The sequence below is a fragment of the Callionymus lyra genome, chromosome 10, assembly GCF_982586985.1.
Source record: "Callionymus lyra chromosome 10, fCalLyr1.hap1.1, whole genome shotgun sequence".
In the NCBI taxonomy this organism is placed as follows: domain Eukaryota; kingdom Metazoa; phylum Chordata; class Actinopteri; order Syngnathiformes; family Callionymidae; genus Callionymus; species Callionymus lyra.
Window position 1 is genome coordinate 19,136,060 of NC_141827.1, and position 487,587 is coordinate 19,623,646.

General features: G+C 39.0%; 12 protein-coding genes and 5 non-coding genes across 39 annotated transcripts; 11 read left to right on the forward strand and 6 right to left on the reverse strand.

Moving 5' to 3' along the window:
- Window positions 1-233,795: 233,795 nt before the first annotated feature.
- Window positions 233,796-343,497, forward strand: celf4 (CUGBP, Elav-like family member 4). Of its 6 annotated transcripts, none has more exons than XM_087801373.1 (14): window positions 233,796-234,497; window positions 264,679-264,761; window positions 321,202-321,250; window positions 327,017-327,145; window positions 327,953-328,032; window positions 329,347-329,487; window positions 330,350-330,488; window positions 332,541-332,693; window positions 332,946-333,056; window positions 334,435-334,497; window positions 334,964-335,044; window positions 335,914-336,057; window positions 336,797-336,986; window positions 339,791-343,497. In XM_087801373.1, exons 1-13 carry the CDS (start codon window positions 234,233-234,235, stop codon window positions 336,922-336,924), a joined length of 1,566 nt encoding a protein of 521 aa, XP_087657499.1. In that variant the 5' UTR covers window positions 233,796-234,232; the 3' UTR covers window positions 336,925-336,986; window positions 339,791-343,497. The 6 variants fall into 6 exon arrangements, with proteins under 6 accessions (XP_087657499.1, XP_087657502.1, XP_087657500.1 ...); XM_087801376.1 differs by having other exon boundaries at window positions 335,914-335,997; XM_087801374.1 differs by having other exon boundaries at window positions 334,967-335,044.
- Window positions 343,498-344,483: 986 nt separating this feature from the next.
- Window positions 344,484-363,216, reverse strand: kiaa1328 (KIAA1328 ortholog). Its single transcript, XM_087801379.1, has 11 exons — window positions 363,150-363,216; window positions 362,394-362,440; window positions 362,226-362,326; window positions 361,408-361,523; window positions 352,256-352,380; window positions 351,325-351,668; window positions 351,018-351,236; window positions 350,886-350,951; window positions 350,754-350,812; window positions 350,574-350,667; window positions 344,484-344,852 (listed from the first exon to the last, which is right to left on the reverse strand). Exons 1-11 carry the CDS (start codon window positions 363,214-363,216, stop codon window positions 344,624-344,626), a joined length of 1,467 nt encoding a protein of 488 aa, XP_087657505.1. The 3' UTR covers window positions 344,484-344,623.
- A 113-nt stretch (window positions 363,217-363,329) lies between these two features.
- Window positions 363,330-368,315, forward strand: tpgs2 (tubulin polyglutamylase complex subunit 2). Of its 2 annotated transcripts, none has more exons than XM_087800383.1 (7): window positions 363,330-363,476; window positions 363,542-363,621; window positions 363,693-363,780; window positions 363,847-363,987; window positions 364,076-364,183; window positions 364,261-364,424; window positions 368,095-368,315. In XM_087800383.1, the coding sequence occupies exons 1-7, from the start codon at window positions 363,401-363,403 to the stop codon at window positions 368,311-368,313; spliced, it is 876 nt and encodes a 291-aa protein (XP_087656509.1). In that variant the 5' UTR covers window positions 363,330-363,400; the 3' UTR covers window positions 368,314-368,315. The 2 variants fall into 2 exon arrangements, with proteins under 2 accessions (XP_087656509.1, XP_087656510.1); XM_087800384.1 differs by having other exon boundaries at window positions 368,098-368,315.
- Window positions 368,316-368,349: 34 nt separating this feature from the next.
- On the reverse strand, window positions 368,350-371,757 carry aqp7 (aquaporin 7). The gene is made up of 6 exons (XM_087800382.1): window positions 371,496-371,757; window positions 370,155-370,281; window positions 369,773-369,910; window positions 369,457-369,575; window positions 369,176-369,393; window positions 368,350-369,004 (listed from the first exon to the last, which is right to left on the reverse strand). Exons 1-6 carry the CDS (start codon window positions 371,661-371,663, stop codon window positions 368,818-368,820), a joined length of 957 nt encoding a protein of 318 aa, XP_087656508.1. The 5' UTR covers window positions 371,664-371,757; the 3' UTR covers window positions 368,350-368,817.
- Window positions 371,758-382,777: 11,020 nt separating this feature from the next.
- Window positions 382,778-401,757, forward strand: LOC148070860 (retinol dehydrogenase 12). Its single transcript, XM_087801045.1, has 6 exons — window positions 382,778-382,956; window positions 394,964-395,203; window positions 395,292-395,381; window positions 400,558-400,746; window positions 400,857-400,966; window positions 401,395-401,757. The coding sequence occupies exons 1-6, from the start codon at window positions 382,800-382,802 to the stop codon at window positions 401,572-401,574; spliced, it is 966 nt and encodes a 321-aa protein (XP_087657171.1). The 5' UTR covers window positions 382,778-382,799; the 3' UTR covers window positions 401,575-401,757.
- Window positions 401,758-402,835: 1,078 nt separating this feature from the next.
- Window positions 402,836-404,849, reverse strand: LOC148070861 (uncharacterized). The gene is made up of 5 exons (XM_087801118.1): window positions 404,694-404,849; window positions 404,229-404,359; window positions 403,381-403,461; window positions 403,212-403,324; window positions 402,836-402,902 (listed from the first exon to the last, which is right to left on the reverse strand). Exons 2-5 carry the CDS (start codon window positions 404,346-404,348, stop codon window positions 402,836-402,838), a joined length of 381 nt encoding a protein of 126 aa, XP_087657244.1. The 5' UTR covers window positions 404,349-404,359; window positions 404,694-404,849.
- A 6,878-nt stretch (window positions 404,850-411,727) lies between these two features.
- On the reverse strand, window positions 411,728-414,517 carry LOC148070862 (uncharacterized). Of its 2 annotated transcripts, none has more exons than XM_087801250.1 (5): window positions 414,320-414,517; window positions 413,840-413,976; window positions 412,023-412,100; window positions 411,861-411,966; window positions 411,728-411,775 (listed from the first exon to the last, which is right to left on the reverse strand). In XM_087801250.1, exons 2-5 carry the CDS (start codon window positions 413,963-413,965, stop codon window positions 411,771-411,773), a joined length of 315 nt encoding a protein of 104 aa, XP_087657376.1. In that variant the 5' UTR covers window positions 413,966-413,976; window positions 414,320-414,517; the 3' UTR covers window positions 411,728-411,770. The 2 variants fall into 2 exon arrangements, with proteins under 2 accessions (XP_087657376.1, XP_087657375.1); XM_087801249.1 differs by having other exon boundaries at window positions 412,023-412,103.
- Window positions 414,518-418,013: 3,496 nt separating this feature from the next.
- LOC148070863 (nucleolar protein 56-like) lies at window positions 418,014-423,102 on the forward strand. 3 transcript variants are annotated; one of them, XR_015712918.1, is made up of 15 exons: window positions 418,014-418,112; window positions 418,406-418,495; window positions 418,565-418,679; window positions 419,302-419,463; window positions 419,669-419,867; window positions 419,950-420,137; window positions 420,376-420,527; window positions 420,708-420,808; window positions 421,052-421,200; window positions 421,362-421,483; window positions 421,663-421,746; window positions 421,961-422,026; window positions 422,137-422,225; window positions 422,369-422,737; window positions 422,966-423,102. XR_015712918.1 is itself a non-coding variant. In XM_087801044.1 (13 exons), exons 1-12 carry the CDS (start codon window positions 418,110-418,112, stop codon window positions 422,024-422,026), a joined length of 1,431 nt encoding a protein of 476 aa, XP_087657170.1. In that variant the 5' UTR covers window positions 418,017-418,109; the 3' UTR covers window positions 422,137-422,337. The 3 variants fall into 3 exon arrangements, 1 of the variants encoding a protein (XP_087657170.1); XR_015712917.1 differs by having other exon boundaries at window positions 422,369-423,098; XM_087801044.1 differs by lacking the exons at window positions 422,369-422,737; window positions 422,966-423,102 and having other exon boundaries at window positions 418,017-418,112; window positions 422,137-422,337.
- On the forward strand, window positions 420,189-420,308 carry LOC148070864 (small nucleolar RNA SNORA26). The gene has a single exon (XR_015712953.1). It is a non-coding gene; the product is annotated as a small nucleolar RNA SNORA26 (small nucleolar RNA).
- Window positions 421,529-421,593, forward strand: LOC148070865 (small nucleolar RNA SNORD57). Its single transcript, XR_015712961.1, has one exon. It is a non-coding gene; the product is annotated as a small nucleolar RNA SNORD57 (small nucleolar RNA).
- Window positions 423,103-423,730: 628 nt separating the features above from the next.
- Window positions 423,731-425,571, reverse strand: LOC148070866 (uncharacterized). Its single transcript, XM_087801245.1, has 5 exons — window positions 425,443-425,571; window positions 424,969-425,099; window positions 424,016-424,096; window positions 423,854-423,959; window positions 423,731-423,774 (listed from the first exon to the last, which is right to left on the reverse strand). The coding sequence occupies exons 2-5, from the start codon at window positions 425,086-425,088 to the stop codon at window positions 423,770-423,772; spliced, it is 312 nt and encodes a 103-aa protein (XP_087657371.1). The 5' UTR covers window positions 425,089-425,099; window positions 425,443-425,571; the 3' UTR covers window positions 423,731-423,769.
- A 1,065-nt stretch (window positions 425,572-426,636) lies between these two features.
- Window positions 426,637-431,073, forward strand: LOC148070867 (nucleolar protein 56-like). The gene is made up of 12 exons (XM_087801047.1): window positions 426,637-426,748; window positions 427,431-427,520; window positions 427,588-427,702; window positions 427,930-428,091; window positions 428,280-428,478; window positions 428,561-428,748; window positions 428,987-429,138; window positions 429,319-429,419; window positions 429,669-429,817; window positions 429,999-430,120; window positions 430,297-430,398; window positions 430,612-431,073. The coding sequence occupies exons 1-12, from the start codon at window positions 426,746-426,748 to the stop codon at window positions 430,894-430,896; spliced, it is 1,668 nt and encodes a 555-aa protein (XP_087657173.1). The 5' UTR covers window positions 426,637-426,745; the 3' UTR covers window positions 430,897-431,073.
- On the forward strand, window positions 426,896-427,014 carry LOC148070868 (small nucleolar RNA SNORA26). The gene has a single exon (XR_015712954.1). It is a non-coding gene; the product is annotated as a small nucleolar RNA SNORA26 (small nucleolar RNA).
- Window positions 428,800-428,919, forward strand: LOC148070869 (small nucleolar RNA SNORA26). Its single transcript, XR_015712955.1, has one exon. It is a non-coding gene; the product is annotated as a small nucleolar RNA SNORA26 (small nucleolar RNA).
- Window positions 430,162-430,227, forward strand: LOC148070870 (small nucleolar RNA SNORD57). Its single transcript, XR_015712960.1, has one exon. It is a non-coding gene; the product is annotated as a small nucleolar RNA SNORD57 (small nucleolar RNA).
- Window positions 431,074-436,733: 5,660 nt separating the features above from the next.
- Window positions 436,734-469,534, reverse strand: cast (calpastatin). 14 transcript variants are annotated; one of them, XM_087801050.1, is made up of 37 exons: window positions 469,451-469,534; window positions 469,135-469,267; window positions 451,134-451,202; window positions 448,246-448,362; window positions 447,799-447,882; window positions 446,490-446,534; window positions 446,324-446,422; window positions 446,165-446,245; window positions 446,008-446,046; window positions 444,852-444,935; window positions 444,543-444,602; window positions 444,377-444,469; window positions 444,243-444,311; window positions 444,048-444,146; window positions 443,865-443,981; window positions 443,736-443,798; window positions 443,207-443,287; window positions 442,953-443,012; window positions 442,808-442,873; window positions 442,563-442,616; window positions 441,843-441,875; window positions 441,615-441,674; window positions 441,470-441,535; window positions 440,794-440,895; window positions 440,639-440,701; window positions 440,462-440,569; window positions 440,268-440,384; window positions 439,703-439,816; window positions 439,527-439,634; window positions 439,328-439,441; window positions 438,635-438,727; window positions 438,532-438,570; window positions 438,333-438,461; window positions 438,172-438,258; window positions 437,743-437,772; window positions 437,481-437,583; window positions 436,734-437,417 (listed from the first exon to the last, which is right to left on the reverse strand). In XM_087801050.1, exons 2-36 carry the CDS (start codon window positions 469,189-469,191, stop codon window positions 437,494-437,496), a joined length of 2,790 nt encoding a protein of 929 aa, XP_087657176.1. In that variant the 5' UTR covers window positions 469,192-469,267; window positions 469,451-469,534; the 3' UTR covers window positions 436,734-437,417; window positions 437,481-437,493. The 14 variants fall into 14 exon arrangements, with proteins under 14 accessions (XP_087657176.1, XP_087657177.1, XP_087657180.1 ...); XM_087801051.1 differs by having other exon boundaries at window positions 469,135-469,212; window positions 469,451-469,530; XM_087801054.1 differs by lacking the exons at window positions 469,135-469,267; window positions 469,451-469,534 and adding an exon at window positions 468,708-468,865.
- A 4,551-nt stretch (window positions 469,535-474,085) lies between these two features.
- pcsk1 (proprotein convertase subtilisin/kexin type 1) lies at window positions 474,086-487,099 on the forward strand. Its single transcript, XM_087800910.1, has 14 exons — window positions 474,086-474,451; window positions 476,231-476,335; window positions 476,412-476,534; window positions 479,624-479,770; window positions 480,345-480,421; window positions 481,034-481,122; window positions 481,717-481,889; window positions 481,986-482,198; window positions 482,264-482,364; window positions 482,436-482,669; window positions 484,022-484,179; window positions 484,246-484,379; window positions 484,445-484,603; window positions 485,634-487,099. The coding sequence occupies exons 1-14, from the start codon at window positions 474,263-474,265 to the stop codon at window positions 486,027-486,029; spliced, it is 2,298 nt and encodes a 765-aa protein (XP_087657036.1). The 5' UTR covers window positions 474,086-474,262; the 3' UTR covers window positions 486,030-487,099.
- Window positions 487,100-487,587: the final 488 nt, after the last annotated feature.

Sequence of the window (487,587 nt, forward strand, 5' to 3'; positions counted from 1 at the left end):
ACACAGGCAACATCATAAAGTCGCCATTAGAATGCTGTATTTATAACACTGGGTTAGCCCGGGGCTGTAGCTGTGACACCACACACACACAGTGACATATGCACACGTTGTCCATATCCGCATGGTAATGTCATTTCCACAGCAGTGGTGGAGGCTCCACATAAAACACACACTGTGCCTTTCTGTTGGCTGCGCTGTCCCTATATGGTGTTCAGCAGGACACCGGCATCACAGAATATCAATGGCTTAATGAGGCGAGGGCTCTTTCTGATGTGCCGCAACATTGATTCTTTGGAGGGAACATGGAGAGTGAAACGGCTCTGCAAAGAGATAACAACGCCCCCCAACGGACCGCCGGCCGGAGCCAGAGCATGCTCAGTAGTGCCTGACATAATGGCTGCCCGTAATGATACAAAGATCTCACTCCGTAAGGCTCTCCTTCCACTTCCCTCCAACAGTCTCTCTCTTTATCAAGCTTATTTTCTAATACCACATTAATTCCCAGTCTTTTAATGGCACCAGCTATACGTTTGTTCTTCGTGGACCATTTAACGCAAAAATGTTCCCATTATTCTTGTCCTATTTGCTGTTTTCTCGCGAATGTGCGCCACTAGGATGGATCTTCATGTGAAGGTCCACGTCCATTCATAGGACGTCACTGTCTTGGAGGGTTATATAAGTCATAGTTTAATTTAAGGAGCAAATATTTGCGTCATTCTGTACAAATTCTGATTAAAAGTCAACCAGAAACCTCATTAGTTTCTTTTATATATCATATTTAACATTCCTAGTCCAAAACTGTTTTGTCTACACATGTCCAAACTGTCTTTTCTCTAATGTTGTCTCCAAACTTCTCCACATGAGTTCACTCTATTCAATTCTGACATTTCTAACCTTACTTAATTTCGGACCTTACAGTAATTTTTTCTTCTACCTTGTTACAAAATATGAAAATGGTTCATTTTATTTACGGGTAGAACCACAGACCAAAGACAAAGAAGAAGAAGAAACACCTACCAAGGCAAAGATAAACCTAGTGCAGAATACCAAATCAACGACTAGGTCCTGATAGTGTATAACAAAACTTTTGGCATTTCTTGGCGGCAGTAAAAAGGATCTGTTGAATCTTGTATTGTAGAAGAAGATTTACTTATTTTTTTTATATTTTGTAATTGAAGAAAATCTGACATCAAGTAAATCAACTTGTTAGCATGGAATGACATTCCATTACAAAAGTATTAAATGCAACTATATTTAATAATTCTGGTTTGAGGTAAACTGTACATAAATCTTTTTATCCCTTGTGTTATCTCGGGGTCAAGATGCCCCGAAAGGGACTTACACAAATGTGTTTATAGTATCCCTTGTGTTGTCTCTGGTCAAGATAAACGACTTTCCTGGCTCCCAGAAATACATGTGCAGTGGTGGAGGTCGTTCAACTTGACCCAGAGACCACACAAGGGATATACACGATTATAGAATTAGAGTTCCAGTAGAACAAATTGTTATTTTTCAATGACTGAATAGATGATGATAATTTATTCACTCTGCTAAAACCAAGAAAACCAACCACAACAACAAACACACATAGGAAATAAAATAAAGGACGTTTTTGGTGAAACACATCTGTCAGTGACCTCGGTGAATCCACTTCCCCCTTCTATTAGCCTCTGAGCTGCAGTTTTCTTTAGGAGGCTCTGCTTTTCAGATCCTTAAACTATCACATTATTTTGAAATCACAGCAGTGACGAATTGCTTTTCTGCACATTTTACAGGAAGCAGTTCATTTGAAAGTGAGCAGATGTTAATCATATCTGTGAAATGCATCTAAATAAGATAATCTGAGCTCTGATATAACCACAGCTCCTGCGTTTGTCCAAAGAGACAAGATTGATCTTTATAAGCATCAGTTACACAATCTCTGGGATTTTACAATTCATTTATTAAATTAGGCTAGTTGGTCTGTTGTTACACATCCATAAATCACAAACAAAAGAGAGCAAGTAGTTTCAGTTTTAGTCCAGGTTCAGGTCATTTAACAGCATTTAAAAATATCTGGACATTGACTTGTAAACTGGCATAAAAGCTGAAAAGGGAAAGTCCAGAATTGAGAAATTGTTTCAGTAAATATGCAAAAACAATACTTATTTACCTGTTTACTCAATCAAAAAGTGATGTTAAATTCCAACTAGATACAGTAATTTTTCAACGAATGAGGGACAAAGAACTTAACAAATAATAAATAACTAATTAAAAAAAACACCCAGAACATTTGCATCCTGTGTTCGGAAAGCAGCAAAATTAAAAACTGACTAAACTGGAAGACATTTCCAATAGGGCCACAACTACATATAACCTTCAAAACTCATGGGTGACGTCACAAACACTACGTCCAAATTGTACATAGTCTATGATGGTATTGGTATTGATATTGGCTATTTTCATTTTTACAACTACTGGTATTGTGTTCATGATGTCCATTGTTTTTAGCAATCAAATTTGTCTTCATTCTCTACATCGCTGATCTGTACTAGGGCTGTGTATGGCAGGAATCTGGCGATACGATACGTGTCACGATACATGTGTGATGATCTGATATATTGCTATAGATTGCGATACTGTAGTAGCAACAATATATTTTTCTTTTTTATGGCTTTTACAGAAAATAAATGAGCAAATACTTTCTCTAATCAAATGTGAAAGTGCGTGTAGGAAAGTGCTTCTAACAATATTACCAAAAATGTAAACTTATATTAACAACGTACAATGAAGTGCATTAACATCTCAAACAACTTGGAGCAACATGTAATATCCAGTATCTGTCAGTGTTTTATTGTTTAACATCAGCTTTAAAAGATTCTGTTAAATATATTGAAATAACATTTTACTTCAATTCAAAGTTTATTAATTTATTCCTTTTTTGTAAACATTTTTCAAATGTAATAAAGTTATTTTTCAACTGTAATCTGACCATTTTTAGTTAGTTCAAACATTTTTTAACTCAAATTTTCATCGGTAATCAAATAAATTCAACAGTAATTTTTCATTTTCCACCTGTTACAACTTTAACGATAGTCAAACAATTTTCAACTATTCCAAAAATGTCAACAGTTTTTGAATTAAAAAGAAGCAAAGAGAAAAGATGTATGATTTTTATTAAATTGTTGGCTTCAAAATATGCCAATTCAAGCATGTTGGTGCACAGTTAAAGTTTGCAGCATTAAACTGTTAAGTAAATATAATTTAAGCCTTTAAAAAAATTTGATAGTTGCTTAGATCAGTTGGGAAAAATCACTGTATATATTGTATGTAGTTCATTTTTGTTTTATCATGTCAATGGAGAACAAAGTAAAACTAAGAAATAAGAAAAAAACTGCTATTCTCTTGTCTTTCTCTCCAGACTCATCCCAATGGAGTGCTGCTGCAAAAGCACTCAAACAGCACTTCTGCAAAATGAACTTGGCTTAATGTCCATTATTTCTTCGCTATGATTACGGGAAAGAACTCTAACATGCCAGCAAATATGTGTTTAGTGAATTATTTATTGTAAAAATACCAAAAGGTGAGCAAGAATTGGCGACATTGCGAACGCTCTCCAGAGCCTCTTCCCAGACTATATGAGCTGGTCCAGAACCGCTGCTTTTCTGTACTGCACATAGGTTTATTGTCAAATCTTGTTTAGGAATATGATTCTCCTTTAACCGGCCCTTTTGCTTTCCTAGCACCGGAGGCGTTTTCATGTCAGCGGCGCCTGTGCCTCAGAATAAACTCTTTTTATTTAAAGCTGGCCAGAGGGGTCAGAGAGCCTGATCCCTCTCTGGCAGTGTAATAAACACAGCGAGAGTCTCACATAAACACCCCGACCAATATGAACAGGAAATGAAAATGTTTCCAGGGGAAGTTAACCCCTTGCACAACAGGAAGCTTGTTGAGCTGAGAACGTCTTTTGTCCCGGCGGTTGTAAGGCGGAGGGGGGGGTAGGTCTCGGACGTGTCGGTACATGCATTAATTGGTTGTCATGGAGAGATACGGCTAAATACAAATAAGGGGGCGACGTCGAATCCCATTTAATGAGAGAATAAAACAGTCAGCGTTTGACGGCAGATAGGGTGAATAATATTGACCTGTGCTGGTGCTCGTGAATAACCAGTTGTCTCCCTCGATCGATCACCGCACAATGAGATACAAGAAGAGAGGAAGAGAGTCGTGATTTGTGAATGACACCGAAGGTTAAAACATTGCAGCCGTTTCCCCTTCGCCATATATCTCCGTCTTTTGATCACGTAGGCGCCGTCTTGACGAACTTTGGCGCCTCTCCGTGACAGTGCCCTCTCACTCCGGCTTCACCTCCATCCATGCATGGTCATTAAGCTTAACACTCGGTGATTCCCAATGAGGCAGCGCCAGCCACCGGGTTCACCCCTTCAAGGGCACCACTCTGACTTGTTCCTCTTCCTCCTTCATCTTCTGTACTCGCTCGTCTTATTCCCCACAGTATCCCTGTCAAAGGGCCAAAGCCTCGGCTGCTTGTTGCGCATGCTAACATCCGAAAGTGTGAAAGATGGGACCGAAAGAGATAGACAGGAGGTGGAAAGACAGGCAGGGACCGACGCTGTTCCGGCAGAGGTCTCCGACCACACTTTTTGAGCAGAGTGAATAAATGCCCTGTCTGCATGGGACAGGGTGCACTCACTCTCACAACCCGGCACGCATGCATAAAGCTCCAGAGGTTGGGGGGGCTGAAGAGATTCTCTGCAGAGAGATTGATAACGCCCCCCCCCCCTGTTTCAAACTGTGGACAATCCGAGCAAGCCCAATGTGACTTTTAAAAAACCCAGATGAATAGTGCATGGAGACGGGTCAAGGGCAAGAGGGGTGGAGGGAGAGCTAAGGAGGTTTTCTTATCAATCAGGGAGTCATGGGGCGGAATGTGAGAAGACAAGCCGGGCTCGTTGAGGGGGGTCAAGATAAAGCCCCGTTGATGGCTGTGAAATGGGGAAAGAAATGCAGAGAGGTGGAGAGAGCACTGTGATGGAGGGTACTCTGGGGGGCTCTCCAGGTGTATGTCACCGCAACGGTGGAGATTACACTTTGGTCTTCAGAGGTGATGAATCGGCAGCTGTGTTTTAGTCGTTGTTAGAATAAATTAGATTAAAGATATTAAAACAGGTGATTGGGGAAAAAGGTTATGGGTTCGAGCTCAGTTTGAGTCAACTATTCTATCCAAGTAAGGTTTTCCTTGTGCTTGCTTCCTGTAGACGTACGAAGGTCGGTGACTCTGAATTTGTCATTTTTTATTGCAATTAATGTCTCTGTGACAGGAACCCTTTATTTATTTTCCATTCATTTTCATTCTATGTATATATTTTTCACACATTTTAAGTAAGTTGAGGTTTTTATCATAATTCTAATACGTTTTTTTTGTGGTGAACTTGTCCTTTTCTTTTCCTAAAGTAAAAAATAACAATTACAGTTAGGAAGTAACCAAGATGCGTGCATATTGATAATAATGATAATCATATAAAAATAAATATTACAAGAGCTCCTACAGTGTCTACTATCTACACTGAAGACTCTTGATATATTTACCTGGAGTGTTTCCTGTCTGTGTAGTATGTTAGCCTTTTAGTTTGTGCTACAAACAAGCTTAAAATATTTACTTGATACATTTCTTTCCAAACAATTCCTCTCCAGTCGCTTCACCAAAATCAACATACATTTTTGTCTATAACTCTAAAAAGACACAGATTCCTCTGAAAATAATCACAACCCTTAGTTACATGGTTAACTATCACTTTAGGTCCTTTTTTTACATTTAGTTGAAGCTGTATTTTTGTGATACACTTTTTGGTAAAGTTGACAGAAGGAATTATTTTCTACTCACCCTCAAGTCGAGTAATGGTTGGGATTATTTTCAGAGTAATCTGTTTCTTTTTAGAGGTATAGGCAAAAAAGAAATGTTAATTTTTAATGTAGTGAATGAACAGCCCTCTGGTGCTGGTTTGTAAAGTCCATCTTGTAATGAAGCCTCGACAAGAGGATTTGGTCAGAAAAAACGTAAAGAAATATTTTAAGTTTGTTTGTAGCAGAAGCTAAATGGCTGACATGCTACACCCACCGGAAACAAGCAGTTCCAGTGTCTACTGTCTACTCCTGGAGCTCTTGTGATATTCAGGAGGGATATTAAAGAGCACCATGAAGCTATTTGGATGTTTTTAAGTGGTTTTTTTTGGACGAAAATGACAATTGAGTGCCAGACGCTATTAAATTGGACGAACATTTTTGCCTATAAATCTAAAAAGGAACAAGACACTTAGTGTGAGTAGAAAATGAATGCAATGTTTATTTTGGGTGAGCTATCCCATAAAGACCGATGACCTGATTTAAAAAAAAAATCTATTCCTGACAAGTTGGAATCAGACGGTGATAGCGGAACAAGCACTTTCAAACAAAAGTGATTTACAACTACATTTTGAAAGGAACACTGCACAATTTAAAAAAAAAAGGTAGGATCCCATAATGGGAAATCAATGGGGGAAAATCTACAGCACAGTTTGGCTTAAATGCCACCTCGCCCTTTGGCCTCTTATCAACATCCAATCACTGGCAATCAAGGTCTTTTAAAGGCTGATTTAACCCTGATGAGCCGAGAGGTGAATGAGCTTCACACGGTCATCGAAGCTACTGTGGCCCATGAAGACACACACACACACACACACACACACACACACACACACACACACACACACACACACACACACACACACACACACACACACACACACACACACACACACACACACACACACACACACACACACACACACACACACACACACACACACACACACACACACACACCTTTGCAATATTGCCGGACAGATTAAAGCCACATGAAAGGTGTAGAGACAAAGGTGACGTCTACGCTTTCAAATGGCAAGAGCGCGGTTTGACATGAAGTGAGTGGGTGAGTGGCTGGGTGAACAAAAGGATGGCTCTTTGCGAGGGAAAGGGCAGAGGCGGGAGGCGGGGAGGCGGCGGGGATGGTGGTGGACGGGGGGGGGGGGGCAGGCCTTTAATTAAAAGGATTATATTGAGGTGCACTGTGCTGCACAGGAGCTGTCCACTGGGCTCAGATTGACTACCGTAATGAAACCTATCCTTGTTGAAGGAGAGAGAGAGAGAGAGAGATGAGTTTGCAATGGACTGCTACAATAATGTGGGTTAAAAAGAGGTAACCAACAAAACGTGCGTAATGAGGGGATCATCAGACACACGGGTGCGCGGGTTTCTTAAAGTAACGCACATCTAAGAGGTCGTAAAGAATAAAAACAATGGATGAACCGTGGCCTTAAATTAGAAGTCCTCGTAGATTAAAAGTCATTACAGACTCGCTTCCGGCCAAGAGAGAGTTTCCCCTCTTTAATGTAAATGAATGCCACGTTTGGCATATTCACCCGGCGCCTCGGCTGCTCATTAATTCTTATCTCTCTACGGATTTAATGAAGTCATAATAGCGGGGAGTCTGATGTGTTGTCAATTAGAAACTTGAATGATCTCTGTCCTGGAGTAAAAAACGTCCCCCAGAGAAGGTGATTGAATCTGTACTTCTCGTCAATTAATCAATCAAACCGTTAACACAAGTTTCCCCCAATCGTTTGAATCGTACACACAGGACTGGCTCTAGATATCCGTGACCCCTGAACTCCGACCTTTGAGGCTCTTGGTTGGTAGAGGTGAAGACAACAAATACATTTTAGTGTAGTTCTGATTTAATTCTAGTCTTGGTTTTATAAGGAAACCGTGAAAAGATATATTGAGTAACACATTATCGCACAAGGAATGACTACATGACCTTGAATGACCTTGATTCGCCCACCTGTATTTCAGTCGGAGTAGTAAAGATGGACCTCCCTGATAAGTGGATCATTAAAGAAACACAGCTCTGTGAAACATAGATACTCCTTCATGAAGCTATATCAACCCATCGCTGTTTATTTGTTCACAGGATTGGAGAAATGTATTCTTGACGAAGATATCAAGTCAAGATCACCGTCAACAGAAGAACCAAGGATGGTTACTGTGGCCTCCTAGTTATGATTAAAACAATCAACATTGATACGGTTATTGGAAAAATATACAATTTTGACTAGAGACCCAAAAATGAGCAGAACCTTTATACACCTGCATAGACAAAATAGCAAGCAAACTCGTGGGTTAAAATGTGTCATGTATGTCACCGTTTTTTGTCAATGCTAATTATTCTCAAATGTCCCCAATGTGGGGATAATAATGGTTTATCATTATCATCAATCAGTCAATCATTCAAACTATTTTAAGACCGCCATTTCTATCTCTTACTTGCCAAAGCATTATTAGCTGAAAATATGTCACATGGAAACAGATGTCTAACGAGTGCACACACAAAAACTCCAGCAGGGAAATGATTTTAAATAAACCATAGAAACAACCACTGCAGAAAATACAAAACTGCAGACAATCCAGAAAAATAAATCACATTTCCTGTAACTAAGGTTTAAAAAATGCTTTGGTTAATTCCTTTGATAAGTAGATATGTAAAGACTTAAAAATGCTCTAGAGCTCAAGTCACTAATGGTGCAGTGGTTTAGAACCAATGTCTTCGACCCTTGAGATGTGAGTTTGGGCTCTAATGCCAAATTTCTGTAAGTACATTTCTTGAGTCATAGAAGTTATTTTATTGACTCTATAAAAGCTTCTGAAACAAGCTCCTCAGTGCTTTTTTTGGTATTAAAAATGACTGTCAGACTGAAATCAAGAACATATACTAATTTCCGATGTGGGTGTCGGGGATGATAGTGAACGTGATGGGGGTGCAGATCCACATGCCAATCAATCACCCCAACCATCAACCGAAGCAACACAAATCAAATTTATCATCATTGATGTCCGTCCTCTGCTGACGGTTCTGAATAATGTCTGTTGTATGTTTTGTCCTCTACATCACATTCATTGTTCGTAACAAATAATGGTTTATTGCTCGTAATCTGGCATATCGAGCTCTGATTGAAGACTTTATAGCAAACCCATGCTAATGCTAACTGTCAACGTGCAGTACTTTTGTCGGTTAAAGCATAATGTGTCTGAACCTAAAGACACACGTGTTACATGAGACACAGTTTTATTTAGTGCCACCGCCTGGCCAGTCTTACTCAACAATGATTGTGTTGTTCCATTGATATCTCGAGTCATATCGATACTATTGATTTCAGTGTGATTTGACCAGTTGAGTAGTTGGATTATCTAGCAGGACTTAATGATGCAACCTCTGTTTGGGAAATGACCACAAAAGAACAATGTCAATCTTGTTTTCAAGATGTAACGATGATGTTTGGTACAAAACAATGCAGTTAACCAACCGAAAACCCAATGTCACACATGCCTACTTTGCAAACAGCATTCAGATAATCCACTGAGTCCACCTTCAACTGTATTCCAGCTATCATTCAATCTGTTTGTGCTGTGTGGAGCTGCATGGTTTCCCTCCACTGCGGACAAAGATAAACATTATCTCTGACCGCCCTGCTGGAAAACTAGACTCCACAATACCTGAATCAAATGGAGGTACAAGTTGTAACTGTTCAAATCCACAATTTACTATTTTTAATGAAGTTGTATTCAAAGTAAAATAGTGTAAATAACCTAGGTGGTAACTGATGCTGAATGTACTGTTAGAGTTATGAAGTGGGCTGAGAGTCATTGGCTTGTCCGGCAACAAATAAGGATGGATCACTCACTTCAGAATCAGAGCTTGAGACGGAGTACTGAGCATTAAGGAGAGAACCTCACAAGATATCAGACACTCGTCTATCTTCAGCCCACCTTACTTCAGTGAGAAAAGCAGTTGTTCTTAGTATAGAACCTTGTGGAACCCCACTTAAAAGAAAAAAACCTTGTTTATTTATTCCACAAGTTTCTCTATAAATGTATTTTGCTTTATAAAAGTTGAGCCAATGACACCACAGATAATGGAGGGTTCTAATAAGGGTCTGGTGGTCCGATGCAATGAAAGCAGATTGGTTACTTTATCCGTCCAAACCTTCAGTACTTGTAAGAAGGGCTTTTTAAAGTAATGTTTATTTAATTGAAAAACACTCATTAATGTTGCATTGATCTTAAATCATGACCAGGACTAACATTTTGAATGAAGTTTAAACTTGAAAACTGGAGTAAAGAGCCTAAAAAGTTGCTTATGTGTTGGTCAAGTGTTGTATAAACGCATTTCAAGTGAGTGTGCCTGAAGTGGTATGAAATTCATTTCATACCTTCTTTCCCTCCCTCATTTGCCCATTTTTAAGCCAGCCTCTACTGCAGAAGCTATGTGTCTCACTATTACAGAGCTAATCCATCCATGACAATGTTCAATTTCCTCAGGGGGATATGGAGTGCACTGGAAAGAATTTGCAAATTCTCTGGTCCATCTTAGGAGCATTAACTGCAGGGCACACACAGAAACCTGAAAATGATGTTTGGAGATCTAAAGTTTAATTGGACCCTGAACTATATACTTTAGTAGAGTACTGTGTTACAAAAGTAGATTCTCTTCTCAAGGTTTCGTTTTGAATTAAGGTACAGAACACAAACCAAAAAGAGAACAAGTTATTAGTTTTAAAAATGTTTTACATCTGAAAGAATGAATGACAGACGGTCGCTTTTAACCCTAGTTTTATCTCAGGGTCAAGGTGACCCGAAGGCCCAAACAACCTCCGCCACTGCATTTGTATTTCTGAAAGCCAGGGAGGTTGTTCACCTTGACCCAGAGACAACACAAGGGATACTATAAACACATTCTTTTTCTAGGGTTAAATCCTTGATATCCACTTGAGTACATGTACCTGTGGTGTTACAGAAAGATTAAATCCTATATTATTTTCTATCAAAAGTAAAATTATTCACAATGCATCTTACCTCTGTTATGCTGATGAAGAATACATTTACTTTGCACATAGGGATTCTCTGTCATGATCTTACCATTTTCATGATCCAATCATCATGGAATAAAGGATTGAATTGCAATATATAATCTTGTTTTTGATTTGCCTCATGTGATATGTTGCTGTGGAAAATGAAGTTATGTGTGAGGAAACACACATAATAAAACAAATATGTGTGCATTGACCAGTCTTCTTAACAGACTGAGCCCTTCGCTCTTCAAAAGCTTGAAATCATGGTGAATCGGAATGCATGCTGCGTTGCAAAAAGCCTTACAAACTCTGCATTAACCCCTCATTACAGCGCTGATCAATACTCAAATAACTTGTGTGAAATGTCTTTTTGCAAATTTTGTCAATGCTGAATTGATTTGACAGAAAAACAAAATGAAATACTATCTACTAACCGAGTGAAAAAACAGAAATGCCACATTTTTTTTCGTGTTGAGCTACTGTTTATGGGAGTAGAAAATAGAAATCGGAATTTGGTCAAATATAAGAAGGATCTGACGAATAAATCAAGCTTTATTCAAGTCACAAAACACGGTGATAAACTAATAACAGCATCAATAATCTAAATTGAAATCTAAAATCCAACCAGTTCACTCGCGAAGACGTTAACCTGTGGCTTCTCAAACTCGTCAAAAAAAAATAAATCTATTTGCTTTACACTATTATTGTCCACACAGTGGCCGTTTTTCAAATAGTCTTCTGCTTCACTTCCAAAATGTGCATCGGTTCGACCTACAATGCGTCTGCTCAATAGCATATCGACAGAGCGATCATTCCGCAATCATGCTCAGCATAGCATCTTTATTACTGATTATTGAGCAGGTCATCGCTGCCTCTCCTGCACCTCGCTCTGACATCAGGTGCTGAGAGAGAGAGAGAAGTGCTGGAGTCTGTCACAGCTCTGATGAGCCGGTCCACCGCTGAGTTTCAGATTGCTAAGCCGCTGACCTACAGGTGGCAATTAAATGTCAAGGCATTTGGATTCCAGCTCTGGGCTGTCGCTCAGTCGCATAAGTCACGCGGTAAATTCTGAAGTGTCAAAAGATCGAAGCGGTTTCTTTTCTGCTGTGAGTTGTGATCCATATGCAGGACCTGGCGTCGCGCACATCGACTGGAGGGAGCGCGGGAGGTCAAGCTAGATACCCGTTGTAATCAAACACCTTGTTTGGAGTCCAAACATTTTTAGGTCTGAAAAGACCAGCCCTGAACCAGAGTTACCTTCTTTTAATCTCCATCAGCAAAGATACACAATCTCTTCACTGTTTCTTTACATATTTACAAGATTTTTGCATCAATTGTGGAAAAAAAATCAAATCAAAATAGAATATTTTAATAAAATTAATTAATTAATGACCATGATATAATACACTCCACGGTCCATTATGACGAGTGAATCCGCGTTAATTTCTACACCATCCATTAGACACACACCAGCACACATTGAACCTCCCACCCTACCCCCCCGCCATATTTGTGTTATTGATATTTTGTATTTCTCCAATCTCATCATATATGTGCGGCGGTGTTGCCTGTTGAATGTCAATGAGTCCCACCGACAGCTCCGGCATCTCCAAGGTCAGCATTTAAATCAGCATCACCATTTAGTCGAGATTCTTTCGAGGGCGGTTTAAGTTGGTCGGCTTGAATGAGTCACAGATGAATCCATCAACTCCTGCTCATTCATTCGTACAGTAAATTGTAATTTTCAATGAATGCCACACACCTTACGGAGTAAACCGAATCTAGTTGCTGAAGTATTTGATGTTCTATTTGAAACTGAGTTATTCCGTTGACCACTCCAATGATATAAAGGTAATCTGGGTTTATTTTGTTCTGATGACTGTGGATTTGTTAACGCTCTTAACCTGTGCTAGGATAAGTGAGTTACATTTTCTATTAGTGGCAGTTATTATTCATAACTGTGATTTTCTGTATGTTTGTTGACAATTTACATTAAAAAAAGATACACAAACATTTTAATGACACTTTAAAATGTAGTAAACTAAGATGAGGAATTCAAACTTTTTGACATATTTACAAACTATCACTGTATGAAGCAGTTTTTTAACTATTACTCACACTAATATTGATTTAAGTTTTATGTATTTTGGGTGAGAGAGAAGAAAATAAAAGTCCAGCTCGATCTTTGAACTAAAATAAAATCCCTTTCTCACTCATTTTCCAACTTCTTTGGGTAAAGGTGTTTGTGGTATCCCTTGTCTTGTCTCTGGATCAAGGTAAAGAACCTCTACCACCGCATATGTATGCCTGAAAGCCTCAAGCCACTTTTGTTTTCGAGCCACCGGGTCACCTTGACCCAGAGATAACATAAGGGATACTTCAAACACCGACATTGCTTTGTATTCATCTCCCTCCCTCTCAGTGAACTCAACATTCCAACCATGTGCCTTGTAACTGATTTATTTTAGCTGTGATCTCTCAGGATTTTACTGAGAAGCCAAAGCAACACTTAAATCTTGGTTTGGTCGGTCATACTACAGAGGTGTAGATCATGAAGGAAGTTATATCAGTGCAACATCCTGGGATTCTGCGACCAGGTTGTATTTTCTAGAATGTTCCAGACAGAATAATAACATAATCCCAAGAAGGAACAATAATTACAAAAGCTATATTATAACAGTCATGGTCCTCAACGTGGCAAAACAGTCCTTTCTGAGTATAAAATAATAAAACCTCTAGGAACGAAAAAATCAAGAAACCAGTCGGGGTTGGAAAAGTTCATCTGAATTGCTCATCTCTGACTGTTTCCAGAGGAGCTTCTATCTCATCGTCAGTGTCACTCAGCTGCTTCTCCCAGCGAGACTTTCTCCTGCGGCGCTGCGCAATATAATAAAAATAATATAGTGTACAGATATGATGCACGCCCTCCCGTTTAATTGCTTCCACCGCGGGCCATTTGTACGAGGCGGCGTTGCGCTCTTCAACACGTTGCATTCATCAGTTTGATTCTCTCATTGTTCAGCGCGGCAGTTAAACATCCTCAGTGCGTCTTGCAAACGGTCGCATCCAGCAGTTTTATGGGACCTGAGATGTGAAGTTTCAAAAAAAGAATATCAAAACAGGCGACGCGTTGTTCCCGCCGACGGAGATTTGTTAGATTTATACGGACAAACTTCAACGCTAAAGTCATCTGTAAACACTCACGGCTTATGCGCAGTTTAGAAAGACCACCGTACTTACCTGGACCTTTTAGCCAACAGAGTACTTCACAGGTAGTTCATGCAGAGTAAGCATTTAATGCATATTATGATTTAATATCGAAATCAGGAAAATTCTTACTAGTTAGAAATTCACTAGCTACTTATTCACAAATGTATTAACAGCAAATTAGCCTCTTTCTAACCATTGTAAAGCACTAACTCACACCTTGTTCATTGTGACTATATTTTATCCTTAATAGTGCATGATATCAAAGTGTTCACACTGACATTAATTAGTAATTATTAACAGGTCATTAAAAATTAAAATTTGTGAAAAACCAACTTCTCTCTATTAAGCCCTTATTACGTGAAAGTATCATTTGGTAAGTAAGTAAGTAAGTAATTTTTATTTGTATAGCGCTTTTCCAGACCAGGGTCACAAAGCGCTTAAACAATCAAAACAATATGGTAAGTAACTCCCTTTGTAATTCACGTTAGCAACTTTTATTACTCAAAGATAAGTATTTGAATATATACAGTAATTCCGATGCTAATAATAATAATAATATATAATATATAATAATAATAATATGTTTAGATATGTAAGCGTTTTTCCCTCAGTAGAACAAGACTGTTTAGTGTAAAACATTTTTGATCTTATAACTGTCAAATACTTAAGTATAACTATGCTGCCGCTTTAGAATCAAAAACATATTCACAATTACTAATACTTGTTCTAGAGTATTCAGGGTGTTATTTATACTAGTATATTTTTCCTTTTTTTACTTGAAAACATACAGTGTTTTTAATAGTTCATTCTTTCTCTCATGAAACTTACACCTATTAAGGAGGGAAGTTCGTTTTTGCGTAAGTATTTAACACTAGAAGTCCCAGCATTTTGCTATTCTACCTATAATTCAAGAGCCAATTGGCTAAAAAACAAACCTGTAGACATTCACTTTGTTATGTAAATGAATCAGTCATTATCTCACCACAGGAGGGAACATGTGAGAGAGAGTGGGGAGGTTAATACACATAAATAATTATCAATATTGAAAAAAGGCTTAGACTAGTTAAATAGTCAGTGTGTTGGCTTTCAACAAAGTAACTAGTTGACATGTTTGTTGTGATGGGCAGATGAAGCTTCATGAAACAGTGTCATGTTGTAGAGAGGTCAGTAGGTGGCGCCATCACTTTAAAAACGTGATGATGATTTCATTAGAACAGTTGTTCAAAACAAAGGAAAATAGTGCAGAGACCACCATCTAGTGGACTCTGAAAATAATGACACCGCTTCATGAAGCTTCATCAGACCATCACTACTAATTTGTGCTTTTGTGATGTGATATTAAGGATAAAAAGTAATAAAAAAAATCAGTTATCTTTCATTTATCCACCGAGTATTAAACGTTTTTCATCTTTAAACGTCTTTTGAGAAACTCTTTGGTGAGATAAAAATTGCTTCAACGGGGCTTTGATCAAATATTTAACTACCTGTTCAAGAGAAGTTGTTTACTGGAAGAATATTCCACCCAAGAGTGCTGAAAATTGGAGGAAAAAAGAGTTTGATGCGACAGAATAATGGGGAGGAATATGCACGCTGGCAACTCCCGCTAATTAGGAAGGAACACCCGGATTATGAGTGATATAAAATGCATTAAGCTCCGGCAGAGTCGCCTGTGATGTAAGACAGTTTGCAACTTTAAGGCCTGTCTTTTGGGACTCTGAGGGAAAATGAATGGAATTTTTAGTTTCTATACACTATTGTTGTACAGTTTGGAGAGGAGAGGGTCAGGCTTATTACACGCTGGCTGCTACCGTTGGACATTAGCGATGTGACCGTCAGGAACTCGACGGCCGACGCGGCGGGTCCTCGGAGGGGCGGTCGTCCAACAGCATTACCCGCCCGAACGTCTCAGGCGGCTTTTAGTTCTTGGCCCTGAAAGACGGTTGTGATCAATACGCTGTCACCTGATCATTTAGTGTGGGAGGGAAGGGGGGGAGGGTGGCGGTGGTGGTGGTGAAGCTTCTATCAGCGGAATCCTTTTTTTCCCTCAGCTGTTGGTCGCTGTTTGCATTAAGTCGCCGGAACATTCGATGACAAATGGATTCTCAATCCGTGTTATTTTGTATAAAGCTGCAGATGAACTCCACAATAGCGGCCGACCTTGTGCAACACCCTCGCCCGCCTCACCCAGACACATTTCTCTGCTTTTTTTGTTTACAATGCGCAGACCGAGGCTGAGATTTACTGCCGGGGCAAAGATTAATTGTGCGTGTAACGTCAAGGACTGTCGTCAGTGTCCATACATCATAAGCACATATGCTATAGATATTTTAAATATACATGCACGGGCATGAAATAAACATGGCCTGAATATCCGGGGCTGTCGCGGAGCCCGTGACCTGCAGACCGTTTATCTTTCGCTGAACCTGGATCTTTGTCAACGTCACCTCAAAAAACAACACAACAACATCATGCTTTAAACATGAGCCATTTATTTTCAAAGGAAATGTTTTTCACAAAATGTAGATTGAGTACGTTTGTTGTATTTAATAATATATAGTTTACGGTGATCCCTACATGTTTACAGGGTTGAGGTACCAACCATAACATCAGAAATATGTATTTAATACAAGTTCTGTTATATATCTTACAATAATAAAAGGGAAACCACAAACACGTTGACCCATAGGTGTTGGAAAATGAGTTAGAAAGAGATTTTATCTCAGTAATAACTTAAAAAAAATCATACCCCACTTACATATATATGCATTTATTTATTGAGTCTATTTTTTCTTTTCCATACACGAAACCAATAATAATTAATAAAGATAAAAGGTAACTTACATGTTGTAGGATGAAACTTACTTTGATAAAAAAACACCCAAAAGCAATTAAAATAATATGTCAGCTAGAATCTAGTATATAGAATCTAGTATGTAGTTTTATCTTATCTCATTTTCCTCACAAATTTCCATGTCTCTTTTAAACAGTTCATCTCTCCCTACAAGTACATTAAAATAATAAATTAAGATATTAATGACATCCTTCATATTCTTATAACAATAAACACTGGCAAACAGACAAAATACGAATGTCAACAATACCACTGATAATTATCATTATAATCATGTTGTAGACTTTCGTAAGTCTCATTTATACTCTAAATTGTATATAGTAAGTAGGTCAAATGATGCCATTGTATTTTGAGCCACTGATCTCTTAGGAAAAACCAAAAGCCTGAATGACTATTGAGCTTTTAATGGTAAAAAGCACAGAAATTATTCCCATCATTTTCTTCTCGTTTTAAGCTCATAGCTACACCCTGAATTGTTTCATCTATCCGGTGTGTACACACACCTCCATCACACCACAAAACAAAAGGACACTGTTTGATTTGTGTGGAGCCGTTCCGGGCCGTAGACTGATGACAGAGGGATGAATGGACGTGTCACCTCTCGGGCTTAAGTGATGCCTTCAGGGCTCAACTCCCTAAAGAGCGCAACAGTGGAAACGACACGATGAAACTACACACTCGCAAAAAAGCACAACTCTCCCGTAAGTTTTGTTTTTGTCCAAGTTGTGTAGCTTTTTATTTATTTTTCAGTAGGTGGCGCCATCGGTTTAAACACAATTGGAACAGTTGTCCAAAACAAAGGGAAATAGTGCAGAGACCGCCATCTAGTGGACTCTGAAAATAATGACACTGCTTCATGAAGCTTCATCACTACTGTAATCATCTTTAACAATCACAGTATTCTTAGCTCAAGATGATATAAAAATAGATACTGAAAAAAGATTTACAGTATTTACTTTGTGCCTTTGTGCAAGACTTTCCAGTGCAACATGTTTAATTTTGTTTTGTAAAGACTGAATGACTGCTAACCACATCAACAATCGCCGCTCATCCTCGAAGGGCTTATGTGTTAAGGAGGAGACAATGTGTGAGCGTTTGCAGGGAACCAGTTTCCTATTATCAAGGGATGAGAGTGCTAATAAAACACAGAGCTACTCGGGTCCAGAGGTCAGATTCACATGTAATGAATGGAGAAATTTAACTCATCCAATTATAGGGAGGCAAGCTGAAAATCCATACTGTTACTCTGGGCACTGAGCCCAAATGCAAAACTAATAATGTCAAACGCAGCCCGAGCTCTGTGTAATGTGTGTTTGAAGCTGATGCAGGTATAGCTGTGTGTGTGTGTGTGTGTGTGTGTGTGTGTGTGTGTGTAGAGCACAGAAGACATGAAGGGGGTTGTGCAGAGAATAATTAAACTGTTCAAGCACAAGGCGACTAAGAATGACAACAAATTGCACGTACTGAAGAATGAAATGTTATTTTGTATTATTTCTATCATTGATTTATTAATAATTTCCGTCTGTTTTGTTGTTGTTTGCAGTTATAAAGAAAACCTTTGGTTATGAAATGGCAATTAATTATCCTTGAATACTTGAATACATAACATTTGAAAAGCATTATAAAACAATAATAACTAAAATGTCCATATTTTCCGATATGTCCCTCTCTTTGTCTGTTTTTTTTTTTTTTTTTCTATAAGTGTATCCTTGAAATGCTGCAATATGAAATGCTCTTGGAGTGGTTGTGTAGCTGCAAATGTACTCACCCTAAGGGTTTGTGACATGAAAAGAATGACTTCATTTTCCACTAATTGGATTAAACAACATGCACTTGTACTATCATGATTTTTTTTTCCCCGTTCACTTGTTGATTATGTGAAGCGAAGGGTGTGTGTGTATCTTGTGTACGTTTGTGTGTTTCTCATTTATTAAACCCAAATTGATTTGATTGAAGTAACAACATACAGAAATGTGTTTCTAAAAAATCAGCCATTAGTCCGACTATACTACTCGCTATTGGATATGTTGGGTTTAATTTAGTTACTGTAAATGAATTCCTTGAGGGTGCTCCCTCTCTGGAAGTCGTCGGACAAGATGCTTGAGCAATCTTTGAGAAGCATGAAGCTTCATAAAGGATCAGTTGAACAATTGGTTTTATTTGTATTATTCAGAGACTGCTTCATGAAGCTTCATCAACCCATCACAACTGGTCAGATTACACAATATCTGCTTTCCAGCAAATACCAGATTTCTTGTAGGAACCAATCTACTAGTGATGGCCACTAGATGGCGGTCTCTGCATTATTTTCATTTGTTTTAAACAACTGTTCTAATGAAACATCACATCAACTGATGGCGCCACCTACTGACCTCTAAACAACATGACACTGCTTCATGAAGCTTCATCAGACCACCACTAAGATGTAGACGTCAATAAAAATACGAAAGGAGTACGTAGAAGTAAAACTTATACACCTTTTTACTTATCCATTAATAATTATATAATTAATATGATATCATAAATAATTGGTTATAATTGTATAATTATTAGTTGTACAATATGGATTATTATAATCCACTTCTCCTCTATCGTATGACTCCCCAAGATTTAATTTTATGTTGTTGCTTTTTTTTTATTGTTGTACAGTTATATTAGTTCATTTATTTAACCCTTGGCCCTGCCCATTCCATAGATAACACACATACTTTTTGGACAAACAGAAAATCGAATTTTCCTTTCTGTAATAAAAGATTTTTAGTGTTGAAAATGACAACAATTTCTCACGAGCTGCAGTTAGGACAAGACTATGACCAAGAGAAGAAGTCGAGTGATTCCAGAGTTTTGTGGAGATGTGGCAACAATTTTCCAGTTTGATTTAAACAAACTAAAAGCTTTGTCTTTTGGCTCAGCTTCTTTTTTTTAATTCAAATTATAATAAGTGGAGGTTGTTAATTTACAGGGTTTGATCGCTGTTTACACGGGTTGCGCTTCATTTAGAATGCAGCCTACATGAAAATGTAGGCTCTGTTGTCCTCAATAATGTTAGCGTCGTAATCTCGACTTTGTTTGATGTGAGCATTGTGGCGTTGGAACACGAAGACCTTGGAACTAATGAGTGGCCATTTGAACAAAAGCTTCTGAAAGGGCAGGCTTGTTAATGAGCAGACGCTTTAATTAAACCAATGTCGCTGATTAAATGATTAAATCGAGTTGTTTAAAATCTTGAGAGGACGAAATATAAAATCCTTATCTGAGCCCTGGTTTTGGGTCATTTTTATTTGTTCTTAGATTAGGATCGGCTCCCGCTCAGCCAAAAGTGATTAGACCTTATACATCGCCGTTGTTGCCACATTAAAATCACATTACACAACACTGATAATCATTGCATTCAATTATGCGCTGTAATAAATACCCAACGCCATCTCCAGTAAATCCATTAGGCTGGAAGGAACACAACGCACGCACACACAAACATGCACACACACAGAATAACAGAAGATCAATGATTATTTCAACACACAATTATAGATAAGACACATTTTAAAAAAGTTATTCACACAAAATTTGTTATCCTAATCAAAATCACAACAAGCATGATAAGGATATAAAGAGATAAAATGATCCACGTTTAAAAAAGTGGGACGATTGGCAAAATAATTAATGAACAAATAGTATTTGTCCATACATATTAAATACCGAAAATACTAGTAATGTACTATCAAGTTATTCAGATCAGTAACCTGGTCTGGTGATCCTTTCAGTTTATCAATTTTCCCAGCATTATGTCTTCAGCCAAAACTTGTGCTATAATTAACCAGATCCACTATACACTATGACCACTAGGTGTCACATGACCTCCACAACCTAAGTAAGTAAGTAATTAATTAAGTAATTTACATTTGTAGAGCGCTTTTCCAGACCAGGGTCTCAAAGCAAACAATACTCAATTAAAAATAAAAACGTCCAGTGTAGAGGTACTTGGTGTGAAGACTGGACGTGGTTCAAGTTCATTGGGAATCTATGATCATCTTTACTGACCTTTATATTTCTGGTCTTTAATTTTTCACTTAGGACCTATCTCTATGAATAAACAACAGTGTTGGGGAGCGCTAGTCCTGTTTCCGTCTTTGAGTGCTACTCCGTATCTGACTAAAAGTCTTTGGTCCAACTGCATCTGCAGAATCCTGACATAGTACTAGGTTGTCTTCAGCTGTAATGGGATTTAAGCAGCCACGTGTTTAAATCATGGCAGTGATAGAGTGTTAGTTAACTCTACCGCCTCACAACAAGAAGGTTTCGGTGTCCTACTTTAAGCAAACTGATCGTGTGGAGTTTGTATGTTCTCTAGGTTCTTCTTTGGACTTCACTCTGGACACTGTGGTTCCACTGTGTGTATGTGAATACTTGTACTGAAGTACACTCGGTGGGTTAAGTCCTCCACATCCATCTATCTATGACCCTGGTTTTTGAGTGGAATACGACAAACCAAACGTTCTATTCTGTACCTGAACCAGACTCTCCTACAGTTGTTCCATTTTGTCTCAACCACGGACGCTACTTCCGTCATGCATCCTCGTGTGAAACTTCATCTAATGATTACATTCAAATAAGAGAGTCTACTTTCCATTTTCGTCGCTCAATACTCCCAACACTCAACGTCTCCCTCGATTCCCATTCAGTCCTCTCTCGTCTTCTCTTCGCTTGATGGCAGCCTCACTTGTAATTAACTGTTATGTGGGGGATTGATTGCGGACAGCTTAGCATTGACCAGCTTCATTATGGAGTCCCTTCAAAGTAGGATTCGGCTCCTGCCAATACTCCAGAGTTTATTCCAGTTAAGGGATCAATTGCTGGCGCATTAAAAGCTTTATTTTGGCTTTGTCCGCCCCTCGAGTACCTTTGCCCCAGTTGCTCTGTGGGTATTTCTAGTACCACCTCAATGGCTTCACTGACCTTTCAGGGTCAGCGTTATCGACGGCTAACGCTGCATTTTGTAGCCAGATGTGGACTCTGTGTGGGTGTAAACAAGAAGAATCCATCTTGGCTCGCTGGGCTTCAGGTCAAACGTGTTGCAGAGGACAATGTTTGGATTAGGGATTTTAGTTTGACTTATTTACCTTCACCTGGAGTTGGATATTAACAGGTGACCTCACTCAAATGTACTGTAACAAAAGTACATGTACTTCGTCACACAGCATTTGAGAAATCTATGTTTCCGGCTACTTGAGCTACTTACCAGGCACCTCAGAAGTCGGAACTCAGGGATGGCGTTATAGTCCAGTTGGTACCATTCCAACTAGGATGGACACGTCCATAGGCCATTGCTGGACTTAAAAAGTAATTTATGAATTTGCTTATAAATATAATTTGGTGGGAATAAAAAGCGCAACCAAGGTTTTTGTTTTTTTCGATGAATTTCAATTGTATGGAAAGATAGCTTGATACATTTACTTTCTTAGTCCCAAGAAATATGCAATTCCTGAATTTGATGTCGGTGTTAAACCATTTGTGTCGACATATTGCAAGCGGTTGTGCGACAAACGCGGTGAGTATAAAAAGATATCTTTGATTGTGAGGTCACCGGTTTTAAGGGTTCCAAACTTGGAATTTCAAGTTTAAGGTGTAGACTTTGTGGCTAATCACAAAATTTACAAGGGAACCTTCTGCTGGAGACTTTGGTTCTGTGAAGATGAGGATTGTAACATTATTACACCTAGTCTCACTTCATAATCACCAGAGAGTTCTGTCTCCATTCAAACACAAGCTTATCCCAATACAACAAAGCCCTTCCAGTAGTCACAAAAAGTACTACATAGCACCACACAAATGCAGTATATAAATATATTTAGGTTTGTATTATCTGTCAAGACGTGACAGTCAATGTCAACAAAAGCAGCTTCAAGCTCTACAAACATGCTGCACTGTTTCTCCATACCAAAACACAAGTGAGCACAGGGACGCCGTGAGACCTCCCCTCTGAGACGCACAAACACACACACACACACACACATGCAAGCACACACCCAGAAGCCCCTCTGATGAGATATCATTTTGTCATTTAGCACGCTGCGTTACAAGATGCATCTCCTCGGCTGGAGCATCGGCGGCAGCCACAGCTCTGTCCTTGTCTGGTGTTTCCCCTGAAGGCAACACACACACATGCAGCAGATACACACCCTGGGAGATGGAACGAGTATGGCTGCCACATTATAAATGACTTCACACCTCCTCCCCCCTTCCTTCCTTCCTTTCTTTCTCTCTCGCTGCTTCACTTTGTGTCTCTGTCCATCACGAGAACGCGGAGACACAATAGTTGCCAACTGAGACTTACATTAAACCCTGTGTGGAGAAATGATGACCCGGCCTTTAAGTTTGTAGTTTGAAACCGACGCGGAGAAGTAAGATAATGGATAATAATTTGCAAGCAGCAGTGTGGCTTCTTCCTCTGTGACCGCTCGCTCTCTAATTATGAGCAGATCTTTCACCGTTTTTTAAAGTCATATTCGGGAGAAAGTGTGCCGCCTCAGTCCTGCTGTAGCTAAATCTCTCCACAGTTGGTCCCCATGTGCTTCCACAGAACTAATGGCCTGCAGACTCAGCACTGAGGCAAAAGAAAGATGAATAAAATACTCACAAACGTACCTCGGCGATACCCTGGACAGTGGCAGTGACACTTAAATAATAAGCAGTGGTTAGCACTTTATAGATATTTTCTCCTCGCTGTGTGTGGCTGAGGTCAACTCATTAGTGCTGCAGCAGATCCTGAGCGAAGATCCACAGAGGTTCCTGAGGAATTGTTGAGTTATCTTCCGCCGGTGTGATGCAGTGTCGCAGGTAATCTAATCAAGCCACATAATAAAAACCTGATATCGTCTAATAACTCAGCATTCATCGCTTTTCAGGCACCTCAAATAAAAACTCAACCACTTTACTGTGCTTTTGACGTATGAATGTTGTCATCCGAGTATTATAAATATGCTATTTAAATTCCAAAGTGGAGATTTCTTTTCTTCTAGATGCCATACCTGGTAAAATTTTGATTAAAATCCATTTATTTGTGCATGTGTGCCTTTTAAAAAATGGTAAGAGAACTAAAATATTACACTCTTGTTAAAAAAAAGAGCTAATATGCTGATGGTATTTTCAGACAAAGAGTAGATTAAAAATAAAAAACTTACTTTATTTTTAATTAAAATTACTTCAGTTTTTCCACATGAGGTTTTCGGTAAAACAAATGAAATGCTTGAATTAAATAAAACCTATACACACATGATGTTAAGCAGGTATAATGCATCTCCTCTCTGTTCTAATTAAACATCACATCATTTTCTAAACTAATGGCGCCACCTACTGACCTCTAAACTACATGACGCTTCTTTATGAAGCTTCATCAGATCATCACTAATGGTAAAGCCTCCCAATCAACAAAGTGTGTAGGGTTTTTTCTTCGATAAATGATCACGCTTTTTATCTAAAATAAATCGAAATTGAAAAGAATATTCCTGCAACAAAATAAACAAGACAGAACTTTAATCTGTGGCAAAAACAAGCAAACATTTTCCGTCACACTGCAAAAACACCAGATACAAACACAATGTAAGGACTGCTGGAATTTAACAAAACCATTTAAAACATTTGAAATAAGGCTTGGTTTCTCTTTTGCTATCATTTCAACTATGCTCTTACTACGTAGCTTTCTCTGGAAGACCTGCCTGTCATGTGACCTGTGAGTGTTATTTGACCACCAAACTGCTTTTGAACAGAGAAAGTCAGAGACTGTGTTTTCATATGTACTTTCTGTAGTTACTATGAAAATACAATGAGAAACTGAAACTCTTGTGATGTAAGCAAATACACACGTGGTATTTGGCACAACAGAGATTGTATGACATTGAAGTTACTGCTGTCACTAGGTGTGGCCAGAAACCATCTTTTCAAATTTTGGGTACCTTAAGACACCCTAATTTATACAGTATACTATGTGTTTCAAAATATCCTCAGTAAATATATGATTTGTATTGATGTTATCTTGTCCACCGTGATTCCTGTTCTTTCATCTTCTCGTGTATGTAGATGTCGAGACATTAAACCCGTCGTTTCTTCCCTACAATAGCTGTTCTTATCTTTACATGCTCATCTTTAAGAATCTTCCATCAGAGGACAAGAGATGAGGATCTGAATGATGCGCCTCGGGCCGATTCTGAAGGCTCCTTCATGCTTGTCACATTTAAAAAAACAACTCATGTACGGCAGATCAGGCCAGCAGGACGACGCCAGTGTGGAGAGATCTAAGAGATAAGAGATTAATTACAATATGCCCAAATCATGTAGCGTGGTGGAAGGAAATGTTTGTGGATGCAGACGCGCATTGCTAGTTCCCAATACCACAGAGGAGCTCAGAAGCCAAAGCTTTAATAAAAGAAGACTTATGAAAATAATCCCACAATGGATTTCAATTTAGAGCTGCATAAGCGGGTAAAAAAAAATGGAATTAGAGGATGTGAACCATCTGTCTTCAGATAATCAGCAGGCCTTTACGCCACAGTTCACCGACGCCGAAATAGAATATAAGAAAAAAAAACAAAAACAAAATACGGATGGATAAGCAGAAGGATGTTTGCCAAAAGGATCTGCACTTGGAAGGAGATAAATCTGCCAAGTTTGTTTCATCAATTCACCACTATACAAACAGGATATGCTGAAATAATTCAACACAAATTGCCCGTTTTTGGCGACTTGAGAAATGTCAATATTCATAAGCAGTCTGTTCTCGCCGCTTTAAGATCCCCGGATGGGATGAGGCTGTCACAACACGCGCGTCAAGATGAAACGGAGAAAAGATATCTATTCAATTCTGACGTTTCATTAATGAATAATTTTCCCTCTGCATAAATATTAATAGATAAAATAAATTAGTAAATGCATCCAAGTGGAGAAAAATCAACAGGGAAGGCTGACGACTCAGATCAGCCTCCTGATCCTCTTTCATTCCCTCCCTGCTAATTAATTACAAAATATCAAACCTCCTGTTACATGTTGATGTTCCCCATTTCAAACTGTTGGCTCTTGTAGAAGGTCACAGGTTCAAATCCAGCAGGAGCAAACTATGTTTATGAATTTAACCTGCGTCCCGTTTGTATCAGGAACACTCTGGTTTCCTCCCACAGTCAGCAAACTGCATGTGTTTCAACATTAGAATCAGAAACTTTTAATGCCAGTGTTGCACACAAAACATAGAATTAAGTTGTGGTGGAAATACAGAATCTGACGTGTCCTGAATAACCAGCGAGCTGCCAAGAGCAAAGCATAATGTTATAGGATGTACACCAGGAGATGTAAGTATAGGTAATAAGCTTCACAAACCTTGTGTTTTTTCTCACAGTTACTTATAAATGCAAGTAATGAAGTAAGTAAATCATTTATATTTATAGAGTGCTTTTTTCAGACCAGGGTCACTAAGCGCTTAAACAATCAAAACAATACTCAATAAAATATATACTTAAAAGGTCAAGATAACACAGAGAACACAACAGGAGTTCCAGAAAATCGAGGAAATGCCTGAACAAATTAAAATGTCTTAAGATGTTTCTTGAAGGAGTCAGTAGATCAAGTCCATCAAGCGCAAAGAGAGAGGAATATCGTTCCAAAGCTTAGAAGCAATAAATAAAACGATTATTTGTGTCTTGCAGTGGATGCAAATTTTTTTTATTCATGTCCTCAATATTTATGTTTACAGAGCAACAAAAGAAAAACCACGCACCTCAAAGATTGACGGACAATCGGACACACTTAAAGACACTTAAATCAACACACAGCTCTTAGACTAAGCATATTTACACACAATAAGGAGCAGAGATAGGAAACTCTCCAAAACAAAAGAACACAAATTACAGGACATGAGAGGAGGGAGTCATTTTATTATCCCTAGAGAAATACTAACATCTAATGGAGCTTCTAAGATAAGATGCTGTAGAAATATGGAATAAATAAATAACTAAAGCAAGGGCAGGTTTTTGGTTTAAAAAAAAAAAAAACACTTTGACGCGATGGTCCTGTCTTGTTCTCCCCTCCACTCCCTCCCATACAATATCATACTGGAAACTCTTGGAAAGTCTTGCTGTCATAGATAAGCACTGATGTGCACCAAATTAAGCCGCCCACAAAATTTCTAATAGGGGAATCATTACAGACTACTCTGTTGACCTTTTAAGACGCTGGCTTCTGATGCTTCGCTCTAAATCCTGTGCTTATTGACTTGGCAACTTCAATGGCTACGACGCTTAAAGGAGCAATGCATTGATGACGTTCTTGTGCTGTCAATGGCTGATGTTCACCTCTGACCCCTTCAAGAGAAAGGACTGGACTGTTAATAACATACACTTACGCCGACCATCAGATGGTAGTAGAACTAAGTTGATTGTCATACTGTAAATAAACAGTATTAATTTAAATTATTTCAGCATCTAGTTTATTCTAGATTGAAGTTGAAATTCTGCAAACACAATAAAATAAACTAGTATTCTATATGCACATGCTTAGTGACCATTAAAAAAAGACTTTACAAAATAATTGACCACCATTATCTTTGGACTATAAAGTGCAACTTAATATGAGCTCCAGTACTTTGGAAAACATAGTGGAGTACGTATGTTTTCCCTGTGCTTGCGTGGGTTTACTCCGGGCACTCTAGTTTTCTCCTACAGCTCAAAAAACATACAGAAGATGATTGAGAACTCTAAATTGTCAATGTTTGAATGGTTGTGTGTCATGACTAATTGAATAGTATGTTTCAAAAATGTTATTAAAAAACACTGGACTATAGTGGAGAAAGGAAAAACATATCCCAGCAACTAAATAATGAGTAAAGCTAAGTGTGGCATTGGCGAGGAAAAACTTCCGCTTAGAAGGCAGAAACCTCGAGCAGAACCAGACTTATTGTTGACGTCCTGCTGCTGTGACCGACTGGGAGGAAGGATGAGGGGAAGTAGGCAGGGGGGTAGAAAGATGGTGAAGGAGGATACAGTGAGAGGAGATTATAGAAGAGTCCATATAGGTGCTGGAGAGAACTCTGGATCCGATGACACGTGGAGATCCTGGATCAGCAGCAGCTCTGGAGGTGGAGCCCTGGGGCTCTGGGAGAGAAATAAAAGGTGTGGGTTTAAACTGCACTGGTGATGAATGTAATGCAGAAAATGAAGGATATACAGAGCTCGGTGTCCAAAACAGCAGCTTAAGAAAAGCAAAAAGGGCTGATTCAGGCAGAGCCTGAGTGTGTCAGTGGGTGTCTGCCCTCTGGACTGAAGCCGGTAGTTGGTTCCACAGCAGAGGTTCTTGAAAAATGAAGGCCCCGGCTCCAAATCTACATTTAGAGATTTGTGGTATAACTAATAGATCAGAGTTTAGGGGTCTATGTCCTAGAGGGTTAATAAATTTGGATTAGATCTTAAAACCATCAAATTAAGTAATAACCAGCCTCCAGTACAGTCAATGGCCGGGTTCCCCAAATTCTATCATTCTTAAGGAAGTAAGTAGGCGTTCTTTAGAAAGGTTTGGCTAAGAAGAAGTGTTTCCCAAACACATTCTTAGTTTACTTCTTAAGAGAGCCTTACGATCACGCGGTTCAAGGTTAGTTTTTTTCATTCCATTGTCCTTTACGGTTAAAATAGAATCCATGCCCATATATCACCTTTCAGGTTGTGTTTAATGATCGCATGAACATGGTAAAAACATGAATAACCCTCAGAGTTAGGTTCTCCAGATTCTTACTTCAGTTCTCAAATTTTTACTTGCTAGTTCTGGATGCAAATACTAGTTTGCTTGGTTGAGCTCTCTTTGTTTTTAAGAATGATGGTCCCTCCAGGTAAATATGTATGTAAATAGAACCAACTTGCATATTTCAGGTCGTTGATTTATTAATCCCAGATTGAGACATTTCTATTTTACTTTCCTTTGGAGCGACTCAAGAAGAGTCTTAAATTAAACAAGGGGTACAGAGAATACCTTTTCAAAGCTTTGGTCATCACGGGCAGCAAGACAAGTCATTTCAACTTTTTATTTTAATAACATGAAGACATTTTCAACAGCAACCAAGTGGCCCATGTAACAATATGATCTCATCATCTTACTAATCAGTTAGATAAGAAGTGTCTTGAAAGTCCCAAAACAAACCCATTCATCCTGTCCTGTTGCACCAATTACAAACTGTTTCGCTGACGAAGCCAATTACAGGGAAATATCAGAAAGCCGATGCTCCTTCGTGTACGTAAAGGTGCATTAAAGGTGCGTTGTTTCAAAGCGGGGGCTTGTGTGGAGTTCATGGATATCAAAGCGTAAACAAAAACCCAGAGACACACAGCATGGTGCTCTGTGATTAAGAGGGAAACACAGGTTAACCAGAAAAGAGTAGTGAAATTCCTCATGATGTGATCAAAGGCATCAGATTTCTCGGAGCGGAATGCGGATCTGCCGCTGTGAGGATGAAAACAGAAACTCACTGCCGAAGTTTCAAAGTAACTCATGCAGCCATTAGATATGTTCACATATTGTTTTAAATGATTGAGAATACCAGAGGAAAATGATGCCAGTGAGGTCTGACAGTCTTGTCATGTATCTTGAAAATGCACTTTACAGACAACAACAGCTAGTTTGTGATGGAAAAATACTGAGCTGAGTGTCTTGACCACTAGAATGTTAATCATTGCTTGTGTTCTAAAACAATGCTTGGTCTGGGATCTGAATGTGAGAGAATATTTTAAAAGGACACTGACCTTCTTTAAGCCATTAGGAGAAAACACTACCTTTTATGCTTCATTTTAGACCAGCCTTCAACCCATTCCAGTCTGTGTTTCTTCAATTTTAACTGTGTTCTCTTCTCTCGGATAATCATTAACTTAAGCTCGACTATACATTTCTGAGCAAAACAGTTCTTATTACAGAGTGAAAATTGGACATTTGATTAGAATGTTCTGTATTAAACTCTCCTTGCAAGTAAAATGATTGCGACTTTGAACCAATCCTGATCTTTGATTTCTATTCTTTAATTCAGTTTTATAAAATACAATGTTTACAGAAACATTTAGGAACCTTGTAACTATGGTTAACAACTACATCAATGTCGTTAATTTGTCACAATTCTTTACAGTTGGTAAATTAGCCCTGATGCCTCTTTGTTTTTTGGTCTGGATAGTGCCCTCCAAGTGGCACAAGTTTGATTTCTGATTAGACTATTTAATGAAAAAGTCTAGCTTTCTAACTACTTCAGTTTCACAAGAAACGCTTATTTTTGGTTGATTTGTGTATATTGTGATTTTAATGTGACCAGCAAAATGACGCTTCCAATATAAGCAAGAGACCTAAACACTGGCTACCCCTTATAGTACAAAAATATTTTTTTATTTACAAAGATCACATTTGAAATTTTAGATTTAAATAAAATCATAACTATTGGGGGAAAAATATTTAAAAGAAGAAAAAACTAAACAATGGAGAAATCTATTATTTTTAATTATTTTTTAATCCATCCATCCATCCCTCCCTCCCTCCCTCCCTCCCTCCCTCCCTCCCTCCCTCCCTCCCTCCCTCCATCCATCTATTTAGTGAAATGGTACGGAGATCCTGTTTTTCTCAGCATAAGCTAGACAAAGGGCTTCAGTCACAGTGTTGCAATATGAGCTGCGTGGAAGAAGCTGCTGATTCTGGGTTTGCATGAAGGAAAAACACAGATATAATAATGTTTTTGGCGTCTTATTTACAAGAAGAAACCTGGAATATTACAGTTTTTTTCTAAATAATGCCCTGTTGAACTCTGAATCTCTGAGGAAATAGCTGAATCATGTTTTTGTGTTAAGTGTATCGTAATACGTTTCTTAGGTTATCAAGTCAAAACAAAGAAAAAGCATTTTAATTTTGATGCTTTATGTTTACAATAAAAGTTCACTGATAAAACATATTAAGATGTTTGGCCTGTTTGAATTAGAAACTGCTCCGATATTTCTAGCATTTCTACAGAAGCGTACCTCTTCAACATACGAGGACATTTTAACATAGATGTTTACGAAACACAGTCTGGAGGGGAACTTGTTAAGAGTCGATGTATAGTACGGCTTTTTGAACACAATGTTGTGTAATTATCGTTTTTAACGATACACGGCTATGTGCTAATGTTGCATGCGCCCATGTGTGTGGTTATTGTTGTGGCAATGAGAGGCGGTGGTCTTTTGTACCCTGAATGGTGAGCGAGAGAATTCTTAAATCAGCAACAATGGAGCAATCAGCTTCATTTGAATACAAGTAGATTGAAGTGTTTTGATACTTGATCACATATTCAGTTTCAAACACAAAGAAAAACAAAGGATGTTTTTTATTTCAATTGTCGATACGAGGGCCGTTATGGCACTTTGTTTAACATATGGAAAAATGAAATCACCATCAGTCATAATCATCGGTATCTTTAGTTTGGTATGTTTCTTGCTAATTTATGGCTATGATTGTTTCAGCACCTTATACGTAACCACATATATAACCATTAGTATGTAGTAAAGGTGAGGCGCTCGGTCATTAGAGAGACTTAAAGTAGAACCATTGCTCTTCTTCATTGGGAAAATACCAGTTGCAGTGGCTCAGGCAGCTTTTCTGGATGCTTCCTGGACATGTATCCCACTGGGAAGAGACTCTGAGGCGGACCCAGGACACGTTGGTAAGACCTATTCTCCAAATTGGCCCAGGAATCCCTCAGTATTCTCCCATGAGGGTTGGAATAGGTTTTCAGGGAGACGAAAGTCCTTCCTTAGATAAGTGCTTGGAGATGGATGGAGTCATATTACCAAATACTGATTCTCTGTCTTCATCATCTCTGTTTATTTACAGCTGTCTGATTTACATCCATGGCGGACAGTGTTTCCCTTTTCAACTAGTTCTGCTATAGTAAAGCATGTATTTTAGATCATCCAGTTCCCTGTCCATCATTCACTCCATGGTTGCTAAGTTTTTTTGTGTGGCACTCAAATAATGTTAAAGATGCTTTTACGTTGTCTTTTTCTTTCTGGTCTATGCTTTCCTGATCCCCACTGGTTGCGGCTCTGAAAGAAGAAGCTAGAAAGCAAAGAAAATGAATTTTTATTTTAGTGATGATGTTAGATATCTGCTGCCTCAAAAGGACAAGACTTTAAGTAACCCCCTGGAAGAATCACTTGTGAACAGAAATAAGTAGGTGTAAAAAGTTGCATTAGTTGAAGTAATTGGAAATGTAATTTCTTATTAATCGTGTATTGGACGAATGTTTGGTTAAGCTTTAAAGGAAAACTTTAATATCTAAGAAAAGTTGGGTTGATAACAACAGCTTCAATCCTTACAAACTGAATTACAACCAGAATCTACTCTTCAATAATGACAATGGGCTTATTATAAGTGTATTTTATTTTTCTTAAGCCTTAAACAACCGCTCTCCTTTATACGTACACTGCCCCTTACAGGCTCTTGCTTACCCATGGGGACAGCCTCTAGAGGGCGTAACCTTCAATCATAGAACCACGGTTACTACTGTAACCTCTTACAAAGTGTACTTGAAATACAACAACAAGTGACTCTTACTCTATATATAGTCGTGTTTCCCACTTTCATCCGACCTGAGACTAACTGTGTCAGATGTTTAAGTTGTTTAAGCAATTTTTTTTTGGTTGTCGCAGGTAGCTTGTTGTCTGGTGTTAACGTTAGTGTGATACCTTAAGTGGTTCTAAGGTTAGAACTATTTCTACAATCATTAAGCTGCTGGTCTTGGGTTGTTTAAGATCCAAAATGGTTTCAGACATCAGACCAGGATTGTGAAAGCCTGCTCACCAGAGTATGATTTCTCGGCCATGAGGGTTGTATGTTATGCACGGTTTTAAACTTTAACATGACGTAAATGTGCCGCTGCATGACTACTTGCAATCAGATCTCATGCTCTATTGTTTTGTAAAACTATTGTAAAAATAAATACTAAATACAAACCGAACAGACAGAAGCACTTTTCTAATACTCATTTACCTACAATTCTACCACTCTGTCTTCATCATCCCTGTTTATTTACAGATGTCTGTTTTACATCCACGGCGGACAGTGTTTCCCTTTTCAACTAGTTCTTCTATAGTAAAGCATGTATTTAAGAAAACCTGTTCAGGTTCATCCAGTTCCCTGTCCATTATTCACTCCATGGTTGCTAAGTTCTTTGTGTGGCACTTGTGCGGCTTGTGCGGCACTCAATAATGTTACAAACTAAGACAATGGTTGAGTAAAACTTTGATAAATTACTGATGGAATTCTTTTTCAAATGTGTGTATTTTCCCTGCAGGTTCTTTACAATACTGCCCAAGTTGTCTCCCAGCTTCATCCAGCTCCCCCAGTACTGTGAAAACTTAGCCTTGCCATCCCCAGAGGTCTGCACTGCCTCCTGCATCAGTCCGAGGCTTCTCTCAGTTCTCCACCAAAGTAATTTACACCTCCTACTCTAGCCCAGCTTAGGTTGCTTTCCCACTGCTTGTTAATGCAAGCTACAGCCCCCCCGCTGTCCAGGAGCCCAACACACAAGCTCAACCTGTTTCTTGGAAAATGGAGCCGGCGAATGTGACGCAGCAAGACATCTCATTACGGCAGCAGAAGTTTGCTGCTGGTGTTTGCCCAGGCTCAGATCATCAGACAAGCAGAGCATTTGCTTCGGCTCGGCTCCATCTTCTTTTGCAGAGCAGGAGAATGGAAGCATGGAGGGGGTGGTGAGTAAGAATGGAAGTAGGGATGAGTGAATGCAGGCGTTGGAACCTAGACAGATCTGCAGCAGAGGCACTGCGGTGATTCGCGGCAGGAAATGAAGTTGCACCTGAGCAAAGAGAGGAAGAAGGAATGTGAAGATGGGCCAGGTGTGTGTGTGTGTGTGTGTGTGTGTGTGTGTGTGTGTGAGAGGAGTGGGTTGGGAATGGGGGTGACGGAGCTACTGAAGCTGAGCAGAGGTTGAGTGGGGTTGAAGCCACATTGTAAGCCCCTCTTTCCCCTGAGAGAGGAAGACTTAGAGGGCTGGGAAGGGACTAGGTTACAAGGAAGGACCCGGGGCCATTTCATTACAGAAAGTGTCTGTCCTGAAGATGGGAAAAGGATTATCCCCCAAACAGGATTTATTGGAGAGGATAATTCATCGGCTGAACCCGCGCTGGAGAAGTGCCATATAGGTGGAGGTTACAATATCGCTTCATTCACAGCTTCCAACTGCTTGCTGTTTAGCTCTAAGTCTGTGTTTAGGGGTTTGCGGGGAGACAAGCCACTGAATTTGCAAACAACTGCAAATAAAAGTCACTTTTAGAATTTCTGCTTGGACATTAAGTCACTCAAGCTCTCATTCGTTTCTCACACATCTGAGAATTTCAGAGGTTGTTTATTGTCACCCATATGTCAAACACGCTCAATAATTATATTTTGTTTTATTGATCAAAGGCCATATCAATAACGATCATGTTTTCATAAACATTTTTACAGAATAATCCTGGTAAATCAGAAGAATTTCACCTCATTAATAGTTTATTGTATTAGAATGAATGAAACCATGGAACTGGATCTATGAATTTATTTATGTCACTACCAGATGTGCTTATACAGCAATATTCAGTAGTGATTGGCTGATAAAACTTCATCAGTTTAAAGATGAAGTTACGTTTTATAAGAAATGAGTATTGAGCAGAGAGTGACTACTACTGTACATGTTGATATTGCCTCATGAAGTGACTCTAGCAATAAACTTGAGGGAAAATGAGTGAAATTTTAATTTCCCCTTTAAATTAAATACAAAACTTATTTGAACTGAGTCCTTGTTAAGATCTGTCAGTATTTATTTGGGGCAAATGTTGCTCATTGAAATTGAGTTTATGTTCTCTCGTTATTATTTTGTAGATAAAGTGTATGCAAGTGATACGGCATGCGAGAGAAAACCTTCATATTTCTTTCCGTGATGGAAGAAAAATCCCTCCAACTTTGGTACCAACTCTGTTTAACCTGGCGTCTCCTCTGCATCGTCTTTGTTACAGTGACAGTATTTCTACAAACTTTTACAAACCTTTACACATTGAAAAGAAAATCGAAAAATGGCAGGATCATGCATTTAGGATCCAGACTGCACCTTGGGCAAACTTGGGGATGAGTTCAGAAGGTTTTTTCTACTGAATAATCAGAAAATGTTCGTCTGTTTGTTGAGCTCATTGTTTATAGGTCAACTTATGTGAAAACCCAACTCTCCTGACTTACTCACATGTTTCAAATGTTAAATGTTATGACGTAATGATTGCTTCACTCCTCCTCCAGCCAGTTGTAATCACGCCCCGCTTTGTTTATACAACGAGTTCCTTGGAGGTGGAGACTTCCGGGATTGATGACATGCGGTGACAAACCTTGATGCTTGACCAATCCCAAGAGTGGGTGTGGTACTGATAAACAAGATTGGATCTCCATGGTTTCAGTGGGCGGGGCTTAAGTACATTTTCTAATGTAAATATTTCAATGAAAAGAGAGTTTTGTCCAAACAGACGCATACTGATGAGTACAATAGAGATCCAAGATCTATTCAACATACACGTTTAAACTGTTGTTTAAAAGTAAAAAAATATCTTATCACATAAGAATCCATTCTGGTTACATGTATGTTCAGTTAACCAGTTCTCTGAACCAATTGAGTTGTAAAAAGAACTTTGATAGACATTTGGCTGATGTCAAAGATACTGCGACCCGTCAAAGTTGCTTTCGTGACAAACGCAAAGTGACAAACGTATTTTTTCGACAAATGTAAATGTTGAGTTCTTTCATTTCCTGTCGCTCTGAAAACAGCTGAGATGATAAAAGTCTGGGAACAAAAAAACCCATACAAACAAACGCTCATTTGCGGTCTGCAGGCCTGCAGGGCACCTGACAAAACAATGATGGAGACATGAAGGAACACCGTGGAGATTTGCATTTTACAAACCGACGTCTTCTGGCCTGTCATGTTACATTAATACTGACGGGAGATCGCTGCTTCTCCTCCATCCCAATCTGGTAATAAAGCGACTGCCTCCACACAGCCGTCGTTTCATTCTTTCCAAACAGCAGGGAGAAAAAAAAATCCTGTGAACCCGAAAATAAACTTTTACATCTTACTTTCTATTTTTTAATCACTTTGTCCACCAGCAAACCGAATTGACCGACCAGACCTCGGCAGAAGATTCGATTCCTTTCACGCTGATTTGTGCATCTCCGATCCAGACATTTGCATCTGCCCTCGCAAATTTTCATTGCATTGCAAAAATGAGTCTAAAATCATCCCCTTAAAAGGCCGTTGATTGGGGTGCCGAGGTCTGTAATTTGCAATTAACGGACGGGCTTTTGGAATTTGATTTGGGTCAAGGTCTTCATTTGCATACTCCTTCCTGACTAGCAGAGGGACTCCAGGGGCGCTCTGCCTTGATGACGGTGCCTTGTGTCTGATTCATGTTCAGCGGTCACGGTGGGGAGAGGGAAGAAGCGACACCGACTCGCTCTGCCTGGATGTGCTTCCTGTGACTCGTCACGCTTTCGCAGTTAATGAATTCCGAGCGCGAGCCGTGATTTCTATTGGTTCATCTCAATTGCTTGCTAATGGCAAGGTCGTTAGGCCAGGGAAATTGCTAAGTCCACATCCAGTCTCCCGGGGTGGTTTCGCAGGTAGATGGTGCCGTGAGCTGTGACCTGCTGTGAGGGGGAGAACCGGCGTTTCACCAGTGCTGATTTGTGTTTAACCACACGTTAGACATTGTCAAGCAGCGCAGGGTGTTCTATTGTTCTGTCTTATTAACTGTTAGCATTGCATAGACTTTTTGCATGATGGTTGAGAGAAAATTGATTTCGAAATGATCTTTTTTTTTTTAAATCTTTAAATGTATTCAGACTTCTAAAACATTGTGACTCTAAAAGTGTCTTTTGTAAGTAAGTAAGTAAGTAATATTTATTTATAGAGCGCTTTTCCAGACCAGGGTCACAAAGCGCTTAAACAAACAAAACAATACTCAAAAAGTTATATACACTTTAAAGATCAAGATAATACTGAGAACAACACAGGAGTTCCAGAAAATCAAGGAAAAGCCTGAACAAATAGAAATGTCTTAAGATGTTTCTTAAAGGAGTCAGTAGACTCCATCAAGCGCAAAGAGAGAGGAAGATGATCCATCTTGTGGACTGATCCATCACAGTGATGTTATTTGTGCACCTTAACATTCGACTCCAGCTCTTTGGACTGGACTATAGTGCAGATCTGATGAAGAGTCATGAACCAGTGTCATTATTTTTATAGCCCACTAGATGGCAGTGTCAGCACTATTTTCCTTTGTATTGAAAAAATGTTTTTCAAAACAGTGCCAATATGGTACCACGTGTCATGGTATCAGTACCCATCATTAAAGTCAAGTATTGATGGTCTGATGAAGCTTCATGAAACGGTGTCATGATTAAAATTGATGTGATTTTTCTCTGGAACAGTTGTTCAAAACAAAGGAAAATATTGCAGAGACCACCATCTAGGTTAGGTTAGGTTACGTAGAACTTTATTGATTTGAAAAATTGTTTGCCACAGCAGATACAGCAATTTTTCATAAAAATAAATCAAAATAAAATAAGAACCAGAACAAAGAGAAAGAACAAGATGATACAATCTAAGTCTAAAGATAAAGATAAAGAACATAGATCAAAGAAAAATAACAAAGACAGAGGATACAAAGACTAACATAGAACAGAACATCATGATACTTTTACTCCACTCCTGCCTACTGATCTAGTGAACTCTGAAAATAATGATACCGCTTCATTAAGCATCATCAGACCATCACTTCTATTTACAGACCTGTTACTACATCATCTTTAATGGTTTCAAATATTTGGTTCCAGGTTTTGGTTTATGGAGAACCTTTTAAAGTTGGGGGGAAAAAATGAGTTTTCTTGTTGACAAGCTTTGAACATTATTTTTTTTTTTAGAATCCCTTATTAGTCCCGCGAGGGGAAATTCAACCATTCACACATACTGATGGGAGTAGGCTGCACACTTGCGCCAAGTTCACCATCAGGAGCAATCAGGGTGAAGTGTCTTGCTCAGGGACACAACGACACAAGCTTGTCTGGAGCTGGGATTGAACCTGCAACCTTTTGGACTGCAGTTTACCCGGCTGAAGCTGAACGTCGTGACGACGCAAAACCGGTTATGCCTAAAATGTATTTGTATCCTATGCACTTTATTGCGACTGTACTCGATTCACTGGATTTGCAATATTAATAAACAACAATATTTGTTAGGTTTAACTGCACTACTTGTCACACACCAATGATGCATTCAATAGCATTGGCATGCAAAACAAGAATTCAATACGAGGAACAAACACACGCCTATGATGATATTATTGTTCTGCAATTGCCTAGTTTATGTGTCAATTGGTTTCAAATATGAATTATTACTATTTTAGGTTTTGACAAAGGTTTTATTTATGCACTGAACGCTTTCAAATAAAACTTTTTTGCATATTTCATTCAAAAGACGAGCGTAACTTGTTAATAATAAATAGTTCTTGATGCACTTTGTTGTTGTAATTCTACACATAAATGTTAAAAAACACTTGACATAAATTATCTATATTTTAACGGGAGAATATTTACTGTTAATTAAATAAACCTTTCATCAGACCAATCCAACAACAAAAGATTTATGAAGTAACTGCATTGCCTTCGAGTGATGTAAGTACACAGTCATTACCATAAAGGAAATGTTCCCAATATATATATATATGTTTTGCTCTCGGTTTTCAGCCTTGTCTTTTTGGTTTTGTCCAAATTATTTATTTTCAGTGCCTCCCTAACTATAAAACTTTGCTTGACCTGCAGGAAAATGAACAATATATTATATTAACCATATATTATAATATACCTAGATACCACAGTAACTTCTTTCTCACTGATAATGACTCGTTCAGAGCTCGAGTTGTAAAAAATAGTTTGGGAGCCATCGCTTCTCAGCATGATCTTCTTCTCAGTTTACTACCGGGTTAGTTCAACATGCATGTTTAACAACATAACGTCAAAATGCATTCTGAATTCACTCTCTCTGATAGTCAAGCATGATGGGAAATATACTTTATTATGGTCACGATGTGGGAAAGTTTCTAACCAAGCTTGGATTAATTTGAGGTTTTCTCTGTGGTGCTTAAAGCTCCAACACCTCCCAGAGTTCATTACTGTTCACTGTATCTGCAGTGTGTTTTATTTGGGGCGCCCACCAGTCCCTGGGGTGGAGTGTGTTTGTTTAGGGCCAATGCTCTGCACGGACAGCGAGATGCAGATGGTGCTGGGAGCTGGCCCTGGAGTGCCTTTGGACACGCTCTAGCAGAGTGCAGGGTCATGTTCTTTCACCGACTACGAGACAGGAAATCCATTTAATTACCTGTGAAGCAGAAGAGGGGGCCTGACAGAGAAGGGCTGTGTTCCCTGAGCACTTTACTAGAGAGTGGAAGAGCGGGTGGGAGTCATGATGCAAAGAAGGGCAAGAATTGGAGAAAACAGAAAAATTGAATTGGCAGTTAAACATTCATATTGGTCGTTTTTTAAAAATAACCCTTTCAGGTTTCTCGTTCTCCTTCTTCTTGCCTTAGTTTTATAAGTGCATCCAAATTGTCTGTGGGTCGTAAAGATATCTGTATTTGCATCCTTAGACATGCATGTCCCACGTTAACCTCATCAGCACAAGAAAATGAAGAAGGTTGCAGATTGAATTTTCACATCTGATCAGCTCCTCTAAACAGCTTGAAGTCTGGCTATATAAACAAATCCTCGATGATATTTATTGAACACTTTTAAAGGTGGGATTAAGAAAATATACAGATTTGAAACATGGGGTTAAATTTCTATTACATTACAATTTAAATGTTGTAAAATGATTATGTTATCTAAATACAATTTACAGTTCAAATAAGACTATATATTAGAAGCGAAAAACAGGTCTTAGTAAATCAAAATTATTGAGAGTGGTGAGGAAAAATTTTCCAAGAAGAAACCTAAGCATAACCAGACTCATCGCGTGGCACCCACTGCTGTGACGGGCTGGGAGGGAGAAGGGAGACGGGGGAAGGAGAGAGGAAGAGACAGGAAGATTAGATAGAACAGTGCAGGGCAGCGGCAGCAGGGTACCTAAAGGAGACATGGAGAGAGAACTGGATTGTTGAGACAGGTGATACAGGATCCTGCTCGGGATGTACTGTGAAAGAAGGCAGAGCACTGGGTCTGTGGGGGAGATAGAGAGGAAGAGGGATGGTCAGAACTGCACAGGTGTTGACACCTGATGCAGGAAAGAAAGACAGATAGAGAGAGAGAGAGAGAGAGAGAGATCGGCGTATAATGAAAAACTCCTCCTCCAGCAGTTTGAACCAATAGCAGCATGACTGAGTCCATGCAGATCCCACATTTGCCTTCATTATGAGCTTTATCAAAAATAAGAGTTGAAAGACTACTGTTGCAAAGAAAGGGAGGAAGGCTTTAGAAGTTCGTTGCTCATTTTGTTTTCCAGCAGCAATAATCAAGCTCAATTTAATTATACAAGTAGTCACTTTATATAAAATGGAAAAAGTAAAAAAAAATGTAAATGTTAAATATATATTTGAATATTTTCAACAAAAGATTCTTAAAGTAAACCATTAATCAATGATGTTTATTTGTATTATATTGGTGATAATCTTGGTAAAAGATCTGTGAACAAAATATACATATTATATTCATTTTATATTTACATTATTTCTCTTCAATTTATTTTTTTTGCATGACCGAATTGAGTCTTAAAACAAATCTGAATGGTAAATAATACACATTGAAAGTTAGAATAGGTACAGAATTGTTGAAAAAAAGCATTAAAACTTAACAATATAGACTATGCTTTTGGATCAAGGCTTCAATACATGATGAACACAAGATAAGTGTGTCTTTTTTATTGGTCTTTTAAGACAAAGATGAAGATGAAAGCAACTGAGCAACATTTGATTCATTTAAATGAACATACATTTTTGCCCATAACTAAAACGGAACAGAATTCCTTGAAATAATCCCAAGCCTTTATTGACATGAGTAGAAAATGAATAAAGTTTGAATGTTGGGTGAACTATCACTTTAAGTGTGTTCTTTCATTACTACACTGAAGTGATACTTGAAGCTGTCATAAACTATTCTATATGATCAGTTTTATGTTTCCATCACGCCCTCACAATGGCCACATAAATACAGTCAAAGGGCAGCATGTGCTTTTTTTCCCTAGTGCAGAACTCTTTATGTCACGGAGAAGACGTACAGTAGTTTGATGTTGAGTGTCTTCTGGATGACTAAGCTTTTATCGGTAGAAGAGCCAGGACACCCTTCGAAAAAATGTATTTATTATCAACCATCTGACATTGTAAGTAAGTAAGTAAGGATCATGGAGTCTCTTTCTAAGGGTTTTACAATGGATTTTGTTTCCGAATTCCCCTTGAGATGTAACTGAGTCATGATTGTAGATTCTGTGTGTTATGGGGTGGTAATCTAAGGACGGACTTAAGGGACCCCATGTACCAAAAACAAGAAAATAAAAAAAAAGTAACTGTTTTGGTTTTAGTGATGTCATCTTCTGTCCGAGACTTTTCCCATCTATCATTCCCAAACTAGGGTAGAAGCAACAAGGTATCAGGTAACCTGGTTCATAATCTTCCCGGGATGGTTTTGTATAACAAAAAGATCGTTGAATTAGAGTTTCCCCCTCAAGAAAGTGATGAATCGTGTCTTGTAAAAGTCAATATCAGTGAAGCTAATGCTTCTGAACGGGGTAAGAAGGCCACTGGTTAATACGGTTTGGACATCTGGATGAAAACAGCAGGATTTAAAGGCAACATGAAAGGTTGAGAATTGACAAGCTTGTAATACATCTGTGGACATGGAGACAAATATAACTATTGATTGATGTCTATTCCAGAATCTTTCCACTTATCTGCGGAATATGAATTGGGTCTTTAATGGAGCAGGTGGTTTTGTTATGGTAGATTATGTATGTATCAGTTTAATCAATCAAAGCAAAAGCAGTTGCTGTTTGAGCTGTAGCGAGGAAACCCATTCATCTCCATCGCTCTGCGTTTCACAGCTTCATCGTGTGAAGCCATTGTAAATGTCCAGGTAATTTGTCGAGAATGGCAACAGCAGGCTTTTTCCAGACTGAGGCCCCGGAACTGTCACATCTGAGGACTCGCCTGGCCCCGAGCCTAGTTCTTGAAAATCCACCATGACACCCTCTTGGCCGGTTCTTTCCCCTGACGTGTCCATTCCAATGGCAGGAGAGAGGAAATAGAGCTCTGGGAAACTTGAAAATGAACCCAGTTAAATCGTTCTTTTTATGGTGAATATTGGAGAATTTAGACAAGAAATCGAAACTTTAAAACACAGAGAAAACACTTGGAATTCTCTCTATTGCTTTCTTTGTGAAAACTAATAATTCTTCATTACACCTTTGTCACTTTGAATAATGCTCTTATGCATTGTTTTGGCATCTTGAGATTAGCCACACAAAAATAAATGTTATACCAGACAAGCCCTGAGACGACTTTACTTGACTTTGAAAACTACCGCATATAATCAATCTAAACACAGAAATTGTGTTGGTATGCTCACAACAAACCAACTATAAAACATGGGGTTGAAAGGAATGTAGTCGCAAGAAAGTGGATTTAGTACGATGAACCAATGATAGGGGAGTTTGTATGTGATGCCAAATACTTTTTTTGTGGTGAGCAGCAGCTAAATAAGTGAATCATCAAACACTTTCTAGCCAATCCATGCACATCTTCTTCAGTGATGCTGTCTACGAAACCGACAGATGTAAGGACAGTGTAACTGCAACGTCATAAATTCTTCTTTTCACCGTCGCTATTTCACTGGATGTTTTACTGTTCTGTCAATAGACTGATAGCCAGTCCATTTCAGTGCACTTAAAGGCAACTTTGTAACATCAATATACTGCATCGTTTTCGGACTGTGGGAGGAAAACCACAGTAATCACGCAGTTGGCACTTTCTTGACTCAAACTGAAGAATTCACCTCGACTTTCGACATGCTTTTTAACGAACTGAAATAACTGTCTTTGCAAGGGTTAACCTTCCCCCGCCCCCCAAAATCTTTGTATTTCTCACTGTGTTGTGTGGGCTTTCCTTGGGAACTCTGGTTTCCTCCCACAGTCCAATAACAGAAAGAGGTTAATTGGGAAATTGGGGAAATTGTCTGTAGGTATACGTTTGTGAATGGTTCTCTTTGTGTGCCCTGTGACAGACTGGCTTCCTGTCCAGGGTGTCCCCTGCTCCTCCCACGAAGAAGCTGAGATAGGCTGCAACCCGCCAAAAGGCGATTTTCAAGGGGGAAATTCTCACTCCTTTTCCATCCCTTTACAATTAAAAAAAGGAGATCAAATTCTCTTAACATTTATTTTGCATGTATGTCATATTTATTTTGAATTTTCATGGGGCATCTACTTATTTTAATCTAATCGATATCCACTACCTAATCTTTTTTTTAAGACATTTTACCGTGATCAAAGTTCATGTGGGTCCACCCCCCGCCTATAATTAACAAAAATAAGCTTTTAATTCTGTAATAACCCTTAGTATGTAAATATGAGGTTATATATAAGTTTCACATGTTATTATTCCACTTCAGTATCGAGACGGTTCAGACGTGGCCCTTAACTTTGTCCTCCTCTCCACAAGTTTTCAGGCTATCTGAGGTTACCGGAGTCTGTTCTCGTCAGGTGTGGGTGTCATCCGTGGAAAAGCTGCTCTTACTACCCGAGTCACATATTGATTCATTGGCGTTTTGAAAAGTTTAATAAAATACGACACTACAAAGAAAAGGTTTGCATCTTGGCATCATATAACCCTGTTGATTTAATGCATCTCTGTCTCTGGCCTCGCCCGTCCACCTTCACCCTTCCCTCCCTCGACCCTTCATTCCTTTTCTTTGCAGCGGCGGGTCGGCCAGTTAACGATCTGGCCGGCGATGAATCCCCGGAGACTCAGTTCAACTGCAGTTCAGGCCGTGACTGGGTGAGAGTCTGAGCCGGAGGAAGAGCAGGTACATATAGTTTTCATGACCCCCCTGATTCACATGTAGCAGCCGTTACTGAAGTTGTGTGACCCCAAACACCTACATATTTTAGAAGAAAGTCTTCTTCTATTTTCTTATTTCTCAACCTTAGCCTGTGACTTCCTGACTTTATTTTTTTAGAAGAAACTTAATAAAATATCACACAAAAAGCGGGGGTGAGATCCATCATCGATTCCAGATTTAAATAGTAATAATTCTTGATCGGAGCGCTTACACGCAGAAAAAGCAACATTTCTTCGTGACATTCAAAATGTATCGACAAGAAAAGTTCATTTTAGACTTCTGGGGGAAGCAACATACTCTGAATGAGAACTGTGTGTTCTATAAATCACCTCCAGATACGGCGAGCAAGGTGTTTGCAGATGATAGGTGGCTCAGGGCGGCAGCAGAGCGTGAACTTTGGAAGCTCTGATACTCTTCTCAGGGGAGGATTGTTGCATGTGTATGAATGTGCATGTAGACAGTATAAACAGTCTTTTTATTGTCCTTCTATCTCGCTCTATTAGGTGCAATGACAATGTTTATAATGTGATGTATACGTCAATCTTGGGTCATTTTATTTATTATTGACTTAACCTTGGATGATTGTCATGGACAATGATGACAGATGTGATGTTACGTTTAAATTCATCATATTTATTTTTATATAATCTGATTTTATTTCATTGATCATTGAATTTTTATTTTTCAATATATTTATTCTGTAATCTCACCACATAAAACACACAATACAAGTGATAGTTTTATTCTGATTCTGAAGATCTTAAATTAGTCTGAGACAGAGGTTTGTTGACTAAAAGAGGAGACAGTGTTGGACCAAGAATGTTGGAGGGGACAGCTGTGACTAGAGGATGATCAAGAGTACAAAAGTTGTTGAATATTTCCTTTAGTAGTAAAGCATAGGCTCTGATCTGAATCTCAGATGCCTTAGCTCCTTGAGAAAGTAAAAGCAATACAAATAGCTGCCACTTGAACTAAAGCAGTATCTTAACACGAGAAAAAAAAGAATTATTTATAATTAAAAATCACAAAAAGTCACCAACATAATTTTATTTTCAAATGTGATTTTCGTACATCGCCAAAATATGAAAAAAACAAGCTAATGCATGATACCTAATGAACATTTAAAAAAAAAGAAAAAAAAAAAAAGTTCAGGTCCACAGGAACACAAAGAATAGAGTGGATACGTGTTCTTTCGGGAGAAAAAAAAACATTGCTGTCATCTGAAAATATTTTAAAATGCTCAACTTAAAAAAATAGTAATCAATAAAAAAAAACTTGAAGCCATGAATAAAGATCATAATAAAAGAAAACTCAACAATATCAATAATTATGAAAAAGGAAATCAAAAATAGAGGTAATCACAAAAAATTGTAGCTTTTGAAAATGTCAGAATCTTATCAATTGATTAGTTAGCTGAAAAAAAGCACCAAAAAAAAGCACAAAAAATTGTAGCTTTTGAAAATGTCAGAATCTTATAAATTGATTAGTTAGCTGAAATATAGTGAACACTTAAACCAAGTCTTACTTTAAATAGTGAATTGCTTAGTCAGCACATACAAGCTAAGCTTACGCCGACTCTGAACTTCTAAGATCATCTGTGAAGACTTGAGATGTCATTCAAAGTCAAAACTGTATGACCTGAAAGTGTTTTTTTGTGCTGCATCCATAACTTCACGCTGATACTTTGTATTCAAACTTCTCTTCGACTTCATCACCATGTTCAAAATAATTAATAATGCATTTAATAAATGGCTCCGGAGCGTGCGACGTGCCCTCACCATCTGCTGCTCTATAATTCCCTCCCTTTATGCCAGATAGCCATTAGATGACTTTGGAGAACACATATGAAACTCGAACGCAATTCATCTCCTGAAATTTCTGCTTTTTTTTTTTTTTTTTTTCCTCTTTCTGCATCAAGTGAGCGATTTGGCACAATTAGTGGGCTTCAGTCAGACTTCAATTATGAGGTGATTTTAATTGAGGTCTTGTAATGAGCTGTAAAAAGGACACCTGCGGAGCGAGCTAGCTTGTCTTCGGAGTGTATTAATCAGATTTATAGGAGTTTAGGTGGAAAGTGAAGCCGAGTGTGTTATATTAACGAGGCTGTCGGGGGGAGAGAAAGAAACGTTTTCTTCTGGTTCACTTTCAGGCATTTTAACCTGGACCCACTTCTGGAGGTCTCCGATAAAAATCCATCACGGTCCAGGTAGCTAACTCGCTTTGATTTAAAGGTTTTCCTCTGATTCCGCTGGAGCGAAAGGACATTTTGGTTGACCACGTCTTCTGGATCTGGATGCTGAGGGGAGTCGGAAACACACACTGTTCATGTTCCCGTGGAAATGTTGAATGCCATCTCAGTGCACCTGCTGTCAGAACATATTCTGCCTGTTAGTGTTCCTGGTCACTTATGCCCTTTAAGACTACAACGTTTGTGGCATTCAAAAGAAAATCTCTGAACGAGTTCACCTACAAGGGAATGACATCAGAGCAGGGCAGATTCAAAACGTTGGTGTTTTTTTTTTTCGAAGCAGAGACTAACTCACGGTGACATATAGCTTTACACATAGCTTTGTTTAAAGGGATAGTTCACCAAAAATTCTCATTTCATTTAGTTTCTACTCACCCTCCTGTTGACTAAGGGTTGGAATTATTGTATATCAATATTTTTAAATTTAGATTGAAGGAAATTTAAATCTTTCCTGACTTTCATTGTTAAAGGGAAACTAATGTGTAGATTTAAGTGTGTCTTAAATAGATGTTGGACTCTATTGTATCATCAGTTTGTGTCTGTTTGTACAAAACTCTCTTTTCATTTAAATATTTACATTAGAAAATTTACTTAAGCCCAGTCCACTGAAAACACTTTTTTTCTGGAGATTAAATCTTGTTTACCTTAACCGTAATCGTAATCGTAATGAACTTCACTTACGTTACCTCTCGTTCACCGAGATTTCCGACGGGGGAGAACTTTATAAAGTAATAAGTTCAAAACATGGTCATCATGATGAAGGACTTACTGCATCTTGGAGACAACATTGGAAACACGTGAGTGAATCAAGACAGTTGTAAATTCACATAAATTTAGACCAGAAATTCCATCTCACCCAAGAATCCCAGGCGTTGAATTAATCCGTAGGTGTGGAGCTGTGTCGGCTCGGCTCGGCGAGCAGAACTTTACTTTCTCCCCCCTCTCTTCCTCTTGAAAAGTCGCAGATGCAGTTTTGACTCCCGTATCACAGGCGATGTCAATCAGCTCATCAGTGGGTTGTGTTTTCTCCCCGGGAGCCTTTTGTTTCTCCCTCCCGTGTTCACAGTAAAAGCAGGAATTTGAAAGGTGCATCAGGGAGCAGTCAGTCACTTTAGATTAGACTATGGATGGCAGGTCAAGAAGAACAAAAACTGTCGGCGGAGAAGTAACGCTGCAACACTTTCCTGACTCATCTCTGAGCCATGATAGAATGAGGGGAGAACAAAGAGCCGAGCTGTCCACACACACTTTGTCAAAACCTTTTTTCCCCAAAAATATTCAGAGAACTTTTCTAGACGTGGGAGCAAAGACTCAAATGGATATTAAGTGGAGCCGATAATGATCGGATGAACTCACCAAAACTGTCAAACTGAGAACAAATATATCGGCTAAGCAGGAAAATTCTCTTCAAGTGCGGTTGGAATGAGAGAAAGTGTTTAATATTACCTCAGTTCAGCATTGCTTGCTCGATGGTCATTAAAGACAGGGTGCATGATTTTGGAAAAACAAGCCGATATGTTGCATTTTTAATTTGAAAGCACCACCTCCTGAGTTCCGACTGCATCCATGCCTGCAGAGTCCCTGGGCGTGCGTCATTGAATTCATGTTCATTACGGCTGGAAGAAGAGACTGTTGATGTTGTTTGCATCACTGGCGTCGTCTCCAAAATCAATGGAAAGTCAAAGCACCTGATGCAGAAGAGTTGATACTTGCAGGGTTTCTTGAAACTGTGTTTTGTTGATTCATAACTAGGTTTACATTTGTAACGAACAAAATAAATGGATAAATAATATTTAAATAATTTTTTGGTCAGTTTTATTTCTCAATTTCACTTATGATCATGTAAAATTCTTTGATAGGTGTTCATTTTACCTTGTACAACCTTTGTCACACTCAAATATTATCAACATACTTTTCTGATTTAATTTAAATGACAAATATCATTGTTTTGTCTATTATTTAGGACACATTTTTAGAAGAAGAAGGTGAGTCAAATACTACACATTTATTACACAGAATTTATATACATTGTTATTATGAAGTTTTTCCCTGAAAATATTTTTTAACATAATACATTGAGAACCTGGATGTCATCTCTGACTTATCGTTGATGTTTTAAAGGACGTTTTGAGTGAGAATGAGCAACAAAGCTAAAATACCAGATAGAGAGAAAGTGATTTCTCAAACTTTAGTCTTTTAAAATACATTAATTGTTGCTCCAAACATGTTTTCCTTTGCTCACATATTTGAGAAGCAAATAATTCCACCCATGAATAGTTATGTCTGCATCGTCTGCTGTGACACTCTTGTCTTCGTTTGATAATCACACATTCTGATGCGAGTCATGGACATCATTTGGAACATACTCGGATAACCTTGTTGACTCTGGTCTCTGAAGTGAAGACTGGCAGTTGATCAACAATTATTATTGACCTGCTGCGATTATTATCCCGACCGTGCAGATGGCAGCTCCATCGACGTGAATCCTAATGACTCTTTCTTCTCTGCTGTGTTACACTCTGTTACTAAGCACTATCGGCAAGATCAATAATTGTATACGTAATGTATGTTAACTCATCCAATCAGAGGTGGAGAGTAAAAAAGTACAAATACTTTGTTACTTTTTTGTTTTATTTAAAGTTTATCGTTGCTTATGCTTTGCTTATGCTTTGCTTATGCGTGGCAAAAAGTCTGATAGTCAGACAGATGGATAGATGGATAGTACAAAGATTGATCGATACATTCATACATATATTGATAGGGACATATACACGTTAATACATGGATTGATCGATACACAGAAACCTAGATAGATGCAGTACATAGAATGATAGATTAATTTCAATACATTACACAGAATTAGGATTGATAGATAATTAGATTGATAGATACATACATACATAGGTCGATATATACATACAGAGATTAAAAGATTGATATAAACATAATATAAAGATAGATACAAAGATTGATAGAAATATAGATTGCTATATACAAATATACAAAGATTGATAGATATATAGACATACAGGTATATAGATACAACGATACACTGATATATAGATTGATAGATACTTAGATATATAGATTGATAGATACAAAGATTGATAGATATATAGGCATACAGATATATAGATACAACGATACACTGATATATAGATTGATAGATACAAAGATTGATAGATATATAGACATACAGATATATAGATACAACGATACACTTATATATAGATTGATAGATACTTAGATATATAGATTGATAGATACAAAGATTGATAGATATATAGACATACAGATATATAGATACAACGATACACTGATATATAGATTGATAGATACTTAGATATATAGATTGATAGATACAAAGATTGATAGATATATAGACATACAGATATATAGATACAACGATACACTGATATATATAATGATAAATACACTGATATATAGATTGATAGATACTTAGATATATAGATTGATAGATACAAAGATTGATAGATATATAGACATACATATATATAGATACAACGATACACTGATATATAGATTGATAGATACTTAGATATATAGATTGATAGATACAAAGATTGATAGATATATAGACATACAGATATATAGATACAACGATACACTAATATATAGATTGATAGATACAAAGATTGATAGATATATAGACATACAGATATATAGATACAACGATACACTGATATATAGATTGATAGATACTTAGATATATAGATTGATAGATACAAAGATTGATAGATATATAGACATACAGATATATAGATACAACGATACACTGATATATATAATGAAAAATACACTGATATATAGATTGATAGATACTTAGATATATAGATTGATAGATACAAAGATTGATAGATATATAGACATACATATATATAGATACAACGATACACTGATATATAGATTGTTAGATACTTAGATATATAGATTGATAGATACAAAGATTGATAGATACTTAGATATATAGATTGATGGATACAAAGATTGATAGATATATAGACATACAGATATATAGATACAACGATACACTGATATATGGATTGATAGATACTTAGATATATAGATTGATAGATACAAAGATTGATAGATATATAGACATATAGATATATAGATACAACGATACACTGATATATATAATGATAAATACACTGATATATAGATTGATAGATACTTAGATATATAGATTGATAGATACAAAGATTGATAGATATATAGACATACATATATAAAGATACAACGATACACTGATATATAGATTGTCAGATACTTAGATATATAGATTGATAGATACAAAGATTGATAGATACTTAGATATATAGATTGATAGATACAAAGATTGATAGATATATAGACATACAGATATATAGATACAACGATACACTGATATATAGATTTATAGATACTTAGATATATAGATTGATAGATACAAAGATTGATAGATATATAGACATACAGATATATAGATACAACGATACACTGATATATATAATGATAAATACACTGATATATAGATTGATAGATACTTAGATATATAGATTGATAGATACAAAGATTGATAGATATATAGACATACATATATATAGATACAACGATACACTGTTATATAGATTTATAGATACTTAGATATATAGATTGATAGATACAAAGATTGATAGATACTTAGATATATAGATTGATAGATACAAAGATTGATAGATATATAGACATACAGATATATAGATACAACGATACACTGATATATGGATTGATAGATACTTAGATATATAGATTGATGGATACAAAGATTGATAGATATATAGACATACAGATATATAGATACAACGATACACTGATATATATAATGATAAATACACTGATATATAGATTGATAGATACTTAGATATATAGATTGATAGATACAAAGATTGATAGATATATAGACATACATATATAAAGATACAACGATACACTGATATATAGATTGTTAGATACTTAGATATATAGATTGATAGATACAAAGATTGATAGATACTTAGATATATAGATTGATAGATACAAAGATTGATAGATATATAGACATACAGATATATAGATACAACGATACACTGATATATAGATTTATAGATACTTAGATATATAGATTGATAGATACAAAGATTGATAGATATATAGACATACAGATATATAGATACAACGATACACTGATATATATAATGATAAATACACTGATATATAGATTGATAGATACTTAGATATATAGATTGATAGATACAAAGATTGATAGATATATAGACATACAGATATATAGATACAACGATACACTGATATATAGATTTATAGATACTTAGATATATGGAATGATAGATACAAAGATTGATAGATATATAGACATACAGATATATAGATACAACGATACACTGATATATAGATTTATAGATACTTAGATATATGGAATGATAGATACAAAGGTTGATAGATATATAGACATACATATATATAGATACAACGATACACTGTTATATAGATTTATAGATACTTATATATATAGATTGATAGATACAAAGATTGATAGATACTTAGATATATAGATTGATAGATACAAAGATTGATAGATATATAGACACATAGATATATAGATACAACGATACACTGATATATAGATTGATAGATACTTAGATATATAGATTGATAAATACAAAGATTGATAGATATATAGACATACAGATATATAGGTACAACGATACACTGATATATAGATTGATAGATACTTAGATATATAGATTGATAGATACAAAGATTGATAGATACTTAGATATATAGATTGATAGATACAAAGATTGATAGATATAGAGACATACAGATGTATAGATACAACGATACACTGATATATATAATGATAAATACACTGATATATAGATTGATAGATACTTAGATATATAGATTGATAGATACAAAGATTGATAGATACTTAGATATATAGATTGATAGATACAAAGATTGATAGATATATAGACATACAGATATATAGATACAACGATACACTGATATATAGATTTATAGATACTTAGATATATAGAATGATAGATAGAAAGATTGATAGATATATAGACATACAGATATATAGATACAACGATACACTGATATATAGATTTATAGATACTTGGATATATGGAATGATAGATACAAAGGTTGATAGATATATAGACATACAGATATATAGATACAACCAGGGACGTGAGTCAGGGGAGGCAGGTGAGGCAGTCAATGGGCATGGCCTCAATGCGCAATCCATCACAAACTGCGTTGCTACATGAAATTAAAGCGCGCCGTTGGCGTATCACTGAATGTCATTAATAAAATACTCATAGATACGTTTATTTGCCTTGTTATTCCACAGTCTGATTGATTTCTTGAATCATTAAAGTTTAATGTTTGTAAGGGTTTATTTAGTTCGGAGGCATACACCACTGAGCCTCCACAAACTATGTCACATCTCCATTGAAGCGAGGAGACTTTGAAAACTAAAGGAAATAAGGAGGTAACAAAGGTTTTTGTGGCAAAGGACAGGCGCATGGACTTTATTTAAAGATAAAAAATAAGTCCAGAAAGGTTCTAATTACAATCATATAAAAAAGAGACAAAGAAAAATACAATAGAATATTTAAAAACTACAGTTTGGCCTTAAATATAAAAAATGTTCTCACACTTATATTGATCCATTTAATACTTAATATTTATCTTTTCACCATAATAAACATTGTTGTTCTAAATCTAGCCAATCACAGAAGGCCTGACGCAATGTTAATCAGAAGTAACAAAAGGCGGGTCTATCTGTCATTACAGCACCACTTGCATAACGCCATCACTCTAGATTCTTCACTCTTGAGCCAAACTTAAATCTGGAGAGTTCTCGCTAAACTTTAACCATTTAGTAGGAGGAAATAAACACTGGGCTTTCAAACTAAGAGCATTGAATTAGTTGCGTCTTCCTTGTAATCCTTTACTATCACAGTCATACTCTATACTGTTTATATCCATGTTTGCTAATCCTTTTTACTTATTACTGACTTTAATTATTTATTAGTTCATTCATTCGAAAGGTCTCAGATCATTAGATATGGCAGGTTAAAGATTTTAAATACATCCATACATACAACTTTAAATAAATGGATAATAAGAAAATAATATTTCAGCAATGACTCTTTTGTCAACGTCAAAGATGACAGGTTTATGAAGCTATAAATCAATATTTATCCACAATCGATGACTGCCATAGATCTAGAGGATGTAGACTAATATCCCACAACATATCACAACAATTCAATATAGACTTGTTGAGAAATGATTATTTAAATCATATATTTTTACTTCATAATTGTGTGTATAATGCTGATGAGATATGTAATATCTAATATGTAATATATATAACCAGTAGTCAATTGAATAAGTTTCCCTTTTGGGTTTATACACTTGTAAATCCGACACTAAAGGAATCAGTGCCTCACCAATCATGGACCTCACAGAACTAAACTGGATACAACAATACATAGATAAACTGATACGTAGATTGACAGATACAAGATATATAGATTGATAAACACATATTAAGATTAATGGATAAATAGATACAACGATTGATAGATAAATAGATACATAGATTGATGCTTATATTGACAGAAAGATAATTCAATGAAAGCGTTTCTTTTTCTTCTTCTTCTTCTTCTGAAGGCTGACTAATGCACCCTCAGGTCAGTCTGAAAGCACTTCTTTTGAGTCGAAGGTGAAGCTATACACAGTGTTGATTCCAGATTCATCGCTGACACCCGCCTCCTCCGAGAAGTGGAGAAGAATCGACGTGGACTTGTGAAAGTCGTGTTCTGGTGAATGATTTATACAACTCTGGAACAATGAAAGTGCCAGAAAACCTCTTGCCAGCTCTGCCTCTCAGCCTTTGCAGCCCTCGCAACAATACGTGCGTCCAGAATACGTGTGCCATAAATTAAGGTTGACTGGACAAAGCTGGGATTCTGCCCTCATCCTACAAAAGCACATTATTGTGCGGCAGAGAGGCGGAGAAAAGGCAAAGTCATCTGCATCTGGACTGAGGAAGAGAAGCTTCAGTCTGAGCTCCTCTGTGGCCACCGAGGCCGGGCCTGCTGCTGCAGATAGACTTGTTCCAGCTCGCAGCCCTCCCTGGCTCCTCACCCTTCCCGGGAACAGATGGAGAGAGTGAGGGAGGAGAGAGGAGGGAGGGGGGGAGAGGCTCCCGGAGCAGAGCTGGCATCGGTGTCAGGTGTTTACTGTTAGTTTACTGTAATCTCCAGTACTCAGTCTTCTTAAAGCGGCTCCTTAATATTCTTGTACGAAAATAACTTGTGATGACACATCAACTTAAAACCAGTTGAATGACTCATATACCGTGACTTCGGGTGTTTTTTGTGATTTTTATTTATTTTTTGGCTGTAAAAGATCTTGGGGGTGGTGTGAACATGCTACATATCGCGTTGGTTGTGGTGGGGGTGTAAAGTTATGTTATTTACAAAGCCGTCATAACACATCATATTATATTATCCACAATCTGATTGATTAACTCATCGGTATCCATCCTTCATTCAGACAATGGAAGTCTGGAAAAGTTTAGCGAGTGCTCATGGGAAATGTGGTCTCCCACTCGGGCTAAACATTACCATTTTAGTCCACTGGCGTCGCTCGACTTAAAATCGCATAGAGCTGCTTTAAGATCAGTAGATTGATTTAAGAGAAGTCCCAAAATATACTTTAAATTTAACTTAAGTCTTAACTGCTCATAGCCATGGAGTAGTGACCTGTAACTTGACTTAAACTCAACACAGTATGTAATCTTAAAACAAACAGTACTTAACAGATAACTTATTTGTTGTTCTATTTCATGAGGCTATTAATAATGAATTGTATTGCTAAAAAAATAAGAATTGTATTCACAAATTACACACCCTTTAATCTTTATATTGAGGTCACAAGTCTGAAAATACAAAATAACATATCTACGTTTTGAATTAACTAGTAAGTAGATATCTGGAGCATTTTTTTAGACTATCATAAAACAAATTAAGTCGCTTGTGCTGACCATCAGTGGACAGAAATAAAATTATATAAAAATCTATGATGAATAGAACCTAAGATGGACATAAAATAACGTAGATTATAATGCAGTAAGGAAATATTTTTATTTCTTTTTTTCTTTTTTTTCGTATACCAAACAATTTTCCGTTATACAACCTTTTTCACACTCAAATATTAATTATTATTTAATAGTGTTTTTTGTTTTTATGTACATATGAAAGTGACACATCTTCACATTTGCAGTTTACTTATGTCACATTTCTCATGAAGATAAGTAACAAATATTAATAGACACAGTTATAAATAAGACTTGATATACATTAACTATCATCAACTATTAGCAGCTGTTGACAATGTGCTCCTAAGATGATAAAACTAAATGTTTTTGGACTCTGGGAACAAGCAAATAAATATTTTTTTTAACCAAAGTTGTATGAAATAAATTAATAGTTAAATATAATCTCGGGATAGTTTTTAAAAATTCATCAAAATAAAGTAAGACATTTAATTTAAAAAGATTGAAAGGTAAATATTTAAATGTGAAGTTTTCTGATATTAAACCTTGTGTTATCACTGGGTCAAGGTGACCCAAAGAATTCAAACACATTTGAATGTGTCTCCTTGACCCAGAGATGACACTTAACAAAATAATTTGGATAAATATCATACAAATACTTAAGAGTTAATTATTGTGGATGTTAGAAGTAAAAATAACTAGTTTAAAACAATAATTGCAACCACTTAAAAACACTAACGCGTTAAGACATGTCTTCAGTCTTAGTTAAGGAATGTCACTTCTAGTCATGATAGTGGTTTAGCACCCCACACATTGAGGAGTCCAGCAGCTTACCATACATAAGACCCACCTCACCAGTGAGACCCACCCACACATTAACTCTGCGGTCGTGCGAAGGGCAGATGCTACCGAGGGTAAGATAATTGGCGGTGAGCTGTCTGAAACGTATAATTAGACAGGACAAGTCCGTCCCCCCCGCACTCTCCTCGCTAGCTCCCTCGGATCTGAGCACCTCACAGGGAGCTTTGATCTGGGTTAAGGTTTTTCGGAAGGCCTTTCTAGATCGGATCAATCCGCCTCGACGTGCGTCGCTCGCCTGCTTCCGTGACGCAACCGCGGCAGGGGGTTGTTGCTCCTCCGACTTGTTGCCGCCGCTAAACGACAGCATGAATGATAATCTCTTGACATTATTATCATCCCTGAGCTCTCCGTGGCACGCCTGGACTCCTCAGCTGTGCAATATGGCTTCATTATACCCACGGTTGCGTGCCGTGGAACGTGCCACACGGAACTTCATCCATTACGGCCCGGGAAAAGTGTGATGTTCAACAGTTCATTTACTGAAGGTTTTATTGGCGGCTGAAAAATGGCGCCCGTTGGTGATTGCTTCTGCGTTTGAAATATGTAAATGTGTTTCAAATATGCAAATGGTTTCCAGTTTATGATTCCGGGGCTGGAAGAGGCTCGCAGGGGTTTTGATCCGAGAGTTTAATGTCATCAGTCGTGGCCCTCGTAGCATGGCACGCTGCCATCCCGGCCTCTCACAGTCCAGTGACCAGCAGCTTGAGTCTAATGAAGGAGATTTAGGAGAACTAGAGGTCATTTGGCCCGTAAAAGATAGACTCAATAAAATAAATGGTATTAGTGTAACAGTGATATGTAGGGAAGGAGAGTCGAGGTTGTGAGCAATGTCGAACACACAAATGATTTCCGCTCTTTCGGTTGTTCTTGAAACTCGAGAGACGAGTGTTGCATCACAAGGTTTAAAATATCCCGTTCGACTAAAGGTCTGAGTGAATCGGTTTTTCTCCTTGGTTGCCGACGAACCATCGTACTGATGATCTAATATGCAGTCAAGAGCACGTCGGCCACTACAAAGACCAGGCGACGAGACCACACCAACACATTCCAAGTCCAGATCAAAACTTTCCGAGTAAGAGACCAAAACAATTAAATGAAAACGAAAAAATATGTTTTAAAACTGCACTCAGTCGGACCTTATCTTGCATGGTTTTGCTGTTTGTTTGTTTTTTTTATCACGAAAACCAATGTCGATGTGTCACTTAGAGAATATGATGGATGGATCAATGTTTCCATTATGCATCAAGGTAATTGCCTTGTTAATTAATACATCAAGCCGGCAGCACGCATGGATGCTGCTTTCTCCGGGGACACCTTGTCAACCCAACGCCAGGCAAGACCAACAGAACCTGAGACCAACTACTTCAAGCACTGAGACCGAGATCAACAATCCATATTACCATTATCTTGAGATCCAGTGCTGGCTTGAGAACTACACCTTTACCATCAGAGATACATAATATGTAAAAAGAAAAGCTCATTGTTTCTGTCTTTTGTGAAGCTTTTCATTCATGGTACCACATGGAAACAGCTTGATCTATTGAGAGGGTCTTTTATTATATTTTCCTATCTGAAGATATACTGCCCAGTCGTTTTTTGAATAAATAGCTTACAGCAAAGGCCATTTAATTTAGTTTTAAATTTGCTTTCAAGTACTTAAAATGGTGCTATTTTAAGGGCTATATAAGGGGTGCTAAAAATCGTGTACGTATTCCAAAAAATGAAGCTGAAGGTGTTAAGGGCGAGAAGAAGACCGTTAACAGTGGAGGACTTGAAAATTCTGAAAGGCTGTAACTAGCTTAATATATGAGCTCCAAAATCGTCCTTGGATTGAGCCGAAGAAAGTTGACCTATTCACCTATTGTAGCTATAACAGCAACAAATAATAAGGGAGAAGTTAGTGCACAACTGTTTACTGCATATTTAGCCTTTGCAGGCAAAATAGGCCAAAAATCTGGTTTAGTCCAGATACAGAGAAGTTCATGGAGGCCATTGTGAGCCCAATAAGATCTCTGAAGGAACCCTGTAGCACCCGTCAGAGACTTGTGGTTTGATCTACAATACTGTTAATATATTTGAATCGCTGCCACTATCGGTATCAGTATTGCTGTTTAATGATTGCTGTGCTTCTGAACAGCCAAGATTGTTGTAGATGGATGGGCCACAAAAGATGAGAGGACCACAGGATTAGCAAGATGATAGCTCTATATTGATGAAATCACAGTTTTTAAATTCACAAAACCCATTTCTTTATTGACCAACGCCTGTGCATCATCAGTTAATGTCACACAATAAGACTCTTGCTATGGACGTGTGTTAGGTATAATGCTTTGTTGGCCACGACCAAATCATTGCAAAATCAGGCAATTATTGTGAAAAATAGAGAACTTTCTCTCTTGCTCTTTCTCTTCTTCCTCCTACGTCTTCTAACATAGAGCATAATAAAGAAGTTTAGTTGAGATCAGGAAAAAGTAGAAGACTTAATCAATTAATTTGTAAAAATGTGTTTGCCCCAACCAAAGTGTGACGATAAAACTTGTGATGGGCTGATGAAGCTTCGTGAAACATTGTCACGTTGTTTAAAGGTCAGTAGGTGGAGCCATCAGTTGAAAAATGATGTGATTTTTCATTAGAACAGAAAATGGTGCAAAGACCGCCATCTAGTGGGCAAATAATGACTCTGCTTCATGAAGCTTCATCAGACCATCACTAGATAAAACTCGCCTGGAAAAAGGTCAAACTATAGCTCGTAAAATGTACAAAATACATACAAGAAAGGTACGAGTACAACGACATCGTTAGGAAAATGTGGGGGTCAACAGAGAATGAGGGTTTATACTGCAGGGAAGTCACGGGTCTGAGTATATCAAATAGTTTTCAAGTCTTAGTTTGAGCATTCCATTCTACACCAGTATCTCTAATTCAAGTGTGAAAGAGGGTTAGGATGCAGGAAATAGGCTCTATAAGCAACAAACTGAAATTGATTAAGTTGTTAATGTTGCTTTTGAACCATCGATCTGGATCTCTTATCCTGAGTAGTGGACAGTAGGGATGGTCTGATGCAGCTTCATGAAGCAGTGTAATTATTGTCAGTATCCACTAGATGGCGGTCTCTGTTCTAATGAAACATCACATCATTTTTAAACTGACGTCACCACCTACTGACTTTTAAACAACATGACACTGTTTCATGAAGTTTCATCAGCACATCACTACTGGCTTCATTTGTACAGGACAGTAGGTGGCGCCCTCAGTTTTAAACAAATGTGAGGTGTTATTGTAAACCTGTTTAATGCCATAAGGCAAAGCGAAGACTGCTCTAAAAAATAAGGACACTGCTTCATGAAGCTTCAACAACCCTTCTCTGATCTAGCATGACAGTTTCTTCTCGGACGTATTAGACTCGTGTGGAAGAGAGAAGTGTAAACGCATGACTCACAGGAAGAGTAGTAAACACTGAGGAGGAACAGGAACAAAAAGTGCATGAATCATACAGAAAGGTCAATAATTCTGTCAGAAACTGTAACTAAGAGTCCACTACCTGTGCCAACGCCGCTGCTTTTGTTAAAATACGAGTGTAAAACCTTTAAAAAAAAAAAAAAGAAAGTCTAATGTCTTCGCTCCGAGAGCAAACTATTATGAAGTGCCGAAGTAGCTGGAGTGAGTTTGTGAACGGTGCGACTCGCTGGCTTAGATAAATCATGCAGTTGGGGGTCTGCGGGCTTCAGCAAAGTGAATCAGCCAGATGCAAACGCGAGTGTGTATAAGCGTGTGTGTATGTGTGTGTCCATGAAAGAGAAGACCTTTCCCCACACCGTAATAGGCTTCACTGGAGCAGACAATTGCAATGTAGCCATGTGAGAACAGGGCAAGATGGAGTCACTTTTGCTGACGGCTCATGGAAAAGCCAACAGTTTTGATGTGGGAAGACACGAGGCCGGAGGCTGAGCGGACGCCAACAAAGTGTCAGCAAATAAAAATGGTGTTTTTTTTTTACGAGGAAAATGTAGAACATTTCAGATTTTTTTTAAGTATGGTTGTGTGAGAATATTCATTTAAGTGGAATTTTTTTTTTTTTTTTGCATTATTTTTTTCTTTTTCTACATAACTTTTAATTAATTAAATTAACAATTAATTCTTCACGTTTACCTTTTACTCTGTATTCATTTCATTTTTGCTCTATTCTTTATTATCCCCACCCCCACCCCACCAACCCCCATTGATTTTTAAATGTTCTTTCACGTACATAGAAGACATTTTACTTTTTATGATTCTTATTTTTTTCTGCATATCCCGTTTTTGCAATAATTATTTTCCTTTCTGCTTTTTTATATCTATGTCTGGCTTGTAAGCTTTTGTGATTATTATTGTTTTTTAATCAAGTGGACTAATAATTATTTGAATTTCCAGTTCTAAGTTTAAGTGTTTTTTTTTCTATTCATGCAATTTCTTTTAAGAAATTTGTTGATATATGTTATTTGAGTTCAGATTCGACCTCATCTTTTATTGGTAGAATTTGTCACAATTAATTTTTTTTTTGTTACATGATTGAAGTTAAAGAAAAAATAATCTACTCTCAATATTATTAATTGGTATTATTACATCTGAAGTTGTTGAAAAAAATATGCTGTCATTTTTAAAATCATTATATGTTTTTATTTGACGTATAAAAAGTGCTACTATCAATTAAAAAAAAACAAAAAACATTACTTCTGAAGTTAAATTTTTTTCCCCTTCAATTGTGATCTGTACATAAGTAATACGATTTGAAGTATTTCTAGTAGATGTCGATCAGTTGAAGGGGTCAATAACAGCCTCTCTGAAAATCAATGACAAAATACACAATCGCACACAAAAACGCATGCATGCACGCACATGCACTCACATGCATGCACGCACACACCTCTTATCTCAGAAAGCCAATTTTCTGCAGACTTCTGCCACAAAACGTTCTATAATAGTCTAATTGTGGCTAATGGTTTGTGCAGCTAATTAAAGTGTACGAATTACGATAATCAGTCAGGCGCATGGAGGCCCAGGCACTTCATGCTGCTTCCTCAAGTGTGGAGGGCCAAAATCTGAGAGGTTTTGGGGGAAGGAGGGAAAAGGTGAGATGAAAAGCTACTCTTAAAGCCGAATCAATAATCAAGTTGTTTGGTGGAACCTGAGCTAAATACAGTTGCCAACAACACGTTTGTTTTGTGTTGATGTTTTTCTGGCTTGACTGAATAATGCTGTCAGATTTTGACATTTATTGGTATCGGATGATAAACACTTGTGTTTTTGAAATTTGGGATTTTACCACAGATGTTTATTCTTCCCTGGAGATGAATTCTAACAACTCTGATTGTTGTCAAACTCCCTAAAACAGCCTAAAGTCAAAGTATTGTCTCATATTTGGGTTTATTGCCAAATAATAACAAAGCCAACACCCTTCCCGGTTTCAAAAGTTAATAACCAGATGGTGGTTTGCTAACACACGCAGACGCTGGTAAACAAGAGTAAAAAAAGGTTTTTCTCTGTACTGAGGAATTATTCATTGTCACACACGCTTGTGGCTTTGAGGGGGGCTTAAGGCAAAGTTAACTTGAGATGGGAAGAATTCACTTAACAGCTACGCAGAGGCGTTCAGATTGTACTGCACAATCATTTTTCTTCATTATCAGGTCAATACCATTGATGGACGATTCATTTATTATAAATCAGTTTAACATGTATCACAAAAACAGTGTCAGTAAGAGATTCCTTGAAATTTGACAGATTGTTTAGGAGTTATTGTGCTGAGAAGCCTGTAGAAACTATTGCTGAGGACGAGAGGATACATTGACTCCAGCAGCTTTTAAAGCTGATGTTTGGACATATTTTGTGTTCAAAACAAATGAAAGCAGTTATGACTTAGTCAAGAGTCATCTGGTCTGTAAATTCTGCAACACCAGAGTCAAGTACTTAACAATACTATACATATATCCTTGTGTACTACAGTATCACGATATATTGTATCGCGTTAAGGATGGTTTGAAAAATAAAAAAATATGTTGTTGATCTGCCACATTTTCAGTCAGTGTCCAGTTCCCTGCTGTCTTTCTCATGCTAATGACGCTTCATGAAACAGTGTAATATTCTGAAGAGCTCACTAGGTGGTGCCCTGTGTTTAATACTAATGAGATGTTTCTTAAGAATAAATCTAGTGGACTCTATAAATAGTAGTTGTACTGGAGAAGTTTGAAAAAAAAGAGTTTACATAAAATATACATTCAATTGAACATGTTTTTGCATTTGTAACTCAGCAACACCTCCAGAAACTTCAGACTTGACATCGTACGCTATTGGAACATCTCATCATTATTTAACCCTAGTGTGATCTCAGGGTCAAGGTGACCCGAAGGCTTGAAAACAATTTTTTTTGGATGAATCTTGTGTTGTCTCTGGGTCTTGATGAACGTCCTCCCTGGCTTCCATAAATACATATGCTCTTGGTGGAGGTTGTTCATCTTGACCAAGAGACAACACAAGGGATACCACACACACATTTGTTTTCGGGCCACCGAGTCACCTTGACCCAGAAGTCACAAAAGGGTTAACAGAAATACACTGTTTTAGAACCATTGTGAGGTAATTCATTACAATAAATTGGTTAAAAACAGCACCAAATTACAGTGTTTTTATTCTTTCCCTGGATGTCTGGATGTATAAGGTCAACACTCTTTATCTCATATAACACACCCGAAACTAAGAAAATGTTTCTCCAGGGAAAAAAAAAAAAAAAGGAAAAGTCTCCGTCTGACTCCCTCGGGAGCCGACATCTGTAGAACACTCTGAATTTAAAAAGTGTGGACAGCACATAAATAAACCCACGTATTATCGTCCTGACAGTTACTGGCAGCGACGGACGACGGAGGAAGTGGGAAACAAAAGAGGGGTGTTTAACTTTGTTTCAAAAGAGTTAGCGGAGCACCGCTCTTGTCAAATCAAATGGACATTTCAGCAACAGTGACTGCGGGAAGTGCAAAGAGATCTATTATTAATGAAGCCACTTATTACGAAACAGTGGAACACAAACGAGATCCGCACACATTTTCTAGATGGCGAAATGACTTGAGCGATTTATGCCGTTTTAATGGGGTCTCCATCGTGGCAGACAAACGAGCAAACAAGTCAGAGAGTGACAGTGATATCCATTATGTGTTTAATTATCTCCAAAGTTCCAGCGAAGGACATTTCTTTTTGCTAATGGGAAGACGAGTGCCACGGCAAAGTGCTCCTCAGTGTTCCAACAAAAACCAGCTCCACTTTAGAGCCTCTTATCTGGGTTTTGACAGGCGTCATTTGATTTGGAGGGAAACTGGCACCATCAGCGTCCTTGTCAATTATCTCCAACATTTGTTGCTGTTTGTTTCTTCCCCTCTTCCATGTCCAAGTCAAATTCCTCTGGGCAACAATATGACTGATTTGTATGAGCTGGCACGGAAAAAACTCTGCAGATTGGTGTATAAGTGCTCAATGAGATTTGGAGACTGATGTATCATCTGTGTTGATCACATGGCGTTGTTTGCTGTAGCTCATGTTCTTCGCGGTGTTCTTTTAACACATTATGAGCGAAAATAATGCATTTGAATTCAAATGGGATTTTTTTGTTTTCATTCCTCTCGATGCAGTGGCTGTCTTACACTGAATCACTCCCAGGCATCCACACCTAATGCCCCCTGATGCTTATAGATAATGCAGAATTATAAATAATTCCTGAACAAAAAGAAAAAATATATATTAAAAAATGATGTACAACAAAAGTTCCGAACCAGTGTAGACTTAAACTGGCTACCACTACATTACAAGAGCCATGCTCTGTCCATCTGTCATCTGCACATAAAACAAAAATACAATGGTCTATGATTAAGTACAAGCTACACAAGCCCCTGAAATTTGAAGGACTTTATAAATTTCCTTCTGTATTTATAACAATGTTAATCAGTTATTTAAATGAAAATTCATTATGATGCCTGATCATTCAGCTGAAACTGAAATTTCTCCAGTTTATCTTCCAGTTATTGTGAGTAAAACTGAAAATATAAATGCAGAAAATATAAATAATGCCTGAGTGTTGTTTATTGCAGCTGCAAAACAAAAACCTATATTATAATAACCTTGACAAATGAATGCTTACCACGGGGATGGAACCTGCAGTATTGTGATTAAAAGTGCTCCACCGGTAGACCGATGACTTGTCCTCGTGAAGGAAAATATAAACATGGATAAATGAGTTTACCGTAACTACAATGGTCTGTAATGTTCTGTGCTCTAGAAATTGTGTGTTTCTTATTTTTATACACGCCCAAAAATATGCTGCCGTGGACCACTGCCTACAACCACCAAGATCTGGATAAAATTTCTTTGCTTTTAGAGATGATTTTTCTAATACTTAATTGATCTTTTAGATAGCTTTCTGCGAGTCACATCCTGTGCTCTGTCAACACTGAACCACAAAGTAATAAGGGTCGGAGCATTCGTAGGTAACTAGAGTTTTAATCGTCATTAAAATTCCCTAGAATGGAAATTAGTTTCTGAGGCCCAGTAATGAAAGCAATACAACAGCACATCATACAATAGAAAATTAGAAAAATCGTGAAGTAAGATATAAAGTAGTCCTGAAAGTAGTGTCTAGCAATTTTTTTGTTTGTTAAGAGACGTTTGCTAAAGAGAGTGTTGGAATTGGTGACCTTCTGGCATTTAGCTTGCGTCTCTTTTGTCTCTGTGAACATTGCTTCCTTTTGCCTTCATAGTCTTTAATATAATTTCTGCACTATCCACCGCCAAGGTCACCAGGAGATTCGGCTCAGTTAAAATCCTATCATCAATCGAACAAATAAGTTTTCACTACAAGGACTTTAAACACTGGATTTTCCTCAGAATGTGTACAGTGCCGACAAGATATTCTTACAATTGTCGTAACTATTAGAATATATATATGGATGTCTGAGGAGCAGACTTTATTTTTACAGGGTTTTCAATCAAACACTTACGCCTAAACTCCCAAAATAAGGGAAAGACAACACCTGATGAGATGCTATCATTCATTAGCTGAACAGAGTGATGAACGACACCTATTCCCCGCCCCCACATTCCATCCTTCAACTCTACGGCTCCATAGCCCATCTGGGGCTCAGCAATAAGTTACTTTGAAGGCCCGGAGTGACTGAGACGTGGCTAAATGTTCTTATTTATTTGCACTCAGACATTAAGCTGAAAGTTAAAAAAAAAAGTGAATGGGAGCATCTGGTTCCACAGTAGCGACCAGCCCACAGACCCTGAAGCCCACTGACTCACTATGGTTACGCACGTTTTCAAAGATGCAGGACCAGATTTTATAAATACACTTTTAAATCTTCCACTTCTATATTAATACATACGAGTGGTCTGGGTTTATTTTGATTTGATTGCTGCAGAATTACTGAAATAATGGATATGAATTAGTTCTTTTAATTCCTTCCCCATGATCTAAGCAATATGGTAGGAACCCTACGATGAAATGTAAAATAATAATGAGATATTTACTGCTTTACATATTTCAACTTTTATTTCACAACTTTATTATAAAGGTTCTCTGCAAAAGGACAGGTCAATGTTTAGGAAGCTGAAACCTAGATATGTCTTTATCATGGTTATGAGTGATAAAAACCTCAACTAGCGTACTAGCTTCAATAAATGTACTCTCTCACTCAACCAATTTACTCAAAATATTTTTTTTTCCTTTTCCTCCTGAACTTCCACTCCACCTTAACCCCCCTCAGTGAACTCATCCCTGCATGCCATACATGAACACACGTTACATTTATTAAGTCCAATGATCAGCTTGTGAGATTAAGTTTGCCATTTTGGAAGTCACTGCTAAACCTAACATTAATAAAACTCATTGCAACAAAAAACTTACTCAAAATTAAAAATTAGAAGTATATCTTTAATATACTTGAAGTTGAATAAACATAAAGCCAAAATAATAATAATAATAATGATAAAAAAGTATATCTGGTGGTGATTTCTGTTTTTTTTTATTATTATTTGTACTTCCTACCCCCACAAGCCCCCTTTGAGCAAAACAATGAGGCTGTTGGCTCGGTTTTTTTCCCCCACATTCCTACTTTAATCAAAACTCTGAATGATCCATTTGACAAATAGCTCAGTTTTGACTTTACCACAGATTTATGAAGTCCTAACGGGTCTTACTAGACACAGATGATTCTGATGTTATCCAATAAGAATAAACTCTCAGGATAAACAGTACGATGATTAATTATAAGTGCTATATTAAATCAAAAGAGGTGGTTTAAAAAACATTTTCAGGAAGGTTTAGAACTCCCTGCTGGTTCCTGATGCTAGTGTACAACCTACAATGAATATTCATCTGCTCTCCACTGACTTCATCAGCCTTGTGAATAAGGAAACATGGATCTTTGCTTCAATTAAAATACTTTTTATTGCACTTTTTGCCAACAATTCTAGCAAACAATAGACTCATGCAAAATCCATTTAAAGATGTCCTTCTCAATAATGGAAGACTTATCGCCAGTAAACTGTTAGTTTCACATCCACTGTAATGAAGTTGAAGCAACAATCTTTCTTGTGCTTAGAGGCAAACTCAAATCAATTTCATCCCGGCTGCTTCCCGGCTAATCAGGTGGCAGAGGGCAGGCGACGTGCCAAGCCTGTCTGGCAACAGGAAGGCAGACAGATGGACTGAAAGACACCCAGGTAAACCCAGACACTTAGACAGATAAGCAGATAGTTTGACAAACATCCCAAAACCGCCACCAGGGCAGATATGGAGGCTGCTGATCTGAAACGACAGGCAGTGAACCATTCGTGCCTCATCGGAAAATTTGCACTCTATTTCGGTTTACAAATGTATTCAACTGTATAATAGTGCATTATGAATTCTGGAACAGAGGTGTCCCAGGGCACCGGAGGAAGCTGTTATAAACATATTAGATGTTTTGTTTTTTTTCCAATGTGCAGCCATTAAAAAACAAACAGAATTTACTTTGTGAAAATAGTTTTGAATCTTGTTATGAATGCAAATAATTTACACACACACTGGTGGATTGGATCGTTACGTGCCGTCCCAATAGTTCTAAGCAGACAAAGGCAAACGCAGGCGTGAGTCACAAGGCTGTGGAACCTGCCATGATTTGACACTTGGCATGCTGTGCTGTTGAATAAGTGGTGCTTATGTACACAGAACATGCTGGCTTTGTTTATTCTATTGACTTATTTGTTCTGTCCATCGACTGCGTTGCCTGTAGCCAATGCTTGCTTTTCTCCTTTTAAATCACCGCCTCCTAATTATCTGTCACATTTCCTGCTATCCCATGCCAGGGATGCACAATGGCAGATAATGACCCCGTGGACAGCATCTATCAGGCACCGGCATTGATTTCTCCCTCTTTCATTTTCCAACCATTCCCCGGCCTCGTGGCTCGCTCCCCTTCATTCCGCGCTGCATCATTCCTTGGCGCGAAAAAACCTTGTCAACATCATGGGTTCATAATGAAATCAATCAGCATGAGGTGGTTCTTTTAAATATATCTTTGAAATTATAGAGGAATAATACTCATACTCTCAGGTATATCAAGATTGGAGATTGCAAATTGATTTACTATCTAAACAAATTAAGATAAGGCAGATGGAATTAGGATTGAAAGGCAAGTATTGGGTATTGACCCAAAGACCAATTTCGTTAGATACGAGGAACAAAATCGATGTTGATCATATTATGGGTGTTAGTTAGAAAACGTTGGCATGTTTTAAACAGAGTGATGAGGATGAGATTTAATAGCAGCTAATGTGATATTACTTAATAAAGTTATCCCCCATCTAAAATCTCGGCGAACAAGAGGTTACAAGTGCAGAGTTCATTATGACGTCATAATGGGCTTCAGCCAGCTGTACTCACGCCCCACTTTGTTTGGATTGTGTGTTTGTGGATTAATGACACACAGGGACAAACCTTGATGTTCAAAATCACAAGATTTTATCTTCAAATAAATTTGTTTTCAGTGGGAGGGGCTTAATCAAATTTTCTAATGTAAATATTTCAACGAAAATAGATATTTGCACAGACACACCGATGACTACACTAGAGATGAGAGGTCAATTTTAGAGACAGCTTGCCCTCTAAGTATCTTTGAGCTTTGTTTACGAGTAAAGGACAGATGGGGAAGTGTCGGTCAGTCATGGTTACAAAAGAGAAGCCACAAAAGAAAATGTTCAGTGGAATTCCACTCTAACAGAAATGACATTGTGGGTCAGATGTGGCCCAGAGGCGTTTTTACTTTTTTATAGCAACCAAGTGGTGAAGGTGAAACTTGTGTTTGAAGATCATACTCTCCCTGTTTGCTTTGGGCACTCTGGTTTCCTCCCACAGGAAAAAATAGGGATGGTTCCAATACTATGTACTGTACTGTTATTTGTAGTAGACGGAAAAGCAAACACATTGTTTTTGGATCCAAAATATTAAGAATCATAAGAATTAGAAAACATGTAGTTCCAGTTTCGTAATCACCACAAAGGATGGTAATGACAGTATAAAGTTAAAATAATCAAATACAAATGAATAAAATAAGATTAATTAAATACTTTAAAATAATCTAAATTGCATTGAAGCTGAAAATCTAGAAAATACAATAACAAAAATGTATTTAAATATAATTCAATCAAATACTATTAATTCAACATTTATTTTAAAATATATTTATGACAGTCATTCACAACACTCTCAGAGAGGATCAGAACTTGCCTGACAAAGCCCATCTTGCACGCCAACAGACACCCCCAGACACCCCCAAAATATTGGATCAGAAAAATCAAATCAGACAAAACTAAGCCCCCAAATCATAATGACAGAAGATGACACAGACATTATTAAAATGGGAACAAATGTATCTCAAGTATAACAAAGTCTAAACAAAAAATCACTTTATTTTCATTTTTGGGACATATTTATTTTTTAAACAGAATTTCAAACACTGTTCAAGCTTCATAAGTGTTTTATATCGACTCCCTTAACAAATCTAGATGCTCAGATCTGATCTCTATATCTACATATGTATTTAATGTGAATGAGTTATTTGTGATGTTGCTTCACGTGCAGAGAGTGTTCCTTCTTATTCAACTGGCATTTTTCTGCAGACTGGGATCCCAAGACAACAATCCACATGGTCTTGAACAAGCTGCAGGCTAAACTCCCAGTTCTTCAGGGAACAGCAATCATCAGTAATATTCATCTTTACTTTGGGGATCATTTCAAATTCTCTCGCACACACCTGCAGATGAAATACATGATATAATCCCAAAACTATTGATACCATAGATGGTAGCAACCAGTGACTTCAGTGATGAGATGTTATGAAGGTGTGAAAACCAGGAACACATTTTCATTTGACACTTTTGCCTCTGGAGTACATTATGAAATGTTACGGACAAGTCTCCCACACTTTCATCACAGTTAATTTAAGTTGTGTTTGCTTGCTATTCTGAATGAAAGTGTTACAATTCATAAAAGTAAAATGAATCTGAATAGAACTCAATAACACTAACACAATTCAATCAGTGATGAAACTGTTGGTTTTATTTGGGCAGAAAAGCTCAGACAGTGAAGTGGCTGAGACTCAGAGTTTGCTGGTTCAATTCCACCTCCAGACGTGTTAAGTGCTAGTATCGTTGGCGGTACTCAAGGACATAATAAGGCTCTTAAGAAGGGTTCGGCTAAGAAGAAGCAAGGGTGTTCTTAAAGGGATAGTTACACTAAAGTTCTACTCACCATTATGTTGACAAAGGGTTGTGATTATAATAAGATTTGAGTTATAGACAAAAATGTTGTTCATGCTAATGTAGTGGCTTCAGCTCAGTTGTCTTTGTCTTTATCTTCGTCCAAAACGAGACACTGAAATACACCCAAATAAATCCGTAATGCTTGTCTGTAACCTCCATCTTGTATTTAAGTATTGACATTAGAAATTGTTTCGGAAAAAAAAAAACATCTGTATTTCAAGGTTGTTTGTAGTAGACGCTGCTAGGCCTAAATCTTGCACATGTACACTGACACTGGCAATAGTTTCAATTAGGAAAGAAAAAAGGGAGGAACAAAAAGACTGATAACGTCGACTACAAAACAAACTTAAAATATATACTTGTTTAGTATTTTTTGGTTGAACTCTCTCTTTAAATAAATAAAATAAATCTTAGGAGAACATTAAGATCAAGCCAAAGAACCTTTAAAATAATCTCTTAGTGGGTTTGGACAACATCTTTGTGAGGTAGAGCACCTCTGAGTTCAATTACATTTAACGTGTACTTTAGAAAGCTTATTCTTTTTATATGTGTTCCGTGGTTTATTGAAGTGGATGACATGGCTCTCCAAATCATCACTGACTGTGGAAACTTCACACTGGACTTCAAGGAACACTGATCTGAGCCCCATAGAGAATCTGTTCCGTATTGTCAGGAGGAAGATGAAAGACCAGACCCAACAATGCAAATGACCTGAAGGCTTCCATCAAAGCAACCTGGGCTTCCATTACCCTGATCGCTTCCATGCCACGCCGCACTGTTGCAGTAATTCATGCACAAGGAGGCCCAACCAAGTATTGACAGCATGGAAATGAACATACTTTTCAGAAGATTGACATCTCTTTAAAATATGAGACACTGGATTTTGGGTTTTCATTTAAAAGGCCACAATCATCAACATTTCAAGAAATACATGTTTGAAATGTTTCACTCTTTGTGTAATGAATCTATATAATATTAGGTTTCACATTCTGAAATGAGAGACAAAAAATATTGAACTTTTTTCATGATATTCTAATTCTTTGAGATGTACCTGTTTATATCAATGTTAGTTGAATGTCTCACATGCATTTATGTTGATTTATATCTAAGAATAAATGCAAAAGGATGAGTTTAATGTTGTTTTACGTATTTATAAGACTCATAAAGATTATTTAAAGTCTAACCGTTCAGTCAAAGTAGTACTATAAACTCATATATGCAGATGTGTGTGGAACACTCTAATGTGTAATTCAATAAAAACCATTTTAATGGAACATTGTTTTATTATTTAACACACTAAAGCTAATTCGGAAGAGGTCTAGCAACAAGAGTCTCAAAACAAAATATCGTAATTCTGCAAATTATTAGATGAGTAATTTTTGCCAAGAGACAAATCAAGACTGTAGCAGGTGAACAAGTAGCATTCTACTAAAAGTGGCTTTGATTTGAATGAGCGGTAACATGGATACATTTTGCATATAGAAAGTAGGACGCAGAAGTTTGAGACACAAGTTCCAACAGTGGAGTTTGTGAAAGTGCCTCAAGTAGAGACTGTTTAACTTCTTGCACTGGCTGATTGCACAGACAGCAGGGAGTCGGCTCGGGTGACGGGCCGGTGTTTGGCCAGAATGGACTCCTATATGACAATAATGTAGTTGGAGTGCGAGCTGCCTGAGGGCAGGAGAAAATATCGTTCCCCTCCCACAGCTTCAGCTGGCATCTGTCCCTGTTGCATGGATCACTCACCACCGCCGCCACCATCCCCACCCTTCACCTCCCACTCGCTCTCTCCCGCCCTCCGAGCTTCGCACTGCAGGGGACGCCGGGGCTCGGGTCATTACAGCAAGCTGTCACAGCTAACTGTCACACAATCTAGGATGCAAGCATCACTGTCCTCGTGTACCGACGAGCCCGGCTTGTTGCAGGTCCAAACATAGCATCTTTCTTCCTTCCTTCCCGCTCCCTCCCTCGCTCCGGTGTCAGACACCCATTTCCAGAACCAATAAAACAACGAACCTGACGTGAAGGAAATGCTTTAAATATACAAATAAATGAAGATGTTAGTACTGAAATATGACGGCAAATTAAAATGGGTATAAAATAGGGGATATTTGTTTCCCTTTTCTAGACAAGACTATGCAGTAGATATTTTTACAAAGCCCCTTCCTTAGAATATTAAAAAAAATTAAGCGTTTATGAGCAAGAAAGTGAGTTTATTCTAGGAAGATGGCTATTTAGCCTGAGTTTTATTCTACATTACTAGCATTAGTTTATAAAACAGCAACAACATTTGTTTCAGTGTAAGTTCAGGATAGTAACACTTAAGAATGGGGACCAAATATTAACTATTAATAAGTTACTTATTTATATGTGTATTAACACAAACAATCTGTCACTTATTCACTATTATAAAGTACTAACTCGACCCTTGTTCATTTGACTAAATTCAACCCAATAGCATAATATTAAGGAGTTGATAAGGGGTTATTAACAGGAAATAAGCAAATAATTAAAGATTAACTTTCGTGAAAACTAACCTCTATCTATTTAAGCCTTATTATGTGTAAGTACCACGGGAGAAGAAATTCACCATTAATATTCCTTTTCCTTTAATAAAAATAATAAAAAAAATAATTCAATTTATTTACAAGGCGGCTTTCAGGACACACAAGGACACCAGACAACAGTAAAACAGAAGATTTAAAGATAAGAAGGATATTAAAGTAACATTTTATTAAAGGGAACTACAAGTAAATTATAAGAAAAAGTGTTCAAGTGAATAAGCCACAGACAATGTGAATTGGCTGATCCCGGGGTGGCCATACGGGCAAAGAAAAAAAAGAAAAAAGTATATATATGTATAGTAATTACGATGATGTTTGTACTTGTAGATTATTTTTTTTTACCCCAGATATATGTGTGGAATATTGACTTGTTGATTTTATAACTGCCAAATACTTGTTGATTGAAACTTACAACTAATATACATATTGAGAATTTTTCACCAAAGATAATCTCCAATTACTTCTCTATTTCCTGTTAATAATCACAAATTAAGCTATTTAGGGTAATATATAGCAACAATGAACAAGGTGTGAGTTTTTTCTTTATAATGACTTATTTCCTGTTAATACATAATAAGTAGCTGATTAATAATTATACATTTTTCACATTCTAAAGTGTTATGATGTGTGCTACAGTGATGTGTGCTACAATGATGTAACAATGACCCATTTTCTCTGTTAAAAATGTTAAAAAATTATAGAAACACAACATGAATGTGGAATAAAGATATTGATCATGTCATATTTCTCTGAAAAAATCACTCCAATGTCATCGTTGAACATTTCCCCAGCCATGAAGTTATTAATAAAGATGAAGATACGTCAAGAAAGTTAATTTCCTAAGTGATTGCGTGGATCTCAACACGTATGAGTGGACTAAAAATGAAGCCATTTATGTAAGTGGTCCCCGTTTTGATAAAGTCTAAACCAATTTAGAGGTAATATAATGAGATTTTACTGGATTCTTCGGGAAAGATCCATGTAAAACACTTTGTCATCTACAAATGGCTTTTTTTTATCATCCTCTTTTCTGTGTGAAATAGCTGATAGCAGTTTGTTTTAAAGGATTTAAATCATCCTCTGCTCTCCTTTCAAGTTTGACTTCTGTCTTGTCAGCACATGTCCCACACGCCTACAGATGCCAATGGCAAATAAACAGGATTGCATTAAGAGAAAATGATTTGTTGAGGGATTTTTTTCTTGTCTTTTATGTCCCTCTCCTGGCAATCAAATCTTCCCACGACGTGTGCATTTGAAACGTTGCCACGGCGTGACGACAAAATGGAGGGAAGCATGTGATGCATGACAGCCCTAGAAGAGGAAAGAAAAGGGGACGTGTTGTTTTATAACTGGAGGGGTGACACCGGCACAGATCAGCGGGGTGCCGAGCAGGAGTCGCAGATAAACAGAGGAACACCTGAGCACAGATGACGCTTGACACATCACAGGGTGAGAAGGAAACGACCGCTGACAGAGCCTGTGACGTTGACGCCCCCCCATTACATCAAAAACACTGGATAGCGACGCTTTATTTTGTTTGTACGATTACACGTGATGCCGGTTCACTTCCAAACAGTGCCTGTGTGCCCACCCAGTCAGATCCCCGGGGTGGTCTTTCTGTGTAAGTTCATCTAGTTGCTGTAATCACTCTGCTCTCTACCCTCCTCTCCAAACCTAATTTCACCAGATTGTTTCGTTTTTTTTTTCCCAGCTGCTACCCTCAACCCTCCCTGAAGTACCAATGCCTCTCCCTCCCACCCCCACCTTCTTTCCTCTTTCAACACCTCTCACTCTTGTCTCCACCGCTTTCTTCCTCGCTGCCTCTCTTAATCTCTCCCTTCCCTCGCCTCGTCCGGCTCCTTCTCTCCGGTAATGGCAGCTGATTGATGGAGTTTGTTTGGCTTTAATTATACTGCAGGTGAGCAGCCAGGTCGGCTCGTGCTAGTGAAGCAGAAACACAACTTGGTTAGCTTGGAGATTGGATTCCTCAAAGTAAAAGCGCTGGAGAAAAGAGTTTGTTTCCAGTGGTGTTGTTCTCCCTGTTTAACTACAGTAGTTGTGTAGCTTGTGTGATAAACAGAGGTGGTTACAAACACTTTAAAGAGACGTTTACTTCTACTTTTTTCTCAAAGTATATTTTTCTTTTTTAACGTTTACAAGGGACGACTGGGTAATTCTTTGCTAAGATAGATACCTTTGTTGCAGCCCATAATATTGTCCGATAGCAACCGTCTCCTTTTTACATTATTAGATGTATTATTATTTTTATAACAACTGTTATGGTTGGTTTCACTACATAACTTTACCTGATTACGCTTAGATTTTTTTTTCCATATGACAAACTCAGAATTATTATTATTTTTTAAGTTAAAGATCGAGATATAAAAATAATATCTGACAAGTTCCGTTGCCTCGTTTTGGAAACAAATGTACACGCAGAAAATTTCAATAAAGACACAAATAACGACAAAAAAAAAGAAATACAGAACCGACTCCCAGGGAAGCCAGAAACACAATTTCTTACAACGGCGCTTGTTTTTAAAATGCTTTCTCCTGACTCCCCCTTTTGTTTTAAATGTTGAAGTCTTCCTTTCCAAGAAGCAGTCCCTTCATCATGACCATGTTTTGAAGTTATAAAGTTCTCCCCCGTCTGAAATCTCAGCGAACGAGAGGTTACGAGAGCCAAGTCCATTATGACATAAAAATGGGGTTCACTGTCGGAAATCTATTGGAGGTGGATACTTCCTGGATTGATGACACGCGATGACAAACCTTGATGCTTGACCATTCACAGGAGAGTTTGTGTGGTTATTGTAAACACGATTTAATCTTCAGAATAAAAAATGTATACATCAGTGGGCGGGGCTTAAGCACATTTTTTAATGTAAATATTTCAATAAAAAGAGAGTTTTGTACAAACAGACACGTACTTATGAGTACAATAGAGTCCAACATCTATTTTATACACACTTAAACACACACATTGGTTGCCCTGTTAGAATAATGCAGCAACAGAAGGATCATGTTGTAAAGTTAATGAGGCATCTTGAGTGTTCCTTTCTGATTTCAGACACGGTTGTTGAGTCACACTTCACTACAATGGTTCACTATGGTTTCATCCGTAGTCACCTTTGATCAAAGCAATTTCATTTGATGGTATTACTCACTGACACTTCAGAAGGAGGTCCTGAATCAACGATGTGATGATGTCATCAACATCATTGGAACGGTTGCTTCATATTCCACTGAGTCTATTGTTTCCCAGTCTAAAATGAAAGGTAAAAGTTTTAAAATGCTCTACAGACTCTTTCATTCCAAATTGTTGAAAGTGTTATTGTTACTGCAAGATGTTTAACGAACTTACGAGAAGAAAATGCCATTAAACCACACGATAAATCTATGTGCTAGAGTAGCAAATTATTTTAAATAACTTTTATTGTCGATGGTATTTACTGTGCCCTTTAAATCAGATGTGTATGTTACGTTTTACCTGAATTAAATACACAAGATGAATTTTAATTTATTTTTGCAGATAGACCGACAACTCATGAATTCAGCTCAGCGCAGTGCATGCAGGGGGCAAGAAGTGTACAACAAAAAATGAATCAATTTCCTTTAAAAACTTTAAGATAAACAGAGTTGTCTGGTGTTTTCCTATGATCAGATGAAAACTAGACCCACACTGATTTATAAGACATGTTCTGCTGACCGGAGTGCAACACAATCCTGACACAGACAGACAGAAACGTAACATATGATGGTCCAACACAATACCACACAAATTTGACAAAAACATATCTTCCGAAAAAGCAATTCTCAGGGATTTAATTTCTACATCGAGGCTCTAAAATGTGATCTTGTGAAAAATGGGTCTAATTTCAGTTAAGTTTTCAGGAAGTTCACACCAGGAGTCCTCAACCTCTTTTGCACGGCAGACAGATTTAGTGTCCACATTATATTCACCGACCAACCTTAGGATAAAAACGGCAAAAAATCAAATGAATTTCACCACAATTCTTAAACAGTAAGAGATCACATATAGAGATTGTGTTTTACTCATTTTCATCTGGCTGCGTCAAAGCTTATCTGTTCTTTCTTAAAAAAAAAACCCACCTGAAACTGAAACAATACATGAAAAAAAATATCTTGAGGAATGGTTCCAAAGTTTGGTACTACTGCTCTAGGGTAAACATTATATAGAGTACTGTGAGTTACCAGCAACCATTGAGAATCGATAATACTGGTGAATTGATTGAGATAATGGCTTATTTTTGAGTGAAGGTTCAAAAGAGATTTACTATAGTATTAATAAGACATCTTTCTTCTGTGAGGATGAAGAGAAACTGGGACATGCATTAGTCATCTGCTCAACAGAGTGAAAGCTTCAACACTCTTTTTCATCACTCGAATCTCCTATAATACACTTTGAAAGGTGTGAAAAATAACAGTGGCTGAAAGCGTATAGTTTGTCCAAACATGTCTGCAATCAGCGAATCTGCCACAGCAATAATACATGCGGGGAAAAAGGTGGCTGGAAATACCAGGGACACAGCAAAGTCAGCAATCACCAAACTTAATAGAAAGTTGTGAATGTATCAGGAAATAAAACCGGCTGGTGCTCCAGACCAACAGGGAGAAGCCGGCGATGATTCACTGCTGATGACGGCAATCAGACTGTAAGCTCTCCCTGGTGGCCGTGAGATTTGGGTAATGGTGGTGGAATATGTAACCAGAGACTGGAGGGAAATGTTTCCACTTTCTTTATTTAAATACACTGGAAAATAAGCAGCACAGAGACTTGCGGCCAAAAGTATGCGTGGTTTGGTTCGAAATGTAAAAGTATAATGAACAGTATTGTATTTCTTTATGTTATATCTGGTGATAAAATGACTTATTCATTGTGAACTCATATTTATTCATAAGATCTACTTAAGCAGGTGGTTAGCTCACTGGGTAGCAGCAATGACGACACATTAAGAAATGATGGGTTCTCACGATCCCCATGACGTAACCAGTGCGGGCCCTGAGGCAACATCCTTGGTGATACATGCTCAGATAAAACATCAGACAACATGATTGATAATCATTAGGTTGGTGTCACATCATTTTTATTATTCAAAAGATATTAAATCTCCAGATAGCTCTGGTACCAACTGTTTGTTTCAACCAGAAAATGCCAAATAAACTGTTACGTTTTCAACTGTGGAAATAAAAAAACAAAGTGAAGCTGCTAAGTGTTGATGCTAATTCATACACTGAAAACCTTCCCCCTCACTGTCTATCAGGAAGTTCTCGATTTTTTTGTTGCACTGGTAAAGGTTTTAATAAGAGAACTCTTGGTGTAACGTTACTGTTCACATTTTTTCACTCCTCCAAATGTGCCTGTGGTTGAATGTTTGCTATAATACACGTTTTTGTTTCCAGTGGTGTTGTTCTCTCTGTTTAACTACAGTAGTTGTGTAGCTTGTGTGATAAACAGAGGTGGTTACGAACATGTTTGTTTTTGTATCATAACCTTTTCTCAGCGCTTGACAAATAAAAAAAACTGTACACAAACAAAAACTCCACGACTGAACTCTAACTGAATTTTGGTCTAATGAACAAATAAAATATACAATCTTGTAAGAGTGAATGATAAATTCTAAACACAAATTAGGGCACTCGGAATATAACACCAGTAACAAGGATGTTTCTTTAAGAACTGGCAGAAGACTCGTCAGGTTGTTCAGATCACAGTTATGAGTCCTGGCATCACAGAGAACCGTCTCTAAGCATGTCTTGTCAACGTGAATCTGCTTATAAACAAGTATAGTTTTGTACGATTTGGCCTTCCATACTTACACAAATAATGGATTATTTAAAACTGATGCTTAAAGAAAACTTATTGGGTTTGAGTCCGAACATAGATAATCCATGTTTTCGACTCACAAATGTCATTGTTGGGGTGACAAGACTGGATGAATGTCATAAACTAGGAGCTCTTTATCATGTAGGCAATTGATTCTTGGAGAATTCTGGTGCTTCTTACATTTGCACAAGCACTTATTTCGCTTCTACTACTGCTATATTTTCAATTTACACATACAAACCACAAGGCGACATGTTTAACATGAGGGGAAGTGAATTAGAACTAAGATGTGTGTTTGTGCCTCGTTTTTTAATTAACAAACGGTGTTGGATATTTATTTTTTTAGAATACATCCAAACTTGATGTTCATCAGAAGTACATACTTCTATGTTCATCAGATACAAATCAAGTGGTTGGGCTTCATGGACTATTATCAAAGTATTATGTTCAAGGTGTAAGAATTTCTGATGGCAAATGACTGAAGATCACACCTCGAGTGAACAGATTCACCTCAGGGGTTTGATCAAATGAGGAAATTTCAAACAAAGATTTTAAATCACCTTAATAAGGTCTGGCTGTGAGTTTCTTTCACAGACTATTTGCACTTTGAGTGTTGTGGCTGCTGTCCGTGGTGCTGAACCTGCAGCCCTTGAAACACGAATGAAAGGAGGCTATTTTGAAGTTCACGCCAAAGTGAGATCATATCAAATTTTCCCTGGAACCACCAGAGGAATAGTCCAGGTGAGACTGTCGGTACAAATGGCTTTTTCAGTTTAACACTTGCCAATAATCAGGTTCCCTTCTTGAAAGTCGACTTATTGATGCCTTGAAATAATCAGAAAATGGTCCATTTTCAGGATAAGACAAAAGAATATAATCATGAAGAGAATACATTTACATGGCAATAAGACCTTTTTTCAGTGACGACCTTAAGTATTTAACACTTTAAAAGTGATGTTTACCCATTTCACATTTCTGGGATCCGTTCCAACATGAAGAACAAAACTTGTTTTGGTCCACGCGTCTCGCTTTTGTATTCTGCTTTCACCCTCGGCAAAAACTACATTCAAGTTAAATGTCAACTCTAATTTGGTTCTTAAGGTTCGAGTTCAAGTGGTTGTTTGTCTCAGCTGAACTGTTTGGAATGTAATTACAGAGTGACAAAACCACACATCCTTGCTTAGAAAGTATCCCAAGAATATTTCTTGATGCACACTTAAAAACACATTGGTAAATACAATAAGGATCTTTTTGATTGAACCGCTTTTGGTTGTTAACTTGGCTTCCAATAAATAGCTGTAAAGACCATTTGAAATATAACTGAACAGTGTACCGTCTTGTTAAAACTGGCCTTATATTGGGTTACAGATTTGGCTTGTATTAACCACAGCCATTGATCGCAGTACAGTGCTGTACTTTGGTTCCAGAGTCTATCAAATTACTGAGGCACACATATTATCCCTGCTGCTACATGATGAATATCAGTCTTTAATTAACTGAAAGAAAAAGCCGGCACATACTTGATAAGCGTTCTGTTGTTATCACATATTAGCACAGAGGGAGCAGGATTCTGTCCCCAGCTCTAAATCCCTGCAGGTCCGATGTAAATGTACCAGTCTTGCGTTTGTAAATGTGATTAGCATTCTTAAAGGAGGAGGCGGGGAGGGCTAGCAATGTTTCACATCATTAATCCTTTGTTTTGCATCCAGTAATATGAGCGTTGCCTGGACATACCATGTCCAAAATATGTTATACTATACTAGAAAATCTGGGATAAATTACTTTTTTTTAAGAGGTTAAAATTGCTTGGTCATCAAGACTTCTAATGAAAGTAGGCTTTCGCCACATTCACCAATTATAAGACCACGATTAATGGAGAGCTTTATCTTGTAGCTCAGCTCTTTTTGCACCACGACAGAATAATACATCATAATAAAGGCTCTGCAATGATCTCAATCTTTCCCCAATATCCTAACATAATTGAACTCCTCCCTTCGATCCAATTGCTCACTCAGAACTTCCATCTTTTTAAACAGATTCCTTTCTATTTACCTGCATTTTAGTCCCATACATGATATGGAAAAAATAATTTGTCGCCACCAATTAATAAGTCGTGGCCACATTATAATAATAAATATTCAGATAAAAGACAATGCAATATCTCTCAAAATTGTAGAAATATTAAGGTAGTACATTCTTCAGAATAACCTGGTGTCAATTATGTGAGAATATAAATACTGTCTTTAAAATGAAAAAGAAAATGAGAGTCAGCCTATTCTTCAAGGTTTAGTTTAGCCCCAGATAATGTCTCATATTGTGGCTATTATCAAAATATACAAATAGCTACATCATAATAATATTTTTAAAATAATCACGTAAAAATGTCAATAACTAGTGGGGGATTGGACCCGGGATTTTGAGTCAGATTTCATCATAAATTAATTTAGTTTTTACCCTGTCATGTCTTGAGCTCCACATATTGGGTACATTTACGACATAGAAGGAGAAATAAAGATGATTCAATGATTCAATGATATGCTGCATTATCCTTCAGTAGTTGCCGGAGAAAGTCACTCTACTCCGGAATAACCCAATAAAATTACACAATTCGGATGAAGTCAGAATCAAAGAAAAATTTCTAAAAAAGGTTGACGAGTATAAATGCCTAACAAGGTTTCCAATGAAGATGACCTCTGCAGGTCATAGGTAATCAAGATAAAAAGCTTTAGAGAGCAAAAGACAAGAGAACAAACACTGGTAAATGTAATAATAATGATTAAAGCGGACAAAATCATTCATGGTGGTAAGGGCAGACGAAGTTACAAGGAAAAACAGAAACTGCGAAGAGTCAAGCCATTCTTCTGTCAATGAAGATTTAACTTTCAACCGTCCGTTTGCCACCGAGGACAAGAAGGTTTGCAATCAAGGGGCTTGTTCGCGTCTTCTTTTTCCTCTGATTGCTCTAACATGTACTCCGTCTCATCAAAAGTGGTAAATGCTACCTGGACCTGACTTTGAAAAGTCTTACTCATCCATAATGATACTTGAATTGTATCTGTATGATGTTGCTCATTAACAGCTGATGTAGCTTTAAAATCAAGTTTGAAAACCTTAAATCAACTCATCACAACTTATTTTTATTTAAAGTGTACTGTTTTCTAGGTCAGGTTTTAATAGCATAAGGAGAGACTGGAGGTGATAATAAAGAGGAGCAGAGATATTTGTATGGACAAATGAACTGCGGGGTCTCAGCAGGAAGCAACAAACTCAGAAGGTCTCCTCAACTACCAAGGAGACTCGAAAATACACACAAACAAATACCTTTTGATCTTCACAGAAGCCAAAAATATTGATTTGGCTTCATGTTGTCAGTGCGGTTGTGCATACCAAAATTAAGTGCAGAGCGGCGGGCCAGGGATGAATCCTAAGAAAAGAACCTCAGGCTACTTTGTCGAAGGCATCACAGGCTGGAGAACCGACAGGGTGCCGCCATGCTTAAGGGTACAGACTCACCTGGTGGGTGCCGTCTGCACACACACACACACACACACGTGAACACACACACCCCACCAAAAAGCAACACGATCAGAATTCACAGGAAGAACTCCAGTTCAATCCTCAGAGTGATAAAAATTCAAGTCTGCTCACTGATTTAATGATGTTTGCAGCAGGTAAGAAACCGAAGAAAACGCTGACAATATTTCAATATTCTTACTTCAATGAAGGTGATCTTCAGGAATTTCAACTGAAAGATACATTTCAGCCATTCATGGTAAAACATTAGTTTATTTTCTTTACCACTTATCCCTTAAGGCGGTCACTGGGGCGTTGGAGCCTACACCAGTTTCTTCAGGCATGAGGCGGGGGACACCCTGGACAGGACACATCACACACTCAAACCTCAATTTTCCAAACTTCCCAGTCAACCTCTGTATGTTTTTGGACTGTGGGAGGAAACTGGAGTTCCCAGAGCGAACGAGAAGGACATACACACTTGGCTCCCTCCCGACCTGGAAGCAAACCGGCAACCCTCTTGTTGTGATGAAACTGTCTAACCACTTGTTTCTATTTATCTGTATAATGCGGAAATATAAATCACGCACTGGCTAAGGACACAATTTGGGCCCCGTCATTTTTCACTTAATCAACTTTGGCAAGAGTTGAAAAAAACGTTTGGACTCCCCTGCTACAATTCATGTATTAGTTCTATGGTAGGTTTTGTCATTCACATGAAACAAAGAAAATATCATCAAAATATCAAAACAATTCCAGGATTAGTTAAACCAATGCAAGAATAGTGAGAAAAAAATCTAGAACGTCCCTCGATAGTGCAGGGACTGCTGTAATAGCCGATACCAGAGTCTCTACAGTGAGTCAAAATTGCAACCAGGAAATGGTTACACTGACCGTGTAAATAATCGTGCAGTTGAAGTCACATGTATGCATGTTCACATGTTGTATGTTGTAAGAGTAGAGGAACATCAACTGGGATCTGTTTTCTTCCCTTGAACATTTCTAATGTATCTGAACACATTATTATTTGCGTCACTAGTGATGGTCTGAGGAAGCTTCATAAAGCAGTGTCATTATTTTTAGAGTCCACTAGATGGCGGTCTCTGTTCTAATGAAATATCACATCATTTTTTAACTGATGCCGCCACCTACTGACCTCTAAACAACATGACACTGCTTCATGAAGCTTCATCAGCTCCATCACTAGATGTCACTCTTTGTGAGAAGACGTGTCTCAAACATCTGCCACATGACATAATACATTGAAAATTAAACACATTAAAAAACAGTAAACTAAACCAACTTGACTACTTTACTGCGAACAATTATTATCACCTAATTCAATTCAATAAATTATTTTTTGATAAATTACTCTTTCACCATGTTTATCGCTCAACGTTGGCGTCGTTTGAGTTGTTATTATTACTCGCTGAAGCTTGATTCCTATTGTGGTAAGTAATTTTCATTAAATGTCAATTGCTTATTAATTCCGAGCAATGCGGAAATCAAATAGTGTCCATTAATCACCGCGTCGTCCGGCGGCTGCTAATTAAAATGTTGAGGGCGAGCTCGTTATTCACCGGCAGACCTGATTGTTAATGTCGACTCGTTGTCCTCCTCGAACATGCAATCATTTATTTCCTTTAGTTTTTCTGTAAACTCCTGTTAATAATTTAATTGCTTTCTCAGACCTACGGTGACCCCGTGAGTCCACCTACTGCCACGCGGAGGAAGCTGCGACGACGGAAGCTTAATGTGCCGATCTGAAGATACCGTGAGAATGATGGAGGAATTTAACCCTCAGATTAGTCCTCAGACATGTACAGAAATAACCAATAATTATTCTCTGTATAAGAAGTGCCTCATTTAGTAAACAAAGGTAAATGCAGAAAATTGCAACGAAAAAACATTTTATTATTTATTGCATATGGACAGAAGGACAGAAGGATAGACAGATGGATGGATGGATGGATGATGGATGGATGGATGGATGGATGGATGGATGGATGGATGGATGGATGGATGGATGGATGGATGGATGGATGGATGGATGGTTAGATTAGATTAGGATAGATAGATGTATAGATAGATGTATAGATAGATGTATAGATAGATGTATAGATAGATGTATAGATAGATGTATAGATAGATGTATAGATAGATGTATAGATAGATGTATAGATAGATGTATAGATAGATAGATGGATGTATAGATAGATAGATGGAAAGGATACAAGGTTAACATCATACTTTCACTCCACTTCTGCCCCCAAATTCAGAGTTATAAAGTCTAATAGCACGCAATAAATAAGTCCCTGAGTCTATTAGTGTTGCATCTGGGGAGGAGCATTCCTGCACTAATGTCAGGACCCCAAATCTTCTGACTTTTCTGATGGGGTGGTGAAGCTTCATGAAACAGTGTCATGTTGTTAAGAGGTCAGTAGTTGTTCAAAGCAATATATTGTAAAGAAAATGTTGCCATCTAGTGGCCTCTTGATACAACTATACTGCTTCATTAAGCTTTATATGCCAATCACTACTCAAAATAAAAATAATTTTCTCCTAAGGTCAGCGCTATAATGGGAGGAGCTAAATAGTTAGGATTCATCCCTTCCTCCTCTCTTCTAAATAATACTAATATCAAGACATTCCCACAGGGTCCTACGTCTGCCCTTAGTCTCCCCCTAGTTGGATATCTTTGAGACGCCCCTTTTAAGACTGCAGGTGTGAATATACCTCTTGGCTCAGCTCTTTCTTCTCTAGACTTTCCACTTATCAGATCGGATTTATTATTAATATCTGATTTAAAAACCATCCCATTATAAAAAAGCCTCTTTTCCATTAACTCAACACATTTTCACGACTGGTTTGCTGAGTTAAATCATCGCAAAAATCATCTCACCGCTCGTCCTCTTGGGCCTGATTTGTAAATCCACGCCTGAACTTCCTTTTCAAAGATCCGACACAGTAAACACGCTCTAGTAACTGTTTAAAGTTTCTCTTTCTCTCCGTTTCATGTCTCTACATGATTTAATAATTAGCTGTAGTTGTTCTGCCCCGAGTTCTATAACGTATCACTAGCTCAAGGTCGGTGCCTGGACTCGCCGGCGTCCCAGCTGGGGATAGAAGCAGTTTCCTTAGCCCTCAATTATGCATGTTATCCACCAGCAGCCATATGTCTCTGTCAATACCTTTTTCCTCACGTTTTTTGACGGTCTGTGTGGAATTTGTGTGTGTTAAATAATGCAGCGCTGAAAGGTCAGCAGGCAGATGAGGGGTAGGGTCATTGCTTGGGCGAGTTGACCATGGGCGTGGTGGGGGGGGGGGGTGGGAACGGTATAAGCAGCCCAAGCTATGGGAAGCTACCGTTAATTTCCAGGTCGTCTCCGATAATGAAATGCATGCGGTAAATGTCAAACGGCAGCATCGATGAGTAATCTACCTCAGCTGGGAAATAATGAAAGGATTTCGGTAAGATCACGATAAGCGCCGATGTACAGACATATTGGTGAACACATCGTTATTTTCAGCAGCTGCTTCTCAAGGTTTTTTTGCATAAATAACCTCTTTGTCAAGAGTATGTTAAAGAAAAATCATACACCACGACCTAAAAAAAAGCTTCTCTCACCCCTATAAGCAAAACCAACTATGCACGGTGAACCACTTTTGGTGTGAGTCCAGGCTTCGTTTCTTTAACCTGTTCTCGTTTTTTTAAGCTTTGTCAGCAAATCCATATGATTTAAAAATAGAAAATGTAAGGTTCGTTGGGCCCACCGGCGTATGCCAGATGGTCAGTTTAGTTGTGTGCGATAGTTACATGGGAAGTGCGAGGGAGTTGTACAACATAGAAAAATACTTTGATAATTAAGAGTTTGAATCCAATGAATTAGGATTTTTTTTTCAAGTAGAATATTTGTATAACAAATACAATAAAATACAGACTTATTTTGCCTTCTTTTGAAAAAAATATAATTGGAGTACCAGTTAGACTTTTAAAATGATTTATTCAGCCAAAATACTCTATACTATATATATACTATATATCAATGTATTTTAGTTTCTTCCTGTAGATGTTTTATTATTCAAAATAAAACTTACAATATATCTTATGTATAATAAAAAAGGTAATCATAGTTGCTTTATGGTTTATATTTCAATAAATTGTGTAAATATTGGAAAACATGTTTTTTCACAATTAACATGCACATTTTAATAGTTTGTTCACTTTAATGTTGCAATTAAACTTTCAGACACTAGAGGGCAGCTTTCCTCTGCATCTAAAGGAATAAAGAAAACCTGTATATCTATATCTATATCTATATATAGATATAGATATCTATATCTATATCTATATCTATATAGATATAGATATATATATATATTTAGTATGAAACCTATAGTCAGATTAGCGTATGTCTTCTTTTCTTATTTGTATGTGTTAGATAGCTATAAAGTGCAACGTCATTTAATTAAGAATCTCCTTGCATTTTTAGACATGTTTCTATAAACTTTAGCCTAATGTTCCATCGGAAAGCCAGTATTTTCCCGAGACCTCTAAAAATAAAAAGACTATTTCAGCTTAAACAACTTTAAAGATGAGCCCTGTTTTGATAAATTCTAGCAAAAAAATCTTTTCTAGACATTATATATGGGTCCCATAAGGATTTATTGGCAACCAGCACAGACGTGCTCCAGCAAGAGTTTTTGCTGTTTGCTCCACAGTTGCAACAAGGAAGCCAAACGCTTTAAACTTTTATGTCACATCGCAGCTGCCAGAGCCGCCTGCCTTCTGGCTCCACATCACGCTCAGCGCTCAGGCTTCAGAGTGGCGTTCATCTTCTGAACTTTCATCAAGAAAGCTCCGGAACTGTAAATGCAGTTTGTTGTTTCCACTGCACATTTACATTGGTTTATATTTTAAGGTAATCAGAGTGTGCCAGAGTGAGTTTGTGTATGTCTTGTTGTGTCAGCTGTTTCTAAGCCTAACATCAAACACCTTCTAGATCCTTTAAACTAAGGATGGATTAGGAGTGGCTTCTCTGTGACACAGTTTGAAACTTTATAGTAATGCATCGCTCGCTATGTTATGCATGGGAATCCAAAATGTCTCAACAGAGGATTTTAAGTAGGGGCCCACAAGAGACAACGAACCTTTGTCTACATCGACGCCCAAACTCAGAAGGAACAGAACCCCACCAAGCATCTCATTGAAGTCCAAGTCATATGGTTAGAGTTTCTTCTTCTTTTGGCAAAAAAAAGAAAGGTAACCTATGTAGCAACCAAAATACAAAAAATAAATATAGCTATTCCTTCAAAGTTGTAATCTGGTCCCTTGTTTATTATATGGGTTCTGAAAATCTCTCGTAAAATATTTTACATGTCCTCTGATCATGCCGCGCAACATTATTATGCCTACTTTAGTATTTACTGAACCAAAGATCATCTTCAGGATTGTCCAGAAGTTCAACTTTTTGAGCTACAGTTCCGAAGGTGCAGCAGCAGGTGCCGAAGGCGCTGGATGTTCAGAGGACTTTAAAAACGAAAATAAAAATGGCACAGCGCTTCTCAGTGAATCAGCAGTACCTAGCAATAAGAAAAGAGATAAAAGATATTAGTCAATCCAAAATACCTGACTCACACATTATCTAAGGGTCTGCTGATGATGATGCCTGCGATCTGACTGGTGGACATGGTTAAGTGAGCTGATGAGGTTTCACAAAATAACTGATGAGTTTTCACGAAACTGCTGATATAAATTCTTGAAGCATTATCATTAACATCCGTTATTTTGAAGCTTGCCAGATGAAATGAATGTAAGGGTTAAATTGTGATTCTGAGACAAACATCCAGGTCATCTTGAAAAACTTGTTGTATTGAACGTCATCAACTAGGCTGTGGATGAAAGACTATGAAGAAGAAAAAACTGAGGCAAGAATAAAAGGTTTATTAAATGTTTCATGTCGCAAAAACTTTCAGAGCAGATCTTCCACGACACAACACCATTAGAATGTACCTCCTATGTGACTTCCAAATATATCTTCTCAAACATCTCTCTTTCTTCTCATCTCTCTGATCACAGTTGTCAGCGACAACTCATCTCAACCAGAAGCATCTACGCAGCTCTTACTTTCATCGCCATAAATTATTGAGGAGATTCTTGGGAAGATAACAACAACAGCGAAACACTGTAATGAAAAGGGGAGAGAACTCAAGGTGAGCGTGACTCACTGACTACATTATCTTTTGGTTGCTCTTCCAATGTCAGGAGGAGAGGCTGGTCTTTCATCTCTGCCCTTGTTGTGTTTTCCTTGCGCGTAAACGACGGGATAAAGCATTCCGTCTGCACGCTTCACGTGTACGCCATCGTGTGTAAAGGGATGTGCGGGTGGAGGAAGTGTGGAAATGACTAACGGCCTTTTGTGTAATTAATGAGGACGGCGTTGATTTCCGCTGATTATTTAGCATGGTTGCCAGCGCTTGACTTTTGATCCCCATTTACCCCAGCTCTGTCTCGGTTTGGATCAGCCAGAGTGTGGGAGGAGTGCGTTAACCTTGGAGAATTCACACACATCACAGAAAAAATGCACAGGAAACACACAAAGATTATCCACTAGCACACGGAGGACCCCCGTGAAGCCGCCCACACGCAAACATTTATACCCCGTCCTCTGTTTTCACACTCTTTCATATAGCCACACACACATGCAAACAAGAAAAAAAAGCCATCTCAAAGCACACACACACACACAGACACACAAATACCCACAAGCACCTGAGGCTACAGAATAAATGCATCTTTAATGATAGCAGATAAGGACTTCCAACCAGGCCTGTAGTCATAGCTCAGTGATTTGGCTTGCAGGGAAAGGGGATTGTGGGAATGAAAAACAAGCCTGTGGAAACTTCTGGGCCTCCAGGAGTCGGCAACCAAAAACACACACTCAGTCAGTCAGTCGGACAGAAAGCAAAAGCTCGGAGCAAACTTTCCAATATGCCGTCAAACAGAAAGTCTATTAAAACTACACACCCGGAGTATGACTGAATGATATTCCGATGACTTTTTCTTTTTTTTTTTTCGAGCGTGCCTTCGTTCGCTTTATTGCTCCTGTTAATGAAATTGCTAATCACTCTCTGCGGTGACACATTAGCAGATGTGCTAATCTGCAGGTGAGCGCGACTGATGAGAAATACTTTATTGTTATTTGGGCCGATCGTGTGTTGCACCATATGTTGGCTTAGTGCTCGGCGTGTTTCGGGGTCCTGTAAAACCCCTGATTGACATGCAGGCGTCGGGATTCTTTATTCATTCACTTCTATCCAAACATCAATAGCACTGAGCTGTATCACAAGCCAGAGCTTAAACAAATGGCACGGCTCTCCCTCAGGCATCACAGCTGACATTTCCTGGATTTATTATGCATGTGGATGCGCTGCCGGGAATTCAGGTGCCACTGGATAATGCTTGTGTTATAATAGTGGGTTCGTACGTCTTCCTACAACACAAGTGCCCATATGGCGAGGGGAGACTTGGACGCTGTTGTTGTTCAATATTCAGGTGTTGACGCGAGGAGGCTTTTTGGCTTCTTCATTTCGCTGCTTTTGCTTTTCTGGCTTGCATTGTTGTTTGAAGACAAAACGTGATTGTATTAAGAGCTGCTACAACAAAACACATGACTTGATGAGAGGATGTTTTGGGACTAGATATAGTCATAGTTACAAGTCATTTTTGAGAGCACACAAAAGTTCAAAAGGTTTCACGGATGGTTTACTTAAAATCAAGGTCACTATCGCCAAACTTTCAAGTATGAGTCTGATTGTTATATTATTTTAATTTAAACTCACACAATGTTATGAGTGGAACACATTTAATCACTTGGTTAAACAGATCCAAGGCACATATAACTTGATTCGTCCACTTCTTATTATCTGTTGAGAAAACATTTTCATTGTGGCACATGTGTCACTTTTAAGTAAAAATTTACTTAAGCAATTTACCGAAATGATACATTGTTTTGTTTGCAAAACATTCCATTTCTTCCTGCCGTAAACATGTCCTCAATTTGATGGTAGAAATTGAAGGTTAAACTTCATTTCACAGGTTTACAGAATTTGAATTCCCTAGATTATAGTGTCTTTAGGTTAGTGGACCAAGACTCACTACCAAAATATACAAATAAATTGAACCAAATTGTGCAAAAATAAAAGTGTTTGCCGTCTGAATCTGACAGATGTTTCTGTAACTGACCATGTTATTGTATACGTTCAAAATCATTAATTCTATTGAATACATTTAGTATTTCGGAAGAAAATAGAATAATAATTGAAACATTTTTATCGTGTTCGGTTTTGTTTGGCTATTATTTAATTTTCAATACAACTACACAGGCTTTCTTGTTCCAGTCCGTTGTGTCAGAGTTTCCAAACTGCTATACTGGTGAAAATGGCCATTCTTTCTTGTTTTTCCTGATTCATTGAACTTTGCTATATTCCACTAGTGCTTTCTTTTTCTTTTTCCGAGGATTTTTCACAAGTTTTGACAACTATGTGAGTTTTTGCATGTCTTATTATATATTATTCCATCGTATTTGTGTCATTATGCATATTTACATTTTACATTACGAGAGCTCAATAAATGGACCGGAAACAAAGGGCACGGGTTTGGAAGAATGACCCACTAAATCACCGTCAAGCTAACGGAAACCAATTAACATTATTTAAACAAACATGTTCAACGCTGATTTAAATGTATATTTTAGATGTATAAAATGTATTAAAGCATGTATGTATTAAATAAAGTGCACATTTTCAGTCATTGACAAAAAGGATCATTTAATATTTTAGTCCCACTCATCTGTAGACCCGCTGGGTATCTTCATCCAGCTATCTTTTTTTGATCTCAACTACTTCATAAAAGTCCAAAAGATTGTTTTAAAATGAGCATAACAGTCATTTAACACCCATCTGGTGGTCTATAATGCCTTGCTTCAGTGTCATCGCCTGATGGTAAAGCTTCTGTAGGAAGCTAATTAGAAGCAAATGCATGTATGGGAGCAGGCGTGTCTATTGTTTTAGCCCGAGTCGCTAAGCCCACCTGTCAGAGCATTCATCACGCCACCTGACAAGTTGTGTTTAATTATACCTTACGTGTGAGCCACGTTGTGTTGTGCCATACATTATTCATGTTGTGGTTTTGTTTCGGGGGCTTTTTCATAATTGGCTGAAAGTTTGCTACAAAGAGGCCGCCAGTGTTCATCGGAGGGCAAGCTTGGCATTAATGTGCGATGGTGTTGCGTTTAAAGGGCAGCGACTCGTCGTCCCCGCCAGTCGGCTGCAGACAGTGATAGGCTTTCGGATTCATACGTAAAACAGGAGCGAGGGGTCAACGCGATGATGCCGGTGGTGGATTACTGACAAGCAGCTTAAAATGTCAAATGAAGCTCATTAATCAAAAGTACGAAAGTGGCTCGTAGATTCATAAACCTCAGAGCCACAGATTCCAACACGGAAATTGATTATGTTTTTGATGTTTTCATTTAATCTACAGCAGACCAGGGCGGCCCGGGGCCACATGCGGCCCGTTGACCGTATTTATGTGGCCCGTATAAAGTAAAAAAAACTAAAACTAACATTTTGATTCATATTTGTTTGTATTATCAAACACTAGTTCAACTCTTATGGCTCTAGGGTTTTTGTTTTAAAATTTGTGTTCTCCGCTTTTGTATTTAATGCCCCTGCACAATATACACAACCAAACATATTGGTTTCATATCATAATCTTATTTTTATATATAAAATAATGACTGCATATTTATCCTGATTTTATTACATTTATTTTTGTAACTTGAGTTACTTGAATTGAGCACACTGTACACAACACTGCTCTACATTATATGACAGTAAAGAAAAATGACTGCCCTAAACATATTTTGTATAGAATAAAATATACTCTTTTGTTGTTGAAGTGTCTTGTGACCCTGGTCTATGAAAGGAGATTTACAGATAAAAATGACTTACTCACTAATAATATTTCCTTATTCCTAACAGTATTTCTCTCCAAGATTGCCTGTGAAGATTATATTGTTCTCCCATTTGTGTAATGCCCAGTTGAAACTCAAATTAAATATGTTGGATGGATCGGGGAGAGCACTTTTACTTTGACTGAGTCACATAATTCAACTCAGATTACGTTCTTAGAGATTTCAAGTTGAATCTTTTCAGAAGAATAATGTAAGATATTAGATGTGATTCAAAACTCATTATCATTCATCCCTCTGCATATATTGTTAGTCATGCTTTAATAGTAAAAAAAACTTTAACCTCACCATCTTGGAACTTGAGGTTCTTTTGTTTACTGGGAACGAATCTGTGCAGGTTTTTAACCTGTATTTAATTTGTCAATTTGTCAAATGCATATCTCATATTGTATATTATTTAAAGAGACACTAGCCTGCTGATTTATTCATATATATATATATATATATATATATATATATATATATATATATATATATATATATATATATATAAATATTGGACAGTACAGTATGTTTCTTTTTTAGCAAAACTGTACATAAAGTGTAAAGACCCAATCCATCTAAAATGCTTAGTCAGCATCAATATAGTTTTATCCCACAACAACTGATTGAGTAGAATCATGGATTATCCAGCTAAAATGTGCAACAAAAGTTGCTTCATTGGTTATTATTTTAAGTGGCAGAGGATTGTTCCAAACAAAGCTTGACATCCCTGCATTTCTGTTCTGATGGTGAGATTGTGAAGTGTCTAGGAAGTTGTAAATACACTCATATTAACTGAGTAAAATGATGATCTTAAAGTGTTACCAGGGAGATGAAAAATGGCCTCTAAGCAGATCAAATCATGTTGGGCAGAAACAGCAATAAATAATTCAGTGTCTCATTTATACTTTTGCTGCAGATTAGATGAACCAAGTGACTGCGTCAAAGTGTGCTACAAAGTTTGCGGCAGCAGTTTCGTCGCGTAAAGAGCCTCACCTTTTGTCATCCTACATCTGCGGACAATGATTTGTTAAATTGACTTACATAATTAATGTTTGAACCAGAACCAGTTAACTTTAAAGAGCTACTGACTGATCGTTTCTCACTCTTTCCTCCATCCATCTGTCTACCCCTCCATCCTAGCTGGTCGCAGCAGGAAGCAGTTAACACCGAGTCTGGTTCTGCTCAAGGATTCTGCCTTCTAAAAGGAAGTTTTTCCTTACTACTAACTACTGTGTTTTACTTATCATTATTTTGATGAGCCTGTTTTTATTTTCTCCAATACAGTCTTACTTAAACCGTATAGTTTCTTGAGCTAACTTGTTATGATTTCACACTTCAAGTAAAATTGTATTGAATTAAAAGGGCCAAATACAAAGTATGAGCTGAAGTACATGGTGTTAGCTGGGTAATTTGATAAAACGCAAATAATGTTTTAAACATTTTCTTTTCTTTCATCATGCATATACTGTATACAAGCATCATTTTCTGGCCAATCGCAAAAGATTCCAAAAAGATGATGCAGAAGCTGTAGAAGTACTAAAAGGATGGACTTTTAAAAGGCTGTAACTTGCTTAATATTTGAGCTCTAATTTAGTTTAAAACCTTCACATAGACATAATACAATAGTATAATAATAATGAAGTACTTAGTGCAAATCTTTTTCATCTTTTTTGGCGTTTGCGGACCGATAAGGCCCAAAAAATAATCTTGGTCCAGACACAGATCAGTTCATTGCTGTAATTTTGAGCCAAAGAGTTGTGTTGGATGCATGAAGCACCTGTGAGAGAACCAAGCTGAGTGTCAACTGATTCAATATATATATATATATATATATATATATATATATATATACTAGTGATGTTCTGAAGCTTTGTGAAGCAGTGTCATTATTTTTAGAGCCTACTATATGGCGGTCTCTGCACTATTTTCCTACTGTTCTAATGAAAGATCCCGTCATTTTAAAACTGATGGCGCCACCTACTGACCTCTCAAAAACATGACACTACTTCATGAAGCTTCATCAGACCATCACTAATATATACACGAGAAACTTTGCAAATCTATTTTTTACTGAAGAGGATTGAAGAGGAGATCGAATGACCATAGTGCTTTCTAGTCATAAATAAAATGTACTTGATGATACAGTTCTAATACCCTGAAAACATAATTCTAACTGATATTTGAATATTAGCTCAATGAAATTTTTACTTGGATTGATTAAATAGAATTGTTTTGTGTATCATTCTCCGGTTGTGATACAGATCTGAGGATCGGTTGTTGGAACATTTTGATTCACGGCGCACCTCCTACCATCACTCTCTCGACCCCTGGCAGATATAAAAGCATTCATCTGAAGTTTGGTTTAAATTTATTGTCTCGCACATGTGACCTACATTTATGGAACAGCCATACCTGCCACCTTCTGGATCGGATACACATGGATCAATCTCACAAATGAACGACACTTAAAGGCAAACAGGTGGCAAAGAAAGAGATGAATCGTCACCAAAAAAAAAAAAAAAAGGACAAAAGAGAAATCCTGTCAAGGGTATTACAGAAGTGTTGCTGAAGGAAGGCCATACATCAAAGTGTGGGACGACCATTTGTTCCCCGGGAATAATAGCTGGGATGTGCGTCGGACCTGCTGACCCACTGAAACAATAAAGCCCAGACGTGGCTGCATAAGAGCGATGACCTTGCGCGGCTCAAACCGCCAAAATGAAGCGACAAAAAAAAGAGAGATGGATGAGAGGAAGGGGCGCTTGAATGGGGAGAAACAATTACAATCTATATAAAGGCTGTTGTCCGCCACTCACGCTCATGCGATGCTGTCACTGGAGATGAAGGTGCCTCTTCATCGGCCAACACCAAACACAAGCGACATTTATTAAAATCTAACTTAACTTTAAGCAGTGAATATTGTCCTGCTGGTTATTTCAGGAGGCTGTGTTCAAGGTTGTGGTTAACAGCAGACGTCTGAGCTGCAAAAGAAGAAGCCAAATGTGAACATATTTGGATACGCCGCCTTCTCCTTCTTCAAGGTTAACTTTAAAAACTGATCCATGTTGAGATAAGTATCTTCATGTTGACTGCGGGGGTGTTAAACTCAGAAAGAAGAGGGGCCGAAATGTCAAAGTTGTGGGCAGTAAAATGTCTTATTTATCGCACACTTTCATTCCTCTAAGAGGGAATAAGAACTCACCAGAATATGATAACTTTAGCTGTAAAGAGGCAGTTTGATTGATGGAAGTGGTCTAGTTTTTAGCACCAGTTTAAGTTTTAAACATGTGGTATAGAGGTCATCAGTAGTGTACTGAGCCCCAGACATGACATGGTACAAAAGAATCGCACAAATGCATTTAACGTTTAACTTTTTTTTCAATTTGTAAATTGCAATTTATAAAATAAAGAATTTAAATTAGTCAATTTGTCCGAAGTCCTGCCTACCTAAAATAAATTTTCTTCAAAGAACAACGTTTCTTTTTTTAAGAGGTTGAAGCTCACGGAAATGCCGCCCATTTTACATCTAACTCAATGGAATAAAGTGCTTGTGGGATTATTGTATCGAAAAGGATGATATTCCACAAGAAAATAAACTTAATAAAAAACAATATAAAATACAATAAATTCAAAACAACCTCAACACACTTTTTTACATTGTAAATATTTTCTCAATATGTCATTTAAATATTTTAAGAAATCACTGTGACTGTAACAAAAAACACTGAAATTATCTTGAATATATAAGTAAAAAGTTGACCTCGGAATAAAATAGGCAATAATGAAAAGTAAAAGAATGAAAAAGAAAAAAAATATATACAGTGGGTACGGAAAGTAATCAGACCCCTTTAAATTTTTCACTCTTTCAGCCATTCGCTAACATAATTTAAGTCCATTTTTCCCTCATTAATGTACATCAGCACCACATCTTGACAGAAAGATTTGCAAATATATTAAAAATGTAGAACTGAAATATCACATAAGAATTGAGACCCTCTGCTGTGAATCTCATATTTAACTCAAGTGTTTCTTCTGATCCTCCTTGAGATGTTTCTACGCCTTCATTGGAGTCCAGTCGTGTTTAATAAACTGACTTGATTAGGAAACACAACTGTCTATATCAGACCTTACAGCTCACAATGCATGTCAGAGCAAATAAGAATCATGAGGTCAAAGGAACTGCCCGAAGGCTCCGAGACAGAATTGTGGCACAGATCTGGAGATGCAGAGATGCAGAGGGAGAAAAGTTCCCAAAAGTCAACCATCACTGCAGCCTCCAACACTCGGGGCTTCATGGCAGAGTGGCCCGACGGAAGCCTCTCCTCATTGGAAGACATATGAAAGCCTGCATAGAGTTTGCCAAAGAACATGTGAAGGACTCCCACCCAAAATGATCTGGTCTGATGAGACCAAGATTGAACTCTTTGGCCTCAATTCTAAGAGGTTTGTTTGGAGAAAACCAGACACGTCTCATCACCTGCTCAATAATATCCCAACAGTGAACATGGTGGAGGCAGCATCATGCTATGGTGGAGGCAGCATCACGCTATGGTGGAGGCAGCATCATGCTATGGTGGAGGCAGCATCATGCTATGGTGGAGGCAGCATCATGCTATGGTGGAGGCGGCATCATGCTATGGTGGAGGCAGCATCATGCTATGGTGGAGGCAGCATCATGCTATGGTGGAGGCAGCATCATGCTATGGTGGAGGCAGCATCATGCTATGGTGGAGGCGGCATCATGCTATGGTGGAGGCAGCATCATGCTATGGTGGAGGCAGCATCATGCTATGGTGGAGGCGGCATCATGCTATGGTGGAGGCAGCATCATGCTATGGTGGAGGCAGCATCATGCTATGGTGGAGGCGGCATCATGCTATGGTGGAGGCAGCATCATGCTATGGTGGAGGCGGCATCATGCTATGGTGGAGGCGGCATCATGCTATGGTGGAGGCAGCATCATGCTATGGTGGAGGCAGCATCATGCTATGGTGGAGGCCGCATCATGCTATGGTGGAGGCAGCATCATGCTATGGTGGAGGCAGCATCATGCTATGGTGGAGGCAGCATCATGCTATGGTGGAGGCAGCATCATGCTATGGTGGAGGCAGCATCATGCTATGGTGGAGGCAGCATCATGCTATGGTGGAGGCAGCATCATGCTATGGTGGAGGCAGCATCATGCTATGGTGGAGGCAGCATCATGCTATGGTGGAGGCGGCATCATGCTATGGTGGAGGCAGCATCACGCTATGGTGGAGGCAGCATCATGCTATGGTGGAGGCAGCATCATGCTATGGTGGAGGCAGCATCATGCTTTGGTGGAGGCAGCATCACGCTATGGTGGAGGCAGCATCACGCTATGGTGGAGGCAGCATCACGCTATGGTGGAGGCAGCATCATGCTATGGTGGTGGCAGCATCATGCTATGGTGGAGGCAGCATCATGCTATGGTGGAGGCAGCATCACGCTATGGTGGAGGCAGCATCACGCTATGGTGGAGGCAGCATCATGCTATGGTGGAGGCAGCATCACGCTATGGTGGAGGCAGCATCCTGCTATTGTGGAGGCAGCATCATGCTATGGTGGAGGCAGCATCATGCTATGGTGGAGGCAGCATCATGCTATGGTGGAGGCAGCATCCTGCTATTGTGGAGGCAGCATCATGCTATGGTGGAGGCAGCATCACGCTATGGTGGAGGCAGCATCCTGCTATGGTGGAGGCAGCATCATGCTATGGTGGAGGCAGCATCATGCTATGGTGGAGGCAGCATCACGCTATGGTGGAGGCAGCATCACGCTATGGTGGAGGCAGCATCATGCTATGGTGGAGGCAGCATCATGCTATGGTGGAGGCAGCATCATGCTATGGTGGAGGCAGCATCATGCTATGGTGGAGGCAGCATCATGCTATGGTGGAGGCAGCATCACGCTATTAGGGTTTTCTTCAGCTGCAGGGACAGGACAACTGGCTGCAAATGAAGGAAAGATGAATGCAGCCAAGTACAGATATATCCTGGAAGAAAACCTTTTCCGGAGTGCTCAGGACCTCAGACTGGGCCGACAAGACAATGACCCTACGCACACTGAGCTGAAATAACAATCAATGTCTTCGGTACAACGCTGTGACCATTCTTGAATAACCCAGCCAGAGCCCTGACCTGAACCCAATCCAGCATAACTGGAGAGAACTGAAAATGGCTGTTCATCAACGTTCACCATCCATTCAGGATCCCGAAATACATCTGTGAAAAACTTGTTGCATCATTTCCAAGAACACTCGTGGCTGTACTAGCTCGAAAATATGCTTCTACTCAATACTGAGCAAAGGGATCTGAAAACTTGACCATTTGATATTTCACTCTTCCTTTTTTAATAAATAAGCAAACATTTCTAGATTTCTGTTTTTTTTCTGTCAAGATGTGGTGATGATTTATATTAATAAGGAAAAAAATGAACTTAAATGATTTTAGCGAATGGCTGCAATGAAACAAAGAATGAAAAATCGAAAGGGGTTTGATTACTTTCTGTACCGACTGTGAATGAGAATTTCTTTTATGGTAGAAAATGTGCAGCTAAATCAACATAATGATTGAAAATACGAAAGAAATAGATGATAGAAACATTCAAACCACAGAAAGGAGGATTAAAAAGTGTCATTGCAGTGTTTTCAGAGTGAGAAGTGATTTCTGTGAGATGTTTTTGTTTGTGGAATTCTGCTCCGTGTTGCAAGAAAAGCCGTAGAAGGTCATCAGTTAAAACGGGTACAAATGCTGCTTGATGAAAAGGCTCCTGCTGAACACCTGCGCAGTTCTTTTGGCTGTTTTGATCACTCGCTGCGACAGCTGATGGAAATTGTTCCGCCTGTAGCAGAGTGAAGTGACCGTTCTCTGCAGTAATTACACTTGATGTTTCTCTCAGTTTTTTTTTTTTATGCTGAACTCTGGCACAGTAACTTTTGTGGAAGTTTCACTAGCTCCGACTACGTCTAAAGGCGAACGTCAGAAATCTGACAGCCCAGACAGAGGATTACTTTTGTCACGTCTGAAGTGGGAAAGAGAAATATCTGGTGTGAAGGGGAAATGGCAAGGTACAAATCAAAGGCTGGAAGTCATTCAGCCACCTTGGAGATAGGTAACAAAAGGCTCTCCATGAGCTGTGGGCTTCTCACCAGATAAAAGTCTGTCTCGGAGACAGGGCGGCAGACTGGTGTTCATTGTGCTGCCAGGGGAGGGTGCAGACAGCGGCGTGAAAGGAGCCATCAAGGTTGAATGGGTGAGAAAAGGAAATCTGTAGGAGCAAATGAAAGGGGTTCGGATCAAGCACGCCGTCGGTCTCAATAGGCTGAAATGACAGCAAAGTCTGTGGAGGAAGTCTCAACATGTGGCCGCCGACAACAAGTCGGGAGGAGTCGATGCGACTGATGAGAGTATACACTGGCGAGGGTCATTCAGGGAGACAAGCAACACTTCCTCTTTGCGTTTCAAGGAATTAACTTTGGTAGAAATGCACTTTATTAAGACAAAAAAAAAAACGTTGGGCCTGAAAACTATTAACATGATCATTTTTATTGTGACCCTAGTGTCACTTTTCATAGAGCAGATAAATTCACCTTCAACAAACAGACAAGACGCTCTCTATTTAATAGTGATTTTATTTTTATTTTCAATTTTTTTTCTGGGCATTAAAATGTCCTTGATAAAATAAAATGATTGAAACAATTGAAACATCATTATGTGATTCAAAATTCTTGAATTGACAGTTAATTTTTACAAATTGAAAGTGACCAAAAATAAATATTTACAAATAGGTCATTTAACCTCTTTTTTTTCATTTTCTACCGCTTTATCCCTTATGGGGGTCGCAGGGAGACTGGAGCCTATCCCAGTGTCATTGAGTGAGAGGCAGGGGACACACTGGACAGGAGGCCAGTCTGTCGCAGGACACACAAAGTCAGACAACCATTAACACACACACACACACACACACACACACACACACATACAATTTCCCCTCAATCAACCTCTGTATGTTTTTGGACTGTGGGAGGAAACCGGAGTGCCCGGAGTAAACCCACGCAACACGGGGCGAACATACAAACTCCACACAGAAAGGTCACCAGTTGGCTCGGCCTGGAAGTGAACCAACAACCTTCTTGCTATGAGGCGACCGCGCTAAATACTGCGCCACCATGCGCCCCTAACCTCTTTTTTCATTTTCTTTAACTGCTTGATTATCTTTAAACCAGAGAAACGAATAATTCTTGCAACATTCCGAGTTTAATTTCTTGCCTTTAGATTCTGATTGGAGTCAGAAACGCTGAGAATCAATGCTGAGGCTTGAGGGAGGAAATAAGATATTGTTATTTATGATTCAGAACCAGAAGATTTGATTTTGACCCCCAATATACAACTTTTGTAGCATATCGCTGATAACTTCGAGATCGATACACTTCAGAGCCGGGGGAGATGGAGGCGGGACATCTGCGGAGGAATAAATCAATCTCTGGCTGAGAACAGAATTTCAAATTTACTTGCGGACGGAATAATCATTACTGCATGTCAAGTTAGTTATGGTACTTCACTCTCATATTGGGCCAAATATATACATGCATCACAATTAATTTTCTTGTTTTTTGTTTTAGTGTTTGACCTGAAAATGTCCCTGAACCACTATTTTATAACCAATGTTTGTCTAATAAAATGTAATTTCAATTTGTTCCAATCATAATTATAATGCCATTTTAGTTTGGCTAAAAATGTTATAATAAACCTATTTTTCTCATGCATTTTACATCATGAGTTGCCATCATTATGTCTTCATTAATCCTGGATGTAATTGGTCGTCTTCTTCTTCTTCATCTCCAATATTCTTATTCAAAACCTTTGTTTGAAAAAAAGGAGCTGTCTCGTCTGCAGTTAATATAAAACTCTCCAGCATGAATTCTGACCCGCTCTAGTAGAAGAACTCACATTTCCCCGATCCTTAAATATCTGCATTAGCTGTCAGTTTCTTGAGGATCAATCTAAAACCAGCAAAGCTTTTTTTTTTTTTTAATGTAATGTTTGGATCATTTAAAAATTATTTAAAGATCCAAATTGAAATCATTGCTGAAGCAAGCACGTGAGTTTAAAATGGGTGCTGCAAGAAATAATTGAAAATTCTACTTGCTACCCTGAAAAGAGCATAGTTAGGCATAAAGGAGTTTAAGGGCCAAACAAACAATTGCATGTTCATAATTTATGGGCTTTAGTTGTTGTAGCTTTGATGAACCTGCTAGTCACACAAGCATATACATTTGCAACATTTGTAAAAACAAAACACCATCATATCTTTTGTTCTCAAAACAAATACAGAAAAGGAATTGGTATGAACCTCCAGGTTTGTGACATGATAGGTGACGCGGGCTAGGGTGGATGTATTATTCAACAATGCCCTTATAAGGTTGTCGCAGGTAAGGATCCTGTCAAGGAACCATCAGACTTTAACACTCGTAATATGGGTGATAAAAACAACAAAATGGTGGAGTCAATTCCACAATGATTGCTGAAAGTTAACACAGAAAGTTTTAATTTAATTGCAGTTGTGTTGATTAGAATAAATAGAAAAAGTGTTTCATTTTAGAGAAACCACACAGGATTTTTTACCTGAAGTAATATAACCCAGTGACTCTTTATACAACTCTAGTTTCAGTCAGAGGAAATCACAAACTTTATAAAGAAACACCTTAATGCAGAGAAACCAGCCCTGGTCTCCATGATTCAAGTTCTTCTTTTTTTTTGATAGTGCTATTTTGATTAAGTCTGGCACACCGCGAAGGCTGAACACTTTTTTAAAACTTCCATGATCCTAAAAACTTCAGTAAACCCTGGTGTAAATAACGACTGGAGTGAACTATTTCCACATAAAAATTGGAATATGGTTGAGGTAACAGGGGAGAACATCACAGGAGTTTGAAAATGTCAGTCCAAATACGAGCAAAACTCCTCATTAGGGCTGTAGAGATATGCTAATGTAATATGATACTAGCTACATTCAGCTCACGATACGATTCAATACGATATATATTTCAATACAATTGCATAATTTTCATGACGACTTTATGGGACACTGAATTTTAGTGATTTGTCTTGTGAATGTTTCATTCTCTTTTGGTTGAATTATAAGACAAAATATGTCCAAACATCAGCTTTAAAAGCTGATAAAGGTTGCTGTATCCTCTCGTCCTCAGTCATTGCCGAGATCTCTTTGGGTTTCATTGTTTCTTTAGCTTCGAAGGACGTAACAACTGTCTCCATCAAGTGGCAGCAACACAATAATGAACAAACAGCGTGAATATTTGCATGTTCATTCTAAAAAAAAGGTTGGTTAAAGATGGTTGGAGTTATGTTGAATAATTATTTAGTATGGTGAAGAAAATATGTATATCCAGGCCAAAAGTTTAGACACATTCTCCTTCAATGTGTTTTCTTTATTTCCATAACTATTTAGATAGTAGATTATCACTGAAGGCATCAAAACTATGAATGACATGTGGAAGTATGTACAATTATGTAGGTGTGTCTTGTCTGGGCTACTTAGTGGAATTTCTTGACTTTTTATTGCCGTCAGTTGTGTTGAGCAGAAGTCAGGTTTAAACACAGCCTTATTAAACAACTCTTTCATATTCATATTATGACAAGAACCATTCAGCCAAATTAAGGAGAGACTATTACTACAGTAACACATTTTCTTCTCACACCCCTACTGCTCATAAGAGCATAACAAATATGGGATATCTTTCCAAACTCATTTATCTTAATAATTACAATGCAATTAATATTTTGAGGATTACGAAGGTCAATGGCAACTCAGCTCAAGATGGTGCACGATGATTCACACTCCAGAGGACCCGCTCTTCACGCGTCTCCAGGCACCAGGTGGTGTCACGGCAGTCTGCTGGCATGCATGTCCCCAACAACGCTTCAACTGTTCTGATTCCCCCATTTGTCACACGATATGTTCATTACCCACAGCTCTGGGCCCAAAATTAGTGTCAGAACAAGACATCCTGGCTGCGTGATGGATCCACCTGCAGTCCGCCGTGTCACCGCTACTTTCCCGATCGAGGACCAGCTTCCTCCCTCTCCGCTCGTCCTTCACATCTCTGTTCCCCGGATTCTTTTATTTTTCTACCAAAAAATATTAGTCAACAAGCCGGCACGCAGCGAGGGCCCCGACCGCGACTCCAGAGGACGTCGCATTACCCTTCCAGATGGTTCGCTAATGTTGCCGTGGATATCAAGGTGTTCCAACTCATCATAATAAGAGCGATCCGTTGGCGTCAACTGTCATTGAGTTATAACCTTGCAACAATACAAGGCGTCTTAAAGGAAAAGTGGGCGACGTGATGCTTTGGTAACCTTGTCGTGAGGACAACAAATGGAGACGCGTTTGATAGATAGGCACGCGACAAAATCGTTTCATGCATGTTGAGTTGGTCGGTAACGGCTCCGAGAGGTCACGCACAGTAATTACATGCCACCTCATCTGACGGGCAGTTATTATTCTCATGCTAGAGTTATTTGCATGACGGGATTGAGGTCAACTCACAGCATAAATGAGGTGAGAAATTAAATGCAAATAAAGAACTTTATTTAAGCAGACCTTCATCATCTCAGGGGAAAAGATCACATTGTGTTTGTTCGCATGTGGATGTTTTATTTGATAATGGAATAAAAACGAGGGGGAAAAAAAAGGAAACTTTTGTGAGGTACAGCAAAAGAACAGGTAGAATAATGGTTTCAAACTCAGGCATGCAATGAAAGTTAGCCTTAATCCGCACATTTATTGAAGAGTCCATAATTTGACAACACAACATTTTATAATAATAATGATTTGATTTTGGTGCATCAGCAAAAGGGTTTTCTTTATTGACATTGAAAATGCTAAACATTATTTCAACACTAAATCCTATAGTCTTTCTTGATCAATACACTTATGCTTATCCCCAAGAGAGACCGGAGCTGATCCCAGCTACTAAGGGCGAGAGGCAAAAGGACATCTTGAACTGGTCGCTGGGCTCACAGAGACAAACAACCACTTGTACACATGCTCATACTGACGGTTATCTTTGAGTAGTTTATATATCTCTGTTAGCAATGTGTAAGGAAACAGGAGTAAATAGGGAGAAAACCGACTTCACATAGAGAGGACACAGGATGCCTTGAATTGAGCAAAACATTTTTTCATTTTATTTATAATTTAAGAGGCTGTTTTACTTACCTTTGGAAAATGTATCTAATGGGAACGTTCTTTGCAAATATTAAATAACATTTTGTTATATCATATATAAATGTATGACTGGTGGAATTTTTATCAGTGCTTCCTTGTTTAAATAAAATGGGGTAGGGATGAATTTGTAGCAGCTTTAGAGCTCTGAGGAAGCTAACGCTAACCTTGGCCTGAGCGTTAAATTCCTTTTCAAGTTTGTTTTTGATCCTGCTTTCGTAACTGTGATGAAGCATAAATCGGGGACATAGAGAGAAATCGGACAGACTAGAAAGTATGTTCTGTGTTGATCCCTCCTTAATGTGAGGTTAAGACTAGAGCCGGACCCAAGTGCAGATGCAAACAACCAAACAACAGACAAAAAGGAATGAATCAATGTTTAATCTTAATAGTGAAAAAAAAAAAAAGTTCAAGTGTCCTTATCACAGTCCAAAGGAAACTCAAAGCCTCAACTCGGGCAGAGAACAACAACTCAACTCGACTGAAAAAACAAAGAAAGCTGTGATAAGAAAAAAAAACATGCTGGATAAAACGACAAAAGGTAGGCTTAGGCTTAAGGAGGAAAAAAAACGCTAACGAAAAAAATGTAATCCAGTGAGAGAGAATAGAGAACGTACATACCAGGGAGTGACGATTATAATGTCGCCTGTTCCTGCAGGAGAGGTAAGACAGAAAATTATCAATTACATTCCACGGTAATAACAAAAAAAAACACTCGCAGACTTTCCATCATGACAAGAGAAACATGAGTCACGCCTACCCGTTGCTAAAAGACAACACCTCACTTCCTACTTTAATTTCCTCCGTCCTCCTCTCCCATCGTGGTAATGGGTTCTCTGACCTCTGTCTCCACATTACTGTATGCTTCACCCAACATCAGCCGTCAGACTGCATCATTCACCCGCACACGTCAGACCCGGTGATGGCAGCGGTGACGCCTCCATCGCTCGGTGCCAGCCACGTCCGCAGGTGACAGCCAGTGTTTCGACAGATGATATAGATGGACACGAGTGTGTAGGGGACGGCAATAATGACCGTCCTGATGTCCTGACAGTGGACTCTTGCCAAAACTCGGTGAGAAAAAAAGTGACAGCGGAGTGGAGAAATGCTAATGTTGAACAAGGGATTTTACTCATCGGAAATATCTCGTGGTGTGAAGTATTGACTTTCATACATATTTAATATGGGAGGAATGACACCGGAGATGATGGGATGTGTTTGAGTATGCTCTACTTACAGAGGAGCAGGGAAACCCTGCTATGGCCTTAACATTATGATGAAAACTCTGGTGTGAGAACACTCGGCGTACGAACAGAGAACAGTCCGACCACACAACGTAGAGTACCGTTCTGTCCTGAGGATGATTTCATGAATTATCAGGAAGGAATAAGACACAACACGCCAGGGTTTGACCCACGACAGACCATCATAAAATGCTTGAAATCTGAACCCTGGTATTATCTAAAGGTAAAGGTGACCCAGAAATCAGAAAAAAAAGTATCACTTGTTATTGTGTTTTCACTGGGTTTTTTTTTTTGTTCGTCAGAAATCCAGGTTACCTAAAACCAGAGCTACCACAAGGGTTAAAGGTATATTAATGTGTAGCTGGATGTCATACTGTTCTCAGATTTAGTCTTAAATCCGAAAAAATCCACCAGTTCACTGATGTTTCCTTTATAAATCTTTGACACATTTTGTCAGACTATCATAATTGGCGCCCAACGTGAGGCCCCAATTATATTGAAAAATGGTGTGTTTAGTACAAAGTCTGAGCACAGTCAGATATCCAGCAGCACATCACCGATGACTCTCTGGCATTACAATGTTCTTTGGTCGGCCGCATTCTTCACAAATGATTCCCTGAAAGCCATCTCAGGACTCTGCCTTTTATGTTGAACCATTCTCTTTCTGAGTAATAGGGAGGGGAGAAACATGTTCATGGAACTTAAATTCAAACTAAATCAGTACCATTACGCCGCAAAATCTTTGTTTCTCTGCGGATACAGTCGGGATCAGGAGTTTCTTTTGATGATAGGACTACCTGCAGTTTGGAAGTTTCACAGCTTCTTGATCATTTTCACGCAAAGTTGTCGTACTCTCCCTGTACTTGTAAGTTCCAGTCTAAATACGGTAAATGAATGATTCCAAACGATGTAAATGGTCTCTTTGTCTCTTTCTCACCCTCATGTTTAAAAAGAATAATCAACAACATAAATTAAAATGACTCAATGTTTAAATCCTGGTTACTGTTTCTTGTCAGACAACCTAGCATTAGTACTTGTCCTGAGTGATATTCCGATTGATGCTTGGTGTGGAGCTATCATCACTTAGGTGGCACTTTTATTTTGGTTGCCTACAGTATTTTTCTTCCTACTGCTGCCAACATAAATAGGTTATTCTGCCTCATATATTCCATATGAGCCTTTTTCAAATACAGCATTTGTAAATTAATATTATTAAAATATTTCTGGTAAAAAAGCTATTATCGAGACAACCTATTCACACAGTTGAACACCACAGTATACCTTAAGCAAACATATATAAAGTATATATGTCTGCAGTGAAGTATTGGTATGTAATAGCAAGGTTAAGCATTGACCATAGAGAATAGAATTTGTCTTACACAGAGCCTGTGGAGTATATTTCTTTTGATATAAAGCGTCACTCTAAAATGTAGGTTTATAAAAAATAAATGAAATCCTCATAGTAATCCCTAAAAATACTGAATTATAACGTATTACATCATCTTCTCTGAGTCTTTTTCTCTGTGTAGCACGTTTGATTATGTCATTGAGCCTCTAACAAAAGCTTGTGTGATTGCTTTATTTTGACTTCAAACTCAGTCAGTTCATTGGGGATTCATGTGGAAAACTGGTGCATCGTTTAGCAGGTCAAACCTTGTGGTTCTCCTCACAATGGCGTTTTTAAGGGTTGTCTGTAACGGCGCCAGCTCGACAGCACATGTTTACACCACGGGATATTTGATTCGTCGCCCAGCAGATTTTCACACTGTGTCTATAAAGAATGTTTACACTTGACAAAGCTTCGCCAGACGAGTACACACACTCGCGGTCCCAGCGAGCGAAATAAAGAAGGTGACTGGGAACGTTGGAACAAAATAGTCGATCCGGTGCCAATTTTAAGATTTCCTCTGCGGCTGTCAAACTCATTTCCTGTTTTGATCTCGGCCTCGTCTTTTGTTTGTTTCTGCTGTAATTATTTATCACATCAACAATCTGAGCTCAACCATTATTTTTCCCAGTGGATCTGCTAAATGGGTTTCATGTCTACGCCCGATGAATTTTAATATTCTTTATTAAATAGATGCAGATCTAAAAAAGGAAATCTTAATTCACGATATGTAGGCTAATTTGAAGTCCTTTACACCAGGGCCCCTAATTTTCTTTGCACCACCGACCGGTTAAATGACTCCATTATAGAAATAGCCAAAAATAGAATGAAATAAAATAAAATAAATCACACCAATACTTTGAATCAGAGGATTTTTTTAAACTTCTTAATTATTTTTGTTATTTGACGGAAATAACATCTTGACGTGTCAAGAGACACTTTCTTATATGAGAACTTCTGGTCTTTTTACATAGATATTACATACATTTATTTAAAGAAACTTTCTGAAAAAAGAGCTATTTTAAGGGAGAAAATTGCAGACCCAGATTCGGGTACATCACCAGAAGGGAAACCAGAGGTTCACCAAGTAGCTTTTATAACGGTCCGTTTCCCAGAAGACAGAAGGACAGCTGAGCTACCAAGGAAACAGGGAGAATAGAAGTCGTGGATCAACAGAGGGCTAGAGACCAAAAGGCAAGAAGCAGCAGCTGAGGTACAAGAGCTCCAGGCCAGAACAGCCAGGTTAAGGACAGGAGAAGAATCAGAGTCCGGGTTAGATGCAGGTCAAAGAAGAATACTGCTGGATGGTTTCTAACAATCTGGTAGTGAGAAGATGTGATAGAAGACAGGAGCTTCATAATCATCCTCCACTAAATTTGGGTAACAGTTCCACTGGCAATAAATGTCCCCGAAACAGTCAACACATCCATATTATATTGAAAAAAGCAACAATAAAGGGACAGAATGCTTGCCTTCCAAACAAATTATGAACAGAACAGTAGATAAATACATTTTTGTTTTTAAATGGTTTTTGGTCCTTGTAGAGTCCCTCCTGCAGGATCATGCTAATAACATGGTTAATAATAATAGTTGAAAGTGTGGTTTGAAGACCTTCATTCTTACTCCACAGCAACAACAACTAATATCGCTGCGCTAAATCATTTCTGATGTTTCAGTTTTAGTTTCAGTTTGTTTAAAAGGACAATGTGAAGTTACATTAAAAAGATGGCTGCACCAGATTTAGCACAATTCTGATTTCCATCTGTAGTCCTCAACAAAGACGCAGACAGTTGACATAATACATCAACTTACAAATAACGCAAAAACACAATAATATACAAAAACATGTAAGAGGATTTGTATTTGAATAGGGTTGGTTGATGTGACTCTGGCCTGTAGCTTGTGTTCAACACATTTAAGGTATGCAGAGACTTTTTCTACAAGCACTTTCTCGTTTAGAATCCCGAGTTTATCTCTCCGGTAAATGTGTGAGGCTGTTCAAATCCGTGCTGAAGCATCAATGGAGCCGAAGACAAGAAGAGGCTCCCTCTTTTAATCAATATTACTTTCCTCTGGGTGAGGATTAAGCTAAAGGTTTTTTGGGTGTTAGTGGTAGAAATTCAATTTAAAATGGAATTGTTCTTCTCTCGGCAGGTGCATTGGTCACATGTTTAGGTTTTATCACTCATGCCATTTTGAGAGTTTCCTGTGGCCATTCTCAGACGGCAGGTTATTAACACACGCGCTGGAGAAAAGAAAAAATCCATACACAACACGACTTGTCGTTTGTCAATTCTGACAATCCGCACTCGCAGCACAGTCAGCCAGGGTTCAGTTTCCTGATGGTAACTTTAATATCAGGCAGTGATAATACTACTAGTAGTCGGACTAAGTCGGAGTAAACAGCAACTATTGTAATGAAAAAAGTGTTTTTAGTGGGCGGGGCTTAAACACATTTTAGAATGTAATTATTTCAATTAAAGCAGCTCTATGCGATTTAGAGTCGAGCGAAGCCAGTGGACTAAAGTGGTAGTGTTTAGCCCGACGGGAGACCACATTTCCCATGAGCACTTGCTAAACGCCGCAGAAGTCCCGGTTTGCAGCAGTTTAACTCAGATTTTCTGTTTCCAGCCTTCCATTGTCTGAATGAAGGATGGATACCGATGAGGTAATGAATCAGATTGTGGATAATGAAATATGATATGCGTTACATAAATAACATAACTTTAACTTTGTTTTTGTACCGTAATTCGCCCCTCCCCCCACCACAACTAGCATAGCATGAAGCATGTTCACACCATCCCCCAAGAACTTTTACATCGAAAATAAAAATGACACAAAACACTTCAACTCACGGTATATGAGTCATTCAACTAGTTTTAAGTTGAAGTTTTATGAAAATATTTTAGTACAAAAATATTAAGGTACCAAAAGAATCCAGAGCTGCATTAAAAGAACGTTTGGTACAAACAGACACAATATAATGAGGGTTATTTTAATGAAGCCATTAGTGCAACAATTGTACCTGCTGCTGGTTTGGAAATACAAAACAAATTTACAAAACTCTTGAGACAAAAACATTTTCTTTGCAAAAAAATCACACACACATTGATTTTACAAATTGATGCTGGTAATCGTCGTTTTCTTTCTTTTCATTCGTTTTTTATAGTTGGATGCATTTTCTTAAATCACATTTTTGTAGAAAGAAATGTCCTATTGTTTGTGCCATTGATTTTTGTTTGCTAAATGTCTCCACAGCGAGCATTAATTGAACACTTAAACTTTGCGCATGCTATTTTCGTCCTTGACAATATAGTTTTTGCATAGAGTGAAGGAATGATCTAAACCTAATATAGAATTGTTCATCCCTCTCCTTTTCCCTATAAAGGTCGTCATATTTGGCCGACTGTTTACTTCACGACACAATAGATTGGTTGACAAATGATTGATGCAACTCACAAGAAAAAACAACCCCAATGTTCTTTATCTTTGTAACAAATGTCCGAGGTGGGAGGCCATTGTAGTCCTGTAAAGTTTTCACTAATAAGCTCAAGCTGTGACTCGGCCCATGACAGGTTCCAGGGCTCCCACGACGCCAGTTGTACTCTGACTTCCTCACATCTGTTGCCTGAAATTAGAATCTCGCATTCATGCGTCTTGAGCCAGCAGTGTCAATTTCAGCATCAGAGGGACCCTCGCCCTCCTCCTCCGCTCTGTGGAACACGCTCCAGATGGAAATGCTGGAAGTCTGTGAAAGAATCGTGTTGACAGAATTCAGGACCCAGTTAAAAGGTCTCACTTTGACAAGATGAATCCTCGCCTCAGGCTTCCTGCTGCCTCTATATCCAATTCTCCCTCTGTTCTCCTCAACCTTTCCCTTCCTGTCTCTTGCATTGTCTCTCTGTACAGATTTTTACCCAACATATGTGGGCCAAATTTCAAAGCCACTCACTTTTTATTAGCCTTCCAGTTGCTGGAGGTTTATGAGAAAAGCAGTGCTAAAGCGCTATCTGCTGAACTGGTGTCAACTCTGCTGATATTCACACTCGAAGATGAGAGTATTTCCTGCCTTATAAAACGTGTGCTGCATCCTTTAGAGGTGAGAGGGAGGATAAGTAATCTATCAAATAATCTAATAAACTGTCATTAATTATTTACATTTATAGTCAGCCCTATTTTCCATTGCATTAATCACATTTTAATCTCTACCTTTATTGTTTCTGTTTGCGATTTAACTTTTTGTAAAACTTTTTTTTCTTGGTCTGTGATTGTGTTTTTTTTGTAGTTCAGTTGTTCGGGTGAAAACACACTCTGAAATGGACATTGGTCTGGTGAATTGTATACTTGTTTTTGGTTCTTTTAAATTACAGTACGTAATATAAAGCTGATATTTTGTTGCCCCTGCAAGTAATTTAGGTTGCGGGGACACAAACACAGCAGTATGAAAGCAAATAGAACTGCATCTGTTCAAGTCACTCGCTGTTCTTATTTATCAATATTTGATTAATTCATAATAAAATAACAAACATAATCAAGAACTTTTTGTCACGAACAGACAGACTGAAGTTTATGTAGTGATTGGAGGCAAAGAGTCACAAAAGGAAAGTATGTCTTAACAATTTACACACTTGAAAATGGTCCTAACAAACGCACAATAAAAATGCAGGAAGAAACAGTCAAAAGAAGGTAGATAATCTTTGAGTAAACTCTGAGAAAAATATCCATAACTAAAGCTACTGTCAACATAAGCAACAAAAAGAAGAAGTACGTAGGAAGCTTACAGAGGATTGGAAAAAAAACACTGTACCAGCATAGTGTAAATGACGTTCTGACACCACGGACTGGAACCATGAAGCTCATGTAACAGCTGCAGTTACAGTGGTTGTAGATTGTTTCCTGCCAGTGATAGCTCACCCGATATTTAAATTTCACAAATTTTATACCAACCTTCTTGTCAACTAAAGGTCGACAAATTATGTTTTCTCCCTTTTGTATTGAAGAATAAACATGACAAATGTTGTCTAAATGTGCATCTTGTTTGTAGCAGACACCACGAGGGAGACATGTTACAAAGACAGAGAAAGTTACGAACAGATTTACCTCGCCTTCTTGGACTAAGAGGACGAAGAAAAGGTTTGCGACCGTCATATTGACATACATTTCTGCTTTTAACTGCAAATAAACATGCATTACTCTAAAATTATACTAACCCGTAGTCGACATGAGGGTCTGTACAAAATTTGTGAAATTAGAATTTTGGGTATAACCATCCCTCTAAGAAACATCTTAAGACGTTTTTATTTGTTCAGGCTTTTCCTTGATTTTCTGGAACTCCTGTTGTGTTATCAGTTTAACTTTCCCTTTAAAGTATATGCTTTATTGAATATTGTTTTGATTGTTTAAGCGCTTTGTGACCCTGGTCTGGAATAGCGCTATATAAATAAAAATGACTTACTTACTTTAACCTGTCTACGGAAAAACAGACAGAGGAACCCAGAGTGAAAACGGACAAAATAAAAGCAAATACAAACAAATCAAAATAATCTTCTCTGAAGTAGGGTACTAAAATAGAGGTCAATTAGATGATTTCAGATGATCTCACAACATCTCTATCATCATCAGTACCTTGGATATTCAAGCTCCTGTCAGTCTGCAAATGAACACTTTCACTCTATAAGATCATTATCAGATGGTTGTCCTGTTCCCTAAAAGACACTTTTGGAGGACTGTGGGTGGAAACCAGAGCGCTCCACAAGGTCACTCGAAACAAAGCTGGAGTCCAACCTCGCTGCAGCACTAATGTTGAGCAATGACATTTCTCCGCTGAATTGAAATAATGTTGCGTCTGGTTTGATTTCAGCAGTGAAGGTCGCAGACTCGTGGCGTCCATGTGCAGCATTGTTGGACCGTGTTTGACTATGAAAGGGACCTGTAAGTCTCAGTGCTCCATCCCCTCACTCTGTTGTCTTCACTTTGACTCTTCTGACCTTCCTTGAATATCACAGTCAATTATATCCCGTCACACCTTCCACGACTGTTTTCATCTCCGTGCCGCGCCGCTGATGGCTTCATGCATTCTTTTGGCTTTTCATTTGAGCCAGCCGCCTGGCAAGGTGAATTTCCCCCAGGCTTTAATGGGCTGCTCAAGTCAATCCGACCACAGACTGACAGATAAATCACACGTATAGAAGAGCGGCGGATACAGCATGAGGGATGAATGTGCAGCATCTGACTGTGGGCTGAAGGCAGCAAATGTTCTCTAATATAGACCATACTTGATGCATCTCTGATGATGTGACACTGCTCAAGATCTTTCGAAAATCATCTGACATTGACTCCTTATATGCAAAACAGCATCTCCGTTGTCACAATTGAAAGGCAGTAACCCAGACATTTGCATGAAGAATACAAAAGTGCGTTTAATCTTCACCACAGTGCTGATATCATTGTTGTAATTATTTTTCATATTGCTTTATAACCGCTGGGGAAAGCGGTGGCAGAAATGGTATTGGCATTTATCCTCCCAGTAGGTATTTCGGTAATTAACTCGAACAGTTTGCAATACTGAGTATAAAACTGACTCTTGTTTATTCACAGGATTGGGATGAAATAAAATGGATTATCAAAGGATTGTCAGAAATGACCTGCCTGCTGTTCCAACATAAATACACAAGTCATCTTGCTGTATTATTATTTTAAAATCTACGAATTGCGTCGACAATGGACACTTTAATTTCAGCTCTCCCGAGCTAACTGATTAAGTGATCTGTATTTTATCTAAAACTGTATCAAAGATGCAAAAAAAAAAGATTTTACACTGACAAATGACAATCCTAGCAAATTCTATTAGCTACTGTGACTAGCATGAGCATGAAGGAGCCTAACTAGGTGCAATCCTATAATCATGGTTATAGTGAGATTACCTTCCATTACGAGATATCAAAGCATCACCAGTAAACAAGGCGTGATATTAATTAAATCTATCACAAGATCCAGATGGAATCAGTACATTTCTCGGCAACAACATGATCATGCAGGTCAGTTCTGAACAACAACATTACAATAGCCAGACTTTCAGAATCTAACACTACTGGGTTAATTTAAGTGTGTCTTAAATAGATTTTGTACTCCTCAGTATGTCTCTGTTTGTACAAAACTCTCTTTTTAATTAAATATTTACATTAGAAAATGTGCTTAAGCCCCGCCCACTGAAAACACTTTTTTTTTCTAAAGATTAAATCTTGTTTACCATAATCAAGGTCTCACCGTATGTCATCAATCCCGGTAACTTCCACCTCCAAGGAACTTGTTGCATAAAGGAGGGAAGCCTATTATTACATCATAATGGACTCCGCTCTCGTAACCTCTTGTCTGCCAATATTTCGGACGGAGGAGAACTTTATGAAATAATGTCTTTAAATCATCCTAATGAGGAGGAATTTACCGCATCTTGGAGAGGAAGACGTCAACATTTGAAACATTTGAGTAATTCAGTAAACTTGAACCCTTTAAATAGCCCCTCTTACGGCTCCAGGTCATCAAGACTTGAAGTTGACCTTCCCAAGCTCACTTTACTAGTTGTGTCTCTATCAAGAGGCAGGTTTAACACAAACGAAAGTGTGGGTCAGCCCACTCGGTTTCATAATTGTACAGATAGTTCAATCAACCCTGAGTTAAAGTTACACCTCAGGAGAGACTATATAAAGCCCTCATCAATTAAACGAAAAAGATTAAAAATGACAAAAAATCGCTCCGTCTACCTATCCCTAGAACAGATGGAAACATTTACGACCACACACTAGTGATGGGCCGGGGAAGACTCATGAATTAGTGCCATATATTCTGGAGCTCAGTAGGGGTCGCCATCACGGATATTTTCCTAGAATAGCTGTTCAAAGCAGTAAATAATAGAGCAGAGAGTGACATCTAGTGGGTTCTGAAAATATTGCTCTGCTTCATGAACCTCCATCATCTCTTCACTACCACATATTGATTTAGGTTCAACAATAAACATGCTTTGTGAAGCTTGAATGGCTGCTCAAATCTGGAAATGCTTGCTCAGGAATTTTCCCCAAACCTCATAAAGGTTTCATAGTTACTAATGTATCCGACCCGGTTTATCATTTAGAATTTCTTGAAATGATTTGCCAGTCCATCAATTGGGCCCACAAGAGGGTAGCAATGTGTTTCCACATCTGCAATGTCTTTCGACAAGGAGTTAAATAGTTGAAACAGTCAATTCCCCAGAATCCTAATGGATCTATTCTTTGAAAAGGTTAATACTTTCCCGCAGATAAAAGTCGTCGGAAATAATTGAAACATCAGTCATCCATCTCAATGTGCTCCTTAAGACGTCCTCCTTGTCAATCATTTCCTGTCGCTACTTATCCTTGAGCCAAACGAAGAACGTTGGACTTGATAGTTTTCATCCTTAGAAAAATGTACCCCTCCGATTCCATTGACTCTCCTTGATGGCGACACTCTGCTGTGTCTCATCAGATTAATTGAGTGTCTGATGGATCATAAATCAGGCGACACGTTAATGGGGATTCCGGTTTTATGCCGATTCAGACCTTTTGACTCTACATGGTCGAAAGTACGAGGTACAAACCTTCATGTAATCCGAACAACCCTGGATGATAAATCTTTGTTAGACCTTGCATGTCCTGGGAGATATAATAACACAGGCGAAATAAAGTTGTAGTTTTTTCGAAAAAGGAATTCTCGCTGATACACATTTCACAAACTTTTCCTTCAGCAGACGACTGTCTGTCCCTGCGGGCCCCGAGTTTTCTACATGATATGGCGGAGACACTGACCTTGTGACCTCGCATCAATGCACATGGCATCGACTGGAATGCTTCATTGGTATTTTAAAATGTTTTCAGAGACTGATCCTTGAGATTTACTCATTTCAATAGAGCTTTGAATTGAAAGTAGAAAATGTGTTTTATTTTTTTTCAGACACGCTCGGTCGAAGATAGTCGCCCTTCTTTGAATTTAGAAGCTTGAAATATGATTTCAATAGTAAAGCTGATGAAGAGAGAAAATGTTTCGGTTCGACAAAATCACCTTCTAACTTCACTCAAAATTATATAACCCTTCGTACTTAAACTGTTGCAATGTCATTGATTCTTTTTAAGTGTTTGAGATGTTAATGACGCTCAAAACTTTAGAGCAGGATTTATAGGAAACTGTTTTACATTTTTAACGTTTTTCTAAGGTTACCAATCATAACCCACCCCGACCAGAGTGTGATGCAAACATCAGTTCACTCACCTTCTTCTTTTCAAATCTGAACTTGGTATATCTTTCGGTGAATATAGCTTCATTGAAACTACAAATTCACAGAAGCGATGTTTCTCTGCCTTGTTGGCGTTTTCAAAATCACTGGATTCAATGAATTACAATGAATTTTGTAGCTCTGCGAAGACTGTTATACTTTCTTAATTCACCAGCTCACTTTACTTTTATAACTTATCTCCTGCCTGACAAACTCCATAGACAATTGTGGTGCTTAGACAAATTGTATGAACTTGGGTTCCGTAAGTGCGAGTGAGTGTCTCAAGCGGAACACAAGAGTTGTACAAACATACAATTTAATCAAACAAAGTCGATATCATTTATAACATGACTATAGTCCAACATCTCTCACTGTCCAAAAACAGAAGAGGTCCATCAACTCTGGTAATAAATAGAAAAGAGAAAACCAAATCGATTAATCTGAAAACAGAGAAGAAAATGTGCCCGATGAAAACACTTTCTTTTTCTGGAGATTAAATCTTGTTTACAATAACGCTGCCCACTTTGCTATTAATCATCTGCAGGAATTTGCACCACCTTCACCCAGACAAGTGTGCCGGATCATAAAAAAAAAGACTTCCAGGATTGATGACGCATGGTGACAAACATCAATGGTTGACCAATCATGGCAAAGTTAGTGGGGTTAATATAAACAAGATTTCATCTCCAGAAAAAGAAAAGCGTTTCAGTGGGCTGTAGCTGACATGCTATTATAACATATTTCAATGATCAAGCCTCAGTTGAAAGAGAGGGAAAAAAACAGGAAGTGGCCAACTAAAATAAAACCAAAATAAAACATAAATAAAACCAAAATAAAACAAGAATAAAACCACGATAAAACAAAAACATAACAGACAAGTCGGAGAAAAACAAAAGTAGTCAATTAAAAAAAAAATATATATATATATATATATATATTAGTGTTTTAAGGATGAGATATACAAACATTCTAAAGAATAAACTGTTGCTATTTTTTTTAACTATTCCAAAATAATTTGAAAAAGTTATTATGATGTTTCTATGTCTACATAATCCATTTTAGCTTCACTCTGACCCCTTGAGGGCAATTTAAATACAGTCACAGTGCCACTTGAGGCACCCTTGCCCCACTTTTCCCAGGTCCGTTCTACACGATCCATGAGAGTGAAGTGGAGAATCATGTGGAAAACTCCTCCTCCACCGGGATGCTTCCCTAATCCTGGAGTGTTCTTAAAGTCGGGGTGTCAGCTCACGGATGATTCCGTCAGGTCAGATCTCATCAACTTCCCACTGAAGGGCCTCCGTCCAATGTTCTCCCCCCATTGTTGCGCCTTGACTTGTGTCATCTTCCAATTTATCACGCTGTGTGAGGACATTTTTTTATCGTCAAAAGCTTTTTCCTCCACCTTTTTTTTCTCCACGCTCTGCCTCTCTCTCTCTCTCTCCTGTGTTTCACAGCAGAAGAGAGTGTTCAACAATCACTCCACTGCCTCGACGTCGTCACAATTCACAAAGCTGATTAGCCTCCTCAAATTTTAATGTACTGAAACCTCTTTCTGTCAACACTCTGAATCAACTTTGAGCCTGGGAGATTTATTCCGGCCCGTTGGGTAAACAGATGGAGGATTGTGGGAAGTTCTACTGTAAGTTTGTCACTTACGCTTGAGAAACTTTGCCTGTTGTTTGGAAACAGGAGACACTTTTAAGGCTGAGTGATAATTATTGTGCGATGGCGTTGCTTGGCTGCCAAATGAGACGAGGTTGATGGTTGAGAAGCTCATTCCGTCCATCGTTTGATGGACAACAGGAGGATGAAAAGGAGGAATGGAACGGTATGAATGGAAGCCTCAAGAACAGAGGGGCATTCAGTCGACCAGATTTGTTTTTTGAGATGAAAACCACAATATCATTTGCATAAAGATTAATAAGTCAAAACATGTTGTTCAAGAAACATCATCATCATAATGGAAACATTTGCAGCAAAACTCTTACTGTACTTTTCATTTCAGAACTGAGCCCAGACAAACCAAATATATATATTTGTGCAACATGTAGAAAAGCCAAGAATTGCTAAACTACGCCGCGTTAATTACACAGTAACATGGCTTGTGGGCCAATGAGTAGCAGAGCCAACACAAACAAGGACTGACTGAAAAACAAGAATTAAAATATACATGTTTTAATTTATGATTCAAGTATGTTTTCATCTGTAATCTCATGAAATTGACATACACACACTAAAAACTCATGGATGGCTGCCGGGTGGGTCACAACATGAGTAAAAAAATCTTAAAATGTAATTGACGATAACAAAATGTATTTTGAATCCCTGTGTTATGTCAAAGACCTAAAAACAAATGTGCTTGTAATATCCCTTGTATTGTCTACAGGTCAAGGTAAACGACCTCCCTGGCTTCCATAAAGAAATATGCAGTGGTGATGGTCATTCATCACCAAAAAGCAACACAAGGAATAAAACAATCACATTCGTTTTCGAGGCCTTTGGGTCACCTTGACCCTGACATAACACAAGGGATATATCTCAATAATATCCATATCCACGTAAACATGATTATGAGAGGAATGAAAGGACTATAAAACCATAACAGTTATTGTTAAGGTAAGGTAAGGTAAGGTAGAACTTTTTAGAACAAAGACAAATAAAGAGAAAGAACAAGATGATACAATCTAAGTCTAAAGATAAAGATAAAGAACATAGATCAAAGAAAAATAAAAAAGGATTCAAAGACTAACATAGAATAGAACATTCAGATACTTTTACTCCACTCCTGCCTCCGAACTCAGAATTGTACAATTTAATAGCCCAAGGAATTAGTTAATTAATAACCGAGGGTTATTAATACTATTAAACAAGTCATATTTGAGATTAAACTATTATTAGTTTAGCTTTTTATGGACAATTCCAGCTACAGTACAGCAAAGTGAATAAAAAAAGGTAATTAAAAACAAACGAAAAAACAAAACACAGTTGACTAATTTAATAAAATGCATTTATTCTAATCAATTTTGCTGTATTTACATGTAATGTTCTTCATCTTAGAGCAAAAGTATGAAACACTTTATATTATTATTTTACATTTCTGTAAATGTCAGAACTCAGGGCAGGGAACCAGAATGAATGATAAACAAACTACTACTACTACTACTACTACTACTACTACTTAAAAATAATAGGCACAAAACATTGGCCAACTGAACTGAACATATACCTGAGCAAAACACGTACCGTACAAGTTTGATGTCACGACAGAGACTGACAGACAAAGGAGGGTTTTCATCTCACAACAATCAGGTGAGACCAGCACACATGGGACAAGATTCAAGGCAATCAGAGCAGAAGCAAAAGAGGAAGTTAAGAATCAGGAATTGAGACGATAGATAAGTCATATGTCATACATAAATGACAGGACTGGTTTAAATATGAAGAATCATGTTAATTATACACTCATGTCGTAGAGTCTAGGAGTGTCATGTGACCACTAGTAAGGGTCTGATGAAGCTTCCTGAAGCAGTGTCATTATTTTCAGAGTCCACTAGATGGCGGTCTCTGCACTATTTTCCTTTGTTTTGAACAACTGTTCTAATGAAACATCACATCATTTTTAAACTGATGGCGCCACCTACTGACCTCTAAACAACATAACACTGTTTCATGAAGCTTCATCAGCTCATAGCTAGTGACCACTACCTTTCTTTACGTACAGAGAGAAACTTTACCTCCACAAACTGTAGAATTACCAAGAAAAACATGGTGTTTTCAGTTTAAACCGCAGGAACGACATGTTCTTCTTGCCCGCAGTCTTTATCTACAAGCTGAAAGTAACAGCAAAAATAAATTTCCGAGTGTCTTACTCTCTGATAAAACTGGCTACACTGCAGCTCTCGTTCTCTCTCCGGAGTGTCTCATCCAACAACACTGTCGGCCACTGATGACAGAAATGTCAGGCCGTGATAAATAGGAGCATTTTACCGGGATGAGGAGAGGTATAAGCTCCTTCAAACAGGGATCAGGTGGTGAAGAGGATAAGGAGTGGCGAGGTTGAGGAAAAGTACAGCGATCCACGGAATTCTCCAGACGCTCACATTTGCGAGAAGGCTGGTGTTTCCTTGTCTTTCTCCACAGATTTGCTGGCTCTTCCTCGCGGGACATCAATCACTGATCCCCTCGTCGCCAAAAACCATTCATGTAGCCAGCCCCCTGCCCCCCCCCCCCTTCCAAAAAAAAAAAAAAAAAAAAAGAATGGCCTGTCATTTCTATGGTTAAATTCAATCCCATCCACTTGAACATGCATCGACAGAGACCCGACGGGACGGGAGCGTCATTCATCACGCCTCAGCTGCTGTTGTTGCCTTGCGTAGCGGCTTGCGTGTCAGTGCATGGCGGCAGCCTAGATTTGTCTTGGAGACATCAGGGAAAGATGATGGGAGTGCAACGTGATCGGCAAAGCAATAGAGCATTTAAGCTTGCATCAGACAGCGTGAGATTATGATTTTTTCCCCCCTCTTCAGCTGTCTCTCCGAGAGGCCGGAGCCGAGCGCAGCTGTAGCCCTCCTTGTCTTCGCTCGCCTCCCCCACCCCGGCTCCCCGTGTTACTTACTCACCCCACTGCTCTGCAATATTGCCAATCTTCAGGTCACAATGGGGCCCAGTGGTCAGTAAAATGGATGATGGGTCACATTGTGTGTCTGTCAATCTCGGCGCGTATTCTCCTGGCTGACACGCGGCTTCAATTAGAAGGAGAAAACAAGTGTGTGACATGATGGCTTCACCGCTGATGTTGAAGGCGTCTGTTTTTAAAGTGTCGTTCCTGCATTTTGATTGTACAATAAAAAAACAAAATTTTAACTCTAATAATTTTCTACTCACACTCATGGCGACTAAGGGTTGTGATTATTTTCAGAGTAATCCATTCCTTTTTTGAAGTTACAGGCAAAAATGTTTATTTTGAATGCAAACTGTGACGACTAATACTCAGTTTTCTTCGTCTTCATCTTCCTCCAAAAAGACACTTAAAAACCTCCAAATACCTCCGTGGTGCTCGTCTGTAACGTCCATCTTGTATTAAAGCCTTGACAAGAGGAATTGTTTAGAAAGAAAATGAAATAAGTTTATACTTTAATTTAGGAAGCTAGCCTAAAATTGTCCGCTAAAACAAGCTAAAATAAAGACTTTTTATTATTTAATTTTTTAGAAAAATTAAAAGAAGAATTTCATGTATTTTTGGACGAAGATAACTGAGCATCAGTCACTAAATTAAAATGAACAAACATTTTTGCCTATAACTCTAAAAAGGGACAGATTGCTTTGAAAATAATACTAACCCTCAGTGGACGTGAGGGTGAGTAGAAAATGAGTGAAGTTTGACTTTAAGATTTGTGTCTACAGGAAGTCAGGCTTGTTTGTGCAAAAACACCTGCAAAGCATCATAGGATTGATGACGTGTCACTGTGGATAAACAACTGCAACACTGTGTGGATCCACTACCTTGAAAATCTTTGACAAAACTCAAACACTGCTATTGTGTTTTTCTTGAAATATGAGGATATGTTTTTATTTATTTTTTTTACTGTGAGGGAGAGTGACACGTTTTTGTCTTTTGTCAACACCGCTGAGAATGCTCAGTGGACTGTTTCCAAAACAGGGAGAAACTGGGAAGAGTTCTACCAAACTCTTTCTATGCTGCAACATTTCACAGCTGACAGTTTCAAGGACGGCAGAAAAGAAACTCAGTCATTGAAGGAGGCGTCAGTCTGTATCCTCCTCTGCTGGAGCACGAGCATCCCTGGTGTTGCTGCAGTGCATGTTTGTCCCACATAGAAAAAAACCCAGGTATATAAGGATAATTGCATTATCTTTGTAAGGATTCTTACACTCAAAACCATTTGGGTTTAACAAGCCTCTTTGATAAATGCCTTTTAAATAAAACAGCAACATTTAATTCAAGATGATAGAATTGTAATGATGATAAAAATGAAACATCACCATTCATTCATGAAAACAAAAATTCAATTAACAAAACATACAAAAGGAAAATACATTCAAAGTTTTTAAACATAATTTCAGTGAAATACGCAGAATTGCACAATACACAATATTTTTACTACGCTAATTATATTTTAAATCCCACCAAAAGACCACATTAAATACATGATTTTTTTTGGTTGTTGTTGTCACCAACTAAGCGATCAGAACCAAATGCTTCACTGTCTCCTTTAATCTCTCTCTTTAATTTAGTTGAATAAATCTGAAGTACTTGAATTTTCGCATAATATCAAAGATAAAACTGACCAAAATAAGTGAAATATATTCAAATATAATGAAATAATGAAATACATTTATATAATAGCATGAGATTCAAATATAATAACATTGGATCCAACATATTTTGTAGAAATGTCTTTACTATTTTAAAGTGAATACAAATACATAGAGATCTAAATTGACAACAATATTTAATACGTGCAGCTTGATAGCTATTTTCAAGATACTGAAATTCAGAAACTAACCATCTGATGCATTTTTATTTGAAGAACACCATAATGCCATTAAATAAAACTATTAAGTGAATAACATTAAAATGAAGTTGATCAAGTATTTTTCAAAACTTTTTATTCCACTAATTTTTTCTTGTTTTTCCAGTAAAATGCTTTTATCTTGCCACAAAACTATTATTTTTCACACAAATTTTGGACAAAAGAAAAAAAAATTGTGAATAAAGCTTATCCCAAAGTCATGAGAAAATGTGGACAGGAGTTTTAATAAAAATATTATTGGTTTTAGGATGATTTTTTTTTTGAACACAGCCTTTAATAACTCAACGATACATTATCTGAGCAACATGACAGAAAGCATATCGAGCCAATTACATGTTTAAAAAAAAATATCAGAAAGCTAATTTGGCATCATTTTCTCCTGCCATTCAACTCTCTGATTTATGCCGTTGCTAATGGCCGTCAAAGAAACAGCTCGGAAAAATTCATAATGCATCGTCGGTGTCAATTTTTAAAAACAAAACAAAGTGAATGACAGTGATGATTATGCTAATCGACCCCCTCAATTTAGGTCCGTTGTTTTGTCTGCTGTTGTTTTTCCACGAGTCCGTCCGAATACTCTCCATCATCATCGTCCTAATGAGTATCTCCACGGCGACTGGCATTTAAAACAACGTTGGGAGATGGCATCTCCTTTGATTGCTGCTATTTGTTTTGAGATTTTTTTTTTTTTCTGTCGTGAGTGATTGAGCTGTTACTCCGTAGGTAATAATATCCACCAAGCCTTCTCTGATAACGTCAATAAACTAATATTCTAACCTTTTTAATTGCAAGTCTGAGCCAGTCACTTACAACACTGAACCCGACGCCCTGCATCTGAAACAAGAAATGTATGTTTATATATTGATATACAAGTATTTAGTGTTTATTGCGAACATAAAAGCCATATTATTGAACAAATGGAAGCTGTAGAAAGAATACGCCACGACTGGCAAAGTCAAGATAACGTAGAAGCCACCATTAGAGATGGATTAGAGATTTCCTGTATGTTTTACTTACGTCGAATCAGTTTACACAACCAATCCCAAAGAGAGGTGGAGGGGCTTTTGGGTGAATCTGAAGAAAGGGGGTTGGACTATTGAATTCCTCACACTATTCCAGATTGCCCACCTAAACTCTAGGGCCATATTTACAAATGCATTGGACATTACATAGTTCACTGGCTAAGTAATGGTGTCAAACCCATTGACCTGTTCGAAGACTTTCATCTTCAACGATTAAGTGGAACATTTGACACACAGTACAGGCCAAATGTCTAGACTCACCTTATCAATGCTTTTACTTTGTTTTCATGGTTATTTACATCATAGTTTCTCACTGAAGGCAAAACAACTATGAATGAACACATATGGGATAATGTACTCAAAAATAAACTTTATTTTTATTCTTTAAATAGCCCCTTTTTTTTCTGATTACTGCTTGAAATTCTTTATATGACCTTCATAATGTAGTGTAATGTAACCTCATATTATTTATTAAGTGTGACTTTTCATTGTTAACTTGGTGGAATAGTTTGGAGAGGGGTTGGGAACATTGGTTGTGTTTGTGCAGAAATCAGGTTGCTACAGCCCTATTGGACAACCTTAAAATTAATTTTATGGAAAGAACCAATCACCTCAGTGGACAGAAATGTGTGGCCATCGTTACTTTAAGAAAGTAAGATCAGTTAGTCTGAAAAAATGTTAAAAACTTTGAATGAATGTGTGTCCAAACTTTGGGCCTGTACTGTAGATAAAAAGTTAGATGGAGTATGAAAGCAGAAAGCTGAGCCAATAACGTGTGAACCCAATGAATTGATGGGATGTGATGTGATGTTGAATCAGAAGGTCTTACATTTGTTGTTCTTGGGGTGTAGATTTTGGGGGTTCAAATGTGACATTGACCGTGTGAAGCATTTAGTACCTCAAAGAGCAAATTCTAAATACCTGGACTGAGAAAGCTATGCTATAATAGTGGTCATCTACTGGAGAGACGCTTGAAAAGTTAGTAATTTACAAACGAGACAACAACATTTAGAACTGTGACAAACATTGTCTACTGACTGAACAAAGACAGACTATGCATCCATCCATACCTCCTGCTGGTGTTTTAGTTTTCTTTGCTGAAAAATGTTGTACTTCACCTTCATTTTAGATTACTTGGGAAAAAGTGAGAAGACATTTACTAAAAATAAAATAGAAAAAGGTCTAGTTTCTAATTTTCTTTTTTTAAACAACCTTCATGAGGACAGAGTGGAGGGCAGTATCTGATATGGAATATTCAACCAACAACCCAAACTCTTTAATATATGACTTGCGACTAGTGATGTGTAGCAATGGTCTGATCAAGCTTCATGAAGCAGTGTCATTATTTTAAGCGACCACTAGATGGCGGTCTCTGCACTAGTTTCCTTTGTTTTGAGCAATTTTTCTAATGAATAGATGGATCTTTTTTAAACTGATGGCGCCACCTACTGACCTCTTAACAACATGACACTGTTTCATGAAGCTTCATCAGACCAATACTACTTGCGATTTCAACAAGATGTATTTGCTTCTCTTTATATGTTGAGCTATACGAACCTCTGGGGCGGGGCTTGTTCCTGCTGCTAATTAAGATACTCAATAAAGATAACCTTTTAATACACAAATTATTGAAATAAGTTATTTAATTTAAAAGATCAATATGAAATTAATTCAATAAATCAATAAAAAAAAATTGACCTTTTAATTGGAAATATTTAATTATTGAATATTAAAAAAAAATGATCAAACAAAATTTAAAGATTCAACATTTGTAGTGTTAAATTCTACCATTGATCTGATGATCAAAAAACCCCTTTTTCACGAACTTGGGCTCACTTTGGAACACATTAAAACCAGCCTTAAACATATCCGCCACTCATCTATTCGCAAAAGGGAACCATCTGCTCCCTTCTCCTAGCTTTTGAAAATGCATACAAAAGGCCCAGCTCTTTAATCTATTCCTCTTATATTCTGTTACTTTTCATAAACATGGCCGAACCTCTCGCAGCTCTGTGGGTCCCAGTAGGTCGGCACCATTCATCAGGGAAGTGGCGGTGTCCCTCCTGTCAGCTGCATGGGGAATATTGCTCTCTGCTAAAGTGTTTTGCCCCACAGGGGAAACCTGGCACAAACACTTATGCGGCTTTATTGGACTTATATATCTGTTTTATGTATTAGCGGGCACACGGCTGTGAAATATTTACATTATTCCAGACACAGGCGAGGAGAGTTTGCAAAGTGCCCGCAATCTAAAAACAATAAAGAGCGGTCTATCCCTTTATCGCTGCCATTTTATGAGATGACTTGAGGCAAGAGATGATTTTATTGCCGAGGAGTGGAACGTCCGGAGATTTGGAGGTCTTCTTTGAGTCCAGGGTATTTTCTTTATGAAGTGCATTTTAATATGACGCCGGCCTAAAGAGCCACAAATCGCCGGGATGATACATACCGTCGCACACATTGTGTGTGACTTCCTCGGGTTTCGCTTCCCTATGAAGGTCACTGAAAGGATGAAGTTTCGACAACACAATTTCTTTCATTCTAACTTTTGGTGTTGGAAAGATACGAATTCTGTGAGAGTCTCTTTTAATAAGACAGCACACACAGTCACACACAGACACACACACACACATAACAAACAATAGAAAAGAAGATGTAGTTATGAGAGAACCGCATAACAACGCACAACAATATTAGTCATGAAACCACTAATGGAAAATAAAGTGGAGCAATAAATAAAAAGAAAGCGAGAAATAATTCACCATAATGTGTTTTCCTTTATAGATAATAGATATTTGACTTCTCCTCCAACTATTTATTTCTTCTAAATCCCTCTTCGTCTTGTTTAGAGAATTGTACTTAAACTGATGCCAGTATTTATCTTTTGGTTTTAATTTGAAGTGGCTAGAATACAGACGACTTCAATCATCTATATATCGACTCTTCATATAAGAGGTCAGGTTGAATCCGTAGCAGCCTCGTATTGCCTCTGCCAAGGAGGTTATGCTGTTTTCTTTGTACAATTTTTACGTTTACCAAGTCACTTTAAAAGGAAAGAAAGGATTCCTGTGAAAATGTACCTCATGTCAGTGATGTTGTCTTTGTTGTCCAGGAGATATTTGATGTATAATATAATGATTTATTATTATTATATATTATTATATTAGGACATATAAAAGTAATGGAAAAAAATAATTGTATTCAATATACATATACTGCATATTTACAACAAAGAAAAAATGAATCTTGCGAGCAACAGAAAGTAGCCTAAACAGGAAGCTGTAATTGTCTCTATTTCACATTTATTTTTTTGTTTTCATCTCAACTCAACTTTATTGACAGAGTTGACAGCAGTTGACACAAACAGGTGAAAACACTACGATAATAAAATAAAGCAATCAAAACAAATAAAACATGTTGAAGGCACAAGTAGCTTGAGTGTCTCATATTGTGTTAAAAGCAAAGGGATACAATTGGGTTTTAACACGAGTTTCAAATAATGTCATTAAAGCCACAGCATGTACTTTTTTAAATGTCATACCTCCTGTCTTCACATGCATAATAACTGTCTGGTCGACCCGTCCAGAGAGATTGTGAGTGTCATGTGACCAATAACTGTTGGACAACATCAACAATCTTTTGACACTTGAAACTGACAATTATCAATCATTTTTTTAACTCGTGTTTATCAAATGCAAATCTGACTTCTCTTTACTCTTACTTCAGAAGCTGGAGCCACATTAAAAAAGGTTCATCATTTTGTTTACATAAAAACCCTTTAAAACATTAACTTCAAATTGTATTTAAACATAAATCTGGGAAGATTCTGTACCTACATGGTTAAAGACGCGCTCAAGGGCAGGAACCAGGGATAAAGGCCATAATTAGGATTAAAAATGGGTATATACGTTAGTATAGTTAGAACTAGAGATCTTCAAAGATGGGATATCTTGACCTTCTGGAAGCTAAGCTTGTGTGTGACCTCTAAGCAGCTGGGTCAGTCGCAGCACATCTGTCTTCGGTAGAAGGCGACCAGACCTCCTCGCAGCTGCTCCTGCGCCGTCAGGAACCAGGCTGCAGGCGACTGGACGGACGGAGGTCACTCCTCCCTCTCGCGAACACGTGTACGGCGCACGCCGAGAGCACAACGAACGGCGACGCAGACGGGACAAATAGATGAATAAATGTGTGGAGATGAAATCATAAAGAGTCACAGCGTAGACAAGACAAACCATTTACGGTGTTCACATTTTTCTTTTCGTTCGGGCGCAATCATGCCAGCTGAACCATGAGGGAACAGTTCAGTGTGTGAGCAAATCAAGAATCAATGTAATGATATGGCCCATTAAGTTATGAAATAAGGTTCTCCACAAATTGTTTTGCCTCGAGTGGATTTCTGCAAACAGGTTTCTCCGTAATGGGCTAAAAGACAAACACCTCTATCAGCAAAGTCAACTCGGAGCCGCTCTGCGCGCGCCTGCCGCAAGAGTAAACCATCTCGCACAATCTAATATGTAGATTTATAATCCAATACAACACCCGGTTTAATGTTGCACAGCAATTTCATCAGTTTGTAATTTTAGATGCGTAACATTGACTGTGAGCTCAAGTACTCATCGCGGTTGATGGAAGGATCTCAGTCATCGTTACACACAGTCGTGTTTGACGTGTGAACTCATACAAATAAAATGTATTTTTAAAAGGGATTAATCCTCTGCACGGTTTGAAATGCAGCAGCAGACATACACTGGAGTTACAGTTCAAAATAAAAGCCTTGCGAAAACCTTACCGGCAACATGGCTTTTAATTTATATCGTTTATCTCAGACAAGCCAAAGATTAAGAAAAAAAACGAGAGACTGATCCTTGAGGAGGAAGTCGGAGAATAGGACTCTTCTCAGAAAAGTCCTGTCGTATCAATGATGTTATGAACAAAAGTGTGTTGGGTAAGTTATTTTATTAAGTATAGTTTTCTTCGCATCACTTTTAAAGTAACTAGTTACTAGGGAAAGTAAGTTTTTTGTGAAATGGCACATTTTTGAATTGGTTACTATAAGTTTGGATGCTGTGTTTAATCTATTCAGACAAAAGATAAGTAAAATAAATCGAAAGCCAAAACAACAAATAAAAATAAATAAATTAAGGATGCACTGTTCATCATTTCTGAGGCAAATTTTTGAGAGTTTTATGAAAATAACTAAACATAAATGAAATAACTTCATAGTGCAGACAAGAGTGAACTAATCAACCAAAGTAAGATATAAAAATCATCATCTCTGTCTTATCGGCGCACAGACAGAAACTGTGTCTTCTGTGTGTTCATTTTTTCATTGAAGTGATACAATGTTTAGTTATAGTGTTTTACCATTTAGTTTTACAATATCATACGTACATATATACATATCATAAAACGTACCATAGCAATCCCATTGTCGTTAAATGCATCGTTAGTGTGTGTGAAAGAGGAGTGTATTTTTTTTTTTTATTCCTCTCCGCAGAGTCAGCAAAAAGGTGGTGTGTATGCGGCCCGACAACATCACCCAACAAACCTTCCTTTGCAAATACTCATTTTGTGATATTAATTTTATCAGCACTGACTAAGTTAATGTGCCGTGACGCTTCTAATTATAAACATAATATGGAATGCAAGCAGCCAATTATGATCGGGGACACTCGGGAATCAGTAAGCAATCATGTAAACTGTTTGCTATTTTCAACCTTGTTTGGATCGTCCGTTTCAGCGAAGCGGTTGGACCTTGTCTCCGCTCATCAAATTAAAATTTTGAACCTGGATAACATGAAGAATGCTGCGGAATAACAAATAAGAGTGGCCTGCCGCTGCGTTCCAGTCAACGTAAGAGTGGCATTAACAGGGCTTCTTATTTAAGTGCAATATCTGCTTCATAGTACTTTAAACACCATATCTATCCAGGAAATTTAGTCGAGTTAATTGATGACTGAATCAATACAAGCCTGTCATTCAAACCCAATATATACTTTCTATCTACTTCAACAAAAGTAGGTGTAGAAAATAGAATATGTAAAGGAAATTATCATGGATTTTCTTAATTAAAATTTGGGGCAAAAGGTGAGAGGGATCGCCAGTTCACTAACTTCAATGAACTATACATACTTGAAGTGATAGTTCACCCAAAATTCTAATTTCACTAATTTTCTATTCTCCCTCATGTTGACTAAGAGTTGAGATTGTTTTTAATCTGTTCCTTTTTAGATTTATAGACAAAAATGTATGTCTATTTTAATATAGCGTCTACTGTAATGCTCAGTTGTTGCTGCTATATTGTATATATACAGTGTACCGACATTAATTTTATGTTTCAGTGAATATGAAGTTGGATTTAACTCCTATGTTTCTTGCGACTTCTCTGATGGACGTGCATTTGGTGTAAGTATTTTAGGGGCAAACATAACAGTTAATCTCTACACTAGTGGTTAATGTTGTTGTTTCCTATGTCATACAAATTTATTCAAAGATATGTTATTATATATGGGTGTTTTTTTTTTAACAGGGGTTTTAACTGTGCTATTTCAAAATTGTGATGGAATCCCACCTAGACAAATAACAACATAGACAAGTGATTTTTCTTAATACTATCTTAAAGTGATAGTTCCTCCAAAATTCAATTTTCCAATCACTTTCTACTCACCCTCATGTGGACTAAGGGTTGGGATTATTTTCAGAGAAATCTGTCCTTTTTTTAGAGTTATAGACAAATACGTAAATCCATTTTAACGTAGCGACGTATGCTCAGTTGTCCAATAATCCACACTAAAAAACATCCAAATACATCCATGGTGCTCATCTGTCAAAAATTAAAATATACTTTTTACTGTGAATTATTTGTTGCCTCTGAAGGGTTGAACAGTCGAACTAAACGGCTCTTCTAGCCTGCACTGAAAGAGTATCAGTTAAACCTCTATCCGTCTTTACAAATTAAGTATGGATTATTTTTCACAAGCCTGCCTAGTTCATGACCATAAAAAACATCCATGTCCATTAGGAGTCCACTTTTAAGTCCCCCCTCCACTTCCAGTGCAAAACCGGGGTCTTAATAATAAAGTTAGCGGCTGTCATAATGTCGGCCCTCTGGATCGCAGTTCATTAACGGCGGCGTTGTGCGGGCGAGGAGGTGACACCGGTATCGATTACATGCCGACCGCCTCATGTGCACTTATGGACGCGCTCGCACGTGCATCTGCATGCATGAACACACACACTGTACCGTGTTAGCCTTGTACTCACCGAAGGCCACTCGGTGATGACTCGGCACTTTTACTGCAGCGGCGGAGTTAAGTCAAACGCAGGACAGGAGGACGAAGCCGATGAAGAGGAGGAGGAGGAGGAGGAGGAGGAGGAGGTGGAGGAGGAAGGTGCGCTGGCACGCCGCCAAACCATCAGAAAGACGAGAGCGAGGTGGGTGAAAGGGTAAAAGTTGTGGGATGGGGGTCTCGGTGATGTCATCTTCTGCTTTGAGTGATAAATAACCTTACGGAGAGAAGAGTGACACACAAATACACACTCAGGGATGCACACCTACACGGCTCTTCACTTTCAATGGCAGTGAGAAAAACCTTTGAGTAAGTTTAATAAAAGCAAACTTTATGCGAGGTTAACCTAGTGCAGGAAATAATTCTACAACTGAAGTGAAAAATCAACCGTCCTGACTTACTTATGTTATTCAAATGTCTTCCTCTCCAAGATGCACTAAGTTCCTCATCATGACCATGTTTTCAAGTTATTTCATTATAAAGTTCTCCCATGTCTAAAATCTCAGCGAATGAGAGGTTAAGAGAGTATCTCAAGGCAGCTGTAATCACCTACCGCTTTGTTTATACAACAAATCCCTTGGAGGTGGAGACTTCTGGGATTGACGACATGCAGTGACTAACCCTGATGATTTCCCAATACCGCATACTCCAGTTTTTTGGGCCGATAGGCGGGGGACATACTGTATATGCAGTAGCAGCTAATGAAATCAAAAACATAAAAAAGACAAGAGATCACATTCAAATAGTCGTCATGTTCCAACAGCTATAGAAACAATCATTTCAGTCTATTGTTGCTTTTTTTGTGTATCATTTGTACCTCATATGTGTGCTTAAGTTTAGTGTAGGTGTTTTCAAGCTTAATAAAAACAGGTTCGGGAGTTGTCTAAAAGACATATAGAATGGATATTTAAGGTACTTATTATCGACAAAAAGTGCTTGCATAAATTATTCTAGGTCAGCACAAAAAAATTGTCAAGTCACGTTAGGGGATCTGTAGATGTTGAATTAAAATATTGTGTATGAACAATGTTGGCCCTGAAGGTCAAACAACAATGGAACAAATAAAAGCATCATCATTAAAAAAAAAAATCACCTTTACAAAACAGAAGCGATGAATTCAAGGATGAAAGATGAACTGAAAACACTGATCCACATTGAATCTGTCGTGTCAGCAACGAGCCTTGTCACGGAACGAACCTTACAGCGTTATAAAGTCTGTGCATAAAACACTTCCTGGTCTGCCGTTCCGCTCTCTCTCTTGAGTTTAAGTTAATGTTGTTGACCTTCTGTAGCACCTGCTGGATAAGAGATTATCCAAATATTATATAGTCACGTTGTTGTTGTATTTTACACAATAATATCTCGAACATTTGATACGATTGTACTTGAAACACCAGATGACAGACGGTGTAAAAGAAAATGCTATTTATGTAATAATTAAGTGATAAGTCAAGTCGATAATTATTACTAAAAAAGGATTGTGAATAGAAAGAGTTTGGTAAGGTTTGAGGGACACATTTGGAACAAAAGGTAAGGTAAGGTAAGGTAAGTAAGTAAGTAAGTAATTTTTATTTGTATAGCGCTTTTCCAGACCAGGGTCACAAAGCGCTTAAACAATCAAAACAATATTCAATAAAGTATATATTTTAAACATAGTATGATTGTATCATCTTCTCTTTATTTCTCTTTGTTCTTGTTCTTATTTTATTTTGATTTAGTTTTTATGAAAAATTGCTGTATTTTCTGTGGCTATTGGAAAAAACAACTATTTCCCGAAGGAGACCTCCTAAGGGATCAATAAAGTTTTCCTTGATTTTCTGGAACTCCTGTTATGTTATCAGTTTTATCTTGATAGATAAAATACTAAAGATAAAGATAAAGAACATAGATCAAAAAAAAATAACAAAGACAAAGGATACAAAGACTAACATAGAACAGAACACCATGATACTTTTACTCCACTCCTGCCCCTGAACTCAGAATTGTACAATTGAATAGCCCGAGGAATGAATGAGTCCTTGAGTCTATTTGTTTTGCACGTGGGAGGATGACAGTGTTGAGAGGATGACTGTCATCAAAAAGGAAGCCAAAAAGAGAGGGATGACAGAGAACAGGAGAATAAATGATAAAAAATAAAGAAAAATGACATCAGGGTAACAATGTACAAATGATTCCTAGTCAGAACTAATAAATAAATACCAAGACATTTTTAAAGCTGCCTCAGAAGGTCATTAGAGGCTATTCCGGTGTTGAAATGAAATAAAAAAAAGTTCCAACCATCCTCTTTATCTAACATACATTGCCTCAAAAATAGAAGGAGCAGTTATTAACATGGCTTGGCGTGAGCAAGTCATGCAAGATGACATACTCATCACAGCAGGAGAACACGTGCGCACACAGAAACGCAGGCATCCGCCCACGCTCAGTTCTCCCCTGGCATTAAAGAAGTTTCTTTGGCTCTGATGTCTTGTCGCTTATCTTAAAGGAGGAAGATGTGGGCCGCCGGGGAGGGGACGGGGCAATGGGGGGAGGTGGGGGAGGTTGTGTGCCATGAGAGTTGACGCACCATTGTGCTGACTGTTCATCTTCAAGCGAGCCAAGAACAACATCCATCCAAAGTGAAGTGTGATTCATTCTCGCTCTTTAATCCCCCACAGAAACATGCATGGCTTTCATACGCACAAGAAAAATATAAGCTGAACAACTGTAATATTACATGTAATAACTGTGAGGAATATTCCCAAGGGATCAATGAAGTGATATCTGGTAATACTTTAGGACATAATAGTAAGGAGTTTATTCTGATCAAAACCTTAACTACTGATTATTAACAGGAAATAAAAAAATTATTTAAGATTTATTTAGGTGAAATCTAGCTTCTCTCTACTTATAACGTATTAGTTGTCAGTGCCATGAGAGATGTAATAATACTTTCTCTTTTAAAGTACAACGATAAAAATTATACTACTATTAATAGAATACCTATTCAATTAATGCTTCCACTTTAGATAGGAACATATTCAAAAGCACAAATACATATTTTTGAGTAATTAGTAAGTCAGTAAGTAAGTCATTTTATTATTATTAGTATTTTTGAGTTATTACGATGCTATTAATACTATAGTTGTTTTACTTTAAACAGTCATTTTCATCATGGTAATTACACCTTATAACAGGTAAATAAAGAGATTGCTTAATCTTTAATAACACATTTATTTTCTGATAATAATCCATTGTTAAGATGTTGTTCACCTTAAAATCCTTATTGTCATGCTATTAGGGGAAGAATATTGTCACAATGAAAAAGGTGTGAGTTAGAACTTTACAATGGTTAGTAAATACAATAATAAGTATCTTATTAATAGTTAACGTGTGCTCCCGTTCTTAAGTGTAAACATATTTATATCTATAATAATAAAAACTACTGTTAAATACTAGGAAGTGCACTTTTCGTTTGATAAGCTAACATTGTTACAGTAAAAGTTTTGCGTTTGATATTGTTCAAGACACTCCAGGAATCATGTTTAACCTAGACCATTAATTCCTGCGAATGTATCTGGTTCTTACCGGGATTTACTTCGGTGGAGTTCAATCCATACCTTTCTCTTCCCAATTTGTCTTTCCTACCGTTCAACTTCTCTTTTCCCTCTCACTCATTTTTGAGAGCTATACCAAGTCACATCCATCCCACACATGACTAAAATCTTGACCAAATCGTACACTAGAAAATTTAACCTACTGAGTTAATATACTATCAAAATAACTGTTCTGTTTTCATCCACTTCATCATTCAATCAAAACTAAGGAATTTAGATTCTAATTTGGCACTTTTCTGTGCATTATTAGTCCACTTACAAAATTGTAAGGAAATGACAACTTTACTGTAATCCATCATCTAGATTTAACACACATTTCAAATAATCGCTTGATTAACTGATAATCTTTCATATTTAATTCATATTAAATAATCATTGCCTTGCATTGCATCCATTCACTGCAACAACTATAGCCTTTCACACAGTGAGAAAGATTAAACAATCCCAGATTCCGAGCAAGTCTGTGAGAACCTGTTTGAGAACTCACACTGAAAGACACAACAGGGCAGCAAGTCACTGGGAACCGATTCTCCGTAGAAGACAACAACCTTTGGTGAATTTCCACGACGACCACGTGCGGCGACCATCTTAGAAGACAAGTGTTAACAGTTACTGACCAATCTTACATGCACAATTGACTGGAGGTGTTAACCTGAATATTCATACTATAAAAGATCCACCACAACAAAGTAGTGATGGAGAGATGAAGCTCCGTGAAGCTTCAAATCTCTTCATGCTATTGGGTTATAATGAGTCGACACTTTGCGGAGTGGTTGATTTGCTCTCTATTGCCATCAAGTGGACATTTAACACAGAAATAAAATTATAATTACTAGAGAGAACAAGGTTGTGATTAGGATTTAAATTGTATTTGTATAAATACAGGGGGGGGGAGTACTGTTGAAGAGACAGTAAACAGGGCTTAAGCAAATGTATTGAAATAATAAACATTTCAATGAAAATAGGATTTTGTACAAACAGACACATACTGATGAGTATAATAGAGTTCCAACATCTATTTAAGACACACTTAAATCAACACGTTAGTTCTTCTTCTTTGAACAACCTTTACAACATCGTAAACAATAGAGATATACGATGACTTTAAACAGATTAGTATTAATTGGCTCCAAAACACATCAATCCTTGGAAACTCCAATGCATTTAGTTATGGCTTGAATTAAGAATTTGTAGTGATGGTCTGATGAAGCTTCATGAAGCAGTGTCATTATTTTCAGAGTCCACTAGATGGCCGTCTCTACACTGTTGTCCTTTGTTTTAAACAATTGTTCTAATGAAATATCACATCATTTTTTAACTGATGGCGCCACCTACTGACCTCTAAACAACATGACACTGTTTCATGAAGCTTCATCAAACCATCACTTACCATTTGTATTGATCTCATGGTACAACTGCTTGGAGCCTTCAGACATTGGTACCTACACCATTGGGCTCTGCAATAAAGGAAACTGCCTCATTATGAAATTACGATTTTAGCTCTTTATTTTCAGTGTTTGAAGTAGAATATAGGGATGGAATTTGCGAATGTTTCCCATTTTCTTGTTCAACCTGGAAGTTACAGTATAGAAACAAAAACTGGTGCTTAAATTTGCCTTTTTATCCAGTGGGTTCTCATTTTGAGTCTCTAAACTGCTTGATAAGCTTCTTTTTTTTTCTCGGGTCCTGTTCCTGCCAAATGTTAATTAAACAATCTGGAACATTCATCACCAGTCCCCCAAAATAATACAGCGCAATTCATCACATGTCAAATGCACCAGAGATATTGATTAGCCATTAAAATAATCCTAATGGCAAACGCATCGATGTCCAGTTAAACATGTCCGTGAGTGAGCAGGTAATTATTCTGAGCTCCTGTCTGTATTTAACAGGTGAGGAGCAGACTTTATACATCTCCTTGTGCGAGGCAGAATGTAAAGTAGCCGAGGACAGTCCATCTCCCATAGTAATTTAAATGTGTGAACATCTCGCTTTATATATTTCTAGTTTGTACAAATGTGTGCTTTCAGCCTTTCTGTCCCTCATCTCTCAAACGCCTCGACTCATCCCGCTCTTGTTCTCCATCCCTCGCTCTCTCCTTCTTTTTTGATAGCTAAGTGTGAGATGACTCGTGGGACGAGGCAAAGTGCCGGGCACATGCGGCTCTCAGGTAATGAGAAATGATGTTAGTGTCAACGGTGGAATCGTCCAAATCATCCCGGAGCCGGGTTACATAATTCAAATATCATTCTTTTTACTCCCCTCCTCCTCTTTTATCGCTACCACGTCCTCTGGCACTCTGTCGCTCGCACAGGTCTGGCTTCAAACAGATCTGGTTTCTTTTCCACCACATTCGGGTGACATCTGTGCACCTGAGACAGGTGCGCGCTCGGATTAGAGCCGCGAGGCCGCGAGGAATATCGGCCGAAAGGAAGTATGGGTGGATTTTTTTAATCGCCTCGTTCTTCTGTCGATGACAAGACACGGACAGGATTTGAAAGTCAATAACATTTTCTTAGCAGTTGCAGTTGTTCAGGAACTTCTAACAAGCAGTCGATCTCTAGTGTCAAACCAATATTGTCGACACTTCACCAAAATGAAGCTCCCTTTATCCTTGGTGTTGAGTTACTGAAGCAAGACTTTCTTTATGGAAGGATGTGTTGGTAATGCCGCATCATTTATGAATCATTGACAGGACACGATCTGCAGAAATCTGCGCGACCCGTGAACGTAAGCGCAACGGAATATTTCCATCCTGTTTTCGAATCGTAGCGTAGAACACAATCTGGAAAATCAGCGATTCATTTGTGTTGGATTCAAAATACACAATTTGATTTATATAGGCGATAACATAGCGTGTCATCTAGTCTCAAAGCAGCAATAATTTGAAAGATGAAGACGAAAGCGATTTATTCTGTTTAAATCAGGTGGTTACAACCAAGATAACTAGCCTCCAGTTTTTAAAGGTCAAATAATCGGGTTATGTTTCAACTAATTTTACATCGTAGAAGACAAAACGTCCTGATGTGTTGAGTGAAGGTACAAAGACTTCATTAGTCAACGTCCTCTTCATCTTTCATAACATCGTTGCTTTTATACTGAAAGAGACAATTCATTCTCGGCTGTATGAATAACATTACGTTTTTGAATGAACAAATGCATACAAATGAATCGCTGATGATTTCCCAGATAACACCATTATATAATACTTGTTTTGTCCGAATCTGTTTGCCATAAAACGTGGCTAATTGAAACAGACCATCGCTAACATGTTCCCGGATCGCGCAGTTTTTAAAAACTCTAAATAGATAGATAAACTTTATTAATCCCTCTGGAGATCTCTTTTGGGAAATTATTAAAAGGCCAAGACAACATTAAAAAAAAACATGAGTCCCAGAAAATTAGAAAACAAAACCTACACAAATAAAAAGGTCTTAAGATGTTTCATGAAAGAGGCAGTAGTCTCCATCAAACACAGAGACAAAGGAAGATCGTTCCTAAGCTTAGGAGCAACAACCTGGAAGGATTTCTCTCCTCTGGTCCGGAAGCGTGTTCAGGAACCATTAGTAGATTCTGATCAACATACCTAAGAGCCCGAGCTGGGGTGTAAGGCTGGATCAGATCACTGATGTAAGGAGGAGCTTGACTATGAATAGCTCTGAAAGTAATAACACAATTTTTTAAATGGATCCTAAAAGAAACTGGCAGCCAGTGAAGAGTTTTAAGGATCGGAGAAATGTTAGTTCTTCTACTAGAGCGGGTCAGAATTCTCGCTGCAGAGTTTTGTATCAACTGCAGGCGAGACAACTCCTTCTTGTCTAGACACAAAAATAAAAGCAGCTAAGTTGTATTAAATAAGCAGTACAGCTGGGTGTCATCAGCAAATATGTGGTAAGAAACATCAGGAAATCTCTGAAAGATTTTACCCAGGGGAATCAAGTTATAAAAGCAAAAATAATAAAGGACCCAAAACAGAACCTTGAGGGACTCCACACAACAGATCTTATTTGATTTGCAGATACACTAAAACTGCGCCGAGGGTTGGGATTCTTTTCAGAGTAATCTGTTCCTTTTTAAAGTTACAAGCAGAAATGTATCTTCATGCTAATTGGGCAAATAATGCTCGGTTTTCCTCGTCTTCATCTTCGTCCAAAAACACTTAAAAACATCCAAATAACTCAGTGCTCCTCTTTTGTATGGTCCATCTTGTATTGAACTCTGTGCAAATATTTGGGAGCGCTTCGGGTGTTAACACGAAGCACATAGCAAAATCGTTTTGGCTATTTTGACTATTTTATAAAAAGTGTGCTTGCTCTGTCATTAAAGCTTGCACCAATAAGGGGATCAGTAATGTTTGGTTCCCCCTCACTATGTGCCTAAGCAGATCATTAGTTCATCCTGTGGCTTATATAGACAGACTTGGAACTAATTTATAGCTGCAGATTTGTTCTTTCATTATTGTGATTTATAGTGATTCAATATTCATCTGATAAGTCCAGAGCTTCTGTTTCGTCCGACAGCAGATCGTTTGAGTCGTAAACAAGCGCCTTTTTAAAAGCTTCTGAAAACCCCCACCAAAGGTTTATACACAAAATATTGATGCAACATTTTGAACCCAACTGCCCGTGACCACTATTTGTGGTCAGCAATGGAGAACGAAATGGAGTTCACCAGATTGCTTTTTTTGAAATCTGAATGGAAAAACGTTCTGAGAGTTCTGTCTGTGTTGGTCAGATTGAGGTGAGATAGAGCCGAGAATATGAGCGCAGAGATGAAGTTGACCCGAACCTTTTCATTTCAGGCACTCTGCTCCCTGCTCTCCTCGCCGTGCTCAGCCTTGCAGGCACTTCTTTGGCGATTGGAAGAAAATACAATATTAGCGGGAGACATGGAGTCTCTTCAGCTTCCATCTCTAGTCCATTTTCACCTCTTCTTGTGATTCATTGTTCGCTTGCACTCGGTAGCACCGAGTGCAGTGTTTGCACTTCCTGTCCCCGGCGTGCGTCCGCCGCACACACGGGGTTCTTGGACTTTCATTTTCTCAGGCCTCCTCTCTAACTGTTCCTTTACCTCTTTGTTTCTGCTGCAGTGGTTCAACCCTCGAATGTATTGGCACGTCTCCTTTCATCAGACGATTGCGAGGAGGATGGAGGAGAGAATGCACAGACCTGGGTGAGTGTGTTTTCAGGCGTAAAGGACCCTCTCAGCCCTAAGCCGCGCGCTGTCCATCCAGCAGAGAGCCCAGACGGTGTGATTCACCCACTTGAAGCCGGGCCAAGTCTTCCTCACACCCGCACACACTCGACGGAACCTCTCAAAGTCGCAGACACACTCGCTCTTCAGGCAGGCCACGGGAAAAAGAGGTGCAGCTTCAGAGGGAGGTTACCGTCCCCTGGCACGGAACATCAGAGGAGATATGAGGACTGTGGAGAAAACATGCGAAGTTTTGACTCCCAACAAACTTCCCTCAAAACAGATTCAAATCCCTCGAGGGCAAAACACATAAATTGTAGCGCGTGAGGCAGCTGGAATGTTTTCTACCCCGGCATGCATGATTTAATGAGAGCAGACCCTGAGATGATGGGAGTGGCGAACCGACGTCAAGAATGCTCGTTAAAAATGACTTTTATTTTTATGAAATAAATAAATAAAAACTTGTGAGCAGAATACGAGTCAATATCACAATTTAGTCGTGAAGGTTAAACGAATTACAACTCCAACGTGTTCAATGGGTTCTGAAAGAAAAAAAAAATTTGATTTAATAAATGATTTACCCCAGGACTGTGATGAATGTGTGTCACGGAGACGCAACAAGAAACATTTGTTTACTGTTGTTTAGAACCTTCTTTTCAAAGTAAAGGTGTTTTGGCAGGTGAGAAAGATAAAGCTGCATGATACATTATGTATCTGAGATATCCGATCGGAGGAGGAAAGATGAGGAGAAGTAACATGGATTTAATATTGCACACAGATACTGGAGCGCACAGAAGGACTTCCAACATTATTTTGTTTATGGTTCAAATATACTTGTAAAAATCCATATCTATCCAGATATAACCCATTTTCTTATGAGCCAACACTTTCATAAAACTGGCTATTTTACACTGTAACCACTAGATGGTGATGGCGAGCACCATAATAATCAATGATGGTCTGCTGAAGCTTCATGAAACAGTGTCATGTTGTTAAGAGGTCAGTAGGTGGCGCCATCAGTTTAAAAATGATGTGATGTTTCATTAGAACAGTTGTTAAAAACAAAGAAAAAATAGTGCAAAGACCGCCATCTAGTGGACTTTGAAAATAATGACACTGCATGAAGCTCCATCAGACCATCAATAATAATAATATTTGCATATGTGGATGATGAACAACAACAGCATGTTAAGGGAATTATAACCACTTCTACTCTAGCCTCATGCACAAGGTAGGGGGATAAGAAAAATATCCTTAATTCTTATTTAAATAGGGAGTTCACCCAATATTCAAATGTCACTCATTTTCTCACTTTTCTTAGTCTTCATCTTCGTCCAAAAAGACACTCAAAAACATACAAATACCATACAATAATACAATAATGTCCATCTTGTATTAAATCCGCGACCTGAGGAATTGTTACAGAAAAACCTAATCAAGTCTTATTGTTAAACCTGCTTGGTCAAAAATACTACAGTGACAGGAAGTACTCCTGGTGAATATCCTAAGTGCTTGACTGTCTTGAGTGAATTTTGGGCGAACTATCACTAAATAAAAGCTGAAATTCATGAAAAGTACTCCGATAGTTCAACAATATCAGAGATGTTAAGTAGTGATGGTTTAATGAAGCTTCATTAATGCGTGTCCTTATTTTCAGAGTCCACTAGCTGGCGGTCTCTGCTCTGTAATCTAACCGTTCATTTCTGTTAAAACCTTAGTTTTTTGTTCAACCAAGGACGTAATTTAGTAAGCTTAAGAAAATAGCACTTTACAACAGGCTTTTTGTTTCCTCAAACTCAAAGTCTTTTAATGTCCATAGTCATCCAGGGTCCCCTTTAATTGGGATAGATTTCTAGTTATTTCCAACTATATTAAATGAACAGATCATCATCATTCATAAGATCACGAATGAAAGAATGTACATTTGAAACCAGTATTCTGTTGATTGTAAATAGTAGTAGAGTTGACAGTTTTCTCAAGATTACCCTTCTTGAGTGCAAGAAAATTCTCAATAAGTCGTTTTTTCCGACCACATTAAATTAATAGATGTGAGATATTGTGTGAAAGAATGAACGTTTGAAAGAGGATATTCGTTTATACGCGTGTAGCAGGAGAGTTGACAGTTTTCTGAGGCTCGTTTGGACAACACAGTCAATATTACTGTACTTGAGTGCAAGAAAATGCTCAATTTGAAGCCATGCATGCATCAGAGAAGACAAGGTAGTGGCGGCAGAGTGAAGAACAGAAGGGAGGAAGTAGAGTAAAAAGAGGGAGGGGGAGTGTGACAAGTGCCATAACGTCCTCTGAGATGCATTTGGACAGAGTGAGCATCTGTCAAAACAAGGCAGCCTCAATGGCCGCCTCACTAATGGCTGTGGACGTGAGCGGCGGAGGGGGAGAAAGGATGGGGTGGTGGCACTCGCACATTCAAAGAGATTGCCGCTCCGTGCGCACAAACACAACAGCTGTAAAGCTCACAGCACACACCACCAATCATTTGCGAGCAAATTTCCACAAAGCCACATTGTAATGGAGGCTGAATGACTTTCTGTGTGACTAAAGTGTGTCGCTTTTAACCATGTTTTTTTTTTACTTGTCAGGAGCCTCACACCATCTCTCTTTGTGATGAATTGTACGGTCTGTCAATCTTTCATCTGAATTGTTTTTTGCTGTAGCTTTTTCAAGGCAACCTCCAACCTCCCCTCCCCCCCAGCCACCCTTACAGCGTGCCGTCTTGGTTTTGTTAATAAAAGTGAGTAATTACGGTAGTAATCATTACAAAGTGGCTGTAAAGGGTATCAAAGACACATTACTTTAATAATAGACACAATAACATATGACCTCTTTTTCTTCTTTCTCTGAAATCCTTGATAGTATTTGTGCATTGCATTAAATAAAGGTACTCCATACTAAAATTATGGCTTGAAAAAGATCAAGAATTCCCGAAATGGATCAAGGTTCAAGGTTCACAGTTTTTTATTTGCCATTTGTGCATATACATAGACAATCCAAGGACATTGGAAATCTATTTGCATTCTCGAGTCAGTTCTAGGAAGAAAAAAAAACACAAACTTAAGTATAAATATAAATATAGGGCTCAATCAATACAGAATATAAATATTTTAATTGTGAACATTTTAAAATATATAGATACAAATATACAGCATATACAGTATATATATAAGAGAGAGAGAGAGAGAGAGAGAGAGAGAGAGAGTATAGGAATAATGCACTGGGGTGGTTAAAGTGAGGTGCTGTCTGGATTATTTATCAGAGTTCAATAGTTTTGGTTTGCCATCATTCTTACTGTGGCCGGGAAAAAAAGCTGTTAAAAAAGCGAGTTCTGTTTGTTATAATGCTGTCCGCTCTGCTGTGCCTCAGGTTGTACTTGCAGCGTTTGTGTTTGAGCAGAGAATGAGCAGGATGGAGTGAGTCTCTGATGATTCCCTTTGCTCTTTTCTTACAGCGCTGCGTATACATAGAGTCCATGGTAGTAAGTTTGGTCCCAATAATCCTCTTTATGACTCTCTACAGTGATGCCTGTGGTGAGGATGCTCTTTATCAGTGCTATATAGGCCAGGGTGAGAGGGCAGTGGTTCAGTCCAGGGCTTTCTTCACTGTTGCTGTGTTGTTACGAGCCCATCTCAGGTCAGATGTGACCTGCAAACCCTGGAAGCTGTCTGTCCTCTCCACTTCAGCCCCCCTGGTGAAGTTCTTTGGTCTTGTCTGTGTTGAGGAGGAGGTTGTTCTCCTCTCCATAGGCAACAATGTTGTTGAACAGGGCCCTGTATCCTATGGGGCTGTCATCAGCGTATTTAATGATGATGAAGCTGTCTAGGGTGGATGGGGCTTGGGCAGCAGTCCTATGATGGTCCGGTGCTGACTCTGATCTTAGCAAACACTCGTCCTCCCATCTTCACCGCCTGTGGCCTTTTGGTCAGGAAGTCCAAGATCCAGTTGCAGGTGGTAGTAGGTACTCCAAGTTCTGCCAACTTCATCATCAGTCTGCCCGGACGGATAGTGTTAAATGCAGAGCTGGAGTCCAGGAAAAGTCTCCTAGAATACGCTCTGCTGCTCTCCAGATCTTGCAGAGTGTGGTGAAGAGCTAGTGCTACCGCATCGTCCACTGATCGGTTGGGGGCTGTAGGCGAACTGGAGGGGGTCGACAGTGTCTGGAACCATGTTGTTGATGTGGGTGAGGACTAGTTTTTACAGGCACTTCATGGTGACAGGGGTGTGTGCCCTTGGTCTAAAGTCATTTAGGGACTGGTATGATGGTCGAGGTTTTGAAGATACGGGGGAGTACAGCTTGAGGTAGTGATGTGTTGAAGATGTCTGTATACACACTGGCCAGTTGTTCTCCACAGGCCTTCAATACTCTGGGAGCACTCCGTTGCGTTCTACCACTTTGTGGGGGTTCACCTTCTTCAGAACCTTCAGGACCTAGAATGCAGTGTCAGTGGGGTTGCACGTGAAGGTCTGCCTGTCGAACCTTGCGTAGAAATTCTTCCGGCTGTCTGGGAGCGTGAGAGTCCCGGGGGTCTATGGTTGTTGTGGTCCTCCTGTAGTTTGTGACGGACTGAATTTCCTGCCACATGCTGCGTGTGTTGTTGTTTAGGTAGTAGCCTTGCTGCTCTGATGAACTTATGCAGCTCGTACCGGGCTATCTTGTACTCCCCATGGTCTCCTGACTTGAAGGCCTCCCGCCTCTTCCTTCTTTTCTGCTTTATGTCCCCATTGAACCAGGGTGTTGGTTGGGGAACATACGCACAGTCTTGGGGGGTGCACAGATGGTCGTGCGCCAGCTGATGTAGTCACTAACAGTCACTGTGTATTTGTCGATGTCGTAAGTGGCCTTTTTGAAAAGTGCTCCAGTCTGTAGCCTCTAAGCAGCCCTGTAGGCTCGCTTGTGCACTATTATTTTAGGTGTTAATGGTTCTGACTGTGACTAGTCTTGAGCCTTTTGTCATGAACCGATTTGAGTCGGATCGCCAGGTGATCAGACTTTCCAAAGTGGGGTTGTGGTTCAGCTAAAAAGACATTTTTGCTGTAGCAGTGATCCAGTATTTTGTTTTCAAAGTGAGATATTCCACATTTTCAGACAGGATCTCAAGATGATCTTACTGTCAGTACACCAGGATTGTACGCCGTACCTCCTCCGTGAGTTTTGCCACGCCTCCGCTTCGGTCTGTTGTTCTGAGAGCTCACTGTTGGTGGCAGGCTTAGTGTGGGGTCCACGTAGCATGTTAGCTCCGGATAAGACTCCAGCACTTTCTGGTCGTGTATTATATATTTTCAGTTGAGTCACTGAGATAATACACCTTCAATGGGACTGTGTGACTAAACGATGACAACAAGGGAATGTGTTTGGTCCAACACAATAAGCTCTTTCACTGCCGAAGCCCACGTTTCATTACCGGTTTGGCATTTTCCATCTTGAGCTTAATGACTATAATGGAATGCGAAATGAGCTCCTTGGCTGAGGTATGGACTCTCTCCCCCTATTTATTATTTCATTTTAAATTTCTATTATTATTTCATTACCTAAGTGAATCCTGTTCCGAGATATATAAAACACCACTTCTTAAAGGTGTGTTGTATCTTCAGTTATATATCCATTATCTACCTCTCATTTGCTTATAAGGGTTGTCCCAGCTGCTTAGGGTGAGAGGCATGAGACACAACAACATCTTGAACCTCCCGCCCTCGACGCCTTTAACTAAAACTATGAAAACCTATAAAAATAAGGGATCTTGTAACAGAGACATGGCACGTATCTTCACCTAAAATCAAACATTGGTATTTCATTTTTTAACTGTATTGTCTTTTTTTCCTAACCCTTGTCTGCGAAAGTCGTTTTACAAATAAAAATGACTTACTTATTGACTTATTTACCATGAGCTGCTTGGCGGAGGTATGTTCTCTTGGAGTGCTTGGATCTATTTTCTCAGTTTTGTTCTATAGAAAGTGCTTTTTTAGCTGACTAATGCATCTTTCCAGGATTTCTTCTGGACACCTGCTCAACTAGGAGGTAACCTCAGGGCAGACCCAGGACACTTTGAAAATATGTTTCACAGTTGACCTTTAAACACCTTGGTATTTTTTCAGAAGAGCTGGAGGAGGCGTCAGACGAGTGAGGATCACTTTGGCTGATGCCCCAAAGACGTTACCTGAGTTAAGCACATATTAATAAGCATTCACACCAAGTAAAAGTACACATTTTTTTTTTGAATAAAGTAAAAAAGTCTAGATTAATACGAGTCTACCACCTTAAGGCTTAACCAGCGTTTCTCTCTGTCGTTCTGGTTTTTACGTATTTGACACATTTCCTTACACACACACGTGCACACACGGCGTAGCGTGGTGTGTTTTTGTTGGGATTTTGACAAACAACAACTGTGACCTTTAAGAGAGACGAGGCAGCGCGGCTGTGATCACAGGGAATGGAAACGGAGCCAGAGTGAAATGTCAACCGTCCCTGTGGTCTTAGTACTGACGTAAAACTGCCAGATAGGTGTGTGTGTGTGTAAGTCCGCCTGTGTGTGAGACTTTGTGGCGTGTGTCTTTTTTTGGAGGGGGTCTTATTAACTTGTATTTTAGTCTCGGAATCTATTTGTAGAAAAGTCACTAGAAAGCTGATGCATTGTCCAGAGATGGAATCTTAAACCACTGTCACAGCTCTTTGTCTTTTTTTTTTAAACCAGGTTCTTCTTTTAACCTGTGGACTTTTTTATTTACGTATAAATTCATAAAGAAAGGTTTGTTCCGGTCAACTCTCGCATGGCACTTGACATGAAACATCTGCGTTCTAGAGAAAAATGATCAATCCAAACAGCCCTGGAGGCGGGTTAATGATTATTCAATCAGGGCGATGACTTGGACTAATGTTGTCAAGCTGTGCTGTCTGTAGCTGGCTCGGAAGGTTTTACAATTTCCATATTCAACAATAAATGGTCTTATTCTCACTCCAAGAATATCTTTTAAAGCATCCCATGGAACTTTATTTGTTTTATTAGGAAGAACGCCTGCTCCTTATTTGATTCATTGGGTTGTTGTGTGACTTGACCTGAGGGCGGGCCTTATAGGAAAATGTTGGATCTAATTCATAGAAAGAACAAACAAAGGTTAATGTGTTTGAACCAACAAAAAAAACATTATTGTTTTTTTGGGGATAACCAAAAATGCTGTGCCTCTGTAACATGGTTAAATCCCTTTACCGGGCTAAATTGACATTTAAACCATGACATGTAACTTTAATATAAAATCCATAATAACACTTTGCAGATCTCAGATCAAAAATTCAAAACAATTCGGAATGAAGTTGATCGACAGTTTAAAAAGAAATGGGAATAAAAGTCTAAATAAGACGTTTGATTGGTGATCAAATGGGCCGAAACTTAAGCACTAGCGTTTGACAACAAACACAACCCAGGGGAGAAATCAACACAAAATAAAAGGCTCCATTATCCAGCCAAAAATTAGATCTTTAGAATAATCCCCAAAAAATTAATAAGGGTTGTCTCTTCGGAGATAGTTCGAAAGATCAGCCGCTGTGACTTGAAAAAAAACTGCTTGTGCTCTCAAAAGTGCGACGTCTCTGCAAAGATGCTTCCCCGGCGGAGAAGTCGGCGCGAGGTCTCCTCACTCTTTTTGTTCTCAAGAAGGTTCTGGACGCCGCAACTGAATTGAAATGTCCCTGGGACTTGATAGAGACTTGAAAACATCTCTAACTACTCTTCGTAAAAATCGAACTTGATTGAAATCCCTGCAACTCCCTGGCTAACCACCTTGTGTTCTGGAAAAGTCGCAGCGACGTCGGTGAGACAGGCTGTTAAAACAGAGCTGTACCGGTAACTTGGAGGATCCACTTACTGGCGATTTTAATCAAAATAAAGGTAAAAACAGAAATAACACAAACAGGTATTAACTCAAAATCAATCCACTCATCCATCCGTCCGTCTATCCGTCCGTCAGTCGGTGAAATCATCATATATATATTTGAAAAACGAAACCTACCTATTCTATTCTATTCTGCCTTATTCTATAATTGAGTATATTGTTTTATATTGTTATTGTTATATATTTTGAGTGACAAAAACAGATATTAGATAAGATGTCTTTGTCGATACGTCAAAACGACTCACATTCCATGGAAGTCTTTGTAAATAAATGTATAAATGTACCAGCAGGTTTGTTCCAGCTGATAAATTGTTTCCTCGATTGTAAGTCTCATCCGGGCCTTTGTTTAGAATCGTAAACTGAGGCAGTTTCCCTTTGAAAAATCATTCCAAAAGGCAGAATGATGTATTTTCCTCTCCTCTGTTCAAGCTCCACTGACTGCACACAAAAAAGAAAAACTACAATCAATATGATGGACTGTGGAGTTTTGCAAAAAAAGGGGGCGAGGGTGGAAGAAAAAATTATTTCAGAGACCGACAGAATCTTGGAATAATTCAGAGGCCAGTCTTTCAATCACACTTTAAAATGTAGCAATCACATTAATGATAAATGATGTACATTTTGGGATCATCATTTATACGACGGATGCAAAACAAGCCGTTTGAGTGAATGATTAGATCCAGCTTCATTATAAGAACTTCAAACTACTATTACAAGAACTACAGGGGGAGCTCCATCATATGTGGACAATTTTAAACCAGGGTTTACAGATTTCTAACACAGCATTAGATAAAAACTGTAAAGGCTTGTATAAGTGGTGAATCATATTCTATCCTAAAGAAACTTCTGACGTTTAAATATTTGTCTTAAAAAAGCAGCAAGCCCCGACCTTGATGTTCCAAGAACATCTCCCCCAAATTTCTCTAGCAGCAGCAAAGTGTCTGTTACATGAATCTATCTTTTGTGTCGATTATTACTTTCTGAATCTCTTTTATATGGGCATGCTGATCCGGTCATTTTCACTCAACAAATACAACGATTAGTAAAACACAAACTCTATATTGGACCATCTTGTTAAAGAGAAACCAGGATGGGACTTCTGTTGATTCAGCGTTATGGGGATAAGCATCTTTATGTGATTAGCATTATAGTTTTCGCAGGTCCTACCATTTGATTTCTAATTTATTTATTTTTTTGCGGAAGGCTTATCTGTGAAAATAATGTCATTAAAAGGTTTAAAAAAAGTATGGGTTCTACTGTCTGAAAACACAATTTTACCGTCTAGAGTAGAGCGGATCGTCCAAGCCAAGGACTTCTCTATGAAGAGCTAAGTGAGTCAAAACGTTTTGGAGTGCCATGTGGAGAGTAGGACAAAATATGTACATTTTTAAAAAATGCATCTATAAGACTGAAGACAGAGATGATGCTTTCAGAAATGCTCCTGGTCAGGAATCGGGGCAGTGTAACCCAAATGCAGATGCAGGAGTGTAAACTTCTTTTACAGGCAAAATGCGAAAGAAGCAGGCATAAAGCACGGATATAAAAAAGTCACAAAAACATTAGCTTCTGGACAGTTGAAAAAACTATAATAGATCAATAGACATGATAACTCTTGCCCTAAACCTAACCCTAACCCTAACCCTAACCCTAACCCTAACTGGATACTCACAGACACTGGAAGGTTTTAAGCACAGTCAAGAATAAAAGGGTGCAGGTAAACATACAAACGGGTGACACAAATCAGGGGTCTGAATAGAAGTTGACATTCCAGAAACACACAGAGGTCGGGGCATCAAAAAATAAACAGGGTAAGAGGAACACAGGCAAGAAAAAACAGGACAATAGATAATGTAACACATAAGACATGCGGATAGAAAGATATTAAAGTAATCTTTATGAGTATCCCACTTTAGAAACAGTCCCACGAACATGTTGACCCTTATTTCTAAGATTCCTCTTTACATCCATCACCACCACAATTATGTGACCTCTGCCCTGCCAATGAAAATGTGCGTGGCGGAGGATTTTTTTTCAATCTTACCAAAGCACCTTAAAATGTTTGGACGAAGATGGCGTCAACTTCAATCTATGAAAGCAGTTTCCACAAAATCGGTCATGACAGTATCTCCTTCTCTGTCAAGAGGCTTTTGTTCAGACCTTCACCATCCGAACCTGCTTGAGATACCTGGAGTAGCCGATCGCCCCCACAGGAGGCTGCCCCATGGGGTTGCTTATCTGGTGACAAACATTATCACCCCTTAATCCTGCAGCCCTCCACGCACACCGGGGTCTTCGTTTAAGCAGGACAGCAGCAGGCCGAGTACATCCAGCACAGCTTGAACGCAGAAGTCCCTCTGTCAGCACAGCCAGGATACTTCAGATTTGTGCCCGCTGTTCTGGTGGCAGAGACGAGGTCCACGGCTCCACGGGGACTCTACCTACACACACACTTAAGAGAAACAATTGCATGCTCTGCTCTTCACTGTGGGAGTCGTGCACTTAATTAAAGGAAATTAGATTGCAGGCATTTCCTGTGTACAGTTTGTTGGTCCTGTGGGCCGGTAATGGGATTGTATCCTACTGTATCAAATTACATTAAATCATGTCATATCATGTTACTACACTGCCATGCATTACGGTGCTGTTTCTATTCACTTATTCTTTCCCTTCTGCGATTTAACAAATTTACACAAGCCTTCAGTTTGTAGGCGCTCGGTTTTTCCATTAATGATCAGCTGTAATAAACCAAACACACATGGACACATTTAAGAAATAGGGTTTAGATCAGAGCAGAGGCTCAAGGGAACAGGGTGGTTTTTTTTCAGAGTTAACCCATAAATATAAAACCTTAGACCCAGGGGCCAGATCATGTCCACTGAGTCGTTTCAAGTGGACAAAAGTCAAAGCTTAAATGATAGTTCACCCAAAATTCCAATCCCACTCATTTTCAACTCACTCTCATGTCGACAAATGGTTAGGAGAATTTTCTGTCTCTTTGTGGATTTACAGACAGAAATGAATGTCCATACGAAGGTCAAGAACGGGGCTCACTTTGTCCAAAAATAATGTGAGGTTTTCATTAGGACAGTTTTTTAAAACAAAGGAAAATAGTGCAAAATGAGTATCCAGTTTCTCAGGGTAAATATCACGCATGGGCACTGACACCGGCATAGCTTTGAACTAGTGATGGTCTTTTGAAACATCACATCATTTTTAAACTGATAGCGCCACCTACTGACCTCTAAACAACATGACACTGCTTCATGAAGCTTCATCAGACCATTAATACTTTGAAATAAGACACCGTGAGTTTCGCTATTAACAATCCTAAAATATTATAATTTCTGGTCTTCAACACAAGACGAACAGAAAACTAAAAAATGAGTGATATTTAAATTCTGGGTCAACTATTTCTTTAATAGTAGAAATTTGTGCACCAATTATTCCACCTTAGTGCATGTTGACACCATGACCCACAAAGCAAAGGGAGATTTAAAATGCCAAAGTTACAAGACAAAACTATAAAAAAAGGAACCAGCAGATGTTTGGCACGGCCGACTTCATAAACCTTCCCACAAAACCGCAAACCTTTGAGCCTGTGCAACAAGCTGACATAAGCTTTAGAATCTAGTCTTCACTGGCCTTCAGTTACAAATGTCACGTTACAAGATGTAAGCAAATCATGAATGTGTGTGTGCTGAACTGTATTATTTGATGTTTGTCATAGATATAAAGTAAATCAGAATTAGATTGAAGTAATCCATGAACAACAAAAATTATATAGGAAAACAAATTCCTTGATCTTTGTAAAGAAGGTATAAAATAATAGATGTATCATAAAATCTTGAAGAAAGAAGATTGAAAACAAGGTTAACCTCTCTGCTAATATATCGAAGAGGTTAACTAATTTCTTCTTAGAAAATGTTAAACTGAAATGACACATCACTCTCAGTAGTGCTATTTTATTGTCTGCTTGATATATCAATCTTATGGTATTTCATAAACAGAGATGTATTTGTTTACTGATTTTATGAACACTTCTTTCTCCCTGTCCGACTCCCTTTTTTATTTTTCTATTTACAGTATTTTTGATATATTCATATCACATGCTGAAATGATTCTTATTTTGTCTTTTTCTGTACAAAATAAATTATGTGTTTAATGCTATTGAAAGTGTTGACATAGCAAATCAGTTGTCAAAATCTTCATCCATCAACTCCATCTGAATACACTCTATAGTATGAACCGTTGGTGCAGAAAAGCTTCTCCCGTAAGAAAACTATCTGCTAGCTATTATATGGAAATCGCAGGCATGTAGTGTGTGACTGTCGACTTTTGTCTGCGTGCGGTGAACCCTCATTGACCTTGGTTTTTGATTCTCCAAACATTGCTGCGGGCACAAAACGGAATCTGCGAATGTGTGTGTGCCGTTGTGCGAGGTCAGTCATTGGCTGAGGCCAACAAAATATGACATCCAGTCCAACAGTATCTGCTGCGGCTCACAAACACTTCATGCACGCGTGTGGCGAGCAAAGACATGCAAAATATAACAGTGTGCTCTACAGTCAGAGGGCAGGACTTCCAGGCTTTGACCCTGAAAAGAGCAGGAAGAGCAGAGAACATCATTTCTTTTTTAAAAATATTGGTCGATCAGAGGACTTTTAAACAAAGCGGGTGAATGAAAGATTAAGGAGATGTCTGAGTTCAACCTTTAATCCGTGATGTATAGAAGTGTAATTCTGTAACTGTTGTAGTTTCATCATCCAGATGAAGAGAGAATCTTAAATGTCTAGAAGTTTGATTGCGTCCTACGTTGCAGACGGATTCCCCTCTAACTTGCCGCGCCTCAAAGAGATCAGAAAGCTGCAAAACACTCGGCAATGGTGTTGCAATCCACAGAAACCCGGCCAGCACTGTACATTTAACGAGAACCGTCCATCATCTCTGTTGCCTCACAGAGAACAGGTAAAGGATCCGACATTAGTAGCCAGTTTTTTCCACTCAACATCATATACAAAATTCCCTCTGATATCGGGTGGTTGCAGAACTTCACTCCCTTTTGAAAGGAGAAACTGCAGATAAAGTATTAAGTTCATAAATTTGAACCACTTTTTTCCAGTTATGCATCACTACAACTCACAAATAGATTTTACTCTAGGCCCTCACTAGTCGGCTTCTTATTTCCTCACCTGGGAAACTAGTCACGGTTCTGAATGAGAAGAGGTTACTGTTCATTCTGCCAATAACATGCTTTTCTCACAACCTCACTTGTCTTGGTACATACAGTCAGTTCTACGTTTTGTCCGGATGTAATGAAACATACACTCCCTTAGAAGATAGAAACTTCTTCCTCTTTCTTGACTTCTTCCGCTTAAGGTGTGTTCACACCAACTGTGTGTCTAACGACACATTACAAGCGACATCTATTGTATCAAATAACAACTTTGTTGACTCTGTGTGATTACTCATCGGAGTACAGATTACACTTACGTTTTAAAGGAAAATTGATTGGAGTAGACATGAAATGAAAGTCACAAACCAAATATTTTTTTTAGTTTTTTTATACTTTGATCCAAATTTGCTAAAGGGCTACATGTTTGCCTATCTGATCCGCCACTTGTATTAGACCCTTACCCAGCATCAAAATGTGTGTTAGAAACAATTCATATTCAAAAAGATATATCTTCTTGAGTCCAGTGTCCAGAACTCCATTCTAAAAATATACCAGCAATAAATACAGACCAAACAATGTCCTGTGTGGGATGAAGCTTGTAAGCAGACGAGGGGAAGAATACAAAACAAGATTGGACAAAGGATGATCAAGAAGTTTTTTTTTTTGTAATTTCTTAAAAGGCAACTAATGTGTTGATTGTTGCAGCTTGATTGTTGTTATTTAATCTGTTGAAGGGCTTTACAAATAATAATGATTTACTTACTTACTAATGTGTTGATTTAAGTGTATCTTAAACAGATGTTGGACCTCTATTGTACCATCAGTATTTGTCTGTCTATACAAAATTCTCTTTTCATTGAAATATTTACATTAGAAAATGTGCTTAAGCCCCGCCCACTGAAAACAATCCCTGAAAACTCCACCTCAAAAGGGACACGTTGTATAAACAAAGCAGGACGGGATTACATCTGGCTGGAGGTGTAGTAATCTTATTATAACGTCATAATGGTCTCCACTCTTGTAACCTCTCTTTTGCTGAGATTTCAGACGAGGGAGAACTTTATATAGTAATAAGTTCAAAACATGGTCATGATGAGAGACTTCATCTTGGAGAGGACGACTTCAACATTTGAAAATGTGAATGAGTCAGGGGAGATGGTTTTTCACATGAGTTGAACATTAATAGGATCAGGCAGTAATCATAAGTGACTAAGTGCCACCGGAACTAAGATAGAGTCACAATAACAAAGAAAGAAACAGGAAGTGGCCTTGAGAAATTAGATTTTTTTCAACTAAGCTTCACTTTAGAGTTTTGGTGATTCACATTTGCCCACGAAACTGTAAGAAAGTAAAATAAAACTTATAATCACTTGGTTCACGCTCACTTTTTTACTCCTGCTTTTCTGCAAACTTTCCTTTGATTTGACTTTTTCTGTAAACCATTGGAACATATTTGCATCTATTTGACTCTGGCTGAAGAGTATTAAGTATGTAGCAAGTGTCCCCGCGGCTAGCTTGATGAATGACGGGATGAAAAAGTAGTTTTTGTCAGTTGAAACTTCTCATGCGCTTATTCGACCTCTTGGAGCACTTTTGGTGAGCAAACAGAGTTATTTGATTGTGTATCTCGGACAAACACAAGTGACTGAGAGGTCCTGTGTTTATTCTTGTTTTATGAGAGCTGATTTCCTCGGAGGCGCGGATAGATGAAAACATCAAGGTGTGAAATAAATAACACATGATGAGAAATGTGTAAATACTGCATTCTCTCGGCCCCTGCTGCACACACACACACACACACACACACACACACACACACACACACACACACACACACTCAGCCTGTCCCTGGGATGAAAGCGGTAACTGGCATCTGAGATAAGCACATGCCTTTGAGCGGCATCCCTCACATCCATGCCGATGCATTATTGATCATGACTCCTCATCGTATGGGATTTTTCTTTTCGCACCTCAGCCGGCAGATGCCACGAGGTGAGCGTCGCCAGATGAGCTGCTTGTTGTGTATCATTCCTTAAACTGCTCTTTTCATCCCGCTCGGCTTGAATTGATTGATCTTGGAATTATTAAACGGAAGGAAATGGAAGATAACATTTTTTAATCAGCTTAAAATACTAACACATTCTGGTGGTTCGAATGTTTTTGAGCAAACCAAATAAGCAAGTGAAAATCAGGTTTAATTATTGTGGCAAATATCTATTTTTTTTTGTTAAACTTCAAAGAGGAAAACACCAGGGATACAAATCGTCTATGCAATATGGATCGGAATGTAATCAATTCTACACGTCAATATCAGCTGTGGTGAGAATAAGGTGCGGGAATATCGATCAGCATTGAAAGCTGAAGGAAAATATTAGCTTTTTGAAAAGAAAATCAATATATGGAGGTTATTATTGAGCCGAGGGTTATGTTGCTGCTTATCTTATTGAATCCTGTAATTAAAGATGATAAACAATAAATATTGAAAAGGGAATTCCAAGTTGATTTTATGCGCATTTCCAAGGTTGAAAGTCAAAAAGAGAAGTTAAAAACTGTCACATCTTTAGTAAATGTTAAAATAAATATAATATTAACAATAACTTCAATGACAATTGCATTATTCTTTCTTTAAAAGCTAAAGTTTTAAGTCGTTAGAAGGGGTTTAACTTTTGCTTTGTGATTGCGAGGCTGATCTGCAAGGCATGATGGGAGTTGACAAAATAGTGGTAAACATAGTTTGGAAAATGAGATGATGCCTAACAATATGGTCTGAGCTGAGCCAAAAGATGAAACTTTAGAGTGATTGAAAGAACAAGATCAGAAAAACAAAAGGATCAATAAAATGCTAATACAAGCAGAAATGTAATTTTTTTCAAAACAAAATAATTCAAATGATGACGTCAAAAAAAGCAATGAAGGCTCTTTCCGGCAATAAATATTTATTGGTCTTAAAATATTAACAATAAACTTAAGCAGAAGACTCACACTCAGCCAGACTTTATCCTAGACCTTTTCTTCTTGTTCCATACTATATTATCATGAAAGTATTATAGTTCTCTTATTAAAGTGGGTCCACATTGTAACTAAAAAATAATAAATCCCTTCCTGACAGTCCTTTTTGAAGGCAGAAACCTCGAGCAGAACCAGACTCAGAGTTGAAGGCCTCCTGCTTTGACAGGGTGGATGGGATGGGTAAGCAGGTTGATGGAGAACAGAGTGAGGGAGGATATGATAAGAGAAAGAGGAGTGTAGAGTAGTGGAGCAGCATTTTAAAGTTTATATTCTACTCTTGTGTGATTTTTTTTATGCTCCTCAGATATTTCGTTCTTATCTTTTATGACTCTTTTCAGTGCTTGTTTTATACAAGTACTCGTTTATTCGATGACAATGTAAGTCAAAATGAGTCGACACCATAAACTATTCACCACCATAGAGTTATACGAGAGTATTTGTATGTTTACCTCCCTCACAAAAAGTAGTTGCAGTTGATTCTCTTCCGGGCAGCAGCTAATTCACGGCTCACATATTCCACTGACCATCTTCTTATTCAACTCCCTGGGACACTTCCCCATCCAATTTTCTCCCCTTTCTCTCCCGCCCAACCACCCCCCCCTCCCTCGCCGCCGACTTTAGACTCGGGGATGGAAAGCTTCATAAACAATTTTCTCCACTTGCCGCTGAGCCACGTTTACTCCGGCTCCGTGTGCACGCCATGCCAATTTCCTGAATCCATGCTTCACATCGCTCCCTCCTTCTGTCGTACTCCTCACCTCTTCTGTCCATTGAAACAATGTCCACGTCAGGACAATTATGCCCGCTCGGCGCCACACACACCGGTGTGTTTACCTCCAAAGTGCTCGTGGCAGCAAAGCAATTTCCTTCCCGATGTGGACGCCGTATCTCTCTCTCTCTCTCTCCTTCAGTCTCTCATGGTTTCTCCAGCCCCTGCAGACATCTGATCTCATAAGCGATATATCTGTTGTTATAGCCGCTGGCACCTCCTCGCATCCGGCCACCGGTTCTGCCAGTGTTGGTTATTTCTTAAGGGAGGTGGCGAGGATGTGACAGGCACAGCGGCGGTTGCAATCCGACGGGCCTGCGTCTCGGGGCTACGGGCCCATGTCGAGATTATCACTGACCCGCCGGCTCTACCAGCCTCGCGACACTCCATCTCCCTGTAACCATCTCGGTTTGTGCAGGTCTCAGTCACAACTTTATGACAATGTACATCACGCTCGGGTGTTTTGTTTCCTCTTCAGGCTCACTCCTGGAAAGTGGAGTAGGACAAGCTTCAGGAAGAGTGAAGGAAATATTAAAAAGTAAAGAGGTTAGCTGCCGTTTTCTCTCTCAGCAGAAGCGCCAAGCAGGTTTTATTGCACCATTCGTTGAATGAGCTGTGCCCTCGAGACAGAAGCTGATTTTTTCTTTGCAGTCAGTTGCAAAATAATAGGCATATTTGTAAAATTAAGACAAGGTACAAGCAAACTTTAGCATGCTTTGGTAAAGTGATGTTTTGTTTTGGGCTATCTAATGTGAAAACTCATCCCATGAGACTCAGAATATGGACCTCAGTTTAGATTACAACTATTGCAAATGACAGTTTTGATCAGAATAACCGACATAACATAACTGTTTCAAATTTTGAAATCTTCCTCTCAGTAGGTTTCCTTATCATGACCATGCTTTGAAGTGATTATACTTAATTTATTTTTATTTAAGTTCTCCCCCATCTGAAATCCAGGCGAATGAGAGGTTACAAGAGGAAATCCCATTATTACATAGCAATGGCTTCACTTCTCCACCAGTCAGCTGTAATCATGACCTGCTTTGTTTATACGACGAGTCCCTAGGAGCTGGAGATTTCAGGGATTAATGACAAACCTTGATGTTTGACCAATAACAGCAGAGTGGGCATGGTCAACAAGATTTCATCTCCAAAAAAAACGATTTCAGTGGGTGGTTCTTAAGCACATTTTCGGATGTAAATATTTCAATGAAAAGAGAGTTTTGTACAAACAGACACATACTGATGATACAATAGAGGTCCAAGATATATTTAAGACACACTTAAATCAACACATTAGTTGCACCTTAAAGATTTCTAGGATGAATTAGTAAACTGAGGATCCATTGGTCATATAAATGTGTTTAAAATATGATCTTCTATTGTGGATAATTCTATTTTAATATCAAGCTGCTCAAATAAACACAAATAGAGTAGGTTTTTTTTTTTAATCCAGAGGGGTTTTTTTTGCTTTGGAAAGAGTACAAATACATTTTTTTCCAACTCAAAACAAAAATGTATATTTATTTTGTAAGTAAGTAAGTAAGTAATTTATATTTGTAGAGCGCTTTGTCACAATATAAATACTGTACATAACTGCAAGTCATGTACACACCTAGCCAAAAAATGACTTACTAATACATTCAAAGTCTGCATTAAATCAGCACACACTGTATGGAGGGTGATTTTGTTTTCTAATATTTTTCGTGATCGTATTTCCATTTTTTTTTATGCTTAATGAGGGGTCTGGTTGACTTGACTGATAGGTGAGCAGTGAGCATGTATTTGCCGTGACTAAATGTGCTTTGTTTCATATTATTTAACTTGTATTCTTCATGACCGTAGTCCAAGAGTTGACACATTCATAAGTAAAATAAATATCCAAATAAAAGCACCTATATCTTCAACCAATTCAACAGGAAAAAACCTTTTCATATTTACAATAACAAAAACTTTCAGTATTTATGAATAATCGCAGACTCTTTGCAGCTTTACTCATCATATACTTTCATGCAGGTCATCAAATTTACTTATTTAAACTCTTAAAGGGCTGCAAATTACCTTTCATGTGATTCATAAGCTCTGTAGTTCCAGTTATGTGTTAAATCGTGTTGAGTCTCCTTTTAGTGATTTTGGCTGAACCCGTCTCTCCTTCTCTGGTGTCTAAGTTTGTTTAGTTTTTTACCTCCTGTGAACATATTTACAAGCTTCTGAATCTTTATTTTGCTATTAAACAGTATTTCAACACAGCATGTGTGTTAACCTCCATGTGTGCTTCTAGTTTTTAGCTTTTTTTTAGCTTTATTGCTTTGTCCTTTGTTTTCTATTATTGTTTTTGTTCCTAGTGAGATTTTAGATTTTCTGAAAATTACTTCCGTGGTCTTGTGTGTTTTTACATTCTATAATGCCAAAATTGTACAAGCCAACAAAATACCAGTGAGCTGTCTCTTAAGTACAATATATAAACAAATGTCAAAACCAACGTGATCATGTTACTTCTATTGGTGGATTCAATGCTATAGCTTAACATATTTAAGTCTCTTATATTCTATAAAAACAACTAAAACCAGTAAGCGCTGAAATATAAATTCACAAAAAAATAACACAACCTTTATAACATAAACATCAAGATATTTTTTTAAGAGATTAGCATAGTTTTATTGATAAGCATGATCTATCCATCCGTCCATTTTCTTCTGCTAATCCAAGAGCAGCCAAAGTAGAGGAACCCAGGCTTCCTTATGCCCCAGGGACCTCCTTCTAGTTTTCTCTTGGGCTTTGTTTTGAAGGCATCTAGCAGATCTCTGGGTCGGTCTCTCCTCCAATGAGTTTCAAGTTTGTTGCCCTTAGAGAAAGTCTAGATTCCCTAAAGAGGAAAACTCTCCTATATTTGTGATGCTGTTCTTTTTATTAAAGATGGTGACCACGTGTAAACATAGAAATCAACCAAGTAATTCCTTTATTTATTTAGTTTTCTTCTCCACGATAAAGACGAAACACACATGTGTCTGTCCAAAAAATGTGATAGAAACAGTTAAAAAAAATCAAAAATCTAATTAAGCTCCTCTCTTTATGTGCTAACATTCTTTTGTCCATCTCAGTGTACATTCCAGTCCCAGCGACTGTACTCATATTTGCGGTGTGTTTGCACTGCGAGGTCTGCGAGTGAGTCTGATGTGGGCTGACAGCTCCTGAGAATTCCTCACGCTTGGGTCACACGCATTCTCTGGCGGGCTATCTGAGCCTGCAGCAGGAGGTGGATGTGATTCACGCTCTAATCTTCCACTTCATAGATGTCACATTGAAGACGCTGCCCGGAAATATTTTGACAATCGCCTTCTCCGGAATTATTATTCCACCGCAGTGATGAGAAACACCATGAAAGTTTTATGTTTCCCTTTCGTAGAAACTTTATTGAACAGCGCCTGTTGTCACTAATGATTCTGTGAAATGTGAGAGCAATATTTAGTCGCAAGAAGAATACGAGAAGAAAATGCTAGTTTGCTGTTACATAAGAAGAATTTATTTGTAGCAAACTACTACTTATTTATTTAAAAAAGTAAGTTAGTAAGTAATTGTATTTATATAGCGCTTTTCCAGACCAGGGTCACAAAGCGTTTGAACAATCAAAACAATACTCAATCAAATATATACTTTAAAAAGGGAACATTTCTATTGATATATCAAATTAGAAATAAATTCCCCAACAATACACACCACATATCCTAATATCACTGCCTCACATTTATTTTACAACTATATATACTATATACAGTATATATATATATAGTTTTTTAATGCATTTCAAATCTAATCAATTGCTGCATTGGTCGACTAGTACTATATCTATCTTGACAGTGACTGTTTCTATGAAAAGATCCCTTGACTCTGATGGTATTTCAGAACAACACCAAAATGTCATTTCACGGAATTCACGGAAATATAAAAATACAACTTTTAACCCTTGTGTTATCTCAGGGTCAAGGTGAGCCGAAGGCCGGAAAACAAATGTGTTTGTGGTATCCCTTGTGTTGTCTCTGGGTCAAGATGAACGACCTCCACCACTGTATATGCATTTATGGAATCCAGAGACAACACAGGGGATACCAAAAACACATTTGTAGGGTTACAAGGGTTAAAAGTTGTATTTTTGCAGATTAACCGACGAATGTATGATGGCTTTAAAGGTTGATGACTTTTATTTCATTAATAAATTGTAAAGAGCAAAAAAAAAAAGATATACCCCTTCATTCCCATTAAATTAATTAAATAAACTAATGAAAAAATGATTTTTCTTGGCGTTAGTCCTTCCCGAGTGGAGGAAACAAGGGTCCTTTTTTTTTTTTCAAGTCATACACCAAAGAATTGAGCAAAGTTTTTACCTATCCTGGTCAAAGTAAAGTGAGATAAGAGCAGCCCTGTGAAACACTTTTCTCTCTCTCCCCGTGTCATTCACTCGCCGCCCTCACTGAATGAGAACTTTCAGAAACTAATTACAGAGAAACCATCTTCATCACATCGCCATTATGGAGCGAGGGGGGACAGGGCCGCTGACTCCCGGGCTCCCGCAGCGAGCCGAGCTCTGATACACTTAGCCGCAGCCCTGCTTTAATTGTGCAGAAAATGTGATTTGTGCCACAGACTCACTTTCCAGGGAAAGTGGTGTTCTCAGTTGGGGGTGTTCCAGTCGCATGAATAGCTCTGTTATTCAACCACCCAGGGAAGTCTGTGTGCCTGTCACTGCGAGCGAGTGTGTGTGTGTGTGTGTCTCATTCAAGTGTGTTTTCATGTTGTCTTTGTCCTTCATCAGTAAACAAGATTTTCACACTGTGATTGCCTATTAAATGGCAGCAGAACCATAAAGTATAACGTAAGTGGAAATGGGTTGATGACAAAATAAAGGTTGCCCACAGTAAGAGCCCAAAATAAAGATGGCACTTTCACATACTTTAGTCGCAGGAGCTTCACATCTCATTCTTTTTTAAAATGTACTATTGTTATTTATTTCTAGTGGTTTGATCAGACCAGTGATCAACATTACCCACCTCTGCTATCTGGTTTCCTCTGGAACACCAGGGAAACTTGAGTGACAGTTTTATGGTTTTGTTTTTTTGACAGTTTATTTTTATGTAATTCTGACAGGAGCTCAAATCAAGTGTGTTTATTTGTGTGTGTAATGTAGAATCTTTTTTTGTTTTATCGCTCACAGCATCTTTAAAGATCCAAACAAAGAGATGCAATTAGCAATTATATAAATAGATTTGTTTTTATTTGCCATTAAGTTAGCATTAGGATTACCGCAGCCTCGTGTGCACGACTACACATACACACTGGACTATATTTGCTACAAGAAAAACGGTTGGTATCCACAATTGCAGTCACTCTGTTCCGTGTAACACTCTTTATCACATACTCTAATGATAAGAAAGCATACAGTTTAACTCTTTTAATACTAGAAGTATGTGCACTTTTTCAGTGATCGAGTTAATTTCTTCCAGGTTCAATATTACTAGTAGTTAATGATGAGAGAAAGAGGTTGTTTTTTTTTACTTTAATTTAGCATTTTTAAATGAAAATGATTGGACGAAAAGATATATATGCATTATTCTACATATATACATTAAAGTAAATAAACTAAATAATAAATATTTTTTCTAGTTAAAAGTCATGTTGAGTTTTTAGCTGATGTGGTAAGACTTCAGAATATAGTTCCAGAGCTCAAAATTAATAATTGTTTTTACTGAAAATCACTCTCAAAAATTTGAAAGCCTTCTGCAAAAAAAACAAAAAACTCTCGCTCTTATTTCAAGAACACAATTCACTCCAAACTTGTTTTTCCTCCATTGCTCTTTTTGTGTCTCACTCCCTCCCATTGACCTCAGCTTATATTTTCATTTTTATCATGGTTTTCTGAGAAGCATTTATGAATCTTGATCCATGTGCAGGTGAAGCTGGTCAGTGTTTCCTAATGTAGAAGTGTGGAGGCAAGAAGCACATTATGATGAGCCAGTCCTTTTGCTTTCAGATGATTCTTGTTCAGTCAAAACAATCTTAATTTCTTAATGACGAAAATTGGCTTAAAAACTGATGAAAAACGGAAACGAAAAAAGAGAATTAGCTGTAAAAGTGATTAAAAAGTATCATAAAACTATGACATTACAACTTTAAATAATCAAATGTAAAGTTCATAATCGATTTGTTCCTCCACATGTAGCTGCTACATAAACAAACAATAATAATTACACTTTACATGGACCACTGCTGTGATATGATGAATGTAGACTTCAGATGGGAAAGAGTTGGGGGAGCAGAGAATGTACTGAGGGTTGAAGCGAGCTTTGAAACATCTTGAGGGAGACAGAAAGAGAATTGTAAAGTCTAAGAGGGGGGAGGAGAGCTGGAGACATATTGGCAGAGGATGAGAGAAACAGAGAGTTGTGGGGGAAGAGGAGTGTCGGAGTGAAAGAGACTGATAGGGAGGAGGAACAAATCTTTAACATACACCGCTCACCTGGATATGGTGCTTGTGTGCTTCGCTAAAAAACTGCTGATGAGACATGAATAGCGAGAGCTAGCTTTTCAGCGCGGAGAAAAGTGCTTACTGGCTCTTCTTGTAAAGGGAAAAGGCTCGAGGTCCACGCCTCACATATCCTCTTTGTTTGGAGACTTTGCAGTGGCCAGCACTTTCTTTCCCCCCTATCTGTTCTCCATTTTTTTTTTCTTATTCATTCCGTTTGTTCTTCCCATCCTCAACAGGACTGTGCCAAGCAAGCTACTTTTGGATCGATTAGTTGCGGTATAATTCCAGGCACCGTATCTCTGAGTGGATGCTGTTGCTTTCCATGCTAATACCAGAAAAGTTAAAAGTTTCATATCAGTTTTCATATCACCTTTCCAAACATACAGTATGTTATCTATTCACATTAGCTTCAATTTAATTTAATTTATTTATATAATTATATTTATAGATATATATCTATATATATAATTAAAAATATATATATGAAAATGTTTTGTTCGCTAATAATACGTTCATGCATTTTATTTATTTCTAAAAAAGAAGACCTTATTTAAATACTTAAATATATATATATATATAAAAAAATATATATTTTTCACTTTATTGTGTAATCATGAAAATTTGATCTTTAGGAAACAATATTTATATATTTATTATAAATATACATATACAGGTATCTATAAAAATGCAGTAAAAAAAAAAGAAATCAATTTCTTATTTTTATTTTGCTATGAGAAAAGTGTTGGGTTTATTTTAACACAAAAACATAAATGGTTCTTTAATAGATAAACTGATGATTTCCAGTTTGTGAAGTTTCTATAAAAGTCAAAACCTGCCAAGTGAGGTAGTGTCTTTAAATAATATTTTTTTCCACAAACAAATGCACGTGATTTTGATTGCGAAGAGTCATATCGAGCTGGGACATATTAATTTCGTGAAACAAATATAATTGCGAATGCCATCTGGATCTCATAAACCAGGGGCCCTAAACGTTGCCTAGGGCCAGCAGATGTCTAGAGCTGCCTCTGCTCATTATAATAAATATCACTGACAGCAGTGCACACGCAGATACTAAATCAATCAAGACAGGTCGTTCTTAATTATCTGTCATCACCTCGTATCGCACGTGTATCTGGAAATAATATACGAGGTCATCATGTGTTCACGGACGAAGTATTAGATGAACATTTTTGTGCAATTAAAATATAAATATCACACATTTCATGGTGAGTGGAAATACACCAGAAGGAAAACAACTTAACCTAAATATACAAGTATGTGAGTTTATTTATTTAACACACTCCCCCCCACCCCCATACTTTTTTACTCAAATTTAAATATAGATAATAAATAAATGTTTTATCTAACATGCCAAGTCGAAGAAATAAAGTGAAGTATTTCTTTCCTGATTGTGTTTTTTTTTTTATTATGACATTCAAAATTTTTTAAGGACAATTTCACTTTGTAAAATAAAGTACATGGAACCCAGATAGTTCAAATTCACCACCTGAATGGATGGATGGATGGATGGATGGATGGAAAGACTTTATTCATCCTGTCTTTTAAGTTCACAGTAGACGATAGAAGGTACAGCAAGTTTCACAAAAGCAAGAACAAGAACAAAGATCAAATAAAGAGAACAAAGTTGAAAGTGTCAAAGGACATAACACAAAGAACCCCAAAGGATACCAAAATAGAGTAACATCATCTTTTCACTACACTTTTGCCCCCAAACTCAGAATAATAAAGTCTTATAGCACGAGGAATGAATGAGTCCCTGAGTCTATTAGTGCTGCATCTGGGTAGGAGCATTCTTGCACTCCATCTGCATCTCTGTTCCCCGATGACTAAATGAAACAAAAATACATAACCTGACTGCTTCTACTCTGAGTCTCTCCTGGATGACTCTTTCAACTCTCTGAAAGAGTCCAGACATCTGCAGTGAAAAATGGTTTTAGCCACTGACTGCTTCATCCTGTGTTACATCTTATTCATGTTTTTTTATTTTCCCCCACAACTTTACCGGCCATAGGCTGAACTCTCCGTCTGGAAATCGCCTTGGATCAAAAATATATGATACATTCTCAGATTGTAAAATATTAAACTTACTTTGGCTGATTTCCAACTCACACTTGAAAACAAACCACCTCTTAAGGTTGCTGAAAGTTAAATCACGTTTGTTCTGTTTCTATTTTCTGTTAGAAAAAACATATACTTTCATAAATGCTCTAACTCTCACGGTTGTCGCTACCGTTGTGTCAGGGATATATATCAGCTCAGTCTTCCTGGAGACAGCGTAGAAACATCCCAGTAAAGGTTTGAACCCTAATGAGGTTTTCAACTGAGAGGAGTCCCCAGGGCAGACCCAGGATTCATTAGAGAGAGTTTGTCTCTCAGGTGACCTGGGGACAACTTGAAAATCTCTTGGAAGAGCTTGAGGGTCTTTTAGGATGAGGGGGGGGGGCAATTTTGGATTAGAGGAGGAAAATGTGTTGACTCTGAATAAAACGGTAGTGAACTAACAATGGACTTTCATATAAACCTATAAAGCTATTTTCTTCAAATATATCTATATTTAAAATACATTGAAATATATTGCATGTTTCTTGGGAAAGGGTGAGGAACCATTGATAAATATATGCATGAAAAAAGTAATAATAATCTTTACCAAAAGAGATCAGCGAAGGAGATTTATTCCATCTCAAGGTTTGTCTTTCCATTCTAAAACCCCCTCTGGTTTTGTAATCAGTCTTTTTAAACCTTCTTAATCTCTTAATTCACTTGTATCACTCAAATGGCTAGTTCTTTCTTTCCACCAGAGGCACTTTGTAGCTTCTAATCCTCTAAACTGCCGGAGATTTCCTGACCAACATCAACCCCAGCGTATATTAAGAGACATATCCCAAATATATGTTCAGGAGGAGAGGATAACAGCTCTCACCGGAGTGGACATTAAACTGGCTTTGGTTCCTTTGGTCAGTAAATCTCAGAGAATATATTATCCTCTGCTGATTGGAAACATCGACACTTGATTGGTCAGTGGTGTGTAGTTGGTCTTTGGCACGAAGAAAGAGAAGGTTTTAAGGCTCAGTACATGATGTCTTTATGATGTCCAGTATTTTATCACCAGAAGGAAATGTATACAGAAACATTAAACGGACTTCAATTTATGTGCATAATAGCTGCTGAATGGACTCATAACCATAAATGCTCATAACTATTTAAACCATTGGGAATTATTGTAAGAGCTTGTCTGTTTTTTTTTCCAGACCTAGACCTATACGATCCACCACCGTTTATTGCAGGAATACTCAGGAGGGGGATCCTTACAGAATTAGGTCCAAAAAAATCTTCACCCTGCAAATGCTCCCTGTTTCTTGACGGTGCTACATAGGAACCAATGCAAACATCAGTGTTAAGCCAGGTTATCGCAAATAACCACCGTCAAATTCTCCAGCCGAGACGTTGCCCTCTGGCTAACCACAAGGTGGACTGGACCTTTTTTAAAACCACATTAAATATCAAGAGTCAGCAGAAGCTCCAGGACATCCAGAACAGTCCAGCTTATAAAAGTGCAGTAGTACTGTACCTTCATCCTCAATGACTGTCACAGGGTCCTCATCAACCCCGGGATGAAGTATAAAATACACCTTCTACCAATACGTCAACTGAAACAAAGTGATGGATGACTGCCTTCTGCTCTGCTGCCTCTTCGTCTGATATTATTGAATCCACCATTATTTTCCTTCTTTTATGTTCTCTGCATTGTTCAATACCTTTTGTTTCATTTCAAGTCCTGTTGTTGGTAACAAGAATAAATGAGAGGTAAGATTACCGTCAAGATTTCGTAGATCTAGATGGTAATCCAGAGCACCACCAATAGCTGATTGTTGGTTCCTTGTACCATTGTTAATCTTCTGAAAATGCCATTGTTTCTAGCTCTTAATAAAAATGTCCATTAATAAATCTCCAGGCCCTGACGGTTTTCCAGTTGAGTTTTACAAACACTTCTGGCCAACTATCTCAAATCTATCCATTCGAATGTTGACAGAATTCACATCAACAACTAGAATTCCCTCGTCAATGAATACAGCTATGATCACACTACTATTAAAACCAGATAAAGACCCCTCCAACCCAGCTAACTACAGACCCCTTTCGCTGATCAACACAGACATTCAAATCTTTAGCAAAGTGCTAGCCTCTAGAATAAAACGAGTCATGACAACTCTAATACATCCAGATCAAACGGGTTTCATCAAAGGTAGACAGTCCTCTGAAAACACAAGAAAACTATTCAATCTAATACAAATTTCAAATAAAAGTAATGCTGATGACTTTGTATTATCACTAGATGCAGAGAAAGCTTTTAAAAGGTTAACTGGAAATTCCTCTTTTCATGTCTATCAGTATTTGGTTTTGGGGAATCATTTACAGGGTGGATCAGAGCACTTTACACTTCTCCAATGGCCACAGTCACAACTAACGGGATAATTTCAAAAAACTTCAGATTAAATAATGGCACTAGACAAGGGTGTCCACTGTCACCGTCTCTCTTTGCTCTCTTCATCGAACCCCTTGAAGCTTTAATCAGGGAAAATAAAACAATTTTAGGAATACCAACACCAACTAGGGAACACAAAATAATACTTTATTCAGATGATGTGCTGATCTTCCTTAGGAAGCCAGAGTCATCTCTTAAAGAATGTTTTGACAGCATCAAAACATTTTCTAGTATCTCTGGTTATACTGTGAACTGGTCAAAATCAACTATTTTACCACCTCTTAAGGCTAAATCATGTCAGTCAATGTTAGTTTCTCCTCACGATCTAACAGTAGGCAACATAAAATATTTAGGAATCAATATCTCCCCAAATCTATCAGAATTGTTCTCCTTGAACTTCTCTCCACTACTTCAAAGGATACAGGATGATTTAAGTCGCTGGACGAAATTACCATTATCACTTATAGAAAGAATAGAAACAGTTAAAATGTCAATCCTGCCGAAAGTCAACTACCTATTTACAATGATTCCCATCACACCAAACTGTTCTTGGTTCAAATCACTGAATACTGCCATTATCAAATTATATTGGAAAAATAAAACTCCAAGAATAAAACTAACTACATTGCAAAAACCAAAGACACAGGGTGGACTTGAAGCCCCTAATTTAGAACTCTATCACCTCTCCTACCAGCTAAAATACCTAACTCAATGGCTGCATGGTCCAAAGTCTGACTCTTCCTGGCTCGACACAGAACAGGCTCATTGTAACAACCTCCTATTGTCAGATCTTCCATTTATAACTCAAACTATTAAAAATCACCAATGCTTTAATACTCTAACGATAAATACAACATTAAAAGCTTGGTGGAGAACCTTAAAAATCACCAAATCCCAAAAAATAGCCCCTTCAATACGTTCACCCATCTGGCAAAACCCAGACTTTACGATCAACAAAAAAATGGTAAACTTCAGCAGGTGGAAGGAAAACGGTGTTACACACCTGCACCATATCGCAAAAGGTAACTCGCTTGTTGATAAATTGAATATCACAAATTCACATTTCTTGGAATATATGCAATTGCATTCTATTATTTTACCAATAGTCAGACAAAATATGGCGACTAAAGACTATATCTTAGTGAATAAAATACTAAACATCCCTAATACAAAGAAAATAATATCCAAAATATATTCAGTACTGAACCAGGCAGACACCTCCATATGCATACCAACCTCAAAATGGGAAGAAGACCTGGCTATGAGCACAAACCCTAATTTTTGGAGTCAAATATGCAACAATATTTCCTTTAAAAATGTAAACAAACATTTACAGCTTATCCAGTATAAAGTTATTCATAGAAGTCACTATACTGCTTCGAGACTACACAGGATGGGCTTCACTGAATCAGACAGATGCACCAGCTGCTCCCTTGACACAAAAGACTCTACTTCCACTCATTGTGGACTTGCACACCGGTCGAATCATTTTGGCTTAATGTTACAAGTAATTTATCAACATTTCTGAACTTAACCATTCCATACTGTCCAAGGATTTGTATATTGGGAGACACTTCTCTGCTCCCCATTCAGAGAAGAACAGAGGGCGTATTGTTAATTTGTCTTAACATAGCCAAGAAAACCATCCTTCTGAACTGGAAGAATAAGGAAAAGGTCAACATCCACATTTGGAAAGGCCTCTTACTTGATTATATATCAAATGAAAAACTTCTGGCGTCTCTAAATGATGAATTACCGAATTTCAATCAAACCTGGGATCATATTATCTCCCTCTTAACCGCAACTGCCTGACTTCCAAATTATACAAACAAATTATGCGTGACATGTACATCAATGGCTTCCCTCTGTCCTTAATGTTTATTTTCTTTAATGTATCTTCCCATACACACCCATACTATTATGCACACGCAACCACATACAAACAACAACATACACACACATTTATACATAACAAACACATACATAAACTACAATAAATTACAATACTACATTACTGATTCACCCGGGAGTGCGACGGGACTTGGAGATTGTCTCCCTCCCGCTCCCGTCTCTGTGTGGGGGGCATGTTGGAGGCAGTTGTCTCCTCTTAGGACCGTCGGTGGCCTGTCTTGGGGTGGGTGTCTGCTGCAGCGGTGGCTGTGGACCTCTACTTGCCCTGTGTGGCATGTGCTGTGGTGGGGGAGTCTGTCGCCCTTGGTCCTGGGGGTGCATGGCCGGGTTGGTCGGTCTTTCGGGGGCTTCCCGGGTGGTGGGGCCGCACACTGGGCAGGGACATGGTAGGGGGACGTCGGAGGCATCGGGCGGACCCATCTTACCGTAGAGACCATGTACCGCCCATGCAAGTGCTGCTGTCCCCCTAGGTGCTGCATGGTGGGTGGGGGCGGGGGCTGGGGGTCAGTATGTATGATGGGCGGGGTCTTGGCACCATAGAGACCGTTGACAGCCCATGTAATACTGCTGGCCCCCCAACTTCCCTCATGACATGGAAGAGGTGGGCTGTGGCTGTTGAGGACGGTCTACAGTTTGAAGATTGGGGGCTGTTCCCGGACGGCTGCAGCCCCATTACCCCCGCCCTGCCAAAAAAAAAAAAAAAAAAAAGTTTAATGGCATCCCTGCCCACACAACCGTGGCGCCCCTGTGACCCGGGGGACTCTCACCGGAAGACCTGAGCCGGTACTTGGCCATTGTTCCCCTGGGCTCATGCGGTGGCGCTCGACCTGGCTACTGGCTGTGTTCACGGGGTATTGGGGGGGGGCTCTGCTGCCGCTGCTGTAGTGGATCCCTATCTCCTTGGCTTGTCTTCTCGCGGTCCCCTGCTATGGACTTGGTGGCGGCCTGACGATCTGGGGGTCTTCCGTGGCTCGGCCTGGCCCCGGAGCTCTATCCCCTGACTGGTTTTCTGGCTGTCCCTTGGAGAGCGGGCCCTTGGCCCCTCTGCCTCCGTGCCTGCGCCTGGTGTCTCCCCCTCTTTGCTTCCTCGGTCGTCCTCGCTGGTGCTTGCCCTTGCGCGCGCTTTCTCGCTGGTGTTTGGGGTCGGGCTCGGCTCTGGTGGTTATCTCGCCTGCCGGGTCCTGGTCTCCCGCGGGTACCTGCCGCGGCTTGGGCCCCCATGTCTGGATCCTGCTGTGCTAGGTATGTGCCCTCTGGCCTGGCTGGGGGTGTGGTGGCTTCTTGGTGTCACTGGGTTCTGCCTGCCCACCATGCAGGGTTGGGTGGTTGGTGCCTCTGGGTCCCTACTTGCACTCTCTTCACACACACACCCACACAACCACACACACACACACACAACCACACACACACACACACACAACCACACACACACAACCACACACACACACACACAACCACACACACAACCACACACACACAACCACACACACACACAACCACACACACACAACCACACACACACAACCACACATACACACACAACCACACATACACACACAACCACACAACCACACACACACACACAAAACCACACACACACAACCACACACACACACAACCACACACACACAACCACACACACACACACACACACGCACATACACACACACACACACACACCTACCTCTAACATTTCAACCTCCCCCTCTCCCCTCTATATCTTCACCCGTCACCGGAGTCTGTATACCTGTGTATTTTATACATTTGACATGGTGCCTGATCGGTTGCGAAGGAGACTGCCTGCCTCGAGTCCGGTCCTTCCAAGGTTTCTGCCTCTTACAGGAAGTTTTTCCTTGCCACTGTGAGTTATCATGAGCTCTTGGCAGGGAACCAGACTGGTTTTATTGGGTCCAAAATTTATCCAACAACTAAGTTGTTTATGAAAAACTGTTGATGGACAATGGATGCCCCACTACAGAATGGACAATACAATTGTATTCTGTGACTGTTACAGTTTACATGTACTGCATTGTAACTGGTGAAGGTATGTAAATAAAAAAAGAAATAAAGAAAATGCCATTGTTTTAAGATGTTAATCCGCCAACAGACAGACGCGGATAACACCATGTACTGCTTAGCTAACCTTATAAAAATAAATGTGACAGACAGAGGCATGGTCTTTTTAGGTGACAAACTTTACCCCCTCGTACACTGTTGGAAAAAAACCTTCTGACAACTGAGCCGTGAGTTCTGAAATGTGAGTTCTTCTACTACAGCAGGTCAGAATTCTCGCTGCAGAGTTTTGTATTACTGCAGGCGAGAAAGCTCCTTCTTGTTTAGACACGAAAATAAACTGTTAAGAAGACACAAATGCATGGATTATAAGGTCAGAATCATGTTCTGACACCATTTCCCTCTTCTGATGAGTACAACAGAGGTCCAAGATCAATTTAAGAGACCCTTACACATACACATTAGTTGCCCTTTAAACACCGATAAATTATGTTAATCTAATGGATTTCGTATGGAAACAGATGCTTTGTTGTAAAGCCCAAAAAGATGAAATACAAATGTGTTTTATCTTTTGTAGTTTCAGTGGCATTAGACTTTACTGCTCACACAGAACTTGAAGAACACTATGATTCACTGGAGAAGACTCTTTTATTAAGCTTTCACCTTAACTATAGGAGAATAAATTAGATAAAGAATCTTATTTCTATATGTTTATTTTCTCCAGTGTTATTGTTTGTTTAAATATTCGTGTTTTGTCTACCAAAATTCATGGTCAGTGAACGTAACAAGTCAGGATTAAATGGAAAAGCCAAGCGAGTAAAACCATTCCAGATGTGGGGATGTCGTGTGATGAGTAAATAGCAGAGTTTGAATGTAATTCCTAAAGTTCAGTCTGTTAATCAAGTTATTTGACATTACCTGCAGCTCAGACATTTATTCCCCACAGAAATGTCAGAACTTTACCTGACTTCATCTGACATTTGTTCAAGCTTGAACTTGGGTGAAGAATTAAGTAAGAAAAAAAAAGAAAAAGAAATCCGGCTTGTCAGTGACGAGCTGCTGTGCGAGCGAGGTTTGTCACAGACGGAAGTCGAACTGTCAGATGTTCAATGATGCCTCTCAGGTTTGAAAACTTTTCATATTTTGAAATAAAGTAGCATTCTGTTACTTTAATCTGCCGACTTGGCGCATTGGGATTACCTCACTGTAACTATGACGGCAAAGTCTTTTTAGCTTTGCAGGCTGGTATGTAACAAAATGACAGATTTTAAAGTAGATGAGCTGAAAAAGTGCAAGAACTTTTTTTCTGTCACCGATATCTGAGTGAAGACTGTTGGGAGTTTAGGTGAGGGTGAATGTTTGGGCAGGTTTGGACTGTCAGAGCTGTCAGCCGGCCACATGGATACTAGGTCCCTTTTGAGCTTTTTTCTGATGACCTGTCTCTTCGCTGGCACTGTTTTTTAAGACATAATACTATGTTGAAATATTCTTCAGAATCGTCCCACACAAACTTGGACAATAGTTGTTCAATGATTTAGTGTTGAATGTAGATTTTGAAAGCAAACCATGTTTTAGTGTACTTAATGTATTTGTCCTTTACTTGAAAAGTTATCATCTAAATATGTGACAGTTTACCTTACAAATGCAGTAAAACAACTAATGTGTAATAACAGGGTAATTTAATTGCTTACTTTGGTTCAAGTTAAATAATCTGGGGCCTCATGTACTAAGAGGTCGTAAGCACAAAAAACGTGCGGGTATACTTTTCCTCGTCAAAGTTCATATGTATCAATAAGGTAAACAGCGTTCAAAAGTTCGGACTTCCCGACACGTTTGTAGGTGGCGTACGTCCTTATTTACTGCTCAGATGCATGCCTCATTTGTCATGTTAAGATGTTTAAATCAGAGTTACATTACAATACATTACATTACATACATTACAGAGATACACAACGATCAATATTGGTCAAAAATGAACACACACACACACAAGTGTAGTTAGTGTGTGTAGGGGAAATTGCATTTTTCACAAACCTATAAATACGTTTACCTAATGGATGATCTGTATTTATTAAGACTACATGTAAAGGAATTATAAGCTTAAATGAACGAATATTAACTTTTAATCCAATTTAAATTTGTGTTTTTATTTGTTTTTTTTCTTAATGAGGAGAGAAAAATCCCAGACTCTAGTAAATAAGGGCGTGGAAAGGGACAAACAAGGCTGCAATTAATTCCACGTTGATTGGGATTTACAAAGGAAAAGTGCTTTTATTTGTGTGCATGAGCAGATTCATACATCTGAATATTTTTGTACGTGCACAACTTTCTAGATTTAAGTGTACGACCGTTTTTTTGTAGAACATCTCTTTATGTGGCTCCTGGTGTTTTATCTGGTATGGTGTGACTTGAAATAAATCGTGAAACTAATGCTTAATATATAACTTTTTTTTTTTTAAAAATGATCACATATTGGCACACAGTCTCTGAGAGCTAGGAAACACATACAGAACACAATTGTTGGCATAAAATTAAATATACCTTGACAAAAACACAAACATCATGTTGTAACCAGACTAGATGTTTTTTATGCACTCAATGGTGGGGGGTTTTTTTGCAGGTGGAGAATAGTATCTTTGCCTTTTTCTATTTCAAGTAGGTCAGTGAATATAATTCTGACATTTAACCAGTACACGGTACAAAAAAGGTTAGGGACCCCTGTATTAAATGCAGATACATGCATTTTAGGAAATCATTCATCTCTATATATAAGCAGAAATGAACTTTTTAAAAATGTAATAAACCTATAAGAAGTCATTGTAAATTGTTTTGAATTTAAAACAATGTCATACATAAAAAAGTATATTGAACTCCACAATTGGCGCACATGATGTTGGACTAAATAACAAGAAAGTTAAAATCTTTAGTGCTCATAGAAGGATGTGTCTATTAAAAACATCTTCTAGTGTTACACAGAGACAAGGTTTTTACAGTTACAAGTGTTTTGGTACAAGCTCTGAGATCCACAGAAATATTATCTTCTTAAAGGTTTATGTTTGAAGGTGTGAGTTTGTTGACTATACACTTGATGGATTATCATTAAATAAATATATATATATATTTTCTCTACGGCAAAATAATCCTTTTATCCACCTTTCCATCATATCAGCAACTATTTTTTTAAAAACAACCACAAAACATAGTTAGAAACAAAAACAAGAATTTAATTCCTCAGTTCCAATGCTTCTCTATTATGAAGTGTAAATATCCAATATTTCATGTTTAGATCTACTGAAAGGTACATTCTACTCTATCAGGGTTCAAATCAGAATCGGTTTCAAACAAATGAAGAAAGTGATTGTTTTGCTGAATGTTTAATCCCAACAACAAATGGCCACAGATGTCTCACTCCTCACTCCCAAACAACATTTTATCTCACAGGGAGGCAGAGAACGAGGAGAAAATGTCTCAGTCTGACGGCCAAAATAAAATGCACTTACAAGATCCAAATTACATTGTTTAACCTCAAAATGATTGGTCCGGGACCCTCTCCCCAGGCCTGATCTGCCGGGTGATGTATGGCTTTAGTTTACTCCACCACTGCAAATCCCAGAGCACTCCACAGGCCCCCAGGGCACGGCTGGTAGACGTGGGATGAACACCGTGATGAAGCCGGAGGCTTTTTAATGTTTAATAAGCCTCTCTCTCTCTCTCTCTCTCTCTCTCTCTCTCTCTCTCTTGCACTCCACTTTAATTTGAAAATATTATGCCGCACGTGTTAAAAGAGAACATTATTAGCTAGTGCTAATCTCTAAAACCTTTTTGTTTACTGTGAGTCCTGCCGACCCCCCCTTCTCTTCCCCAATCCTGAACACAATGAAGGACAAAAAAACAAAATGAAACGACGAGAAAGAAAAGGAGGACTGAAGTAGATCATTTTGTTTCTTGTTCCGTGTTATGAGAATGTAATAAGGCTCAAAATGTCACTGGTTCAAACAGTCACCCTCAGGCAGAAGGGGATTGTGGGGGATTTGTTTACTGGCATGTGTCTACGGTGATGAGATGCTCTCGTTATTCTATAGGATTAAGAGAGACTGGATTCTGCTCCAAAACATTGTTTATGTTCATTTTCAGTCGGTGAAATCCTGGCGTGTTGTTAATCAACGTTTGTATGTGGAGTTAAAGCAACAGTTTATTGATCTATGCTGTCATTGTTACAACACTAGTCTTCAGTTTAAGTTCTATAATAATAATAATATTATGTTAATGTTTTTCCGCCATGTTTAAAGGAGGTGAAGAAAAGAGTGCAGGCACTGTGGACCAGGTGAATTCGTCAAAACGTCAAGATTTAAAGGAAAGCTTTGAAGTACCCGATACAAATGAAGAAGGCAAATGACATGTAATCGAGTTTAAATTATGTTATTGTCTATTTAGCATGTTTGCGTCGGCTCATCTTTGACCGATTGCAGCAGATTTGGCAAACTGACACGGCAGCTGAGAGAAAAAGGCCAAGAGTGTTGGAAGACCTGCGACTTTAAAAATGGCTATAACTTGGTTGTGAACTATTTTTAAACTACAGATCTTTAGTTGAATATTTAGTTTCACACCTTCTTTGGAATGATCACCCATTATAAGGGAGAAGTTGGTGCACAATCATTTTCGGCCTTCTGGGTGTTTGTGGAAGAACAAGGCCAAAAACGAGTCTCGATACAAAGCGGTTATGGCGTCATTTTGAGCCCAAAAAGATCTTTGCAGGAACCATGTAGCACCCATGACAGAAGTAATCATATTCAAGGGCCCTTTATAGATTGAATGGCTGAGTTAGAAAAGTCAGAAATAAATCTACTGAGCCATTGATAGTGACTTTAAACAACAAGCAATTAGGAATATTAAGGGTCCATTCTATGACATACAGAATATAGTCAGAACAAAATGCGTAAAATTCCTCATGACTAAAGGAAGTTCATTAAATCAGTAATAGTGAAAACACATTTAATTGTATTTATTTTTTCCAAAATTTTGACATGTGTACTTCTGGGTTTCATGCTCCAACTATTCTGCTTTATAAGCTTCAAATGCATCCTAGATGTTCCTGAAATACTTTCCTTTTTATGTTGCACTGAACTCACATATAAGAGTTGACATGTTTATCCGTCGGCTCTGCAAGAAGCGTCTGGCTACTAAAAAATGTGGTTATCTCTAAGCTTAACACCTGGTGCCCTGTCCTCCCCTATTCCCTATGTATTCAATTTCATTTCGACCTAGACCCCTGCTGTCTTTTATGTTTTGATGTGTCATCAAAAAACACATATTATGGAGTTTTAACTCCATATTGCAAAGTATCACCTGACGGCTTTGTGCCCATGTAACCATTTATGATGTAATGTCAAAGTTTCAAAATAAAATCCTGCGTTAAAAGATATTTACTGGATCCAATCTAACTGACAAATTTTCAGGGGAGCTGGACTTCATGGCTCTTCTGGGACGGATCAGAAGAAGGGTGAAGACCAGAGCAACGCCACCCAATAGATCTACAGATATGTTTTCACCGCTAGCCTGGACAAAGGTTAGTTTCTGTATGCCTTCAAATGTCTCCTTCAATTCCTCAGTAACAGAAGAAAGCGAGTCTCATCCATTCATCTCCAGTTTGTCCTTCCCTCCAAATAAAAGCCCCTCCCTGTCTGCTGTCTCAGTGGTGGCATTTTTTAGCATAGTAGGAGGTGCCATCTGGAAGAGGGAAATATTAATGACAAACCCAGATCCCAGCATGTCTGGCTGTTCTAATCAGCCGGCTTTCAGCTCCACACTGCTCTGTGTTTCGGGGTGGAGGGAAAAGTGGGGAGGGCTGGTGGGCAGGACGCGTGCTGAACCACGATTGATGCTTTGTGTAGCAACTGAATACAAATGAAGGATTTGTCAAACTGCAATATTTGGGTCCCAATAGATTACCATACGGCACCAGGGTAATTATGCACACAGTTGATTGAATGGAGTGGAAACAGGGGGAATGTGTAAACTTGTGGATGCTGCCGCTTCGGATTTCCATAGAAATTAAAGACACAAACACAGGCGCGAAGTGCACACACACTGCCGTGAAATGTGTGCACTTGTAAATGCACACAATTACAGGTTTATGAGCGTGTAAAAAGACAATCAGATGCAGAAGGTTCAATGGAATACGAGAGGAGTTGACTCGGGAAGCAGAATATGAAAAGGCTTTATTGCCACCCAACATGGGATTTTGCACACAAGAGATAAACCTGCAAGAAAATAATGTTATTTAATATCCCGCCTGCATATTTTAGCACTTGTGGGCATTCAGTGATCTTAGTTACATTGACCAACATAATCTGCTTTGGTCAGTTTGCAGCGGTAAGCCCGACAGTAGTAAATTAGATGAGATTGGAATTGTATAAATTATCATAGGAAGTGGGTTTTTTTCTCAATTAAGGAAGCTGGTGAATCTCTTATAAACTGATGAATGAAAATGTCCCACTGACAGTTGACCTATACAGTGCAAACCAAGAAGCTCTGGGTTGGTACAGTGCAGTCAGCCAGACCAATCAGCATACACCATCGATGGCAATTTCTTATGTCGACTAATTGTGAGTTATTGACAACAATGTATGTTCATTATAATTTGGGCAACTGGAGCTCAGTTGTCGTCGTATTTATGTATTTGTCCAAAATGATCCACTTAAAAAACATCCAACTGTAATGTCAATCTTGTAGTTATTGGACGAAGATGAAGACGAAGACAATGCTTCATTAAAATGAACATATATGTTTGCCTATAACTTTAAGAAGGAACCGATTACCCTGAAAACAATCCCAACCCTTGGTCGACATGAGGGTGAGAAGGAAATGGGTGAACTATCGCTTTAAGATTCATGGCTAGATTCAACAGCTTGGGTCCCAAGCAAGAGTTTTATAGTCTGCGATTAAACGTGGGTGAACTAGTGTTGTAGTTCTCAAGACCACCTTTTTCTTACTCTTGTTCTTACCCTGACAGTCAATGATCTTTAGTGATGGTCTGATGAAGCTTCATGAACCAGTGTCATGTTGTTTAGAGGTCAGTAGGTGGCGCCATCAGGTTAATAATGATGTAATTTTTAAATGCAACAGTTGTTCAAAACAAAGGTAAATAGTGCAGAGACCGCCATCTAGTGGATTTTGAAAATAATGACACTGCTTCATGAAGCTTCATCAGACCATCACTCATAAGAAGTGGCCTTGTCTTAGTCCAGGGTTCTCTCTGTCTCACACTGTCATAATGGACACTAGGACCGGCTGAAGCAGTCTTGGCTTTAGGTGTTACACAATCATTCATTAGTTAATTGAGTAAGAAGTCCACGTATTCTTTGTTGCATTAGTTTAACCTGGTAATCGTTTTTGAATTTTCAAGATGTGAAGAACATTCCTGGAGTTGGGAGTACTTTATAGGGAGTATCTGGAATCAATGAAATTTATATTGCAAACAATATACCATGACTCAAACCATCACCTTGCCAAATTTTATCGTAATTTATTTGATGATATTTAATGCAGAGGTGTCCTAAACGTACAGTACAGACAGTGAGGTGTTGCAGGAGAACACGGTGGGAGTGTAGTGGAGGTCATACTGTAGATAGGAGTGTGATTTATTCTGCAAACCCTGCAGTTAGGGCTCAATCATTCCCTGTGGGAGAGCAATAGCCCATTCCAAGGCTCGCTTTATTATGTTCACACACATTCTGATTGTTTCCTTTTATCATTATTCCTGCAGAATTAAACACAGCATGAAATAAATGCTCCTGGCAGTTCTATTATGTATTATTGTCACAATGCTGCACACACACTCACCACTTCTGCAATCATTATAAAGACTTGTGTTACATTACGCTCGTCCTCAATGTTGCTTTTTCCAAGATTGAATTTCCCGATGCAGCGCAGTTTATAGTTTCATCTGAATGAGTGTGCCTTCTGTGGAAATGGAACAGAAGTCGTATAATAAAAGGCTATTAAGATTTCTCAATTTGAATTTATGCAAATGTGATTGAAGGGAAAGAATTAACGGATTGCGGCGATGTTTGTAGAAATACAAGGGAAAGTTTCTGGTCTTTTGTTCCACGTTTGAGTTAAGATTTTATTTAAATGCCAAATCACAGGTGATATTTTCTTACATAATTGCTTTTTGTCCCTGCAGATTCTTATTATAGACTTTTGACAAACTCAATTTTCAGCCGGCGCCGATTTATTGTCTGAACTATTGAAATTGTCCTCCGTCCTGTGGGCCGACTCTTTCGAGAAGCAATGGAATTCTTCAATAAGTGTTGCCGTGCCGCAGTAATTCTCTATGTAAACACAGATAATATGAATGATGTGTGAGGTTATGACTGTCAGATCTCCCACCGAGGAAAAAAAACTTTTCCGGCTCGCCAAAGACGGCGAAGTGAAGTTGATGTTGTCAGACCCTGTCTCTCTTTGTCCTTGCTCTGAAAAGGTTATCTTGTTGAATCAGATAGGATGTCGGCAGTAACGAATCACCCACACATGTTTTACGCCACATAACCCCGGGGGCAAGTTGTGTGCAAATGTGTGTGTGTCTTTTTCAGCTTCACATTACCTTGCAGCCGGAGTGCTTTTACAGTATTTCTTCAAACTGATTTGTTTTTGATTGTTTTTTTGACATTTTTAAATGGTCTTCCTGTTTTTCCATTTACCTTGGCAAAAACTAAATATAATAACACAAGCATTTCCTGTATCAAAATCATATCAATCACTCTTTTCTCAATGAATGTCTCTTTATAGAAAAACAATGTTATGTTCTTATGTATAGGTATATTTTTTTTTCAAAAGGTTATACATAAAAGGTTACATATTTAATCACAAGTCTATGTTTAATTTGATTATTAATGTCAGGTAGAAACAGATAAATAACAATAAAATGAGCAATAGATCTTTCAACACAATTATTAATTCGCTAAATGTTTCAGTTTTATCTGAAGGTTTATAAAGACTTTGTGAGTCTGGATTATTAAGACATTCTTGCTCTATTTTCCACCTCTGATAAAGGGTTTCAAAGAAATGAACCTTGTTTCGCCATTATCTGATGTGTCCTCTATCCCTTAACCACTTTCAAAATGTGAGGGCAACGTAAAGCACCAATTAACAAAACAAACTTGCTTCTTACTTTTTGTGGGTCTGGCATCCTCTGTGCTTTGTAAGGAAACGTTTGCGATAATGCTCGACTCTGCATTAACCTGAAGCAGCAGATGGTTTTGGGAAACAAACCATCTGCTGCTTCCGAAGTTGTCCTTGGAATCCGTTTGTAAAGAGGAAGATAGTAAAAGGAAAAATGCCTGTCCAGTGATTGGACACCACCATCTGTCCGTCAGCATTTAACTCCCAAAGAACTATTTGGAGCCTGATCTTTAGTGAAGCAGCACCGCATCTCTTTTGTCACTATGAATGTGTTTTTGATATCAGTTCTCAAGATCATAAAGTTTGCCTTCATTAGTAACCTACCCCTCAGATACCACACACAACATCTCACTGAAATTCTGACTTGAATCCTTTATTTTAGACGATGATAGTGGCTTTTTAAATGTAAGAATATTAAAGCCCCAAAAAGAAAGAGTACCTTTAGTTTTAAGGGAAACCCAACTTTTCTGACTTAATCATATAATTCAAATGTTGAAGTCTTCCTCTCCAGGATGCAGTTAGTTCCTCATCATGACCGTGTTTTGAAGTTATTACTTTATAAAGTTCTCCCCCATCAGAAAACTCAGCAAACAAGAGGTTACAAGAGCCCATTATGACATAATAATGGTCTTCACTTTGCTGTCAGCTGTAATCACGCCCAGCTTTGTTTATAAAACGAGTCCCTTGACCAATCACAGCAGAGTGGGTGTGGTCAAGGTAAACAATATTTTATATCACATTACTTCGTTTTCAGTGGGCGGAGCTTAAGCACATTTTCTAATGTGATTATTTCAATGAAAAGAGAGTTTTGTACAAACAGACACATACTGATTGAGTACAATAGAGGTCCAACATCTATTTAAGAGACACTTAAATAAACACGTTAGTTGCACTTTAACCAAAGACCCTGCTAGCTTATAATACAGCTTCTTGGTTTGTGTTGCCAAGAGCCCTCTCACCACTTGTCACCGCAACTTTATTGCTACCAGGAAACTTTTGAGAGTGAAAAACTTAAATAACTTGATGTTCAGTGACATCCTCGTGTCAAAACTATATTGGCTCACAACAACAGAAGTCACAACACAATAACTAAGCATCAACAAAACTGACAGACTCTGAGTCTTGGAACTAATATTGATGATGGACTCTGTGACTTCCACCGTTTCTGCTTCATTCAGGCGTCTCTGATACTGGTCTGTATTTTTCAAATTACACATTAGTGTAATGGTGGACAATGTTTACATATTCTAGATCAACTTTAGCGATTTACTAATGTGGAAAAACATAATAAAATAGATAAAGTAAATACTTTATGAAGCTCAATATGATAAAACGTCCATTTTTTCCAAAAAGAACCGAGAAGCTCTCTGTGTGGGATTTCAATTATGATGGTTTCCCTGGATCTTTGTTTCCTTAATAGAGGTCCACAATTAATTTTTTCCTCCCATTTTCCTCTCCGCCTCCTCGTTTTCATTAAGCGTCCCTGTTGGAGATCCTCACACTGTGTATCGCATTAGCCGGTTAGCCAGGAGAGCGCTTACGCAGGTCGACATTCTATTACAAACCGTGTTCCCGGCGACTCAATGTAAATCAGCGGGTCAGGGGTCGGGAAACGCATTAATTGAAATATGCCGAGAGGAGACTCACCTCCACAGCTTCATTTCATTTCCCTGCTCCGAACTATAAAATAATATCAGGGTGAAGATCTTTAGAAATAGGTCACAGTGGACTTGAAATAGAGGAGACAGGAGTTGTTTTTTTTTGGCTTAAATTCTAATCAACAAACAGCTTATAAACTCAATTAGCTTTTAATTGTGTCGCACAGCAGGACAATTCAAATCTCCATTACAATTAGCATGTTCTCCTCATGCATGCATGGGTTTCCTTTGGGCACTCTGGTTTCCTCCCACGGTCCAAAAAACATAGAGTCTATGGTTGTTGATACATTGTATCAGACATGAGGGTCCTTATCTTGTCATTATTACATCTTACAAAAACAGAAAATTGATGGCAGTGATAGATGTTGTTGTTCTTCAGCTGAAAACATCTTCAATCTTGAAGGATCTACTTTAAAGTTGTAACAATCTGATAGCTTACATGTCTTAGATCTTTGGGCAGGTCATTGCTAGCTGTTCCAAAGTCTAGGCTTCAATCAAAAGGGGATTGAGTGTTCTTCAACAGGGCTCCCTGACTTTGGAACAGATATACCACCAGTATATTGGTTTATTATTGCCTTATTTTCTTTATTAAAAGCACTTTTATAGACTGTCTTTTATGTGATCGCGCCTTTTGACTCCTAACTTGATCCATCAATGGGTTTTTACTTTTTTTTTTACTTTTGACTGTACTATAAGTTAATATTTAAACATGTTGTTTTACTGCTTTTGTGTGTTATCTAATGTTGTTCTTTTATTCTGAACTGCCACTACAAAAAAAAAACCTATGTTGTGTTTACAACGTAAAGGTTTCTGATTCTGATCATGTGAACTAAATATACAGTAGTTTTATATTGTTTTTAATATTGTACTATTCTTTTTTATTCCATTTTTAAATTACTTAAATAAAAAACAATTTAAAGCACCCTTTGATGCTGTTTTTGAAAGGCGTTGTAATAAATTAAAATGTAATTATTATTATTATTAATTTGTCGTCCTCTTCCTTCTGGAAAGAGGCTGCAGAGCATCCAGAGCAGAACCACCAGATACATTTTTATTTATTTCATCTACTTTAAGCAAATATATAAATGTTTTTTCTGCCCTTTTAAGGCTATGCATGGCACAAAGATGTACATGCGTCCTTGAAGCACATTCATTGGAGATCAATTGTCAGAGCAACATGTCATCAACATCTTCTCCAATGTGGTGAAAATGTCCTTCAAAACAAGAAAGTTTTTATAAAAAAGTCTTGGTCTTTTCTTGTCTATATAGTCTTACTTCAACTGTATAGTGTCTTGAGATAACTTTGTTATGATAAGACACTTTAAATAAAATTGAATTGTCTTACACTCAAAACTCTGTGGTTTCCTCAGATAAGGGGTAGACTTCGCTACTGAGTATAGTTAACATTTACCATCTAATAAACAACTGTTTAGGACACATATATTTCCCTATGTAACATGTCTAGATGTTATATAAAATCTGTTTGTTACTTCACACGTTGCCAAAGTTATCCAGCAAGGTAATGACAAAATGTTTGGCAGTGTTTCTGATTTAAGGTGTGTGTAGGTGTCGTGACCGCGTGGCTTAATCACATGCTACAGTGCATTCACAACCCTATCAGCAGACGCCCCCTTTGGGCCGCCTCCACTAACACCCGCTCTCCTCTGTGTGCGTGCTCTTTAATTAATAATCAAGCTAATTGGATTGAGGTCCCCCACGGTGCAGCCTGTGTGTGTGTGTGTGTGTGTGTTCATGTGTGTGCGCGGCCTCAGATTAAAGTCTGTTTAGGTTTTTATTCTTCTGCTATAAATGGCCGTAAAAGTTGATGATGCTCATGAGGCAGCTCCCATTTTATAGAAATATCTTCCTCATCGCTTGTAAAACACGCAGCTTCAAGCATGCAGATGGAATTCGGAAGTGCCTTACGTTCAGAAAATACACATATTTACAATTTCATCATCAAGATTTAGTCAGAATGGCTCAAGCCGCTGCCAAGTTTATTGGTCTTCAGAAGTGGCAGAAGACACATGAGGAAAACAAATCACACAGAGTTCCATAAATTGTTTTTTTAAATTGTTTTACACAAATGAAAATGACACCAAGAACTACTGTATTGTTTGAAGAAATCAAAAGGGGAGCAAAGAAAAAATAAATAAGTATTAGCATAGAAAATGTGCAAGTAGAGACACTGAAAACATTTCATGTGTTTGGGGTAAAGTGAAGAACAAAGCGCAGACACGGTGGACTATTGGTGTCCCTCCTCTTTTACCTACGTTTTCTGTCTAACTCAACAACATGTCAACTTGCTTCAACTCTTAAGCTCGTAACGTTTCCTTTGCAATGTTTGGTTAAAATGGATGTGGATGCTGCAGGCCGCTTCTTTATCTGAGATATAAATCCTCGGATACAGGATCAAGCCTGTTATGTGTACACTTTGTCTAGTCTTCAGACAATATTGACCAAATGGAATCAACATTTTCTTCAGGTTAAAAAAATCATTGTTTTGATCGTGTTGACTGTATAAAGACATTTTATAGGAACGTATAGGAGAATTTGCAAAATATTACCATACGAAAAATATGTATAAAATATGACAAAGCAAGTTTTTTATATATATATATATATATATATATATATATATATATATATTTTATACAGGAAATTGAAATACTTACTTTCATTATTCAACATTAAACCACAAAAAAACTTATTTTTATGTATTTTGGCTATTCTAAAGTTAGTCAAACCCACGATGGACCTTTAAATGATCATGTATATCATGATGAATGGAGGAAACCTTTATACAATAATTCCTGTATTATAAAGGAATAATATTACCTCAGACACTGACCTCTCAGGGAAGGTTTATAGTGGGACAGCAACTCAATGGTAAAGGGACAAGGGGTACAAAGGAAGGCAGATATTTAAATTTGAATATGTGTTATTTACTAAGTAAGGGAGATTTTCAGAATTTCTCTTCCTTTTTAATTGCAGGGAGGCCGACAAACTATATGCCAATGCCAGATTTCAGCTACTTTATATTTGTACCTTATCTCAGAAACATCCGTGAATATAGACCAGAATATAAACCGGAGAACCAGAGGTCAAAGTGGAGAGTACCTCCCAAGGGGTTAGAGAATGACCGAGCCAAGGTCCTGTAGGACTTCCAGATAGAAGGCGACAAAATGATAATGAAAAACAGGAAATATTGATCATAGATAAGCAGCAAAAGAACGCAGTCATCGTGGTAAATGTTGTCATTCAGTGATAGAAAAATCAAGAAAAATTACAAAACAAAGCCTATGAAAAGCCTAGAAGGTGAAGTCAACTGGGCTGTTTTCAGAATTCAGATTGATGTCCTAGGAAGAGCCAACATTTTTAGATACACATACATATTTGCTCTTTATTTTGGACCTCCTTGAGGGTTTCATAAGCACAGCCGGCGATGGAGCAGCCAAAAATGTTTGTTTTGATAGTGAAGGGAAACAAATTTCTGCGTCGTGAAGATAGAGCATTTTAAAATCCAAACGTGGAGAGCTGCAATAGGAAAAGCTAGCACAGGCTACTCAACAGTGTATTTTGAATATCACTAGGTGTGTGTGAGAGTGTGTGTAGTTGTGTGTGTGGGCACAGGTCTGAGGAAGGGAGGGGAGATACAGGAAGATTTCTTGGATGCATGAGCTTCAGCACGGCAAATTAAATTTGAATGCAAATGCAGCGGTATTTCTTGACAGTCGGTGATAAAAACCCTATTATGTTTAATGACATGCTTTGTGAACGTGCACGAGGAGAGAGTAGGCTGCAACTCGGGGGGCCGGCCGTCCTCCCGTCTCCACAGTGACTGTGTACGCTCACATGGAGCACATTCATATGTGCATCTATTCATTTGCAACACAGCACTTTCTCTCATAAAGGAGCTACACGGGGGGTTTAGCATTCATTCCTAAATCCAGCTCTGTTTGGCTGGATCCGTATAAACTTCTGCAGGATTCTATGAAGAGCTTAGAATGATCACTACTTCTGCTGACATGATATTGACGTCATCGGTCTGTGACCTTCACGCTCACTGAGGTGTTGGTTCTCCTTCGACTGTGGCGGAGGAAGAAGGAGGAAGAGCTCCTCAGAAATGTGAGAGTCAAAAGTGAGAAACTGAACATAACAGATTTTTAATATTTTGAAGAAAATATGTTTTATACGTCCCGATCAGTTTTAACTGCCATAAAAGATTATTAAAATAATCAATTAATTCTGTAAATATAACTACTAAAGAAAACGATTTGCTAGTGATGGTCTGATGAAGCTTCATAAAGCAGTGCCATTATTTTCAGAGTCCACAAGATGGCGGTCTCTGCACTATTTTCCTATGTTTTTATCAACTGCTCTAATGAAACATCACATCTTGAAGGAGTCTACTGACTCCTTTAAGAAACATCTTAAGACGTTTTTATTTGTTCAGGCTTTTCCTTGATTTTCTGGAACTCCTGTTGTGTTATCAGTTTTATCTTGCCTTTTGAAGTATATACTTTATTGAATATTGTTTTGATTGTTTAAGCGATTTGTGACCCTGGTCTGGAAAAGAGCTATACAAATAACAATTACTTACTTACTTACTTACATCAATTTTAAACTAATGGCGCCACCTACTGACCTCTAAACAACATGACACTGTTTCATGAAGCTCCAGCCCATCACATTTGCAGTAGAATAGTTACAACCCACACATTACAGAACAAAAACTATATTATAGTATATATAGTATATTAAATGATGTTTATTTAATTTCCCATTGTTTTACCTTTTCTGATCTGTCCATCTGTACGCCTGTCTGTCTTTTTGTTTGTCTGTCTGTCTTATCTCTCTCAAAAATCTCGCCCCTTCCATTTATCTGTCAATCCGTTGTCCGTCTGTCCATATATGTGTACGACACTCTTTCTGTTCATCTGTCCTTCTGTCTGTGTGTTTGATAGTACTTTGGTTTTTCCTTCTCTCCACTTGTTAGACAGTCATTTGTCCCTCAACACTCCTCTGTGTCTGCCAGTCCCCCAGTCCAACTGTCAATCCATCTACACATATACACACATGTATACACAAATAGTAGTGCAAACATTACAGGTCAGGCTACGTAGCTAAGCTAGTCTAGGCTAAGATGTATTTGCATTTATATATTCAAGGTGCCAGTTTGTGTCATTCTTTGTTGGAAAAGGGTTTAATTCAATCTTCTTTACCGGCCTTCAATGAATATAATAATATATGTTCATGGAATATAAATATGGGTGACATTATATACATGTTTGCAAACAATGTTCTCGTCCTAAAATAAACATCCTTCGATAAATATTTTTCAAAAAGAACATTACAACGAGAACAGTGTTCAATCCCTGCTGCTGTGTTCCTGCCCTTCTAAAGCAAAACTCAGCGCCTTACAGCAGCTGATGACATGACATGCTCTGCAGTGGAGAATGATGGGTGATGTACAACTAAGCAGTTGCCAGATAATCATCTCTCTAAAGGTTCATCTATGCTCGGGTAGACTCACCTCTGGTTTCCCACGGAAGGTCATTAACTACATTTAACTTCACGAATCCACGGGGAGGAATTCGTCACACGGTATTGAAACTTTTCTGACAATGACAGAGAAATGATGGAATAGTTCACTTGTTTGCAGTTGAAATCTTCCTCCTCAATGCTAACCCGCCGAACATCCATAGAAAGTCTTTCAGAATTCTAACCACATTGTTGGCTTTAAGAAGAAGAATTAGGAATAGTTTTTAACTGTTGTATCCGACAGCATTTGACATTTAGATTTCAAATGGCTGTAACTCCTAGAAGGTTAACATAAAGTTTGAACTCATTAATTCAGTAATTCACGGTTGTCACAATAAATCATCCCAGTGTCATTAAAAATGTTTAAAGTGATAGAAATACATGACTTTTTAAATGACTCAATGATGATGGTAAAAATATACGATTGTGAATGAATGTAAAAGTTAAGTTAAGAGTATCCAAGTTGTTCAAAGGTGAGTCAACTGGACTTAACTCGCCTTTGAACCACTTGGATGACCATAACCTGGATTAATGAAAACCTTCACGGAAAGACAGGACAGAGTAAAATATATTAAAACAAGTTTAAAGCGTAAGAAATGTATTTTTCAACTAAAAGTCAGCATTGTTAAACCTTTGAAGTGAGAGTTCGGCCGAAACTCAACCATCAGTCATTTCCTATTTACCCTAGTGTTGAATAAGGGTTGGGATTTTCAAAGTAACCTGTTCCTTTTTAAATTCATAGGCAAAAATGCAAGTCCATTTTAGCTTGTTTTAAGCGAGCGCTGCGAGGCCACCAGGCTAAACCTTGACTTGCAATGTGTTTCCATAAGGAAAGACTTCAAGTACTAGTTGAAAGACTAGTATCGTCCACTACAAAGAAACTTAAAATATAGACTTATTTAAGCTTTTTTAGAACAATTTCTCTTGTCAAGGCTTTAATACAAAATGGACGTTACAGACGAGCAGTATGAAGGTATTTGGATGTTTGTGTCTTTTTGGACGAACAGAAATGAGGTCCGGTCTCTAGATTAATGGACATACATTCTTGCCTATAACTTTATAAAGGAACAGATCTGAAAATAATTCCAACCCTTAGTCGACATGAGGGTGAGTAGAAAATTTGTGAAGTTTGAATTTTGGCTGAACTATCGCTTTAAGTCTCACCAAAACTTATCAATGAGGTAGTATAAGTTTCAAGAACAACAAATCTCATTAGAACCACATGAACATTATTTTGTCCATTTGTGGAAAAAAAATGACGATAAAATCCTTAGTAAATATTTAAAAAAGCTCAAGAGCATTTTTTTTATATTCTCATTGGGTTATAAAGCGTATAAAGTGTGTTTTTGTTTTCATGTTTGTGAAAATGATTTGAACTGACTTAAATGCCAAGAATAATATTAACTATGTAATGTAATAAAATTACTTAAAAAAAATCAAAAGCCATAGAATCAACATGAACTCTGGCCCCTGTGTATTAGTATAGTTATAAGGCTAATAAGACTGATACGAAAAGTACAATCGAGGAATCGATAACATCACCTGGATGGATGGACTGAAGACAGACATGTCCTGTATCCGAGCACACCTTCATAGTTGGTATAAACCGGACAGTAAACTAGTCGCCAGCTGACACACACCTGAGAATGATTGATTAGATGTGTGTTGAGCCGCTTGAAGCTTAGTCCCGCAGTGCGTCTCCGAGGCTTCGCTCCAACCAGGTGGAAGGAGAACAAACAAGCTGTCAAAAGCAATCACATCTGGTAGACTCCGGACATGTGAGTGCAACAACGTATCTGTCCATCAGCACCGCACAGGCCTCGTCTCCGTCCTCCCACCTCCCCCCCCAGGGCTGCCGCACATCCGGACAGAGAGGTAGGCGCTGATTAAGGCTGTTGTCTTCTTGTCTCGCAGGAGAGGAAATGAAGATCTATCTCACCAGAATTGACATGAAGTGACTCTTTCACTCTCTGGCGTTTTCTAAAAAGACTCTTCAGATAAGAACATGTTCTGAATAGAGTACAAGATTTATCTTTAAGCGATGTTTTCGCAATAATAAAAAAAAGAAGTGTAGGAAGCGACGCATGTCTGTCTCACAACTAGTTTAATAAAATCCTCAAAAACGAATTTAATTGAAATATTTTTTTAGTCCAATACTTATTAGCAAGTGAAGTAATTATTTTACTTCAAGACTAACACAACGGGCTCAAATTATATTATTCAAATTTGGTATTCCGCTCATTAGTTTCTTGTCAACAAAAAATAGGGTGATAAACAGCAAAGCATGATGGGAGTGGTTTATATTTCTATTTTTATTTTAGAGTGTTTCATTCTACGAAGGTCGATGGTTCATAATATGTGTGGCTGTAAGGTTAATAACCCTGGTGTTATCTCAGGGTCAAGGTGAGGATAAGGGTTTAAAATTGTTGTAAATGTGTAATAACTCTGTATTAAAAGCCTTCAATGGGAAGAAGACACTAACTTAAAAAATCCAAACAAAGTAAAAGTAAGTAAGTAAGTAAGTAATATTTATTTATATAGCGCTTTTCGAGACCAGGGTCACAAAGCGCTTAAACAATCAAAACAATACTCAAAAAAGTACATACTTTAAAGATCAAGATAATACTGAGAACAACACAGAAGGTGGTTAAATTACTTCAAAACATTTGCCTTGTAAGTTAAATAACTTCCACTCCTGGTGTTTAACTTTTGAGTTTCCTGCCAATTCACACAGTTCGTGAACATAAACTGAAAGAAATGTTACTTCACTACTAGTGGTAAATTCTACAACTCACCTTCCAAAGTGTTATTTTGCTGTACTACACATATCCATCTTCCCATCAACATAGCCTAGACAGACTTGTTGGTTTCAAACTTCAAAGTGGAGTTTCTTTAAGAAAACCAAAATATATTCCTTCACCCCCTTCTGGTGAAATGTCACTATTTATCAGAAGGAATTATCGAACTGGCTCCAGTGGCTTTTAAATGGCAGCGTGTCACAAATCGTTCATCATGGTCCGGGGGATACGAATAGAAATCAAGCCAAACAGCTTCTGAAGTACTTTATAAGAGTGCTGTACAACTCAGGGAGGAAAAGAGGTTTTACATTTCAATCGTACTTGTTCGCGGAAATAGTTTTCAGACTGTCCGTTCAAAGATCAGAATGGTCCGACGGGTTCCATGAGACGTTTTCATTTTCACCAGGTGGCAGCTGGACAGAGATGGTGGTCAGTGCTGCTGCCTAACAACAAGGGACATGGACATGGACATCATTTTTTTAAATACGATTCCTGGACACTCTGCTTACTGGGTATGACAATGACATCGGGGGTTGATTGCAAAACAGACGAATAAAAACAATATACAGTGTTTAGTGCAGAATAGAACACAGTACCTTCTGAATTTAACCTGCATCTTGTAGACAAAGACTTTCATTATATGTGAGTAAGTCAGGAACGTTGGGTGGTTTTACATAAGTTGAATTTTTAAAATAAAATAAAAAATATTTCTCTTTGTCAATATACTCTTTTTGGTTTAATTTCTATCAGTTTTAGCAGTGACCTTTCATTTTTTTTTTCATTTTTGTGACACTGATATCAGAAAGAAGTCAATCTCGTCGACTGATAGAGGAGACGGCCTGGATACATTGATCTCTCCCACTTGTTTCTAATGACATTTATTGTGTGAATCTGCTGTGATATTACAGACGTCCAGTGGTGGAGTGATACTTGTACCACATGTACCTGTATAAAAACCTTCTCTAAACCAAGTACCTGAGATGGATTTTGAGACAAGGTGTCCCTTGAAGATTGGGGTCCCAGTGAGATTAAGGACTATAGTGGTTAGGAATTCTATGTAGAAATCTTCATTTTCCTTTCTTTTGTCTTGGTGATGTCAGCACAGGTGTAAGGGATTAAATCTTTGTTTGAGGGATTATTATTTAATCCACACATAGATTGTAGCCAAATTAATGTCACACATCTATTGAGCCGTCACAATTTCTCAAATTAAGTTTAATGGTCATAAACTTATAAAAAGAAATCATTTGTTGTCTCCATCATTAAGTATTTTTCCGATAATGAAATTCAGTGGCACAAATACACTTCAATCCTCAGTCCCGGCGAGACGCTGCCTTTAAAACCTGTTTACCGATGAAAACACAAGCTTTAGTTTTAATCCTCTGCTTTTGAATGATGGGATTATTTTTTTTTTGTAGAGGGAAAACATTTGAGATAAGTATCACTATCTCTTTTCTCCATCACTCAAACTGCAGGTTATTGAATATCCCAGCGGAGGGAAAACTAATTACAAACAGGCTGAGGGAGTTATCTGCCAGATAGCTGCAGTCCGGCCTCGCTCTGGACCTTTTGTTATTTTGTGGTGGAACCTAATTAGTGTTTTTCTTAGAGACTTAGCTTTAAACTATTCTTGACCTTCTGGCGGAGCGATGACACAAAGCCTGTTCACACACTGGTTAATAAGACAGGTTAAGAATTATAAGTTTCATTTTGTTCTGCGGCTGTTCAACATGCTTTTATTACCAACTCTAAATCTCCTCAAACCTCCATGAAATAATATATTTTCTCAAAGTAAATTTCATCCACTGGTTGTTATTAAACAAAAAGGATTTCTCTCGTGTAAATTGACTCGGCTAAAGAAGTCTTGTTGTATTACCGTCCGTAACTTTGGATAACGTAATTAACCGCTCGAGCGGATGACTGCCCAAATCCCTGAAACATGTGCGACCAACAAACTTTGTTTTTTAATACCAGACAAAACATTCTTGTTACACATTTTTCCAAACAGATAACACAATGTAGGCGCAGGTGCGTTAAAGTAAAGTCATTAAAGTTTGAATGCTCGGCTCCATGGTTTTGTAGGAAGATACTGAAAATGCGAAAATATTCCCAAATCAAAATGATGTGCTTGACTTTATTGTAAATAACATATTTTCACGCAACAAGTTTGAATGAATTGTGTGCTTTTCACTTTTGCTTTATTTATTTATTTCAGTTTTTGTTATGTTTTCTTTCTGTTCCTTTTTTTTGTTGTTGTTTGCTTTTCCCTTTTTTTAGTTGACTTAGTTCAATAAATTGTGTTGTTAAAGTGATATTATTTTTATCATGTTTTAATTTTGCTTCCACCCCATAAAGTGCAACTCGTGTTGATTTAAAATCAAAAAAAATTGATTTTAAATAGATGTTGGACTATTGTACTCATCAGTATGTGTGTCTGTTTGTACAAAACTATTTTTCTTCTAAATATTTACATTAGAAAATGTGATTAAGCCCCACCTACTGAAGGCACCTTTTTCTGGAGATTAACTCTTGTTTACCATAACCACACCCACTCTGCTGTGATTGGTCAAGCATCAAGGTTTGTCACCACCTGTCATCAATCCCAGATGTCTCCACCTCCAAGGGACGTGTATAAAGGAAGAAGTAAGTTGTTCTTGGTTGCTGCAGGAAACCCAATATGACATCATAATGGGCTCCGCTCTTGTAACCTCTTGTTTGCTTTGAGATTTCAGAAGAGAAGTTCAACATTAAAACTTTTCTTCACACACAGACTTTCACTGCACAGACTCAACTCCTTTCTTGTCTTGGCGATCCATTAATATTTGACAAGGTAACTTTGTAAAGAGGCAGTTTGCGGCTTGTGCCATTCACAGGTCCACCATTACTCTGATAGCTCAACACAGAAGGAAACACAGAAGCCTCCCACTGGTGTAGATCAACTCCCAAACAGCAAGTTTAGGAGTATATCTGCAGCGCTAATACAGCCCACATGGAGGATTCAAGACAAAACATAAAGCTGCTCAGAGGCAACACTGATCTAAGCTGGGATGCAAATAGAAATGAGGTTCAAATGTATAAGTAGTAGGTGTACGCTTTATTATCTTCCATGCGAAAGGATCATCAGAGGGGGAGAAAAGCACATCTGGCAGTGGTTTTATTCTCTCAACACTGAGTTCATTATGTGACAGGATGGATGGCCAAGATCATTACATGGGTATCTTTCTAGCTGCTCATCAAAAATGCCTCTTTCCAGCTTTAAATGACTTCCCCTGAGCTTATCTCAACACCCACTATAAGACAGAGAAACGTTTTTCACACATCTAAGTTCCTCAAACTCTGACTTCTAGCTGCAGTGCCAGAAGAAAAAACCTCATGTATTAATAGAGTAGGTTTTTAATTCAGCCATGCATAGTGTGAGGCTGATTTTAGAAGTTTAAAAACAATATTTACCTTCAAGAATAACTTGTATTTAATATTAAAAAATATGTTACTTTAAAACAAGAGCTAAGAGGAGCTTGTTTTATTACAAACACCATGTACATCCTCTCCTCAGGTGGGGTGGGTTGTTATGCATCCATAGGCCGGTGAATTTGACTGTCCTGCACAGTATCTTTTATATTTTGGGACTTAACTCTTCTATTAGGAGATGTCTATTGTTCTCTAGGTATCTGTTGGAGCCAATTCTCCAGAGTGGCCGTCACTGGTCCAAGTGGTCCAATGACCACTGGCGCTGCAGTTTCCCTCAGTAACAAGGCTTTCTCTAGCTCTTCTTTGAACCTCTGGTATTTTTTCCCAGTGTTACTTTTTCCTGATGTGTCAACATCTACCAAAATGGCTTCCCTGTGCTCCTTATCCATAGTCACAATGTTTCGTTGGGAGACCATCATCATTTTGTCAGGCTGTTTCTGGAAGTCTCACAGGATCTTGTAGGATGATTCCTTTCTTGACCTTGACATCATTCTTTTTTTTTAGTAAGAAGTTTCTTCCGTACGGCAAACGTAGTGAAAGGGGAAAGGCCTTGATATTTGAAAAGCAAGCACATTCAAATATCAATCTTTTAAACCCTTGTGTCGACGACCTCCTGGCTTCCATAAATACATACGCAGTGGTGGAGGTCGTTCACCTTGACACAGAAGCAACACAAGGGATAACACAAACAGATTTTTTTTCATGCCAATGGGTTCCCTTGACCCTGACATCACACAATGGTTAAATATCCCAATGCCTCTGTCTGTACCACTAACAAACACACTGAGACAGTTCACTTTTCATGCAATGCAAAGAGACAAAGACGGTTTAGAAGTAGCCTTCAACTCTTCCGCTAGTGTCGCCTGATTTTTTTAAGGTGTCCCCATCTGTGTGCATAATGTGACGAGCGAACGATCTCCCTCTGTCCATTTGCCAGGGACATGCTGTGTCAGGAGCGTTAATAGAAAGTGCTCGCAGAAAAAACAAATACAATCTCCGTGTTCCTCACATTCTCCCCGACATGTGACACGATGCTCACGAAAATGGCATCTTGTCTCGCGCCTTTTCATAAGATCCTTTTTAAATGTCCAACTTCTGGCATGCTAATGGCTGGGAGTCTTAATTAAAATGTCAAGGTGGCGTGATGTCCCATTAAGGCGGCGCTCCCCTCCCCGCGCCGGCTCTGCTTCTGATCCTCCCCAGGGACCTATTAAGCCCAGGCCAAAATGATTGAAGTTCAAAGAGGTGAGCCCAAAGGTTGGACGCTCGTGCCTCGCCGCTTCACTGTCGTCCCAGCATCCTCCAACCCTGACCTTTAGCGAGACAGCCGTCCCCGCTAATGTGCTTGCATATCTAATGAGAGAGGGCTTTAGACAGAGACCCTCCTGTCAGCCGAGCCGGCGATAATGCCACCAAGCGTGAGCTTCTCTTCTCAAATCCACCGCCATCCACCTTTTCCTAGAAACCCATTTCCGCGGGCTCTCTTGTCCCTAATAGTTTTACAATCCTTCAGCTTTGGGTCTGTTTTTGATTTACCGTCGACTCTGTTTTTTGCCCTTACCTGTCGTCTCCTTCTGCGGTTTTGTCTAAATTTGTCTCCTTCACTTCAAAGGCAGGTCACAGGACAGACCTTGATTTTAATAACTAGCTCTCATGACTGTCCACAAACGTGTCCTCGGACAGTCTAATGAGCTTATTTCGCAAGCGATGAAGCTTTAACTTTAAAGTGATTGTGAGAGAAACAGCAATGGTTTTCGAAGTAAATCAAGCTGATTCACTGTGGAGGTGAAGAGAGTGCAGAAGGAAAGTGAAAAAAAAGTTACAAGTTACAATTGAACCCAGATGCTTTTCTTTTACTTATAATTAACCATTAATAATATAATATTGTTACTTTGTTGCTCCTAAGCTTTGGAACGATCTTCCTCTCTCTTTGCGCTTGATGGATCTTCTGACTCCTTTAAGAAACATCTTAAGACGTTTTTATTTGTTCAGGCTTTTCCTTGATTTTCTGGAACTCCTGTTTTGTTATCAGTTTTATCTTGATCTTTAAAGTATATACTTTATTGAATATTGTTTTGATTGTTTAAGCGCTTTGTGACCCTGGTCTGGAAAAGCGCTAAACAAATAAAAATTACTTACTTACTTACTTACTACATACATGTTGCATATAAAGGAGCGCAGCTTTAGCTTCTTTAGTTTTAAATTAAATGGTGATAATAGGCTTTGATAAATGAATGTCACGAAGAAGTGTAGAACTTAAGAAAAGAAGAAAAATAGTAGTGATTATTTAAGCGCAGAAGGAAATATGTCTGGTAAATATCTGTCTGATGCTAATGGTGACATTGCGAATGGATTTCTCATGAGTTAGTTTGGACTGCAAGCAACAAATGGTTCTAACCTGAATCCCCCCTGTTTGATGAGGTCATCACCCAAAGGTCATGACCTCAGGTGAAGTTGATAATATAGACTTAACAATATCAGGACTATTCGGCTTATGGGCTGTGGGAAAAAACATTCCTTTAACCAATCTGCACAGGAACGCGGCTCATAAACCCATAAATAACATATGAATCATTAAATATAGATATTCAGCATATACTACTAAAACTTACCTTTTTTCAACATCGGTTTACTTTACATTTAACAAAAGACATGAGGACAGAGGTATAGTGGCCCTTTGGCTGAAGAGTCTTCTAAAGAATAACCCTAGATATCCATGGATATATTTGACTTTTGGCTCAGCTCTGTCTACAAGTTCATGTTGATTGAGTTTATTTGTAGATAGATCATAAAAAAATCATTGAAATCAGATAAAATCCAACACAGACTCGGATTTTGTTTTCAAAATACCTTGAGCAGCTTTATTAGACTTTACTCTGTAAAGATCTCGTTATTTTTCTTCTGAAGTATTTGTTTCAAAACTGTTTTCATTCTGAGAGTTGGCTCAATGGTGTATCTGACCTGGATGGTCCCTCAAACTGGGTTGAACTCAATTTTGACCTACGACCTTCGCAAATGTCATGATTCTGTCCTCAAGCGTAAAAGTATATTTTTGGTTAGAAAAGGAAAATGGTCACTCTTACTTTCCACATTAGTGAAACGTTCAGGACTGGTGGGCTTCCTCCCCTGACCTCCCAGGAGACCATTAAACCTACCCAACATCCCCCAGCAAAACCCATTACTTAATGGCTGTGGGTAGGTTGGGGTCAAGCTAATCAAGAGGGCGTGAATATTCTTACCCACTCACTTCATCAGTGTGAAGTCACCAACAGGGAAATCAATGAGCGGTGCCCTAATGAAGAATCTACACCCATGGCCAATGGACCTTCCAGTTTTATCTTGCCTTCTAATATGGTCCCCCGGGACCGGTCCTCTTGGATAGACTCTAATGTCGCTCTGTGGAACGCAGGAGGACACATGTTGATATGGTAATGGTAGTAATCAGCAGAAAATGTTTGCACTGACAGTGTTTGCCAGAGTTTGGGCTGCACATTAAGCAGCAGGGTTGCTTTCATTAGCGGGCAAACTAAACAAGCTCAACAACTTTATTATATTATCAGTCCAAAGCCTGTGTCAACAGAATCATGCTTCCATGGCAATTCTCGGCCAGAATTCATGCACTCGAGACTGTTGAGTTGAGTTTCATTTTCATTTGTTTTCTACCATTTACTCCCTTATTTGGGGTTGTATGCTTATATCCCAGCTACTTAGGGTGAGAGGTGGTAGTTACCCTTATCCGGTCCAACAGAAACGAACAACAAATCTTTCTTTGTTTTGAAAAGTGGGAGGAAAACAGAGTAAACCCACACTAACAGAGGGAGAACATAAAAACTAATAATAATCAACTGCATTGTTTGATTGCTTTTTGATAAAATATGACTTACACCGTAAAAAGTATTTCAACTGTTAGATCATTTTAATGTTAAATGTACTTTCTTTGTGTCAATTTAAGTCAACATGAATCGGTCTTTGGGTGTAATTTTGAATGAAAAAGTAAGTTAGCATAACAACGGAACAGGTTCACACTCAAACTAAAACTGAATACACATCATTTTTAAAAAGGTAAATTGACTCAAGTGTTTCTATTTTAAACTAAATTTCAAATCTAGTTCAATTTCAAAAACTTTGAATTTGCAGAAAAAACTAATACATTTGTATTGAAAGAATACATTTTTCAGTATAACGGTGTAGTTCAGACCTGGGACAGTGTGGACCTGGACTGATAGTTATGGTCTGATGAAGCTTCATGAAGCAGTGTCATTATTTTCAGTCCACTAGATGGCGGTCCCTAGTTTATTTTCCTTTTCTTTAAAGCAACTATTCTAATGAAACGTCAAATCATTTTTAAACTGATGGCGCCATCAACTGACCTCTAAACAACATGACACTGTTTCATAAAGCTTCATCAGCCCATCACTACTGTTTCACAGTCACAGAATGAAATGTGGCCCCTGAGAAATGTAATTGAGCACCGCTGCTGTAGTTAGTTTGTTACAAGTATACTTGTATATATATATATTTTTTTAGAGCTCTGTAGGTGGCGCTATCAGAAGAATATGAGCTAATGATGTGAGGATTCAAAAGAATAGCAGCTAAAAAGTTTACTATACAGCGGAGAGTGACATCTAGTGATATCTTTAAAAAAAACCATCCTAAGTTCATGACAAGATGTAGAGAAATTAAACTAATAAAAAATAAACAAATGAAATACTTTAATGATCAAAACAATTCCATTAAGATACTGCGATTAAAAATGTCTGCTCGATGTTTTGGTTCACAATGGCTGCCATAAAGCACAACAAGCTCCGGCACGTCCACATATTTTGGAGCGATGTCAAGGTGCACAACACACACATTCAGGTTCACCCACAAACACATTGAACTCCTCGGCCCCTTGGTCTGCCGCGCTCCAGCGAGCCTATCTTATTAAAGTCTGCCGGCATAGCTAGCACTATCATAAGCTTTTTATTATTGACTTGGAAAATATGATAATTTGGAAATCACAGGCTGCTTCCTAAAGACTCTGCTGTCACATTCAATTTTTGCTCCCCTGCCTCCTTTTAATAGCAATAACCAGATAGCACTAACTTCAGATATATTTGCCTCCTTCTATCGCTGTACATTTAATTATTTGTTTTTTAATTAGTACAATATAATTGAGGTCTATCACCTGGTGTGCCTTTAAAGAAAGCTAAAGAAAAAATAATTAAAAGCCATATCTGCTTTCATAGAGGGAATTGAATTATGTTTGAATTAAAGGAGATTGCCTTCGTATAATGTTTTCTTTATTAAATTATTATCACCTTTTTTTTTTACTTCCTGAAATCATCTCTTATAGCGTTCTTCTCTTCACCGCCAGCAGGACGGAGCTGAAATGGAGAATATAAAAGAGAGCTATTTGAAAGGTAGCTGGTAATCTAGAGTAGTTTTTTTTTTTTTTTTTTTACAGATGGTGAGTTTATAGATTGAAGTACACCTAGCAAGATGCTTAACTCGCTCAACCTGCTGATTGGACCTGATTCTGTTATCAGCTGCTCCCCCACCCTGTCAAGGCCCTCTGCATTCTGGGATTACCTCCCTATCTTTTCTTTGCATTCCAGCAGGCTTGCCGTGTGATCCATAATTCAACGCTGACTGTATTTTTTTCTTTTTTCTTTTTTTTTGCCCAACCCCAAATTTTTTCCGATGCCCCCCTCATAATCTCCATCTGGCACTTGGAGGCTTAATCTGAGCCAGCAGTGTTGCTTCAATATTTTATTGACCCTCCATCTTGATAAAAAGTAATTGGCATTTCTAATCTGATGCAAGGAAGGCTCAGGCCTCGGCTCGGTTCCGTGCCACACGGGTGGTGGGCCTGAAAATCTGGACGGGAAGCGAAGAGGAACGGCCGACCAAGTGCCTGATAAAATATTTTCTGTCCTGAAAACATTTGACATAAATTGACAGAAGAAAGTTTTCCCCTCCCGCTGTGGTCAAAGTTGGATTGTGGCCTAATAAATAAGACTCGAATAAACTATGGTGAGAGTATATTGTCTTCCAGAATTCCATCTATTGTGGTTGACAAGGAATTTCGAAATAACCTTTAAACATAATGTAATATAATTATGAATTCCTGCTCTCCTTGGTAAGAGCGACGTTGAACTTGCAACCTGTGGGTCATTCGTGGCCGGTGACATTATGTTCTGCTGCCTCTTCATCTGTTGTCTGAGTCATTATCAGTTCAGACAGAGATCGGGAACATTTTTGTTCAACATCGAGAGAAGTGAAGATCATCACGTTAGATGTTGTCATTTCTGTAACTTATAAAATGGCAAGGATTCACAAATCACACAAAAATACATAAATATCTAACAAGTCTAAACAAGAATTGACGTCTGGTAGGTCCAGTTCAGTTTGATAACCTTGATCGAGAGTCTTTCAGATTTAGAGGTTTATTAAGTCTGTGGTAAGTTCTCTTTAGGTCACGTGATGCTGAGGAGATGCCTGAGACTCTATCATCAACAGGAAAAGAGTGGCTTGAAGAAAAATTGGATAAAATATTAAGGGAACTTTTGTGACAAAAAGGGCATGTTAGCTGTCATAGCCTCATAGACCTGGTTCCATCGCCCAATCAGAATCAGTACACCTAAACCCCGCCCCCTGATTGGAGTCTGGCTAATCATAGGACTGTATTTCCAAGAATGGCCACAACTGGGAATTGGATTCAAAACTCTGGTTCAGTAACATGTGTCAATATAATGAGTTTTATATTATAGACAGTGATTAAAATCAGTAAAATGTATGATTTTATTTGTGTGTGGTTAATTTAGCACTATTTCTGCACTGTTTCATTTTTCATATTACATTTCTGGATTATTTTCTTTGTGAGTAATGCCTTTTTGTTTTCTCTTTTTTATTTTTCAACAGTCGTGATATCATCTTCTTTTGTATAGGTACAGTTAACATTGACCCAACTCTCCTGACTCACTCGCATGTTTCAAATGTTGAAGTCTTCCTCTCCGTTACTACTTATTATTACCATTATTACTTATAAAGTTCTCCCCCGTCTGAAATCTTAGCGTACGACAGGTTACGAGAATGGAGTCCATTATGACTACAATAATGGCTTCACTCCTCCCCCAGCCAGCTGTAATCACGTCCCGCTTTGTTTTTACAACAAGTCCCTTGGAAGTGGAGCCTTCTGGGATTGATGATGCACCATGACAAGCCTCGTGTTTGACCAATCAAGGGCGGGGCTTAAGCACATTTTCTAAGGTAAACATTTCAATGAAAAGAGAGTTTTGTTCAAACAGACACATACTGATGATACAATAGAGGTCCAAGATAGTTTTTTACCTTCATACCGTCCACCAACAATGTTTAGATACAATAAACATCTGACTTTCCTCGTCTCCCACTGTGAATACTAGCTATACATACGCTTCCTCATATTTCCTTAGTATTCAGGAGACTTTGTTAATCATTATTTTTTGATGCCCACTTTTATTTTATTTTATTTATCCACACGTTTTTATATCTAAACTTATCTAAAATATTTATTTATCTGAAAAAACAATCCTTTTCACAAAGTTACAAATAGCTTCAAAAACACAAAAATTTCCAAATATAACCTTGTTTTTTTTCTAATTACTCATCTGTCGACGACTGAAAACATCGCATACAGTAATATGGAGTTGGAAGAATTCCAAAATAAAGATGAAAAGCAAGAAGCCAAAGGCTTATCAGTGATAATAAAACCATCAGGACAGAATACAAATAATTTCCCAATATCCTTTTTTACAATCCTCCTCTCGCGCTCTCAATATGAAGACACAGAAATCTATCTAACGCCGACGTTGTCAGCCACTTGCAATTTACAGCCATCCTTCTCTGCAGCTGTTCCTGTGCTTGATGGCGTGATAAATTAATCTTTTTCTGTGCCAGTGCGTCGATTCTCTTAAAAAATACATTCAGACACGTTAGAGGCGCTTTTTTTTTCTTTTTTTTTTCTGAAGTAAACATTTCTTTTCCTATCTCCTGCCTCGGTCACAATGACAAATCACGGAGAAAGAAAAAAGCGGAGAAAGAGGAAGAAATATGAAGCGGCGAGGAGAGATTTTAGGGGGAGCTGCATCTGCACGCTCGGTCAAAACATGTGATTTAAGTATTCGTCAACATTTCCCCCCGGGGTGGATATAATGGTCGTAGCTGATCAAGCATAATGTCGGATATTCATTCTCGTTGTGAGAGATGACGGAACGAGCCAGGCTTGGACTGATTCCACTGGTAATCAGTTAAAAAAAAACTCGACGGGCCATTGTCATTTGTCAGTGTTTGTCTAAAGGCAACACAAATTGTCCATCAACTACAGCACGCCGTATAAGAAATTCAATTGCGGATCACTTCATCATACATTCGGGTTGTCATCAAGATCTAAATCCCTCGGGCTGTTTCGCAACGATAACATGATCCGACTATTGTGCAGATTAGATCCCAAAAAATGAGCCATGAATTATACAGGAGCTTCCGCCGCATCATTAAACACATTATTTGGTTTAATGACACAATAATTCTGTTATATTTACTCTCTTGGAATTATTGTCGACTGATAAATAATCGTTGTGAATCAGGAGGAGACGAGAGAGTTGGAGTAAAACTGCATCAACACGTGTAAAAATACAATATGTGAACAAAAGATTGATACGAATGGGATGCAGCCCGATCAAACTGAGAGAAACCTCCAGCAGAGGAAGATGTTGAAGTTGAGTTGTTTGAATGACACAAGTAGAAGTCTAGAACACCTTTGAGAATTACATGCATGAAGGGAATAATGATGAATGGATAAATAATTTTTAAAAAAAACATGTCAGGAAATGAGGAAAATTCCAAGAAAAAAAAATAAAAAGTACATGACGTGGTAAAAATATTACTAATCCATGGCCATGTATCAGGAAGGGTGACAGTATGTTTTATTTTACCCAGAAGTTGATCCGGGCGGGTTTTTTAAATCCTTCAAGTGTTCGAGTTTTAGTTTTAAGTTTGTTCAGCTTTTTCTTTTTCTTTTATTCATCTTTAATCTTTTACAATCTGTGTCCTCACTAGCCAGGACAACTCATCTGGTAGAACCCATAACTTTTGTTTTTGAAGACGCGGGTTCAGACCCAGCACTCGTGTTGCGGCTGCAGTAGCAGACTCTCGAGGCTCCTTTATTTAGTAAATGCATTTATTCTCGTTTCATGACTGAAGTACTTACAGTGTAATAGCTTTAAATACTGCATAATGCATCCTAACATTGCTTAAATAGCCACTGCGAACCATATATCACCACTCTGCTGTGATTGGTCAAGCATCAAGGTTTGTCCCTGTGCGTCATTAATCCAGGAAGCCTCCAAGGAACTCATTGTATAAACAAAGAGGGGGTGAAGACCATTATTACGCCATAATGTATTCCTCTCTCGTAACCTCTCGTTCGCCCAGATTTCAGACAGGGGGGTGAACGTTATATAGTAATAAATACAAAACATGGTCATGATGAGGGACTGACTGCATCTTGGAGAGGAAGACTTCAACATTTGAAACGTGAGAGAGTTGGGTTTTCACATTAGTTGCCCTTTGAAGCCCAGAATAGTGGTGCAAGAACCCTTCTACAAAAAGAACACGAGAATGTTGTTGCCATTAGCGACAATGAGGGAACCTATTTTGAGGAATGGGCTAATTAAGAACATGTCTTTGCATTATTTTAATTCTTAAATCAAAGACACCAGAGAGTTTATTCTGAACTGTGATCTGTTAGACTAGAAGAGGGATATTAGATTGTATAAACATGCATTGAACTTAATGAAAAGCATGTATAACACACTCAACATGCATCTAACTCAGACTTAAAGACACTTAAGCAAGCCTTGTGGAGAAAAGAGCTGCATTTATTAACAATAGATTTATTTATCTGAAGCATTTCATTATCAGCTCCTCCAACAACAATATGGTCTGTAATAGTTATACATATTCAGATTAACTCTAATAACTCTCTCATAACCAAAAGTTAGTATTTTGTTGCCACAAATAATTTAATTGATTTATTAAAACCAGAAGAATAATATAAAAAGTTCACTGTGTGAAGAAGCTGTTCCGTCTTAATAAAGATCTCAGGTTCGATCAGCTGTTGTCTCAATGCAATGGATGAGATTTAACCTGTCACTGTCCAGAGGGAAAAACTCACCAGAAGAGGAAGCAGACTGACAGAGGTTAAATGTCTATTGACCTCTTGACCTCACAATACGTAATTGCCTCGTAATCACTCGAGAAATGTGATGATCCTTCACCAAGTTGAGGAAAAGAAAATGCAAGTTTAAATCTTGATTTTAACCATCTCTGAAGAATAAGAGGGTTTCTATAACTCCAAAGTTCCAGTAGTTAATGCAGTCCATCAGTATGTTTTTGGACTGAAAAGGTGTTATTCGTCAGATTTCTCCTCACAGAAAAGTGACAAAAGGACACTGAGTTGATTTCCTGGTGCATTAGAGACACATGTGCCTTAGAATAAAGTCTCACAAAGGTTCCATCCATTTATCAATTCACTTAGATAACTCCATGAATTACCTTCTTTCAACAAAGTATTAAACCTCTAAGCCTCGCATGGCAAAGACGTGCCCCGGAGTTGGACTAACCAGGATTGACTTGGCTTTCCAGCACAGCCAGAGATGAGCTTTGAATGAGCGAGCACACAGGTGCACCAGGAGATGGATGAGAGGAGATCAGGATCCTCCCGGGACACCGAGACCTGCAACTCCCAGCGGAGCTTTAGCTCCTGCTGGGCCCAAGGATAATGCAGCTTTCGCTTCTTTCACAACACTTCAGGCCGCAAAATAGCAGGAAAAAAGAAAGGGAGGCTTCATATGAGCCGATAAATCTTCTTTTCCGATTATTTCAATGTGCAGAGAGGCAGATAGAGAGAGCAGCTTTTAAGGATTTACATGACGCACACGTTACCGGTCACGACAACAGCAAAGATGGACGCTAAAAAGCCAGGTCAACGAAAACCAGTTCAGTAAGTTTTTAAGTTGAATGACAGGGAGAAAAATAACACGAATGAAGATTGATGCGAGTCTAAAAAAAATATGGAAGGAAAAAAAACTAAATTAAACAGATAAAAATGTGAAAGGAAAATAAATTAAAGATCCAATGTTAAGGTGCAAAGGAAAAACCATATCAAAAGTCAGGACAATAAAAAGGAAGTAGAAAAAGAAACCAAGTAAACCGCTATAAAAAAATTAAAATAAACAAAGAATCTAGAAAACAACAGGCAACTGTAAAGACAAAAGTAATAAACACCAAAAAAAGTGAAAGGAAACTTTTAAACTATTAAATAACAAAAAAAGGGACAGAGAAGCAACGTAAGAGAACAATCATGATAGAAGAAAGGAAACCAAAAACGATAAAAGGAAAACATGAAAATCAAAGATTAAAGTAAGAGAAAGAGGAAAATGAAACTGTCGACAGTTTTTCTTCCACCAAAAATAATCATATAAACGACAACAGGAAACTGTCAAAAATAAAAGCATAAACGCCAGAAAAGTAAAAGAAGCAATTTAAGGGAACAACCATAATAAATGACAGAACACGGAAAACGCTAAAAATAGGAGACCAAAAAAAAGATGAAACTTAAAAACAAGAGAAAGAAACTGCCAAAATAATAGAAGATTCCTGAATACGACAAAAGGAAATTGCCAAATTAAAACACTAACTATGAAAACAAAAAGGAAATTGCCAAAGTAAATAAAAAAAACGTAAAAAAGGGGGGAAACTGCTAAAATCTAAGAACATAACACAACAACCAAAGAAAACTGCAGAATAAGAAGAGAAAAAAAGAGAAGAATAAATGGTAAAAATAAACTATTTGTACCACAAACTCAGGAGACAATTTCCTGAACTATAAATCATGTATTTATTTGAAGTTATCAGATTGATATTTATATAGATGTGGTACACAATAGCGAGTCTATCACTGGAATCTCTGTCGATCACAAACTGCTAGATTAATAAATAAATTGACAATCCGAAAATTCAATATGGAATTTGATTTTTTTTTTTATTTGACATCCATGAGCAATGAAATATATGCAATAATGTTATTTTTTTTTTTCATTTCTGCCTCATTTAATCAAGCTTCTAGCCACATTTTCTGATTGAGTTTCATGTTTTATTGCCAATTACTGTACTTAACAACTTGAGTTGATGGAAACTAATTCACAATATTAAGTGGCCCGTCAGCGCGCCATCGTTAATGAAGTGTTACTCGCTGAATGGATACATGTGCCGAGAGGAGCGCCACATATCTGGCTTAATATGATGCGTTCATATGTGTGCTGTGGGGGGGTGGCTGGGGGGGGGGCATACATTCATCCCCGATCCTGGATTAATTAGGCTGGATCTACATATTCAATGATCCTCCGCGTGGAGATTTTCTCTCTCTTAAAATGTAATTCTACTCAAACTGTCAAGAGGCTGCTGGAGCAGATGGAGCCGAGCAGAGGAGTTTGGGATTTATGACTCATCAATTTAAGAGTAAAACTGACACATCGGTGAGACCACACAGAATGTCAACTGCTCCTATAGTGCCAGGTGCTACTTAACTTTAACTTTTTTTTTCCCTGACATCTTAAGCCTGCTTACCTTAGGTGCACTGGGTATGAAAAACAATTTCCTGTGTCCCGGTTTCCATGGAGACCTGCTTGAGACTGGAGCAGGTGCGAATCGAGTGATGAGGAAAAAAAAGCTCCGGCGCGCTGAAGCAGAATGTCTAGAACACAGTAGGTTTACTTTGAACCTGTAGGTTCTCAGATATAATGATTATATTAATAACACTGGAGAGGTTGTGTGTGAGTTCAATAGCTTTAGTTCACGCTTGACAAATTATGTTTAAAAAATTTAAAAAAGAGTTAAAATGATACTTAATGCTAAGCAGCATCCATAAATGATGATGTGGACATTGATTTAAAGTGTAAAGAGTAGGTCGGGTAGAAGCTGTAACTTGTGTTGTTTCCTGATAAGACCAGTGACCTATCGGGTTTTTTTCCACCCCGGGTAGCTGGGATAGACTCCAGCTCGCCATGACACCTTTTAGAGGAAGAAACAGTCAAATGAACAAACCTGGACAGAACAGAGACAGCACAAACCTTACTGTTACTTACCCCATGTTCTACAACATTTATGAAGACATCTTATCCCATTCAATTACAAATTTCCCCCAAAAATAATTTGGTGTTTTTGTTGTTGTTGTTATATTGTAAAAAAAAAAAATGGAATAAAGAATATATAACCTCTGCTGAGGTAATTAAAATTTTCCTATAGGCATTTATTGAGTTTCTTTTTTTGGTTGTTTTATTGATCATCATTATTTAGGCACTTTTCTGTAAATAAATATAATTATGGGATATTGTTTGTATAGAGTTTTGGTGCAATAAGCATGTAATATTATTATTATTATTTTATCATCATTTTTATTATTATTATTATTATTGTTGTTGTTGTTATTTTTTATTATTATCATTATCATTATCATTATCATTATCATCATCATTATCATTATCATTATTATTATTATGCTATTTTGACTTTATGTACTTTGATATAAAAAGTTTTGATTTTTTTTATTTAGTAGTCATGACTTTAGTCATAGTCATTATTGTGAGATATTGTTTATATAGATTATTTGTGCAATACGCATTTATTGGTATTATGATTATTACTGTATTATTATTATTAATATTATTGTTATTATTATTATTTTGATTATCATTATTGTACTTTTATATAAAAAACGTTTTGTATTAATAGTAAATCAATAAAGTATAGTTAATTTTTAGGAGCTATTGTTAACATCACCATTATAAGCATTCTTTGTATTTGTTTGTTTATTTTTTTTGTTTCATTGCATCGTTAGGTAAGAATTGTTATATAAAAGCACACTTTTATGAATAATAAATAAAGAAAGTCTGGTAATTCTTAAGGGATATTGTCAATATTTCAGTATTCTTTTCGTAATACACATTTATTGTGTTTCTTTTTTTTGTTTATTTCATTGAATCATAAGTTAAAAACTTGTGTGATTAAAAATTATTTGCATTAATAGTAAATCAATAAAGTATAGTTATTCTTATGTGATATCGTTGAGTGTTGTTGTGCATTAAGCATTTATTGTTTTTTTATTTGTTTATTTGAATTGTTAGTAAAACATTTGTAAAAAAAAATTGGATATTTTTTTCAATTTGCTGAATATTAAAACATTGTTAATGCTCTGATTAAACAATAAAAGATTGAATTTGAGAGTGTTTGACAGCCGAAGTGGGAGTTTGGAGGTCGAACGACTCATTGGGGACACAAGCAGAAGTTTCCTTGATGCTCCTCCTGCAGCATGTTTCGTGGTAAGCCCCTGTTGTGACCAAATTAAAGGATCTTCTCTTTGGTTGACAAACTCTGCAGGGATGAGGCGTAGGCAGAAATCCTTGGTTTCTTAGACTCCTCTCTCTTTCTCTTCGGAGGTACAAACGGTGTGGAACCCTGTCAAGACGAGCCCCCCTGCGAGGAAGCAATTAAAAACCCTGACTTGTGAAGGTCTCTCTGCAGTGCAGCCAGAAAACGTGGCCTGGCGGACGGCTGGGGTGGAAAATGAAAAGCTTCTCTCTGCCATTTGATTGACACAGTGTGCTACGACTCGTGGGATGTGTGGCGGAGGAAGATTAGCACACAGTGTCAGCGTTTGTTTCTGAAAACACGGATATCCTTTAATGCTTCGTTTTTATTTATTTTTTCTAAATACACAACGTCTTCATTAATGTTTGATCGTAATCTGCCTCGAACGCTCAGAGCGGTCGGGAACATGTCGAACAATCCCAACAACCGTGTCACAGTCAATGAGCTTTGCTGTTGTGCGTAGGGTGATGTAAGGAAAATGTGACACGGCGTCCAAAGAGTGGGGTGGGTTGAGTCACGGAGGCGTGTGGGATGATGGGAGGATGAGAGAGATTTTCAGAGGAGACGATTATCAATGCAGTTGAGACGGATGATGAGTACATGAATGCTGCATAAGCATTATGGGAATCCGAAATTTTAATCCATCTTCCCACATAAGATCAGGTTCTGAATAAAAGAGGGATGAAAAATATTCTTGCAGGTTCCTGGAAACATCTGAGCGTGTTAGTCTCTCCAGCCCTACTACTCTATTTTATCCATCCATTCATCTGTCCATCCTTCAATCCATCAATCAAGCCTTCTATCCATCCATCATGTGTCCACCTATCCATCAATTATTCATCTACTCGATACCGACTCACCGTCCTATCATCCATCCATCCATCCATCCATCCATCCATCCATCCATCCATCCATCCATCCATCCATCCATCCATCCATCCATCCATCCATCCATCCATCCATCCATCCATCCATCCATCCATCCATCCATCATCTATCCATCCATCCATCCATCCATCCATCCATCCATCCATCCATTCATCCATCCATCAATCCATCCATCCTTTTGTCCATCTATCGATCCATCAATCCGCCCATCCTTCTGTCCATCTAGCCATCCACCCATCCATCCATTGATTGAATCCTCTATCCATCATTCATCTATTCATCATTCACCATCTATCCATCCATTAATGTATCTATCCATCTATCCATTCAACCATCCATCCGTCCTCCCATTCATTCATCCACCCATCTTTCATCTATTCTACATCATTCAACATCCATCCATGTATCGATCCATTAGGTTGTCCATGCATCCATCATTTGTCCATCCATCCCCCTACACATCCATCCATCTTTCCAACCATCTGTCCATCCATCTATCCATCCAGCAACCCATCTATCGTCCGTCCATCGATCCATCCCTCCGTCATTCATCCTCATTCACCATCTTCATCCATCCATGTTTCCATCCATCCATCCTTCATTCATCCTCATTCCCCATATGTTCATCCATCCATCTATTCATCCATTTTTTAATGTTTAGAATTTATTATTTTATTTTACACAACCTGAGATCTTCCAGCTTTTTTAATGTACATAATATTTCTCCTTAATGATTCTTATCGGTGAACCAAATGGAATTCAACTGAATTTGATGGCGAGAAAAAAATCTGATTCTGTATATTTGTCCATGGATTTTTGATGTTGAACAAAATAAGCACATGTGTAATTGTTCATATTATAGTATTCTTTATACATCAGAACATATTTTTATACGCATTTGTCTCGTGAATAAGTACAATAATTCGGATTCAAATGGTCATATTTCTATATTTAAAACTTATAGTGTCATAGTTACTCCAGGCTGATTTCATGTGAAGGTAATGTTGCGTTTGGGTGCGTAGTGGATTTGGAAACCGTCTCACAACGTTACTCTTCTGGCTTGAGGCAACCTGCTGCCTTTTTCCCCCGTGTTTGTACTTCCACCACAATCCAAAACAATTTTTGTCAACTGAGGAACATGTTGCATTAATTATACAATTACAAATGATTTCTACCGCTAGGAAATATGTCTTGATCATAAATCGTCATTTTTATTTCTCTCTGCTGTATTACAGGCAATCCTGAACAGGGGATGTCTGAGCAAATCATATTTGAAAGTCTATTTCTTCCTCCTTTCATCCACATCTGTGATTTTGCTCTCTATTATTTTCTTTCAATTCCTTCGTCCAGCTCAAATGCTGCATCATATGCTTCAAGGTAATTGAGAATAAGATCCAGGTGACTTTTCCTGCATCTCCACGTGTCAAGTCTTTAATGGACGATGAATGGAAGTGAAATCTCCGGACATTTTTTCCGGCGATTCCACCAGGGAGGAAGCGCGTGTGGATTGGCTTTGAAACCAAATGTAGAAAACAATTATGTGCCTGAGAGAAATGATCATGTTGCTTGACCTGTAATGAAGTAGAAAGTTGACAGGCTAGCTTTGTGCCACTCGCTGGATCTGAATGTTGAAAACAACTCAAGATTGCCAATTATAAGTTGTCCACCATCTTCTGTGCACAGATGGAAATATTCAATATTATTAACGATTATTGGTTCAAGAAAAAGAGTTTCTTTAAAAATATATTTTACTATGACTAAATCAATTCCTTGAAACTCTTTTGCAGCAATGAGCTCCAACAAATACCCAAGATACATATATATGGTTGTTTTTTTCAGGTTTAAAATACACTTTTCAGGTTGTTATGTGTGAATAATCAAAGATATGGTAACATTAACATACACATTATGGGTGTTAATGGTCAGTTTGACAGTTTAATTAGACTGTTTTAAATTGGATATTTATGCGTTAATTACTGACCTGTGTTGCAGTAAGTGGACTCTTTAGGTTATTGTTTCTTTAGTTTAGATCAATTTTACATTATTATATTGTCCCCCCAGCCGTATTATACCAGTAAAACATGAACCACTTTTCAAACATTTGTAATTGTTTGGCTCTAACAGAGTTTCCGCAATATTGTCTTAGTCATCGTAAGATAGATGGTGACCAGATTCTGATTTGAAACAATAATCAAAAACTTCTCCCTGGTGAGCAGGTTGTGAATCATTTTTTGCTGAGTTTCAGAATGAACCATAGTCTCACACATCTGGTACCACAACATCTCCTGGGAATGAGTGGAATGCATCGGCTCAAGGTTACCTTTATTTGCCAGAATATCTCATGTGGTGTTTCAGATAAACACAATCCCGAGATAAAATCATGCTAGATAATGAAAGCATCTCCTTGTAGGCTCCTCTCATGTTTAATCAACAATAAAGATTATTTGGCGAGTTGTTGTTGCTCCTTCTCCGTCTTGTTTCGGCACTTCCACACTGCAATATGATGACAATTCACCCACATGTTATCTGCAATCTGATACGCTGAAGTGGAGCTGTGTCATGTGTCAGCGGAAAAGTTGGGATAATCTGCAATATAAGCCAAAACAGCGTTTTCCTGCTCACGATGAGTTTGCATATATTGTACAGCATATTGGTTTTAAAATTGTGAGACTTCTGCTACCAGTTGGGCAACACATGGGCTTCGGCTTAAGAAAGAAAAAGCTTGAAAAACAGACCTCGAAAAGGAGTTTATATCACATGGTTATATAAAACACAGCATACAGACAACTTGCAATGAAAGCAATATCATTTCGCATTCTGTCAATTTGGTACAATTCCATGGCTTGCTTAAAACTCTGTTTAGCTTAACTCTTGTGTATGTTGATACGTTCAGTTGCAGCCAAGAATACAGGACATTCCATTCTGTGATAATGATCATCAGCACCAGAATAGCTCTCAATTGTTTGGGTTGATCAACATACTTACACTGCCAGGTAGAAACAAAAGGTGACAACCACCTTTCAGGATAGACTCACAGTAGAGCCACATCAAGAGAAGTCTGTTGTGTCCCTCAGGACTCTTGTCAAGATGTTCCTAGGACTCCTCTCTGAAGTAGTCCAAGGAAGTCAAGCTAAACACTGGAGAGGTTAATTAGTTTTGCCCTTAAAACACAACAGTTTTGCTATAGAAGAGCTTCAGATTTAAAGGGAGAGAAAAGCCTAGTTTTTTTTATCCCTATTCTACTCTACTCTACCAGGTTTGTCAGCACGGTACGTCGAAGCAGATGCGTTTTTTTAATACCATTTCCGCTCTGGTTCGTTATAAGACAAGCTGCACTTAAAAGTAGTGTTGGTCTGATGAAGCTTCATGAAACAGTGTCATGTTGTTGAGAGGTCAGTAGGTGGCACCATCAGTTAAAAAATGATGTGATGTTTCAGTAGAACAGTTGTTCAAAACAAAGGAAAATAGTGCAGAGACGCCATCTAGTGGACTGAAAATAATGACACTGCTTCATGAAGCTTCATCAGACCATCACTACTTAAAAGTCAAAGTTTACCAACTGAAAAAAGTCTCTATAAGAAGTAGTATGGTATGTTGGTCCAAAAAGTTGACGGTAGTACTATGACGATGTACAGACATTATCGTGAGACCATTCCGTCCAGGTTTCGCGGCATTATGTTTTGAAGGCCCTGCCCACTGCGAGTATGTATCAGGGCCGGTTAAAACACATCACAAGATCAAGAGAGTAGAATCTAGTCAAGTCGAGTTAAGTAGGATTGAAACTGCGTTGTGGAAAGCACGCTATAATGTTGCTCTACCAACGTAAATGAAAACCACAGAAGTATTACCAAAAGAAATGGTAGAAAATAATTTAGTAAGAATCCAAATAAATCACGTCAGTCTCATTGAATTTACCAAGTTGCTCTCCTATGAAGGAGAAGAATTAAACTTTTGCTCAACTTCCCCAGTGAAGTTCACGCCCAGCTGTGCCCCTCAAACGTCTGTGATGGACAGAAGTCACGCCGGCATGTCACGGCAGGTTTGAGGAGCTTAGCCGCGCGCCAGCCTTGTGTGTTCTGTTCGCCGCAGAGGTCGGGAAAAGGCGTCTTGATTGACAAGTCTCATCAGCGCCAACTTAATGGCGCCACGATCCACCAATTAGAAGTCATCAAGGTCCCCAATTGAAGGTGGTTTATAAATAATGTATCGCCACACTAATTCCACAGAATCTGGATATCAGAAAGTCAAAGGTGGATGCATTATTAATGGGGCCAAATTGGACTTTAATAACTGTTCCACTGAGTCTCGCACCACAGCAGAATTAACTTATGTTAATACACCTTTATTATTAATGGGCAGCCATTTTCCAAAATGTTAACTGACTGGGGTGCTCCAGAGGCAGTCGCCAAGATTGACGAGCCGAGCGTCTGGGGAGAGGCGAGGAGGGGGCGGCGGGGGGGCTCACTTATTTATTTATTCAGCTACCTGTAGCATGTTGGCCCACGTCGCTGTGTCAATAATTCCCTGGTAGAGCCATTAGGCGCGATCACAGAGGTCCAATTAACGGCGCAGTGTGCGAGATGACAATCGTACATCATGAGCCCTGTAATGGAATGCAGCACCACAGCTCCTTTAAAACAAACATGGAGGCGATTAGGGGCGAATATGAGCCATCGTCAACATTGTCTCTCGCACCATTCCGACTGGAGTGCTCAGCCAGAGATGTGCGTGTCAAGTGCTAATTCCTGCTCTCGTTTGAATGACTCCATTCGCAATGTTCAAGGGGTTCTACTCGCGGTTACTAACACGAGGATGTAAAGAAAATACTAAACTGTTGTTTGGCAGCTGTTTCAAATCCAGCCATTCCTCCGCTCAGCGGGAGCTCGCCGACTTCTGAGACAATTTTGGTGGAGCATCTCCGAGGGTAGCCGATAGACTGGCTAATATGTTCTCTTATGGTATTTGCATAATGTTGATGGTGCGTCGCCAAAGAGCTGTTCTGCTCCACTTCCTCCTTGTAATATATCTGGCAGCAATTCTAAAATGCAGATGTCGCTGGCACCGAATACTGACGGTGTGGCTTCAGCCAGAAAATCAAACAAACACACTTTCAGAAATATTTGTTTACCATCTGTTTTTGTGTGAAGTTCCTTGCATATCAGGTTAATGAGGTTCCTTTTTATGTTTCCTTTTTTAACCTTTGGTGTTGGTTCTCTTACCCCAAGTCATCAAAATGTTTTCGTAAAAAAGAACTAGTTTTGTAATAGCTTAAGAAAAAAATTGGGATCAATCATCCAGCGGAATGGCAGTAGATGGAAAAGTATGTGTAGGCCCAGATGAACAGAGTAGCAGCCTGAGTCAACGAGAAGCTTTATTGGACAAAAGTGATCCTTGCCAAATGGTGATCGAGGAAATGTATTGAAATGGTTTAAGGCTGCAAGGAACACAAGGGTCTCAAACCCCTTCTAAATTGGGCCAAGACAATGAAGATTTTGGATCCAAGCGACATCTGATTCGTTAACTCATGTGTGCTTGACTGGTTTCAACAAAAAACCTCCACCATCTCGTCCTTATGAGGACGGGTTTGAGACCCCTGACCTAGACAATGGCTTGTCACCTACAGATATCGGACTTATAAAAAATGCTGGACAAATATATGTTTTCACCCAAAACACAGTTAACTAACGGCTCTGGGTAGAGGGGCGAACGAGGACTTCCTTTTTCGGTCTGGTACACCAAGAGAGCCGGCGAGAGCTGTAAATGTCTACAGCGGAGAATCTGTCTGATGATTTGTTCGTTTGGAGAAATGTGACTTCTTTAATAAAAGCCAAGCCATCCTGATCTCCTCTTCTCTTCTGTCAATCCTCCCTTAGTGGAGTTTAGTCATCAGGAAGAGCCTCAAAGAAGAACCTGTGCTTCACTATAGGGATATTTGGTTAGATGTTCCATACTTGTATTCCGGAGACAAGACATATTGGAGAGACTCTTGGTTGTGCTTGGAATACTTATATATTTGTGGTTGATAATCCTTTGACGTGACGTCAGATGTGGTCTCCTTCTCTGATTTTCCATTATCGTTCTGAAGCTAAAAACTACACAGTGATCAAGGCTGGACTCTACCATGAACATAAGAGGCTTTTGGAGAGGAAGGGAGATGTCAAAGGTCAACCAATGCTGTAAAGGAAACCAATAATACAAACTTTAACTTTAATAAACAACTCTTATCAAACACAAGCATCAACAGAATTACTTACAACCTAATCCTGTTTGAGTTGATGAACTGCTGTATTGACGCGAAGATTGACACAACATCCACTGTTCTACTTCATCACTCCCTCCTCATTAGTCACAGCGCCACAATGCTCGCTCGACTTTGCTCTTCCTGTCAGTGAAAGCGTCTAATCGACCAGATCGGTAGTTTTCTGCCTCAGTGACAAACATTTGCAGGAGTGTGAGAAGACGGGAAGGATTAAATGTACTGGAGGGATCGCGTGTGACAGGACTGGCTCGTGTAAGAGAATCCTGTCTCCCAACTTTTTGACGTTCAGTCGATATATTCACGCCGTGTTCCACTAAACTACGACTTTGGTGAGTGGACAGATGAGGGCGCTTCGATCGGCTGTCACACTGTCTCTCTTCAGGTGGATGTGCCTAAACAAGAAAACATGAAGATGAAGACCTTCATTCTAACTGACATGAGAGGTAGTTTCTGTTATGCAGGGGCTAATCTAAGGCCATGGTTCTCATGCGTTTTTTTTTAATAGTTTACAGAATATTTAACTTCTTGCTAGCTCTTATTCTGACTAGTCAAGTGAAACCAGTTCTTGATGTTAAACTTTTAGGTCAAATCTACCACAACTAGTTAAGGGCTTCAGTATTGATGTTTTGATGAAGCTTCGTGAAACAGTGTCATGTAGAGGTCAGTAGGTGGTGCCATCAGTTTAGAAAAGGATGTTATGTTTCATTAGAACAGTTGTTCAAAACAATGGACAATAGTGCAGAGATTACCATCTAGTGGTAAATAATGGCACTGTTCCATGAAGCTTCATCAGACCTTTTACTTGGCTTCAGTCAAAAATGTATTCCCTTTCTGACAAATAGTTATTAGGAATAAACATTCTGGCAACCTCATTGGTAAGTGACAAAAGATGTAATATTGAGGAGACATTCTCAAATAATGGTATCAACACAGCTTGTATTCAAGAAGCCACTGGGTCTCTGTCTGTTGGCCCATAAGTAAAATATTGACAAATGATTACATTTTAGGGGTTTTCCAAGTTTCAATCACCAAACTTTTAATGGATTGGTCGCCAGAGGGGAGCAACATGTTTTCATTCTCCTACTGTGTGTGTCATGAAAGCCTCCTCACGAACGTTACGATCACCTGCGACATAAAACTGTCATTTTATTTATATTGGTATTTGGAATAGTGATGGTGTGATGGAGCTTCATGAAGCAGTGTCATTATTTTCAGAAACCACTAGATGGCGGTCTCTACACTATTTTCTTTTCTTTTGAACAATTTTTAAAATTAAACATCTCATTATCTTTAAACTGATGGCGCCACCTACTGGCCTCTAAACAACATGCCACTGTTTCATGAAGCTAGGAAAAGAATGTAGGAGTGAATATGGGTTGAAGACGATGGATAGAGACTTGTGATGTCATTGCGCTTTACTTGTGACGAATGTTAACTCTTTCAATTTCTCCAAATTCAACTCAATATTAACATGTCAGTTGCAGATTTGTAGATTGACGGAGAATGATGAAAACGTTGCAAACGAGCATCAGTCCCTACGTTAAAATGAACATGCATTTGTTCTATAACTCTAAAGAAGAACAGATTAATCTGAAAATAATTCCCACCTTTATTTAACATGAGGGTGAGTAGTAAATGAATTTTGGGTGAACTATCACTTTGAGCAATTGTTGTCTTCTATGGGACGGGACGATTTGAGCCAAGGCTCGAATAATATAATATTTCTCCAAAGAACCAATAGTGTCAATAAGACACCCCCAACCATCTGAACTATGGTAGTATTTTTAAATAACAGGTGAGATTATTTAAAGTAGTAAGACTGAAAGGATTAACTTTACAACGGGTTTGCGTCATCAAGTCCATTAAAAAAAGGACCAGCTTAGAACAACTAACTAATCTTTTAAAATGCAATAGGTGTAAGCAGACTAATGACAAATTGTTCAACAATCAGGCGAGCAATCGCCGTGTGCAGCATGAATACGTTTGAAAGGTCAAAACGATGCTTATGTTCGACGTATGCTAATATTTAAGAATGCAGACCGACTGATTGCAAACCTTCCTTTCAAGCTCACGCTTGTCTCAAGCTCCCCGTGATAATGCCGAGCCGGAGCCCAATTACAAATTAGCCAGGTTGTTTAGAGAGAGATGTGGGAGTTGAGGGGGGTCCTAATCAGGCTTCAAGAGGCGGAGGCCCTTGAAGATTAATTGGAAATGGGCCCCCAGTAAATGTCAATGGCAATCAAGGGTTTGCACAGCCCTGATAGACTGCGCACACAGACCCCTCGACCAGGGATAAGATTCGTCCCGCCGTGACATTGCCGCTGTCGCTCCCTTACTCTCTCCATCCAGGCTGAAAGGCGGGAGGCGGCGACAAAAGGGCGGACAGAAAAATGGAGATGTGAGACGCTGGCGAAATACCCAAGAGGGAGAGAAAAGGAAGACAGAATAAACATTATATTTGCAAGCTCAGTAGGATGTTTGAATTTTTGTTCAGGATGTTTGTCACAGGTTTTACTTCATTCTACATCATTAGCAAACCAAACAAAGGCCAGTATAATATTTTAAAATGTTCTTTTAGAATAATTATTAACAGATTTTCCAGTCTGTAAAACATTAGCCATACTGTAATAATATTAGAATGATAATAAAATAAAATGCCTTATCTGAGAGTTATTAATGGATCAAAACATATTAACAACGTCATTTGTACCAAGGAGAGAACGGTTCTTCGTTGTAGAGTCATCCCAGTGTTCCTCAAAAAAGGACTGATAAAAATAAGTCAATCTTTTGTCTAAATCAGGTGTTTCGGGTATTGAGGTGAGGCTGGGCTACATTAAGTATCAAAACAACAGTTTTAATTAGAATAGATCTCGTGCTATGAAATATCAACAGAATAAAAAATTGACGATATTTCTCATCTCCAGGGCAAAATTTGTTCAAATTGCTGACCAAAGTTTGATTTGTAAACCTGAAGGAGGTTGTATTGCATCTTTGCTAGTAGATGAGATGAAGGAGAATTGAAGGGCAACTAATGTGAAACTCCAACTCTCCTGACTCACTCATCTGTTTCCAATGTTGAAGTCTTCCTCTCCAAGATGACGTAAGTCTCTCATCATGACCATGTTTTGAAATGATTACTTTATAAAGTTCTCCCCCATCTGAAATATAAGTAACTAGAGGTTACAAGAACAAAGGCCATTATGACGTAATAATGGGCTTCACTCCTCCTCCAGCCAGCTGTAATCATGTCCCACTTTGTTTTTACAATGAGTTCCTTGTAGGTGGAGACTTACAGGAATAGTGACAAATAGTTATGACAGCAGAGTGAGCGTGGTTATGGTAAACTAGATTTCATCTCCAGAAAATAAAGTGTTTCAGTGGGTGGGGCTTAAGCACATTTTCCAATGTAAATATTTCAATAGAAATAGAGTTTTGTACAAACAGACACATACTGATGAGTACAATAGAGTCCAACTTCAATTTAAGAGACACATAAATCAACACATCAGTTGCCCTTTAAACTTGTGAGTGTATCACAATACACTTATTCAAATATCAGCATTGACCAATTTGAAATAGTTTGCTAGCAGGGCTTTTTGATCCTGAGTAGAAATATGATGAAAATGGCGCCTTGTCAGGTTGCTGCTTGAAAATACATGTTCCATATCAAGTTATTCTTGTTTTTACGGTTTGGTCCAAAAGTAATACAGAAAAAGATCAAGAAGAAATGAGACAAATATATAGATATGAATTGTGCAGGTCCTGAATCACTCGTCCCCTTTTTTCTAGTCATGCCGGTCCTTTTCATGTCCTTCAAGTGGCTTTTAACTAACCCTTTTTTGAGGTTTATTTTCGGTAAAATGTAGAAAGAAATATTGTCTTCTACTCACCTTTGGTTGCTCTTTGGAACTGTTTAATGAAAAATGTATCAGCACAGTCGCTGAATGAAGATCTAAGTTGACGTGGAAGTGTCTTCTATTAAAATGCCCACCACCTCTTGTTCCTTCCATTTTCCCTCCATTTCTTCAAGTATAGTCAGAGGAGGCTGAAGATGACTTCAGTGGTGAAGCAATCATATCATGAAAGGTTGAATGAAAGGTGTTTTCATAAGAAAAAGTAAAATATCCGTCTCTATTGGTATCTTAAGAAAGCAGGATTCCATCTTTTCTCTCGTGTACGACACATTTTAAAACCTGCTCGACACGTTGAAGCGAACACGCGGCGCACGACTTACCATATGGTGCCGTTCTAAAGACCCTGCGTGTTATGAAGACCTAAAGATTCAGCGAGCAGATCAGTGAGCACATCAGCTCCCGCTGAGAACACATCCTGTATACAGCTCCGACTGCCTGCTGAGTAAAACCTATTCGTCCTGCGCAGATACACATTCGTTCACAGGCAGATACCCCAGGGATCCAAAGTGGATTTGATGTGTATATTAAACTCTTTTGCTAACTCTCCCCACGTTTTTACGATCCTCTCTCAACATCTCATCACTTCCTGTACATGTTTAACTTGTGATGGGTCCAAACTCACCCCTGGAAGAGTTGGATAACGTACCCCCCCCCCCCCCCCCCCCCCTCCCTCATTCTTCTTCCCAGGGTTGCCATGTTCTGCAGACCGGTGATCACCGAAGTCACTAAGGAATCTTATCTGCTGTCCAGACTGGTGTGTGACGCTGCTGTTGTCTGCTGAAGCTGCCCTTTATAATGGGTGTGTGTGTGTGTCTGCCTTCTGTCCCTTTGCCATGCATCATGAGATTGACCATCGTAAAACTTTTACTTTTGTTGCTAAGTCAGAGTTGCTGGCAACCCTGGCTTCATGCTGTTCTTCACCTCTATCGATATCTGTCCATTAATCTCGATGATTGACTTGCTCTACTCCCTTCACTTACTTCACTCTTCCTCCTTCTTACATCACGTTCACATCTTCATCTTCTTCTTAGTCTCACTGTCATTAGGAATCTTTATCTCATCAGAAAACATCATGGTCCATGAAGACTCCAAACTGACCTCGATCCATCCAGACAAGAACTTGACATCAAACAGTTTATCTTTAGTGCTGTGTTTCAAATCGCGCACTTCTTTACGTGCACTGCTTTACAGTACACTGTAAGACACTGCACTTACTTGTGCAGTGCGCACATTTCGACAGGGTAGTACTGTCTCAGATCAAACACTGCTGCTACACACTTACCAGAAATGACTCTCGACAGCTTCTTTTTCTATTACTTTTTAACGTTGATTGCAACTGACCGTAGGAACCCTATCGCTGACACTTCACAGCACTTTATGTCAATCGAAACAAGTTATTAAGTTGTGTTCCATTGTGTTATTATTGTTGTTGTGTTGTTTTGTGGTAAAATAAGTGTTTTCTCAAGAAATTTAAGCCGGTATCTGCTCAGAAGACGAGTCGTCAGTGACGCATCTTATGTTTAGCATCATCTATGTCACTATTATGGCGGTCGACACTGAATTTCCTGGCCAATTGAGTGCGCACTACATTTTTGCACTCAGTGTGAAAGTACCTGTGTACTCAAAATATTAAGTATGAGTGCAGAAGTGTGCAATTTGGGATACTCCATCGGAACTTGATGATCAGCCATTTTTTACCTAAAGACTTCTGCATTTTGTTGTGGGTTTTACTAGTGTTCAAATGTAACTACATTTTTTTTAGTCTGAGATCTGATCATGTTTTAGATTATTTATCAAGTCAAAGATCAGAAATATTGTTATTCTTTAGATAGAAGATGCCAGTCTTATTCATGCACTTTGCGGGAAGGAAGGGATTATTTCGGTCCCTCAAGTCCACTGCTTTAAGGTTTGATAATACAAATATTTTATGATTTAATTGGTTAATTGGTTAACTTTCAATACTTCTGTAACACAGTTGTAGTATTATTTTATGATATAATTAATGTAATATTATTATTGTTTTATTGCTGATGTTATTCATCTTTATTTTATTATTGGTTTTTGTTGTTATTTCAATACATGTACAGTATGTTTCATCTTTTCTGTGAACTTTTATGAAGAAACAGCGAGGCAGGGATACTGGATTTTAATACTATACTATAATCTTGCTCAAATTACTCAATCCTACTCTTTGCTCATTTATTTGTTGTGAAAGTAAAGCTTAAATGGCAACTAATGTGTTGATATAAGTGTGTCTTAAATAGATTTTGGACTCTATTGTACTCATCAGTTTGTATAAAACTCTCTTTTTATTGAAATATTTACATTAGAAAATGTGCTTAAGCCCCGCCCACTGAAAACACTTGGTCTTTCAGGAGATTAAGTCTTGTTAACTATAACAAGGCCCACTCCGTTGTGATTGATCAACCATCGAGGTTCGTCACTGCGTGTCATCAATCCCTGAAGTCTCCCCCTCCAAGGGGCTCATTGTATAAACAAAGCTGGAGAAGGAGCGAAGACTATTATTACACAACTTTCTCTGCTAATGTAACCTCTCGTTCGCCGAGATTTCAGACTGGGGAGAACATTATTACGTTCTAACGTCAAAGCATCCTCATGATAGGACTAGTTTCATTTATGAGTTAGTGTTTTATTTCTCATTTCAATCTTTTAAAGGTCCAAATAGACCTTAATTCTCACAAAGAAATAGACATTTCAATCATAACAAATCTCTTTTGATGCACTCGTGGGCTGAAGTAGTTTCTCTGAGACATGTGTTCATCGACTATCACTCTTCAAGACAATCATTACCTCCAAACTCACCGACATGACGGCAGAATGGAGCAGGAGAGAAATAGATTCTACAGACACGAGCACCACACCTCGTCACCGTCGCATCGACATACTTGACGATGCTCCCGGCTCTTTTCATTTGTTGTTTCATACATCTGTCACACACACACACACACACACACGTATGTCTGACCCTCTGTCCACCCACACACACCACCACACACACTACCACACACACCACCACACACCTCTCATTCTTCCTGTCTCTGCTAAAATGACTATTGACGTTTTGGTTTGTTTTTGAAATGTGTTGAAATAGAAAAGACGTTCGAGGGGAGGGGGAGGGGCTGTAAAACCAACGTGAGGCAGGATAGAATCACATGATCATTTCTTTATACTTTTATAAATCCTTATAGAACTAAGGTATTGTTGTGTGGTATGTTCACATGGTGATGGCCCTGGGTATCACCTGGGTATCAATTAGGTTTTGAACAAAAAATGTCTATCTATCTATCCATCCATCCACCCATCCATCCATCCATCCATCCATCCATCCATCCATCCATCCATCCATCCATCCATCCATCCATCCATCCATCCATCCATCCATCAATCCATCCATCCATCCATCCATCCATCCATCCATCCATCCATCCATCCATCCATCCATCCATCTATCTAACCATCCATCCTTCCATCCATCCATCCATCCATCCATCCATCCATCCATCCATCCATCCATCCATCCATCCATCCATCCATCCATCCATCCATCTATCCATCTATCCACCTATCCATCTATCTATCTATCTATCTATCTATCTATCTATCTATCTATCTATCTATCTATCTATCTATCTATCTATCTATCTATCTATCTATCTATCTATCTATCTATCTATCTATCTATCTATCTATCTATCTATCTATCTATCTATCTATCTATCTATCTATCTATCTATCTGTCTATCTGTCCATCTGTCTGTCCGTCCATCTATCTGTCTGCTCATTACAACAATTCTGCTGAAGCAGTGCCACTATGATACAAAGGGTCACTATCCATCTATAGCATCAACACGTAGAAATAATCTCTCTTCGTGTCCCAGGCTCGAACATCTCAGTAATCTAACAGAACAGCCACCGTGGTGCTCCTCTGAGTCTCTCCTGGATGACTGAGCTCCTGTCTCCATACACCCTGCAGGGACCAAACCATAAACCTTTGGTTATAACTGTGAATGAATCAACTGTAGAATGATGTAAAACAACAAAAATGAACAGCAAATGGGTTTCAGGAAATCTCATAATACGGAAAGAAACTCAGTCTTGCTAAAAAAAAAAGTAATATATGACAATATCCTTCACACAATATATGCAATAGTGTTCTCAGCCTTCTCACCTGCAGCGGCAGGAGATGTATGCAAGTCGGGGCATCAATTCATGAACATGCCTCGGTGACGTCTGTTCCCTCCAGGCTTTGTGTCTGAGCTGCTCCCGTGTAGGTGTCTTCTCTTCACGAAGCACCAGCAGAGGTGCAGGAGATCGATCTGGTTCCAGTCAAGTTCCGGCCAAAATGAAACAAGTAACCTTTCTGTACCGCAAACACCTTCTCTTCCATATGTAGAGTAACAGCCAATAATCTTCATGAACTCCCTCAGGCGAGGAATTTACTTGTTGTCTCAGTTGTTTACGTGTGTTTATGCTGTATGAGGCGAAATAATCCTCAGAATCTAGATGGTATTTCATTCATAATCACTGCTCCAGGTTATGTACAACCTTTGTGCCCAAATTACAACATGATCAATAGCCTATATATTGATCGACATAATGAAAAATCATTACAATTGAATAACACAAGACAAATCTAATTGTCTTTACGACAACATGCCCACACACTTTTGACACACTGGGAATTCCTTTTGTTTCCGGGAATGATTTAAACATGAAGCTCCAAAGGAGGAAACAGAAACGACGAGTTCACTTCATATCTTTCATCTTTGGGTTTTTTGTTGCGGCAGAAATCTAATATTGTTTAGCGACTTTATTTTGCTGATGCTGCTTTTGATTCAAGTTCTTTCTTAAATCACTTCATGTTTTGTTTTTTTTTCTTCCTTGACCTTGTTGTCCCATTTTTGATGCTAATGAAATGCTAATGAGGAAAGTAAAAACAAGATAAAAGTAACCAATGACCTCCTTTTAGCAACAGACAGAAGAAAAGGCTCCATTTAAAATGGGATTTAATTTTGATCTTAAGTGCAGCTTTTGAACAATTTGGACAATTGTACAGGATCAACTCAACGTCCATTGGGAATCAAAGATATTGGACTCATTATTATTATGTGAGATATTGGACTCTTTAGAGTTTATGTCATTGTGGACAATGGTTGTTTTTGTTTAGGATTTGGACAGCTCCTGCTCCAAACTTTTCATAGCTCTTTGGTATCGCCAAATAAAAAAAAAAGATTTGTGCAGTACAGCAAGGCTATAGTTGAGGTCTCATCTGGATGTGTCGCTACTGTTAATGTCACTATATTATTGGCATACCTCTGGCTTAGGGTTTTTAAGAAAATATCCGTACAGCAAATATTCACTGCATTTGTTATTTTCTGTGATAAAATTAAACTTAATTAACTTAAAACTCATTTTTCTCCACTGCAGCTAAAGGAACAATTAAATCTTGCGAGATACCAGAGATACCTGAGGACGAGAGGATACAGTTGACTCCAGCAGCTTAAGAAACGGATACATTTGACATATTTTGATTTATAAAACAAATGAAAGCAGTTACTTTATCATCAAAAGTAACTCAGTCGGTAAATTCTCCAATGTATAAAGTAAGGTACTCGGAATATACTAAAAATATATCATTTTTCCTACAGTGTCGCAATATAAATCGTATTGTATACACACCCCTATCTAGTCTATGCTGTGATTAATGTACTTGTATTTTTTATATATATATATATATATATATAGTAAGTAGTAACTTAAGTTTAAAACCTTCCTAAATCCCAATGGAACACCGAAAACCATCCATTCCTTTTCGCCCCAATATCTAAATGTCATGGAAAGACATTCAGGGTTGTTTTTTTATTATTTCTTCTGGTAACTTAACATGAAATAGAACCTTTCGGTACTTCACAAGTTATTTTATGTAACGTGGATGTCAAGAAGTTACCCAGTGATGATAGGTAAAAAAAATATATATATATTTATATACATATGATATTCTGATACATCCTGTTGAGCTGATCCAGTGAACCAGGCTGAAACTGCAGCTCATAAAACACTCGGAACAACATTCTTGCCAGCTGCATGAGTGAGTAGGAGAGATAGCAGAGGCAACAGTGAACCCAGTCCCAGTGATGTGTCTTTCCCTTTGGGCTTACTATATCCAGATTAAAGGAGAGTTCACAGATAGACGACAGGCTCCAGCACCCATATCCAATCAGACGCTCCCCTCAGGGAAGCCATGTGGTGCACACATATGTGTCCATGCAGCCTGACACGTCCTCCAGGAGTCCTCCACAGGACCACGTGAAGAGTCGAGATGGTCGCTCTTAAAACTGGGATATAAGTCACGGGGAAGAAAGCTGCCATTTTGAAATCTCACACCCCTCAAAGCTCTGAAAGTCTATTTGTAACACCGCTGATTTCCTCCCTGCTTTCTTTATCTGACAACACAATGCAGCTGCTGCTTCCACATCTGTCATAAATATGTAGGTGTGAAAGAGTGAGGCTTCACCGAGCGACAATATCAGAAGCGAAACTCAAAGCAGCTCGTGGATAAGAGGTTTAGGTACACAGCCTCCTCTCCTCCTGCCTCAAACCCATTATGAGATTCCTGCAGCGGCAGCAGGCACACGCGGCGCTCCGCAGTTTCAGCATTAGGTTCTTATGAAAACGCTCACAAACAATGACATCAGGACGGAGGAGAAACCAAATAACCCGGGGAGCCATCACACTTGATATGTGTATGAATGAATCACACTACATTTTACTCTCATCTCCCTCGCTGACCCCTCGCAGCACCCGAGCACAGCTCCATTACCATGGAGGGGAGGGTGACGATAAACGCTACAAGAGGAGAAAGTGCAGCGTTTCAAGGCTTTTTTTTTTTTTAATGGAGGGTCCATTATTGATGACCCTTTTGCTGCCTGAAAAAGCTGTTTTGACCAGAGCTGGTGTTTTTATGTCATATAAGTTGATGGTGCTGACAGGGTTAACACTCATCTTTGTCTGTGTTCACTCAGGACTTCACTCAAGGTGCTGCATCAAATATAAAATGAAAGCTTGGAGTAAACAAGGCTTTTATTGAAGACTGTCATATTATATTTTCAAAAACAGGGTTGGTCACCTGGTGGCAGGTTTGCTTCCAGCTTTAGTTTGGTTAAATTATATAAAGTATTAAGTATATTAAGTATTTTGTATTATTATTTTTAAACATTATTTCGTTTTTCTCAAATTAAAACCTAGAATGATAAATTTGAAATATATTCCTGAAACCAAATGGAAAATTCTCAGAATGATTTTGATCTACTTTTAAAACAAATCAATTTCAATCATAACTATTATGCCCTTTAAGAAACATCTTAAGACGTTTCTATTTGTTCAGGCTTTTACTTGATTTTCTGGAACTCCTGTTGTGTTTTCAGTTTTATCTTGACCTTTAAAGTATATACTTTATTGAATATTGTTTTGATTGTTTAAGCTCTTTGTAACCCTGGTCTGGAAAAGCGCTATATAAATAAAAATTACTTACTTACTTACTTTGTCAGCTCATCATTAGGACACTATCGTCAGAATCGTTTCTGTAAAAGTGATTGTATTGAGGTTGTTAAAGTTGGTTAAATGTGATTAATTTTCAATAATGTAGATTCATTGGTCATCTTCTTTTTTGAAGAGTCATTGTTTGACAAATGTTATTTTTTTATAAGAGAAAATGAATTTTGTAAACCAGACCGATCAAACACAAACCTCCCCTTCCATCTGGACGTCTCCTACCCTTGAGGGGATATGGGGGGGGGGGGGGGGGAGTAGACCAGGTACGCAGGTGTTTATCATCCTCCCTGTGACTCCCACTGTCCTCCCAGGAGTCATTAATGACACAAGAGAGTCAGAATATGTGGCCCAAAATGGTCGTCCTCTCAGCAATGGAGGTGTCACAACCCCGTGACAACCGGGTCAAGCCCCGCAAGCATCATCAGCGTGCGGGAACAAAGCCCTGGGTCAGAGGTCATCTCACCTCCTCATCTCTCTGTGGAATTGATCTGTTGTAGTGGAAATTGGATTTTCATGCCGCATGTTTCAGACGGGCACTAGAGACACGCTCCGTCCTCAGGTTGCCGGGGAGATAACTCATGACATTGGACACAGAAAAATGCAACATCACGAAAGGAATAAAACACAAAGAGGCTTATTTAGGAGGAATGGGTGCTGCCAACTCCCTTTAGTGTTTCATGGCTCCTCCGTCATTTGTACTCGGCTGTCAGAATAAGGAAATTAGTTGTTACAAATAAATCCTTATTCCCACGTTTAACGAAACCATCAATCTGTCTTTTTATTCAACTGAGGCCGCTAAGGGTATCATTTTCCCTGCATCCTCTAGGGGGCGCCCTGTCAGTTAAACAGAAGCTGCTACAGCCCCTTCGACTGGCTTCTCTAGGAGGTGTATTCTACTCCGAGTCTCTCCTGGATGTCTGAGCATCTAACTGAGCCCAGACCCCTGCAGAGGAACACATGAGTCTGTTGTTAATTTTTGCACTTAATGGAGTCTACTGACTCCTTTAAGAAACATCTTAAGACGTTTATATTTGTTCAGGCTTTTTCTTGATTTTCTGGAACTCCTGTGTTGTTCTCAGTATTATCTTGATCTTTAAAGTATATACTTTTTTGAATATTGTTTTGATTGTTTAAGCGCTTTGTGACCCTGGTCTAGAAAAGCGCTATATAAATAAAAATTACTTACTTACTTACTGTTGTAAGTGTAGAAATCCTCCAGTCAATGGGGAGCTTTATCTTTTAGCTCAGCTCTTTCTTTACCATGACAGACCAATAGAGTCTTAATGACTTTAGATGTTTGTGTGTATGTGTTTACGCAAGGAGGGTTTTTTGTTGACTTCAATCTAGTAAACAGATCACCGACTAATTCCAAAAATGAATTGCTAAATAGCACATTGAAAGAAGAAATTATGAAATAATAAGTCAGCAACTTTCGTTCTGTAACGTTCTTAGCTTCAGAACAAACTCGCCAAACAAGGGATTCTGGTGAAATTGACATAATGAAGTTAGAAATAAAATAACTACAATTATAAACATATGGACAAAAGCACAATAAGAAAAAACAATTTTTTCTAGTAAACTATAAGGTTTTCCTTAAAAAGATCCCTTAAACAAGGAATGGTTGAGTAAAAGGAAATAAGGCAGTTAGAATGAGACTTGGCATGAAAAAACTCCAACAAAAACTTTGGTCAAAACCATAAACTTACATTAAGTCAGACTTGGTAATGAAAGAACATTCTGTTACACATGTTGAACTAATAAATCTGTAATGCAAGTTTTAACCTTGGACAAAAGGGAACTTTTTCAATTAATAAAGAAAGAAAAACGGTTCATAAATCAACAATAGAGAATTGGTACATTAATAGTAAACCAGAACAAACCAGCGTCTGTGGAGTGAACTCATGATTTATTTGTAAACATTAATTATTTTCTTATTCAAAGTCATTTTTTTGCTCTTTCATCTCTTTAACACATTGACTTCACAAATCAACTTATCCTGTAATGACTGGCTTCTTTTCAGCCATTTCTCTTTCCCAACTTCCCTCATGCCGCAGCGACGTTCCTCGGCTCTCTTCCCTCTCAATTACTGGCCGGTGATGTAGAGCCAGGATGTCCCAGGGCGAGGGGAGATTTAGAACTTTGTCCCGCATGAAGCAGAGGTGAGAGAAGACATTACTATGCAGAATAGGTAATATTCAAAATGCCACAGCTCTTTATGGATTATCAATCTATTTGTGTTACTTCCCTGAATTTCATTTCCTCTCTCATCTATTTGCCGAGCCGCACCTATTTACGGTGCCAAAACTGGAAATTGAAGCCAGCGAGGGAGCAATAACGCCGGGCTAAAGTAAGCTTCTTGTGCTGTGATTGGAAATATTAATTAAGGTGTGTGGACAGAGCGGGGGTGCAATTTGGTCGAGACGAGCACGAGGGGGTTTTCGTGAGAGTGAGAATCGGCGTCTATAGTGAATTAGCACCTTTTATTCTTCTGATATTGAAGTCCCGCGATTGTCATTTTTGGTTTGGTTTATGGTGGAAGATTGGAGGACGAAAGGAAAAAAAAGTCATTAGAACCTTGGCTCTAAAATAAGTTTTACTCGAACCATGCAATATGTTGGGTTTTATTTCTTTCTTTTATTGGTGTTGGTGCAAGTTTGATTGGAACAATTTTTGGCTGCATTGCCAATTCCTTTTAATGTGCTGGAAAACGTGTTTGAAACGTGAATGTGATAGCTCTGTCAAAACTCTACCAAGTACTTCCAGTTTTTCTTTTCATTTCACTTTTTTAAGCTTCGCATATACATAGAAGTACACCTAATCCATATCAGCATTTACAGTCAAATTCTTAATTATGCTATTGTTGCCTTTTACTATAAAATATTTCCTCATACATACAATAACTAATGACGTTTCATTTGTGTAATATTTATAATTATCATGATAACTTTGTTGTTTAATACATGAGCTAAACGACTGTATAACTTACTTGTTTACCACAGCATGCGTAGGCAATAGAATTTATAACACAAGTATTTTTATTTATTTTAAACAAATAGTTCATAATTGCAAAAATGTAAAAGTCGGACAAGGACTAACTTTTGTCCAATGTTTTCAATCACAAACCATGTCAAATCCAAGCAGAAAACGTATTATATTTCTAGTTTAAGGAATAGAACTGTCAAAAATGTCTCGATAAAATGACATAAATCTTCTTGTACCTAGCATATGCTGTGGCACCTTTGAGAGCACACAATTTAATTATTGGAAATAGTGGCGGCATGAAAAATAATGTGGTGGTCTGGAAGATGACAGGATGGACTAGAGCAGAGGTGGGCAGTTCAATTTCTGGGCCACATTTTATACAGTGAAGTTTGTGAGGGGCCCTTGAGCCAAAACAAAGGACAGAAAAACATAAATAAATAAGTCGTGAAATTAAGCTAAATATGCTTAAGTTATTATTTTTTTTTTAATCTTTTGTTCCTGATATAAAAGTACTTTTTTCACAAATGTTTTGTTATGTTCACTTAACCTTAAAAGGGTCGTAGTGACCCAGACGTCCAAAATTAAATATGTTTAAGGTACCCATTGTGTCGACTCTAGGTCTCATACTGTCTCACATTGATCCAAAGATAACACAAGCGTTAAAACATTGAAATGGCCAATAAATACTCAGAAAATTGACAAAAGCGAAAGAACAACCATCGTAAAACAAAAACCCTATAGTCATATTTAGAGACTAGTAATGATTGTTGGTTTCTACATAATCTTTGACCTCAACAGGGCGACAAGAAGACAGTGAAATGTATCCAGGGCAGGACTAAAGACTGACGGAGACATTTGGACGATTGACAGAAGGAGACAAAGTGTAAAACTGCATTTGTTTTTTTTAAAGTAAAATATGTTTTCATGGAAGAAGTAGAAATGCTCGATGGTCTGTGCAGACAAACGTGAGAGCCGAGGCAACACAATTACAATGATTTGTGTTCTGCTACTCCCTCGTATGAAGAAACACACCTGTGGTCAGTCAGGCATGAGTTCAGGCAGCAGTGGACGCAAGGTCGGCCTCTAGGGAGAGCTTGACGAGCACAGCACTGTGTCGAGTTAAAGCAAACCTTACAGCAACCCCCCCCCCACCACCACCACCAAACCCGACCCCCACACAGGGGCCCCATGATGCCGTGAGTACGAGATGACATTAGCGGACCATTTAGCTGGAGGATGGGCAGACAAAAGGTGAGAGAGCCAGCGAGTGTGTCGCTTTTGTTATTTAATGGTCAGCTAATGTGTCAGCAGAGGAAGGCGCCGATGCCTCGTAGCCAAAAAAGTGAAACAAATATGAGCCGGGACGTCGGCTATAAGGCCTTGAGGATTTGTGCTTTAACTGAAGATGCTGCAGATTATTGAACTTCAGCACCAGTTCATTTCTCTTATCGTCGGACGACCGACTGCGCCTGCGGGAGCACACGCTTTACCATTTATATATAAGTGCGGCGCAACATTGCGTTATTCGTTTCAGGAACCTGGAACTTAATTCTGCTCCTGGTCATATCAGAGTGAGAACTCATAAAACAGAGACTTAGCTGTAAATGGACTGTGCACTTTTAAAGTTAGTTTCACAATCCTGTGTCCCTGCTTCCACCTTTTAGAAATCAACATATTGTAAAGAGGAATATGATCAAGTAGTTTACATTCCTTTTGGGTAAGCTTAAGTCGCGGGGGCAGCAGTCACCCAAAAGAAGCCCAGAATCCCTCCCTCCAGAAAACCTCTTTTACCAAAGAAACTACACCTAACTGACCACCAGGGAGGCGACATGACTAAAAGCCTGATCCCTTTCTTTATATGTGGAAGAACAATGGTTCTACTTTGAGTCACTCCTTAATGGCAATTCTCAAAGGAGAGTCCAGACACCCTGCGTGTAAAAACACATTCAAGTTACAGAGTTTGAACGTAAATAGCTTTGTAAAGATTTGTAGTTTAATTACAAGAAAATAAAAGGAATGAAACTAAGTTTGCACCAAACTGAAAGAAACTAAATATATCAGGAATCCTTGAATTCTAGAGGTTAAGGAGCACCTTCCACTCATCAACACCTATATTTTCACTTCACAATAATATTGCTTGTATTTTATCTATATCATTTGAGAATTATTTTAGCATTTGAAATAGTATCGTTAAAATGTTCAATTTTTTTTATTATTTTCATAGATCTTACTTTAGATTTAAAAAAAAAAAAAAGACCAACCAGGTCAAGAGGTCAAACCTGTGAGGCATGAATTTCAGTTCACTCAGAGGAAATACGTTTTTTGTTTTAGTCTTTGAATATACTCAGCTGAGCTTTTATACAGTCAGGAAAAATGAAGCCCTTGGCGGATGTATGCGCCGACTAAGTGCTTTTATAGATCTTGGTTGTGACATTTTTTTCAGCAAAAAATACGTCTTATAAAAAGGAGCACCTGAATGAGTAATGATTTATAAAGAAACCAGAAAGAAAAACGTATTTCTTATCTGATAGTAAGTTATATGATTGTTGCATTAACATATTGCCTCAATGAATTTAATTTCATTGTTATTACATTGTGCGTCATACTGTAATGAATATGCTGTGACACATCCTAAAATAATTAAATTAAACCTGTTTTAATATCACCGCGATTCCAAATGGTTTAAAAAAAACACATTTCACATATCACAATTCCATTCAAAGTATTTCAGTGGTATTTATTTAAATGTTTTATAATGCATTTTAATTGTACATTGACTGTGTAGTAAAGCTCTTGTGATCTCGTGAGGCGGATTTTCGACTTCCCTTCCTCTCTACGCCACTCGGCGGTGCTCACATGCTTCCACATAATTTTTTGGAAACCCAAACATCGCTCGCTCTACAGTCGAGCGGTGGCACCGGAGCTGGACCACCGGCTCTGGTTCTGGGCTCACAAAGGGAGGGGAGTCCACCGAGGCGGCGCTCGACGGGAGCTGTCCGTGGTGCTGAAGCGGAGCTGTCCCACATGAGCGGGTCAAGAACGAGGGATCGAGGCTCACCAGGACAGAACCAAACCCTGGATTCAAACGTCGGTTCGGGAGTGTGTGTCGGGCGGGTTCTGTGACTGAGAGGGGAACACAAAGGAGCGTCTTCTCTGTATCTCTCTATTTATAGCCCCCTCTCCCCTCGCTAGAATGTACCACTACATCCCTTCAACAGGGACAGGAGGGGTGTGGAAAAAATCTGGGCTTGACACATCCTGAGTCGAGAGCGACCCTCCCTCACTAGAACACCCCCGTGGCTCGGGTTCCGGGTGAACCCGTCCTGTTCGTTTAAACCGAGAAGACACCCATACCGACTCCTCAATGCAAAAAAAAATAAAAGGGTGCCAAGAAGCTGGGACGAGGGGACGTGGGTGTAAATAGGCAGTGAACGCTCTTGGTCTCTCTCTCCCTCTCTCTCTTCTGTCTCCCTCCCCTTCTCTCCCTTTTTCCTCGCTGCCTCCTCTTTTTATGAAATCAAGTTATTAGGTAGGACTCACATGTAAGGATTCGAACCTCCGTCGGGACCACTGCGAGCTTTTTTTTTTATACCAAAACGCTACATGTGCTTTCATGTAAATACCAGCCTCGGTTTGGACCCACGTTGAGACCTAGACTCCATCCACATTTTCTTTCTTTTTGATTTTTCCGTCCATCCCAACTCAGAAGATGGCAACTTTAACAAACGGGCAGGTGGACGGTTCCGTGCACGGCGTGATGTCCGCCACCACCAACGGGCTCGTGAACGGATTAAGCCACAGTCCGGGGGGCTGTCCGGCCACCATCCCCATGAAGGACCACGATGCCATTAAACTCTTCATCGGTCAGATCCCGCGCAACCTGGACGAGAAGGACCTGCGGCCCCTCTTCGAAGAGTTCGGCAAGATCTACGAGCTCACCGTGCTCAAGGATCGCTTCACGGGCATGCACAAAGGTGGGTTCCCGAAGAGAGGGGTTCGATTCGTGTCACACACGCGTGACTGGAGCTCGGGCTCCACAAACATTTGTCTAAAAAAGCAATTGGATCTCTGGATGTGCTATCTTTTATTTATGAGCGCCTTAAGTGACACATCCGCGCATGGCAGTGTCACGAAATGTTAGTCACGACAGCCTCGGTGTGCGTGTGTGTGTGGGTGTGTGTGTGTGTGTGTGTGTGTGTTCACACATCTCGGTTGTAAACGTACTCCATTCACTACACCCCTAAATCCAGGTCATTAACCTCACGTTTTCACGTTGCGATTGCAGGGGTGGAGGGCGTGCGTGCACGTGTGATTATTATTATCTTCTTTTTTTTTATTGTTAAAAGGGGTCGCGCGTGCACATGAAAAAAGCGTGCACATCACTGAATAGTCTCAATGGAGGATAACTTGCCACCATCACTGAAAAAAAACCTTGTTTTTATTTTATATAAAATCAAAACGTTGGTCGGAGTTGCTGGGCTCGTGAATGGCGCTACTCCACATGGGTTTGTAGTAATAAATAGAATGATGCTTTTGATTTTCACTTCAACCCACTGACCCTCTTTCCAAAAACGCATTTAGACTGGTTCGTGTGCTAAACCTGGATCAGAGAAGCAGAATGAAAATGATAATTACCCTTTTTTTTGTGTGTCTAAAAGGAAAGATTTATTCCTGTATTCATTTTGAATGTATTTAGTTTCCTTTCAGAAAATTAAGTTTATCTTCAATTATAACAAATAAATTCACATTAAATAAGCTTATACTAGTATAATGGTTTTTGATTGCAACAGAAAGGTCAAGGGTCAATCAATTCATTCTGTAATCTTGTTCGATTCAATGGCTGAAATGATCCTGAATGGTGAAAATAGTGAATTAAAAAAGTCAGAACTTACAAAAGGGCAAGGGTAAAAGTGCATGTAGCGTTTGATTGACTCAAATAAATCGAACATTTTTGATTACATTTGATCATAAATTACTTTGTCGGTTCAGAACCAGAGGTAGGAGTGGCTGGAATTGTGAGTAGCTCTTCTTGAAACGTGTCCTTGTGATAAAAAATCATGATTCTGATAATTTTTTTCTTCCTTAAAAAAACACATTTGAGGTTAATCACAGTGATTTTATTCGCTTTTTTTCTTCTTGAACTTTTTGTGTCGGCACCTGCACGGTGCTGACTAAGCATAATGCAGAAATTTTACCCAAGGATTTCAAGCGGTTCTGATTCTAACGTAAATAAGATTAAGATGATTTTAAACTAGTTCTACTTCTGAGTGATCTGAACTCAGGCCTGAACGAAACGGGAACCCCCCACAAGATCGACTGATCCCTCTGGTCCGACACCCTTTCAGTGAGGGACGGAGTGTTTTATCCCCCGGTCTCTCCGGGGAACTGTTCATCTCTACAAATCACCTTCTAATGAGAGGTCACTAATTGATCGCCGACACCTGCAGGACATCTCCCCCGGGAGGAGAGTACATTAAGAGTAAAATCACCAAACAATGTGTGACATGTGTGTCAGGAGAGGAGGAATCCAAATCGGCAGAGGAGAAATGTATCCCCGGCTGTAGCGAGACCCCCTGATGGAGGGTTAACCACCAGTGGGCTCGGTACTGTAGGCACGGCCAGCCAGCTGATTCTAAGAACTGTCCTCACACTGCGATATACGACCCAGCTTCCCGCTTTCATTAGTGAGCTCCCGCTGAGCTCATATTTTAACTAGCTGGAGGCGCTGGCTACTCCCTGGCTCATGAGCTCGGTGGAAGCTGTTTAAAGGCCACGTTCCCTCCGACGCCTCCTTCCCCAGGTTTCCACGGATGCTTATCAAATTAGCAGTAAAGACAGCAAACCAGAGAGCGACTGCGCTCACCGCTGTTATAGCTCTTTTACTGGCGCGTCTGACAGAACAGTTGGATGTTCTACACAGTAAATACTCATCAGTAAACAAACTTTATAGTCTCTATAGGAGATATTTGTAATTGTGCGATGCAACGACTCATCAGAGGCGTATTAAAGTTGACTCTCAGCTGAGAGCTGTTTTAACCGCGACCGCTAATTGGTTATTAATTAACATACAACCAAAATATTTCACTCATATTTGACTTGTATATTCCGAGGTCAAAGGTCAATTATATTCCAATTCTTTGTTCATCCAATACACAATGTCTCTACTGCGGTTCGTTGATAAAAATAATTTGAATTAATTATATATTTTTTCCATTTTCAACAAAGTAAGAGCCTATATGCGGTCAAAGGTCAAACTGCAATTTTTTTTAATCAATCACAGTCATAACATCTGAATTAAAGATAAGTTATCGCGCAAAATTTAAAATGCAATTATTTCCACCATGAAGAAAAGTCAGCAGGGGGTCAAAGGTAAACTCATGACTCAATGCAACGCAGGTTAGCGATAAGATACATTTTTTATTTATTTTTCTATATAGAAAATCGGTGGAAAAAACACAGTTCAAGGTTCCAGAGAGAATTATTTGTCTTAAATTCGATTAACTTCATCATGTTTTACATACTATGAATCAGTCCTTGAATAAGATTTGTATATACATTAGTAAAAAAAAAAAGCATAAATATTTCAGATAAATTACTATGTACATGGTGGTCAAGGGTCAGTGAGAACCTCATAACCAGAGACAAAGTAGGTGAATAATTCAAACTTACATATACTTTACATATGGCTTTAATATATGTTTAACTTAATATATCCATAGACTCACGAGTGGAGGTCAAAGGTCAAAGGTGTGCTTGGTTTTCTTTGAATTCAAAATGTTAACAAGAGTCAAACACTTTGAATCACTATATTCAGTGTTTAACAAGGTCAACAGTATAATTCAAGTTTTTTTGTTGCTTTAAGATTTATTTTTTGAATGCAGAAATATTTTTGTTATGTACATAAGTCAACATCTTCACAGAGGTCAAAGGTCAAATCGGCCATAACCTAGCAAGTTGACTTAAAGCAGTGACGGTATGGACGACAAGAGTGATGTTAAATTAGGTTTATTTGGAAAATATTGGATTGTTTTAGTTACATATGTACTAAACAAAAAATAAATTGTTCGACACATTAAACCTGTACATCTATAAAATGGATTAAAAAACATATAAAATACTCTTAAAAAAATATATAATAATAATTAAAATGCTGAGTAGGTATGAACGTCTTTATTGCTTAATGAACTCAATGAACTTAAACTTAATGAACTTTGATTGATGAACCTTTCGAAATCTAAAAGCCAAATTCATCCATGATTGTTCCCAGTAACCCAGGGTAACAAGCCGCTGAAGATGTTTAGCCGATTATGAGTGATGTCTGTTTGCATCTGTCCAGTTTTTAAAGAGTATAGTGTCATGTTAATGCTGACCTCATCAGTTTAGATGAGTAGGAATGAAAGAAGTTGTATTTAGCTTCTCTTCTGTATTTGTGCTGGGACCAAATAAGAGGTTGTACCGTGTCAGAAACTCTTAGAGGAAGAACTGTAAATCCGGAACTTTCACATCAGCACTTTCTCAACGCCGCTGTCCATCAAACCCGAAATGCCTCGTCGCCGCTGTAATTATTCCAAAGTACATTTTGTACCAAAGCAAATGTAGGATTCTGCATATTTCATGCGCTCAGCTTCACGCTCCCCCCTCGGCTCCATCCCTTTGAATTGTTCGCCGCTGCTGTACACTAAAGACCCTGACAGAGGAAAGCGGGACTCTCGTCGGTGTGACAGACTGGTGCCCCGAAATGGTTCCATTCTTCTGGTCCATGTGTTCCACCTCCTGAGCTCCTTGTTCTTTCCAGAGGGTGACGGAACATTGTGTCCTGTGACGGCGGCATGTTGAGTGAGAAGCTTTCAAGGCCATTTCATGTGGAAGAATCTGAAGATCGAAAGTGACAGAGTCGTGAATGCACCCTCAATAAATCAAGACCCCTGTTGGAAATCAGTTTTTATTATTGTTCTTTATAATAACTAGAAAATAATTAACTTTATATTCTATGAAAGTGTATTCAATATTTTAAGAAACCAAGTCATGATACTTTCCAGTAATTACTCAAAAATCAAAAACTGTGCTGGGTTTATTATTTAGCAATGAGTTAATAATACCGAAAAATGCACATTATTGCATATTTAATACATATAAATTGAAAATTATTCACAAACAGACGTTTTTACCAGGTAAATATTGCATTTAAAATAATTTATAACATCATATTTGTAATTAGATTAACTTCTTCTTTTCTTTTTGAATATAGTTTAACACTCAAATTAATATAATTAATCACAGTGAATGATTTAAACTATTTTATCCATGTCATCCATTATCAAAAACACTTTTATTGTTTATTTAGACATTTTTAAAAAGCTCATTTTAGGTAATTGTGTTGCATTTTTAGGCTTTCATTTGTAACAAATCACATAATTTATCTTAAGGTTGATAATTATTATTTAAACATTTTCCATGCTTATAGAAAGTAAATCAGTGTTTGTAATGTAACTTTCATGATTATATTTTAAACATTTTATTTGACCATTAAAATAAGTAGTGAAATAGTGTTTTACAGTAGAAATTACAGGACAAATAAAGATATTATTTCTCGGATGTTCCATCCACAGGTTCTCCGGTTCAACCCACGCGAAGAAGACAATATAAGTAAAGGCATTGTTTAGTCCTGATAAGGAAATTGTCTTCTGCCTGGGCGAGGAATAAAAGATCCTCAGTAACATCAACAAGCGTGAAGAAAGTGTGGAGGCTGTACCTCTGCAGAAAGAGACCCCTATTACAGCCATTGTCAGCTCTGCCGGTGATGCTATTGCCATAACCCTCCTCATAATGACTCCATGTATCACCAGTAATCTTGTCTTTAGGATTCTGTCCCCTTGGAACACTGCGGTGGAGGAGGGGGTGGCGGAGGGGCGGTAGGTCTGCAGAGGCTCGGAGCGGGTGTGGGGACGCCAGTGCAGGCTCACATTTTCCCAATGATTTTATTTCTCGCCCCTCTGCGACTGAGCCATGCTAATAGAGGCCATTTATAATGGTCACCGGCTGCTGCTGCTGCTGCTGCTGCTGCTGCTGCTGCTGCTGCTGCTGCTACGACGGCACGAGAGGCACAAAGAGCCGCTCTCTCTTTCTCTCGCTGCTCTCTTTGGAGATCCGTTCAAGAGGAGCGGCTGTAGATATGAAGACTAGCTCTCGTGTCATCATCGTCTGAGTAATTGAATACCGAGTTGAGATCCAATTGATTTGATTGGTGAGTCGGTTCCACCAGAAGAGTCGTCTGAAGCCGTTTTCCTCCAAACTTCAAACAATCGCTACAAAAGGAAAGAAAAGCGGGTGTTTTTCAGTCTATATACTGTATATATATATGACCTGTCCATCTGCCCCCCTGCCCTGAATAGCTGGGATATTACCCACCCAACTCGACCACAGTAACAAGAATAATTCAATCTAATTCAATTCAATTCAATTCAATTCAATTCAATTCAATTCAATTCAATTTTATTTAAAGTGTCTTATCATAACAAAGTTATCTCAAGACACTTTTTAATTTTTTTTTTTAAAGTGTCTTATCATAACAAAGTTATCTCAAGATACTATACAGTTGAACTAAGATTATAGTTGATTAAGGAAAAATAGATCCCAGCAATTCAACAAAGAGCAAGAAGCGATACACTGTACATTTACACAATAAGCAGTAAAAACTTTCTGAAAATACATATTTTTCAGAGTTTTGGGTTTCAGTGACGCAGTCAGTCATCTCCAGCTGGTCCACCCTACCTGCACTCTCTCCTTCACCTCCCTTCATCTCTTTCAATCCCTTGTTTCATGCCCAAGTAAACGACATGTGAGTCAAGTTTTGGTGTATCGTTACTAGATTGTTAGTCAGATTAGATGATTATTGATGTCGATATTGTGCCAGTGTTTAAGATAAGATAAGTAAAAGAGATTATGGATAAGAGCACAACTAATTGGTGAAGTAAATGATGAATCAGGATCATACTTCCGGTCAAGAGACACAAAATATACGTTTAGTTTGGCCCATGACCTCAACCTCTTGTGTAAATGAGTTTGACAATCTTAAGTAAATAAATGCTGTGACAAGGGTCACATATATAAGTAAGTAAGTAAGTAATATTTATTTATATAGCGCTTTTCGAGACCAGGGTCACAAAGCGCTTGAACAATCAAAACAATACTAAAAAAAAAGTACATACTTTAAAGATCAAGATAATACTGAGAACAACTCAGGAGTTCCAGAATATATACTTGATCTGCCATGTTTGTGTGGTTGAAGTGGGTTGTAGTATTAGCGTCAGCTGTTGTAATTTTTGAGCGTTTGCAGAAAAAAAGGGAAATCTAAAGTATTTTCTTTTAATGCATGTGTCGGAGACTCTCAGATCATTCGCTTCACCATCAGATAAGAGGAGGCTGATGTTAGACATGAAAGAAACGGAGAATTACGACATCATCGGAAAGGATTATATCAGAGGCGCGATCATGTGGAGAAGTTTGGAGACGTAGTTAGAGAAGACAGATGGTTTTGAGACATGTGGAGAGGAGAGACGGTGTTGGACGGAGAATGTTGGAGAGGAAGAAGACAACAATAAGGTTCATAGATTAATGAGGATGTGAAAAGGATGATGAAGAAACATTAAAGGTCAACTAATGACAAAACTTCAACTCATCTGATTCACACGTTTCAAATGTTGAAGTCCAAGATGCAGTAAGTTCCTCATCATTAACCTGTTTTGTAGTTATTTGTATATAAAGTTGAATGTCTGGAAATCTCTGCAAACTACAGGTTACGAGAGCGAAGTCCATTTTGACATGATAATGACTTGAATCCTCCTCCAACCAGCTGTAAGTGTGAGTCATTTGATTGATGACAGGCAGTGACAAACCTCCATGATTGAACAATCACAGCAGAGTGGGCGTGGTTATTTTAAACAAGATTTCATCTCAAGAAAAACAAAGTGTTTGCAGTGGGCGGGGCTTAAGCACATTTTTTTAATGTAAATATCTAACTGAAAATAGAGTTTTGTACAAACAAACACATACTGATGAGTACAATAGAGGTCGGAGATCTATTTAAGTTGACCAGAACAAGTAGAATACATATTGTAACAAACTGTTTTGTATTTTACTTTGTACCTAAATATTGTTATTCATTCTTAAAACGGGATATATTTTGTGAGGAACCCTTCCGACACTAATGTCTGCGTTCTCAAGTTGTGGTTGTCAGGGAGCCGATTATTGGACGCATCATGTTTAGATGAGGCCAGGAAGTGGTTTTGCCAGGAACATGAAAAGGCTCCCGCTGAGCGTTATTGCGGGCAATTAGGTAATTCAGGTTAACGTCGGTGTGCTGCCGTCTGTGGAAGGAGGGACGGAATCCAAATTTTGTTGCAACAAAGAATGGCCGTGTGTGTTTTTTGTCCTGCAGGTCTGCGCTCATAAAGCCTGTGTCCCGAACGAGGGAAAAAAAAAGAAAAAAAAAAAATGAAAATTGCACTCGGATTGCATCATCCTCACTGCGTGACGCTTCTCTGGGCTGGGATGAGTGTGTGAAGAAGAGAGAGAGAGAGAGAGAGATAGTGTGTGTGTGTTATCTTTTCAGGCCAAGATTATTTCATTTCTATTACTGGTTTGTAGCAAACATGGTGTGACGGCACGACAGTTGTGTAGCCAAATGAAATCATCACAAAGAGTTAGAGAATATGACCCACCAGAGAGAAGTCAAAACGATGTTTTTTCAACGTATTTATTTCTCCCTTCACTCTACCGTTACCATTTCATCGCTGCTAAACATCACATGCTCAACCTTAGATGAGTGTTTTCTACATCCGAGAGGAGAGTTCATGTCAGCTCGGATCACTTTGATGAGCAATATTGTAACATGCTTCCTCTTTGACCTCTGACCTTAACCGTCCGGGCCAAACTATTGCCTTTAATTAGGATCATGATCTATAGTTTTTTTTTCCAGATTTTCGTTTTGTATTACAAGTGTTGTTTTTTAAGTTTCTTTCAAATGGTTTGATTTTTGTAACGTTAGTTTTCTCTCCCTGTTATTTTTTTTGTTTTCTTTATGTTTATTTTTTCAAAAGTTCAATAGTCAAGGCTAAGAAACAAATCATATGTGAACAAGAGCAGCTCTACGCGCTCTTAGTACTTTTCCTAGTGAGTAATTGTCTTTAGTAGTTTCCATTTTGGTTTCTACGGTGGCCCTGAAGTGCAACAGACAAAGACATCTCAGTTCAATCAAAAACTTGAAGCAGACAAAACCATTTTCACTGCAGTTGAAAACAAATGAAAGCGTTTTGTTGCAGACAAAACATTGTCTGAACGTAAATGTTTTTGTTGGCTGCAAAAAGTTTGTTGCACTTCAGGGCCGCCTTAGGTTTCTGCTTCAGGTGAAATCAGATTTTCCATCATCATATGCTGCTGATGAAACATCATGAAGCAGCAGCATACAGTATTGAATATATTGTTCATGACTACCCCCAGTGTCCGAAGAGTGTAGCTAAAATATCGTAGGTCTCTGGTGCAAAGTTGTGTTGTTACTACATGTATTTAAAAAACAAGATACAGACTTGTGTTGCATCAAATTCTGTCTTTATCTTTCTGGCAACTTGGAAAAGTATTGCAGTACTTCATATAAAAACATATCTGTTATCTCCCTCCAGGCGAGTCGTCCCGACAAAGTTACTCAATGAATAACATTGTTACTATTAGCTATAGTTCTACTGGGTGAGTTTTTTAGTAGCTGAAACATGAACTAAGAAAATAAAAGATCTTTGGACAAAGTGGGTGTCTGAGATTTAAGAGGAAGTAAGTAAGTAAGTAAGTAATTCTTATTTGTATAGCGCTTTTCTAGACCAGGGTCACAAAGCACTTAAACAATCAAAACAATATTCAATAAAGTATATATTTTAAAGATCAAGATAAAACTGATAACACAACAGGAGTTCCAGAAAATCAAGTAGCATGTAAGCTAGCTGCACTTTCATGATTGTTGAGTATTTGCACAATAACTCACCAGTAAAGTTAATGTAAAGCAGATAGAAATGCCATAAAATCAATGAGAATTAGGTTGTTTTTTCAAGAAAGGCCCTCGGAGGTTGCTGCTCACCCAACAACGGACCCGCCCCTTAAAGACCAGACCACAACCTTGTCCGAGAGTCCGAGGGAGAGGAAACGGAGCCACGGAGCGACTGCAGTGAGTCTAATTTGTCAGGAGGACCGTTGTCAAGGCAGCGCTGCCTCCGCTGTCAGATGGGGGCCGGCTGATGGCCGAGCAGGGAGCCAGTTAGTCACAGTGAGAAATGACCACATGAAGCCGGAGGAAGGATGGCTTCGCGGACGATCCTCCGAGGATTAGCATGCTAACTGCAAGTTCTGAGTCACGAGGCCTGTCAGGAAGGTGGAGCCCTCCGGCTCCTCTGATCTCAGCCACCCTGTCATTAAATCCCGTGACCTTTACATACACTCAGGGAGCTAATGGAAATGGACGCCGTTGTCATTGTATGCTACTTCCAAAACAGTGACGAGACGGAAGGTTCCGCGCTCGGACGAACCTCCCCCTGATTCGCCACGACACATGTGTCGGGCGCAAACACTTGCACACATCGGAACTGCTTTGTCAGCATTAAGTGCCGTTGGTGTACTTAATGGTTGGGACATGGCAAAGTCATGTCTCAGCGTGGATGATGGCGATGATGATGATGCTGACCTGTGAAGAAGCACCTGAGATTTGTCGTGTTATAACAGGTGCTGCTGACGCCAGCAGTTTTCAGATGGATGCTGCGATATCTTCACAGATAGACTTCGACTGATCACTCTAGATATGATGTGGTGGGACGGGTGAGGATATAAAGGGGGGGAGCTTTGGATCTGCCACTATCTAAATATTTGACCTAATATATTTTTTTCCTTTAGTATTTGTAAAATACTTTTGCTTATTCATGATGACTCTATAATGGGGTCTCCAGGCGAGGAACAAGCTGAGCTAAAAGGCAAAAACTCAAAAATGTAAACCTTTTATTTAATATCTATATATACCAAGATTGCAATTCCAAATGTAGTAATTTTTGCTTTTTTTAAATCAAACATGACAAGAAAGTTCATATTTAAACAATGGTATCGGATCGGTACTCAGGACCATAGAAGTAAAATCTGTGTATTCCAAGTATCAACCTTTGTAGTGACTCACATATCACATATTAATCAAATTATCATTTTTCTCTACAGTATGTTGGATGAATACTTGGTGGTATTTAGGGATTCAACCAAAATTTCTTCAAGTGGAAGGAGGCCTCGGGTCGGACCCAGGACAGAGGATAAAGATTAAGTCTGTGGGAAAACTTTGCGATTCAACTGAGAGATTCTATAACACATTCTTTGTGGAATAAAGGGGACAGTTTAAACATAAATAATATATAAATATGTTAATAATATCTCTATTTTGCACTTAATATAAATGTTCCTTAAGGCTTTTAAGACTTAACCACACATGCAGACAAAATATAGTTTCTTCATCTACTTCTGTCAAAATAATTTATATTTGATGGATATTACATATTATCAGACATATTTAAGATAAGTATTCTTTTTTAGATGATTTAAGAATAAAGAGATGAGATTTACCTATACAAGCTGTAAGTAACCATCATTAACAGACTAGAATTATTTTGATTTCACTGGTAGTCAAAGTAACTTGGGGTGACAGGAGGGTGACACACTGGACACCCTGGACAGGTCGCCACTCTATTTCAGGAGACATATTGATTGACATCTGCTCACCGACTGACAATTTGGAGTCATCCATCAACTTTTTGGACTGTGTGATAAAAACTGCTCCAAATCCACAGCATCAAATTTAAAGTCTCAGCACCAACGAGTCCTGCTGACTGGCTCATTACCGTTTAATTAATTAGAGGTCAAAAGGTCAGCAGTCCTCATTGTTGGCTCAACTAATCATACTTTTTTTGGGGGGGGGGAAAGGGGTGCGGGGAGGGATCATTTTTTGCAGAGTCAGCAGGTTAAGTTTTTGAGTGTATCATATCTGTGTGTGCAACAATCTTTTTGTCTCACGCTGCAGTGTATCACGGTGGTGTGCGTCTGTGAACGTGCTCTACATGGGTCATTCCATAAGAACGAAATGAGACTCGCCGAAGGTAACAGCTGCACTGCCGCTCTGAGAGGGCTGCAGACGTTTCCTCCAGGAAATAGCAGCATGACACAGCAGCAATATGAAAAATAGTTTTGTCACAGCTGACTGTGGCAGCAGCCCATTATTGGATATCCAGTAATAAGTAACTCCTGTCGTGCACTCGGCTGCGGCAACGCTCCCATTTGAGTTTCTGTGAACATTTCTGCATTTTATTTCCGAAGTTTGGGTTAATATATCCAGACAAGTATTTTGAAGAGACCACAGTGACCGCAGTGTCAGTCCTGGAGAAGGACAAGAGAGTAAAGAGTACCCTTTCAATTTCTTTCTCTTGGATGAATGGAACAAAACTGTCTGCAAAATGTTTCTTTTCATAAATTACAACGTTATTACTGTTTGTGTTATTTACTGCATTTGTATCAAATCAAAATGTACCCAATCAGCATTAATGTCAATAAGATACAGATGTTGTGATGTGATATCAACACAGAAACATGTTTTCTAATTTTTTCATTACATCAATGTTTTGTTTCGTTTTCAGTGTGTGTAACACGGCAGTAAAACGGCAAGATAAAAAATAGATAGATATATAGTACATTATTCTATCTATCTATCTAGTTTTTATCTTGGCGTTTTACTGACGTGTTACACACACTGAAAACGATAAAAACTAACCAGCCTACCAGAACAATCATTATCAGTTCATTAGCTTTTATCATCTCTGAAAGCTTTTTGCAGTCTTTTTTTGTACTGTGTCAGCAAATAACGCTGCCGTCTCCAACACCTCGCCATCAATTCATTGATGCCAAGTTTACAGGCAGCTAAACTAAATTGCCCTCTCCGACGAAAACGGTATCATATGCATTTCTCTTTGTGTTTTCTATCATGAGAGAAAGTTCATAATGCAAAAGTTGACTGTTTATAGACAACTTTTTTTTTTTCTTTTTTCTTTTTTCGATTATTAGGTTCCAGAAACTCTCTTTTTCCATGGTACACCATCTCTTCTACTTGCGGTCTTGCTCTTGCACTTCCTGCTAGAGCGCCCACTGGAGGACATTCTGTAAATTTTCATAGTTTAGCCGCAGTATTAAATAAACACAGGGATCAAAAAAGTAGTGGCTTATTGTCCACAAATTACCGTTATTAAGCCATTACTTATCCAAATGAGGTTTTAATAGGTATGGATTTTTACCTAAATGAAAAAAATTGAGGAAGAATACTTGGAGTTGGAGGTGAATATCTGCCAGGGCTAAAACGATTTTTCCATCAAAGGTATACTTTGTTGTAAATAAGTTTAGCCGAAGAGTGAAGCCACTCTTCTGTTTTATTTGTTTTAATTCATAAGACAAAGCACATCAAATATACAGGAGGTGTTGACAGGAGTGCTTGTGAACTGTGCCATTGTTTGACCCACAGCAGAAAAACAAATCAAAGGTCATGAAACTTGACAGTCAAGACACGTATTTAATATAATATGAGAGTTCCTTCTATCCTGGCAGGTACGAGTGGCTCTGCTTGAACTTCTCTTGTCATCTCCCTTCTTGCCTAGTTCATGTCGCCCAATTAGAAAAACACTGCGTTGAAGAAGAGGTGGTGGATATGGAACGTTTCAAAGATTCTTTTGATCCAGAAAAAGAAGTTCTGTTGAGCTTTGGATGGTTTGAGGAGCAAATGAAAGATGAAACAAATTAAAAGCATCACTGAAAAATGTGGTTAATCTCAATAGAGAATTATTCATCAATGTAAGTAAGTCAGGACTTTAAAGCCTCCGACATTTTTACGATAACAAGAGCAGCTAATTCAGGACAAACTTTAAACATGTTCTTACCTCACAGAACCATCTTCTCTTATGAGTAGAAATGCATGAGACACACAGAGGATGAAAGTTGAGGTTGAGCATTTTTAGATATCACTCCTCATTCTTTTTTAATAGTTGATCATTTTGTTTTGTTTTTTTTCCATGTCAAATAATTTATTTTTTTCACGTATTCATCAATCATTATTTATTTATATTTTTAAAATGTTTTAATGAACAGGAAATAGCTGAAAAACTAAAAATAATGTTCTTATATCTTACATAAAATATGAAACTATCCGCAAAATAATGCCCCTATGACCTACATTGTCTATTTTATTATTTTTACTCCATATATATATATTCCATGATATTGACTTGAATTATAAAGAATATTTTTGTTGATATATCAACTAATGCATCTTAGATTATATATTTTTTAAACAACTATATTTAATATTTGGAACCTGAGACCAGAAAAAACAACTAGCAACTAACTAATGTGCTGATTTGACATACAGTATAGATTGCAGACATTTTAGATCCATTAATCCAAGCAGGACTTTCTTCCAACCTGCTGGTCGGAGAGAAGATAGACCACCACACCTCTGCAGAGGGAGAAGGTGCAGGAGTGCGTAAAATGACAAGAGAGAGAGAAGAAAGGAGGGACAGAGAGCCGCTGAAACAGAAATGATGTAAGGGAATGTGTGAAAAGAAGCAAGGGAGCTCCATAAAGACACGTCGAGCGGGTGTGGGGGGGTTGGGGGGGACGTACACAAAGACAGAGAGAGAGAATATCAAGAGGCAGATGACATAAAAGAGAGCAGGGGTTGTGAAAGGAGGCTAAAATGGAGGCTCGGAGATCTTTCAATGACAACGAGAGATACTGGGAAGCAGCTGAAGGGGAGAAGCAGAAAGAGTGAGGGAGTCCCAGAGACAGATGTCGTCCTCACTGGCCACTGCAGATTGATGGCTGCTGGCCCACTTCCATGCCAGGCGCTGACCCCTCCGTCCTCTGCTGTAATTTATAGGCCAGCTATAAGCACAACTCGGTCGCCACCGTGCGCCCGGAGAAGACCCAACAACCTTCCTTGCGTTGGCAGAGAAGTTCGACCCCAGGAGCCTCTGACAGCCTCAGGGGCCGAATAAACCAAGCGGGGCCCCCATATTAGCTGAATCTGACAACATGTTAATGGAGCGGGTTCCACAGTGCGTTTTACCCAGAAGCCTCGGCGGCTGTTTGCCTCGCGGCTTCTGGGAGATTCTGCATCTGCTGTGACTGATAACAGGCAATGATGTTTACAACGCCAGTGAACCCAATAACCGGTGCAGAGCTGACCCAATATCAACACTGCTAAAATTGTATATTAAAATATCTTTACTATACATGTCAGAAAGGAACCAATTTTTTTAATCTTAAACAAGTTTTTCTGTCACAATAATGTCCTATTTTTTAATCAAACTGTACTTTCCTGCGTAATTTAAAATATAGTGGATGCAAACTATCTTGCAAATATCAATTTTATTATTTTTATTGAAATCAATACAATCGCCTTATAATGTCATAGATAAACTTTTTTGCATTTTGTAACGTATTAGTTCTCTTTATTAGGCAATAATCTATAATTTATTATATGTTGTAACAATAAATTGTATACAATATATCCTCACTAAACTGCATGTTAGAAAGGAGCCATTTTAAAATCTGAAATGTGTTTTTTCAGAATAATTTCTTATTTTTAAAACAAACTTTAGGTACTTACTAAAATGATCCATATAAAACAATCTGTATTGAAAATATCTCTATTTATTGTCATGAGAATTTATATAATTTCCTTGTATATTTTCTTTGTATATTTAACGTATTAGTTCCCTAAATAAGAAAATAATCCTTACTTTTATTTACTGTATATGTTATAACAATAAAGTAATACACATTTTTAAACATATCTGGAATATAATTATTCATTTACTGAAATTGATTTGAATTAAGTATTAAATGCTGAATATATATATATACAAATATATATTTATATATATGATTGCTGTTTCGGTGCTAAGTCTGATGTGAGAATTTAGATATAAAGATTTTTTTTAATTAAAAAAATAAAAAAGCTAAGATTCATAAAGAGGAAAAGCAAACAAAACGTATGTATTAATTTATTTACTATTTATATTATATTTATTTTTCTTTGATAGAGGATTCATAACATGATATTTCTTCTCCAATAACTTGTTTCTACAAACAAAAGTAATTTCCTACCTTGAACATCACTCTTATGCCCTTTATTATTTATTTCTCCAGCAGTTTATCTAACGCTTTTAAACATTGGCGATCTTACTTTGTTTACAGGCAGTAAAGACTTTACTTACTTTACTTTTATTCTGCCCTCAAATGAACTGAAGGCAATTTCGAGGTTTTTTTCTTTTCTTTGTTGAGCAAATGCGTCCTTGTTTTGTTGGAAAACAAACTTGGCAGGGAACCTTTTTGTGCTCAGCTCTTTTATTTGTCTCTTGGTCATTCACTACCTTGATGCACAAATAAGCCCTGGGAATGATTTTGGACGGATAGCCTTCAGCAAATTATTACAGATTTGCACTTTAATGGCTTGTGGGCTCTCCTCGTGCTCCAAGCTGGTTCCCGGCGAGACAGAGACTATTAGTTTGGAGCTTTAATCACAGAACAATCGTGGACCTATGGAAACGCTGCTTCACTCTGAGATGGAATGATTTCTGGGAGTGTTTGGAGGACTGGGGACAAGACCTGTTCCACTTCTTATTGATACTGTCACTGTAGCCGTGATTGGACAGGTGCCTTTCAAACTGTTGTAAATCCATAGAGATTTCTCTCATAGGTGAAGGTAGGGCCACGGAAACACAGATCAGATTCACCTGCAGGTGACATCAGACTTTCAGGCTTCTCATTACCATTCTTACTATTATCTTCCACTTACCTGGACATGTAGGACATGATCAGAACTCCTCACTATTTTGAGATGAAGGGTGAAGATCATCCTCTGATTCTCAACAGTGTTAAAGTGTTTTAGTGTCTCTTAAATAGATGTTGGACCTCTATTGTATTCATCAGTATGTGTCTGATTATACAAAAGTCTTTTTTAATAAAAATATTTACATTAGAAAATGTTCTTTAGCCCTGTCCACTGAAAACACTTGGTTTTCCTAGTATTAGCTCAACGGTGGATGTCGAAACTAATTATATTTATACAATAATATAAAAATGTCGCACATACATGAGGACAAATAAGTTTTCCAAATTAAAGTAGTTGTATGTAGCCCACAAGCAAAACACATATTTAGCCAAAATGCCAAATATATTAGCTTAAAGGAAACCAAAAAGGAACATCTATCCCCATGCATTTGAATGTACTATGAAGGTGTGCTCCAACTTTGCCCTTTGAAGCTCTGTTTTTATCCAATGAAGGGAAATTGCTGAAGAATTATGGGTTCTAAAGGGAATGGACTGGAAGTTAGGACTAGTGTTGCGATTTCATATTTTGAAAAGAATTGCATCAATGAGGAATGATTCAAAGATTTTGTTTGGATTTTTCAGAATTTGAGACAAGAATACATTGCGTTGACTAGGACTAGGTGATTGAGTTGGACAACCCTGGTCTCAGTCGTCTAGAAGATACTCAAAGTGGGTTGTGTATCTGGTCATAATGTTTCAGGGATGACACTTTGGTGAGCTGTTTTTGAAAATAGGAGGAGGGCTCGGGGCAAACCAAGGAAATGTTTCAGAGACTAAATCATTCAGCTGACTTTGGAACACCTTGGCGATCTAAAGCAAATCAATCCATAATGTTTAAAAGTCAAACACAATTCTTGTATCAAGTCTTATAGAACATACTTATTAAACCTTATGGACAGAAAACAGTCCATTTATTCCCTCTCAGAGATTCAGCCAAAAAAAAGCATAGAACAACACTTCCTTTAAATAAGAAGAAACTTTAATGATACTATGTTCAGCAGCCAGAACAGAACACCGGGTGCTCCGGCAACTCTTCTCGCTCAGCAATACTCACTCCGATTAATGTGCCATCGATGCAAAAATATAAAAACTATCATTCCAATCAGCCTTTGAATGTCCCAATTTGTCTAAGAGGAAGCCAAGCTCTCTAAACGAGCCGCATAAAAGCGACTGCCAAAGGGGATGAATATAAATATTATCTGTGGCTGGAGCACCAACAAAGGAGCCGTGAAACTCAACTTTTGTGCGCCAAAGGCTTCATTAGTTTGACAACACAGGCGAAGGGGAGTTACTGGCAGACCACCGTAGGTACGGGATTTCAGCTCTACGTGCTAATTTGTTGACGTTGTTTGGGTTTTTTTTTGCAAATGGTTGGAAACGGCCGACGGAGAGGACAGATAGCCGTGCGTCTTTCATCCGTCCTTCACTCCGCGAACATCTTAATTGTGTTAAATGGAGGGGAAAACCGGGGGGCAGATGAGACGTCACCCGTGTGGTGGGATAACATGGTTTATTTTGGCAAAAGTTTCTCCTTGAAAATCAAAGCTGATTGTCATTGTGTCTACCTTAAAACAAAAAAAAAACATTGTTGTCTCTCCTCCTCACTATTTCATCCTCTATCAGGCTTGTTTTTCTTCTCTTTGCATTTGTCACAGCCTCTCTCGATTTTTCTCACTGTCTTTGTACGTCTCTCTCATTTTCTCTCCGTCTATCTCTCCCTTTGTAGCAGCGTTTCTCTCTCTCTCTCTCTCTCTCTCACTCTCTCTCGCTCTGTCTGTCTGTCTAAGCGTCAGATAAGCTCACTGAGGGAGACTTTAGAGGACTCTCCATCTGTGTATAAATAGCTCCGGATGAATTATTGAGGGACCTGGGGTTGCTAATAATCCCGCAGGACCCATCTGACAATGACACAGAAGATGGAGGGAAAACAATTACGCAGGCTTTCTCCTTCAGAAGATCGGGAATGAGAGTAGGGGGGACTCGGCGGCCTTTGGGAGCCCACTCGCAGGGCCCAACATCTTGGCTAATAAACCAAATTAAGTCTCTGGAATCAATCGGAGCCCCGAGGGCATCCTCTCTCTTCCTTTTCCCAGACGGGATGCAACAACAGGAAGTGTATGATTCATGTTCCTCCTTCCGTGTTTGGATTCCCGTCTCGCGGGTTGGCGAGGCGAAAGGGACAGGACAGGATGTCCGCTGAGGGAGGATAATAGGACAGACGGAGGGAGGGAAGAAGGTACACAGAAGAATATTAATGGGAGTGTTTATCCTGAAACTGTTTTACAAGAGTCAGGGGAGCACTCCCTTGACAAAGTGCGCTAAAAGCATTCTAGATATCGTTGATTGATTTGTCTCGTTATGAATACTTTAATAAACAAGTTGATAACTTCGGTGGCTTGATTCTGAGTCAAAAATGAAGCCGAGCCAGTGGGCTTCCCTCTATTCAAGGGAATCTGTGGGCGTGACCAGAATCAAATCACCACTTAAAGTCTGATCAGGGAGTCCACGACTTTTACTGTCCGGGCTCAAGATGGGACAATGAGCCCCCTGTTGACGCAACGACCTTCGACTTTACCAGCACTCTGTTGTCCGATCACAGAGGTTCAACTTGATACATAGACTTAGACTTAGACTGCACTTTATTGATCCCTTTGAGATGACACTCTCAGGGAAATTTCTGTTTTCCAGTAGTATAGAAGGAATAGAGAAAAAAACAAAACAGCACACAGAAGAACGATAGTATTAAATAAGAACAACAGTAACTGAATATAACGATAGTATAAATAAAATAAACTAAACAAAGTGACTTTACGTTATTGCAAATGAAAGTGTCAAAGTGTTGTTAATCCACTGTAGAGGTGGAAGTGTCAGACTCCTTCCCCTCTGACTCCAGCCCAAAGCAACCCGCATGAAGGTGATGTTTTTGTCGCATTTATCCGTCTGTCACTAAACTAGCCTCAAAGTTGTGATCGTATCAATTAAACTCTAAGGAAATGTCCATAATGGGTGAAGGAACTGAACATTTCTGTGAATGCTTGACAAGAATCAATTATATTTTATAAAAAAATAATTATGAAGATGGCATAGGACAATAGTGAGTGAAGGACATTACAATTTAGTTATGTATTGTTATTATTGAACAAAAAAATGTGTACAAATGTTGCATGATGTAAAAGTGAATTGTTGTCAATATTATAAATTAAATACTGCGAGCGTATTTTGAAGAAGTGGTTATGAGTCCAACACATAGAGAGCTATGTGGGTGATGACATTTTTCGAACTGCCATTACATCACAAGTTACACTCAAAGCCCAACATCTATTATGATTTGTTAAACAAAAGACCCAAGCGCGGAAGGAGATAAAGAACAACGGCAATGGTGACGATAAAATACACAGTTTGATCACAAAGTACACAATAACAAATGACGTGACAAGATCCTCAGTCCAGTCCAGATGTTTTTGCACTTAACAATGTATTCAAGTTGATTTTTTGATCTATGAAGATGTACGTTTTAAGATGTATGTATATCCTATGCCTATAATCATATTGAAACAAAAAATAATAATAAATAAATAATAAGATATTAAAGAAAGAAAATGAAAAGCAGGTATTATGCTTCAATAACAATTTGTTAGTAGCAATGTGTGGCAAGTCAAGGAGAAACAACACAGAGGAATGTGCTAGATGAAATAATTAAAAGACAGACGGATGTTTCCTGCAAAAGCAGGATTGTTCAATAAACGTCGGTTTGTTAAACATTTGACTTAGACTGTGTTTTAGATTTTTGCCCCTATCATGATTGAGTTTACTACCCACAACCTTGAGGAAGGATCCATTAACTATCTCTGACCCCATCCCTGGAGTCTTTACCTCAACGACCTCAAATGCGGCTCATTTTGGTTGCATAGACAATAAAATATAATTATATTTATACAGATAAAAATATATTTCAAGGTGGGATCAATACAAAATTAATAAAATATCTGTGGGATGGTGTTTAGTTAGTGTCTCCTGGTCTAGGTTGCAAAATGAGGTATTTAGGAGCTTCTCTCAAAAGATAGTTTTGGTTCATCTTCGGAGCCATTCAACTTTAATAATTAATTCCGTTAAAAGCTAAAATTGGATCTCTTAAACATTTCCGGACAAAATGGCTGAGGTAGGATGAGGTGATTTGTCTCCCTGGATATTTGGGGACAGCTCCCAGAGAGCTTTTGACAAGTGCGGCCATGAGTGTGTGTTTAAGCATTTATGCGACATGTCATACTTTCCGCCGGAGTGTTTATTTAGTGTGCTTGTTTGTTGCTGCACGCTTAGTGCTCCTGGTGGGTGTAATTCTGCTTCCAGCCACACGGAGCCGGACTGGGGTGAGCGAGGGCGTGCGGTGGGCAGGTGGCGTGCGGATGACACTGTCCTAATGATGCATTTTCTACTCCATTGATTCAGTTGCTCCGCTCTCCAGTAAATCCTTCACATGCAACACATTAAAGCTGGCCCTTTTTCCTCCTTTGCCAATCGATTAGCACAGCTTAGAGACGTCCACTCGGGGAAGCTGCGACTTGTTATCTTCAGGGACCCCTCTTTCTCTCACACACACATCTAATCTGTTTTAAATTGAAAGTGTTCCTACATTGGTGTCTCCTATTTAATATTTTTAATCTCTGGATTAGCACCGGCATCAACACAGAGCTTTTCTCTTAATTTTTTTAAGTATAGCGTGTCCTTCGGAGTCACCCTCCGGTGGTTCTCCCTACGTGACAAAGCTGTGTAATACCGTATTATGTAACAAATTCTCATTATGGGAGCTCGGATGCATGAGCAGCATTTTTTAATTCATGATGATTGTTTTTTTGGGGGGTTTTGGATTCTGATTTTGGTTTTCCAGACCGATATTGAAGTGTCACCAAATGGCATCAGATCCAACCGAAACATATATGATCACATATTTTAAGGGTTGCCTGAACTTTATCAAGACACATGTGGTGTGACCCAAGATGCAAACTTCTTCTCTTACTATTTTGAGGACACAAAAATGTCCGGCCATTGAGCTTTACTTGACTTGAAAAAAAATGATTTATAAATGATAAATGGATAGTTGAACGGCCTATTGGTAAATGAAAGGTATAATGTTTAACTTGACTTTAACTGCTGTTGTTTAACAGTAGTTTTGAATCAAATTCATATCGTAAATGCAATCTTCCAGTTAAGAGAAATTTGGGTGGCCTAAATTATGATTGGCTGATGATGATGCCGCTGTTTTAGTTGAGGCTACGACAGCTGACATGCCTTCACTTTTAACCACGCCCTAATAATGCAAAGTCAATATTATTTGTTTTAATGCTGTAAAAGTCGTTTTTTAAGCTTTAACGTGACTTCCAGTACTTCTTCCAAAAGGACACCCAATAAATTGTGGCTTTTTGCACTTCTGAATTGGATTCACAATTTAATAACAGGATGTAGCCCCATGATGTTAAAAAAGAACAAAATACTTATCTGTCTTGAAAACCCAGTAGTACAATAGCTGGTCCAAACATTGAAACACAGAGTCAACCAAAGTAAAATGTACAAACCAGTAGTTTGTCTCTTTAGGATTAAAATACACGCAAACATAAATGATTGAGCTCTTCAGGTTTTAAATTTAATATAGAATTATATATTATTCAAGCCTTCATTTGTAACCTCGTGTGTCAAGAGTAGCAAATGTTTTCCTGTGGCGCTCACGGAACAGATGTGAAAAGTTCTTATGAAGCGTTATTAAATCAACTCAATCACTGTGACATTTCAGATGAGTTTGCCGGGCGGAATCTTTCCTCTTGATTGAAATGTAGAGAAGTGTTGCTTTTGTGCTTTTGTCCTTCCCCTCGGCGAAATAATGCAGCATATGGAAAAGAGGCATGTCTTTGATTTCATCAATCATCCGTCTTTAAAAGCCATCGTGTAGCTTTTTTTTCCCCTTCTATAGCACGCTCTGGATGTTACAGTAAAGAGGAAACAACAGTATAGAGACGACCATTGAACCTTTACCGCTTCTTTTATGGAATTGCTGCTTAGTTCTGCTAAAGATTTTCATTATTACCAGCGGCTTTACTACATGATTTTGTTGTTTCTTTACACTGGATCTTCTTTTCACTGACGATTGGAGACTTTGTCCCTTTACTTTCCCCTATACGGTTTTCCATTGTGACTAATGATCGGAGAGGTCAGCTGAGGTCGGGGGGATACGAGCGAGCGCGGCTCACTTTATTGAATTACTATTCCTCATAGACGGAACAGTGAGGGCCTTTTCACTTTCTACCAGATTAAGCGGCGAGTGTTTAACGTGGACCTGTCCGCTGCTTCCAAATTAATCCAGAACCTTTTAATATACTTCAATATTATCCCTATGGAAGCATTATTAGCGGTCAGAGCCGGGCACAGCTGTGTGTAGTTAAACCGTGTTACAACCTCCACGTTTCCATTTTAGAGTTCAGCTTCTATTGAGCGAGGAATTCAATATTTCATTAGATTGAAGAGAAAAGTGTTTTTCTTCAGAGAAGAGATTTTTTTTATTTATTTATTTCTAACAGGCAGAATTTTTGTTGAGATTCCTGAGAGATAATGTGAGCAGAAGACAACGATTTCCCAAACTACCCTTAGCCCGGACACCCTTTCAATTTCGGTGAATCCGAAAATTACAAGTAGTTGTTGCTTAAAACGTTCTTATTCACTGCACTTCAAAATTTCAGACCCATAAAATTGGACTATTTGCAGAGTTTACAGAAATTTAGTTTGGTGACTTCTCAGTCGAACATGTAAAGGACGTGTGAAACTCATAATTATTAACATTATTTAAACATTATTATTATTATTATTAATAAAAAGCATTATTTTGATGTATTTGGCACATACGTATATATACTATACAAACTATTGTGTAGTATACTTATAACTAGGAAAGGGTATTGATTCTTGGTACGCTTTTCATACCAGTTCTTATTAAAACGGTAGTATTGAGACCAAAAAGAAAAGCAACTTTTTGACAATTACGGTAATAATGACAGAGTTTTGCCACACAGAAGCAATGCGAGGTAGTATAATATTGACATTAAAGCCAAGCAGATTTTAGTACCTTTTTTAGTTTATTTATTTATGTTAATTTACTTGATTCATTTTTCCAGGTTTTGGACAAATTTGTCATCATTCTTGAACCATATATCCAGCCATTTATTTGAGCTGCGCCACCCTTTAAGAAATAAAAAGTAAAACCCATACAATACACATCCCTACTTGTCGCACTTCTTTTGTGTGTTCGACAAAAAAAGAGCATATGTTATCAAACTGTAAATCTTTTTATGTGGATGAATTAAATCCCCTTCTGTGGATTTGAGTTTGGAAGTATTTTGTTTGGAAACAAAATTAAAGTGCAGGAAACTGGTTAGACTGAATTGTTAACCACAATCTAGGCTACGACAGTGCAACAAACATATTTGATCAAACATTGTTCTCAGAGTCGACCCGACTCTTGTGTATTACAGAACCATTTCCTTCCACTTTTGCTGAAACGTCTCTTTTCTCTCACAACAATAAGCCAAGAATTTTTCATCCTCACTTTGACCCAATTCCAAAGTGATTTGAAAAGCGTTATCTAAGCCATAAGCACTCGGAAAAAAGAATCAGGTTAGAGCATTCTTGTCTTGAGGTCAATCTTTTCAAAAGTAAGGGGGAAAAAAACATTCTTCCTTTTATTGAGCAAAGGCCGTCCTTGGTCAACGCTTTCAGACGAAGATAAATGCTGGAAGGGGGAGACTTGAAAGTTTCTATTGACAGACTGAAATTGGACAGCCTCAAACAATATTTCATGCCAAAGTTTTTTTTTTTCCTGAGTTCTAGAGCTCTGCGGCTACAGAGTCAGCAGTGTCATGTGAAGATCTTTTAATAATATTGACTTTCTTCTCCTCTAGTGTCTTCTTCAGTCCATGATTCATAGAACAAGGACAATAAACATCAACATATTTGTTTAGTTGGATTATAACAGAAGATTAATCCAGATATGGTTTGGCTACTTATTTCAGGGAAGTACTCTTTATAGGAAATGGTGACTGAAGTAGGATCATCAGGAATCAATAGGGTTGTACTTGTGTTATAAGCGTTCTTTATTACAAGTGTCATTCTTGTTTTGGTTAATGAACAGCAGCGCGAGGGATCGTAGCCAATGGTTCTACTGTTTCAGCAACATTAGTGTTGCTTCAAAAGTTTTCAGGAGGGTATTTTAAGGTGGTCCAAAAACAGGACAATGAAATCGCACAAGAGCCAAATGACATTTTTAATGCCTTTTAATGCCCTTTTTTATGAAAACTGATAATCGGTGTTTACTAATGTGCAAAGATTCTGCCATAAACAGTGGTTATCTAACCAAAAGGCAACGTTGATTGTGTCCCGATAAATCGTTATGTCAAAGCGCATCATGGTCTTCTCACAAAATTTAGCCGCAAAGTTTTTAAAATATAGCTTAAATGTAGGTATCTTGCATTCTATCTCTACTGGTTTTAGCATTGATATTTGATTAAACTAAACTAAACTATACCCATTCCTACTGATAAGTGTTTCACCCTTAATTCCAGACACCTTTTTTAGACGGCTGTATCAATCCTGCTGGTCGGTCATATCTCTAAAGAATTCCACAGTAAACAGGATTGGAGGGAATGGGCGACTTTCCATTATTCATCCATTCAGAGTGGTTTCTACTTGTAAACCCAGAATGTTACTTTTCATCATTTTTTCTCAATAAGAGGGTTAGACATTTACAATGTACTCAGGTGTCAGAATTGGAATTATCTCGTGTTAAAGAAGGGGGCGATTTAAATGGTTTCCGAGTAAGAAGATGCGACATAAGTGAAATACACAATGGTATGACAATAATCGAATGTTTCTCGATGTGGCTTCAACGGACATTTAGCTTAGAACGTGAACTAAAGAAGTTGTTCTTGGATCACAAAGGTTGTTGTTGTCAAGGACCCTTCGTAAGAAGATGTTCTAAGAAGTAGGAATCTCATGCCAAAGACCCAGAGCCAAATCAGGCCCATCAAACTTACTTGAGGGTCTCGTATGAGATTAAAAAAAGATGAGTGTAAAATAAAACATAATATGGTTAATGTAAGGGCAGTAAAAACAAGATCCCCTCCATTACATTTTGATATCGTAATTTAGATAATAGAATTCAAAAGGTCTGGTTCCTGAGGAACATTAATGTATTTAAAGACCAGAGAGATGCTTCATGTTCAAATTAGCATTCAGGAAACAAAGGCTGCACAACTGTTACTGTGTCTAAAACTTTGGCAAGATCCCCGTAAGCAGTTTGTTTGATGGAGGACAGGGAATAAAAATTGATTTTCTATTTTCTCTTAATGTGGGCAACCAGTTTATAGAGTAGCTTACATGCTATTAATCGCGTTTCTCTGAATCATTACGTCTTTTTAATGTTTATTTCCATCTATAGCTTCTATTAAAAGTCTTTTTTTAAAACAACAACAGCAACAGTAAAGACACACATGTGCCACACAAAAGTTACTGTAAGTAAAGTGGCAGAGGAGTAGATTTGAACCAACGCTTCAGGTTTGTAAGCCTTTTTTTCTTGTGTCTTATTTGTATTTTTTTCCCGAGAAAAGGCGTTAGAAGTGGGATGGCCAAACTCAACCATTGTCAGCAGCAAGAAGATAAGTTAAAGAAATATAACTGGAAAGCACTGTCAAACTAATGGCACCATTTAAAAATATCTCTTCTTTTAAATGTTAATATAACTATATGAAGCGCCTTTTTTTCAGTTAGATTATTCATATTAATACTTACAAGGGAGTTGGTAAAGTACCTGGTTGTCACGATATCAGGTCCGATCATCTTACTGAGCAGTAGCTTCTAGAAGGTTTATAGACAGACAAGGATGTTAATTTTGAAAATCTTCATCTCTCTTCCATGTTCTGCCTCATCTGTCTGTCCTTCTGTTGGAGTTTCTCTCAGTAGCCGTGTGTCCCTTTAGGGTGTCTGCAGCAGCAGAGATAAGAAGCCAGTGTAGGACACAGGGGGATGGTGTTCACCGGAGCTGGGCGATCTTATCTACTCCCCTCTTTCACTCTTTTTTAGCATCCTTTTCTCTCTCAGCTTTTAGTCACTCCACCCTCTTTTCTCATCTTTCTTCGTCCTCCCCCTCTCGCGCATTTTTCTGAGATCCCCTCTGCTCTGCTGTTGATTTGAATTTGAAGTGATGGGAAACCAAATTGGCAGCATCGACAGCAGAAACAAACAGCTTATCTCTCTCTCTCCTGGGCCAATGTGGGTCTTAGCGGGACGACTGCTGCCAGCATCTGACTTGTGACAATGATGATAAATTGAACGTTTGTTTGCTGTCACTTTTCATGCTCGTATGTGACCGCGGTCGCATGTGCAGGTTCATGCGAGCTCTGACACGAGCGGGGATATGATAGATGCTCCATGGTCAGTCAACAAAAATTGTTTTTTCGTGTGCGTTTCGGTTCAAGAGATAGAAATTGAAAATGAGATGAACTCTTAATTTAAGTGTGGAAGATCACGTCAAGCATGGTTTATACTCATTTTGAATATAAATGTACACTTTTACCACACATTTATACCAAAGACCTGGTCAATTTTCCCATCTCCCGTGTAGAGTTAGCTTCTTACATACTTGTAAAATTATCATTAACCAGATTTTAATTAAGATGTGTAATTAAAATACCAACATATGACTTATAACATCAACTTAAGGCTACTTTCGAACAATAAACAGAAACCTCCAAGCATGATGGAGGTTCTCAGACGAAGATGAAGACGGCGCAATAGTCACTTCATTATAAAGGATTTACATTTTTGCCTATAATGCTAAAAAGGAACAGATTACTCTGAGAATAATCTTAACCCTAAATCGACATGAGGGTGAGTAAAAAAAAAAAGGTTGAAATTTGAATTTCATCACTTTAAATAAAGTGTATTTTGTGTACATAATTTAAAAAGATATTAGATGGAATTTATGCTCCTTACATTGATTGAAGTCTTACAAAATGTTCATCTTTAAGATGATTAAAGACACCATTATTTAATGAATAGCTATGATTACTTATTCATAAAAAACAGAATGAAATACATTCAGTTTCCTTCATCTTATCTCGTTTTTTTTGATGAATAATCACGTCAAATGAAGACAATTAACTGGTTCCAATTACACCCGGGTTCCAGTGGAGCGTCACGCATGTGAACGAGCCGCTCACATGTTTCCTGTTGGGACGTAGTAGCGTGAGTGCGCCGGGCCCTTGAGAGGAAGTGGAGGTAGCCAAGCTGTCAGCGGCCAGCTCCCACTCCGCCTAATGAGCGAGAGGCCCATTAATTAAAAACACCAACGGGCTCCCCGGTGCACTGCCATCAGAAGGACCCCGGGGTTAAAGACGCACACTAGAGCGGATTGGAGGCTTTTGACTTCTACATACGCCGCGTGACGACAAACAAATAGCCTCCGGTACGCCAGAGCGATCTAGTTGACCTGTGATATTTATGCTAATTAATTGTGTGGTTTTCTCGCTGCAAAAAAAAAAACGTGAAGTCCAGGACGGGTTTAATCGGTTCGCTTGCTTCTTCCTTGAGTGAGTGTCATTAGCGCCGTTTTTCCTGTTGCCCTAAAACCTCCGAATGTCAACAAGATGGATTAAGCACCCACAATAACGCTCCTGGACCCGACCGACGCTGCATCAGGGAAATAAGTGAGTCTTGCCAGCGAGCAGTTTGCAGGTTGGAATAATATTCTAGAGACTATTTTAAAGAGTCTGCACGTAAACATGCTAGCTTACCAAGCTCAATGTTACTCCAGGAGTTAACATATCAATCGGAGCTTTCAAATGAATATATGTCACAAGCTTATGTTGATTTTACGTCAAGTATTATAGAATAGTTTCAGCCCATGTTGTTGCCGTGTCATTTGCAAAAACGTGAACTAACTGAACTAAAGTGACTTATCTGAAGTTTAGAGGTTTTACTTTTGATCATGTTCTCAGTGAATAGTGGACCCGACAGTGATAGTGAGTCATTTCAACTCCGCCCTTCCTTTATCAGGCCTCCACGCTAAAACATTGTCCCTTTGAAAAGAACTCAAAAGTTGAGTATCAAAACATTATTTAAAAGAGAGAAAACTGGCTGAAAAAATTGATACAAAAATATATATATATATAAAATATTTATTTGATTTTTGGCTGATCCTTATTTGAAGCCAATTCTTTTTCTATTACAATCATTTTTGCCAATTTAAGCTGCGCTATTCAAAGACCATGATGTTTACCGTAATTACCATAAACTGTCTCATGAGGAATCATTCAAAGTGAAGCATCCCAAGGTAGTGTTTGAGGAAAGGAGCAGCAGAAAGAGAAAGTAGATCTCGTTGAGCAACAATAACGTTCGATGGCAGTTTGGGAATATTCTGTGACATTCCCAATTGTTCTTCTGTAGAACAACAATAGACATAATATATAAATACAATATAAATGGAGTAGGGTTATTTTTTTCAATGTGTTTTGACAAGAAAAGGGGAGAAAACAAATAATGATTAATTTTGAGTCGTTCTTGTTTGAGTGGTTGTGACTCTAAACGTCTCTTGTTGTGGACGACCTGCTCCTGTGATCCTCTTAAGGCGAACAAGGAAAAGAAAACTAATGAGAGGAAGATTTGTTTCTGATCATAGGGTGAAAGTTCAAATATAATAAGTGTCTAAAGAGGCTTCAAGTCAAAGTTGTTTACTTGGACAAATATTTTACACAAAGACATCATCAGCACAATTCAATTGTCTCCCATTTGAATTTTGTCACTGTGAATAATTGTACAGTCGTCTTTTTTTCTTTTTTTTTATTAAACTGTCACACAGTCGAATCGTTCGTCTGGATCAACAGATTGACAGTTTGTCAGGCGTCTGTCGGTGACGTGTCTCTGACTGTCAACAGGAGGTGGTGAGCGAGAGACCCGAACGTTCCCCACGGCTTCTGCCGAGCCATCTCCGTCTTTCCCTTTCCACCCCCACATGTCAGCCCAGGTGCTATCAGAAATCAAGGATTGTGGGTAGTCTTGGAACATATGGAGCAGAGAAATGAAGGGTGGCGAGGCGGAGGGTTGGGGGGGGGGAGGGGGTGTGCGGTGCTCCTGTCAGGGAGATGTCTATCCCTGTCACAGCAGGCAGATGAGCACGATGGACGAATGGGAAAGTGCTATTTCAGTCCTGCAGTGAGACGCCTCAGTCAGAGTTGATGCATTTCACGAGGAGATGTTACGCAACAGAACGCAGGAAAATGTTTTATTGAATATCTTTAGTGCGAGTGGGACTGAGAAGAGGACTTGGACACACCATGCAAAGTTTTATTGTTTTTTTTATTATCTACTTTTTCCATCAAGTTCCTTTTTGGGAGTTCATTTTTGAAGTTGGCTTTCTCTGTTTTCTTAATGTTTTTATTGTCCTTTTCAATTCCCATAATAACTATTTTGGTAATTTTGGGTTGGCTTTGTTATGGTTGAGGCTGTATTTGACTAACTAATTTATTTTTCCTTTCTCTTTGTTTTTTATTTATTCATTTTTGTGATGGAAGAATTGTTTTTAATTCTTAATCATTTAATTAAAAAATGAGTGGATGATAAAGGATCTTTGTACGTTCATCTTTTGTGTCTGTGTTTTGTCGTAACATTTTGTGAAGCACACTTTTTTATGTCCTTCTTTTTCAATTATTTCTTCTTCATTCTTCTGGAATTTTCCTGGGAATTTTTATTTATTTTGATAATACAGAAGTCTCATTTAATTGCATTGTAATGATGGTTTTTCAGAATCAAAAGCCTTTTTATCGCCATTATCAGTGCAGGGTTCCACCAATTCTGAATTTGCTTTGGTACAGTTTTGCAACATTTAACATGAAATGAAATCAAATTGAAATATAAATTAAAATACAGTTAAACTATTTACACAGTGCAGATCGAGAATCATCTGTCTTACAAAAAACTGCATTGGAAAATAACTTGTTTAGTTTAAACTTTGAACAGCATCATCGTCCCAGCTAGCCAAGGTCAAAACGCTCATGAAAGGTTGAATGTTTATGAGTTGAATGTGTGATGAGAGAGTTCCCGGGCTGCCGTGATCTATTCTGCTTTGTCCTCTCGCTCCGCTAACATAATTGTCTCTGTGTCCCTCCTGACGTCTTCCAGGCTGTGCCTTCCTCACCTACTGTGCCAGAGAGTCTGCCCTGAAGGCCCAGAATGCACTGCACGAGCAGAAGACCCTGCCAGGGGTAAGTCCTCCACGTCGGCTTCGAGGAAAACTCATCTGCCCCGGCGATGTTTGCTTTTCGAAAACCCGAGGGGTTCGGCGTCACTGCCACGCTTGTCATGCGAACGTACAGCGGACATGCCTTCTTTGTCTTAAGCGTCGTCCTCCTCCGCCGACTTCTTCCCTCTCTTCCCTTCTGACAGTCACACACATAAACCCACAGGGAGAAAGCCACACACAGCATCACATCATAGGCTTACTATTTATAGTCCTTCCTCTCGTTGGAGAGTGTGCACCAGTGTGACTTATTTGTCCGTGTTCTGCACTATAACATGAGCTGTCAGCGTGGCATCACGGATGTTTTCCTCTCACGCGTTTGAAAGTGTCGTATAGCTCGAACTCACTGAACATTTCCCGTAGATAGCATTCAGGGGTTTTTATTTTATTTTTCCAAGAACAATGGCGGCTGTGTGTTCAAGCACCTGGCTTGTTCGTATTTACGTGTGCAACTCTTGATGCGTCTCTGTCAGGCCCGGCTTGCTGTCTTTTTAATGACGCCTCTAGGGAAGCTGACAGTCGCCGTGTTGAACGCGCAGCCTTTGATGTGAGTGATTATGACATCACAGACGTGCAGCCGGGAAGAGAGTGGGGATCCGACTTCTTTCTCTTTCCCGGTGGCATAATGTGCAGAAGGAGGAGGAGAGAGAGAGCGACGGAGACGCACGGAACACGAGGACAGGAGATTAAATATTTGGTCAGAACCAGATTTTTTTGAGTTCACACAGAATCTGCTTCGGTTTGTTTTAGTCCCGTTAGTTCCACGAGAAAAAAACGTTTTCTTCCTGTTCAGCACTCGTTTTCTTGCCGTGGATTAAAAACTAGTGTTTATAACGTTGTCTTCCGACTGGGTTCACCGGGTTCATCGGCTCAGGAAATTATGAATTTCCTGAAAAAAAAATTGAACTTGGTATTTGTAACCATCTCAAAACACAAGTTTACTATCGATGGATTAATAGGAGGAAAAGAAAAAACTGGGAAACAAGATATAAATAATCTTAATGGCTATACACAGCACAAAGTACTTAAATACAATGTATACAAACGCTAAATGAAAACATAATTAAATGAATCATTGGCTGCTTGCTCCGAGAGGATTGTAATCTTAAGTGTAGTTGCTTTCTACTTAATAATTAACCAAGTTGTTCTCTAAACACTTATGAGAACTTATAGAAGTAATAGAAAATAACAGTTGAAATAAACATAACAGTATTGAAATAAGTAACATTATATCATATTTTGATTAATTAGGTTATGATTATAATCCTAAAAATCTCTTTGATAGAACATTTCTTCAAGAGTTCTTAAGTCTTTGATATCAAAGGTAAACATTCCCGTATTCACCATGACAATTATGGATTTCTATTTTTTTTACACATATTTAAACTTTGTCTATATACACAAGAATCATAGTCGTTCAGCAGGGACTCAACATATAGACAAAGATCTCTGGAACATGTTGTCGTGCAGTTTTCATTTATTATGAACTTGGAAATATGGTGGAAATTGATCTTGAACTAAAAAAGATATACAAACATGAAGTTTATAGTGATATGAATATGTATTTCTTTTCATTTGTGTTATTTTCTTCCCCATATATTACTATACTACAAATTATAACCCCCCAAATATTCGGTTGACAAGTCAGGCACATCAGATTAGTAAATGTCTATAGCATCAGCGAGAGAAAGCGGTTGTTCATCTCCGCCATGATCCCTGGAGAGTCACAAACATAAAGATGTCTTGATCTGTGTCCTGCTATAGCTGCTAATTGTACCTCGTAAAAAAACAAAAAAACCAGCAAAGACAGTAAACAACAATTCAGCCGTGACAAAGAAGTTACAGAGCTTTATTTCTTTACAATAACAGCGATAAAAAAAAAGCATCAACACTACTCTTTGTAATCATTGAAAACATGGTGCTTTATTTACAGGCTTGTTAAAGCAGACGCAGCTCATGCTGTTCTTCACATCAGGTGTTTTAATCACGGGCGGAAATCAAGTTTGATCCGTTGAATGTGATTACAGACAATATACTGCGGGATTTGGCTCCATGTGTAATTGAATACTTTGTTGTACGAAAAGTTTTTGAAAAATCGTCGAGTACGCAAGTCTTTTAATTGTATCTTTTTTTTAGGACATCATAAATAGTCAACGTGTTTTGGTTGAATTTCACGGTTGAGTTGCTTTTTCCTCCCATTTCATATTTCCTCATCTTATGGTGTTTTTTATTTTCTGATTTAATTTTCCAACCAGCTGTTTTATTTCTTTCCAGTTTTACTGTTGAAAGTGGAATACATTTACATTATACAGCTTTAATTTGAAGCCTAACTTTTGTAAGTGTAATAAACAGGCTTTTTTCTTAAAGGTTCTTTACTTTTTATCATTTAAAAAAAGGAAAGTCAATCGTAGGTGTCTAGATTGAAAAGGTGCTTTAGGACATGTAAAAATATCTGATCTCGATATCTATCAATATCAATGACATTCAACCTGCTACATGCTAATGCGCCGTAAATAAACGCGATCCGTCACTTACGATTAGCATCCCTTTAAAGGGAATGCTAATTAGCTAGATGTCTTTGCCGGCGGAGGACAGTCTCAGGTTTGCTCTTGATCAATGTTGAGCGTTCAGTAAACAGCGGTAATGCCATTGGACAGACCTAGATGCTCAACAAACCCTGAAACAGAACGCTCGGAGAGGGAGTGTTTGGTCGGCTGCCGGTGGAGGTAGAGCCTTCAGAACAGGATAAATGAGTTCATTAGAGGGAGCACTTGACCCTGGAAATGGGATGTTCTGCAGCTCCCCGCCGAAGCGTGAGACACCCAAACCCCAAAACTTGATCGTGGCATTTTCCCTGTCGCACTAGCATCACCATAATGTTTCACGATGGCTTTTTTTTCAGTTTAGTTCTATATAAGTCAAGAGACGGGACATAAAATGTGATGTAAACTTTAATGATTCAAAGTGGTGTCATAGAAGTCTTATGGTACTTCAGAAGAGCCTTTTGGACGCTTTTTTTATTATGATTAAAAACTATTTAATTCTGCTTTATGCTCATGTCTGGTCTTCACCCACAATTATATAGAGATTTCCTCTTCACTCTGCTTTGGAAATCGATCAACTTTACCATAAAAGATTCAGTGGGTGCGTCCTACCAGGAGTCAGATCATCTGGATTCTCATCTTGACCTGATTAATCTTGCATCGCTTTTACTCTTAGTCTCCGTATATTTGTTAACAACGATAATCTCTGTTCCTTATCTTACCTTAAGCACTGGTAACTTGTATGTCGCAATATCAGTATTAATGTACTTTGAGTATTTTAATAAGAAAAAAACAGCTGTGATGATTTTGGTAAAGTGACGACAAAAGAGACTGGACACATGAAGAAAAGTGTTTTATAGGAAGTATGTTAGAGATAGAGGCGCTGGAGAAAAATATATTTTGATATTCCCAATTGTTCTAATATTTTTCAAAATATATACATGGAAGGGAATCTAAAAAAAAAGTTTTATAAATCTGTATTTTACGTACTCATTTTGGGATAAAAATAATCTAAACAGACAAAATAATGGAGGAAAATCACAGAATATTGCATGCCTCTTGTAATATGGAGTATTGGCTTCTGGAAATGTCAGGTAGTAATATGGATGTATAAAGTACACTGTGTCCAATATATTTTTACAAATGAAACCATGGATCACCTCTTTTCCAAAGAGTGCCACACCTAAGCAATAGTGTCGCCAAAACAATGAATAAATAAAAAATCTCAGCCCTGAAAGAAGAAGTTAAGGCAGCATAAGGTCAAAACCTTCCTGGACCAGGTCGGTGAGTCAGAATCTCCATTCGACAAATCTTTATTATCTGCTCTGACACAACAGAGCAACAGTAAGCCAACACTGCTCTGACCTTTATTTTAACTCCTGCTGCACAACAACGCCAACACAACTGAATCCCTGCCAACGGAATTCCACTTTCCTTTTCATTGTCAACTTTCAAGCCCTCGTATTAAAAAAGTTTGCTGAAGCTTCGTGCTGCCAGGTGAGCTGAGAGGAGAAGAGGGGATTATGGGGTTTTTTGTAGAAATGCTCTGTAAGCATGACTGTAGGCCGGCGGTGAAGCTCTGAGAAAGAAGCAAGCAAATCTTTGAACGTGTGTGTGTGTGTGTGTGTGTGTGTGTGTGTGTGTGTGTGTGTGTGTGTGTGTGTGTGTGTGTGTGTGTGTGTGTGTGTGTGTGTGTGTGTGTGTGTGTGTGTGTGTGTGTGTGTGTGTGTGTGTGTGTGTGTGCAGCAGCGTAGTGACTTTAGGTAAACAAACGAGGAGCAGAAATACTTGTGTTAAAGTGACGCTGACATTGACCCACTCTTGACAGAATTCACATCCTGCTATTATACTGCCAGAAATTGCGCCGGCGGATTATGTAAATGGAGTGTATTTTTTGCCTACGTAATTAAATCAACAATGCCGACACAGACACCAGCGCCGCTGCATTGTTTGAGGACAAGTCGAGCGTGCGAGTGTTACATTCGGAATGATAAACCAGCACAGTGTGGAAAAACTCCAAACCACACAAAATCCATGGATCACTGGAAGTCAGGTAGAGATGAATCAGCAAATTGATTATGCTAGAAAAATCGCTGATTCTAGTATGTTTCTAATCTCGGTATATTTAAGAGAACTTTATTTCTGTCTGTCAATAAAGTTTGCGGTTGTTAGAACGATGTTGACTTGAATTTTGCTTATTACATGTTTATTACTCTCACCTATGATCTAGAGGGGTAGGTACCCGAAGAGTACCTAGTAAAGTCATCCAGGAGAGACTCAAAGTAGAACCACAAAAGAGCACGGACGGGTCTCTTTCATATGGAATCTATATATTAAAAAAAGAGCTGAGCCAAAAGACAAAACAAAGGATTTACATGGTCCAAATCAAGACACAACTTTAATACTTTTTGAAACTAAAGGAATAATTATACTATGATTCCAAATCTTTATATTCCAATAGTGTCTAGAAAGGTAGCTTTAACCCTTGTGTTAACTCTGGGTCAAGGTTACCCGAGGCAACACAAGGGATACAACAAACACATTTGTTTTCGGGCCACCGGGTCACCTTGACCCAGAGATAACAGGGTTAAATAAATGCATTATCATGCATTATTATTATTAATAATTGGTTTATTCAGTTTCATAAATTTTATCATAGTAACTGTTTTATTTCCGTGGTATTTTCTCTCGCACACAGAAACATTAATTCAATGTTTGAGTCTTCCTGCCGTCATCTCTGACACACAGATACACAGTGTAGCTTAATTTAAAAGATAGACTGAAGGTGTAATCAATGCTTTTAGTTCTAGTTGATGCTTTATCGATCATGTTCATGTCTTTGAAAGTGTGAGAGAAATACATCAGCTTTCCAGACGCTTAGAAGATTTTCCAAAAAAGTGTCTATAAAGAAAATGATTTATTGATTTACATACATTTCTGGGTTTGAAATACAGCTCAGTGACTTCACCCAAATTGTAATTTATGGTATATAAGATTCACCTGGAGCGTTTCATTTGGATTACACCATATTGTAAAGCTACTTCTAATTTATATTAAACAGCACTCTGTATATGTATGACTCGGGGAAATGAGTGACTTCGCTTTTAATTTCCCAGGAGGCATTGTCCGCGGTAACATTCCATCGAATCTACGTGCGAGAAGAAATGTCAGGCTGCTCCCCAAAAGTACAGGAAAAACAACATAAATTCTAAAAACTAAACTATTCAATTATTTACAGATATCAATAACGTGCGGTGAAAAACAAGCTCCACACAAAGACGCTCTCGGTTTGTGTGGTGGGGAAGTAAAATGTTCTCATCAATACCCACCTATCCTGAATCTTTAAATGTCAGTTTACTTCCATAATCAGTTCACTTTCCAGTGGAAGATCCCGGGAGGTGAGAAGTACCATCCACCGGGAATCCATTTCATCATCCACTTAGGCTGCATTAGGTTTTCCTTCATCGCCGCTTCTTCCTCTCTGCATGTGTTCCCTATGGATTTGCTGACACAGCGTTTATCAAGCAGCTTTTGTGATATTAAAGCTGTGTGTGTAATTTAGACAAGTTTATTGGAGAGGAATACAAGTAGTGAGGCAAAAGCCTCAGTAAACATCCACGTCTGTCTTTGTTGTAGAGTAATGAAGATTAGTAGACGCTGCGCAAAAAGCGGGTCCCTTTCTATGATGCTAGTAAGTTAAATGATGGGCTAACGAAGCTTCATGAGGCAGTGTCGTATTATGTAAGTAAGTCATTTATATTTGTAAAGCTTTTTGCAGACTATGGTCACAAGTAGAAGCTCAGTAGGGGGCGCCCTCGGTGTAAAATTATGAGTGTCATCTAGTTGGCTCTGAAATGAAACGCTTCATGAAGCTTCATAAACTCTTCATTTGGCAGACCTTTAAGAAAGAAGAAGAAGAAAAAAAATAACTTATTTATTTTGTCTTCTGCACACTAGTTGTTAATTCATGAGAATTCTAGATTGCACTTTTCTTTAGCTTCGAATGGAATAGATTTATTACTACTACTACTACTACTACTAAACTACTATGTCTAAACAAGAAGGCGCTGTCCCGACTGCAGTTAATACAAAACTCTGCAGCGAGAATTCTGACTTGCTCTAGTAGAAGAACTCACATTTACCCGAAACTCTTCACTGGCTGCCAGTTCCTTTCAGGATCAATTTTCTGGTTCAGGCTCCACCTTACATCAGTGATCTGGACCAGAAGAGAGAAATCCTTCCAGGCTGTTGCTCCTAAGCTTTGGAACGATCTTCCTCTCCCTCTGTGTTTGATGATCTACTGACTCCTTCAAGAAGCATCTTAAGACGTTCTTATTTGTGCAGGCTTTTCTCTGATTTTCTGGGACCTGTGTTTGTCTTATGTATTTGGCCTTTTAAAGTATATATTTTGAATGTGTATTGTTTTTGATTGTTAAAGCGCTTCCTGACCCTGGTCTAGAAAGGCACTTTACAAATAACCTTTACTTTACTACTTACTTACTTACTTTACTAATACTTGGGCTACACTGATATTCAATAGGAGATCATTTATCAAGCACTACAGTTTAAAAATAATAATACAAAAGAAAAACTATTGAGTTACTGGAGAGAAAAAATGGTTAACAACCGTGATTAGTAGCACCAGGATTGTGAATACTTTCTCTGCTTCACGCAACTAGCTAAAATAAAATAATACCCATCATTGTTTGTATGAATGGACAAGAAAAACCTTTTTTGGGTGGTCTGTTATGGGAATTACCTCACAACCTCACCCTAACCAAAAAGTTCCTAAACAGCTTTATCACTCTGTGTATCTGTGTATCTTATTGTGTATTACACACAATGTATCAAATGTACCTTGTTGTAAAGCTGATATTGATATTGTTATTATAAAAACAATGAGTGCTATTGCTCACACATGAATCATGGTTTAAAATGAACAAAGATGATCAATGCTAACAGTCACTGATGCTAACAATGATATAAATCTGCCGCGTTTACCTCAACTATTTAACAAAAACTATGTGTTTACGATAAGGTACTTCTTATATTTACAGCAGTTGGAACTATGTGGCCTTTTATACAGAGACTGTAACGATTAAATCCTCAACCATTTAGAGCGAGATAGTGATGAATTCTTCAAGTGAATAATTGGACCAGATGGTAAGATGGAACACCACAAAGATCTATTTATTGTCCAATACTTATCATATTCAACACTCTTATGTAGAATATTCATTCTTTTAGACCGTGACAATCACATGACCTTCTTTTGGGGGAGGTAATGAACACATAATCAAACCAGCGTTAATCTCTCGTAATCTTCTTTCTGTAAAACTTGTAGGTTCATAATTCATTACCCGTCCGTACATGTGTTTCCATGTTTCGGGCTTCATAAATGGAGCACATGACTGCAGGGTGTTTTGGAATCAGTGATGAGCCTTAAATGAGACACAACTCAAACGCCAGGCGCTCGCTGCCATGTTTGTAATCCTCTGCTCCAGTTTCAGAGTGGTACTCCAGCAAGAGGCAATAAAAAGCCTCTATTGATTCTGGCAAATGTCCTCATAAGTGGGAGGTTTCTTTTGCGTGCATGTGTGTGTTAGTGTGTGTGTGTCTTCGGCAGGGTGGTGTTGACGCCGGTGTTACGTCTTGATCTCAATGTTTTAAAAGCAACAAATAAGTTCACAGTTGGGTTGCAAAAGCAATCAAGCCTGTTACCAAACAAACACGAGCGTACAAGCTGGAAACATGCTGCTGATGCTCTCAACCGCACACACTCGCGCACATCTCAGGTAACGGCAACACAACACCCCTCGTGAAAACTTTGATTGAACAACATGATACTGAAAGAACGAGCAGGAGAGAGAGTAAAAAAGAGGAAAGCGAGGGGGGAGAAATACGGCGTCGATTGACTCGCACTGTAATAGTGAGCCAGATGAGAAAATATAGAACACTATGAATCAATGCGTCATTTCACACACATGCAACTACACACACACACACACACCGAGCTCCTTCCCCGAGGCGAACAAACAACAGGAAAGATGTGAAAGCAAATGAATAGCAAGAGGGAGGTGAGAGTAAAGGGTGGATGAAAACAAGTCAGAGAAGGAGAAGTATGATTTGTGATAGTTGCTTTGTCTGACTCCCAAACTCTCCCTTTTTCTGGGTTGAGATAATGCCCGGCCCAGAAATCCATGCCATCGATTGGCCCACGCGACCCAGTTTCACGGCAGCCTTTCCTCATAAGTCGCCCTCATTGGTCGATAACTGCGAGGCAGGTAAAGACGGCACGGATCTTGGCAAAGGGTTTTTTTTTTTTCGTCGGCGCTCGTTTTGAGTTGAACCCCACCCACACACACGCACATGCACACATGGAGCCGCTCGCTCCGCGGTGTAGACTTAGATTAGTGGTGCAGTAAGCAGAAGTCAAAGCTGCGCGTCAGACATGAATAATGCTGCACGGCCTTCCAGCTAAAACATCCTCTCCTGCTCCCGCAGCCATCACCTCATCAACCATCCTAATCGCCCCCATCCAAACCAAAACGCTGCTGCATAACACCGTTGCAGAGATTCCGAGCAGCAAACTTTGACTCTCACAGAAAATCTATACTAAGAAGTTTTTAAAACAAGCCCTATAAATAATATTAATATACACTTTATTAGATGTTTTTCTTTGCACATTGATGCGTCTGCACATGTGCTACTGTTCCTTCTTGCTAAGTAAGCAATACAAGAAAACTGGTGTACTTAAAAAAGAAATAATGTATCTTGCAAAAAACATTTTTTTAGACAAGGAATACTAGCCTGCAAAAAAAATATTTTCCCCACCTAAAGCATTAATACCTTTGAATTGAAAACATCTATTTTTAATTTTAGGTTGTGTTATGACGTGTAGAATCTCTGGACAGACAAAAATCATTTTTTGTATAAGAAAAATGGATGATTTCTTTTTCAGAACATAATGCAGTACCATTGACATAATTAAAGAAAAATAAATAAATCAGACATTTTTTAATGAATATGTTTTGCAGAATTTGGGAAAATAGATTTACACAATCGTTCTCTATCAAGTGCTCATAAAAAACGGGTGGTTTTGTAGAGTGACCCTGATAAACGTTTTGGACACATAATTGGTCAAAATGTTCAATTTGTTATTTGTCTATGTCAATTTTAAATCAACTTTCATTCTGATTCTGAATGAAGACCTTTTTTTTTTTAATTATCTCTGGGTATTGTTCACGAGTGAGGTAAGAATGGTGTGTTGGATAAATGAAAAGGGCTGAGTCAAAACATAAAGTCCTCCTTGACTTCTGTCTTTGCAACATAAAGGGGTTGACATCTTTGTTTTTTGTGGAGACTGAAGCATGGGCCACTTTTTTTTTCGCTTTTGACCCCCCAGAATTAAAAGAGGAAATAAGGGGGTCTTAACTAACAATTAAAAGCCATAAAGTACAAGTGAGTGTCTCTGCAAATCCATATTACTCAAATAAAGTTAACTTTTGTCTGCGTTTGCCTTTTTTGTCCGTGGGTTTTATTCTCAAATGTATTACAGCATTATTTTTCGTTGTTTTCTGTCTGGCTGAACTTAGCAGTTTTATAACAGTGCATTTCAAGCTTAGTGAGGAAGAACTGGCTTTGAGCCCTGACCTCAACCTCTGGACAACACCTTTGGGATGAGCCGGAGCACAGACAAGACAGCTTTTAAAGCCCGACATCAGTTACAATCCTCACTGATGCTCGCAGTTGAAAGGGGCAACTTGAAAAAAAATAGTTATGGTATTATGTACCCGTCAATATTATTTCACATTTCACTGGAATATTTTTGTCTTTTATCGGAAACGTCTCAGGTATGCAATTGCAAGTCCAAAGGTTGATTTCTAATACTCGACAAGATAAGTAAAAGTGAGTAAATAAAGCAGATTTCGTCAAATTAATGTTGTTTTGTTACTGCTCACGTAAGGAGTATGTTTGATTTAAATTTGGGGTCCAACACCACTTGTGGACATGAAATTCTGGCCTAGATAGTTTTAAAGTTTGGCACAACCAACTCAGTCTTTGAATAGCTCTGACCTAAAATGAACAACCCACTAGAGTTGACCAAAATACATCTGATTTTTTTTAAGTTTCTCATGAGACAAAATTGGATCTTTGATTCCGCCAGGTTCCTGTGAAGAACCAGTAAAATAAAGCTGTGGAACTGAGCTTATCTTTTTGCGTAAAAATATTCATATCTTAAAGGCTGCGTCATTTATATGTTTTTTCTATGATTTATGATTTATGATCTTTGTTTTTGTTGTCAGTTAAACAGTGGTTGGATTAGTAAGGACTAATTTACTGAAAATAAAAAATATCACTTGAGTACAAAATAGATTTGGTAAATTATTGAATCTGACTTGATAAACAACCTCTTGTAGAGACTCAATAAAGTAATAAGTAAAGTGTTTCTTTGGTAAACTAATTAATTCCTTGTTAATTAACAACATCTAAATCAAGAGTGTGAGATAAACTTGGATTAATTGTGGAGTCCGTAATAAACTCTGGTCTCAGTAGCATGTCCTAAGTGTATTTGACCAAGCAAATGTTCTGTAATAAGCATTGATAAACAAAAAACTGTAAACGGATGAGTCCCAAAAGATAGACTTTGTTTATTAAAGAGTCATAAGTTAACCACTTCAACTAAGTTGTAAATTGGTAATTGTAATTATAACATTTAGTAAAGTAAATCTGATACAGACTTGGCATTTGAGTAAGACTTCCGTTGACTTGAAAAAAAGTTTTATTCTCATAAAATACTAGGATAAATATAAAAATGTACTCAGCAAAGTGATAGCTGCTAGACCTGGTAAACTGTAAGGTCAAAAATAGTCTAGAAAAAATAGTTAAGACGTACTTGACAATTTCCCCAAGTTTTCTTAATCTTGGTCGATAATTGTCTCCATTGCAAATATTAAATGTGTGTAACCAACATTTTAAGGTTCAAGTCATCAAGGGATGCTCCGGTATGATACCCTGAATCATTAAAATCCTACCAAATTCTCATTTCCATACGGGTACAGGAATATCTCATCAACTGTAATATTGAAATCGTCTGCACTCCAATCCCCTACAGTTAGAATGTTCACGTCCACATGCACAACGAGTCAAATACGGTTTAGTTTTAAACCCCTCAAGGATCGACACATGATCGGTGCCATAATTGTAAAAGAGGGGGGAAAAGATCATTACCATGCAGCACACCATCTTTTGTCAAATAAAGTCTGAATGCTCCCATTATCGCCGGGCTCCAGGCCTGATGTTACAGTCTCCCATTGCCAAGTGGAGTTTGAGCAGATTGTACAAATGAGAAAAAATCATCTTTCTTGAGGCAACAGTTCACTTGAGTTCAGTAATCCAACTCATTTCAGAAATTGTGCATTCTACCCCGCAGGCTAATAGATGGATGATTCAGATGTGGAATTACCTACTATCGCACGACCGCCATAGAACGCTTTATTTGGTGTTAATCTTGCTGTGAGAGGCAAAACAGCAAGACTGCGTCAGTAAATCCACTAGGTAGGAGTTAAAGAGGACATCTGTTGGTCGTCTCATGATGCGTAAAAGAATCGGCTTGGAAAACATATTTGCCTTAAATGTCACTGTTTTTCTTGTAAAGTCTTAAGATATTGAGTTGGAAAACTTTCATTTGCAAAGTCCACTGCCATTAAAATCATGTTGTGAGCGCACCGTCTTGCCATAGTTCCGTCTCTTAGGCCAAAAGGCTTTTAAGGGAGAGGATAGTGAAGAAAAATAGTAATTCACACCCATGTCAACACACGAGGCTAAAATGCCCAAAAACGTTTTTCTCAAATAGAGATGAAAATGAAAAGAGAGAATGACAACCAAAGAGGTTGTGAAAGAAGATAGAAATAGAGTTAGGTTAAGGTCCTCCTGAGGTAAATGGCCGCAGAATAAGAAGAGATAAAGAGAAAGCCTAATAAACAAAAAAATGTCGAACTTGTCTGAATAAACTGCACAGTGAGGACACAATATTAGTTCGTAGTGTCGCTTAGGGAGTTTCCAAAAACTGTTAATTTCGGAAAATATGATTAGGAACAAGATGTTTAGGATATCGACCCAGATACTGTTGGTAGCATGTAGCATCATTTTAGCGCTAAAGTAAATTTTTGGTCCGTGGGTTTTATTCTCAAATGTATTACAGCATTATTTTGAGTTGAGCAAGTTCAAGCTTAGTGAGAAAGAACTGGCTTTGTGCCCTGACCTCAGTTCGCTAGCAGAGGCAAATGTGTCTTGTCTTTCTGTTACTTTTCCATAAAGCTACGACTAATTTTAATAATATTAAGGATTTTAACGTACACAGTTTTGTTGAAAAACCTCTCAAACTGGATTCTGACATACGAAGGCTTTGGTTTAAAACAAACAACAAACAAAAAGCAGTGCCTTTATTATTAGTCATTAGCCAACAATATTTTGCTTTATTTTATTTAAAAAAAAATTTAAATCATAATTTAACTTTCAGCTCACATATACATTACCTGCCTCTTGTATGTCATTTGAGGAATGAAGTAAAAACTGGTTCACATGGACAAAAAAATATTATTAACATTAAACATTCACTACAGTAAATCAGTTTAACTTGAACTAAACCATTGAACTCATCCTTGAGATGCTCAACAGTTGGCCATATATAAAAAAAAAACATTGCCTTCTCAGTAACTTGTACATGACAAAGATTTTGAAACGCATTCTAATACGCGGCCTTCAATAAGTTGTTATATAAAATGTAAAATTGTGCACAACCGTCAGGTAATGATAATAAAAGCCCTCTATGACTTCTTCTGATCATGGCGGACAGACTTCTCGTGAAGGATTGACCTGTCTCCCGAGTTGAAAACACCTTTGGTAAGTGTCGTTATCGAGTGATCCCAATGTTTTCTCTAAAAGCCTGTGGCCACTTCAGAAAGGTGCCACAGACCTTTTCAGCATCTCAATCTATTGTTAGCTGCGGCTTTTGTCGCTCTGAAATCAACTTGTCCTTTTTCCTTGAGTTTGTATTGATCCGCCAAAGCTTAGTCGTCCGCTGCAGCAATCTTCAGCCTCAACAGTCCACTTCTCTGCTTTTACAAGTGTTAATGTCACAGCTGGCACTTAGGTATTCTCTCCATTTCTGGCTGCCTTCAAAACAGTAACTCTCTATATTGATTGAAAGAAAAAGACATGAAAAGAATTTTGGCTAGTTACACTTTTTGACTTTATACTGTACATAAATAGTTTTTTAATAAAAAAAAAAATGTTCACAGTTCATCCTTTTTCCTTCTTCTGAATAGCAGTTTCTTAATCTTTTTTAATCTTTTATTTCAGATTTTAATTTGTTAGCGCTCCTGCTAACATTCATATAAAGTCAAAAGAACATAAGATATAAATATTAGATGTAATAAATGATTCAAGACAAAGCACATTTTTTGCATTTATGCTGGTAAAGTTAAAACACAAATGAAAATGTTTATAAAAGAATGAATAATTCAACACAAATAAAAAATAAAAAGAATATGACAATCATTTTCTTACATGTTAAAATTGATTCTATTGATAAGGAAGTACATTTATTTTCCCTCATATGAATGATAGACCAATGGGAGAATTGTAATTTAATATTTTTTTCAAATGTAAAGGATCCTAATAATATAGAAAATGGATAAAACTATGGACAAGTGATGTTGAAAGCAAGGCTATTGTAACATTTGTGATCTCTGATTTCCAAACATGTTTCTTGAGTGATAAATATATTTTAAAACAGCAATATTACAACAATGCTTGCGTGTGTTGTGCATCACCCTGAGCCGATAATGGAACCAGAATGTGTCCACTTTTGTCATCCGTCGATCTCCCTAAGCCGCCCGTGGTAGCCGCCCTGCCATTGTTACAGTTTTACCTCCTGCTGCTGCTGAAAGGATTGACTTCACTTGACTCCTGCTGCTCTTAAATATCTTTCCAGTTCAGGGATTTATTTATTTTTTTACCTGAGAGATAGTGTGTCTCTCTGGTGTGTGTGTGTTCTTGTCTCTTTCACACCGACTGTCTAACAGTAAGTGCACTTGATATGTTTATAGTGGCCTGTTCAGTTAATTTACAGTGCACATTAAATGGTGAAGAAGAGAACAGATAACTGAAAGCAATAAAATCCAATAAATCAGTCACAACTATGATATTATTTATCTATTACCAGGGTGTTTTATCGATTCTAGGGGCTATTATAGTTGTATTTTCTTTTGCATTAGTGGACCTCTCTGCTTTGGCCCTTCTTACTGTCAGAGAAAGAGTCGCTCTGTGATTTTATTTCCCCCCGGGCTTTACAAGGCTCTCGCTGCTTTTTACCGTGAGATCATGAAACCCACCATGTGACACAATATGGTCTGTCATCTCTTTTTATGAGCACGGATAAGTTCAAGGCAAGTAAAGTTTGTAAAGGATTTATCCACCAGTTAAAATGCAATGACTGAATTAAATCGTTGTTATTTTTGGTTTAAAAAATCAAGTTGGATGTTTCCATAGATTAAATGAAAAATATAAATGTTCTTTATTTATATTTGTCTGTACAAATATGGAATCAGTTTTTAAGACCCCTATTAAACCTCAATATTTGAAATAAATAAAGTCCTGTCCTGTATAATATCAGTCATTAGAATACTTGTTTGTGATGACGTCATCATTTTCTTGAAAATCCCTTTATACAAAATTAAAAAATATTTTTGTTTTTCTAAAAAAAATGAAAAGTCAGGGATAATTAACCTAAAACCATTTAGCTGTAAATGAAAAAACAATTTCCTCAAACAATGTCCATTATTGAATTTGACTGAAGATAGTTGTCGTGACTCAAAATCGATCAGTAAAACTGTTTATTTTACGTATGTCTATGACTTTTATGCCACGACTAGCTTCACACATTTCTCATCCAGAGACATATCAAGTGTCTTTGGTTGGACATCGTTGAACATGAGATTCTTTCCTGACAATAATATTTCCCTTCAACCACAGCTTGTCGATGAATGTAGCGTCTCCATGTGGATCGTCAGTGATCCACGTTCAAATCTTATTCTGCGGGGCGGCCGGCTGGAGCTGGCCATCGACCTGTAGACGTGACAATGGCACAACGAAGCAGCCGAGGCAGAAACAGGGGCTGCGACTCGGGCGGCTTCAATAATTAATGGCAGCCATGGCCTCGGTTTGGCGAGTAATTATATTACAGGTCACCTCTCAATAGCAATTTGTGAGGGTTGTGGTGATGTGTGCTGGGCGGCCATCGATTGGTATCGTCCACCATCGGTGGTTCTTTAGAGCAGGTGAACAAAGCAGGGAGAAATAGTAACCATACTGAAGTCATCAGTGGAGATGCAGTTTTAAACTTAATTATTTTTCTATAATATCCATCGATCTACCCTTATTATTACTATATATCCATCCCTCAGGCCAACCTTCCACAACACGAGACATACATAAAAATACTTCAAAACGGAACTTGTGGAAAGAGCCCAGCCCTCCGCCAAGCAGCTCAAAGAGTATACTCTTTAAATATAGATTAATCTGATGATTGTCCCATGATCAATATTTCCTAAAAATATCATAAAAATGACCATGTGCCAGAATCGCCATGGGTTCTTCAAATCTAATAAAGTATTCCTAAAACAATGGAAAATGTATAATTAAAAACCATTTGTCACTGAAGTCGTTTTTATTCTGTGGTATATAAAGTCAACCTTTCTTGGTTTCTACTAGTTAAATGTTGATAAAGCTTCATGAAGCAGTGTCTTTACTCACACATCCCACTAGATGGCGGTCTCATAATCTATTACCTAAAAGACTTGTTCTATTAGGATCTTCGTTAAACTAAGTGCGACACTACTAGTTACAAATCAAATAAATATACTTCAAAAAACTGCCAGGATCCAGATGGATGTCCGTGACTGATATATGAACTGAACATCTGAGTTTATTTCGCTAACAGACAGAAATTATTTATTATTATTATTTATTATTATTATTATGTTAAAAATTATATCTGGACTTGAACATTAAAAACACATTTTTGTTAAAGGTTGTTCAAGCTAAAACACGCTATGATGGCACATGTGTGTGTGTGTGTGTGTAACCCTTATTTCAAAACACCTTCTATTCCCGTCTGCTCTCATTAAAGATCCGAAAACCCTGCCTTCCTACAAGGCCGATGTTTTTAAACGTTTTTATTTTGATCTTGTTTCTCTACGACCCGCATTTGCAAGTGTGTGTTCACATCTGCTCTTAATCATTCTCCTCCACTCCTCTCTTTTGGCAGTGGGAGGAGGAGAGACGAGCAGAGAAGACAGTAGATTTTGCATGCTCTAAATACAGCCTGTGTGTGTGTGTGTGTGTGTGTGTGTGTGTGTGTGTGTGTGTGTGTGTGTGTGTGTGTGTGTGTGTGTGTGTGTGTGTGTGTGTGTGTGTGTGTGTGTGTGTGTGTGTGTGTGTGTGTGTGTGTGTGTGTGTGTGTGTGTGTGTGTGTGTGTGTGTGTGTGTGTGTGTGTGTGTGTGTGTGTGTGTGTGTGTGTGTGTGTGTGTGTGTGTGTGTGTGTGTGTGTGTGTGTGGTGCTGTCATCAATGGCGAGCAGGGACAGGGGATTTTTCAGCTCTTTTGTGTGGAGTGAGTGTGCTTCTGCATTAATGGTTGCAAACATCAAAACCACTTCCTCATTCAGCTCACTGTTTTCCCTCTCCCTCTGTTGTGCCTCCGTAGCTCTTTAATCCTCCTTTTAGCATCACTTTGTCCGCACTGGCTCTTTCTATTTGGTCAGATTCTGCCTCGGCGTGTCGTGCGGGTCTGCCTCGGTGCAGCTCACCTCACTTGCACGTGCTCAGCAGGCTATGACAGCATTGAGAAGTCACCAAAGAGGTAAATGATGATGGGTCATCCATCATGCTTTATGGACTCTGTATGGTGCTGCCATGGTGAGCGGCAGCACTGTGCAGTAACTCAGAACACTCTGTCCCTCCATATAACCCGGCTGTGGCCCGACCGCTCACCTCGCCCCCTCCTGGTGACTGTGATGCAGCAGGAGTGGCTGAGGTGTGTGTGTGTGATGGTGCAGAGGCCTGGTTGTTCGGGATGAAACTCCAAATAGTGTTTGATGCTTCTATAGCAGACCTGTGCACGGCCCAGGGGGCCACATGCAGCCCTTTGAATATATTGAGACGTCCCCTCAGGAGGTCACAGATCATGTATAAATGTTTCTGATGGCTAACTATTTTATTATGTTTCTAACTTAACTCATGAAATATATTTTTTAAGGGGAGTATTTATTATATCATATTTATTATAAAGTATTACAAAATAAAACAACTTGCAATATATAGTATAATTATTTTTTTTTCTCCTTTTCTTAAGGAATTTTGATACAATTTGCAGTTAAAAAATCATATTGGGATTATTTTATCTCTATTTCTTTGTTTTCCCGTCCTATTTAGGCAACTTTTTCAAATGAAATGGAGCACATGAAAAAACGTTTTGAGAACATCAGATTTTTCATATAATTTTTATAACAGAGAATTTTTTTTAGTGCAGTAAAATCAAAACATATATGTAATAATAGTTATGTGCTGACAAAGCTTCATGAAACAGTGTCATGTTGTTTAGAGGTCAGTAGGTGGCGCTAAAGGGAACATTGTTTGAAAAGGAATGAAAATAATGCAGAGACCGCCATCTAGTGGGCTCTGAAAATAATGACACTGCTTCATGAAGCTTCATCAAACCATCACTACCTGATATATTTGTTTGGACATTTTTTGTATCACAGTAAAAAATATTTTTAGTGCACCAAAATATTTTTACGAGGAAACAAATATTTCTTGTAAATTCCATCAACCTTTGTATCAGGTCTTCCATAAATATTTAATAAAAATAAGAGAAACAGGATAACAAACCATTGTAAGGGCACACAATAAGATGTATATAAGTTTTGAGTTATGAGCCTGTTTTTCTCGCCTCAGACTTCCTGACAGAAGAATCCACATAATTGACGGCTTCAACCTCCAGGTGTCCATCCTGTGCTGGTCTTTTGTGACCGGCATAATGATGCAGATTACACGCTTCACAAAATGCAAAGCCATCTTTTAATCTTCTTTCTGCAGAAACAGCACTAACAGCTGATATTTACATCCCTCGCTGTCACTCCTTTAACTTTCCCCTCCGTCTCTCACTCGCTCGCTCTCCTCTTCTTTTGTCACCTTTCCACACGGAAGAACAATTGCTGTGACAGAGTTTACCCCCCCAACACCCCCCAACCCTCCTCTCACACCCCCAACACCACCACTCTGATCCGGGGGGAATCACAGTGTCTGAACCAAACGCAACACCAACTTGTCAGATGATGTTTGTTTTTCCTGCCTCTCACTACTTTAACTTTCAGCATGCGTGTGCTGTCAACACGTTTACCGTGACACAGGCGCATCAACATAGAGTATGAGAATCAAAGCCGGAGCTGGTGTGTTATTAAACATCTATACGTTCAGACGCCTGTTTCTGCAACACTCCGAGTGAACAGCGACTCCTCTGAGCTCGACGCGAAAACTTGAAAAAAGCATGTTTCGCTGGAAACTCGAGGTGTCTGAGGGATTTAACAGCTGCTGCCAAATAAACAAGCGAACCAAAATATCTACTTTTGGTAATTCTAAAAAACAATGAAATATAGAAAGCTGCTTTAGGATATTTGATAACAAGTTTGGAGTTTTTCCGGACGATATGCTGCAAAGAAGCTTAATAAACGCTTCTATGAGCGTCTTATTCTGGAGGCGTGTGCCCCCCGAACACGTTTTAATCTTGACCCAGTTCTGAGGGGAGTCATCTGAGGCTGCGGCACCAACGCTTAGCGTCAGAATACTTGGCTCCAACAGGCCGCATTAATAAGGTCTTAAAGATGGAGGAGTTTTCAGTCAATGGATGTGACATGATTGACGTGTGATTAGCGTCTGATAAGGCACGTTAGAAACTGAAGAAGAGTTTGAGTTGTTTTGTGTCAAAAGTATTACTGTTGTTTCTGAAACATAGTACTGGTTCTTTCTTACCTGAGACAGTTAACGTGTTTCGTTCAAACTGATTCAAATCACAAATGAAGGTCTTCGGTAAAGAAAAAAGAGGCTGACAAGCTGCAACCATGGTTACATAACAACATAAACATCAAATTGCCAAACAGTATCAAATTATCTTGTCAAATACGGCCTTGTATAGACTAGCTGGGTCGTTCTTCCACATGAATAGCTGACACAGCTACACATATCATCATTTTAAAACCAAATGATATCTATACAGAAAGTGCTTATGACTTGTGATGGTCTGATGAAGCTTCATGAAGCAGTGTCATGTTGTTTAGAGGTCAGTTTCATTAGAACAGTTGTTCATAACAAAATAAAATAGTGCAGAGACCGCCATCTAGTGGACTCTGAAAATAATGACACTGCTTCATTAAGCTTCATTAGAACATCACTAGTTATGAGTTGTGGTTATACTCCTAAAACTCTTTCTATCTAATCTTAGAAAGCTTCATTTTCAATAGCATGATCTTGTGGTTTGAGGTAGAATTGTCGAGAAATAGGATTTACTTTTGCAGATATCCCGCTAAATGTGGACAAGACATATACTACCTAGATAATAGTTAAGCTACAGCTCCTTTAAATCGCAGTAATGTTATTGAATATGTGGTATAAATCTGTGGATGTTTTTTTGATTTGCACCTTCACATAGTCCGATCCTAAGATACTTAGTTTTCACAAACAACATGATTTAAAATGATTTACACGACAGAACCAAAGGAGCCAGTGTTAGCTATGTTGCTAATTAGCATACATTTGATAACGCTTAAATGGCTATAAAATTATTTTCAATTAAAATAAACTTGCGCCAAAAAGAAATTCTAGTTGATGGTGTACATGAACATTAAAGTATAAAATGCTCACATGTGGTTTCCCTAAATTAAATAATTTTATTGAGAAAATGAATATTGCATTGCAAATGATGCACATTTACAATGATTGATGAAATTCTGAATTAAAAGAAAAAAAACAGACTAACCTCAGGTGAGAAATGCAGCTACAGTTTGACACAGTAGTTTGAGTTCAGCATCAAGTTCTGAGCAACTGTGTTGAAACAGCATGTTTCACATTCAAAAATGGCGAAGTAAAGTTTTATTATTTAAAGTAACATTGCTTCTGATGGTAATGTAATGAAAAAGACGGTCAAAAGTTGACCAGAAATTCAATTACATACACCCTTTGTGTATCAAAAGAATAGTGCAGAATTGGGAGTTTCCCTGTCACAAGTCTCGACCTTTATTATCAATTTCCTAAATTACATCTCATGATGAATATTAACTCTGACTGGCGCGTCGACTTAAGATAACTGATCTCGTTTAAACAGGACAAATGAAATCGCCCTCATTTTGGCAAACATGGCCTCTGCTCTGGTGTAATTCATGAAAGTCAAACCTCAAAAGAGGAAAATGATTACAGGTGCAGAAGAATACATGCCAGGACAGTCGGGGTGGGGGGGGGAGAAAAAGAGGGGAAAATCACTTTGATGAATTATCCCCTTTGTGGGACAACCTTGTAAGATTTTGGCAGCTTGCTCACTCGCTCAGTTACTGAGATCATTCTTTACTTTCTCTTAACTGCTTTTTTAAGCTCGGGACACGTCGGAGTAGACGTCTGCGTCTAATGATGCCGCCAGCGATCGATAGCAGAGATTTTTAGTCCGATCATGTCAGCGGTGCCGACAAGTGACACTTAATTGGAATTACCGTAACTCCTCCAATATTTCAATTAAATCCAAGCGAGGTGAGTGACGTGAGGTGAGGTGGAGCTCTCCTTGAAATGTGGAGCGTTGCTTGGTAGGGAAAGCAGCAGAGGAAAGTGAAAATGAACCTTGTGAAGCACTTCATGTTTTTATTAAAGTCCACTATTAAATAAATATGTTTTTTTCAGTAGCACTGAGCACTGAACGCTACACCAGCTCCATGAGTATAGAAGTGGTATCACAGGAAGGATGGGAAAAGGAAGAAAAGCTCGATAAGACCAGAGCTGCTCGTAATTATGGTACTTAACCCTTTTATGACTACAATTATATGCAGGTGTCCTGAGTTTATTTTTAATTTTATAGCTGGAGAATTGTTTCCAATGTGCTTTGGGTGGGTGTTTTTGCCCATTTTTCCAAAACGTATCATATGTTTAATGTCGATCATTACTTTGAGGATTTTGGCTGTGCAATAAAAGCTTAAACGTAGAAAAAAAAACAGCATAGTTCAATTTTAGAATATGATAACCACTGACGCAAATTAAAATGATACAATTTAACAGTATTTACAAGAACATTACAAGAACTTTGAGTCCAGGACTTTCGTTTCAAACTTGAAGAAAATTAAATTAAAGCAAATGTCAAGGTATTCTTAGCTGATGTGGTAAGAATACAAAAAACATTGGAACTTTAATTTCTTTTGGCTTTGAAACAGCATTGCCAAAATAGCTTTGTAAGTTAAAAAATGAAAAAAAAATTAGATGGGAGGAAAAATAACAATTTTCTTACTAAATAAACAACTCATATTCTACATATTATATGACAGCTCTCTTCCGCTCACTCCCTCATATGCCATAAACATTTTGAAATTGTATTTTTACATGTTTTCTGAAACATTTTGGTCATATTAAGAAAGGCAACGCTGTTTTCACATGTTTGTTAGGATTTTTTCTTGCTTTATATATATATATATATATATATATATAAAATTAACTTTTAAGGCATTTGAAAGTCTTATTTCAAACCCTTCACAGTGACAGCATTGTTGAAAAATGGTTGAGTTCAAGAGCCGTTAGAAATAAACAAGTTTATTATCCTTTCTACTAATGTTTTACAGTTGTCTGTTGTTTTCTACAACTGGTTCTCCCTGACCTAACACACCTGATGCCTGTTTCATAAAATGGACTTTCAAGTTAACGGCAAAGTTGAGCGTTTAAACACAAGCCCAACCAACGGAAACAAAATAACATTAAAACTCAATTAAAGTTTACTCATCCGAGGCATGATTAGCCACATTTTGCACCAAGAGCGGAAACATTTTGACCCAGTATCGGTCCACGAGGAACGTAAAGAAAGCAGGAATCGACTCCTTCGCTTCCTCATCCGGACGTCGGAGATGTGATGCGTTGCAGTTCTGTTCGCCCTTAAGCACATTTGGACCTAATTAACAATGTTCCACGGCAAGGTTGTCTTTGGCAAGAGTCCAGTCTGACCAATAATTCATTTACTGTAACACATCTTCCAGGGCAGCGAAGGACTTAAAAGTTGGACATGGCTCTAGCAGGAGCACTTAGCTGTTAGCTACCTAGTGTATATTTTCTCTTTTAATGGCTGCCATGAACAGCTCTTGCTCCCTCTGCCGCACTAATAATTAAAACGTCTGCCTCTTCGCCTAAGTACATTTTTAAACTCTAATCCCTGGCATTCCTGTTTATCTTTGTATTGATTATGAAGAGACCTTTGGTCTGGAAGAAGTCTTCTCTATGTAGCAACAGTATTTCACTACTACGGCGCTGAAAGAAACTCCTTTAAAAATCTATCTATTTAAGCAGCAGAGAACTTTTAATGAAGTTTTATTGAGAGAGCGTCTGTGTTTTTTTACTCACTGAGAGTTAAAGTTCTTTGAGCTTCTTCTCATAATTCTTAGCTGATTTTCCACTCTTGTGCATACGTTCCCAGGTTTACATTTAAATTGCACCAGAATCTCGGCACTCTTCCAAACTAATAATATCCTGCTGATAATAAATGGCAGGCCAGCAGCCTGAGACGAAAACATCTGTATCACTCAATCATCTTCGCAGTTTTTTATTCAGTGGAAGACAGTGACGACCCTTCGTTCAACACAAAAGCTGCTACAGTTTCTCTCAGCGAGGTTTGTCTCCCACTTGATCCTGAATAAACTGAAGCGCTTCTTCACTAATGGAGGGTGCAGAAACCTCAACTGAACCAGATTCATGTTGATAAACATCTGCATTAACCAATTATATTAACCAAAGTATTACATAGGCAAGTTGAGATATAAGTCGAAAAAAAGGAAACGCAATTTTCTTAGTCGAACGATACTAATATTTGATTGTTGCACATTTTTGAGTGCACAATTCTTCAATTGTTTTAGATATAAAAACACTTTTTGGTATTCATACTTTGGAATTAGGAGCTTAAGTTTGTCTTTTTATGGTTTGTTTTTCATTTTATCTTGACGATTTTGCAAATAGGACATGGGATCTTTTGTATTACACTTGTTATTCTTAAAATGGCAATGGATGTTGTAGAGCAGGAGCCACCGACCTTCTTACAACTGAGGGCTACTTTAGGGGAAAAGAGTAGTACGAAGGGTTACTAGGACCAGTTTTATACAAAACATCCTAAATAATGTTTGAAAGGCAAGGTCAAAACCAACAATATTTGCAGTCGAAATGATACGTTTTAAAAATGTTAAGAACTTTATTGAAACCCTTTCTTAGCCTTAGAGTTAACATTGTAAGAATATCTTATTAACAGTGAGTATTGTTCTTCGTTGGGCTTGTGGGAGGTCGACTATCACAGCTAGACAGGTTTAGTGTTTCTCACAGCTTCCGCATTTTACAAACAAACAAGTTCGAACACTCTCAATACGTACCATTTGGAGTCAACAATTAGCCTCAATATATTAACTGTTGGAGAAACTCCAAGAGCTGCCTTGAGCTGAAACCACATCTACAGCATTCTTACAAGCAGTTAAAAAGATGAATCCAGGTAGATGTCTGTTCTGCTCTAACAACAAACATAAACTTCTCCTTCACCTCTGCTTAACCTGTGACTGATTGTTGAGGAGGAGAACGCCTGTTCACACATCACCACTTGTTTTTTCCTTATTTGCTTTCGAAGCACTTTGGAGACAAAGAAAGCACATCAGTGGATGATCCATCCGTCTTCCACGTGTGAGGTGTTTCTAAACATTGAATAAATAAAATCTCTTTTAACATCACAATCTATAAACCACACCGATGGTGTTACTTTATATTGTTAGTCTGGTTCTATTAACAGAATTTCTAAGGTGTATTCCAGCCAAATCTAGGGCAAGAGGATGGGGACACGCTGGACATTTTTCACACTTTTATAAATAATAGCCCTACTTATGTATGTTTAAGGACTGTCGAGTGTCCAAACGAAACCATCAGAGAAGAGACCCCCCAAACTGGGGGACAGGTAGTGATGGTCTGAAGCTTCATGAAACAGTGTCATTATATTCAGAGTCCACTAGATAGCGATCTCTGCAATATTTTCCTTCGTTTTGACTGTTCCAATGAAACATAACATAATTTTCAAACTAATGGCGCCACCTACTGACCTCTACCGCAACATGACACTGTTTCATGAAGCTTCATCAGACAATCAGAAAGGTCAGGATAGGGATATAAGACGTTTATTCTGTGGAGCTTCAGCACTTACTCCTGATTCATGGTTGTAAATTATAACTAAATTTATAGTTACAAGTTTTATATGAATGCTGCAGAGGAGATTGAAGTTTAGACCTCTTTACTTTGGCAACCTTGGATAAAAGGAACAACATTGTTGTTCATTCATTCATTTATTTCGAACATGACTCATCATGTGGTTTTAATGGCAGATTTTGAGATTTGCAAAACCTTCATGTTGAACTATTGTGTTCTACCACCACAAGCCTGTTGAAATGAAGGCTAGCGGGTCAGTTTGGAGAAGGAGGGGTCAACGCGAGAGATACAGCTCGGCTTGTCATTTAATTCCAGGTGAAACAGAATCCACCGAGCTCTGCTTTCTATTATAAACTGTTTTGACTGCTGCATTGTCTCTGGGATCTGATAAGGCTTTGTAAGCATTATCAATTTCCTGTCAACTTATATCCACCGAATGAAATTCAGACTCTTTTCTCCTTCCAACTCATCCCCTCCTCCTCTAAACTGAGGAAACATATCTGTCCAATTACACAACATCAGCTGTCGGCATCCGTGGAAGCACTTGAATTCAGTTATTAATCATTTTGGGGAACATGGAATTGCCATTTGTGATGAATTATTGATAAGATAGTGGAGATAAGTATTGTGTTTCAATGATGCCATCATTGCTTTAGTAAACCAAACCTCCTGTTTCCCATGTGATGAAGCTTCACTAGTAGGCTCGTGAAACTTCATAAGGCTTTGTCATTTTTTTCAAATCCCAGCTAATTGCCCACTACACTATAAAAAGGTCTCACATCCAATTTTAAATGAGGGCGCCACCTACTGACATCTTAAAATATAGACCACTTCTTCATCAGCCCATCACTACCTAAACGATATCCAATAGTTTCTAAATAAAGGTGATAGTAAATTGAAATCTTGTCTCTCGTCTATGTTAATATTTTGCTTCCCAAACGGAACTGTCCTGAATGAATTTCCTGGAGATAAAGTCAGCCCTTACCCTCAGACCATGGTTCTCAGTCAGAAAATGGTAGAAATAAAGGGTTTTATTGTCATTGAAATAATTAGGAATAAAGCAAAAGGTGTCAGAGAGACAAAATAATACCTTTTTATTTACCTCTTTAGAGGAGGTAACAGTACTAGACAATGATAATGATTAATTAACCTACAGAGTATCAGAAGCTAATCCTCATTCTTGTGGTCCTACTATTAAAGAAAGAACAGGGGTGAAAGAGTAGGTCGAGTCTTTCATAATTGCAGAGGCTCCCACTCTGCTTGTCCATGTTGTAGATGGGACCATTTCTCATTTGGATGCTTTGAAGGATCTTCGAGTCAAAAGAAGAATGTGGAGTTAGAAGGGCAGACACATTGGTCCGTCTTAGGTTTTAAGAACTCAGTATTGGTCCATCATGGTTAAGGAAGAGATGAACGAAAGACAAACCCTTTGGATTTCTTCTCGCACCTGTGTACACCAACTTCAGACAGCAGCACTGTCATCCAGGTGTAACTCAAAGCGGAACCACTGAAGGTTCTCTGATATCCTAATAGGATGTCTTCTGGATACTTCTCTAGTGAGGTGTTCAGCTCAGAAGGACCCAGTAAATACTAGAAAAGATGATGTCTCTTATATGAGCTGGTAAATCCTTGGTATTCCCATAGAGGAGTGAGAGAAGGGAAGTCTGGACGTGTGTTCAGTGGTTGCTGCCCCCTCGACCCAATGCATGGAGTGGGCGTTGTGTATTTTGGGACATTTTTGTTGACCGAAGTTTCTGCACAGTGGTGTTCGCCGACAGTAGATTACAGTCTTGTTTGCTTCTCTCTCGCTGCTCGACTTGAGGATATATTACTTTCTATATTATTTATCGGCGCCAATTTCACCACTCTGGAGCTGAAACTCCTGGGAGCTCCTTGGCTATTATTTTCGTATATGATAGTAATCCCATTTCACTCGCTCTCCCGCGGTACTTAATTCCTTCTTGTCTCCATCAGGTTTCTCTCCCCTTTTTTTTTTTCGGCGAGGATGTCCTCATCTGCAGCTCTCTCACCTCCTTTTCCAACCCCCTCCAGCTACTCGCTCTATCTCTTTCACACTCTGGCTCACTAACTATCCACCCTTCCACCCTCGGCGCCATCTCTCCCCACCTCTCCCCTTGCCCCGCCACCACTCCCCCCTTACTCCATCACCGGCTCCTTATCTGCCTTCTTCTCTGCATTTGCATCACTTTCCCCCCTCTCTCTTTCACTTTGCTAACAGGAACTCACTTTTTTTCTCCCTCCTTCTTTTTTTCTATCTCACTTCTCTCTTCCCTCCTTTCCTCTCGCTGCATCTCTCTGAAGCAAGTTTAATTAAGCGTAGGGCTGTGTGTCAGTGAGGGAGGGAGAAAGAGGAGAGAATTAATGCTATCTGGAGCACCAGGCTAGACCCTGCTCCTCATCCTCTGCCTCCTGTTTAGTCTTCTTCTCCTCTTCCTTCCGCTCTCCCTTTGGCCCACGCCAACCATAATTACGCTGCTCATTAGGAGGGGAGCCAGCAGGGGAGTCGCTTTGGAGAGGAACAAAAGAACAGGGGAAGGACAGGTGAGTAGGTCGGTGAAACATCCCACATTGCATATGAGGAGGAGTGACGCCATATTTCCAGTCAAATTGGAGGCCAACGTTGGAGCAATCGACCCCCTTCTCAGAGAAAATGAATCTGAGAATATCAGGGTGTAGCTCTTAATTTGTTCATTTTGTTGTGGTGGTTACTTAGTTCAGGTTCGGAGCCCTTTTCATTTCAAAACTTGTGACCCTCAATCCAAAAACGATGAAAACAGTCGTATCACCGAAAGTCGTTTGTCGTCAACATATACATTTTGTATGCCTTTTCCTAAATGCCTAATCCCAAAGTGGAGAGATTTAAAACCTCGTGAAGTCTTTCCATTTACTCTTTTATTCTCAGTGTTCACCCTTAAAGTAAGTAAGTAAGTCATTTATATTAAAGGTCAAAATCATTTGAAAAAACCACTCTCCTGACTTACACACATGTTAAATGTTGAAGTCTCCAAGATGCATATACATCATGACGATGTTTTAAAGTTAGTACTTTATAAAGCTCTCCTTCGTCTGAAATCTTGGCAAATGAGAGGTTACGAGAGCGGAGTTCAGTATGTCTTAACTCCTCCTCCAGCCAGCTGTAATCACGCCCTGCTTTATATTACCGCAATATTGCAGAACTTCTATAATAATCAACCAGAAAACGAAGTGGTGAAGCTTCATTCAATGAACCAGGATATTGCTGTACACACATTTCTCATTTAAGAATGACTAAAATATTTTTGAACCCTGGTTTTTGTGTGGTCAAGGTCTTCATCAACTTCCCTAGTCCTTCTTCTTTGCATCTATGATTCCGACTGATCGTCTTTCTCTTCTACTCTTTGTGGTATTTCAATGTCCACTGGCACACAAATGTTTGACCAATGGCATCATTCATTCAGGAACCTTGCGGCTCGGACACAGGGTGTCATGTTATAAACCTTCAGGAACGCTGTGTTTTGACAGGAATAGCAAGCATATGGAGCAGCCGAGCAGAGAGAATTCCTGGAGTTAGAAGGCTTCATTGTCACGTCATGCTGAATGTCCGTCTCCGTGCCAAAGCTGCTGATGCTCAGACCTTACAAGCTTACGCTCTTGTGTGTCCAGGCACAGTTCCAGCGGGGCAGGTTCTTCCAACCCCACATGTTGGGAGCTCTTTGGCATTTTGGCTCGGATTACAAGATCTTTTTTGTTGTTGTTGTTATTGACACCAGCGCTGGCTAGTACACACATAGTGAGATCAGAGAGTCAATCCTCTCACAGGCGGCTTCGATTCATTTCCACGCGCCATTGAGCAGCTAAAATATGTCAAATGTGTTCTAAGATTATTGTAACACTTTTCATTTACGCTGGCTGTACGGTCCCTCTTATTACCATTCATGTATCACCTCCTGACAGCCTCCATTCTCCCTGCAGTTCCGTCTTTTAACTCTTTCCCTTCGACTTTATTACCCTCCTATAGATTCTCAACTTTGAACAGGAATCCCACTCCTATCGGAGGCGAGTTATGATTACATATTTAATGACCCTCATCTCTTGTCGTTCCTCAATCTTTCATTTAATTTCATTTTATTTCCAGAGGCTACGCGTTGGATGACCTCTTTGATGTGGAGGAACGCTTTAATCAGTTTGCTCTCAAAGAAATCTCATTCATACAAGTCTGATTGATTCAACTGCACTCTTCGCAAGTTTGTTCTCAATGTCATGTAATTTTTATATTACAAACTGGTTTCACAAACACTGGCGATGAGGAGAGAACATTCTCTGATGTTGAACAGAACAGACAGGAAATCACATTTAACAAGATCTTGGAGGATTTGTATTAAGCACTTTAATTTGAGTTTTCAGCCTTCAGTCATAACACTTCTTGAAGTTGGTAAATATTTTTATTATTTTCCTGTATAATCCATGTTTTTATTTCATGCTAAATAATTAAATAATAATACTAAATATATGTATCTTTCAAGTTTTATGGTGAAAAAAAACACACTTTATGGTGCGACACACTGCATGGTTGCTCAATAGGAAAGTGACCAGAGAGCATAAAAACCTGTTTTTATACTCTTCGGGGAAGGAAGCCCCTCTTTCTGTTCCTCATGAAAGATTGAGCTGCCGGATAGGCCAGCTTTTTTATTTCTCCTATCTGCAATATAGTTCCTAACGTGGTTCCCAGGATCACCTTTCTCTCCTGGTGTAACACTGGGATGTTTTTTTTTCTCATTGAACTTGTCCCATGTGTGTCTTTCGTGCACTTCAAAACTAATTTCCAGATTCAAAATATGTCTTTTTGTTACCTTAAGAGCCAAAAACGATTTCCTCCAGGTTTGATTTAAATTAAATCCCATTATCATGAGTTTAACTGAGTTTTATGTATAACTATAATTCCTTAAAAGGGGAACTAATGTGTTTAACATGTTCCACTTTGAGGAGAAAAAGGAATACAAAGAGAAAAAAAATGGATAATTAATTCATTTCTCTATTTATTTTGATTATTTCTGATCAAGATCACTATAGATCCTCTCCTCCACATATATGAACCTCGTTGACTTTCTTAATGATGTTCCCGTCATACTCATCCATTCCAGTCTGCCTGCCCTCAGAACTTCACCTCCCTTCATCTCTTTTCATTTCACCAGATGAAGCGTTTTCTTTACCACAACTTCCTTTACTCTTCCTCCTGCCTTCCTCTCATTCACAGGCATGTATTCTGTCCAACTTCTCCTCATCTTCATTCCTCTCCAGCTCATGCTTCCACCTCGGCTCTCGCTATACCATCAAATGTATCTCTGCTTCACCTTTTCTTGGAAATGTATATCGGAGTGCAGAACTGTAGTTACACTGAAGACACTTATTATTATTGTTTTTGGCTGCTTCGAATACATGGTGTGTCAGAGCACAGCTTTCATTTTATTTGATCGTCAAATAAACTACAATTCCTCCAAATTTATTCAACATACCTGGACTCCCACGGAACACAATCTGCTCTCACAGCCACCGAGCTCATAATTAAGCCTCCTTCTACTCCAGTTTCATGGGTTCGTGCCACTTAACACACGAGGTGACAGGGCTACATGCACAATGCATGGAGGGCAGGAGGTACAGTATGTGTGGGGCATCATAAGAATCCACCCGCCTTATCCCACAGAGAGCTTTATCATGTGTGAGGTGTCCATTAATATGCACATACATTCACTGTGGTGGCTTATAGCCAAAGTAAAGGGGATTGTATGGGACGGGGTCCAAAGTAAAGCTAAACAAATCCATAAAGGCTCAACTGTCTGGACGAGCGTAGGTAGCCTTGCCCATCATCTCCACTAATGGCCAGGTCAATGTTAATGAAATTGCACTTTACTTACACTATATGCTGATGACTCAACTCCGTTGGCAGGTATAGATTGTGCTTCAGACACCCGGCACCAGATTATATCTTTAGAAAAATTAATCGTAGCATTAGATAGTGCTTTTCCGACTCAAAACGCACATTTTCCGTAACTCTCATGAACCCAAAGAGAAGTTTCTGTCCGTTTAAGCCAATTTTCTCTCTCTGTCCAAATGTCTGTTTGCCTATGTGTAGATAAGCTTCTTTATCAAAGACTTTCTCTTGACAGACTTTTGATGTCCATCAGAACACTTTCAAATAAATGTGCTTCCCTCAATCATTAAGAACTGAAATGCCCACCTCCAATATTTGAGCTTCAAATATTCCCATTTTCTTTCTTAAACAGTATGCGAGGGCTACTCATTTACTTGAATGAACATGACAAAAGTATAAACTAGGAAAGCACTAAGACAGTACATACCACCACCAGGGAGCTCATTCCACATGACAAATTTAATCAATAAATATTTTAAAAAGGCATGTTGTCCGAGCTGGTGTGTAATAGATTGACTCGGTCTGGTAGGTTGAACACGAACAATGATGTCAAGCATATTTGTGCATATATATATGTGTGTGTGTGTTTTTTTTAAATGAAGACAAATAATCCTTAAGTAAAATAAGGTTTATGATTATCAGCAGGGAGTCGTCAAAGGGTTAATGTTCTTTCTGCATATTTGCTACTTTTAAGCCGCGATGAAGAAATCTGTAGAAACTATTCATCTGTGAAGCTTTAATAGCAGCGAGACGTTTTCATCTCTGAGTGCAGCACATTGAACAGATGCCTGAGGGTTCATTTTTAAATATACTTATTAAATGTAAAATATGATCAAGTTGCTTTAAATTACCTTGAAGCGCCTTTAAAACGTTGTCCACCATATTTCAAATGTACTAAAGTTGTGCAGGTGCTAAAACCTGTACCGTTCATCAAGTTTTAGCATCTTTAAAGGTGCAAATTGCACCGACTCTGCAATTCTGGATGGAGTTTGGTTTTCTTGCAGAACAGATTGTAAATTATAAAATGATTCAAATAAATAACTGAATTTATCGTAAATGATTCATCCCTTTTCCATTTTCAACAAGTATGAGTAATTGAGCACGTGTGGCTACAATGATTTTAGTGAGAATGAGAAAGCAATGAATTACAATGACATTCTGGAGCTGCTGAAGAATCAATGCTAAGTGAATCAGCTGCAAGAACAATCAACGATACAGCGGCAACAATACGATATAGTGCGATATGTTGGTAACATGGATATATTTGTAGTATTGTCGAGTACTTCACTCTGGTGTTGCAGAATTTACAGACCACGTGACTCTTGACAAATGTTTTTCATATGTTTTAAAAACAATAATATGTCCAAACATCAGCTTTAAAAGCTTTTGAGTGAATAAAGAAAACGCTGAACAAACGCTGCGAATAGATGCATATTAAATATAAATAAAAAATGTAATTGCATTAAAAACCAGGTCACCTACTATCTGGGTTAACAAATTCACATTGACTAAACATTTAAACATTGTCAGGCAACACTGATATCTGATATTGAAACAAAATTAAAAGTGTTCGCTATGACTAACATTAAAACAACATTGTATTTTCAAACAATTCTCACACTCAATCAATGTTAGCTATTTCAGAATGTTGTGATCTACCAAGAAAAACATGGACAAGTGTTTTCTAGCAAGCTGTGATCATAAACTCTAAAAATGAATTTTGAAAAGAACAAAATGTTGAAGTGATTTAATTGAAGAGAAAAGATAATATCTATTTTTTTTCATGAGTCAGTAGTGTAGCTTCTTGCTGAATTTATAACCTCCTGTTATTAGTATTAATAACGGTTGACGCTTTTGTTGTTTTACCGCACAAGCTAGCATGTCATGTTAGTGAATGCTTTCATGCTTGGAAATCTTCTTGCCTAAGTAATAAAAAAAGGGACAAGGGTTATATATAATGTCTCTCTCACTCTCTGACATCACTCTCGGACGCCTTTATTTGCCGGATCTCTCACGGATAGTAAAGTGCGAGCAAGCTAATGATTGCTGCTTCAAAAATATGGATATCACATCTTTTTTCACTTTCACTTACACTAGTCAGACATTTATTATCACAATTATATCCTCTTCTGGGCATCAAAGTGAAGGTAAATAAGTCATCAATTACGAGTTAGCGTGATTTATTTTCAGCGTAATTAATTCTCATTCTGTCCACTGACATTAATGTGCTCTGAACTACCCAAGCTCGGATGAGAAATTGCAGGAAAGTTGTCTTTCTGCTGGAGTATTCCCAGCGCTTTGATTTTATCGAGCGACAGGAAGCACATAAATCTCCCGTGCTGGTTACTTAAGGCAGAGAAAATGAATTTTTTTTGAGGTTTAAAAAAAAAAGAAAAAAGAAAGAAAGAGAGGACTGGTCACATGTGCAGAAGGTATATTCTGCTGCATGTCAGAATCACCTAATAGGATTAAAGCGCTACTGAACACTGTGCAATTAACCTTTTCTGCTCTCGGTCTCTTAATGAGGGCAGAGTGAGAATCCCATCGCAAAGACGAGCAGCCGGACAATTTTGAATCATTGTGTTCCCAATTAAATCAGATCCTCTCATTTGTAATCTGAGTGATTCAGCTGAGGTTGATGTTCAAGAGCCCCGCTGCATATTTAAGCGTACAACTGGAGGTGTTGCCGCGTGAGCTGTCATTATCCCGGGCTCTTATTGTGTAGATTTTCCTCGGTGTTGAAAGTAACGTGCTGTGAGGTTCATGCTTGGTGAGACGCCTTTATTGTCCGATTTATAAATATATAAGCTCAAAAGGAAGCTTCTGTTTTAATTAATTTTCTTATCTGCGTTCTTCTCACACACACACACACACACACACACACTCATGTAAGGCATGTATTAAATCTACGTAATGATAAGAAGAAAAAAACAGGGTATTTCCTCTGCACTCTCCTTGTGTTAGCGGCTACAATTGATTGTATAGATTGTACAAAAACGCACGTTTCCATTTTGACCTATTGATATAGTTTTAGTTTTTTTTCTTATACTTTAATCAATTTAATGGATATGGCTCGGCAAATGGCATTTACAAAAAAACAATATTTTATTTTAGGACAATATTGAGAGTCCAAGAAAGTCCAAGACAGACCATTTTTTTTGTAATTCTTTCCTTAGTTACAGGCTTATTCTTTCTGTAAACTTGATCGAAACAAGCATCTTTGAATAATTAATTTACTTTCAAAAATCACTTGACTTTGTTCTTTCTGTTTTACTTTGTTTTTGTTATTTGCACTTTGTTCTTGTTCTTGCTTTTATAAAACTGCTGTGAACTGGAATCTAATTTCCCATAGGAGATCTCCAGCGGGATTAATAAAGTCTATCTAATCTAGTCTTATAAATCAAACTTGTATTTCTTAATTAATTATTAATATATATATATATATTTTTTTTTTAAGTAAATACCAGATGCCTCACTGACTAGTATCGGGGCCCTGCTCCTTGGTTGGGAACCAAAGCTTTCAAGGGTTCTAATGAACCTAATTTGGCAACTTGAGACCAGTAGGTGTCTGTTTTGTCATTAAAATAAATAATTAAGAATATTAAGTTAGCATTCCAGGTTATGAAATCCTGATATGTGCATTAATAATGATTTTTTCTTTAATATAAGAAATTATACTTTAAAATCACAGCATCATTTTAGTGATGAATTCAAAGAAAATGTTAAGTAGTTCTGGTTTTGTAGGATATCCATTGATCTTTGAAATCCTTTCTTATATATCAATCTGTTGCAAAAAAACATGTTATTTAAGACATTAAAGTTAATATCTCTGAAGCTAAACAAGTGTTTTAATAGAAAAGTTTTTTGATTAAACACAAAAGTGTAAGCGAACCACTTCCTCTTTCACTCTTGCCTCACGGTCCATCGACTAACTCAACCTGCCAGTTGTTCATCTGGGTATAAATTATTCTGAGGCGGGGGGTCAGCGGTGGCCCGGGGAGGGGCTGCAGTGCTTCTGGTCTCGCCGCCTCACAACGTGGGCCACATTACTTTATTAGATTAGACTCTGGCCCTCCTCGGGTTTGTAATAGCATTTGCCTGATGCTGTGTATGTAAGAATAGATCAACCTCGGTCCCACCCCTCCTCCCCCACCTGAACTCCCGGCTGCCTCCAGTGAGAACAAACTGACACCAGCTCCGGGACACAAAGTCTTCGTGACAAGCAGGAGGGAACTGCTGAGAGGAAAATAAAGGGAATCACTTTTGTCTTCCTGTCTGTGCAACTTTCTTTCAAAGCAGCTTTTTTATTTTATTTTTGGTGATTCACCTTCTTTGTTTTAATCTCCTTTTTTTTTGCCTCTTCTTGCGGCGACAGAAGAGCCAGCCAGAGCTTGTGTGCGGTGGGTCTCCCTGGGAGGGGGAAGCAAAGGACTGCCGAACGGAGACTCGTATTTCATCCTGTCCATAATTTATGGAGAGATGAGGTTTAGGAAGGGACGCGGAGATTTCTTGTCATACGCAACCCCCATGAGTCATACAACTGCAGGGGGACAAATCTATGAGGCGACACATGTTTCTGTTAGCGACTCAATACGCGATCATGTCTTCATACTTATGAGGCGTCTAGTCTTGAGGTCTCCTGGGTGAGTTGGATGATTCGGATCCTGCCGTTAACTTGAAAAAAAAAGTTAGGTTTTTGCTCTACACCTACTGAAATAAAAGGAAAAATATGGTAAATAAAAGGTTACTTCAAACATTGTGAACCAAGTTGCGTATTTTGAATGTTGTGTTGCATCATGGGAGTATTTATCACACACCTTGAACTCTCTACTTCCTTAACTAATAAGTAAACGTTAGATTATTCAACAGTGATGAAGTTTTTTGTCATTACCGTGTTGTAATTGTCCTTGTTTGCATCGATTTTGAACCACTTTTGACTTGTGTGGTTAGCATCTGAGAAGCTAAAAAGCTTTTGTTGTTTATGTTCTACTACAGATTTAACCATAGAAAGTGTCACTAAAGGAATCAGCGAATCACGTTGTGTGTTGAACTTTTCTTTTGTATACACAAGCATTTTAAGTTCTTGGTCGCACAACTTTTTGAAAACTGGTCACCGAGTGAGTTGGACTAATAACTGTAGTGATGTTTTTATGAAGCTTAACGGAACACCGTCCTTTTATCAGGGTCCACTAGATGGCGCTAGCAGTCGTACAGTGTATTCCTTCAAAGAGCTACTCTATAACATCATGTCATTGTGAGGGCGCCACCTACTGAGCTTTGAAAAAATATGACTATGCTTTGTGCTCACTGAGAATCTTAACAAATACAAGCACATTATGATTGAAGATGACTTTCACTTATCTTATTACTTTACTTCTACAGGTACATTAAAAGTATATTTTTTATATATTTTCATTTAGTTTTTGCATTATTTGTGCATGAGTAAAAATGATTTCTCAAATTTATCTTTAAAAACGTTTTTTTTAAGCAATATATATATATATTTATATTTATGTTGATATTTAAGATATTTAAATACAGTTTATTTACTTTTTTTGCCATCTTAGTTCTGTAAAAGATATTCAGAATTTATGTTCATTATTAATCATTGACAGATAATAAAGATAATCTAAGTTAAGGTTTTTAAGATGTAATTTACGTACACTACCATCTGAAACAAAGGTAAATACATTTTAGAAAATAAATGCTTATTTGAATATTTCTCAGTTTATGTTAACCTTATATCTTCTGCTACAAACCCCTTACAATATAGACTTATTCATTTTTTTAAGTACATTTTCTACGTACAAGAGGGACGTTACAGACGAGCATCATCGAGGTATTTGGATTTTTTTAAGTGTCTTTTTGGATGAAGAAAAATGAGCTCTGGTCGCGACCGTCATTCCGATTTACATGCTTGTCTATAACTCTGAATAAGAACAGATTATTTTGAAAATAATCCCAACCCTTAGTCGACATGAGGGTGAGTGGAAAATGAGTGAAATTTGAATTTCCAGTGAACTCTTAACTTTAAGTCTTGGAGGTGACAGCTATTAGCGTAGCTCCTTAGCATTTGGTTATTTCGATTTTTCCACCTCCCTCTCGACGGAGACTCGTCTCACCGGTCCTTGGCCACCGTCCATGACTCAGCCTTGTCGAGGGACTCGCCGGAGAATTACATTTTTTGGGGGTGAAGTCTTGGACGGCGCCGTCAACTTAACGTGTTTGTGGCAAACAAGAATGACTTGGCGAAACCAGGAGAAGTCTGACCTCCACCTGCTCCAGTGAGGCGGCATCTTTTTTTTTTTTTTACGCCACGCTGACGGTGACATTTCTTTGAACCGTGAGTCGCACCAGCTGGAGGTGATACATCAGAAAGTACAAGCTGTCCGCTAATCACAAATTACAGCCAGACGCCGCTAACTCTGATCCAGCACAGGGGAGCCCGGGGGTGGGGGGGGGGGGGCGACGCCAGCTCCTTCCCCTGGTCAACGCCAGCCAGGAGCTTATAAATCGGCATCCTTACAAGCGGGTCAAGGTTTTGATTTGGTCATGACCTCGCTTCATAAATCTGAATGATATAGAGGCCCTCGGTCAAAAGGCTGCTGGATCATCTCATGGCTGGGGCAACCGGGCCTCACTCTCGCGGTGTGTTCAGTCCCGCTGCCGCCTGGAGTCCCTGGAGTCTTTACAACAGGCAGCGAGAGAGGGGGGAGGCGGGGGGAGGGAGGGGGAGACGGCGAGGAGGTGAAACAGGTAATCAATAAATCAATATGTTTTGCGCCACTAAGCCGGGCTAAGCTCACTCTCTCTCAAAGCCGCCGTCTACACACACACTTACCGTCCCGGCAAATTTCCTTCAACACACACAAACAAACAAATGAAGGCCCGGGACAGAATGTCCCTCGCCAAGTGACATTTTGTTGTTTTAGGGACTTGCTTTTTTTCTCATTCCGTTTCCTGCTTTGGATCATTAAGCCATTGATTTTTGTTTCAACGAGTAAGTGGCGGCGCGGACCCCCTGGGAGCTTGGCTGAAAACCTCAACAGAGTGGCCCCAGCAGGAGTTTTTTTTTTCAGGCTGGTGACGGGGCTGCTCCTGGGGGGCCAGCGGGTCCTCTTCGCGGGAGAAACAATTGCCCGAAATCAGTCGTTTCACCTAAGCGGTCCCCTGGTCCTTCGGCAACAGAATATCTGGGTCATTCCACAAACCCGGGAATCTCTTGTGTTCGGACCATTTCGGGAGCTTTAGAAATTGTACTTAATGTGGGTCAGAACTCTTAGCAAAGTATTGTTAATACATATTTTATTATATAAATCCTGCTGTTGCAGTCATTTTTTCAGATAATAAGGACCATTTACACGTCTGTAGATTCAAACATATAACAAGCATCCAATAATTTCATCAACAAAAATGATCTTTTTTCTACCAAAGTTGAATATATTCAATTACTACAAATGTCTCCTTGATACCAAACTATGTATGTTAAAAACTGATTGTTGAAAAAGGTTACAGTTTGTTCCAAAGGGAGTGTATCATCTTGGTTACGGGATGGTTAAGATTGTAATTACCGTATGTTTTAGAATATTAGTCTCACCACATTACGAGGCACAATATTAATGATCGGGTCTATTTTCATACATAAGGTGCATTTTTCTCCTTCCTCCACTTTCATTGATTCATTAACGTTGTATTCTCTCGCAGCTGCTCCCTTCCCGTGTTCTACTTCATGACTGATAGCTTTGAGTTTAAAAGCCGCTTTGTAGGCACGTCTCTTAACGGGTGCCATTCCCGGGTCCTTATGCACACAACAATAATATGTTGAAGCGCAGCATTACTTATTCACCGTATGACTCGGTGAAGCTTCATAGCTTACTAAAGTCGTACTAAAACATCGTGACAGATTTATGAGCACCGTCTTCCACATTGGTGCGCAACCAGAATTATTGCATAGGTGCACTGGATTATAAGATGAACTGTCGATTTCTGAGAAAATCAAAGGCTTTTTTAGTCCGGAAAATACGGCAATTCACTACATATATGAAAAATGAAACCTGGGGCTCAAGGTAAAGATAATATAAATATGTGTCTCTTACATAATTCATTTAAATCCATGTCTTTGATGATGCTTTCTTTTAAAAAAGAAAGCGAACTGTAAATGGCAGCAGGTTCATGGAATGACCCATAGAGTTCCGCCTGGATGGCTTGGCAACAGCAGAAACATTCCTGGAAGTTTACAAGTGGTCAGTGCTCCTTATCGATTCGAAAGGATGTAAAATGTTGGCTGGAGCATCTGCTTCCCTTTTCACCATATTTTTAGGTCCACGGGGGCGTTAAGGGTTGAGGAGGGAGCCGGAGATGTTGAGATGCGGCGGCGCAGCAACATTGAGCTGGCCTCCAGCCAGTCCCGTATTACAGTCAGATGTACTGTAACTTAGACGGATGCTCTCAGCCTAAAGAGCCTGACATATTGGCCGGCGCCTGTCATAAGAATGACAGAAGACCAATCCTGACAGGTAATGAAACTAAAGGCAGCTTCACCGCAGAGTTGCATAAGCGCTTTAACTTTAGCTCGGGCAATGTAGAACATTAGGTCTGATGAATGGGAAGTCCCAAGGGGAGGCTGCTCGTGTAGCAGGATGTTAAGGGTAGAGGAGGAGATGGTGGAGCTACAGGGACGCCACAGTAGCAGTTGGTAAAGCCTTCATAATAATTAGCAAATATTGAATACACTATATGGAAATCACCAAAGATGCTTTTCAGAATCAAGGGATTATAGATGAATTCATCTGTAGTGATGGTCTAGTGAAGCTTCATGAAGCAGTGTCATCATTGTCAGAGTCCACTAGATGGCGGTCTCTGCACTATTTTCCTTTGTTTTAAACAACAGTTCTAATGAAGCGTCACATCATTTTTTGAAAGTGATGGCGCCACCTACTGACCTCTAAACAACATGACACTGTTTCATGAAAGCTTCAAAAGACCATCATCAATCTGTGTCTCTTGAACACTTTCTTCGTGACACTAAATAAACGTCTCCATCCCATCATAGGGCAGGTCCTTACATAATCTGTATGTTTTTAAACTGTGGAAAGAAACGATCTGAAAAGGGCAAAGCAGCATAACTCAATCTATGTTTTCGCTTTGATAGGACTGTTTGATAAATCTACAAACAGTTTCAATTCACTGCAGGAACTACAGGGAATATCACACCGGTTTGCATTAAAACAGCGATGGTCACATTTGATTATGTAAAAAACGAGCCGGGGCAGTGACATCATTAAAAGAAGTATCGCATTCAGAAGTTTAAAGTAAAATGAAATCATCATTCATTTCAACACTAAATGTTCTTCATGAAAGAGCAACATTAGCATCAACAGTATGCAGGCCATAAAATCCTTGTCTGACATAAAAAAAAAAGTTCTTATTTTTCTTTCTACTTCTTAAATTGTGAATTTTACATTATCTCGTGGAATAATACAGTTATCTCAGAATCAGAACCAAAATTAATTGTATTGCCATTATCCGTGAAGGATTCCACCAATTAGGAATGTGCTTTTGTGCAATTGTCCAACATTAAACATGGAGAGAAATACTCTTGAACATAAAAAAATATTATTTATAAAGGAAAAAAATATATACTGCGTCCGCAAACGATCCCCGCGTCTGGCACGCCTGGCATAAAAGCCAATAACAGGAAAACGTCAAAACTCACTAAGAACAACTGGCTTCACACTGATTTTCCTCCTTTACCTTGTTCTGTTCTATATTCACCCTTACCCCCCCGCCCCCCTACACACACACATTCTCACAGAATCTTCCATCATCTCTACTCGTCGGCCGGCGTCTTGCATCTTTCACGGCAAATATGTTGGTTTAGAAAGTGAAATCACCTTCTCCACAGCGTCTTGGGTCCAATTACTGACCTCCTTTTCACGGCCGGGGATCACTCCATTTCATTTGAGTCATTTAAGGCCAGATGCGAGGGGGGTCTGTTCCACAAGATGAGATAAATGTGAAAAACGATGTGTTTTGGAGCCAGTCCGTTTCCTCACTTCAAAGCAAAGAGCCAAGGCTGGCACAGAGGGACTGAGGCATGTGAGCCCAAACTCCTCCGCTTACAGAAAGTGAAGGAAGGATGAAAAGAATGAAGGACAGACCGACTGCTGGTTCTGTGGCGGAATAAAATCACTTTGAATCACAGAGATCAGTCGGTGAATGTTCCTCTAAACTCTGATCCTGAAGTCATGAAGGGTCGGTGTATGTTCACTTCCTTCACGCAACGAAGATGTGGAAACAAAACAGTCCTTGTCTGAAAACGCAGTTGTGTCGATTCACGAATCATAAAGAGCCCGTCGGAAAACTCTTCCAAGCCAGCGGGATGCACGTCTCAATTTGAAGACTCTTATTAATAATGCAATCCTACCCCTCAGCTCCTCTTCCACTCCACACCCAGGAGTTATCTCACACTTTTCTCAACTTCTCTCATCATTCATCTTTTCCTCGGATAAAAACCTTCGCTCATGTGGGAGGAACAAAGGAGAATTATAAACATATATGTGGGAAAGAAAATGATGGTAAATGATTCATCCGCGGTCCGGCCTCAGGATTCCTGGTTTGAAACTCTGTAATCATGGAGATGAATGTCCTTTAAAAGAAACTGGTGTCACCGAGTCGACTTTCTGCAGTTAATACAAAACTCTGCTGCGAGAATTCTGACCTGCTCTAGTAGAAGAACTCACATTTCCCCGATCCTTAAAACTCTTCACTGGCTTCCAGATTCTTTCAGGATCAATTTTAAAATTCTGGTTCTTACTTTCAGAGCTATGAGCTAGTCATGGTCAGGCTCCTCCTTACATCAGAAAATTAATCTTTATATGTTGGAAAACAAATCAATTAAATTATATTATAAAAGTGTGATTAAATTGTATATTATTTAATATATTTGAAAATCATCAATGTTAATGATAATGAAAATATGTCCCCAAAAATGATAAGGCTCTTATTTGTAAAAAAAAACAAAAAACATTTTCAATTTTCTAATAATTTACGAATATTCTCAAGAAATGCTTAAGAAATATGAAAACGGAAATTTTTAGAATATTTTACAGTTTTGAGAGATGTATACGTAATTCCTAAATGAACAGGAATTGTTTAAGTTCGTTCCATATGTATTTATTGGCGTCATAAAGGGTCGCATGAATACAGTGTTCCCAAACAACACTTTTCCCCAGTCTGTATTAAAAGATATGAGAAACTGATGTCTGTCTGTGATACTATCTTTAACAGCCGAAGATGCAAACGACCCAAAACATTTGAAACTATCGGGGTTTTTTTGAAAAGGAACGAGCTGGAGTTGGTTTTCAGAAGATTAGCGTCTTATCTCGTCTAGTATCGGCAGAAGATCCGTGTTACTTTAAAATGCCACCAGCTTCTGCGCTGGCACCCCACCGAGCCCTCCACAGAGCCCCCATTCTTACTCGCAACCAAGTGTTGGTGCTGTTCTGAACATAGCGTCAGTGTGAAGGCAGCAGAGAGAAGGAGAGAAAAGCGGCACAGTCGTGTCCTGCTAAGCTCAAACATGAAGCTCATATCTTCTCCCAAAAACTCCGAGAGCGAGGAGCAGCGTGGATGAGAGATCACCTCGCCGCTACACTTAAACACACTTAAACACACCTTCCCTCCAGACTTCCATCAAAATGATCGCTAATTCCTCGCTCCCTGCCTGATGAAATATAAAAGAAGGCGAGACAGGAGCAGGAAGAGAGGAGAAGATGAGAGGTGGGAACAGAGGAAGGCGGCAGATTGAGGGAGCGGAGGAGGAGGAGAGTATGAAAGGAAGTGATACAGTCGGATCTGCCAGCACAACAACACGGAGGTTTTTCACTTGGCTCGCCGTGGAGGAACATTCTCGCACGTTTATTAACTCCTGATTCGCGTGACTGCCGTCCAGCCGCCGATGAAATACTCAACTTTTACTCTACGTTATACCTTGTTTATCTGTCTATTTAGTAAACAAGATATTACTGTCACCTTGAATCTTTTTGTCACTACCCTCACGTACCTGTGACACTCAACCTTGAGTCTAGCATCTCAAAGACTAATGGGTTTTTTTGGACGTATTCACGTTTACTTACTGTATTTCAACACGAAGCTGCTCGTCGATGTGCGCCGATAGTGTGTGTTGTACGTCTCTGAATATGGTTTTACATTCACCATGTAGAAGTCGTTCCACACACTCTTTATAAGCTGGCGTTCCCTCTCATCCGGTTCAGCAGTTTGATCATTAATATTCTTAAAGTAATTACAGACTGGAGTCCTTGTCTGCGTCAGAGTGGTGGTGGTGGTGCAGTGGGGGGGGGCTGAAGACAAGCTGCCCGGTGGAGAAAGTGACAGCTTTGAACTTGTTTTTCTTCTTTTTATTCATTAGATAAGTGAAAAGCAAAAACTCAGTGATGGCACGCCGGTCAGAGCCGTGATTAATGTGCACCTCTGGAAAGGAAAGGAGAATTTATGACTTTCTCATCTGGTCTAATCTTTCTAAGGTCTTGCAAAGCCGGAGAGGGAGAGGCCCGGGAATCGTCCTCTCTACTGTTCCTAGCCAGCATCTTACTTTCTCTTCGTGTCCTTGTAGTCTTACCTCACACACACACACACACACACACACATGGAGAGTGAGCTGCTCAGCCCTCAGCGACACCTTCCTTCTCGCACCAATTTTCTCACACTTATTCATTCTCTGTCTTCTGCTCTTTCTTTTTCTCGCTGCCTTCGCTCAACACCTCCGCCCTCGACCGCCTCCACATATAGATCCTTTTCTTTTTATAGTCGGAGCGCTGCTCCCCATGGCAACATCAGAGTTGTTGATTACCAAGACGCCGTACATGTAACTATGTAACTATCAGAGGAGGTTGTGTAGTCGATGTGGAGAAGCACGGCGGCGGGTTTTGTTGATCAGCCATTTCCCCGAAGACGGTCGACGATTATACCCGGTTGTCTTCTTTTGTTTCGTGCTAGAAGACAGAAGTCGGACGACACATACATGAGAGATATTAGTGTCGAGAAGGAGAGTTGTGCGAGTTCATTATGATGGTGCTAGTGATGTTAGCTAGCATCGACATCAAACCAATTTCCAACGATTAAAAAGGTAAAAAATGTAGATAGGAAATTGTATTTTTTTATAAAAATGGAATGTTAACCAAAAATGATTAAACACTCATTAAATTAAAAAAAAGAAGAAAAAAAAGGTTTTATTGGAACGTGGGAGAATAAATAAAAGAAATAAAAATTGGTACTATAGAATATGATAGTTTAATTTTTTGCGTCACCAATGATCCTGAAAAACAGTAAGATCAGCAGCAAGAAAAAAGTATACAAATACATATATAAATAATAAATGTACATTTCTTATTTGAGAAATAATAAAAACATTTTTGAATACAGACTTTGACCACACATTTAACAAATGAAATATCAATATAAATGTTTTAATATAAAAAGTAACCAAAGAAAAATGTGTTAAATTACATAAAAGTTAATTTTGATATTAGTGATGTTAGCTAGCATCAACTTTAAAAAAAAAAATTGAATGCGATTCAAAGTACTAGTTTTAAATAATAAAATAAAAGGTAAAATTTCATAAAAATGGTGAATCAACCAAAAAATACAACTAATTTAAGGTATGAATTAATGAAATAAGGATGTTTTAAAAAATGTGCATCACAAATGATCCTGAAAAACAGTATTATACGTACTGTAAGAATGTGTATGTATATAATAAATGAAAAATAATAATTTCAGGGAGAAAGATGTTAACCACATACAATGAGAAATGAAATATCAAGTATTTCAATATAAGCAACTAAAGAAAAAAAAGGAAGGAAAATGATGAAATATAAATAAATGACTAAAGAATATAAACTAAGCAACATTATTGACGGAATAAAAATGTCTCAGCTAACTGGAGGGTTGAAGCCTCCGTCACATCGGTCGGTGTGAGGTTGTATTGACGTGTGAAGCTCTAACCTGTTTTGACATGTTAAATTGATTTTGATCTGCTGCTTCTCTCCAGTTACTTTGTGAAAGGAGAACGCCAAACGTCAATTCTTATTACAGCATTTATGGAGAGCATATTCGTCTCTCATTCAACGCACGGACAAGATGGAGGCGCGGAAAAAAAGACAGTTTTATGCATTAACTCGCTATAGAATAAAACACTTTCTCATTTGCTCTGGTGGGCAAATTCGTGGAGAGGAAGAGAAAAATAATGAGATGACGAGCCGGAGTAGAAAGGAAAACAGAGAGAGCGGTACATTTGCATTTTAACCTCTCATTCAGAACTGCTGGAAAGCCGTCCCAGCGCGAGCGTTCAGGCGACGTGCCAGAGAGAAAAGCAGAAAACAGGGGGAGATAAAAAAAAAAGAGGTGGGCTGGTGCGAAATGGATCAAACAATGGATGTGAGGAAAGCATCGCTGTTCTCAACCAGGCATAACAGATAGAATATGAGGAAGAGGAGGAGGAGGAGGAGGAGTGCGGGCGCTTGATAACTTACCGCTTTTTGAAAAATGTCTGTTTCGAGGCAAGTTTTGACAAGGAATCATGGGAAAGTTGGGGAAAGTAATTTCTCAAGGAGCCGAAGACGTATACAAATTTGTTTTCAGCGGAGAAGTAAAACAAAAGGAGGCTGTGATGTCTGGCAGGAGTTTGTGAAGAAAGAGGAAGATCCCGACTTGGTTTGGCGTTTTGTTCATTACTGTTTGTCTTTTGAGAAATAATCTCAATTATTCAGGGAGAAGCTGCTCGTTTTTGATAAAGTTAGTTTCAACGTTACGAAATTCTTTAAAACAATGATGTCATAGATCTCTGGCCGAACATAGAGTTGGGATAAAGGATGATTTTAGAGATGAAAATTGACCTATTTTGACATCAAAAACAGGGATTATTTGTTCTTAATTTAAACTCCAATTAACTGATACCACACTCAGTTTAGTTTATTGTTTCTTTTATGTTACAGCAGTACCAATAAATGTACTTTTTGTTTGGCCCACAACTTCGAGATTTTAAAACCCTTTTAATGAATTGAGTTGCTCGATCATAGCGGCCGGGCCAACACTTGTACTTTCATCAACCAGCTCTGTTTAAAACTACGACCACTTGATAGTAATACAGTATCTGAATGTGTTGAGTACACTTTAAACAGAAGCTGAAATCAGTCTCAGAAATACGAGCTGTGTCGTCCAGGAGAGACTCGAAGTAGAACCGCCTTTCTTCCATATTAGCTTTAGCAGTCTGACTAAAAATCATAGTTATTCTGTAAATAGAGATGCAACAAGGTGCCTTTGAAGAATGTTTTCATTCATATTTTAAACAACATTTTGTCAAATTTGCAGTGAAACCTTGTTAAATATTTCAATTGTTTTTGTTAGTGCTATTAGCATATACATCTATTAGCATACAGCGCCCATAAACGAGAGCATGAATGTAAATAAAGCTGTTCTTTGAAAGATCAAGAGCCTCCATCGCTGGGCTGGTGTGCGTCGTCTTTGTCCTCATAGCTGTGTGGAAGCGTCATGTTGATGAAGGAATCAACGTTGATCACAGGGTCGGACAGAGAGACGCGCCTTCCTGTTTGATCTCTGTGTGTTTCCTTTGTGGGGAAGCTGCGATCTCGGTCGAAGCTGCCGGGACGAGCGCAGCGCAGAGCGAGCAGCTGCATCCACAATGAGTGAGGATGGACGCTGCATTTTCATGCCCTTGTTCTCATGGCTTACATATCTACAACACTACCAGTTGGAAAAACTATGTTGTTCTTCAGCTTAAGGATATCCTTATAGACAACCCCTGTCTCTGATTGTTGGGTGTTCACTTGGCACTCAGGTTTCCTCCCAAAATAGAAAGATATCCTATTATTTTTTCCAAGTTGGACTGTTGGCCCTTTCCAGGGTGTCCTCAAACCATGAGCGAAAGTGGCTTCCGAATAGTGCAGAGTATTGCTAATGCCAACTCGAAATGCACCTTTTCTTTCCTGTTCTTTAAATTCTGTAGAGAAAATACTAGTTAATGACAAAATAACCTTTTACATTTTACATTAATACATTTCATTCCACTTCCCCGTTGTTCATAACTGCTGTACATGTCCAGAAATAAACAACTCTTTATATGGCAGTTTGAACTAAGTGTAAATGTATAGGTGCCTGTAGTAATAATAATATTTTTTATTATTATTACTCATTCATTCTAGGGCCACTCTGGCGCAGGGAACACAAACTCTACTATTCACACCTACTTAGAATTGAGATTACTCAATTAACCTCTTTATGTTTTTGGACTGTGAGAGGAAACCAGAGTGCATGCGAGTAAACCCTCCCAAGTACAGGGAGAATATTTTTCTCTCTAAGCAAATGCACCACATTTATTGTTATTATTGTCATAATAGATCATGTTGATTTATGTTTTCAAGGCAAAATAAATAATAAATATGAACTTATCTCAGAGTGTCATAGTATAGTGTATTTTTCTTTAGAAAAATTAATATAAGTTTACATTAATTTAATATCTGATCGGTGACTTACCAACTATTCGATCATTTTACAAAATTTAAGCCTTTCTATGCCAAATTACTTACATATTGACTTATAACAAAGAGTCATAGGCAGGTTATTAATGAGCTAAAATGTTTGTTCTTTGAGGCATTTTTTGCTGTGTCATGAAAAAAAAACTAAATTTGTTTCCACTTGTTTAATGCAAATGATATTTACAACATATTTCACTTGTTATTTAAGAAGGAATTAAGTGTAACCCATTAAATACCAACTTCAGACCGTTAAGAACAAACTAGATTTGAGTTATAAATGCATGGAATTCCAAATAATAAATGTTCCTGGGCGGTAAAGATCCTTGGAAAGGTCAATGAGGAGATGAATAATGATTCCTATTTTTACACTAATGGTGGTTTTAAGGAACATAAATGAGCATTACAGTACAAAAAACGTATCCAGCAAAGACTCGTTCAATAAACACAAAAACATTTATTTCTGCCATTACTTTTCTTCCAGCAGCGAATTAGTGTTTCAAAACTGTTTCATATCTCGCTTGATTATTGTTTGTGTGAGAGTTTTTTGGCAGCGGACATTTTAAACAGAAGGAGATCTTGATAGATGGCGCTCCGGCTCTCACTCGTCGTAATGCACATTGCAGTTGTGTATCAGCAGCACCTCAGTGCTGCAGTGGAAGCGGCCAAAGAATCACTTTCTGTGCCAATTCATAATTCATCCTAGAGCTTTATTTAAGTATATATCTCGCTCACGTCCTCCCGGGCGGACCGCAGCACGCCACCCCCCCCAAAACAAAAAAAAACAGGACTAAAAACATCGTCCTGTCTGTCTTGACTGGATTGGAAAGACTCGGTCAATATGATTATGTCCGGACATCAAGAGGGAGGCTCAGTTTTTTTTTAGGGGGCTGAGCATCCACGAAGACAAAAACCCTCCGGGACGCTCCGTCCCGGCCGATGATGTGAGCTGAGATGACACCGGACCAGATGAAAGTTCTTGTCAGCTGCTTTGGTGTGTCCACATCACATCACGCCATGTTTCTGGGGCTCCAATCAGCTGTCAGCGAAAGCGTCGCCCGTCAAGTGTCGGGCTAATGATCCAAAAAGCTGTGAGGGCTTTGAAAAGGTCAGAGTTTGAGGAGGACGGGGCTCATGAAGATTTACAATTTAGGCGGCGACTGTCACTCACGGTGATCATCAGAAATAATCTGACCCTGAACGAACTAGATGAATATTAGTAGCTTTATTTCCTGCTTTATTCCTAGTCCTTCTTACTAGAAAAGTTGATGGTTCAAATCCCTCCTCGCTGCCTCGGGGCGCCTGAAGCCAGGCACCTTGATGAAAAAGCATGACTGTTTCCTGAAAGGGTCGCAGGGATCAACACTCACTGAGGGGGTGAAGTGATGCGCTGTGACTGACTGACCTAAATTTGCCTCCATGATGAACACATCACACGCCGCAGGGGGGGAACAACTAAACAAGCTGATTCCAGTCCCACCGGTCGCGGCGGGCTGCGGCCTGCAGGGCTGAAGGACGACTGGATATTGCTCCAGTGACTCGTCAGGGGACTAAAAGTTACACCCACGTCAACTCTGAAGTATTCTGGGTATTATCTAGCTTTCTAAGACTTTTTGATAACCTAGTTTACCGGGTCTTGACGGTCAACCAAATCCGTTAGCCTTAGTTTACCAAGAAGTCCTTTTTGCTATGTCGTTGACCCAAACTCTTTCTAACTTGATTTTACCAAGTCTATTCAAGACTTTCTAGTTTATAAAGTTAGTTTTGAGATTCCTAGTATAGCAAGTCAATGTTGTTGTTTTATAGTTGACAAAGTTAATTTTGGTCTCCCGAGTTTACCTAGTCTGTCTTGGGCTTCTTAGATTACCCGGTCTATATTGGTCGCCTAGTTTACTTACTACCAAGTCTATTTTTGTTTTTCTAGTTTATCATGTTAATTCTGGGATTCCTAGTGACCAATTCAATTTCAATCTTTCTGGATTAGTAAGCTAATTTTAAACTTTCCAGTTTACCGGGTTGATAGTAGTCTTATATTCTATTATATCAGGTTAATGTTGGTCTTTTTAGTTTACAAGTCACTGTTGAGTTTTTCTAGTTTACTAAGTGTATTTTGGGCTTCCCGGTTTACAAGGTCTACATCGGTCCTTGTAGTTCATCAAGGTAATGTTGGGTTGTGTGTCCTTGTTAACCAAGTGTACTTTGGACTTCTTATGCGTAGTCCACTTTTAGCGACCAATATGGGTAATCAATTATGGGTTTACTTTGCCTTTTCATGGATGAATTTACTAACTTTATTTTAGGGGTTTTAGTTTAGCGTGTCAATTTAAACAAAAAAATGTCACGTTGGTTTGACCAAGTCCTTTTTTCTCACCCCAGGTAAGTCTATCCTGAACTTCCTAGTTTGCCCGAATCTATTTCCAACTCTCTATCCTACCCGGTCTATTTGGGACTCCCTAGTTTACCAAATCTATTTCGGATCCTTCCAACACAATGCACTTTAGAATCAATAAGTGTGTAAGAACAGAGCAGCAGCAGCAGAATATCAAGGAGCGGCAGTTTTGACAACAGCAGAGGAGGAATATTATGAAGCAGCCTTCTCTGCTTTCCTGGGAGAGTTCCGTGGAGTGCTTTCTCACTGTGATAATGAAATGACCCGGCCCGCTCCGCTCCACTCTGCCTCCCTCTCTCTCTCGTTCAAAAACACATCTGCTAGACAAGGGCGAAAATGAGAAAATCCTACCTCCTATCTCGAGATCCTGTAAAGCATCCTTTCAATATTCCTCTTCCACGGACGATGATGTGTGAGTGACTCCAGAGTCCCTTTGTTCTGTGTGTAATGTGGAAATACAAGTTCTCTGGCTGCTGCTGCTGAGGTGATCAGGTGATCTCACCTCTTCTCTCCACCATGATCTCTGCTCCAGGTCTGGTAGATGCACTTGAATATTTAATCCTCATTTTATTCCCATTGAAATATTTAAAAAAGTATAATTCTGAAATGTTACTATTCGTTTTTTAATAGTTTATTTAACATTTCAGATTACATTTGTTTTAAAAAATATATATTAAGGATTTTTATTTTAATCCTAATGTATCATATAGTTTTTTTTCTCTTACTTAAATATAAAAATTTAGCTAAAAACTGATTTAATAAATATATATAATTTGAAAGTCACATTCATTTTCTCGTTTGTCCGACAATTGAATTGTTTTACATTTTGTTTCACTTATCTAGAGATTGATGGTTTATTTATTCTCTTAAATACATATATTTGTAAATATAATCATTTTTTAAGTCTTTATTAATTATTTAGTCATCCAAGCTCTTCCAATGTTCCTGAATTATTTGTAAAAAAAAAACTTTATTAATGTTTTTAAATGGCTAATCTTTTTGTTGTTTCTTTTTTGGTACATGTTTTCGCAAATGTGATTTCTTTATATAGGTTTTTCTTTATAAACCTTTATCTTCATTTAATGTTGGATAGTTTAACAAGATGTTTTACATATATTTGACAAAAGCTGACTAATTACTTTGTTCCGTCTCTGGTTGAGCTGCCAATGACAGATAAAGGTGTCGGACAAACCGTGATCCGACAGAAATCTCAGCCCATCGTCATCTTGAGTTTATTTTTAGGAACGACACAGTTGGCAGCAAAAGTGGGATTTCAATCTGAAAGTAGCAGGTACGACGAAGCTTCTGCTGGACTCACCGGTTTAGCAGAGACGTCATGCAGGGGCAGTCGTCTCTCTGCTTCTAGTTAGCAGGAGTCCATGGCAGCAGAGAGCTGCCGTCGAGTTACATAATCAGTAGCAGGGAAAGTGAACGTGTGCATTCCCGCGCTTTTTTATTTTTTTTATCTGCCGCTTCTTTTTGAGCTGTCGATCACGACAAGGCCGGCGACTCTGCTGAGATGGACTTTCGGCAACAGTGGAGCTGAAGCCTGAGTGTCCCTGAGTGCGACAAGCAAGTGTTTTTCTCCAGATGCATATTGAGTGAGAAGGCCGTGACGCATTTGCAAGGCTGTGGAGAGAAAGCAAAGTACATGTGTGAGACGTGCTCGCCGTGAGATGAGCCGTTGTTCTGCACATATTTTCCCGACAGCATCACATTTACATTTCTATTGCACACGTGTTTGGTTTCTCGCAGGCACTCGTGTGCGTGTGTGTGTGTGTGCCAAGCATGTGTGAATAAGCTGCGCTCATGTAAGCTCACGCCTGTTTGTGTGTGTGCACATATGTTTGAAAAAAGTCGCTACTTTATAGGCCCTGTGATGCTTCTGCTCGCTGCTGCCCTCTGGCTTTGAAAGGATGAACTGGAACATCCTCCACATAGCTTTGTTTGCTTCTGATCTTCGATAAGATGTTTTCACACTCTTTAATTTCAAGGCTCATTTTTTAAATTCTACAACAAGATACTATCTTTGAGTTATTAATTTGATATATTATCGCTAGAGAAAAGAAGAATTTGTTGTTTGTCTACTACTAATTATAAACATTCAAGCTATTTCATGATTATTATAGGTTTATAAGTAGATTTTTGCCATTACATTATGACCACCTGCGGATTCTGATCCTTTTCTCTTTATTTTTAATTAATCGCAGCTCAGATGGAGCTCATATCTCTTTCCTTTCCTCAACCAATGTTAAAAATATGACTTCATTTTTGTAAAGTGTCAACTTCTATGCTCTTTAATAAAGCTTTCAGGCACATATGTATAGTAAAACGGCTTTTAAATAGTCAATCTTACAAAAATGTGTATTTAATGTAATGTGTCCTGAACTGTACAATAATATTTTTCAAGTTATAAAACAATGTGATTATTTGACTGATACTTCAGATTAATCATATTTATCAATATTGCCGAAGTTAATTTTTTTGTGCACACTGGACTGAGCACATCTAAATATTTAAAGTTAGTTCATTTTAATTATTGACCTTGCAGGACATTATTGCAAAAGGTGTGGGCGTACATGGTAAACCCTGAACTATTCAGTGCTTCACCAACACATCAACCTAAAATAAATTATAATAAAGCTCATTTTTTTGCAAAATATCTGGTGAGCCAACACTTGTGCTTACATCAACCGAAGGCATTCCACTCTATGACCACTAGGTAGCAGCAAAGTGAATCTTCAATGACCCTTACAAGTCGCATATTCAGAATTGGACAAGGAGAAGTTTTAAATGAAAGATTTTTGGATGTTTATAGCTACTTTGTGAAAGTGAAGCTCAGTTTGTGCAAGGTCAGCGTTTCCTAATGTGGAGCCGGGTCTGTAGTACCGTCGGTACGTTCTTCTGTCAAGTGTCCAAATTGTAATAAGGTTGTCGGGAAACCAGTAAAGGTTGAAACGAAAATTAGGTCAAACGGGGTTGGGACCATTTGTGGAGTCGCAGTAAGAAGCTCATATGTATGCAGGCTTAAAGGTCTACTGGGATCTGTGGGCTGACCTTGTCCCGTACGCTGATCTATGTCCTCGTCTCCCCTCCGTGTCCTCTCTCCCATTGCTCCCACCTCTCCCTTCTCTCGCTCTTTTACCCGTTTCTGTAAGTTTTCCCCGTCTTCTCAATATTCTATCGAAAAACCTCTGGTCCGTCTTCCATATCAACAGCCAATCTGATAAATAATGCATTGGAGCACATTAAAAACATTAGTCGGCTTCTCTTGGCTGTCGGGGAGGGAGGGGGATGAGAGAGCAGGCGGGGTGGCTCACTCCATTTTTAAATAAGTGTTATGGGGAATGATATGATTTAATGTAGCTACAGAGGAGCCGCGCGAGGAGGGGTGAAGGTCCGGGCATTAATTGTGTTTGCGTCCTGACACCGGCGTCCTCGTGCTCCCGGACTTTCGGGCGAATCATCCGGACGATTCATTAACAAAGTCGGGAGGAATGATTTAATGACATTTACCAAAACACTGATGCTGCATCACACAGAACATTGACCTTTTCCCCCTCCGCGGCTCTCATCTTCCTCCTCCCGCTCGCTGCTCCTCCTGGCAGCGTGGCGATTGGCATTATTAAAAATTGATTGGCGGCAAGCATTTAGCAAGCTGGTGGAGCGGAGAGGGAAGGTTTGACAGGCAGGAGTGAAATGAAAGAAGGGACTCTGCGGACACCGTGGAAAAGGTCTCACTGCAGGACGGACGAGGTGTGTGTCTGAACATGGTGGATGTGTTGTATCTATTATTAGTGTGACTTTGAATTCGGTTTGTTATTGAAGGAATATCGTTGGAGGAAAAAAAAGAAGCATCAATGGGGAATATTTCAAATTCAAATGTTCATTCATTCATTTTCTTTTCTGATGGTTCCCTTTATTGGGATCGTCGGGGGGGGCTGGAGCTTATCCCAGTTTCGAAGGGCGGGAGGCAAGGGACACCCTGGATAACAAGCCAGTCTTTCGCAGGGCACACAAAGACAAACAACGATTCACACACACACTCATATCTTTGGACAAGTTCCCAATCGACCTCTGTATGTTTTGGGACTGTGGGAGGAAACCGGAGTGCCGGAGTAAACCCACTTCCTCATTGTTTGAGACAGACATGACCAGAAAAGTTTACTTTCACGTTTTCACAACGGCCCGGCTCACTGTATTTCGATCGCCGCAAACCACAAAGAAACAGAGAAACTATTTTGTGCTGGTTCCTCCGAAAACAAGCTAACACCAGATTTAGCATGTTAGCATTGATGAACAAGATTAAAGGTGGGTAATTCAATTTCCTTAGAGGCCACATTATATAATCACTCACTACCGCTGTTGCGATACACTCATTTCACAATACGATTCAATACGATAATATTCAACTCACGATAAGATTCAATACGATATATTTCGTATCGAATGATTTTGTGATTGTTTTACTTTCTTTTTAGTTGAATTCAAAAAACTGAAGCCAAAAATATGGTCAAACATCAGCTTTAAAAAAAGCGGGTTATATAGTATCCTCTCATCCTCAGTCATTACGGGAATCTCGCTGGATTTCAATGCGTCTTTAGAGGCAGAGGATGTAATGACTGCTGCCATCTAGTGGCTGGAATTAGAAATAGAAATCTCTGTGAGTATTTGCATGTTAATTGTAGAATTTTTTTTATTTTGCAATAACATTTAAATGAATATAAAAATGATATAAAGGTTCTTACTATACTTCATAATCATCAACCAAAAAAAAGTTAAACATGATAAAAAGAATCAAAAGATTAATAAATAACACTGTATCATTGGATCAGTTCATGAGGGCCATATAAATATTGTCGGCTCAAGATCCTAAGAGCAAGAAAAACATTTTGTCCATCACTTCAACAGGTTCAAGTGAAGGCGGGCGAGAGCAACTGTTGGTATTTTTGTTGGACGGTGTGTTCTAGAGCCGTCAACGGCTGACAAGGACAGCTTGTATACTTTCTCTGACAGCAAATGTCAAGTCTATTGTTGCGTTCATCTATTTGATCAGCAAATCTGTATTCCACACACACTGTGTGACAAACTGCCGTTCAGCCTGAAAACCAGCATTTCCCGACAAATGCAACTTTTAAAAAGCGATTCAGGTCACTTCTTTTCCTCACCTTTGAAGCGACCACGAAGTAGTGTAGCAGCTTTTCCTGGTGCTGTTAGCAAAAGTCTTGCTTCAGTTATCAGAATTAGGTCAGAGTCTTTAGCCTTGCAGCGCACACAGGACAAGCCATAAGTAGCTTGATGCTTGAACACAGTTGTTTGTGGTCAATCGGTCAATCGAGTGTATTTAGAAACACTCAAGTCAAAGTTAAAGGTTATATTGACGCATTAAAATCACGTTAAAGCAGAAACATTTAGAATTTTGTTTCTTGTTGTTTTCGGTTTACCTTCCTTGTTAGTTCATAAAGACTTTCATTATTCCAAATATTTCAAATAATTACTAAAGAGTTTTACTGAGCGAGACGAGACTGTTCAAATTGAAACTATTCAATTAAGGAAATATGGAGAAAAACATTGAAAGTTATTATCACTATTATTGTTAACCTTTTTCTTAATTTCGTGTTGGAGCTCAATGCGGTTTAAACTACATATATTTGTATGTATAATTGAGGGAAGTATGTTAAAGGATGGTAAAAGTCTAAACTCTCTTTAGAGATTCTAAGCAAAATATTAGCTAAAAGCTAATAGTGCCGACGTATGCATTACTTAGGGCAGTCATTTTACAAAAAGACTTGCATTTGACAGATGTTTGCAGGTGTTTTTAGCAGATTACGTGAACAGTACTTTATAAAGTCTTGTTTTATGTGGTGTGAATAACATATTTCAGTGCTGTAGCATGTTTCTCTGGAATCCATTGAATCCCACATCCAAGTCTTTCCTCCTTTTTTTTCTAAGCTTGTTATATTTTTAGCGCCGCACAACTCCAGCGCTTTCATGATATTACTCCATAGACTCCGTCGTTTGAGCCACGGCGGTTTGTGAGCACAGAAAGTGAAAGTGACACAATTTCTCTGAAAGTTCACTCGGACGACCAAAGTGTCCGAACTCGTTGACAAGATTGAGCGTTGCTGACCCAGAGTAATCCCCCCCCTCACCACCACCCTCCTCCGCTTTATATCATTCCCTTCATCCCTGTGCTTTTCCCTCTTTCCAAGCCTTTCATCTGAGATCAAATAATATCAGCGACCCATATTCCCAACTACAGATTCCCCCAATGGCTATAAGTACCGCAGCTTTGGAGATTTTCAATACACTTCACCAGCAATTTGACTGAGTGACTGCGGTTATTTTAAGGGAAGGGCGTTGAACGTTAAATAAGCGCATGATGCTAACTGCTATCTTCTCTTTCTTTTCTTCTTTCCCTTCTCTTTGCTTGCCGACTATCGTAGATGAACAGACCGATCCAGGTGAAGCCAGCCGACAGCGAGAGTCGAGGAGGTAATGTATGCTCTCCTTTCCATGTCCTGTCCTTCTTCCTGCCTGTTTTTTCTACCCTTACGATGAAAAAAAAAATGCTGCCTTTGCGTATCAGCCTCACCATTATCTGTCCCGTAACACGAAGGCCTGCGCTTGGATGCAGGCTGACAGCCCAGTGCGGCCGGACCCCCCAGTGTTCAGAACACATTATGTAAACAGCACTCTCGCTCGCTAATGTCGGCCAGCGTGGCCTCGAGGTTCCTTTCTTGGAGTTTCATCATATGCCCTGATTCAGCTACATGCACTCGCGCACACATGAGCCGGCATGTGCTGTCAGGCCGGGGAGGAAACCAGGTCACTTCTTTTTGTCACCTTTTAACGCAGCGAGTTCAGCAGATTTTCTGCTCGTGTAAAGGGAAGAAAAACCTCTCATCCTCCGTCAACAGAATACATGCTTTAACTGTCACAACTTACATTTAAAAATGAAGCATCTTGGAAACACAGTTTTGGTGATCTAATAATAAACGTATCATATTCAGTAGAGGTGTAACCGGGATCGTGTTTTTAGGGTTTATATTTGACCTCAACTTCATTAAGAATCCCAATAAAGCTTGTGGACTTTGCCAAACAAACATGGCTTCCCATTCATTACTCTTTCAGCTGAGGCTTGGTCCTTGTTTACTGAATGGAAATGTGACCTGAAAGTGACTTTCAGCTGGTAAACTTCTGGTGCAGACTGTGAAATCACATTAACAGAAGTCATTAAAGTAACACGGACACATAACCACATCAAATGATGCTTTTAAAAATGTCAGTCACGGTTTCAATTTAAGACACATAAGCACGTTTCAGTGGATGGGAATCATCGTACTGTGTGTCATTCGAATTTTCCTTTTGAGTAAATTAAACAATATTAACAACACTAGCAAACTGGGAGAGCTTTTTTTTACATCTACAATTGTACTTCTAAAGAAGCAAAAACTGTCAATCAAAATTAGCATTATTAGCAATGTTAGCATAGCTCATTGGGCATAACCTAAATTATTATTTTATATATTCCATGATGTATTGTTTCCAATAGACATTAAAAACAGACATGAGAACAAAGCTACTGCTCAACCTGCATTTGTAATGTACTACTGTCTCTGTACGGTACAGCCTTTGACATGGTTCTGTACATTGAAATCACCTTCCATTGACTCCATTAACCTGCAGGCCTCGCTGACACCAGATATTTGTATGCACGTGTGTGTGTGTGTTATTGACAGCCACGACAGCTTAAAGTGCATTTTCTACATCTGGATATGTACTGACCCGCCGCTGACATCAATCAATGGAGCGTACTTCAGAAGATTGATGGAGTCGGACGCTTCTGGCGAGAGACTTTTCAAACTTCGCAGTTAATACCAGAGTAACCTGAGACATTCTGCGGCACGAATCCATGAGGGGAGACGGAAGCCGGGGAGAAAGACGCATTCAAGGGGTTGAAGATTAATGAGCAGGAGAGGCGCACGGTTTGAGAGAGACGTGTTATTCAGGAATGGAAAGGAAAAACCAGGAAAGAGATGTTGTGACATCCTCTGCTTTTTTAGCGTCTTGGGATATGATTGATGGCACAGGAGGCGAGCGAGGAAGCAAAGTGAGGGCAACGCAGGGTTCCCAAACACTTTTTTTCAAAGCGTTCTCGTGGAGACTCGGACTACCGGTGTCGTTCATCACCGTCCTCGGCTCGCTGCTGCTCTTTCTCTTTTATTGCCTGATAAGTTTAGGCAAAAACTGAGAACCAGAAGTTTGCTTGACTGCCTCAATCCCTCTTCTCAAACTTAAATGTAGTTTGGTTTGAAGCTCATCATTCTAACGTTGATCACTCGTTTTAAAAAATAATAACTATTTTAGGGAAGCTTATTTGGGCAGGAAATTTCAAATGATGTGTTTTATTATTTACAATTACATTTACATATGCACCATCCTTTTAAATACATTTGGACATTTCTTTTCATTATTTTTCCTAAAGACAAAAAAGGAATGACCCACTTATGTCTTTGATTTTCAACCATTTTCCGAATCCTAATTGCTGTCAGCGACTTGTAAGTGTTTCCCATTGAATGAATGCGCCCACCAAGTGCAACTTCCAACCTAAACAGGCATGTTGATTGCTGGACGTAATTGCTATAGAATAATGACACCATCTGTGTGTAGATTGAAACGGCTTTCAGCCTGCGGCAATTCTCGCCGCCACAAAACAAGAGCTGAATTTACGACAAATCTACAGCGAGCAGTAAAAAGGAAAAAAAAAAAACAACAGCATCGGAAAAATAAAAATGCTCCTTCGTACGGGTAAACAAGATAAATAAAAAAGAGCGCGTGTGATTTGGGTGAGGTTAAATGATGAACATCGATTGGAAAAGTGGCGAAGGGTAAATGATGATGATGGTGTCACGGCATGTTGAGTGCACAGATGCTTCAACGATTATCACCAGTGATAATTGACACTATATTTAAGAGCTCCACAGGTAGTTAAAAATAATAATAATAATAATGACGGACTACAGCATTATGATCAACAGTGTTCCTTTTAAGACCTGTTCATTGGTGTATACCAGTTTTTTGAGTCACAAAACAACACGGTACATGACCATAAATCCATATTAGTCTTAATTTAACTAAAAGGAACCCAGTGTGTTAGCGCAAACTGGTGTCACATGGAATGGTGATCGGGAATCACTTGTGTATACATTAAATAATGGTCTGATCTAATCTGATTCTAAGGTGTACATTATTGATCTTAGAGGTTTAATAGCTAATGTGTGTACATCATCACAAGTGTGTATGTCATAGAGGGTGTTGGCGTGTGGTTAGGTATGACATTGTGTACTTCATTTAAATATGTTTAAGTTACATGTTAAAAAGGTGAAACTGTTGTTTGAATTAAGTTCCATTCATTCTCAGGTGTTTTTTTAGAAACTGGTGTTCAAAGGCTCATGGGAGCCGACTCACATATGTTTAGTGGACCTGGAGAAATGAATCCCCGTTCCTTAGGGTCTCCTATGGGAGTATGGGGTACCCTGCCCACTGACACAGGTCAGTCCGTCCAGATACGAGATGTGTTTCCAGCTGGACTTCCTTTAAAGTGAGATTTAAACCATTCTCACAGATGAATCATCTGTTGGTTTTTAGATCTGTATCCGTAAAGAAAGAGCTGAGCCAAAAGACAAAACGGGTGTGAGTCGGTAAATGAAAAGAAGGATAGAAGTACTTATGACGTTTTGAATACCTTGAGAAAAAAACACAATAAAACAAAAAATTAAAAGGCATTTTAGAAGATTTGTTCGTGCTCAGCGCCATTTATGGTTATTTAATGACGGCCTGTGCTTGTGTGTGTGTGTTAATATCGAATGAATGTGTAGTTGTCTTGGTGTTTATTGATTTGCTCTCGGGCTGAATGGGTGTGTGCATGTTTGAGTGTGTGTGTGTGTGTATGTGTGTGTTCACAGTTCTTCCCCGAGCAAGATGTCATGTTTATTGGTGTCTTCCCTGGAGGCTTTGGCCGGCAATGAGTTGTGCATCTTATATGTGTGTGTAAAAAGGTGTGTGTACGTGTGTGCATATAAATATATATTTATTTATATACGTGTGTGTGTGTGTGTGTGTGTGTCCTCCATCTGATGCACACCCCGCTCTTGTAAACACCTCCCACCCCACAGTGCAAGGCCAGAGCGTAGATTAGTCTTGTTGACTCGGCAAGGACACCCTGTCAGGCACCGGCAGCGAGGAACAGACCCAGAGCACGCCGGCGAGCACGCACACACACACACACACATACACACACACACACACACACACACACACACACACACACACACACACACACAAACACACACAACTACATCCTCCCGCGATGCATTCAGGGCCGATTCCAGCGCGGCTCATTAATTCTCTCTACATAAACATTAATTTGAACTAATCTCACGTTCAGAGCAACATTCAAACACACAGTGACACACTTTCACCACCTGAACTGATTGGGTGACGCCGCCGAAAGTGAGTCACGGCAGGATGACTCTGCCCTTCGTCGGCCCACGTGTGCGAGAGAGAGTGAATGAAAGTGAAATGTGGAAGCACACGGAAATAGAGTAAAAACGGATTGCCTTTGAGGACCTTCCACTCAAGATTTGCTACTATGTTTGGAGTACTACTTCAAATTTTTACTTTTGAAAGCACGCTTTGTTTTGGTGTCACACAGGTGAGAAGACGATTGTTTACTTGCAACTTCCTGTTGTGGTTCTGTTCAAACAGTGGCCCCTCTTTTTACTATAATTATGAAAGGAATGAAGTACTACCCTCCTGAACAATCTAGTCAGTAACAGTGAACGGAAAAGCCCCCATTATGCTTTGCCGCCCAGCCAACCAATCCCAGTTGTCAATCCCTTTTGACATAACAACATAGACATAGAGCTTAAATGTTTAGTATTGTAGCGATCAATCAGTGGTCACTTAACTAAACAGTGTTTAGAAATGCATGATGGGAGATCACAGTTTCCTTATCAAGATAAGTAAGTTAGGTATGGTAATTAGTGCTTGGGTAAGTAGCATTTTGGCCCGGCCTACTATTTTCGTGATGTGAGGACGTCATAGGCTGCAAACGCTAGCGTTATTTTAAAAGCTCTTTTATGAGTGAAGGAAATTCTTTACTCTTTACAGGATCAAAAATCATGTAAATGAGTCCAGGGTACATGTGAAAACGACACTGATTGGATGAACCGTGTCCCATGATACATATTGATACTTACCAACCGTTGCTATGTACAATATGAACAGCTGGTTTAATCGGTGATCCTTGTTAGTCACTTGAGTGTTTGTATTGCATTGTGAGTCCAATATGGTTCATGCAAATCAACGGTGTCCTTCATTGTTCATTCATAATAAAGCATCTAAAAAGCTTGTTCCCATTTGCAGTGTGTGACATCATCACGTAGGAAGTGGACCAAAATAGTTCTTACACTTGTAGCTATGTCCTGTGGTTATGTTGAAGTTTATTAGCTGTTCAAATAATTAGCAGTTGTTGACTACAGCTTGCTACAATATGCATTTAAAAAAAATTGATAAAAAGCGAAGACAGACGACAGAAGGAGAACCGCGATATGGTTAGGGACCCCTGTACACCGTTTTGGACCTACATTGTTCAATTAAGAGAACCAGAATAAATAAAAGAGAACCAGAGTATAATTCTGTTTCTCAATGATTTCCATATCCCCAGAAAGCTCCTACAGCTTGTCCAGGGAAAATTCAAGGTATATTCTCTATTAGTTACTGTTGTAACTAGTGATGGGTTGATGAAGCTTCATGAAGCAGTGCCTTTATTTTTAATGCACACTAGATGGCAGCAGTCTTTCTATTGAAATCTCACATCATGATTAAAACAGAGGGTGCCACCTACTAAGCTCTAAAAAAAAATAAACATGTAACACCTTAATGAAGCTTCTTCAGCACATCAATAGTGAATTGGAAACTAAAACGAAGCTACAAGCAGAATATCGTAAAAAGAAGTTGAACTGAAATGTCCTTGATTTGAAACTTGATGAAAATCTAAAAAGTTATAAAAACCAGGAAGGAATCCATCGAAAGGGTCACAGAGCCGCGTGGTGCACACGACAAGCAGAAAACTACGCAGGTGGAAGTCAGGTCTTTCGTGGTCCTTGAACTCACCACGGTCTTTTACAGTCTTCACGCCGGGCAGGAACTGGCCTCCCTCGTCCTCTGATTGTGACCTATCCCTCTTTCTTTTAGAAGACAGAAAGCTCTTTGTGGGGATGCTCAACAAGCAGCAGTCTGAAGACGACGTGCGCCGTCTTTTCGAGTCCTTCGGCGGCATCGAGGAGTGCACCATACTCAGAGGTCCCGACGGAAACAGCAAAGGTGAGCGCGATAGCTGTTTATGACTTTGAGCCAGAAGAGTTTTTCACAGGCGGCTGCACAGAAATGATTTGGCCTCTCCAAGTTGGTGACTTTGCAAAGTTCTCTCAAGCCACTTCACGTTGAGCGATGTCAAAGCGGGTTATTCCACAATCATCCACGGTCGGGAAAAAGAAAGTGTAGATTCAGTCCATTTCAGAGGAGTGTCCGCCGAGGACGGAGATTTAAAACTAACAACTCTTTACAGAAGAACCCCATTAACCTTCGACTCCACCTCTCTCCGATACAGGATTTTTTAAAAAAGCCTCTTCACTGACACGCCGCCGAAGAAATGTCCTCTCAAAATGTTGTCACAAGATCAGTGCATGAAGTTCATCAGCGGGCTTAGCGGCCAATCAATGTGCGGCGATGATAAGTAAAGCCTGATGATTACAGCCGGCTTGATTCTTTCGTGAAGCTCCATTAACAAGCCCCCGTCCGCCAGCTCGCCCGGCTAAGTGGGCTTGAGCTCAATAATTGCTGGCAACTTGATCATTCGGATTCATCAGCGAGACTTGTCAACAGTAAGCGACACCAGAACGCCGCGGCATCTTTAAGCCCCAACAGAGAATCCCAAAGTTGCGGATCGGAGTGACATGTCGGGCTGATAATTGAGCGTCAGTCAACACTGATCTGACAGCGGAGAGGGGCTTTGTCTGCGGGGCGATTGGCGCTCCAACGCTGTCGACCTCATCCTCAAAAAAGATGTCTTGTTTGTCCTCACTAAACTGTGTATTTACGTCATAACGCTGTTTTTCTCTCTCTTGGAAGGCTGTGCATTTGTAAAATACTCCTCTCATGCTGAAGCTCAGGCAGCCATCAGTGCACTACACGGCAGCCAGACCATGCCTGTGAGTATCTGTGACACATCATTCATTCGCGTATTCACGCATTCACTCAATCATTGGAGGATGTCCTGGCTACTCAAGGTCTCAAAATGTTTTTTAAATAAGACTGAATGAAAGTTCCATTCATGTTGGGTTTATATAATTTTGCTATTTTACATATTTTGTATAATGTAAAGGTTGTCATATTTTCTTTTTAATGCATTTCAGACGTAGTAAAAAATTAAGTTAAAGTTATATATATATATACATATTACATAATATATATATATATATATATATATATATATATATATAATATAAATACATAAACAACAAATAAATTAGATAAATAACCTTGAAATAAAAGTTGAATAAAGTTATACTTTTTCGTGATTGTACACAACGACTTATAAGATTAATTTCAAATTTTGAAAATAAAACAAATGTGTTTAAATTCCAGGAAGAGATTCAAGACCTTTAAAAATTGATAAATTTAATACTAAAACTTTGAAATTTTACCTAAAAACTACAAGCTGATAAAACACTTTTTTAACCAACTTACTGTTAAGTTATTTATTCATATATACAGTATATATATATATATATATATATATATATATACATTACTTTAATCTATAAAGTAATGGTTTAAATAGAGGTTAAATTGTAAAAATAATATTGATATCCTTTAAACTAACTTAATATATTTAATTATGTTCTACATTTTTATCAACTGATTTTATATAATTATTAGAATTTCTTTTTTTTTCATCTGTGCTAACTATACATTTAGATTATTAAAAATTGAATCATTGGATGTATTAGAGCTTTGGTGAGATCCCTTGTGTAGCAGCATCACACTGAACACTGATAAACGCACGGATCACGTCCTCATCATGTCAGACCTTCAGTCCAATCATCTATTACGGTCCCGGTGTCACGTGTGGAAGCCGTTTGTCTGCAGCATTAATGTGCCGATGGGCAGATCTCAGGTCATCTGCTCCGCCGGCGCTGGTGACGTGTGTCCGCGTGATAAATACAATGTTACTCATTCATCTTGCTCATTAGCTGATGTTGACAAATGTACGAGATCACTTCGTATCGAGTCACTGTATCAAACAGCCTGGCGACACGAGCGTCCTCAAACAAAGGTCAGCGTGTCTTCTTGGATTTGTAGAATTGAAGACCTTCCATCAATCATAGGGAAGTGAAATATATTCAGAGAAAAGAAACACAAATACAGTCAAAAGCACAAACTTTTTAACTTCCGTTGGTACAGCATGTAGATGACTCCATATTAAGGTGTGTGTGTGTGTGTGTGTGTGTGTGTGTGTGCAGGGAGCCTCGTCCAGTCTGGTGGTGAAGTTTGCCGACACAGATAAGGAGCGCACCATCCGTCGCATGCAGCAGATGGCCGGTCAGATGGGCATTTTCAACCCGATGGCCCTGCAGTTCGGCGCCTACGGAGCCTACGCTCAGGCAAGACGGAGCAGCTTTTTTTGACTCAATCAGTAATCCATGCAGTGACCCGGAGAGAGTCATTTGACCCGGACATGAGTTCGGAGCATTAAAAACAACGATCCCAGAGAACCGCACTGAATCGTTGTGTTGTGTTGCAAAATAAATCGATAGTCGTTGCGACGGCTGGGAGAGATGAGATGCCGCAAAACAACTTTTGAATTTTAGGTTAATCACAGAACTGTGATTCAGCTTAAAAGTGAAGAAACACAGTTTACACGGAGGGTAGTTAAAGGTTAAGAGCGTTGAAAACTAAATAGAACCACATTTTAATGCAGCAATTATATTTCCAGGGCAAAAAATATATATATGAAAGTCTAGCAGAAGATATTTGCTCTAAATGTACAATAAAATGGAAAGAAAGAAACTGTTAAAAAAGCAAAAGCCAAACACAAAAAAGGTTACACAGATAGAAATCAACCATAAAAAAATAAATTAAAAAAACAATCTATGCTTCAAAAACATTGAACTTGGTTGATTAAATTAAGTAATGACAAATAAAAATGTCAGTACACAAATGTTGGTATCTTTTAAACATATTTTGGTTGTTGAAACAAACCATTGAACGAGAATAATATGAAGTTAAACATAGATCTGTTAGATAGACCTGTAAAAACAATAAAAATACCACTAAAAAGTACAAAGATTTATAAAAAAAACCTACCATTAGAAAGCAGTACAGAACGCAAAGGTAATTTAATGGATAGACTACTATATTGTGTGCTTAAAAATATAAATATTTTCTCATAATTAAGCTTAAACTTTCATCTAACTTATGTGTATTTAAATTGTCGTCTTTTGTTGGTTGTCCTCACCTGTCCAGGTGCAGCAGCAGGCAGCGTTGATGGCCTCAGTGGGTCAGGGGGGCTACCTCACTCCAATGGCAGCGTTTGCCGCCGCCCAGATGCAGCATATGGCCACCATCAATGGCCTTCCCGGAGCACCGCTGACCCCCACATCAGGTGCTGATAAAGTTCTCTTCATCCTCCTCTCCTGAGGAAACGCATACCCCTCTGCGGATCCATGAACATGTTCCACATACATGGTGATTTAAAACTGTGATCAAGCACCAGTCGCTCCTTAAGCCTACGTCCGTCAGATCGGAGCGATTCCGAACAATTTCCAATTTGCAGGAATCCATTAGAATGCAATCAGCGTAGGCTAATCTGGAGGTATGTTGTAGAACAGATGTTCTGTTCATGCGTGATGCCTCCGCTGAATAATAATCTGCTGTAACCGCAGGCTCCTTTGTTCAAGCAAGTCTGCAAAACACTCGACATTTCATCCGAAGTTCTTCTCACATCCCGTGATTCCCGAAATACCTTCCCTTGTCGTGAGACATGATGAAAAGCGAAGCTACTTAAATCTCACGAGTCTCGTTGATCGGCAAATATTTTACTTTTCCAAATGACGAATGAAGCTTGGAGAGTTTTACAACGCAGAAGGTTAAACTTTCTATTTTTCCACCTGCTAAATGAAAGGTCGAAATTAACATGAGCAGTCAGAAGTGTTCGTGCATTAAATACAAGGGATCATTTCACACTTCTCAAGCTGTCCGTTATTAGCGGACGAGTGAGGAAAACCTTCACACAACGGCACAACATAGTTAAGTCTAAAGAATTTAAAAACCTTAACTTCATAGGAAAGCCAGAAAACGTTGTTATTATTGGTAAAAGAAATTTTAAAAAAAGAGGGGGAGAATATAGGATACTAAACCTGAAAGGAACTCAGAAACTTTTACATTAGATTAATCTATATAACTTGATGCCTTTTTTAGCACCTGAAAAATCGTTTACAATGAGCATCATGGGACAGCAGGTGGCAGCAGTGTTGTCGAAGCCAGGAAAAGGGCTTGTGTAGCCAACATAGAGTGATCATTTAAAATCAAGAACCACCTAAATAAAAATTCAAATAATTAATTTAGGTTAAATACATTATTTACTACTGAGTCAACTGACTCCTTTAAGAAACATCTTAAGACGTTTTTATTTGTTCAGGCTTTTCCTTGATTTTCTGGAACTCCTGTTTCATTATCAGTTTTATCTTGATCTTTAAAGTATATACTTTATTGAATATTATTTTGATTGTTTAAGCGCTTTGTGACCCTGGTCTGGAAAAGCGCTATACAAATAAAAATTACTTACTTACTTACTTACTTATCTTTGATTAATAAGCAAATGAAAGGTTTATCAAAACTTCAAAATGTTTTGAATCCATAAATCCTGAAAAGTAAAGACTATTTTCTTGATCCTATCAATGGATATCTCTGAGTATCTCCTGGATGACTGATCTGTTTAGTTTCTTACTCACCACAATGTCGGTAGAAATCCTGAGCTGAGCCAGAGTCCATACGGTCAATCTAAAGCTCCATCTCCATCCTACTCTCACTCGTGAACAAGACCCCAGGAGACTTCTCCACCAATGCACTCCATATAAAATATGATCAGAACAAGTTCTGGTTCCCTGCCAAAAAAAGCGTGCCTCTTAAACCCGCAGTGACCCCTCAAAAGCCGTAAACCCGCCGAACCTACCAATAAACAAACTTTTTATTCAGTGTTGTTTCTCTGCCGCATATGTTAATGGAAACAAGCAAGGCGGAAGGAGGAGAAAATAAAGCACAATAATAAAACTATGAGAGGCCATTGAAAATAGTGGTGGCAGCAACTTAATGTGGCTATAATGAATAAAAACAGTTGGACTTTGCCGCGGCGCCGCGGAGCTTCATTAGACTGGAATGGCCACATTTGCACTCCGAGTCGATACCGGGTGCTTCTTCGCATCCGAGGAGAGCAAATGAATATAACACGGGCCGCTATAACATGAAATCACCTGAGACTAAATATATAATTGGTGGCTATTTGACATCATTAACAGTCGAGTGGCACTATTCCAACTCCACAGATCCGGGGTTTTACATCTGCCTGTCATGGTCAGGAGTGGACCCTGACAGTCCTGCACTGGACGTTGCGTGTCCACCTGAAGTGTCATGAAGTCCTTTTTGTGTTTGTCTGCAGGTGGCAGCACTCCTCCTGGCATCAGCGCCCCCACCGTGACCAGCATCCCCTCCCCCATTAGCGTAAATGGTTTTACCGGCATGCCGCCCCCGCAGGCAAATGGACAGCCGCCCGCCGAAGCCGTCTTCACCAACGGGATACACCATTACCCCGGTGAGTCTGACAAACAACAGAGATATATGTAATGTAATCTGGAAGAACGCTACGCCTTATAGATTCTCCGTAACATCAGTCGCATTTATGAGGCGAGACCAAAACTGGAGTCCTTGTAGGAGCACGCTGCGGCGAACGTTGTAGCTTCTGAACAGATATTCATAGGGATGAAGGCTGGAGACAAAAGGGGGGGAGGGGGGTGGTTGAACAATCACTGATGGTGTTTTCTACGCTTTTTTTTGTCCCCACCAGTGTTGCAAGAGGTGGTTTTCAGAGAGGACTCTGAGAAGAACGGCTTGGGCGTAGCCCCGAGGAGTTGTTTCGGGGTTCAGGGCGGCTGCTTCCTGTCCTCGCTATCTGAAGGTAAAGACATAAACGTGTCTCACGATTTTAATAGACTGAGATGATGTGTTCTGGATTTAGAGTCGGTACTTCAATTGGCCGGACTATTCTTCCATTGTAACGCCAAGTGTAGGAATAAATGAGGGTCTTGGCAATAATGTATACACTTAAGAAAAGACACAACTTCATAGTCTATGAAGGTATAAATGTAGTATCATGGTAAGTAAGTAAGTAAGTAAGTAATTTTTATTTGTATAGCGCTTTTCCAGACCAGGGTCACAAAGCGCTTAAACAATCAAAACAATATTTAATAAAATATGTACTTTAAAGATCAAGATAAAACTGATAACACAACAGGAGTTCCAGAAAATCAAGGAAAAGCCTGAACTAATAGAAACGTCTTAAGATGTTTCTTAAAGGAGTCAGTAGATCCATCAAGCGCAAAGAGAGAGGAAGATCGTTCCAAAGCGTAGTATACCAATCTTATTGTTTTGCCACGGCACTAAAGTGGAGCAAGGGTGGTCATGTATTCTGACTGCGCGCTAGCTAAGTACGAAACCAAGGCTGCGTTAAGCCAAGCATCAACATACTGTTGACAATTTAGAAAAGATAAATACGATTAAAAGTTTGTATATAGCGTTTTTTTTTTTTTATTGACCCACTTTGCTCTGCGTTGACTCACTTCCTGTCTGAACAATCTGCGCCACTCCAGATTGACGAGTCTTCCGAGCGTCAAAAATAGAATGTAAGGGGGGAAGCAGAACATGGCGCCACTTCTGGGGCACTTGTAAAATGCACCTGGTCGCTCTCATTGAATGGAGTTGAAGCAACTCTCATGACCTGCTCCTTTCAACAGCTATTATAATGATATCTCCAATATTTTATCAAACGAGGGCGCCACCTATTGAGAAAGGAAAATATTGATGAAGCTTCATCAGCCTATGACTAATAATAAATAATCAAAAGCCAGGATTATCAATCAAACAGTGCAGGGGGAATCAGCTTCCATGTCAGCATCGTACTGGCAGATGACTACAGAATAAAAAAGTAATTCAAAAAGAAAGAGCGCCATTTTCTGTTTCACTCATATCGCCGTCGTCAGTAGCTCTCTCTTCTGTTTCTAATCCGGTTTTATCTACCTCTGAAATATTCCGTGTTGAACAGCAGTAGAGAATTCAGAACAGCGAGCCGAGAACAGAGCCGTTCACCTCTCTAACCTCTCTGCTGATTTCTCCTCTCCTTCGCCTTCCTCCCCTGCTCCTCTTCAATCTTATATACATTACTCTACCTTCCTCTCCGCTCCATCTAAATTCTCCCTCCGTCTCATTTCTCTCGCTTTCCCCCTCCAAACACACCTCCATCTATCTGTGCTCCCCCCTTTTTCTCTCTGGTGGAGCAGCTCAAAGTCCCACTGCAGCTGATCCTCTCCAACAGGCTTACACAGGAGTCCAACAGTATGCAGGTCTGTCTGTCACTCTTACAGCACCGCTGATCCATGTGTGTGTGTGTGTGTGTGTGTGTGTGTGTGTGTGTGTGTGTGTGTGTGTGTGTGTGTGTGTGTGTGTGTGTGTGTGTGTGTGTGTGTGTGTGTGTGTGTGTGTGTGTGTGTGTGTGTGTGTGTGTGTGTGTGTGTGTGTGTGTGTGTGTGTGTGTGTGACAAAGGAGTATAGTAACCTGACACAGATAAGGTCTGGATTTGAATTCTGATCATGTAACAATAAACATTGCGGTCGTACAACGTCAATTTATTCACTCTGCTGTTTAGGGGCGAGTGTGTGCAACATGTAGAGACTCCATTGTGTGTTATCTGATCGATTTCCTGCTCGGCCTCTGCATATATCTCATTGTTTGTGTGTCTCCGTGTACGCTGCGATGCTCCCGTCATGACTGTTATCTGATCCGTGTGTGTGCATGTGTGTGCGTCTCAGCAGCCTACCCTGCTGCATACGGCCAGATCAGCCAGGCCTTCCCCCACCCTCCGCCCATCATCCCACAGCAGCAGCGAGAAGGTAACGCCGGTAATGACTTTTACAAAAGAACATCCCAAACATTTGTTAAAGCTCTTGTCATATAGTTTAGACAATCGAACCACTGAATCAATGTCAGGCGAACACATGTTATACTTGGATTCTATTTTATTATTTCCACCTTATTTATCTGGTATATTGTCGATATATAAGAAGTGCATGTCATGATTGGACGTTTACAAACTTAACAGTAACAGCAGAGCAGTTATGAACTCACTGACCTGCAAGTGTGGGACACAAGACTCGAGTCGTGACTGCCCTCTGGTGGGTAAGCCTCTCCGGTCAGGCAACAGATGTCGAGATAACTTTTGAAAATAGAAATCAACTCAAATAAATGATCCACTATAAAACTCAGATAATATGCAGAAACATTTTTCAAGATATATAGAAGAAAATATATTTTTGAAATCAAATGAATTTAATGTTGGTTTAAAATGAACATTTTGAATGAGTACATTAAGTGCATACTTTATATAGGACTATCCAGGCATGGAGAAAGTTTCCATAATGTTTGTAAACGTCTCTGAAAAGTATAGGACTTATTTCTTAAACTATATTGAAGCATGTATCACTTCAATGAACAGCTTCTTTTCTTTGAAACACTCACAAAATAGATTATGCATGTTTTATTATTTATATAAAAATAGTATCTCTATTCCAGGTGATTTTAGAAAGCAAAACACATGTTTAAGTAGTTGCTCAGTAAGGAGAGGATGGATTTAATAATAATTCTTACTTAATTTTCCTGTCTCTCCATGTTTCTTATACTCTGACCTTCACCCTCTCTGTGCCTCCCCCCTTATTCCCCTGTCTCTCTCTTTGTCCGTCCGTCCGTCTGTCTGTGATCACAGGACCAGAGGGTTGTAACCTGTTCATCTACCACCTCCCTCAGGAGTTTGGGGATGGAGAGCTGATGCAGATGTTCCTGCCATTCGGTAATGTCATCTCCTCCAAAGTGTTTGTGGATCGGGCGACAAACCAAAGTAAATGCTTTGGTGGGTAAAAACTGAACAAAAACAAAAGATTATTTATTCTGATTATTATTTTTTGACTAATCACCTTCTTTACTGCAGTCGACAGTCACCTTACCTCTCCCCCCACACTCCCCCTACCCCCCAAGGTCCTCTACTTAAACCCAAACAGAGAAACTAATGTGAACTTGTGTTGGATTTTTTATGATTCGCTCCTGCCGTGTGTCATTTAGGGAATGATCGTCTATCACGAGCCAGAATTGTCCAGTTGTTCATTGTCCAACAACTGGACAATATGGCACTTGAACTTTACTATAAGCTACTACTAAGCCACGTCAGCAACACTAGCACCTTTGCTTGCGTAATGCTCCAGTTACGTTTGATTGGCGCTTTATTGTGAGCACAAAAACATGACAGCGACACTGTGTTAGCCATTCTTGATGCTAAGATAAATTGTGAAGTTTTATTCAAATAGTTCCTATGTATTTTCTTTCTTGTACATTTTTAAGAAGGCAAAGTTCGTGATTAGGGTTTCTTGCATGACCCCCTCTGTCTCTGTAGTAATTTAATATTGTGGTGTTTCTGCAATGACACAAATGTTCATGTTCCTAATGCTTTTTTTTTGTAAAATTGTGTATTTGGTGTTTGTGTCTTACTGGAAATGACTCCTGTGTTGACCTCATCCTCATATGTCATCTATGAGAGGACGAAAAAAGTACCGGTTCTAACGGCGTCCTTCCGTTCTCTCGCTCTTCCATCACAGGTTTCGTGAGCTTCGACAACCCAGGAAGTGCTCAAGCCGCCATCCAATCAATGAACGGCTTCCAGATCGGCATGAAAAGACTCAAGGTGCAGCTGAAGAGGCCGAAGGACGCCAACCGACCCTACTAGCGCTCGCCCCTGCTAGCCGCTGCCATCCAAGGCGGCCGGGGCGGCCGCCAGGGGAGAGACAGGTGAGAATCCTAAGCAACCTTAAAAATGACGATGCCGTTCCCTGAACCTTTAATAAATGTCATAAGACTTTAATGTCTTGTAATTAGCGGGACTTTCTCTAAATACTAGTGAAACCAGTGATTAAGTTTCACAGCTTTTCTTAAAGTTCACGGCCATATTTGTAAATGTTAATTCCCCAATCACTGTGATTCATTAGTGCGTTAAATACACTTTTGCTTCCTGGTTTTCTTATCGATCGTAGCCTTTTTGCAGCCTCGCCCTAAATTAAAGCAGTCCGTCACAATTACACACTCCATATTGTCACGGCCACGGCACCAGGAACTCGATTAATGACAAAGATTGTATTTGTTGAAAAGTGATTATTTTATCACTTGGAATTTGATTCTCTTTGTGTCCAGGCGACATCAATCAATAACTGGTATTACTAAAAAATAAAAAAAATAAAAAAGGAACTTGAAAAGCACTCAGACAGCACACACTTCCACCAAGCCACTCATTTACACCCAAAATGTGATTATACACTATATTAATATTATACTTATATATTTCCATATCTATATAGTTGATAATAATTGATTGCAAACAGCTACATTTGTTGTTTTTTACATTTTAAAATGTTGTTTTTACCCTAGCTATTTTTCCATCACCCATCTGTCCTTGAGTTTTTCCTAATCTGCCTGATCCTGTCATGTTTATATGTTCATTTGTCTGCTCTCGGTGGGTTGTCTTATTATTTCATTGATCAAAGATCATCCTTAAGTGACATAAGTGTCACTGGAACTCACTCGCACAACACCCACAGAATTAACTAACGCAGCCCTCCCGACAGTAAGTGATGCATCCTTCAAAAGTTTCCGGGGTTCCGGATGGTAATCTAATACACCGCCAGAATATCTCTTTAACATTCAACTAATACTTGAGAATAAAACTAGTGGAGAAAGTGAGTTAAAGAAACATATTAAACGCAACAAAAGTGCCAGCGTTCACCTGTGCTACAGTTTGAGTAAAGCTTTACAGTAAGTGACCCGGAATGTTACCCTGTAGGTAAAAGATAATTGCTGAATGGTTCAGCTTGTTGCACAGGCAAGGAATTGCTTCCGTGGGAGAAGCATTTATTACCCCTCAGGCGGATAATTGTGCCGTTCCTCTTTGTCTCCTCCCTTCATCTTTGTGATGGAGAGTTTAGTCTGTGCCGTTCATTCACCACTGATGACTTCATTCAAGGGCAACTTATCACCCACTCTGAAGCGAACTGAACCGTACCAGACAGAGTCCCGAGGCGAATCAGCGCAGGAAGAATACTGCAATCTCATATGAATGTGTCACCAAATATGCGCTGCAATTCATTTTGATATTTCAAAACAATTCAAACTAAGTGGAAGAGAAAATATTGGATTCTGTATAAATGTTATTCATTTATACATGAATGCTTCAAACGGCGGCTGCTGACTAAAACACTCCTGCACTGTCCTTGCTATGGAAAGTTAGGAAATTAGTTTTTGTCTGAGGAAACTTAATACACAACCAGATGAGTCCTTTTTTATTGCTCTCTCATTGGTTTATGTGAGCCTCCTATGATGGTATTTTACCCTTAGGTTCATCAAACATATCTCAAATATGTGAGGAAAATATAGATACAGCGATTAGACGCGACCTTTTTACCTTCGATATTTCATCTCCTTTTACGTTTGAATTATAACTCATTCATTTGAGTCGAGTTGAAAGTAATAAACCACTTCAGCAATGACAGTAAATGATGAAGATCATCCCTATAAACTGTATTAAAATGATATCATAATACCATTGCATATCGTACCATGACATTCTTGCCGATACTCACTCCTTGTCATCACCATCCAAGCCACACTGCAGACCATAATTCACACAGGGGTATAGACTACAGATCGAATCATGATAACTGTCCCGCTTCTGACACCATTTTTCACAATGAGAGTAGAAAAACTGCCTTGAACTCACGTTTAGATCCAGGCCTCCTTACAAACAAGACTGGCAGACTTATAAACTTAAGCAGTGGCACATTGTTACAACCACCACGCTCCACTTTAACAAGAAAAAAGGAAGCCAGGTTGATAGTTCTAGTCTCTGGTGGCCCAAAGACAAACAAAACAAGGCGGATCCTGCTCCATTTATTCTGCAACATAGAAGCCCAAAGGGGTCTCTAATGGAGTCTGTGGCAAACATTTGATCACAGTCACATGTCCAACCCTATGACATGGCAGCTTGTCCAGCAGCTCTTCAATAACCACATTTATTGGATAATATTTTTTTTATGAAAGCCATTATAGATGGCAAGATATGTTCCTTCTAAATATTGTACGACTGCATGAAGCATCCAGGTTCTATTATCATGAAATTGGTGTCGGTCCAAATAAAACAAGGGGCCAAATCGCTTAAGAGAGTCTGAGTCATACCACAGTATACTTGTTCAAAGGTAGCTTTAGCATTGGCTCACCCCTGACTCACAATAGACTTAACAAACTTCATCTCATCCTTCTCTGAATTCTATAGCATCTGCATTAATCTTTTTGTAAAATTCTAGGTTCAATTTCGACGTTCATAATCTCTACTTGCCACAGAAAGTCTAAATATCTAATATCTATTAACTACTTTAAGCTATTGCAAGATAAAATGCCATATTTGCCACTGGTCAGAACTAAGCTTGTTTGAGGTTATGGACCGTTTGGTTGTGCTATATTTGGACCACCAAAAAGTGTGACGAACCCAGCTTGTGGTGTAACAAAATCCTCAAATGTGTGTGTGTGTGTGTGTCTTGTCTCGGCAGGTTGTGTGAAGCTGAATCATGTGTCAACTGCTTGCTACCCACTATTGAGTGCAAACGAAAAACATTTGGACCACGCCGGTGCAGAGGAGAGAGAGAGAACGAGCAACGACCAAGTCAAGGACACCTCCTTTTTGGATGTATTGCAACTTTTGAATTCAAAGTGAATTTGTACCAGCTTGCCCCAGGACCTTCTTCTGCACACATATACACAACTTTCCAAAAAAAAAAACAAAAAAAAAAAAGAAAGAAAAAAAAAAAAAACCTGCTTGAATGACAGCTACCTTTTTTCTTCTGGACCACAAAACCGAACAAGTACAAGAGACTGTGTCACACCTACGATCAATGACCAATCCCACTGAACTCCTCAAGGGAATATGGATGTCAAAAGTCCAATTTTTTTTTTTTAACTCAATCGAGGATTGCCGCAGGAGATCTTTCCATTAGCTGGTGTTGACAGTACGACTGACCTTTGTTTAAAATTTGAAAAAAAAATGACTCGAGAAGGAACTATTTCTCAACGCGAGAACTTATGAGTGGAATGTGGTATTTTCAGGACACAAATTGGCTTCGATTTGGGACGGCCATCTTTAGCTCGGAGTGCCTGTCCGTTTCCAGTGGATACCGTTGCCAAGGAGCGCCATTGCAACGGTCTCCAGGGAGTCTTAACTGTCATTCCTTAGTTGTTTTAGGGACCAAAAGACCAAACATTTTTATTGCCGAGGACTTGTAGCTCTAATATAATCGGACCACCGCATCTCGTCAGTCAGCGTTCACTGGCCGAGGAGTTGCACCTAAAAACAATTGTACATTTGGAATATATACAACGCGTGTGTGTGTATACATACAAATATATTGCTGATATGCTTTTTTGGAATACAGGCAAAACTATTTCCGACGGGATCTCTCACTTGGTTCGTTTACAATTGCTGGAAATGTTTATTTTTTGTCTCTTCTCATTTTGTCTCGGGGTGGGGGGCATCAAGAGTGCATGGGAGGGGCTGCTCCGCATCACAGCCTTATCTTTTTTAACTTAACATCCTAACTTCATAGATAGCATAACATCAGAAACATTTGAAATATATGGACTTGTTTATATTTGCAGTATATGTATAACAAGCATTCAAGCAAATGTATTCATATACACAGTATATATGGATAAATAGATATTAATCACAACAAATATATGTATTTATATGCACATATTTTATATATGTGTGTCTGTAAATAGAACGGCTACTGACGATGTTGAGCTGTACAATTTTTTGTAGATTTTAGCTGGAGTTTGCTTAGAAGGCAAAGCAGGCATTCCTCTGACATATTTAGCGCTAAAATATACAACACGGTGTAAATATTATCTGCAAAAAAAAAAAAAAGAAGCCACATTTCAGTAGCAGGCTTTAAGAATACCAGGCTGAATTATTTTAGAAGAAAAGGACAACTTATCTTCGCGTCTATTCCAAACATATCGTCTGAGCTACACAAACTTCTCTTTGAAACTTGAACCAAAATGAATACGTTCTCAACAACCCTTGCTCTCTTCGGGAAAGTGCATGTAGCGTACGGGCTGTCACCACGTCAAGGTGTGCCTTGTCACCTGCCATCAAACACTGTGCTCTCAAAAAAAAGGAAAAAAAAAAAGCTACTACACAAAACTGCAAGCAGCCAACGCGCTATTATGATGTCAAAACCACCGTCACATCCATATCAGCCAGCCACGTAGAGAGAGCGCCACAGCATGTCCACCATTAGACAAAGGTTATTACGCATCTATGGTGGTAAAAAAAAGAGACGTGAAGGTTTTATATACTTTCTCGTCTGACTTGACACGAAGCATATCCTTTAAAAAGTGCTATATTGCTTCGCGTCATATATCGTCATGCAATTAAATACAGACATAAAAGGCAAAATGAAACTGAAAACGAAGCAATAAAAGTGAAGAGCCATCTATCCATCACCAACGCTGAGTCGCTGATGTGGGTTTAATCCTGCGTTCTCTCGCCCCTGAATGGTTCCAGAACTTACTATGTACCTGCTAAAGGTCACCAGACTTGGATTTATCGGACTCTACATTGACGCCTTATTCAGCTGTAGGGAGATTACCTGATGAATATTTATGTAGTTGAATATTTATAAGGCGACACTTTGGATGCTTCCTGTTGGGTAGTTTTCCTATAAACTCGTACCATTTCCCTCGCGTCTGTGTCTAACCTTTTTAGCTGATTGAATAATTCAACTTCCCGTGTGGCAAACAACACAAGAGGATGCCTGTTTGTGTAACCACTCGCATGGTGCAGACCCCCAGACCGCCAGGAAGTGGCCGTACTAATCTCACCAAAAAAAAGCCACCGATGTCGAAGAAACTTAAACCTCTCAGCACGATTCAGCACCTCATCTCCATTCGCTCTAACTTTAAGCTGCAAGTTTACACCAAGTGGTTTGACAACAACAACAGAGCAGACGTTTGACTATAAATATCTATAAATATATACATACGCTGATGAAAATACTGTAAATTGTTTCTTTTCTTCTCCTCTGTACATAGGTTTGCATATTTTATAGGACTTTTACTTCTATCTACAAGGACTGGATAAAGTATTTAAGTACTTTAAATACTCAAAAAAATATATATATGAATGAAAAACATGATAATGCTCATTAAAACCAGGTTAAAAAACTGCTAGGTACAAACGGTAGGACCTGACCAAGGCATTTATTCAGAATACAGTCAGGGAGAGCATTGACTTATTTTATAAAAAGAAAAAATACTTTGATGGGTTCGATCATTTATCTATTTGTTCAGATATTTATTTATAACTCATGTCTGAGATATGCATGCTTTCATGGCATTATTTTTCTATGAGTTGGTACGTGACCAAATAGTTTTTATATGACATGTGTGGCGCACTGCAGCGGTCCTCAGATGACCATCGCTCCCGTCTGCAGGATCTTTGCCTTCAGCACTTCTGAGATGACAGATTCAAGCGTTCCCAGAGACCAAGTGATGTCAAATACAAATATGTATCATGATATTTATTTCTTAATTTATTCAACTGTTGATATCTATTTATTTATATTGTTGTTTCTCAAGATCTGAGCTCTGCGATGATGCCAAAAAAAAAGTGCTACTTTGCATCAACCTGTCATGGATACTTTTGTACTAAATCCCATTGTTGTTTTGAGGATAATTACAAACATTGTTGAAAAAAAAAGATGTTAAAAAGAATACATCAATGATTCCCCTTCTTTACAAACAGATGTTCTCCCGAGGTCACTAATATCTGATGAATTGTTCAACTGCTCTCACCACATTCCCACGTCCATGTTTCCTCGTCCTGCTTTTGACAGAGCTCCGATCTTGTTCAAAATGGTTTGTGCGGTGAAAACACTCTCATACACACAAATCTCTTCAGCGATTTTACATTCAAACACCTGTCACCTTTTGACTTCATGTGGATTACAAAGTATTCTGGAATTGTATTTCCTGATTTCAGCACATATGAAGGGCGGGAATATGAATGTTGCATTTTAAGCTTCGCCAGGTTCCTAGCAAGCTAAGCTTTTGATTGGGCAGTGCGCTTTTGGCTCCCGCCCCCCCGCCCCACTCTCCAGACTGCACCATTCTCTGGTCCCCTGGACTCTTTTTTTGTAATTTTAAATGAATGAAGCGTCTCAGCTTAGCCCAATAATAAAGCACAGTCTAGAATAAAGTGTCTGCGTGATGTCATTAGTTGCATGAATGGAAGAAAGTATATGATTTGAAATGATCAGTGATGCAACCAGGAGTTAATAGGCGAGAAGAAGAACGCCTCCACAGATCCAAGGATGCATACCTGTGTTGTATTTGAAGGTGCCTTGCTGACACTCAACAGGCAACGGCCTGTCTCTACGCGGTCCTCGTGAAGTCAGATTGAACCTAGAAGATAAATTAATTCAATTAAGTATGACAAAATCTGAAAAAAAAAAACATTTTGGCTTTTTGATATCCAATAACCGGATAAACAGATCATATACCAGACTATTTTACTTTTTCCTCAAAATAGGGAAAACTTCCAAGATGATATACAGTACTTCTATAAAACTTAAAAGTGCACCAAACAAGACATGTTGGAAGTGCTTCAGCATCTTGGTTAAATTGCTTTGGGGTTAAACTTGAAAATGGCAACACAATGAAGTGGAAACATAGACAGAACATACCTTCTGCTCAATAAAATCTGCATATTGCCCAGAGACATTATTCCAGTACGTCTAATCGACCATCGTCAGGATGCATTGCTAAACAAACTCCGTTTGGGTCAACTTTTTAAATGTAAATACAACTTTTAAAGTTGCTTCTATAATCAACAATTATATATTCATTATAAAATTAAAAGTTCATTAGATCATTTTCCTTATTTTTAAACACTCTTTTTTTTAAGATTGATGTTCGTTGCCCCGTTTTCATAATAAAAGTGAAATGGCCTCTGGTGAGGGAAATTATGTAATCTCATGCAACTCATTAATACATCATGTCAACATTTTCTACTTTCTTTTCCTGGATTAAAGACATTTTTGGAAACCAGTGCTGGCTGAACCACCTCAGCTCTATGTTCCCAATAAATGATCACACTCCAAAATTAAATGTTGCACCACCACACACATGATTAATGCAAACTTTTGAATCATTGGAATCCATCAACTTATCACAAAACACAAATGATGTTTGATAAAAAGTTTTTATTTCAACTTTAAAATAAAGAGATACCAGAAGTACAGCAAGGATTCCAACATGCAACATTTTCAACTTGAGAAAAATAAAAGATAAAAAAATATTTTCTGACATTCAAGTTTTCTTTGTCAGCAAACAAAAAAAATATCCTCCAGTATTTGGCTTTCCTCCAAGTCTACTTGGGCACTTCGAGGTATTCTCCCAGCAGGGGTGAGCAGACTTCTGTGGACTGGCTTTGGTGTGGAGAAGGTGTGTCTATGTTGCAATGTTGTGGGCCTTCGGGTGGATTGTTTGAGCTGCTTCGGTGCCGAGGCTGGAGAGACGATATCCAATAACTCGACCCCAGAAAAATCCAACCTGGGAAGAAAAGCAGAAGTTGCAACCACTCAACTGAATTCATGGTGAATGAACAAAAACTTTATTCAAAAGCAGAGAATCCAGTCAAGCCCCCGTGGGCAGGGGGAGGTTTCAATGAGCATGCTTGCATTGTGTGATGGTATCGATGAAGCCGACACAGAGAGCTCAACTTCTTCAGGGGTGAGAACGACGGCAACAACACGGCGAAATTTAAGCAGCGAACTAGAAGACTGGAATATTCTTCTTTGCCTTGTTAACACGGCCAATGTAAAATGTAATCTTGATTCAAAGTCGAAAAACTAAATCCTGCCCACTGAACCCTTACAAGCGGCGTTAACAAATCAAAACTGCTCAAGCATCCTGGCAGGAAACCGTTTTTTTTCTGCAGGTGTGAGGGGGAAGAAGGGAGGCGAACCTGCCTCTTCCTTCCTGGAATAAGAATGAGGGTGTTTGCAATGAAATAAATAAACCAAAACGGGGGAGATTAAGCTAATAGAGATTCAATCCCTCAGTCTGGCTGGCTTGATAAATTATTCAGTGTATGCACAGGCGAACGATGGCCATTCCAGATACAAAACATGAATTCTTTAAAATGCGCTCCACTGAAGTTGCTAACATTATTCTACGCTCGTTTAAAGCTGCATCCATTTGCATCACGCAGCTCGACACGCCGCTCTCAGGTGAGGCCCGTCTCTGCCGGATACTTGTTGATATGCATGCGAGTGGTCAGCGGGCAGACATGCTGGGAGAACATCCAATCATGTTGTAATTTGTGTTCCCGACACGCAACTATGGACCTTGATGTGTTTTTTTTCTCGAAAACATGGAGCGTCATTTCATAATGTTTGTTGTTTTTTTTTAAATAATGTAATGTATGCGCATTTTGAGCGTGATGAGTGATAACTGATGCAAAAAGTAAGCAAAGCCCGAGTAAGTAAATTCGTTCTCCTCGGGTCTCCTGCCCGTCAACAGAGACGGAGAGCGAGTGCAGCATTGTGGAGCGCAAAGGGGGCAGCTAGAGTCATGGGGGAGGGGCTTTGGCTGGTGAAATGTGAGAATTTGCATTTTTATTTGTTGATTTATTTAACGGACAGAGCTCTCAAACAGCCATCCATCAACAAACGACATGTCGGAGATGAATAATGCATCGGTTCTCAATCTATAACAGCGTGGAAGGAGTGGGGGTACAGTCTGGTCGGTTGCGGGCAGCAAGGTGGGGGTGAACGTGGGGGAGCAGGGGGGATATCAAAAGTCGAGCGGGAATGCCAATGTCTGAGGGCACACAGTGGAACAAAGAGCTTCATTTATTGGCACAAATGTGTGTGACGTTATTAGTTAGCTAACCCCCCTCAAACGGAACATTAATCATACATTTGGGCCAGAGCAGATCCAACAAATTGAACACATCCAGGAGAAAACTTTGGATCTTTGTAACGAAAGCAATTTTTAATGCACCTTAATGGATCTTGTCAACTCAGCAGCGGGCTTTTGTAGGCCAAATCATGAGCAAACACTTCAAGAAAGTCCATTAAACTTGTCAAAATCATCTCCAACTTCAACAGACTTCCCCATGACATCCCTGCTTTTTGCTGACCATCGTTTACAAAGTATTTGCTCATCCTTCGTCTTTACATCATTCATCTGGATACTGGATCTAAACCTCGGTTACACATACATTTCTGCGTTATGTTACTGAGCTGTTATTGCTGTGATCAGATTTAGGGGGAGCACAGTGTCTCAAGAATCTGCAATTGACTTGATCATGCGAGGATGCAACAGCTGGGAAGATTCCATGAACACAATGAAGGCACATTCAGTGAAGCCAAGGGATTAATCAGTTATAGGCCATTCAAGTCATGACTACGCATTTCTAGCTAATATGGTCCTGAAAACTACCACCACCACCACCACCACCACACCTTTCATCACATCATCATCAGATTGTACCACTGTTCAATCAAAAACTGCATTAGGAGAATGTGTACCTACCCATCTGACATCCAAGTTCAGGTTCAGTCGAAATTCCAAAAACTCTGCCTCTTGCTGCCTCCCTCAACTTTCCCTGCTTGTTTGACTCCTTCTTTCATTAAAGAAAGCCGTCTCGGCCCAGCGCCCCTTTTCATTTGCAGTCCAAACAGTACGATAAAAAATCTATAATGGCCACTGTGTATATCCCGCATGTCAATTTCAAGACTGATCAATAGCAGGCGGGCGATGGCAGGAAGGACGGAGATGAGATGGGCGGGCGTGCTGGAACTGTCTCATTACTAACTAGCCAAGGATTCATGAAGGGATTAAGAAGGTCACTTAATGTTAACCCCCAGCTTTGTTTGACAATTTGCACATGAAGATTGAATGTGCTGAGGTTTTGACAGCCGCGGGTTGGGTTGTTGCCGAGTGGAAGAGGAATAATCTGGACAGATTTTACAGTCGGAGGAGGATTCATTTTAGACAAAGCTTTCATTCCATTTCAAACAAGAGATTTTTGTCAAGGCTGGTTGGCGTTTCCGGGACATCTCTGTCTTTCTACACATCTCTGATCCAATGTCCATTTATATTTTCTTGCTGAATGTTTTTAACTTACTGCAGAAGTACAATAAAGGGTTACAGCAGATGGCCGCCAAAACCTTAATCTTCCAGTCATGACCAAGTGTACAATACGTGATATATCTGCAACAACACAAAGCACACAAACCTCTGACTTCATAAACACAGACTTGACTATGTATCTCTTTGTCTAAAGTGGGGTTAGATAGATGCAGATCTGCTGCCGTCTGCCTGTCCAAGTGAACCCCATTCTACCTTTTGGGAGCAAGACACCCTGAGCTGGAAAACAACTAATAGGCAATGGAGGAGCGGAGGGGACAAGCTCAAATATAATTGCTCCCTCTGACACGCAAAAGAGACCCCCTCAAGACCCGAGCCTTAAGCATCAACCGATTTTCTATGCAGAGTGAGAAGTCTATTGTGATGTTAGTCAGATTTGGAAAATGCCAATTGAAGCCGCATCACAATTAGATGCAAAATACACCTTATTTCCATGTAACTGGCCTCGTATTGTCTCACACAGCCACATCTAGAGGGTCGTACAACCCCTTAAAAAGTGAAATAACAATTGGAAGAGTCATGAAAAAAGAATAATAATAAGTATACATACATACATATATATACATATATATATACATATATATACATATACATATATATATATATACATATACATATATACACATGTATATATACATATATATATATATATATACATATACACATATATATATATATACACACACATACTTATATATATATATATATATACAGACGATTGCCAAGCTCGATCAGCTGGCATTATGAAGAAATCAAGCTCCCCTGCGTGTTAACTTGAACGCTGCACTTAACTGATGGAATACAAAAAGAGTGCAAAAGTGAAATGTATACAAAAGAAGGAGAGACTTCCTCTTGAATGAAACATGATTTAAAAATGAGGATTCAGTGGTTACTATGACTACATCCCATCACGGCGACTGTTGACGATCACCGACTTGTATTCAGGGTGTTGATCAGCGAGGCCGGCTTGAAAAGCAGTTTTATTCATTTTCATGCATATTCAGTCATTTTTAGTGGGGTCATCACAGGTGTAACCAGAGTAAATGACTTCATGGGGAGAGGAAAGTGTAATTCCTTGCATGCAGCAGTTCTGACAAACTCCCAACCTAACCTTAGTGAAGTAGCAGAAATGTCAAAATGAGTGACAATCCTGCAAAAACTATCGCAAAACGAAGGTCACAGGATTAGGAACTGTAGCTTTATGTTTCCTCATTCTGCCTCTGATTATTTGTGCGGCGAAAATAGACATCATTTTGTCTATTGATAATCTTGCTCTCATTTTATTTCAATGTTTGTGCTTTGCTACAATGTCCTTGCTTATCTAAAGAAAGAAATATGTATGAAAGCAGCTTATATAGAACGACTTCTATACCGAGAGTTTTAGAGCTCTACAAAAACATGCATTTTCTATTTACTTTCTGTGAACCTCTGGTATTGTAGGTCATTTCACAGAAATGATAGGCATCTGGGAGAAATAAATTTGCCAAGGACTATGATGTACTGTTTTCACTAAATGGAAGCTGCAAAGTTTAAAAGGTTTTAAATAATCAGCTTTCCAATTTGAAGTTGCTCAGCAGCCGTCTAAATCACAAAATGAATTACTTTGTGAAAGGAGAGTGAAATGTATGCAAGCTATTAACATTCCAGTCATACATGAATATGTCTGATAAAATTTAACTTCTAACATCAGATAAGCTTTTAATGCAACAGCAACTTTCTCCTGTCACAGCATGCACTCTGAGACTCACTCAGAATCCCTCTCCACGCTCCGTCTTCTCACGACTTCCATTTCTATCCATCTTCACCTGCTCCATCTTTCCTCGCCTCCCATTTTCTCACTTTAACCAATGCTCTCACCACTCACTCACCCCTGAACACACTTTTAACATTCCCCCCGTCACTCCTGCTCTCTCTACTTCTGTTGCAGCGAGAGAATGGAGGGCAGAATGTGCATCCAGAAGTCTGTTCAATTACACCTGCTGCAGAGTCCCCACTAAGCCGACTAATGGAACGCAGCATGTCTCCTGACAGGCTGGCCACTGCACAAGCACGCTTGGTAAAATCCACAGTTGAAAATCCCAAAAAGTCCTAAACTAAGTAAGAAGTGTTGCAAATGATAAAATGGCATTAACCTAAAAAGTACCATTCCTGCTCAAATTAAATTTGAAATTGGATATTAAATCAGTTACACAAACCTTCATAGAACAAATGCCTTCACATCAGGCTGAATTATTAACATCAGGGTTCAAATAATATCTCTTACATCGGGAAAATGGATATGTAGTATTGGCAACTTTAGGTCTAGAAATGCACTGATGGAGCACATACCTCTTTCAGGGAGCATATTTTACACAGATTTATTAAAAAAAACGCACTGTAAATTCAACAAAATATTTGTATTGGAAAACAATAAAGCATTTTGTCACTTCAGTTAAAGGATATTTTCACATTAGTTAGAATGGTAACTCTTACTTAAGAAGAAGCTCTTTCTATGCTCCCTTTGCTTTTCAGCACCCACAGCACTTAAGACACGCATTCATACTTCATATGCATATCATACGCCAGCAAAACCATCATCAGCTATCAGGGTTAAGTGTGTTGCTTAACATGCACAATACCATCCAGAACTGGTTTTGATCCGGCAAAAAATTCAACATATTAACCATAACGCCGTACAGTGAAAAACCCTTCCAGGATCCAGATAGAACTCATTGAAACCACCAAAACTGAGTCACCAAATTTTTTGAAAATATAATTTTATAAATGCTCAGAAGTCTACAGGCAGTCTGACAGTAAAACCCTAATGATTACATAAGCTTCTTCGTGGATGTGATAAAATGCTAGGTTAGTTTTCCCATTATCAACACATCCTCAAGGTTTCTTTGAAATACTCTACGAAGATTTCAATTTTCGCCAGCAGAAAAATCACATAACCTTCTTAATAGAAATGTCTTTAACCTGCGATAGGCATTTTTCAAAGATCCAGCCGAAACTTTCTTTTGAGCCTGATGTTTGAAAAGGAAATAGCTCATTTATAGTGAATAAAATAATATAATCTCCACTTATTATTGTCCATCTTAAAAAAAAATCAAAAGGACACTATTGAAATGTTACCTGGTATTGATTGACTGGTTGGTCGCTGCTCTCTGGCTTGAATGAGACGGAGCAGGTGATGTTGCTACATCCATCTTGGCTTTCGCTGAAGCCACTGTTGAAAGACAAGCCGATTTTGTACGTAAAATGTTATTAAATAAAATAAATAATGTGTTGAGTTGAACTAAAATATGTACTCACCACTAACAGGAATTGGCTGGTGTTGTTGTATATTTTTGTCGTACTCAGCAACAGGAATACTAGGTAAAATTAACAACAGAAATAAATTATTGTGTTTCTATTGGTCACAAAATGTGAGCAGACAATATTTACCCAGAAGGATGTTCCACTTCCGGCTGTCCACCCTTGCTCAGAACAGACTGGTTGACTTCCTGAAAACTGTTTTGAAACACATTAAAACCCACTCTGTGCATTCAAAGGGGACATCATGGCAAGAAAGTTTACCCTTTGTAGCTGAGCCGTGACTGACTGAGCAGCTGATTCTGTCTGTTGAGCATCTCATCCTGCTCCGCCAGTCGAACCTGCAGCTTCTCCCTCTCCCTCTCCAGCTGCATCTTCTGCACCAGCAGCTGGTGTCTCTTCTCCTCCCAGCTCCTGTGCCCCAGTAGAGGGCTGGTGAGAGCCTCCTTGCTGTGTAAGGGAATGCTAGTCCCGCAGTGGTTCCTGCAGGTAATCATGTGTATGATTTTCTTAAACACGAGCGCTCAGCTAGCTTCAAGCCCGGAATTTAAATGGAACAAACAAAGATTACCTTTCACAATTGCAGTGGTTGTGGAGACTATTCTCTGGGGGACGGCAGTAAGAGGGAACCCGTCGCTGTGTTTCACAGCCATCATAATGGCCATTGTGTTGATTGTGCGCACATCTGTCGCGGGACTTGAACCGACACTTCCTGCTAACAGACTCTTCCTGATGTTGCCGCTTATCATTTGAGCAAAATTCACCATCACTGGAAAGAGAGGGGAGGCTGCTACCAGATTGTTTTCCTCGTTTTCCTCCCTCACTTTTGTGAGCTCGAGTGGAAGCAAAGCCAAGATATGAGCCGTCAAACGGAGGTTCCTGGCTGTCTGCTACGTGAGATCCATTATGTTGCACCTGCAAAGAACAAAAGAACAGAATACAATTACACTCTTTGACTTTGAACAATTCAATATAATTTATAAACAAAAAATACAGAGTGGGTTAAAGTTGTTTTAAGAAAACAATATGTATATATCTTGTTCGTAAAGGACTCATATAGCATAACATTTTAGTATTTGTTGACTACAATTCTAAACAAGTTGCCTTATTTCGCTTTAATGGCTTCAGAATTGTTTAAAATGCTGCATTATTGAAGGAGATCTCCAGAGGGATCAATAAAGTTCATCTAATCTAATTATTGGGTGCTTTCATCTCTCGTTAAAACACGGTTCAACTCAAGATTCAAACTTGTTTTTGGACAGAACTCCAGCTCTTGTTTTAGCTTTCAGAAAGGTTTTCTTTTTTTTCATCCCACCCATCATTTAGTTATTGTACCAGGGACGCTTTGTACCTCATTGCGCATGTGCTGAAGAATCTGCTCTGTGTGTGAGCAGTCCTACAGACGGTAACCTTATGTTAGTTTAATATATGAGCATATTAAACTACATATAAAATGCAACAATTCGTCACACATTCTTTTACTTTTTAACGTCATCAGTTACCTTGCTTTGGCCCGCCGTCTGGTTGAGCTCTGCAATGGACTGGTTGAGCTTCACCTGTTGTTGAGAGAGGTATTGCTGGTAGAGTCCGAGTAGCTCCTGACACTCTCTGTATTGCTGCTGCATATCTAAAGAGTGAACGTTAAGGCGAAAAACAAGCATCGATTCCATGATAATGAATTATAAATAAAATAAAAAAAATCTGTGTAGATCAGGTCATGTTTTTCATTTAGTTTCAGTGTCCCTAGAGTTTCAACGATAACCTCCAATGACCTTTTCAGAATTTCTGAATAACCTTTGAGAAAATAGTGAATAAATAAATTCTACAATAAAAAAAAAGAATAAAGTAGAAGAAAATAATATGAGCAATAATAAGACATGAACATGGGAAAAAATTAGGAGAAACATGAATAACATTGAGGAAAGAAAAACAAATACAAGAGCAAGATAGAATCACATGAAGTAGAGCACGTTTCAGAATAACAAAGGAAGGAAACAACTATGAAAAAATAATATTCAACAAAAAATGAGAGGAAATAATGAAGGGGAACATTATGGAATCAGACTGTAAAAAGGGGAAAAGTAGAAAGGATCAAAAGGAGAGCAAGTAAGAAAACAAGTAAAATCAGAAAAAACAATAGGCAGAGAGAAAGAAAAAGAACAAGGAAACAAAGAAAAACATAGGGAGGAAAGGAAAGAGGTGGCCAAGGAGATGGATAATAGAGGGAGAAAATAGAAAATAGAATAATTTACAGCAGACTTGAAAAAGTCAACTATGCAGAACAATAAATATCACAAAATACTTGAATTAATTGTTAAATGTAATGACAATTCCTATAAACATGGGTTTTAAAAGTGATTTAACACAACTAAATGAAAATTGACTTGCAATTGATGGTTTCATACGTAACATGTCAATCTAGAGACACTGAAAAGTAGAGGGACAACCCTGCGAAGTTGAGAAAAGAGGGTAAAAGGAGGCCAGTAGAAAGTAGTGCTGCTGTTGTGGCACGGAGTTCCCACCATCTGGGTCGGGCCGAGCTGTGCGGAGCAGGTCCATGCCAAGCTTGCTGCCAGACAGAGAGCTGGCAGACACAAGAAAGCTAATCTGGAGCAGTACCACCGCTGAGCCTCGGGAGCCCGCTAATGACAGTGGCACCGCCACAGCAGCACAGAGAGAAGATTAAAATAGAGAGCCAATACACAAACCGTTATATGTCCACTAAATAGTTCTAGATCTCACAAACCCATCGACACATAAGAGCCCAAAATCACACCTGCGTTCTAAACCTGCATACAAACTGTTGTGCAATAAAGCAAGGTGGTGTACACACTTCCATCCGGGCTGACCATAAAGCGTCTTTATGCAGCCCATATCTTTTTATGATGGCGGCCCTCGTGCTGCGGCTGATGAGTTCCCAACATCACTTTGAAGAAAACTCCCCATTTGAAAGAAAATCAAAGTTCAAAGTGGAGTCTCGCTGAGGAAGCAGCCGGCAAAGCGCTTCATAAGAGGACACTTTTCGTTGTTAGAAGACTTCAATTGGGTGCGGAAATGAAACAGAAGGAAAGAAAGAGAGTTTGAATTGAGAGCCAGACTTCAGATAACTGCTGCGGCTGCTTCCATAAACATTGTGGATTGTGTGAGAACACTTTGATTGAACCTGCCGTCTAACAGCAGCATCTCAACCCTGAGACCAATCTGGTCGATGGAGGGATTTTAGGAAGACTGGAGGGCAACACAAGGACAACACTCCAAAAAAATAAAGAATTATTGTTGCTTCCTACACAGAGGCACTGGAGAAGAATATAAAGCTGCAACATTTTAGGAACAAAGTTACAAATGAAGTTTATACAATAATATTTGGTTAATGATTTGTTAAACAACAATCCATGAATGATTAAAATGCTTTTAAACTCTAACGGATTAGCATTCAATATATAATAGGTTATTCATGTGGCTATGAAGCAAATTAGGAACATTAATTTCAAGGGAATATAATGTAGTAGATTCAGATGTTGGACTTCTTCGACTTATGCTGTAAAACAACTTTAAAACAGGGTTAACACTGGCATATATGTTTGGTTGAAATTTCAATATGTAAGTAAGCAAGTCATTTTTATTTATAAAGCGCTTTTCCAGACCAGGGTCACAAAGCGCTTAAACAATCAAAACAATATTCAATAAATGATATAATTTAAAGGTCAAGATAAAACTGATAACACAACAGGAGTTCCAGAAAATCAAGGAAAAGCCTGAACAAATAGAAACGTCTTAAGATGTTTCTTAAAGGAGTCAGTAGACTCCATCAAGCGCAAAGAAAGAGGAAGATCGTTCCAAAGCTTAGGAGCAACAGCCTGAAAAGATTTCTCTCCTCTGGTCCTGAACCGTGTGCGTGGAACCATAAGTAGATTCTGATCCACAGACCTCAGAGCCCGTGCTGTGTGTCATTCATTATAGATTATTAACATGTTAACTTGATGCAAACAAGTTAAGGTGTAACAAAACAAAAATACTTCTAAATGAATGTACATCTTAATGAAAAAGTTTAAAACACTAGTCGTACTCGTTCTTACATCAACCAGATCTGATTCGCTCTTCAACCACTAGATGGCGGTAGCAGTAAGGGTTAAAGGTATATATACCGAAGCGTGTTTTGCGAGTGTTGTACCATAGGCGAAGGCATGAAATTTCATATGGGGGGCCAGATATTTGTGACGTAATTTAAGACGATCGCCGGCGCAGATTTCCATCTTGTGAACGGTCGTTTCCTCCTTCCAAAGAGTGGAAGAACATTTTCTGAAATCTTGTCAAACCAACTTGATAAGTTGCCAGTGTTCATGTGCATGAGACCGACTTAACAACCAGGCGGTTTATCTATTCACATCACCAGCTCATCTGGCACATTGGTAGGTAGAGCACTGGCCTCTACGGGTTCAATCCCCTGTTACTGATTATGTTTTTTAAGAGATAATTTTTTTTATTGTAATGCAGCTTTTTATAAATTTTGACATTAGTAACAATTAGAGACATTGTTATGAGGAATAACCTAACGTTCAATAACAGGCTAACTCTCTTTTTTCTTTACATTGTTTATATTCTGACATAATTCACACCAGAGAGTTTATTGTGAAGAATGTACTACATGAGTATTTATACAATTTGTTAGACTTGAAGAGAGACATTACATTGTGGTTTGCTCACCCAGCTGTCCAGGAATGAATTACTCATGTACTCTGATCACAAGAACAACGTAGTTAATAGGACACAAAGGTAAACGCAGTACAACCAAACACATTATACACAATATTTGTTGGAATGTGATCGAAACTATCTTCACATCTACATCAGCGCTGATCATAAATCATTATCATAATCCCGCCCACTTAATTTGCATACAACCAAAAAATGTCGAAATAAATAAAAGAAAAAAATTATAAATACATGAATAAATGAAAGACGGAATGTATAAATACTTAAATAAATACATGCTGAAACGATGAAATATATACATAACTAAATGGCGAAACAATTAAAGTAACAGGGACTTGAACCCGGAGTTCCAGATCCAGAGGCCAGCGCTTCATCTATGAGCCTGATGTGAATGGATAAACCGCCAATAATAAATCGTTCTTTCATGAGGCTGAGCTGGTTGTTAAATCGGTCTCATGTAAACATAGACACTGGCAACTTATCAAGTTGGTTTGCTAAGATTTAAGAATAGGTTCTTCCACTCTTCGTGCATGCTTTAGTTTAGTGTTATTGCTTTAGTTTGTTGTTCTCGTCCAACCAATCGCTTCTTCAGAAAGACATTACGCCCGCCCATTTAATGTCAAAAAGTCATTGAACGTTCAGGAGATGGAAATCTGCATAGCCAAAGGCGCGAGATGGCATATTTTTCGGCATATGCATCGCCATCCCCCCCAACCCTCCTGTAGTTGGACTACAAAATAAGTAACATTTAGGTAGAAATATCCTACTTAAAATGAATGAATTGAAGCCGATTCTGACTGAAAATATTGGTAAACCGGTTGGATACAAGGTAACTTCTAACTTAACATTAAAATGTTTGTAGCATTAATGGCAAAACTGTCAGTAGATGTGGCCGAATGCATTTACAAAAACACAGTGGTGACTGTTGAATGAATTTAAGTGGTCAAACTGGTAAATTATTTATATCAAAGGGCTTTAAAACTCGGAAAGAAGATCCGTACGCCCACTATGACCATGAACTCTGGGTTGTTGCACACATTTCCACAGATGTGAAGAGTCTAGCAAGGTGTTATTATAATACAGCGTTCACAGGGAAGGACACATGCGGGAGGTTGTGTCTAATCAGGATATTCAAACAGTAAACATTATTAGCTATGAAAAGCTGTTTCCCAGCATGAGTGTGAAGCCACTGAGTGAAATAGACTTTCAAGGTTGCTGTATTTTTGAAACACATGGCCAACCTTGTCTTTCAAGTTTTAGGTATAAATTAATTACATAGTATTTCAATACAACATTGTAATTTAAATGCATATATAAAAGAGCACATATGTGTATCATAACATTATCTTACTTTACTATACTTTTTAAAGATTAGTCTGTAATTCCCTTTTATTTTGTGTTAAAACATCCTTTCAAGACACTTCAACAAAAATTCTTTATTCTTTTACTATTTCCCCTATAATGCCAATTTTTTAATAATAAGCATATTTTTTCTAAATAAATAATTGTTCTATAATGACAAAAATGGAACAAAAATACATAAATATAATTTATATCACCTTTGTATCTGTCAATTTAAGTCAAATATGTTTAAAGGTCATACCTTGAAGCAACAGGGAAGTTATTATTCCCTACAATTGACATTTTCTGAATCTTTCCGCTACCTCAGCATCATTTCTACTGTCAAAGTAGAAAGAAAATTGATTTTCTGTTCCGATTTGAATTTCAGAATAAATACAGAAACAAATCCAAGCCGACATGTCACAGTTGTTTTCATATGAGATATTCAGGACTCAACGGGTCAAAAGTTCATCGTCTCGGGCAAGTGCAAACGGAAGTTACCAGAATCAAAATCTCTGAACCAGACAGAAGCAGATGACTTATTTTAACTTTTACAGGACTGTATCTACTACATGGCATTAGTAACAAAAAGTATATTGGAGGCATTTTATAAAACCGCTTCCTGCTGTGACAAGCAGTCTATTCAATATATCTCGCCACTATTAATATTTTGAAAATGTTCACGGTTTCAAGCAGTTTAATTATTGTTTCAAGTAGGGTCTTAATAAGTCTGTGACATTATTCCAGCTAAGACATCAGAGAGAAGAAATTACTTTTCATCTGTGATGTAGGCAATTACAATGTTTGGTCGTCATAAGTGGGTCAAACTCTGGTGCATTTTTCTGACACGGATGTTAACAAGCAGGACTAGTGAGCTGGACAAAGTTATGATACGTTTGAATCGTTATTTCAACCATGATGTTCAGGAAACAATGATGACTCACACTTGTCAGACGATGAAGAGCCGGACAGTGATGAGATGGACATTAGTCCACTTAAATACACTAGAAATATGACTTTTTGAGCACAACCAAAAGCAAAAATATTCAGATTATGTGGGTTTACATGTTAGAAAAATAGATGCTAAGAAAATAGAAAATGCAGAAAATATAGCCATAATTAGTTTCTTGTTTTGATCTAACTGAACCCTTAATTGTCTCTTCAATCTAATGTGTAGACAGACTTTAATCACACCAAAACACATATTAAGTGAGTAATTGGGAAAGTCAGGTGACAAGCAACATTTCTTTGACGTTTAAAATTACATAGTTAGCTTACTTCAAAATATTTAGTGTTCAAATTGAATAGAAGCAGATTTGTTGACCATATAAGACAAAATACTTATGCGTTGTAAGAGAACATTAGAGTAGAAATGTTTTCTTGAAGTCACATGAATATTTACAGAAACAGTTTTGCATCAAAGTGACTGAACATTCTGGAGCAGTAAAGACAGTGATGAAAAAGAAGCTGAGCCAGAGGGCTGACCTCGGCATTTCAGAACGTAAAAGTTATATTCCCTTGTCATCTTCATTCATGACTCGAATGAAAAGAGCCTGGGGATGTTGAACGGAAAGGAAATGGATTTGGTAAAAAAAAAAAAAAGTACTTGAATGTGTTGCTAGAGTCTGTAGAGAACTATAAACAATCTTAATCCATAAGTGCGACTGTTAATTTCCAACTCCTCTTTAGATACACTTAACATGCTTCATCCGCATCGGTTGGTTCCAGCAGACGAGGGCTGAGAACTCAACTAGCCCCAAGTCAACATCAAAGATCCTAAATGCTAACAATAACTTACTCCTCCCCAAGCTCCAAAAATACTTAGAATCAAGGGCTCAGGTTGAAGAGGCTTCAGACAGGCCCTGTCAAAATGATTCACTTCCCTGTCAGGCCGAGGCTCAAATAAAATAATGAAATCCACTTCAAGGTGGAACAAATTTGCACAGAAGGAGGGAATATTTTAATGCCTGCTTCAGCACACTGTGCTGAACAGATTGAGCCTTAGCGGGAATATGAGCGTGAGAGGGCGGAGACTGACGAGTATGGATGTGTCTGAAAGGAGGCAGCGACAGGAAATTAATAGAAGGACACAGGTTACATAGCTGCATTTGACGTACGCGGAATTAATTGTTTCTACGGTGGAAATGACTAAATAACTAATCAGAAAAAAACTTATGTGCAAGTGATACACACAGCAACACCTCTACAGCCAATTCAGTGGGGAGTTTTGTGTCCCTTTTTTCTACATAAAATGTAAATATTTAGTAGTAATTGAGTCTTTATTGTTATTTTTTCTAGACTGGATAGAACTTTAGTAACTTGAAATGGTACAAAATAATCAATTAAGTATATAGTATAAGTAATGTATATTAATACAGAGTTACTATTGGTTTTAGCAAGTGATTGTAGAACAGAAGAAGGAATTTTACTGTACAGTTGTGTAGAAATAACCCAAAAAATATTAAAGACGCACTATGCAAGATTGCATGTTGCTCATATAAGACTAAGAAAGGTGCAAGTACAATGTCATGAAATCGACAAAATCTGAATGTTAATTTCATTTCATTTTATAAGGCACTTGTTGGCCATTGAGCAAAAGCCGTCTCCGACCAACAAAACATAGACAATAAGTTTAAAAAAAAAAATGTTTTTGTCTGAAGCAGTAAGATATTTAAAAGTTACAAATACAATCTGATACAAAGCACTCATCGCAACAAGAGCCGCATGCCAGTATTGAGATGGATCAAAAGAGAAGAAAAAAAAAACATGAATCATTTTGAAAACACACAAAAGTCAAGGTTGTTGATGCGTTGTACTATAGCCACTACATAATTGTTTGGATTCACATGATCCCTGGTCTAGAAAAGCGCTATATAAATACAAATTACTTACTTTTATGATCGATGTTATGACAACAAAATGTCAAATGATTAGTTATCTGCTCAAGTCATCATGAACCTAGCATTACAGCCCCCGTCTTTTTGGGCGTAGCTAATGTGACCTTTATGTGAAACAATAGATACACACAGAATTGCAGTTGGATCTGCAATGTAATAGTGTCAATCTGAGTGCTTATTAAAATAACTGATGTCTGATTAAAATCTTCTGGCATCCAACTGTGTTATCATCCAGTGACAAAAGTTTTCGGCCTTAATCCAACATGTTATCGTGTTGTTTCAACTGAATGATTGGCGGATTTATCGCATCTGGGAGTGTTGTGTTGAAACACCACTTTGACCCATTCTAAAGCACAGGCTATTCTTCTTACAATCTATTCAACCCCCTCTGCCAATCAGTTTTAAATGTCAGCCAAACATCCCAAATATCAAGCACTTCATTTTTCCTCTCATCCTTGGTTACCTGAGGGAAAACTCACCATTCCCTTGACCGTTGAAAAAACAATTTATCTTCGGTTTGATAAGATAAACCGAGGCATGATGGAATCTGACATGACAAGATAAAAGTTCAGTGCGTTCGCCTCAAGTGTATCCCTTTGCAAATGAGCCTGTGTCTTCTGTCTGAGACAAGTGTGCTTGACTCTTGGATGCCCTTTGAAGAAGTACGCCGTCCCCCCCAGGTTCTACCCACTTTGCCCTCTCAATGACCACCTTAATAGAGTTTAAAAGTTTGGTGAAAATGCCAAGCATCCGAGCCAAAATGCTTTTAATTGAGTTGTGCTCTCCGCGTTTTTGTTGCCAATCGAGCAATTTACCGGCTGGGTTAATTACTCTTCATATTTCACAGTCTTTTAAACCTAATTTGCACTCCGACCAAGCTGCTTGTCAACATGGTGAATGAATTGTTTTAGCTGATGAATAATATATTTCCTCAACAACTCGCCCTCCATGTAAACATTTGCATTTGTTTTGTTCTTCAATATAACTGTAGACAATAGATTAATTCTAACCACCTATTCGGAAAGTTAAATTAGACTTTAGAATTTGTTTAATCTTTTTTTTATGTTGAAAATGATGCCAAAATAAAAAGTAGCAGACTAGGAAAATCTATGCCTTACACAATACTGCCCCCTGCTGAATTTAACATGAACCTACACAGGATGAGATGGAAACAAACTAGTGCTGCAAGACCTAGTACCGGAGAGTAAATCAGGGAGGCTTTGAATTAAACCGTTTTTTATGGATTTTGAAAACAATTATTTGGAAAATAAACGTCAATGTATTGTCTGGTGTGAAGAAAATGTACTCTGCAGTAATACACTCATCCACGCACACGGCTCAGGACCAGAGGAGAGAAATCTTTTCAGGCTGTTGCTCCTAAGCTTTGGAACGATCTTCCTCTCTCTTTGCGCTTGATGGAGTCTACTGACTCCTTTAAGAAACACCTTAAGACGTTTCTATTTGTTCAGGCTTTTCCTTGAATTTCTCGAACTCATGTGTTGTTCCCAGTATTATCTTGATCTTTAAAGTATGTACTTTTTTGAGTATTGTTTTGATTGTCTAAGCGCTTTGTGACCCTAGTCTCGAAAAGCGCTATATAAATAAATATTACTTACTTACTTACTTAACATCAGTTCCTGTACATAAATTGTAAAGACGTTTAATCACCTTTCATCCAGGATTTATTCCATTTGAAAGGATACTTTCCCGCTCTTCTGCAATCAGGTGATTCTGTTCCTCCAGTTGTTGGATCTTGCGCTCAAAATGACCTTGTTCATCTTTCAGACGTTTCACAGATTCCTCCTTTTCCTCGCTGACTCTAAAAATGAGATATGTCATAAAATTGAACATTGCATGGTAAGTGATTTCTCTTTCTCTTCGGTCATCATCAATCGAGGGTTGTCTGAGCTTGTCCTTTTTCAAGTTACTCCTGACCACAACCTCTAGCTATTCAAAACCAGATTGGTTTTCTGGCCCCCTTAACGTTTGTGTGAAACTCAGTTAATATAATAAATATATATATTAATTACTTTATATATTGTTGTATTAATGCACTCAAGTATTGTCCAAAGCCATTTTTAATTGTCCTGTTACTACAGTGCCATTTGTTGAACTAAATACCAATTATTTATTTTTAAAAAACAAATTAATTAATTTAACAAATGCATTTAAATGTAATTATAAACCATTTATTTATTGATAATGTGTCCATCATTTGAATTAATTTGCAAGATATTGAATTTGCATTTTTTTTACAATTTTCAATACAAGATATTGGAGGAATGTTCTTTACAACCCCTCTAGGAATATAATAAGACATCATGAGGCTGCTTTCCTTTTAAACGCATTCTGTGAATTTCTCTCTGAGATTTATCTATGGAGATGAATAAAGTATAGTTGATTTGATTCTCCTCTTCAATCCTTTCCCCTTATTCTCAACATACAATACAGTTCATGTTCACTCAACAGCTAATAAATAAATAATTTAAATAAAACAGATACAACATGGTTCCTTACATACCTGGCCAGTTCTTCAACGAGGTTTGCAATTCTGCGTTTATCATCTGGACATAGATCTTTCAAACACACCTGGTTCTGGATTCTGCTATTTTTAAAAGACACCTGCGAAATATGAACTAATGCACTCAATTGTTTCAATATTTGTTATTCATTAAAATCACAGTCGTACCTGTTTTAAGGGAGCAAAGGAATCTGAATCCAGAGAAGAGTTGTTCTCTGTAAGACAACACAGCAGAGGGAAGGGCTGTGAACATTTCTTCAGTATTATCTTCAGGCTGTCTGCTGACTAAAGGAGCCCAATTCTTGATACTTCTCTGCTGTCGAGTACTGCTATTTCTGGAGACACCTTTTATTGTTTTGTAGCAGCAGAGGATTTGAAAAAATAATAAATAAATAAGTAGTTTGGATAAGGAGTAGTTTGGATGGAAGAGAGATTTCAAAGTGTGTCAAGCAATACTCACAGCAGAGGTTAAACCCAACTTAGTATTAACTATAATAATATAATTTATATTAATATTATGACCTGATTGATAATATTAATATAAGTGACCAATTGTTTTTTTCCGGAAACCAAATTCGAATGGACGAGATGGCAACATCCTGTGACAGCTCTTCTTGTCATACGTGGAGCATGTGACTAAACCGCTCCAAATGACACCCATATATAATGATTTATAACTTTGGAAGAAAAAAAACAACATTCTAAACATCACGACACGAATACATCAACAATTCAATTGGCTTCACTCGCGACAGCTGCATCACTCCTATGCTAACTGTTAGCCGCCTTAGTTCCTCAAAAGTCTAAAACTTTCTCTCGCGAACCTAAAAGTAGACCGCGTGGCCTGCTTTTAATAAACATAAGTTATGTGACAACTACCCGCAAATATAAGTCATGTCTTTGGCGTACTTTCGTGTCACTTACCGTCGTTTATCGTAAATAGTTCCGTCCTCGGAGCAGCCGCCATGTTGAAACAACCGCCAGCATTCATCAGGAGCCAAGCGTTGCTAAGGAATTATAGCACCGGGAGAATACAACGAGCGGATTGGTCGGATTCTCAAAAGCCGTGATTCGATTGGCTTGACGTGTGCCCCGCAACTTCCGGGTGTCTAGCACAGCTGTTTGTTTTGATCCAGGATGCGATTCATACTTCATTCTACGTCAAAACGTTAACAATGGATGAAGCAAAAGAAAGCTTACTCTACAAAGGTGTAGCCGAGAGGCTGACACTCGGTGTTACTAAGATATTAGGTTTGTATTTAGCCTTTTTGATTCTCTGCTAGCCTAGCCTATTTGACCATCATCTGTCCTGACAGAGAACATGCCTGGTGTGGTGGATGTTCGTCTGGCGGAGAGAGAACCTGCAGAGAAGAGGAGTCTGCTGTCGTGGGAGCAGGTGATCGAATGCTTAAACCGTTCATGAACTCAGACCTTGGATGTCATTAATGGTTGTTTTTCTCCCTTAAGAAAAACACTTGCATTCTTCCAGAGGACCTGAGGGACTTCTACCTGACATCTGATGGCTTTACGCTAACATGGGCGGTGAAACTAGACAGTAGGTCGAACCGTAAAACTATAAAACAACAAATATCTGATCTCTGTATACATTTTGCCTTTGCAGATGAATGTGTTCCTCTTGGTTGTATGACCATCAACAGTGTGGCTAAACTTTGCCCGCTGCTCCAGCCTGTGTCCTTGTTTACCCTTCCCAATGCCCCCTCACTAGCTGACCTGGAGTGGGAGGAAAATGATGCTGATCATGGTATAACTTCAAGTGTGTAACACATTGGATAATGCTGTGCCAAATATTCATGTTGTCTATGTTTTTTTTTTTACCTCTGTGGGGTTAGGTCCTGGTCCTTCACTACCTCACTTTGATCACCGAAGTCGCACTTTTGAGCTTGATTCCTGTGTAGGGATCGGCAAAGTGTGCCTAGTATACAAAAACTGCACCCCAGGTTCAGTTTCTTTCATCCTACAATGATTATTGGTTCATCTGTGTCTGCTTTTAATGAAGGTCGATCTGTGTTTCCAGGTGTCGTGGCTCAAAAGAGTGAGATTTGGTTCCTTGACCGCTCACTCTGCTGGCATTTTCTGACTACCGCCTTCACTTCATACTACCGGCTGATGGTCACACACTTGGGGCTGCCTGAGTGGCAGTACTCTTTCACCCCGTATGGCCCCAGCCCTCAAGCAAAGGTAGCAAAGATTTTTTTATATTTAGAAGTCTTGTGTTTTATTTCTGAATGGCTCTTGTTATTAATGATAAAATATTTTACTTTTATTGTATCCACTATTGATAACCAATTAAGACTTTTTTAGTTTGTCAGTTCCTTGTTTCATTTACCATTAATTTTTTTAACTGTTATTTATTATTTGTATTGTATACTTTGTTTTTTATTGCTTTTAAGAATATTGATAATTTTATATGGATTAAGACTTAATTTTCCTTCTTCCATCTTCTTCTATATAATTTCCATTGTTTGTTTAGCTATATTATTTGACTTATACTGCATATATGCATACTAATTACCATGTATACAAATTTTCTACTATTTTAATCAGTGACTATTTCTTATCCCTCATTAACCCTTGTGTTTTCCTCTGGGTCAAAGTGAATTACCTCCCTGGCTTCCAAAAATGCATATACAGTGGTGGAGATATTCACCTTAAAACTAGAAAAGGGTGCATCTCCGGACGAAAATGCAGTGTGAATGCTGAGCAGCATTCACACAATTGATAGTACCCGAAATGGCAGTAGGTGAATTAGTAAGTAAGTAAGTAAGTAATATTTATTTATATAGCGCTTTTCGAGACCAGGGTCACAAAGCGCTTTAACAATCAAAACAATACTCAAAACAGTACATACTTTAAAGATCAAGACAACACCGAGAACAACACAGGAGTTCGAGAAATTCAAGGAAAAGCCTGAACAAATAGAAACGTCTTAAGATGTTTCTTAAAGGAGTCAGTAGACTCCATCAAGCGCAAAGAGAGAGGAAGATTGTTCCAAAGCTTATGAGCAACAGCCTGAAAAGATTTCTCTCCTCTGGTCCTGAGCCGTGTGCGTGGAACCATAAGTAGATTCTGATACACAGACCTCAGAGACCGAGCTGGGGTGTAAGGCTGGATCAGATCAGTGATGTAAGGAGGAGCCTGACCATGAATGAACCAGAATTTTAAAGTTGATCCTGAAAGAAACTGGAAGCCAGTGAAGAGTTTTAAGGATCGGAGAAATGTGAGTTCTCCTACTTGAGCGGGTCAGAATTCTCGCTGCAGAGTTCTGAATCAACTGCAGACGAGACAGCTCCTTCTTGTTAAGACATGAAAACAAACTGTTACAATAGTCCAGACGAGAAGAAACAAACGCATGGATTACAAGCTCCAGATCATGTTGTGACAACATTTTCCTAAGTTTAGAGATTTTTCTCAGTTGAAGGAAACAGTTTCTGGTCAGTTTTCTGCAGTGTTGAACAAGAGACATGTCTTTATCAAATACAACACCCAGGTTTCTCAGGCTCAGTTTGACAGACTGACCTAAGTCACCCAAGTACTGACTCAACCCTGGAATCTTATCATCAGGAGCAATCACCAGAGTTTCAGTTTTGTCCACATTAAGCTGTAAAGTGTTTTCACTCAGCCATTGTTTGATTTCTAGCAAACAATTGACTAAGCTGTTCAGCCTTTGGGGCTCAGTTGGGTCAAAAGAGCAGTAGAGCTGGATGTCATCAGCAAAAATGTGATAAGAAACATCTGGAAATCTCTGAATGATTTTACCAAGGGGAATCAAGTACAGCAAAAACAATAAAGGACCCAGAACAGAACCTTGAGGGACTCCACACAACAGATCTGCCGATTCAGACCTCATTTGATTGGCAGATACACTAAAACTGCGTCCAGAAAGGTAAGATGAGAACCATTCTAACACAGACCCAGACAGTCCCACTTCATCCCTTAGTCTTCTCAGCAGGATCTGGTGATCAACTGTGTCAAAGGCTGACGACAGATCCAAGAGAACCAGAACAGTGAATTTACCAGAGTCAGCCGACATCATGATGACACCGGACACTTTCAATAAAGCTGTCTCCGTAGAGTGATGTTTACGGAAGCCAGACCGAAACTTCTCATGGATGTCGCTCTGATCCAGGAACAAAGACAGCTGCTCGGACACCACCTTCTCCAAGATCTTGGACAAGAAAGGGAGCTTAGAAATAGGCCTGAAATTACTGAGGTCAGTTGGGTCTAAGCCTGGTTTTTTGAGCAGAGGCTCCACAATGGCATGTTTAAATGCATTGGGAAAAACCCCTGTGGAAAGGGAGAGGTTCACCATATTGGTAACCCAGGGGCCAATTACATCAAATACTTTGATAAAAAGCCTACAAGGAAGGACGTCATCGTAGTCGTCATAGTATCGTCATCGTCATAGTATCATCGTCATAGTAATATCGTCATAGTAGTGGAAGTAGTAGTTGTGGAAGTAGTAGTAGTGGAAGTAGTAGTGGAATTAGTAGTATTGGAAGTATTAGTGAAATTAGTAATAGTGGAAGTATTAGTGAAATTAGTAATAGTGGAAGTAGTCCTGGAATTAGTAGTTGTGGAAGAAGTAGTGGAAGTAGTAGTAGAAGTAGTAGTAGTGGAAGTAGTAGTAGAAGTAGTAGTAGTGGAAGTAGTAGTAGAAGTATTAGTAGTGGAAGTAGTAGTAGAAGTAGTAGTAGTAGAAGTAGTAGTAGTGGAAGTAGTAGTAGTAGTGGAAGTAGTAGTAGAAGTAGTAGGTTACAGTGGAAGGAGTTGAAAGTTGAGTTGAAGAGTTTCCCCATTAAAATGAACGGGGGAAAAAGGGTAGAAAAAGAGGAATTAAAGAAAGAATGGAAGAGATAAAAGATAACTTTACCACAGACTATACACAAACCATATCTACACAAAGAGAGAAACTAAAGTGTCATGTCACCTCCGGGTTTTGAACCCAGGACCTCAGTCATAAAGAGCGAGGGTCAAACCACTCGACTCGCTAGTATGCGATTTGAGACACAGCATTGGTCTTTGTTCAACAAGTAAACCTGGACGCCACACTGTACTTTATTATTGATCTGTTTTTACTTTCTCCACTGTAGTATTACTTCAACTGTAAAGTGTCTTCAGATAACTTTGTTGTGATAACACACTTTAAATTAAATTATTATTATTATTATGAATTACTCTTAGTACTAGTACTTGTAGTACTACGAGTTCTCGTAGTAGTATGAGTACCTGTAGTACTACAAGTAGTTGTAGTACTATAAGTACTCGTAGTAGTATGAGTACTCGTAGTACTAGTACTCGTAGTAGTACTCGTAGTACTATTAGTACTCGTATTACTATTAGTACTCGTAGTACTAGTACTTGTAGAAGTACTAGTACCCGTCGTAGTAGTACTAGTAATCGTAGTACTCGTAGTAGTACTAGTATTTTTACTACTCATAGTAGTACTAGTACGTGTAGTACTCGTAGTAGTACTAGTACGTGTATAAGTACTCGTACTTCCCAGCATTCACACAATTCAATATTAGATTTGTGTTTTTATGCTGATGTTTTATATTTTATATTTGTATTCGATGTGTATCCTTAAAGGCTTTTACATTTTTATAATAATATTAAATATAATAATATTTATTTAACCATATCAGCTGTAGAAGTCAACAAGAAAATGATAATCTTTATTAAGGTGCAAATAAAATGATCTGGTAGAGCTTTTGTTTCAACATTTGGCCAAAGGTTTAATAAAACGCCTGTCTGGCTTGTTGCGTGTTTGAGGCACAACTAATATAACGTCTTCATCTTCTGATCATCAACAGTTGTATAAATCGTCACATATGTCATTTTCCTTCTGCAGCAGTGGGCTTCCCTCTACCGACCGCTGACCTACAGGAGTGAGAACATGATGACCGACTTTTACGGAGATGTCCATCTAAACAAGCTGGATCCTACAAAGGCATTTAAAAGCAAAGCAAAGGTCTCCACTCCGAAGAAGAAACCGTCAACACAGTGCAGCTCTGGCAGCACCACTAAGAGCCAGGGCAGTGTGGGTAAAATCGTCGGAGTTAAACGTTGATCACTTGATAATTCACTGGAAGATTGTTGCTCTGAGGCATGTTCAACACATTTATTCAAGTTATGTTTCAATGAGACTTTACAGAATAACACTGAAGGTTTATAGCTAAAAATGTGTTTTAGATAAACATAAGAGCTGTATCAATTTCCCTAGATATACTGTAAGTGGCTTAAAAGAGCTTCAGTTTAAAAAGGTGCATGTCTACAAAAAAAAACAAAGCCTTAAGTATTACTTCTATGATCATGCATCAAGCGATTATTTAAGTTACTGCCACGTGGTCTGATCAATGTTTACACTATTTCACAGTTGACTTGATGTTGTTTTTAAAAAAAAAAAAGTATCAAAACACTGATACAAAGAATGTATGTAACAAATGATCGAAAAGAAAATACATAATTTAAAAGAACCATGCTCATGTTTCCAAGTTAATATGACTTCACATAAGTTAAAAAGCTCCCTGGTTTGACCGATATGTACAAATCTGCGTCTGTTTTGACACGTTTTTCAAACGCATGCATCAATATGGATATTATTTTGTCTTTCCTGAAGTGTAGCGTCCTCTTCTATCTCTGGCCTTGTATCAGCTGATGAAGGGTGATGCATCTCTACGAATGCTTTGTACACGCCTGCTCCCATTATGCCTCCGATCGGAGGTGCCACTAAAGGAACCCACCACCAGTTGTTTCCACACCTGCAAGGAATATAATAACACTTGTAAAGAACATTTAACAGTTCATACAATGAATGTGCTGTATAGGTTAAAATACCCAATCTAAATGAATCCAAAAATGTAATAAACTTATTCACCAAAAAAATACTTTTATTGAGTTTAATTTCAAGATAATTTAGACCGGGGGCTTACCTGAACACATCAAGTCCCCAGCCTGCCATGGCTGTGAAGAATCTCGGCCCGATATCTCTAGTGGGGTTGATGGCATAGCCGCTGTTGCTGCCCAGAGAGATGCCAATGAGCAGCACCAAAAGCCCGACGGCTATCGGCTCACTCCCCGCCGCCGCTGGCTTGTTTTTCTGGTCGGACAGAGCCATCAGGCACAGGAGCAGCATGGCCGTGCCAAAGACCTGGATCAGACAGAAATCATCAGTTGTGTACATAGCTGTGGGTTATGCAACAAGTGATCATACCTGATCTAGAAATCCAGCAGGTATTGAAAGGTACTGGGCTGGAAAGGTGACGAAGATTCCTGCAGTCGCATGTACACCGGTCACAGTCAGGTTTCCTCCACAATAGTCGTGGATCGCCTCTGAAAATTCATAATAACAAATAACTAATATTTTCTTATTTACACTGTCACAAGCTAATTAACCTTCTCACACAGCTGTCAGTTTTTTTTAACTACATTTATATGGCATTTGTCTCCAGAACTTGAGAAGAAAATGATATTCCTGAATTCTAGGAATGTATTATAAACTTGTTGCTGAACATACTAAAAATCCTCACCGTAGTACACGGCATATATAGTCCCTGCTGCCAGGAATGATCCCAGAAACTGTGCAAAAAAATACAGTGGAAACATCTTCCATGCCAGACGTCCGAACACACACATGGTGATGGATACGGCTGCATTCATGTGAGCTCCTGAAAATGTAAAAAACATATTTTAAGCATGCTTTTAAAAAAAAAAAGAAAACGTGCCTCAATTTGCAAACAAATACACATACTGCACAACAGAGGAGCTAACACTTTGTAGTTGCACTGTTCTGACATTAGGGCAAGTTGGAAATTAAATTTTCAATCTTACTTATTTACGGTTTAGACTTGGTCTGCTAATAAGCTTGAAAAAATGACAAGATTTATTTACTTTATCTTTGTTTCAACTTACCCGAGACCTTTCCTCCAACGTGAATCCCCATGGCGACACCCAGTCCGAACCCCAGGTTCATGCTGATGTAGTGCCCGAATGCGCCCTGACCCGTCACCACCTGCGCCACGGATCCGAGACCAAAAACCTGCGCACAAAAGTTTGTATGTTTCGTTAGTGTCGCACACGGTAACAGCAATTTAATATACTCTTTTTTTTTTTTCCTAGGGTTGATTTTCCCACGATCCCTTGGAACCCTTTTACATTTTATCGCTTTCGCTCACAACACAACACAGTCAACAAACTTTTATCCGGGTTAATATGTACATGATCATTGTTATGGATTTCCTAATCTTTTCAATCACATCCCACAATGGGTGAAAGAAAAAGTCCTTAACCTTAAAATATAATTTATTTTCCCATTCACAACCATCATGAAAGACAGTTTGGTTGTCCAGTTGTCCAAACATTAATTCTCCCTTTACCTTGTTTATTGCATTCAGTTTTTAATTACAGTTTTAGGTAATTTAAAGTTAAATGTCTTAACATTTTTTTAAATCATAAAAGCTAATGAAGACAAATGCATGGACAATATTTAGTACATTGTAGAGGAGGGATGGGATTAATGTAAATAAGGGCCATATATTTGCTAGAAAGTTAAGATCATAAATGATCCAATTTTAAGTAATGGAGAAAGAGGGGAAAAAAGGCCTTCCTGAAGGAGAGAACGCGGACTGGCACAAATCTCTCATTGACTGTGTATAAATAGACAATTAGTCTGACCCCCCCAGCTTTCGTTTAACATCACTGGGTTTTTCGTGATTGAGTTTTTGAGACCTTAGCTCTACAACATGCCACACAACGAAACCTGGTCTAACCTTTGAGACGACCTTCAGTTAAAGTCAGCAGGTTTGTAATCTCAGAATGTGCTTGTTTTGAGACACAGGCAGCTTTTTATTCAGACAGAGAGTGGGAACCTTCTGCACTGCTGCTGCTTCTTGAGATTCAAGGGGGAATTGAGGAAAGCGAGTGGACACTAAATCTGTGAAGCTCGTCTTTAATTTCATAGTTGTTGGCTCGTGTCTCTTGTTTTTCTTTTTTTTACTTCTGCATCTGACAAACAAGCATGTGACTTTTTGACAGCGTCCTCATGTGGCCCACTGTCCGCCTATGACCTCCTAGGTTCAACCCCTTGAATCCACCAATCACGTCCCGGCAACTTGGCCACGTGACTGCACCATGCTTGTCTGTTGGGTGGTGGTCTTTATCGGAAAAAATCAATCATTGACATGTGTGAATGTGTTTCAAAACATAAACAAAAAGGAGGTTAAATATTGGTTCAAAGTTGGACTTTAGACGTACCATCATTACGTAGGTGCAGAGCGTTTCAGCCAGTCCCACTCGGATGGATTCATTTTTCAGCCAGGAAAATGAGGCAACATGAAGCCCCTGCCTCTCAGAGACCCCAACTTCACCCGGCCTCACCAGGTCTTTCATTTCCTCCCCTTGTTGCAACGCTCCGTCTCTCATCCTCACTTTCGATGGCAGTAATGTTAAGTTAATACCCTTTATTTCTTGAAGACTCCCATACTTCACCAGCCCCTCTGTCTGTGTGACTTCTGCTATGAACCCCTCCCCGCGCTCTGTCACACATGCCCACTGAGCTTTGTCCACATTTTATAGGCGTGACTTCACCCTCCCCCTTCTTCCTGAATAAGCTCACACACACACACAAACACACACACACATGTCCAGTTTTGCTTCTTCAAGGGTACCTCTTCATTAAATAACAGTTTGACAACTAATGATAAGATGTTAGTAAGTAAGTAAGTAACTTGTATTTATGGAGCACTCTTCTAGACCAATGTCTCAGAGCGCTTAAACAATTAAAAAAAATACCCAATAAAATAAATACTTAAAAGGTCAAGACAACACCGAGACAAACACAAGAGTCTCCGAAAATCAAGGAAATGCCTGCTCAAATAAAGGAGTGTTTCTTGAAGGAGTCAGTAGACTCCATCAAGAGCAGAGAGAAAGGAAGATCGTTCCAAAGCTTAAGAGCAATATATTGCTGAATGAAGTAACTCAATCACTAATATTTTTATTCTTTGACGTCTTAAACGTGCCCTCATTTAACAGGAAGTCTAAACAGTTGTGATCTGTTTGAGTTGTAAGTCAGGAATTCTTATTTTAAATGGATCATCTTCGTCGGTCACAATACCTAAATTGTCCTTTTTCAACGCCGACCCTTGACTCTAACATAAGGCTTTAGTACTGACTCCTTTAAGAAACATCTTAAGACTTTTTTATTTGTTCAGGCTTTTCCTTGATTTTCTGGAACTCCTGTTGTGTTATCAGTTTTATCTTGACCTTTAAAGTATCTACTTTATTGAATATTGCTTTAATTGTTTAAGCGCTTCGTGACCCTGGTCTGGAAAAGCGCTATACAAATAAAAATTACTTACTTACTTCTGCATGCTAAGATAGATAGATTGATTGATAGATAGATAGATAGATAGATAGATAGATAGATAGATAGATAGATAGATAGATAGATAGATAGATAGATAGATAGATAGATAGATAGATAGATAGATAGATAGATAGATAGATAGATAGATAGATAGATAGATAGATAGATAGATAGATAGATAGAAAAAAGAAAAGTGCAAGATGACATCAATCTAAATCTAAAAATAAACATCAAAGAAAAATATAAAAGAAAAAGGATACAAAGATTCATACTTTCACTCAACTATGTATGTTGCATCGTGGGAGGAGCATTCGTGCTTCTCTGCTCACGGATGACAGTGTTCAGAGGTTGACTGTCATCATCCATGAGATCCAAGTAGTTTTCCAGTGATCTCCTCTCAGCAACTGTCACCAGTGAGTCCAGCTTCATGTCTTGACTATCTTTCTTACATTTATGGAACGTAAATTCTAATTGTCAAATCAAAATCGAAATGTTAAATACATATCTAAATGTTGAATATATATATAAATCTAGCTGTTAAATCTACATATTGAATATATATATATATATATATATATATGACATGAGCTCACAGATCCCGGTTCTCGTTCTTGCGTACTGCCACAATGTTACCAACCTGCGTTCCTCATTATGCAGGCGGATGTTGCGTAGTTGGGGGCATGTCTAGGTGTGTGTGCGTGCTCTGTGTTGTGTTGGTGAGGAGGCGAGCAGTGAAGCCGCATATGCACGTTTGTCCGGAGGAAAAACTATCAGCAATAAAAAAAAAACATCGAAGCCAGAAAGTTGTTGTTCCTCTGAAGACTCTCCGTGACAATCTTCAGTTTAAACTATACGGACATAAAGTTACCACCGACGAAAGAGCCAGCTAAGTTAACAACTTAGTTTCGGAAACCAGCGGGTCTTAATCACGGTAAAGACGCCAGAAGGCTGGAAAGGTAACACTGGGGGCTCGTCCGGGATAGTTTTGTACATGAAGCCCGGAGTTTCACCGAGAGAAAAGAGGAATTACGAACTTTTAAGTGGATGTAGTGACAAGATGGCGGCCCGCGGTGACGACGCGAATCAAATCACTGCAGCGACATATTTCAAAATGAGGACACCGGGAGTAAGCAATAACCCTTTTCTGTCGGATGTAAAAAATGTTGAAGTTGAAGACGACGGGGATTATATGAATGACGGACATTTTCCTCTATTAGAGTTAAACCCGGTTCGAGCTAACGTTGATAGAAGGCTAACAAGTGATGAGCCGACATGTTACACTCCAGCCACACCGCATCAGGGAGCCATATCGCTCACTTCCAACTTTTGCATCCACCAACCCTTTTTTAACGGAATATTCTGCAGCAAGGAGTGTGTTTCCGAGCCCTGCCCAGCCAGAATATGATGGTTACAATTACATTGTGACTGTGATTACCTACCTATAGTCACATCCATTCCCACAACGTGCCATCGTTCCCCAGCTGGATATCCAACCCGCCCAACAACAGTTCATCCTTATTACCGGACCATGTCACAATCAACACCCATGGGTGATTGCCAACTGTACAGTGCAGGCCAGCAAGATCCGAAACAGGTCCGATCCACACCATGCCGCCGTTACGCACGGAGGGTAGTTAACCGGGACGCCGCAGACAGCAGCGATGATGAGCAACATGGAACGAGGGAGAGAATTCCTACGCTGCGACCAGGTCAGTTTGACGATTCAGGTTCATGGAAAGACTTCCTTTACCAGTTTGAAAGCTGTGCAAGTGCTAACCACTGGACTGAGAAGACCATGGCCGTCCAGCTGAGATACAGTCTGACTGGTGCAGCTGGTGCCATCGTCCATAAGAACCCCGGATCTGCCCATTGGAGCTTTAAGCGCATGGTGGAGGAAGTGGAGGCCGCCTATGGGCCATGCTCGGAACATGCGGCAGCCATTGGCATTGAATTGAGGCAAAGAGTCCGTAAGCCAGGTGAACCTCTACACGCACTCAGGGACGACATATACGAGAAGGTCTCAATTGTTTATGCTGACCGGACTGATGCAGAGCAAGACTGCATCCGTGTTGAGATCTTCACCAACGGCATGGCAGATGCTGATGTAGTGCAGAGGCTTTTAGAAGACCGACCCCGCACCCTGGCGAGAGCTTATGAAATATTACACAAGTATGAAGCCACCAGGGCCGTCACACAAATGATGCGTCAAGGGGGCCGTGGCTCTGTGGCACCAGTGACCAGAATTGCGATGCTGCGGGAACCGGCGTGCATGGTGATGAATGAGGAAACTGAGAGGGCACCAAGGATGCCCGCTGAAACACTGCAGATGGCACCAAAAACTTCCATACCATGGCAGGCTAACAGAAGCAGGTACAAAAAGACAAGCAGGGAAGAAGTAGTATGTCACAACTGCTCTGGAGTGGGACACATTCAGAAGAACTGGCCCTCCCCTCGCCAACAACCATGGCGTCCCACTAATGATGGCCTCAACTCCGCACTTGATCCAACCACAGTCATCTTTGTGACAAAGAGTGAAGATGGCGAGATGTGTGTCGGAATATGGATACATGGACAAGAACTCCAGGCACTGCTAGACTCCGGAGCACGTAAAAGCGTGTTGCCTCTACATCATTTTAACTCCATTCCCTTAGACTTTAGACCCTCACTCCAGCCATCTGTGGCACAAGTTTTACAGGGTATCGGACCAGCTGGGCTACCCATCCTGGGGGAAGTTATCATCCCTGAGCAGACAGGAAGCACAGCTACCCAGGTGAACTTTATCGTGGTCGATACAGTTCAAAGTACTGAAGTCATCCTGGGTCACCCTTTCTTGCAGCAAGCACAGGCTCTCCTCGACTATGGCCGCCAGGAGATAACCCTCTTCGGTGAGACAGTTCCCCGCTATGGTTTCAGTCAACAAACCAAGTCTCATCTTGTCAGGGTGGCACACACGACTGTGTTGGAACCAGGATGGGGGTACGTTGTCCCCGGTGCTTCCCGTTTGGGCCATTCTATTGGTAGAGACATGATGTTGAGTCCAACCCAGGGTTTCATTGAGAAGCACCATGTTCTGGTGGCCCGGGTTGTCGTGAAGCCGCAGCAGTCCACCAGCGTCCCCATTCGCGTTTTCAACGCAAGTGCCACACCTGTAACTTTGAAGAGAGGGGCCATGGCGGGGGTCCTTCAGTCTGCACAAGTGTTGAGCGCCAGGGAGTCTCTCTTTCCAAAGGCTCAAACAGATTTTACTATCAGCAACCAAGATAATGTCCTTGTACAGAGTCACTTGCAAGCCCTATATGTTGAGAGTTGCCCTAACCTGTCCCAAAGTGATCGCCAAAATCTGGCAGCCTTGCTAAAGTCTTACAGTGATGTGTTCTCTTCCAGCCCCACTGATCTCGGCCGTACTAGCATTGTCCAGCCCGACATTCTGACAATTCCTGGACCACCTGTAAAACAACCACCAGGCAGAATGGCCAGGGACAAACAAATATCATCGGACCAGCAGTTACAACAAAGCCTGGATGCTAGTGTGGCCCGGCCCAGTACAGCAGCTGGGCAGCACCGGTTGTGATGGTCAGAAAGAAAGACCAAACTCATTGGCTCTGTGTGGATTACAGACCCCTGAATGAACGAACTATTAAAGATGCCTACCCTTTGCCCCGCATCCAAGACACTCTAGACACACTATCTTCTGCAAAGTTCTTCAGCACTCTAGATCTGACGTCAGGGTACTGGCAAGTACAAATGCGCCCAGGGCCCGCAAAGCTGCTGCATTCTGTACACGAAAGGGAGTCTTCGAGTGGAATGTGATGCCGTTTGGACTGTGCAATGCGCCCTTTATGGACCGTGTCTTAGTTGGACTACAATGGGAGACCTGCCTTGTCTACCTCGATGACATAATTGTTCTGGGACGGGACAGCGCTCAAATGCTGGAGCGGTTAGGCCAGGTGTTTGCTAGGTTGCGGGAAGCAAACTTAAAGCTTAAACCTTCCAAATGTTGGAACAAGTGAAGGACTGGCCTGTACCCAGGAATGTCCATGAAGTCCGGCAGTTTGTTGGTCTGGCCTCCTACTATCGGCGTTTTGTGGCAGACTTCGCAACAATAGCCCAGCCGCTCCACGAACTCACCAAAAAGTATGCTCACGACAGATGGACAGAAGAATGTCAGGAGGCATTTGAAGAACTCAAGCAGAGACTGACCTCGGATCCTATTCTGGGCTATCCGCTCGATGAAGGTGAACTGTTCGTTGACACTGATGCCAGTGACTGGGGGATAGGAGCTGTTTTGTCCCAAGTGCAGGGTGGTGAGGAGAGAGTCTTGGTATATGGAAGCAAAAGGTTGACGACTACAGAGCAGAATTACTGCACAACGAGACAAGAACTCTTAGCAGTGGTGGGGTTCACTTCCCATTTTAGACAGTACCTGCTGGGCCGACCCTTTACCATCAGCACCGACCACAGCAGCCTGAGATGGTTGACCAGGTTAAGGGAGCCGGAAGACCAGCTAGCTCGTTGGTTGGAAAAGCTTGCTGAATACAACTTCTGTGTGGTCCACCGGCCGGGGAAAAACCACCAAAATGCAGATGCACTTTCAAGGAAACCGTGTCGGAGCTCATGTCCTTGTACCATACCAGACCCTACCATAAACACTGTCCAGTATCAGCATAAAGAGGTACAGTGCAACCTAACTAGTGACATAGAGAAGTCGGTTGCTATTGCAGGTACTACAGAGCAACCGCCAGTGGGGGTAGTGGAGCCTGAAGGCTGGGTTGGCAGCAGGGTTGCAGAACTGGGGCCAGTGATAGTGGGGGTAGGGCACAGTGGAGTCAGCAGCCGCAGGGGGGTTGACACTCACCCAACCATTCACAAAGTTAGTGAGAAAGCTCAAAGTGAATTGTTCAGAGGTTGGACCTGCGAGCAGCTCAACACAGCTCAGAAGTCAGATCCAGATATAGCACCAGTGTTGGAGTGGATAGACGAAGGAAGCATTAGGCCGCCTTGGGCTAACATAGCAGCCTGCAGCCCCGCTACAAAAGCTTACTGGGCGCAATGGAAAAGGCTGTATAAGAGGGATGGAGTACTTTTGAGGAAGTTTTATTGCACCAAAGGGAAGGTTCAATATTCACAGATCTTGCTGCCCCATGCTTGCCGCAAACCAGTGATGGAGCAGATGCATGAAGGACCTGTGGGTGGCCACTTTGGAGCAGAGAGAACACTAGCACGCCTTAAAACCAGATATTATTGGTACAACATGAGGGATGATGTTATATTGTGGTGCCGCACCTGCACCAGTTGTGCTGCCAAGTCCCGAGCCAAGAAAACCCCTCATGCCGCTTTGGGCACAGTAAGAGTCAGTGCACCTATGGAGAGAATTGCAGTCGACTTGATGGGACCTTTGAATGAGACAGAGAGACACAACAGATACATACTGGTAGTGCAGGACTATTTCAGTAAGTGGGTGGAAGCTTATCCAGTCCCCAACGAGCAAGCAACAACGGTGGCAGAGAAGATTGCCTCTGAGTGGGTATGCAGATACGGAGCTCCATACTCTCTTCACAGTGACCAGGGCACCAACTTCGAATCAGCCGTCTTCCAAGGAATGTGCGAGCTGTTGGGGATCGAAAAGACACAAACTACCTCCTTCCATCCTCAGTCGGACGGTCAAGTGGAACGCTTTAATGCCACCCTACAGAAGATCCTAGCCACCACAGCAGAACGATGTCACTGGGATTGGGACATAATGATTCCATATGCAGTTATGGCCTACCGTTCAACCAAGCACAGCTCCACCAATCTTACCCCAAACATGATGCTCTTTGGCCGGGAGATAACTGAACCCATTGACCTCGTCGTTGGCCTGCCACCTGACAGTGTGGACAATACTCCTGCAGAATATGTCCAACAGCTTAGGGAACGGTTCGAGGTCTCACATCAGCTAACCCGGGAGTCATTAGGAAAAGCATCTGAGCGTGCCAAGAGACAGTATGACAAAAATATTTGTCAAGTCCAATACCAGGTTGGAGACACAGTTTGGTACCTGATTAAAGGGACCAAAAGAGTGAAGAACAAAGTCCGGAAGTTCCTACCCTTTTACGAGGGCCCTTACTTTGTTGTAAGTCAACTGGATGACCTAATCTATCGCATCAAGAAGAGCTCCAGGTCCAAAACCAAAGTGGTTCATCATGACACGCTCAAGCACTACTACCCTAGAACTCCACTCGACAACAGCTGGGTGTTCCAGGACATCAACATGCAGACACAGGAGAGGACGCCATCCGCCACTGTAGACGAGGATGCTTCAGACAATGACATCGGTCCCCTCGACTTGTGGGACGCCTCATCTGATGCTGAGCATCCTGCTGCAGGGAGCTGAGTCACTGAAGGCGAGATGACGATCACCTGAGATAGGGTTTAGGCGGATCGCTGCCCTACTCAGGTCGAAAGGGGAAAAAAAGCACTGTTACATTGTTTACAATAGTTGTTTGTTAAAATGTGTATTCACAAGTTATCTTTATCACAGTTCTATGATGATAAGAGTAAGGAGAATGTTCCATTCTGATATTGTTAAAAAGGGGAAAAAGTTTACTAAATTACCTTTTGTGTGGCAGTTGAAGATTTCAGGGCATGTACACGTTTGATACGAATATTTAGTGCCTTGTATTGAAGGGAATGTTAAAAAGTAAAATTGAGCAACCGTTACCTATTTCCGGAGTAATGCACATATTTGTTTTGGACACTTTGTTGCATTTACAGGTGAATGGTACAGGTTTAGTCATTTCGGTTTGCACACTAGATGTAGATAATTCTCATAACAGGTTTTCTCCCGCTTAGAATAGCCACTGAGGGACCCTAGGGGTTGGGATGAGTATTGTGGGAATGTTTGCAAGTGTGATGTCACATGTTCTGTCTATAATGTGTATTATGCCCTGGAGTGATATTAATAATAATAATAATAATAATACATTTATTTTATATGGCGCCTTTCAGGGCACTCAAGGTCGCCTAACAATCAGAAACAATGCAAAAACACAATGAAAAACAAGTTTAAAAAGCACAGAGCTTGCAGCAGATTTTCAGTGCATTGGTGAGTATGCCTGTCTAAATAAATGAGTTTTAAGGTGGGATTTGGGATTGACTTTCATTTTAAGTCCTGTTGTCACCATCTTCATGTGACTAAAGAATTGCCTCCATATTATGTCACTACACTCATTCGTTTTTTCTTTTTTTTTCTTTTTTAAAATATTTTAAATAAGTAAGTAAGTAATTTTTATTTGTATAGCGCTTTTCCAGACCAGGGTCACAAAGCGCTTAAACAATCAAAACAATATTCAATAAAGTATATACTTAAAAGATCAAGATAAAAACTGATAACACAACAGGAGTTCCAGAAATGATTATTTTCATGCAATATTTCATAAACATTTTGTAATAACTTTGCAAATACAACTCTGATGGTCACCAAATTCATGTCACTTATGAAGTACCTTGATATCAAGTTCCTACACTTATTAGTTTTTTAAATGTTCCTCTGAATTGTTTTATATAACTATTTTTATGCAATATTCCACATACATTTTGGAATACATATGTAATTACAACTCTGATGGTCACCAAATTCATTTCACTTATAGAGTACCCTCATATAAAGTTACTACACTCATTATTTTTTTCAAATTTCTTTTGAAAACTTTCAAAATCACTATTTGTGTGCAATATTTCACCTACATTTTGTAATGACTTTATAATTACAACTCGAATGATCACCAAATTCATTTCACTTATGGAGTACCTTCATATTAAGTTACTAAACTCTTGTTTTTTTCTAATTTATTTTTTAGATTTTCAAAAATAGCTAAATCTGTGCAATATCTCACATACATTTTGTAATAACTTCATAATTACAACTCTGATGGTCACCAAATTCATGTCACTTATGGACGACCTTCATATCAAGTTACTTCACTCATAACTTTTTTTAATTTTCCTCTAAATTCTTTTATATCAACATTTTCATCTCATTTTTCATAAACATTCTGTAATCGTGTCGTAATAACAACTCTGATGGGAAACCAAATTTACACAATTTATACTGTGTCATTTAAGATCATTCATATTATGTTAATAATGTTTTTTTGTAAAATTCCCCTCTGTATCATTTCAACCTTTTTAAATAAAATATTTAACCGTATTTATTTTGTATGTTCACACACTTGTAACTTATTACAACAAGTTATTTATTCTTTGAGAGGTAGTTCAACTACGGCAGGACTCATTGAAACGGTCAATAACATGATAGGTTGCTACTTTAGCAGGTAACCATGTTCCTACATCACACTTAATAACTACGACAAAGATGGTAGGAACATACAAAGGCTAGTTGATCATCTTGGTTTCACGCATAATGAAAAAAAATGATGATCTCCAAGACTCTTTGTATATAGCAATGTGTTGTTAATAATTGTTATTATACGGACATTATTTACATTTATTATACATTTATTGAACAGGGACAGATAACTCTGACTTGACCAAAAATATATTACTAACATGATATGAATGATCTTAAATGACCGAGTACAAATTACTTAAATTTGGTTTCCCATCAGAGTTGTAATTACAAAGTGATCACAAAATGTTTACGAAAATGTTTATTAGAATATTGATATGAAACAATTTAGAGGACAATTTGAAAAAGTAATAAGTGTAGTAACTTGATATGAAAGTACTCCATAAGTGACATTAGTTTGTTGACTATCGGAGTTGTATTTACAAAGTTATTACAAAATGTTTATGAAAAATTGCATGAAAATATTGATCTTACAATGTTTAGAGGGAGTTTTTTTTAAACTAATGAGTGACGTAACCTTATATGAAGGTCCTCCATAAGTGACATTAGTTTGTTGACTATCGGAGTTGTAATTACAAAGTTATTACAAAATGTACGTGGAAAAAATTGCACAAAAATAGTGATTTGAAAAATTTCAAAAAGAATTTCAAAAAAAACTAATGAGTGTAGTAACATAATATGGAGGCCCCTTTTTTAGTCACATGAAGATGGTGACCATAGGACTCAAAATGAAGGAGTTACAAAGAAGGGAATTAAAAGAAGTCAACCCCTTTTCGGCGTTTCTCTATTGGAGGACGGTCCCTTAAACGCCGCGTCACTTTCCCTCTGCATAAAGATAACGCGCTTGTAGTCAATACAGCAGGTAACTCTGTTTAGAAATAAGTACGATTTGTAATTCAACACCTTAGCGTCCGTGAGTTATTAACGCGCAAAGATCGAATCTGCCAATATCGAGGTAATTTGTATTTGTATAGCCCCTTCAGACCAGGGTCACAAAGCGCTTAAACAATCAAAACAATATTCAATAAAGTATATACTTAAAAGATCAAGATAAAAACTGATAACACAACAGGAGTTTCAGAAAATCGAGGAAAAGCCTGAACAAATAAAAACGTCTTAAGATGTTTCTTAAAGGAGTCAGTAGATCCATCAAGCGCAAAGAGAGAGGATGATCGTTCCAAAGCTTAGGAGCAACAGCCTGGAAGGATTTCTCACCTCTGGTCCTGAACCGTGTGCGAGGAACCATAAGTAGATTCTGATCCACAGACCTCAGAGCCCGAGCTGGGGTGTAAGGCTGGATCAGATCAGTGATGTAAGGAGGAGCCTGACCATGAATAGATCTGAAAGTAAGAACCAGAATTTTAAAGTTGATCCTGAAAGAAACTGGAAAGTTTTAAGGATCGGATAAATGTGAGTTCTTCTACTTGAGCGGGTTAGAATTCTCGCTGCAGAGTTCTGAATCAACTGCAGGCGAGACACTCCTTCTTGTTAAGACATGAAAATAAACTGTAGTCAAAATGCTTAAACAATCCAAAAAAATACTAAAAAATATATATATACTATATAGATCAAGATACTGCTAAATCAGCGAAAAAACACACGTCTTTAATTTTACATTCGACGCCCCATATACAGTATATGTATATCACAAATAATTGATTTAAACCATAAGTGACGTCAGAAGGCTTTATTTCCGCAGTAAACTTTGACTCTTTTTTTTTTTTTTACTACTTTTCCTCAGCGCGCGCCCGGGGATCACTGGTCTCTGGCGCACACACCGGCGGACACGCCCACTTGTAAATATAAACGCTGTCTTCTCCTAGACTCCCTGCACTTCGGTGAAGACATGGAGAGGACGAATCTGCTGTATAACATGGGCTGGGTGGCGATCACGGCGCTGCTGGCCTTTGTGGTGCGCGTGCAGAGGAGGGGGAGGTGGGACCCGCAAGCATGCGGCGCGCGGCTGGACGGGAGGACCGCGATAGTGACCGGGGCCAACACAGGTAAGCAGGTCCTCATTTCATCATGAAACCTGGTCATTCAGACTAGGTCGAGGTCATGAGTGGAGGAATAAACTATTATCTGTCTATGCTCTATCTTTACTGGTGGGTTTCTACCTTCACCTTTGCTCATGAGATTGTAGGTTTCTCTGCAGATCCTTCTCTTAACCCCCTGATACACATGAAATTCGGTTTTTAGTTTTAATTATCATGAATGGTTCTGTAAAAAAAGTTCTTACAACAGTTGGTAAAGGTATACAAAGAGGTTTTTGGGAGAAATCTACTGAAATGAAGATCTGTTGGATTTTTTTTCTATCTCAATGGGCAAAGAATGAAAAACGTTTGTGCATTTACTCACACACTTGCAGATAACGCTGAAGTAAATTAAGACAAGAAAACAAATGCTGTAGAGGTTGCGGTAGCAAGGAGTTGAACCACTCGCATATATCTGGGGTGATATAATGGTCAGAAGTTCACACTTTCTGTATATTTAATAATTAACCTTGAGTCATTTTTATTACAAGATTACTCTTAAATTGTTTTTTTTTCCAATAGCCACAGCAAATACAGCAACTTTTCACAAAAATAAATCAAAATAAAATAAGAACAGGAGCAGTAATGTAGGCTTTGTTTTTACTATTCATCCGATCTTCAGATAATAAATAAAATAACACAAGCGGCAAAAAATAATGTTAGGTGCATAAAAAAAAATTAAAAAAAAGTCGTAGCCCAAGGTTAGTTTCTCTGCAACAACTATGGAGTTTGTGTTTTACTCGTTTTCTGTGCATATCTTTTAAGTAAACAGTCTTCATTTGTTTCCTGTAACTGCTGTGTTCTACTTCATTGGTGCTCCGCCCTCTAACCTCTTCGCTACTGGTTTACCCCGAGGCACCGCCTCGTCTCTGAGAAAGCTTAATGAACTCGCCACCCAGCAGGGGGCAGTCCACTTCCTATAAAGGCGGGAAACACCCGCCGCACTTCCTCCTTTACAACTCAGCGAGAAAGCTCCTGACAGTGGAATGTAATGATGGCGATGAATATTGAAGTGAACAATGTGTGCACGAAGACTCCCTGAAGACGGGAGACACACGTCTGCTTCGTTTGCCTGGGCCCAAATCACACGTGATGATTATGTGGCCTTCCGAGCGTTTCCCACGGCTTTTGACAGTGGCGGGAAGCGTTCGAGGCTTGTCGACCCACGCCGCCTCAGATCATGATTATGATCAAGGTTAATGCCATGTTGTTTAAGAAAAACAAAGTCGTCCCTCGACTGGCTCGCTGCATGGAGTCGACCATGAGGTGTGCGAGAGTGATCAGGTAAGTATCTCTTGCAGACACATGGCCCTCCAGCAGCACTCGACGGGTTCACCTGAGAGAGAGGTGTTAGTGTGCATGTGTTTCCGCCTCTGAGTGTGACGTAGTCACAGGCGTCATTAGAAGCTTTTGCCGCTAATGCTAAGCTAACATGCTAATGCTAAGCTAACATGCTCCGCCGTTCATAGACAGCGAGAGTTTCCTCTCAGAACACAGTTCGGAGGAGGTTTTAAACCCCTTCGTCCGGGTCATGCCGAGACTGTAATAACGGAGTCTGTCCACACGAATGAAGGACAGACTCAACTATGTGTTTGTTTCCAGATAAGCAAATGTCCACGAGACCGGCTTGATCAGCTGTGTTTACTTCACTTCCGTGTTGACATGCGCTGACGGGATTTGACCGCTGATGAGCGCAAACCGGAGGTTGTTCCTTCCCCCACAGCGCTGTCAACAAGCACTGGCACCGTGGAGGACGTCACGTATGGCGGCGGAAAAGAGAAAACGCCATGGAACTGACGCAACATGGTGCTTTTACGCGCGAGTTTTCTCGCCGTTCTGAGACCAGGCGAGGGCAAGGAGCTTTCGCCCCTTCTGGTCGATCAACTGGAGAGGTGCGTGGCGGTCGGATCTCACGAGTGATGAGCAGGTTTGGACCGCCAGCGGAGCTTGAGAATGTACTGGACTTGGTGAGTGATGCGGTGCCGACGCACGCGCGACCTATTCTGAACTCACATCAGCTCCGGTTTAATTCTCCAGCACATTCCTCCACATCGCGGGTTTTGTCAGCTCCGGTGACACTAAGAAGTGCTCAGAGAGTTGGGAAGACTTCCGGGGGGGAAAGGGAACACGCACGACACGCATCTGAGGTTTCTCACGCACCCTTGCGCGTTTCTCCCACAGAGCCGGATTTTATGTATGAGAGTGGGGGTTCTAGTGAATCCAACTCGAGTACATGCTCTGTTGATTCAAGAGATAGAGACGCGGCTTGTGTGATGCCCTTTCGTCTACGGCCCGCTCGAAGGACAACCCAAAGTTCGCCAGGGCTGTGGTTCTGACAGAACATTATTCGGCTTGGAGTCGCCTGGTTTTACTTCATTCCAAATGGCTGGGGGGAGTAATCAGGCGGGGCTATGCGCTCCAATTTGCCCGTCAACCCCCGCGTTTTTTAGGGATTCTCTGGACTCGTGTGGCGGAGCAGGAGAAATTATCCTGTTTGAGAAACGAGGTGTCTACTCTGCTGCAGAAGGAGGACGTAGAACTGGTTCCTGCAGCCGAGATGACAGGGTTTTACTCCCGGTACTTCCTTGTGTCAAAAAAGACCGGGGGTTGGAGGCCCATTCTGGACCTCAGCTATTTGAAAAAATTCATAGCTACCCGCCCGTTTCGCATGTTGACGGTCAAGAAACTGCTCTCAGGTGTAAGTCCAGGAGATTGGATGACATCTATCGACCTGACCGACGCGTACTTTCACATACCGATAGTCAAGAGACATCGAAAGTACTTGCGTTTCGCCCTCGAGGATCGTGTGTTTCAATACACTCGACTTCCATTCGGCTACTCTCTGGCACCCACGACCTTCACCAAGTGTGTGGAGGCGGCACTGGAGCCATTAAGAGTGAGTGGGGTAAGGATCTTGACCTATCTGGACGACTGGTTGATCCTTGCCAGGTCAGAGGCAGAAAGTTACGCTCACACACAGAAGGTGTTGAGCCATATTGCCACCCTGGGGTTCACGGTGAACCTCAGCAAGAGCGCTCTGACTCCAGTTCAACAGTTAGTTTACCTGGGGGTACTGTTGAACTCGGAGGAGGGATACGCGCGCCTCCCGGACGTGCGTATCCAGCCCATTCTCTGACTGACAACACAGTTGCTGGAAGCTCGGTGTCATGTGACAACAGCAGGCACTGTTATGTCCCTCCTGGTGCTCATGGCAGCAGCTCACACGGTAGTTCGGCTGGGCTTGCTGCATATGAGGGAGCTGAGATGGTTTGGTCGTCTCAAGCTAGACCTCAAGCGGGAACAAGGTCGGAAAGTGCGCCTTCCCGCCCGGGTTTTGCAGGACATCCAGTTTTGGAACTCTCTAGCCAACCTCAGATGGAGAGTTCCATTGGGTTGCGTCCTTCATTACACTCAGGTGTTCACAGACGCTTCTCTGACAGGTTGGGGAGGCACCTCGGGTCAGGCCTACGCCAGCGGGTAGACCAGTGTACAGTCACACAATCTGGCTAGAGCTAAAGGCAATTACAACGTCCTGCTTCACCTCTCTCCCCAACTGTCACGGTCCAACATCCTAGTGCTCCGACAGCTCCACCGCCGTGGTGTACATTAATCGCCAAGGTGGAGCCAGATCCCCAGCCCTTCTGAGTGTGGCAAAGAAGTTGGCTGTGGGCAGACTGTCACTTGCTTTCTCTCAGAGCTCAGCATGTACCGGGCGAGCTGAACACAGTAGCGGACAGACTGTCAGGTGGGGGCCGTCCACGACGAATGGGGTCTGTCCGAGGCAGTGGAGAGCCGAGATATGGTCTTGGTTCGGTCACCCGGTGGCAGACCTCTTTGCCAGCAAGGAGAACTTCAGATGTCCTCTCTGACGCATGACGGTCAGGGACCCGTGGGCCATCACTTAGGCCCCCGCTGCCCTAGGCCGGCCTCTCAAAGTGTGGCTCCTGCACGGGACGAGCTGAGCGGGACTTGGACCTGGGCGTTCTCCACACGCTGGAGAACGCCCGGGCCCCGTGGACACGCAGGCTTATGCCTCGAAGTGGGGGATTTTCTCCCGCTGGTGTGCAGACAGGTCCTCCCAGCTCCTGTTTGGTCTCTGCTGTCCTGTCTTTCCTGCAACTTTTGCTGGATAGCGGACGGACTTGGCGTCACTGAGAGTGTTCGCATCAGCCATAGCTACGAGGCATGTTGGGTTGAGGGTGCTTCGGCTCGCGCCCACCCTCTGGTGGCCCGTTTTTCTTACGAGGTGCCTGCAGGCTTCGACCTCCTGCAAGGCCTTCCAGCCCTCAGTGGGATCTCCAGTTTGTACTGGACTCTCTCACAGGCCCGACCTTCGAGCCTCTTGACCAAGTCCAACTGGATATCTTGTCTTCAAGGTATCGCTCCTTGCCATCCCTTGGGCACCCGGTGCCCTGGGCCGGCCTCTCAAAGTGTGGCTCCTGCACGGGACGAGCTGAGCAGGACTTTGGACCCGGGCGTTCTCCAGCGCAGGCCTTATGCCTGGAAGTGGGGGATTTTCTCCCGCTGGTGTGCAGACCGGTCCTTCGACCCCAGCTCCTGTTTGGTCTCTGCTGTCCTGTCTTCCTGTAACTTTTTCTGGATAGCGGACGGACTTGGCAACACTGAGAGTGTTCGCATCAGTCATAGCAACGAGGCATGTCGGGTTGAGGGTGCTTCGGCTCGCGCCCACCCTCTGGTGGCGCCTTTTGAGCCTCTTGACCAAGTCCCACAGGACATCTTGTCTTCAAGGTATCGCTCCTTCTGACACTAATAACCACGAAGAGAGCGAGTGAGCTTGTGAGTCTTTTCTTGGCGTCGAGGAGTCTTCTGTGTCATTGCTGCGGGTGGCTGTGTTAGGCGCTCTGATGCCCTATTCATCTGCCGCAGTAGATGCCGACTGGGTGAGGCGATCTCCTCCCAGAGGTTTCTCATTGGGTGAGATCGGCCATTATCCGGGCCTACCAAGCAGCGGGTGGATCTGCTCCTAGTGGACTGAGGGCACATTCCACCCGTGGTGTGACAGCCTCAGTGGCTCTTCACTGGGTGTGGCAGCAGAGGTCATCTGCTCAGCTGCTTCTTGGGCGTCCACGTCAACCTTGCTAACGCCTAATCTCCTCGACGTGACGCCGGGATCAATAGCTCATACGGTTTTGAGCGCTGCTGTGCCCCCCTCGAGACCCACGGCCCCAGTAGACTTGGATCCTGGGCTGGCAAGGCCCTAGCGATGCTGTTTTTCGGGAGCGGCGTCCAGATGGGGGTACATTTATCCCGTCAGGCATCGCCTTGGGTTTAAACCAATAGCGAAGCCGTTAGAGGGCGGAGCACCAATGAAGTAGAACCCCTGAGTTATCTATCATAACCTCAGGTTCTACGAATTGGTGCGAAGCCCTCTAACCTCGTCGCCCAGCGGCCGCCCTTCTCGCTGAGTTTTCAGTTGGAGGAAGTGCGGCGGGTGTTTCCCGCCTTTATAGGAAGTGGACTGCCCCCTGCTGGGTGGCGAGTTCATTAAGCTCTCTCAGAGACGAGGCGGTGCCTCGGGGTAAACCAATAGCGAAACCGTTAGAGGGTAAAGGACCTTTTAGGATAAATCTTGTTCCCTTCGTTAGAAAAATATCAAAACAATGATCAATCAAATCATGCACATGCACATATCACATGCCGGTATATGTTAGTGTTCATTGCTTCTTTCTCTCAGTGCAAACACACATGATCTCATCTTCTTGCATCCTGGCACTCACATAGACACACAGACAAATAGACACATGGACACACAAACACACAAACACATAGACACAAAATCTGTTGCACTGCAGAAGTTCAGTATCATCTGATCAAACTGATGATTCAAATATAAAGCGGTTATTTCTTTTAAATGTTCTTTCTTCAATTCATTTATCCAGTTGATCGACTCATAACGTTTTTTGTTTTTTTTATTAAACTTTACTCAAATCAAATTCATAATAAGTGATTTCCAGTTTAAGTTTAGAAATTAACTATTTTAAAGTAATCATCAAATCAACAATTATCAAAAGTTTCCAAAAATATTCTAACCCCTTATAGTTATCTGAAGTATTTATATTTTTCTTTATGACACACACCAAACTGTTCCCTAAAGAATCTGAAAATCAATCATTTTAATTGTATTATAAATTATCACTTCTATAAAATCCTTCATAGGACATGATCTCACTGCCATCAGCGCTAATGACAATGTGTCAAGCCTCGTCATTACTTTTCAAATCTAAGTTAAAAATTATTTTTACTTACAGACCTCAACAGACTGAATTAAGAATCAACTTCTTCATTAACTTCTTTATCTCTTCGATTATTCATTCACTTCTGGTTGGTAAAGTCTCAACATTCCTAAACACAAATTAACAAGTTTCCTCTTTCATCTTCAAAGTAGATCTGAGATTGTTCTGTCGTCAAGCCTGTCACTCCAAACCAGTCAGCGTATCAAATAATTTGCATTCAGAATATAATGTAGCAATACTTATCCTAAAAATTATCCCAATTCAATGATACTACATTTTCAACCATATATCTTCTTCCTCTGCTTTTATCCCTTTTTCTTTCCAAAAGTAGCAGATAAAAGGATAGTTTACTTCCCGTTTTTTAAACTATTTCATTTCACTTAAATTTCCTAACTCCCTACATTACACCGTCTCACAGTTATGACTGTTCAGAATCTCTTCTACTAGAGAATTATACTTCCCAATCAAAAATAAAAATCTCAAAATCTACAGAGAATTCCCCTTTTCTATTTTTTTTTTTAAAATCAGAGCTTTCAATGCTTTCAATTAACGGACAAGAAAATGTCAAGAAAACAATATCATGCAAGAAAAGGAGGATTTTCTTCAGCTGCAAACATCCTCATGGGATCAGTCAATGTATTGGTTTTGGCCTGTTTCGCAAAACATGACCCATGAGTGGCTTCGTCGTATCATCAGACAGGGTTCTGACAAACTTTCTCTTCCACCTCAGCCCACCAGCATCACCTGCATGGTCCCATCAGTGAGAAATCTTCTCACGGGACTTAGATCAAGTAATCGTGACTGTGCCTGTCTTAGGTTGTCCCATGGTTTGAGTCAGGATCTTACCCATCATAAGCGAACCAGCCTTCCATACTCTCCTGAATCAGGCTGCTTCATAGGGCGAGAGTGATAACAGTAGAGGGGAGAGAAGACACTTTGCCTTTTTCTTAAACCAAACATTTGTTGTGATGACTGTCCGACCCCAGAAAATTGTTTGTCAAAGTAATGGTCATTTTCTGATGTTTCACTGTGACCCATAGTACTTTGATTGTTTGACAGAAAATTTCATCTCCATAATAGAAAAAGCTTTTTTGAAAAAGTGTAATTAGATAGACACTATGTCTCAAAATTGTGTTAAAAGTCACAGAGTGGAAGGAATGTGTTAGTAGGACAGGAACAGATCTCAGAGTCTAACCCCAAGTAGTGAACAATCCCACAGATAGAGCTCCTCCCTCTAGAGGTTCAGTCTAATTTCATGTCATGGACAAGAAAACACTCAGTGGAGCAGAACTTGCTTTGAATTATAAAATGATCTTGAAAACCTAAAAAATATACCTAATTTAAACAATCCTAGATGTTAAAACAGCTGACACAGTCTCAGAGTAAACAAACAAGCCACAAAGAACACTCTCAGTCAGAGTCGAAACTTTACAACAAGGACTAACTTTAGCTCACAATTTAAACAAGTAACCATTACTCTTTATCAGCCAAGACAAATACTTCCATAGTCCAACCAAATAGAGTCAAGCAACATAAATTCACAGAACAACCATAAAACCAACTAGATTTAACCTCATGATACAGTGTGGGTTGTATTTTTAAGCTTTTAAACTAAGATTTACAAAAAGTAAAATTCACAGTATGGAGGGATGCCTGTTGCTACACAGTGTCCTTTTGACCTTACCATCCCCCCTGTTAAGACATGTGTTACTCCATGACAGAACTCTGTCCAACAATGAGCCTGTTCAATAATGGAACTGGTTTTACTTTAATATGTTCAAATTCATTTTTATCTTTAACAGTTAGTTTCTTGTCTTTTCACTGATGTTGAGGAACAAAGGAAATATTAAGTATTTCCTTTTATATGTTTTATTTTAATTTATTTAAAAGCTTTTATCTTTTTACCTATTGTTACTTTTTATTGGTATAGGATTTTTAGCGCTATAATCTTAATTATTTTCTTTCGAGTAATTTATTGTATTCAGTTCTTATCAATTTGGTATTTTTAATAGGAATTTTTATTTTCAATAACAATATTTTAAGGCCTAGTTTTCCAAACCATTCATAATAAGTGTATTTTTGTGTTCATATTACCTAGTCAGAAGTCTCTTGGGTCGTCAATAGTTCCATGTCAAGTCACTGGCTTTAGAAAGTTGTCTGCTTTCCTCCCGTCGATCAGATGGTCGAGTGACGTGGATGTTTGCCGTGATCCTGCATGTTCCAGGTTTCTCCTGTGTTCCTGTATTGCGGGGTTTGTGGGGAATTTCCCCTCATTTCTCCTCTCAGAGACACTCTTCTTTCAACATTTCTCTGCACATCCTTTCAACACATCATATCTGTGATTATTTGCTAGAAATAATCCCATACTCTGCCATTCTTTCACATTCTTTTTACCCTCTTTTTCAACTTCCTTTGCGTTCTTGTCCGTTGGGGCAGAACTTCTCATTTGCTCGAATATTTTTTCAAGTTTCATCCCAACAGATTCACCATTCCCCAGTCAAACCATTTTTTCTCCCGGTCAATTTCCACACTCATTTTGTTACAGTTTTTATCACAGCAGCTTTTTAACCCAAGAAATGAAAACGTCCACAGACGTTTCTCAGCACAGCGGCTGTAAATTAGGAAAGTAAAAGAAGAAAAATGCAACGTTCAAAGACGCTGTAAGTTTGATATCAAAGGAAATATAAAAGGAAAACGTAACATTCACAGAAGCTACGTTTTTTCAAGAGAATATGGAAAGAAAAGAAAAACGTAACATTAAAGATGTTATACGTTTTAGTTCAAGAGAATTTGTTTTATCAACGCTCTGTCTGCGTTTTAGTCCAGGGATTCACCTAAAAAAGGACAAGATTGTAGGTTTTTTCCTCAGCTCAGCAGGCTGCACCCAAAATTCCACTTCAAACAACAGATTAATTTCACAATACAAAGCAAAACAAAACTAACCAAAACAAAAAATGACGTCTTTAACTAACCTAGTTCAAACTCAGAGTCCCACTCTGGGCTCTTTTGGTTTTAATCACCAGGGACTCCAACCCTTTCGGTTCTTCTAGATATTGATAAAACTCAATACTCCGGCCCCAGCCAGAGGAGAACGCAGGTTCCTAACCTTTTTTTTTTTAAAGACTCAACCTAGTTTGAACTTGGACTCAACCTAGTTTGAACTTGGAGTCTCCTTGGGTTCTTTAGGAGCTGATCAGACTCCAAGGCCTCCAACCTTTTTCGGTTCTTCAAGTTATTGATACAACTCAATACTCCGGGCCCAGCCCGAGGAGAACACAGGTTCCAAACCTTAAAGGCATTGATTCCCAATCAATATTATGCGTCTTAAGCCTAAGCCTTTATTAAAATATTTGTTTCATTTCTATTTTTATTTATTTTTATTATTTATCTATTTTTTATTTATTTTTTCTTCCAGATGTGTCTGCTTTTCTATGATCGTGAAAGTAGTCACAACCCTTATTGATTTAATCTTAACATTTTATGATCATGTTTAATTCAATGAACAAGTTGGGTTCATACAACTTGTCTCATTGCATCAACAATGATCCTTATTTTTTAACTTTTTAATTTTAACAGCTTATGATCATTTCCTATTCAATGAACAAGTTGTTTGTGTCGACCCCCTCAGGTTCATACAACTTGCTTCATTAAATCAAAAACGACCCTTATTTTTTAACCTTATAAATTTTAACAGCTTATGATCATTTCTCATTCAATGAACAAGTTATTTATGTTGACACCCTTTAGGTTCATAAAACTTGATTCATTAAATCAAAAATGACCCTTATTTTCTTACTTTATAAAATTTCAAATCAAAAGCAGCACATCTGACCTTTTCCCTTACACATATTTAACAACAACAACAAAATTTAACAATCAACCTCTGGTATTTCCGAACAATCAAACACACTTTGCTGTATACTTATTTTAAATTTAAATTTATCTTGATCTCAGCCACGAAACTTGGATCTGGACTCAAAAGAAGACTTCTAATCAATAAAGTGGTGTCTTCTTACCGTTTTATGCTGCGCAGCTTGTGATTTTTGAGTCCAGGAATCCAGGCCCCGTCACCTCAACCAGAATCGTCTTTTCCTCCTTGGATCACGTCGAGGGTCCACCAATTTAAAGGAACTCAAATCTCTTTCCTGTCTAATGAGTTCTGCGCATTCGTTTGATCCAAGGAAGAGTGACATTTTAGAATTAAGACAGTCAATTTATTAATAACAAAGTATGATTACCAAAGTAGGCCTTACAAGACCTTAAATACAACAGTTTAACAAAGAAATGCAAATTATTCAAATTGTTCAGAAATACCACAGTTCCAGCGCTTGGTCCAGTCTCTGTCAGACATCCTGGCTCACCCAGGTCCTCCCAGAGAGTGGCACTTAATCTTTAGATCATCTCATCTTTTAAAGCCAAGACACTCAAGACACTCCCATCATAAGTTAAGTTCCCCAAATCTGACTCCATAATGAACAACAGATGTTGTTTGATCTGATCACTAATCTAAACAAAGAATCTCCTGACCTCCTTCACACCTGTTATCTCCAACCAGGTTCGTGGACCATAAATTCCATGTCTTGATACTTCAAAAGTCGGGAACATCCTTGTCTAAACAATCACAACATTTGTTACCGTGGCTTTATCCTTCCTCCCCCAATACATACAGTATGTTATCTTCACAGTCACCTTTAAGCCATGTCACCAAGGGCCATAAAAGTTAAGGAACAATTGGCAAAGCCCCTGAGCCCTGGACCCCCGCTGTGGGAAGGGAGCAGTCGTAAAACACAAAACAGGATGTTTAAGATCTGAATGAGAGATGACATTATCAATGTTTAACAGTTCATTACACAAAGGACATACATTCAACTCATCAATGGATACACCTATAGGAAAGTAATTTAGAATATGTCTTCAAGGGCTTCGCACCAATTCGTAGAACCTGAGGTTATGATAGATAACTCAGGGGTTTTCTCTGCAATGACAAGAAAAGAAAAGAAAAGAAAGTCTAAAGTCTCTATTATGACTTGCTAATATTATTTATTTACTTATTCAAACAATTTATTCATTGGACCAGCCAGATGGTGCCACCCGATCAAATTAATGTTAAACCAAAGGATACCTCAAACACATTTGTTTTGGAGCCACCGCACGAGGGTTAGCAGAAAGATGCGGATGCTGACCCCTATTACCTACACTTTGCTTAAAGATGTAAACTATTGACCTTGAAGCATGGTGGAGATGGATGAACTAGTCTTTAAGACCAACAACATCTAGAAGCAAATGTTTGTGGACAACAAAAGAAATATTAGTTGTTTCCATACGTAAATGTTTGTTCGTTCTTTAGAAACAGCACAAACGTGTTGATCTGTAAGTTACGTCCCACCAACTGAATCAACCAGAGCAGGAAATTCCATTTTCCATCTGATAGTTTTGCTAGACTTACTAATGACAAAAAGTCAAATAATATGCTAAAATTAATTAAGCTTGTTGTGTGTTCTGGACCGTGAGCAGACTTTTGTGGATATTATGTCATGACAAGACAAACTTTTCATCACATCTCTGCAAAGTTTTCTTCACGTATAAGAATAGAGTTGCTGAGTGTGCGATCACATCTGAGACTAATCAAGATGCTTCTGGAATCACTTTAGTGTCCTGGAAACATTGTTGCAATCAAATTCCACAGCTCTGTGTTCACGTGTTGTCTTTGTTTTCATGTGCAGGGATTGGAAAGTTCATTGCCATGGACTTTGCCCAACGCGGAGCTCGAGTCATCCTCGCCTGCAGAAGCGAGTCTCGTGGAAGGGCGGCTTTGAATGAGATTCAAAAGAAAACCGGTAACAAAAATGTGCACCTTCGGCTGGTGGACTTATCGTCTCTGGAGTCTGTCAGAGAATTTGTCAAAAAGACTCTGGAGGAGGAGAAAGCTCTTCACATCCTGGTGAACAATGCTGCCGTCTCAGGTGAATGATGCCCCCCGCACCCCACACACAACATTTTTCAGTTATTACTAGTTAGTAACAAACAGGATTTGCTTCATCCTCTGCTCAGGCATACCTCGGGAGATAACCAAAGAAGGCTTTGATACCACGTTTGCTACAAATCATCTTGGACCGTTTTTACTCACCAACTCGCTGCTCGGTGAGATATTGAAAATCTTGGATCTAGGAGTCTTTAGTGTGACTATTTATTGTTCGATATGTGACATTCTTTAACCCTTGTGTTGTCTCTGGGTCAAGGTGACCTAGTGGTTCAAAAACAAATATATCCCTCGATCAAGGTGAACGACCTCGCTGGCCGTGCAGTGGCAAAGTTGTGTTTGGGCCACCGGGTTCAATTGACGCAGAGATAACACACTTGTATAACCATTCCTTACACTGACCTTTGAACCCTCCTCATCCTCTATGCCAAAACTGAGCAAATAAATTTCTCCAGGGGCCACATTTTATAAAGTTACTGTTGTGAGCGGTCATCAAGAAAAAATAAAGTAAAAGCTTAATATAACTTTTAAATAAAATAAGAAATGTGTATTAAGTAACAAAAAATACTAAATATTAAATTAATTAATAAAAAAAACACCATGAAAACTGTTTCATTGAAATATTTACATTTGAAAATGGGTTTAAACCCCCTTAATGCCTTCTTTTTCTGAAATTAAATCTTGTAAACCATAACCACGCCCACTTGGCCAAGCATCATGGTTGGTCATCTGTATCATCAATCCAAGAAATCTCCACCTCCAAGGGACTCGTTGTATAAACAAAGCGAGTTGTGATTTGCTGGAGGAGTGTAGACCATTATTATGTCATAATGGACTTCACTTACGTAACCTCTCGTTCGCCAAGATTTCAGTCGCAGTGGAACTTTATAAAGCAATAACCTCAAAACTGGGTCATAGCCAAAATATTTTTGTTGAATGTCACACCTATGATTATTGCTAATCCTAGTCGTGCAGAGTTATATTAACCTTCCAACAATTTTGTTTGATCAAACACAGGAGGAAATATTTGTCGTCTTGGTATGCAAGCAAAGTGCAGGTGTAAAGAACCAGCAGACGAAAAAGTGAGCTGGAAAAATATATAATAGATACAAACAAGTCAGTAAGTACATGAACAATAGTCCACAATCTCCAAAATACGTTAAATATCCAAAAATCTAAAAGCCAAAAAACAGGGAACCTGGAAAAAGAACAGAAAACACTGAATCCAAAACACAAACAACAAGAAACAAACTAAAGCACTTAAGGACAGAGGGAAGATTTGGTACAAAAATATCTTAACAAGATCTGAGATATAAAACTAGAAGCTACATCTTTACCGACACAGGAATCCTTTGATATTGCACACTAGTTTGGAGGTGGTTGAAGCTGGTTTTAGGTCTTAGTTGCAAATACATGTGCCATTAGTCAATCTCAGAGTATGGAAAGTTAAAGTGAAATTAAAAAACTCAGAAAGAGCAAAGAAAAAACACAATTTCAATTGATTACATTCTCAAATTAATTTATCCAACTAAACATGGCATGGAAATGTTCTCATATGTGACCGTGAAGGTCCTTTGTCTTTTTTATTATGGTCTGGTATGACAATGATTTATGCACCAGTATGAAAATTTGCAGTCTGCTACTCAGAGATCATACCAAGATGCGAAATTGGGAAAGTGAGCAGACATTGTACAAATAAAATGTTTATTCATTTGCATATTATACTATTTAGTTTATTAAATTAATATTAATAATCTTTATATATGTATTATATAGTCCCTCAGCTTATTTATCTAGTATTTTGCATTTGGTCAATTTTAAGACTAGCACTGAATGTATTCATCTTGCGCATGTGCAGGTCGAGTGTTTATACCAACAAAGTCACCTGTGACCCCTGATAACCCTGGATAGACGATATCTTCCGGTGACATCACAGGATCTGTTGCTTTTTTCTTCTCGCTGTGCAGGTAGACCTAGATAGATCTAAGGACTTATTATTGTTGTGTGTTGCTGGTAGCCTTCTGTCGGAGCTGCGACGGTGAGAAGTTGTAGCGATTTGCCGTGGACACTTCTACCTCGGCTCATCATTCTTGTTTGGCTAAGTACCCAACTTTGTGTTTTCTCTTTAGATCGTGTTCCGTACAACCTGTTGTACCCGCTTTTGGTTGTATTCAATTTCTTGTTGGTTTCAGCGTATTTGCGCCCTCTCCCAGCACTTTTATTATTTCATTACATGCATTAGCGGTTAGTATTGTGACCACTTGCCTTACTTATTAGTGATCGGTGCACCGTTGTGTATCCGCCTCTTGTTGTGTGCTCCCACTCCCGACTTGGATACATATTAGTTATTTTGTGAATGCAACACGGAGCTCTGTTCGCCTTTGATTGACACCTTTTGCCTGCGTTTTCGCTCTGCATATTATTGTTTACAATGATTGGTGCCAATTCAGTTGTTTTTATGTGTAGCATAGCACCCACCTTTAGCTGGTGAAGACAGCGCTTCCGCTCCCAGCAAAGGTGTGACTTTGTATTTGGTAGCAGCGTTTCCACTGAGGCTAACTTGTTTATTTTCCTCACAACACTTGTTGGTGAAGGCTGTGTGTTTCGGTCCCTCTCCCAGTATTTGTTGTTTTTTCTCTGTGTGACCTTTCGCTTGTTGCTAACATGTTTGGCGGCCACTGAAGATTGCCATGATATGTGTCCCTAATAAAGACTTGGTCTCGAGCATCTGAGGGAGAGTCTTTCAGAATATCCCTGCATGAACTGCAGTTTCATGCCCCGGGGAGTGAGGGCTGCCGGACTGGCTGATGTGGAACAACTTTTGGGCCTCGTTTCGTTGCCTGAGCAGTTGACCTCAGCCCATTAGCTGCAACCGCAAGTATAAGACGGTCGCACCAGTTCTTCCTCTGCTATGGTGGCCCTAGTAAAGGCTGTGCTCTTTCCAAACATTGACTATCTCTCTGGATCGTGGATGTCATTACCCACGCATATAAAGAAAGTGGTCATCCCCTGCCATCCAGGGTGAGGTGCCACTCTACTAGAGCGTTTTCTACATGGGCGGCCCTACGCGGGGAACCCCAGTCAGGCAGCATCATGGGCCTCACCAAGTACTTTTTTCAGGTTCTTTCGGGTGAATGTTTCCACTCAACATCCATTAGGTGTGGTCCTGTTGAACGACTCTGCGGCTTCCTCTCAATGAGGTATGTATTGGGATTCCTCGTGACTTTGTTGTTATGGCTCATCTAGTGCTTGAAGCACCGCCTCGGGCGGTCCGTAAGTAATGAAATAGAACAGAAGTTACGTATGTATCGCCAGAGCGTTCTGTAACTCAGAATCGTTGTGGAAGGTTCTGCAGGAACAGATCCTCTGATGTCACCGAAATATATAGTCTATCCAGGGTCACAGGTGTCATGGCGGCGCGTGAGGAAGCAGCGGCCCTGTCAGGGATCAGTGTGTGTGAACGTTTTGGCTTTCTTGTGGAGCCTAGAAGCATAGTTGGCAAAAGTTATAGCCGAGAGACATTAATAAACATCAGGATGCCACCTGAGTAAGGAGGAAGCGTAAGCAGTACGTAAACAAAAGAGGGGTAAGTGAGCCGGGATCCACACTAGGCTATTGGCTAACCCCTTCAGACCAGCAGTATGGCGCTCCTTCTCTCTAATGTTCGTTCCCTCGACAACAAGCTGGACAAGATATGCCTTTTGAGAGGAAACTACAGAGAATGGACGTCTTGTAAAATCACACATGACAGCCAGCCTGCCTGCATCAATTGATCCGTACCAGTTCGCCCCAACCACTCTACAAAGGATGCAATATCCACCACCTTGCATCACTCATCTGGACCTCAAAGACACGCATGCCAGGATCCTGTACATTGATTCTAGCTCAGCTTTTAACACAATTGTCCCCCAGAGACTAATGGAGAAACTTCTCCTACTCAGCCACATGTCTCTGGATCCTGGACTTTCTGACGGAGAGGCCACAGACAGTTCAAGTTGTAAAAAACATCCCCGGCTCCATTACACTGGGCACTGGATCCCCCCAAGGCAGCCTACTGCTGTTCACACTGCTAACGCATGACTGTGCACCTAGACACGAGGGGAACCAGATCATCAAGTTCGCGGACTACACCAACGTGGTGGGCCTCATCCACGGTAGGAAGGAGGATATGTACAGGGACAAAGTTCAACACCTGGATGGCTGGTGTAGGGAGAACAATCTGCTGCTGAATGTGGATAAAAAAAAGGAGATGATCATCGACATCCGGCAAACACAACCCAGCATGTCCCCCTCAGCATCTGCGGCCGAACAGTGGAGAGAGAGGACATTTAATTCCTCGGAGTACAGATCTCGCAGGACCTGAGCTAGAATAAGAACAAGGCCTACATCACAAAACGGGCCCAGCAGAGACTGTACTTCCTTAGGAAGCTTAAACAAGCCGCTCTTCCAACCAGCATCCTCAGGACCTCCCACCGAGGAGTAGTCCTGACATACTGAATCTCAACATGGTAGCAGCTGCAGTATGTCTGACAAAAAAAGCCCTGCAGAGGATCGTTAGGGGAGCTCAGAGGGTCATTGGAGTTTCACTCCCCATTATTGAAGAACTGTTCCAGAGCCGCTGCAAAATGGAACATCGTGAGGGACCTCTCACACCCTCTCAATAAACTCTTTGAACTGCTGCCATCAGGCAAATGCTTCGGGAGCATAAAATGCAGAACCACCAGACTGATCAACAGCTTAATTCCACAGGCTGTCAGAATGTTAAACTGCTGATCACTGACATCACTTTTGCCCTTTAAAAAAAATAATATTTGCTTTTAGCCAAAAGGGATGGCTGCAGTTTTTATACCTTTTAGTTTTATTGTCTCAGTTTTTAGTTCCATATCATTCCACTTTACACTTTTACACTTTAATTTAAAATTTGCTGCTAACGTCTCAGGGAATGTATCCGAATGTTTGAGTGTGTGCTGCCTACTTGTGTATGATTGTTGAGTGACCAAGTCCTGGATCCCCGAGAAATGCTCTCTCTTTTTGTTGCAATACTTCTGTATGTACAACCAAATGACATGAAAAGGGATTTGATTTGATCTTGACCTTGTTGGTATAAAGACTCAACCTGCGCATTCACTAGATGGATACATTCAGTGCTTGAAGCGCCGCCTCTGTCGGTCATCCAGGATTCATAGAACCGTAGTTACATACGTAACTTTCGATTAACCCCACACAACCCGAAACAACGTCCTGAGCCTTGATTCAGATGCAAAGTTTGTTGGTGTTAGATTTTACAAAACTTCAAAGCTATGTGGGTATCACACTAATCATCTTCTCCCACCACAGAGCTGATGAAGCGATCTGCCCCAGGGCGAATCGTGACTCTGAGTTCAATGAACCACTGTAAGGGCAAGGTTGACTTCTCCCACTTCAACGGAGAGAATCTTTCGTATAGAAGGGATATGGTTTACAACCACACCAAGCTGCACAACGTCATCTGCACCAACGAGTTTGCACGTCGACTCCAGGGCACAGGTGAGTTGAAGATCCGCATGTTGCAAAGACTCAAGGTAGAAGAAGTCTATGTTTTATCCAAAGACTACATTAATGCTGACTCCTTTCATTTGTGTGATGTTTGCTTATAGGTGTCACCGCGAACTCTGTCCACCCCGGTGTTGTTGTGACGGAAATGATGAGACATTACCCGTTCATGATGCGCTTCATCTTCAAACTGCTCGGCCTATTCTTTTTCAAGGTGAGAAGAGCCATTACACGCAGATGATTACAAAAGTTTGCAGTAGTTGAGACATGAAATATCTGTAGTAGAAGTAGGGCCATCACACTTGCATTTTTTCGTCATGAAGGACATTTTCATTATGAATTTTAAAAAAAAAGTGATGGCAGGATGTTCAGCTAATGTTACAAATGGACGCTGACTTGACGTTGGATAGTGAGTTGGTAAGTCTAATTTGGGACGCATCGTCAGTAGTGTTCAATTTATTTAAGAACATTTCATGTCAATTCTCAATAGCAAATGAGAATCGTGAATTGATTATTTTTCAGAAGTGGTCATCTTGAACCTCTCTAGATTCTCACGTCTCAACTTTTTATGTCATTTATTTATGGTCCTATTGTCTCAGAGTCCCTCTACACAAGTCACTGACCACATGTTTTCCATCTCAGTCAGCAGAGGAAGGGGCCTTCAGCTCAATCTACTGTGCGGTTGCAGAGGAAACTGAAGGAATAACGGGAAAATACTTTGACAGCGACTGCACTATGGTCCTTGCAGCCCCGTTAGCTCGGGATGGCGCTCTCGCCGTCAAGGACTTTGAATACTGCGAGAGGCTGACCTCCAAGATGTGACAGGATAGTGGAGAAAATACTGAGTCTATAACATTTAAGCGTGCAAACATTAGAAACATCTCTTTATTTGTCTTTGTTCTTGTTCTTATTTTATTTTGATTTATTTTTATGAAAATATCCTGTATTTGCTGTGGCTATTGGAAAATAACTATTTCAAAATCAATAAAGTTCTACTTAACCTTACCTTACCATATCATCTTTCTTTCACGGTTATTAATAAAGAACCCTGATTCGGTCCATCTTCATTGAAAAGGTGGGTAGTTATTCTGAGGTTGTTAAACTATATAATGTTTTTTTTTCAATATTTGAGAAACTATTAACTAAGCCATTATACCATTTTAAGTACTTTATGACGTACAGAGGTTAATGACTGGCGAGGCCCTGACTTCTTTAGAGTCAGATTTATAATAAGTGGAAAGATAGTATTTCATTATTTATCCATTTGTTTTTTAACATACCTTCACCAGTGACGGGTAAGAAAAAGTTACAGTATCAGCAGGATATGATAGCATTGTGTTCACCCTGTGGTGAAGTATCTATTGTCCACCACCATTTTTTAATGATAGAAAATTTAAGGTTAGTTGTTGTTGTTGTAGTTCATTAAATATTGGACCTGATGGAACTACAGCCGCACAGTATACATTTGTATTTGTTTAAGTGAGTAATCTTTGTATTAAATAATATTTAATCTGTGGATTCATGGTTTATTTACACTGTTAGTTGGAACTTACTATAAGCTTCCAGTGCAGCTCTATTTTCCTGCCAAGAGCTGATAACAATATCACTGTGGCCTGAATAAACTCCCTCTTGGAGGCAGAAACCTTGAAAGGACCAGGCCCCAGGCAGGCAGTCTCCTTCCCAACTGATCAGGCCGATTGCAAATGTATATAATACAAAGGTTAACAGACACAAGTGGGGGGGGAGAAGAAGGAGTATTTATATTTAAACAGATGGGGCTGCACATAGTTGATATTTTCCATTTTACTTTATGTGATTAATTGGATAGAATTCATTTTATTCGGATGGATTAGGTTTGCTTCCAGGCCGAGCCAACTTGTAACCTTTCTGTGAGGAGTTTGTATGTTCTCCCCGTGTTGCATGGGTTTACTCCAGGCACTCCGGTTTCCTCCCACAGTCCAAAAACATACAGAGGTTGATTGAGAACTTGGGGAAATTGTCCATGAGTGTGTGTGTGTGAATTGTTGTCTGTCTTTGTGTGCAACAGACTGGTGTCCTGACCAGGGTGTTCCCTGCCTCTCACTCAATAAAACTGGGATAGGTTCCAGTCTTCCCGCAACCCAGATAAGGGATAATGCAGGAGAGAATGACTGATAACAGGCAGAATGAAATGTTGGATTCAGGTCAAATCACTGATAAGAGGTCAAATAATCAAACCAGTTGCTGTTGCTTATTGATTCTTCAATAAACATTCACTCTTCTTCAGACACAGGATTTCAACCAACAATCCATGACACCCATAAATAAACACAATGAATTAACTTTATTGAGTGATTCGTAACAAGACATACAAACATTCAGATCTCTGGGTCATTGTTAGGCTGTAAAAGAGCAGAGATGACAAGATGACAATAGAATTAGGATCAATTTGTTCATCATTTGATGTGATCCATAAGGACTGAATACCTTTCCTGTTTTCTCCTGCAATCTGGTGGATGATCTCTTCCAGCTTTGGCGCCACGTCATCAAGTTGTTGGGGTGACAGACGGACGGCGATCTCCACGGTCTTATCCTGAATTAAAGTATTTTTAAGTCATGTTCTCTTTGAATGTGCACAAATATCTTCACCTGAGGGAGCTGTTGGGCGGTGTCTTCTTCAAACGGACCCTCTTCTGATCGAGGCTCCAGCATCTTTTTCTGAGCCAACTCCTGTCAAAACATCAGAGATAAACACGGATTTCTATATCTAAAGACCGATGTATTTTCAAATAAATAGCAAGTGCTTGAGGTTAAACAAATTGTGTCAAGTTAGGGAACTATTTGTGTTTTACAAGTACAGGGAGGACATACAATTACAGAATGTGTTAACTAATTATCAAGGCTAACAAGTAATATTCGTATTTTTGTTTCATTTAAATTGTATGGAATTGAATATTTTCTTTTGAATTAGGTTTCAATAATTCCATGATTTTCTTTCAGTTAAATCGTTCTTGTTCTTGTATGTAACTTTGTTTTTATAAGTCAATGTGAGGTCTGAAGGTGTGTAGTCAAAAAGAGAGAATAAAGGTTGGTTTTCGTTTCCACATCACTACAACTCTTATTTTGGGAAATAAGTTTTTTATCATTTATTTGAAATAACATCATAAAGATTAGTTTAAATTGAATCTCATTTAAGTAAAGTTTTTTATTTTTACCAAGTAAGGAACTAATATTATTAATTTTTCAAAATTCAAAATTTTCGATCCTTTTCTGTTTCTTTATTTTCCCGCACAGTACCTTAGTTGTGTCTTCACGTTTGCTAACTTATTAAGTGTCTGTCATTGGCCTTCATTTGCTGCCTAGTTCACCTAATGGGTGTGTCTGCTCTGATATGAGGTCAGATAGATTAACCTTACAGACGCATCATGAGTCATAAAGCTTTTCTAAAATAGCAATCAGGTATTATGGTCGTCCTCACAAGCTGAGAACATCCGTACCTTCATCTCCATTATTTCCTTTGGACTAAAAAAGGTGATGTGTCCTTCTGTCCTCTCCACCATCGTCGCCACCAGGCAAGCGAGGACCACGCAGACGGCCAACACTCCACGCATGCTCATTGTCCTGTGATCTGGATGAACCCACACGTGCACACTCATGAGTACTGTTAGGGTCATGTACAGGGATGTCAAAAGAGTCAGTAGCTGCAATGCAGGAAGTGACTCGTGTTTTAACATCCATTAAAACCCGGAAGCCAGGCACAAAAGTTGTTTAGAAAACATGGGACAGTCCATGTCATTATGTAAGTCAGAGGTCGACTGCAGATAGGGGGAAGAGCTGGAAGTAACAATCAGCTCCTTTCTCAGGAAAGATAGGCAACAGGATTAAACCGGCTTCAGGGGTAATGTGAGCGCAGAAAGACGGAATGGATATTAGCACAAAAACAACACATTTGAAATACTTACATGGTGGTTCAGCTTCAGTACGGAAGGATGAGGTCCAGTGGTGTGACCGTCACTAAGTCCAGGCAGCCTTTATATCGTGACCTCTCCCGAGCTCTTCACTGTCCTCCCTCACATCCTGCTCAACAGGCTCCTTGGAGTGCTCTCAGCCCGGCTCCTGGAAACACAGATGGTCGTCAGGAATCTGCTTCTTGATAATAACACCAGTAGGAGCGACGTTAAGTGATGCACACACGTCCTATTTTCAACATTATCTGTGAAAGATGGACAGAACAGTGTCAACGGACTGGGATTCAAATCAATAATTTCACTTTCATGTCAGTTCTATTTTTTTTGTGTTAGAATGCTGATTATTTATAAAACGCTTTTATCAAAGTGACATCTTAAGACATTTTTATTTGTTGAGGCTTTTCCTTGATTTTCTGGAACTCCTGTTTTTGTCTCTGTGTTATCTTGACCATTAAAGTATATATTTTATTGAGTATTGTTTTGATTGTTTAAGCGCTTTGTGACCCTGGTCTGGAAAAACGCTCGATAAATATAAATTACTTACTTACTTACTTACATTCCAGAGTCTGTTTACCATCATTTAGTGGCTAAACAACTAGACACAAAATCCATTTACTAACCTCACAATACTGACAATAGAATGATAGAAAAAAATATTTTGTTTTCATTCATTTTGAGTAAACGTGATGTATAAAAAGGTGTGTTTGAGGTCGTAATAATCAAAGACTTTGCCCAATTTTTTTTTTAGGCAATGAGCCATTTGGCTGAAAGGATTGGCCATAAATTCCATCCTTTGAGTAGTAAATTCAAGAAAAGGTGACATTTATGACCTCTCAGATTTATTTCTGGATGCAGATGCGCTCACATACATATGTTCCTTGGAAACCTGACGACTCTGAAGAACTTGAGTCATTCTGTTTCCTGAATATGACACTTTACTTCTGCTGAGGATGACGTCTCAGGCTGAAACTGTCAAAAGTTCCAAATGATTTACGGTGTAAGCACGGTTTTTGTATTTAATCACAGTAAACAAAAGTCCTGACAAGTCAGAGTGTACTTAAGAAAAAAGGACAAACATAACATGACAATGCTTAAGGATACAGCATATTTGAGAGCAATGTTTGTTTTGATCCTACTTTATGTTTAGCAAACTTTTTGTCCAAAGTTTACATGTCCTTCCTGAACTTATCCAACTACAGGGTACTTCATGATAAAAAGGGAGTCTACTACTCAGAGATCATGCCAAAGTGTGGAAATGTGAAAATTAGCAAACATTGTATAAATACAAGGTTCATTCATCTGCATATATTAGTATTTAGTTCATTAAATTAATACTAATAATCCTTATATATGTATTATATTTTTCCTCAACTTATTTATCTAGTATTTTGCATTTGGTACATTTTCAAGACAAGTTGGCATCTCATGCAAACTAGGGAAAACGCTTTTTTCGTTTTACAAAACGTGAAAGTGATGTGGGTATCACACTAATGCAAGGCTCACTGAGTTATTTTTTCAATCATCGCAACTTAATGTTGCGCCTTCTCCCACCACAGAGCTGATGAAGCGATCTGCCCCAGGGCGAATCGTGACTCTGAGTTCAATGAACCACTGTAAGGGCAAGGTTGACTTCTCTCACTTCAACGGAGAGAATCTTTCGTATAGAAGGGATATGGTTTACAACCACACCAAGCTCACCAAGTTGCACAACGTCATCTTCACCAACGAGTTTGCCCGTCGACTCCAGGGCACAGGTGAGTTGCGAAAACTGAAGGCACAAGAAGTCCATGTTTTATCTAAAGACTAGATTAATGCTGACTCCTTATATTTGTGTGATGTTTGCAGTAGTTGAGCACATACAAAAAAAAAAAAAATTGTATTGTTCATTTTTCATAAATAAGTATTAAAATATTATTTTCTCTTCATTTCATTTCTTTCCTCTTGCTTGCACAAGTCGCGCACTGCTTCCAGGATACTACATTTACGTTAGAGCTTCATCCAATCATATTTGAGCAGCCGGTCATGTCTTACCCGAGGCCTTCAGTTGTTTCAGAGATGGCTCTTGTCCTTTGAAATCAACGGCAGCCGAAGGATTGTGATAACCAATCCGATTCGAATTGGTGACACAACGTCAGCGCTTTGGAAGCTACCCGTGTCAAAGCTTCCACGACGCTGAACGCGTTGAGTACGTTGAACAAGTGACTAGTCATGTCCTCTGATTGGATAGCACTGAGACTCGTCGCATGGAGCTGAAACGTTGATTTGGGTTCATTCAACTGTTTGATTTTCAACACACAATGGCTGAAGAGCTTGATCTGGTCAAGAAAAGCTGGAAGTTGTTAAGAAAGTTTTCACAAGCTTCACAAGCTTCTAAGGATTTATTTATTTCCTCCATGAACAACGTGAGTAAATTAATTTTTTTCTAAATAATGTTGGGCTTTATGGACTCAATAGTGGTGCTTGTGTGTGTATGTCGCTTCAGTGTGTGTTTGTGTTTGATGCTAAAGTGCGTGTGTGTTTGTCGCTGAACCGTGTAGTGTGTCGTGTGTGTCGTGGCCATGGAAACCACACAGACCGTAGTCGGAGTGATATTTTGATATAATGTACTGATGTTGTGTTTTAGAATCCCTTATTAGTCCCGCGAGGGGAAATTCAACCATTCACACATACTGATGGGAGTAGGCATGCACACTTGCGCCAAGTTCACCATCAGGAGCAATCAGGGTGAAGTGTCTTGCTCAGGGACACAACGACACAAGCTTGTCTGGAGCTGGGATTGAACCTGCAACCTTTTGGACTGCAGGCAACCACTCTACCATCTGAGCTATGTCGCCCCTATGTGTTCATTTGATGATAAACATCTAATTGACCTATGACAGTACACAGTCAGATCCTTGGGGTGTATAAATAACCTTAAAGTAGTTATTGAGGTGGATTCATTCAAACGTGCGCCACTGAAGGCCTACTGTATGTGTGAAATGCACGGCCCGCCACTGATCAATTCTCAATAGCAAATGAGAATCTGGATTCTCACGTCTCAACTTTTCATGTCATTACTGTAATGAACTATATTCAATGGAAACCGTCTTTGAGAGCTAATCCCCCCCCAAGGATCTGTGTCAACATTCCTCCTTGTTAAGACAACACCAGATCAGGTGGAATATGCATTTCACCAACTTTGCCTGAGTAATCACAGCAGGAAGGGTGATAGTTCGAGGCAATAAGTTCCATTAGCCCGAGTTTCCAAAGCAAGAAGGGTAAGGCATTTGGGAAACGGTCGAGCTGAACCTTCAGTGACCAGGTTAACAACACTTCATGCAAGACTCTTCCCAACAAGATCAGATAAGAGGAACTTTATGGCTTCCTGCAGATGCAGAGTCTGTGAAAATGCTATTCACCGCTGAAACCATTAACAGATGTCTTCACAGGCAAAATGTGTGTCTTGGATAATATTCATTGAAATGTTTATTACCTGCTTAAAGAAATATACTTGTAAGTGAATGGAGCTACGTGCAAGGTGTTTGAAGTTATCAAAATGAAGAAAGAAATCACATATGAAATGTTGAGTGATCTGCTCTCATGTTTATTTTGGTTTATTGTGTTATGTTTTGTTTTGCCATGCACTGGATGTATGTATTGTTGAATGACGTCATTGTCGTCAATTTACCGCACCGCGGACACTTTATGTTAAATAGGCGTGTACTCGCGTGACGTGTGTTGTTGCAAATGTGATTGTCACAGCTGCTGACGGGTGTGCTAACGGAGCTGTGACACAGCTAGAATAAAAGCTACAAACAAAGAACAATTGTTTTCCCTTCCTCGCAATATTATGGAGCAAGACTCAAGACGAGCAACAGGTTATGGGCCCAGCCGCAACATTGGAGGAAGATGGCAAAGGTTAGTCTTTGACGGAGATGAAAACAATTACGAGTTGTGGGAATTAAAGTTCCTCGGCCACCTGAGGCAAATGGGACTGAAAGACATCATACTGTCAGATGATCCCGACGAGGAAAAGAATGAAGAATGCTATGCAGAACTAATACAGTTCCTAGACGACACAAGTTTGTCGCTCGTAATGAGAGAAGCTGCAGACGACGGCAGCAAGGCTCTCGGAATACTGCGCAGTCACTACGCCAGCCAAGGTAAACCCAGGATAATTGCATTATACACGGAGTTGACATCACTCAAGAAGGATCCAGAAGAGACGGTCACGGATTATATCATCCGAGCTGAGAAAGCTGTGACGTCACTCCGAAATGCAAAAGAAGTTATAGGCGATGGACTAATAATCGCCATGATTTTGAAGGGCCTCCCAGAGACATACAAGCCATTTGCCATACATATTACACAGAGCAGTGACGACTTAACGTTTCAACAGTTCAAGAGCAAACTCCGAAGTTACGAGGAGACAGAGAAGTTTGACTCCAAGCCAAAATCAGACATCGTGATGAAAGTGAATGTATCATCGGTGATCTGCTATGGATGTGGACATCGCGGACATTTGGCCAGAGACTGTCGGCAAAAAGCAGCATCGAAGTGGTGCAGTTACCACAGGAGCTCCACACACACCGACGAGACGTGCAGGAGGAGAACAAACAGAGATGGCGCAAAACAGACAGCGGAGAAGCAGCGATATGACGAGGACGAACAAACATTTGCTTTTACCGCGACTACAGCAACCATACGAAGGAATGGGCTGATGGTGGACTGTGGAGCTACGTCACACATCATAACAGACAAGGACAAGTTTACTCGCTTTGATGCGTCGTTTGACCCGGCCAAACACTACATGGAGCTTGCTGATGGAAGACGGAGGAACAGGGTGGCGCTCAAGCGAGGTGACGCAGAGGTGATGATACAGGACTCCAAGGGAAAGTGGGTCACAACCACACTGCAGAGAGCCTTATACATCCCAACGTACCCCCAGAGCATCTTCTCCGTGAAGGCAGCAACAGGTAACGGAGCCAAATTGACATTTGCAGAGGGACAAAATGAACTTGTTGCTAAAGTTGGTACATCTTTTCCTCTAGAGACACTTTATGTTAAATAGGCGTGTACTCGGGTGACGTGTGTTTTTGCAAATGTGATTGTCACAGCTGCTTACGGGTGTGCTAACGGAGCTGTGACAAAGCTAGAATAAAAGCTACAAACAAAGAACGATTGTTTTCCCTTCCTCGCAATATTATGGAGCAAGACTCAAGACGAGCAACAATAAGAATTGAATTAATCGTTATCAAAACCTTCATTTTGTTAATACTTATCCTAAATCTGTCATGTTTGGTGTCGTGGGAAAATAATCTAGAAAGGACAAATCGTTTTTTAAAGCATTTTTAATGTACATATGATTTTTCTTGTGTGACAAGAAGGAAAGACAACTGGGAAGATGAGAAGGAGGAGGAGGAGGTGTCAGTCTGGAGGATCCTTTTCCCGCCGAAGAAACGTCAACCAATCATAAGGGTTTGCCCCTTTTTTACGATCGCTGAGTTTCAGCATAAGAACTGTGTTCAACTTAGAGAAAATCGTGTTGTTTCCTCCAAAAGAGAGAGCATACCTCTTAACATCAGGGTGTACCTCGTAACATCAGAGTTTATGACCTCACGGGTGATAAACTGGATCATCACCAACTTTGCCTTCAAGACGAAACTCCGGCCTCCTGACTTCAGCTCCTGCAAGCCCAAACTGAGGACCGCGCTGAAGGACCCGCTTCCAGCATCCTTCCAGACTCCTCAAAGTTTTCATGAGTCTTTTTAATCTTGACCAGACCGGTCCGATTATTCCAATATTCGCAGCACGTCTCCCCGACTGCGAATCTCCATCAAGAAGCAAGCAACCCGTGAATCATCCTTACCTCCGGTAAGAAGCAAGTGTTCCTGACTTTCCCTCAGCGAAGAGAATATTCCAGGCGTTCAGAGCTGTTCACGTGAGGTGTCTAAAACCAGGAAGCAACTCTGTGATTCATCGAAACGTTCGGTGGACCGAACGCCATCGCTTGGCCCCCTCGTCGAAAGAACTTTGATCCCCTCGTTCCTGACTGTCTCATCCTCATCGTCATCTCCTTCATCCTCACCTCCAACTCCGTTGGCATCCACTCGCTTGCCACCTTCATCTGGTCTCCAGCTGCTGTCTAAACCTCCATTCAACATCTACCGTCAAGTAAGAAGCTGATCACTTCATCTTGAACAAATTGATTTGTGTCTGGGTTGTTTAATATGCGGGTAGTCCAGTAAGACTTCGTACATGATTCTTTTCCCTTTTCCGTTTTTATTCTCGGTTCCGAAACTTACCATAACATACTCATTTTTTTCATTCATTATTCATTCCTTTTTAAATAAATGTATAAAACGTCACGTCGTTGTTCGCGTCTCTATTCTGGTGTAATTAACGGTCAATTTAAGAGCCTCTTACTCAGTAAAGAACAGATAATCACGACAAAAAGTAGTAAACTTCAGTTAAATGAGATTGATTAAAACTAGTGTTTCATAGTTAATTAATAAGGCCAATTAATTCATTATTATCCACGTAAATTTAATAGTTTCCCTTGCACTATAAAACAAGGGTAGTGTCCCTTTTCTTCAGGTAAATCTTACCTAGAGGCAATTTTAAAGTTAAATCTACCAGAACTTAGATGTTCTGAAAATAAACCTTTTTATAAGGAATATAAAACGACTACAAGCTTACAGCGATAACAAGGATAAACTCCCTCTTGGAGGCAAAAACCTTAAAAGGACCAGGGTCCTGGCAGGCAGTCTCCTTCCCAACTGATCAGGCCGATTGCAAATGTATATTCAAATGTGTATCCCGTTAAGGGATAAAGCGGTAGAAAATTAATGAATGAATGAATGATATCAGGCAGAATTAAATGTTGGATTCAGGTCAAATCACTGGAGATAAATAAGAGGTCAAATAATCAAACCAGTTGCTGTTGCTTCTTGATTCTTCAATAAACATTCACCCTTCTTCAGATCAGGATTTCAACCAACAATCCATAACACCCATAAACGAACACAATGAATTCCCTTTATTGAGTGATTCGTAACAAGACATACAAACATTCAGTTCCCTGGGTCATTGTTAGGCTGTAAAAGAGCAGAGATGACAAGATGACAAAAGAATTAGGATCAATTTGTTCATCATTTGATGTGATCAATAAGGACTGAATACCTTTCCTGTTTTCTCCTGCAATCTGGTGGATGATCTCTTCCAGTTTTGGCCCCACGTCATCCAGTTGTTGGGGTGACAGACGGACGGCGATCTCCACGGTCTTATCCTGAATTAAAGTATTTTTAAGTCATGTTCTCTTTGTATGTGCACAAATATCTTCACCTGAGGGAGCTGTTGGGCGGTGTCTTCTTCAAACGGACCCTCTTCTGATCGAGGCTCCAGCATCTTTTTCTGAGCCAACTGCTGTCGATACATAAGAGATAAACACACGGATTTCTATACCTAAGAACGGATGTATTTTCAAATAAAATAGCAAGTGCTTGAGGTTAAACAAATTGTGTCAAGTTAGAGAACTATTTGTGTTTTACAAGTACAGGGAGGAAACACAATAACAGAATGTGTTAACTAATTATCAAGGCTAACAAGTAATATTCTTATTTTTGTTTCATTTAAATTGTATGGAATTGAATATTTTGTATTGAATTAAGTTTCAATAATTCCATGATTTTCTTTCAGTTAAATCGTTATTTTTCTTATACGTAAGTTAGTCATGTGAATTATATTTGTTAACTAATTATTTGTTACCTATTTATTTAATTTTTAAAAAAGCCAGTCCTTTAGTAGAAGATTTTATCCAAGAGTATTATATGCATCATTGAGATAAAATCAAACAAAAGCAACAAGTCACAAATAAATTAAACTACCCTGATGTAAGCTAAACAATATGATGATACAAAGAGGTATTTATTTATTTCAAGTCAAGGTGAAGTCTGAAGTCTAACAAGGTGCTGTCATTGGCCTTCAGCTGCTGCCTAGTTCACCTAATGGGTGTGTCTGCTCTGATATGAGGTCAGATAGATTAACCTTACAGACGCATCATGAGACATAAAGCTTTTCTAAAATAGAATCAGGTATTATGGTCGTCCTCACCAGACCCGGCGGCATGAGCATGTTGTAGCTCAACTCTTTAGTTACTTTCATGAGAGAACACACAACAACGCCAACAGCAATCCGGGATTAAAAAATATGTTCGTTTATTATCTTCTCCTATCTCTCAACACACAGAACAGCACACCCAAGTGGTCATTAGGTTCCACTACAGTTATTGTTATCATTTGACATTAATGGTTAAAGTTGCTTTCAGAGTCAATCATTTGTTTTGGTTTTTACTATGAACATCCGTAATACCCTGACAAGAAAAAGTAACAAGGAGAGCGCCATCCATGAATATATTATGGAGTGAATATTTTTTATGAAAAATTGCTGGCTATTGGAAAAAAAATAGCCAGTTTTAATAAACAGCCAGTTTTAATAAACAGTTTTAATAAACTTTCAATTATGTTTTACTTTTCCTTACCTTACCTTACCTTATGTCTACTGAAAACACAAGCACTGAAGTCAACCTGAACCCTGGAGTGAACATTCAAACTGAGAGAGGCAGCTGCAGCTAAAACCTTTACTTGAACTCACCAAGACACCTGCCTTGGACTTGGGCTCGGTTCAGTGTTTTTATTGTACCTTTTAAAAACAAGGCTCTGGTCATTTGGTGCCCTTTAAAAAAACATATTTTTCAGCAACTGGGCTTCATCAAGTAGTCAAACAGATCACACATCACACCTAACATGATTTTGTTCAATGAGGTTAAAACTTATTTGATGGTTCAATCCAGTGTTCAGGTTGACTTCAGTGCTTATGTTTTTAGTAGAAGTGAAGCTGTTGTGCTTTAGTTTAATAAATGGACACAGCACTAAACTTTGTTGTTGGTTGTACGTTTTTTTTTAACTTTGGGATCAACCGTCACTTTTTAGTTATTTAATTATTTCTCCGTACTGTGCGAGTCGACCCAGAGCCATTGTTCAGCCTGAAGCCAATACGTTTTTAGGTTGAAAAGTTTGCCCACCTGAAAAAAATGTAATGTACCCCCCTTAAATGTTTTTCTGCTGCCGGGTCTGGTCCTCACAAGCTTAGAACGTCCGTACCTTCATCTCCATCTCCATCATTTCCTTTGGACTAAAAAAGGTCATGTATCCTTCTGTCCTCTCCACCATCGTCGCCACCAGGCAAGCGAGGACCACGCAGACGGCCAACACTCCACGCATGCTCATTGTCCTGTGATCTGGATGAACCCACACGTGCACACTCATGAGTACTGTTAGGGTCATGTACAGGGATGTCAAAAGAGTCAGTAGCTGCGATAGAGGAAGTGACATTTGAGTAAATTGTTTTAACATCCATTAAAACCCGGAAGCCAGGCACAAAAGTTGTTTAGAAAACATGGGACAGTCCATGTCATTATGTAAGTCAGAGGTCGACTGCAGATAGGGGGAAGAGCTGGAAGTAACAATCAGCTCCTTTCTCAGGAAAGATAAGCAACAGGATTAAACCGGCTTCAGGGGTAATGTGAGCGCAGAAAGACGGAATGGATATTAGCACAAAAACAACACATTTGAAATACTTACATGGTGGTTCAGCTTCAGTACGGAAGGATGAGGTCCAGTGGTGTGACCGTCACTAAGTCCAGGCAGCCTTTATATCGTGACCTCTCCTGAGCTCTTCACTGTCCTCCCTCACATCCTGCTCAACAGGCTCCTTGGAGTGCTCTCAGCCCGGCTCCTGGAAACACAGATGGTCGTCAGGAATCTGCTTCTTGATAATAACACCAGTAGGAGTGACGTTAAGTGATGCACACACGTCCTATTTTCAACATTATCTGTGAAAGATGGACAGAACAGTGTCAACGGACTGGGATTCAAATCAACAATTTCACTTTCATGTCAGTTCAATTTTTTTTGTGTTAGAATGCTGATTATTTATGAAACGCTTTTATCAAAGTGACATCTTAAGACGTTTTTATTTGTTCAGGCTTTTCCTTGATTTTCTGGAACTCCTGTGTTTGTCTCTGTGTTATCTTGACCTTTTAAGTATATATTTTATTGACTATTGTTTGGATTGTTTAAGCGCTTTGTGACCCTGGTCTGGAAAAGCGCTCGATAAATATAAATGACTTACTTACTTACTTTCCAGAGTCACCATCATTTAGTGGCTAAATAACTAGACACACAAAATCAATTTACTAACCTCACAATACTGACAATAGAATGATAGAAAAAAAAATTAATAATAATCGTAATAATCAAAGACTTTGCCCAATTTCTTTTAGGCAATGGACCATTTGGCTGAAAATATTGGCCATAAATTCCATCCTTTGAGTTGTAAATTCAAGAAAAGGTGACATTTATGACCTCTCAGATTTATTTCTGGATGCAGATGCGCTCACATACATATGTTCCTTGGAAACCTGACGACTCTGAAGAACTTGAGTCATTCTGTTTCCTGAATATGACACTTTACTTCTGAGGATGACGTCTCAGGCTGAAACTTTCAAAAGTTCCAAATGATGTACAGTGTAAGCACGGTTTTCGTATTTAATCACAGTAAACAAAAGTCCTGACAAGTCAGAGTGTACTTAAGAAAAAAGGACAAACATAACATGACAATGCTTAAGGATACAGCATATTTGAGAGCAATGTTTGTTTTGATCCTACTTTATGTTTAGCAAACTTTTTGTCCAAAGGATGATGAGGGTCAGACACACTGTCTAACGGATTATTTAAATTTCTGTTTGGACGTTGTCGCCCCTTCTAAGACTGTCCGCTGTTACCCTAATAATAAACTGTGGGTGACAAAGGAGGTCAAGGATGTCCTTAACAGGAAGAAAGTGGCTTTCAGGAGCAGAGACAGGGACGCCATGAGATCAGCTCAGCAGGAGGTGAAGCGATGCTTGAGGGAGGCAAAGGACACCTACAGGAGGAGGTTGGAGGAGAAGCAAGAGAAATAGAGAGAGTTCTGGGATGGTGTTAAAACCATCACTGGACACAAGACCAAGGCCTCTCTGACTGCAGTGGACACGGTGGAGGAGGCAAACGGACTGAACAACTTTTTCAACAGGTTTGAGCAGGTCACTCACCCTCACTGCTGCCCGCCTCAGGACCTGCCCCACCTTCCTGTGCCCCCCCCCCCCAGCTCCACACAACCACTTCCCAGCTTCACCTCACTCCAGGTACACGATGTACTTCGGAGGATTCGTCCAGGGAAGGCTGCTGGACTGCTGAAGACCTGCGCTGCTGAACTAGCTGAGCCACTCCAGCTTGTCTTCAACCTCAGTCTACGTCTGGGGAAAGTACCAACTCTGTGGAAGACTTCCTGTATCGTTCCAGTCCCGAAAAAGATCAGACCGAGCGTGCTGAACGATTACAGACCGGTGGCACTGACTTCGCAGTTGATGAAGACACTGGAGCGGCTGGTCCTCAAACATCTCAGGCCACAAGTCCAGCATGCGCAAGACCCCCTGCAGTTTGCCAACCGGCCAGCAGTTGGTGTGGAAGATGCCTTCACCTCCTGCATCGGACCTACTCCCACCTGGATAAAAGCGGTTCAGAGAGGATCCTGTTCCTGGACTTTTCTAGTGCTTTCAACACCATCCAGCCCACTCTGCTGCAGGACAAATTGACACAGATGCATGTGGACCCTGGTCTGGTCTCCTGGATTACGGATTATTTTACTGATAGACCACAGTATGTCAGGCTGAAGGACATCACGTCTGACACTTTGGTGTGCAGTACAGGAGCACCTCAGGGGACAGTACTGGCCCCTCTTCTCTTCACCATCTACACTTCAGACTTCTGCTACAACTCAGAGCTGAGTCTCGTCCAGAAGTATGCTGATGACACTGCCATTGTTGGATGCATCAGGGACAACAGCGAAGACGAGTATAGGAGTCTGATATGTGACTTTGTTGACTGGAGTGAGAGGAACCACTTGCAGCTGAACACCTCAAAGACCAAGGAGCTGGTCCAGTGTCCATTAGAGGTGTGGAGATAGTTGACAACTATAAGTACCTCGGTGTGTGGCTGGACAGTAAACTGGACTGGTCCTGCAACAAGGACCATGTATATAAGAAAGTTCAGAGTAGACTGTACTTTCTGAGGAGGCTTCGATCATTTAACATCTGCAAGAAGCTCCTCTGCATGTTCTACCAGTCTGTGGTGGCCAGTGTCCTGTTCTATGCTGTGGTGTGTTGGGGTGGGAATGTGTCCAAGAGGAGTGTCAACAGGTTGGACAGGTTGATCAGGAGGGCTGGCTCTGTGGTTGGAATGAAGCTGGACTCACTGGTGACAGTTGCTGAGAGGATATCATTGAACAAACTACTGTCCATCATGGATGATGACAGTCATCCTCTGAACACTGTCATCAGTGAGCAGAGAAGCAGAATGAGTGCACGAATGCTCCTACCCAGGTGCAAAACAAATAGACTCAGGGACTCATTCATCCCTCGGGCTATTAAATTGTACAATTCTGAGTTCGGGGGCAGGAGTGGAGTGAAAGTATCTGGATGTTCTGTTCCATGTTAGTCTCTGTATCTTTGTCTTTGTTGTTTTTCTTTCCTTGACCTATGTCCTTTGTCTTTGTCTTTAGACTTAGATTGTGTCATCTTGTTCTTCCTCTTTATGTTCTTCTTATTTTATTTTTTATGTATTATTTTTTATTGTTTATGAAAAATTGCTGGCTATTGGTAAAAAACAATTTCCCAAAGGAGACCTCCTGAGGGATCAATAAAGTTTTACCTTACCTTACCTTACCTTAAATTGTACAATTCTGAGTTCGGGGGCAGGAGTGGAGCGAAAGTATCATGATGTTCTGTTCTATGTTAGTCTTTGTATCCTTTGTCTTTTTTATTTTTCTTTGATCTATGTTCTTTATCTTTAGACTTAGATTGTATCATCTTGTTCTTTCTCTTTATTTCTCTTTGTTGTTGTTCTTATTTTTATTTTTATTAATTTTTTGTGAAAAATTGCTTTATTTGCTGTGGCTATTGGAAAAAACAATTTCAATAAACGATCAATAAAGTTCTACCTTACCTTACCTTATGTCCTCATCTAACTACAAGGCAATTCATGATACAGAAGGGGAGGGTGATTCTTATGTCGAGAAGAACTTTTTTTTTCTTCTTCAAGTTAAAGAATTTCCCCTGGATTTGAATCGAACCAACCATTTCAAATAATTTATTTTAAGTATAACATTAAATTAGGTTTATAAATACAGACGTTGTCGCGTAGCTTGCAGCTATACAGGTCTCGCGATATCTCGCGGGACTTGGCTCCCACTAGAGAGTTGAGGTGGCGCAACTCTTTCCATTCCCAGCCCTGCAGCAGACGAGACTGGACGTCTGTCTCCTGCGTGCTCGCGATCATGGTGAGGACTCTCGCTATCTCTCTCTTTTAAATCGCTGTTGTTATTCTACCAGCTTTCGAAACAGACGAAACGTGAAGCGTATTTTTTTTTAAACTTTAGTGTCGGTAACACGTGTTTCCTAGGGCGTCACGTGACCTTGCGTACACACGTACATCTACATCCTCCTTTCTTTAAATCTAACACACACTTTGTTGGCGTTACCAGATTAGTTTGAACGTATGTTTAATCGTAAATGCACATCTTGTGATCTTTGGCACCACGTGGTTGTTAATCGCCCTCGTGTTCCTCCACAGGTGATCATGCATATTTTGTTCGAGCATGCCTCTGGTTATGCTCTGTTCGCAGTCAAAGAAGTGGAGGAGATCAGCATGCTTCTGCCACAGGTGCGTGTACTTTTGGCCTCCGTCCTGGGGTCCATTTAGAGACGTTTGCTAACCGTGTGTTTGTGTCAGGTGGAGGCTAGTGTGCTGAACATCACAAAGTTCAACAGCATGGTCAGTCTTGCGGCCTTCTTTCCGTTCAAGTCAGCACAGACCGCCCTGGAGAACATTAATGCCATTTCTGAAGGTATTTATTTTTTACAAGAGTTGTTAACTTTGTGCATTCCTCAGTTGTGGTGATGTTTCAATATCTGTCAATCCACTGAAATTACCGTGTTGACTGCTTTTATCAACCCTGAACAACTGAGGGCACATTTGTGTTGACTTGCTTTACTTTAGTACCTTGATAAGGTAAGGTAGAACTTTATTGATTCCTCAGGAGGTCTCCTTCGGGAAATTTACAGCAATTCTTCATAAAAAAGAAATAAAAATAAAAAGAACAAGAACAAAGGGAAATGAAGAGGGAACAAGATGATGCAATATAAGTATAAAGAACGTAGATCAAAGGGAAATAACAAAGACAACATGGAACAGAACATCCAGATACTTTCGCTCCACTCCTGCCCCTGAACTCAGAATTGTACAATTTAATAGCCCGACGAATGAATGAGTCCTTGAGTCTATTTGTTTTGCACCTGGGAAGGAACATTCATGCACTAATTCTGCTTCTCTGCTCACTGGTGACGGTGTTCAGAGGATGACTGTCATCATCCATGATGGACAGTAGTTTGTCCAGTGAATGCATATATAACATATAATTTTATAATCTTCTTGCTGTCTGGGGATCTTAAAATGTTTTTTTTGTTCAGGCATCGTTCATGAGGACCTTAAGTTGTTCCTGGAGACGAACCTTCCTCGCTCTAGAAAGAAATCCGTTTTGGGAGTTTCCGATGCAAAGATTGGAGCAGCACTGCAGGAAGAATTTGGCGTTTCCATCCAAACCAGTGGTGTCGTGGCTGAGCTTGCCAGAGGTGTGTGACAGTCGTTTTTTTTTAGTGTTTCCTTAAGAGAAACGAGCTTGAATAATAAAAGGCTGATAAAAGTGGCGTTATGATGCAATGTCATAATCCTGACACTCATGAGGGTTTTATACTGAAAATCTGAACCGCCATTTAAGTCTGATTCCTGTCCTCGTTTTCACGCTGATGCAAACAAACCTCTGTGGCCTCCTCTCAGGTGTGCGTCTGCACTTTCACTCCCTGGTGAAGGGTCTGACCGCGCAGGCCGCTTCCAAAGCCCAACTGGGTCTCGGTCACAGTTACTCCAGAGCAAAGGTCAAGTTCAACGTCAACAGGGTCGACAACATGATCATCCAGTCCATCGCCTTGTTGGACCAGCTTGACAAGGACATCAACACTTTCTCAATGAGAATTCGGTGAGTTTTTATGTGAAGGTCATGGTGTCATTTCTATCCTCCCAATAGAACTTGTACTAAATATTTTTGTTTTGTTCTCCAGCGAGTGGTACGGTTACCACTTCCCAGAGCTGATCAAGGTTGTTCCAGAAAATGCCTTGTACTGCCGTCTGGCTCAGCTCATCGGCAACAGAAAGGAGCTGTCGGAGGAGAGTCTGGAGGCTCTAGAAGAGGTGGTGATGGACGCGTCTAAAGCTCAGGCCATTCTTGACGCCTCTCGCTCCTCTATGGGTGAGCTCTTTTCTGGTACTTTGTGGGTACTCCAGTTCTTAACCCCTTTTATTGCCCACCTTGGAATGTGCGGTATCCTCGGTGACTAACACAGGGGGGAAGAGAAGCTCTCCCATAAACCTGTAGTGAAAGGACAAACCTTCTCTGCGGATCCTGTCGGGAGAAACACAATTTCTTTTCAGTCATTGACGTGTTAGATGTTAGAACTGCTGCTTTAGCTTGTCCGTTTGTCCTGCAGGCATGGACATCTCTCCCATCGACCTCATCAACATCGAGATGTTCTCCAAACGGGTTGTGTCTTTGTCTGAATACCGACTGGAGCTCCAGGAGTATCTGCGCTCCAAGATGAGCCAGGTGGCTCCAAACTTGGCGGCTCTGATCGGAGAAGTGGTGAGTGTCTGTAACTGTTGTTGCTAGTTTTGTGGACCGATGATGTTTCAAACCAAATCTGTCAATCCCCTGAACCTCTGTGTTGAGAACTTCCGCTGGTGCTGATGGTCCATAGAGCACATCTTCATAGCTTTGCATCTTATTTTGATTGGTGTTGCATTAATGTTCATCTTCTCTCAGGTTGGTGCTCGTCTCATCTCCCATGCTGGCAGTTTGACCAACTTGGCCAAGTACCCGGCCTCTACCGTCCAGATCCTGGGAGCAGAGAAGGCCCTGTTCAGGTACTTGGGCAGCCCCTCCCTGCTGGGGAACGGAGTGGTTGCGGTGATGGCAGGGCTGGGCAGTAGCAGAGCAGGGTGACTGGACATGTCTAGAGTGATCCCTCTCACCCATGTGCACCCCACAGTCTGAGCAACCACTCTCATCACAGAGGTAGTCAGATGTTCTAGGTTACCTTTTGGAATCTGTTGGTCGCTCTTCTGGACGCCTTGGTTTGTAGCTTTGAAACACTCTTATTCCCACAGAGCTCTTAAAACCAAGGGCAACACCCCAAAGTACGGCCTGATCTTCCACTCCACGTTCATTGGACGCGCAGCAGCCAAAAACAAGGGCCGCATCTCCCGTTACCTGGCCAACAAGTGCACCATCGCCTCACGCATCGACTGCTTCTCAGGTCAGAACATGGAGTTGAAAAATGAGCATTGCAGATCCACACAAGGCAAATATTTAGTCGGCAGCATTCATCCTAAAGGTTGATGTTGAAAGTCTTTTATCCTGATGCAAACATGGCTGTGTTGTGTCTTTCTGCTGCTGACTGTAGTTTGTTTTGTGCAGAGATACCAACCAGTGTGTTTGGGGACAAACTGCGCGACCAAGTCGAGGAACGCTTGACTTTCTACGAAAGCGGGGATCTTCCGCGGAAGAACGTGGACGTCATGAAGGAGGCGGTGGAGGAGGTGAGATTATTGACTTTGGGTGACGCTGGTTCTAAACTTTAGTGCTGCAAGTGATGACAGCTTCTGCCTGATATCACTGAGGGTTACAACTGATTTAATGATCTTGATGCAGAAACTTGCAAAGAATCCTTGTGCATTCTAACTTTACTGGACTGATGCATTGATCCATTTCCTCACAGGCTACCACTATTATTGCAAAGAAGAAAAGAAAACTGGCAAAGAAACTCAAGCTGCTAGAGGCTAATGGAACCGGTGAAGCAGAGGTAAGGCTATAGTGAGTGCTCGACGCACGTTTTTATTTTGAGGTTGGACGGACTGTGGTCCAGTCTTGGTGTAAGACATGCCAGATCAGACTGACTCCGAACCATTGGCTGGTCCACAATAATGGTCCTGATCACTGAAGAGGGTCAAACATGACTTTAGTGTCATCTGACTTCATTCTGTTGATGCTGACGTTTTCTTCTTCTTCCCCCAAAGATGGAGACTGAAGCGAGGGGATCGGAGACTCCGAGAAAGAAGAGGAAGAAGGTCAAGGCCGCGTAGGTAAGTTGATGCTCCGCATGTTGCAAAAACTGAAGGGACAAGAAGTCAATGTTTTATCTAAAGACTACATTAATGCTGACTCCTTTCATTTGTGTGATGTTTGCTTATAGGTGTCACCGCAAACTCTGTCCACCCCGGTGTTGTTGTGTCGGAAGTGATGAGACATTACATCTTCAAACTGCCCAGCCTATTTTTCGAGGTGAGAAGAGCCATTCCACGCAGATGATTACAAAAGTTTGCAGCAGTTGAGCACATACAAAAAATATATTGTTTGTTTTTCATAAATATGTATTAAATGATTCTTTTCTCTTCATTTCATTTCTTTCCTCTTGCTTGCACAAGTTGCGCACTGCTTCCAGGATTGTACGTTCATGTTAGAGCTTCAGCCGGTCATGTCACCCGAGGCCTTCATTGAAATCAACGGCAGCCGAAGGATTGTGAACCATATTCAAATTGGCGACACAACATCAGCGCTTTGGAAGCTACCCGCGTCGCAGCTTCCACGACGCTGAACGGGTTGAACACATGACACGTTCATGCCCTCTGATTGGATAGCACTGACACTCGTCACATGGAGCTGAAACGTTAGTTTAGGTTCATTCAACCGCTTGATCTGGTCGCGGATATACTTGCAAAGCAATTTTCAAGAAAAGCTGGATGTTAAAGTTCTTTCTTTCAAGCTTCTAAGGATTTATTTCCTACATGAACAACGTGAGTACATTTTTTTAAATGTTTTTTTTCCTAAATAATGTTGCGCTCAATAGTTGTTTGTGTGTTTGATGCTAAAGCGCGTGTGTTTGAATTCTCGATAGCAAATGAGAATCGTGACTTGATTATTTTTCAGAAGTGGTCCTCTTGAACCGCTCTAGATTCTCACGTCTCAACTTTTCATGTCGTCATTTATGGTATAAGTCACTGACCACATGTTTTCCATTTCAGTCAGCAGAGGAAGGGGCCTTCAGCTCAATCTACTGTGCGGTTGCAGAGGAAACTGAAGGAATAACGGGAAAATACTTCGACAGCGACTGCACTATGGTCCTTGCAGCCCCGTTAGCTCGGGATGGCGCTCTCGCCATCAAGGACTTTGAATACTGCGAGAGGCTGACCTCCAGGATGTGGCAGGATAGTGGAGAAAATACTGAGCCTGTAACATTTAAGGGTGCAAACATTAAAAACGTAATATTATCATTCACTTGGCTACGATTTGTCATTAAAGAATCTTTAGGTATTTTGAGGTTGTTAAAGTTCTATATAACTTTTTTTTTTTTCCCCAATATTTGAGAAACTATTCAGAGCCATTATCCTTATAACATTAAAGTACTTGATGAACTGCAGAGGTTCGAGACTGAGGCTCTGACTTACTCTATGCTTCTAGTTCCCTGCCAAGAGCTTACGATAACAAGGATAAACTCCTTGGAAGAAGAAACCTTGAAAGGACCATGCTCCTGGCAGGCAGTCTCCTTCCCAACTGATCAGGCCGATTGCAAATGTATATCCCGATAAGGGATTAAAGCGGTAGAAAATGAATGACGGGCAGAATGAAATGTTGGATTCAGGTCAAATCACTGGAGATAAATAAGAGGTCAAATACTCAAACCAGTTGCTGTTTCTTGAATAAACATTCACCCTTCTTCAGACACGGGATTTCAACCAACAATCCATGACGCCCATAAATGAACATATTGAATTCCCTTTATTGAGTGATTCGTAACAAGACATACAAACATTCAGATCCCTGGGTCATTAGGCTGTAAAAGAGCAGAGATGACAGGACAGTAGAATTAGGATCAATTTGTTCATTTGATGTGATCCATAAGGACTGAATACCTTTCCTGTTTTCTCCTGCAATCTGGTGGATGATCTCTTCCAGCTTTGGCGCCACCTCATCCAGTTGTTGGGGTGACAGACGGACGGCGATCTCCACAGTCTTATCCTGATTAAAAGTAATTTTAAGTCATGTTCTCTTTGTATGTGCACAAATATCTTCACCTGAGGGAGCTGTTGGGCGGTGTCTTCTTCAAACGGACCCTCTTCTGATCGAGGCTCCAGCATCTTTTTCTGAGCCAACTCCTGTCGATACATCAGAGATAAACACAGATTTCTATATTTAAAGACGGATGTATTTTCAAATAAATAGCAAGTGCTTGAGGTTAAACAAATTGTGTCAAGTTAGGGAACTATTTGTGTTTTACAAGTACAGGGAGGAAATACAATTACAGAATGTGTGAACTAATTATCAAGGCTTACAAGTAATATTATTTTTCTTTCATTTAAATTTTATGGAATTTAATATTTTCTTTTGAATTAGGTTTCAATAATTCCATGATTTTCTTTCAGTTAAATCGTTCTTGTACGTAAGTCATGTGAATTATATTTCTTAATTAATTATTTTTTACCTTTTTATTTATTTAATTTTTAAAATGCCAGTCCTTTAGGAGAAGATTTTATCTAAGAGTATTATATGCATCATTGAGATAAAATCAACCAAAAGCAACAAGTCACAAATAAATTAAACTACCCTGATGTAAGCTAAACAATATGATGATACAAAGAGGTATTTATTTATTTTAAGTCAAGGTGAAGTCTGAAGTCTAACAAGGGTTGTGGTCACAAGAGTAAATAAATGTCGTTTTCACATCTCCACAACTCTTATGTTGGGAAATAAGTTGTTTATCATTAATGGTTTCAAAAGTTTTGATCCTTTTTGGTTTTCAGATGAATCTTTATTTTCACACACAGTACCTTAGTTGTGTCAATGCTGTTGCTAACTTATTACGTTTCTGTCATTGGCCTTCAGCTGCTGCCTAGTTCACCTAATGGGTGTGTCTGCTCTGATATGAGGTCAGATAGATTAACCTTACAGACGCATCATGAGACATAAAGCTTTTCTAAAATAGCAATCAGGTATTATGGTCGTCCTCACAAGCTGAGAACGTCCGTACCTTCATCTCCATTATTTCCTTTGGACTAAAAAAGGTGATGTGTCCTTCTGTCCTCTCCACCATCGTCGCCACCAGGCAAGCGAGGACCACGCAGACGGCCAACACTCCACGCATGCTCATTGTCCTGTGATCTGGATGAACCCACACGTGCACACTCATGAGTACTGTTAAGGTCATGTACAGGGATGTCAAAAGAGTCAGTAGCTGCGATAGAGGAAGTTACTTGTGATTAAATTGTTTTAACATCCATTAAAACCCGGAAGCCAGGAATAAAAGTTGTTTAGAAAACAGGGGGCAGTCCATGTCATTATGTAAGTCAGAGGTCGGCTGCAGATAGGGGGAAGAGCTGGAAATAACAATCAGCTCCTTTCTCAGGAAAGATAAGCAACAGGATTAAACCGGCTTCAGGGGTAATGTGAGCGCAGAAAGACGGAATGGATATTAGCACAAAAACAACACATTTGAAATACTTACATGGTGGTTCAGCTTCAGTACGGAAGGATGAGGTCCAGTGGTGTGACCGTCACTAAGTCCAGGCAGCCTTTATATCGTGACCTCTCCTGAGCTTTTCACTGTCCTCCCTCACATCCTGCACAACAGGCTCCTTGGAGTGCTCTCAGCCCGGCTCCTGGAAACACAGATGGTCGTCAGGAATCTGCTTCTTGATAATGACACCAGTAGGAGTGACGTTAAGTGATGCACACACGTCCTATTTTCAACATTATCTGTGAAAGATGGACAGAACAGTGTCAACGGACTGGGATTTAAATCAACAATTTCACTTTCATGTCAGTTCTATTTTTTTGTGTTAGAATGCTGATTATTTATGAAACGCTTTTATCAAAGTGACATTCCACAGTAACCATCATTTAGTGGCTTAACAACTAGACACACAAAATCAATTTACCAACCTCACAATACTGACAATAGAATGATTGAATATAAACTTTTTTTTTCATAAATCTAGAGTAAATGTGATGTATAAAAAGGTGTGCTTGAGGTCGTAATAATCAAAGACTTTGCCCAATTTTTTTTTTAGGTAATGAGCCATTTGGCTGAAAGGATTGGCCATAAATTCCATCCTTTGAGTAGTAAATTCAAGAAAAGGTGACATTTATGACCTCTCAGATTTATTTCTGGATGCAGATGCGCTCACATACATATGTTCCTTGGAAACCTGACGACTCTGAAGAATTTGAGTCATTCTGTCTCCTGAATATGACACTTTGCTTCTGCTGAGGATGACGTCTCAGGCTGAAAAGTTCCAAATGATGTACAGTATAAGCACGGTTTTCGTATTTAATCACAGTAAACAGAAGGTCTGACAAGTCAGAAAAAAAGGACAAACAATAACGTAAGGATACAACATCTTTGAGAGCAAAGTTTGTTTTGATCCTACTTTATGTTTAGCAAACTTTATGTCCAAAGTTTACATGTCCTCACTACAGGGCAATTCATGATCCAAAAGGGGAGGTAGATTCTTGTGTCGAGAAGAAAATTATTTTTTTGTTCTTCAAGTTAAAGAATTTCCCCTGGATTTGAATTAAAACCTTCTTTTTTAAATTAAAAATTCATGATTTGTTTTTATTTTAAGTATAAGATTAAATTAGGTTTATAAATACAGACGTTGTTTAAGTCACGTAGCTTGCAGCTATACAGGTCTCGCGATATCTCGCGGGACTTGGCTCCCACTAGAGAGTTGAGGTGGCGCAACTCTTTCCATTCCCAGCCCTGCAGCAGACGAGACTGGACGTCTCTCTCCTGCGTGCTCGCGATCATGGTGAGGACTCTCGCTATCTCTCTTTTAACTCTTATTGTAGTTTACTGTTGTTATTCTACAACATTTCGAAACGTGAAGCGTATTTTTTTTAACTTAACTATCGGGCCTGCACATGACGAAGCAAACCAGCCTCCATGACCCCTTTTATTGCCCACCTTGGACTGCCAGTATCCTCGGTGACTAACACAGGGGGGAAGAAAAGTTCTTCCATAAACCTGTAGTGAAAGGACAAACCTTCTCTGCGGATCCTGTCGGGAGAAACAAACAAGCTAGTTAGCCACCCTCGTGGCAGACTGCGCATGTCTCGTTTTCAACCCTAAAATATAATCTGTCAATCTGTTGTATCTCTTTAACAATAGAGGACATGCATATTGGTCGCTCAGTTGTCACCAATTGCTTGCGTTTTGGCTTTAGCGTTTATTTTTCTTACTAATGCAACTTAGCTTGATGCTAATGCAACTTAGCTTGATGCTAACTCGCTGCGTAGGCCTGGGCAACACGTGGTTTCTAGGGCGACACGTGGCCTGCCGTACACGCGTACATCTGCATCCTCCTTTCTTTAAATCTAACACACACTTTGTTGGTGTTTCCAGATTAGTTTTAACGTATGTTTAATCGCAAATGCACATCTTGTGATTTTTGGCACCACGTGGTTGTTAATCGCCCTCGTGTTCCTCCACAGGTGATCATGCATATTTTGTTCGAGCATGCCTCTGGTTATGCTCTGTTCGCAGTCAAAGAGGTGGAGGAGATCAGCATGCTTCTGCCACAGGTGCGTGTACTTTTGGCCTCCGTCCTGGGCTCCATTTAGAGACGTTTGCTAACCGTGTGTTTGTCAGGTGGAGGCTAGTGTGCTGAACATCACAAAGTTCAACAGCATGGTCAGTCTTGCGGCCTTCTTTCCGTTCAAGTCAGCACAGACCGCCCTGGAGAACATTAATGCCATTTCTGAAGGTATTTATTTTTTACAAGAGTTGTTACTTTTGTGCATTCCTCAGTTGTGGTGATGTTTCAATATCTGTCAATCCACTGAAATGTCCGTGTTGACTGCTTTTATCAACCCTGAACAACTGAGGGCACATTTGTGTTGCCTTGTTTTAGTTAACTTACCTTGATGCATATCCAACATATCATTTTATAATCTTGCGTCTGGGGATCTTAAAATGTTTTTTGTTGTTCAGGCATCGTTCATGAGGACCTTAAGTTGTTCCTGGAGACAAACCTTCCTCGTTCTGGAAAGAAATCCGTTTTGGGAGTTTCCGATGCAAAGATTGGAGCTGCACTGCAGGAAGAATTTGGCGTTTCCATCCAAACCAGTGGTGTCGTGGCTGAGCTTGCCAGAGGTGTGTGACAGTCGTTTTTATTCAGTGTTCCCTTAAAAAAAAGCTTCAATAAAAGTGGCGTTATGATGCAATGTCATAATCCTGACACTCATGAGGGTTTTATACTGAAAATCTGAACCGCCATTTAAGTCTGATTCCTGTCCTCGTTTTCATGCTGATGCAAACAAACCTCTGTGGCCTCCTCTCAGGTGTGCGTCTGCACTTTCACTCCCTGGTGAAGGGTCTGACCGCGCAGGCCGCTTCCAAAGCCCAACTGGGTCTCGGTCACAGTTACTCCAGAGCAAAGGTCAAGTTCAACGTCAACAGGGTCGACAACATGATCATCCAGTCCATCGCCTTGTTGGACCAGCTTGACAAGGACATCAACACTTTCTCAATGAGAATTCGGTGAGTTTTTATGTGCCGGTCATGGTGTCATTTCTATCCTCCCAATAGAACTTGTACTAAATATTTTTGCTTTGTTCTCCAGCGAGTGGTACGGTTACCACTTCCCAGAGCTGATCAAGGTTGTTCCAGAAAATGCCTTGTACTGCCGTCTGGCTCAGCTCATCGGCAACAGAAAGGAGCTGTCGGAGGAGAGTCTGGAGGCACTAGAAGAGGTGGTGATGGACGCGTCTAAAGCTCAGGCCATTCTTGACGCCTCTCGCTCCTCTATGGGTGAGCTCTTTTCTGGTACTTTGTGGGTACTCCAGTTCTTAACCCCTTTTATTGCCCACCTTGGAATGTGCGGTATCCTCGGTGACTAACACAGGGGGGAAGAGAAGCTCTCCCATAAACCTGTAGTGAAAGGACAAACCTTCTCTGCGGAACCTGTCGGGAGAAACAAGTTTTCTTCTCAGTCATTGACGTGTTAGATGTTAGAACTGCTGCTTTAGCTTGTCCGTTTGTCCTGCAGGCATGGACATCTCTCCCATCGATCTCATCAACATCGAGATGTTCTCCAAACGGGTCGTGTCTCTGTCTGAATACCGACTGGAGCTCCAGGAGTATCTGCGCTCCAAGATGAGCCAGGTGGCTCCAAACTTGGCGGCTCTGATCGGCGAAGTGGTGAGTGTCTGTAACTGATGTTGCTAGTTTTATGGACCGATGATGTTTCAAACCAAATCTGTCAATCCCCTGAACCTCTGTGTTGAGAACTTCCGCTGGTGCTGATGGTCCATAGAGCGCATCTTCATAGCTTTGCATCTTATTTTGATTGGTGTTACATTAATGTTCATCTTCCCTCAGGTTGGTGCTCGTCTCATCTCTCATGCTGGCAGTTTGACCAACTTGGCCAAGTACCCGGCCTCTACCGTCCAGATCCTGGGAGCAGAGAAAGCCCTGTTCAGGTACTTGGGCAGCCCCTCCCTGCTGGGGAATGGAGTGGTTGCGGTGATGGCAGGGCTGGGCAGTAGCAGAGCAGGGTGACTGGACATGTCTAGAGTGATCCCTCTCGCCCATGTGCACCCCACAGTCTGAGCAACCACTCTCAGCACAGAGGTAGTCAGATGTTCTAGGTTACCTTTTGGAATCTGTTGGTCTTGCTCGCTCTTCTGGACGCCTTGGTTTGTAGCTTTAAAGCGCTCTTATTCCCACAGAGCTCTTAAAACTAAGGGCAACACCCCAAAGTACGGCCTGATCTTCCACTCCACGTTCATTGGACGCGCAGCAGCCAAAAACAAGGGCCGCATCTCCCGTTACCTGGCCAACAAGTGCACCATTGCCTCACGCATCGACTGCTTCTCAGGTCAGAACATGGAGTTTACATTTTTGCCTTGTGTGGATCTGCAATGATGCTCATATTTTTCGTCAACAGCATTCATCCTAAAGGTTGATGTTGAAAATCTTTTATACTGATGCAAACATGGCTGTGATGTGTCCCTCTCTGCTGCCCCCTGCTGGTGCTGACTGTAGTTTGTTTTGTGCAGAGATACCAACCAGTGTGTTTGGGGACAAACTGCGTGACCAAGTCGAGGAACGCTTGACTTTCTACGAAAGCGGTGATCTTCCACGGAAGAACGTGGACGTCATGAAGGAGGCGGTGGAGGAGGTGAGATTGATTTGGGTGACGCTGGTTCTAAACTTTAGTGCTGCAAGTGATGACAGCTTCTGCCTGATTATCACTGAAGGTTACAACTGATTTAATGAGCCTGATGCAGCAACTTGCCTAGTATCCTGATGCATTCCAACTTTACTAGACTGATGCATTGATCCCTTTCCTCACAGGCTACCACTGTTGTTGCGAAGATGAAGAAAAAAATGGATAAAAAGGCAAAGAAACTCAAGAAGGCACAGCTGCTAGAGGCAAATGGAAACGGTGAAGCAGAGGTAAGGCTAGTGACTGCTTGACGCATGTTTTTATTTTGAGGTTGGACGAACTGTTGTCCAATCTTGGTGTAAGACATGCCAGATCAGACTGACTCCGAACCATTGGCTGGTCCACAATAATGGTCCTGATCACTGAAGAGGGTCAAACAACATGACTTGTGTCGTCTGACTTCATTCTGTTGATGCTGACGTTTTCTTCTTCTTCCCCCAAAGATGGAGACTGAAGCGAGTGAAACGCCTGTGTCCAAAAAGAAGAAAAAGAAGCGAGCCGCTGAGGACGAGGTGGAGGAAGAAGAACCAGCCCCACAGAACGGATCAGAGACTCCGGGAAAGAAGAGGAAGAAGGTCAAGGCCGAGGTAGAACCTGAAGAGGGCGACGTTGCTGAAGAAACGGAAACTCCATCCAAAAAGAAAAAGAAGCAAAAGGCAGAAGCTGTAGAGGAGCAACCAGAAACTCCAGTTTCCCAGAAGAAAAAGAAAAAAAAGAATGTTGACTAAGGTCAAAGACTCTTGTACAGTTTTTTTTTTTAATTCAAGTTTTTGAGCCATTTTCATTTAATCAAAGATGCTTGTGTCGGTGCCTTGAACTCGGACACTTTGTGTAAATAACTGTTACCTTGTTTTGAGTTTATTTTTTATTCCATGTGAGAATAAATGGTTCACATAACAGTAAAATGTGTCAGTTTACTGGTGATTGTAAATGATTGAAACCCAAAGTGTTTGACACGAAGTCCTGCTTCTCCAACCACCTCTTCTGAAGTTAAACCTGTAACTGGCTGATTGGCACTGGTGAGCAGGATGATACACTCTTGTCCAATGTCCCACCTTGGCGTGTTATTGAAGTGTTTAACTGGGCCCCTGGGATACCAAAACCTCCCTTTTCTCAGGGATTTTTCCCAATGCATTTAAACATGCCATTGTGGAGCCTTCAGTCAGTCTTGGACCTGACATCTCATTTAAGGCCTATTTCTAAGAGTCCATTCTTTTCCAAGATCTTAGAAGGTGTCTAAGGAGCTGTTCCTGGATCAGAGTGACATCCATGAGAAGTTTAATCTGGTTTATGCCAAAAATGCTCTACGGAGCCTTATTGAAAGTGTCCAGTGACATGTCGGCTGATTCGGGTAAATACACCGTTCTGGTTCTCTTGGATCTGTCCTTTGACACAGTTGATCATCAGATCCTGCTGAGAAGACTGCTGTGTCTCAAATCGCATACTACTCTTAGTATGCTAGAAGTTAGTATGCATCAGTTAAGTGTACGTACTAGTACGCAAATTCTCCACAGTATGTCTCATCAAACTCTGCTGCTACACACTAACAGGAAATCACATGACAGCTTCTATTTAAAGATGGTTTCAACCAGCTGTTGGAACGCTATCACCGACACCTGCTGGCAGCAAGTTTGGAAAAAGAAATAAAGAAAAAATATGAGAATCTAAATAATCGCGAGATATTTAAACTGGTATCGGCACCGAAGACGTGTTTATCCTTCTAATGCTGAGGAAAATGCACCTGTAAGTATATGAATATATATGCATTTATATATGACGAAACTTCCATTTAAAACGTCACTAAGATGGCGGCCGTTTAGTGTGGTTAGTGTCCATCGAACCATGCTCAGTTTTGTGGCCTTGTTAGTCTGCAAATTTAGCGTGCATGGCGCACTAAATTTCACATACTAAGAATTGAGACGCACTAACGCACTAAAAATACTAACTTTTAGTACGCTAGTGCGCGATTTGAGACACGGCATGAGATGAAGTGGGACTGTCAGGGTCTGTGTTACTGTGGTTCTCATACCTTTCCGGGCACCGTCATTCAGAGATTTCCTGATGTTTTTACCACATATTTGCTGATGACATCCAGCTCTACTGCTCTTTTGATCCAACTGAGCCCCAGAGGCTGAACAGCTTAGTCAATTGTTTGCCAGAAATAAAACAATGGCTGACTGAAAACACTTTTCTGCTAAATGTGGATAAAACAAACTTTGGTTATTGTGCCTGATAAGGTTAATAAGGTTCCAGGGTCGAGTCGGTACTTGGGTGACTTAAGTCAGTCTGTCAAACTGAGCCTGAGAAACCTGGGTGTTGTATTCGACAAAGACATGTCTCTAGTTCAACACTGCAGAAAACTGACCAGAAACTGTTTCCTTCAACTAAGAAAAATCTTTAAACTTTGGAAAATGTCACAACACGATCTGGAGCTTGTAATTCATGCGTTTGTGTCTTCTCATCTGGACTATTGTAACAGTTTATTCGTGTCCAAACAAGGAGCTGTCTCACCTGCAGTTAATACAAAACTCTGCAACGAGAATTCTGACCTGCTCTAGTAGAAGCTTTGGAACGATCTTCCTCTCTCTGTGTTTGATGATCTACTGACTCCTTCAAGAAACATCTGAAGACATTTTTATTTGTGCAGACTTTTCCCTGATTTTCCTGTTACTCCTGTTTGTCTTTCGTTGTCTTGGCCTTTTAAAGTATATATTTTAACTGTTTATTGTTTTTGATAAGGCACTTTACAAATAATGACTTACTTTTACTTTACAGTATTAAATGGCTGCAAGAAGCCAGTTTCCTGTTGGGTCTGATCTGTCTTCTTAAAGTACAAATCTAATTTTTCTTCATGTCTACTTCATAGCTCTTTCCCTCGTTGTTCATATGCATTAAAAAACAGATTTGTCAAAGAAAGTCATTGTTCAAAATAGCCCAGACGTTGTGTCGGAAGATGAGCTCCAAGTAAATGCTGACAAAAGTCGCAAAAGCTTGTGAAGTCTTTACTGGACTTTTTTTTTTTAAAGCTGTAAGTGCTTGATCTAATGATATCTTATCAAGTTTCTGAATCTTTAAAAGCTCTGCAATAAATTAACACCAATCTGTCTATAAATACTTTAAGGTTACGTTTAAGAGTCCCAGTTGAAGGTTAAACATATTCATGATATTTGCAATCAAACTCTCAATTTTGACGTATACGATTTGATTTCTTCTCTATATGAACATTTTGATTATGTCTCACAGAGCTGTTGATCCATCAGCACCAGGTTGGTAGCAGGTAAGTTAGCAGAAATCTAATTTAAAATAGTTTTACGAAAATAGTTTTCCGATCTACGTCTCTACGCTCACCTTTGGTCACCAGTGGTGGGTAGTAACCGAGAGAACGAGATGGCAGGTTCAAGAGGTAGAAATAAGTTTTCTCCATAGTGTGGCTGGGCCATATCTTAGAGATAGGGTACGAAACAAGGTCATCCGGGAGAGGCTCGGAGTAGAACGGAGTAGCTCCTCTGCGCTGAGAGTAATACATTGAGTTGACTTGGTCATGTGATTCGATTCTTCCAGGAGGCCTCCCCAGTGAGGTGTTCAGGGCATGTACCACCAGTAGGAGACCACATAGACCCAGGAAACACTGGAAAGACTGTCTCAGCTGGTCTGGGAACGCCTTGGAGTCCCCCAGCAAGGGCTGGGCAATGTAGCTGCAGCGAGGAAAGTCTGGGCCGCCCTGCTGAAGCTGCTGCCCCCGCGACCCCGAACCCAGATAAACAGAAGAAACCGAGACCAGACCAAGTCAATTTCTGCAGAACTAGAACAGAACTGCTTAAAGGGCAACTGATGTTGACTTACTCCCGTGTTTTAAATGTTTGAAAACTAAAACATCTTCCAAATAAGGTTCACAGATCTCATCCCGAAGGTCCGCCAGACAACCTTCCATATGTCTTTGGAATGCTGCGGGTGCTTTTGTTAATCCAAATGGAATCCGGAGCCATTCGTAAAGACCCCATGGTGTGATAAAGGCTAAACCATGAGATTTCTCCAAGGTTCTCCAATATTTTTGACTTCTGGGAAGTGGGTGCCGATCAGTGTGTGTTTTCTCACTCAACTGACGATAATCGATGCAGAGGCGAATAGAAGAGTCTTTCGTTCTCACAAAGTATTTCCAGTGTACTACAAATACAATGATATTCACATAGTCTGGGTTTATTACAAATTTGTGTTTTTATTTTGCTGTACAAGCACACCATACTATATTCATTAATTTAATACAACTCCAACATTTTGAAAACGTATCTCTCACACTCACACAAACATATTTAAAGAAATGATGGGGGAAAGAAGGAACAGCCCTTTTTCACATTACAGTGTGTTAAACAAAAGTAATTTTACAGTTTACTTGCTCTTGCTTTGGAACAAAGTAAACAAACTTAAGATTAATTTTCCTCTAAATCAGGGGTGGTCAACTTAATTTCCTCAGGGGCCACATTATATCAGAATCAGAAACTTTTATTGCCAGTGTTGTAAACACCATAGGATTGTTTGTGGTGTGGGTACAAAATAAAATGAAATAAGAACACACAAAATAAGCAAAATATACTGTGAGTATATAAGGGACAAAAGAAAAAAGAAATAACAACTTAAGGGAGAATTATTTTTTTTCATTTATAAAGATGATTTGTTCTTAATCTGATTATATGTTTTATTTATTATACATTCCATTTTAGAACGTGATAGACAGCACTTTATTTAAATAAAAACAATTGCCAATAAACAATAACAAATAAAAGGAGGAAAAGAGGATCAAGTCTTAAACAAAGTCTCAAACAAAGATCTTTAACAAGTAACATGTATATTTGAACTAGTAATGGCAATTTTAGATAGTTACCTGAGACAATTATATTATTGACGAGCGACACGTAAAAGCTGAACTTCACACGGCTCTGCTCTTAATCACCACTAGATGGCGGTACCTAAACACATCTATGGCCGCGAGTTGTTTCTTTTCTATCGTTACTTAAATCTACCAAACGCCTGGATTTGTTTAAAATTTGTTTTTACGCAAATGCACATCCCAGGATGTTAGTGTTGTGGGATGAGGAAATTGGTTCTTCTCAGTAAAGTTCAGTTCATTGTTTGTTCCGCTGGTAGCCAGCTACGGTATAAAATGGGAGCTAGTTCTCTTGCAGCTTTCTGCTCTTTGGCTCGCCACACTGTGTGTCGGTGTCAACATCCTCCAGAGTCCTGGACGTGCATCTTCTAATATTTTCTTTATTATTATTTTTTTCCCTTATTCTTATGATTTGTCTAGTCCTGGGGTGGGCAATTATAATTATTCAAGGACCACATTCAATTCTGTGAATGTTGTTAGGGGCCGTCAAGCAAAAAGAAAGACGAGGAAAATCCCCCCCAAAAAAGGACATTCGTCACTAGGCGTGACTTTTATTAAGATAAATAAGCTGCAATTTTATTATTGTGTATATAGATTAGTTTTTTTCAAAACATTTCTTCAATTAACTTAATATATACTCAAAAAAATGTTTTATGTCAATGTGTAAATTAATAATAAATACAAAATACATGTGTTATTAGTAAGTAAGTAAGTAAGTAATATATATTTATATAGCGCTTTTCGAGACCAGGGTCACAAAGCGCTTTAACAATCAAAACAATACTAAATTGCATTAGAACCATTTATACATGATCATACTTTGACATTACGAGGGCCTCATGAATACAGTCAAACGGCCGCACTCTGCCCGAGTCTGGTCTAGTCTCTGTGAATGTTTGTATGTGCAGTTGAATAACAATTGTCTTCATTCAACCTTGCAGGTGGTCCTGGGTGTCAGTTCCCGTTCTTTGTTGTGTTCACTTTGTGTGCTTTGATGGTCACGTGTGCTGGTTGACTCGCTGGTTGATTCCTTTCCCTGTTCTGCCTGGTGAAGCCCTCACCCACGGGTAAGACTCCCAAAAATGAGTATCTTTTTTTACTATTGAAAACCTGGTTATTTGTAATAAAGTGTTAGTTGTAAATGGAACCTCAGCCTCACTAGTTATTGAACTTGCGTGCATTTGTTGCTATTTAACTATTAACTTGGGCCCAATTACCGAGGAGGCGTTGTCTGGCATTAGTTTGAATTTTAAATTAACATTTTTCTAACCTTGTCATGCCACATTAGCACCATGTGGTTCCTGTTGGAGGAGACCAGCTCGCTTCTGCTGCAGGTGGGTTTTCTTTTGGCCTCATCCTGCCGTCTGGCTCAGCTCATGGGCAACAGAAAGGAGCTGTCGGAGGAGAGTCTGGAGGCACTAGAAGAGGTGGTGATGGACGCGTCTAAAGCTCAGGCCGTTCTTGACGCCTCTCGCTACTCTATGAGCTTTTCTTTTTTGGGTACTCCAGTTTTTTTAACCCCTTTTATTGCCCACATCGGACTGTCCAGTATCCTCGGTGACTAACACAGGGGGGAAGAGAAGCTCTGACATAAACCTGTAGTGAAAGGACAAACCTTCTCTGCGGAGAAACAAGTTTTCTTTGGTCGGGAATACGAGTAATACAATGAGATTCACATTGTCGGGCTTTATGACAAATTTGTGTTTTTATTTTGCAGTACAAGCACACCATCCTCGCGTGTATTCATTAATTTAATACAACTCCCACATTTAAAAACACCGTATCTCTCACACCCACACAAACACTTGACAAAAGAAAATTTGGGGGAAAAGAAGAGGGGGACAGCCCTTTTTCACAATACAGTGTATTTTTTTACAGTATATATAGGGGCGATGACATAAGTGCACTTCTGCGAGCTTCTCTACAAATACCAGCGAAACACCTTTTAATTTGGCAGTTTTCTAAAAAGTCAAAAACTTACATTTGTTATCATGTAAACAATCTTGTCAACAAAGCAAACCAAGCTATACACTAGTGTTCCAATGACCAGATCAGGGAGAAGAAACGATTGCACGAGTTCCGAAGAAGAAAAGCAAGAGAGCAGCCAAACTTTGTGTTGCTATAGAAACGTCAGCTTAACCCCCCCAACCCCCCCTTTATCCAACGTTGTCTTCTACATCTATAGTTGTATTATTTATTAAAGTCTTTCATCAAAGTCCCTTGAACTAAATGTGGCGAAGGAGCTGCAGAGTTTCCGTTTATAGAAGTGTGTTGTATTTGCTTTACATTCTTAATAAAAAACACATTATTTCCCAGAGAGCGTCCTCGCTGATGCTCCTCTGTCATCCCTGGAGATCATCCCTGGACCTGCAGCACAGCAGGTGTTCAGTGAGAGAGTCTGTTGTCTTACACCGGCTGAAGAACAGGTACCTCCACGTGTGCTCTACTTCTTCACTCCACCCTTTGACACCACGTCTGTGGTCAGCTGGGCGGAGAGCAGGTCTGTGGCCAACTCGTCTTCTGCAGGATGTTTCTGGAAGTGTTAAAAATAAAATTAAAAAAGTCAATTAAACAACAAAAGCCAGACGTCACTTCCTGCATGCATAGAAATAGATTCTGACCCGAGTAGTAACTTTGAAGAATTTTTGACATGCAGACACTCGTGCTTTCATGCATCTGATCAATTTCTTACTTTAGACTTGGACTTGGACTTGCTCTTGCCCTGGAACAAAGTCGACAAGTGCAACTTTATTTTCCCTCTAAATCAGGGTCGACAATTCAACTTCCTCAGCGGCCACGTTACACATATGTGACTGACGTAATGTAAAGTTATTTTTATAAAGATTCTGAAGAAAAAAACTAAACATTTATATTAAATTTGAATACATCAAATGCACACAAACAACAAATAAAAAGAAAAAAGAAGAGAAAAGGTATTTAAAGATAGATTTTTAACAGGTGATATATAGTGTTGACATAGTAATATCATGGTTAGATCGTGATCAGAAACAATCGTGTTATTTTGACCTCGTGCCTCATAGATGGAGTCAGAGGCGTATAGGAGTATAGATGGCATCCAAGCTACTGACATAAATGTTTTTTTATTGGCGGATCTTATTACCTTTGGTTTGTCTGCTTTATATTTGGCTGCCATGTCCTCCGGCAGCAGTGTTTCAGACATAGCCTTGAGGACTGGACCAGGCATTTGCTAAAAAGATAACGACGATGATGATGATGAGAGTTGATTTGAGGTCAAACAGCACATGCATGACGTTTTATTACCTTCTTAGGCTCCGATTCCAGCACCTGCTCTGCCGCCGCCGCCACTTTCTCCTGACATCTCTCTTCAGTGGATGTCACTGTAGAAAAGTCACTGGACAGCAGATCCAAGGCTCCTTCTGTACTCAACGTCTGCAACCGAAAACAACAACTTCTATTTTTTTCTTCTGCTTTAAAAAGCGACTCTTTGTTTCCCACCGACCTGCTTTGGCTTCACATCCGTCTCCATCTTTTTCATTTCCTTGTAAAGAAAACTCAAGCGGATAAGAAACAGTTCTGCTGCACTGAGGTCGTGCTCATGTCACCTTCAGATCTTCCTCCGTCGGTCTGAACTCGGGCGGCAGTGTGTCGTCTCTCTCCCCCATCTTGATCAGCCTCTCTTCCTCCACCTTCTTCTCCTGCAGCAGCAGCAGGAAGACAAACGCATGTGATACACACTACCACAAAAACTATACATTTAAATAAGTACCTTGTCCATAAGATAAGTCGGTCATTGTCAGCATTTTTAACTTTACAGCGAGTTTGACTGTGTGATAAAAATGTGTCAATTTGGATTTGAAGGACTGGAAACAAAACTGCCCCCTCAGCCTTTAAGTATAATAAAAACAACACTTTACAACCCTGTAGAGCAATGGTGGGTCATCAAATGTCCTCAGGGGCCACATTATTTAAAGTGAATGGTGTGAGGGGCCATCAAGATAAAAATGAAGGAGCAAAACTTCTATACTATGGGTAAAACTAAAAATATATAATTCTATGTTTAAGAAATCTAATAAAATTAAGTTAAATATGCTTATTTTTTTAAATGTATATAAGACAACTATCATTTAAAATCAAATGGTAAAGCATTTTACCAAATGTTTTTGAAATATTCAATATAATATTTTCAGTAGGTAATAAAAAAAGAAACGCCATAAATCTAAAAACTAGAGTATTCATGATGGTCTGCTCTAAACTTTCTCTTTATTCAACTTTTTTAAAAACTTTTTTTAACGCACATTCACAAGGTCTCTGGTTGGAATTTCAACGTGTATCGGGCCTCGGGAGTTGATGTCCTTCAGGGTGTCGGAGAGAGTGTCCAGGGCGTCCAGGACGTCTGCTCCGCTCTCCAGCTGAAAGTGAGCAACAACCAAAAAAAAAGAAATCTGAAAAAAAAGGTTCAAGACTGATTCGGACTTTTGACCTGGCGTTGCTCACATCAGGGGTTATTTTCACGGGAACGGGTAGTTCACATCTGACTGAGGGAGTCGCCGAACATGCGGCCAACTCTCGCGTCAACGAATCCAGAGCGACATCTGCAGAAGCCTGTGAGGAGGAAAATCTTGAATCCTACTAGACCGTTTAAAATGTTCTTTGAAGAACCGTCGTGGTACCTGTGCAGGTGGAGCTGAGGGCCTGACCATAGGGGCCTGGACTGCAGGAGCCTTTGAAGACGTCATGAAATCTCCCGACAAAATGTCCAGAGCGTCAGTGGTGTTCATGGTGGGCTGGACATGGTAATTAAACGAATGTTGAATGTAATAAATGTTGAATAAGTTGTATATATATATATATATATATACACACACACACACGTACAGTATATGAATATATACTGTACAAACATATACAACCACGAAACATACATATGAGTAACAGAAACTCAAAACATGAAGCATAAATATCTTAAACTGATATTAACCAACAGAATTGTCAATCTAACCTTCAAAGGACCGACTGATAAAACCATTTGTAAATAAAATTACAGTCACAATCCTTTCTATTTCACTCAGAATATCATTTAAAATCATGCAAATATATTTTAAATGTATTGTGGAAACATTTTAAATGACGTGTATTTAATGGTCAAGAGTGTGGGGAAAATGACATTTCCTGACAGAGAAACATGAAATCTGATCTCTAAGATGCTCCTCCTAAGGCGCTCATTTATTTACTCACCTCTGGTTTGGCTGCTGGCCGTTTCTTCAGATCCTCCTCAGAAAACCTGTAGTCTGGAGGGAGGGTTTCGTCGTCCTCTCCGACACGAACGCCCTCCTCCTCCACCACTTTTCCCTCCTGAAGACAAAAGCACCAGGATAGCCTTTAATATAGGGAAACAATTTACTTCAGCACACGACCGTTTTTTCTCTTACCGAGACGATGTCCTCAGGTCTGATTTTTGGTGGTTCCTGCACCGGCAATGCAGGTGGAAGCAGATCTCCGAGCTCTGAAAAAGCGTCCCCTAACATGGACGAGCCGGTCTGTACAGAGGCGACGACAAAGACATAAATGGATGGGGTTCGTTGAAGAGTTAAAAAGTCCTACTCGACCTGCTCCTTGGCTGGCATTTTGAAGTCGATATTGACGGGCTCTTGAATCGGACAAACTGTTGGCTGCATAAGAAAAAACAGAGTCAGAGTGTGAAGCCTTCAAGAGAAACAAAGATGTTTGCATTCATATGGCGGCGTCAGGTGACTAAACCTACCTGTGGCGCACGAGGAAGCGAAGGCTGACTATTCGTGGGAGCACCAAAACTTTGAGAAAGAAGATCCAAAGCCGTTGAATCCTCCACCTTTTGCTGCAAAATCTAAATATTGAGAATGTTAATTATGAATTCACAACTGTGCTTCAACGTCTAAGAACTTTTCAGCAACTACAAAAGAACGTTGTCTTTTCCAAAATTCAAAGGGCAAATTTTGGAAATATAAAGGAAATCCTGGAGCAGAGGGAATTTTTTTTTTTTTTTTAATAAAGAAAAAAGGAATCATCTACTGAGTTACATTATTAATTCAAAAGCCCTTGGAATTGGCATTATATGCAACTTTTAAAGCTCTTTCTCGATTGGCTCCGAGTTCCTGAGTCAAGCAACAGCGATCTTCTATAGCATATCTTGACATAAATGGAATATACTTGCATTACAGCTTCATTAAATCGTATTTTTTTAATTTGGTTGGATGTTGGAAGAAAGTTGTTTCACAGGTTTTGAATTTCCTTTCATAGTCTTTCAGTTATTTTCTCAATAGATAATTATTTTATAACAGAAAAGGCTCAAAATGAAGTTCATATGTGTAGAAAATACATAGATTTAATAATTTTTGCAACAAAAAAAAGGTGTGAAAAAAGAAGAAATTCTGATGAAAGGCATAAAGCTCAAAACGTACTTCCTTCTTCTTCTTGGGCTCAACTTTTTCTATGCTGATTCCGTCCACTTGGCATGTAGGAACAGCCTGCAGAAATTTAAGGGAATTAGTTTTAAACCATTAAAGATAACAATTATACACAAACCAATAAACAAACATAACTCACCGCTGCTTTGGTTTTTGGGCCCACGTTGGCCACCAGAGTCTCATCAATAGTGCAGGACACCTGCACAAATTCCAGGAGAAAAATCAATTAAAAAGTAATTTGTCACTTTATAAATATCTTTATACACAGGTTGCCTGCGTTAATTCCCATTTTATGGCTGTAGAATTGTTAAAAAAAAACCTCAGTGATAGGAGAACATTGATATTAATGAAGTTTTTTTAAACTCACCTGTGGAGTTGTGCCGTGGCAAATTTGAAGTTCCTGTACATGCAAACACATTTCTTTAAGCCTTGAAAGCAAACATGTCAAGGTAGTGCTTTTGTTATATTTGTACAAACAAACATCAATCTTATACGTGCAGAACATGATCCATTACGATTCCAGCGTTCAGAAAACAAGTTTTTGACGATTTCACAAATATTGAAAATGGCAATTGGTTGAACCCTTGAAGTTCAGAATAGAAATGTACACAAAATAACAAAAAATAAACAAGTAAAAAGCCTTATATCTAACGCATTGCCCAAAAGGAATTATTTAGTTTCAGAACAAGCTTCGCTTTTAGAAGCTTAGTTTTCCATTAGAACTCTAAAAGTTTACCGCTAGAATATTTGTGGGTTTTTAGTCGATTGAAGCATCAGGAATAAACAAGTCAAATATTTGAAAAAACATGAATGCTTGCTTAAAAAAATAGTAAGTGAGCGTCACATTTTCCAAAAACAAGACACGTGTGATGAAGCTTCATGAAGCAGTGCCATTATTTTCAGAGTCCAGTAGATGGCGGTCTCTGCACTATTTTCTTTTGTTTCGAACAACTGTACTAATGAAACATCACATCATTTTTAAACTGATGGCGCCACCTACTGACCTCTAAAATCATAACACTGTTTCATGAAGCTTCACTTCTCGTGTCACAGTATGGACTCATTTAAGAAAAGTGGTTCTACATACCTGTACAGAAGGAGTGATGAACCCAAAAGGATCCTCTCCAGCAGGGAGAGCTTTCTACAAAACAATCATTAGGACTTCAGACAAAATTCAGAATTCATTTTTTTCATTATTAAAAATAATTTATATGAAAGCTACACAGGGTTTATTTTATAACAGAAAAGGCTTAAAATAAGGTTCATATGTGTAGAAAATACATTGATTAAATCAAAGAAATCCTGATGAAAGGCATAAAGCTCAAAACTTACTTCCTTTTTCTTCTTGGGCTCAACTTTTTCTATGCTGATTCCGTCCACTTGGCATGTAGGAACAGCCTGCAGAAATTTAAGGGAATTAGTTTTAAACCATTAAAGATAACAATTATACACAAACCAATAAACAAACATAACTCACCGCTGCTTTGGATTTTGGGCCCACGTTGGCCACCAGAGTCTGATCAATAGTGCAGGACACCTGCACAAATTCCAGGAGAAAAATCAATTAAAAAGTAATTTGTCACTTTATAAATATCATCATACACAGGTCGCCTGCGTTAATTCCCATTTTATGGCTGTAGAATTGTTAAAAAAAATGGGCTTTTAGTGAGTGATCCCAGACACAACGGGAAGTAAGCAATAGATGGTATTTTCTGATGGAGGAAAACTCACCTTTGTTTTCTTCTTGGGCTCAACTTTTTCAATGATGATCCCATCCACTTGACATGTAGAAACAGCGGGGGCTACAGGCACCTGCACAAATTCACAGGAAGTCGTTTTTAAAAACGATTTATTCCTTTTATGATAACAACTATTAACATGTCCTAGACCCTAGTGTCCTGGGTTTGATCTGATGTACTGTTGAAGAGGTGAATGTTGTGTTTGGGAGATCCGACTGTGTTGAAGGCTAACTAAACAGATAAACATTTATACCTTCAGATGGTTTTTAAAATATCCAGACAGAATAGACCTTTAAGGAGATCAATTTAAGATGCAATGATGACAGAAATATAATGTCTATGGTGAGATGATTGTTGACTAAGCTGAGATCATTTTTGGGTTGATTTTGAAGTCAGTTCACGTTTGTTTCAAAATCCAAGTGTTGCTTTAGTATGACTTTCAGTAAAACAACGCACTTAAATCCTAATCTTATCCTTAAAACCATCATTAGTGAATAGAGAGAGAGAGATCAATTGATCACCGAAGGAACTGATGTGAAGCCTCCTGACAAGAAGTCCAACGCGTCATCGGTGTTAATTGTTGGCTGCAGGAAAAAAATACATTCAATAATGTGTTACAACACAATTGTTACAAGGCTTAAAAAGCTCACTTCAGGTTTGGGAGCTGGGTATTTTTCCAGTTCCTCCTTATCGAATCTGTAATCGGGGTGGATCGTGTTGTCGTTCTCACCAGTGCGGACACCTTTTTCTTTCTTGTGTTTGGCCTCCTGCAAAAAATAAAAGTGCCGTCAGTTTTAAGAACCATAAGCAAGTGTGTGAACAAGTCTCCTTACCGCCACGATGTCTTTGGGTGGCGGCAGCTCTGGTTTGGGTTGTGCAGTAGGTAGCATGTCACCGAGTGCACCCAGAGCATCAAGTGGCACATTGGAATCCTGAGGATAGATGAGTATAGTTTAGAAAAAACAACATTAGTTAAAAGCCTGCCATCAGATTAACAAACTTCATTTGGTAGACTCAAGAACACTCACCGCGTCTTTCTTAGCTACTACTTTAGTGACCATCTTGGCTTTTTTGTCAGCTTGAGGAGAACCACCCTTCTTAGGGCAAGAACAAATACAGCTTTTAGTCAAAGAATCAATAGCTGTAATAAAACAGATCATACCCTAAAAGGAGTAGCAGAAATTCCGGCAGCTAAGTTTTCTGCTTTATCCAATTTGGCTTTCTTGTCGGCGGGTGGTGCCGAAGAATCTGCCTTCTGCAAGAAGATTTTATGTAGGATCACAAAGGTGGAATAATGTGAGGGAATATGAGATTATAATTCAAGTTACCTTTGAAGGTGGTGGAGCAAAGTTAGAGGCAGCAGAAGACGGACTGACAGTTTCAACTCTCTGCAGGAGAGGAAGAAAACGATATAAACTAATCTACTACCCATGACTTAAGAAAAGTCAAAGACCAAATTTTGAATGAAGCCGACAAGACTATTTTTACCTGACTTTGAACATATAAAGTACTGTTGTGTCTTTCATCATATCACAGTGAGAAGAAAGCTTCTGCCTTACTTTGCATTTTATACATCATTTGCATGTGAAATGCTGGGCATTTTCTAAGTGTAGTGCTGAAATCTTTGGTGATCTGACCTTTTGCATTTTTGTAGATGGTGTAGAGGAGCTCAGGAATCCAATTGAGAGAGAATCCAGGGCCTCGTCTGTGCTCAAAGGTTTCTGGTCAGGAGAACAAAAACTGCATGAGACCATTAGACAGAAAATATTTATTGACAAAGATGACTTTTAAACAACTCCTTAAACCTCAGTATTTGGCCAAAGTTCAACCTGGAAAATCAAGAAATAGGGATTTAAGTTTTACACAACCGAAGCACAATACAGACGCCACTCTTTAAAATGACTTTTTTTCTATTGTCTTCTAATTAATCAATTATCTTTATGTAGTCTTTGTTTGTATATTACATTTATTCTATATGCAGTTTTTTTTTGTTGCAACGACCATCTAGCACGGGGAACCCCAACCATTTCAGCACAGTACTATTACTACTATGCCATTGGAATGTAGAAGATAAATACAAGAAAGTCAAATAACTCAACTTGTTTAAAGAGAGAAAATCTGTTGATGTTCCAAAATAAAATTTAAATACAATACTTTATTAGCATCCATATATACGATCACAACAACTTTAGGATTATTTCTGTTTACATATATCTGAGGGAGAATTTTGAAATAAATGGCTATTTCAGACCTTTACGCAACTAAAACGAAAGGATCCAGCATATTGCAGTGATCAAAACATCCACTAGAAGGCATAATGACTAAAGTCAAAAAGCAAACACAAGTATAAGAGAATGAAGAAACAGTGAAGGAAAACAGACACACCCAAAACATTCCATTGAAACAAGACAAATCTAAAAATATCAAACACGAATTCTGCTTTGAATCAACTGACAATATCATGAACTCACAAGCGGAGCAGGAGAAGTGCGTGGAATCAGATCAACATATAAAAGCTAAAAGGAGTCGCCACAAGACGAAGAGAAAAAAGTAGGAGTTGTCCCGTGACATGGGTGTGTCGAGGGCGCAACATTAGTATAACAAAAGTGTGTGACGGACCAAATATGTGTCGTTATTACAAAACAAAGTTAAGGTGAGTCCTGGATTGTTTGGCGAGACAACACCCACGGCTGCAGTGCAACATTCTTCACTGTAGAGGAAGCAGCAGTGCTCGACTGAGCAGCCCTCCAGTGAAAACACATTAGCACAAGACACACACACAATGTTACTTACAGGGACATCCTTGGGTTTATAATCTGCGGGAGCGGGAGGCTGAAAACACATTAAAAATATGCTCATTATGAGAGAAAACTGAAGATTTTTTAAATTAAAGAAGGTAAAAGGTAAAAAAAAAATAGGTGCAGGTGAAGCACAGGCAAATAGTACTGACCATGTCCTGAAACCTGTAGCCTGGGGGCAGCGTTTCGTCTCGTTCTCCACATTTTTCATGCGTCTCAGCTGTGACATAATGCTGGGATGCATGCAAAAACACAGGTCATGCACTATTGCAACCATTATATTGATAGAGCTACAGCAGCGATCACGGTACCTCTGTGTCTTCCAGCCCAGTAGCTATAGTTTCTGGGGCGGCTGGAGTAGTGGCCTCTGGTAATAAGCTGCTCAATGCATCGAATGGATCGGATGCAGCCTGCAGAGCCAACACAACTCAGCACAGTGCAGCAAGAAAACATGCAAACTAAATCAAGTCTGTTCACCTTCTTGGCCTCCTTTGACGCAGCAGAGGGAACTTCCACTTGTACCTGTTGAACAGAACCAAAGAAAGCCTTAGTCAACGTCACAGGATCAGTGACAGACTGAGAGACATCTGTATTTCCGGACGAAACCATAAAATGGTTACCCCTGCTACATTAAAACGTAGCTCAAATGAGTCTTAAAATGATGATTGAAAATATATTTGCCTGTTAGTGAACATTTTTGAAGCACTACAATCAGAGAACAACCCATATCATCTCTTCATGACCTCTCAGTAATGACTTCACGCGACTTAGAGGCCCAACGGTCAGATATTTTCTGAATACATGGTGACATTTTATTTTTGAGGAGATGTTTAGGTGTTTAGACAGAAGAGTTGTATATTTTAGAACAGCTATCCACTATTTTGAGTAGTTAGGGAAAGAGCAGGCATTAGACAACAATCACTGAATCGTAAAAACAAGTCAGACTCCAAATCTTAACCAAGCAATTGACTTTGTCCAACTCATTTCTGCATTAAACAGATTACAATTGACCTAGTCAAATGCGAGCATAGCGCAATGGGTGTAGCACAGTAAATGTTCTATGCAAGTAAGAGCCGAAGAACAGAACTTGCAAACATTTTTGTGTATCTGGACAAATTAACAGATCATTCGGCACATTTTAAACCAAATGGTAGTGACACGTGACCACCTCCTCACCGATGAGATTTCCAAGTTAAAAAAAGAAAAAACACTTTAAGTCTTGATATTATTGCTAGAAAGATGTAGGAGGAAACACCAACAGAGAAATAAAATGGAAAATGTTGAAGAAAAAACAGCAGAGAGGGCAAAGAGACAACTCATTTTTCACAAAATAAAGTAAATCAGAGACGCAGGTCAAAAGTGCATCCATCTTGAATTTTGTATCAGATCCCTTTCTTTTACAATTAAGGTACATCAACCCATGACAATCCATTAATATCTTAGGTTACAAAATTTCAGGAGATCACATGTTACAGTCAGCAAGAGAAGACTAATGCAAACTTCCTGTCGAGACCCAAGAGCCCTGAGACGAATGAACAGAACCACACCAAGAACAGGCATGCAGAACATAACTCTGAGAACAAAAGATGGTTGAGACTGTTGAACAGTGAGTTCATGACCCAAGAAAAACAGACCATGTTTTGGAGGAAACGGTCAAAGTAAGTGAGGTTCAAAGCAAATATGTGTGTTTTAGACACAGAACGGAAAGAAAACCCATCAACTTCAGGGACAAAAAGTGATTTCTGAAGGACAATATGTTCGCCAAGTCGGCAAGAGTCAGGTCTACCTTGGTTCTGTCTCCTGGTTTAGTAGAAGATGCTGCTGCAGCAGTTTTCCCAGCGGAAGCAGAACTTAAGGCTGAAGCTTTGACCTACGACACAGGAATAGTTTACAAACCTGAGCCAGAAATGACTCCCTTGATCTTTAGTCCGGCGCTTTCACCTTCACTCAAAGACATGTTCACAACAGAAGCATCAGCAGAAGCACATGAACAACGGTGATGTAAGAGCGATGAATCAAGGAGCAGGTCGGAAAAGTTGGAGCAAAGATGTTCAAGCATGGGATGCTAGTGTGTCCAAGTTAAAGAATGTGACCCAGCAAATGCTCCTGATGCAGGTGAAAGAGGACTGGATTGAAGGAATGATAACAACAGACAAAGAAGAAGGTTTGGAAGAATGTGGTGAATCCAGCTGAAGCTCAAAACAGTGACCACCCACAAGAGAATTCTTTCTACCTCCGTTTGAGCCTTAGTTGTCTCTCTGCCTTTACCACCAACCGAAGCACTTGCTGCAAGTCCACCTTTAGTCGATGTCACCCCAGGCTTGGTAGCCATGGTGGCGCTCGATTCCACCTGAAATTCACCAAGGAAAAGTCCTTCATCATTATCTTCATCTTCATCTTCACCACTGTGTTTTTTCAAATTCACAGCAATTTTTGAAGAAGGGGACCCTCATACTACTTTCAGAAAACCAAATACCAACCATTATACATATATTAAATATTGGGGAAAGAAAATGTGATGCTTCTGAAAAGCTATATGAAATGTAAACAGTGACTCAAAATAAAAACTGTGTGTAAATATAAAAATGACAATAATAAAGAAAGAGTATAAAGCCGCGAAACAAGCAAAAAAAAAAAATGGATGGAAATGAAAAAGTAAACGTAGCATAAATGGATACATTTCGAGTAAGGTTGTCATCTAAATCAGTGGAAGCATATTAAATATAAAGTGGATAATAAAGAGTGGAAGTGTCATATATCTAATACATGTGGCATGACAATGTGATTGCCTTTAAATAATGCATTTACTAAAGATTAAAAAGGAAGTTTTGAAAAAATACAGGGTGCAATAAGGGAAATCTTCTAGGAAGGTCTTCTTATATAGAAATATAATCAGTAAGTCGCACACTAATCGATATACGAGCATCTAAAGTTAAATATTTTATATATACATTTGAAACACAATACTTGTGTTACAACCAGGCCTTTCTGTTATGAAATTTCACTTGCTTTATGAAGTTATGTATAACAGCAGAATACATATGTGATGCACACGTGCTGCTTAATATACATCCTAGAAACATGAGCACACAAGCAGCAAGTGTGTCGTACATTTGAATGTCAGGGCTGACTACACGAAACACGGAAGATTAATGATGCAGCTTATTTATAGTTAGTTTGTTTTATGGTCTTGTCCATAAATAACAACAACTTCAGACAATGTCTGTGTAAATTAATAAACATCCTGTATAATTTAGGATCCTAAAATAAAAATCTGCAGGACTTTATTCACCAATATACATCAACATTAGGTTCAATATTGTTGTTCAGGAGTAATTTGAGAGGACAAGCACTTAAAACCTGGACAGTGCAGGTCAGAGACCAAAATAGGGACTGTCGTGGTTGAAAGAGGGATTTGAGCCGATGACTTTCTTTGTCAACAGTCAGTCTGGCCTCACAACAAACGGGTTTAAAAAGCTTAGATTATAATCAGTCTTTCTTCCACTGCTTTGTACCTAAAATACACAAACAAATCCAAATGTTAAACCATATACTGTATAACGTTTAAAAACAGAAGGGCATCAAGTGTTGTACAAGTTACACTGTGATCAACAAACAGAGGTTCACCATTTACTTTGTATTGCACAATAATTAATGGAGATAAAATGAACGTGAAATCATGTTACTTTAAATTGGTCACCAGTCAGAAAACTAAATGAAAATTATCTGCCAACTGCAGAGAACATTTTAAACTTTTTTCCTTCAGTTGGGTTGAGTCAATGGTAAGGGTGACAGTGAATTAAATTGAGTGTATATTTGTTTTTATAAACCCTTGTTTAAGCAGTTATTTAAGAAGCAATATGTAAGATTGAAAACATTGTTATTGGTTCCCCATTTTTCAAAACAGTGTAACTGCCATGACTTGGAGCCTACATTGCGTATTATTAGGATTAATATTATAAATTGTAGTTTCTGATTTTATCTTCCTGGTAACTTCATAAAGTCTCTCAGTACTTCAGTACTACTGTATAACAGTTTGGTGGTCATGTGACACTCACAAAGTTATATAGCAAATTAAATAATTTAAATTCGGTTACAGGGTTCTACTACACGAGAGATAACTGATCAGAACTAAGGCAACATCACAGAACATGTGAAAAAAAGAAAAAAATTAGGTCAAAATGTTGCTTTAACATGCAAAGATGGAATCTGTGGTGGTGCCAACTTTACTGAAGATTCTGAACAGATAAATTACTCCATCAATCTAAAAAAGGAGAGTCTAAGTAGCTACTAATAGGTTATAAAATTAATATTGATATTGTCTGGTATTTAAATGACATTTAGATGTATTTATTTTTAAATGTATCCTCTTACAGAACAAATTGTGGAAAACAGAACAGCTGAAATTAGGAAAGCAGCAATACATCACCTATTCGTATAAGGTTCATAAGATTCAGCGGTTATAAAAGTGAAAACATAAAGCAGCCTCGGAATTTGGCACAGCAAGAGTTCAACGTTTCAAATATACACTGTACACAGGATAGAAAGGTTCGAAATGCAAATACAAGCCTTTTTTGTAGAAAATATTTGCATTTATTTCTTCGACTGAATTCTTGTGCACATTTTGTGTTTCATGAATATTTTGAAGTACTGTAGGTAAATATATAAAGGTGGATTTCTTATTTATTCAACAATATTTTAAGCTCTTCTTTTTTATTATTTAATTTTCAGTTTTTAGTCTTTACAATTATAAAAGCTTTTAAAATTAATTCAAGGCTTGATAAACTGATTATGTGTTTGTGTTGACACTGTAAAGAGTATTTATTTTCTATATTCATTTATAATAAAAGCCACTACATTTGCTTTAAAAAAAATCTTAAATAAATACCACTGCACTAAGATCTGTGCTACACAAGTGTTTTCTCCAAAACAAACATACGCGTTAAGCAGAAAATAGACGGCAGTTTCAGTCAGTGCAAGAACAGGAAGGCAGCAACAATACAACAAGATTGCACAAGCAGCCAGGTTTTCCTGACTGCAGCACAGAAATGTACAACAGGAACAGAAGTTCATGGACATATGAGGAGAGAGATGCCTTTATTGTGGAGGAGAGTTCATTACCTCAAACTCAGCTGGCTTTACTGTGGTGACCTGAGCTGCCGGTTTAGGTGTGGTTTGGCTCGAGTGTGACTAGAAAGACAAAAACATGTTGTCAATATCCATATATAACAACAGCATCTTCCAAATACAATGACACACTATACAGCAACATATGCTCAATAAGTTGTGTTATAGTTGGACAAAAAAAAGAAGTTACAACACATTAACAGCCCCAAAGGTAGTTTGTTTTTGTTTTCATGGTTACCTTGACAACCGAAAAAAAAAAATTACATGTTACATCAACAGCCGGGTGAGGTGGAAAGAATCCTATGAGGTGGAGCTGTAGTTAGTTTAGTTCAAGTATGTTGACATATATAGTATGTGGCATTTGCAATGTGAAAACTACTTGAGACATTTTCAGTTTGAAACAAATCAGAATAAAATAAGCAGTGAACCCTTTCACAGACTGAACTATTAAAGAATGGACTGATAATTAAAAAGCTTTAAAACATCTTTACCCTTACTTCTGATAGATTTAACAGATACATTACATCATAAAACCACAAAGATATATATATATATATATATATATATAGTAATTCATACAAACTCAGCTCAAACGTTCGTCAACAAAATATGAAACATTCAGTTCATGCATATTATATAAATGAATAATTTATCTAACATTATACATTCTAAGCTAGGTGCTACTTTTTCTAATGATTGAATGTTTAGGATCGAGTTATATCTCCGTTTTAAGTAATGCATTCAGGCAGTTTTATTTTTTTGCTTTTTGACTGCTAGCTTCAAATTAGCCATAACACTGCCAACATGTAGCTCTGTCTTCATGTCTTTAGCATGAATTAGGGCTCAGTCACATCCTCACCTGTATGTTTGCAGATGTACTCTAGCAGATATTTTACAGATAATTGTAAAGCGCCTACTTTTATGACACGCTAAACACACACAGCAACATTGCTCAGCTGTGTGTTACGTAAGTATGTTTGTGTAGCAGGAACAAAGGAGTGTCTTGTTGGTTTTTCTAGCATAAATCTGGTTCAAAAACTGTGAGGGAAAAAGCATGCATTCCAAAAAGGCTGACGATACAAGCAGATTGTGAGAATGCATATGACCAGAAATATATAATATTCCAAACTAAATCAGTCTGTACAGAACATATTGCTAACTAACGAAAAATGACATGACTAATTGAACAAGACAAGCGGAAACAATGAATGGACGATAATAAGTGTTGTATGATTTTTTTAGTGCAATAAAATCTGTGCGTAAAGAATTTGTTCCACAGAATAACAATGTATTTCTGTACGTTTCCCAAAAGGTCCAGTGTAAAGTTTCTCCCTTAATCCAGTCCTGACTACCATGGATCCAGGGGGACCCCCTTCAAAGAATGATTCCAAATATACATCGACCTACAAATCAAATGGTCATCCTTGAATAACTCTTTAGAGACTGGTTGAAAGTTAGAGCCCTAAATCCACATTTAATTTTAAAGGAGGAATTTAACTTCAAGCACATCTTAAGTTGTTGAAAAGACAGGACATGGTTAAGTAAAGATTGACAGGAGGACAGTTAAAGTATATTATCAATATACGTCTGATATGCGTCGGTGCTTGGATGCACAGTTGCAGAAAAGACTAAGCTGGTTGTCGGGTCATACAATTTTTCCGCTGTTTACTCCAAAAACAAGATAGCGCTGCGGCTGCAAGAATGAAAGAGGACCAAAATATCAAATCTTCCTTTTTTAAAACCCAAATAAACCGGAGTGAGTGGGCCTGTCGAACGTCTACGCGTTATCTCACATCCTAGTGTTCCATTTTACACATACAGTACATGGTGAAAACAGAGCAAAAACAGGGTGTGTAGTGGCTTCATAACACTTAACCGGGAAGTGGCTTGACTTAGAAGAGTCACAAGGACAACAGGCAACCCCTGAAAATACAGAACTGTCACCACATTTCACAAGATAGTTCACATGCAAGTAAACAGGATGTAAACATCTGAAATATGTGACCCAAAATGCATTCCAAACTCATTCTGAGTAAAATAAATTGTGGCTAGAAATTGCATCAATTTTCTTTTCTTCAAAATTAAAATGAATTCAAGTGTCAACATAAAAAAAACATGATTAGAACTCAGTGAACAAGTGCAATAAAGCGATTTGAATAAAAAGGTAACTCAAGTCATAAGCATGACATGCCAAGAAGGTATCAGTCATGATTCTATGAGTCACCCATCATGTGCGCTTTGCTCACAAAAGAGATGAATCAGCTTAAACTCACACCTCTCACTTTTAAAGTCATCAAATCACACCCATGCATGTGTTTATAAAGACGCCAGTTCAAGCCTCTGCGCCTGCGTGTGTTGGGTCTGTGAGGCTCCTACATCCACCGGAGTGCTTCTTAACAGGTAAACAAATGGTTGGAATTGTTCAGACAATATAAACCAACTCTACAGTGAATGAAGTATCATATATGTAGATTATGTATTGACATAAGGACATTCAGCTCACTGGGTGGATTTTAATATTACTGTATATTTTACTAAAATTATTATTTTAATATATTGAAAATAGTTTAGATGCCACATAATAGCTAAATAAAACCTTGACATTCTACCTCTTATATTCTATACTTTGCTGTGATTGGTCAAGCATCGATGTTTGTCACTGCAAATCATAAATTCCAGAAGTCTCCACCTCCAAGGGACTTGTTGTATAAACAAGTCCCTGGCTGGCTGGAGAAGGACTGAAGCCATTATTATCAGTATTGATCTCCTTGTAAATGTCTGAGACGATTCAATGAATCCGGAAACTCCTAAATTAAATTCTAAATAATAATTTTCTGTTTAAAGTTTACTTACTGTTAGAAATGCCAGGATCAGTCTCCACAAGGCAAATAAAACAGTTTGAACTATGTAAATGATGGCAATATAAAAGTTAGTTTTTAATAAAATTATTGGTAAAAGTTCAGATAATAGATGAAAATTGATCAAAGTTTTCAGCTGCACCACAAAAAACATAAACAATGTTGAACAACAGAGGTTTTCAGGCAGCATACAACCAAACCATGGAAAAAGAACAGGGACAGTTCTAGACAAAATAAACCACATGATGATGGTTTTTCAGTTTTCCCTTCTTCCTATGCCATCATCATGTTACTTTGCCACCTCAGAATGTGCACACGCACACAAAATGCATCCACTACCTGGCAGATAGTTTCCCTGTCTGGCAGAAGAAGTCGATAGTTTCCATATATCTGTACCAAGGGGAAAATATAAGGACGTGTTGCAACACAAAAAATGGACAAATGCTACATCACAAATATTAAACTATCTGAGATTCCTTTTATTGTCCAGTAATTCTTTAAACCTCATTCACCAATAATAACAAGGAGTTAGATTCCTTTAAGTACTTGACAGCAACCATTAACACAATGTACAGATGTCAAGTTCGATTTCTCTTAATTTCTTCACATGAGGGATTTGGTCCAAAGTCATTCATTATGGTTAATGGTGATCTGAGTAAAATAGTAACTCTGCAATAAACAGAGACTCAGCTATTTGTGTTAAGAATACGTAATTTATTACATACTGTAAGCGAAGGAAGTTTGCTCAACAAAACCAGTCAACCCGTTTATATTTATGATAAATTACTTAAACACACTCAGAGATTTAAGAACCTCACATCTACATGTTTAATTCTATTATAATTTAAATTAAAGACCACAATTTGTGTCTTAGTCATCAATAATACAGTATATATTTTTTCATGAATTAAATAATAGAAATATCTCAAAGATAGGAATAAGAAACATAAATAAATTCATAAAATTATTTCCAACATTGATGCACATATACAGTATGTCAAGACTTGCCTCTCCTGCCCTGAATGTGTTGACTCATCAGTGAGAAACAAACCATTGGAGCAGCTCTTTTACATAGGCACCCAAAAAGCACTTCACCCTTCAATTCAAGTCATGAACGGAAACAATGCAGAGGATCAGGTCCTTACCCAACACCGTTTTCAAAACTAATGACAAAGGCTGAGCCACACTTGACAAACACACGCGTGTGAATACTGCTGGAAATAACCTCTGAGCCAAACGACTTTTAAATAGAGTTGGTGGTCAGAGGTGAAAAGGTAGCCACTGGGTGATATCCGGACTGGATCAGTTTAATAAAGGGACGAAGCGAAACGACCAAACAATCTTAGATTTCCCACAAAGTCAATTTTTTTCCCCCGTTCACACAGACTGATCGGAGCTGCAGAGAGGAAACAGTTAATCTATAGAGAAAAAAAGGAAATGACACACGTCCGCCTCATAGTTTCTTATACATTTTAAATGCTGCTGAAAGCAATGAGATGAATAGGATAGCATGCAACAGTAGCGCTATTTAAATTAAGTTTAAATAAGTTAATATTTTATTTAGTTAATTGGCTCCGATAGTTAACATAATGTCCTTGGCAGAGGTAATACGTTTTATTTGTTTTTAGAAAACTTAAAACGAAGCCGCTCAGAACAGGTGTCTTTGGTTAAAAAACTCTTATTAAAATCTATACATTTTATCAAGGCAATACATTAGAAAAGGGGAGTATATACTGTATATTTGTGATATATTTACAGTTTTTTGTTTTAGTAAAGCAATAGTTTGTTTGGCTTTTATAATGTTCAAAAACACAACTGTTGCTTTAGTTTGCTTGGTGTTAAAAGTGCTTTTGATAGAAAATGCCCAGTTCAGGGTAATACTGCTGCTCTAGGGGATATCAGAAGATCAAACATCTGACTTTGCAGGGCAGTTTTTACCCCAGAATGCATGAATAAGATACCAAAAAAAGCTATTTTCAATTTTAACATGCATCTTGATAACTGAAATCTGCACCCTCGATTCTGCTTGACAGTTTGAACAGAGAAAAAACGGGCATGGATTTCTAGAAAACAAATGACACGCTGCATATATATAGAACACAGAGTCGATTTCCTGACGACAAATCGCAACAGACTGTTTTGTGTTGATTCACCACCCAACTGTTTGTTTTTCCATCATGGCAACCGTCTTCATGAGAGATTTGACAACTTTATGCCACACACAAACTCAAAACCCACCCCCTTTCCACTTCCTAGGCCCAAATTCTACACAACAAACTTCAATTCGAGTCAAACAGGAAGCTACATCTGACTGCACAGACGTAAACAGAAGTCAGCTCTGAAGGTAAAGTCTGTCTGAATACATACCATGTGTCTGCTGGTCAGTGTGTATCCTCTAAATAGGTGAAACCCAGGAACTCTCTGGAGTTATCTCAGTGGACTAATATCAAAGCAATTCATGCAAACACACACACACACCCAGCAGTGGACAACTTCTGGCTCCGCCTTCTTAGAAGCTGCACAACAAGCCTGAGCTGATCAGGCACCTCCTCTTCTGCCAGCAGGCATGCGTCATGGACCACGCCTCCTGCTCACTGACACGAAAAACTAAATAAACTAGCTTGAAGGAGCGGCGGGTTTTGTAAAGCCAGGGTGTCCCTTGGCGATGTAATAGCCTGTCCTAGACTTGGGCCGTTTCTTTATATCTGCTGAACTGGTGTTGTCGGGTGAGTCTGGGTGTGCCTGACACACTCACAGCTTTGGAATCTGTGAGCAGCAGAGTCTGTGTGGTTGGAAAGTAAAGAGGAGGAGTGGCCGGGGAGGGGCTACAACAGAGAGCTCGCAGAAGACTGAAAAAGTTACAAAATATATTATCCACAAGACCAGAATAATCAACACATACCTGATTTATTTACTGATAAAGTTGACAGAGAGTAAAGTGTGTTAAAAGGTCTAAAAATAACAAAGATTTAAAGTATATTTGCACCTGGAACATTTAAGCCAGAGGGAGCATATATTGAGATAGTAAAATACATCAATAATGAATAAAAACATGAAGTTTTATCATAAAATATATATTTTTGAATAATAAAAACAGAGACAGTTGGGATGATATGCAGCAATATAATTACTAAGTTTCTAATTGTTTCTTGAGTAACCATCAAAAATTAAAATAGACTCTAAGATCTCTAAGAGGAAGCTAAACTCCTGCCTTTTAAACGATTGTCCTCTTGTCCAGACTGGCCCTCCATAGTGTCAGAATGAAAGTGAGTAGACATGTTTTAATTCACTTTTCTACAGGGAAAGATAGATTTGTAATTTGTATTAAGGTTTGATACATTATATTTTTACATTTATTATATACATTTTTGTTTTATTCTATAAAACAATATAATTTACATTGACTGCATTTATCTTTTTGAATTGTATTATTTAGCAAAATGATCATATACAACCTTCATTCTATATATCTTTATAATTATTTGACAGCTATTTACAACACTCCCAGTGTGTGCAGCCCACACCCAGCTCACCTAAGAAGTTGGCAACGATTAGTCGTTTTTTTTAAAAGTTTTAACGGAACCTGTAAAAAGTTGAAATAGATGAGTTGTACTCAGCTTTTTTGAAGGTGTCATTAAATATGCATGTGATACTATATAAACAGGGGCTTAAATGAACCAAATGACTAAATTAACCCAGTTACATGCGGAGATGTCCTCGCTTTACTCAGAGAATCCTCCTATATGAGTATTTAAGAACATAATTAATTATTGTAATGTTGTAATTTTAAGTTGACATTGTTAGCTGTCATAATGATCATTTTGATTTTTGTTTTGCTAAAAACAGCTTTGCTGTTTAAGGACTTGATTCAAAGTAACTCAAGTCGATTCATAAGAATTAGAAAGTTAACTAGTCGTTTCTCAGCACGATTCTAACCAGTTGAATTATCAAATACGCCAGCTGACACATTTTGACTAGGTTCTTTGACTCCACCCAAGAATGTGTTTTCAAGGGTTTTATTTGATCAGCGCCCCCTTGTGTCTTTAACACTTCACTGCAAAAACTATGACCTCACTGTCTTTTCTTTAGAAATGTCAAGTTCGCAAATGCCATGTTAAAGATCTATTGTTGTGACTCGAGTGGGTCAGTTATCTCAGCCACATATATTTTTAAACATGTTCATTAAATCAAAAATAAATAACATAAAGTACTGAATTAGGGAACAGAAAAGTCAACGCGTACTTTCTTAAGAAAAAGAAAGGCTGGGCGCTCGATGAAAAATCATCATCCAGTACAATTAGGGTACTAACAACATCCAATTATCTCATTAGAAATAGTGTTTTTGGTTATCTATCTTAAGGGGTCAGGTTTTCTACCCAAAACCATATTTTTCATCCCCAAACAATCTTGGTCCAACACTATCTGTTCTCTCAAACTTTGTCTCCAAACTTCTTCACATGACTAATATATTAATTTCTGACATCTTTCTTTCAGATTCCTCCCATTGAAACTCTGAGAAGGAAGCTGGTCATAATCTATGAGTATTGAAGTGATGATTTAAACATGACAAAACGTGTCAAGTGGATCAGTATATAATCAGTTTTTATTTTTATTTTAACCTTAGGCTAAATCTACTTAAGCAGCAAAAAAAACAATTTTCTTAAACCCAAGTGTTGTTGTTTTGAGACGACGACAGTGACAGAAATTCCTGTGAAAGAACAACTGGTTCACCCTGGACACAAATACTTTTGCCTCAGTAACACGTATGTGCGCTGACAGCTAATGAGATAATCTCTGCCGCTCCCACACAGACAACATCTACCAGCTATCAGTTGGAGGAGAACTCGTATCAAACTCTACACAGTCCAGTTGACTCGCTTTTGAACCTCTTGAATAAGTCATATCAAGTTTCCCAAATGAATCTGTGAGAAACAAAGCTTATCACTTCAAGTATTTAACACTTGAACTCAGCTGCTCATTAAAAGAGTCCAAATATAATTGATAAGTATGTTGACAGAAGGATAAGGCATCTTAAAAAAACATATAATTAAAAGTGCTTAGTTTACTGTCTTGTGTTTTAAGAGACGCTGCTAGAAGGTCAAAATGTGTCAAGCGTTGCTATTTTTCTGTTAAATATTAACACATCGTCTCCACTTTGACATTAACCCTCACTATTCTGATTGAAATGTTTTTTTTTAAATAGATTATCTTGTAACTTAATTTTCAAAAATTGGTTATCACAAAAGTATTACAACTCTCATCATGACATAACTAACAAATGCCTATAACCTTTTAAAAACAGTATACAATAATTTATATTTCAGTTTTTTCTGTCTCAAGAATCCCAAAGGTATCCTTAAAAATGTTATGAAAATGGGCATTTTTGTTAAACTAAACAAGGTTCACTTTCCAGCTCTGCTCACTTCCTTTCTGACACACAGATGATCATTATCATGATATTTTTTCTTAAAGCAGGGTAAAAATGAATTAGCCATAATAAATTACAAAATTTAAACATTTCACACCGAGTGTTACATTATATTGTCAGATGTTTATAAGCTATTTTATCTTTTTTTTCAGCTACTTATCATCTCTTCTAAAAGTTACAACATTCATCTGGGGAGTCATCATCATGGCATCTTCAACCTCATCACTGTCAACGGTTTTATCGTTAAAAACAATTCTTTGAATTCTTTATCAATACTCGCTGACAGCCACAGTTTTCACTACTTTCTTCAACAACACACTTCAACAGAGCTTCAGCCCCGAGATAAACGAGACAACATTCACTACACGTGACATGAAATACTGACTATGAAGTGCTTAGTGACTCATCAGCGTGTGAGTCCATGAATACATTCCTTATTTGGCCATCAGAGGAAATGTTGTGTTTGTGATTGTTTTTATTTACATCCCAACAGAATCCCGAGAGAAACTGAGCTGAAGCGGAAGCAATTTGTGACTTAACTCCGCTGGCAAAAAGGTTGGCAAATTTCCTTTGGCTTTGGAGTACATGTTTGCTAATTTTTACACAAGTACAGAACAACGGGATGTTAAGTTTAATAAATATTTGTATTGAGACTTGTGTGAAAGATTATGACCTACAGTATGTATGTGGGAAGATGCTGTTTACCCAAGTCTTTTCCTTATTGTTCTTCGATATCTTCCTTCACCTCCTATTTTTACAAGTCAATTGGACTTCCTAGTCTACTGAGTATATGGTGCAGAGTTTCTATTTTGTATAGATTACTACCTATTTTACCAAATTTATTTTGACTTGATAGTTTACCAGGTCTCTTTAAGACTTTCTTGACCACCAAATCTGTTTCCTCATTAGTTAACTAAAGCATTAGCCAACATCAGAGTTTACCACATCTGTTTTGCATCATTTTCAAAGGCTGTTGCACATTTCTAGTTTTCCAAGTAAATGTCTGGTCATTTTGTTTACCAGTATTGTTTTCCAACTCCTACGTCAACAAGTTGTCTTCAGACTTTTTAGTTTACCAAACCAATCCCCAACTTCCTTGTCTATTGAAAAGCCTTTTTTTTTGCTGCCAACTTTTGGTTTCAAGTGTTTTTTAGAACAATACCAAATTGATTTTTGTCTCAGTCTTCAGTTCAAATGACTGTTTAGAATCCTAAAAATTGTTCATGAACTCCTGGCAAAGTTATGACCCCAGCTTGACCCGTCCTCTCTGGTTTCGTCATCTGCACCCACCAACGTAAATGGTGGTCTCCTGACGCTAATTTTAACTTTCCCTCATCTTGACTCACACTGGCACCAACACTGAGCACATCTAAAAATGAATGCTCACTTCTCATCTTCATGGTCATCGAAACGTCACACAAAAACATTTAGGGAGTCCATGATGCACGTGCTAAAACAGTTGCAGTACGTTGACAATTTGCAGCGTTTACCAAGTCTATTAAAAACTTTCTTGACTACCAAGTCTGTTTCACACTTATTATTTAACTATGTCAGTTTCTGTCTTTATTGCGAGAGTTTATTAGGTCGGTTTTCCTTTTGAGCTGCCCAATTTTCCAGGACTGAAAAAGTTTATTAGCTGTCGAAGTTTATTTCAGGTTATTTTGTTAATCAGTTCTATTACTGAAAAATCATACGTCATAAGTTCTCTTCACACTTCCTAGTTAACCAATATAATTCCCCACTTCTAGATTGCCGTGTCAGTTTCCATTATTCCATTATTTTAGATCAATAAACATACCAAGTCTATTTTGTAAACTTGTAGCGCACCAAGTTTGTTAAGGAATCGAGGTTCAATGACTGTAAAGAATCTTAGAACATACTCATGAACTCGTGGCAAAGTTGTGACCACAGTTTGAACCTCCCTCTCTGGTTTCGTCATCTGCAACCGCAGACGTAGATGTCCTCTGCTTTCCTGGTAGTGATTTTAACTTTCCCTCATGTTGACTTACACCGGCACCAACACTTTTTATCGCCACCAAACATCAAAAACAAAAACATTTAGAGAAACCATGGCTGATGTCATGTCATCTGATGTCTGACGCTGAGAATTTCAATCACTATATCATATTGCAGTTTCCAAGTAAGTGTTGGCACGTCTTCATTACCTCGACTTAGTCAATGGTACAAACATCACGCGGCCCCGAAACACACCAGGTGATGAAAACAAATGAGCAGAACTAGAAACAAGTTTGTACAAAACCAAATCCTGCAGGAGCAGATTTTCAGGTGAGACTTATAACACTCTTTTATATAACAGACGTGTCAGAGAGGCCGTGAGGTTTATGATCAGTCAGGTTGCGTTAGCAGTGAAGTCAGGCCTATCAGTGAGGCATGCTGGGTAGAAAAAACAGATCAGACCTTTTGGAAACACTTTAAACAGGAAATAAAAGGAAACTGTTTCTTCCCGAGAAAGGAAATGAAAGTCTGAATTCATGCACATACACAGACACACTCGCCCTCACAGAAAAGAGAATGAGAGTGGGTGAGAGAGAGAGAGGGGGGGAGGAAGAAAGAGAGAGGCAGAGGCAGGGCCTGAGGGTTTGTTGCTGCGTCACACGTGCTGAAGTAACTCATCAATACAGACTCTCTGTCTGTCTGTTTATACATCTGCTTTTGGTAATTAGAAAACATGCCAGCAGAGAAACAGGTTGTGGTTATAAATGAGGTTCAACACCTTGTGACTCGACATCAACTGCTAACACACCCAGCTGGCCAGGGCACAAAAAGAGAAACACTAACAACTCAATGGCTATTTTGATATTAGATTATCTTCAATATCACATGATTCATTTCACGTGACCAAATAATACTAAAGGTAAATGCTCATTCCTGATACAACAAAGTTCAAATAACTCAGGTCAGACATTTTTGTGCGAAAGACAAATAATTATTTCACTCTAACTTACTAGTTAAGCCATAAAATATTTTAAAGAATCTACTATACCAACTAATATTGAGAAAACCCATTGGTTTAACAATTCAGTTCCAAACTTTTAGTAACTTTGATTACTTAGTTAACAAAAACTATTGCTGTTTTCTAGACTACAAAGTCCCAGATCTTTAGAATCTTTCGCATTCATACTTAAAGTCTTCTTTCTAGTTCACCAGACTTCTTTATTAATAGATGCAACTTAACTAGGTTTTGGTTGCTATGGAGGCCAAACCAAAACATCCTTCACCCATATTTTGTATTTACTTCGTACATGTGGAATCCATGGATCTCTCCCATGACATCTCCATTCTTAAGAAAACTGTCACATATTCCTTTAAATTATTCTAAAGGGTTTCCCCGCATTAAAGGAATCTGACCAGAAGTTGTGAGAAAGACTTGCAAATATTTCTGTTAGGTTTTGACATTCCTTAGTACACTTTTCTTTTTCTCACCATATGCTATCTACAACATCTGGTGTTGTTCAGCCAGTTTTCACTTATCTGAGAAGATAAGCAGGAATGAAGCTTTTAAATTGTCTTTTTTCCCGAGCTTTTAGTTTGTTATTAATTGATCGCCAGTATTTAAACAATTATCTATATTTTAAATAACTCTAATTATGATGTGACAAGGAACATGATGCAATTTGTTTGGTGTTGCAGATTACTATCTGGATCCCAAATACTTTTGGTAGTGGATGCTCACTTTTGTCCTCACTCCTAAAATTTGTTGTTGAAGCTAGTCTGGAAGTAGCTTCAACAACAACAGCCACCAGATTTGTTTGTTTTGTATCGAGTGTTTCCTGTCCAAGATTTTTTTTACAGCATCGAACCTTTTGGCCTGTAAAGTGTTTTATGATGTCCATCTGCCTGTTATGTTGCTATTGAAATTCTCTCAGTATTGATCCTCCCTACTGCTGCCCCAGCCGTCATTAATAAAGTATGCAGGGAAAAATTGGACAACAACAAAACAACTTCACAAAGTACCAGGAAACGTTCATGTCTTTGTTTAATCGTTAATGTGCCATTTGGGTATGTTTGTCCAGTGGCTGCTTCCTCCAATATCAGCTACAGCATATCTAAGCGTTTTCCTTATGACCTTAACCCAGCCCTGATAACAAAGTCCAGAAGAACTGTCAGAGGCGAGATAAGTCTGAATTGCGAATATGACTAGGGTTGGTTTACAGAGCATAAAACGTACTTTTGAGCCTCCTCCAGTAAACACACCCTTCCAGATTGCTCCACAGCTGCTCAATCACAGGAGACGTCATAGAAAACTTCAGAAAAAAAATCCATATTTCAGTTTGAAAGACCTGAAATGTTGTTGTTGGTAACAATGCAAGCAGTGTCCCGTTCAAGATTTGACTACTGCAACACATGAACGCACACAGTCCACTCGCAGCGGCAGAACTGCTCACATTCCAGAAGTCAGAGTTGGATTAAAGCCAAGACAGATTTTCAGTGAGTGTTTTTATTACTAAAAAGTTTTCAGCTTACTGTTGAAACCCAGTTAACTTCTGTAGAAGCAGTAACTTTATTTAAAATAACACAAAAAAAGACTCAATTAGAGACTTATCTAAGTGTTCCAAAATCACACACACACAAACACACTAAAAGAGGTACACACCTGCTCCTCCACTGACACATCCTGGAGGCCCGGAGTATCCCGGGGTCCTCGGATCCAGCTCAGTATCTGCCCCATGTTTGCCCAAAGTTCCTCTTAGTGTGTTCTCACCCCTCAGCCTCTGCCTTGACTGTCGGCTTGCAGCATGTTTCCACCACGCGAGGGAGGGAATGAGAACGAGAGGGGGAGGGCGAAGGGAGGAAAGGGGGGGTGTGGCCGTGGAGAGGACAGGAAAGGAGGGGAGGCTCACATGTGTAATCTACCAAACTCTCTGGGGCTATAAGGAGCTGACACCCACCTGACCAGCGGCTACATCCATGCTAGTCCAGAGGGAAACGGACACCACTGCTTACTAGAACACACACCAATGTCTTTCTCTAATTGTTGTTGTCTTTAAACCTGAGAAATGTTATTAAACTCCAAAAGCTTAAAGCAGAAATGTTTGTTTGAAATTGTATCCAAAAAGGTATCTTCAATATAAACTTGGTTTGGTGTATTTTTGAAAGCTATGTCTGCGAAATAGCAGTTTAAATGGGAAAAAACACATCTACTTTTCAACTATATAACCAGGTAAACATTTTAAAAAGACAGGTATAGATCATACAATAATACGTTATAACTAACTGTCACTTCTCTAATTTATTTGATTTTTTTTTTTCAAATTAGCAAGTGAAGTTTTTTCAATACTTCTTACATACTTCCATGTCTCACTCCCTCTCAGTAAACTCATTGCTGCAGCTGTATGTTAACTACTGTACACATGATTTATGCATAACAAATTGGAAACCATTTCTTTGCATTCAGATTAGTTTGTGTTAAGTGTTAAGATATGCCTCTTTACAATCACTTATATAATTAATCAATATTATATATTTTAAATTATTATTTTATATTTATATGGGCACAATGTCCTGGTGCTCAGCATTTCACATTTGTAGCTAAGATTAAAAGTAATTAAGTTGTGCCAAATGTAAGTAATGTGTACGCAAAACCCTGTCAGTAGCCACAGGATTGTCGATAAAGTTGTTTTTGTTTTACATCAGTAACCAAGATATTCTTGTAACTCCACCTGTGTGGCTTTTCCCTGCGATCATAAAACTTTAACCCATCAAGAGGGACACACCCTGATTTAAAGCGACAGAGCGCAAATGTCTCATGCTTCAGCAGAATCTCTGACTTATCCGAAACGAACCAGACTTCATTGCTGCATGACAGATGGAACCTGCTTCATATTTTCATCACAATAGCTTTCCTGCATGTGACTGCGAAACACCTCAACCGTTTTGAAGATGTTTTGTTTTTTTGTTCACCTCACCCATGGGTGGACGGACCAATCAGACTCTGAGAGTGAGTCACAATCAGAAGCACAGACAAAGCTTTTTGTTTCAAGAAACACACCTCAGCATACTCAGAGCTTAATGAAGTTGGGATTAAAAATGATAACCACAGCAGGTGACTCATATTAGGCTCCACAGAATGGCTGTCTTGGTGTTTGGTTCTGTTATTCCATTATTATTTTATGTATTATCTTATTTCATTGTTCTATTTTGTACTGCCACCTTAGAAATCCTATGTTGTGATTACAACACTGCCAACATTGATTCAGATACACAACCTCAAAGACGATATGAACTATGCTGCTGTGGTTTTAAACAATTCAAAGTGCAAACTCAAGGCCAAAAGAGCTTGAAATGTGCATCGTAGGCTTTATATATGTGCATATAAGGTAGAACTTTATTGATCCCTCAGGAGGTCTCCTTCGGGAAATTGTTCTTTTTCCCAAATTATCCATTCATTTATTTATTCAAAATTATTCAAATTATTATTTAATATATTATTAAATTAAAATATATTAAGGGTGTGTAAAATGTGGTTTATTTATGTGACTGTGTTTGCCTCCATTAATATAATATGATTCCCAATCAGTTCTCAAATCAATGCTTTTGGGACTGGACAGAAGCTGCTGCTTTAGGACACATAAGATGACAACACAAGAGAAATTATCGTAATGCTTTTATGCAAAAAATACTAAATAAACTTGTGTTCCAGTTGAATAATTAATTACTTACTTATGTACATTTGTGTTTCACATATTACAAAAATCCAAATCTGTATTAGTTTGTGAAACAAGTAGTAAATTAAAGGGTCTGAAGGTGTTGTCTACCCTGCTGAAGAAGTATGTCATCGTTCGACCAAAAGCACTTGCATGCCTGTACACTGGTCTGCAAACATGTCACAGATACAAGTTCATGCACATTCACTGTTAATTTGCTCAAGCCCACGCCCCGCCTGACACGCCTCTGTCTGCATGGTTTTAGTTCTCATGCCTGGCAAGACTCACACAGCCTGTAGAACCTGCCAGTGCAGCATGATAATGCCTTGTCGGACCTTCAGGGGAATGTCGTCTCTGGTGGTTTTTGTCTGGCCCAGCATGTCAAATCTTGATGGATGTAAGATGACACTTAACAAAATAACCTAACTTTATATTTAGAGCTATAAGTCGCTGCTGGCTCTCTGCCAAGTGGATCAGTCCTAAAGACTTCACGTGTCGACAATCATGCTAAAATAGAAAGTACAGTTCACACCCTTAAGATAGGTTTAAACTCCAAATAAATAAAACAACTGCATTAAAAAACATCCAGATTGTGGACTTGCATGTTGAGAACAGCTGCAGACAAATATTTATTACTAACTAACTATGAGCAGAGGGCTCAGCAGAGGGAGACAAACACCGACGATTTATCACCTTGTCTATTTCAGACTCAGCAATAGTGACATAACCGCAGGGTACAATTTGGAATAAAGGTGCAGCACAGAAACACTAATATCATCACAGGGTGCCAAATCTGGTAAGAACTTGTTGTTTGCATCCAGATGAATAACTGATCAGTGTCAATCATACCAAGTTTATGCATCAGCATCTAAAAAAATCTAAATGGGTGCAGCAACAAATTTTACGGCCCAGAACACAAACAAACAAAGAGAACAAGAACATCAACCCAGACCGCTTGAGAAAAATTATTAGGATAATATTTGACAGGCCCAGACATGAATGCTATAATTCTCCTAATTGCAATTGAAAGGAAATCTTTTTTAAATGTTAAGATCAAAATGGCAAAATATATTTTCGTTGTAAAAATCTAAATGTTTGAACCTCTTTATAACAGTGAATATAAGCTATAATTGTATATTCTATTTGTTTAATACCTTGTTTAAATGTACTGACGTGTTGCTGTATAAAAGCTATACTTTCCTTATTCTAGTTTTTAAATTTAGAACATTTTGACATTTCTACTAATACTTAATACTGGCTCAATATGTTTGCAAAATGTTTAATGGAGTTTGAATCACAAGTTAGTTAAAATATAAGTATATATAATATACACAAGCAGGTCATTAATTCAACTTAATTTATCAAAATAGTTGTTATTAAATTATTTATTGTGTATGGTGCTGATACAGCAACTGGTTGAATAAAAAAAAAACATCCCTATAAATGACATTTACAATTAACTAACTTTTCATATGGAATTTATATTTCTGTCACAGTTTAAAAATAATGTTTTCATTTCAATTCCAATTGGAATTATTATTTGGTTTTATCAGAACACATGTACATTCAGCATGGAAAAAGGAATAAACAAGCTAGATTATTTAGTAAAACAAAACAGGCCAGAATAATCTGTTCAAATATTATTCTATTCATTTCTTCATCCATTCGTAAATGTTCTGCCACTTTCACGGGAAATAAATAAGGCTCAGACTTCCTTCTCCTCAGAAACGTCTCCTAGCTTCTCTGGTCATCCTCGGTCATACTGAAGAGCAGTATTTTTACTTCAACTGAGAGTGTGAGGGGCATTCTAGTGGTCCATGTAGAAGAACTTTTATTATCACCACTGAGGAGATTATATGATCGTCATAAATAAAAATAGCTGTACTATTTCAGTGACTGGTCAAATTTAGTATAAAAAGACAGCTTTTCATTTACAAGCATAACGAAACATAATTTGTTATCTCATTCTCCAGTTGCAGCACCAAATATTTTTGTGGGGGGCAGAAAAAGGTTTGAGGACCCTCGCTCTAGATTTCCTTTGAACCCATTGTTGGAATGCCTGAGTGTAACTCCCTTCAGACAGTGAGAATAGTTTTGCTCTTGGACTTTAACTTGGACCACACCTGAGGCTACTATAGTAAACTCGGAGAGACACACACAGGAATATTAATTATTTCCCAGGAAACTTCTCCTCACAGAGACATCTCCAAGCTGCTTCAAAAAAGTGGTTTGTTATTATAAGCCTCGGTTTGTCAAAGGATGTTAAAAAAAAAAAGACATTCTCAACAGGATGCAACCAGTCGAGACCTTTCTCTTTGTTTAAGTTTCATTTGTCAACCGTCTGTTAATGTATCTGTCGCTTACACGGGTTAATTTCCTGATAACTGAGTTTAATGAATAACCAGCCATGAAGTCCTCAAACAAACACATACCTCCACTGTTATTAATGACGATTGGCATATTTTAATGTTGTCAAGAATCCTTTGAACAAATGCAAAAGTTTGATAGGTGTAATAAATTAAGCGTCTGAAAGAAGTGCCAAAACCTCATTTTTAGAGTTATTAAAAAGCTTGGCCCGAGGGTTGAGATGCAGGTAAAGTGAGGAGAGAGTACTTACGAACTCCCAGAAAGCAGCGTAAGCCATGATGAGGGATTAAGAGGTGAAACGCAGTCCTGGAATATAAAGGTTACGCCTGACAGTCCTGACAGTCCTCACTGCAGGAGCCTGCTAAGATAGTGTGCCACTCCCCACACTTCACACCGTCACGCTTGTACAGAGGCTGTTTCTGGGAGATGACAGAACTGTCCCTGCCAATGAACTCTGAAGAATTATCAGGCATTAACGTGAATGTTTGAGTGTCCCACCCACAGACTCCCTTAGTGGCAGACTAGTTTTTAAGGAAGGAACTTGAGTTCTATTGTTGAAACACGCTGCCTTAATGGCGATTACTCACCCGCTGCCTACGTGGGTGAAACTAGAAAGTTGCTTGCACAACGTTTTGACACTGCTGGTCTTTTTTATCAGAAGGTAACATCTTACTCACCTCGTCTGCCTCATTCTTCTGTTTGTGATGTCCATGTCCTCTCCTTTTGTGTGGCATCTTTCCTCAGGTCAAGTTTTTCTGTATGTGAAGAACCGAAGGGTAGATCAGAAGGCAGCGAAATAACTTGCTCCTCCTGTTGAAGAAACTTCTGGCATCAGAGCAGTTGGCACACGATACATGTCACTTTCAAGTGCGTATATGTGCAACAACTGGTTTTAAACACACGACTAGAGTTCCATATTTAAACTCTTTTGAAGTTGCAACAACACATTTATTTTATTTCCATTCATGGCAGATAGAAGTTTTAAAAACTTACAGCGGGTGAATGTTTCCCCGAAAGTTGTTTTTTTTTTTTTCTCTTTTTTTTGGACAGACACGCCCGTAGAGAGAGGGCTGACGTTTGTTTTCCACTCTGGGGGATGTTAGTGCAATGCTGCCCCCTAGTGTCGCGTGGTGGGAAAGACATAAGCGATTTTAATCATGCACACACTTTGAACATTAAACAAAGAATTCACAAACTACATTTTTTTTAAATATAAAAACGTGTTCAAAATAAATAGTACCTTCACTCGTTTATTCTTTTTTTTTTTACTTTTAACGGCAACGATACCTTCAAATACATATTAGTAAGTAAGTAAGTAAGTTAGCGTGTGTAATATATATATGTATATATTATTAAAGACCAATATAAGATAACTTTTCTTGTTGTATGGAATACAACACAGCAGAATCATAATAAAATATAATAATAATTTACCCGTTTCGAGATACATACTTGCCGCCTGATGACTCACGTGCATGAGGAAATAGGGTCCGTGTAGATACAAATACTGTTTTTAAATGCACCAAATGCATAATGATTATTCATTTATTTATTTTTGTTAGAGGGAAAATAATTTAAGCTTATTTTTAGAGTTTGAAAATATGTTTCATTGATTTTTTTATTTTGCTTTAATTATACTTCGTTTTGCACTCCCATTCACAGTATGAAATACAAGATTTGTTTTTATTATTATTGATTTTTTCCATTTTTATTTATTTATTTATAATTCTTGGATTCCAGATGAAACCATGTAAATACTAATATATACACACTGCCTCAATCTATAAAAGTTATACATTAACACTTTCAACGTTAAAATATATCACCTTTAATCAAACTGTGTTTTTTTTCCATTACAATTATATTCATAAGTGAATAAAATTATGGCTGAAAAATCGGCAAAACAAGATTCAAATTTCCTCTGACCTCTGTTCCCAGTTTCCGTGCTGATAACAGACTCCACTCTCAAGTTTCTTTCAGCATCTCATGTACAAGGAGTTAAAGTGAATAGGTGACATTCTCTCCAGGCCTTTGTCCATCTGACCTTCTCTCAGCTTGATAAGGGGGTAACCCCTCGTAACATTTACACCTTATCACACTGCAGAGTTTCCATTCAAATGCAGACCAGGATCTCAAGACATTTCGCAGTTCTCCCTGATAAGAGTTGACATTTGTTTCGATTAACCTTTTCACTTGAAGATACATCTTATTGGTGCTTAATCAATTCAATATTTCAACCTATTTTTAATCTAATATGTCAAATTTTAAATAAATAAATGTTTATATATCTATTCATATTATCCTTTTACCTACACAATTATTGTCTTTAGTTTGTGTGCCAGCATTTATCCAAGATAAGTTAGGATTGCTAGGGAAATACATTAAACATGTTAACATAGCAGGAAATACACGTGAGAATATAAAGTTAATGGTAAAATGTTCGGTCAACTGACCGGATACAGCTCTATCACAGCAGGAACGCACATGTGTAGGATATACTGATCAATACTGAGACAGGTCGGAGAGTATTTGCTCCTCAGCTTCACCGGAGCGTCCGCGGTAACAATAAAGTAGACAAAGGATGTTGGCATGACAACACTGTTCGCTCAGACAGGCAGCTCAATGCAATGAGGTGGTGTAGATGATTAAACCGCAGTCGTCCGTTATCACACAGTCGCCCCGCCGTGATGTAAAGTAGGAAAGAAGATGGCGGGGAACGAAAGGCGGGGTACACATGGTCAGAAGTATATGTACAATAAATAGGCAGGATAGACTTTGATTTTGTTTGCTTCTGAAAGGTTTTTACTTCTTATCTATAAGCATATATTGTAAATTAGTGGTCTCTGGGGACCGGTTCAGGTCCGTTATAGAATTGTAACCGGGCTGCACAGAAAAAAAAAAAAATCATATAAATGTTCTTCTATTGATAATTAATGTCTGAAAGGTGTTTTGTTTCGAAAAAAATATATATATATCTTTAAAATAACAATAGCCTGTTACTCTTGAGACATCATGATGCTCATTTCAGTCGTAATATGAATCGATAAACCATTGAAGAGTTGTGAAATAAAATGAGTTTGTGAATATACAGAATCCCTGCTCTAAATGGAGCCCAAAAAAACTTTCTTCCGAGGTTCTGAAACTCTACTTGCACCTGTTGAAGCTCATTCAAATTTAACATATTTTAATTTACATTTCAAATGTATATTTCTAGAACATATCTTAGTGCTTTTCTAGTTATGATTGCTTTAGACGTTTGTTTATATATTAACCAGTCATGTGAATGCTACATTCAAAAGGGTTGGAAACTACTAGTATTGTTGCATCAACAGGATGTGCACTTACACGTCTATTAGCCGCGCCTTATTGATTTCAGTTCAATTACAGTTGGTTGCGACGGCTCCTCATTCCCTGCAGCTTCGCCTGCGTCATCTCGCTGCTAAAAGCCTCGGCTTCCCTTCAATGCCTCTCTGGAGCTGGAAAAATAATTAGTTGCCGACACACAATCTGACATCTGACCTCCACTGTCAGAATTGCTGTGTGCCTTTGATTTGTGTACTGTTTATTGTGTGTCTTCCGTCCAATAATAAGGAAGGCTGTTGACGCCCTGGAAATCACACCCACGTAATGCCAACATGGAGATAGACGAGGTCGGGAAATGACAAGGATGTCAAAGATGTAATCGTCTGACTCATAACCATGACACGCAGCTATCTTTTATTTATTATTGTGGCTTCTTAGTGTGTGTGTGCGTGTGCGCGTGTGTGTGTGTTTGTTACGAGGAAAGTCTTGATGAAAGCTGTTGCTAGGTAAGAGTGGATTACAGAGCTGGAATAGCCCATGAGTGTTTGCTCAAGAGCAGATGACTAAAGCTATCAGTCAATATGAGTCAAGTTACAGAGCTTTCAGCCTCCTTTCACGTTTGTTGAACTAAGACAGGTCTCTCTGTTACCGTTGAACACGACATTCTCAAATTATAATGATAAATGCATTCATATTCTATAAATTAAGCAATATATGGTAAATATTTCCAATATATTGTTATACCGAGTATCATCCAGTTCACACCAGATGGCTTCAACATTAAATAGTATTTTGTATACCAGATATTTCATCCATATACCTTTTTATGTCATGATTTCAATACTACACATTGTAATCTGAAATAAAATGTTTTTTTTCACCGTGTTTAGTGTTTAATTTCTTTCTATTTAAGTAGGTATGAAAATGAAATTTTATGATAATAAATGATGTTACAAACAAAGAGAAAGGACTAAATAAAGAGAGAGAGAGGAAATAACAACAAAAATAGGGTTTGAGGTCAAAGAAAGAAAGAACATTGAGGAAAGGATGACATTGGATTTCAACTATTATAGAAAGGAACTGAAGGAAGAACTACTTAAAGGTTGAATACATAGATCACAAAACAACAACAGAAATACAGAAAGGTAGAAAATGGGACAGTGTACAGAAAAAAGGAGGTAAAGAATGGATTGGCAAACATATTAGCAGACAGAGGGTACATTAAAGGAAAGGATGGATGAAAAAAGAGAATGAACCAAGAGAGAGAAATCAATAAAGAAACAAAAGAAAAAAGGAAGAATCGATCAGAGGTGTCAGTCACACAAAGGGCCAAATTATTTCAAAAGTCTTCTTTGTGATATAGTTTTCTCTTCCAGCATCCATTTTACTCTTATTCTTAGCAATTAAAAACATCAATAATCTCTGTCCCTTATCTTATCTTAAACACTGGCATCTTTACAGGTCACAATATCGACACGAACCTTCATTTGAGAAAACTATTTGGCGGGCCACATAACATGACTTGGATGAACTGACAAATGTGGAGTATGGGGTAAGTAAAGGTAAAAATAAAGAACCATGGAATGGTTGGAAAATGAATTATAAAAGTGGGAAAATATACATTGTAAAGAGCTGGGACTATCAGTGTTTGGAAGAAGGGATAAAAAGGAAGTATGGAAGGAGTCAATTAATAGATCAAAGTTAGGAGGAAACATAAAATAATAAACAAAGGAAAAATAATCAGACAGTAGATTATTGGTAGATTATAGGTTTTTATGGGGAGACAACCAGGAGACAAGAAAGGCTCAATAGATGTGTGTAAAGCTCGTCTCGTTTATTGAAAACTGAAGTCATGACGATGAAAGTTGCTCCTCCCTCTGGTAACGTGGATCTGTCCGCGGTGCTGAAGAATCTTCCTCCTCTTGGTGACTCACTGAGGAAGATGAAGATGAAGACCCATCATCGATCACATGTCTCCCACCAACAACAACATCCAAACAAATGTCACTTGAAGACTGATCGTTGTGGGTTCGGTCCAGATGTGAGGAGGAAGAAAGGAAGGATGGATGCTGGATAAAGTCTTGACTATAAAGCTCGGTTGTTGAGTTACCACCCCCCTCCTCCTCCTCCTCCCTCCTCCTTTCTCCGTGAGGATATTTTTAGTCTCATCTCCCCAACGGCCCTCAACTCACATCACCACGAAGGTAGACGCCAGACTGACGTCAGAGATCGTAACGTGACGCGTGGACAGAAACACACACACACACACACACACACACACACTCACACACAAACACGAGTGGAGGGAGAGAAAGAGACGATTTCATTGACGAGCAGCATCACCTCCTGCATCTGCTGCTCCATCACCAGGAAGGAAGGAGGGAATATTCTCCATCACTCCTAGAAACAGCTTTTATTTATTTTACCAACAGAAGCGAAACATCTTATTTAAAATTCTTTTTTGTTTTCTGTGATTGATTTAAAAAAAAAAAAAAATCTGAGATGGAAGTGAGATGTCGCCCCGCGGTGATGTGCGGTGTCTTCGCCCTGCTCCTCTGCGCGCTCCCCCGCTCTGTGAGCTCCCTGTCCGGGGACCGCCAGTACCTGAACGAGTGGGCTGTGGAGATCCCGGGCGGGATGGATGCTGCGGAGGCGATCGCCCGGGAGCTGGACTACCAGCTGGTCCGACAGGTATGTTTCACCAGCGCGTCCCCAGAAGAACAACAAACTCCGGCAGCTAAATATACTTTTATTTATTGAAACTAAAAAAAACATGATGAAAACCCGCGTTTTTATCACCTGTCGTGTCTCCATGGAAACCATCACTTGATGAATTAGCATTAGCATATTGTGCTAGCCGGAACCAACGCTGTTTTATTATTGTTGTTAATTCTCGGTTCACTGTATTATCATATATTTATTCTGATTTTTATCTACTGTCGTTCTGTATTTTATATAATTCTGAAAAAATGGTAACACACCCTGTTATTTAAAATGTTTATATAAATTGAAAAGCTAAAATAATTTTGATTTATTTTTTATTTTTTACAAAAAAAATGCTGTATGTATTGGCTATTGGAAAAAACAATTTCCCGAAGGAGACCTCCTGAGGGATCAATAACGTTTTACCTTACCTTACCTTACCTTAAAACAGACCCGGTTTTTTTTACATGTGTATATAAATTGAAAAGCTAAAATAATTCAGAATACAATCATTTTGTTTTATACAAGTTATAGTTAATTTAAATGTAATATTCATTAAAAATAGACCCACATTTTTTAAAATGTGTATATAAATTGAAAAGCTAAAATAATTCAGATTAAAAGCGTTTTGTTTTATACAAGTTATAGTTCATTTAAATGTAATATACATTAAAACAGACCCTGTTTTTTTTTAACGTGTATATAAATTGAAAAGCTTAAATAATTCAGATTAATAAGTAAGTAAGTAAGTAAATAAGTAATTTTTATTTGTATAGCGCTTTTCCAGACCAGGGTCACAAAGCGCTTTAACAATCAAAACAATATTCAATAAAGTATATACTTTAAAGATCAAGATAAAACTGATAACACAACAGGAGTTCCAGAAAATCAAGGAAAAGCCTGAACAAATAAAAACGTCTTAAGATGTTTCTTGAAGGAGTCAGTAGATCCATCAAGCGCAAAGAGTGAGGAAGATCGTTCCAAAGCTTAGGAGCAACAGCTTGGAAGGATTTCTCTCCTCTGGCCCTGAAACCGTGTGCGTGGAACCACATAAAATAGTGTTTTATTTTATACAAGTTATCATTATTTAAATGTAATATACATTAAAAATCATCCACCTTACCCGTAAATGCAAGCATTGTAGTATGAGCGACAGAGGACACCCTGGACAGGATCCCTCTTCATCACATGGGGCTTATAAATAGACAACCATTCACACAGGGAAATTAAACATTATTAAATGATTTAATATGTTTTCTTGTTTTTCATACAAACGCTACATGCAAACAGCCTGACAAAAGTTGGAAATCATTTTTTGTGGATTTAATGACATAATTCAAAGTTTCTGTTAGTGTAAGATAATCAATAACTTGAGTGCATTATATCACAAATTAAATATTTCAGTTAAAACCATGAAGAAAAACTATTGATGAAATGATTGATTAAATAGACAGAAATATATGGAAAAGTATATTTTATTATATAACAGAGATATCAACATGATGGAAAAACAATTTAAATATGAATAGCAAAACTGTATTGAACACATGAATTCCCTTTTGTAAACATCTTGAATGCGAAAAAATGATTAACAGTCAGTATCTTCTCAGTTTAGCTGATTCATTTCTCACAAAATATTCTTTCACTTTTATACAGTACAGTTTTGATACATTGCTAATGAGTCTAGGTCATCAATGTGCACTATTACTTTGATCGTTTGCATTATGTCTTGAAATAATTCAACTTCCTTTTTCACTGTTGCATCAGATCGGGGCTCTGCAAGACCATTTCTTATTCAAGCACCGCAGACATCCGAGCAGAATGAAGCGGAGCGCAGGGCACATCACCAGGCGACTCTCGGAGGACGATCGGGTAAGTGCTCGGCTAATTGTAATGGGGATCGTAACCATGATGGTGCATCCATGTGATTCATTAACTCTGTGTGCAGGTGCTGTGGGCAGAGCAACAGTATGAAAAAAGTCGCAGCAAACGTGCATCCCTCGGAGGATGCAGGGACTGCCCGGTGGATAAGCTGTTCGATGACCCCATGTGGAACCAGCAGTGGTACCTGGTGAGTGTAAAATCAGAACCCAGTCTGAGTATATTTCAGTGTGCGATATATTTCATTTTCTGGTTGTTTATTTAGCATTTTTATGGCCGGTTGTGTGCAGAAGGTCTGTATTCCCGTGAGATGTTGTAAAGCTGAATCACAGCAGGACAGAGTCAGAGCTTATCACTGTGCGGAAAGAGCTGATTTGGGATTTGGGAAGCATCGGACTACAAAAAAACAATCAAACAGGCCAAAAAAAATCTCGACATTCTTCTAATATTTTAGCATTAATATTCTTTTTTCTTGCCTTGAGCTTCAATCAAAACATGGCAAATGTAAAAAAAAGTTAGATTCACAAAGTACAAAATCACAGTCACAGGATTGACACACACAAAAAACAATCCCGCCAAAGCTCAGCTAGATCATAGACTTGCAAAGTATCTACATTTATTTTACATATAAGCCGATAACCAGAAGAGTTGAAAAGAAAAGTAAATCATTTAATGTTCCATATGTAGGGCTGGGTATTGAACTTTGGTGAGTATCAAAACATGCTTTGTCATTCGGTGCCAAGTTACAGTACCCACGCGGGTCTTAAACTTCATAATTTCTGTATTATATGGAATAAAACTGATAAATGACAAAGGTTCCTAACATCAGATTGAATTGTCATTCGCTAGCAAGTGTTTTTTTTGCACTGGAAATTATTTGTTTGGTTTTCGACTTCAATAAAAAAGCTTAGAGTGGAAATTTACCAAAGCTCAAAACATATACTCAAGATTTGTACAATGTAGTTATTCTTTGGTTAGAATTCTAAAATCTGTATTGAAACAGGTATTGTTTAGGAACTGTCATCGGTATCAGTACCAGTGTGGATGAATTTCCATTGATACCCAGGCCTATTCACACATGGTCATGTTTAAATATGTGCATGTATTTTGATACAACTATATTTAAGTGCAGGGGTGTTACAGACTACTGGAAGTTTTAGATACAACAATTGTCAAAATGTTTAACCAATCAAAATTGCCTATAACTAAAATGAAACATTGGCATTGTTCTTTTCTATCATTTGTTTTGCTTAAGAGGAACAGGCAGATAGCATCAACCAAGGCATCATTTAAAGTGACTTACATCCTGGCCGCTGATCTAGTAGCATTAATAATCCTGAGAATCATGGGAATCCTGCCAGGAAATGTCACCAAACAACTTTCCAGCTTGTTGAACAGAGGAGAAAATAACGTCCCATGTTTTTTTTCGGAGAATAATGGAGGCAGACAAAAAGATCACAAGGGGAAAAAAATCACACGTTTAATTAAGATCAGTGGAAATATTTGAAAATCAAACGCATTTAAATTCTTAAAAATTCCTCCGGAAATGCAGATGAGACAATGGACAGCTGTGTCCAAAAGAACCATTTGCTTAATTGGGGAAGCTGTTGGTCTGCAGTGAGAGGGATGGAGAGAATATAATCCAGCAGGATGGACGAGTGCAGCGAATTAAGACCCAGAATGGGATTTTTATTTGTAGCACAGAACAACAGGTTTTCAGCACGTGAAAACAGATACATTATTTCCAGACTGTCTTCTTATTTTATGGCTGTAGAATTTTAACACAACACTTAACACAACTCTTTTCCCCAGATTAAAATGAGTATTGTCCATATTTATCTATTTACCTACATCTTTATCATGCTAATATTCAGGTATTTAAGCAGGTGTGGTCAAACTTAAACCGTTCCTTTACTAAAACTGAAATTGATATCTCTTAATGCCCTTTTTTAAACAAGAGTCATGGTCATAGAGTAAAATAAGCACCGACTAACTTGTTTTTTTGCAAAAGTAAAATCACTTTCCAGCTCAATAAACCTTCAAAAACACACATAAGCTGCAAACTTATTTTCCAACACAACTCAATTTGTCTTGCTCCCTCTCAGTGAACTCATCACCTTAGCTGATTTATCTTAATTTTAGCATCCGTATGCATGTGTATAAAGTACTTAAAAGTAATTGTGTTCTGCTTTTTATTGCTTGTATTACTCTTGACACTAGTGCAGGTGAATAAGGTCAGGGTTGTGAAGGTCAAATGCTACTATAATGACAACTTCATTAATGTAAAAAAAACTGATGAAGACTGGTGATATATTAATGCTAAGGTGCTAAATCATGATTATGGGGGCCTGTTATTGTGGTCAACAAATGCAGATTTCAAAACAAGGGAATGTTGGATGTGTAGAATATCAAATAGAGATTAATAATTCTTGTGTCATCGGAATGGAGCTGCTTTACATTGTCGTCAGCAGCTTGATGTTGTGTTATTGTTCCAAAAGGGTGCGTCACTGGAGGTAAACAATTACGACAAATTGCTACAATTTTCTCCCGTTTTTCTGTGGTTGTTATGTGAAAATGTAGGTATACTGTGTTCGCCTTGCATACGCTGGAGTCGTGCGATGAGACGAGAGGCAGGAACCGAGAGATGCAATGACTGATAATTGAAACGGGCTATGAGTCATACTGGTAACTTGAAATTCACCACGTCTATAAGAAGACAAAGGAGTGTGAATCCAGGGTGTTAATTGACTCTGTTAATAAACCCCCTTAAAATGTATGATTACATCCGTTTTTCTTCGGTTTGATAATCTGCTACATATCCGCAGTTCTGTTCTCTGTCAGCTTCAAATGATGGAAGGAGTGTTTGAAAAAAATAAATATTGGAAAAGCAAGGCACAGAGAGAGAGAGAGAGGATATACATCAGATGGATGAGTCACATCTTGGTGTTCTGCAGTGTTTGTGCATAATGCGCAAAAGAGCGAAAGAGTAAGAGACGGTTGTGGTCATGAATCACGCCCAGGCAGGCAAACATCTGATCACTCTGCATCCATCTCTGTTGACTTTTACTGGCTCTCACGCTCACCCGCCACAGAGAGATTCCACGACCACTGACCGAAGAAGCACAAAAAAAATAAAGTGGCCTCACACTCGAGACAATCCACCAGAAAAGGTCAGCAGAAGTGAAGCTGAAAGACTCTGATCTGACTAACCTTTCCAGCACTTAAAGAGGCTGCTTTGACTAAGTCCTCCCATAATTGTTTCTTTTGTTTTTTTTCTAGCAAGACACTCGGACGTCGTCCTCACTGCCCAAGCTGGACCTGCATGTGATCCCGGTGTGGCAGAAAGGCATCACGGGAAAAGGGGTGGTCATCACGGTCCTGGACGACGGGCTGGAATGGAACCACACCGACATCTACTCTAACTACGTAAGACATGGTTTCCATGGAGACAGCCCTGTCGTCTGGGCCTGCTGTTGCCATAGCAACGCCACTGGCGACACCTTACAAGTAGCCTCGAGTCTAATAAATACATTCGGCAGCTTCCTTTTAAATGATTCATCTCAGCTCTTTGCCCTAATGAGTGTGGATGATGCCGGGGCAGAAACTGTGGTTTTAAAGCCGCTGCTCTCAGATGGAAGATAGAAGATAGAAGATAGAAGATAGAAGATAGAAGATAGAAGATAGAAGATAGAAGATAGAAGATAGAAGATAGAAGATAGAAGATAGAAGATAGAAGATAGAAGATAGAAGATAGAAGATAGAAGATAGAAGATAGAAGATAGAAGAGCGCCACTTACAGTGGGAAGGAATGAAATTCTGTGTGACAACAGAGCTGCTGAAACGACTCTCTCTGTAATGAAGTAAACACAGTTTAGCCAGGGAGCCGTAATTAAGCAAAATACACGTCCTCTTTGATCCTGGAACACTGGTATTAAAGTCTGACGGATGATATGTAGATGGTTATATCACATTAACATGTTTGCAATCTTGTGTCTTACAGGACGCTGCAGCAAGCTTCGACTTCAACGACAATGACCCCGATCCGTTTCCCAGATATGACTCCACCAACGAAAACAAGTGAGTTGACTGGAAAGAGCAGGAAGTTTGAATCCAAACAACATTTATTTCGCAATAACGCCAACGATGGCACACCAACATCTGGGTTGTGGTCGTCTGCATTTGTCTTGTGGCAAAATAAACTCCCAAAGCTAATGGACAGTGGCGTTCCGAATTTCCAAATCTTTTGAATTATTCACCTCCCTCTGCGGAGACAGCTTTCTCCCTTTCTCCAACTGTGTTGAGAGAGCATGATCCAGAGCACTGCTGCCACCTCCGTTCACATTGAGCTCATTGCTAATGCTAAAAAAATATATAATTTCAAATGCTAAAAAATGTATGGTATTATAAAGATCAGAAACCTTACAAGAACACGACGTGTTAATACAAGGACTGGGACGACTCGGCTTCTAAACTAATACAGAATGATGTTGCAGAGTAAAACAAAACATGTTTCACAATTCCAGAAGGAATGAAAGAGAGTTTTATTAACTGATGAAAACAAACCAAAAACATTTGTGGCAGTAAAATAAATGCCGGCTGTGTTCCCTGAGAGATTTTTCCACTTTTTCAATCAAACAAGACAAATACAATTTAGCCTTATTTTTATTTCTAACTTCTGTTTGCTCATAGGCATGGGACCCGGTGTGCTGGTGAGATCGCGATGCAGGCAGACAATAATAAATGTGGAGTTGGTGTGGCCTTCAACTCTAAGGTTGGAGGTAAGTTGATCTTTTATAATATTGATGTTCTGAAAATACAAAATAGATCCTCAGGTTGTATATTTGTATATTTTATAATTGATGTTGTCAGTATGTTATTAGTGCATATTTATCCTCATCTTGGTGTCACTTATGTGATTTTAGAAAATGCTGAAACTGTTAAATGTGTCATAATATATATGCCTACAATATATTTTTTATTGCATCTTTGGTCATTCTTGCTGTCACAGCATTCTCCATCTTCTCTCTCACTCATCTTCCTTTTTCAATATTATCCTCTTGATTGCCTCATTCATCATTGAACATCATCGGTTCTACTCATATTTTTCATCTCCAAAATTCTCAGTCAAACAATGTCTCTTGTCTAAAGATGTCCTTCCACACTCTGCAAACATAAATCAAATATATTTTTAACCACTAATATCATGTAAAGCTTATCTTTCACTCTTTCTGCTGCTTAGATGTCACACTTGTTTCCACCCTGCCTACACCCTCTTCTTCACCTCCCATCTTCTTTGTCTATTATTCTTAATAATCCCACTCTTTTTCCTCGGATGTCTTATTCATTCATCATTATTATTGTTTATCTCTCAGGTATTCGGATGCTGGATGGTATCGTGACCGACGCGATCGAGGCCAGCTCAATTGGATTCAACCCAGACCATGTAGATATATACAGCGCCAGTTGGGGGCCCAATGATGACGGGAAGACCGTTGAGGGTCCAGGACGACTGGCCCAGAAAGCCTTTGAGTATGGAATCCAGAAGGTAAATGACCTGGCTAGCTAGGGTCTATGACATTGACACCAGCGGTCACATTGGTAGTTTTTTCTCTACTAATCTCACACTACTTGTGTCTTGTAGGGCCGAGGGGGAAAAGGCTCTATCTTTGTATGGGCGTCAGGCAACGGTGGGCGCCAGGGGGACAACTGCGACTGTGACGGCTACACAGACAGCATCTACACCATCTCGATAAGCAGCGCCTCCCAGCAGGGTCTGTCCCCGTGGTACGCAGAAAAGTGCTCGTCCACGCTGGCCACAGCCTACAGCAGCGGAGACTACACCGACCAGAGGATCGTAAGTCATGAGTTGTGAACACTGAGATGAAAGTTTCAAGATTCACAAGATGTATCTACTTTCAGACGAGTGCCGATCTGCATAATGAGTGCACACAGACTCACACCGGGACGTCGGCCTCCGCCCCGCTGGCTGCTGGGATATTCGCACTAGCTCTTGAACAAAAGTAAATATCAAGTTTCTTTTTCTTTTCTTTTTTCCCAAGATTCATAAATAACTTCTGCCTCCTCCTCTCAGTCCAGACCTCACCTGGAGAGACCTGCAGCACATCGTGGTCTGGACGTCAGAGTACGACCCTCTGGCTAATAATCCGGGCTGGAAGAGGAACGGTGCAGGACTGATGGTCAACAGTCGCTTCGGATTTGGCCTCCTTAACGCTAAAGCTCTGGTCGACCTGGCTGACCCGGCTACCTGGCAACACGTGCCTGAGAAGACGCAGTGCATCGTCAGGGATGACTCATTCCAGCCGAGGTACGTGTGAGTTAGATCTCCCCGTCCACCATCCCCAAATCTTATATGGCTTTATTTTTTATGATTAATCGAGACCCCGGCAAAGTGCTCAAATTTTGTCGCCCACAAGAGGTTTAGATGATACTGGCTATCTAATAACCTCATTATTAGTTCAACTCTACATATTACTTAAAATTAATGGAAACCTTATTCCCCCTCTTTTCTTCCTTTTCTTTGTCTTCTTTTTTATGGATATATGTTTTTTATATTTTTCGTAGTGCTTTTATATCATAAAAAAATATATACAATGAATAAAATATTACACAATTTATTTTAAAGCATCATAACACTTTTTTTGCATTGCTATTTATTTTACATTTTATGAAATATGCTTTTTCTTTAGAATATAAAAAATAAAATAAAATAAATGAAATATTATAAAATAAAATAAACTTTAAAGCTTTATTTCATTCTTAATTTGTCCCTTCCTATTTTCGGCCATTAACAGTCCCAAGATTTGTGGAGTATTATGAGGATCAGAGCGCCATCTGTTGACAACTCGTAGGTGCTTCACGCATGTTCTTCCTCCGCCTCTAATGTGTGGCTTGCTGACAATCGCCTTACCATTTCAAAAAAGATTAACATCTGGATTATTTTTAAGATGCATCTGCTCCTCGATGTCGTCTTAAGATTCACTGGGCTTCCAGTCAAACTGTTCTTATAATCTGGCTGCTTGTGCTCCGGGATTTTGTCAAATCTCCTCATTCATAGAAATTGCTAAAACCTGTTTATTGCTAAAGAAGAAAAAAAAATGTTGTTTTATAAATCCACAAACCTGGATAGTTCATTATCATTTCCCAGTTTTCCTTGGGATTAGGAGCCGTGATGTGACGTAATATTACCTTCACACATCTCTGTCTAATCTGGAGGATTTGTAACCACATTTTTGTTGATGCCCAACAGTCCACATCCCTCTTCTGAAATCCATTTGATTACAATCTTAAAAAAATGATAAAGATAAAAAGAGTGTAGGTAGTTGCTCTGTACTATACGACTACAATTTGTACTGTTGACCTTTTAATCAAGCAAGTATTCCAACCAATCCGTTTTAAACATGAATTTTACATTACTGTCAGGAAAAAAACCTTTTTCAACATCTACTATCATGAATAGCCACGTGCTGCTTGAACCCATTTCCGTTAAGGAAACATTGTCTTTGTAATTGCAGAAATATTTGCGGGTAAGTGGTTGTTTAGTAAATCTAGGAACTGGTCATAAAGCCTTGGGGATAAAAGAGTTTAACAGAGCAGATCGGTTTTGTGATTGCAATTTGTTTGTTTGCATCATCTCTTGCTATTTTAATTCCTCTCCAGGGAGCTGAAGGCAGCAGGGGAGATCACCATAGAGATTCCAACCCGAGCATGTGCAGGACAGGAAAACGCAGTCCACTCTTTAGAGCACGTGCAAGTGGAGGCCAGTATCGAGTACACCAGGAGAGGCGACCTGCACATCACACTGACTTCCCCTGCCGGTTAGAATCAAAGAAAACTGAGAATTAAAAAATATATATATTCCTAAATGGTTCCTTCTTCTGCAGGCACCACCACTGTGCTGCTCGCCGAGCGAGAGAGAGACACGTCTTCCAATGGATTCAGGAACTGGGACTTTATGTCGGTGCACACGTGGGGCGAAGATCCAGCTGGAGCATGGACGCTGAAAATCACAGACACAGTGAGTTCCATAATTCAGTTGTTTTTACGTTATGAAATTAACATCTGGCCATCTTCGATCATCAGTCAGGACGCATGGAGAACCAGGGTCGGATTCTAAACTGGAAGCTGATCTTACACGGAACATCTGAGAAGCCTGCACACATGAAGAAGCAACGGGTGTATGTCCCATACAACGCGGTGCAGAACGACAGGCGTGGAGTCGAACACATGGACATGATGGAGGTGAGAAGGAAATTATAACCAAAAGCTTAAGTTACAAATGAATGTTTGAAAAAAATCACAGTGAATAGCATCAATGTTTTTTCCAAATGTAAAAGAACGAGTCCAGGTGTTTTTAAGAGTAAAATCCTAATGATAGTTTTAGCCAAATAAATTCCTTAATCAATAATTCCTAATCATTATATGATTTGATATTTCTGACAGAAGGGGGATAAAAATTGGGCTTAATATAATGGAAAAACTGACTAAAAATAAAAGTTACAAAATAGTGTAGATGTCGTTACATTGATTTCCTGAAATTATGAAAAGAAGTTGAACATGTTATTGGACTTTGTTAAACTTTTTTTATTTTGTATTTTAATAAACATTTTTTAAATTCTATTACATAATTATATTTATGTCCAACATGCCCATCATAAGCGGAAATAAGTAAGTAGGTAATGGTTATTTGTAAAGCATAAGGCAAATAAACCACAAGTAATATTATAATACAATATGTATATATATATATATATATATATATTTTTAAATAATAATAACTATTTAATATGACATTTAGCCTGTCCTTTTTTTTAACACAACAGAAAAACAAAAAGATAAAAACAATATATTGTTAATAAAAAAGAAATGTGCAATGATGGAAGTGTATATTGTTAAGTGAATGTAGTTCCTAATTATTACTCATTGCTGCCAGTGTTAATATGATATTTTTGTCACAGTACAAAATAAATGCTGAATGTTAATCAATTAAATCACTTTCTGAGGGACTCCATATTCCTTCATTTTTTTAGATTCATCCTTCAACAAACATGTGATTTGTTCGGATTGTAGACGTTCAGAGATTCATCCTATCTATTGAGTAATGCTTGGTCCGGCCATACTCTTCCATGTCAAAGCTATTCATGTATTTGCATAAGAATGCACTTTTAGGCCTTATTAGCACTTTGAGGCCTTGTTTGACGAAAAGTGCAATATAAATAAAATGTATTATCATTATTATTATTTTTAATCATTTGTCTTTGGTTCTTCGCAGGAGCCAACCGAGGCCCAAGTAAGTCAGAGGTCTTCACAAAACCAGAGGCCCTCAGGTCCTGAAAAAGAGCCCCAGGACTCCCCCACTCAAGCCTTATTGAGACTCCTCCAAACAGCATTCAACAGGCAGACACCTGTCCTCCAGCAGGCCCCGAGCTCCTCCAGGTTCTCCCCCTCCTCCAAGAACCTGCAGCCCAGCAGAAGCTTCTCCCCTCCGGCGACTCGTCTCCCCCCTCAGAAGCTCTACCAGGCTCTAGACATGATCAACAAGTACCGGCAGCCCGACGACAGCGTCTACAGTGACTATAGCGACGGCTTCTACAACAAACCCTACCGGCACAGAGACGACCGCCTGCTGCAGGCCCTCTTCCAGATGATCGACGAGGACCAGAACTGAAGAGCGGAGGCAGTGGAAACGTGAAGAACAGATGATCTAGTTGCTCTCCCAAATCCTTTATTTGCTTCTCAAAAAAAGTGCTGCATCTATCTCTTCATCGGAAAATTCCTTTAATGGTGTTAATTTGTGAGTCTTGTTGAGGCGCCCCCCTGCTATTTCCACCATGTAAGTGGTATCACTGCCTGTCTAAGCATGCTAATATTAGTGATGACGTCATTATATAGAGACAATGATTGTAAACGCTTTCGGTAGATTTACTTTAACAACCCAACGACAACAACAACAATAACAACTGGAAAAAGTCTCAGCACCGACTGGGTCGAATCGTCCTGCTATTTAGAAGTTGACGGTAATCTCAGGGTGTCAACAAAGCTGTGTATGTGAAATATATGGAGAGATATGCGACGACAAAGTTAAAGAGCGAGTCAATCTGACCTCCAGAAGTGACGTAGCAAAACATACAAACAACTGATTAAGCTGTTTGTTTTGTATTAAACTTATGCTGCATTAAATGAAATATTTTTCTAAGGATCCTCATAGTTTATGAAGATGATATATATGAGCATATATAGTATAAAACCTGTTTTGGTTTGTGTTCTCGTGGGGCTGATTAGTGAAAAGACCAACATCAACAAAGGAAGTTTGCGTCAACTGTTCACTCATTGAACAGATGGACGAGGCTTCGCGAAGCTTCGCTCGCCCGACACTCCAACAACCACTGCCAAATGATGAACTGTCAGCTTGTGTCTATTCAGGTGTGTGTATAAATGTCCATCCATCTGTTTGTTTCCTGTGTTATTTATTCTCTATCACGCTCTAGAGTAGAAGCTCTGCACACTCATCTTGACGCCTTAATATTATGAAATGTTTATGACACGGGTAGATCCGAAGCCTCCAGTCTGGACTTGTCAACAACGGCAGGTGATTTTCGAGGGGTTGATGTGCACACTGTAAGATCCATCCTTCAGTATAGCCTGTGATCTCTTCTGTTGTTTACACCAAATTATGTTCTGTATAGATGTAGGAATCTAAGAGATTTATCAAAAATAAATTGCAAAGTGACCTCTGGAGTCTGTTTGAAGTTTTCCTCTCTGTGCCCCAACATGAGGCCTTGTGGCAAACACAGAGTTTGTTCATTTTTGTGTTGCAATTTAACTTCCGGTGGCTGGATGGCAGCAGTCGTTATGTTCTCCGCAGCCGAAGGAACAACGAAATGCAGTGTGATCCTGGCAATGACTGAGGACGAGAGAATCCAGCACTTGAAGTTTGGACATATTTTAGTTTCAAAACAAATTAAATCAGAAACAACTTCATCAAGTGTCATGTGGTCTGTAATAAATTCTGCAAGGAAGTAAAATATTAAGCGCTCGTTTTTGCTGCCATTGTAAATATGGTATTTTCCCTCGCAAACTAAGTGCTAAATATTCTTCTAATAAAATTGATTTGTTTTTATAGATTTCTCTTAATCTTGTACATGTTAAGCATGCTTTGAAGTAACAGTAAAGTCTAATAATATTTTTTAAAAGTGGTGATAGCAGTATCAGTATAGTTGTATGTT

What these genes read in the sequence shown, in the direction of transcription:
- LOC148070862 (XM_087801249.1), bottom strand. Translation starts at nt 413,965, where the DNA reads ATGAGCATGCGTGGAGTGTTGGCCGTCTGCGTGGTCCTCGCTTGCCTG. An exon ending in TGATGGAGATGGAGATGAAG is followed by an intron (nt 412,104 to 413,839) that starts GTACGGACGTTC and finishes ATGTATCGACAG; the next exon opens with CAGTTGGCTCAGAAAAAGAT. An exon ending in CCGCCCAACAGCTCCCTCAG is followed by an intron (nt 411,967 to 412,022) that starts GTGAAGATATTT and finishes ACTTTAATTCAG; the next exon opens with GATAAGACCGTGGAGATCGC.
- pcsk1 (XM_087800910.1), top strand. Translation starts at nt 474,263, where the DNA reads ATGGAAGTGAGATGTCGCCCCGCGGTGATGTGCGGTGTCTTCGCCCTG. An exon ending in CCGACATCTACTCTAACTAC is followed by an intron (nt 479,771 to 480,344) that starts GTAAGACATGGT and finishes TGTGTCTTACAG; the next exon opens with GACGCTGCAGCAAGCTTCGA. An exon ending in GATGACTCATTCCAGCCGAG is followed by an intron (nt 482,670 to 484,021) that starts GTACGTGTGAGT and finishes ATTCCTCTCCAG; the next exon opens with GGAGCTGAAGGCAGCAGGGG.
- cast (XM_087801048.1), bottom strand. Translation starts at nt 464,115, where the DNA reads ATGGGGCAGATACTGAGCTGGATCCGAGGACCCCGGGATACTCCGGGC. An exon ending in CGACGGAGGAAGATCTGAAG is followed by an intron (nt 438,571 to 438,634) that starts GTGACATGAGCA and finishes TTTCTTTACAAG; the next exon opens with GAAATGAAAAAGATGGAGAC. An exon ending in AGTCCAAGTCCAAGTCTAAA is followed by an intron (nt 437,584 to 437,742) that starts GTAAGAAATTGA and finishes TAACACTTCCAG; the next exon opens with AAACATCCTGCAGAAGACGA.
- aqp7 (XM_087800382.1), bottom strand. Translation starts at nt 371,663, where the DNA reads ATGAGAGACGGAGCGTTGCAACAAGGGGAGGAAATGAAAGACCTGGTG. An exon ending in TCTGCACCTACGTAATGATG is followed by an intron (nt 370,282 to 371,495) that starts GTACGTCTAAAG and finishes TTTTGTGCGCAG; the next exon opens with GTTTTTGGTCTCGGATCCGT. An exon ending in TGGGGACTTGATGTGTTCAG is followed by an intron (nt 369,005 to 369,175) that starts GTAAGCCCCCGG and finishes TATTCCTTGCAG; the next exon opens with GTGTGGAAACAACTGGTGGT.
- kiaa1328 (XM_087801379.1), bottom strand. Translation starts at nt 363,216, where the DNA reads ATGAATGCTGGCGGTTGTTTCAACATGGCGGCTGCTCCGAGGACGGAA. An exon ending in ACTATTTACGATAAACGACG is followed by an intron (nt 362,441 to 363,149) that starts GTAAGTGACACG and finishes GTTGTCTTACAG; the next exon opens with AGAACAACTCTTCTCTGGAT. An exon ending in CCTTTGCTCCCTTAAAACAG is followed by an intron (nt 362,327 to 362,393) that starts GTACGACTGTGA and finishes CATATTTCGCAG; the next exon opens with GTGTCTTTTAAAAATAGCAG.
- LOC148070863 (XM_087801044.1), top strand. An exon ending in CGGCTCTGATCGGAGAAGTG is followed by an intron (nt 420,528 to 420,707) that starts GTGAGTGTCTGT and finishes ATCTTCTCTCAG; the next exon opens with GTTGGTGCTCGTCTCATCTC. An exon ending in ATGGAACCGGTGAAGCAGAG is followed by an intron (nt 421,747 to 421,960) that starts GTAAGGCTATAG and finishes CTTCCCCCAAAG; the next exon opens with ATGGAGACTGAAGCGAGGGG.
- LOC148070861 (XM_087801118.1), bottom strand. Translation starts at nt 404,348, where the DNA reads ATGAGCATGCGTGGAGTGTTGGCCGTCTGCGTGGTCCTCGCTTGCCTG. An exon ending in AGGAAATAATGGAGATGAAG is followed by an intron (nt 403,462 to 404,228) that starts GTACGGATGTTC and finishes ATGTTTTGACAG; the next exon opens with GAGTTGGCTCAGAAAAAGAT. An exon ending in GAAAACAGGAAAGGTATTCA is followed by an intron (nt 402,903 to 403,211) that starts GTCCTTATGGAT and finishes GCCTGTTATCAG; the next exon opens with TCATTCTCTCCTGCATTATC.
- tpgs2 (XM_087800383.1), top strand. Translation starts at nt 363,401, where the DNA reads ATGGATGAAGCAAAAGAAAGCTTACTCTACAAAGGTGTAGCCGAGAGG. An exon ending in ATGGGCGGTGAAACTAGACA is followed by an intron (nt 363,781 to 363,846) that starts GTAGGTCGAACC and finishes TTGCCTTTGCAG; the next exon opens with ATGAATGTGTTCCTCTTGGT. An exon ending in GCCCCAGCCCTCAAGCAAAG is followed by an intron (nt 364,425 to 368,094) that starts GTAGCAAAGATT and finishes TTCCTTCTGCAG; the next exon opens with CAGTGGGCTTCCCTCTACCG.
- LOC148070866 (XM_087801245.1), bottom strand. Translation starts at nt 425,088, where the DNA reads ATGAGCATGCGTGGAGTGTTGGCCGTCTGCGTGGTCCTCGCTTGCCTG. An exon ending in AGGAAATAATGGAGATGAAG is followed by an intron (nt 424,097 to 424,968) that starts GTACGGACGTTC and finishes ATGTATCGACAG; the next exon opens with GAGTTGGCTCAGAAAAAGAT. An exon ending in CCGCCCAACAGCTCCCTCAG is followed by an intron (nt 423,960 to 424,015) that starts GTGAAGATATTT and finishes ACTTTTAATCAG; the next exon opens with GATAAGACTGTGGAGATCGC.
- LOC148070860 (XM_087801045.1), top strand. Translation starts at nt 382,800, where the DNA reads ATGGAGAGGACGAATCTGCTGTATAACATGGGCTGGGTGGCGATCACG. An exon ending in GAACAATGCTGCCGTCTCAG is followed by an intron (nt 395,204 to 395,291) that starts GTGAATGATGCC and finishes TCCTCTGCTCAG; the next exon opens with GCATACCTCGGGAGATAACC. An exon ending in TCGGCCTATTCTTTTTCAAG is followed by an intron (nt 400,967 to 401,394) that starts GTGAGAAGAGCC and finishes TTTCCATCTCAG; the next exon opens with TCAGCAGAGGAAGGGGCCTT.
- celf4 (XM_087801373.1), top strand. Translation starts at nt 234,233, where the DNA reads ATGGCAACTTTAACAAACGGGCAGGTGGACGGTTCCGTGCACGGCGTG. An exon ending in CTTCACGGGCATGCACAAAG is followed by an intron (nt 234,498 to 264,678) that starts GTGGGTTCCCGA and finishes GACGTCTTCCAG; the next exon opens with GCTGTGCCTTCCTCACCTAC. An exon ending in AGCAGAAGACCCTGCCAGGG is followed by an intron (nt 264,762 to 321,201) that starts GTAAGTCCTCCA and finishes CGACTATCGTAG; the next exon opens with ATGAACAGACCGATCCAGGT.
- LOC148070867 (XM_087801047.1), top strand. An exon ending in CGTGGCTGAGCTTGCCAGAG is followed by an intron (nt 428,092 to 428,279) that starts GTGTGTGACAGT and finishes GCCTCCTCTCAG; the next exon opens with GTGTGCGTCTGCACTTTCAC. An exon ending in CGGCTCTGATCGGCGAAGTG is followed by an intron (nt 429,139 to 429,318) that starts GTGAGTGTCTGT and finishes ATCTTCCCTCAG; the next exon opens with GTTGGTGCTCGTCTCATCTC.